The 576716-nt window shown below is 42.6% G+C and overlaps 12 protein-coding genes and 8 long non-coding RNA genes across 38 annotated transcripts in view; 11 read left to right on the forward strand and 9 right to left on the reverse strand.

Annotated features, from left to right (window-relative positions):
• The window catches only part of LOC116652906, a 5101-nt gene extending 2254 nt beyond the window's left edge, over positions 1 to 2847 (forward strand). The window contains exon 2 of the long non-coding RNA XR_004306110.1: positions 2477 to 2847. This is a non-coding gene — a long non-coding RNA (uncharacterized LOC116652906). The remainder of the gene's footprint in view (positions 1 to 2476) is intronic.
• LOC107309594 overlaps positions 1 to 52604 on the reverse strand; it is a 58571-nt gene extending 5967 nt beyond the window's left edge. Inside the window, exon 1 of the long non-coding RNA XR_001553244.2 lies at positions 52525 to 52604. This is a non-coding gene — a long non-coding RNA (uncharacterized LOC107309594). The remainder of the gene's footprint in view (positions 1 to 52524) is intronic.
• Positions 52605 to 118763: 66159 nt separating this feature from the next.
• Positions 118764 to 132791, reverse strand: TFAP2A (transcription factor AP-2 alpha). 3 transcript variants are annotated; one of them, XM_015854652.2, is made up of 7 exons: positions 131122 to 131550; positions 128611 to 129045; positions 125914 to 125965; positions 124982 to 125213; positions 123896 to 124014; positions 121657 to 121798; positions 118764 to 120093 (listed from the first exon to the last, which is right to left on the reverse strand). In XM_015854652.2, the coding sequence occupies exons 1-7, from the start codon at positions 131347 to 131349 to the stop codon at positions 119805 to 119807; spliced, it is 1497 nt and encodes a 498-aa protein (XP_015710138.1). In that variant the 5' UTR covers positions 131350 to 131550; the 3' UTR covers positions 118764 to 119804. The 3 variants fall into 3 exon arrangements, with proteins under 3 accessions (XP_015710138.1, XP_015710137.1, XP_032298386.1); XM_015854651.2 differs by lacking the exon at positions 131122 to 131550 and adding an exon at positions 130113 to 130454; XM_032442495.1 differs by lacking the exon at positions 131122 to 131550 and adding an exon at positions 132634 to 132791 and having other exon boundaries at positions 119390 to 120093.
• Positions 132792 to 147766: 14975 nt separating this feature from the next.
• On the forward strand, positions 147767 to 155958 carry GCNT2 (glucosaminyl (N-acetyl) transferase 2 (I blood group); the record flags this gene model as incomplete). The annotated part of the gene is given in 5 exon segments (XM_032442499.1): positions 147767 to 148266; positions 148268 to 148401; positions 150872 to 151141; positions 154450 to 154542; positions 154938 to 155958. Coding segments are annotated over 5 exon segments (1188 nt in total), but the record flags the coding sequence as incomplete, so codon positions are not given.
• Positions 155959 to 156084: 126 nt separating this feature from the next.
• On the forward strand, positions 156085 to 159229 carry LOC107309649 (transmembrane protein 14C-like). The gene is made up of 4 exons (XM_015854613.2): positions 156085 to 156279; positions 156441 to 156542; positions 157821 to 157905; positions 158320 to 159229. Exons 1-4 carry the CDS (start codon positions 156204 to 156206, stop codon positions 158375 to 158377), a joined length of 321 nt encoding a protein of 106 aa, XP_015710099.1. The 5' UTR covers positions 156085 to 156203; the 3' UTR covers positions 158378 to 159229.
• A 1325-nt stretch (positions 159230 to 160554) lies between these two features.
• MAK (male germ cell associated kinase) lies at positions 160555 to 184340 on the reverse strand. Of its 8 annotated transcripts, XR_001553274.2 has the most exons (16): positions 184175 to 184340; positions 180778 to 181110; positions 179535 to 179589; positions 178419 to 178540; positions 177317 to 177396; positions 176679 to 176811; positions 176413 to 176584; positions 172200 to 172367; positions 170639 to 170959; positions 169006 to 169196; positions 168327 to 168457; positions 167445 to 167576; positions 165584 to 165658; positions 164502 to 164680; positions 164300 to 164405; positions 162684 to 164022 (listed from the first exon to the last, which is right to left on the reverse strand). XR_001553274.2 is itself a non-coding variant. In XM_015854608.2 (15 exons), the coding sequence occupies exons 2-15, from the start codon at positions 180876 to 180878 to the stop codon at positions 161939 to 161941; spliced, it is 1962 nt and encodes a 653-aa protein (XP_015710094.1). In that variant the 5' UTR covers positions 180879 to 180892; positions 184175 to 184340; the 3' UTR covers positions 160555 to 161938. The 8 variants fall into 8 exon arrangements, 7 of the variants coding, with proteins under 7 accessions (XP_015710094.1, XP_015710091.1, XP_015710093.1 ...); XM_015854608.2 differs by lacking the exons at positions 162684 to 164022; positions 164300 to 164405; positions 164502 to 164680 and adding exons at positions 160555 to 162090; positions 162501 to 162629 and having other exon boundaries at positions 180778 to 180892; XM_015854605.2 differs by lacking the exons at positions 162684 to 164022; positions 164300 to 164405; positions 164502 to 164680 and adding exons at positions 160555 to 162090; positions 162501 to 162629 and having other exon boundaries at positions 184175 to 184339.
• A 1120-nt stretch (positions 184341 to 185460) lies between these two features.
• GCM2 (glial cells missing transcription factor 2) lies at positions 185461 to 191888 on the reverse strand. 2 transcript variants are annotated; one of them, XM_015854611.2, is made up of 5 exons: positions 191792 to 191888; positions 190393 to 190645; positions 189965 to 190077; positions 188433 to 188558; positions 185461 to 188245 (listed from the first exon to the last, which is right to left on the reverse strand). In XM_015854611.2, the coding sequence occupies exons 1-5, from the start codon at positions 191831 to 191833 to the stop codon at positions 187364 to 187366; spliced, it is 1416 nt and encodes a 471-aa protein (XP_015710097.1). In that variant the 5' UTR covers positions 191834 to 191888; the 3' UTR covers positions 185461 to 187363. The 2 variants fall into 2 exon arrangements, with proteins under 2 accessions (XP_015710097.1, XP_015710096.1); XM_015854610.2 differs by lacking the exon at positions 191792 to 191888 and adding an exon at positions 191087 to 191254.
• SYCP2L (synaptonemal complex protein 2 like) lies at positions 191545 to 213962 on the forward strand. 6 transcript variants are annotated; one of them, XM_015854599.2, is made up of 35 exons: positions 191547 to 191822; positions 192714 to 192778; positions 193046 to 193183; positions 193286 to 193405; positions 194556 to 194660; positions 195632 to 195656; positions 196135 to 196220; positions 196337 to 196425; positions 196633 to 196667; positions 197429 to 197571; positions 197983 to 198035; positions 198378 to 198423; positions 199198 to 199290; positions 199378 to 199438; positions 200225 to 200373; positions 201321 to 201381; positions 202165 to 202283; positions 202703 to 202781; positions 202948 to 202993; positions 203535 to 203580; positions 203954 to 204018; positions 204947 to 204995; positions 205371 to 205426; positions 206162 to 206313; positions 206499 to 206548; positions 207205 to 207301; positions 207809 to 207897; positions 208058 to 208121; positions 209076 to 209207; positions 209729 to 209850; positions 210476 to 210570; positions 211079 to 211178; positions 211256 to 211314; positions 211789 to 211858; positions 212129 to 213962. In XM_015854599.2, exons 1-35 carry the CDS (start codon positions 191762 to 191764, stop codon positions 212186 to 212188), a joined length of 2880 nt encoding a protein of 959 aa, XP_015710085.1. In that variant the 5' UTR covers positions 191547 to 191761; the 3' UTR covers positions 212189 to 213962. The 6 variants fall into 6 exon arrangements, 5 of the variants coding, with proteins under 5 accessions (XP_015710085.1, XP_015710086.1, XP_015710088.1 ...); XM_015854600.2 differs by having other exon boundaries at positions 191548 to 191822; positions 202706 to 202781; XM_015854602.2 differs by lacking the exon at positions 191547 to 191822 and adding an exon at positions 191961 to 192071.
• Positions 213963 to 216988: 3026 nt separating this feature from the next.
• Positions 216989 to 250297, reverse strand: ELOVL2 (ELOVL fatty acid elongase 2). Its single transcript, XM_015854637.2, has 8 exons — positions 250114 to 250297; positions 232318 to 232381; positions 227884 to 228071; positions 221636 to 221713; positions 221197 to 221368; positions 220560 to 220684; positions 219679 to 219813; positions 216989 to 219256 (listed from the first exon to the last, which is right to left on the reverse strand). The coding sequence occupies exons 1-8, from the start codon at positions 250114 to 250116 to the stop codon at positions 219128 to 219130; spliced, it is 894 nt and encodes a 297-aa protein (XP_015710123.1). The 5' UTR covers positions 250117 to 250297; the 3' UTR covers positions 216989 to 219127.
• A 3331-nt stretch (positions 250298 to 253628) lies between these two features.
• On the forward strand, positions 253629 to 263499 carry SMIM13 (small integral membrane protein 13). Its single transcript, XM_015854572.2, has 2 exons — positions 253629 to 253950; positions 259954 to 263499. Exons 1-2 carry the CDS (start codon positions 253875 to 253877, stop codon positions 260145 to 260147), a joined length of 270 nt encoding a protein of 89 aa, XP_015710058.1. The 5' UTR covers positions 253629 to 253874; the 3' UTR covers positions 260148 to 263499.
• A 3553-nt stretch (positions 263500 to 267052) lies between these two features.
• Positions 267053 to 347641, reverse strand: NEDD9 (neural precursor cell expressed, developmentally down-regulated 9). Of its 2 annotated transcripts, XM_015854571.2 has the most exons (8): positions 347503 to 347641; positions 324456 to 324669; positions 288042 to 288482; positions 274219 to 274320; positions 273099 to 273200; positions 271438 to 272661; positions 271039 to 271128; positions 267053 to 269696 (listed from the first exon to the last, which is right to left on the reverse strand). In XM_015854571.2, exons 2-8 carry the CDS (start codon positions 324456 to 324458, stop codon positions 269187 to 269189), a joined length of 2472 nt encoding a protein of 823 aa, XP_015710057.1. In that variant the 5' UTR covers positions 324459 to 324669; positions 347503 to 347641; the 3' UTR covers positions 267053 to 269186. The 2 variants fall into 2 exon arrangements, with proteins under 2 accessions (XP_015710057.1, XP_015710056.1); XM_015854570.2 differs by lacking the exons at positions 324456 to 324669; positions 347503 to 347641 and adding an exon at positions 299102 to 299207.
• LOC107309625 lies at positions 330382 to 361100 on the forward strand. Its single transcript, XR_001553261.2, has 4 exons — positions 330382 to 331575; positions 333058 to 333151; positions 335956 to 336074; positions 353851 to 361100. It is a non-coding gene; the product is annotated as an uncharacterized LOC107309625 (long non-coding RNA).
• A 6854-nt stretch (positions 361101 to 367954) lies between these two features.
• LOC107309643 lies at positions 367955 to 381906 on the reverse strand. 2 transcript variants are annotated; one of them, XR_004306111.1, is made up of 5 exons: positions 381847 to 381906; positions 378526 to 378609; positions 377631 to 377679; positions 374059 to 374202; positions 367955 to 369330 (listed from the first exon to the last, which is right to left on the reverse strand). It is a non-coding gene; the product is annotated as an uncharacterized LOC107309643 (long non-coding RNA). The 2 variants fall into 2 exon arrangements; XR_001553270.2 differs by lacking the exon at positions 381847 to 381906 and adding an exon at positions 379669 to 379754.
• Positions 381907 to 382269: 363 nt separating this feature from the next.
• On the forward strand, positions 382270 to 396123 carry TMEM170B (transmembrane protein 170B). Its single transcript, XM_015854592.1, has 3 exons — positions 382270 to 382377; positions 389866 to 390036; positions 393638 to 396123. Exons 1-3 carry the CDS (start codon positions 382281 to 382283, stop codon positions 393766 to 393768), a joined length of 399 nt encoding a protein of 132 aa, XP_015710078.1. The 5' UTR covers positions 382270 to 382280; the 3' UTR covers positions 393769 to 396123.
• A 4074-nt stretch (positions 396124 to 400197) lies between these two features.
• LOC107309642 lies at positions 400198 to 423316 on the forward strand. The gene is made up of 5 exons (XR_004306112.1): positions 400198 to 400357; positions 403195 to 403296; positions 403400 to 403538; positions 421126 to 421296; positions 423203 to 423316. It is a non-coding gene; the product is annotated as an uncharacterized LOC107309642 (long non-coding RNA).
• On the reverse strand, positions 417990 to 419184 carry LOC116652907. The gene is made up of 2 exons (XR_004306113.1): positions 419046 to 419184; positions 417990 to 418055 (listed from the first exon to the last, which is right to left on the reverse strand). It is a non-coding gene; the product is annotated as an uncharacterized LOC116652907 (long non-coding RNA).
• Positions 423317 to 424739: 1423 nt separating the features above from the next.
• Positions 424740 to 453820, reverse strand: ADTRP (androgen dependent TFPI regulating protein). Its single transcript, XM_015854591.2, has 6 exons — positions 453161 to 453820; positions 446095 to 446229; positions 444625 to 444726; positions 434028 to 434143; positions 430510 to 430661; positions 424740 to 425644 (listed from the first exon to the last, which is right to left on the reverse strand). Exons 1-6 carry the CDS (start codon positions 453311 to 453313, stop codon positions 425601 to 425603), a joined length of 702 nt encoding a protein of 233 aa, XP_015710077.1. The 5' UTR covers positions 453314 to 453820; the 3' UTR covers positions 424740 to 425600.
• On the forward strand, positions 425639 to 446096 carry LOC107309641. Of its 2 annotated transcripts, none has more exons than XR_001553266.2 (3): positions 425639 to 427684; positions 428225 to 428347; positions 445008 to 446096. It is a non-coding gene; the product is annotated as an uncharacterized LOC107309641 (long non-coding RNA). The 2 variants fall into 2 exon arrangements; XR_001553265.2 differs by lacking the exon at positions 445008 to 446096 and adding an exon at positions 435692 to 441772.
• A 54553-nt stretch (positions 453821 to 508373) lies between the features above and the next one.
• On the forward strand, positions 508374 to 521638 carry LOC116652908. The gene is made up of 3 exons (XR_004306114.1): positions 508374 to 508515; positions 509883 to 510029; positions 511596 to 521638. It is a non-coding gene; the product is annotated as an uncharacterized LOC116652908 (long non-coding RNA).
• Positions 521639 to 535731: 14093 nt separating this feature from the next.
• HIVEP1 (HIVEP zinc finger 1) overlaps positions 535732 to 576716 on the forward strand; it is an 82650-nt gene continuing 41665 nt past the window's right edge. The window contains 4 exon segments of the mRNA XM_015854580.2: positions 535732 to 535772; positions 538502 to 538714; positions 538716 to 538870; positions 563569 to 563622. Coding sequence (XP_015710066.2) covers positions 535732 to 535772; positions 538502 to 538714; positions 538716 to 538870; positions 563569 to 563622 — 463 coding nt within the window.

The following is a 576716-nucleotide window of genomic DNA, read 5'->3' on the forward strand; positions in this document are numbered from 1 at the left end:
CAGGGCAAAGTCTCATGGTGCAATTTAGTGAGAACATCTTCTAGTTGAGACAGAAGTAAAGCCATGAATGCTCCCTGTTGCAAACATCTCTGCCGAATGGTTTGGTATTGCCTTATTCCCACTGACAATGGAGTCAAGGGAATGAAACATTGTTTTGAAACAGCAAAAAGCTGTCAGCAGTAACCACTGTTAATACTCTTGCTGGGCTAAGCTTGATACTTCTGCTTGTCATTTATTTACTTATAAAAAAAATGTGTTTGATAAAACACTTCTGTATGCAAGAAACAATGCCAAACTAATAAGCCAGTGGTTAATTTTTTTCTTGTCCTAGATTTGGTTTTCTTCTTAATAAGATGCATAAATGTATTAGAAAGCATTCCTTTGCCCAGACTTCATGTGGTATGAAACAAACCCAGAAGCATTTTGCCAAGGCAGCTAGTTGTGAAGAACTGGGTGAGTGAGTGGAAAGAGGAAAATATATTTACAGAGCTGCATGCAAGCCATAGGAAAGCACAACAGACATTACATTAAAAAAGGAGGTTGTGGATGCCCCATCCCTGGAGGCATTCAAGGCCAGGCTGGATGTGGCTCTGGGCAGCCTGGTCTTGTGGCTGGCAACTGACTCTCCAGGGGGATTGAAACTGGATGATCGTTGTGGTCCTTTTCAACCCAGGCCATTCCATGATTCTATAATTTTAAAGCCTCCACAAATCTGAGAAATGATCTGACAGACTTCAGTCAGTTACCACAGATGGACAGAAATAGCCGGATGGGGAAAGGTAAACAGAAAATCCAGTAATAATTTTGAAGACAGGAGTAAATGAAAAGATTGTCATGGAAATTTTCACTGGTCACTCAGTGTAGGCGCTAGTATTTAAGTTTTTAATGCACTGTTAACAGTCAGCAAAAGGCCTAACTCATACTGAGAAATCTGACACTCGTCACAGAGATTGTTTTTCTTTCTGTGTCTGGGCTGCAGCAGAACAGCACTGGTAGCAAATTTCCTCCGATTGTTTTTGGTGCCACCAACTGCCTCGTTCTGAAACTGAGGGAGAGCAGGCTGCTCCCCATAACCACCATGGAAGGCAATTCACACAGTAACAAGGGGAGCTTTCCCCATTAATGCCATCTGAGCAACATTGCTCTAGCTCTCAGGATGCTCCGCATCATTCTCATGATAACTATTTTTCAGACAGAGAGGAGAACTCACTTTAACAAAATAAACCCCCCCCTCATAAAAACCCTTCAAACAACATCCATCCTTCAGGAAATGCCACATTCCTCCTTTCTTTTGGTCAGCAGATACAGAGGACCCACTCCTGCTTTCTATGTATGTCCTCTGTAACTGTAGGATCCAGTGGCAACTTGCACATTCAGGGAATGCATAAATCAAAAGAGGAAATGGTCACAGCCCTCAGCAGCCTGGTCTAGTATTAGATATGGAGGTTGACGGCCCTGCATACGGTAGGGAGGCTGGAGCCTGAAGATCTCTGAGGTCCCTTCCAACCCAAGCCATTCTGTGATGCTATGTTCTCCATGCTGGATGGTGTAAGATAAACTGTCCCCTAGCAAAAGCTGGGAGAGACAGCACCTCTTGTGAGAGGTCAAACCTTAGTGCATTAGAATGTTAGAGTGTGGGGTTTTTCATTGTTTTATATATATATATATTTTAAAGCATGTAAAACATTCATATTCTATTCTATTTGTGTGTATTCCATTGTACAATAGAAAAAAAAATGTGTGTTTCACTTCTTGCCACATAGTATTGAAAAACTATTTAAAAAATGCTTTGAAGAACACTCCGAAATGTTGCTGGTATTGTTTTTGTAATTCCAACTTAGCAGGCTACAGAAAATAAAATGCTAATGAATAAATTAGAGAAACTTAAATGTCCTTTAGAGAAAATAAATGTCCTACAACTAATTTTTCTTAAAATGATATAAATAATGTCATCCCATCCACCCAGTTACTTATATGGCTTCACTACAGGAAAAAAAAAAATAACACACCCTACTGGTTACAAAAATAGATACATGCAATCAAACTATCTTAAATCTTTTTATCCTTTTTTACTCTGTTTTATGCTGTGCTTCTGCATTAGCATATGAGGTGCTGCCAAGAGAGCCAAATTCAAAGCCATGACCTTTGCAGTAGCACAGTGCTGTCCTGTCCTTTAATAAAGAAGGTTTAATAGCCCAGCACCATCTCCTGCCTTAGGATCCTCTTTACTGTTTCACAACTTCTGCTTCCAGTGAAGCGTACCCAGCACTGGTAGGAAGTCATTGCCAAGGTTATCTCTGGTTACTAAATCTAGCCTTTATGTGGTTTTAACAGAAATTTGGAGATGGAGACAGACGATTTCTTCAATAGAGCGCCAAATAGCTAACTTCCAGGGTGATGTAATCCTGGAGGGTCAGTGCAAAGTAAATGCATAACTAACATAGTGTTTACTTGTTACTTTTTTTTCTTTTCTCAGAACAAACACTGAAGAAGTTGAAGTCTTGAAGAATGTGGAGACAAAAGCAAAACCTGACTTCTCCAGGAATACTGAAAAACAACTTTACTTAATTCTAAGAACCTTCCAGCTCTCAGTCCTGATTCATAGTCTGAAGAGCATAATTTGGACAGAATTCCAAACATAGGAGAAAGGATCCATTTCTTCTTGGCTTTGGTCTATGAGTTTTACCAAGCCCTTAAAACAGCCCTCATGAAAGTGGATTGAGTTTGGGTGAATTTGTCCAATGCGGATTTAAAATGCAAACTACTGGGGTGAATACAGTATGTGCATATCCTCTGTGCATATCTTCATTAAATCAATTTAATGAAAACAAAATGAAATTAAATCAACATCTCTTAGCACCATACTCTAGAGACTGACCACAGTCATGGTAGAAAATTTCTCCCTTATACCCAATCTAAGACACACTATAGAATCACAGAATCATAGAATTGCCTGGGTTGAAAAGGACCACAAAGACCATCTAGTTTCAACCCCTTGCTATGTGCTGGGTTGCCAACCACCAGACCAGGCTGCCCAGAGCCACATCCAGCCTGGCCTTGAATGCCTCCAGGGATGGGGCATCCACAACTTCTCTGGGCAACCTGTTCCAGCGCATCACCAGCCTCTGTGTGAAAAACTTTCTCCTAATATCCAATGTAAACCTTCAAGAACCCTTTAAAAAGTTTAAATTTTTCCCGGTTCCACCTCCCCCCTCTGTTTTAATTTACGATCTTTATAGTCTGTACTAAATAATATTAGGTAAAATTTTCAATTCTCTCTAGAGGACAGTGCCCTCCAGGTTTTATAATAACCTATCATGATGTCCACCAGTCTTATATATCATATATATGGTAAAATAAACATCTGAGGGAAGCCATCATTGAATCTCAACTCCACAGTGTCAAATATTTTCTACTTCTTTTTAGAAAGCAGATCTTCATTGCTTCCTAAAGCTTATGCCTTGTGAATAACATTCATTTCACACATTTCCCTGGATTACACAGCATTCTTTGCTAGCCCTCCATGCTTCCTTATCTCAGTTTGCATGAAATGCAATCTTTCAAAATAGCAAACTTAACTTAATTGCCATAGACAAGTGTTAATAGATTTTAATAATGCTTTATTAGAATTTATGCAAATTGGACTGCACTGGAAATCTGAATAAAATCCTAGTATGAGCAGCCATTTTTCGCCCGTGTTGTCTCCAAACACAGAGCAGGAAGAGGAAGCTTTAATTAGTACTTTCTGATGGAATCTACTGATGAAAACGTTCTTCTTATGAATAGATATAAGTGTCAAAGATTATCTTTAAAACTGAGCTTCATAATTCATTAATTAGCAGTGAGGGTTTTTCTCGAGGGATGATTTAATAGTAATATCAACCCACAGATTTTATACATAAGGATTTTTATCTTGATAAAAGCGTGGATGATGTTGCAGAACAATATTATATTGATTCCACTTTACACAGTTCTCAGTTGACCCACATTTTAGTATGTAAACAGCTAAATTTACACAATTAGAGAGAAAAACAATAATGTATGAGTGGAGATTTGAATAACTAATACGGAAATCATCCAAAATAATCTGTTCTAGTAAGTAAATTAAAGTGTTGATGTTAGTGTAATTAAGGATCAGCTAATGTTTTATTCCTCATTTTCTTTTGTTGCTGCTTTTCCTCCAAATAAAACTATATACCATAGAAGGTTTCTGTCCACAAAACCACTTGTTGATATTAGTGGGACATGCACACAAACCAAAAACTGCAAATCACCCATACATATAGCTTTATATTTGCAGTCATATATGCGTAAACACTCAAAAGTGTATTTACTATAAACATGTAATAAAAAGAAGCACAATGAAGAAACTACTTCTAGATCTGCTGTTACTAAGGCCAATGAGCAAACATTTCAAAACAATTCTTTTGCATATCTTTCTTCACAGCTGCTGCATTTCACACAGCTGGGAGTGCAGAAGTACACCAGAGCTAAGGAATCCTCAGCAGGTAGAGTTCCCTCAGAAACACTGCTTCTTCACATCACCGGTAAAGCTTTCCTGTCCATTTCCTTCTAAATCTATAGGAAACACAAGAAATCTTTAATGCCCTAATGAGCCAAAGTGGTATTGTATTACTTCAGGTCTTAGAAACAGCCAACCAAAATATTTTCTGTTGACAAGCCCCAGTGAACATTGCGGGAGCCAAACATTACATCATTTACGCTAGAAAACACTTCCTCTTGTACCAAACAGGGTTAGGATGATCTGCTAGCAGAGAATTAATAGTTGTTCCGTTAAAAGATAAGGAGATTAAAATACCAAAACCTTGCAGTGATTTAGTCAAAAGGAGCTACAGCCTGGCTATAGTTAAATTGGTGGCAGAACTTCAACAGGAGCAGGACCCTACCCACATATTAAGTAAACCAGGACAAATGCTTCCAGTCCTTATTGCTTGCCATAAAGCAATTATCAGCTATAAAACCAACCTTTCCTTACTAATGCAATGCAAATCAATAAAACTCTAAAATTCACACACTGGATAAACAAAGATAATCTGTAGCAGATACACGCAGTGCTGTGGCATAAAGCTGCTGTAATTCAGAATGCAAAATAGAATCTAAGGTTAAAAAAACCCAGAAACACTTCCTAGCTCACAAAGGCGCATCAGTTTCTTAGTTCAAATGATGCAGATACCTAGCATTTCTGTCTGCTATTGAAAGTCTCCGCCCACATACCTCAACTAAGATTTACAGCCTCTTTCAGAGGCCACCTGAAGCGGTACTGCTGCTGCAGCCAGGTAGTCTGGAGGGCATAAAGCAAGGTGCTCAGCTGGGAAGGAGAGCTGGTCTCCTCCATCAGTACTAACTGAGCAGCTGCTACTCTACTCAATTCCCATTGAGACATGGAGGGCCTGGGACAAATGGAGGCTGCTGTCTCAGGGCCTGTAAAGTTCTGCCAGTGATATATGCAATTCGGTTGCTTTGAGGGTTCTTTAATTGCATGTAAGCTGACAACACATAAAGCTAAAAATAAAAAATATAAGTTTTTCAAATGGAAATGATGACTAACCCTTAATGATAATTAATACCAGACATTCTCAAAGACCTTTTTTCACCTACAAATGAAACTAATTACTAGGATTTCTTGCTCATAGTTTGCTGTGTTGCAGAACAGCAGCAGCTGGGCTGTCTTTTTTTATTTACTCTTGAAGGGCTTTCCATAAATCTGTTTCAAATTTTGTTAACCCTACTCAACCTCCACACCCTCCCCTTTCCACTCCCCCCTTCCCCATACTCATTCATGAGTTACAGCTGAGAAGAGTGATTTATAATAGTGCAATGAAGTGCAAAACATGCTCTGGCAAAGGAGCAAATTCCTCTGCCTTTCCTCAGATACGATCAGGTGTAACTGCAAATCCTGCCATCCCCTTAGCACTGAGTGAGGAGATAAGAAAGACAGTGACTTTTCCTCCACAAACTTGCCTGCTGGAATAGGACACAGTGGAATTACAGCCTCCTTCCCCCAGTACTAGCCCTGTCATGCCCAGCCCTAATGCATAAAGGGAGGAGGTCAGTTAATCCTTGGGATTCTTTGAAATCCTCTCAGACACGTGCAAAAGGATAGGGAGAAAGCCTCTTATCCTAAGTTTCATTTTGCAAGCAAGAAATGCTGAGTTGAAAATGGTCCATGGGGTCCCCCAGATCTAAGTGTGTATATGGAGCAGAAATGGAAAGTTGTTGCATCTGCCTTGCTTAGATATATCTGATTTCATGTCTAAAGATTTTTTTTTCTCCTTTCTAGAATTATCATGTGGCAATGGTTTGGACTGCAATAAAGTCATCACACGAGACTACAAACAGCTCTGCAGGGTGTGTGATTTTATTGCACAGCTGATATTTTATGTCTTGACTCGTGAAGCTGAGGCAAATTCTCAGCTTTCCACAAACAGAAGTAAGATTGGAATTCAGCTCATTTTGAATAACATTTACAAAATGCAAACCACAAACACAAAGAACCAGCAACTAGGTAATTGCTGTCAACCTCTGTCACAGCAATACTGAATGATACAGCTGTTCCTACAATGCATGGCACGGTTTGAATATTTTATCCTCACAGTCTTGTAGGAAACATTAAATTGTAAAGGAAATTGGTCAGCCTTTCTAGTTGGGAATAAATATGTCAGAAAAGGTTGGTATCGTTAGTGTTATGTTACACAAGAGTGGGGTGTGTTATGATGTATGGGTTTACTATTGGAAATAATTTATTGGGGGTTCTTGTTTGCCTTTATTTATAGGGCCACATGTCTTATTTCTGCTAAGTCTACATGGGGTGATGAGGGGCAGTTTTGAAGAGCAGTTTGAAGGTAAGTGTCAGCAGCAATTTGGAAATCCTCCTGGAGAAAGATCCACAGCTTTCAGAATGCTTCATGCCACATAGATGGGTTGCACCAGACCTAATGATGTCAACCTTAGCTTATATCAACATTAAAAAAAAAAAAAATAGTAAAAGCAGAGTTTGCCTATTGTTGGCAATAAGGGAGGATGCAGAAACTGCTTCCATCAGCAAATCTGAACACAAATTGTCATGTTCACTTGAAATGAAGCTGAACACATTTTTCTTTTAGCTGGATGGTCAGCCATTTGTGTATTTTATTTATCATTAACTTGTTAAACAAAAGAGAGTCAAAAAAAACCCTTGCCTTGGTTCTTGATAAAGCTCAGAGCTATAACTCAGAGCAAAATAAAGTTTTCCAGGAATGGTCAATAAAAACTCAGGGTACTCACAGAATGGCTCAGGTTGGAAGGGACCTGAAGGGTCATGAAGCTCCAACCCCACCACCACAGGCAGGGCCACCAGCCTCCACATTTAATACTAGACCAGGCTGCCCCGGGCCCCATCCAACCTGGCTTTGAACACCTACATGAATGGGGCATCCACATCCTCTATGGGCAGCCCATTCCAGCACCTCACCACTCCCTCTGTGAAGAACTTCCCCCTGACATCCTAAATCTTCCCTCCCTTAACTTAAAACCATTCCCCCTGTCCTGCTGTTATCTACCCTTTCAAAGAGTTCTAGTGAAGTAAGCAGAATACGGTAAAACTTACACACTAAAATAGAAGGGTATTGTCATCTCAAAGGTTTTAAAACCTTTCCGACCAGCTCTTCTAAAAGTATTTGTTGTTCAAAGTCACTTTTTAGTCACTGTCTGCTCTGTGGTATCAAGCAAAATCAAGAAGAATACATGATCAGGACACTTTGGCAGAGCAGATTGGACCATCTTCAGAAGTTTTCACTTCTATTGTCAGGGCACCTGCTGGTGCAACTTATTTGCCTTGTGAGGATTTAAATCCCAGCATTACTGCATGCACGCATTCTTCCCAACCAAACCTTAGGCCTTGCTTACTTAAGGTTATACTGTGCCTTGGTCAGCGCAGTAGAGCAGACAGCAGGAAAAAGTTATTGTAAAAGAGATTCTTTCTAAAGCGTTCCTGAGAAACTGCTTGTGTTTTCACAATTAGGATGGGATTCTTTACCACATTCTACTCAGCTGAGATGATGCTAAATCCTTTTATAACCTCAAGCCCTGACTTAAACTGCTCCAAAGAACTGTGACAATCTCTGTCTGGGAACAGAGACCCTTAGGGGCTCCATGTGTGCAAAAAAAAGCCTGCATCTACATGCAGGACTCTCATACAGTTGGAAACCTACACCAATTAACAGCATTACAAAGTGATATCTCAACAGTGCCCTAACACTCCAACAGTGAAGTTCAGCATCTTGGTAAAACCTAAGCAATGTGTTGGAATTGAGCTAAAACAAAGTGCTCCAAAAGCCTGCTTTGCTGTTCAGGTATTACAGCTTTTTGCTTCCTTAACCACTGTAGGGCCACCACAATGAAAAGGGGAGGAGCTGGAGTGCACCCCATCCATACACTGTCCAGATGAGCTTTCTTTGCTCCCAGTCCCTTACCCCCATGGCAATTAAGGATCATGTCACAGCAGCACTACTAGGAAAAAGCAGTGGGCTTATGAGAAACAAAGCAGTAAAAGATGGTATTAAACTTGCTTGGCAATTGGAAGTACAGCTCTGTTTCTATAGTAGGAAACAACGGCTTGGTTTCTCTGTCCACTTATTAGAGGTTCAAAAGAAGTAGTTTATTAATTTGATTAATTAAATAATTTCTGTTCCTTGCAGTTTTCACTAACTTAGATGAGAGAAACTCATATCCAAAGACTCTTCATTAAAAAACATAAGCACGCATGAGCACAAGCAGTAAATGAGCCACCTGTAGCAACCAGGAGTGTTTAACATTCCTACCTCAAGCCTTACAGAAATGCCTGGAAGACAGCAGTCACTCAGTTTTGAGTGGCTGGTCAGAAAGAAGAGTTGGGATTTTCTTCCTCCCTTTGCATGTAAGCCAAGTGCTGGTGTACTGACATGTGACCAGCACGTACACCCCTGTAAGACAAACTATAATATGCTCTGTGATCCGTAACGAGTACTGAGGCTCTTGCCCCTTTTCCCTATCTGCAAAGTATATCCACACCAACTGAAACAATAAGATCCCAAGAGATAAAGCAAAGCTTCTCTGCTGTGGAAAACAAGCCAGAAAAAAGTTTGCTGCCAGACTCAGAGCTTCTTGCAGCCACCAGCCTGAAACATTTTCCTGCTGTTTTATGGAGCAGTATTTTACTCATCTGAGATGTAGAACTCCTTACAACAAGTAATTCAAACATCACACTCTGATATGTAATTTGAGTATTTTATCCTATGCATGAGCAAAGTAGAAACTGCAAAACACTTATTTCCTTTCCAAGAAGCGTGTCTACTTTGTTGTCAAACAGCAGCCCCCAGCTGACAACCTCAGAACCAAATATGTTTCCTGTACTAGCACTTTGATCTCCAATTGCAACTAACCTAGAAGGGTAATAGTTACATTTGAGGTCACTAGGAGGTCCCGACCTCAGTTATATCACCCCTCTCCAAAGAAACTTCCACTTTAATCATCAACTTCCGGGTAATCTATTAGCAACGGGCATAAATCATGCATTAAAATGGGCTGAGGCATTGTCACAAGAGCTAGAAAATGATCCATTAAATTCTTCCGCCTCTCTCTAAACATACAAACACTGGTTTCTAGCTTCACAAATAAATTAAAATAATCAAAAGATATAATCAAGGATACATTTTTTACTTTCAAGGTAGGCATAATTACTGCTGCATATTTTTTCCTCATGAAAGTGGCTAGAGAGAGGAAGGAGGGAATAATAACCAAAGATGGTGCTATCCTGTGATGCTATGAATGCTGTTCATTGTAATAAGTCAACGTGTCAAAAAAGACATTTAGGCCCTCCTCCCCTCATACTTTCTCCCCGCCACTATCCCAAAGATGGGCAGAACTAAAGATTGAAATGGTTCAGAAAAACAATTTGTGAGACTTGGCACATGTAAATTTTGCTGCCTGACTTCACCATCACTGATTACAGCTGACGGAGAGTTAATAAAAGAGCAAAGCTGGCTGTCAGAGCAGATTAGTGTGTGCAAAGGACAAGACAAAAGAATAATGCCGTCATTATTATTTATGGTCATTAACTGGGCTGAGTTCACTCCTACAGTACCCTACCTGAGCAGTAAAAATGATCTAAACATGAAATACTACGTTTAGAGCTAAAACACTGTAATTTATTCTGCTTGTTGGCTTGATCGTTTTTATAAGAGGTACTTGATCCTGGAATTAGTCAGAGTGGGTAACAGATTTAGCTAAAGAAAGTGAGAAGACCATCATCAGAATTCAGACCTTACAAAGAACATTGCTTTTCTAAACAGGGGCAGATAAAAGCTCACTGCCTCCTTGTCGAGACCTTTTGAAAGAGCGGTACTGTAGGAGGGACAGAGGAAGCAGCAGCAGAGTGCGAAAGAGAGAGAAATATCAACACTTAATTGGGAAAAGCCAGTATGATTCTGGGTGGGAGTATGTAGCAGCAGGGACCTGGGAAATGATGACACAATGGAGTTAACACAAGCAACTGCTTTGAGCAACAGATGAAGCTCAATTGCAGAATCAAGATGATGGACATGAAGGTTTGGTTGGAGGGCAGAATGAGGGAGAGTGATGGTCAGGATGGACATTAGAGGAGCGGAAGAGTAAGGCCAGCAGGAAAAAAGAGAAGCACCTCCCATAAAAAGCACCATGGAGGGGCATAACAAGAAAACGTATATTTCTGGAAGAAACTGAGACAGTGCTGAATGTTCTTTGCTTAGCAGCTGTTCTGTGTGCATGCAGTCAGAGAAACTGTGGGAAGTCCTAATTGCGGGTCATGAGGCACTCCAGGAACACACACAATTGCTCAGAATGCCAAAATCCACACTAGCCTTTCCTCACTATCTGTCATGTTACCCCTCCTTATCAAATTTATTCCTTTTGCTTTCAAACAAGTTCCCAGGGCTTTTCCTCTATAACACCTGAGCTGAAAACTTCAACAAAAAAACTTTGTTTGTTGTTTTGGGTTTTTTTTTGTTTTGGTTTTTTGGTTTTGTACACTTTTCTGGTAGGGAGATTAAATTGTCCATGGCTTGCTGTCAGCAGAAGATCCATCAGATACGTTCAGAGAACAGGCCATGGGCTGGGACATCCTCTACAAGCACCCTGAAACCCTTCCTTATCTCAGGGGAGACTCACTGCAGACACTGTCACCTAACTTTAGTCATCTAGGACATAATTCATGGGAAAGGGACAGATCAGGGCACAGCTCATCCACTGGCAACCTGTAATTTTAGTCTGTTTAATTATAGTTATTAAATAACTGCCCAGAATAATGGTTTGGGGGGAGAAAGTTTCTTTAGAAGGTGCTGATTTGTATTCTACTCTTATTATACATATCACTACACCATAATTCAGCAAACGCCTACTTTCTGCTGATCCTTGAAGTCAAGAATACAATTTCTTTTTCTCTTTTTTCAAATAAAGTGTTTTGACACTCGTTGAATTGCTGCAATTTGTCATACCCAAAGTACATGTTTAAACACAGAAACTGAAGTTGCTGGTAAATGCAGTCTCATCTTGACAGGAGTTCTTTGTGCCAGAATTCCCTACTCGATTATTCATTTTCAAACAGAATGAAGTGCTGGTTTAAACCTATAAAGACTACGTAGCTCTGCCTGTGTGAATTTATCTTTAACCAGTTCAGCTGCTGTTGCTGTGAGAGGGCAGTCAGGTTCAAACGAGGATCTCCTAAGTGTCAGAGAGGGAGGTGCCATCTTATTGTCTTTAGCGATAGACTTAGAAGGATGCAATCTCAAAATCCAAAGCAGACTGTGAATAGAAGAATGAAGAAAGCTTCACTTTTTCACATAAGCAGACTTTGTTACCCCACTTTTCTTAAAATCTTGACATGTAGGATAAAAAAACCACAAAGAAACCAAGTTTGGTAGCTTTCAACTGTATGGCATTTCTGTGTTACAGTACAAGTAACAGTCATAATATATGGAGTCAATCACGTTCAAATCAACTATCATAATATATAAGGAATCAAGAACCTGGAGCCAGCACGTTTTATTTCCATATACTTCTAAACAAAGATAGTATGAACCAACATCCCTCCTGCTGCAGTATGAAACATGATAGAGTTACAGAAGCTTAGCTAGTGACTGGCAAAGCTTAATGGTGGCATTCTTCCCCTCACCAGGAGAAGAGGATACCAAGACACTCCAAAATGTCAATGCCTACAATATGCATTCCCAGAGACCATCTTCTGACTGAGTAGCTAAGTGGACAACATGGAGCTATAAAGTGCTATAAAGGATGGGACAATTTCATGTCTTGTGGGGAAAAACACCACAGAACACAGTCCAACTCTGAATAGTTCAGGTATTTGAAGGATATGCTTTAGTGGGCAGAGTGGTGATGGGTTAACAGTTGGCCTGTTAGATATCTTAGTGGTCTTTTCCAACTTTAATAATTCTACAGGTAGCTTAATGGATGAAGCTCAAACAGAAACCTGGGTTCTTGCATTTTTCCTACCTCTTTTCACAAGACTAGAATAGTTGTAAGCATTCTTGGCTACTTTAAAGTTCAGATTCACAATAATATCTAAAACATTAAAAGCAACATATTGTACCAAAAATTTAGCTTCTCAGGTTCAAGTACCAAATCTGTTTCCATCCTATATTTCCATAAAGCTTTGGCCATAATTTCTGCACTAAGCCCAAATGGTCACTGCTAGATTTCTTCAAGTCAGCCATGATTTAAGGATGCCAGTGGGGAAATTGTTCACATCTTTTCAGTTATATTGTTTAGTCAGGTTTCACAAACTGTTCCTGTCTCTGGAAACTGGGGGAAGGTACTAAAATAGCTTTACAAATCTGACAACAGATGATGCCGACACAAATCAGAGCAGGAATTTCACCTTTTCTTAATGTCTTGCAAGAATAATTTAGCAAGCCAAACAAAAGATTCAAGTTTTTCCATAGTGTTTCTGCAGATTCTGATGATTTTTTTCTGGAGAGATTTGCCAGTTTCCAATGCATGCTTGCTGCCATAGAAACAAACTCAAAGGGCCAAGACAAAATACTTTTTAAATATGAAAATATCCTGTCCTAGTAAAGTGTGACTACACCTTATATAAATAAAAAAGCTATGTAATGCATTATTCAAAGGCAGTTATGGCCATTGAACACAATTTAGGCAGACTGGTGATGGCATTCTAAGATCTTTCTGAAAGAAGTCATATGTCCAGGAGACTTAAACATGTGTACACCTAAGCACACATTATAAGACACCTCTGCAGAAACATTATGCTACAAAGTGTGAATGCAGTACTTGTATTATATAGATGCAGTTTAATACATACAGACACTAAACCTTCCTAGATCCTATAAGTAAGGGTAAATCCAGCATTCTTCCATCCTACAATCATAACACACTGCTGTCTTTTCAAAGGAAAACTCCCATAACTGAGCAGCTACCAGACTGAATGGACATCAGCTGAGTCACGGTGGCATTCCTTTCTTGGCCGCCTGCATTCTTGAGCCACATTTTGCAAAGTAGTTCACGTGGCAAATTCAAAACTGCGACAGAGAGAAATTTAATCACTTCCTAGTTTTAAACAGTTCTCAAGGCTTTTCAGTAAAATTTGGCTTCTGTGCAAGCTTGCAGAAGAATGACTAGATGGAGTTCTTCTTTTGAAGTTTTGTTTAAAAAAAAAAAAAAAAAAAAAACATTCTCCCAGGCGAAGACCCGGTGAGTTACAGTTTAGCCTGCAGCAAATTTTTACAACCAAGTTATAAACCCCTGAAATAGGAGTTCATAATGGAAACAGCTGCTCAACCCTAACTATAGTGGGTGCAAGTATAATAAAAGCTGCAGGAGCTCACATTAACAATGGCGTCCCCTTACACTCTTTCCTGTTACCCATCCATTAAATGTGCAACACTACTTAATAGAAGCAACGGCAACAGGCTTCTCTCTCTTCTGTACACCTCTGGTTTTTTCCCCTCAATAACAAGCTATGCAATTTATAGGTGATAAAGAGTACACTGCCCAAGACTGAGATCTTTCTCAGCAGTGTGCACTCATGACAGGCTTTCCAGCCCTAGTGTTATACATGAGCAAGATACCGCTGCAGCTCATTCCAGGCAACTACCTCATATTGTCTGATGTACACATGGTGTTCATCTGATGACATGGGCTAAAGAATTCCCACTGAATTTTACCACCAACACAGCTCTTCATTTTTTTCCCCTCTCTGGGTGAGGTTTGCAACATTTTTGTATACAGTTTTGCAAGTTAAATGTGCCAAATAACTCCAGTCTACTGGTACATAATGTGAGCTCCGTACTGTCATCAGCTTCCTTCCTTTCCCTAAAGCAACCTTTCCATATGCTGCTTTCTCTACCCCAGCAATCCCCTTGCCTCTGATTTTCAGCAAGTAATGAAAGAACTTATTTCATAGAATCACAGAATCATTTGAGTTGGAAGGATCCCTTAAAGCTCACCTAGTCCAACTCACTTGCAGTGAACAGGGACACTACAGCTACATCAGGGGTGCTCAGAGCCCCATCCATCCTGACCTTGAATGTCTCCAGGAGTTTCCCCAGAGCATTCTATCCTCTAGGCTGTACAGTCCCAGCTCTCTCAGGCTGTGCTTATAGGGTGTTCTATCCTTTGCATCATTTTTGTGGCCCCTGTCTGGATGCACTTCAACAGATCCACATCTCTCTTGTACTGAGGACTCCACATGTGGACACAGTACTTCAGTAACATCAGTGCAAAGTAGAGGGGCAGGATCACCTCCCTTCTTCTCAAATATCTGTACTCCTGGTGGACACAGGTTGCCCAAGCTGCAAGTTCTGGGCATGAAACTATGGCAATGATTAGGGGGCAGGCATTGTAGTATCTAATTCAAATGACATGATCTCCAAATTGGAGGGAGGTGGATTTGATGGGTGGACAACTAGATGGATAAGCAATTGGTTGAAAGGCCGGAGACAGAGGGTGGTGGTCAATGGCTCTATGTCCAGGTGGAGGCCGGTAACGAGCGGCATCCCTCAAGGGTCTGTCTTGGGACCGGTGCTCTTTAACATCTTTATTAATGACATCGATGAGGGAATGGAGTGCACCCTCAGCAAGTTTGCTGATGACACCAAGCTGAGTGGTGCAGTTGATACGGAGGAGGGAACAGATGCCATTCAGAGGGACCTTGACAGGCTGGAAAGCTGGGCTCGGGTGAACCTAATGAGGTTCAACACGGCAAAGTGCAAGGTTTTGCACTTGGGCCGGAAGAACCCCAGGCACCTGTACAGGCTGGGAGGAGTTGTCCTTGAGAGCAGCTCGGCTGAAAAAGACCTAGGGGTCCTGATAGATGAGAAACTTAACATGAGCCAGCAGTGCGCTCTGGCAGCCCAGAAAGCAAATGGGATCCTGGGCTCCATCAGGAGAGGGGTGGTCAGCAGGGATAGGGAGGTGATCGTCCCTCTCTACTCTGCTCTTGTGAGGCCCCATCTGGAGTACTGTGTCCAGGTGTGGAGCCCTCAGTACAAAAAAGATATGGAGATTTTGGAAAGGGTCCAGAGGAGGGCCACAAAGATGATCAGGGGGCTGGAGCACCTCCCCTATGAGGACAGGCTGAGGGAGTTGGGTTTGTTCAGCCTGGAGAAGAGAAGGTTGCGGGGTGACCTCATTGCAGCCTTTCAGTACCTGAAGGGAACTTACTCCCAGGAGGGGAGTAAACTCTTCGAAAGGGCTGACAATAGCAGGACTAGGGGAAATGGTTTTAAGTTGAAGGAGGGAAGATTTAGGTTGGATGTTAGGGGTAAGTTCTTTACTAGAAGGGTGGTTAGGTCCTGGAACAGGCTGCCCAGTGAGGTTGTGGATGCCCCGTCCTTGGAGGTGTTCAAGACCAGGTTGGACGGGGCCCTGGGCAACCTGATCTAGTAAATGCGTATGTTTGGTGGCCCTGCTAGGCAGGGGGGTTGGAACTACATGATCCTTGAGGTCCCTTCCAACCCGGGTAATTCTGTGATTCTGTGATTCTGTGACATGAGACTTAGGGCTACACAACCAATCATAACTAGTGCCAGGAATTCACAATGGCAACAGCATCCCTCTAGATACTTTTTTCCTTTCTATTTGCTGAGTTACAGGATGTTTTTGCATAATAGTTGCAAATAAGTAGTATATTGAACACAGACTTATGGGTCACTATGACACAGTGGGGATGTCCCTCACTCATTGAAGCAGCTCACACCAAGTTCAGAGTATCTGTGTGGCCAGGAATGAGAATCTTTGAAGGACACAAAAACAATTACTTCTGTAGAAGCTTACTCTTTAAGGTAGCTAGGCTCAGGAGTGAGTTAATAATATAGGTTGAATAAAGATTTGAAGCAGAAAAGTGAAGAAATAAAAGAAAGGATAGGGACTCTCTCCCCAAGAAAGTTAGAGATCAAAGCCTGAGATACTAGACATGACTCGGAAATCACATAACGTTTACTCTCCTGTATTTGTATGGCTTTACCTTGGGAATGCCACAGAAAAGAGCATAAATCTCATCTTAACCGTGCATCTGCAATTACGTTCTGCAGCCTAGTTATCAGCATGAACAAAGCAGTTTCAGATTCATTGAATTTTACTTTTTTCCCTGTTGCCCCCCAAAAAACCCTCACTTTGTGAGTCACAAGAAGTAGCCTTCCAGACACATTTGCTACTCACAAAAGGAGTTAAATGTGGGATCTGCTTGAATAACAGTTTTCTATGAAAAGTAAACAATCTTTTTCTATCTCAACATCAGCGAGGTTTCTTGTTTACATACGACGTGTTACCACAGCTAGAGGATTCTCCTCTCTACACATGCTCAAGAAAGAAAGACCATCTAGTTCTTAAAAATATTGGCTACTTAGTTAAGAAACAAGACCAGTTTAGGAGTCAGCTCAAAGTTGGAAAGTACTATTGTGGAAAGTGTGTTTCAGTAGCACATGTTTGACAAAAGGTTCTGCAACATCTCTTTAGACAATCAAGTGGAGTTCTCTGGGGAAGATACTTAGATTTATACAGCAAAATATTTCACCCTGCTAAATGGTAGAAACCCGTACTTATATGTGCATCTGAGTTACAGCAGAGCCAGAAGTCTTCTGGAAGGACAGAAAAGCTCTTTACCTGAAGGGTTAACAATCCCAGGCAGTGATGCACCTTTCCATTGCATAATACAACAATCTCATTTCATGTACTAGACGTTAGTACTCCCACCAACATAATATAAAACCTAACAGTGCATTAGATGCCAGAAGATAATACGGTTATTACATGCTGAGCATTAACACTGCTGGTTTTGGTAACTGTGACACAACTGCTTGTTTCCTCCTAATGAACCTGAGTACCCATATCTGGGTGTCATCTTCAAAATTAAGGTGAAACAAAAGCCATATTGACCATAGGGAATTGGGTCTGCCCTCTCCAGCAGAAGAATGGAGTCAGGCGTTCCTTCTCTCACTACAGAGCATATAAGATGGGGCTGAGGTCCTGGTGCCCTTCCGTCAGAGGACAATTCATGAGATCAGTGAGGACTTGTCCCATTATATGCCCACTGCAGGAGCACAACTGGTAGAAGTTTTGAAAACTGAGGTCACATATCCGATTTCTTCAGTTTGATTGGCCTGGCTTTCTTCTTGCCATTAACAACCTACCTGTGCTGTGGGTAGAAGCCATGCAGCACTCGCCCCTTTCCACCCAACACCCAGTAAACACTTCTTACAGCTCTCCTGTCAAATCCATCTCTCAACGAGGAAAACGCCTTTTCCAAGCCAGAATAGAAAATGCTGGATTTATGTAGATGGTTGATGACTCTCTGGCTAAATTACACTGAAACTACTAGAGCACATTATTGACTGTCATCATTAACAGTAAAGTGTTCATCAACAAGATTGTTTCACCTTGGATTTATGTTATGAGTCAGTATTTCTAAATGCAGTATATTTCATACATAGATGTGATCATTTTCCCTAGATAGATATCTATGATGGAGGTGCTTTGATCCTTCTACAGCTAAAAGGAGGCCCCGTTATTAAACCTGACATAAGTCCTATTTTTGAGTTTGCATCTACTTAGGAAGTCTCACAGGAACCTCATTTTGATAGAAATGATGGTTTCTAGGCAAGAGCCCATGGGGCCCAGAAAGACAGAATTCTCTCAAGCTGAGATTTTACAAGATGAACACGCAGGTTGGTCACATTAGCTCTCTGCAAATTTGCCACTAGATATTCCTGCCTTAGGGGAAAAAAAAAAAAAAAAAAGAGTAATTTTTTCCTACTAATTTCAGTAGCAATAAAAATAAAATTAAAAAGAAAACACACTTTTCTAATGTGAAACATCATTTCTAAGAAACAAAGGCTCTTGAATTTTCAACTGATAAAGGAAAAAAGAAAAAAAAAAAATCCAAGGAAGTAATCTATAATTTCTGAAGCTTAGTGGCAAATTAAGCTCCAAATACCCCCACATCCTGCCCAACAAGTAACATCTGCAACTACTCAGAAAGAGCATAAGACTCCTGTTAGTGTCCATCCCTCCTCACTGAGACCCTCCAAACCCTGACAGTGCCATTAGCCATCGCACTGGTTAGTAACAGTTGATTTCTGCCAGACAGGAGAAGTGCTGTGCAATTCATCTGATCGGTCCCCTTGCAGCCACACAATCTGACTGAATACTTCCACTAAGACACTGGTAATTAATTCAGAGTAATGAAAGAATTAAACCACTGTGAGTTCCAACGGTATAAATGCGGGAGAAAATCATAACTTTACCATGTATGTTCTATTAACCAGTGAAGACTCCACATTTGCCCAAGTGTGCTGTTCAGGGTACTGTTTTAAATAATAATGAGCTATTTTCTATTCTATTATAATAAATCTCAGAGAACTTGACATGGAGTGATGCTGAGGACTTGGTTCCGAAATACTCTCAGTGAAGGAAGAATAAACACAGTCTCACTGGATTTGGCCAATAACATGGGCCATCAGAAATATGCAATATTAAACAAGATGAGCAATTGATTAGTCTTCTAAAGCACATAAAATAAGGGGTGGGTGAGAAGAATGGAAAAGGAAGGATTTATTAATCTTATTTTTGATGATTTGACAGCTATTAGTGCTCTATTTGGGCTGATTCCTTAAATGATACCATTAGTGTTTTGGTGCACCATGCAGAATGTACAACAGTACTTCAAACCTTATGTTAACGTCTTATGTTAGGGTCTTCCATTTGTTTGGCAGTTTGGCAAACCCTAACCAAGCTTTATGCAAATTGTTTTGAAAACCTGAACTTGTAGCTTACCTATTACCAAATCTGGGTAATTTAAAACAACATCCAACAGTTTACAGTATTCCCCACAACACTTTACAAGATAATGACTGAATCAATATGATCTTCTGCTTGACTTCTGTTCTCAAATGGAAGATGCCCAACTGAACACTGGAAAGACAGAAACCTCCAGGAAGACTCTCTAAGACAGGATATCTATAGATAGCCTAGATCTATGAAATCATAGCACTTCCCTGTAGCTCAGAAATGGGAACATACACATTTCAAGAAATCTTTCTTCTAAAGTGTTATTTCAACAGCCTGCTGTTCACGAGCCATCATCAATGGTGTTTTAGTGGCTCACATCTCACTAAAACCACAGCATTTAAACTCTGTGCACAACTGAATGCATACTTAAAAACAAGGTACCTGAAATTTTCAGTTATCTGTAAATTCTTTGGCATTGCATTCCATGCTTTTTCCAGTCAGGCTCTGTTTCTTAGGCATTTTATTCTGCTAAAAAGTACAGTTTGTTGTCTGATATTATTGGGCTTCTGCCGTAGGTAAAGTAAGAACGTGGGACCCTTAGCACCAATTTTGTTGGTGTGTAAGAACTATAAGTATGTGCAAATTACATATTATGGGCACTCAGCTTAATGCATTAATTAGGAACACTCACAATGCTATTTCTTAAGAGCCTGTTCTTCGGGGCTAAACCCTCAGAATTTCTCCTTACCAACCACATCATTATCATAATGAGTTTGCGTTCTAAAGACATCACATTAAGGTAGAAGCTCTCGCTGAATTTCAGATTTCACACAATGCTAATCCACTCACAGGATTCAGCTTTTTGTTCAAAATATTTGTTTTAAATGAAGCCTTGGGGAGAGATGTTATCCCTGGGCTCAAACCACTTCTGCTCCCATTTCTTTCCTCTCCTTTGGAGATCCCCTGGGATATCATAGAATATACTGAGTTGGAAGGGACCCATAATGACCATCAAATCCAGCATTTGCACACCTAAATCTCTTCAATTACTAGCTATCCTTCATGGTCTAAAATCATTTCTGACATACACCTATGAAATGCCTGAAAGCAGGAGCACTTCAAAAAGCAGGGCACCATCCTTTCCCTCCAGCTGCCTGAATAACACCAGCATCACTCACTACCCAGGCACTCAAGTAGCAGTTAGCCACAGGGATTTACACTAGCTGAGTGGAAAGACTGCCCAAAACAACCTGCTCACTATGAGATTTATACACTAATGAACACAAAAATCCATAGGGAGAAATTCCAGACACTCTCCCCCTCACCCACCCGTGTGAGCTGATATGCTCTTTCAAATCTTTCACTGGGCAACTGCACATCCTTGTATTTTCCTACTGGGTTCACTTCCATCCACCTCTTTGATTCAACAGCTGCTGCAGGGTATCTCTGAAGCAGCAAGTGCTGCCATCAATGCACCAATGACACCCGGCACACTCCCTTCCTTCCTCCCTGACCCAGACTTGGCTGCTGCCAACCTCAAACAATGCCTGGCAGAAACTGGTTTCTGGAATAAGGCCAGCTGGCCGCTGCTCAACCTGGACAAGGCAGAAATGATGCTAATCAGCAGGGGAAAATGCTCTGAGGACCTGGTGAAATGTGTAGCTGTTCCATCTGCTGAGAGTACATTGCTGGCCATAGTAAGAGGTGATTGATGCAGACTCTGGTTTAGGATTCAGCCTTCTCCCAGACACAAGAATCAAGTTCTCCAAATAAAGTTCAGTCACTGTTTCTAGGTGCCTGTTTCCTTTGGAAAGTCCATATCACCTCTGAACGTGCTAAAAATGCACCAGAAGCCTAGATGACCAAAAGTGACACTTCTGTCCCACTTTAGGACAATCCTTTATCTACAGAGAATTGAAATGGCCTTCAGTTGCACTAGGAGAGGTTCAGGCTGGATATTAGGAAAAGTGTCTTCTCATAAGGGTGATGAAGCAGTGGCACAGGCTGCCCAGGGAGGTGAAGTCAGCATCCCTGGAGGTGTTCAGGAACCACGTGGATGTGACACTAAGGGACTTAGCTAGTAAGCACGGTGGGGATGGGTTGGTATTTGGACTACATGAGCTTAGTGGTCTTCTCCAACTTTAATTAAGACCAGAACTGGTACCACTATTTTCTCTCTTGGAACTGCACTTATGAATCAGGCTTTTGAGTCATCCTCCAGAGGAAGACCAGTGTCAATGAAATGATAAGAATGTATAAATATTTTGGTCAGTGCAATGGAATAGAACACAGTTTTATGAGCATCATTTGTTTTGCTTCTGTATGCGTCTTCTACAAGAAAACAGACTAATCAGTTTTGCTTGTTTATCACCATTTTCAAATATATATTTGACAGTGCAATAGCTAATGCGAAAGTAGGAATTTATATTTATGCTTGAATTTGTTAAAAAATATCTATTTAAAATGACATGCATTAGTTGTGGTTTCAGATTTATTTATTTAAAACCTAATTTAGTAGAAAACTCCTGGATTTCACAGGAACTTGGGGGCTGGTTTTTGGTCCAAATTTGATCTGACTGCATCCTTTAACACAAAGCAGAGGAGATACTGGTAAAGCCAGGCAGATTATGTAGGGCTGAGCAGATATCTTCAGCACAGTGTTTACAGGACAGCAGTTTTCCAGGGTAACACACAATAGATTCTTTTTGAAAATATACAAAGGAGAAAAGCTGTGGAAACAAATTAATTTGGAATACGTAAAGAGGGATTATAAAAAAAGCACAAAACTTTCCTCCTCTGCCAAAAGAAGCGATTTACTGTGTGTACATCTTTGCCTTGTTACAGTTTATTATGGAGCTGGGTGGTGAAGAGAGAAAGAATTGAAATAAGGATAGGCTAAAAAAAGGCTGGCTCATACTGTGAATGCAGGGGTGAGGAGAACATGGAATAATACATGAAAAAAAGCAGCTCATTTCAACAAAGTGACTTGTTAAGCCTTCAAAGTCTGTCACCAGTACTCCTCCAAGCAGTGTAATTGATTGTATATCACATAGTAGGGGTTCAACGGCACATATTTCTGACCTCCCTTTTCTAAAAAGAAACTCCATACAGCCAAAATACAATGACCTTCCACATCACCTACATGCTGTGAACACCAAAAAGCAAATCAAATTGCTGAGTGTGGTACATGGCAGTGTAACAAGAGGTCATGGGATGAAAGTGAGTAAGAACATTTTAGGCTGAACATCAGGAAAAAAAGACTTTTGTTCAACTGTGAAAACACTCCAGGCCCACGTTAAAAATTAGCTAGACAAAGCACTAGGAATTACTTTGCATACTACAGCTTTGCACTGGCAGAGAGATGGAGCAGAACTAATTGGCCTCTGCAAACCCTAACTTCTTATGATCCTTCATAAAATCAGTCTACGACAGTTCCTAGATTTAACAAAGGCTTTGGATTAGAAGAGAAAATGAAACTGGGAAAGCAGACTATCTCCTGCACACCCACTTCCACTCAGAGCAGCACAGCGTGGGAGGTGCAGTCGTTCAAGCGCATTAAAGTCTGACTTAAGTCAAGAGAATCATTTACAGTGAATGAGCAGGAGCGATAACTTTTAACCATTCTTATCATCATGACCTTCTTAGCACAGCATGGCTTTGAATGGGAAAAAAGCGAAATAACAATCAGCCTTCCTTAGAGAAAAATGGGGAATCTTTGCTGGTCTGCTAAATATTTTCTTATTCCCCAATCTATATTTTAATGTAGTTTCACCAAATCTCAAAGAGGAGCTGACATCTCAGGGATCATTGCATTCCTACACGCTTCATGTAATGTAACAACATGGCAGGAGGGAAAGGCTCAGATTAATGTTCCCATTGAGTCTAAATTTAGCCGTACTGCACTCTTTCCATCAAGCCACTAATCCAGCATGTCCTGGCCAGAAGGTCAGTTGTTGTATACATCTGGGCTAGCGACCACACCTCTCATACAGCAGGACTGGCTTGGAGGTACTGCTGGAACCACACAGGAAGGACTTTGGAAATACCTTCTTACATCCAGAACTCCCAGAACAGTGTGTTTCATAGAGCAAGGATATATGCTATCCATATTACCAGTATTTACACCACAGATGTTGCTGCTAACAATCAGAACAAATTCCTGAATTATATTGATTGCAGTTAGTCACAAATATGGTGGGTGTCATTGGTCTGATTGGAGACATATATTGCATTAGGAAAAAGGGTCTGAATGTCTGTAATAGAGGTCATAAATAAGAATTAGAACATGTGAGATGAAATACTATTCAGCGTTTTCTGTACACACATATGATTTGCATTAGGAAAAGGATCCTTGTAAAATTTACTGCGGAGAAGTTGATTTTCCCTTGGTAGCCTTCTTCCCTATCGATTTTTTAGCAGTTGTTTGCATTTTGTTTTATGGTCCGTCCCCCCCCCCCCCGACTATGGTTTGAGTGGCTTGTGAGGATCTCACTCTGTACAAGTTTTAGGCCATCGCTCCCCGTCCTATTGCTACACAACACCAAGAAGAGCTTGGCCCCATCCATTTGCATCCCACCTCCCTTTAGATATTATAAACATTAATCAGATCTCCCCTCAGTTTTCTTTTTCCCAGGCTGAAAAGACTTGGCTTCATCAGCCTTTCCTCACATAGGAGATGCTCCAGGCCCTTTATCAGCTTTGTCACCCTTTGCTGGACTCCTTTTAGGAAATCCCCATCTTTTTTAGCTGGGCAGCCCAGAACTGGACACAGTAGTCTAAACTTGGCCTCACCAGGGCAGAATGGAGGGGGAGGGTCTCCTCCCTCAACCTTCTAACCACTCTCTTTTTAATGCACCCCAGAAGACCACTGGCCTAGTTGGTCACAAGCCCACACTGCTGGCTCATGGCCAACCCACTGTCCACCAGGACCCCAAGGTCCTTATCCTCAAAGCTCCTCTGCAGGAGGTCATCCCCTAAGCTGTACTGACGCATGCAGTTATTCCTCCCCAGGTGCAAGACTCTACATTTGCTTGGAGGAAAAGCTGTTCTTCAGGTACCTCAGTGCTCACATTAAATTTAAGAATCAGTTTAAGTACGTGCCCTATACCAAGGCCTTGAGCAAGTGAAATATGATTTCCTATTTAAAATATTTAAATGATACAGGCAGCCCAAGTGTTTTACATTTCTTTTTCCTTCTTGGCTTCTAATTCATTTCTGACATACAGTTTCCTTTCAGTCTTTTCTCTGTATCATGAATCCATCTGTAATAATTTGGCCCAAGTTGCACAATTTGCATGTAAATGGATCTTCCACCTTCCTAATCAGACACTGTGGAGGACAACTTCCATAGTAAGGTATGTTCAAAGTACATTTTCAGTGACTCAAATCTCTCATTCAGGTTTGTGATTTTGCATCCTATGGCACATTCCTATGTATCACATAAGCAGCTGGCATCAATTCTGCTGCTATTTGTTCCGAAGTAAATCAGCAAGTTCTACAAAGTGTAAGCAGCCTAACATCAGGAGTAGATGAGATCAAAATCAGTCCATGATCTATGAACCTTGCCAAATAAAAACATGAGATGCAGGTATCATTATTAACATGGCTAGGACGCCTCAAATTGCAGCCTCACATGAGTATCATGCAAGAAAGCATTCTAATTTCAGTTTCAGGGGAAAATAATGATAATAATAATAACTTCCTGCTTTTCTTTAAAAGCTTGCGCAGAAACAGCTGGCCTCTTGAGTGAATAGGGTCAGTATGAGCTGGGGAAAATGGGAAGCTGCTAAATAGGCACTGGATCAGCCCTTCAGTTGACACAGTTTCAGAGCACTACCTGGTTCTGCCTGATTACACATCACATCTCTCACCAGGCACCCTGACAAGCAAGGGTAAACATCTTTATTAAATCATTCAATAGTCACATCTCCAGGAGATAGGACAGACATCATTCAAGACTCTTCAGGTGTGGAAAATATTTACTGAGTTACACCCAGGATGAAGCCAATCCCATATCTTCATTACAGAAGATAAGAAATGAAAACTGTAACAGTAGATTACTGTATCCATCCTCCAGTTGTTGGCCTTAAGACCCTTGGGGTATATATGGCCTGTTCACTATATGTGGCTGTACAGGGCCCTTCATATTTTGTCAAGTGCGATATCAGGCTCTGACAATTTAGAAAGCACTGATGAGAAGATATCTTAACCTGTCAAAAATCAGTTTCATGTATCTAAGATCACAATCCTTTCTTCACATCATTAGGAACTTCTGAGGAACACTGAAGGCCCGAATTTCTGACAACACCTTTTTCCTGACCCATTTATTATGTTTTCAATAATGCCTTTTTTTTTTTTCCTTCACTGTTTACTGCTTTGTTATTAAATCTGTACAAAGGTGAAATCTTAAATTAAACAAAGAAACAGAGAAGCAAATCCATATTGATAGCACAAGTATGTCTCACAGAAACATTCATCATACAGTGTTACTGCTGAAGTTACTGCGTTGGCCACAGACCCTGCCATGTTGTACCACTGACCTTAATAGCAGGCAGATGAAGAGCAAAGTCGACATGTCAAGCATAAAGCTAGAGTAATTTGCACTCTTCAGACCAGCTCCTGAGCTGGCACACAGTGACCACAGCTTCCCCAAGACCAACAGCACGAGGTTAATTTTTTCTAGCTCAACCAACAATTTTTAATGTGAGTGCCGCCAGGAAATCCAAGAGAGCATTCAGAGTTTGTTAAATCACTGAATTAAAACTCCCGAGTCGGTTTCTTTTATCCTGTGTTTAAATACACATTTCATATTACTAATACTGCAAGAATTCCCAAATATAAATTCAGGAAGACTTGAACATCTGAAACTTCCCTGCGGAGTTTGTGTGCAGGGTTCAAATAAGTCCATATGTTCAGAGTACTTTTTAGTGATAGTAGAATAATAAATCTGAGCAAAAAGGTGGTGTAAATCAATTCCCTTTCCTCCTGGACTTTTTGGAGGATGAACTAGGATGCATTGTACCTTCAGTCTTCACAGAAGAGACTGTGCTACAGAAAACAAGGTGAGGCCTAATTGGTTTAAAGCCAGCTGAATCAGTAGCAGCACATCAACAATATGTTTGCTCCATATAAAAAGCACACACTGCCTTGTCTTCACCTTGAGGCAGGTACTGTATTGACCAATGCTGAATTAACAGCACAGCAGATAAGAGTGCTTTTCCATTTATCTAAAAATCCCTTCTATCACTGAGTTATTTCATACTTTCCCAACATTTCTACGTCCATCCCAATCTGTCTGCCAGCACCTCTTTTTAGCTCATTGCCAGACCGCTGGATTTTGGGCCCTCAGCAGTTCTCCAGCACTCTGCTCTGCTCACCTCCTCACTCTGTACACAGTGCTATAGGTGATCTCATCCACTCAAAAGGATTCAGTTATCATCAGACAGCCAGTGACTCCCAAATTTGCCTCTTCAGTGGTAACCTGTCACTCATCTTCTATTTATCAGCACTTGTTAACTATTCTAGTGATGTTTATATGTAGTAGATGCAAGCAAAAAGTCAACAAAATAACATAAGCAGGATAAGAGAAACTTTTCATTTCTTTCTCAAAGAATCATTAAAAACCTAATTTCTTTGAATTAAATCTATGGAAAATAGGAAACCCAAGAGAATCAGAAGTCCAGTATCAAAAGACAGTTGATGTCTGGAGAAACAAAACCTATAGGCAGAAAAATTGCAGGATGAAATTCAACTCAGAAGAAACCATAGTTTACAACAAAACAAACACAGAAAGCAGCACTGGGCAGGAGACTGAGGGTCAGTAGCAGATAGTAAATTAGACAGAAGCCCACAATGCAGTCTGACAGCAAAAAAGGTCACTACAATTTTAGGCTGCATATGCAGAGACAGCGAATAACAGGGAAGTAATGCTTTTTATCTGTAATGATTGGGTGCATTATACTACAGAAATAAATAAACAGCTCAATTCTGTGCGTTGTGTAAACAAAAACTAGCAGCAATTGGGAGGGAGTTCATACAAAACAGCTACAGAACAACTGGGAGAGTTAGCAGATCTAACCAGAGAAGATGAAAAGCTGACAAAAGTTAAGAAACAGAAATTCTCTTGTAAAGCAGACAGAACAATTCAAGAAGGTGAGACAAAATAATTGATTACTGAAGGTAGACTAGGCAAACCTGCCTGCTTATGTACCAAAAACAACCTGGACCCTAAGCACCACAGAATCTGAGCTGGGGTTAATGCTGATGGGGCAGTTATTTCCAGAACTCTAAGGAAATGCATTGAAGTAGGAGAAAACTTACTTGGCATGGCAAAAAGGGGTAGAGCTTGTGGAATAAGAATTCATAGGTAGACTTGGGCTAAACTGTTGGAAAACATTTCCCAAGGCTGAGATCAATGAGTCAACAGGATGATCTCATAGAGTCCTACCAGAGAAACAACCTGACACAGTGGGGTTTAAAGGCTTGAAGCTATGTGAGAATTCTTATTAAGGAGTTAAATTGGACACCTAAGACAATTGTATTTTGGCTGGCATGAGTTCCTTCTCATGCTGTTCTCACAGGTGGAACAGGCCTAAGCTTAAAGCCCACAGACAAGAGAAGGCTTCTTACAGTATTAAGTATCAGCATTATATGCTTCCTTGCATTTTGAGGGTAGATTAATGCAATCCAGCTCCCAACAAAGTTGCAAGGAAATCACTGAGGGTCCATACCACAAAGTGTAAGAGTGAAGAAGGAAGGAATGACAGAAAGACAACACAGCAAGAAGGCACTGGCACCTCAACATGCCATTCACAAAGAAACCTATCCTGACCTAGTGAGAGACTGCTAATAGGAGAAAAGGATCACTCTTTCTCAATATCCTATACCATTCGTTTAGGTAGTCTCTGTATTTCTACACTCCTTTTAATTCTAAAGCTGGAAATGCTTAGTATTGAACTAACAAAAGATTTAAGAAAGAGCAAAAGGCATCACAATAGCAAAAAGAATTCCAAATCCTCTTTTCACTCAGTGCAAAATTAACAAAGCAAGGAGAATAAAAAACAGCTTTGGACAGCTGGTTAAAAGAAGTCATTAATTTAAAATAACCTGTTTGTTAATTGCTTTCAACCCTGGTCAGTTGGTTTCTGCACTCTGAACCCTAAAGGTAACTTGAAGTGGGTGCAACTAGGGAGCGAGGAGTAATTAATGCAAGCAGGCAGTCATGGCTGGAAGACAGAGGTTACAAAGAAGGTAGAAAAGGTCTGAAGCAGTGCATGTGCTCCTAGGAATTGGTTCTGCTGCTCCTTCCCCTTCTCCCCTCCTCCACTCTCTTGATGCAGAGCTGCAGCTACAGTTGGAGCTCTCTGCCGAAGCAGGGAATGGGAAGTGTTCCCCCTGCTCCCCAAAACACAGCTAGAACACAGGCAGAAGCCATTATTTTCTGCTTATTTTCTCAGCATTCCTACTTGCTACAGGAAGCCTGCCCTGTGAGCACCTCCAAGGAGAGCAGCAGCAGGAAGAGTGGGAAAAAAAAATGGGAAATTAGTCACATGCTTTACAAGCTGTCTCAGCATGGTTTGCTGCATGCTCAAAATAGAAGAGCAACTGACCTGTGAGTTATCTAAACATGAGTGTAACATTTAGAGACACAAGGCAGGGCACACAGCTTTCATCTGACTGAAGTCTCTCTGACCCTCACGAGTCCTCAGGTGACCCAGGCACTGGTAGTGCTGCTTTCTCCAGCAGTTCCCACCACTGGTTCCAGGTGGGGGTTTGATGCCACTTTGCTCTGAGACACCCAGGGAAAATCTCACCTAGAAAAGCATGCAGGGATAACAAGAGTCAAGCTTGTTTGTTTATAACAAGCATGGCATCAAACCCTCAATAAATTTTATGCTAGCAGCCTCCTGTTGGGTTCTCCTGCAATAGCAAAGCTCTTGCTCAGTGCTTTGCATTGTGGAAAGAGCCCTTCCAGCAAGCTGTGCACACTGGGATCTGTATTGCTTCCAGTTTGAAAGGGATAGGAAAGGAAGCTGTATTCAAGGAGGAGCTGGCAACACAAGCTTTCCCTTTCTCAGATTCATCCTTCTGGTTGTTACTGATTGATTCTATCTATTCCAACTTTAAACTCTCATGCTGTTGCATGGGTCTTGCTTTGGACCTGGGACCACCAAGATGGACACAATCCTGACCAAAGATTATATGAGGCTGCCTAATTAGCTCCTACTTGAACACTTCATTAAAATCAGCTTTGGTTTTAAAGCAAACAGACTTAGCCTAGAGTAACATGAAGGCTCAGAAGGCAAGCTTCCAAAGAGCAGCGAAGATCATGATTATTGGTCTACTGGGACCAAATTCTCTAAAAGATGACCACTTTGTGAAATTATCACTTGACAGTTGTAGCAATACAGCAAAACACCTATAGAAAGATGCTTGAATGTACATATACACATACATTTTCAGATTAAATCATACCCATTTCCTCAGCAGGAATATAAGCTTGTTGCCATTTTTTCCCCTTCTCTAAGCACAGCATAGCTCCAGGTTACCATTTCTCCAGGGAGAAGTACATTCCCTTTCTCTCTGCATAGCTAAATCCAGTAGTGCCTTAAGAGGCTTTGTCTGAATAATTTTTATTACCACTATTGATAGTTGTATTGATACAGGATTGCAATGACTCTTTGAACTCATTAGTTATGTATGAGCAGCTACTAATCTGCATCACGTGGATACTTCTGATTAGGCAACAGACATCACTGTGTAACCTTCACGTCATATAAATGGTAGCTTAAACTTTAGATGTCAAAACATCTTCACCCCAAGATCTAATAAAAGCCTTAACTCCCTTCCGAAATGGAGCTTACAACACATACATTACCTACAGTAAAATCCAAACCATACCACAACAGAGCACGATCACAAGCCAATGTTTCCTGTTTTCCCCTTCACTGCCAGCAGCCAGGAGCACCCTGTGTGAGGCTTTATCCAGGCACTTCTGGTCTCACTAGCACCATATGGAAGAAATGGGCAGGGAGTATATATTTTTAATACGAAGAATGTTTTCTGAGAGTAAATGTGTTTCTTTAAAACTTAAATGTAAGCCTGCAAGAGGCTTCCTGAGTCTTGATATCCATATTGTCAAAGAGCAGCTATCTCAACTACACCTTTTTGTTTGTTTCAAGGCAAAAGGTAGCAAATAAGGACTCCCATTTTAGAGGTATGAGGGAGCAAGCTCCAGTCACTGCCTCCAATGTCTATAGCAATTGCAAATGCCCAACACATCTTCACAATCGGTTGTTGGTGTTTCTTTCTCTTAAGCTAACACCAAGCAAACTCTAGCAGCAAAATCATCATGTAGAGGCATGTGTGACATTAAAAATACGAGTCACATAGAGCTGTAGGGTGATGTCACATCAGCTGCCCCTGATGATAACTACTGAAAGTTAGTACAAGCCTCCAAATCACAAACGCTTTGGCCCTGATCCCATTTTAATGAAGCAGCTTTTACGATTAAACCATCACTGTAATTGGCATTGGAAGAGCATTGGCAGTCTGCTGTGGTCGCCTTCCCTGCAAAGCATGTTTGCAATGCTCATCTCTCAGTGATGCACAGTGTCTGCCGCTGCCTGCTAAAAAAATGGTGTGAGCAGCGGCTGGCAGACCGGCTGGTCAGCAGTGATTCATTCCCTGGCAGCCACCATAAGCAGCACAGGCTAAATTCAGCCTGCACAAAGGTGGGTATTTCTCTGTTTCCTCTCCCAGCATTGCTGCCACATCAGGTATAAAGTTTGGCCTCGGATATTCAAATAAGTACCAGTAGCCACCTTTGACTCTCTGCCAGCTTTTTGCTAGCGTCACACTCTGGTCTGGGGAACAGCTTGCTAGGGCAGCTGGAACTGCATAGTGCTCTGTGGGAGGATGGCAGGGAGAAGGAAGGGAAGGGTGGAGAGGGAGCAATGCATCTCATGTGCTCAAACAGACAGGCTGTCAGAAAAAAAACATGCAATGGTAAAAGTGCACTAGTGGCGAGAAGCTGGGGGGGAACATACACTCTACATTTTCTAGTCTCCCTGTGGGTAAGAATCTAGACTTTTAGGCTGTGGGGTGAACACAGGTTTGCGAAGGCACTACAATGCATCTGTCTGTATGATAAAACCTGTCTTTTTCCTGTACATAAAAGGTAGATAATAGGAAAAAGAAAAAAAAATAGAAGAAGAAGAAAAAGAAAAAAAAAAAATCAAGTCAGGATTGAGTATTGCAGCAAACAGGGTGCGAAACATTTGGGAATTCAGTGAATTTCTCAAGAGAATCAGAAGTTATCACAAGGCAATGAAAGTAACATTTTCTCCCCCTATTAGACAAAGAGCAGAAGTGAGAGGAAGGGGAAGTTGAGTGGTTTCTCCTCCCTTTTTGTTGTCCCTCTTTCCCCTTCCCGATATTGATATTGCTCAGTTTTTTGATCTCTGCACTTCTTTGTTTTGGCTTCACAGGTACCAAGGGAAAATGGCTAGCAGAGAGTTCTGTAGCTTTTCCTGCTCTGCAGGCCCTCTGGCTTAGCCAGCTGGATCACACTGAATTAGTCAAGTACTTCATTATCTCCCTTCTCTGCACATTTTGCTCCAGGTAATAAAATGCCCAAACAAGAGAGCCAAAGCCTTCTGCTGCGCTGTCTGTGAAGTTTCGTTGTTTTGGCCAATTCTGCATTATCAGCCTTGTGCTATGGGAGGACATCACTTTTCATCCCTCGCCTGCAGTGCTTCCCAATCTCCATTTAGTCACAGCAGTTAGCTAACCATGTAGCTGTTGATAACATAGCACGGTTTCGGAGCCCCTCAGCCCTCGGGAGGTCTGGGATTTCTCTGCGCAGCATGGGCCTGCAGGAGGAATGGATCCCGGCTGGGAGAGCCAGACCAATTACATTGTTGGGATGGATGCAGTGCTACGTGAGAATTGCTCTTATTAGCAGACAGTGGGATAGAAGTTTTGCAGGAGGGCATTTTCTGCAGCGGTGAGCTGCTAGCCAGATATCTAGGTCAGGCACCAAAAGCCATAGACCGAAATCAAGGCAACTGCACTGCACAACTTTCCTTCGTGAGGTATCATGCTGTGGGAAGGGAAGGAGGGAGAGCATTTATTGTTATTGGTGGATTTCTTTCCCCTAAGTGATTCACTCGCATATAAAGTCAGCTTCACTTTTGCATTTGTATCATCAGAATGAATGATTAATAGTTTTTGCTTTTAATGTATGTATTTGAAAAATACATTTGTCCCCTCCCCCTACTCTATGGGATTCTGCCCCATCCCCCCCCATAAGATGACCTTTAGTTAAAGCCATAAACTACCTTGAGGCAATCTCTGGCAGCTCTGTCATGTGATGGCAAAATGGGCCATATTTAAATCACATGGAAGGGAATAGGAAGAAAATCCAGTTCACTTCTTCAATGCTTAACCTTATTCACGGCGGCCAGCACTGAAGATCTGTCAAATGTTATCTGCTAGAGAGTAGGAATGTGAAAAATACATGCTGGGGAAAATAAAAATAATAATAATAATAAAGCCTGCCTTACATTGAAACCTAGGTTGCAAGAAATCAGTTTCTCTTGTATAAATCAGAAACAAAAGTATCCAAACTATGAAAGCAGATTTTTTTTTTCTCTCATAAGACTCATTTCCCCATCCTTGCTCCCTTAAGTTCTCCAAATTTTGTGCCATGGATGCTCAACCTGCAGGCACGTGGGGAGGGAGGAAATGGGTGAACCAACTTCCATCCCACGGAACAACACTAAAGAAATTCAAAATCAAGAATCTACGTAAGCAGGAAGAAAAAGAAGCGCTGGATATGCATATTATAGATTTGATTCACAGCCTGATGAAGTCAGCAGCTGACTCCTATTGATTTCAATGATCTGTGGATCAGTCCTTAGTGACAAAAAGAAGGATCTCCTGATGACGAAGGTCCAGACTGCAGCATTTAGATAAAAATATTAACTGCAAAATACCGCTAAATTAATCCAACTTCTTTTGATTATTGATGTCCCACTGTTTTCTGCCTGAAACAACACACACGATGCATTAGTCATTTATAAATTATTCATTCACAGTTATTTTGGCACCAGCTTCCTTCCATTTATCAACTGATAAACATACAGGAGATAAGAAGGGTAATTTTATAGCCCCTTGACATTTACCTTTGACATGATCTCCATATTTAATAGGGTAAAAATACAAATGACATTTTGGAGATTCCAAAGTCCATAATATAAAGCTTCCCAGTGACCTCTACAGCCACAAGCTGCATACTTGGAGAACATACACACCTCGTGCACACACAAGTTCCCCTGAACTCTCTTCCAAAGCCTGGTTTCAGCAGTCTGAAACACTACTGTTGTGTCACCAAACTACAGATGCTTTTTGTGGCAACACTGGAAAAGATTACGGCTGACTTCAGAGACTTGGATGAAGTCCAGAGATCCACAGCTTTGGGGACTGCTGAAACCATGAGACAGAGCCAGGTCAAGAATTTACTGTTGCCTGGACTCATTTTGAAGGATCTCATCCATATTCCCATGTGCGCAGCTCTGAGTTTTGAGCTATTTGCCCAGTAAGACTGCAACAAGCATTTCACTGAGTTTATGGAACTACAGCATATGCACACTGGGGTTAAAGGTGGGGAAAAAAAATCAGGTGCCAGATAGTCAAATGCCTCATCTATGTTTCTGTACATATCTGTAGCTTCACTCACTGCAGCTCACTGGGCTATGGTACCATCGCAAGCGGCCTAAAATCAATACACAGCAAGAAGCATAAATCACTCCAATCAAACGAGAAGCAATTGAAAAGAATTCCATTCTATCAAAGAATAGTATAGCTTCCAAACAGCATCTGTACGATTTTTTTTCCTCTGAACTATGAGAAAACAAAAAAGATTTTGTTTCAAAAAATATAGGAAGAGAGAGGGAGAGAAGAACAACCCAGTTTAATAAATGACAGAACAAGAATAAATTATAACAATGTCATTACTTCCCAGAGTTACAGAGACTACCAAAATCCTCCACACCTGAAAAAGTACTAGGAGATCACTGTGAAGTGTGCGTGTCACTTTGACAAGTCCTGTAAGTATAGCACATCACGCATGTAGAAGTAATTACAGAACAGCCAATTAACTGTTGATTTGCTCCTGCCCTGTAATTCTAGACAATCTTGTGGGTTTGTATTTTCTGGAGTGATACTATACAAGAGATGCTAGCCACCATTACATACCCTCATATTCTTTAAATAGTCCCGCTACCATTCATTTTATGACATTAAGCACTGCATAACATCTACAAGAAGCACTCCATGCTGTGAACTCCACTGATACATTAACACAGCATTTTGCTGATTCTTTGCAATCCCTTCCTGGAGGGAAAACCTGATTTCTCCAGTTTTCCAAGACAAGGAAACAAACAGATTAACTAGGTCATATCTGAGGGGAATCAAAGGAAATGAATAAAATCTACATAGTGTGGCCACTCTGCCCATACTCTGCTCTGTGTCAAGGAGATGAAGCCAGGCTGATCAGCAGCAGCACCCAAGAACTGCACTGAGATGTGGTCATTAAGCAGTCGTGCATCCACAGCCTACTTCCACCCCACCAGGTGGCTTCCTCTATGCTTGCCCTTGAGAAGCCAAGCTAAACAGTCTCATATTACTTGATGGATGTCATAGTATGAAAGGTCAACTTTTTCCTTGAGTTATGTTATATTTTTTTTCTAATAAGTACCAACAGATTATGTATTCTGTGTTTAAGAAAACAGTTCAAAACGTGGGCTCTGCTGCCAAGTTCCAGAGACATGTTCAGCCCTCATACTCCCACCTAGTATGGAAGAAGGATAGGATAGGTGGTGAGCTATGTTTTGTCATCAAGCTGTTATACACATAACTAATTATGTTGTAATTACTATTATTTATTCTGAACAAAAACTAATTTGAAGTACAATGCTGAAGGTTTGGGGGTTAATTGTAAAAGTCTATCCAAATTCTTTCTCAAAGCTTTTCATTTGGGGAGCATTTCTCAGCACTATTTGTGCATCAGTAACATCTCTGGATGAACAACTCCATAGGCAAAGGTCTCCCTGTTCCCTGAGGGCAAGGGGAAGTACATAGAGGGGCAATAATCATTTCCTGCATTGCAATTGTGAGAAACTCAAGCATACACATACAAATTTCTTTGCACAACTGGAAGCATGACTGCATTTGCAAGATACCCTCCCCAGTTTGTTGGGCATGGAACTGCAGAGATCTGAAGGATACCCTCTAAGAACCACAACTGCCCATGCACATCATACACGATAGAACACCTGCTATGCCTCTCCCTCATCATCTGATAACAAGTTTTAGAGATCCACTGCAAAAGACCACATGCTCCAAACAAAGCTACATTTTTCCACAATTTCTTCTTTTCAAGATTCCAACTTCAGACAGGACATTGCCTGCAGAAAGGTGATTTTCAGTCTTCACACACAGTAGCTGCTCCTTTTGGATATGGTCGGTGCTTCCATATTTGTTGGTTTCTTAAGTAAGACTTAAGTTTTATTCCAATTATATGGCAAGCCCCAGGGCTCAATTCAGATAAGCATGCTTCTGTTCCAGTGCCAGAAAAAACATCCTTTTTTTTTTTTCTTGCAGCCATCATAAACCAGTCACCCTAGAAAAACCAGCTCTTTGTTCTTGGAGAAACAACTATTGTCAGAATATTTTACATGTAAATGAAACATGGGAGCTCATCTTCCTCTTTTATTCGTCACTGCAAGCTTTACCCATTTACCATCCCTCTCCGATTTTCCCATTTAGCAGTGCAAGGAAATCTGCAGTAGCGCATATTGTAATATGCAAATTGTATATAGCATTTTGGTGTCAGACACACTGAAATTAAATCAAATGAAAAAAAAAAAAAAAAAAAAAAAGGAAAGAGTGTAATAAAGGTACCTTTATGGCCTCAAGCTGTAGATAAATTGTGGTCTGTGGTAGTTAAACAACAGCTGTTCGGATTTAAAACAAAATTATGATAAGGATCCCCAGAAGATAACACCTCTTGAGATAACAGCATTTACCTAAATGCATCTGTTAGCGGCAAGCACCGTGACTTAAGACTGTTTATGTGATAGTTTATTCCTATTTGTTCCCTTCTTCCTCCCCCCATTCGTGCTTGCTGCTGACAATTCTCCTGCTGCAGTGTAAACCTGGGGGTCCCTCAGACCACCTCTGCCCAGGCAGGACAGCTACCCGCTCCCACCGCCTGTAAGTGAGGCCCGGCTGCTGCCCCCTGCGCTCATGAGGATTAACGAACAGCAAGAAAGCAAATTGCTACAGTTAAAGGAAGAAAACAGCAGGACTAACACGTTTCAGTTGGGGTACTACGCTGAGACTCAGCAATCTTTATACTCTTTGTGAGCAGCAGTTCTTTAAGAGCTTTACACCCAATAAAATTTAAACTTCTATATATATTTTTTTTTCTTCGTTTATTGCACCGGGGGGGTTTTATTGCAGACACATAGCAAGCCACCCATATGGAATTTCACAAAGTGGCAAGCACATTCCAACCTGCCCTTACAGAGCACCTGGTCAGGAGCTTCAGAGAAGGATATTTTGTTTTATTTTAAAATGGTTTGTTTTGTTTTGGTCCTTCTACTCCTTCCTGCTCTCACAGCAAGGCCTTCAGTCGTTGACAAAGCCAGGAATCCCTTTGGCGTGCCACTAGCAACTGCCTGGTGCCCAGGGAGCATCCTCCACCCTGCCCACCACCACATGCATGGGAACACCTGCCTGCCCCTCCGCCTCCTCCCACAGCATGAGTTTAGCAACACCAATTCATCACCGGGAGAAACATTAATATTTTACCTTAGTTACCAAGTGCACCCGTTCAAACTTTTATCTAAAACATTCTTTATCATCTTTTCATTAAGTTCTCAAGAGCTAATGGTTTCTGAGTTCCCGGGGTAAGGATGATGTTCTGAATAATGAAAGCTCATTATTTCTCCACAGAATGCTTGTTAATTCAAATGATGATATTAAAACTATAGTAGCCTTTAGCGCTGGGGTGATTTCTAGCATACTTTATCATGTATCAATATATACTCTGTTTGTCAAAACTGCCCAGGGCTGGGGCTGACATTCTCTCTGGAGGAGTCTAGTGCTTCAAGAGGCACTGAATACACCAAGGTGACAACTTGCAGAGTTTGCGCCTCTAGGAAATGGAAAGATGAAACTTGAAGTGCCATTGTCCCCCTTGATTTCCTTATTAGTATTCATAAAGAGACAGTATCCTCTTCTTTTCCTAGTCTTCACAGGCCTTTCTTTTGAATGAAATAAAAGGCATACGCATACCAAAAACGCATGCACAAGTTTTGCATGTAAAACATGCCCCTTTGTTGTAATTTCAGCAATTCAAAACATGTTTCTGTAGTTAAAGGTAGGTATGCCTATTGCTTTAGCACAATACTTTTTTTTTAAGGGTTGAAAACACATTCAAAGGTGAGGCAAAGACATCTTTGCACCCTATTGTTCCTTCGTACACCCCTACATCTCCTTCACTGTCCGTCATCTTTCTGCACGCAGCCAGGCTGCACTGCCCAGCAGCTTTGCTATGAGCCCCTGACAAAATTGCCTTCCCTTCAGCTTTGATCATCATGGTGCAGATAGGGTTGTGCCCTCTGCAACTCTCCCACCATTCTGCCCTCTCTGAGGGGGAAAAAGTAAAAATAAAAATAAATAAAAATGAATGAATAAAAGGGAGGAAAAAAATCTCCATCCACATGAAATCCAGAAATAGAGCTGCAATAAAAAAAGCCAGTTAGAGTGGGCAAGAAGCTTGTTTCTCCACAAAACAATGTTTCCTGCACAAGGCCTCCTTCCTCCCTCTCCTGCAACCTGCATAAATATGCATGTCCTTATCTGACTGCAAATTATATCATTTCCCATCAGGTGTTTTGCCAGAGCAGGCTTGGTGAGACAGGAGAGAATGTGCTCAGAGACTCAGACCAGTCACCCACTGCCCCAGACCTTCATCCGCATCCATTATTTCTCCAAAATGCTTAATGATGTAGAACTTGAGGGTCTGCAATTGGGCCTGCCCCTCCTACCTCCATCCCATTCCCCCATTTCTTCCTCCTCCAGCTTCCCAGAAGGAAACATGACTCTGAGCATTGCACCAGCCCCACCACCACTGCCGGGAGCTGCCAGGTCAGCATCCACATATGCTACCACATGCGTTTCTGCACCATTGTATCATAATTATCTCTCTCGTGAAAGATCTGCTGGACTCTTGCCCACAGGCAAAAAAAGTGTGTGGTTAACTTTTTCCATCCTCCCTTACCAGTCTATCCTTAGAGTGAAGATTAAATATTTATGCTTTAAAAAACAACACCTTGCTGGTTGATATTCCTTCAGTTTCACACAGACACAGAACTGAAACACAAGTTTATTTATGCTGTCTCATTTTCTTATTTTATACTTAAGAACGTATGACTTTCCTGTTACACAGGCTTACAAGAAAGGGAGAACAACTACACAATTTGCGCACCCTGATCAGCCAAGGGGTATGTGGGCATCTTACACATATCCCAGCAGCATCAGTCTCCTTTGGCAATCCCTGCAGCTGGCACAGCACACAGCATTCAGCCCTGGACTTATCACCACACTGATGTTCCAGAAGCCACCAAGAAGCATAGCCACAGCATTTTCAAACACAGCACGTGGATCATGGCATTATCCCACCCCGCAGGCTGCACACATACTTACAGCTAAAGCAAGTAGAGCAGCCTGGAGGCTTTGGGGATGGGTTCTAAACCGTTGTGAAATTTGTTTGTCTGGAAGAAACAAATTACGATAGGGAAAAACTGTTTAGGGCATGCTGATATTTTCAAACAACCCATCAGTACAGGGCAAGCTTTGTTCTGGACTTCTAGTACAGACACTGATGTCTCTTCAGTGCAGCACTTACATACCGAAAAAAAAAAAAAAAAAAGAAAAAAAAAACCCAAACACCTCATTTTTCATTGTTTTTACTTTTGTCTGCCATCCTTACCTTGAAAATTCCAGTTGATGGGTAGAAATACATCTGACAAGATTGAAGGTAGCAAGAGGGAATAGACATATATATGCTTCTCAAGCTGTTTCTGTTCTATTTTCCAGTTTCATATATGGAGCTGCATGAGAGCAGCAAGACAAGAAAGTTAAACTATCAGTTATTTCTGTGATAGAGGATGTAAAGCTGCAGACATGCATTTACATCATCATATCTGTATGAGCAGGGTGCACCACACTTTGCACACATACATAAGCATTCATAGAACTTTGGTGTCAGTCCATTCTTTAGCTAACATCAGTTAAAAAGTGATTTTCTCTGCAGGGCTGTGAAATAACTGGCTTAGTGTCTGAAACACAGATGCAATTCTTTTCACAAGAACTTAAGAATTAAGCATCTTAATGTGCTAAAGTTTTTGAGCCAAGAGAGGGCGAATTTAAAGTGGAATACAACATTCCAGCTTTTGGCCCAAAGCTGGGCTGCTTCCAATTGATCCAAACATACCCCCATTTATTTTCTTGACAAGTAAACACTGTCCAAAGTTTTTGCACACTTTTAATCATCCCCAAAATTTTGAGTAATTTCTCAGTAATAGAACACTGACAGAGCAGAGCACCAAAACCACAATACTTACGAATCAAATAGAAGGTGGTTCCCAACACCCCTTCTGTTTCAGGGTTGAGCCCATACCCATTAATTCCTCTTGGCAAGCCTGGTATGTTAGCAATACCAGAAGGGAAAGGAAAAGAGGATGTGGATCATAGCAGGATGAAGAAACTTCTTTTCCTTTTAGTTGTACAGCCTTGTTTTATCACAGCATGCCAGTGATGTAGACCAGCTTTACTTGACTACATTGCAGTTATGGGCTTTCAAATTTTTAAGGATCATTTGCAAGCAAAATTCTGGCAAGTCAAAAGCCCTTAGTATTTTAGTCCTCAACTGTAAAGGCAACTTCATGTTGAAACTTAATTTACAGGACTGCAAGAATCTTGCCAAATAGAAGATTCAGGTTTTTCTCTGTGCCCTCAAAGACATAGAACAATCACAAAGGAAATGCCTTCATAAGCAGAGCCCAGAGAAGCTGTCACTGCCCACACAGTGCCACAGTGAGAAGGGGATAGCCCAACTTGTCTAACTCTCAATCTAACCACTTAAGAGAGCTGTTTGCAGTGGCTACTGCAGCACTGCCAATGGCAAGGGTTTAAAATGATGAAGAGTCACTCTTCTGGGCAAAATATTTAGGAAACAAAAGGGTGGAAACAGATTTGTTTATAAGTTTGTTTTTCTCCAGCAAGTTTAATCTTTTTTTATCACTAGAATTAGAACCATATTTTGTGCAATCCAGAATTCTCGCATTCAGAAGATGCAAAGAGCTTGCAGTTTAAGGAAAAACACCAAATGCCATGGGACATGATAAAAATCAGGAAAGCCAGCATTACCACCCTGAGAAATATGCTAAAAAAGCAAAGGCATTAGAGGTCCCACTTATGACAATAACTGAGAAAAAAACAGCAATGAAACAAAAAACCTTCCTCCTGGAAGTCATAGTTGAGTAGCAGCTCCATAACAGTGCTTTAAACTATGCTCAGTTAGTAGCTGTCATCCCACAGTTCTGTATGGGGACGGCCCTTGGAGAAAAATAGGTGTCTCTGCAGATGGCTGAAACAGTACCTAAAGGCTCCGAGCTTGCAGTGCACACCCTTCCCGCAAATCAGGAGCACCACACACAGGTACGTCACAGCCCCTTTCATGACAGGCCTTGGCTCAGCAGCATGCTGGACCAGTGAAACTGGTTCCACACGCCCTGGGAAAAAATGACAGCTTCTCCTCACAAGCTGTTCCGATCATAAAAGGTGGAAGAGGTTTCCATGCAGGCCCCAACCTGCCTCTTTCAAAATGCCTGCACACCCAGCGCAGCAAGGAGCAGGCTGCAAAGGAGCGCTGCTGGTGGCTTCTTGGCTATGCTTGGCATCAGCTCATGCACAGAGGGACACTGCCACTCTGCTGCCAGCATTAATGGTTTCCTCACCCTGCAGATCCCTGTTTCCTCCTCCAGCCTTCTCTTCCCATAGCACCCATAGCTCTGCAGAGAGTAGCGAGGTGTCCAAAACAGGGCAACAGGCCAGCTTGGTTTTGCCTTGAGGGAGAAGGATCCAACTATTTTTCCTGGAACGCACTCCAAATTTCACACCCTTTTCTCCCCCCACAACGCAGTGAGCACATGTTCAAAATGGTGTTCACACACACATGCAGATGAGGCAAATGAATGCATACTTCACTGCTCAGCATGTCCTCCCCAAACCTGAATATTAATCTCCTTAAAGCTTAATTGTAAGAAATCCCAAACCTTGAATTGCTGAAAGCGCCACTCTAACACACCCTGTCCTACATAAAGGCTGCACAACCTCCCAAAACTCCACCTGAGCATCCGCAAGCTACAGTGGCCAGTTACACAAGCATCAGGCCCAGCACGCTGGTGGCAAGGGCACAGGATGCCTATAGGCCACCAGCTCTTCACCAGCATAGCCATGCACTGCATCACACAAGGACAGAAATATCTGAGCCCCATCCTCATCTGCACCAGCTGTCACACCTGACCTCCTTTCCTCTACAAGCACCACTAAAGTCTTCTGCAAGCATGTGAAACTAAAAGACTGGGCATCACAGGAAAAAAAAAAAAAAAAAAAAAGAAGAAAAAAAAATGCTCATGTACACAGTGAGGAGTGTTTGACTAGAAAGATACGTCACACAGCCAAAAAAAAAAAAAAAAGCAGGCTAGCAAGCTGCACTGATCTGAACAAACAAACCTTGTGGCTGAGTTAACCTTACCAGAAGTACTCGTCTCAAGTAGGAACTTTACTTGAAAGCCTTTCTTAAAAAGAAAACAAAGACAAACAAACAGTGTAAGACAGAATGAAGCAAACCTTGAAAGCCACAAGGTTTGGGGCCTTAGGCTATTCCTCAATATCCCTCAAAAGTTCCAGGCATTTTGCCAGCACAAGAATCTACCTTCTGGTGTATCTTAGTTTAACTTTGCTTACATTCAACCCTGCATTTTTACAGTCCTCTGAGTGCTGCAGTGATTCATTTAAACATCAGCTGAGCCTCCTCCCTAGCTTTCTCATAGCCACATTTACTGTGATATTCTATCTCCTATCATGATCAATATTAACATGGGGAGAAAAAAACTAACTTCTACACTTAGAAAATTTCTTATTTACATTAAGCTCTTAAACACAGAATAAGCAGGAATGAAGATAACTGCTCCTTACAGAGAGGATCACGGGTCTCTGAGATTTTTAAACAGAAGTGTTAAAACTATTACAAGAACAATAGGACACACAGACATGGATTCCCCCCTACCATGCGATACACATCACTTATCTGTACAACCCACTGCTGCAAAACATCAGCAAAGCAGACTGTTGAAAGATTCATATAGTTGTGCTTGAATGAATGAGAATACCTAGACCTGATAAATAGCAGAGGGATAAGGCAGCAAGGAGTGAAAGAATTTAGAGCAGTTCTCCTCTCAGCATGATCAACACAAAGAGAAGGGACAAACTGGCTATCTTTCAAGGTCTACATAAAAAGTGCAAGTACTACCCCTTATCAAGAAGAAAAGGAGAGAGCAAGCAAATTCAGCTCCTATCCAATCATGTCTGCAGCCACGTCACTGCCAGATGACACCTTCCCTTCTCCTGAGCCCAAAAGAGTAACACTGCGTGTTCCCTCCTAATGTCTGTGGAGGCACTGTGTAATATTTCCACAGAAATTCACAGCCACCATTTGATAGTCATCAACCCGATCTGCTCTTCCCCCTCTCACAATTGAGGTCTTAACTTTTGGCCATACCTTTTTCTCATTTTAAAAAACTACTGAAACAGTTCATCCCTATAATATACAGAAGCGATATCTTTGAAAGAAGAGCAAGCATGGCGTGAATTTTAAAGGAATATCATGTGGTTTAAACAAACATCAAAAAACCATCTTATTTCAGAAAAAATTATGTCAAAGACTCGCATGGGTTGAAATCAAGAGGACACCAAGCTAAACATGATCAAACAAATGGTTGAAGACAACTTGGCTAAGAAAATTCTTGAAATGGTAATAGAAGCAGAAGACCAAAAACAAACACGTGAAGCAAGAAGAGCGGGAAGAAGTTGGATCTCAATTTTGGTAAGAGCTCAGAAGCAAAAGCAGCTATTCCTGGCGCTGATGTTTGCATTCCACAATCTAAAATCAGATGGGACAAAGATGATTTCATTAATTTACAATAATGCATTTTCATCAGTTCATGGAAGAGATTGGAACTGCAGAAGGTATCTAGGAATCTGAAATGCATTTGTTGTGCTTACGGCTTACAATCAAGAGTGATAGCACAATCTTGAACATGAACATATGTATGTAACCATCACACGGAAAGTTACTGATTGTTTCACAGACTTGGAATATATACAGAACAATAAGACTTGCCAGACTGTGGAAACACTTGGAAGCTAAAAATTAGAAGAGGAAGATCAGGATTTTCAAAGCTGTTGAGACATTCAGAAATGTTAGATGTCCCTTTCAAAGCACCTAAGTAGGTATCTAAATATTCACCAGCGTCAACAAAGCAAGGTAACTGATTCCAAGTCAGATTTGCAAGTGTTCTCAAGCACTCATATAGACTGAAGGAAGCTCAGCCACTTGGCATATATGGCCTTGGGTACTGCCATCAGGAATCTGAAGGCACTCTTTCTCTTCCAGGCAAAAAAAACACAACCAACCAACAAAAACAAAACAAAACCAGACCTGGTAATAGGAGGCTATAAAGCAATACTTACTAGTTTGGTTTAAATGCAGGAAAAAAATAAAGTCCAGGAACCCCCCCTCCCAGGTGTGGCCTACTGTCTTCCTCCCTAGAGTTCTACCAGCCCCTTGCCACCATAGGCAGCTTCACGCCACAGAGGGAGCCATGCAGCAACCCTGGTGCAGGCACTGCCCTCACCCGCTGCCTCGCCTCACCACTGCTAATGCAAGCGCCCTGCAAGAGGTGCCAGCCTGCAGATAATAGCTCCCTTGAATTCAGGTGGCATACGTGCACTCCCACGAGCCAAGTTTCTCTGGAGCTGTCAGGGCCTGATTTTTTGGGAAGGTTACGCAAGTACACGCTCAAGGAGCACCTACGCAGCACATGAGCTGGCCAATCTCCCCATCCTCCCTTTGCCTGCTGCAAACGCATCAGGTTGCCTTTGGCCAGGAGAGCACATTGCCAGCCTTACGCAAAGCTTGGCTTGCTTTCCACAGTGCTTTAAGCCTCACACGAAATTGGGGGGGGGGGAAGAAAAAAGCAGAAAGTGCTTTTGGAAAAATGCTGTACAGAATGGCTCCGTCAGTTTTCCTCATGTGTAACGTTTAAAGCACATTAATTCACCTAAGACACTCTTAACATTAAAATATTTACAGTATACTAATATATTCCTTTATATTAATCCAGCATCACTCTTAAAGTTGATTTCTGTCTCCTCTACATTTGACTGAGTCCAATCTGCGCAAGTTAAAACATCTGACTAACAGCACAATCCATTTTTTTCCCCCAGTATTTATTGTATTTAGCATAGCTGTTTCTGTGCCACTCCAAATGCAGTAACTTAGAAGTCCCACTGCTGAAGTAGAATCAGGGTTCATTAGATAAGGTCTGAGAAAATTGCAGTATAACACATAACCAAACTAGACGAAGCACTCATATCCTCCATGTTTTTCATATGCTATGATGCAGCTTGGATCATGGCCTGATTCAAAGGCAGAGAGAAACAGATCCAATATGACTGGCTGGAAAGATGTCAAGCATATGGTGTATATCAAGATTAATTTTCAACATTAATTTTTAAACATTAATTTCAGCTACTTTGGAAGGAATAAGGAAGCATTTGCATCTGCCAAGTGTGGTTAATTTTTTGTTTTTAATGACTACAATTTTTTTTCTTAAATTATTTTTCCTGTAGTAAGTACACCACTTCAGAGTCTCAATTAAAAAAATAATAATAATGTATTCTCATCTAAAATTGTTAGAAACTACACGATTCAAAAAGCCCCCAAGTAAAGGACTTAGACTGAAGTGGAACCAATACCTAAACAATAAATGACAGCGCTACAGAAGTAGTGAAGAAAGTCGAAATTCTGAGTACGTATCTAATCAGTTGTAGTTCCTAAGCCCCAAACATAATTCCTCACAGCAAGAGGGAAAAAGGCAAGTTGAAAAATAGCAAAAAGCAGCTTGTCAAATGCAAAACAAATTTAAAAAAAAAAAAAAAGAAGAAGAAGAAGAAGTAAAAAACCCTTCCCTTAGCTGCTGTTCCTGTATGCTGGGAGCATAAAAATAATATATGAGCGGGGAATGCAACAACCAAGGATGGCCTTAACAACTGTTATAGCTAAGAAAACATTTACTTCTGTGTTTTGTTTTGAAGTGCTGCTGAGTTTACAGTGTGTGTTGGTGCAACCTTAGCCAAAGCATAACAGTGTTTTCTTAAAGAATCCAATTAATTTGCTGTGATTCTTTTTTTCAAGCCAGTCTATTCACATGAGGGCCAAATGCAATGGCACTTTTCTCACACTAGTTGTCTAAAGCACAAAAATTACATGAAAAACTTAATTTTTTTTAAAATACTCATTCAACATCAGTTTTGTTTTCTTTTTTTTTTATAAATCCACTTTAAGTCCAGAAGGACAGCTTTAGTTAGGCTCTACCTGTTACAAAATGGGGAAAAAGCAGACCTCTTAAATGGGATGGCAGATCTGCATACAATGTTTAGTGACACAAGGAAGTAATCTGCATATACAATTTTTCATTTAAAAAAAAAAGAAAACACAAAAACAAACATAGTATTTAGTTTTAGTAGTACTTCACTGTCCTTCCTTAGCCATCCTTTGTTACAGTACCTAATCCCCACTTCCAATGCACTTGGCTTCCCACCCAAATTTCATGCATCCTTCCTACACCTCTACTGTATATATTCCCTTTTAGTTATTATTCTTTTAATGTTGAAACAAATGTTCAGTTCAGCCTCAGACAACAGAAAATGCTCAAAGATCCAAACACCTCTGACTGGCCAATCAGCCTCATTCAACACATGTCCCTCTGATGCTTTCATCATCATACCTCAACTGAGATACACAACACCACAAGACAGGAGTCTGAAAACAACTACCAGCAGTTCATCGAACACCTCCCCATCACTGGCTCCCAACAACAAGGGAAAACCTACCATGAGGAACAAACTCTAAAGTGCCTCAGCTGAAGAACAGCAAATTACAAGTGATGAGAAACACCAAGGCAATTGGTTTCAAGAAAGACTTCTTCCAGGATCTCAAACAAGTTTTACTCGTTCCTCACTGGACAAGGATTGTCCAGAAGTTTCCTGTACTTTCTTACTATCCTTAACCAAGTCAGAAGTCTACACTAGTGCTGCATTCCAGCACCTTTTTAACCTCATGATTCCCTGCTCCAGCCTAGCACCTCATACTGGCAGTGGCCTGTTTAACCTAGATCACTTGTGTAAATCTAAGGGAAATTTACCCCTGAGGGTAAATGGACTAGCCAGCCACGGGTAACAAAACAGTACAGCATTAATTTTCATACACCTCAGGTTTCATATCTCTACACAGTAGCAAAGTTCAGTACTTACTTTGAAAGCCTTTTCATCTACTATCTTGTTTTTACTGTTTAGAGTTAATCAGGAGTGAAATTGGCCTTGATCTAATCAGGAAAACTTGAAGTCCTATAACTGGATCCACTCACACAATTGAAGTTGTGCAAGTTTAGAGTCAGTTTACTAGATTTGGATCAGAGTGCATCTTGAACTGACTAATTAATATAGGATGAAACCAACAACCTGCCAAGTGGTACTGATGTGGAAGTACATGAAGAGTTATGTAGAAAAAATAATTTATACAGATAAGAAATGCCATACAACAATACAGAACTTTTTCAAACTGGGCTGCCAACAACCTGGTGAAAACAGCAATATAGATTTTCCTCCCACGTAACCAATACTGACCCAGTGCTTCAAATGCATTCTCCGTACCCATTTATTTCCTCTTCAAGAGGAATTCTATTCACTGTCACTTCAAGAAAAGGTCCATTTTGACTATATTTCCACTAGAAATTAGTTTTCTGGCTTGGCTACAAATTACTTAATGCAATACAATCTCCCGTTGCTACCATTGGAATCCAGAATATGTGTGAGCAAGGAATTCACAACTGATTCAGCAGAAGTCATCCTTAAATATGTTAAAAAGGAATGTATCCTCATTTTTCCAACACAAAAAAAAGCAACAAGCTTATGGTATCACTTCCAGAAGTAGCTCATGGTATCACTTCCTGAAGCTGCCTTTTAATTGGAAACCATGAGATTCTTAAACATACCATCAATACATGAATTACCATGCACCTTATTCAGATTATATCATTCTTTACAGTTACGCATTTTCACCCCATGCTTGGGAGATGGAAGCAAGGGCAGACAGTGAGTGTCAGGGTCACCTTCTTCAGCCCAGGCAGCTCAAAGCTTACCTCTGTCCTGAGCCCATGCATACTGCAGAGGCCCAAGGAATCAGCTTTCTCCAGATCAGTTTAAAAGCTGATTCCGAGGTCTTGGTTTTTCAAGGTCAAAGGGGGACTCACAGACCAGACCCAATTCTTCTCTTCCAGTACCAGAACTACTCACATGCCTCTAGCAGTCAAACATGCATCTTGCTCTCAGGAGAAGAGAAACTCATAGCAGTTTGATTCACCAGTGAGGCCATACATGATCTCTGCTTTCAAGATACTATCAGAAATGACAAAAGGGCATCAGAATATCAAAACCTTGCCGGGAGGAGACAGGCAAGTGAGTGAAATTCCAGTGGCCGGCTATCTACTAGATCTCCAGCTCTCCGGCTGTAACAAATTACATTCACTGTCTTGTTTATCACTGCTCTGCTGTGGATGAACTATCATTTCAGTACTTTTAGCTGACCACCACTTAATTCATTAAATAATTACAGCTAATAGCCAATCACCATGGGACTACAAACAGTATCACATATCTCAGAGAATCTCAGTGTTCACGAAAGGACATAAGCACTGCGTCTCTAATCATTTAATGAAGAGCTGCAGCAGTTCAATGAGGTAAAGAGAGCCTTAATGAGTGGATATCATGAAATTACAGGTAAGATCTCACAGTTGGCACTACAAGGAAAGCCTGAGCAATATCAGTCCTGCTGATCAGGACTTCAGTTACACATCTCTGAAGAAATGAATCTCCTCCAATAAAATGGACTGCATTGCACATGAGAAATTTACTGCTTTTAAGCATGCTTTTCCAAACTATATATAATACAAAATGGTTTGGATTGGAAGAAACCTTTAAGATCATCTAGTTCCAACCCCCTGCTATAGGCATGAACACCTTTCACTAGACCAGGTTGCTCAAAGACCCATTCAGTCTCTCCTTGAACACCTCTATGGTGGGAGCATCCACAACTTCATCTGGGCAACCTCTACCAGTGTTTCATCACCCACATAGTAAATAATTTCTTCCTAATATCAAGTCTAAATGTACCCACTTCCAGTTTACAGCTGTTTCCCTTATCCTGTTCCTAGATGCTCTCATTAAAAGTCCCTCCCCAGCTTTCTTATAGGGCCCCTCCAGGTACTGGAAGGCCACTATAAGGTGCTATGGGGTCCCCATAGCCTTCTCTTCTCTAGGCTGAAGAGCCCCAGCTCTCTCAGCCTGTCCTTGTACAAGAGGCACTCCGGCCCTCTGACCATCTTTATGACCAGAGTGCCATGAATGACCTACTGATACACCTATTCAAGCTCTGCTGACATTCTTTATTCAAGCTATGGCTTTCTAAAGACTATGAAGTCAGTAGAATAATTTGGTACAGAATAATTTGATTGACTTGCTGCCTATTAATTCAGAAGAATGTGCATTATTTCAGAGCACTCAAATGCATGAATGCATTAATCTTATTCTCAGTTCACTCCCATCACACTGATAAGTTTCTTCTATGTATTATTTTATCTTGTGTTGCCAATAAGAGAGAGCCACACTATTTTGATTTCACAGGAAACTGAGGCCATAAGGCAGGGCTGGCGGGCTTACTCTTCCTCACCTTGAAGCTCAATAAATGCTGAACACACATTTAGTTCAGTCATTGTTGTATGTGTCCAAGTTCCTCCTTTGTGAATTTGCGTTTCTCCTACGCAAAGCAGTAAAAGTCTTTTAGAGAATCCCCCTGTTGAATGCTTTGTGACTGCTCTTCAAATGGAACTATAAAACAACTGTACCTTGGCATAGCCAAAAAAAATAAAAAATAAAAAATCCAAAATCTAAAGAAGTGTTGACACCTTTATATTATTCATGCTTTACTAAGACATAGAGTTTCAAGTTCTGGCAGGTAGCTGCCTGACAGGAAGCCTTATGGCTGGAGCACAGCTCCCGCTGCACAGCTGTCCCAGCCAAAGCACGAGCACACGCAAAGCACCTGAGCACAAGAAACACCTCATCACATTTAACAGAAAGGATTGGCTTTTTTCAGGGCAGGATTTTAAGACAGACTTGGGGGGTGGGAGGGAAGGAAGGAGGGTAAGCTGCTGTAAAAGGAAAAAGAAATAAAAAAGAAAAGGCAAGCACAAAAAACTCAGCATTCAGCCAAGTCCAGACCAGTACCCCTGGCACAATTACCTTGAGATCTGGAGGGTAATATTTTCAAAACTTCCAAGTTTCTCCCAAAACAATTCTCAGAAATGACACAGACACAGGGATAAGATCAATTTACACATTAAACACCCCAAAACGTTATTCAAATTATCTTAAGCCCTGCTGTGAGCAACTTGGGGCTGTTCATTGTTTGGAGAGCTCTGTTTTTTTCAGCCTTCTTCCAGATAGATTCAACCCCACGATCTGAATTGCTGCAGCATCCAGAGGGAATTTCAATCCAGAAGAGATATTTAACTGAAGTCTCTGTGCCCTGTGGTCAATAAGCTGCTCCAATGTACTATTATATTTGTTTCTCCGGGCCTGAGCATCAAAATCAGCTTCACCTAATCAACTCACTGATATCCAATCAAGTAGGTGATAACCACCAGCTCCTCTGCCCAGAGGAGCACACAATTAGTTTGCACACAAGAATAAACTGATTTAAAATAAATAAATAAGCTCTAACATGAGTGATCTTCCCCTCTTAATTTCTTGAAATCTCTAACATGTAAAGCTAGGGATAGGGGATAACCACAGAATGAGACATGCCATGGGACAGCAGGACCTGCAGCAAACGTGTCCAAAAAATGCACATGGTGTTTTGAACAGTTGCTGTAATAAACTGAATGTTGTTAGGTTTGAGTGGCTTGAGCTGGGCCTAAATAAAGCATTGTACATGCATGCTCCTTATCATGAATGACTTTACATAGGATAATATATGCAGCTTTCTAAAACTTGGGAAAGTTTGTATCCATTTTAATTAAACAGAAAGGGTTTTTTAAAAAATAAAATAAAAAACACAGTAAGCTGATATGAATTACTGAACAGTCGCCCCATGAAGAGTCAGGCAGTTCAGACTGAACAATCCCAGTTACCTCAGCTGCTCCCCATAAGACTTGTACTCCAGACCCCTCACATCTTTGTGGTCCTTCTCTAGACACACTCACACATTGAGGCCCTACTCAATGCCTTTCTTGTAGTGAGAGGCCCAGCACTGAACACAGTACTCAAGGTGTGGCCTCACCAGGGCTAACAGAGGTAATAAGGAAAACCATTTATAATGTAAAGCCAGAGATTAAGGAGATACTGAACACCAGGAACATAACTGCTTACTGCAGACCTGGATGAAGAACTACCCAGCATCAACATCTCAGAACTCAGTCACATGCTCAAGCTGCTCAGACCTGAAGGAGATAGCAGGACAGATGACAGCAGCCCAAACAGCAGCCTCTCAAAGCATCTTATACTCTGTGCTGAGTGCATGACTTGTGTTAGCTTAACTACAAAAACCCTATAAATAAACTTGCTCTCAAGTTATTACTTTTCATGACCTAAATCATATTACCTGCTAGGTTTATCTACCAGCTTTCGGGTAATATTATATTGAGAAGTAGGTTTAATTCCACTATCAAGATAACGCAGTTTGGATTGTGCTACTAGAAATGAAACTAGCGTGATTAGAAAAATGATGTTAAATAAATCTAAACATTTATTTCTGAAGTGTTTAAGAAGCAGTCACATGTGTTTGAGATGGCCGCTTTTAACTGGTATGCCTACATTTTCCTGTTTAAAGATACAGATTTATGTCTACAAAAGTGTGTCAAGAGTGTTGGATAGCACAGGAAAAGAAGTTATGGAGACCCAGGTGCCTCTTCCATCCCCTAAATCACTCCTTCCAAAATAATCCCCTCAACCCTTTTGGCATCTCTGCTGGGCAAGACAGAGCCTGTGGGGCAGCTTGCCTGGAGCATGGAACAAAAGCAGGCTGTGGGTGCTGGAGGAGCAGTCCTGACCCACTTCACCAGGGGAATGGGATAACTTCAGCATGCAAACATCCCTACAGCCTCCCATCCAGCAATGACTTCGTCACATCCTTGCACACACCTGTTAGCACTGAGTCCCTCTCACCACAATAATGGGAAAGGGACAGTAGAGAAATCGGAGGTCCCAGCCATCTGCATTTTTTCTGTCCCTGGTGTTACACTGGCTTTGCACAAGTACTGCTTCCAATTAGATTAGATTATTTCCCTTCCCCCATTCTTTCTTTGGTTTGGCCATGAGATTAAAAATCCATTATTAACACAGCTTTGCTCATTAATCAAGGTAACCTTTTTTTGCTTTCCAAAGTTTCTCATGTTCTTATCTTTGCATAATTGAGCATTTACACTTCAGAAGAACATCACCTGAGGGAGTGGGGGCAGGTTTGGAAAGGGTTCCCCCTCCCCCATGAAGTTTCAAGCTTAAAAAAAAAAAAGAAAAAACCTTTGAAAGGGGAAGAAGTTAAATTCCCAAAGCCTTGGGGCAGAGCAGCTCAGTGATAACTTGCAAGGGTTTCTTTCACCACGGAATCAAACGTTTCACATGACAGGAAATCAGCAAGAAATAGAATTCTAACATTTTTGTCCTTATACAGTAGCGTCATATCAAAAGATACTCAACAGTCTCCCAGAAACTTACTTTTTGTTGTTCTCTCTTTGAGGCAGAGACTACAGTGGAGCTTCCAAACATCTGCATCAGGAAGCCCCATCTCACCAAATGGGACTGTTTCTTTGTGATGTGACAGGCCTGGGTAAGCTTTGCCATGTCACAGATGTGGTTCTAGAACTGGGCAGGGTGCTCCATGGCCTGGGTGCTGCCAGAGACTCAGGCAACCTCATCAGGAAGGCTCTACTTCAAGGATGGCTTATTTTACAAACCCAAGGCAATAAAAGCCTAAAAATGAGGTGAGGAGCACCAGGAATTTTAACCACTCAGCTGTGGGATGCAGAGGACCCTGGAAATCCTGCTGCAAACGAATACCTGAGCATCTAGGCTGAAAGGTCCAAGCAAAATAACCAGGAAACCCAACCACAGAGCACGGCCCTTTGGGACTCCTAACTCTGCTGCGGAAACCAAGACAGCTGTTTGTTAATTCCTAGAGTTTAAGAGTGAAAGCCTACCGCCAACAGCGCAGAAGTGTGCAAACAAGGCACCTAAATGGTTTCTGGGCCCACACCACCTCCTTTGGCACTGCCCTTAGCCACAAGCTCACCACCTCACATCTCTATTTCCTCATCTTCGCAAGCAATCCATGGCACAGCACAAAGGGGAATTAGGGCAAGTCAGTTCTGAAAGCAGGGAAAAATAGCTGTAACAGTTGTCTTATGTCTGTTTTATCACAATCCTGGACACACACACACACAAGTAAAAAATAGAGCTTAGCAAATCTGTTAAGGGATACTCGTTGTTGTTTTAGGCTCTATTTTTATGGAAGAGCCATTGCTGTCAGGGGTGTGAACAAAATTCACCGTAAATATCAGGAGAATCTAGGAAACAGTTCACCTGTAAAAAAGCTGATGGCTGTGATCAAGAAAATATCTGAGACACTGAAGAAAAAAATCAAGAATTGTAAAACAAAAAGCCTTTTTTTTCCCCAATCAGTTATGAAATATTTGAACAGTGTAAAAGCTAAAATTTCATAGAAACCTTTGAATTGGAAGAGACCCCTAAACATCATTTAGTTCAGCTCCCCTACGATGAACAGACACACCTAAAGTACATTGGGTTGCTCAGAGCTCCATTCAGCCTGACCATGAATGCCTCCAGGGATGGGGCATCCACCATCTCTCTGGGTAACCTGTGCCTCACCACACTAAAAGCCTTCCTCCATGTACAAAAGGGGTTGTTCCCCACCCCCAAAATCAGAGAGCTGGGACATTGCTTCCAGGGACTGTGGATAACCCAATTCTGAATATCACTCCTGCTCTCAGGTAAATGCACCTAAATCCAAGTACAAATACTTATAAGCAAGCAAGAAGAAGATTGATAACACTGACTTGGTTATGTATTGGCTGTATCAAAAATATTTCTGACTTAAGCCTCCAAATTCCAGCGTTGCCCATGCTAGCAACTTCCTAAGAAAGAGACCACAGAGAGATTTATCTTTTGTGTCACACAAATGTATTCACTACTTTGCTGCATTTCACAGCTTTTAGAGGACTACTTGCTGGGATTTTGTTTCCTAGCACATTTTGCTTCAGAAAGTTTAGAAAACGGGAAAAATCAGAAGCTATAACACAAAGGCTGGACAGCTTTTCCTTTGTTTTGGGGTTTAAAAAATAAGTAAGGCTGAAGAGTCTCAGAATGCATAAAGCATTGCTACAGCCACTATTTCCCCTAATGCTGGAAAGCTGGCTAAATTTAGTTCTTGTTCTATGTCTTGCAACACTCAGGCTATGTTTTTATTCACAGATAAAATTTATTGAGCATTGGAAGATTAAAAAAAAAAAAAACAAGACTTGCTTAACACTCAATGCATTTTATTGAAAGTTTGGAACAAACAAAGCTTAACTTAGCTCTAAAGCTAATAAATACTTCAGTTGTTTTGTGTTATGGTTAGCGTTCAGTGGCTTGCATGACTAATTAAACAATCTTGAGTTTGCTTTGAAGGCTAAGCCATCCTAAATGGCTTTAAATTACGTTCTATCAAGCCAAGCTTAGAATTAAAATCCTAATTTGTAATAAGGAATTTTACTGTGTATAAACACCATTAGAGGGTCCACACTAGAAAGTTTAGTGAGCTGGATGGCTTCTAGCCCTAGCAGCAAACAGACGCACATCCTTGCTTTCTCAAAGCTGACGCCCACGGTAGAAGATGCAAAAAAACTCCATACTTCTAGGGGAGGTTTGCATAGGCCATGAAATCAAGGAGTAGAGGGGGGTTGACGCCATGCTGGGAAGAAGCAGGAATCAGTCGAGAAGGGGCACATATGGGGAGCTATCCTGATATTCTATCTGCTTCACATGGCCCTTAGCACTGGAAGACTCACATGTGATCTGCGTCTTCTAATACCACAGAAATAAGCTACGAGCAATCCTACATCTCCTACATGGATTTATAGGGCCATAGACGAATTATCTGAGACCACAAAGTGCAACAGTAGAGTCTCTGCAAGTGCTCTACAAGACATATTGTTAACTATTGCCCAAGACACAGAACTGGGCACATGCACAGTACTCAGAGCACAGACAACACTTTCCTGGGAAGGATTTACACCTCTCTCTTACCAATCATTCTCTTTGCGTCAGCAGAGCTATCTGCATGCAGTAAAATTGCCTCCCACAACTCTGGTCCACATTCATTGCAAGACCGACCATTTGTATCAGACTGCCTCCTATGCCTCCACTCCAAATTAAACAAGAAACTGACACCTGCTGCAATAAAGATGGTGAGGATCTTTTCTGAGCACAGCAGTTTGCATCCCAAACTTCCTGAAGGTGGTAGAGGCATTTAAAACAAACAAACAAAACAACAACAAGAAAAAACAACACCAAAACTTTTGGAGGTTGCTGCTCCCCCAAACATCAAATAATGATTTTCTCTTCATCCTGCAGGACCAAAGGCTGAAACCAGAGAAGCAAACCAGAGCACTCATCCTTCTAGCAGCATCACACGCTGTGTTCAGGCAGTTTCAGTATCTGCCCACTGAGCAGCAGTTTCTCTTTCTTTAGTTGAGACCACCCTCAAATTTTTTGCCTGGTCTCTCCGCTGTGAAGTGGATTTTTCTGTGCATAATGTGTGCGGATGCACGGAGGAGAAGAGGGGAACCTTTTCTACCATTAGTTTAAGCAGTGACCTGGAGTTTGAGAAATAACATGCACTGTCACTGTTTATCTTTGCTTCTAGCTCTCCCACAAACCAAAATGTGAAGTGATCCGTGCTCTCACTGTCACATCTCTGCCTTGTTTTCTTTCTCCCCTTAATGGACACATTCATGTGTAGGAGGCTTTTGATCCCAGGTTTAGGGATTCATCCCTACTTTACATAACTATGAGCAATGGCAGGTACTTATGTAAACTACAGTCTTGTGTCCCTGTACATTAAGCAGAAGCCTTTACAATTTGAAGTAGAAGCCATCAACTGCTTCCCTTTGATTCAAGCTGTCCATTTGCAAGATAAGGCACAAGGAACAGTGGCAGACCAAGAGAAACAAAGCATGGGTGAAACATAACAGCAAGTAAAGGCAGGACTCGGTGTCTGGGTTCTCCCATCCCTCCAGCTTGCTTTTTGTGTCCCTGAGGACACAAAGGACTGAAAGGCTCAGGCCAAACGTCACTATTCACATCACCACCACCACTGCCACCCACAAGTTATCCCATGAGGAGACAAGAACGGGCCTCAAGAGATGAGTCCTGTGAGGGATAGACTTGCTGGGTCACAGAAATACCTCTAAAGTAGCTCTAGAGTTTTCCTCTTCAGAAGGGAAAAGTTCAGTTAGGGGTGAATGGAGGCTATCACAAAAACAAGTGTTTGACAGTGAATATGCTAAGAAAGTGACTTATTTCAGTTACCTCCACCCACTGAACACACGTTTATTACTTGGCAAGTTCTCAGGAAAGTCTTCCCTTCCCCACCTCCCCTTAAGGGAAGGCAGGAGTTTCCCTGCACACATATTTTATATTTCCATCAGTTCATAGGATGGCTTGGGTTGGAGGGGACTCTAAAGCCCATCCAGTTCCAACCCCTACTATGGGCAGGAACACCACCCACCAACTCAGGCTGCCCAGGGCCCATCCAACCTGGCCTTGAACACCTCCAAGGATGGGGAACCGTTGCTTTTTTAGGCAGCCTGTACAAGCACCTCACCGCCCTCTGAGAGAAAAACCTCCCCCTAACATCTAACCTAAATCTCCTCTCTTTCAGTTTAAAGCCATTCCCCCTTGTCCTGTCACTATTAGACCATATAAAAAGTCATTCCCCTTCCTGCTTATAAGCTTCATTCAAATACTGGAAGGCTGCAAGGAAGTCTCCCCAGTGCCTGCCTTCTCCAAGATCAAAAAGCCCAAGTTCATTCCTAAAGAAGGAAACATGCAGCCTTCACACGTTAACCTCAGTGAAACATTCAAATGATTGAAGTACAAGAAATTGAAATTACTCACCATGCATCTTCAAAGCTCCAAGAAACCCAAGATTTAAGGACACCTGCTCCACCAAACAGTCCCTTGGAGGACAGCTGTGATCAGGAAGGAGTCCCTGAGACTTCAGGAGCTCTGAGCAGTTTGTGGGATCACTCCAATAGTTAAACTTCATCCAGGCTAATAAAACCATGGACTACATTTACTTCCATAAGTGGTACATTCAAGATGAGGACACACACTGAAGTCACCACAGTTGCATCTCGCAGAGATGCTACAAAGCAGGTAAAGGCAGCCAAGCATTTTACACTGGAGAGCACTGCACACAGTAAAACAAAACATGGCACAGGAAAACATCTTCACTGCATTATTCAGCGAAAGAAACCACCTCTCTGGTCTTGGTCTGCTGCAGGCCACCATAGGAAAGGATGCCCAGGCAAGCAAAGGCAACAGTGGAAGAAATGGTCCTGCACCAATCTGCAAACCACCCAACACACAGAGCTTGAGCACAGGTGAGAAAGGAGCTAAGGTTCTGCCTTAACTAGAGCAGCTGGTGCAGTGAGATGGAAGGCAGTTGTGCAGGAGAAGCATTGTCACCTGGGGAGCAGCCTCCACACACTCATCTGGGAAGGATTTGAGTTCAAAAGCCACTGACCCCCAACACATTCCATCTATTCTTTAATGGTAAATTCACAGTTCATCCCTTTAGCACCACAGCACAGAGCTAAAGCTTTTGTATTCCCTGAACAGCACTGCACCTTAGCCTCTTTTATTTTGTGGTGTATCACCTTTAATATCTGTTGATGACATCTCTGAGCACCTGTAAAGCCAATATGAGGTCTAAGAGAAAACAGTGCTTCACCTTTCACTAGAGAGCAAGAAACAGAAAATATAACCATTGTTATTAGATACAGATTTACTTAAGGAAAACATGTTTGGAATCTAAACAAGCCTTCACAGTTCTGTATGGTGGATGGTACAACAATGAAAAATATTATTGGATACAGTGGAAAGTTATGACATTGTAACATAACACCAGCAAGTGAAAAGACTTATCAGTCATTATCTGCAATACAGTGGACACCTGTGGTTTCATTTTCCATTAGTAATTTGATGTACTTACAACACTATGTGATAAAAAGTGAAAAAGAACAGTAAGAAGTGAGCATCACGAGAACAAAACAGGAGTGGGAGAATTCAGAGATTTAGATAAGTTAGTGAAAAAAGTCCGAGATCCCTTGTGAGCTTAATAACATACGTTAGCGTTCAATAAAAGATCTACTAACAAATGCATAAAAGTAACGTGAGAAGAAAATTTTAATAAACACAAATGATGGAGTATATTTCTTTATGTGTTGCTGTTTTGCTACAGACAGTGATTCCAGAGGCAGAGAAAAAGCAATGTTTTGCTCAGAAAGGATGTTTTGCAAGCATCTGCTCAAAAGTCATACTCCTGTGACTCAACATAAACAATTTATTGCACATTCACTCATGAACCCTTAGCCCTTAGTGTCTTGCAGTATGTTTTCTTGCAGTGCTGTAAATTACAAAACACCCATGCAAGTAAACAGGCTTATGCCATTGTAAACCTTGTTTGAGAGGATGATCATACTTTATATTGTTTGTTAGGAAAGTGCTTTACAAACTTGCTCTGCATGTCTTCTGAGACAGGTTCATAAGACAGCAAATACAATCCTGTGCCATCTCTATCTTGGTCCTGAGCTCAGATCAGACAGGTTTCCAAGACTAACCAGAATTAATTGGTTTAAGAGCCCATCCAGCCATAAGTCAGGTCCTGGCAGTACTTAAAAACAGTATCAGGAACAAATCAGAGCTTCTTGAGCAAGGCCAACTCTTGGTATTCCCTTTGTCTCAAGGGAGAGTCAGTGGGTCTCTGATTTTCAAGAAGTCAAAGTTATGATTTGTGAACTGTTTTGGTGAAAGTTTAGCCCTGTGTCCCATAGACCATATATGTGATGATTTACATGACCCCGTGGAGATTTCTCATGTGATAACTGGATTCCACTATGATCTTCAAAGCCTCAGCAGTAGACATCCACATTTGAACAGTGGCTCATGAATCTGAAAACACAAAAAGCCACAGCAAAAATGAATATGTCTAGGAGGAAATGCTGCACACTTGTACACACAGAAACTGGCTGAGATAAAACAGAAGCTGCTGTGTTAATGCAGATGAAAAAAAAACTCCATTTAGCCACAAAATTATCCTCACTAGTAGGACTTCCTTCAAAGCAGAAACTCTGCCACAGCTGTTTTGATCAGCTTTTGCTGCATTGCTGTGTATGTAAAATATAATTAAGGACTGCCTGTGTGGGGGAGATGAAGGATCTGATTAAAAGTTATAGAAAGAAATGGCGGGGGGGAAGAAGGACACTTTGAGGGGTGGGTCATTAGGAGGCTCATGATTCAGCAATACTGAAAATGATTAGTAAAACTATGATCTGAAGTGTAGTGTTCTGTAATGCAAGCAGCTTACCTTTGTACTCCTTGTAATCAGCAAATAGATTTATCTCAGAAAAGTAAGCCTTGTGGAGGTTAAGCACAAATTATATTCATGATCTCCAAAAATACACCCAAGATTTCCCAAATTACCTGCAGCAATGGCAAAAGCCATTTATTTCCTTGGGTGCTTTTGGACATATTTGCCACTAATTTCCAATGTTGCTTTTCACAGCATTTTGAGACACCTGAAGCTTGCAGTATTCATACGGGTAGATGCAAACCATCTGTCTCCTTTTCAAAGAGTCAAGCTTTCATTCACAAACTCTCCCCCTCCTCACTTTCTCACACACTAAGAATTTTAACCACCTGAATTTTGCTTTTTTTTTTTTTTTCTTGGTTTTATGAACTGTGTCATCTGCAAGTGAATGCCATCAAGTACCCCTTAAGTTTATTTCCACAGTAAGGAAATATTGGAAATAACAGCTCAAAAAGTACTCCCTGATCCCCTTAGCAATGCAGAGCTTGATTTACAGCAGTAGTGAACAAGCAAAAATCTAGCTGGAGTAAGCAACAAGTTATGTTAGCTTGGTGTCCTTTAAAAATCATACTTTGGGTATCTTGAATTGTAATCCAGAAGGGGAGGTACCAGCACGTGCTTTAGAAAACCTACCTCTATTTGTATTTGAGGCTAAGAATTTTCACACTGGTCCCTACCTAAAAGAAAAGTCTCTCCAGAGGGTTTCACAGTGTCCTGGTAGCCATTTGGTACTGAGGAAGTCTTTCATAAAAATCTACTGATTATAACAGAATACTGGATCTCTACATAAATAAATTTATTGTTTCTTGAGAAATAGTATGTATTTCTCTTGGAAAAGCACGTTGAAAGGATAAAATTAGATGAATCACACTGGGCAGTGCATGTGCTTGGTAAAGTCTATTTTAAAGATGGATTTAATTGACAAGTCTGTCGCTATTTGGAAAAGAATGAAAAACACATGAGGCCAAACATCTTTGTTAAACTATTAACTGTGAATTCATAGCTGGACACGGTGCCTGTGCATGCACAGTTCATTAACTGCACAGCTATTTGGTCCCAGGCATTTACAAGCTCTTCTGTAGAAACTTGGGAAAACGAACCTACAAAAAAGTGAACAGAGCCTTTAAATACAGCCAACTGCTCAGCTTTGAACTAAACTCCATAAACTATGTTTGTAAATCCACATCCCCACTAGGTATGGAGAGAAACGGCTGAGGTTCCCTGAAGAAGCGTATGGAGCTTTCCAACTTGCACATGCCTTCCAATACTGGGCCAAGGGCTCAGCAGCTAGCTGGCAGTGGGCAGTAAGCTGAGGATCCTCTTTGCCACCCTGAAAAGCATGAATACAAGTACAAAAATGACATCAGTGAAATTCAAATGCTACCAAAATACAAAAATCCCATGCTCTATTCCCAAAGCAAAATGCCATGCTTTGCTCACTGTTCAGAGGCCATTCCCCATAGGGCTGCGTGACGATGTTTACAGTATCTCAGAATCATAAAATCACAGAATTCCTAGAATCATAGAATATTCCAAGCTGGAAGGGACCCACAAAGATCATCGAGTCATTTCCTGGCTCCACACAAGACTAAAAATCAGACCCCAAGTATGAGAGCACTGTCCAAACACTCCTTGAACTCCAGCACTTTAGGCCATAACCACTGCCCTGGGCATCCTGTTTCATGGCCACCGCCCTCTGGTGCAGAACCTCTTCCTAACCCCCAGCTGCCCCTCCCCTGACACAGCCCCATGCCGTTCCCTCGGACCCTGCCACCTACCAAACACAGGCCCTGTCCAAGCATACCATCAGAAATCCCACTTGTGGTCCTCCTTAGGTAAAATATTTAGCATCCTTCTAACTCAGCCCTCAACAACATGTTTGCTTGTTTACTACATCCATTGTTTTACTTCACCAACAAATCACATTTGTTTATACTTTTTCAGAAACACTGCATTCATTTGGAGCTGAAACAGCTTTCACAAAGATTGCAACTATACCACACATTTACACACACAAACCAGATTTGTACTTGGTGTGTATTGTCTGCGTGTTTACTGCAGTGCTCATTTTTATCTTTGAATAAAAGTGCTTTTTTTTTTCCTCCATTATCTGCCAGCACTATTAGCTAGCCACATTCTTCCTGTTGGTTGTACAGTGTGTCCTTCTCTGATCCTTCCTAAAGCAAACATGATGGCTGTGCCCACACCACTGTACCCATATGGACTTGACTGTCATCCCAGGACAGCACTGAAAGAGTTCAAGACCAGCTTGGATGGGGCCCTGGGCAACCTGATCTAGTAAATGTGGAACTTTGGTGGCCCTACCTGGCAGGGGGGTTGGAACTTCATGATCCTTGAGGTCCCTTCCAACCTGCGTCATTCTGTGTGAGTTATGGCAGGTGATCCCATGATGGTCATTCCTTTTTTGGCAACCTGGGTAAAAGAAGGGGCTCTCCTCCCCTGCAAAAGGACCCCAGGGCTGGGGAAGGAGCTTGCTGGTGCTTGGAAAGGTGAAAAGCACCCAGTGGTACTGCCTTGGGGGTGCATGTCAGCCAAGCCAGCGTGCAGGCTTTGCAGGGGAAAGCACAAGCTGGTTTTAATGGACTTTGTGGAGCCTGAGAACTGGCTGGGCTGTGTAAACACAGCCAGTAATACCAGCAATGTAAAACTCCTGTTGTGAGACGTGAATCAATCTCTTTTTATTCCCCCTGCACCTTGTCCAAGGCTTTATCAGGCAGATGAATCAGATCTTGGTCTCCTAATATCACAAGCACAAGTTTTCCTTGAATCAGCTACTGTTCCCCAGTGTGAGCCGAGCAAGAAGGCAGCGTAACAAATCCTTGCCAACCCTCTTAATACTTTTATTATGGCTGGGGGACCTGCCCTAATACAATTGATTCCCCTGCAGCCCCTGTGTGAGTGGCTCAGGTTTGGAAAAGGAGATCCACCCAGGGGAAGACTATGCAGCATTTCAGAGCTGATTCGGGAAGTGCTGACTCTTTTCACTCTGCACCTGCATCACTGACCGGATATTGGAGTCATACTGATCAGGTGTGGAGTGACACCTTGCCACATTGGTAGTCCTCAGATTCCTGAAACCTGAGAAATTTGGGAATTCTTCAGGGGTTGAGTCTAGTACCAGAACCTCAAGGACACTTCCAGACATCCACCCACAAAAATAGGTCAGTGACAGAGCTGCTCACAAACAGTTGTGGGTCCAACCTGTAGGTCAGATGAACACAACACCTTTCCCAGCTGATTCCTGAGACTTCCAGGCAGATTGCTTTCTTCCTTTTAGCCTTTTGAAAATGGTACAATAGATGAACCTTCCCTTGTCCCAAAAATTGACAGCAACTCACCTCCCACCAGACGCATCTCCCACTGAAACTACATCCCAGGAGAGCTTGAACACCCCCACAAGGTCCACAAGGGCATATTTTTTGGAAGAAATATTTAGTTCTTAGTTATGAGGTATCAAGTACAACAGCAATGTTAACCTTTGACACAGCTTTTGTGAAGGTTTAAAGACATAGCGTGGTGTTAGTACTTCAGGTGAGGTATCCTAGTACCAAACCTTGTAGACATGCTGCCATGATCAGGGTTTATAGCTTATGGTTTAATTCATTGCAAGCTGATTACAATTATTTATGTTAAAAATATGTTGGTATGGGTGTTTTTTGAGTACAGGAATGAAAAATAAAATGAAATTAAATAGTGTAGTACAGGTGAGTCTTTAAATAAAAGGCATAATTTCCACTAATAAAATACTCCATTTCCACTGATATTCCATTTCCACTCTGAAGATTAATACTACAATTTAAGTAGCTTAAAACCACTTTTGCTTTTCTCACTCTTTAGACAGACAGATAAAATTCCAGTTCAGTTGAAGAGTTTCTATTTAAGTCCTGTAGGTATAATCAGTCTATTAAAATGGGAAATGTTAATTTTCCAGTAATCACTACACTTTCTTTCTCTTCCTATCTCCCAACTGAAAGGACAGCCTCATCCTACATGGTTAAAATGTAGTAATGCATTTAATGCCAGGCCGTGATTTTAGACCTCCAGCTGTTTTACTGGTTGTGTAAGTAAAAATAAGATAATGTTATGCTTGGTAACCATGGTTTTTGTAGGCATTCACATTTTACAAATCACTGCACAGTATGCAAACCATTATATATATTTAAAATGTTTAAAATCAAGCCTACCAGGAGTCTACCACTTCCATTATTTAAGGAGGAGGACTGCTAGACTGTGAAGAGTGATATATTCTATCAAGCTACTCAGTGGAGTTATATTATCAGTGCAAATCATGTGAAAATATGTGCTTCAGCAAGACAGGAAAGGAGTATTCTCTCCTATAAAAAGTGTGCTATGGGAAGCTAGACAGAGTCATTGGTTTGGTATAATATATGAGTAAAATCTTGTATGTTCAAATAATAAAAAGGGAGAAATAACAGCACAGAGAGAAGGCAACCATGAAGTACTTGTTTATTCTCTCCCTGTACAAAAGCCTGCTTCTACTTCAAACAAAGGCATCGATTCTCATCTCCTGCAATTTTAGTGAGGTGTAACTATGCTTGTGACTGGAGATCCTCCTGATTTATACAGGCAGGAGAAAGAGCAAAGCCAGGGTTACAAGGAAGAAGCTTATTGATTCATTCCATGCACAGGGGCAAAAAAATATTATACCTCACCAGTGTGATCACAAGCATTTAGTTAAATACAAGTAAACATTAACTGGATTATTTTTGTAAGAAAACACTGGTAATGGAGGTTCTGACAGCTTCATTTTCAAGAGCATCTGCTTTCAGAAACAGCAGCCATTCAGAACAAATGTTTTTGGAGGCAGACTGTGCTCCTCTGATTAGGAGTACAGCAAAGATAACAGACAGTATTCGGCTGAACCTGAAATTGCCTTATAAAGTTCAGTATGAAATTTGTAGCGGGATTAGAAAAACACATGGCCCCTGCTTGCACTGTAATTGTTCAGAGAGCAGACGTGTCACACTCTGGACAGTTAGAGCTCTCAGTTTTAATTAAAAAATGGTAAGTATTATGCGGTACAGTCAGACTTGATTAATTGGGGTGGAGTTGGTTTATGCGTATGTCTGGGAGTAACAAATGCTTCAGGTATTAATCAGTTTTACTGTATTTATTTACTTTATATATTTGTTTAGATTGACCCCTGTTTGACAACCTCCAGTATTCAAAAATTAATGAAAGCAAAATCACTTCACTGCCTATATATATATATATATATATATAAAAAAAAAAAAAAGAAAAATGAAAAGAAAAAAATAATGGAAAAAAAAAAGTTATTTTTTTCAAATTGTGGTCCTCTGTTCCCTTTATTCTTTCTATCATTAGGATGCATTCGGGTCAGCTTCAAAGCTCTTTCTTTACCACAGAAAACAAAACAAGGTGTCCCCCTCCTCCTTCCAGTTAAGGAATAGTAGTGTGAAGTTTAAGCCTATCATCTTCATGACTAGGAGTTGCAATTTAAACTTTAAGTACTATAAGAAAGTGTATGAGAATGGTGGCAACATGAAGCGTCTCAGGCATCTCCTGATCTATGCCCAGAAGGTCCCCCAAAGGTTGTTTTAACCCAAGAGCTCAAAGCATGTATTCTGCCAACCTTGCTCTGCATCACCTTTTTGAAGGTAGATTTCAGTAATGTAAAGAGCCCATTTGCTTAGCTTTAAGTTAGGAAAATCCCCAACTGCTGCTATTCATCAAGATAAGAATTTCTGCCCAACACTGAGTTCATCTTCCCGTCTCCTTGTGAATGAAAGATTGGAAAGCACTCCTGAACTGCTTCTGCTGCTGGTGTAGGCATAGACTGTCTCCTTCTCCCAGGCAAAAGTGTATGACATCAGAAAGAAGTGTTTCAGTAGCTTGAGACAAATGGGAGAAGGAATGTGTTTAGCCTGACACTGCAAAGAGGCAACAGCTCCCCAAGCACTGGGACATCGAACATTGGGAATGACCACATTAGTTCAGTTTCCTTGAGGTACTTTGGTTACATTCCCTGGATTAGTACATTCAACTACCACAGGAATCTGGAGATATTTTTTCTTCACAAAGGACAATTTGGATGTTTCATACTTCTTGCCTAGAAAGGAAAACTATATAAACAATATTCTGATTTTTGGTGATTTGGCCACAAAATCCTATACATCACTCATATTCTATGCATTCATTGGAGACATCTTGGAAATGTTTTATTAATAATTTTAATACGCTACATCTGTGAGAACCTGCTATACAAGTGTTATTTCCTTTTAACAGACATCTGACAGCTTTGCTCAACAAATGCATCCATACAATGTGAGATTTTTATCTACAAGTTTTGCATTCATTCATTCCCTATAATTCTAGGAAATAGCTTCTTACATAAACAGATTCCCAATGTCAGCCCACCACACATACGTTTTTGTGGGTATATCTGTCTGCTAAGTAAAAAACAATTTGTCTTGATAGAGTATTTTCAACAAGAAAACAATTTGCTGCTCGTAGTGCAGTAGCCGTGTCTTTCTGTTCATTCAGTGTCTTGCATATGTAAAAACATAAAAGTACTGTCATTACAGTAAGCTCAGCCTCCCTGAGAAATAACATCTGCTAACAAGATGTCCCTGTGCTACAGATGGGCACCCGCTTCTAAACTCAACTAGCATTGTAAAATATGTGTATATTCACAGACTAATGTGAATGTGGTCTTCTGTGTCTGTTCTAGCTTCAGCGTAGGCCACTTGAGATTACACAGGTTTCCAGCTGATGAAACAATGTGGTCTCACCATGTTGTATTTGCTGTTTTTCAGAGTGAAATGCTCTTATGCACTTGAAGAAAGTGGAAAATAAAAACGCACATGCTGTCTCTAAGACCAGAAAGCCTGAGCTATAAAAGACTCCGATCTGAATCCAATCTTTTATTGGCCCACAACTCATCACTGGTAATCAGAATAGCTTATGTCATCAACCTCTTTAATTAAAAAAATAAGATTAAAAGGCCAGCTTATCTTCCTGAGTTCTCATCCTGGGAAATCTAGGCAACCTTCAGAGCCCCCAGAGGATCTCCAAGGGCTCCTCCAGGGCTGCTGCAGATGAAGAACCTCTGTAGCTCGTTAGCCTACTGCATTGGGAGGAGTACCCTGCGGACAGCTCACAAAATGGATTTGTCCTCTGAAGTAGGCTTGCCCCTCCTATTGGCTTCAAGAAACAAGGAAAATCTACTTCTTTTTCCTCTGCTGAAGCGTGATGTGAATTTGCTACAGAAAGGTAGTCTGCACAGGGTCCTGCAGACAATAGAGCAGCCAGACTGAGCACTGCAAGTAATATCTACACCGTGACTCTTGGTCAAACCTTGGTGGGGGGAAATATTGCCTGACATCCCTGAAAAACTGAACTGTCTTCAGGTAATCCTCCTCACTGAGGGCCCATATAAACAACCCAGAAATGCTGGCTGCATGCATTCCCTCATCCTACAAAGACAGCTTTATTTTTCCTGTGGCAGTGAGGTGGGAGCACATTATTCCTCACCACAAGGCAGCATATCTCTGAGCTGACCACAGCACAGTGCAGGCCTGATAAGGGTGTCCCCTTGGCCCCACCAGCTGAACCACAGATCTGATTTCTTAGGGGACATGTGGAAGCACATTGTAGTTAGACCTCTCTGTGCCTACATCTCTCCCAGTCTTTGCCTGGCTTCAGCCAAGCATGACAGAGAGTTAGAATAAAAGTGCTCTTACAATCATTATGAAAATAATCAGACAGGAAGATCTAAGTTCTTAGCGGGTCAGGGGAGATGGGGAAAAGCTCATGAGATGTCTCTCAGACAGCAGAAGATCCATGCAGGAAGGAACCATTGGCTTCAGTATTCCTGGTGCCCATGGGACTATTTGTTTAATTGTGCTTCATATTCATAAACAATTCCTATGCTAAAGGCTAACACCAAGTGTTACGTTCAGTTTTGGGCTATAAGGAAGACACTGAGACACTAAAGCATGTCCAGCAAGGGGCAGTGAAGCTGATAACAGTGATAGGAATAGACGGAATGGCCTCAAGTTGCACCAGGGGAGATTCAGGCTGGATATTAGGAAAAATTTCTTTTCAGAAAGAGTAGTGAGACATTGGAACAGGCTGCCTAGGGAGGTGGTGAAGTCACTATCTCTAGGGGTGTTTAAGGAAAGGGTAGACGTGGCACTGAGGGACATGGTTAGTGGGCAGTATTGGTGGTAGGTGGATAGTTGGACTAAATGATCTTAGAGGTCTTTTCCAACCTTTATGATTCTACAATTCTATGATTCTACAGTAAGTGAGCATATCACAAAATCCTTAGACCCTTATAACCTATGGTCTTACAACCTTATAACCTAGAGTCCATTGTGCGTGCGGTACACCACTCCACAGGAACGAGAAACATAAGGAAAAAGACAGCAGAGTGTTCTTCCCCTCCTATGAGATTCTGGTGTCCCTTGTAGTTCTCCTGTTGTTCAAGAACCCAATGCTTGGAAGGATTTATCTGAGTAGGAGGAAGAAGCTGATACTGTTCTATATGAGAAGATTCCAAGGCAATCTGGGGATATCTTTACTCAAAGTACATAGTAAAATATGCATGGCCAGAACCAGATCTTTTATTTTTCACCCTACAGTAATTATGAGTTCTTTTTTAACAAAAGCTGGGAAAGAGGTAGAATTGTGTTCAGAACCTATTGTGGTATGGTTCTTGAAATATAAAATACAAGAAGCTCCAAGCTCTTCCCTGTTACACGCAGTTTCTTCCCACAGCTCCCCATCCACACACAAGCAGTCAGCCTCAGCCCTCTGGCAGTACCCACCCCATGTGCTCAGCAGAACGCTATGCGGGCCCTGGGGCACAGGGAGTCCCCTGGGGTAAGGTAATTTTTACCAGGAACTCTCAGCAAAAGCATTCAAATAGCACAAGCCTGCCCGGTGGAGCACTTCACTCCATGCCTGGAAGGCTCTTGGAAGACATGGTTAACTGGATGAGTGAGAGTTGCCTCATTCCTGATATGGGAAAGATTTGCTAATAAGTGGGAACCAATGCAAGGAATGCGGTGGCAGCAAGGAGATGTCTCTAGAGACGTGAGCATCTTTCAGGGGACCTTACTCTCATGTGCTGCAGTGCCTGGGCTGCCTGCCTGGGAGGTGCTTCTGTGGGTTTCTCACCCAATAAGTGGATTATTTTCCAGCAGGCAGCTGCTTCACAGAAATAGGTCAGTCTAGGGAACACACTTTGCTTTCCCCTATTTGACCTCAGAACCATTCAAGAGGAAAAGGGTCTGCTTGCAGGGTACTCATTCGGGGAACATTCATCTCCTGAGTGTGCCTGCTTCAGCCTTCTCCCTTTGCTCCTTCCCCATTGCTTATCAGAAGCCAGAACATGCCTTTAGTCTTGATTTCAAAATGGGGGTGCACACCAAATGGGGGGGGGGGGGGGCAACAGGGCAGCACCAGCAATGCAAATCCACAGCTCTTGAAAGCTACCCTCATTGTCAGGGGGGAAAATAACCTGTAGCACAGGCAAGAGTAACAGAACAAAGCACTGAAATAAAAGTAGGTAAGGTAGCTTTGCTATTAAGATTTCTCTGTCCCTCACACCCTTTCCATACTATTTTACCTCAGTGGATCATTTTGAAGCATAGAAAGCTTTTCAAGTGTTCATTATCGACTTTAGTTTTTCTCATTCCTCTATTTAACCTCTGCGTTGTGGTTAAAATCACTCAAAAATATGAAGATAAAGGCCTTTTCCTACTATATCTGATATGACTGGAGAAAGGCGTAGAGAAAGCTGTATGTGAAATGACTGAGAAATGAGGGTAATTTCCAAATCTTCTAGCATTTCTGCAAACGAACCCTGTTTGCACAGGTAGGCACCTCTGCAGTGAGGGGCTGATCCCCATCTGGTGCAAACTGACACAGCCCTGGAAGTTTTTAAGGAGCAAACACAGTTCTTCTGCCCCTCAGACCCTCACCCCACTAGAGCAGCACAGCAGATTTGGAGCCCTCATTTCCACGTTCCCAACACCACATGCTGTGGAGCCTGGGAGAGCTGCAGGTGCCTGACCCTGTAGCATAGAAATTCACCCCAAAAAGCCGGCTGCAAGTGGAGCCCAGCCCAGCTGCAGAGAGCCCCAGCTGAGGGAGGACATGCTGCCGCAGCCCCAGATCCACCCCCGAAAAAGCTGCTTCAGCACCGGATAGAAGTGGTGGAGGAATTAATTTGTTGCCATTTCCATGACATTCTGCTGTAGCCTTAAACACATTAATAACCGCTCATCCCCAAAACAGCTTTTTCCTCCCACATAAGGGGGAAAAATATCCATCTGAATTTTTTAGATTATGTGACAGGCTTGCAAACTGTTGTTAACTTTATCATTTGGGATATGGATTAGACTGCAGCACATTAATTTATCGGGAAATAAGAGCTGCCTGTTCATCTCCTCTCCGTTATGACATCTGCAGTGAACACGCGGTGGGGGCCAGACAGGCAGTGAGTAATAGACTGGAATATGAAGTTTGGTGGGGGGAAAATGGCAAGGTTTGCCATAGATATAATTGAACCCATTAAGCAAAAAATAAAAAAAGCAGTCAGTGGTCCTTCAGCAGATATTGTTCTTAATGAAATTGCAGATAATGAAACCTGCCAGTTAAAAGTGATACCAATTCACATCCATTATGGTCGGCACAGAAAAGACAAGGAACAGCTGATAGTGCAGTTGAAGGGTTTTGCTGGAGCTCTGCAGCTACCTCCTTCTTCTCGTCTCCTCTGGTTTCTGAGGGCTATGGCTGACAGGGCTGTGCTCTGTGCTAGAAATCTCCTGAGATGCCCCAGAGGGGCTGTGGAACAGACAGCACCTCATGGCCAGGCACTTGGGGCTGCAGAGCTTTGGTCTGTGGGCTTTCCTCCTGTTTCAGGGATCTGCCATGTGGACACAACAGTGGGAAGGGGGAAGAGCTGTGTATCAGAAATAGTGTAGTCAGCAGGACTAGGCGCTGTTGAGGCTGCACAAGTCTTGTGAGGGCTGACTTAGGGAACTGGGACTGTTTAGTCTGGGGAAGAGGAGGCTCAGGGGACACCTCTACAGCTCTCTGAAAGGAGGCTGTGGCAAGCTGGGGGTTGGCCTCTTCTCCCAGGTAACGGTGACAGGACAAGAGGGAATGGCCTCAAGGGATGTTCAGGTTGAATATTAGGGAAAATTTCTTCTCAGAAAGAGTGTTGAGGTATTTGAACAGGCTGTTCAGGGAAGGTGGTGGAGTCACTGTCCTTGGAGGTGCTCAAGAAACATGACACAGAGGGAACATGGTCAGTGGGCATGGTGGTGATGGGTGGATGGTTGGACTAGATGATCTTAGAGGTCTTTCCAACTTTACAGATTCCATGACTCTTCATATGAATTGAGAGAAATGACAACAGTGAAGCATTTGTGAACTTCAAGGCTGAGCTCGCCAAGTCACAACAACACAGTAGTGCTGCCACCTCACAGCAATTTACAAGCTCCCATTTTGACACTTGTTCAAATCAGCTACAGGGCACAGGGCCCTTTGAAGCTCTCACCCATACTTTCCAGCTCTCCAGCCTCCAAGCACACCATCCCAAATCCTTCGGGATTTCTCTCCTCAACGAGAAGGCATGGGGAAGTTCTGCACATGCTGCAAAAAAAAGCAGCTCCCAAACCTTTTTTCAAAGCAAACCCAGCTAACTCATGCTGAAGGTGTTCCCAGGCCCTTCTTAATTCATATTATGTGAACAATCCTACCAGCCACTTTTTTCCTTTTGTTCCTGTTAATTCACTGGGATGAGGGCATGTGCGTGCAAGGTAAAGATTTATGTCAGAAGCGTTCACACGGCTTCCTTGTCATCCCTTTGATTTCCCTCTTTTTATTTGTGGAAAATGTCCCTCGCAGAACAATACCATGTGGGAACAAAGGGATGTCGGTGCCGAATCAGGCCATTGTTCTGCCACGCTCCGCACCCGTCTCCATCAGCAGCCAAGCCCAGCTGCCGCAGAGGGAAGCGCACAAAACCCCATAATGAATTATTAGGGAATGATCTGCCCATAGGGGAAGGTATTTTCCTAATTTTTATCAGTGAGCTGCTTCCTAGTGCCATGGAGCATGAGAGTTTGTATCCCTTGTATTTTGTTAATCTAGTCTAATGTAGTTCTTGTTACCCATACAAATGCCTGGCCTGTTTTGAATCCTGCTAATCTCCTGGGCTCAGTGGTGCTTTATGGCAGTGAGTTCCCAGGGTTAATTAAGTGTTGTCTAAAAATATTTCCTTATCAGTTTCAAATCTTCCTTTGTTTTTCCCTTTGTGCTTCCTTATTGAGTAACTTGCTCATGAATTTGGAAAAGCAGTCAAATGAGGTCATCTTTCCTCATCTTTTTTGTATTTGTCATTGTCTTCCCAGTTTCCCTCTTTTCATTTATTTCATCCTGAAGTAGAAATAGTAGGTTTGTTTCAGCCTCTTCTCCTAAGGAACCCTTTCCTTTCCAGGTGTAGATCACATGCCTTTTTGATGTATAATGGCAATAAGCATCCATCCCATTTGTACAGCCTGACCCAGAGCACCTCAGAAGGCCCCAACCACCAGAACAGATAGATGAGACCATCTCCAAAAGCAAAGTTCCACAACACTCTGGACAGCATCTTCCAAGGACAGACCACTGTTCCCTTAGACATTCTGGGATCAACAAGTTTGCAGCAGGCTTGCAAACAATAACCAAATGAAATTCATCTATGGCTGTGGATGAATGGAACTGACCAGCCCAGCTTCCCCTTGGTTGTGCAGCCTCCCATAATTGCTGCCGTGCTACAGAGCCGCACGCCTGCCCGTCGAACAGATGCAAGTTTCCCGTGCTCCAGTTCAGCTGGGAGGCTGCTCAGCAGAGCAGAAATAAATCACAGGGAACTTGTTGTCACGCCGCTGCTTTCCCGCACACCCTTCGCTGCCGCCGCCTGGCTGACTGGCTGGAGCTGGCGTGGGTTGTGAATGAGATCTGGGAGACTGGCATTGGCAGGGCTGCCTTGCTTTGAGCTAATACCTCCGTGGGTTCTGTGCTCGCATCTGGCCGGTGCTACCATGCTGAGCTTGATGATGACGGGCTGCTGCTCCTTGTGCACGGGAGGCTGGGCCCAGCCGTGTTCCAAGCACAACAGCCAGCGAAGGGTCTGCGGCGTGGGACTTCTCCCAAGGCATAAAAAAAAAAAAGAGAGAGAGAGAGAGAAATGTGTTAACTGTGCTAACAGTGCCAAGTAATATGCTTCGTTAAAAATTTAATCACCTGCAAGTGCAAAACAAGTGCAAAGCAATCATGTTGTAATTAGCACAGCAATTAACACCTCCCTTTTCGATAGCACATGCATCCTAGGAAGTGCATGATTGCAAGTGTTTATGCTGCTGACAGACTAAGTTCCTATAGAGAAGAAAAAATTGCTTAAATAGATTTTTTTTTCCCCTTGTCTTTTTGGCATTCGGGCTGCTCTGTGTCCACAAAGCCCCAGCACCAGCTGCCGTGTTGGTCTTGTGTGCATGCTGCTCTGTTGCGTAGCACAACCAACAGCTAAAATAAACCTGGGTCTGTGGTACAGGTCTCTCCAATGTGTCCCACCATCCAACAGCCCCCTTTTCCCCAAGGGCTGTGCTGGAAGCAATGAGATTCAGTGTGTTAAATCAGACAACATGGACTGGAATGTGGAAAATGTCCTCACACCACGGCTGCTCCTTTCTCTGCCTCTTTGAGAATACCTGGGGTGCGACCATCCCGGCTCTGCTGCTGGCATTGTTGAGCACTGGAAAGCAAAAGACATCTTTGAAAACAGAGACCATGTGGCCAGTCCTGATGATCCTGCCTTCACTCACACTGTAAATGCTGGATGGTGTTTTCACCACAGGTTTCAGTACTAGCATCCCTACTTGCAATGTACTTTGCAGAGTCTAAAGCCACAGCAATGTTTTTATCAGGTCTGAACCAAAAGAGCAAAATAAGCCTGCAATAACTGCCACTCCTGCAGTTAATTCCTATGTAACTTTGCTGCTGATTCTCAGAAGTTCACATTTTCTGCACCATTAATTCCGTGAATGCAGATAAATCTGGAACACAAATTCAGCAGTAAGCACAGAGCCAAGTAGAAGGCAGGTAAAAAACGAGCTGAGAAAGAGCATTTGTACTCATGCAGTTGTCCCAGTATATTTTCTCATTTCCTGACCACTTCTAAGCTGGAGCAGAAGCCGCATCTGAAGTAATATCAGTTAGAGAATAATTTCAGTAGTTTCTGACAGCAGTGGGGCCCAGCATTCATTCCCATACCTCCAGCCAAGGGACTTGTGTTTAATTACAGACAGTTGGGCATCCCCATTGTATTTTAGGGGAGGTCTTCTTCCCGGCTCTCACTGGCACTATTTTCTTCCTCTAGTGAGCACAAAAGTGAAGCCAAAAATCTTTGAGGTGGTGTCACTCTGCTGTCTGGCAGGACATCAGCACACGCTCATGTTTCCTGGAATTGCCTCCTCATCACCTTCTTGTCATTCATGCTATATCTGAGCCACCCTGTCCTCAAAGCATCCACTGTTTGATACCATCAAACTGGCAGCAGCAGGCACTTACCTCTAGCCCTCAACATATTTTTTATTACTTTTGCAAGTCTCCAATATGATGCATGCTTTAGAGCACTGATATGCATCCGCTGGGGCTGTGCTACAGAGGGGCAAGAAGAGGCTCTTGTTGTCTGTATTAGAAAGTCCTCTGCTAGAGTTCACCTTCTCAAAGGCACACTGCTAAATCATCCCTGCCAGAGATGACTTACCCTCGAGGCTCATAAAAGTACTTCTGAAGAACAATCTTGTTTGTACTTGAAACACACTGAAATAAGTTGTGTGTGAGGGTTGGGGTGGTCCCAAGGAGAATACCCCTGAAATGCTGACCTGGATCCTCATCTTGGCTGATAGCAAGTTTCCACTGACTATAATACAACACTTTCCGGAGCTATACATGGCTTTTATTTTTTTTCTAATTATATTTTTTTTCATGAAGAATTTTTGCAACATCAAGCTAATAAAGCATGATTGGACTCCCGGTGCCAAGCCCTGCTCTGAACACTAACACTGTGTGCATCAAGTAAGGGAAAAACTTTGTGTGAGTTCCTTATTAAAATTTTTGCAGTACCACAGAAAGTTTAAATCACAGGAGCCCCTGTTCGCTTCCAACCTTGAAGAGCTGATAGCTATCACAAACACAAGGTCAGGAAAACCATTGTGGGTAATGGGAGCCTCGCATGCATGGAAAACCATGGCTTACCATACCAGTACAAAAGCTCATGGTTCAAAGTATATGCAAAATTCATCACAAACCTCTCATCCTGGGAAAAAGCAAAACATTTTGTGCCCATGGGAGGCAAGCACAAGGTGCAAGAACTTCTCGGGGTCAGGGACCACAGCAGAGAAAAATCTCAGAGGAAGGTTAGTTGATACTTGCTAGTAGCAGTCAGTAGGGACCCTTGTTACAGGGTCATATGGGAGCCACTTTTATGTGGCTCTGAAAGTGTGGTGGTGCACCTAGCAGCACAGATTAGGACCTGTGATCTGCTCAAGGACACAATCAGCAGGAGTTTGGTCCAGGAGTGGTTTCATGGAGCCATCACACAAGTCTCTCAGTGGTTTCAGCTGAGTCTAAAAACAAAAACCCAAAAGAGAAATGTAGTTTCATCATTGCGCAACACAACTTACAGTGTTGGACTAGCCTCCTATTACCCTCACAAGATGGGGTCTTTCTCAGACAACCTTGAGGAGTCCTTGAACAAATCCTCACAGACAGAACACCAGCACAACATAGCTTCAACAGCCAGGATTCCATGGCTTCCTATGCCCTTCTTCCCTAAACTGCCTGGTCAAGTCAAGAGCACCACTATGTCTCTTGAGAATTTTGGGTGTATTCAGCATTATAGATATTGAACTCTTGACATTCAAAAGGATAAAAGTGAGTGGTGAAAGATCATGGGGGGTTATATGGCTTTTTCAGTTAACAGGACATACATCTTAGAAGTGAGAGATGAGACTGGAAAGGAAGAGATGAAAGGAAACGGAAGACCCAAGAGTACCTGAACTATGGGTACACATGACTTGGGAGGTATTTAAGAAAGCTAATCTCACTCCAGTGACACATAGAGCAAACTTTACAGATTCTGTTAAATGCTAGGACAGTGAACAGATCTCAGCATCTGCAGCTTGGCTCCCTCTTAGTGGGAACCATAGAGTCTGGGATAGTGAGACCCCCACACCCTCACTAACAACTCACCTGAACTTGATAGGCACTGCTCTCCCACAGCTAGGGAAAATAACTCTTTTCAATGACATTTCTGAGGCTGGAAATAAATAAAATTTAAAAATAAAAAAAATAATAATTAAAAGAAAAAAGTTTAAAAAATTGAAAAACTCTGAATTCCCACTCATTTTGCATATCCAAGTTCCCAGGCACCCATCCCTTTTTATTCACGAAAGGGGGGGAAGAAATACATTTAATAAAGATCTGGCAGGAGTATGATGAAATAATGAGTAGGATGAGACCATGTTACATAAATTGGCAAGGCTCCAGCTTGTAAATGATTAAAACAAAAGAAAAAGGGAGTTTCCATGAAGACTAACGTAAAAAGCATTTTATAATCAAAAGGCCTGAAACTATGGGGGCTGATGGGAACGTCTAGCAAAACAAGCCTGTTCCGAAGGTTCCAGATGATACATGGAAACTTAATCAGCTCATCTCAGTCAACCTTATATCAAAGAAAAGACTGATTGGAGGTTCAAAGGGAAGAGTGGTTTTGTGGCTCAAGCACAAGAGCGGGATGCTTTCCCGATTCTGCCACAGATTTCCTTTGAGATCTTGGGCAAGTCACTTGTGCGATATTAATTTCACAGCTATTGAGCATGATACCTTGTCTTATACGCATATTACAAATGGTCCCTGGAAGTGGACTGTTACATTTATGCCTGGCTCTTTACACCCACACATACCATTCATATAGCACAGTTGCTAGCAAGCGGGCCTTCAAATTTCCTTCTATAGAAATTTTCCTTCCTAAAATGCAGAGAAGTCCCGTATACTTTTATAGCAGTTCTATCTTAGTGAATTAGTGCATAATATTCCTAAAGATCTTTGAGCAGATAACATTACAGGAGTGTGAGAAATCTCTGTAATTTACTGCTATGAGATTAAAAGAGAATGCTTTCCTCTCAGGTAGACACCAAAAAAGAAAACAACTTAAAAGGTTACGGTCTCTTTGCTGTTAGGAAAAACATCTCTTAGGAGTTCACCAGCAGCTTTTGCTGCTTCTTTACTCAAAGCCAAACTCCTGCGACATTAAAACTAAGAACTGCAACATCAAGAAAGACACAGATCCAATTTCAGTTGCAACAGAAAATTTGTTACTCAAAATCAAATGCTAATTGGCCCCGGCCTTTTCAACTGAGCAAGCTGAGAGGCCATGGAGAACGTACAGATCTTCAAGGGAAGTTTGCTAAACATGCGTACTTAGAGCCCAACCTTGATGTCTTTTTATCTTCCAGGTTTATAAATGTATGTGTGTGTGTGCACATTTCTGAAAGTCTATTCCACTGTACACTGGAAATTCAGATGAAAGTCGAGAAGAGGAAGGTTAGATCAGGGAATCAGGACTCCTTTATACTGCTTCCAAGCTCTGCCCTGATGCATTGTGTAACCTTGGGCAAGTCATTTAACTTGTCTTGCTCATCCATCAGATAGAAAGATGATGCTTATCTATTGCATGAAAATGAGTTAATTGCTGTTTGCCAACTGCTTTCATCTCTTTGGATGAATCAGATTGACTCCATATATGTGAGTGTATATAATTTTGCATGTATATTTTTATTTGGAGCCTGCTTATGTCTTGGAGCATAGATTCTTCAGGTCAACGCTGGTTATCTACTTGGCAGAGAGCCCCTATTGTACATTTCTGATGTAATGCAAATCAGAGCAATGAGAAACACATAAGTGAAAGGTATTGCTCTTATCACCTTCATTAGTCGTTGTTGTTGTTGTTATTATTATTATTATTATTAAAGTTTCATACTTGAATGCTGAGATAGGACCACTTTAAAAAAACATGGCCCCAAGAAAGAAGTCTGCTGTTCTTGGGTATAAATCTCTAAAAATAAAAGGAATGGGATAGGCATAGGCCTGGAAATATCGCTACACAGATGTGTTAATTTAAAGCTTCCCAGAGGCATCACCAGTTCTCTAAACAAATTTATTTATAGGCTTTACCACTCACTAACTGACCTATGCAAGTACTTGGCCAGTGGGTGGTTCTCACCAAAACAATAAATCTCCTCCCTCAGGGAGGAGTCACTGCATTCAGGACTTGTTTGAGACAGACAGATATTGGAATGAGAGACTCAGAGAGAAATATTAAGGAGAAAGTCTCTAAACCATGCACTGGTCTGGAAAAGATATATTGGGTCTGTAAAGCCCTTCAGTGCAAACCCTTTTCTCAACCATCAGTGGATGCAACACGGACAGTGCCTCATATATGTGCATGAAGCTGTTGAAGGATGTGGAGATGCCTGCAGAGGCCAAAGGGGTCACCACCACTTTGGGAAGCGGGAACATAGAGAGCAGCAGAAAACAGCAGTCTGGTGCATTGGAGAGGTATGATCTAATGATATATAAACATACATTCACGTTAACTATGAGCTCTCATTATTCTTTCATGCAAAATGTTCCACCATCTGTGAGCTTCTACAAAGAAGGCCTAGGTCTCCAATCCTATAGGACTTGTGTTCTTATTATAGATACTGCCAACAAACCAAGAGAGCCAATACCAACTCCTGGCTCTGCTTGCCTTTGCAGAGCAGCAAAACCACCACAAGCACTAGCTCTGCAGCTACATTTAAGCTCTAGAAGCAGCAGCATCCTAGCAATATCTCTCACTAAGAAGAGAGTTTTGTGTAAAAGAAGCAAAACTCCTATTTGCAGATGTCTCACTGTGTGTCCAAAGCAACAGGTTATCCTTTCACTTGGGTGAAATCTCCCAGTTTGTTTCTTGTGTTTGAAAACTCTTCAGAGATGTTTCCACACATAGGCAGATTGCAAAGCTTTGGAACAGCTGCTCTTCCAGTCTTGTGGACCACAAAAGAAACTCAGCACCCTCCATATCAAGGCGTTGACACACTGGGTCTGGACTCATTCCCAGGCCTCATGGCTCTGCCATCACCTTTTGCCTTGGAGAAACACACATTTTCTACCCAGTGGCTCTTCTCGTTTCACCTTCCATAGGACTGAAAGAATAGGGAAGATTTTATCCAGTCTTTCCATGAGTGGTTGAATCCTGCCCGTAAGGACTTGTTTTTACTCTTCCCACACTTTCGTCACACCAAGTATGAGGAACTTAATAGACCAGTGTGCGTTGCATATTTATTGGATGAAAAGGCAAGCACTGTGTGTTAACTTGTGATTTTTCATTATAGATTGCAATGCTTGTCGTTGTTTAAGTTAGATAAGTTAGTTCATTTTGTTTCACCCTACTTGCTCTACTTGCTATTTATTGGTTGACTTACATAATGAGTATGACTAAATTAATAGATTTTAGAAAGTAAATTAGTTTCTACTAGTGTTTATTAGATACATCTACAGATAGGGTTTAAATGAAAACAGAGCCAGAAATCAGAATTACAATGCATTCTAACCTTAATGAATGACAGACCCAACTTGCTCTTTGCAACAGTTGAATACCTGAACAACTCTCTTTATTCCACCTTGACTTCAAACCTCTAAAGGGCAGACATTGGCACTGAGTAATTATTTTTTTCTTTTTGTTGCAGGTAGCTGACTCTGCTCAGACAGACACACAGATCTCTGTGAAGCAATCATCTTTTGTGGGCTGATTAGGACTTACCCACTGATGTAAGGGCTCCACAGAAACCAGCTTCCAACAGGGGTAATAAAGCCCAAAGGACAGCAGCAGTAGAAGGTACTGGTTACAAAAACACAAATAATTGAAAAGGTGTCCTTTCCCACACATCCTATGCTTTCCAGTGCCTTTTATGCATCATGTACATTTTGCTCCTGCTCCTTTTTTAATTTTTTTTTAAAGAGATCACTATTAATTGATCCTTCCACACACCTAAATTTTACAAAAATTCAGCAATATTGGAAGGTGTGGCTGACACAGACAAAGGGCACCTGAACATGTCCATCTTGTTTATGTGCCTCCACATATGATAGGAAGCAGCAAGGTCTTCAACTCCACAAAGCTCTAGAGAGCCACCTGGCCTTTCACACTAGATACCATTGGTGCATCTTTGCAGCTACTCTCAATTACCTGCTTGATAATGGGTCTGTTGGGATGCCCAAGAGAGTCGCCCTGGCTTTCAAACCCTCTCGATCCCACCCTTCTGAGAATTATCTCCATGTTCGTTGTGTAACCACCAGCATAATACCTCAAGCCATGAAGTCTCCCTGTAGAGGTGACCATGCTTCTGGCTTCCCCTGCCCCTTTCCCTTGTTTTCCCCCCACAGCAGAAAACTCACTCCTTGAAAAATAATTACACAGGGAATGTTAGGGATGTAAACTTGTTTAAACCTGAGCACACAGTTAAGTCAACTTTATAATTAATTGCCTCATCATTTCAGTCATCCTTCAGGAATGCTGCACTGCTTGTTTGTCATAAAGTGAAAAAGGGCCAGATCCCCAGCAAAGATCCCCCAAAGCAGATGAAGACACACAGATCTGTAGCAAATCCAGTTCCAACCCTGAGTGAATACAAAGGAGGAAAAATATCATCAGACCCTGTTCCAGTCCCACCATATTCCACTGGCTGCATTCCAGGTAAAAGGACCCACATCCCCAAGGCATGGCCACGGCAAACAAAACCAGGGTGCTGCATTGTGGTGTGACCACTCTTCACCAGTGATGCAGAGCCCCCAAGGGCTCCCACTCCTCGCTGCCACAGGAAGGACACAGTAATAACAAACCCACTAGCAGTGCATGGGAGCTACTGGGAAGAGCGTGGGACTGAAAAACATGTTACAAGTGGCTTGTCTGGAGACAAGGAAGAAGAACAGGGAGGGACAATAGCAGTACCCAACAACACCTCTGCCTCACCTACCTGTGGTGAGAACTGATGAGGGTGAAGCCAGCTGAAGCTATAAAACTCCAATTATCATTATCTTCCTTCCACTCACATCTAAATGTACCACAGGTGTGTGTGTGCATTCAGAAGGTGGTTTTGCCCACATACTCTCTTATTGAAGCTAGTCTCACCTACACAGAAAAGGAGGAACCAGATGTTCTAAGAATTACAAAAAAAGCAAAGGGAGAAGAAGAAAAACAGTAAAGTAAGGGAGAAGAAGAAAAACAGTAAAGTGAAGTGAGAAAACTAAGAAGAGAGCAAGCTAAGCCTACAAGAAGGAGTGCAGACTGTGGTGAGAAGAGTACCAAAGCAAGAAGCACTTAGTGTCTGGATCTGTTCATGATCAGTTTGTCCTTTTTACCTCTTAGAAGACTGATAGCCATTATGAAAAAATGGGCTGAATGGGAGATGGTTATTTCAAAGAAGAGCTGCTGTTAATATTTATAGTTACTTTATAATTGCTATTTAGACCCCAATTAAATAACTAAGTAGAAGAAAACACCAGACTCTCAATGAAATATGATCTGAGCGATGTGGCCAGCGCAAACCTCAGCATACCTCCTAAAACAGCCTTCATCCCTATGTCTGTCAGTGACCAGTGTGGCCTCCAGGTTACAGGTCTGTGGCAAAGAGAAGATGCCTCTGGATGGGTTTTTGAATAAAATTTCCATCACTGGGGGAAACAAGTGTGTTCTGACCACCTCTCTTGCATAGCTTCTGGCCCATGAAGAGACATGTCCTTCCCAGTCCTGCTTCCATAGCAGCACAAAGCATTTCTGTGAGGATCTGGGGGAATTCTAGCACAAGGAGACAGGAAGGGCAATCAATGCTTATGATAAGATACACTCCAGCTAACTGCTGTAATTTTTCTCACTGGGTTGCAGATGACCTAATAGGCTCTTTTCCCATCTCTAATTTCTATGAATCTGCAATCCTATTATTTATATTATATCTTGAGGGTTTCTTCAAGAGTAAATGATGTAATTATACCCTGCACCATAGCACTTCAGGATTTAGTGTAATAGAACTAAATATGCAATTATGTGGTTAGTAAATGTAACAGTACAAAACTCAAAATCTATATCCACATACTGTAGCTTCATAAGAAGAATTAGTTTCCTGTTATGTACACAGCAGATGTAATGTAATTATTGCTAACTGCAAAGTATCACCAGACATTCATATGATACCAATGAAAAATGCCACTCTAGCCAATTCTTCAGTCAAACATATGAAAATGAGAGGATTCCCGCAATTCTATCTTATCAGTGAAGTGTAGGCACATACATTTGATCCTCTACGTATCAAATCAATCCTTCCCAGGCTTACATACACACAGAACTCACAAATAATATACACGCAAGCACAAAGCGATGGATTGGATTCACCTCTGGTGTTATTCCAGTGACTTCAGCTGAATTGCAGGATGGTGGAAGATAATCCGTTGTGCAACCTGTGCTGATTACAGCTGAGAGAAATAAAACCAGGCCCTGACATTTATAAAACACTATGAGACTAAAGGAAAACAACATGAAAGGAGCCACAACCCTGTGGTTAAGAAGCTGATCTTGGACTTGGGAAATACAGTTTCTACTCAGAGGTTCGCCACTAGTTTCACATATGAGAAAAAGAAGAAGAAAAAGGAAAGAACAAAGAGAGAAGAGGAGTAGACCTTAATCCTAGGCCTTGTTTGCAAGAGAACACTGAAAAGTATCAATTTGCACTGTTTGCATGCAACTAGTACAAATGCCTCTTAATTTCCACTTAAACCCCAACACAAAAGGGCCAAACTGTATCAGAGGAAAGTATGCTCACTAAATGGTTAATTATTCTAATAAAAAAAAAAGAGAGAGAGAGAGAGAGAGAGAGATTTAAAGGCCTGTGACAGCTCCAGCTTCAGAAATCACACCTGGCTTGGGATTCCCCTTCCCTTAAGGAAGACAGCTGCTGGTTGAGTGGGTACAGTGGGAGCCGCCTGTCTCAGGGCTTAGCTGCACAACTAGGCAGTGAGAAAGGGGGACACGTCCCCTTGTGCCAGCTTCACTGCTCTGCGGTGGAGGTGAGACTATCCACACCCCTGGAACAAGGTTTGTCAGGACCAATACACCAGAAACTAAAGAAATGTGAGTGTTGTTTCCATATAGAAACTGCACTTCAATTATCCATGTGTAAAAACAGAGACAGTGCTTCAAAGGAGTGTTTTATTGCTAAGCAAACACTAGTCAGGTTTTCAGCTGCTACTGACACCAGGCCAAACACATCCCTCAGCAAATATATGCTTACATCCCCACGTGTATGTTAGACCTATACTTAACAGGGAGGAAAAGCCTGATAGCCGTTCCCTGCAACACACTGCACACTGTCATGGCAGTCCACATTTAAAGAAACGTGATAACATTTAACCATAAGTGTGTGGGAAGACAGTCACAGCAGAAGCATCAGTCACACTGGATGCACCAGAGGACATACTGCCACGGACCCACAGTTCAGTGCCTGGATGCTTTAATGCAATGTAATGTTCCTTCTTGTCTTCCCTTCAGTCCTCCCTGGCTTCTACTTTGTATAGCTGGTCCACTAAGATAAAAGCTAACACACTGAGCTGTAACAATGTGTAGGTGCTCCTCTTTGAGCTGAAATAGTCATATTTCCCCCCAGCTCCGTATTGCTGTCATGTCATTGGCACTGGAAGCATTAGCTTTGTAGTCACAATTACATGAGAACTAAGTAAACTGCAGAAATTTGTAAACTGTTGCATTGCTAAATTAAATGCTGTTTTAACTAACAGTTAATAGTGTTTACTGCTGTGTAATAGTAATTTTCATTTTTTACTGTATCTAATGACTTTCTGATGATTCAAATTCTCTGTAGGGATACCAAATCATTACATTAAGGATGAGTGATTTTAGTACGCAATGACTGATCAGTACAATAATATGTAGACTCATGCTTCAGCTAGTAAATTAAATCATTTACACCAGAGCGTTTGTCAACAAGAAGAGTTCTATTACACTGCTGAATTATAATGTAGAGTCTGCTCAAAATAAAGCACATGCTGTATTAAATCTGTGCTACACTGCATGCAAAATCCTTAAGGAGCAAGGGTTTGTCATGTAGTAAGGCCACAGAGAAAGACTGTTCTTAATGAAGAGTGGATAAATCTAGATTTTTTTTTTATTATTAATTTGGAAAAGCATAATGGGCAATACACAGGCCCATGGGCCCACTAAATTATGCTAGGCATCCGGATGTCACTTGAACACTTCACCTGGTACTTAGACCTGTGTGAGTAAAACTGGTCACAGCCAGAATTTATGACCTGGCAAATGAAATCTAAGGATAAGCCAGTGTACAGTCTTTATGTAATCATCCCATCATCCCCAGCCACAAAGAATACAAGGGCAGTTTACTTCAGGATACAAACACCTGGCAAGTCTGGTGAAGCTGCGTGTTCAAATGCGTCCTTGGGGAATAGCTCATCATGATAATACTTTAAATGACCAGGTCAGTTCTTTACTTGAATTGGAGCTAAAATATAACTTTTACTTGTGTTTAACAGTTACCTGGAATAGTGTTTGCTTGGGCCCAAAAATTGAGATATCAAAACATTCAGAAGAACTGGAGAGATGTTTTAGCACTTTAGTGCTGTGAGGACTTGATGTTTTAGTGTTTGCATGACATACCAAAGGGCCTAACTTCCACCAACACAAAAGCATCAAGCCTCTCATTTAATGTAATTTGAACAGGGAGATCTTCTCCATTTGGGAAAAGAAAGACATCAGCATCTCAATGTTATCTCCCAAAATCAGGTGCTGTGCACCACTGTTAAACTACTGCTTGTTGACTTCTTCCCAGTTTTGATCATGTAAACGATAAGCAATGAATCAGAGTCCCAGTTTCCATAATACACATTCAGTAATGCTAGGAAGAAATTGCCAGTAAGGACATAAAGTTTGCTTGCATGAATGGTCCCTATTGTCTTGTGACACATCTTGTGACACACTCTGGAGAAATCCTTGGAGGACAGCAGGATGTGCTGCATCATGTTTGCTGAGTTCATGTCCCAGATGTGGCAGATCTACTGTCAGAGAAGGACTTTGAGCTTCTCATAATGTGAGTCGTGACAGAGAAAAGCTTGCTTTGTGAGCATGTTTAAATCCACATGAATATATTGCTTTTCAGGAACTTAATGAGTCATTTGGTTTCTACCCTTGGGATATCTAGAGTCACAAAAACAACAGTATATTGACTTCTAAAGCCTTTGCTGTTAAAATGTTTTCTGTGCTACTGACTACTATTTAGGTTTCTCCAGTAAGAGCAAAAAAGTCAAGTTATCACATCTAGTTAACCACATGGTGCTAAAGACACACCTAAGGGCACTCGATGGATGAGATTTGTGGCAAGTAAACAGTCCTCAGTGATGGCTAAACATCTAACCCAAACAGCATTTCCTGCTCAGAGTATGAATCTATATCCATAGCTCTATATGACATACCTAACATGCCCTTCCTTCTCAGCAGGATCTTCCCCATGAGCCAGATCCAGAAAGACTGGCCCCTTAGTTTGTTTGTTTGTTTGTTTTTTTACTGTTCTACAAAGCATCCTTTAATAAAAGACACAGCAAATGTTTTAAAGCCTTTTGTTTAAATTGTAAGAGTGTTAAAATAGCCTAATAATCTGGAGAATTGCCAGCTTATAGGCAGGCACTAAGTTGTAATTTTTGCATAGAAATCAAGTATTAGCAAGGGCAACAAGAACACATACAAAGAGACTGCTCATCTGGCCAACATCTGGTTTGATTGGGCCATTATTTCAACAAGTGCTTACAGGCACTTTTTTGTTGTTGTTTCTTCCTCCCAGAGCAGCAACAAACTGGTAGTAGAGATTAAAATTTCAGAATCATTCCCACACACACACCAAGCCATAGAATTTGCCCAGAACTCCTAATATTTCCCGTTCCCATTTCTTTTTGTTGCCACTGTTTAAAAAAAACACTACTGTATTTAATAGGTGGGATGGAAAAGTGAGAAAAGCATTTAAAATTGTTACTTTCCAGTACGTTCCTGTAGTACAAGTTACAACAGTGTTTATTACATGTGTTTAAGGAAAGAGCCAGAATGCAAACCTGAAAACACTTCCTCCAGGTGTAGGCTGATGTGAAATCAGCCATCTTAAGACACAGTGGAAATCAGTTTCACAAATGCACACATATTTGGAGGTTCAGGCCATCCCATTGCTTGTTCTGGACTTAGTGACCTTCATTTGTAAAGACTCATCCTTTTTTTCTCATACCCAGCAGAGTAATTCCTAGAATAATTTATTACGATGGGTTTGTGCTGTATGGGTAGCAATGCATACTTGTACAATGAACAAAGCACAGTTGGAAAAAAGTATTGTAGTGAGACAACAAAGAAACAAACAGAAAAGGAATACTCAATCCAAAAATTTAGGCTCACAAAAGCTCCACAAAGGAAGGATTCCCAGAAAAAGAACTTTCCCTGTTGTTAGTCAGCCCTTAAATGGTGTCTAAATGGGATGGAACCTGGTTCAGGTCACACAGGTGAATTGCCTTCACCTGCTCTCCCACAACTGACTCAGGTGATCAATCAGAGGTTCAGGCCGTGATTCAACAGTTCCCATAGAGTATGCTTGCTTACAGAACTTCTCTCTTTCAAGGCAATAGTGAATGTGCATCATCTTTTAAAGTAAAGTGGGAGTTATCGACCCTGTGACTAAACTCTGATGTCTACATGTGTCCTGCTGGAGGATCCGTAACTATCATTTTTTCCAGTGCTGCAAAACATTCAACAACTTTGAACAACAGCCATGTTTCCAAAACAAGGGAAGAAAAATCATGAAAACACATCAAAAGAACCCAAGCCAAGCCTTCTGTCAGAGTAGTGACAGAAAGAAGAGCACTACTGGAGCACATCCATATGCAAAAAAATGGAAATAGGAGATGCATCTCCACCAGTTCCCTCATTAATTTGTTTTTCCTGGTAATGCCATTTGTTCTGCTTGTAGCACCACCTGCCCTTATGCCGTGTTTTTCCTCTCTGGTGTTGCTGCAGTCATTTCTGGTGTTACCACAATGCAACCCATAGCACGAGAACCTTTCATCACTGAACAGGTCATAAGTCAGACTTAGGATTTGATTGCCTCAGAATCAACTTATGGACACAAACAGTGATGAAGACTGGTCTGTCTTGCCATGAAATCTTGGGAATCTTGTTTAGGTTTGAATTGAATTTTACCTCCTGTCTCAAACTTTCACCCAAAGCAAACCCATCAGCTCACCACTGAGTGATGCAGTAGGCTAGGCCTTGCAATCAGACTTCCGAGGCTGAGGATGTTTGCAGCCTCCAGGCTCTGCTCTGGCGATTACTTGCAGACAGCCTTCTGAGAAACTGGCAGGATTGTGGTTCCAGCACTTTTTTGGGTGGGAAGAAAGAAGACAGCATGCAACTTTGAAGAGATTTGTATTTGTTGGTTTGGTTCTGCTCAAAGCTTTCCTTCTGAAGGTGTAGCTACATCTCTAACCAGAAATATCCTCACATTCAGGGGAGAGTTGGGAAGAGTGCATCTATGTGGAGAGGTTTGCATGGGGCAGGACATGGCAAGAAAATGATATTCTGCCAGAAGACATGAGAAAACAGGCGCTGTGTTCTTCCCAAACCAACCAGAGCAGACATTGAGCCAATAAAAAGACTGGGAAATACCTTTGCTTTCAGTCAACCTGCAACTCTGTCCGCAGCAGTTTAGGCAGCTCCACCAGCAGTAGGCACTGCATTCTGTACTTTCCAGGTGACAATTAGTTATTTCTTATCCACGATTAACTTAGTTCTCACTCTTTCATCACTTTAAGATTTTCTCAATTAACAATTAGTGGGCAACATGACGCAAGGCAGGGTAAATCACAGGACCAGAAATATGATGGCAGGATGGAGTCCCTGCTCTATCTCTGCAGTTTGGCTCCTTAGATACCCTACTGAGATGAACCTCATCACATTTTAGACCAGAATTGCACGTGGAGAAAATGCGATGGAAGAGCATTCACTTCAATTGCTAGAGAGTGCTTATCCTACACAGCTGTATTTATTTTCTGCAAACAGTTAAAGAAAAGGTAGAAGTACATGCACCAAGGGAAACAAAGTTGGGGTTTCTATGGAAACTCAGAATTTTCTGACTTATAATTAAAAGAAATTGTGGTGGTGTTTTCTTTGTTTGTTTGTTTGTTTTTGCATTATCTGAATGCTTTAATTTATCTTTCTTTTCATATGTAATGCGTGCTAAATATATTTTCTAACTCGTGGTAAAACTAACAAGAGTTCCTGATGTAACTCCCGTTCATTTTTGAGACAATAAACTTCAAAGAGTGCAAAAGCACTGCATTCATTCTCCCCTATTCTTATTTTTCTCAAAACTGATGTGAACACAGGGTGCTAACATCCAGATGAAATGGCACACATAAACCCGTGGACCCACTACTGCTAGATATCATGCATCATGCACTTATCTTTCTGTCATATGCAACACTGAGGGAGAGTGTTTTTAAACAAATACATGTGTATTTCCCAGGGCAACATCTCCTGTGAGGGAGAGGGAAGTAGCACCGGTACTTAAAAGCTTTCCACACTAAAACACCCAGTGAGTGTCTGTAGCTTACAGCCTTTAGCTCTGATAGTGTTATATATCACACACTAAGTAGAAGTGGGACTGATCAGGGCTTGGATAGCGGACCTCTGAGGAAAGTCTGAATATAGCAGGACATGGCACTGGTGGCTCACTACACCATGCATATCCCTGAGATTTCATCTGTACTCCAGCTGTGATCCACTGGTGCTGAAGGAAGTGTTAGTTTATAAGAGAAATATAAAGTCAGTACTTCAAGCCTTTTTTGAGGAGAAATACATCGTAAATGACAAACAAGTAAAACATTAGAATTAAGAGTGTGGGGGTTTAGGTGCACTGAAGTTGGAAAGAAGAGAGGCCTTCCTGGTGAAGTTATGGATAAGATTGTATTATTATAATAAAGCAGGAGGATAGCCTTATTCCAGCCCCAAATGTTCTATTTCAGCAGTGGGCATAAAGCAGGCTCTCTAAGCCAGACCCCCATGGTACCATCTGCCAAGCACCTTGGGGATCCGACAGCATGGAAGGATCATTAAAAATGTACAGAGTTGCCGTTAACATTAATAAAAACACATATTCAAAAATGAGGTTGAAAAAAAGAACAACATTGTAAACATGTCTTTAAACCGAAAGCCATTTCCTCTTGCAGTGAAACGCGTGGTTTATTTTCATCTGTTAGGATGTGACTACACCAAATCCAGCTTCTGCTGCCTCACCGCGCTGCTCTCTAATGAAATTTGCACTCACCTAAATAAAGTGTGCATTGTGTATGAGACTGTCTCTGCTCTTTTACCTGGCCAGAATTAAAATAAAGCTCTCCCGTGGCTGTGTTTCAGCCCCCAGACCATTACTTCCAGCATTCTTATAATGAGGGTTCAGTAAAATCGAAGCATATAATAAGAGCATACTATTCCCTTTCTAAAGCCTGACCTGCAGTTCTGGTTTACAAACCAAATGACTGTAGTCAAGCATATTAGTGCTTTAACCTTTTTATTACATTACATACATGAAAACAATTAAGGCTGGGATTCTTTCCAGTGTATTATCATTTTCTGTTCCCTCTGGCCTTTTTCCATCCATTTCAAAGAATGTACATAGCATCAACCGAACACTCTCTCATGTTTTATTTTTTTGTTTCTTTTCTTCTTAACAACTGTCATGCTTTCAAGATCCGCCAACTATAGAGCATCGTGCAACAGCAGCAGTCGACAAGACAGGCAGCAAAACAACAACAACAACAAGTTTGGGATTTAAAACTCCTCATAAATTTAAATCTGAGATTTAAATTCTCCTCATATTTTATTGTCTTTTCTTTTCTTTTTCCTGTGGTAAATGGTAATTAGAGTCAATAATCTTTTGCTGAGAGAGCACCTTGTCCTCACAGTGTTTATATCATCATCATCAAAGATCTGCCTTAAGGCCCTGGCGTGTTAATAATTTAAGGTGTGCACAGCCTAGTTATAGCAGGAAGCCTAGTTATTGAGTTTGTAAACCAGCTGATGATTTATGGGAACACCTTGCATGAGTCATGCTCATTAAATAAAATAGTTGAGTTTAATAAGGAACATGGGGTAAACAGTTCTTCCCGTTACAGGGTGACTGTGCAATTGGAAATTGCTGACTTTTGTCACCAGCTTTGCCACTGCTGTTTTGTCTTAATTGTAACGTCAGGGTTAGCTTGCATGCCTGCCTGTGCGCGCGCGTGTGTTCATGTGTCCCCTTGAAGTACAGATAGAAGGTCTTTCAGTGATGCTCTTTTTCCCTCCTACCCTCTCTGCCTCCCCCCCCTCTCCCCATACAGCTGTTTCATAAGTTACTCTCTGATAATGAAAATGTTAAATCTCTCTTTAAAAGGCTACTAATTAAGAAAACAGAAATGTTCACGGAAATAAAATTACAAGGGGAAAAAATCAATATATGGTTGTTAAATGTAGCTTGCATTTGAGAGCCATAACCATATTTTACTTTTAAACACTGAAGTTAGCTCTGACTCATTAGAAATTCCTCGGGATATTGAGGCTGTAAAAGCCCTACACATTGGCCTCTTCTGTTCTACCAGGAGCAAGCACACATTGCCCACTTCTTTCAAAATCTACTATAGCTGAAAGAGATTTCAGTAGAATAAGGCACAGCATTAGCATCTACCCTCAGATGGTGAACGTCTAAACAACAACATCCTCTGCATCATCTGCTTCTTATTGTCCTCATTTTTTTGGCCTCCCAGGATCAGAAGCCTGATTCCTTAGGGTACCAGAATGGTCCTTTCCCACTGAAGCCAATAGCATTTGAGCACCAGGAGTGGGAGGAATTGGTGCGGTCATGGGCCGAAGGCTGCTCTGAAACAAAACCACCAGAATCAAGGGGGACATGGAACTCATGGAACTGCAATATTTCTGGAGAATAAGGGGAGCACGAAATGCAGTAAGAACAAAACAGCACTAGGTAGATTTCTCCTGAAGGCTTTCACTGCTGTCATCCAAAATGGAGTGGCTACTCGGTTTAGTTAAGCTGATAACAAAAATAATAAGAATTAAATTCAATAAAATAGCCAGCTTCTCCCAGCAACAGACTAATAACAAGCATCACCTTACTCCTACAATACTGATTTCTGTGTTCTTTATGGTTTCTTTCAGATGAACTCTTCTGTATTCTTTTCATAAGTGTGACAGAGCTTTGAGTTTATTTTATGATGAATAACTGAAGATCCTAAAATACAGGCAGCCTGTCAGACAGCATTAACAAATTAGTTAAAGAATACTGGGCCAGACCCACTTGTAGTGTAACTTCCATATTCAACAGTACTACACAGACACATAATCCAACAGCCAGATCGTAAACAGTGGCTCAAGTCCTCCATTTTTTTCCAGGGAAAACAGAGCATGACATAACAAAGCATACACGTTACTTGGGCAATCCCTTGAAGGTACTTAAACACTTTCCATAGCTCTCATATTTGCATTTTGCAATATTTTGTTTGTTTTCACAATGCTCATGCCAGCCCAGGGAAGTACCGGGAGCTCATTTTGCAGATAGCAAAGCATGGAGAACTGATGATGAGACCCACAGACAAGATCAAGTACCACAGCAGTGAGGAGTGTCAGGACTTTCCGCAGATACAAGATACGTTCAGAGCCCCTCAAGCCCAGCCTGGCCCTTCCAGCTCAACTGCATGTGCTGTAGTGTATCACACTATGGCATCAAAACTAGATGCAACCTTGAGCACTTTCAGGTTTCAGAAGTCTCCAAGTCAGGTGGCAGCTCAGTGAGGTGTTTTGAGAACGTAAATTTTGCAAGTAGTGAGAGTTAGGCATGTCCTCCTCGCCAAGAAAGTCAAAGGCGCTGACTCAGAGGCACACAAGGAGCCTGGGGCAGAGAAGAGAGAAAAATCAGCCTCTTCAAGGCCCAGAATAACTGCTCTAATTCATAAACTTGTCTTCTAAATGGGAGAAATCTTTACAATCTCTCAACCATGACACTCCTTACTCCTGGAGGCTATAGCAAAGGTGATGTGGGAAGACACTGAGCCGGAGGAGGAGCGTTTTATTTTTTTCAATTCAACGGTAGTATGATTGAGTTTTTTGGTTGGTTGTTTTTTTTTTTTCTCTTCAACAGAATGTTTAGTGCTTATTTCTCAAGAATATGGGAGATAGGAAAGAAAATATTGGTTTCCTTCTTACCTACACGCTCTTCTTTGCAGATAGAACAACTGCAGTGGATTCACCTTCAGTGGAGTAGCCATCTCCCTCCCCAGTGATATCCCAAAGGCTGTGTTCAAGCAAAAAACACACATTCCTGATTGAAAGTGCTGTAGAAACAACCACTAAGTTCAGAAAGGCAGTTTTCTAGTTATTTCTACTAGCGCACTGGTCTGAAAGGATGAGGCCGGGCAGCACTACAGCTTCCAGCATGCTGCTCCATACCTCACCTCACTTTCTCTTCCCTAATGCTGATGCTCAACACTACACCTTGACCATTAGTATTTTAAACACTGCTGGGTATAACTAAAGTACTGCTGTTCTCCATTGCAAATGTCTGAGTTCCACTTCTCTCTTTGGCTGGAGTCAATGGCAAGAAGTCTGAATGGAGTAATTACTAATGTTATCCAGGCAAAGAAGTAAAGAGCATCAGAGGAAATTGGCCAAGCTGCAGTAAAGAGTATTTCCACTACTGAATGCAAGCAAATAGTTTTAGCCAATCTAATTTGCTGTAGGAAAAACATTACATTGTTTCTTCCTTTCCCTTACTGGTAGATATGATACCTGGGCAAGAGACTTCCTGCAGAGATGGACAAACTTTTCATTATGATTTGTAATACCTGGAGACTCGATAACTTGACTTTTCTATCCTGTATAGCAAACATTCTATATAGGCAACACCAAGAATTCTCTATGATGTTTCAGGTCTTGGAGGTTTCAGATGAGCTGAAATTATTTTGTATAATCCTTTGACTCGAGGTCAGAAATAGTTAGTGTGTAGAAATGAGTATGGAAATCAAAATGTAAGAGGAGGAGAAACTAAATTAGGCCATAAATTTACAGAGCACACACTGAGTGGAAAAGGAATTTGGCAGCATATGAGTAAATCATAGATTATATAATTGAGATACCAAAACAAGAGTTTCCCATACATTCACAGGCAAGTTAGCATACCTAAGCAAATTCATCCTCTAATTGGCTTCAGTTAAGTGCTCTATTCAGAGCATCTTTTGGATAATTCAGGGTACCACTTGTAGGTCTGACAAGAGAAAAGCTCCTGGGAATTAAGCAAAAGAGTCACAGTAACTTCCCTAATGAAAGATCTTGAGAATAACAAAGAACCTGGTACAATCTCACCTGGCCTGAAGGCTGTTTTTCAGCAAGATGCAACCTGAAACACAATAGGACTGCACTCCAACTGAAAGTTGGGGGGGAAAAAAGAAAAATGAACATGGGAAGAAAAAAAAAGATGGTAAACATGAGTAAGTCCATAAAACACTGAAAATCACATTAAGGACACCATTTATCAAATTCTGCCCAAACTGCAAAAATCTGTCCAGAAAATTGCAAAATGATCTCATGCTCAGTTTAAAGGGAGCAAAGAATTTCAAAAGGCTAATGTGAAGCAAATGTTAGTCCTGTGCTTCCTCATGTCCTGTTTGAAACAAAATCAACTTTCTTCTGTGCTGGGGCAAAACCGGAACTTGACCCAACCTGACAGGAATTTGAAAGTATGGCTCTGGATGAGCAGCCAATAGACAAGGCTGAGGTGTCTTTAGATAAAAATCTTCCCTTGGCTAACAGAAGATGAAGGCACTGGGTATCCTGTCATTCTAAGCAGTCAGAAATCTTAGTCACAGCCTTCAGTGTTCAGCTGGAGATGCACCTTTGTAGATAACAGTGCACTAACCAGTGATAAGATAACAAACTGAATGATGCTGTAATAAATGGAGGAGGCGACATGCAGTAGAAACGGTGAAACAACGTGAAATTCCTGAAAATTCTCAGGTTATGACTGATGGGTGCCTCTTTGAGTTAAACCAGAAATATCACCAAGCAATCTGCCTCTTTTTTTGCCATCATCTCATTCAAAGTTGGGCGTTTTGATAAGGTGTTGCACAGCACAGCACATAGCAGTGGGTTAGCAAATTATAAAATCCTAGTTTGCGTCATACACATTTCCAGTTAAGTCAGAAACAGCTAGCATAGAATGAGAGCATTTTCTATGACCAATTCTCTTTAATACAATTGGTGAGGTCTACCCTGCCAAGTGCGTGCTGTGTGATGCCAAATAGCCTGGCAGATGGTGGATGATAAAGAACTTGATAACAAAAAGTCTTGGAAGATGAAAATTGTTGATATTTGTCATTGTTACAATATCATAACACACCTCACAACGCTTTATTAGGTTCTCCAGTTTGAGGCAAGTAGGTAGAAGACAAAACACAGGCCTGCCAACTTCTTGAGCAAATACAATTAATCCTGAGGTGTAGCTACAGAAGGTCATGTCAGGACAAGAGCAACATCCAAAGCTGCCAAATAGCTACTATCTAAACAGGAGATTTCAGTGTGTTTTTGGGAGTCTGACATACTTATGACAGTTGTGTCTGCACCAAACTCAAATATGAGATGCTTCAATGACAGGAAGGTCTGCTGGAGGACTGAGAGCTGATGGCTGCGCTTTGAGGACACGCAAGCATAGTTGGCACGGCTCCTGTGCTGGCAGAAGAGGCACATGCCCACCCTGCTACTAGCAACAAAAGTGAAGGCAACACAGTTGCCAGGGGCTGCTGAATGAAGCCTGGGAGGAGGAAGTCCGGGAGATGCTCAGGAAGTGGTCACTTACCCAAGCCCTGTGATGTCAAACAGCTTCTCAGCATTGATGAGTCCTGGCACCCCCCATGTGCACAATACATGCAAGTGTTTTGGGGGCAGTGAACAGACACTGACTCCTGCCTTGTAGCCAGGATATAATCCTGCTCTGCTTGGCCCAGAGCAGGAGCTCAGGGCACAAAACTAACAGAGCTCACCCCTAACAGAGCTCACCCCTAACAGAGCTCACCCCTGCAGAGTGGGGCATCCTCCAAGGCACACCATGTGCACTGTAAATCACTTTATAAATAAATTAACCTGCCTGGGTCTGACTCACTCAGGGGACTAAGAGCAGAGAGAGACACGGTTATGCCCATGTTCTGCAGAGCATCTCCAGGACCTGGGGGAAGGTTATGGGACATTCAGGCAGGGGTCTGCACCTCAAAGCTAACAAAATATGGAAGAGCAAACTGCATGGGGCACCCCATGCTGCAATCAGAACACAGTATGACAAGAGGAATAAAATGCCCCATGTGCTTCGCATGGGCCTTTGAAACCCATCGGGGATAAATAGCACATAGTGGTTGTGCTGAGGTCAGGCTCTTGGTTGCGGTGCAGATATACTCTGACTCGGACTGGGGAAATTATTGACACGGGAGCAATAATGAGAAAATCAATTGCTGAGTCAGATAGCATCGACTGCAATGAAAATTTTGTGCATGAAGGATTTGCAAGATAAAGACCCAGGTTTCATTTTAGGGTAGATGAGTTGATAGAGATGCAAGAAGAGATAATGCAGTTAATATTGCTGCCCTTGTTCTCCTGAATTTCCAGCTGGAGTTGGATGCAATATGGCCTAATGGCTTCGGCCCAAGTTCAGGCTGTGGTTCTGCACAGTTTTGAAGGTGTGCGTGACTGCGAAACGGGAATGTTGTACAAGCGGTCTGGACCACTACACAGTTTCATTAAATTTAACATTAGAGCTAATGTATCAGCAAAAAAATACAGTCCGCAAGTGTGACCCTGCCTATCTCTCTACTTAACGTGGGACACTTGACTGCAAATGCCTTCAGTTGCTGTGCCATTGTTTGCAGTAGTTTGCAGTCGTACTCAAAGCCTTTAATCAGTGCTCCATTCATCCAGGCAGGGGATGAAGTGTAAAAAACCCCACCCCTTCCCCAAAACGACCTGAGAACACTTAATGCCATCACGAGCCATTCACTCCGCTTTGTGAGATGTTATCTGCATCTTCTGTCAACAATACCTACTGGAAGATCATTAGTAGTCCCGAAGAAATGTTTATTATTGCCTTATCTCTCACACCTGCCCAATCATCTGTTTGCCCTTTGTCTCAAAGGCAGTAAAAGTGCAGCAAACTGCAGAAGAGATATGCCTTCATGTTACAGGGTTGTTGAAGAATTACAGCGGTAATTGAAGACCGCGTGTACACTATTTCTTGACTTGGAAGTCTTTCTGCTCTAAGACTCCTCATCATCCATTGGGACCCATATGTGCTTGTCAGAGGGGTACCTCAAAATGCCATACACTGTATTACCTTTGGATGCACTGCAAGTAGAAAATGCTGGGGTTAAGTTCTTCCCTGTTTTCACAGCGCCCAGTCCAACAGGGGGAACAAGAGGAAGGGGCAGAGTGCCCCCAAATCACACACATGGATTTCCAACACCTATTGCTGCTCACTCAGAACCAGGGGAGAACATGAGGAGTGATGGCAGTCTCACGGCCAAAATGTTTTTTTAATTAGATGGCAGCCAAATGAAGAGTGATGTAGAACATAGTGAGTGCAATTGGCCATTATGCATCTGAGAGAGCTGTGTAAGGATTTCTTGTTTTTCTTTTGGAAAGTAGGAGGAACCTGGGGAATTCAAACTATCCTCAGCTCCCTGTGCCAGAGCTGCTGACATGCGCAAAGGAGCAACAACAGCCATGTACCACTTGCAGCACCGCTGGACTCATTCATTCATTGTAACGTAATAATTTCCTATTGTTGCTGAAGAGAAACATATGTTCCAGGCAGGCATCAGATGAACAACCAGGCGTTTAGATAAAGACAACGAAAACTCGGTTTTAAAGTTCTAAATCTAATCCTGGGTAAAGAACGAACAAAGGGTCAGGAGAAATTACGTTATTTAAGCTGACACAACCTGAATCAGATCTCACACAAACACAGAGTGTTTGTCGTGGCGAGTCAGCTTCATGACTATTTATACCACTGCACTCTGGCTGCACACAGTCCATTCATAATTGTCTACTTTTTCTAATTAATCACCAAAGACTTTTGCTTTGCCTACAGCTAGCTCGGGGGGGACTCAGGACAGCTAGCCAAGGCCCACGCATCAGCTGAGGCTGGGGGAGGCTGCCCTGTTCCCCACTCACCGTGGGGCTTGGTGCTTTCATCCCAGCCTTGTTTTCCCAGCACAGAACCAGTGGGGAATTTGGGCAGGCTTTTGCAATTCAGAGGTTTTGATTTCCCTCTCTGCCATCCATGCGTGTGCTGGTTCCCCTCTCCTTGCTAAAGCAAGCAGTTTGGGATCTGTAAGGCTTCAAAGAGAGGCAGAGAGCTGGGTCAAATATTGCATGAACTTCTGCATTACCAATGTTTTCTTAATGAGCTCAGCATATTCAGCATATGCTAGCAGAAAGACCAAGTCAGCTACTAGGTCCCTCCAGCTCCAAGGGCATGTGCAGTAGGCCTGGTTGCTTACACCTCCTCTGCACACACCAAGAATAGCAGCTACACACGTGAGCAGGACATTTGGGCTGCAAATAAACTACTTTGTAAGTATGGGTTTGCCAGCCCAAGCTAGAGGACAGCAATTTGACCTCTGATTCCAAGGCTGACAGACACTTAGGCACGTAGAAGCTATTCCACAAACAAAGAAATGCGGCAGTTTGGCTGGTAATGGAACAAGAGCATGCTCATTCTCCACACATTAAAAGAAATCATAATTCTTCTATTAAAAAAACAAACAAAAAATAAAACAAAACACTTTTTCCTTTGTTAACATTGATGACATTGGTAATAATACCAAAAGTCATCCTAAGATCATATTTATCTACATCAAGATCAGAAAACAATAGAGCCGTACCATCTCTCAGGTACACTCCAACATAAGGCTACAAACTGTAACACTAAAGATGTGGATGAAGGCTTTCTGGTGAGATGCATCTATTGACATAATCTTGATTACACTGTCCCCACTGTTGGGTCTGCAGAGAGTTAGCACCATGGCAGGAGAGGAGCGCTCTGCACAGCACCCACAAGTCCTGAATAAGGTTTGTACTGATACAGATCAGAAAATGTCTCAAAGAGCAGAACAAAAGGATAGCTGGCATTAAATGTTCTGAGGACTTGAGCTAAACTGTTCTATCCATAGGGCCAGATGCTGCTTTTCCCCTGAGATGCTGGCTGCTTGGTGTGTACATGCACATATGCACACTGGAGCTAATGCCACCTTGTTGTACAGGCTGTGATTTCACTGGGACACACTGCCTATTACCCAGTTGCATGCTTAATAATGACTCTGGGCTTTGATTCCTCCTAAGGAAGAGAGGAGCTGAATTAAATATTATTAATGTCAACAGTATTGCATTAACACAGGAGAAATAGCGGTATTCATAATAACGTTATCTATATGGCGGTGTAAATGTAAGGTAAGCAGAGTACCTGGCTTCTGAGGAGTGTGAAGCCAAACGGTGATTTCCTCTCAGGGCAGCGATAAACAAGTCAGTCATACTGAGTTTACAGTTTTAGTAATAATTGGCTTGAAGGAAAAAAATACCAAGCGCCGTAGCAGATTAACTACATTATAATTATAGGGTGTAATTTCAGCCCCTGCTCCCAGAGTGGAAGGCACAGTTTTTATCTGATCAACCTCCATGCGTAATTCTCTATTAGGTTTTGGGCTGAGCATTGCTTTGCCGACTTTAAAGGTGCCTAAGAGGATATACAGAGAGACTGCAACACAGAAACCTGGGTCACAGCACAGGAACAGGACCTCTGGCCCCAGGCATGTGGTCACTGGAGTAAAAAGAAGTGACGGCAGTGACACAGCTGACAGCACACAGGGATTGCCACATAACCTAAGCATACTTTTGGAGCTTATCCTGGTGATTTTGGAAAAGATTCTTCACTGGAGGGTGGTCAGGCCCTGGAACAAGCTCCCCAAGGCACCAGGCATGGCCCTAAACTGCCAGAGTCTGAGGAACATACAGTGTTCTCAGATGTAGGGTGTGAATTTTGGGCGGTCCTTTGTGGAGCTGGGTGTTGAACTCAGTGGTCCTCATGAGTCTTTTCCAAATTGGGATGTTCTGTGATTATATTTTGTCTGGCAGCACCTGGGTTCTGGTCCTCTGTGGGTGCCATGACCAGCAGAATGGTGTGATTCACCTACTGGAGCTAGGAGAGAGTGCCTCCATACAGCTCAGGAAACCCTGAGGCTCGGTCACCTCCCCAGACTGCTCAGCTTGGCTTCTCCCATAACCAACCAATAACCGGACACACCACACCTTCAAAAAAGGGGCCCCCAGAAAGACCTTCTTCAAGAGCAGCTGCCACAGGTAACAGAGATCTAAGGCAGAATTAGGGACCAGTCCTGATGGGAGTAGTATCCTCCAGGGGGAAAAAAAAAAAGTATGAATTCACTTTCTGTTGTTGTTGTTCCTTGAATTTTGGCTCCCACACTTTTCTGTTTTCACTGGAAAGCTGATTGTGAAACAGAACTTCAGAAGGAGGAGGAGGGTTGGGTGCTGTTTGCATTTTCTGGCTCCCCAGCTTCTCCCCAGCAGAACTTCGTTCATCTTCTGGGTCTGCCTACAACAGCAGTGTGTGTGCTAGCTTTTCCCCATTTTATTTTGCCTGCCTCTGCTCATGTATTTACTTAGGACAGGTCAGCCCCTGTAGCACTGGGTGCTTTTTCCTACCACACTCTCTATGAAGCCTGGGTCTACTTACCCAGGCCCCATGCTCTGATGCATGCAACAATAGGCACTGAGCCCTGACAGTGGAAATATCAGATCATGCTCCCACTTCATTAGCTTGTCCTGCAAGAAATTGAGCAAGAAAGCTGAATGTTTTCTCATTACACAATTAAAGTTTCTGTTTGTTCTTGGGGAAAACAGAAAAGTTACGCAGAAAGGTGTAGGGTACCATTCCTCTCCCATCAAACACAGAACCTTCATGTCAAGCATGATCCCTCCACCCCTCAGTGCTGGTGCATCGTTTTGTAGGACTTCCAAGACTGACAAACAGTCTTGTTTTGAACAAGGATGAGAAAGTTCACTCAAAATATTGGTGTTTACTCCCAAAAGGCATTCAGTCATGGGTGAGACACACTGCCACAACCCTGCCAGAACAACGTATTTTCCTACTATTTCTGTGAAAAGCTCTCAGAGGAACTAGGTAGCACGAGCAGCAGGGGAGGTGGTGACCTTCTTCTGCCTACTGAATGTGATGGGAATTGCCCTGCACACGTGTTGGAAGGGAAAAATGCCATGCATAGAGCTGATTTCTGGCCTAGACAAACCCTATGGATAGCGGGGTACAGACCTAGCTGACCCTTTTACAGCTTGCAGCACGCAGGAGACTCCTGGCTATGCTCCGTGTCCTTCTCTACACTGTAATTTCTTTCTTTTTCTTTTTTTTTTTTTTTTTTTATCAGGCTAAAAAGGGTATATTTTATCATAATGGTTTCAAATCCAATGTGTACCGGCCAACACAAATACGGTATTACAAGTTGAAGAACTGTACCTCAGGCACCATTTTATTAGAACTAGTGTTTACATCAAACAATACATCCTAAGTACTTCATATTAAGCTTGGACAAATCATTTGCCTGAGGATTAGGGTGTTGTGCCATTGAAATGTAATCCTTCTGTTGATTTTTTTTTTAACTGCCAAACCAAACGTGGTAAAATCAGTAACTGTTAGAAACCAGGAGAGTGAAAACCTTAGCCTCAATTTGACAAGTTAAATAAAGCAAAAGAAAAATTACCAGGGTGAGTGTGCAGGCACAGCATTTGAGCAGCAGGCCAGATTTTCTCCTGTATAGATCAGAAAAACACAGCCAGGTTGGCCAGCATCCCAGGATGTTTCCCCATGCCACAGAGCAGCCCCAGCAGGATGCAATGCCACGGGAGAAAGGATAGGATGGCATTAGGGCAACCCTGCTAACCAGAGCCTTTGCAAAAGGAAAATGCACCCCATGCTCCTCTCTCAATGTCTGACATACCCGTGATATTGGCTTTTAAGTGCATGCACTGCTTGGGCCCCTTTTAACAAAAAATACACCCAAAGGATGAGTCTCTGGGCACACCTGGTGTCTCTGCTGAGGTTTGCCATTGTGTGTTAGAGGACAAATCTTGACATCAAGGTATGTAAAATTCTTGCCCTGTGATCATAGGACACCTTCCTTCTGCTCACAGTGTTTTAAAGGTCAAACGGGAGGCAATGACACTATTGTAGAGATGCCCTGAATGAAGAACCATAGCAATGCCATGGAAACTGCTCTTGGTAGAAGCCATATAGTGATGGGCAAGGAATATACATCTCCATCCCAGGTAGGAAAATCTGAAATACAGTTAAGAGTATTGCATGGTGATCAGACATAATGACATGGATTGAACAGAATATGCCCTAGGACATACTTGATATGGTGCTTGGTATCTAGGCATGCTTTGGTTCTTCAAGGCTTTTTGTTGCCAGGATTCCCCAGCAAATTACATCTGCACACTTTGGTTTTATATACATGCTTGTGTATTTATTCATTTATCTATTTGTGTATGATACTGCATCTTTGGGAATAATACACTGAATTGATCTAGATCCTGATCTAGATCCGTATCTACTAGATATCTGAACAATTGGAAGTTCTGTGGTTCAGGTGATGCCTAGAGGGCCTCCACCAATGCATCTGGTCTAAGGGGAAGTCTCAGACTTGGAGCATTTCCCTGTCAAGTTGGAGCTGATGCACACAGCTCAGTGCTTTGTTAAACCCAGCTAAGTATTGAGATGTGCCTTGATACTTCCTCCCCTTATGGGCCTGTTCTGGAAAGCTGTGGCTCCTGAAACAGCAGAGGAGAGTTGCTGACAACGGAGCTGGTACTAATTGCAGCTCCCAGTAGGTCCCATCCTGTCTGCAGCCTCAGTGTGGTGCCCGTGAACAAGGCACTACTTTACCAAGGCTGAAAAAATGTCACAGAGATCACAGGTGGGTGAGAAGGCTCAAAAGAAAACTAAATAATTTTAGGAAAAAAGGGGGACATAGGATGTGAAAAATTAGGAAATTATAAGCAAATAGGGAACACAGGCAGACGTATTTCGCACAAAGGGCAATAAACATATGGAATAAATTACCGGAGTAGGCAGTCAAAGCAAAGCATGTAAATGAGTTGCACAGACACCTCCATTTGTTGCAGGAGAATGGGGGAGGAGGATGAAAAAGCAGGAAGGTGGAATTAAAAGGGCCTTTTCCCATGGCCTTTTCTTGTGGTTCTTATGTTCTCTGTATGCTAAGGTATTTCTGGGATCCCAGGTCGAGAAGCACATGATATTTTGTAGGTACCATATGTGCAATCCTACCTAGACATGCTGCTGCTGCTGGCTTGCAGCAAACCACCAGACTGCTCTTGAGGAGCAGCATGAGGGTCTCTCTCACGAGCTAACATAGGGGCTCTTAAGGCCCTGAGTCCTTAAGTATTCGCTATTACTATTCTCCAAAGGCAGAGTGTTGAAACACCCGAAAAAAGAGAAAGCAGGAGAGAAAGATATTCACAGAGGCACGTTGTGACTTGAAAGAGCAAAATACAGTGTGCCTATTCATGGGAAGGGAGTAACAGATTTTATAATATTAAAAATAGCTCAGTCACAAGCTGGAGCTGCCAGAGGTAATCTTATAGCTCTGGTTTTACTGGCACTTTGATGTTTTACCAGAATTTAACACTACATTATTCACTAAGAGGCTTGTTCCCACTGTGGGATGGATGAGCGTAGCTGCTATTAGCACTAAGCGGTGAGCACATAAACGCAGCCTGGAGAACAGCCCCTTGTGCACCTATGCTTTTTATGATAATGCTGCAGAGTTAACTTGCAGCCCAGGTTGGGATTTTTTCTGTTCCCACTAGCGGTGACAGCGGCTGCAACAGACAGCCCCGAGGGGCTGCAGGAAGAGCAGAGCTATTGAGGAGATGCTCAATACAGAGGGTCCTTTTGCACAGCCTATACAGGCATTTTTATTCATCCAGGTGTATATACAGCATTTCTGATATCCCCAGCACCAGTGGGGAGGCAGGGTGGTTTGCACCAAGGATTGAAAGGTGAGAGGCTTGCATTTCTTCCCAGCTCTGTGTAGGGAATGATGTTTGGCCTTGAACTGCTTCCCTCCAGCAGAAGACAACAGCACTGCCCCGTGTGCTAGAGCAGGAGGTGCTGTGCTGCTGACATCACCCTGCTGCAGGGCAAACCAGCAAATGCTTGTGCTTCCTCTGCCCAGGGCTGCTCCTGGCCTTAAATCCCAGATGGCCTGATCCCAAGGCCTTTTCCTCGTAAAGAGAATTGCCCAAAATAAAGGCTAATTTAAGGATGAGCTGGCTGAGTGATGACTATGGGGCATTGTGGAAGTCACTTGCTTCTGTCTTTGCTCACTGCCCATGTCTAGTTTGTACAGCTGTAGCGAGAGGAGGAGGTGTGGTATGGTAGACCCATGACCAGCCTTAATCAAGTGGCCACTGACCACCTAAGAATGAGGTAGAGGATCCTTTGTTAAGGAGAGGATAGGATGAGCATGCTTTCTGTTACCTCAAAAGACAACCTCCTCCTTTTTCCCTTGCCCTCTGTTGCTACCATTTCCTGTCCTGTATCTTGTAGCAGATGAAATAAAGCTTGGATCTGAATAGGATTTCCCTTGGAAACTGAGTGGATTGACTAAAACATCAAGCAGCAGCGGCTATTTTGTAGCAATTAACAGAAAAGTCACTTATAGGTTTTGTCATTCTATTGCTAACACGTGGCTGTCTCTCCAGATACCTGTGCTGCTCCAGAAGGTATATCTAGATGTAATGACAGTTCTACCTGTATAGGCAAGGGACCAAAAATCCCTAAATTCAGAGCCCTTCAGTTTCTTAACCTCTAACATTAGTCTCTTAACCTCTAATATTCAAAGCCTAGGGTTGGGGACAAAAGAATACATACCCAGACCAATGCAAAGAGAGGCAGGTAGACCTGTTTACAAGAGGGTAGATATTTATGCCCCCTACTCTACCATGAGTTTTAGGCAAAGCCAAGAGGTGGCCAAGTCTTCTGGCAGTGATAGAGCATGGTGGCTTTGTGCCCTGGGTGTTGTGAGCAGGGTGCTGGCAGCAGATCCTCCTGAAGCCTAGTAGTGCTGCGGCTCCTTGAGCCATCTTCTCTCTGCAAACAGGGCTGTGAGGGATGTGCAGGCACCCACTGGACTCACAGAGCCTCTCCATGCTGAGCTGACATATCTGACTCATTCGCAACAAAATCTGGAGAAGAAGGAGGACCGATCATGCCCTCAATTGCCTGGGAGGCATTGCTGAACCATCATCACGAATGGCCTTATTGCTGTGAACAAGGGAAAGCACATTCAGAAGAGGCCTGGGCAGGGATGCCAAGACGTATCACGCTGCTCAGCTGTGCTCAGAGCCCTTCTGTGGGAGTTCATGGGAGGCACTCAGGGACAGGATGAAGGGCAATGGCTGAAGAGCTACAGGTCAGTCCATCGTTCAGGGGACCCCACAGAAAAGGCCACCAGAAAGGCTGCTACCAGCAAGATTCATCTCAGATCTCAGAGGCTGGATCTGATGGAGGCTACTGAGTTTAGGGACAAATAACCCACTTGATGAGTAGCCTGAGAAAAGCCACACTGACACTGAAAAAATGCAGCAGTAGATGTGTATGACCATTACCACCCTGGACACTGACTGTGCCACAGCGAGCAGGGATGTGAAGTGACAGTGCTGCTTCCTCACTCAGCAGAGTGAATCTGGGACGTGGGCCCAGCTCAAAATGCGAGCCCCCTGTCACTTTGGGTCTAAACCTCAGCGTTATTTATAAGCAAGGGTGCGAGCTTTGCTTTGTCTCCTTGAGAATTCTCCTTTTCATGCATTTTGTCAGCAAAACTGGAGCAGCAGGATCAGTGGCAGAGGTGCAAGGGACAGCACGGTGCAGGGACTGCCTCACCTCTGCATCCAGGTCTCTGCATGCTGAGGTGAGGGAGCAGCTTTCCCAGTGTGAGCAGACCCCCAGACCCCACAGGCACAGATGATCTCATGCATCGATATCTGCAGGGCCCAGCTCTCCATCTGGCATTATTTGATGCTCTGCTGGCACGTGTAGCATGGACTCACAGTGTCCTTTTTTTGTCAGTATCTTCTAAGTTGAGCTTAGAAACAGGCCAGTGAGTGTTTGTGGTAATACTTCGAACTGCTTCCAAGGCAGTCAGGCCTATTTTAAGACAAGGACACAGATACACAGGGATCAGATTTTTAAAGCACTGAAGCACCTGAAAGTGCAGAGAGACACCTAGCTGTTTCCCATTGCTCTCAGTGCAAAATTACCAGGCACAGCCTCATGAATTTAATCCCGGCACCTCTGCACTTGAAAAAATAGGAAGATCAAACTTGTCAGCTGCAGAAGGGAGACGGTGCCTTTCATTTCCCTGATGTGCTGACAGCTTGTAGTTGTGCTGTAGGCCTCAAACCAGCCATGAAAAGCATGGTGTGCACTGAGCTGCTATCTCACCCATCCCCTCTTACAGAAGGAAATGAAGAGGGTGCAAGAAGGTGGTCCCTTCCATTCCCATTCCAGCACAACCACACAGCTGGGAAAGAATGGGGCACGAGGAAACATGCCCATATAGAATATGTTCTATATTCACATATGCTGATGCATTCTGGCCCTAGATCCATCAGTGTTTATTTTTACGGCCTAACCAATCATTTTGTATAATTTTGGTTAAGAAAATTGGCACTTTCTGGTGAAGAATACATAAACCAAGACTTGCATGAAGGCAAATTTTTGCAGACAACCAGTAAAGTGCTTGAAAATTACACAGGCAATGGAACTGCAGCCGTTATGGCAATTAGATGCTATCAGATATGAGCAAGACAAACCAGCAGATCATTTTATTAGCCTGGGAGAAATGGTCAAGCTCCTCTGGCTTTCATTACCATTTCCTTTGGTGATTATAATGATAATTTTACTATTAGATTCAAATTCCTCCTGATGTTTTTATCTTGAGAGTCCAACTGGCTTTACAGTAACATAGCTTTGAAAGTCCTCTCTCCAGCAATGGGTTGTACACAAAGCTGTTGCTGCTTAGAATCATTTTTAAGTTCAAAACTGTCTGTCCATTGCTATTTGGATGTACTTGTCCCGATGGGGACTCCAGCCACATTGATACTCATTGATTCTCATACAAAGGGATCTAAGCTTCACCAGCAACAATATTCTGTGAGCCACAGGTAAGAGCCCACCCTTAAGAGATGAGTAAAGTGCTGTGGACATCCTCAGAGCATCCCACTCAGCTCACAGTTCTCTGGGAACCCTACTACAAAGAAAGCATGGAGTCAGAGTCACCATTCAGCACAAAGGATCAGTAAAGCTCTGTCCAAAGCAGAGTTGCTCCCCTTGCAGACCTGGCAGTGTTATCTTCAATAGCTTGGTACAGGAGGCCACTTGCCCAAGAAGGATGAAGAGTGGCATCCCTGAAGTGCCAGATATTGGGGTGCACAACCCTTGGGTTCCCTAGCCAAAGAAGACCACAGGATAAGGCAACATACCCCTACACGTGCTTTCTCATCCCTCTCTCCAGACCTGTGAGCATTCCTAAAAGTGAAGAAGGATTTCTCTGCAGCTGTTTGCTGAAAACAGCACATAGATATTCCAGATGCTGATGCATAGGTGTCACTCCAAAGCCATAAGCAAAGTGGAAGGCAGAGATCTCCAGCTCAAGCCTTCAGACACCAGATATTCCTCTCCCCCCTGTATGATTTTACAGGCTGAGGATCAATGCTGGCTGAAATCACCATCTGACAGCTTTAACTTGAACAGCTTGGGATGAAGTCAGTCTCAGAAGCGTTAGCGATGCTGTCTGGAGAAGACTTCTTGGATTTCCAGGCAGTAAGTAATACTTAACTTTCTGCTCCATCATGGCAGCTGTGCCATGGTGTCAGCAGGAGTCACCTTGTTGGTAAAAGATAATTGCACTGCACTCATAGCCCCAAGCCAAGCACCCTACAATAACGGGAAGATTCCTGACCTCCTGCAAAGGCCCTCATGTGAAGGAGGCCTTGCCTGGGAGGTGGAAGAGCCCTATCCCCACCACAGCACCAGGAGGAGATGAGGAGTGAGAAAGACATCCAGCCCGACATTATTGTACCTGCGGAGAGCAGTGGGGCTGGAGGCTTTCCCGCAGCAGCCCGGCCGAAATACAGCTGCCCTCCGCGGCTTAATCAAATGGTCAATCGCCTGCATGAGCCTTATCTCGCATTTGAATGCGTCTGGCTCCAGTTTTGGGGAAGGTCCCTTCTGTGCTGGGGTTTTCTCCCCGGGAAGGCATTGTCATGCGGGGCTCTTCTACCCACCCCGCGGGGCAGGAGCGGAGTCACCACCCGACACAGGTAAACACCCCGGCTCCATCTGAATGGCAGGGCTGTCAAAGTGGCCTCCGAAAACAAAACCAAAACAAAATGAAAAGAAGAAAACAAGGGGAGGCTGGAAGGCTCCGCCGGGTTAGTTTTAGTCTCTCTATCGCTGTCCTCCGTTACCCAGGACAGAAAGGGGACGACGTTCCCTGTCCCCAGCCCTGGCTCCAGCCAGAGCCCGCCTCCGGCCCCTAAGCTGATAATTGCTGCCCCTCCATTGGCACAGGGCGGCTCTCATGCCATTTTGACCCAAACTATGTCTTCTTTCTGTATATTTTTAATTAGCTTCAAGAATGCAGCAAAGCCAGCGTGAGATCCTTTCATTCCCCTTTGTTTAATATCTGTTATTATGACATTAAGTGTGGTTTTTTGTTGTGGTGGAGAGTTAAACATCCCCCTCGGTCCCGCCGCTGTAGCCACGGGTTTGCAACGGTTTTGTGTACATTAAAGTGGTCATTTTCGGATTAGCTCTTTCTTTCCCTTTGATGCATATGAAACGCTTCGCCAGTTACTCGGAGAATGCATTTTGCCTCTTTTGTTGCCCTCCTCGCAACCAATGGCAGCGAGAGGACGAAAGCCCCCTGGCTCTCTCTTTAAATCATAAAGGAATTTCCAAATGGTTTAAAGCTTTACTCGCCACTTCTGTCTGGAGTTTCCTGACCAAAAATAGACCGCGGTTGTTTTCAACGAGCGAGCGAAGCAGCACCGCGCTGTTACCGCCCGGGAGCGGGACTGGGGCAGCCGCACCGCTCGCCGCTTCTCCCTTTGCTGCTCCTACTGCGCCGGTGGGGGGGGGGGGGCTGGTTATTAATGTTCTTTTTTTGTTTTCCTTCTACTTCTTCCATCTATTTTTTCCCTTTTTCCTGTATTTTTTTTTTCTCCCCCCTCTTTTTTTCTTTTTTGGTCTTTTTTTCTCCCTTTTTTTGTTTTCTCGCCTCACGGGAAGCGGAACGAAGGTCTGACCATAGCCCTCACAGCACTCAGCACACGGTGATCCCTCTCTCATCCACTCACTGGTTCCGTGGGACGCCCCGCTGCTGCCCTCAGAGCTCCCCCAGCTTCCAGCCCACCCCATCGCTACCTTCCGTATCACTGCAACCAATCCTGGGGGCTCCCGATTAAAATAAATAGAGCCCATCGGAAAATAAATAAACCCACCCGCTCCGCTCCCTTCTCATCCTGGGGAGCATCCCAAATAGTGATGGGGGCCGGGGAGGGGGTTCTGGTGTCAGTACCGCCCCGTGATGGCACAGCGTGCCCAAACGGGGGGGGGGGTGGAGGTTTGAAGCCCCTCCAAGCGACAGCGCTGCGGATCCAGGGCACGGGCAGGGCTTGCCCGTATTTCTCACCCATAGGGATTGTTTCACCTGGGGAAACGGCTTCTTCTTTTCTCTCTCTCTTTTTTTTTTTTTTTTTCTCCCCTCTTTCCTTTTTTTCTTTCTTAATTATTCTTATTTCTAGGGCTCTAACACGTGCCTCGTCAACGAGAGACGCTCTAATTTAACAGCCAACAGCCTGCAGCCGAACGGCGGCACGGAAACCCGATGTGAGGATCATTCGGAGGTTCCGAAGCGCTGAGTCAGCGGCGGAGCCCCATCTCCGAGGCTCGGATGCGTTTGTAATTCCCGCTGCTGTGTTTCGCTTACTGTTACACCGATTGGATCGTGTAATTATTGTTTGTTTTCCAAAAATGTAATTACTTTCTTTTCTTTTCCTCTCTCTCTCTTTGTTTCCTTCGCAGCTTTCGGTCTGCCTGAATAAAGCAGCGTTTGGAGGGAGGGTGGAAGGGGAAAAGGGAGTTAAAAATAACACAAAACACCGAATGGAAGAGGAGGATGTCTCAGTCTTTGGCCAAAGATATTCCCTCTCGGGCACCTCTCGCACCGATGGTTTGATACCAGCACGTGTGAAACAAAGCCTTGAGAATAAGACCTAACTGGGGGCTCCTGGGCAGCCCCTGGTTTGGGGGATCCTTTTCCTCTCCCTGTAGACCCGAAAGCGAATTAATAATGATAATAATTCCAGGGGTTACGCTGCTGGCGGGTTAAGGGAAGGCTGCCCCGAAGACCCCCACGAAGCCGCACCGCCCGCGGCCCCCAGGCGCGACGCGGCGGAGACGGGCGGAGCCTCCCCCGACCCCCGGGGGCTGCGTCTCCGCACCCACCAAAGCTGCCAGGGAGCTGAGGGGGGAAGGGATGGTGCCTTCCTCCCCCGAGAGAGCCCCATTTACCTCTCGGCTAACGGAGGGTCCTGAAAAGGAGAAGCGCAGCTCCCCCCAACCCCCCTCGTAAATTACACCTGCTTGAAGCAGAGAGGATAAAGCACAGCTCACACCGGTCCGGCAGCAGCGGAAAGGCTTCGCTATGCAAAAGGGGGGATCCCACCCCCTGATGGGGGGGTCCCGGCCCAGTCTCAGCCCCGGTGCGTGGCAAACAATGCTCGGCAGCCAGCGCGTGTGCGAGAGGAGTAATTGTGCTCCGGCGCTTAAATAAATCATTGATGAGTGAAATTACACATGCTCACTTAAAACGTAATGTGATTAAGAGATTAGGGGATCGCGGTTAATGCGGTGCCTCGCAGCTTCTGGACCCGTCTTCCCCAAACCGGGAATCCTGTAGCCCCATCCGGCTCCGTGAATCGGGGCGGCCCCTGAGGGGGGAGGGGGCTCACGAAGAGGACCCCCACCCCCTCCGTGTCCACCGTCCAAGGGAGGATGCACCTTGAAATTAATAATATCTAGGTCGTTTTGTTTGAGGGAAATGGAAAAATAAAAAGTTAAATGGAGTCGGGGGGCAACGGGGATGCTGCACCCGCTGATTGCCCCCGCTCTGTTAGCGGCCCCGTTTGCTCGCACATGGGTAAGTCCTTTATCGAGAGGAGGCACGAGCGCTGCCGGGGGCGATGGGTAGCCCCGAGGAAGGAGTCGGGATGGCGAGCGGGACCCTATCGCCGGGCTGCATAATAACCCGAGGCGCGCACAGCTGCGCTGTGACCCTTTGTGATGGAGTCGATAGAGCTCCCGTGAAATAATGTCCTCCTTTTGGGTGTGAAATTACCATGTTTATTAATTGAGCCAGACAGGAGGTTTACCTTTTTCTTTCCGAGCCGTGGAAATCTGTGATTCAGGGCGAATGGTTCCCTCTCCCCCCATCTCCCCTCAAGCTGTGATGCCCGGGGCTGAGCGCAGGACCAGCTGCGGGTTCTGGAGGGGCGTGCGGTGAGTTCGGGGCAGTTCATATTCTCCTTTTCCCCCCCTACCATCACTTTTTTCTTTTCTTTTTTTTTTTTTTCTAATTTTTTTTTTCCTTTTTTTTTTTTTTTTTGCGTTGCAATTAGGCTTGTCACGAGCTCGGCGCAGCATGTGTTTCTGGGCCAATAATACTTGTATTTAACCTAATTAAAGCCGACCTTTTAGAAGATCTGAAATATAAACACGCCTCCCCCCCCCCACCCAACACCTCCCTTTTATACTCCGTTGTAGCAGTTTAACATCTGAATCTCTGGGCTAGAACACGCAACCTTTCACCGAAGCACGAAGGGAGGGAGGCGGAAGGGGGGTAAGAGGGGAAGTCGCAAAAACGTGCGGACGATGCTGAGGGACCGACTTTCCCGAGCGCCAGCGACAAGTGGCCAGGTAGGCAGCACCCGCACCCCCTTCCTCAACCTCCTCCTTCTTCCCCGGAGGTGGGCAGGCTCGGCTCTATTCCCGAGGGGCAGCGCTGCTCCGTGCGCGCTGTGTTGCGCCGCGATTTTCAGCGCGGCTCGGCCGGGCGCAGCCTCCCGGGGGCGGGTTTGGGACCGCCTCTGAACGCCGGGAGCAGCCGGACGGGCCCGGAGAGCGCTTCCTCCGCTTCCCAGCCCGAGGGGGGTGGGCCGGGGCCAAACCCCTCGAGTGAATCCTCAACGTGTGTACACGGTACAGCGTTTTACGCCCGTCACGTGCGAGCTGAGCAAGGCTATTTTCAGCGAAAACCCATCCTCGCAAAATTGTAGCTTTTTCCTTTCTTCCTTTTCTTTTTTTTTTTTTTTTTTTTTCCTACTACTGGGCAATTTATGCACTTTATTATTATTATTATTTTCCATAGCAAAACCGAATATATATTTTTTTACTTTTTTTTTTTTTTTTTAACTGGGTAATCAAAATTGTCCTGGGATTCTTTTTTTTCCCCCCGCTGAATGACATTACTAAGAATTTTGTTAAAGAAAGCCAGACTAATTGCTGCCAGAAGAGTCTTTTCATAGAAAAGTCTGGTTTTCATAAGGCAGTTTCTGTGGGTGTTGCGGTTAAATCTAAACCTAGCGGAGAGAGGAGGGTTTTGTTGGTTTTTTTTTCCCCTTTTTTTCTTTTTTTTTTTTTTTTTTAATTTATTCTCTTTAAAGCGATTTTTCTCAGCAGCGAGAAAGACTCCAAGCTGTAAGGAAACCACTCCGAGACGCACCGGGCAGCCCCAGCTGCCAGCACAGCGCGCATCTCCCCGCGGAAATCGCAGACCTCTTGGAAACAGCCGTGCTCACCTGCGCAGCTCCGCGGACGTGGTTGCTCGTTGGTGGGGCCGGGACGGCACCCCCGACCATCCAGCCCACACCGGCCCCGTAACACATCACAGGAAGCTGCGCGAAAACAAGAGGCGAAAAAGAGCTGGATGGTGCCACAAAGATTTAAAAATCGCGCCGATTTTTCTCTCGTTTTTGTCTTTCTATTAGATTTTTTTTCTTTTTTTTTTTTTCTTCTGCAGTTGTTTTGTTTTGTTTTTTCCTCCACTTTTTAATTTTCCTCTCTTTTTTAATTTTCTTTCTTTCTTTCACTCAAGGCTCCTAGGAGGAATTTTCAGTCCCCTTCAAAACACCCACGGCCCCTTCGCCTGAAGGCGAAGGCACGAAAATAAAGAAATAAACGATCTGGCTGGTGCCACCAAAGCCTGGGGGATGTTGCCGTTACCTCGGTCCCCTCCCTCCCCGAACCCTGAAGGGCAGAGCCGGCTGGGGCATCCCTTCCCTCCATCCAGTCTCGTATGGGCTCTCTCTGCCAGAGAAAAGGGGAAAGCCCAGGTGAGAGAAACACAACACGCCATGAAGGTGGCAGAAGGTACCCGCCAGCAGTATGGAGACCCGGGGGGGGGGGGTTCACACACAGCCCCCTGCTGCAGGGGAGCTTTCTGAACGGCACCAGGGGGACGAGATTAACCAGACTGTCCTTTTTTTGTTATGTTTTGGTTTTTAATTTATTTCTCTCTCTCTCTTTTTTTCTTCTCCTCTATTTTTGTTTCTTTCTTTTTTTTCCCTCGTTTTCTTTCTTTTCTTTTTTGTCTCCCTCTTCTCCCCCTTTTCTTTTTCTTTTTTTTTTCTTTCTTTCTTTTTGTTATTCCTTTTTCTTTTTTCTTCTTTCTTTTTTTATTTCTTCTTCATTTTTTCCCCTTCCACAACAACAACAACAAAACACCCCAAAGCCCGCTGCAGGCGGAAAACACTCAGTCCGATGATTCTCAGTGGCCCCTTTGTTCCCGGTGGGGGGACAAGCTAGGCGTGAACCCCCCAGCTCTCTGCCCACACGCCGTAGGACGGGCCCCTTCCCGGCGGGGCCGCTTGGCAGGGCCTGACCCTCCTCTCCTCTCGGCAGAGCGGGGATATGATAAAAGGAGACAGGGCTCTGAAAGGATTTGATTGAGATGGCGTGTGCCAAGCTGATGGGAGCCAGCGAGGGACAAAGCGCCGAGGAGCCATGGACACTCGAGCAATTATTCCTCCACGCTGAAGGTGGATTAGCGCAATGAATGGAAAGAAGCATATGTTCGGCCTGGGGCGACACTCCCCCTGGCTGGGTTTAGAGAATGAGAGCGGAGAAAGAGGCTGAACCTGGAATATCAACTATCCCGGAGACAGCCCACCCGCCCCCCCTGCTCCCAGCCTCTCCAAAAGTCCTGGGGATGGATGGCGAAATAAATATGCATGGTCCTGTAGATCAACGGGCACCCACATGTTTACCCTCAGAGAGCTGCACACACTTCTGTGCACAGCCATTGCATCCCTTGGCATGGGCACACAGAGAGACAGAAAGGTGGAAAAACCCCCTCAGGTGTGACAAAGAGAGCACAAACAGCCTGCCTTTCAGGGTCCTTACAGCACCCACTCTGCTAGAGGCTCAGCCCCTTCCCTGAAACTTTCTGAAGGTGGCTGTGGTGAGGGATGGAGTCATACACATTCCCTTGCACCAGGTCCAGCCTGGAAGATGCATGGCAGACCTCTCAAAACCCCCTTCCCTCCTGCAGGCACCCAACTGGGTGAGAAGGAGAGAGGAAGAAAGAAGAAGGCTTGTTCTCCCCATCCTCCTGGGAGCTCCAAAACTGTCTCCCAAATATTTCACTTCCACTTTTTTATCCTCAGGCAAACCTAACATAGGGGCTGGCAGCACAAGGGCAGAAAGCTCTGCAGAATGGACAAGCCAGTAGGAGCATAACCAAAACCACTGCATGGAAGAAATATACATCCCCAAGACTGCAGTGGCACAGAGTGCAACAGCTCCCGCCAGAAAAAAAAGCTCCGCTCACAGCCCCTGCATCTGCTTTCAATAGTTGGTTACAAAAGGAATTAACCACACCGCAGGCAACAACAGCAGTGGGGCTCAAGAGTATCACTGGATGGCAAAGATCTCCATGCTGTCCGTGTCCTATGGAAGCTGGGATTTCAGTGCACATACTTCACACACAGCTGTCCTTCACCTTCCTGCTCTGAAAACAAGGATGTGCTTTCTTGCTTTCTCTTCCTACATCTAGTCCAAAGGTGTATGTGCAAACGAGCTGTGTGGCTATGCACAGATCAAGGAGCTTGCTAGAACCTTGGAGCTCTGGTTCAGAGAGGGATCCCACATATTTGCCATATAGGGCAGCGATGGTTTTGGGTGCTGGTTCCTGCCCCATAGGAACTAGAGTAGGAAGGAAAGCCAGTCAGGACATCAGTGGGTCCTTACCACTCCATCAGAAAGCAATCTGTTGCCTCATCCTGATTCCTACTTTGGTTTGCTCAATGTATGTTCTTCAGCCACTCTACTGGAGAGATGAGGAATGTTAGCCCTTTAGTTTTTAGCCACCGAAGCTGACCTTTGCATCATGGAGTCACAACTACACAGATAGTAGCAGGGAATAAAAGCCACAGGTCTGGCACCTTCATACCTACAGTACCAGGCACCAAAACAAAGGGGTAACAGTGCAAGGACACAAATCTTGCTTTCCACTACAAACTATACTTTTGTTCACCAAAGCATCAACTCCTTCACCCACTCAAGAAAGTCCAGAAACTTCAATCAGAAAAAGACAAACAAGGCTGATTTGCTCATCTCTACTAGTAAACCATCACGAAAGACTTTCACATTTCCTCTTTTTCCTATTGCTTATTTTAAAATACCTATTTTGGGGAGTTTCAGGTTATTCAGCTAAATATTGCAAATGGGGAGGCTGCAGCCTATGGAGAATTAAATGACCTAAGAACTAGGCTTGTCTGTTTCCTTTTTAGCTCTATCCCAGAGATAAAAAGAAGGAACATATTTTAGTAATCCCCACTCATTTTCACGGCCATTCGTGCACCTGTAACTCAAATAATGAAGCCATTTGTTATTTATATTGCACTTTCCCCTCCATTCTAGATTTCTAACGATCTGACCCTGTTTTATGGCCCCAACAAAGCCTGAAACTGGTGTGGACTTCCAATAATTGAACGATATAGGGAAAAATCTTTAATTGGAACGAAGCAGATGTTAGCTTCATGCAGTCCTCTAACTTGATTATTCTTTGGACATGTTAGACAAGCATTAGTGATTGATAATGACGCTAATTAACCCCTTTCCTTTCCAAAACAGCTAACCAACACCAGCGGGATTCTGCAAACAACACACCCAATGTACTGCATATATCACTATCTGTTTAGAATGGATTAGAGTCACAACCACACTGCTCGAAATCTTCTCCTGCTGATACCAAGCAGGCTCCAAATACTCCCTGAGAGTTCCCGGCGCTTGCGGAGGAGCAGCACAGCCACTTAAGAAAGGCATGTGGGACAGAACCAGACACACAGTGCGTTTTGCAAACTCCTAACCTTTCATGTTCAGCTGTGGAGCTGTTTCCATCCCATCGCCTTTGCTGGCTGGGATGGGCTCAATGCTGCTCCCCGTCAGAGAGACGTTTGTTATTTCAGCCACACTCCTGGAACGTGAGGGCTGGTGCTCTGGGAACCCGGGCTGGGCTGAGACATGCACGTGGTGAGGAGGGAAAGGGAAGCACACATGCCGGGGATTTCAGTGCAAGGCAGGAGATGAGCAACAAAACAAGGAGCTGATCTGATTACGCAGTTGGATTTATCAAGGGCAATAAAGGAATCGCCTTCAAATGTAAGGGTTTGGAGAAATGAATACTCCTAGCAAGTGAATAAAATGTATTCAATTAACTAAAAACCTCGTGCACTTCTGAACTGAAGTGGAATCGACTGTAATTGATTTATTTGAAACCAGAGGTTAAGGACTGAATTAGCTAAGTACAACTGGGTATTTCAAGCCACTGACTTCTCAAATGTCAAATCCCTTCTATTTTAAATATTATTTCAGCTGCGGGGCATTGCTGTCCTGATGGCTGTTCCACCAGTTAAATCTCAAATTATATTAATATTCGATTTTTGGAGGGTGGGGTAAATTACGGTACAAAAGAGGAGGGCTGTCCTTATTCACGGCGAACAAGCGCCGAGCCGTCGTTAGGCTCACGTGCAGAAATCAGCCCCAGTCTAGCATTCAGCCACTCACCCTAATTCCAGCCAATCTGGAGGAGAAAACAACAGCAGATTTTTGTTGGTGTCTGAAAGCCTGGCCTAGAATTGGACTGCTGTGCGTTGAGCGCAACAGTACGAACGCATCCAAAGAACGGTGGAGTAATTAGCACGTTTTTATAACCTCGCCTCAGTCGCAGCAGAAGAGGCTGAGCTGAAGCCAGTCTGATTTCCATCCTCGCCTGCAAAGTCCTTCCTCAGAAATAACAGCCATAAAGATATCTACGCAAGGTCATTTAATTTCTGTTTTCCGGTGGCTTGCAAATGCAGCAGGAGGATGCTTGAAATGTGCTCTCCTAGCACAGAGCAGCTAATTATATCTTTAAAACATTATTTATTACAACCTTATAATGTTCTAGCATAAGACCGCTTTATACATCGCCCAGTATAAAACGATTATATTGGGTACAGGTTTCAAAAAGTAACAAGCATCTGTAAATCCAGATCCGAATGAATGGTATATAATAAGATTGTTTTCGTTTAAAAATGAGTATTTATGTGTTGCTGTGGAAAGAGCAGCAATGTATTGCTGTTTATGAATGCTATTGTGCCTGAGGTTAGGATCCCACACACAATCTGAGATGCAGCCAAGAAAAACAGCCCTGATAGACAATGCTTCACTTCACCTGCTACAATACTGTGCATTTCATTTATGTCAAGAATATGTACAGTTAGGGTTCATTCACCTCATTATTTTGTTACATCTACTTTACAGTTAACCAGTCTCACTCGGAAACAATAAATAACTGTTTTTTAAAACAATTGTGGCTTTGCATTCAAAAGATGCACTTTCAATTTATAAGAAAAAAAATATATATATATTCAGCGCTTTTATAAACTGGCTGGCTCTTGAAAATAGAATTTAGATGCCACCAACTCTCTTTCTGCTTGGCAAGATTGATTTTACACTGCCTCCCATAAGTAGATTACCAAAGCAAAATGAAACATCTTGGGCTTTATCTAATGCTTTGCTTCACTAGCCCTACCAAACGTCAGAATATATGAGCAAATGTTAATTCTCTTTGCAGCTTCGTTGTAAACACCTCCCTCTTAACCTCCACCGTTTCTGCCTGAGCAAAAAGGAAAAAGAAAGGGGAAAAAAAAAAAAAAAAAAAGGAAAAGAAAAAGAAAAAAAAGAGAGCAGGAGGGGGAGAGAGAGAGAGAGGCAGAGGCAGGAAAGGGAAAGAGAGAAAAATCAGCCACCAGCACCAAAATATCATCATCACTTCAAGGAGACCATCTCTTTAAAAAGCCTTTACAATCTTAACTGCGTTAGTCCCTTCTCCTGTGATATAACATAATCTAGCCCGATGCTGACTTCACCTGCCCCCCTGGGCCAAAGAAAATAGATTCAAAGTCAGAATTCTCACACGTTTTTACAACCCATCTACAAGACGCACGCTCCGTTTTTTTCATTATCATTTTTAAAGCAAACTTCCCTATCTTACAGCCACAAGAAGAAACTTCAGCCAAAAACCCTCAGCTCCTTGCAAACGGAGGCAGCCATCTCAAAATGCCAACCTGCGCCTCCCACCCAAACGCAAACCATCCATCAGAACCAATCTGTCTCCTGCAGGATCGCACTAAAGTTCACAGCCGTGAGGTGACATAGGCAAAAACTATGGAGCTTTTCGTTTCCAGCACCCAGTTCTGATCCACCAGTACGTTCCTTTTTCCTTCACAATGCCTAATTTTCAGTATTTGCTTAGCAGCAATTCCTTTTAATAACGTCTTTCCTGAGACAGATACTGTTTTCTTTTCTCTCTGCTCTCCTGCAGGACAACTACACGTACAAAATGGTATAGGCTTTATAATTCTGTATGCTGCGGATAAACATAAATAAAAACCTAGAGGTCAACATAAATAAAATAAAACTTTATTATTATTATTATTATTTTTCTTTAAATAAAATTATGTTTTGGTTAAAGAAAAGATAGCGTGTCATTTTGTTAGTAGTACAGACAATTTTTTATCCAAAAGAATACACATTGTGCTTTATTGTGTCGTTTGTCTGAATACAGACTCGGTGGAATATCTAAATGATACCCTGCTCTGAACTCCAAGTTGAAAGTAAGTTTTTATTATACTTGAGGGAAACAATGGGTTCAGCTGCTTATTGCAAGGAGCAATTGTCAAGGGAGAGTTAAACTCAATTACTGTAACCATACTGAATAAAAAATACTGCCAAGAACAAAAATACGCCTGGGTAAAGACAGCCACTGAATAAAAAAATCGACATAAAGCGTATCAAATATTTATTTATCTGGGCAACAAAGGACTATGATACATTGACAGGCATGGAAACTACTGCCGGCACAACTCAATACAATACAACTATAACTGCTTCCAATATGGCCAGTGGAAATACAGGATACCAGGTGGTCCCGGATGTGTGAAGTTCTTTGGAAAAAAAAAAAAANAAAAAAAAAAAAAAAAAAAAAAAAAAAAAGAAAGGAAGGAAGGAAGGAAGGAAGGAAGGAAAAAAAAAAAGAGAGAGTGAAAAAGGAAAATAAAGAAAGAAAAGCTAAATCTTGTTTTAAAAGACAGTATTAATTTATTGCTCTGATGGTGCTTTGGGGAGAGGGACAGCGGATGAAAATAACTTCTCCTTTCATTTTTCACAACATATAAGGGTTGTAAAACCACTAACGTGTTTATAAAATCTTGCCAGGGTCCAACATCACTTTATTTTTTCTTCAATGAGAAACTAAACGTCATACTAATTATATATAAAAATCCATGTTTTTTTCTCTTTTTATTTGTTCAGCTGCTTCATTGTCGCCTTTAACATGCTACAACAGGGCTAAAAATGATGAATCCCAGAGAAAAACCCCCAAAAAACCTCTGATATCTAAATAAGTACCATGAACCACATGATGAACTAAGAGGGGAAGATTTAAAACCCACTAAACAAGAGGTAAACGAGATCACCAGATAAATAAAAAAAGGCTTAAAACAGACTCACCATATTTACAATTCCCATTAAATTACACATAAATAAATATATACATACATGAACACTGATTCCCTTATATAATAACCGTGAATCATGTTGCAATAGAAAGTTCAAGTTGGTCGCTTTACCTTTGCCAGGAAAAAGTTCAACAACTGAAGATATGACATGGAACTGCTTGTGTTTTGTGTTCAAGTTTATTCACAATACTGATAAAACGTCATCAGTCTTTTTTGCCTTTCGTTTGCTTGCTGCTGCTGCTGCTGTCGCACTTCTCTTGCTTTTTTCTTTTTTAATATGGCTACAATCTTAACTGAAGTTTATGTAAGGGAAGGTGGTGATTCAGTCCAGTGAAGCTCATAGAATTTTTTTAAGTATTATTTCTTTTTTTTAGTTTTTTTTTTTAGTTTTTTTTAATATATTTTTAGAAAAAAAGGTCCTCTTTTTTGTTTTGTTTTTTTCCTCCTTTTGTTTTATTTAAAAAAAAAAAAAAGAAGTTCACAAACTCAAGACAGAACTTTTACTTTTTGCTGGCTCCATCCCCCTGTTTTCTGTTCTCTTAGGCTCCAAACTGGGGTAGAAAAACGATGGTGGCAGCGGGGAGAGGGGGAACGAGTTAAAAGGGAGCAAATGGAGATGTGGATGCCGGGAAGGGGCACGGGGAGAGGGCAGAGCAGTCCCGCAGAGTCAGAGAACAGGATTGGCAGAAGGATGCTCATTCTGTTGCCGTAGCCTGGGGTGCTGGGTGCAGGGCAGTGGGAGGAGGGAGATGAATGGACTGATGGGCTGCGAGAGGGGGAAGGGAGAAGAGTGGGGGGGAATCCTCACTTTCGGTGCTTCTCCTCTTTGTCGCTGCTTTTGGTGCTGTTGTCTGTGTGGCTGTTGGGGTTGTTGCTGAGGTACATTTTGTCCATGGCCTTGAGCGCCTCGGTGAGATAGTTCTGCAGGGCGGTGACGGCAGCGCATACCGCCGGGCTCCCAAAGCCGTGTGAGATGAGGTTGAAGTGGGTCAGGCAGCTCTGGATGCCCGGCTCCAAAATGGGGTTGGGCCGTGAGTTCCCCAGGGGAGATCGGTCCTGAGCCAGCAGGTCGGTGAACTCTTTACAGATCTGTCTATAGCACAAATGGAGCAGAGACACAGAGAGGGAGGGCAGGAGGGGAAGAGAGAGGGAGAGAAATGAACCATGGCCGTCAGCAGCAAAGCCAGTGCATGCTCCTTCCTAGGTTACACAAGCCCGCGGGTGGAGGCGGCTGCTGCCCCTAAGCGCACACACACACACACTCACTCCCCACTGCTTCCTCTCCTCTACGCAACATTCCCCCATTCTCACACCTGTGGGCAACGCACACACCTCTTCCCTTCACCTTGCACACGTGCGCAATTGCGTGCACGCATCGTGCCCCAGCCTGCACAGACAAAAAGCGAGCACGCACACCACAGCGGCTCCCGCCCACCCCACCGATCCCCATCTTGCACCCCTCACCTACTGCCTGCAAACATACATCCCTTCCTAGATGGATTCTGGAACTGAATCAACGCGCAGCTTAAAGCTTCCCAGCTATGTGGAATGGAGGAGATGGGCTGCAATATCCAGAGAGGATTTGGGGGATTTATTCACATTTTGGAAGACCCTTATTTGGAGAGAGCCTTGGGCCTCTTCCTTCACAAGGCTAAAACACGCCCATGTGTGTGGGGAGGAAAGGGTGAAAACAGAGAGGGGAATCGAGGCTTTAAATTAGGGTGTTCTAAAACACCTATACGTACATCTCCATCACCAAATCCTAAGGGACCCTTCCACAGAGGGGAAGGCTGATGCTAACTGGGCTCTGGAAATTTCCTTCCAGGGAGGTGAGAAGGGAGGATACAAGGGCAGGGTGCATAAGTTAGGTGACACCATCCGCCCACTGCACAAAGGGCTGGGGAAATAACACACCTTACAGCAAGGGCTTAGAGGCACGTTGAAACAGTTTGGATTCTGAAACCCGCCTTAATGTCTTCCAGCCATAAACTGGCTCCCATCTTCTGCCTGCGCCCTCTGGCACCGTGCCCTTTCGTGACACCTCCACTGGTAATTAAGGGCCACTAAACAACCCTTTTAATTTCCAGCAAACATATCAAAACAATCATTTTCCTTTCACGCGCCACCTGGAAGTCTAGCCAGCCCTACCAATGATAAACTCCGCTAGCATTTTAACTGTGTACAGGTTGGCATTTAAAATATATTTTTAATATCCCTACGTTCACTAAGTAGCTGAGATCCTTGGGAAGAAAGAACCACCGCAGATTTTAAGGATCTGAAATCAGTTTAATGTGCCAGTTTTATTCTGCCATCAATGGGAAGCCTTCCCCCTTCTACCTCGATTGATAAGCTAAGTGAAAGGAGACAGAATATTTTTTTTTTTGCTTTGAATAACTACTGCTTTTTTTCTTTAACCAGCCATCCATCTACAATTTCTACAGCTCACTCTCAAGCGAATCCATGCAGATGGACCGGATGGAAACCAAGCTGAGTTATGCAGAGCTCCCATAGCAGGAGGAGACATACAAACCCCCACCAAAAGCAACACCAGGAGCCATCGGCTATGTGGAAAACATTTGCAAATAAAAGCTCCAAACCCGGGTCTGTCACCCTCCCCTCATAACTGAACCACATGCTAGGAAGGTAAATGTCTTACTTTGTAGCTAGAAGCATGTTTTTTCTTGTGACTTGCTCGTTTGGATCGGAATGTTGTCGGTTGAGAAATTCAGCTACTGCTTTGGCAGGAAATTCTGTCTCACAAACGTACCCAAAATCTCTAGCTAGATGCACTGCTTCCCCTGCAAAGGGAGAGGCGGGAGGGGGTGGGGAGGGAAACACACATCTCATCAGTACACACAGCACAGAGGCAAAAATCCATCAGAGAAAACAACAACAACAACAACAAAAGCACGACTTTCCACCTGGGTTTTCCTTCTAAAAGACAGGGACTGGTATCTTTCTATCTCTACAAAAAGGTACAGTAAGAAATGCTAATCCCATTTTATCTTGTAGGAGCCGCCTTTTGCTTCAGTCTAGGGCAATGCAAATGTGTATTTTCATGACAATCGTTGCGAATGAAATCTCACATTCAGGTTTTTTTCCACGTTTCCATTGACTAACAGATCTTAGACACACAGGCTCCCAGCACCTCCAACGTGTGCTCACATTTACATAGCCACGTGTATACGCAGCCATTTATACGCAGTTCATTCAAAGCTATTTACTCCGGAAATATTTGTTTGCCTCAGCCACATCTCTATATTCTTTCGCAATGCATCGATGATTAATATTGATCATAATTACTCCTAGAGCTCTTCTAAATAAAAACGCATTAAACAGCTAAGTGTTTAAAATTTAACTTGATCGCATATAATTATATGTTTCCCCCCCCCAAAACGATTAACCATGAGAATTTTAGGGTCATTCCACCGAGTCTGTCTGTTTTGTTGATTTTCAAATCTTTGGTTTTAATTTCCTGAACCAGTTGGTTTTTACTGCAGGGCTTCCTGCCATTAGCTCTAGCTCCGGAAGAACGCATGCGCCAATTAGAGCTTCAAAGCCTCAGTCCAGTGAGCTTGTTTCCATAAAATGGAGCGGATCATAAACAATAACAGTACTCCAGAAAAATGCTACAGGACTCAAAGCCCGAGCAGTGTTTACACTATCATCCCCCCAAAACCAGACACTGCTCCTTAGCTAAATGAAGGGAGATCGGGCCTCTGTTCTGCTTTTTGTTTTCATAAAAATCACTCGTTGAAAGCAATTATATGCCAACGCCAAACAGAACAATCAATTACAATCAAACATTCTCCATATTCATTAACATCCCCCCAAATATTAGGCATCTACCAAAGCTAGACGTTTTAGAAGTTTTCCCCTTGCAATTCATTACTATGGTGTGCTGATGCAATGCCACAGCCTTTTCAAAAGCATGAAGATAACCATGCAGCATAAATACTGCACAGCTACCTAACCTGAATGTTTATAAAAACTTAAGTCTGGCATTGTGCAGCGCTTCTTTCTCCATCCCTTTCAACATGAAACATCTCCAGCAGAATGCAAAGTGACAACCAAACAAAGCTACCGATTCCCTCCTGCAACAACCAAACTTAAGGCAAACCTGTGCAGGTCGGGCTGAGGTTAAAAGCACTCTGCAGACCAAGCTGACCCAAAACGTTGTGAAACCCACGTGAGGAGAAAGGGGAAGGATTTATATTCTGGGTATGGGTTTACTTTGTGTCAGTCAATGTGACAAAGCAACTGATTCAAAACTAAACAACAGCAAAGACTCAGGCTTCCCATCCCCGAGTTCCGAAAGTTCAGGGCACCTGAAGGTGCTAAAAGTAAGTTGTGCATTCTCTGGACAGACCGAAGCAGAGTAGAATGATATAATGAAGGGAACACATGTCCTGAAAATGAGAACCAAAAGGGAGGGGGGTGCAACTCATAGGCTTTCAGGACACCATTAATTCATGGCTTAGGTCAAGGATTCCCAAATTAATTCAGGAAGTAATGGTCACGCATTTCTCCAATGCAGATGTCAGAAAACTTAAATGATTTACTGTTATGTGGCTGGGGGCAGGGGGAGATGAATCCCAAAGCAGCTGCAGTTTTTTGACATTTCAGTTGCCCACTGATGGAAGGGTGGCAGCAGCCCTGCTCCCTGCAACTTACAGCCCAGCGCTGATGGGACTGAGCCTAACGCTGAGCCTGCAGGATCTGTTTTAAGTTAGATCAAAAGACAGAGCCTGCACAACCAACCATCCTTTCCTGGCAGACCACAAGAACACCTTTCCTATTTCAAACAGGCAGCACCAACTTGGAAAATAAAACAGAGCCAAGACACCAAGCCTTGTCCCACTGTGCAACACCACAGGCAGGGCTAAGGCACTTACCCTCCACCAGCGAGGTGAGCAAGGTGACATTAGCAGCTTTGCGCCTCCCGGCCGGCAGGTTCAACCCTATCTTGTCCAGCTTCTCTCGGAGGGACCGCCCACCATTTTTGGACTTTGCCCTGTGCCACAACAGAAGGTGGTTAGAGGAAGGGCAGGAGGGACTGTGTAGCACCCCAAAACACCACACTGTCACCAGAGGGACACTGAAGGGAGGCTTCTGGGGGAAAAGCTGAGTCTACAGATGGAGCAATGCAGTGACTGAGGTGACGGCCTGCTATGAGCCAGCAGCCGCCACGGCCTAGAGGGGACATGTCTCAGAGCGGCTGCATTATTCCATTGATAAGACAAGAGAGGATGGTCTCAAGATGCACCAGGGGAGGTTCAGGTCAGATATTAGGAACTATTTCTTCACATAAAGAGCAGTGAGGCACTGGCACAGGCTGCCCAGGCAGGTGGTAGAGTCACCGAACCTGGAGGTGCTCAGGAACCATGTGGATGTGCCACATAGTTAGTGGGCATGGTGGACCAGATTATCTTAGTGCCTTTCCAAGCTTAATGCTTCTATTCTATAATCCTGTCATTATTGAGCGGGCTGATGTGAAAGTTTGGGAGCCCACACTGCCGTTATCACACGGGAGGCTGATTCCTGCATGGCAAACACCGCAGGCCTGCAGAGACAGCACGTTAGGATGCAAGTTTGGCTAATTAATTTTATTCCCTACCCGAGCTCTCTTATATTGCCTGGATTAGATCACAGCCCAACGGCACCCACATGGCACGGTGAAGCCAACCTCCACACCCGGGGCTGCCATAGCCACGACAGCAGAGAGGCCGGGGGTCCACCACGCCTCACACACCGGGTCTCATTGCTATGATTACAGCAGCCCACCCCTCGCTTTCCCCCCTCAACCCCCAGGCGCCCGCCGTCTCAGCGGCAGCTCGCCGCTCCCCCTAGCGGCCGGGCGGGCGCAGGGGCTCCGTCGGGGCGGCAGCGGTCGTCGGGCGGCCGGCCGTGCGCTGCGGTTCGATGCCCCCTCGGCCGCCGCCGTCCGCCCGCCCGCCTCCCTCCTTCCCCCCGCCCCTCACCTCCGCAGCACTCCGCCCAGCAGGGAGGCGTTGAGGCACTCGGGAGGCGAGAGGCGTCGCTGCACTTCCGCCACCGTGACCTTGTACTTGGAGGTGGAGCTGAGCAGCGAGAGGCGGCCCGGCACCGAGCAGAAGACCTCGTTGGGGTTCACCACCCCGCCGAAGAGAGCGTCCTTGTTGATGGGGATGGAGGAGACGGCGTTGTTGTTAGACTTGGACAGGGACACGGGGCCTGCAGGGAGGGAGGAGCGGGAGGTGAGGGGAGGGGGGGCAGAGCGGCCAGCCCCGGCCCGGAGCGAAAATAAACCAAAACGGAGGGGGAAAAAAATAAAAGAAAGCAAAAAAGAATAAAAAGACCCCGAAACACACCGGCCTGCCCCGGCACAGAAGTTGGGAGCGCAAGGCAGAGGGCCCGGGGTTGGGGATGGATGGCTTGTGACATTAATAGCTCGGGGAGGGCTAATGGATACACCGGGAGTTAAACGAACTCTGGAGATTACTAATAAAAGAGCCAATTATCATGTCGGCTCGGAAAGAGCATCTCTTCAGATTTATCCCTCGCGCGTCTAATTTGACGTGACAAAGGCTCGGCGGGCGGGGAGGGGGACGGGGCGCCGGGCCGCCCGCTGTCCGTGCCCGTCCGCCCGGCAGCGCTGCACAAAGCCGATGAGATCCCACCGAGCCGCCGGTCCCCAGCAGCCCGGCCGATCGCCGCCGCGATTTGAAGCACGGAACAGCGAGAGGAAGAGCTGTTTGCCGACAACGATTTCACACCGCCGCGCAGCCCCGAGCTTCGGGCAAAGAGCGAAACCGAACCGCATCCCAACGCGCCGCAACACCGGAGCGGATTTTGCAACCCCGCAAACTCCCGGGCAGCGATACGAGCGGTGCCCTCCCGACCCCGGCCCGCCGCGCCCGCGATCGCCGCTCACCTTTCTTAATGACGGTCTGATCCGGGATGTTGATGCCGGGGTCTTCTACGTGCTGCAACACAACGAGAGGCGGCGGTCAGCGAGCACGGCGGGCACCGAGAGCCGTCCCACAGCCCCGGGCCCCGCATCCATCCATCCATCCATCCGTCCGTCCCTCCCTCCCTTCCTCCTCTCCCCGCCGCGGGCGAGGCACAAAGGAGCGGCCGCAGCCGGGCGCACGGGGGCCGCTCCGACGGGGCGAGCTGTGCACCCCCGGGCGGGCTTCCCCCCCATTGTGTGCCCGCAGATGGGGTTCGCTCGCAACGTGCCGAGGAAACCAAACGGAACAGCGTTGTTAGTATTTTTTTCCTTTTCTTTTTTTAAATCCGAAAGAAGTGACAGGCGATATAATGCCTGGCTGTGTTTACAAATTAACACCAGCGCTGCTGAGATAGAAGGTTTCGCAATGGTTACAAAACGCAGGCATTACCATTTAAAAAACTATTACTTCCTCCTCTAGTCTTTGTCCAACAATAATACTGATCCTAACATTTTCCATTCTGCCTTGGATTTATGCTCCCGTTAATTGTGCCTGATCTCAATGATTCCGGGTGGATGGTACTAAGTTGCTTTATTACAGGTTTTATTATACTCCGTGCTCTCATTTGTAACTTGCCTAAAGTGCTTCTGGATTTAAGTATAATTAAATTGAGAAATGTTCAGAAATGACTACTGCCGCAGTTCTCGTGTTTTAACTATATGGGGAAATATGATCCCTTTATGCATGCACCCTAAACCCATAAAGTCAATGTAGTGTGGCATAATACTTTTATTTGTGTTATTTCTGCGCCTATTCCGTACGGGGAGGACTGTTAAGTTTAAAATCCCACCGAGATATTTATGATTAAATAATTTGCACCGTCTCCTCGATTTACTTAAATCTTCCACCGGTCCCTTTTTTGTTAAAGCCCAACCGTGGCAGCAACGGAATAATCCACAACCGACCCCAAAGCTCCGTGTTATTTTCCCCCCTCTCACAACGAGATGGAGACTCTCAGCAGATACGTTCCCATATTTCTGTGCCTGCCCATTCGGTTTCACAGAGAGGGGGAAAAAAAAAGCCCCAACAACAACAACAACAACAACGCACCAAACAAAACAAAACCAAGAAACCAAGGGCCGGGCTGGGTAAGGATTTAAAACAGATGGCACTCAGCTCTCACAAACTACGGCAGCGCCGTTAATTCGTGGCTCTTTCTGAGGCAAACGGAGCGATTTGTACTGTAGTCTCTGCAGGGCACAGAGAGACAGAGAGAGCGGTCGGGAGCGGAGGGGGAATGGAGGAGTACGATTTGGTCACGTTCCTGCAGCAGTCAGGGGTTCAACGGCAACAAATTGGTTTGTTCCTGCTGTTGCCTCCGCGTTCTTTTGCATCGGGTTAAAAGAACAGACTCGTTCCTAACGGATCCCAATGGTTCACTAAAGCCTCCGCTCTGGAAAGCGTTCGTATTTATTGCAAAAGTGCGGAACACGAGCGGCAATTTTCTGCGGCTCAATTCAAACGGGGGGGGAGGGGGGAAAGGGGGGAAGCTGCCATAAATTCACCATTTTCCACGGGTGTAATTTGCAGAAGGTTTCCAAACGCCCCCCAAAAAGAGAGCTACGTTCGTCTGAGCATCATCCTCGCAACGCGAAACTGTACTCATTAAGCTGTCAGCGAATATATTGTTGGAAGATTTGATCCCGTAATTTGGGATGGCATTCGGGCAGAAATCACATCCAGACACCACACAGCTCCCTCCTCTCCCTCGCAGCCTCAGCCCATCCGCACGGGCTCTATGAGCTTTTATACATCTATTGCCATGTTATCGTTCTGTTTGCAGGGAGAACCCCGGCAGAGGAACTTTGCTCACGTTCCCATTGCGTTGCATAAGGCACTTTCCTGCGGAACAATGGCCCGGCTGCTCCATCACAGCCGTGTGTAATGCCATGCTTCATTAGAAACCATTTTAGTTTGAAATCCGGGCTTACTGATAACAGAATTGGATTCCCCGAATATAACATGCTGCCCAATGGGCTCCACACATTTAATTTAATAGAAGTGAGGCAGGTCTGGTTGGGATTTGATAACCCATAGGTACAGCCAATGGTCTGTGGGGTCATCCATCCCTCTGTACTGCTGCTGGAAGAACATGGCACCAGCTCCACACAAACCTCCTCCGATACTTGTCCATTAATTCCTTTGGAGAAGGGATCTCGCTGTGTCCCCTCACAACTTGAGATGCCACCATCCCGTAATATTGAGGAACCATCGGCCACTTTCCCCGACTTTTTTTTAACCCCTTTCCCTTTGCATTTCCCATGCAGAACGCTCACCGAGACCCCACACCAACGAGAGCTCCCCAGACGCACGGCCCTGTGGCTACAGTAAACATTCTCCCAATCGCAACATCTCATTGTCACCGAGAAGGAAAGATATTGTTAACGCTGACACTCATTTGATTTATCCCCATTTCAGCGAGCGCACCACACGAGCCCATTGTTCTGGGCAGGGGGGCTCGGCCTTCCTCTCTTCCTCCCTCCCCTTCTATTACATTTCGGGGGCCCCTCCCTCGCCAAGTGTCCCCCCTCCTCCGACGAGCGAGAGGGGGGCACCAAGGGGACAGCCCCTCCGCCGCCGCCCGCCCCCAGCCGGGGCCGCGGCCCGGCGTTGCTTACCGGCACGTCCTCGATGGCGTGAGGGATGGAGTGCAGCGGCAGGTCGGCCAGCCCCGCTCCCAGCCCGTGAGGGCCGTGCAGCAGGTCGTCGTGCCGCCGGTAGTCGCGGCGGGGGTCCAACCCCCCCAGCTGGTGGGGCAGCCCCCGGTGCGCGTGCAGCAAGCCCGGCTCCTGGCTCTGCCTTTGGCCCGGCCACGCCGGGTGCTGGGGCTGCGGTTGGGTGTGCAGGGAGTTGAGGCTGTAGGGGTCGTTGACGTGGGAGTAGGGGTCCTGAGACTGGGGGTAGATGGGCTGGTACGGAGGGGGGAAGTAGGGCGGCTGGAAGTCGGCGTTGGGGGTGTGCGAGAGCGGCGGGGCGCTGCTATACGGGGACTGCCCCACGGCCCCCAGCTGGGGCAGCCGCGCCGTCCCGTTGCTGGCACTGTCGTGGCGCTCCTGGGGGGGGGAAGGGGGGGCACGGGGAGGGGGTACGGGGGAGGAGGGGAGGGGAGAGAGGGGGAGAAAAGAAAAACAAAAGATGAAATCAAAACCGGTGCTCCTCAAAATCGCCCTCCAGTCATTTCACCCGCCGAGCAGCTCCTCGAGCAGAGGGAGAGAAGGGGGTCCGTCTGCCGCCCTCGGCAGCATTAACGGGGCTCGGACCATCGCCCCAACGGTGCCGGTGTAATAGCAGCGATAACCACAATAACGGGACCGTTCCGAACAATTCACAAATCGCTACGGCGGCGATCCGTGCGCTCCCGGCCGGCCGTGCCCCGGCAGCGGGCACTGAGACAACCCTTACACGGGGCCCTACGGAACCATAAGCCGAAACCGTAACCCAAAGCGCTGCACCGGCCCCGGCGCACCTCTACCGGGGGCCGCCGCCGTCACATCCCGGGGATAAAGCGGGAGAGCCGAGAGAACTGCCATCTTGCTGCGGGGGCACCGCTGCCCCTGCCAGCAACTTTGCACAACGATTCGGGGCGAAGGCGAGGGCCCAGAGTCTCCTCCGGGCCCCGTTCAAACGGGGGAGAGGAGGAGGAGGAAGGGATCGGAAGGAGAGAGACATAGCCCTCAGAAAGGCGGCGAGGGAAGGAGTAAAACCCCGCGGGCAGGTGCGGAGCGACGGGAACGGGGTGGCGGCTCCGGAGATCGGCAGAGCAAAAATAAAAGGAAAAATAAATTTAAAAAAAAAAAAAAAAAAAAAAAAAAAAGGAAAAAAAAAAAGGGGTGGTAATGGGGAAAAGAAAATAAAAGAGAAATGGAAAGGAAAATAAAAAGGAAAAAAAAAGAAAGGAAAAAAGAAACAAACCCCAACATAACCAAAGCAATCTCCCCCTCCCCCCCCCAACAAAAAAGCAAAGGAAAATAAAACCAAACGAGAGCGAAGAGGGCGAAGCCGAGGCGAAGCAGCAGAACGCAGGGCAGAGCCGCCTCGAGCCCGGCCGCCACCGCCGCCGCCAACAATAGCAGCGCCCCGCGCCCCGACCCCCGGCGGAGAGAAAGGCGAAGCCACTCACCATAGCCGAAAAACTGTGCACTAACATCTGCGAGGCGTCGGGGGATGCGCGGCGGGGAGAGAGGCGCGGGGCGGCCGCGGAGGGGCGCGGAGCTGCGCGGATGGACGCGGCCGGAGCCCGGCGCTACGCTCGGGGGGCAGCAGCGGGGAGCCGGGGCTGCTCCTGCTCCGCGCCCGCGCCGCCGGAATCCATCAGAACGCGCAGCGCCCGCCGCTGCCCTTCATCGGGTGCTGCAGAAGCTCTGCTTATCCTGGCGCGGGGCGAGAGGTAAAGTTGGTCGATTTTTTTTTGTTGTTTGTTTGCTTGTTTGTTTGCGGTTTTTTTTTCTCTTTTTTTTTCTTTTTTTTTCCCTTTTTTTTTTTTTTTTTTTTTTTTTTTTAGTATGTGGTGTTCGAGTTTCTCAATCCTTTTCTCGCTCTGTCTCTGTCTCGTTCTCCCTCTCCCCCGAGCTCCGGCCGCTCCGTTCGGGGCTCCTCACGCCCGCTCCTCCGCGCCTCCGGAGCCTCCTAAGCAGCGGATATTCATGACTATTAATATTACACGAATACTGTAAATAAGGGGAAGAATGCCGCAATCGAGCGGTGAAGCGCGAAGGCAACTCAAGGCAGAGCCCGTTCTAATGACGTCCATTGAATGAGGAATCGGTGTATCTAATCAGCGCCGGGAGAGAGGGAGGAGTGGGCGTAGAGAAGAGTGGAGAGAGAGACAAAAGGAAGGAGGGAGGGAGCGCGGCGCGCAGGTGGGGGACAATGCCGCCGCGTCTGGGAATCACAGGAAGGGGCCACATTTAAAAAAGGTTTGCGGGGGCATGCCAAAAGTGGAAAGAGAAAGAGAGCGGAGAGAGGCAGAGGGTGGAGCCGGAGGGTGGCGGCGGAGGTGGGAGAACCGTGCGGCGGGGGAGGGGGGGGGCGTAAAAAGGAGAAGGGGGGGGGGGGCGGGGATCCCCTTTCCTCTCTCCTTCCCTCCCTCCTCTTCCTCCCTCCCTCCTCGCCCCCAGCCCCGGGCGCACCTCGGGCTGCGGCTGCTGAGCGAAGCCGGGCTCGAAGGCGGCGGCGGAGGAGAAGAGCGGCCGCTCCCGGCTCCCGCCGCCCTCCGCCCCGCCGCCCTCGCGCGGGGGGGGCTCCGCCGCCGCCCCGTCCATGCCCCGCCGAGGGGTCCCCGCTCCGCTGTCGCCGCCGCGTCCTGGAAAGTTCTCCTCCTCCTCCTCTTCCTCCCGCACCTCGAGCCCCGCCAGCATCCGCCGCCCCCCAACTCGGAGGAGCCGGGAAAAGAGGAGGGAAGGAAGGGACGAAGGGAGGAAGGAGGGCGGGCGGGACGCGGGGGGAGAAGGAGAAAGCCGGGCACGGCGGGAGGGAGGCACGGCGAGCGCTCCTCCGTCCGGCCCAGACACGCCGGGCCCCGCGCAACCCGTCCGACTGGCTGCGCGACTTCGGCACCGCCCTCCGCGCCGCTCCTCTGCCCCTATCCCGGCCCCGGCTCCGCGCTGCGCCGGGCCTTGACGGCACGAAATCGGCGCCCGAGGGGGCCGGGGCCGAAGCCCCGACGGCAGCGACACGCGGGCGGCGCTGACCCACAACGGCGGCCTGGGGCGGAGAGGAGGTGAAGCTCTCGCCCTGCCTTGGGCCGAGGGATGGAATAATAATTATAATAGTCATAATAAAATAAAGAAATCTCCCCGACGCCCCGTTGCCGGACATCGCGTATCCGACAGCTCAGCCTCGCTCCGAGCAGCGGCTGCGTCCCAGCGCTCGGGGCAGGACTGAAGCACCGCATCCTTCGGTCCTCGCCGGTTCCTCGGCCCCTGCCCTACGCCGCGGCATCGCACGGCATCGACTCGGCCCCAAATTAGTACATTCGTTCGCACAGAGCGGTCCTTTTATTGATCCGTGTCGCAAGGAGAACTTTTGTGGAAGGTGTGAGCTTGGCTTTTGTTAGGGATTGGCATGGGATGCCCTCTTCGGTTTGTTCTTCTTCTCCTTTTCTTTTCTTTCTTTCTTTTTTAGTCACACCAAAAGACACTCGGAGCACGGACGCACACACACACGGTTCTGTCCTCAGACCCTAATTGTTGAGGTTGAATTTGCCGAGCGGTCCGTATACGACTGCTCAAAGGCCCTGAGAACGGGGAGGTCGCCCCCAGAGCCGCATTCGGGGCACGGCAGCACTGGGGTGGGGTGGGGGATTTCAGCGGCGGTCCTGAGCCTCTCTGCTCCCTTTGTCTCCTGGCCCTTCCATCCATCCATTTATCCGTCCGTCCATCCATCCATCCATCCATCCGTGCGGATGCGCTCAGCATCCCACAGAGCCGCACTCACAGCGCTCTCTCCCTACGGCTGGGACTGCTCCGGCTCTCGTTCCGCCGTCGTTCCCCGAGGGCTCCCATCTGCCCTGGCCCATTTCGGCCGAGCCGGTCGAGGGGGCACAACTCCTCCTCAACGAAATCCGCGGATCGGTGGATGCTGCGCGGCCCCACTCGCGGCTAAAGGCCCCGGGGCAGTGCCCGGCCCTGGCAGGCGCTTACCTCGCACTCCTCATACTTGATGTTATCCGTCAGCTTCCAGAGCATTTTCATGGGTCGGCGGGAGAGGGTCCGATCCCCCCGGCGCGGTGCTGCGGAGCGCGGCGGAGCTGTTGCAGAGCCGCTGTGCACTGAGCGCTCGGAGATCTCCCTCTAATGGCAGAAACTTTTCCCTTTTGCAGCGCTTTACCCGCAGCCGGAGCGTCTCATTAGCATAGCGACCGCGGCCCAATTGCTCGCCGGCTCCGACCCGCGCCCGTCGCAGGTACGGGGCCGTAGGGACGGCGCTGAGCCCGTGTGCGCCCACCGCACACGGTGGGGGGGGAAAGGGGCCGTACTCCCGTCCGCCCCCCGGGCTCGGGGCGTCCTCTGCTCTTTTTCCCCTTTTCCCCCCAAAATCAAGAGGAGGAGAAGCGAGGTGCGGCCGTTCGCCGCCTGCGGACGTGGCTCCTGCCCTCGGGGTTCGATGTCACCTTTTATTTTTTGATGGATTATTGAAAAGCCCCGTTCTTTCGCCAACTGTTCTCTTCCCCTCCGGTCCCGGTGGTTGTCGCTCTACAAAATCCAGCCCCAAACCCTCCACGCCACACCCGGCCAGAACGGCGAGGCAAAAGCACGGGCAGCCAAAAAACACTTCTGCGAGCTCTAACAGAGCACGGACGGAGCAGTGACACCACCGAACTTCGGCCGTTCACTGTGCGCTCCTTCGCACAGTTCTCCCTCCTCCGGGGTCCCTCTTCCCTCCTCCCCGATCCCATTCATTCCGCTCCCCGAGGCTCCATCCTCTCACACGCTGCGTTCTGCCTCGCGGAGCCCCGGGGTACCCCCAGCGCCCAACCCCGCACCCCGGGGCTCCCCCCGCTATGTGCCGCCCGGGGCAGCGCTCAGCGGGGTGCGGTGGGGACAAGTGTGGGGCAGAGAGCTCTTAAGTGGGGGTACGTACGAGCTGGGTTAGTACAAAAGTAATACAGATGTGTGCACACGCACGCGTATCTATGCTATTTAGATCGCTTCTACTCGCCGACCAGATAAAGGACGCCGATTTCAACTGTAAAAGTGATTAAAAATATATTTGTGCTCACTTTTTCTTTCTTTTTTTTTTTTTTCTTTTTTTTTGGTCTTTTCCTGCAGTAAAGAATAAAGCAGCGCGGGGAGAGATCGGAAAAGTCGGGAGCAGCGCAGACACCGAACCCACCCAACCCCCTTGTGCAGCCCTACGCGGGGTCGGATCACGCGTGGGAGCTCCGCGGTCCGTCCCGTCCCTCGACGCCCACTCCCGTCCCGCATAGCGACCCCCCAACAAAAGGGTGCAGCCCCCCCCGTTACCTGCCAGTCCCCCATCTTGGCGAGGACGGACATGGCGCTGCGGGCTGCGGCTCCCGCCGCTCACGGGCTGCGGGGAGCGGCGCCGCCGGGTGAGTCCTCCCTCCCCTCACCTGCACCGCGCTCACCTGGGCCAGGAGGGGCCGGCAGCTCCTGCCAGCGCCTGCGCGCTGCAGCCCGCTGCTCCAACCCCCCCTCCCACCCCTCCACCTCCCGGCTCCCACCCGTGGATATTTTTCCCCTTTCCCCGCGAGGATTCGGGTCTGATTTCACGCCCTGAGGGAGAGGGGGGAGATTTCCTCCTCCTTACACGTAGTTAAAACGTGGCTTTTTTTTCCCCTCTCTCTCTTTCGCGCACCGCCAAAGTGTGCCCGTGGGTGGGGACACCCGTCGGACCCATCCCTCCGCTTCTTTAGGCCCTGCGGTGCGGCGTCCACTTCGGCTGCCCCGCAGCAGCGCCGGTGAGCGGAGCTCCCCGGGACGGAACAGAAGCCGGGTGGGCAGAGGGGCCGCAGGGAGCGCACCGCCTCTTTCTAAAGACACGTGCGGCTCGTCCTTTTTTCTTTTCTTTTTCTTTCTTTTCTTTTTTCTTTTCCTCTCCCCTCCTCCCCTTTTTTTTCTTCTCTTTTTTGTTTTTGTTTTTGGTGCATCCCATGGGGATCCCGCTCACCACCCGCCCCTTATTTGCCTCCCTCACCCCATCCAGCCCCATCCCATTCCCAGCTCGGCTCCGGTCCGAAACTCCGTCTCTGGGGTCACATCCTTGCTCCGAAACGGGATGCGTGGTGCTGTGCTCTGGGGCTGTCCCGGCTCGGAGCGGGGCTGTAGGATGCGGTCAGCACAAACAGAGTGCGGAACAGAAGGAAGGAGGAAAAACTGGCTGGGTATTAAAAAACACTAACAAAGAAAAAAAGATAAAGAAGGATAATCAAGGGAAAGGGGATAAAAAAAACCAACACCAATAACAAAAAATCAACCAACCACCAAACCACAGAGCCTCTGTGTGCGAAGGAAAAGGCAGAAAGGATGCTGAGAAGAGCCCCGCCGCCTCCACCTGCGGCCGTTCCCAGCTGTCAGCTCAGCCGGAGCTTCTTCCCAAAGCGGCCGCTCCGCTGCGCTTAACGCCGGCTGTGAGGGACCCATGTGTGGGGGAGCAGAGGGAAGGGGAGAGAGGGGAGAGATGGAGAGGAGGAGGATAAAGATGTGCTGCCGGGGGTTGGCGGGTGGGAAATCTGCGTACGTTTCTTTGGTTTCAGTGTCAAACGAAGAGCTTTGAGGTGTGAGCGGAATGAAACTTGTTGGAAGTGAGATGAAAACTCTTTGGGAGAAAAGAACAATGTTTGTTTGTTTGTTTGTTCTGCACGTGGGTCTCGTCTTAGCCTTTAATATTTATTTGCCGAACCAACCAACCCAAAATAACCAAGCAAGTGAAATCGGGACTCAAAGCGGAGTGAAAATCGAGCGCAGGGTTAAAGCCGGGCGCATGCTGGGGACAGCCGCAGTCGCGCTGCTGAGGATGGCCGGGTATCCGCACCGCAGCGGGAACACCCCGGCCCCGCACCACCGTTCCAGCCCGGGCAACCCAGCGAGCGAACTCCTGATTAGAGCGTCCCGATGCGCGATAAATCCATCCTAAAGATCCACCCAGAAGAAATCCGGCTTTTATTTACTGGGACCTGTTCACTTTTTGAGGTTTTGCTGTCGTACGTTTAATTTGCTAAGCACGAGGAGACCCCACAGAGCTCTAAGAGAGGTGCTGCGCTTGCAGTTCTGGCATTCAAACTGTAGTTTGGGTCATTCTGACTCCTCACACGTCCCCCCAAAATGGCTTTTGCACTTGAACTGCATTAGGTCTCTATGCGGTGTTGTCCTTGGATTGAGATTTCAAAGCCTGCACTAAGATACGCCGTAAAACCTCAGACAGCCCTCCTCCCCCAGGGGTATTTATCTTACACATTTAATTGCTCAGTAAAGCAAATTCTGAATGCGTGTTCTTGTATGGAGAAGCTTTGGATCGGTTATTATCAGTACGTCCACTGTTCTGCAGCAGCTCAGTGGGACTCTGCACCAACATCCCTGGGACTTGGGGTTTTTGGTTGGTCCTATGAGGAGGCAGATTGAGTGATCCTTGTGGGTCGCTCCCAGTTTGGGATATTCTATGGTTCTGTGACTGTGGGGAAGCAGAGGCTGTGCCCGGCTGCGGGCTCCCATCCATCTCCTGAGCAGCAATACACGGGCAGGAGCAGCCCTCCTTGTAACGCTGTCTCCTGGCTACACATGAGCATTCAAGAAGAAAAACAACAGGAAGTTGTTTAAGGATAGGCCAAATCCCTGCTCTGTTTAAGCAAGCAACAGCATTCCACAAACCTGCATGGAGCAGAACAGGGCTCCTTCGTTTTACTCTGATATCACACTGACACAGTCATTCTTCCAACAACTTCCCACTCTATAACAATCTGCAACAAACCCTCATAAGACACAGTGCTATTAGTTTATCTGCCTTACAGAGAACTGAAGGGGAAGACAAGTAACTTCCCCCACGTCTGGCAGCTGGTTTGGTTCAGATCTAGTGAAGGAAACCATAGACTCATCCCGAACTGACCATTTTGCCCCCATTGCCAGAAAAGCAATACCCCATGAGGAGCAGCAGGCCATCAGCATCCCTGCAAGAGGTTCCTTCCATTCATTGCCTAACAGTGCTCCCCCATACCCAGCCCTGTGCTCCCTCATACCCAGCCCGGGGCACCCAAGCATGAAGCTTCCAGCTTCCCCCTCCAATGACACGCTGATGCAGCATCCACCCCAGTGTGGCACAGTACATTGGAAGTGGATTCATTCTTTAGCGCGTTGAGTAAATCACCCTAACAATTCCAAGACGTATTTATAAAACGAAGCCTGACATTCAGCATGGCAGATTTGAAATAAAATCTACTTTGATATATCTAAGCTAACATGAGAAGTGCTGTCTGCAAGGCATATATTTTAATGCGTCAAATAATTACAAAAGGGCCTATTACTGGAAAATGGCTGTTGGAGGCTCTGATGTCCATAACAATATTAATCTGCAGAAAATACTCTTGAGTGACTTTTTCAACAAGGAGCTTCCAAAGCTGGAGCCTTTAATCCAGCCCAGCTTGCGTGCAGCTGCAGAGTATTCAGCCTTTACCATTAGGTCTCGCCATTGTCCCAGCACATGCCTACACCCCACGATACTCCATGGCATTAAAGCACCGCTGCGTGGCTGGAGCGACTTGTCACTAAGATGTATCACTTGGCAGAGAGCAAAACAAAACAAACCAGACAACAGAGCGCAGTCTATACCATGGCTCGGGTTTGCTCGGCTCCGTTAAGCTTTGTGGTGTTTGACACCAGCTCACTGCCGAGCTCCCACGCCGAGTTCTCTTTTCCTGAGGCTCTGGCGCCCCGGTGTGTCTCGGTTTTAGGAGGATTCAGCAGCACAACTCAGCGTTGGGAGCGCAACACATGGGCATGAGGGATCTCTATGAAGACAGCCTGGATATGATGGGCAACAGTCTGACTGCACGCACTATCCACCCTCCTTCAAATCCAGTGTTGTCCTCTTGCACCTTCACCCAGAGCCTGGTGAAAAAGAGACTTGTGTTTTAAAGCAACACTTAGAATTATATCGTTTGAGTTGGAAGGGACCCCTAAAAGCCATCTAGTCCAACTCCCCTGCAATGAGCAGGGACACTACAGCTACATAAGGTTGCTCAGAGCCCCGTTCAGCTTGACCCTGAGGTCTGTAGGGTCTGTAGGGAAAGTGCATCCACCACCTCTCTGGGCAACCTGTGCCAGCGCTTCACCACCCTTATGGTAAAAATCTTTTCCTTATATCCAGCTTGAATCTCCCCTCTTTTAGTTTGAAACTAAATAAACTAAATCATAATCTTTTCTACATCCTCTCTTGTATCTCCCTGTATATATGAAGTACAGATTTAACCCTGAATAAAAGAAGTAAAAATAAAGCATTACAACTGTCTTACACTCTTGAGGGGTCAGATTCACACAGTGGATGGGCACTACTGTACTTGTGGGAGATGCCTATCTGTATCTCTCTATCAGTGACTGCACCATAAATCCCAGTTACTCTTCAAGGGTAAAGGCAGAGGTGGAGGAAAATCAACAAAAAATATAAGAAAATCCTAACTGTCAATATTTGCTGTCAATTCCCATGTAATTATTAGTGGTGAGGTGCTGGCACAGCTGCCCAGAGAAGCTGTAGGTTTCTAATCCCTGGCAGTGCTCAAGGCCTTATTGGGTGGGGCCCTGGGTAACCTGAGCTGGTGGGGGGCTGCCCTGCCCACAGCAGGGTGTTGGAACTGGGTGGGCTTTAATGTTCGTTCCAAGGCAAACCATTCTGTGATTATTTATCCCTTATCTTGAAGACAAGTTGGACACAAAGGAGTGAAAAGAGTGGCCTCAGGACACAGGTGGGCCAGCTGGACACAGAGCAAGGAGACCAAGACAGCCTGAGTTTTGCTGAGATTTACTCTACCAGAGGTCCACATATCAGTGGACTCTGCTGAATGGAGTCCACTAAGGTTTTGTTTTCCTGCCTTCCAGCTGCTGGCACTTACTTCAAAACATGCAGGGGATGTGCATGTCATAGGGGCACCGTGTTTGTTTGGGACTGTTCAGAAAACACATATGCTTTGCAAAGCATCACTGGAAAAACACAGCATGCAAACAGAGGCAGGTTATCACTTGCCCTACTGTCAGCATCGCATGCTTTGCACTTAACCTTGCTAACCTGGAACAGCCCTCCCTGACACCTGCCTTGCCCTTCCCAACCATTAGGCAGATGGCCCAGCTGCAGGACAAGTAGCCCTGCCCTGCCTTTATGTATGGGTGGGTGGTGGTGGTTCCTTTGTTTCCCACCTAGGGTGCTTAGTGCTCTTTTCACCAGCCCTTCTATGGCAGCTTCCCTTGTGACAGTGCATCTAGTCCCTAAAGCTGAGGGGGAACCATCCCAAAAGGTACTGCTCACCCACCCATGGCTTCTTCTGCTCTCATGGTTTGTATAATATCAAGTTGTCCCACTTTGCCTCCCTCTGTGAGGTGCCCTGATGAAGTCAACCAGATTACAAATAACCCTGGAGAAGTAAGGGTTGCCTAGCTCAGGGGCCTTGCCTAACACCATGCTCCCAGGCTAGGGACTTAATGCACTTGCCCCACTGCCTACTTCACCACTGGGTATGGATATGGGCAGGTCTTAACCTCTGCCTCTTGCAATGTGCTGTGAGATATGTTTCACAATAAGCTGATACTTGCTTAATCCTCCTCCGGACCTGTGGAGGAACCTGAGCTTGGCTAACAGTCCTATGCTCATGTGGAGCCTCCCCAGGAGGACAACGTTGCCCTATGAGCATGGGAGCCTTGCTCCCAGCTGGTCCTGGTGGTACAGCTGATGTGAGACTACCACCCATCTGAGCACATCAAAGCTGTTCTGCTTGCCTCCATTTGGTGTTCTTCCTTGGCAGTGGGAAGATAACTTTAGTACTACTATGATTTCATTTCAGAAGGAAAAAGTTGATTGCAAAAGCTGGTGGTTTATCCCGTGGGCGAGCGCTGGCCAAACTTGGTGCTGAGATTTTAAGCCCGAGCTTCCTACGGTAACAGACGATGTATTGGCTTGACCCAGTTTACAGGCAGTCAATTGGGCATAAAAACTTAGAACAGGAACAAAAATCATCCCATAAATAGCCTGTCTGCTTTTGAAACAGAATTAGCCCCACAGTGAATGGCCTCCTCAGCTGAATTACAGCATGACTGAGCCCACATCAGGGGCTGAAACCAAGTCCTGTGGCTGGATAAGAGCAGCATTATTAGGATTATTATCAGGGGCTGGATCAGGCCCCATACGCATGCAATTATTCAGTACCTTTAAGCTACAATTAGGTGTGACAGAAGCAGCTTAAGTGGCTGATGGCAGAGAGAGTTTAGCCTTTCTGGCCATGCAGCTCCCTACATGCTGGCAGGGCTCAGGACATGGACAGATGGTCAAGGTGCAGCTCGTTGTGCTGGTCGGAGGGATTTCTATCTCAAGCCACTCCAACGAGGAGATGGCAGAAGAGGTTTGGTTCCCAAGCTTCAGATGCTCTGGGATGAAGCTCAGCACCTCAGGCTGTGGTTTTGCACCAGAGAGTTCAACGGCAATAGCAGCCTTAGGGGATTCACACCTTATTCTCCATCCTCATGCCTTCTTTTTTTCTTCTTTTTGTGAAGACCTGCTGGATGGATTTGCTTTGGGGAGAAATAAAAGGTAAAAAGAATTCAGCCCTTTGCCTTAAGCAGATACATCTTTAAATGTGTTTCCAATCTGGCCCACCAACCACGCAACTGAAGGACATGGGGACAGCCAGTGCTGCTGAGAGCCAGTGGTTGGGAAACCTTGGCCTTACCTTAAACTGACAATGAGCTTTTTGTGCCTTCTTCCATTCCTGCACCTGAAAAGCACTGCTGATTCGCTGGGAGAGACTGTCCTGGCCTCCTGCAAATGAGGGGGGCTCTGCTGGATGCTGGGGCAGCATAGCCATGCATTAACACGTTGTAAAAGGCCGTTTGATCGCCATGAGATTGTAGATGAGCTCAGGACGGGAAACAAGCGGTGATTCACAAGTGACTCATTTCGGCTCTTCTTTCCGGTGCAGCAGTTGCAGCAGGCCCTGTCTGCACACATTGAAACGAGCAGTCTCTGAGCCCACCGCACGCTGCCCCAGCCCTACCAGCATCAACCCGCCGGGCTCACGTTTCGTCCTGCAGCAGTGAACCGATGCTCGAGCCAACATTGCCATCCAGTGGCATCGCGGATAAATGACATGGGAGAGGCTCGGCAGCGGCTGGCGGGTGTCCTGCGTTGGATCAGCAGCGATAACACAGGATGCCCCGCATCACCCCGATCAAACTAGTGCAGCTGCACCCAGTACGCTCCTTGCCAACAGCTCGCAGCTATACAATATATGTTGTATTGGAAATAGCGTAGCCAGCAAAAGCATGAGGGTGATTGTTCTCCTATATTCAACACTGATGAGGTTGTACCTCAGGTACTGTGTTCAGTTTGGGGCCCCTCGCTACAAGGAAGACACTGAGGCTCTGGAGTGTGTCTGGAGATGGGCAATGAAGATGTGAGGGGTCTGGAGCACAAGTCATATGAGGAATAGCTGAGGGAGCTGGGATTGTTCAGTCTGGAGAAGAGGAGGCTTAGGGGAGACCTCATTGCACCCTACAACTACCTGAAGGGAGATGGTGGTGACATGATGGATTGGTGTCTTCTCCCAGGTAACAGTGATAAAACAAGAGGGAACGGCCTCAAGTTGCACCAGGAGAGGTTCAGGTTGGATATTAGGAAAAATTTCTTACTGGAAAGAGTGGTGGAGCACTGGAAGAGCCTGATCAGGGAGGTGGTGCAGTCACCATCCCTGGAGGTGTTTAAGGAAAGAGTAGATGTGGCACTGAAGGACATGGTTAGTGGGTATGTTCAGGATGGATTGGCAATTGGACTGGATGGCTTTAGTGGTCTTCCCAAACTTAGTGATTTTATGATTCTATGAAAAAAAAAAAGAAAAAAAAGAAAAAAAAGAAAAAAAAGTAGGCTTTATTTTCTAGAAAACAATATATTTATTTGGTTTGGGCTCTGGGACATATCCATCATCTGCTAGATCTTTGTGCCTTGGCCATGCTGCCACTTGTCTGTTCCTCAAATTCAGCTGGGTTCCTCTTCCAGCCCAAAGGATCCAATGAAAGTCAGCCTGCATGGTTGTAACTTGGGGGAGAAATCTGCTCAGTTTTAGGTGGTTGCATAAGAAAACTCAGAAGGACTGATTTCTTCTTTTCAAAGCTGGGAGTACAGCATCAGGTTACTATGCTTCCTCTGAAAGGCACCTGTATGGCAACAGCAGGCCTGACTGGAGAAAGAGACCAAAAACCTACCCACCTTTGTGTAGGTAGGGGGACTTAACAGAGATGATGCACCTTTAGAACCAATGCAATGGCATGTAGAACACCACAGATTTAATGCTTACACACAACGGCATCACTAGAGCTCAGTCCCCAAGCAGGCTGGATATTAAATTGATCAAAGTGGTAATGAAAGTGGGAATTACTCCATCTCAGCTGACACAAGGCAGGTGACCTTATTAAAAAATATGCCAGTGTATTTAATGGGGTAGGGCAGTTTCTTGGGGAATTAATGATTAATGTGGCTATAACTTCGGAGATCTCACAGCTAATGCCACTGGAAAAAGTCTCTCTTCCACTATAAGAAATGGCTGAAATGCTTGGGTTGGGACAGTCTGAATGCAGGTACATAGATTCAGCTGAGAGGTGTCCCATGCAGGTATTGGAAGCTGAGGACTGTGGAAAAGCAAGGGAGCAGGGCAAGCAAACCCAGCACATTTCCTCGCACTCTTCCAACCTCCAATCACTTGCAGTCCAGGGTCTTTCTGTGATGGATGTGTTTGCTGTGTATTCAGGAACAGTCCTCTCTCTTACCAATACACCCAGCTACTCCTTCAGTGCACCTGTGAGTAGAGTGAGCTTCCTGAGATTTACTGAATCATTCAGGTTGATTGGAAAGACCACTGAGCTCATCTAGTCCCACCATCAACCCATCCCTGCCATGCTCACTAACCACATCCCTCAGTGCCACATCTACCCTTTTCTTAAACACCTCCAGGGATGGTGACTCCATCACCTCCCTGGGCAGCCTGTGCCACTGCCTCACGACTCTTTACAAGAAGAAATTTCTCCTAACATCCAATCTGAACCTTGTTATCCCAAATCCAGGAAGAAAATTCTTTAAATCCAATGCAGTATTAGAAAGCAGCATTCCTTTATTCCTCACAGTATGTGACAGGCAGCTTGATAAGTAAGCACACTCTCAGAGTTCAGGTTCTACATTTAAACAATTAAGACATACATATGCAGTACTTTGGCATTCATATTCGTTCTTTACCACTGATAGATGCTAATGTCCCTCTAGATGCTAATGTCCCTCTGGGCCTGGATGGTAGCAGAGTATAGCAAAACTTTCCCAAACATAAGCTAAGAGTTCAGGCCAATAAACATGGGCCATGGAAACCATGCTGGGGTTCCAGCTGCCATGTATGGATGGTAAATGGCAAACCCAACAAGAAAGTCCTGGTCTGGGAGAGGCAGTTTTGCTGGAAGGGACCAAACAAGAGAAGTCTGGCTGCAGACACTGAGAATCATATAATCATAGAATGGTTCGTATTGGAAGGGATCTTTAAGAAGCTAAGGAATGAGATGTTGGGCAAAACACGAGGTTTCCAGTAGTCTTCTAACCTCCTGATAACCTCCAGTAACTCAATACAGGGAGAGCAGATTGTCTCAACTTCTGTAATACCGTCAGGAGCTGCTTTGGACCTCATGGGGCTTGGCAATTGCAGTCACTGCCCTTCCCATAAGAGGGCCATAAAATGATTGTGTAAGCTGCAGAACAGGGGACAAAATGAGCACTAGCCTCCACCACCCAAAGCAAGGTCAAACAGAAAGGTGCTTGGGAATGTGAAGCATCTGGGAGCTGGTGGCTTTAGTTCGGTGCTGTTCTGGGTCTAAGACAGCAGATCTAGGAGAGAATTGGGAAAAAGGCATAGGAATGGATATGATAAAGAGCCTGGAGTGCACTGGTTCTAAAGAGGGTGATACTGGTCGAATGGTATGGATGGCAAAGACAGTGGGGGAAAAAAAAGCAGACTGTCTTCAGGTCAGAAGCAATACAAAGCAAAAGTCTGGGGCTTACAGTGTGAGATTACCAGCAGACCACTAGAACAGTTTGCTTTTCCCAGACTCCTGGTTATATGAAGAAGAGACCTTTGCATACAGTAAAGCCTCTGAAGGTAAAATGAGGCAAGGGAAGCTTATCAACCCAGGAGGAGGCTTAAGAAAGTGGTGCTTAGGTGCAACAAAAGGGGTAAAAAGACGGAACAGGCATCAAGCTGTTTTGTGTGAAAAGATATGAGAGGTGGAACACATGAACACAAAAGTAAACTGCCACAGATTTAGAATTTAAGTGATTTTCCTTTGTATTTAGGGTGAATGACAAAATTATTGTTCAAGCACTTTTTCCCTCCCTGAGTGCTCCTGGACTATTTTAAACTTACTAAAGTTGAAATGTAATGGTAACTAGAAGAGATGACAAGCATATTTCTAAATGATGACAGAGTTCTTTTGTTAGTGTGTTCATACATTTCCTGAGCATGATAGGATCTCCAGGTCAGCTACAGCCAAGCTAGGTAATACAGTAATAGAGACAATCAGAGGAAACGGAGAAGGAAAGGAGCTAGAAAATCACCAGGTCTGGACAAGTATGACCTGTAAAGCAGCTGAAAAAGTTATGCCTAACCTGCTCCCCAAATCCATCAAAAGAAAATTCCAGCCTCTTCAGACCATCTAATCTACATTCACCTGTTTAGCACTACAAAGCTTCCCTAATGTCTGATCTTCACCTCCACTGATGCTATCTATGCTGATTAGTTCTTCTATCCACAGAGATTGCCGAGAATCATAAAATGATTTGAGTTGGAAGGGACCCTTGAAGACCATCTAGTTCAGCTCCCCTGCAATGAACAGGGACACTACAGCTACATCAGGCTGCTCAGATCCCCATCCAGCTTGACCTTGAGTGCTTTCAGGGATAACCATCTATCATTTCAGTCATCCCTCACGGACATTTTCCAGGTCTTCACGGACTTTCTGCTCGTTTCGAACCTAGCAACAAGTTGCAGAGTCAGAACTATGAGCGAAGCAGGCGGCAGCAGGTTGCGGACAGCTGTGCTTTGCAGAGTAGCTTGCTCACAGCCTGCAGGTAGAGTTGTGTTTCTCCCATAACCGCTGAGACGGCTGAGGCTTGACACTGTGCATAGGGGAATTAATTTTGCCCCGGTAACACAGGCCTGTGACTGGCTTCAGATCACATCTGTTAAGTGGTAGTGCTCAGTAGAAAACAAAATCTGAAAGCCCCAGTGGCCAGGCTTGATGATCTGAGAGGTTCATGTTTGTAATGTTAACAAACAACCAAACATTTACAAAATCCACTGTGAGCCATCTTTGGGCACTCCTCTAGTGCAAATAATAGCTGCATGAGTACATCTGTCCTCTGCTGTACACTGTTATGTACATTAATCTGCATTAACCCTATGAGGAGAGGCTAAGGAAGCTGGGGCTGTTTAGTCTGGGGAAGAGGAGGCTGAGGGGAGACCTTATTGCTCTCTTCCAGTATCTGAAAGGTGCTTACAGTGAGAGTGGGGCAAGTCTCTTCTCACTGGTGACAAGTGACAGGACGAGGGGAAATGGCCTCAAGTTGCACCAGGGCAAGTTTAAGTTGGATATTAGGAAGCACTTCTTTACAGAAAGGGTAGTTAAGTACTGGAATAGGCTCCCCAGGGAGGTGGTTGAATCGCCATCCCTGGATGTGTTTAAGAGCCATTTGGATGTGGTGCTCAGGGATATGATTTAGTGTAGGATTGTTAGAGTTAGGGTACTATGGTTAGGCTGCTGTTGGACTTGATGATCTTCGAGGTCTTTTCCAACCTGGGTAATTCTATGATTCTATGATTGATTAAGAAACAGCCTTATCTCCATGCCCTTTCACTACCAGTATCATCTGTAAAATGCATTTGTATTTAACAAAAGAACACCAATTTCTCCATCACAGCTAGCCTGTCCTCTATTGGGATGTGTTTAATTATGACTTGCTTTTCCTGCACAAGAGGATAGATGAAGGAGGTGGAGGATGAGCTCTGCTGCTCCTGAGCAGCTGGTGAGGGGTGGTTTTTCACACAGGTAAGTACAGGTCCCCATTGGAAATTAATTGGAAAAGGAAGCAGAAAAGCACTCTGTGTTGGAGCAATTGTGTGTCTAAGTTGAGAATTGTGCTCTGCTGGAGACCAGAGAGCTTTACACACTTCTGCCTCCCTTATGTTGAAAAGCCTGCTGTAAATTCAGGCCAAAAATGAAGTTCCCGCAACGTCAGAGGCTCTGTGTTTGAAGCCTGGGAGCACTGCAAGATGATATCAGATGTGACGGTGTGCTGTCTGGCCTTTGCTGTTTGCAGACAGATGTGCTCATGTGCTGCGTGTGATTAGATTACTTGATAGTTTTAGTGAACCGTGTGAGCTGAGCTAGCATTTCCCTTGATGTGTCATTTCATCTCTCCTCCCACTCGCTGCAATCACTGCTGCAATGTGACTGCCCGGTGTCAGCCCTGCGCCTGCCTGGGAGCTCCTTTTCAGGTAGGTTTGTGTTTTCTTCTCTTTGGACAGCCACATTATTGCTGGCTGGCATGCACGGGAATGCCACGGACTGCTCTTAAACAGCAGAGAAGGGAGGGTAGAAGAGGACAGACAGAAACTCCATCTGCTCCTGTGCTGTACTCTGCTTTCTCCTCTCCTGTGTCATACTGTGGATACACATCCTCTAGCTCAGTCAGGGCATATAAGGCACAGGACAGAAAAAACAATGCCAGGCAGAGCTGTTCCAAGAGCTTTGTGAAGAGTGTGCACCTTGCATGGCTCTTAAGAGCAGCACAAGACTGAGGCAGTTTCATTCTGATGCAAGGAGCTAAGGATGGGGAGCACATTTACATGCAGAAGATGTGGTTACCTACAATTCTGAACCAAAAAAAACCCCAACACAGTGAGGATTGCTTGCTTGCAGTAGCCTCTCTTGATTTTTAACAGTGGTGCTGATTCAGTCTGCCAGCTTTGTGCATGAGGGATGTGAAGATGAATGTCATTATACAGACATTCCTGTCCTAACAACAGAATAGAAAACTCCAAGTAACCCCAAACAGATAAATAATATGTAATGTTTGTCACTATTAACCTGGGCCAAATAGGAATTTGCAACCATGATGTGCAAAGCCCGTGCAACTCGCTTTTTAATTCGCTAGCAAATTAGCTGAAACCAATTACCTATATTGATTAAGCCAGAAGCAGTTTACTAAGTGCTAACTATATTCCTAGGATAAAAACCCTTGCTGACTGGAAAGGTCTGTTCCCATTCATCCCCAGGGCAGTCATTTCAATAGCTAATCTTACTGTTGAGTGTGTTTCCACTGTGTGAACTGTACTAAAATGTTCTCTAATGCTGCAATGAGAATTGCGACAATGAAGGTCCAGGGGACAATAAAAAGAAGCTGCACTGCAGACAGATTTAGTTCTACCAGCACAGGCTCCTCCTACATAGCTTCTGTTGAAAAGCATAGTAAAGTTGATCTCTTCTGCCTACTACCTCTGTTCTTTTTGCATTCAAAATATGCCAAGGTCGAAAACAACCCACGCCAGACCTTTCACAATTCTTAAGCAGCAATGATTGATGAAACTTGGATAGGACAGAAAAAAAATGTTTTAATAAATGGAAAAGAAATCAGTTATAGAAGAGGTAAATATGAGGGTATTTTTTTCCTGTCGTCTTGCACACAGGTGTTTCATGGCTGTCTGATTCTTCAAGAGGGAGAAATTAAGAGCATAGCCACAAATTGTGTTCAGAGATAACAAAGTATGTGGTGGTGGATGTCCTTTGACAAGTCAGTAATTACATGATACATCTGTTTAATCTTTAGGGTGCTGTGGAGGAACTTCTGTCAACAACACGTTCTCCACTTATGGTGCTCCCACATCAACGATGACTACAGATCTGTATCAAAATCAAGACATTGTCTGGATACTATGCATTGACCTGATGCATGCATTCTCCAGCAAGAACCAAGAACAGACAGTGAAATGAGCTGTTTGGTGTGTCTGATCTGACCTCCTTGTAGGGTTTCACATGAGACATTTTTTCCCAAGCAGCCGTGAGTGTACTCAGATATTGCTTCTCTGCTGTCTTGATTCTCAGTGTTTCCCTTCTATTTGTTTTCTATGCCATTAATATACATGCACAAAAGTCTCTCAGGAGGCTCAGGTTCTCAGTGAGTTCAAGTTTAGTAGAAGACTGTAAAGCACTCATTGAAGATTAGTCCTTTCTGAAGGAAAATGCTTGGAAAACATCCTTGGGAAAACACAATTGCACTGAGTACATCACACAGAATCATTATATCACTGGGGTGCTGTCAGCAGAGGAGGCGTCCTACCCCCTGGCCTACATCATTACTCTGCACAAGGAGTTTGAGACCTTTGAGCGGCTCTTCAGGGCAGTCTACATGCCCCAAAATGTCTACTGCATCCACGTGGATGGCAAGGCGCTGGCTGCTTTGCAGAGAGCTGTGAGGCGCCTGGTGGGCTGCTTCCCCAATGCCTTCCTCACCTCCTGCACCGAGCGGGTGGTCTACGGCTGTGCCCTGGCACTACCTGCTCAAAACCTGCGGGCAAGACTTCCCCTTGAAGACCAACAGGGAGATCATCCAGCACCTGAAAGCCTACAGGGGGAAGAACATCACCTCCGGAGTCCTGCCATCAGAACACAAGAATTATCAGGGCTGATTGATAGAGCTTTAAACTAGATTTGAAGGGGGAAAGGGATAAAACCAGGCTTGCCAGTGATAAGCTATGGGATGGCATGCCAAAATTTGAGGGACTGCATGCTAGTGAGATCCTTCAGTCTGCTCTTCAAGTGCTGAGTACAAGGAAGAAAATTTGAGATGTTTCCACACCAATGTACACAGCATGAGGAACAAGGAAGAGGAGCCAAAGCCTTGTCTCAGTTCCAGAGCTATGATATCACTGGCATAAGCAAAACCTGGCGGGCAGAGCCCTGGAACTGGTGTGTTGTGATAGACAGCACTGAGCCCTTCATCAGGGACAGGCAGGGTAGGCGATGCTGGGAGTGGTTGTGTGTGAGGGAGGGGATGGGCTTTACTGAGCTCCTGGCTGGCAATTGCATGGTTGGGTGCCTCTGAGCAAATAAAGCGGATATCACTGTTCCCCTGCTACAGGCCACCAGCCTGGGATGATGACACTGATGATGTATTCTTTAAGGACCTGAGATATAGCTCTAGATCAACCACCCTTAACCTCGTGGGTGACTTCAGCTTCCCAGGTGCAAGTGGGAATTCCACACTGCTAATACATAGAGGTCCAAGAGATTCCAAAAACATCTAAATAATAGCATCTTAAGGTGCTGTTTCTTTATTAAGGGTAAGCTCTAAATGTTTATCGCCCCCAAAAGAGGAAATTTCCTCTCCTCTTTCACTTCTCTTCAGCTTTACACAAGAAGACATACACACAAAACATACGAACTGCTTAATGTGGTTGATTAATGTGTTAGCATTGTTACCCAGCATTTTCTGGTATTATTCTTGTCTCATCCTTACAACCAAAGGATGTGAACAAGATGTTCCTTGAGAGCCACCAGCTCTCACTTGGTTCTGGAATTACTGTTGCAGATAAATAGAAGTTTCAACAAACAGACCTACTATGCTGTTATGGTTTGTTTGTTGTTGTGCCCATCCCTCTCCCCATATATAATTTATCCCGCACTGAGCTTCTTACTACAGCAACTTAATCACCTCAAACTACTTTGTTACCTCTCAGTTCCTCCACTGTTTATAGAGAGATTCTCGCCATGACCTTCTTAGCAGAGCATGCATCATACTAACACGCCACTGCGGTTGAGTTTTGCCTCCCAGAATTGTTTCTTTTCTTTACATTAATGCCCACCTTTCAAAAGACAGATGTAGACAGAAAGGCAGAAGCTTTTTGTATGATTCCAGTCAGTGACGCTAGTTGAATAAGTGATATTCTCTAGAAGGAAATATTTTGTATCTATGCTTGCAGCATTACTCATATAGCTAACACTTGTTCTTTTGTTTGTATTTTCCACTCTTTTAATGAGGTTTCCCGTTTGAGCAAACACTTCTTGTAGAAATGAAGTATAAAAAAGGGGATTTTCCTGTAACTGATATTGAGTCTTATGCCCACAAAGCTGTTGCAATCTCATAATCAAAACCATTGTCTGTTGCAAGATCTACTTAAGGAAGATGTTGCAACGTAATGGCAGCAAATACACCTGCCTTATGGCAGAATTTCCAGAAAAAAATATTCTTGTCCTGTATCTTCCATTCAGGACTTGCAGTTTATCACAAAACATATGATTAAAACATGGTTAAGTCCAGATGCAGTCTTTAGCCACTGGAATTTAAGTGTTGCTTAACACTTGTGCAAATTTTCTCCTATTGAGGCCAAACTGCTTCACAGCCAATCTTTTGCTTTGCACTACTTAGTGATGACCGAGTAAGGAAGGCCATGACCAAGAAGGCTTTCTGAAAAGCCACAGCTAATAAATGGACCTGCACTTCTTTGCCTGACTCCCCAGTGTCCTTGCATCTATCACACACTGGTGTAACAGGGTTCAACAGTCTGCTCCTTGAAAAGCAGAAGCAGATTACAGCACTTCAAGGAAGTATTTCCATCTAAACACAAACTCATCTGACCACAATGAAAGTTGTGCTGCATGTGTTGAGAGACAAACCCTGCAGCCAGCTGCATGCCTGGGCAGCAGAACTGGAAGACACTAGAGCCATGCCCTCATGGGTGCTGGTAAAGAGGGCATGACCTGAGCAGCCCTTAGGCTGAGAGCTCAGCTTCTCTAAGGCAAGACCATGACCCTGACAAGTTGCCAAAACTATTTTATGAGTAAGTAAAAGCTCAGAAAAAAAACTGCATCAAAACATACTGTCAAATGAAGCTACAGTTACTGGAATGGAGAATGTTTCCTTATTATTCATCAGATGAATTTCAGCAAGAGGTGCAGCTTAACTGTTTTATGATAGCCAGCAGCCCAACTGCTTGAGCAGACAGCATGCAGCGCCTCAATTCAGTCCGCTGCCTTCAATGAAGCAGGTCTCAATATCCTTCTGTTCCCGAGTTTAATTTCCTTCTCAAAGAGCTCTGAGGTCTGCTTTTAAGCTCAACAATCTTGAGTTTATGTTACATCCCACCCTTGCCTACCTGGTTTACAGTTCTAGAACCTAGATTGGCACTACAAAGACAGATCCCCTCCAGCATCAGTGAGCTGGTCACCCCCCAGGTGCTCAAGGCTCCTCCACCTCATAACCTGACTCTCTACTTTGGTTCCGCGTACATTGCGATCACTCAGACCTTTGTAGAGTTTGTGCTGCAGGACCCGCATGCCATCGACTTGCTGGCGTGGTCTGAGGACACCTACAGCCCCGATGAGCACTTCTGGGTGATGCTCAACAGGATCCCAGGTAGGCTGTGGGGTCCTGTCTAGGCATCCAGAACCCTGGGGTGGTTTTGATATTAATCTCACTAAAACAGACCAATGGCATTAAATTTCCATTTGGAATGGCATCCATTTCCATATGCTGCAAAAGCCACTGTAGGGATTTGTGAATTTTCAGATCCAACTTACAGTACAGGTACTGCACACTTTTGCTTATGGAAGAAAGGGTGTGCATATCTTGCTTCAAGCCTAGAGTGTTTCCCAAACATAAATACCTGGCCTCAAAGTCCAGCAGAAATTACTATCATCCTCAAAATTTTACAGAATCACCCAAGGTGATTTGTACACTGTTTCACTGTTTTGAATGGATTTATGAAGTGTGTCTTAATCAGCCTGATATGCTGGGTGAGGGTACAGAAGGATTTTCTGTGCATCAGCCTATAAAGCACAAGAGAAAAGCTTGGATCAGTTGATGGTGCAGAAGTGTGTAAGCTCATCTCCTTCTGTAAAGAGAGCTGCAAATGAGGAAGCACAAATCGCTATTGAAGACTGACTACTAGCTTGACTTTGACACATTGGTTAGATCCTGGAACTACAGGTAGAGGACTTGGAATTTCAGGGTAAATCAGGCAGCCTTTCATCCTGTGGCATTTCCATCTGAATATGAGTTTATGTGTGCACTGCAGAAATGCAAAAGCAGTGGCTCAATTTGTGTAACATATGGATGTCTTTCTTGATTATACTTGGTAGTGGTGCAAGAAGGAAAGGAAGTGGACTCCTTCTTAGAGCCAGCGTGTACAAATCAACACGTATTGGGATTTGAATGGCACAAAGAAAAACAAACAAACAAAAAAGAGAGAGAGAAAAGGAGAATCTTAGCTGAGAAGCATATTTTGTTGTGTCCTGTGCTTGAGGTCAATGTTTGAAACCAGAGCATGTTTTCCCTGACTCCAGTCCTGTGTCTGTGAGAGAAGTGTGCTCAGCACAGTGCTTTGAGATGCTGCTTGGCAGGGAGGAGTGGGCTTTGCTTCCCAAGTGGTGTTTTGCAGCCATCAGAATGCACTGGTGGGTTGTGAATTCAGCCACAACTGACTGGAAAACCGGGTCAGCACCTCCAGCACCTTTACTTTCATTTCTTCCCTTGGTGCGTACTCCAAATTCACTTATTTTGCTGTAGGTGCTTTCAGATTCCTGTCACATATATGGGTGATCCAAGCCGCCTGAGGAGAGAGCTGAATAAAAGTAGAGTGAGGAGCTCACACCTGAGTTTATATTAATGATTATCGCCAGCATAACTCTTCAGACAAACTGTTCTATAAAAAAGATCCCGAAAACAACTTCTGAATATGAAATCAATTGGTAAAGATTTGACAAAGAACCAATTTTTAAGTGCTGAGCTACGTTATTCCTTACTCTTTAATTAACTTACAAAAATGCCTAGTTTACTTAATTTGAGAGCTGGCGAATAATGTGAAGTCAGTCATTTTGTATTCCTAGAAGGCAGTGCCTCCCGTTGTTTTTGTGGATGTCCCGAGGTTGTTCCTGTTTTGTCACTCATCTTTCTGCTTTCCCACAGCGTCAGCATTTTCCAAGCTTTATCATCACACCACGCTTACTGCCAGCTCTTGTGAACAGGTTTCTAATATGGAATGACAACGCGTGTCCCAGGCCGTTTGAAGAGCGTATCCCCTGCCATCGCTGCCTCTTGTTGTCTTTTATGAAGCGTTGTCTCTACGTGAATGCTTTCTGCAAAAGAATAACATGCTCTGAGATTTCCCCGGGACAAAAATCTCACTTTGGCATGCTATTCTGTTTTGTTTCATTTGATAATAGCCTGGTACGCAATGGAGGAGAAACGAGATGATTGTGATGCTCTGCTTACTGCTGGCAGGTATCTCTGTTTACTGCTGCATTATACAGTCAGTATAAATGATGGCTAATAATGCAAAAGTCATATAGATGATTCCATAGAAAGCTTCATGGTTCCCTCCATGCCATTCAGATAATTGCTTCCTTAAAAAGGAAAACAGGAGGACGTAAGAATAAAAGTCTTTGAATATCCCCATTAAAAAACCGAAAGGAAAGTACTCAAAACAGTCCATCTGTTAAAGCAGTTTAACTGTTGCTTTAGTTACTGTTAGATAAATTGCAGTTAATAGATAACCAGAGGTTATTAATCTGTGGGAATTATAATAATATTGCTGCTACCCAAAAGGCCCCCAGGGGAGGGAGCTGCAGGTTGCAACTGCCTCATGGTGCGTGGGGAGCAGCAAGGGTGATGTAAATCCTCTTCTCCCTGATCAGTGCTACTAGTCATTGCTGTTACTTCTACTGCACTTGTTAAAGCTCTTGAATTGCAAGTACTCCTCAATAGTAACACTAAACTCCTTGCACTTGAGCAAATTACTCTTTTCCTCTTGTAGCAGAAATGATAAGTCATGGCTTGAACCAGTGATTGAGCACCTGGTAGGAAAGCTGGGCCAACCCAGGGGAGCTCAAGTGCAAGCAACACAAGCAATGCACCTGAGTAATTGGAAGGGGTGGAGCCAGGATCCATCCCCTCCCAGACCTCATTTATGGGTTGGCAGTGGAAATAGGGGTGACTTGCTGAAGGTCTCTGCTTACCTGAGGCCTTTTGGAAGTAAGCTGTTTCTTTCCTTTATTTTTGTGGCTGCTGCATTTAAACAAGCTCTCCCTTACTGCAGGGATCTTGTTGTCATTGCTGTGCTTTCCATTGTGTTACATCTCTGTTTTCAGCTTCGTTGGGAGAATGCAAAAGCAACATCTGTGATTTTTGTACCTGCTGTTGTACTTTTGGCTCCCCAAATGTTGTCTCTTTTGCCATTTGATAACCCAGGTGTGATGCTATGGTGATTACTTGCTGGGCAGTGTAGACTAAAATATGTTCGTCTTTTTTTCCAACCAGGTCAGTAATTTATGGGCAAGAGTTCTTATTGCAGTGAGAAGCTGGTGCTTTTCTAGCTTTTCTTAGCAAAGTGGTTTGTGCATTGGGAATCTTCCATTACTGACCTGAATACAATATTGCAATGCAGATCAGGTGTAGAGGTTTTCTAGCTATAAGTATCCAACTACCTCTTGCATTCAAAAGCCAGTGCTTCATCTCATGGCAGTGATCTGTTTGTTACAACCTGGAGTTGATGGTAATGAATTTCCCTTGACTTATAACAAACTTAGAAGCCAGGTGTTGGCTGATGCATGCAGCTGTGCATTTTATCCCAGTTGCATGGAGAAAGGTCCTCGAGAGGAGACATAATATCATACATACAGATGTTCATAAGAGAGACAGTGTTATTTTCTGTTACCTAATTGCAGGTGTCCCTGGGTCCATGCCCAATGCGTCATGGGAAGGTGTCCTGAAAGCAGTGAAGTGGATTGACAAGGAAGACATTAATGGAGGTTGTCATGGTAATGTGTATATTCTTCCTCAGTTCTTCTTATTCATCTAGTGGAAAAACTTGACTTTTTCCAGTAGCCCTATGTAATGCAAGTCAGTCCTTAAGCAGCAGTTTATCAGAGATAAGACATTGCAAGGATCTTCCTTTGTCCTTAGGTAGTGGATAACAGTAGCCACATAAAACTCAGAAATTATGCTTATTATTTACTCATAAGTAACTTCCTTTATGTCTTTCTGTTGTTTGTACTTATTCACACTGTGTGCAGACACCTTTTAGGCTGTGGTGTAGATTTGTAGTGGTTTTGCAGATAAAACTTGTCCAAAGAAAGTTCTGGATCCTTAAGCATGCCTGTAGAAAGAAATCCAGGTTCTGACATTTCTTATCTGTCTCTTTTTAATTTGGCAGGCCATTATGTCAGAGGAATTTGTGTATATGGAACAGGTGACCTCAAGTGGCTTTTCAACTCCACCTGTATGTTTGCAAATAAGTTTGAGCTCAGAACATACCCGCTGATTGTGGAGTGCCTGGAGCTGAGACATCGAAAGAGGACCTTGGCACAGAGTGAAGTTGAAGTGGAACCAAACTGGTATTTCTAGCTAGTGAAAATCCAGGATGCATCAACAAAAGTGGTCAGAATTACAGCAAAAATCGAAGTTCTGCTTTGCTGGAAGCACACATTTATCCAGCAGGTTTCTTTAGGATGTGAGATAGGTGCAGCTCAGGTAAGTAGAAAGGTAACAAGTCACAGTGAGCCAGACATTAAAAACAGGAACACAATTGGTGGCCATACATGCAGCTGCTGCTTAGTCAAAGATAGAGGAATTAAGTGCACCAGGGAATTAATGGAAATAGAAGGAAGATGTTATGCTGCCTGGGTTTTAACTGTTCTTTAAACATCTGTTGGTTCCAGGTTTGTAGGAGAACACAGCACTTCTTTGCTATGTGAATAGTTGTGAATAGAACTGATAGGCTTTCAGGCACAGGAGCTTTTCATGAAAGATAAGGGCTTACTTATTTGTTTTACTTGGCCAACTAATAGAGCTGGAAACTGACTGCCACGCAGACTTTTGGCCTGCCAGTGTCATGTTTTGATACGGATTGGGCTTTTTTTCCAAGTTTACTTCTTTTTGAGTGGTTAACACAGACTTAACATTGAGGCCTGTATTTCTTTCCCGTTTACAGCCGCTAGAGGGAGGCTGTCAAATAGCTGATCTGATTCTCCTCCCTAAGTCTATTTAACCCTTCAGCATACTAGGAAAGTTGCAGAGGGGTCAGTCACTGAGCATCAAGTTAACTACCACCTTCATTAAACCACTGTTAACTTCAAGCGTCCTTTAACGGCGTTACTGTTGTTCAGCAAATAAACCCTTTAGTTCTCATTGTGCGACTGTTCTTTGGGGCATACCGCCTGCCTCAGCAGCTTCCTCACTTTAACAACAGGGAGGTGAGAGGGGGAAAAATAGAACTTGCGGGCAGCCAAGCCCATGAAATACACCCAGATCAGCGGCCCTAACAGACTCGGCCGGTAGCACCGCCCGAGGCCGGAACTCCGTGAGGCGCCGCTCCGCCCCGCAGCACGCCGGGAAGCGCGGCGACAAGGTCAGTGCGGGCCGGTGGCCAACGGCCCCTTTACCATTACAACTACCAGCCGCCGGCGGAGGGGCACCGCAGATGGAGTACGACTGGGTCGGCTTCGGGTATGCGGCGCTTTTGGCCTACGGGGGCATCATGGGCTACGTCAAGGCAGGTAGGACCGCTGTTTGTGCTGGGGAAGGGTCGGGTTTGGAGTGTGGGGTTCTGCCCTTTAAAGGGGCTGGCTGCCTGCTTGAGCGGAGGCAGGGCTGCGAAGTATCTTATTAGTTGAAAACTAAATACGAGCTGTGATGTTTCTTGCTTTCTTTCTTGAAGGCAGCGTCCCGTCCCTTTCTGCCGGCCTTTTCTTTGGTGGCCTGGCAGGACTGGGTGCGTACCAGCAGTCCAAAGACCCGAAAAACATATGGCTTTCCCTTGGTAAGTGCTTGGTGCCTTAAGTATTAAGCCTGACTGTAGGCAGTTCGAGCAGTGCCGGTTAGTGTAGCCTGTTCCAACTGACTTGTGTCCCTTTATGTATACAAGCACTGTATACGAGGGCTGCCTGCTCATAGTAGGGAAGTATTTGTGCCAGAACACCACCAGCTCCTTATTGTGTTGTCTCTTGTGGCTACGCTGGGTGACAGCTGTGTATCCCCACTGCCAGGTGAGGCACTGTGTTAAATTAATTCAGGCACAGGGGGCTCGTGTGGAAAACCAGCTGCAAAGGAGCGTTGTGAGCATAAGAAAATGTACACTGTGGAAGGGAGTGTGAAATCTACAAAATAAAGGAGGGAATGAGCTGTTCTCTATTGCTTGTCCCACTTCTGTTGCTTACAATAGATGGGACAAGAAGCTGTGGGCTTAGCTTGCAGCAGACCTTTTAAGGGAAGCAAAACAACATAAAACAGTAGTGGAAGGTGTTGGGAAATACTGGAAGAGATCAGGTGAACCTAAGAGAGCTTCTGTTGCTTCAGGGCTTCAGTAACTAGTCAGGCCAGTGCTGGTGAGGAGCTGGTCACACCTGTGTGCTCTAGGCTGACCTCTTACAGCTCTGCAACCACATCAAAGCATTATTAGCATTCTGGTGTTAGAGGGATTTAAGGCTGCTTACAAACAGCAGGTCATGCAGTGTGCTGAAGGGTTTTGTGCGATCCCTGGCAAACACTAAAGAGGACTGTGTGGTGAGTAGAAAATGAGGTGCAACACATGGCTCTACATGAAGCACAGCTTCTGTTTGTGGTGTGTAGTAGGAATGGCCATGCATCTCCTGCACCAGTTTTTAGTCAGTGTAGTGAGAGAGATAAGTTGCCTCTGTACTTCCTGATTTTTGGACACAGAGGGTGTGAGGGTGTGAGACACTGGAACAGGTTGCCCAGAGAGGTTGTGAATGCTTCTTTCCCTTGAAGCATTCAAGGCCAGGCTGGATGGGGCTTTGAACAACCTGGTCTGGTGGAAGGTGTCCCTGCCTATAGCAGGGGGCTGGAACTGGATGTTCTTAGAGGCCCCTTCCAACCCAAACCATTCTATGATCAGTCCATGATTTTATTTTCTGCATCCTCCTGTGATTTGCAGCTGAGGTAGAATAGTTGCTTTTGAAAGGAGGCGAGACATATAGACCTGTTGGGACTGGTAGGTGCATAGCAGCATTGTAGTGCTGTGCTGGCTCTTCAGACCTACTTCCCTGCAACCATTCTGACTGGGCTTCTCTTTTATCAGTGGCATCTGGAACCTTGTCTGCTATCATGGGGATGAGATATTACAACACCAGGAAACCAATGACTGGGATCGTTGCTGGTGCCAGGTACTCACATCTTGTGTTATTGTCTGTATTTTTTGAATAAGTGTTTTATTTAACTTACACACTGATTATATTGCATATAGTTCAAGAACATATATATCTCAAGAATATATTGCATATATTGTTCAAGAAACATTTAAATGTTGCACTGAGGGATGTGGTTTAGTGAGAAATATGGGTGGTAAGTAGACAGTTGGTCTGGATCATCTTGGAGGAGGTTTTTACCAACCTTGGTCATTCTGTGATCCAGTCTTTTAAATATTACATGGTAAGTTGTGTGGAAAAATGAAATCTTCTCCCTATCAAAATGAATTGGAATGTTTTCTTCTGTGGTGTTCTTTGAGAATTTCCCCCCATCCTTCCCTTTTGTTTCTTCTTTCCTTCTTCCTTTCTTCTAACAAATATTCTGTTTAACAGTTTACTGATGGTTGGACGACTTGGCTTGATGATGATGGAAAAGCCACTCGGGCCATAAGTGAACATCACACCACCTGAAGATACGTGACTAAGAAGCCTGCAACTGCCGCTGCCTGAACGCACTATATAAAAAACATAACAGACACTGCTGTCTATGCACTGTTTTTCATATTCTTATGCATATCTCTTTAAATGAGAGAAATTGAGAGCCCTTGTTATGTCTTCCAAAGTGGTATTTGTCTCAACAGCTGCACTATGAAGCAGGAAAATGAGTGTAGGATTAGTTCAGCTTCTGGTCCTGCTTTTTCCTGTATGTAAAAGCCTCTTGTCCCTTGCGGGCAGACAGTTGCAGGAATGAAGCTTACATATACATCTGGACTTGTCCTTCTAAAACTCATTAGACTGCTGAAACAATGGGACTCAGGTTGGACTAGATGATCTTGGAGGTCTTTTCCAACATAGATGATTCTAAATTGCCAACTTATCATTAGTATTTCCTATAACATATGAGCTTTTTGTCACCTTCCCCTCCCACTTCCCTGCTACCATATCTGGTCATCATGTTGTCAGTCAGGGACTTTGTTTTTCTAGCACTGTGTTAGAACCTTGGCCTAAAAACAATCATGGAGCAGGGGGTTGATTTTCTACTGTAATGCCACGAAAGTAAACCTGTTACTTGAGATTATTTATAACCAAAAGTGCCCAACTGAATGTAATCAATTTGACTTCTAGAGACTATTTTTTGTAAGAAAAATAAAAAATACGCTTCATTAGGTAAGGCTGAATTGCAGTCGTAGCACTTGCATTTAACGAGAATTAAAATGTTACTTTAAATAAACCAGCCAATGTATTATTATGACAAACTTGCCTTCTATACAACTAGTTTTATTAAATCATTCATCTGGACTGACCCACTTAGTGCCTTTTCTGTAGGGCAGCTGGATGTATCTGTGAGCATGAATTGACTAAGTTATCCCTGTTCCATTCCCTGGACACGACAGGGACTCATAAAGTGAACTGGGCAGGTGGGAGCCAGAAGAAGCAGCATGCAGTCTATATAAGAAAACTAGTATTACATTAAAATCTAATTTTGATTTTTGAGAGAAATCTTCTATTTCAGACTTGAAAGACACTCTGAAAGTTTATTTAAAGACTGAAGGGCTCAGATGTTTCTCTGAGAAGTGCTCTGTTGCCTGAACTCATTCTAAATATAAACTTAGGGTGCAGAAATAATCCTGGGAGCTACACATGGATGGTAACGTATCCCTTTTCTGGTCTGGTTACCTCATGCCTGTTTTTGCACAGGACCTGAGCTTCGATTTCTTCTGCCTTTGTTTTGATGGCTGATACTGTAAGAGACTGAAGCAGGTGGGTTGATCTGTTGGAGTAGTAAGGCTCAGGAGCCACATTTGCTCAGAGTTCTCTAAACATTTGGCCACTCAGCAGGAGTGTGACATCTTGTGGTTTGTTTCCTTTTTACTTTTTCTCCCTCTTTTTCTTCCCTTCTCGTTAGATAATTTTAGTTGTTGGACACAGATGGGGAAAATCACCTGTCAGGTAGCAGCTGGTTTCCTCACAGGAGAAAGTGATCCAGGAGCAAAACAGGCAGCACATTTACCTCACTGAGAACTGCGTGGTCTCACGCTACCTGAGGAAGTAATGCAGGTCAAGACAATAGCAGTAGCTGAGGGCTGCTGACACTGGTCTGTCGCAGTAATGAGGCAGTATCAGAGGTGAGCCACAACATCAGCAAGTTGGGTTCCAGGCAGCAGGGATGTGGCTGGCCACAAGCAGAGCTGCACCAAGGACCAAGAGCAGGGGTCCTGGCTGCACTGCAGCTATGGAACCAAGCTGCCAACAGGCAGCCTGGTCCCATGCCACACAACTTGGGTTAATGCTGGCCTCGAGCATATGTAGTGAGAGCTAAGGGGAAGCTGCATTCATGGTCCTGGCAGCATCTTTGTAAAGCTCTCAACCAGAACTATTTTAGAAAGCATGAGGGTGGTTTTCATTGCCATAGGCAGTTACAGATATGCTTAAGTGGCATATAAGTATCTCTTAGTACTAGTAGAGTGACAGGTACCTGAGACAAAACCAATAGTAATTGAACTCAATTTTTTAGTGTGTTACTAACCAGATCTCTATAAATCACCTCTAGTATTAAAGTAATGCTAGTGCTTCAGTTTAAACTGACTTCTAATAAGCAATATAGCCCAAGTATTGTGGCACATCAGGTCAACAACAGAAACTGAAAATTTTATATGCAGTTAAAACAATCATACAACTACTTCTCTTTTTACAGTGCCTAAAGTAATAACTACTAGCTTCACACCTTTAAAGAACGTACTCGTTTTGTATTTTAAAATGTCAGATTTAATACTACTAAGTCCAAAACATCTATTCTAAACCCAGCTGTGAACAGAAGTAGCCTAGATCAACATAAAAAAAATATATTTATTGTACATTGGGAAATCCTTTGCAAGATATTACTCTAAAACTTAGCATAGGTATCAAGGAAAAGTATGAAACAAGCATATAAACATTGAGGTATTGCATTATTAAAGCTTGTGTGTGTTGTTGGGTACTTAAGCTGGCCTTCAAGATCTAAAGCAGAATGTAACCTCTTTGAAAAGCAGCTTTATTTCCTCCCTCACATAATTCATGTGACCTCTTTAAGTTGCAGAGAAGCCTGTAGCTTAGTAGTGTCATCACCCAGTAAGATGCTTACCAACTGCTTATGCCTTTTTAGGCTAATTCACCATTAGAACAGCTGATGAGACTGCAGATATTTGGATTCCTTAAGACAGTGCTGTGATACACCTCTGGCAAGGGAAATGTGAATCCCTGCAGATCAACTGAAAATGGACATAAGATAATTCTAACAGTAGAGCCTCGGTTTAAGCTTCACTACAGTTTGGTGAGGTAACTGCAGCATTCAGTACTTGCTTAGCTGCTTTCCAGTGTTGCTACTGCCACACATTTTCAGATCTTCAATGTGCAGTTTGTTAGCATAGCGTTGATGTCCTGCTACAAAGGAGTTCTCATTGCATTTATACACTGCAGACCCTGAGCAACTCTTTAGGTACAGGTGAGTTCTGAAATCTTTGTAGGATGCTGGTGTTCTTCACAAAGCCCAGGCTGTGCTTTCACTGTCATGTTTCCAGGAAGGAACCAGAGTATCAGCTGGGAGCCTGGTGCTGCTCTGCTTTAGCCCCAGTTCAAGCTGTTTGCATACATGAAAGCAGCTTATGTCAATGGTGGACTTTGCATAGGGCAAAGTACTCTAGCAGTTGTTTTCTAAGATAGTTCTAAGTTGTTTTCTGTTGATAGGAAGTCCTCTATAGAGAAATGTCAGGTGAAATCTACTTCTCATTACTTTTAAATACATTTGGCAAGATGTGTTGTACAATACTTTATGAAATCCCACTTCATAGCCAGTATTTTAAACGTTATGTGACTTCATTTTTTGTGCATAGGTAGTAGAACACAAGGTTGGCTGGTTGTTCTTACCTTTACTATTGCAAAGTCTTAGGAATGAGTAGAGCAAAGAGGCATTTCAGGCTTCTTGTGCAGGAGAACTGAACAAAGCTCACACAATACCTACACAGGATGGCATTTTCTATCTGTGTCCTCCATATTTAGCCATCCAGTCTGTTCTTCCATGTACTGGCTGAACTGTTGGTGCGTGAGTTAAAATATTCATGTTTTTTGCTGAATTGTAAGTAGGACCTGCTAACTGAGCACGAGCAGCTTTGGTTTTCCAGGAATAATCTGAAAGGAACAAGAACTTAGAATTAATGGTAACTACAGTAGTTAAAATAATAATACCAAAGGTACAGAGCAACCCAATAGGGCTAGTAAAGAACAGAGCAATTCATTTTAATACAGTGCATGTGCTATATCTGTAACATCATTTGTGAATTTACTGAGTCACCTAAGGGGGAGGTATTTACCTTTTTTGAAGTTTCTTAGACCACTATAGGCATGGTTCAACATCATTCAATCACATTAAATAGCATTATAAAGACTCAGGACTGCCACATGCTACAAGGAAGTCTCTGTCAAGAAAATGCCTCTAAACCCATTTAACTCTGATGTTGATGTTGCTTAAACCTGAACATATCTACTTTCCATCCTAGTGTTGAGAAAAACTTACATGTGTATGCTAAGATGTATCTTACCAGATACAGATGGACCAATAGGAGCTAGTTGTATCCGTTGTCCAGCTGATCCAACTTCTTTCTTATGAAAGGAAGGGATGTATCCTCCTGATGGGTTGTAAGTAGCACCTCCCACAAAGTCAGAATTTCCTGTTGATATTAAAACCTCCTGTAATATTTTTAGTTGCATTCATAAAATCTGCATTTTTTTTGGTAGTCATTTCAAAACATAGTTGAATGATCACACGACTAATGAGTATTGTTCTGCCTCAGTGCTTGTCTGGGGGTAAGAAGTAGATATCCTTTCACTTGCATCTTAATTGGACCTTTTCAAAGGCCTAACAAACTCTACAAGTATGTATACTCCAGTACATCCACTCCTATAGTGCAGCAGGGATGAAGATAGAGTGGTATGACAGTTAATTAATATTTCCATTAAACTTAGATTACATAGCAAGAGTTTTACATATCCTTGAGTTTTAGAACAACACAGGGTCTTACCTTTTATTTACTGGAAGCAGGTTTAAGCACTTACATATTTGAAAGTCAACATGCTCTTGTGCTCAACATATTTGACTTAGATCTAAAATGGAACCAAAACTCCTCTTGTGTTAAGTGGTGGTACACTACTAGAAGCTGACTTAGCCAGTTCCCTGGTTAAAGGCCTGCTACAAAAGACCTGGTTCCCCTCTTTTGAAGCCTGATATTTTGTTTTGCTTGGCTTTTACCCCAACTTTCTTTAAGGCAGTGTTGCCTTGGGAATATTGACATAATCACCCTTTCCGTTCTGTCATTTGGAAGCTGAGAAATATTGTGTATTTACACACAGAACTGTTACTGAAATTACTGTACAGTGGTGTGGAAACAATTAAGATACTTAGACTGCTCCAAGAAGATTTCCTATTTATCTTCTCCATACTTGTCATTGCACAGACAGTCTTAAAAACCTGTGTGATGGCACAACATTTGAAGAGAAGGCCTTTATTTTGCTTCAATATCAAGTAACGTTAAATTTTTGTGAACTACAGCCATACCTGATAGTTTGACCTTTACCACTTATGAACACTTGAATCATCTTAACCTTCAGGATGGTTCCAACAGTAGTTAGTAAAATATACAGTGTGTGATTTGACAGAGTTTGTTCTTTTTCCAAATCACCAGCCCCATTGCAATCCCAAAGTATTCCTCACACTAACACCTTCAGTCGTCAGTGCTAATGTCAGAACTAGTGCAGTGGATTCATAAGATACAGAATTGGTTATCTACAAACCACAAATGTATGCTGAGCTTGTTACAAGCTGTGTTGGGTCATCACATACCTCCTCTTTGGGAACTAAGAGTAAGCATTCAGCTGAAGATTTACCCATATCCCCAAAGTCCTGTCAACAACTGAGACTCCAGGTGGCTTCCCTTTCTACAGCTGATGCCAGTCTCCAGTGGAGTAAAGGATGACACACAAGTCCTGATGAAAAATAAAGCTTTAATAAAGTACTCAAATAATAACATCCTTAGAGTCACAAGTTCTTCTTTTTCACAGATTTGCCTGAAAAACAAAAAGCAACAGTTTTAGCGTTACATTCCCTTGTCTGCATACAAATGCATGCATTTATTTGTCCCTACTTCCTAATCTTTTCACTAGGAACACTTCACAAGGTATAATTCTGATCTGTCAGAGGATATCTTAACATTCTGAGGCCTAGAAGTAAGAACATGGCAGGCCTAAATGTAACCTCAAAACGACTTATTCTGCCTGTTTCTTATCTACAGCTCTGCAAAAATACCTGTTAAAAATTTCTCAACCATTTTTCTCTTCCTCTTACCTCTTCATTTTTGATGTTCTTCATGAGCTTTTCAGCAGAAAATGGATAAGCACAGCCAGAGGAACAGTCTGGGTGAAACTGAGAGGTCTGAAGGAACTGTCTTTTCCTTGGATAGAAGAACAATAGGAAATTCAGTGCAAAATTATGACTGCTAACATTTAAAAAACACGCATTGAGAAGTACACAGTAGGTTGTTCCTTACCTCTGGCAACTGCTATGCAGAACAGAAGTTCTTGCTGTAGAAGTCCATCAGGCATCAAGAAGGTCCAGCAGCAGATGTGTACACAAACACAGTGCCAGCAAGCTTAAGCATGGCCTGGGCAGTATACCTCAGTGCATGCCTGACTCTTCTCAAGGGATGAAGCCATTGAAGCGTTCAAGCTGGGCAGTAAGTTGAGAACAAACTACAAGTAGTTGCAAAGGGATACAGTACACACCTCAGCTGCCAGAAATGGAGGAATAGGTGAAGCATTCCAGCTTTACAATGCTTGTAGTGAGGAGTGTGTTTATATCTAAACACAACTGCCTGGAAACCTGAGTTTTCACCTGTTTACACTGAGGTTAATGACCTAAATCTCTGCAATCACAGTACTGTAAACTCAGTGTAATTAGCAAAGAATGAGAATGCAGTCGGTGGTGCAAGTGGCAAACAATACTATGAGTGAGCAGTCCTTCAGAGATACACGTGTCTCTCCTTTAGGATCAGTTCTTCTCCAGAAGAAAAGTTATGAAGTCTCTTCATGGAACATTCAGATGTCATTTAAAAGGAACTTGAAAGCATACTTGTGATCACTTCATTCTCTCAGATTTCAAAGAGCGTACTGACACAATTCAGGTTAGCCTGAATGAGTTAATCTACATGTAATGGGAAATGACTTGCCCTCCTTCAGCATAACACCATTTAGATGCAGATTCAGAAGTGAAACAAATAGACCTTACTTATGTGGATAACTTTTACTTGAGTTCATCCAGGTGACTACTCCAAAGAATAAAATTCAAGGTGGAAGCTGTTTTTCACACTGTGTTACACTGTGGTAACTGAGATAGACCTCTGTTATTTCCCTGCTGCTGGAGGAGTTGCTACAGCTTAACTGATAGGTGAGTGGACCCTGCTTTGACTAAAAGCAGGCACAACAAAGAAAGCAAAGTTTGACAAAACACATTACAACTGAAAACAAAGAATATGATCTTTTTGGAATCCTCACCATAGGTGTATTTTTTTGGAAACAATGCAAAACAAATATGAAATGTGCAAAGAGCCAGGTTATAATGGCTATAAATTACCTTTTGGATCCTCTAATTTTTCATTCAATCTTTCTTTGCATGATAGTTTTTCAATGGGTGTAATTAAGTTCTCTTCTGTAGATAAGGAGAACAAAAGAGAGAAAAAGATGGAAAGACAGAATTTTATACAGAGAAAGTAGATGAATCTGGTTAGGTGATACCAAAGAAATGAGGAAATGCAGATCAAGAAAGAATAGCTGACACTGAAGTATTTATAATCTCATACTCCTTTGTTTTTACAAGCAGGAAGTGTTACTTAAACTACATTTTGGTTCATTAGAAAGTAGCTAAAAAAAGTAAGTAGTTCACCAACAACGCAGTCACATTAAGTCACAAAAGCCTAAATCACAAGTTTAAGCATTCAGGTGTACTTGCTAAGTCAATGGATCATAGCTTTACCGTTCCTTACAAATAAAGCATTTGTAACTATCTGTTCTTATTCCACCCCAGAGCAGCATTGTGGGTATGGAAAAAATAAAAGCACCTGAAGAAACTAAACATAGTTATTTAAACACCAAGCAGCACAGTGTCAGCTTTCAATCCTGTCAGTTTGAAAAAGGACTACACACATCATACATGCACTATATTTCTCTGATCTGTGGTCCAACTATCAGTCTGTCCTATTGCATCACTCCAGCAGATCCTGTTACCTTTCCATTTCTTAAATCCTCTCCATCATTTTGGATGAACAACTTACACTTCACCTGACTTCCAAAAGGATAATAATGTTTTGATAACACTACTGGATGGCTACTAAAGTTCTGTTAAAAAGGCATGCAGCAGCTGCAAGTAAACAAGCCTTCTAAAGATCTTGTACAAACATATTAGGTCAGGCAGTGTAACGTTATAATGTGATGGAAAGTACAGCAACAGTAGCAGGGTGGCACAGTCCTAATCTAAAGCAAAAAAAGGATAAGACCAGATACAGCAGCCATGAATACAGAAACAAAGGGGAAAAAAAAGCTGCTTACCCTTACAAAAACTCAGGTAGGCAGAGATCTCCAATGAGATACCCTCACCTCCGCTGCTAATCTTTAAATGAGGTTTGGGAAGGCGTGGATCCTGGCTCCACCCCTTCTGGTCAAGCTCATTGCTTGCACCTGAGCTCCCCTGGGTTGGCCCTGCCTTCCCACCAGGTGCTCAATCACTGCTTCAGGCCCTGACTTAGCATTTCTGTTACAGATGGTCATTAGCATCAATGTTGGGAGTGACTCATGCTGGCTTCAAAGCTGTTAGGGTGATCTCCTATCAGAGGGTGATGGGACCAGCAGTGGTCAGAAGGTAGATTTTAGTCTCAAGTCCTATGCTTTCCGTAGTGAAATCTTAGATAAGCCATTTAACTTGTTTAAGCTTTAGCCTTCACTCTATAGAATGCTGATAACAGCATTTTCCACAAAAGGTAGTATAAAAAGCACCTTACTTTCTGCAAGGGACTTGCAGTAAGGGGACTTCTCATCTGCTAAATACATTAGGTAGTATTTTGATCACATGGGCTTAGCACCCAACACCTTGTTTGTTTTCATATGTGAGACTGCTGTTTTACAGTGTTCCGCATCACACTGACCAGGCAGTAGTGAGATTAAGCTATTTGCTTAAATAATCATAGTAAGATAATAAGTTTAAGAGGATTGCAGACAAAATTTATCTTGACAGAACTTTATTCTAAGAGCTAAACTGTACTTTCTTTATGCTCTGAAGGCAAAATACATAGCTTATCTAAGAAAATGTTATTTTGAGTCTGTATTTAAATGAAGAAAAATAAAGTTTTCCTATAAGCTAAAGCTGACAATAAAAGTTAAACTTTATTGTCTTAATTAAAGTATGATGAAAAACAAGGTGACAGCTTTTATTAGGCTTCTACCTGTATTATTTCTGTTGAAAGGCAATCCTTCTCCAACGTGTGCCAATGGCTTGGAAAACAGCTGGTTGTTCCAGTTTCCATGAGATCCTTCTTTATTGACTGCTACTAAGGAGACGGTCTTAGGATTTACGCCTTAGAAAACAAATTATGGCAAATGTTATTAATTTCCAAAGAACGATATCCATTGATTAGGTTATATTTCTCAAATTAATGTATCTAACTTTCAGTTGAGAACTGTTGTTTTTATGCATTCAAGAGAACTTCTCAAGTAGTTTTACTGCATCTACTTGGTGTCTATAAAATCATAACCTGATATTTATCGCTCTCAGACAGTTAGCAGAAATGAAAGAAACTGATTGAAAATAAAGGTTCTCAAGGCTAAAAATAAACTATTTCTTCAGGAGGACAAAAGTTCTTGTTACTTCAGCATGTTATGAGCATTAGTGAGTTAATGGGATTACACAGCATGAAAGCAGCTTATATATCTAGTGGTTACTATTAATTAACTATATTAATACCGATAAATAAAAAATATGCTTCTTGGAACTATTATTCTCTTAAGTGCAAAATATTTTTTAAACTACTATGCCATTCTCATTGAAACTTAATAAAAACAGAAGTATTATGAGCATGCATAAAAATGTCAGGTATGTAGATTAACTTCCTATTTGTCATTTTTAAATAGGAAAGCTTTTGTCCCCTCTTTTGGGCAAACTGTTGAGTCTTAGGGCATCCTATTAAGCGCTGAAGAAGTGATTTCGTACTTAGAAATCATCACTGTGCTAAAGAGAATTATCCAGTGTGAGATCTGAAGTTTAAATGTACTGTATATAGATAGTCGGCTGTTTGCATTTTCCATGACATGTTGACTTTTCCCCTTACCTGGCAGATATCTTGATTGTTTTAGATAGTACTGTTTTGCTGATGTATTGGTTCTTCCAGAATCGTTTCTCATCAGAACTTTATTTTCCACTCCCGGCTGGATACAATGAGAAGCTTTTGGTTCTGGCACACTGAAAAAGAAATAAATCAAAATGTTCAGGCTGTGTAACCAACAAGTCCACCTTAGAATGCCATGAGCTGAGGCTGGCTTAAGGATGCAGCGCTCTTTTCTTATCCTGCTTTCATCAGTAGACTTTATTTCCACAGAAAGCAACAGCTAAATCTCATACATCATAAGAGTTTTACATGAGAATATGAAAGGGGGGGGGGGGGAAGAAAAAAAAGATGTGTATATGTTATGTTGAATTAAAGGCAACTAAGCAACTGTGGCAGAACTTTCCCTAGCCTCACTGACACAGGAAATCAAGTACTACTTCAGTAAATCACTGTTTCTTAAAAACAAGATAGACACCTATGTTATAGATAGAATGTACAGATGTTACTGGTGCTACATCAATACTGCACTCAAAGCCGACCTGTTCACAAAGCCCTTTGCACTATTGCAGAGTTTCAGTGAGTTAAATTTTAGTAGACCTGTTTTAACCAATCTATAAATCTACTGGCCACTGTGTATTCAAAAACCTTTGTTAACAAGTGATTTTAGAATTACAGGACTTACCTAAAATGACATTCCTTGTTTTTCTTTTCTTTTAACAGTGCAATGCTAGGCTTCTTTGAGCATGACATTCCAAATTCAGCATCATCCAATTCATCCCAGCTGTCCACAGCCTTTATCAAAGTCTGACCCCATCGTCTCCTGCAACTTTTAGGACCCACTGTGCCATTCTGGGGGCCACTAGCCGCTTGTTTCTAGTTCAAATATAAAAATAAATAATAATAATAAAAAAAAAAAGATAAAAAATACAACTTTAATTAAAAGTTTAAATTCTAAGAAAGATTAAATTCTAAAACTTGATATTTTACATATAGTTCACTACTACCACTTAAGAACATTGAAGGATATATATATATATATATATATATACACTTCAATATATATATAAGCCATTGCGTTGTGCCTTTTTTTGGTCATAACCTTAATGATTTTAAGTACAAAATATATAACAAAGTTGGTAGGTATTTTGAGCGCAGCCCTTTTGGACGGCCAGCTTCAGATGGCTCAAATCTAGCTGATGTATTCAGTTAACATTCTGCTTACAGGCCCAGTTCAGCACTCAGCCTCTGTTTCTGGTATCTTGCTGAATTTGCCAGTGGAACAGTAATTGTCAGAAGCTAAAAATCTTACTTTTAAGATTATTATGAGCTTAGAAATTGCAAGGTCCATGTGATTCAAAGTATTGCTCAGTTTGCATCTATTCACTGGTAGCCAGCAGGTGGTAATCAAGGAAACAAATGACTAAAGGTAGCTTGCTCAGGTATTTTCCTGCTCTAGGCATTGAAAGTTCTTACCTTTTTTTTTTTGTGTATACTAACCAATGTTTTTGCAAATTGTTTCTCAAAGCTTAGTGAATGATTGTTATTATAACCACATTACCGCAACAATGCATTAGTAAAAGTTATTATAAAAGAACACAGATTGTTGTTACAAGGAACCCAGGTATGTCCAACCCATGGCCCAGCACAGCTCACAGTGCATCTACGCCAACCCCATGCCATCATGGTGGCAGCTCTTCCCTGCTGAGCAGCCTGGCCAAGCCCCAAGCATTTGCCCATCATTCAGCAGCCACCACAGTGCGCTGCTAATGCTCTTACAGATGAAACCAGAGCAAGGAAAGGGCACAGTGCAGTGCTAACTCCAGTTAAGACAAATAATTCTTAAGTGTTTTGGTACATTGGCTAAATACAGTCCTGTGAACAGAGAAAAAATATCTAGTCTTGCTTTCCATTTTGATGAAGGAAATTGAGAATTGGTTTCAAAATTGCTTTAAAATCAGTAATATGTATTTGTGACTCCATGTTCAGTTATCATAAATACATTACCTGCAAATTTTCTAGGGGCATGTATTGAGTGGCAACCAGATATTCAACTCCAAAATGCAATAATGTCTATCTCCCCAGAGACAGACATTCCTAGTTTCACAATCATGCCGTATTCATGTCATTGCTTTTGGGTGGTATGCACATTCACGAACAATTATTGTCAAGGCCAAAGTACAGGAGGAGTAAGATTTCATCCAAAATCTCTGATGAACACCTTGAGACCTCTCTGAGAATCACAAGCACTGCCATTGAATCAGCCTGATATGTAAGTTTCACAAAACCAGGGTAAACTACCCCAACAGACAACTTACCATGGATGAGTCTTTACTGATAGCTGGAAAAAATGGCTGTGCCTGTGGCTGCTGTTGTTTTGGTATTTGCTGGTTAGCTGTATTCTGAGGCAACTGAATTTGCTGGAGAGGCTGGTGGTTGGCCTTTGACAGGGACTGTGGCTGTGTTTTGTCAGGTTCATCAGGTGAAGACAAAGGTTCTGGCTTGGATACAGCTTCCAGTTTGGGTAAAGTTGGCTTTGGTTCTGTTGGCTGCACTGGTTTAATAGGAGTCTGCTTCTCCAAATATTGTGGAGGAGGTCCTAAAACTTGGCCAACTTGAAAGTATGGGTACTTCAGTGCCTAGAGAAGAAATAACATACTAACTGTACTTCAAAAAGTTGACTTTGGCAACTTCTTTGAGGATATGAGCATGTTCCTGAAGCATTTGAGTAATCTCTATCATAGTAAAGAAAGACAGATGCAGAAGAAGTTTGCGTGTAAATGTATCTAGCCACCTCTCAGCTCTCTCCACCATATAATTTAGTAAGATAGATCCACCTGTGCATGTTATAGAAGCCTTTTTCTTCCCTTCTATGTTTGGTGAAGTCTGTGTTTTTACGTGCATTTTACATTTAACTCCATTCCATGTTCACACAGTAACAAACTACAACTTAAAAACAGGTTGTTTCAACTATAGTAAATAATTGTTGGTTCTCTATTGCATGCTTCCCTGCTAACTATCTTACATACATGACAAATACACCAGTTCTTCCTATTCCTGTGGAACAAGTTCTTGCTGCCACTCCTGGGTCAATGCCTACTCTTTGCTAGTTCTCAAAGAAAGTTTTTGCCTCAGCTGTTCTTGAAAAATCACTGCCTTTGTACCCTCTTCTATGAACATGCATTAAACTTTCCCTTTTGGTTAAGGATTGCACAACTGCTGCAGCTGCTTCCTTGCCAGCTCACTCAGGCAGAACCTGGTTACTTGTTGTCACACAGCATTCTGCATAGAGATGTATAGCACCACGCAACAGTTTGATCTCAGTGACTGTAACAATATATATGCTTTATAAAGTAGACAGACATGGTTGCTCTGCTTTGCACCACCTGCTTAACCACTTCTGAATCACTTTCGTTATGTCCACCAATGATAAACCCATTACCTTCCTTTTGTTTCCCAACTGCACTCTCCTCTCATACCTTCTAAGTAGAATTCTATTAGGTGTACATTCTCAAGAAAAAAGAAGCAGGATGTGTATATCTTTGAAATACCTGATTTTCTAAAATTAACCTAGAAAAAGAAACCATGACCTTAGTGACCTACTGATATGTTCTTATCAAAGTTCTTCCCTTATCACTCAGTACATTGTATGGCCCATTTCCTAGAGAAAAAAAAAAAGAATTATCCTGCACTCTCCCTACTGCATTCCATCTGCAGCTTTACAATAACAAAGCCTTGCTTTCAGTATCTCCCACTGAAGTGTTCAAAAGCCTACTCTGGCCTTCAGAATTATGACAATCAAGTTCTATTTCTGTCACTATCCATTTTTGCCAACACAAGATGATACAGTCTTATCCTTAATAATCCAGATGCTCAGACCTGACTTGCCGTAGGTCTCTTCTTTGGATTCCAGTTCAGCATATCACTCATAAGCTGTATGGCTTCACTGCTTGCATTAGGGATGAGAGTTTTTAAACTTATAGGGACACACTGTGGGAAACGGAAATTCATGGCTGAGGAGAGGTGGTATCCTTCTGGCCAGTCACTCTGTTTAAAAAAAAAAACAAGTTTAAGAAAAAACTCTGTGTGTTTGAGGTATTACATCAAGTTGTATGTTCTGTAGCTTGAGTCATGCTTGGTCTGTGTAGTCCCATCTCATACAGTGAAAAACAAGCATTTCATTGCAATCGCTATGGCACCAGTCAATTCAGCATCAGTCTCAAGTGGCCATCCTTCTTGAGCTCTCCTGTAGGTTAAGGGGAAGCTGTCTTTGTGCGTACAACCCCTGGATGTACTCCCTGAAGGAGAAGAGATTGCAGCAGGTATCAAGGGCACATCCCATATATTACAGAAATAAGCTTGAACGGTTCATTTCTGTGTACTTCCTATATGGGAATACCAGAGTTGAGGCCTTTCTACACAAATTAACACAAATGCCTCCCTACTAAACTGATGAGTATTAACTTGCACCTATGTACTTTCTTTGGGATCAATAAAACTTATGCAGAAGCACTGGCTCTTTTGCATTACACCACCCTACCATGTTTGTGCAACCATGATGTGAACAGATGTGTAACCACTTGATCTATCACTGATTCCACCATTAAGACACTTAGTGAGTTAATTATAACCAAACATTACTGGAATTGGAAAATTATAACCATAAGATGAAAAATTAGTGGGTTTTTGTGTGAGAGTGTTTAACTTTCACGAAGACCTGAAATCCTTAGTTGCTTGATAATTGCATTTTTTGAATACAGAATCCTAGGACTGGAAAAGATCTCAAGAGATCATTGATTGACTCAACCACCTCCCTGGGAAGCCCATTCCAGTGCTCAACAACCCTTTCTGTAAATAAGCTTTTCCTGATATCCAACCTGAACTTATCCTGGTGCAACTTGAGGCCATTTCCCCTTGTCCTGTCACCAGTGAGAAGAGACCAGCTCTGCTCTCACTGCAGTCACCTTTCAGATGTTGGACGAGAGCAATAAGGTCTCCCCCTCAGCCTCCTTTTCCACAGACTAAACAACCCCAGTTCCCTCAGTCTCTCCTCGTACGGCATATTCTCCAAGCCCTTCACAAGCCCTGTTGCCCTTCTTTGGACCTGCTCCAGCACCTCTATGTCCTTTCTGTACTGAAGTGCCCAAAACTGAACCCAGCACTCAAGATGAAGCCTCACCAATGCCGAGTATAGGGGCAGGATTGCTTCCCTAGTCCTGCTCAGCACACCATTCCTGATACAAGCCAAGATGCCATTGGCCAAATGGCATTTCATAAATCTCTCCTTTTCAGGTCATCACTGACCTTTTCATTAAACGGGCATATTCTCAAAGCACAGCCAATACTTGAATTGGATAACTGAATTGCATCTATAATAATTTTATAAAATGGTTATGAAAATAGAGCAAAGTAGTGGCCTGTCACTACTAAAATTTGTTAAACAAAAACCGAAAGCAATCGAATCAGTCAACAGGAGTCATTAGCATGGTATTACAGACTTAAACCACTAAAAAGAAAGTCAGTTTGGAACAAAGACAGCTTCTGGGCATAACTCTTGTCATTCCTTACGGCAAACTAATGGAATAAATAAGTCCACAGATGCACAAAGCAACTAATTACAGCTTTCTGATCTTAGAGGGTTGACTTTCAGTGTCTGTAACCCCTTGGGTCTTTACAAGAGGCTACAATGTTCTGAAATATTCAGGCAGTGTTGTTCCCTCCTTTCTCAAGCAACCAGCCATATGCTTCTTTTCAACTACTAATAAAGCTACAGAATCACACCAGTGAACTAAACAGAGCTCTGCTACACACTGTTAAATTCTCCCTCTGATCCGTTTGCATGACAAGGACTTGTGCTATGCACTGAAAATGTTCTAGAAACTTAAGTGTTGTTCTCATTCTTAGATAATAATTTAATGAGCCTCAAAACATTCTTATTATCCTCGACTTGCGAGCCGATCAAGAAAGAATTAACATCTGGGTTTGAAAACTCAGTTCTTAAAATACTGCTACATATTGCACAGTATTTCTGATGTGTGGTTATAGAAAGCACTGTTTTACACAGAACAGTTTTCACCTGCTCATCTAGACTCAGTTTTCACTGCCACCAGTTATGTGCATACATACATACATATATATATCATATATAGCTCCACCTTTGACCTTTCATACTCTGTCATGATCTTGCACCTGTTTCTCAGTATGTTCTCTTAGATGTTTTCCCACTTTAAGCTCCTAGCTAAACTTACTCTACTTTAGTTTTAAGTTTTCTGTTCCTCAATTCTCTATTGACCACAGCTCCTCTACTGTATGAGACTTACACTTTGTTTTATATTGGCACAACACCAATGGTTTTCCAAGTCTAGAGACTCAGCCCAGTCAGCAATTTCACAGGTATTTATTTATACCCGTGAACAAACTGCCCATACTGCATCTGTCATCTCTTACCTTAGTCACCTCAGTGTTCTTCCCCAAACATATTTTTATTATATTGCCTATTTTATTTTTCTCCAATTGATTCAATATTTGGAAGGTGAGTTTATTTCCTCTCTTTTATTCCAATTGATTCTAACATCTCACTGCTTCATTAGATACCTCAGTTTCAAGGCTTGGCATAAGTCTATCCCTGCTTACACGCTCCCTTTTTCCTCATCCTACTTTGCTTTCTGCCATTACATTCTTTGACTTTTGTCAAGCTACTGTGTTTATTTTCTCACATTCCTGGTTTGAATGTGTTTTAAGTACTTCTTAGGAATTCATTCTCTTTTGAACACTCTTTAACAACTTCTGCAAACTCAACAATTCATCTTTTCAGCTTTTTGATCTGTGTTTCTGTATGTCTCTGTGCATTTTAGCTGCTGCATTCTGATTAGTTCATGTCTTCATTCAGTACAACTCATAACACTTGTAATTCAAGCATTAAGCATATTTAGTTTGTATTAAAAAAAAACAAACACCACACCTTGCAGGAAGTATTTGTTACGCAAAACAAATTCTTATGTTCATACACCCCTTTTCCCAAGAACTTTAACAGAAGTAAACATAACTGCACACATTTTTACAGGCACTACACAAACTTCCCTTGTAGGTCTTAATTATTTTCTGAAAGGGCCAAATATCTTGGGAAACCATTTTCCTTCATTACTTTTTGTCCTTAAGGATACTATATGATGGATTTGTGTTTGAGATCAAGTATTTCTTCTACGCTTAAAAAGTAGAATCATAGAATCACAAGGTTGGAAAGGACCTACAAGATCATCTAGTCCAACCGTCCTCCCTTTACCATACCTACTAAAAACCACTAAACCATATCTCCTAGCTCCTTGTCCAGACACTTCTTGAACACTGCCAGGGATGGCGACTCCACTACCTCCCTGGGCAGCCATTCCAGCACCTGACCACTCTCTGAGAAAAAAAAATCCTTCTTATGTCCAGTCTAAACCTCATCTGATACAACTTGTCGCCACTTCTTCGGGTCCTGTTTGTTGCCTAGCAGAAGAGGCCAAGCCCCTCCTCATCACAACCTCCCTTCAGGAAGTTGTAAAGTGTAATGAGGTCTCCCCTGAGCCTCCTCTTCTCCAGGCTAAACAATCCCAGCTCCCTGAGCCACTCCTCATAAGAAAATATCACAATTCAACTTATTCAGAGTAACTTCCACAAGCTCCAAATTCTAGGCACCAGTCTAGAAAAACCGGAGTTTTGGGAAAGGAAAACTAATCAGGTGTGGCAACATGAAATCCTAAGATTAATTTTCTTCTTTTTCTCCAGTTCTTCTGATGTGTGTGCCTTTAGTTAACTGAACAACTTCATCTGGCTTTCATTATAGAGTAGCACAGGATTACATGTAATAGTAGGATATAAAACAGATGCTCATACGCTACAGAAGTCCAGTATTCTGTGCCTTAGCAGATGTCTACGAAGACAGCTGAGAAGACTTAACTTCCCAGTGAATTTACTAAAATAAATGTATATGTATGTTTCCCCTGCCAGGTAAGTATGATTCTATGTTCTGGAAATGCAATAACATTCAATATTCTATAATCATTTGATGTATTTATTTAAAGTACTATTGCATGAGTTTTAGAAGTCTTACCTTCTTTGGAGTCCCTAATACTTGGCAAATTTTGAAGATTTCATCTACTTCACTTGTGCCTGGGAAAAGGGGTCTTAGTGTGTATAATTCAGCCATTATGCTGCCAACTGCCCATATATCAATAGGCGAGCTGTAAACAGATGATCGCAGCAAAACTTCAGGAGCACGGTACCTATGAGGATGGGAAAAAGTAATAGATAAATTAAAACAATAACCAGAGAAAGGTATTTTGTTAAGATAATATGTTAACTTCATCATATACTTACCACCTGGTGGACACATAATCTGTATAAGGTGGTTGAGATCTCAGCTCTCTAGCCAAACCAAAATCAGCTATTTTTACAAGTTCTGGACCAATGCAAAGAAGGTTTTCAGGCTTCATGTCTCTATGAAAAAATCCTACAAGAAATTAAAGAGAAATTACGGTAAATTGTATAATCATTTCTTAAATAACAAGGTCCAACAGTCATCCAACATTTATACTGAATTGTTTTTTGGGTTGTTTTATTTTTGATTCACCAGAAATGAATGGCAGTCCCACTTCCAACACACACATTTAACCTTCAGTGATTATTACGTCACATATTCTTTAATTAAATTTAAAATGTCTATACAGCCTTTGAGCTTCTTGAGTTTGTTTATTCATATAGCATCTAAGGTAAGGTGAAAGTAGTAAACATTTAACTAAGAATAATCAGTGTTTCTAAAAAAGAAAGCATATATGATTACAAAAGAGGTAACTTCAGATGTTGTTTAAGAACACACCATACTCAAAACAGCTTGGACATTTTATTACTAGAGATAATTAAGAGCCTTCAATAGATATTTTTATTAATTTTATTACTGTACAATTTCTCTTTCCTTATGAAAGTATTTTACAGGCAAACTCTAGCGTCAAACCTACCGTGTTTATGGATGAAAGCTAACCCTTGCAATATCTGATACATCATGTTTCTGATGACTGACTCAGGGAACAACTTGTTTCTGTGAAGAAAGATTAATAACTTCACAAAATTATAAGACAGTATTTTTCCTGTAAGACAGAACACACGTTTCCTCATTTTTCACAGTACTTTTCAAACAGATTAAAACAGACTTGTCAAGTCTTACATACTTAAACTCACATAGTATGTATCAAAAATATCCCTTGTTTCCAAGCCATAATTTTGCTCATTATCTTTACCACCGAGTGGCTTCTCAGCAGAGAGATGTTTACTTGCAGATTAATCTGGCTGCCCTGTAATATGCTTGACCAAATGCATGCACACACTGGTTTAGAGCAAGCATGAGACTGCCCTGCATAGCACCACTCTATGTGTGCTACCCAGTGGTACTCTCATGGAAGCCTGAGCAAGAGCAATGCTTCCCAGCTGTAAGTTAACATCACACTAATATTGTTAACAGCTATCTAAAGGCTTTGTATACAAGGAGATAAAGGTATATGACAGAACCTGAAGGAAGCACAGCAAAGGCAAAAAGAATTCAAAGGAAAATGTTATTAAAATAGCAAGTCCTGATCTAAAGTCCACCATGAAAGCATTGCTTTGTGCTGTTTCTCCAAGACTGCCACATCATACAGTACATATAATGATCTTCTTGTACTCTCATGCATGTTCATGAGAAGATGATCACCCCCACCTCAAGGCAAATCCATTAGCAAAAGCAGAATGAGTGGCATTGGTCCAATCCTTCACGTGTTAATGAAGGCTAATAAAGAAAAAAAGTATCTGGAATTTCTCTTATGGCTCAATAAATACTAAAGACATGCAAGTTATCACACCAACAACTTCATGAAGTCTTACTCCAGAAGTATTACAATGTTCAACGCTGTTACACTAAGCTATGCAGCATTTTACCCTCAGGTAAGCAGGTGCAGCAGATCCTGTTCACATCAGTGGGGCTGCAAGAAGAGCCTAAAACAGAAATTCCAGTATGTCCTTCAAGACAGTATAAGAAACATACATAAAGGATGATAGCACAATACTTGTTCTCTGAGAAAGATATACCTGTCCTTCATCAACTGATAGAGATTTTCCTTCATGTACTCAAACACAAAATAGAGATGATCATTTTCCCTGATGACTTCTTTCAGCTTTACTACGTTGGCATGGTTTAGCTTCTTCAGAGACTGTAACAGAGACAAAAACAGGGTTTCAGTCACTGTCAAGTTATCTATCTATCTCCTTATCTGAGCTGAATTTGTACTGCATAAAATTTACTAGTTAGGAATTAACAAATCATGCCTGTCAGGTAGCCTCTAATTATCTTGTAATTTTCCCATTACCTCTAAGAGCATCAAAATAGCATTTGAAATTAATTCCAATATAAAAACAGCAAATATTAACAGTGGCTCAAAATTCTATTTGTAGGGATTACATCGTAGCTGAGGTGAAGAATAACACAAGAACTTAACTGTCTAGAACAAAAGGCCATCCTGCACCTCCAACAGCTTTTGCTTACAGAACTGAGTAAGAATGCCTAGCAATTTTTGTTTTGTTTTGTTTGAATCATAGAATTACCAAGGTTAGAAAAGGCCTACAAGAGCCAGCATACCACCAACACTGCACACTAAACCACATCACTCAGTACAACATATAAACATTTCTTGAGGCACCCCCAGGGACTATGAGTCTCCCTGAGTCTACCACCTCCCTGGGAAGCCCATTCCAGTACTTGGCCACTCTTTCAGAGTAGTTTTTCCTAATGTCTAACCTAAATATCCCCTGGCACAAATTGAGGCTGCTCCCTCTGTTCCTATCACTAGTCACATGGCAGAAGAGGCCAATCCCTACCTTGCCACAACCTCCCTTCAGGTCATTGTAGAGAGTGACAAGATCTCCCCTAAGCCTTCTCTGAGCTGAACAATTCCAGCTCCCTCAGCTGCTCCCCATAAGACTTCTGCTCCAGACCCCTCACAGCTTTGTTGCCCTTCTCTGGGCAAGCTCCAGGGCCTCAGCATCTTGTCATGAGTGGCCCAAAACCAAACACAGTACTCAAGATACAGCCTCACCAGGGCTGAATAGAGAGAGATGCACTGGTGCCTGTGCACCGTAGATGCCCTTTTCCTTCAGGCAAACCCAACGAGGCACTTATTTTCAAGTGTAGTATGTTCACCATCTTACCTTGACTTCTCTCAAATTCATGCACTCATCCCATGAATAGAACTTCCTTTTCATTCTGAAATAGAAGTCAAAGAAAGTATTTTCAGTAACAGAGAATGCTTTTAGAACAAAACAAGATCCAGATGTGTTATTTTCTTAATACAGCACTAGCTCTTTCTTGAACCAAATCTAAAACGTTCCACAGTACCTTTCAGCAACATAATTCTTACATTTATTAGAAATTTAATTACTTTGTGACTGTTGCATACATTCTTAGTTGAGTAGTTAACAGGAGACAATTATACTATCAAGTATTTCTAAAGCATCAAGGACATACAATCCCGTTGCATCACTTGAATTGTGCCCTTAATAAGGAGGACAGCAACAGTGACACTGCAAATAAAACATGGATTTTGAAACAAGAAAAGCTGCTTCTTTTTGCCCACATCACAAATCCTAGGAGAACAAGAAAACTGTATTTGTGAAATCTGCAAAGCATCTTAACTGCCTAAAATTATAATTAAATATAGTGTCATTATTTCAAGCAATAACCGTACATAAAAGTGATTACACTGTTATATATAGACTGTTGTATTTACTTGGAAGCCTTCAGTAAAAATATAATTAGGTGTTACTCAGATTTTGGGACTGGGTTATGAATGTCACATTCCTTACTGCACTTCTCCACAGTTCTAGATGCTACAGAGCAGCTATTTAAAACTTATATTTCAATTAAGAAGCATTCATCTTCATTCAAAACTATCCCCCCCCCCCCCCCCTAAACTCCTAACTTGAAAACAACAGCAACAATAGCAAAAATCACACAGTTTTACATCCTGAGATACCAAGAATGGAAAACACTTCCCACAAAACTCTGCACCGTTTGCCTGCAAGTTACACAAATGAATGTGTCTCCTGATGTACTAGAAGGAAATATGACACAAGCTCAGTTAAGCAAGTAGATTAAATCTTTTGTTATCACAGAATCACAGAACTGTAGGGGTTGGAAGGGACCTCCAGAGATCATTGAGTCCAACCCCCCTGCCAAATCAGGTTCCCTACACCACATCACACAGGTAGGCGTCCAGGCGGGTCTTGAATATCTCCAGAGAAGGAGACTCCACCACCTCCCTGGGCAGTAATATCCTTTCAAAAAAGGGAAAAGGGAAACATTCTTTTCTCTTATACATAGACAGTATAGAGCAATAACATCAAAATCTTGCAGCTTTTCCAAGTATCTTTACTCTATGCAGACATTACATACCGTTTGATGGCCACAAGCTCTCCTGATTCATTGCTCTTTCCCATCAAGACACTGCCATAGGTGCCATCACCCAGCTGCTTCATGATTGTGTAACGGTTCATTTTGTCTTATTAAACTGCAATAGACAAAGGCTTATGAAATTCTGGGTCTCTTCTGTATTTTTAAAGGATATTTTGCCTTCTGATTTTTTTTAGGCTGTCAGGAAGCAGATTTCTCTAAGGTTGCTGGATGTTTCCCCATAACACAGCAGGATGGTCACCAGTCTCCTCTAGAATTGCATGTGTTTTGAGATCCACTGTGAGGTAGAAGAGCATGGTAATTCTCAGGTAGATCCTGAAAAAAACCCACAACATAAGTGAATAGGCAAATATGTAATTTTATGGGTTTTTTTTAGGCAAAAGGCACCCTACAATTTCTTTGTAACAGTAACCTGAGATCTATTTGTGTTCTTTAAAATAGAACACCTCAGTGTGACTAGTTCCTTTAAATCCTTCAGCCCACTAAAGGTGCCAAGTCTAGGATTAGGGTCAGAGTAAGCAAGGAACAGATAGTCAAGATCGCTGTTATAATTCCCTAGACCTACAAAATCCAGTAAGTTTCTGTTAGATTTTCCTGCCTCTACAACTACTGACTGCAGCATTTATTTACTGTAGCCTAAATGCTTAAATATCAACCATCTACTGTTATCCTACTCCCAGCATTATCTCTAACTTGTGTCTCTGCTGTTTCAAAATCCAGAATAACTCAAGTGAGTTGGCATGAACTTCAGCTAGAGATGCAAAATTCAGCACACAGCTTTATCCTCATGCCAGAATTAGCTACAAGTAAGGCTGTCCAAACAGATTAAGGCACTCCAATTCAGTAGGTAACAAACTTACGGGTCTGGCAAAGAGCAACAATAAAACTGGCCCCTTAAGAGTGTGAAACCCACATGCTGGAGCAGGCATCTGCTCAGTAAGAGAAACATCTGATTGGAAAAAGCACTGATGTTTCCTAGCTGTTATTACTTTGAAAAGCTGCATCCCTGGAGATATCATAAGGTACACCTTGTCTTTCACTGTTGCTTCTGTTATCATGTTACCATGGAGGAATCCTGCACCAACTGTCATGATACCAGCAATAATTGACCTAGTGGACAATCCCAGTCCATCATCTTTGCACCAGACAACCACCAGTATGGTAACAAGGAATATAAAGCAGTTTCTATCCATTCTCCCCAAAGCCCATTTCTACAGTAAAGTAAAATCACTGGTTAAGAGCCAGTAAAGTACTGCATGGTAAAGCATTTGGGCTACTGGTGATGTACTTTTTCTTAATAACTATAGTTAATCTTATGTAGTAGTGGTTAGGTGCATCACCCTTTCAGTTTTATTCCTGCTATATCATTTCATTTATTACCTAATTGCTTTAAAATTGAGGAGGTGCTCAATAACTGGTCCAAGCCACGACTTAGCATTTCCACTGCAGATACTGAAAGCTCACTATCAGGTCACTTCAGAGCCGTCTCATTCAGACTGAATAGCCTCAGCTTTCTCAGCCTGTGCTCATAGGGGAGGTGCTACATCCCTTGGATCATTTTTGTGTCCCCCCCATGGACACTCCAACAGGTCTATGTCTCTTCTGTCCTGAGGTCTCCACATCTGGATGCAGTGCTCCAGGTGAGGTTATTCAGGTGGTCATGAAACTGATCATCACTTATAGCAGGAGGGACTTACAGCTATGGGATCCATAGTCCTTACCTTCCGATCCATCTGCTGGGGTGTGTGAAGAGGAACCTAGATTAAAACCCTGCCAAAGACCCCTGATAGCTCTTCCCCAAAGTCCCTCCTTTCACTCTGAGAGAAACCAAACTGGCGCCTGCAAGCCCAGCGCCATACAGGACACATACAGGACACTCCATTGCCAAAACCCCCCAAACTTTTGGCAGTGGAACTAGCCACAAAGTCAGGTGCTTATAGACAGGACCCTTCAATTCTTTCAGTGTCCTTATCCAGTGCAGGGAGCATAGAAGATGACCCATGTCACAGACAATGAAAATCATCCATTCTATTTTTTATTGGACTTTCATATATACTTTTCCTGTCTACTGCCTTTCTCAGAATTCATATTTATAACTTACATCCTCAAGTTCCTCAATGCGCTCTCATCTTTAATACTTTGAGCATCATTTCTTCTACAAGACCATTTGTTGGCTGCAGCAATAAGCAGATAAGTGTTTGTGCCAAGCTAAGATATATACTAGCTAGTCATATGTTGGTCTTTATTGATCATTAAAGTTGTGTGTGTGAATATATATATACACAAACACACAGACATTTTATATTTACATACACAACTTGATGAAGATCTTCCAACGCGTATTTTTACAGTATCTAAAGCAATGACATACTGTGCTTGTATGTTACGCATAGGCGCACACAAACACAAAACACAAAGTGAAGTTAATTGTAGGAGGATTTGGATGCCGGCGCTTCTCTGCTTCAACAAACGTAACATATACATGATATCAATATTTATGAACCATAATACACACCACATACATTCATCGCAATATGGATGCATGCCAGGCTGTTCTACTGATGACTCTCATGAACAAGTTCACTTAGTCACGCTAATAGTCCGACAGTGATAGGACAAAGGAGAAAGGTTTTAAACTAAAAGAGAAAACTGAGGTGAGATATTAGGCAGAAATTCCTCATTCAAAGGGCAGTGAGGCAGTGGCACAGCTGCCCAGAGAAGCTGTGGGTGCCCCATCCATGGAGATGCTCGAGGCCAGGTTGGATGGGGCCTTGGACAGCCTTGAGCTGGTGGGGACAGCCCTGCCCACAGCAGGGGGGTGTGGTTGGGTGGGCTTTAAGGTCCCAAACATTCTAAGCTGTTCTATGATTCCATGTTTCCATGCTCTAGATTTTGCTACAATCAGCATCTGCACACTTTGTAGAGATGTCATAATAGTTGTCTACCAAGCAGATGGGAAATCCTATTGCAAACAACAGCTGGCTTTATACTCTTAACGACATGCTACCTATAATCTCCTCACGCAGGATTACAGAAGGATGAAAGCAGGGGACAAATAGAGGACAAAACGCAAACACATGAAACCATCCACTGATTTATATAAACTTACAAAACCTGAACTGCTACATATTTTCAAGTTCTACGCAACACTACTAGTGGTTTTAACTACCCGCATTACAGTTTAAAATGGAATTAATAACAGCAAACTACCCTCATTTCTGCTATACCCCGTTTCACCAACCTGTCAGTGTGAAGCTCAGCAGCCCGGCTCACAGAGGGGCAGGACACATCCCATATACACCTCAGTGTGAAACATCGTTCCTAACCCACACCACTGACCCCCACCTCCCCCTCCAAGCCCCGATCCCCCCCCACTCACCGCAGCGCTCCGGCCCCGCGCTACCAACCGCGAACCGCCGCCCCGCCGCTTCGGCTCGTTGCCGGGGCTACGCAGCGAGTGGGCCGGGCCTACGGAGGAATCCGTCCCCCCGTGGTCATGTGGTGGTGGCTAAAAACCCGAGAGTGGTTGTGGTTGTAGTATGTCTGCGTAGGGTTGGAAGGGAGCTTAGAATTCCAACCCTGTGCTGTGAGCAGGGCTGCCCCCACCAGTTCAGGTTGCTCAGAGCCCCATCCAACCTTGGACTTGAACACCACCCTCAGCTGTACCAGCACCTCACCACTCACTGAATAGAGATTTTTTTCCTAGTATCTAATAGCATTAACGACACAAGCTTTCTAAAATGTGTAGCTCATCTCCTCAGAAGGCCTCCTGTACCCCTGGACACACATAGTGTCCTGCTGTGTGGTCTAGCTTTGTGAATGGGAGTAGCTCAGTTGTGTTATATAGCTTCCCCCCAAAAAGACAGAGAGGAAAACCCTATAAATCCAGAAAGAAACCCCAGAACCCACACAGGAAAAAGCAAGAAGCAAACTCAGGAATTCTGCCCCACTGCACCATTAGTGTTTCCAGAGGAGCTCTGCTTCTTGTCTTCCCACTGTTACCTCTGCCTGTGGAGATGGTAAAGGCCTCAATGGGTGCCTCAGTAGAGAACATCCACTGAGATCAACAGAAGCACTCAAAATGTTGTTGAGCAGCCTCTTGTCTCTGGGAAGGGGTCCTTTATACACCCAGGCTTTCAAGCCTTGCCATTAAAAGGCTGCTTTTTTTGATGTAAAGGGCATCCTCAGCCTGGGGACAGCTGGTGCTTTCCTCAGCAGGGCCCTTGTTGTGGGTGTGAAGCTGGAGCCACAGGTGGCTGAGTTCAGAAAGCACATTCTTCCCCTCCACAGCTACACTGTGACAGCAGGAATTTGTTAGACCAGGACATCTGCAGACCAGGATGCGGGCAGCCCGGAAATCGTGCTTGAGGGGGCACTGTGAATGGAGAAGCTACTTGAGGACTGAAGGGAGCACATCTTTCTTCAAGGCTGCTGCTTCACTCAAGAAACAGGCTTTTAAAGTCAATTCCACAGCTATATAAACCAGCAAGGAGGCACTCAATTTCAGCTTTTTGTTATAGAAGCTAGCATCGCATTCAAATTGCTGTATTTTGGGCAGAAGACTATGTACAACACCAGATTGAATCCATCTGCTCTTTTATCTGGACAGGTACATTGTCCCAGACACTTGTAGATGAAAAGCAGCAGCACAAAGAGAGGCTGCAATAATCTTCAGAGAGTTTTTATTTGTTTGAGGGCCACAGGTGATACAGTGAGCTAATTGCTACCACATCTTTGTGCTGTGCTTTAACAGCTGTTGTGTTTATCAGACATAAGTCTACCCCCAAAAGTAGCATTTTGACAGTTTTCTACTTTTACTCAGCAAGTACAAAGTCCTGCTTAAAAGACTGCGTTTTGAGAGCATAGCATAACAATTTAAGCATACAGATACAGCAACAAGCTTTATACCAGTATATTAACAGCACAGAACCCCCACAGCTTGTCCTGGCATTTTTAGCATATCTGAAGGTAGAGTCACAGTCATCTGATTTGTCTAAAGCCAATGCAAAATGGGATATCTTATATCTTTAGAACTCTTTGACTTTGGGATCTTCTATGAACCGCTTTCCAGTCATTTTACTTGACCTTAACCCATCTTCCCATCTATACTTCCATTTTTTTTCCTAATGTTAGGAAGCTTTATCTTAAATTTAAACAAGAGCCTCATGAGGCAGACAGCAAATACGCTGGAGGTTCGTGTAAGCTTGATGTAGATGAATTCATTCACTCTTGATAATTCATTCAGTCTCTTGATAAATTCCAGCTTTGAGTGGCTTGAGCTTTTAAAATGCTGATCGGTGTTGCTGAATGTTGTTCATTAATTGGCTGTGCAACTCCATTTCAAGTATCAGATTGTGTGCATTGTTCTCATAAAAAAAATACAAAGTTAAAAAAGCAGTACACCAAATATAATGACATAAACCCAAGTGTTTGCACACCATATCATAGAAGTAAGGTTTCGTTATTAACCTGATGACAGCACTGCAAGATTCTGCACATTGAAGCCAACTAGTGAACCATTTGTGTTAGATTACATGTTGTTTTGTGTTTAAATGCATGTTTATTAGAAGCATACAGGAGCATGCTCTTACTCAAACAGCAAAAATATACAAAAACATGTTCAAAAATATTTGAGTGCCTAAAAAGTTAAAATAATTGGTAACTAGTAATTAATGCTGTCACCTCAACCAAATCCCTGCCTACATAGCTCTCTTGCTAGGCATACTGGTTTTGTTTCATTAAACAGTACTAGACTTCCAAACTATGTAAATTGAAACCAGCAGTGCTGTCTTCTTCTGGACCTACTGGAGAAGGGTTTCATTAACTGGAGAAGTGCAAGTTCCCAAGTTTCTTTGTTTATCTCAGGATCTCAGAAAATTTTGGCTTTGAACCTCTTGCTTGGTTGCTTTATTCCTAGGAGAACAACACTGTTGGGGGACGCTAGGAACTGATAGTAAATATCCCTTGCAGGAGAGAGAAAGACCTAACAATGAGGCAGGGAAAAGAGGAGTAGTAATCAACAAAGTTTGTTTGCACTGAGACCTGCTGCTTCTAAACAAAAATGTGGCTTCCATGCAGGTTTATCATTTCTCTAGCCCACTAGTTTTTGTATTCATTATATAGATCACGGCAGGTGGATGGATCATTCAGGTTAATTATCCTGCAGCTTGTCTCACTGTCATTTCTTTCCACTGGCTGTAATCTATAGCCACTTCTATTTCCTTTTTCAACTACCTGGGGTGTGTTTTCCTTTCCAAGTTGGAGCACACTCTCCAGCTACTGGCAGTAACAGTGGCTGTAAGCAGATCACAGTTTCCATTCCAAGAGGCCGCTTACTTCCCAAAGTGCTTTGTCTCCACATCACCATCTCTCAGTCATGTCTGGACCTTTCCTACTCTTTTAGAGGTACATATATTGATTTTTCTGGGGGGGGAAATATGCTTTATTCAGCTCCAGAAAGCAACTACACATTGCTTTCTCACTCTTCCTCAAATCTCAAACAACATACCATTAGTGCAACCATTAATTTCCCAGTTGACCATCCCAATAGAATGTAGGTAACATTTAGTCAATATTCAGCACTCTCAAACCTTAAGGCTTGTCCTTCATGATCAGCATAGCTGTTCCCCATTGGTAACCCAAACCGATAGGCTTCCATGCTCTCAACTGGTTCGGACTTTGTGGTGACTGGGTCATGCTGGTAGAGCAATGCTGACTTGATCATTCCAAAGTCTTCCTGAATCTTCATCCCTGAATAGATAGTGCCTGAGACATTTTCAGCCACATGTGTATAGCTCTGAAGGTTTTTCATGTCACAGAGGTTGTCGGTGTATTTCAGCATGGATGGCTTGTAGGCCTGGTAGGACACCTTTGTGGTGGTTGTGATGACAGTCTGTAGCGGTGGGGCCATGGGAGAAGGACTGGGGCCGTATTTGCCAGTGTACTCACCACCATAATAAGGGTGGTTAGTGCTTGTTTGCACCTGACCACAGTCGCTCCTGTCACCACTGCCAGCTTTTCCCCAGATTGGTTTCAGTCCATAATGCCTACCAGTATGGTCAAAGCTCTTGTCAATGCTAGTCAAGGAATTGTAGTGAGATCCATTCAAACTGATAGGGTCAGCATCGAGAGGAGGATTTGCTGGATCTTTAAAACATGTTGGGTAAGGGCTGGAGCTAATGAAGGGAGGAACTCCAAACTCGTAACTACATGGCCTGGGCATGTAGATCCTAGGATTAGGGTACTTCTGGTATGGCAACAGCTGGTCCTCTTGGAAGCTGGCCGAGTCATAAGACATCTTGTAGAGGTCAGTATTTTGCGGCAAAGGGTAAGACTGAGCTGGAATTGAAAAACTGGTGTCTGTGATGATGCTGACTCTTTCTGGCACATCTATGGAGGGCAGATTTTGCATGTTACTGACATAGCCACTGCTATCATGGTATCTTCCAGCCTGGAAAGGACAAGAGCTTTAAGATTCAAGAGCGGATATTGCCTACAACGCACATCCTGACACTTGCACTACTGATCATTCCAGTCCCAAATGAATGAATGTAGCGTGGTATAAAACCTCGTGTTGCCCTGGGCTTCAGAGTATGTACTTCTGGCAACTTTTTAACTGACTCAAAACCTTGACCTACCTCTGAGTTCAGAAGCCTCTTTTTCTGGGAATTCTGAGAAGACAACATTTGCTTCTTAATTGCACTTCGTCTTGCCTCTGCCTCCAATTTACTCTCTGGTCTAGGGTGGTCATGGACTCCTTTGGCCTAAATAAGGATAATCAAAGAATGATATGTGAACTTGGAGCAGGTCAGAGAATAAAATCCACTAATAAAATGAGAGGTATCCATGACATAACTGACAGCCTTGCACAAGAGAGCTCAGAAGAGAAACTAAAGAACAAGGAAGAATTAAATTTAAAAATAAATTAGTAGAACTCAGTTGTGACTTGCAGGTAGAGAAAAGGAAGAACTGAGGGAGGAGAAGCCAGTGGTTACTGTAAAGCTGTGAAACAGAATGATGAAGGAACAAAAGCTACCCATGTCTAGGGCATTCAGAAGTAGCTGATCAGAACCAAAGGGGTGGTGGTGGGAAAGTATTATAGATTGAGTTTAATTGGTTTTCTGTGCTCTGTTCTGCTTGATAACATCCACCACTAACATGAAAACAATAGGCGTTAAAGAGGTTTCTCTCTACTTTAAAACAATGACCACCTTCTTGAAGGAGACTGAGAATCACACCCACAAAAGCCATCGACAGATGGTTTGCTACTGAAACATCAGACCTATGTATCCAAAGCTACATTCACATATGATAAAATGGTGTGTGCCGTGTGCAGTTACCTATTGCACTGTTCTAAGTGGGCCTTCATGTAGTCCCCGGTAAAACTAGGAAACTTAAACTGCTTTTAAAATGCCATTTAGAAATTAACTTCTAACTGAGAAAGCGTCAGCAATTTTGATAAAGATCTTTTCAGTCTTTGCATTTGTACAACAGCATATCTCATTAACAGGAACGATAAATAACAGGTGAGAATTTGGAAATGTCATCAGTTTGCTTCCATTTACTGGCTGGAAGAACAGAGTTCACCAGAGTCTGGGTCAGAGCAAAAAAAACAACAACACATTCAGTAGAAGAATGTCATCCCAAAATAGAAGCTTTTTCTGAGGTTTCTGTCCTCGTGTGGCTTTAAAAACAAAAGCAAGACATCAATATGAAGTTTCAAAACAATTTTCTAAATATTGGTAGGTTTTTTCCAGCAAGTTTTAAAATATTTTAAAAAATTTTATTTTCCACATGAAGCAAAATATTTATATTTGATCTTGAGCAATTTCAGTGAGACTTTTGTCATTTTTTAATCTTAGTAGAAAATAAATCCCAAGTCCTTGGTGAGGTTGTCATCGGACGTGTGCCAAGGTGTAGAACAAATCCTTCATTCCCATTTGCGTAATGTAATCAAAAGAAATTTAGACATTTATAATGATGGGATAGCAAAGATGGAATATGTTAGCACTCAAATACAGCTTTTTAAAAATACAGCCAAGCATTTCTGTTTTATTTGTTGTGGCCACGTTTATAATACAGAAGAATCCAGGCACAGACCAGAACTCTACTATGCTCATCCTGTCCATGCACTTATATGTATATATAATATGAAATGTGTGCTTTTTACCTGGAAAAATATTGCTTTGCCATCAAGCCTCCAGAAGTTGGTGACAGGATAGCCACTGTGCCCGCGGCAAGGGATGAGCTGGAGGGCTGCATTGCAGTTTGGACAGGCTTTCTCTGCAAGTAAATATGGAGAAAACACTGGTTTGGAGGGAAGGCAGAGTGCAGAGTAACAAGCATAACTGAACGGTAAAGACTAGAGCTGTATACTTAATAAAAGCTAGTGACTGAGAGCATCGTAGGCCCATTTGTTCTCAGTTATTTACAGGCAAACACTGACAAAATTTGGAACTAAATACATCCCCCGCACTCTTCACAATGAATGCAAATATGTGCAATTCTTGCAAAGCAAACTTTCAAGAAGGCAAGGCTGATCTCTGTTCAAAAATCAGGCCTAGCTGAGGGAATTAGGTCCCCTCTGTCTCCCCTCACTTTGCTGCTTCTGCCGCGCCTTGTCGCAGATGGCGGGCCGCAGCTGCAGCCTGGCACCGCTGGGCAAGGCACAGCTCCCCGCGCACACCACCACGCCAAGGCAGGACTTCTTCAGGATCTGGCAGTTGTGGTTGTTGGTGTTGCGCATGGCCCAGCCGCTCAGGTGCCTTTGGGCATTCTTCTCCTCGCTGGAGTAGATGAGGCGCACATAGCCGTCTGGCCACTCTTGGAAGGCATCGAAATGCTCGGGTTCCTATGACAGGGGAGAGTAAAAGGGCATGAGCAGGAGGGGAGACTTAGTGGTGGCTGAGCTCTGCTCTCTGGTGATAGTGACAGGACCCAAGAAAAAAAGCACAGAGCTGCATCAAGAGAGGGCCAGGTTTAGGGTTAGGAAAAGGTTCTCCACCAGAGAGAGAACCAGGTGGAGTCACCATCCCTAGAGGTGCTCAAGAGCTGTGTGGATGTGGCAGTGAGGGACATGGGTTAGTGGGCATCATAAGGATGGGTTGGCAGTTAGACTAGATGAGCTTAGTGGGTTTTCCAACCTTAATGATTCTATGATGACCAGTAATAAGGTGGTCTCTTGTCACCAACACCCCTACAACAGTGAGGTTTGTCCAGCTGCTGCACACTGCCTCGTTACTAGCACTCCCTGGCTGCCCACCACAGGTGTGCTCATTGTGGGGCTGTGTACCTGAAGACTGAAAGCTTCAAGTTTGTAGTTGGGCAATAGCTGCTTGAAGTGCATCTGTAGCAAGCTGAACAAGGAAGGAAAAGAAGAAACAAAACCAAATCCCCATAAGAAAACCACAACCAATTACTGAAAACATATATGTTCCACTGTGTGAGTAGCGGCTCAGAGAAAGAACATTTTTATTTGGGATGTCACTGGCTTTCTGACATTCCTTATCAAAATGGAGTTGCCATAAAAATTAAGCAATACCTAATACTTTTAAACTGCAAATACAGCGTAATTAACAATTTCTTGCAACGTTCCTTTAATGCACATATACAGCACGTGTGATTGATCCCAGTGAATCCAGGTGTTTGCAGAATTACCCCTTCTGTAATCGTATGGTATGTGTAGAATTAAACACATGATGAAACATACATGGATTGAAAACATATTAGGAACTTACAGAGGGGGGAAAAAAAGGATCTGAATACTCATTTCCAAACACGCTCAGTCAGACATGGGCAAACAGGTACAATACCTAGATGGCTTGGATGATATCAGCAGAAAACAGTCAAGCTAAGATTCTTTGGACACGCTTTTAACAGGGGAAAGAGGGAAGGAAGGTCGTTTCAGGAGCTCACACACACAGCTGGAGAAGACTGTGCATCAAACCACTATATCCCACCCGCAGCCATGCCCCCAACCCTCCCCTCCTCCCAGTACCTGCGGCAGCTTGGGATCGTTGATATCCCAGGTGAGCTTCATGCTGGGGGCAGCGGCGGGCGGCTGCTCACGCTTTTATCGCTTCGGGGCGGCCCGCACCTCCTGCCCGGCCCCCGGGGGCGGCCCTGGGGGTGTTGGGGAGAGGGGGACTCCCTTCTGGGCATCGAGGGAGGTCCGCAGCACCCCGATTATCATCAGAGAGGCGCGGGGCTGCTTGGAGCAGCCTTGGGGGCTGGTTTTGCTGCGGGTTGGAAACTCTCCCTCCGAGAGAGCCATCGTGGTAATCAGAGGGTTGCAGTTTATTGGGAAGTTGCACACACTGGCTTTTTAGGGGTGAAAAACAGTCGATGAGCCTTTTGTTTAAATAAAAATATATAAGGGGGGTGGGGGGAAAATTGTTTTCAGTTCTCAGAAACGGAAAGGTAAAATAAAAACGCGTGTGATGCTCCGGAGACGTTGGGTGCTTCGTCCTCCCGTAACGCTTTAAATGATCCCACCTGGCCAGGGGCTTTTCTCGTTCTCTATTCTCCCCTGGGAAAGGCGTTCCATTTCCCTCCTTGTAGCGAAATAAAGCCGGCCTGACAGCCACGCAGAGACGGGATGTAGGTACGGTTTGAGTGAGCGGTGGCTGCGAGCGAGGAGGATTTTAGTTTCGAGGCTGGGGACGGGTCAGCCCTACAGGAGCGCCGGGATACGGAGCACTGCGGAGCGCCGACGGTCGTTCCCCTCGGGCGGTAGGTGGGGAGCACAGCCCGGACTGGGACTCCGTAGGTCTCTTCCCACCCCCCAAAGAAGCTGAAATTTAGTTTAGGAGTTAAAATGAGCCTTGGGGGAAGGAGAGGGGAGCTGAAAGTTTGTGGGGTTTTGACCAGAAAAGCTTTTTATTTTTCTTAATTGTTGGTGCTTCCTTTTATTTTTAAAGAAAGGAAGACAACGAAGAACGGAGTAGAGATAAGCAGTAACATGGCAGCCCACGCAGAGGACTATGTAAGGAGCTTTTAAATGCATCTTTAGGTTTATTTTACAAATACCTACCTGTGTATTCTTAAAGGTGTGTACTTGCATGAATGCAGCAGTGCTCAGAGCTGTCAGTAATTTAATGGAAGCGGAGACTTAAGTTAATATAGCAAAAGCCTTCAATTCTCCAACTTTATAAATGGCATTGTGAGTGTTTTCTCCTAATCAGTCCCGCAGTACTTCAAGTGCTTGCCTGTGTTAAATCTCTGCTCTGTTTTATTTCCCCTGTCTCTGCAGCTTGAATCTCTGCTAATTGATGCCTTTAAGGGAAAGGGGTACCAGAAGATAAGTGACCTGCTGCAAGAGACAGAAACAGACACGCTGCAGAAGTACAGCAACTCTCTCCTTAGCCAGCTCGACAAAGCGCTGAGAAGGGTGAGTATCACAGCCTGTTTACCAGAGCTGATCTTAACCACCCTATAATGCTGCCTCTGTTACCCATGGACTGGAATGATGTGGCTCCCTGTCTTTTCATAGGAGCTGGACAGGAATGATTTCCACAATGTGTCCCTGCTGCTGAAGTGTATGCAGCTCTACTTCAAGAGTGATCTCCAACAAGGGACCAGCTTGTTTGTTGAGCAAGGACTCATAGAAAAGATGAGTATAATCCCCTAAGCAAGTTACTAATGTGATATAGAGTTGCTTATATCAGGGGAAAGAATTTGTTGTGAGAGCTAGAATGTGGCTTATATGGTTCTGCCAAAAGTATATATATATAATATATATTTTTTCCAGGTATATTTCATGAGTTGAGTGAGGAAAATCTTTTACCTTCCTGATATTGTTTTCAGTGCATAAAACTAATATTATGGTTGTACCTATCACATAGTTTAACAGGACCGTGATTTCTTTTTTTAAGCGAACAGTGGAGGGAGGACAGGAGTTGATGAATTTCAATTGTGAAATAATAAAAATACAATAAATAGTAGAAATATAATACTTAATATCATATGCGTTATGTAATATAATAGAATAAATCTGTGAAATAATAGAAATATTCCAATTAAATTTCAAGTGCTGCTGCAAAATACTATGTTAGTAATAGAACTGATGAGCAACGTTGTGCTTTTATAACTTTAAAAGCTGGATGTGCTCCTTAAGCAGGTCTGCTTTTCCATTTAGTGCAGCAGCTGCATTTAATTTGTAACTGTGTTTTCTCTAATCAGCACAGTGCTGCTTTCAGCTGGCATCAGTTGTAGCAGAAGGCACCTGTGTCTGAGATGAATGATGCCAGGCTCTGATGGGCTGTGTCCATGAGTCTTCAGACCAACTCACTGCACCAGTGCTTTGTAATGATGCTTTTTAGGGACGTGGTTGCTCAAAATTACTTTCTAGAGAGAGTGTTAACCAATTCTTGCTAGTTTGACCTCTGTACCTCTAGTGTTGCATAGATTTGTTGCTACTCCTAGGTGTGTGATGCTGTTCAGTGTCTTGACTAGCATGTATTCATAACATACAAAAGCAAGAGCTTGGGAAATTTCCTATGTGTTGTTTTACTTCCAGAGCATCTGGAACAGGTAATTTTGTAGCAGCTGTGATGCTGTAGAGCAGCATGATGAGGGGGTCTCAGGCACCAAGGGCAGGTGCGTTGCAACGAGAAAGGAGGGAAATATGGTGAAGCGGTACACAGTACACGGCTGCAGGAGTTGAGAACAGTTCTGTGTACACAAGCATTTCTGCAGATACATGTAACCTAGGGTTTACTAGCTTGTTTCGTGAGGCTTTAACTGATTCTTTTAATTTTTACATGGTATCTTGGTTTGAAAGAGCGAGAACATTTGTGATCCTCATTGACCCAACTGAAAACAGTTTTTTGATGGTACTTCTGGAAGACTTCTTTGACTTTGCCCTGGTATGTACATGTAGTAAAGAGTGTAGGCTGTCTTTATTGTGTAAGACAGATCTTATTCACAAATAGTTTTCTATCAGGTGCAAATGCTTTTGCTGAGGTGGTTCTGGCTGTTTGTCCCTGTGCTGTTTGAAACAAATGATTTACTTTATAAAGTCTGATCTGTCATTTAGTTTTTATTTACAGTATTGATAACTTTAAGCTTACTGCAGTGCTCACATTCCAATAAGGAAAATGCTCTAGATCTCACTGTCTGCACACACACTCTCGGGTATGTGTGTGTAAACTACTTGTGTGCATGCAGGCATCAGCCTAGCTGGATGTCTTTACTTACTAGAGCCATGTTCCTGGATGCAGTTTGATTCATTTATTTACTTATTTTAGAAGATGGTAAAATATATTTAAGCAAAATCAGGCCTTCTTGTTCCTCCTTGAAACTATACAAAAGGCTCTGTAGATAAATTACTTCTCAGTTTGATGCCTTTGTCTTTCTGGCCCATTTCTTCTATATGTTTTCACTGTGGAGGATGAGGTGATGGTTATGAGTGTTTCTTTATGTTATTGGTTTCGTTTTATTCTTAGTGTTTTCGGTTTTGTTTTTTTTCTTTTTTCCAAGGGACTCCAACACTCTTCAGATACTGCCTGCAGCAATACTTGTATTTGAAGAGTGTAAACATAAATAGTGGTGTTATGGAAGGGTGCCTATATGTACACCAGGATGTGCTGGGATGTGGGTTTTGCAAGAATCAGGGTGCTGCTGAATTCCATGGGCAAGTGGATGCCCTGCTCCTTCATGCCCTGTATGATGCAGGGTGCCCATATGTGGCAGTGCTCTAATGGATGTGGGTGCAACAATATTTTAGGCTATTTCAGCCCCTGGGAGGTGTGATAAGCACAAGCACTGAGGTACTTTGACTACTGCAGTTTTTGAGTTGCTGTATCTTAATGTACACTTCCCTTACTTTTTCCATTAGGCGATTTGCAGATGCAGTAATGAAGGTCAGTATTTATTTCTCCATTCCTGTATTTTCTGAATCTCAGCCTCAGGAGCACATTTCTTAATGCTGTTAGAACCTTGTCCTCTATCTCTACTTTCTTCTTCCTCCTCTTCCCTGTAACATATACGTTGAAAAGCTCCTCCCAGTTTCCTTTCTGTTTGTGTTTGTTAACACATACACCAGAGCACAAAACATTAATTTTTTATTTTTTAATATACTAAACATACTAGCTGTGGTATCTTGTTTAATTGGCCATCATCAAGTATTTCACTCATCAAGTGGTTCTGATGAAAGTATGCCAACCTACATGCCATCCCTTTGTAAACCAGCATGGTAACTGCCCCTCTGTTTAAAGCTGAATCCATAACTGGGATAGTTTTGCTTCTTTGAAGAACACCACAAACTGATGTTGTCTCACTTACCTTTTATGCAGATGTTATGCTCATTGCTAACTGTAGCCTTGCAAACTCTTTTCATAGGGAAGAAGCAGCTGGTGGACTCGTTTCTGCCTGAGCTAGGGCGTCTGGTGACAGAAACAAGCATTTGCTGTGCTCTGCGGCAGGAGGTAAGGCCCATGTTTTGAGAAGAAAACATTAGGTGAGTGTGTGTGACAAAATAAGTGTGAGAAAGATCTAACTGGCTTCTTTCTGTCCCTTTTCCATCCTCTGTTGGGGGAGAAAGGCTTTGAGGACTCTCAACTGTATACTTGACAGCATCCCACGTGAGGGCAGAAAGAAACTCCCGCTGTCGGAGGAGGTGTGTTTCCTTACGTAAGTATTTCTCCAGCAATCCCTGTTGCAGGGAAGGAGGCATTCAGTTGGGCTGCAGCACTCTCTGGCTGCATGGGGTACAGAAGTTACTGGGCTTCCTATTGTGTTTCATGCATGATCTTTTTCATAAAGTTTACACTTCTATTTAGTCTATTATTCTCACTTTAGTGTTTTATTTCTTCAACTTGTTGTGTCCTGTTCTTTCAGGAAGGATCTTGCAAAAACAATGCTGGAGGCTGGTGGTAAGAAGTACTTAGAGGTTATTCCTATGAAGCAAGAGTCCTCTGCCTTCATTTGCTTATTTAATGCAGATGAATTATGATTTAAATTATTTCCTCATAGGAGTTAATTTTAGGGGAGAAAAATCAGGTAGTAATTTAAGGACGTCTTCGTAAAAAATGATGAGATATGACAATGAATTCTGTTTTTTCTAACTAGTATTAGTGGTTATTATTAACTAATAGGAAAAGCTAAAGTGATGTATGTAGAAATGTAATGATGAAAGTAATTGCGACGTGTGCTTGCAGTTATTTTTAAGCAAAACAAAAAAAGCCAACCCAACACACCCGAACTTTAAGCTCAGATCTTTGGTGTGAACAAACCATTGTTATAGGAGTTTTATTACCTCTCAGGTCAAATCGTTTTAGTTTTCTCCTAGTCACAACACTTGTGGGGCAATGACTGAGTCACACTACACATACCATGACTGGAGTGTGGTGGCAGTAACGGTTTGCTCTCATCCTTTCCCTGGTATGCAAGGACATCACCCAGTGTGGCTGTGTGCAGTAGCTACTGGCATCCTTTGCCACCTGAGCGGGGAGGGTGCCGACAACTCACAAGGGCTACTGTCCTTGGCTACTTGACATTGTTATTTGCCCTGGGTAAACCCAAACAGAGGAATCAATTTATAGAGTGTTAGTGTAGTAGCAGTAGTAGCAGTACTGTTCCTCTTGTGTTTCTGGAGGGGGAATATATTTATCCTGTGCTTATGTTTGCCATGTAGATTATGACCTTCAGGTTGCCCTTTCAGAAGCACTCTGTAGGCTAACAATAAAAAAATGGAGAGATGACCTTGTTAACCACTGGTTTGAAGATAAATATCTTGCTGAAGCTTTCAAAGAGATCAAGGATAAAGAATTTGAGACGGTGAGGGTTCTTATTTTGAAAACAACATATTTGACAAGACTGTATGGGGGCTGGTTTTGTTTGACTTCATGTCCTTGGAAGAAGTTCCCAGAGAACCGATTTTATAAATATGAAGTTACTTAGCTATTTGTGAAACGTGTTTCTTCTTAGCCTGACGAATACAAAAGAGAAGATCTCTTCTTTATGAAGTACTTACTTGTATGGCTTATGTTCAGATGCTGACTGGTTATGTGTTGGGTTGAACCCTCTGTAGCAACCTGAGTTTGTTGCTAGTGGCCTTTGGTGCCACACCAAAGAGTATAAAGCTTTTAACTGAAGTAGAGGCTATAGATCTACAATAACGTATCACCTTTCCCAAAGAAAACATAACCTGATTTATTATTTTCTTTTTTAATGTTATTTGTCTTGAAGGACTGCAGAAAATTTCTTAACCAGCTAAATGAAAGGCTTGGGGATAAAAGAAGGTAAGCTGTGAATCAGGAGAATAAACCTCAATCCATTTGAAAACTGTTGGGGAAAAGTTGTTAACTCGTGTTATGTTCCACAAAAGTGTTTTAGATCACAGGCATGAATTAAGTTGTTCTTAAGAAAAGGATTTTATTCATTCTAATAGTGGTTCTTTTGAAAGTCAAAATTAACGAGGTAACACTTTCTTTTTCCTCTAAGCTTCTCTGAACTTCTTGAAAGTTATCAATTTTCTGGTTTTAACAGTAGAATTTAGTAGCTGATCCTAATGACTTCAGGTTTCAGCTAGCTAGGTTTTGACTGATGTTGAATGTATTATATGATGTCTGCTGTTCTTCCAGAGTCTATTCACTTCCTTGCCTGTCTGCTTTTGCTGACGTGAACCAGGTAAGATATAGTAACACCGGGCTGCATTATCTACAGTGCTACTGCAGCTCAAATAGTTACTTTGTGCAGAGTATTCTTTAATGAAAAAATTAGATGAAGAAGCACTTAATTTTATGGAGTACAGCATGTAACTTTCCATTCTAGTTCAAGAGTTTTCTTGTTTGTCAACCAAGTCCTAGCTTACTGCTGCTGACTTTGCTTTTGCGTCAGCCAAATGACAGAGGCAATGCTTCTCTTCATGGTAATGACTGAAGAGAGATCTAAAATGCATCAGAAGAACTCTGATTCCTCTGGCAGGGCTCCTTCCAGACTGTGAAAAAACAATATCAGCTTGATGCCCATGTAGGAGAGGTCATAGTTGTGGTTATAAATTTTACAGATTGCTTTTTAAGCCTTCAAGTAATTTACATATTTGTGGCACTGTTCCTGACCAAAAACAAAACAAAGTCACTTTGTTGAATGCTGGTACTGTTGCTTTGGCTTATCTCGTGCTCAGAAATCCAGAAGGCTTCAGAGTCTTTACTTCATGCCAACACATGGGCATTTGCATGAGGTATTTCCTTTCACTTGGCTGATGTACAGCCCTGTTCTGACTTGTTGGGTATGACTAGATGAATTCTAGGCCTGCAACTTGCAGATTGACTCCAAGTTAACTTTCTGGGACGTATACACATGCAAATATATAGGGCAACTTTTTTCAAATTTCATTTTGTTGAAGAAAATTGAGAACGATATACCAGAGGAAATGGCAGTACTACTGCCGTGTTTTCCCAGGTGAAGAAGCCATCAGATGAGAAGCTGGACAAGTTCTGGATTGACTTCAACACTGGTAGTCACAGTGTGACTTTCTACATAGATAGTACCGAGGTAACCGTAAAGCCCTGGCAACTCTGATCTTGCCTAATACAACAGGTGGGTGTTCTATTGCTGATGTGTTGGTTTTGGTTCTCCAAGGGTGTTCTCTGGGACTCTGTAAGGCTGCAGAAAGAAGCAGTCAGCTGTTACAGTCTAAAGGGTAAGACTTGGCTGCTCACCATACCTTCTGTTTGTCCACAAGTCTGCAAGGCAAAGGGAGCCAACATAAAACGTCAGAACTATTTGGTGATGGTGATGTCTTTGCTTCTCTATGCTGAGTAATTTGATCACTTTGCACCAGCATTCCCTATACTGATTTGTGGCTTGTGCTTCTGTTGAAGACTGGGTTTTCAGTGTCCTTTCACACTGTTTAATTGACTGGTGTGAGTGAACACCTTCACTAGTCAATCAGGCTCTATAGAAATGCATTTCCTGAATGATGCCTGGGGAACAACTACACTGCTGTTAAAAGCAGAATCAAAACAGTGATCAAATGTGTGCCAGACAGGTGGAACTACCAGTGCTTCTCTGAGCCTCACCAGTCTACTGTGTGTAGGTGGCTCCTCCATGTTGTGTCCTGCAGTGGCAGTAGAGCCATGAGGAAGAAGGGTTTGCCCGTGTTGTGGATGTACTATACTTTCCACTTGGCATGAACTGCAAGACCATATTTGCAGTAAGGTTCTGCAGGTTGCTGAGGTGACTCAGGGAGCAGGTTGTTCCCTGCACCCAATCGGGGTGTATTGAGAAGGCTCATCTGTAGATATGAGGGTAGGGGATGCATAATCACCTGGAACCAGTGAGAAAGAAATGGATCGGCAATGTAACTGGAAATGCCATGGGCAAGGTGTGAAAGAAACTGCCTAAAAATAATAATAATAAAAAGTTCTTGGGACAATAGACTGAATGTCTTGGTCTAAAAGAGGTATGACTTTTCTTTTCCCTACAGAGGATGGTGGAGAAAAGATAGTCAGAATTTACATGAAGATACCTGTTACTCTTAACAAAACAGAAGCAACAAAAATCAAGTTACATTTCAGTGCTGAGTATGAAATCTTAAGTATACTTAAAAAAGTCCTTGGAGATGAAAAAATGATGGTAAGCTCTTGGTATTAGGTTTCTTTTTTTTTTTCTTTACTAAACTGTGTTTTCATAGTTTCATAGTTTCATAGTTTCGTGCGGGTTGGAAGGGACCTTAGAGATCATCGAGTCCAGCCCCCGGAATTCAAGCCTCTGTGTAGCAGAGCGGCACTTCTACCACTTGCGCCACAGGGGGGATTCGAACTCCGGGCCCAGTTTTATTGATATGCGCTTGGTGAAAACATCAAGTGGCTTTTTTCCTACCTGCTTGTTATGTATTATTCTTCCCCTTGAGATTTGTTTGGTTCTGAATATGGCTGTTCTTCTCTTTGGCCTGAAAGAGATAGTAGGTACTTCATAGGAAAAAAGTCTCTAGGGACTTTAATTTATGCTTTAGAAGCTGGAAGGGTTAAACTGTATTATTTATAAGTTGATTGATATGATCACTTCTGCTGAGTTTCTGAAGGAGGTAATAAAACCTGATGCACTTAATTACTTGAACTGAACTGTGAACAAGTTCTTACACTCAAAGTACTGCACAAGTTGAACTAACAGTGATGTGAGAAGCTGGTGAAAAGAGGCATGGCAAGACACAGACTGACTTTGCAGATACTACTTTTAATCTAAACAGTAGAAGCATTTTTATAAAAAATGCTCACTTTTATTATGAGATAATGGAAGAACACAGGAGGGTGTTTTTGTTATTTATCAGTTTGATAATTTTTAATATGTTTAATCTGCAGACTGTGGGATCTATGGAAAATATTATGTCAGAATAAATAGTCACAGTGAAGTGGCAGGGGATGAGATGTTTCCAAATGGTCGGCTTGACTGGCATCCAATGATTTGTTGCTGGTGATTAACAGATGTTACTTATGCTAACTGTATGCTAACAGTAGCTAACTGAATTTGATACAGGATTCTACTTTAAGGTCATTTCACGTAAGATTCCTTCATTCTAACAGACAAATGTGGGTGAAGAGGAGTCCATCCACACTGGGAAGCAAACCAGGCAGAATGAAGAAGGTGATCTCTTTTTTGTTGTTATTTTATTTTCTGGGAATCAAGTCATTAGATTTCAAGATGAGTATCTTTACTCACAGTCCACTACTTGCAGTTAGTCACATTTAAAACAAAACACAGAAGACAGGGAAACAACTCACTGGATATGTGCACTGGCAGCTACAGCGTGTTTCAGGTTTCTTCAGACAAATATCCAAAAGAGCTACTTCTAGCTGTAGGTATGGGACAGCAATTCTTTCACTAGTCCTTCCCTTTTCTCTCCATTTACAACCCAAAGTAAGCTGTAATGGAAGTCTTCCAGATGCTGAAGGGCACAGGTGAGGAAGCTCTTCTGTCAGTGTTAAACCTTGAAGCATGTACACAGGTAAAAGGTGGGCACTACTACTCAAAGCATTCAAGCAGTGCAAGGGGTAGAATGTAGTTTGTCTCTAGATAAACACCCTTTGTAGTGCCTTTTGGAGAATCGAACAATGAAACAGATGGTGGAAGATCTAGTCTGGTGCTTCAGTTGGATACAAGACGTTTGTGCATGTGTTGCAGAGCTAGGGGTTAAGGCACTAAACGTACATCTTCATACGTGATGAAAGGTGGGCTTAAGATGCTGATATGCTGAGCATTTCAATTCTTCTTTTGGTAATTTGGAGTTTTTTAATGTTTTACCAAGCATGATCTTGATGTTTGTCTAATAGTTGGTACTGTTACACTTTTACACATGTGCTTAAGAACAGGGAGGTGTATGTGTTTGAATATCATGAAGATATTCTCATCCAGACTGTTGTTTTGCAGTAACACCTCAGTCCAGTGATCTACAGAAGAGGAAAGATCCTGAAAACTCTGAAAATGTGGAACCCATACCAGGAAACTTGATTTCACAACACAAAGAGCAGTTAGTGGGCACTGTGGCAGTGAGTCTTGTGTCTCCTTTTTCTTTTCCTCCAGTTTTAACTACACCTGTGAAAAACTTTCTTTCCAAGAAACCTGGTTTGTTCTCAGACCTGACCTATTTTTAAACTTCACCTTTCTCATATTAATGGGAAGTCAGCCTAAATACTTGTCCCCAGATTTGAAATACTGTCAAAATGCTTAAAAAACAAAACAACAACAAAAAAACCCACAACTTCCTGCCTTACAGGGTGATGATGGAACAATCTGTGGTGCTCAATAGTATCATTCAAATATAACTCAAAGACTATCACTAGATGTGAATAGCAATGATGTTTTAGCTATTGCTGACACTGAAATTCTGGTCTTGTAAAACAAATAAGAAACCTCAGAAAACCCCACTTCTTTATTAAATGTCTGTTGATGGTTTCATGTCTCCAAGCAGAAAACACCTAACTCTGATGTCACCGTGATTGCAGTGAATCAGCAGTCTGGCCTGGATGAAGCTGACCAAGGCTCAGGTCAGGCATGGCTCCCTTCGGTTCCTTAAGCGTGACCCAGTTAAGAGTCACCTGGGTGACATGGTGAAGGTTCTGCTTTTGAGGACTTTCCAGTGAAAGCAGGCAGACAAAAACTTTTACTAAGTAGCTCCAGAGGGTGAAGCTGTAGTTTCCTTATCTTCTTCAGCAAACAAGCCCAGAACTCTATCTCCAAGGATGGATGTGAAGTCTAGGTAAGTGTCTTTCAAGTGAGAAGCTGAAAGGTATTGGCTTTTTTTTTTTAATTCCCTTGGGCTAAAGTGCATGTGATTATGAGGTTTGTTTCATCAGCTATGAAAAGGAAAAAATAAACCACTTTGCCATCCTGATTAGCAAGGTGATGCTACCTCTCATGCCTAGTTCAATTAAAATGCAGTGTAAGTGTACACCTGTATTACAGGTAGCTCAATTTCTGTTGCATGCTCAGCTCATCAAAGGCATAGCTTTTTGTAATAAGGGCTGTGATTTTTGTGTAAGGTCATGTGAAATTGCGTCCACCTTGGTGTTACTGATACCATTTTTCAGAGCTGTGAAGGACAGTGTTATAGTTCATGAGTTACTCTTCTATAGAAGAGCTTTTCTCCCTGTGCACGTGCTAACCCACTGCTTTAAGGCTTATTGGTACAAGTTCCTCTCCTCTCAATACTTCTTAAATGGAAATACTTCAGGAATGGAATATCTGGACTTTAAAACACTATCCCCCCAGCACTGTGTTCACTTGTGTATCCTCCACAGTGAGAAGCCCCAGGAAGAGAAACTCATGGAGGCATCAGTGCCCAAGGTATGTTTTTACTCACCTGAGTTAAGATACATGAGGCAAGAGATGAGATGTTCTGGTGGTCTTTCTACCAGGTTTATGAAGTATATATATTTAACCTGAAAGTTCAGGTGTTTTTGTAACACTTGACCCTGCACAATGAGTTAAAAGCTTCTAAACTATTTCTCTTATACCCTTGATATCCTGTCCCCTTGGCTTCAGCATCAGAAGTCCAATGCTTCCTGGTAGGAATTAACTATGCAGCTACAGCTAGGCTGTTGTTGTGACAGGGAGACTTGCTTCCTGATACTCCTTACCTTTGCTTTTATCAGACTTTAGAATGAATACATGACTTTGCATATGACAGTTTTTAATCCCATAACGTATTTCTTTCTAGAAGGTTGGTACCTTTGAAAGGAGAACCAGATCAAAAGGTTTGGTCAAGCAGAAGACTGGAGGCAGGTATGGTGCAAGCACACAGATCTGGTTCTGATCTGGTGGTTTTTATTTCATAGCTGCAAAAATGGAACATGGCTGTCATAACAGGGCCCTAGGTCCTAGTTGTTTGTTATTTCCTGTCCTGGAGCTCTGAGATGACTTTTTCTTCCTGCTGTGGTTTTGGTTGACCAGGTGTTTGACTTCATGTGTCCTGGTCTAATCTAGTGATTCTGAGCTTATAAAATATGGTTGGATTCATTTTTCTTGATTGATTGTAGACAGGAATGGAAAACTATAGTGCAGAATGTCAGCATCACTGCATAGTCTGTGTTTTAAGCTTAAGTACCTTGGTGCTCCTCTTTAGAAAACAGGAGTAATGGAGCTGGAATGGAGAAGTGGCTTAAGTGCAGTCGTTCTGCTCCCTCTAGTGCTTCAGCTGAAAATGAGCATTTCTTCTTTCTAGTTAGAAGTCTCACTGGGAAGCGTGTAATTCTTTCTTCTTTTTGTCCTTTTGCTTGTGAGAAAAGGAGAATTTGCTGCATGTTAAGAACTAATCGTATGGCTTTTCGAAGTAGCTGTTATTTGGTGAAAGAAAAATACCCTTCAAGTAATTAAAGGCACAAAAACTAAACGAGAAAAGTGATTAGAGAACAAATATTTAAATTCAAGCTCCCAAAAGGGAATTAAATGTTAGTTTGTTTTTTCTTGAATGCTTCTGAACTTCTTTCATTCATGACTTTCTCCTACTATGTGCTAAGGAAGAAGCAAATGTTATAGATACATAGATATAGATGTAGTGGAGGCTGTGAGAACACTGTATTTAAGCATATGGTACTTATTTATTAACTTTGTCAAATAGTAAACACTCGCAGTTTATTCCCCCTCCCTCAGTAGTTCTCAGTGCCTTTGGGTAACTGCTCATGACATCCTGCCACACTGTGCTGTCTTGCAGGAAGGACTCCTACGACTTTGAGGTTTCAGACTCTGCAAGTCATGAGACGGTAAAGCTGAGGCATCTTTTAGGGGCTGTTCTGAGCTCATGGTTCAGCCAGAGAGCAGAGATTTATAGTGGGGGAATACCATATGTGCTGCAAGGGTGGGTGTGCTCACATAGCGAAACAGCTTGTATTTCTTTTTAGTGTTATACTTAAGGAATGGTTTTCAGGACTGGGGAGATTTTTTGCTATAAACTGGACACTATCCAGTCCCTTCTGCTACCACTGGGTGTCAGCATGGACTCTTGTTATGTGGTGTGCTGCCTGATGTCCTGATAGCTCTATCGAAAGTCTCTCTGGGTAGAAGTGCTCTAATTTTGGAGAATATTTTACAGAATAAATAAACTTCAAGTCAAACAAGTGTGTGTTCTTTTTTATTAGGTTGCTGAAGCCAAAGGGAAGGTTTTGGGGATGAAAAGTTATTCACAAAATCAGAGGTACAGGAGCACCATCTGTAAAATGCTTGTTTGTGGTAAGAACAGTTCATTGCCTTAGTTAAACTGCTGCAAGTTAAGAAGGCTGTGGTATGTATCCAAAATAGCAGTTCCTTACTAAGCTGTCATAGCATCTGCAAATGTTGGATGTATCCAGTAGCAACATTCAAAGAGAATCTGAAAGTGTGTAAGTTACAGAAGAGAAAAATTACTCTTGTCTACAATTAGGCTCCATCTCTTAAGCTGATTTGCCTTTAGGAAATACTGAAGCCCTCCATCTTTCATTTAGGTGCTAAATTTTGGATATTACTGAATTGTTATTTTCAGAAACCAGACAAAGAAGGAAAAGCTGGCAATAGAAATGCTGAGTTCTAATTATGAATTCAGCCTTGCTATTAATCTAAATGTTTTTGTAATTGATGAAGTACAGTTTATTTAATTTGTTAATAGTGCAATTGATAAATGAACTAATAGTGGCTATGCATGAATAGCTTGCTGGTGTCTTAGCATGCCCTGCTGCTGCTGTTTGGCTGTGAGAGGAAGCAGTAGGATGCTCTAAGCCCTGTACTGGCAAACGGCAAGTGTCTGCTCCTAGTATTTTTATGCAGCTTGAAATGCTTCATGTATTGCATGGTGGGGAGGAAGTAATGGGGTAATTTCCTTTAGAGGAAAGGAATGGCTGGTTTGCTTTTTGGAGAGCTGGCTGAACAGGACTCCTAATGGTGCCTTTCATCTTAGTTATAGAATGCATCTCTTCTCTGAAAGCAACAATGAAAAAACAAGCAACAGTGAGAGTGAGAAAAGCTGGATTCTCAACTCCCAGAAAGCGTCAGTGCCAAAATCTCTCAACTACACCCGAAAAAGGCACAGGATGAGAAGGAAATTAAAAGGTAGGCTTGGGTCATATCATGCATGGTGAGCAGGTAATGCTACAGGTGAGGAAGTGGCTGGTGGTTACTTGTGGAGGAGGATTCCTTTTCTTTCTCCTGCAGCTGGCATTTTTAGCCATGTTGCAGACCAATGGAGATAGTTCCCAGTTACGTTGCTGGTAACCAGGTAAACTTTTCTTCCACAGTACTTCCAGTTTCATCTCCAAGCAGCAGCAATGAAAACCAGGTGGAAGAGGTGAGGAGTTGTCGTGTAGATTTAGAAACGGTATCAACGCAAAATGTGAGTGAGTGGGAGTCAGTATGTTGGAATCCTCTTTTTCAAGCATTCTAATGAACAAATGCCAATTAGATATTACTGATGCTGGTGGCCTGCTAGAGACCGAGGATACAAGTCCTCTGCTTCCAGCTATAGCTTCTGGAAAGCTAGCCATGAGTTATACTGACAAGGCAGCAAGTGGATCAGATGTACATAAAGCACAATAAAACACGGTTAAGTAATGCCAGGTTATTCCAGTGCCCAGCTGTTAGGTGCTGTGTCTCAAACATTCTGAAAACGTTCCTACCTGAATACAGCAAGTATGGGAAAAGTATCTAGAACTTAAAGCCACACTGTAAGTTTTAATCTTACCCTGAAAGCCTTTTCTATTTTCTCTTGACTGAAAATTCTTTGATTCTGCTGCTGGAAAAACTTAATCCATTATATAACTCTACTGGCCAAATGCAGAACTTTAGTGTGCAGGTAAATTCAGGGCACAGCAATGAAGAGAGCTTTAAGTTTGTGTTAGGCACATTTTGAGGCCTCTGCTGTTATACATCTTCAAAAATCCACTAAAGAAAACAAACAACCCTAATTGTATTGAAAATACATATTGAGACTTGATTTTGTTTTAGCGGGGAGCAGCAAGACAAAAGGATGAAAAGAAAACGTCAAGGAAAAAAAGTACATCCACCTCCAAGAGAGATGATTTACCTACAGTGGATCTTGCTGGTATTTCTTTTTATATTGTTCAGTGTATTAGAAAAGTATTTTGGCCTTTTTTTTTTTTCATGTTTTCCTCATAAAGTGTGGATTTAACATAAGGGTTGCCTATGAATTGGCATTTTCTTCTGTGTTGTAAAGCAAGTACCAAACATGGGCAAACTGTGACTTGTATTTCAGGTTTGTGTAAAGCTGGCTGAGCTTTCTTCTGTTTTCTGCAGTGCTGATTAACTTTTAGCATTCTTATATTAATGGTAGTTCATGTATGTGTAGGTGGTGTAGGGAACCTGCTTTAGCAGGGAGGTTGGACTCGATGATCTCTAGAGGTCCCTTCCAACCCCTACAATTCTGTGATGTGGTAAAACAACGGATGTTCATGGTAAGGATGTGCACAGCTTTTATGCTGGCATGCCTGGAGCTTCACCCATGAATAGTATAGGTGATATTGCCCATACATCATGGTGAGTCTGGTCACAGGCAGGGAAGGCTGAATCCTTTGGCTACCCTCTCACACAGGTGAGGTCCCATCAGAGGAGCCTGAAGGCACATGGCAGCCGCCGGATGTATCAATGGAGGAGCACTCTGTGGAGGAGGCAGCGACACAGGTTCTGTATGCAGTGCTTGAGTTGTTCCCAACCTGCCCTGAGCCTGCTTCTGATCTGCAAGCCATCCACGCATTGTGTTATTTTGCTTTGTCTGCAGCACCTGGCAACTTGCCTGCCCCCTGGGTGTGCTGCCTTATTTTCTTTTCCATCTCTCCTTTAGAAGTTTCACAATGTGTCTGGTGAAAAAACAAGAGAAGAAGAAAGATTTAAGCGGAAGGATTCAGGTGTGTTGGTCTCAATAATGTGGGAGAGCTGGTTAAAAGGCAGAAAGGGATGTTGAAAGAATTGTTGATTTCTTTATATATAAATTCCTAAACTCATTACTATATGGAAACTGTTGAGTCATGGCCTGAAACACTGATTGATCACCTGGGGAAAGGACAGAGTCAGCCCTGGGAGAATAGGTGAAGGCAATTAAGAAGGGATGGAGCCTGGCTGTACCTCTCTTAGACCCCATTTAAGGGCCAACTGCTGCTGGGGGGGTATTTATGGTTCGAGATCCCTCCTTTATGGAGTTTTTCCCCTTGACCCTAGATCTTAGGAGACAGGTGAGCATTCCTGTCCTGTTTGACCTTTTGCTATTCAACTCCTGTATTGCTATTCCACCACGCTAATCTTTCCAACTGTAACAATCACTAACTCTTGAAAGTCTTTTCCAACTTGAATGACTCTATAACTCTTAAATCCTTACTGTGATTATGGGGGAGCTACTAGTGTAGCTGGTCAGAGCTTGGAGGCTTACAAACTAGTAACCTGGGAGTAAATATATGAAATAAGCAAAAGAATAAACCCTAAATATAATGATTTGGAGGTGCAATGCAACTCTAAAAACAAATGACACACTTCAGAAAGCTTCTTTTCACATAATATAGACATAGGTAGAATGGCTAGAATACTGGGACAAGAAATGAATCTCTGAGATGGAAATACAGTAGTTTTCTAGTTAGCTACATAGTATAGTCAGGTTCTCCCCTTTTGTAAGGGGAGAAGATTTGCTGGTCAAGTTTTGTCTTGTGTTCTGTCCTGTGAAAGTGTGATGCCATGCACTAAATTGAAGTTGCCTGCTTTTCTGCTGTATTGGTAATTCCAGCGGTGTTTTTTGCTTGTGTATCCGGTAGGCACAGCTATGTGCCTCCTGGTAAAGAACAGGGGAACTGAAACCTCTCCCCTTCTCCTAGATGCATTAAGTGGCACCGTTGTGAAGAAACCCAGGATTTTCAGTTGGGAAACAAACCACTTGTCCTCCGAGTCACCCTTGAATCCAAAAAAACCTCTGTATTCAGTTGAGGAGGAAGAAGAGATCAAAAGAGGTAAAGTCAAATTGGCACTGAAGGTGAAGCATTGAAATGTTATCCAGTTTTTTTAATTGGTGGACATCAGATTCATGTGAAAGCTTGAGGGATGTGGGAGAGAGAGAGAGAGAGAGATCTGGAGGGAGGATATCCACTTCAAAAGTCAGTGTAGCAGAAGGCCTGTCTTATGGGTTTGCTTGTTGGATGCCATATGTTTGGAAGTGTGAATGAGGAAATCTGGGGTTCCTGACCACCATCTGCTCAGGTAGCAGTGCCTTCTAGTCTTTCTGAATAGTGATTGTCAAGAGTAATTAGAAATAACTTGTTTTATAGAAAGCATACAGATAATGGACAAACAAACTGCAGTTATTGGGCAATGGACCTCTGTCATCTTGCGTTGCTATCTGGGAATACACTTCTCCATGATAATGAACATTGTTGTTTAAATCTCCCTGCAGTATCACATGGGTTTGTTTCGCACTAAGGCCTCCCCCCCTCCACCCCAGCATAGAATTAACCAGGCTCATGCTTTCTTGTAGGTCAGGAAACCATTGATGTGAATACTGCGTTTCTTCCCAAGATGCAGCATAAAGATATTGGTGATTCAGGAGTGATTGCTGTATTTGAAAGCTTTACCAACCAGCTAAAGCAACTGTTCTGGGTAACTTGCACTTTCTTAACATCTATGCCTTGGGTGGTGTTTTGGTTACAGTGTCTGTTAGCCTGAAGTTCTTAGAACACTTATGGTAGCCCCTGTAATCTCAGAAGTCCTACAGGAAGCTCAGCATAAAAACTCCATAGGTTTCCCATAATGAAAAATAGAAAGCAATGCAGACTGCATCTAATCACTGAAACACATGTAGGTCCACAAGGGTGTGCTGGTATCTCCCAGATCAGTGGTTTGCAGAGGTGGTGGTTTCTCAGTGAGTAGTATGTGTGCTGTGTATTGATGGTTTGCTCGCAGTATGGACATACTTGAGATTCAGAGTGGGGGACCAACTGTTACTGTCAGTTTAGCTTTAATGAGTTATGATGGCATAAAACCAAGACTAGTATGAGAGAACATTATCAGAATATCATGTTATGAAGCTTTTGAAACAAACCAGACTATAAGATTTATACTGGATTTACATTTTGTACCATGAAGCAATTATGTTTGTTTTTTTTTTGTTTTTTTTTTGTATTTTAATTATGTCAGTGTGTGTTCATGGAAATTTCTGCAAACTGGGTTTTTAGGTTTGGGGTTATACCACATGCCTGCTCTTAATGGTGTGTCCTGTGGTCAGTCCAGGTACAAAGAGATGGAGATGTCTGCACAGAACACGCTGAAGACTTCTGAGAAGAATGTTTCTGCTCTGCTGAAAGAGATTCACAAGTGCAGGTGAAGTGTCTGCTGAATGAAGTGTCATTAGCTCCATATGAACTCTGATTTCTTACAATGAAATGCTTCTTTCTAAGAGGCCCTGTCCTCTATAGTTTTTAAGGCAAAATGGGTTGTGTGTCTCTTCTTTTCTGTAAAGAGAGTTTCAGAAGAATGGCTTTGTTCCTCCTCTCTTGAGGAGGTACAGGGGATGGTTGATTTCAGCGCAAAGAATGCTTGTGTTAGGAGTGGCTGATAAAGCTATCCACTTCTTGTTGTCATTGCTGCTCATAGATCTGCTAAAAATTCTTGTTATGCTTAGTAGCTTCTCTTGTGGTGTTTCAAGGGAGTGAACAAAGGAGACTGGCTGATTTACTTAAAGAAGTGGGGGAGAAGTACTAAAAGGGGCTTATTTATTCAAGCTTTGTTATACAGCCATTTCTATGGACTGTCTCCATGTGCTTGAAAAAAATGGCAGCTAAAGGACTTTACAGGCAATCACCCAATGGGTTTTGTTTTCCATTGCTAGACTGAACAAGCTGGAAGACTTCAAGCAGATTGTTGTGGAGGAGCTTGCCAGCCTCGAGAAAGATACTCAGATCTTGAGGAGCATGGAGAAGGATGCGGTGGTGTGTAGTACTTCTCTTGTGCCAGCTCATAGAGTGCCCCTTCCAAATTAATGGGGTTTTCTTTGGGCTGTTTTTAGGATTTCTGGAATGCACAGTTGTACAAACTGAATTCTTTCTGCAACCAGCAGAAGCAAAGGTATGCATTTACCAGCTGTCCAACCTGCTCACAGGTCCTCTTGTAGTTGAAGTTAGCCTGAAGGTGCTGTGGCACCTTCACTTGGTGTGTTCATTAACAGAATCTTTGCAGCCCACAAGGACCTTAAACTGGTGCTAGGACTCAGTGAAGGACTCTGCATGGGAAGCTGTGCATGGCGGGCATGTACTTAGGTAAAGAGGTAGAGGGCTGGGATGGGATGCACATCATAGAATTGCAGATTTATCAAGGTTGGAAAAGACCTAGAAGATCATCCAGTCCAAACATATCATCTCTATCCAGGGATCAAAGGAGATGATACTCTTCTGTGTAAAAATGCTAATGGTACCAGTGCTGGGCATAAAGCTGCAGAAAGGATAGTCCTAAGTTTTGTTTTTATTGGTGAATATCACTGTTTTTATCTGTAAGCAATAGATGCCTCACAAACCAGCTCATCTCAGCTTACTTTCCCCACAGAATTCAGTCTGTTGACTCAGCCCTGGGTGAGACAGCTGAGAATTTTTCTAGTACAACTGTCAACACCACAGTAAGTGCTGTTTTTGTTTAAGACTCTTAAATTGTGCTGAGAAAGTTCTTAGTTTTGTTATGATTGCTTTAACTGGGGAAATGGGAGGGAAAGCAAAGTGGCTGAAAATCACTTGCCTAAGGGAGAAGATAAGGACAAGGCCATTATGTGGTAATACTTCTCCTCAGTATGTACGCTCCTTAGCTGTCTGCAACCTTCTTACCTTGCACAACATAAAAATTTGTATAATTTGGAATGTTTTTTCTTACCTTATTTTTCCCTCCCCTACAGCACAATGACTCAATGAAGAGTGTAGTAGAGAACGGTGTGTTTGTTGTTCCCTCTGACTAGCAGCCCTCTGATTCACTGGAGATTCCAGTGTTTAAAAATCCAGAGAAGATGGTCCTGTGAAGGAGATGTTAGTCTATTCTAAATGGAAAGAAAGATGAAGACAGTGATAATAACATTGATAATGAGTTTTTTGTTGTCGTTTTGTTTAAAAACAACGTATGCTTGTTGAATTGTTTAGTTTTGACCTGTGTCCAAAACACTGTTCCTGCAAAACTGTAAGATAGGCTCATTAAATACCAAAGAAACAGCAAATGGACTGAGTATAATGACTTAACCAACAAACTGATGCACGTTGGCTGCTCAGCTCTGGATTGTAGAGAAGAAAACATGAAGGGATCTACTGGATGTTGGCTATGTGCCTGGTGGCATTCTGCAGACTAAAGGGCAAGAAACTTGGAGCACCACAGACATACAGGCAAGTGAAACTAGAGAAATTACTTCTAGAACCAGTAATTATTGCTTGCTGTACTTTGTACTTTCCTGGAAGCTAATGTTTAGGATTAGATAAGTAACACCAAAGGTCTCTTGAAAGCAGTAGGTAAACTGTGCAATTTAACATCATCCTCTCTCTCAACAAGTTGGTTTCCTAAATTGCAGTTGCTCTTCACAGCATTAAATGCAGCCTGTGACAAACTTCACTCGTGCTGCTGCATCTTAATCAATGTGTGGGAATGTGGCATGGTCCCAAGCTTTGTTTCTACCTACTTGCCTTGTGAAACAGACATTGGATTGCTGTGTGATTTGGAGTGAAGGGTATCTCCCCTGCACGTATTGTGCCCTCATGGCTGCTAGGGTTGTTTCATCACTAAAAGCCTTCAGGTAGATGAGCCCGTTCCCTCTTAATAAGACTGCAGTGTCATGCCTGAATTGAGAACAGTGAAAATCCACAGCTGCCTTCGCCGAAACTGGAACACTTCCTGGAAGTAATGCTTGTTCCTTTTGCTGAAGTATTCCTGGCTGCGTGTGAGACAAGGCTGCGCTTCCATCTGTGTCAAGGGGTGGCTGGTTCTTTCTTTCCAAGTTGATTTAAAAGCAAAGACTTGTTCACTCCTGCTCTTCCCACAAATCCAGAACTGGCCTGCCTTCTGCTATTTGTAATGTGTAAAAAAACTAGAGCTGCTATTTTGTGACTGCTGGCTTGCCTTTATTTCCCTGGGGGCTGTCCTTGGTTACCTGACTATGCTGCATCCTTCTGCTGCTCTGCAGGATCTTAATGGACTTTCAGTGACTGCTGCATTTGTAACCTTGGACACACTACCTCCTTTGGGACAGATGTTGCCTTGGCTGGCTTAAGCTTGTTCATCTCCTGCTACAGCATGCTCATTACTTGAAGGGAAGGTCTGACACAGGAATCACAGTGAGACATGAAGGCTCTTCCTGACTTAAGGATCCTTTTCTCTTTTCCCCCTCAAATTATAGTAACAGTGAATGGCCATTCATTTCTGTGATGATTTGTGGTGGTTTTACTGCTCTCCAAGTTAAAGCAGCCAAGCATTTAAGTTTGGTGAGCACAACGGAGTAGATGTCCCAGGTTCTCTTTTGCCACATGTCCCCACTGTTGGTGGATGGTGATAGAACACCATTTTCACATCACTTATGACTGTAAGAATAGTCACGTTTCTCATGTAATTATCTGTAGTAGGGGATTTAGAGGAATAAATTCATAGTATATTTCTTGTTGAATACCCATGTAATCCATCAGTAAAAAGTTTGGAAGGTGTGTTGAGCAGTTCAGGTGGCTCGAATAAAGGAGAAATCAGCCTCTTTCACTGAAGTGTGTATGCAATAATTGTAACTTTTATTGCTTTTAATTGTTTTACTGGAAAAGTCTGAACCCCAAAGGGCTGCTTTCCCTGATAGGGTAGGATGGGAGAGGATAAAGAGCTGCCATATGACTTAGGTGTCCTTTTGCCCTGCACTTTATCTATCTTCCCCTATAAAAAGTGTTACCTACAAAGCACCATAGCAAGTTAAGCCTGGCACGCTGTGAACTGCCTGAGCTGGGAGGATGTGCTGGAGGCTTTGGTCTTTCCCAGTGGTTTTCATGTTTTTGCCAGCAAGCAGATATAGGTGTGTTTGGACAGCCCATCTCATGCCATTTCCCATGCTGTTGAATCAGTTTGGTAGGTGAAGTCCCCTGAAGGTCTGAAGTCCACTTGGCTTTTGTAGATGATGTGTTGCAAAATGGCCTTGTGCAAGTTAGCCTAAAGTTTCCCACAAAAGAGCTGTTTGCTGACCCTTCTGAGCTGGTCTTATCACTTACTGATGCTTTTCATTCTACCTGCATGCCTTACACTAGTGAAATGGGCCAGCCAAGGTCTGGAGAGCTCATGCAGCCCGTTGGCAAGGTTGCAGGAAGCTGTGTGGCACTGTGACAGGGTGTCTTCAGTGACTGGAATACACAGGCAGAGTGACCATGTGCTGTGTACCCATGCTTGCCCTGCCTGTGGTCAGCCTGCCCTGCCCCTTGGCTCTTTCCATAAAAGTGGTTCATGTGTTTGTGTAGTGAAAGCAAACACAGCAATAGAACCATTCCTTGTCACGTAGGCTGACTTTTGCGTATTGTGAGCAAGAATCAAGAAAATATTCCCAATAGCCATTTGGTTAAGGGAAGCCCTACAAAAAAGCTGAGGCTGGGTGCACAGCAGCAGCCTAATTTCTTTCCTCTTCTTCTGAGGTTCATGGAAGGACCTTCCTAAAGCTCATTTTCTACTTCTTTGTTTCCTAGGGGGCCACTAACATTCAAAAACAGCAAACCAAACTCTGTAGCTTTCTCTCTTCCATTTTGCTCTTCATTCCTTTTGCACATACAAGTGCCCTGTGGAGAGTCTGAAAACTGCATGGCCTGGGTTTGTGCATCACCCTCTGTACTTCCAATGTGAAAGGGATTATATTTTTGAGATTTTTGAGCTGTTTCCAGTTGAGACCTGGTAGTAGTTTTCTGCAGAGAGGCAAAGTTGGAATCAATCTGAGAATCAGATGACCTGGCTAAGAAGTATGAGCCTTGAACAAGCAAGTTATCACATGCTGGCTTTGTTTGAAAGATAAGCTTCTGCAGGTAGTGGGGCTGGGTGTGGAGATTTAAGAGGTTTAATTTACAGTACTTTGCAATATAAAATTTGTGCTAATTGTTTTGATAGTTGAATATGATGTTAGGTCAGGATAGATGCATTGTGTGTGGCGTTTCTGTGCTACATTTGAGTTTGTGAGTTGGCTTGAAGACTGAGAGATGGATAAGAGTAACTCCCCCAAACCCCAGTGTCATTCTGAGAACAGCCCTCCTTTCTTAGCAACCATGATTCCTTGTTGTGTGTTACAGCTGTGGAGAAGCTGTGTATGTACCTTGTGTTGGTATTTGGGGATTCTGATGTAATTATGGGAAGGATGGGTCACCTGGCTTTATTAATAGGCTTGTTTTGGACTAGAAGATACTTCAAAACTTGTTGCCAATGGAGTTTTTGGTAAGTAGCCATTCAGGAAAACAACTGTAGCAAACTGTAATGGTGATGATGAGTGACTGGAGGAAAAATCGCTGCAGGACACTTTGGTACGATGTTTGATCTTTCACAGATCCTGTGTAGTTGACGCTGGTACCTAACCAAGGGAATCATATCTGTGAGTCTTTAGGCCTGCTTGTGTGTACAAACATCTTCTCTGGGTTCGAGTACTTTATGGGAGGAGGCTGCTGTTGGCAGAAAAAGGCCCCTGTTGCACCCATCCAGTAGAATAGCAACTCGATAGAAGCGTGTTAACAAGGTGACCGGTGTTTTGGGTGTTGCTAGGAGTTAAGCTTTGTCAAACACTTTTTTTATCCATAAAAGAACTTTTTGTTAGAGAATGCAAGAAAACGTGTGGTTCTGGCTTTGCCTGTTTGGCTGAGCAAGGTGCTGCCTCCTCTGCTGTTCCTATGGAGTGGACCAAGCATGCTGCTGGATGATGGTATGCCTGACAGGCTCCATCTCCAGTCAACAGCATGTGGGAATCGCATCTGAACGTAACATAAGAGAACTTGTGTAGAAGAGGAGAAAAATACCTACTGAAGGACTGCAAAGATGTCAAGTGCACAGAGACTGTCATTTTCCATGAACGCAGCTTGAAGCCCCCCACGAACATGTCATTGCCTGAAGCCCAGGTAAGCTTGTGTATGGGTAGGAACAGCTTTCAGACTAGTTCTTTGCCACCATCAGCTCTTTCAGCTCCTTGCTGTTTCTGAGTCTGACATCAGCTTTTTACATCTTTTGTACAGAACACCTTCTAGCCCTGCACCCAAAGTCATGCATCTGAACCAAAAACCAGAGGAACGAAGGTGGGAGCCTGCATTGCATTTTGAGCCACTACTAAGAAGTAGGGGCTGCTGTATGGGGCAAGGATATTTGGTCTGCCAATATAAAATATAAATATATATATATAGTATATATATGTATGTGTACATATGTGTGTGTGTGTATAGGATATATATCTGATATACATGTATAAATCCTATATACATATATGTATATAATAGGAAGCACAAAAATCCCTTGTTTGCATGCTGTAGGAAACATGCAACCTATCAGCCTAAATTGTGTGTATGCATGTAATATGCAGAAATACCACCTGTCCCATCAATGAGGGCAGAGCACAGCCGTCAGCTGTACAAAAACCACAGGGGAGCTTTACAGCAGTGCCAGTGGAGCCTGGCGTGTGGTTACACAGGATGTCTCTCACTCTGAAATGAATGTCCTCCAAGCTTCTGAAAAAGAATAGTCTCAAATAAACACCTCATAGCAATTTGATGCCTGAAATGGAAGAGAGACACTCTGATATTAAAACTTGTTTATTTACAGTGTTATGTTTTACAGGAAAACCGGTTTAAAAAGTCACTGCTTCTTTTTCTTCGCAGTTGCAGCATTCTGAAGATGTTAAGACAGATCTGAAGGATTTAAAACATACCTGATTCCAGCCTTCCTGGCTGGCCTGGATCTGCAAGGTGAGACAGTTTTGGTCGTGGTTGGTTGTTTTGTTTTTCCTTAGCCCTTCGAGCTTCAAGTAAGGCATTTATTTTATTATTATTATTTTTTAAATGAGGTTTAAGCAAAACATGATCAGTTACTGTGAGGTTTGTTTCAATAATGTACTTTAACTCTCAGAATGCTTATGTTGTCCATATTGGTAGATAAATACTTTGCCTTCAAAAGGTAGAGGGACTCCATTTGGTCTAATATCCATGCTTGGACATACAATCATTTGTTGCCTTTCATAGACAAATGGTTCAGCTACTTGCCTGGTGTTCTACCTTCCTGGTTCTTGCGATACTCTTTGTCTTTATGCCTTCTAGTGGTGCTTCTTGCATCAAACTGACAACTTGCAGAGGTTGGAAGCTTCTGCTGGTCAAACGCCTGTTCTTCCCCCAGCCTCTATGACTTCCTCATGCCCTTTCCTTGCTCTCTACAAGCTCTTATTGTTGCTGCAGCCATGCATGCTATTCCCAGGTAGGCTGGATGGTCAGCCTCTTGTCCTGAGATAAGACTTCATCCCTTTGTGCCTACTGTCTCCAAGACCCCACACTATAATATCAGTGCAAGGGGGAAACTGGACTGGGACATGGAGAAAGATCAGAGGAGCAGGACTTGGTAGAATGCTTCCTCTCTGCGTGGGTCCGTGCTGCTGTTTGGTTCCCTGTGCTGGCTCTCAGAGGCATGGTCTGATTTTTGGGTGGCTCTTTATAGAGTCAGGAGTTAAACTCAATGATACTCAAAGAATCATTAAGGTTGGAAAGGAACTCTAAGATCGTCTAGTGCAACTGCCAGCCCCTCCCTACCTTGCCCCTTAGCCATGTCTCTGAGTAACATTCAGATTGCTTAGGGTCCTTTCTTACTCAACATATCCTATATTCTGTTATTCTATGGCTTTGCACTTGTGGTTTCTTTCCTTCCTTGCTGGGACCCTGCAGGGTGATGGGAGGGCTGTTGTGACCACAAAGGGGTTTTTGTGGTGAGAATTTAAATACGCTATTAGGTTGGAGGAGCCCACAGCTATTTCACTGTGGAAAAGGGGAAGGTCAAGAGGTTGTGACTACTTTGTTAGAGACTCTGAGAGGGGCCAGGTTAGAAAAGGGTACAGTGAAGCTTCCCAAAGCTAACGTAAGCTGTTTTTAATTTGTAACCATTTAAGTGGGAACTCTGTGCACATTTACACTCACAGTACTTGTCTTCTCTAAGTTGCAGACCTCCAATTTACTCCAAAATACATTTATCGTAGAATGGCTTAAGTTGGATGAGACCTTACACATCGTCTAGTTCCATCCCTCTGCCATGGGCAGAACTGCCACTCACCAGCTCAGGCTGCCCAGGGCCCCATCCAACCTGGCCTTGAGCACCTCCAGTGACAGGGCATCCACAACCTCTCTGGATAGCTGTGTCAGTGCTTTACCTCTCTTTTAGTGAAGAGTTCCTTCCTAATAATGAACTTATATCTCTCCTTTTATAGTTTAGAACCATTTGCCCTTGTCCTATCAGTATCAGACTGTGTAAGAAGTCAGCTCCCTTCAAGTACTAGAAGGCCCCAATAAGGTCTCCTTGGCACCTCCTCTTCTCTGAGCTAAACAAGTCCCACTTCCTCAGCCTGTCTTCATAGGAGAAAGTGCTCAAGGTGCCAGCCTAGCAGAGCCCTAACCTTTTGAAGACTTGGAATGTTTCCATTCAGTGGTATATAAGGCATTCTTGTGCCAGCAGTATAAATCAGAAATATTTTCTTTTTCATGTGAGAAAAATGTTGGCCTTATTGTTCTGATGGTGTTCTTTGACAGGACAAATAAAACTCATTTTGTTAAAACTTAAATAGCAGTAAATTAATGAGTGTCTGGTAGAAATAACCAATAGGTGTAATCAAATAGGTTTTAAGCTAAAGCCTGTAATTCAGTCTTTTGTTTCGGTTTTGTTTCCCAGGAAAGTGCCATACTTATTGTGCTTTCTTATTGTCCAGGAATCCATTTGAAGCAGCAAAGTAGTTCTTATGGAATCCATTCTTGACTTCCGCTGTGACAGGGGTTTCCTTTGCAGCTGTTCTTGAAGGTGCTTTCTGGTATGTCTACAAAAGCAAAATTTAAAGTATCTAGTTGCATTTGTTTTAAAGCCCCCGAATAATATTTCTGGTTAACTGTACAATAGAAATACCCTGTTTGTTGATGCAGATATACCTTTGTTTTACACTTTAAGCAAACAGCATTATGTGCAGCAGCAAAGTTGATATAACCTGACTAGTATTACCTGTAATACTTGGTGTCAAGAAGGATTTTAAGCTTTTCTCGCTGGGTGCTGCATGTATGCAGGCAGGCTGGAGCAGTCCTTGCTAAAAATATATATATATTCACATATAGATGTGAATACAAACTTATTTTAGGTACTGACGCTCGTTCTACCTGTTTGGCATATGGTTTGCAACAAGAGCAACGTGCAAAAACTTTTTCTCTTCTCCTTGTCAAAAGGAAGAGAGAGAGAGAGATTGCTTACCTTAATGTAGAAGTTAACAAAGAGGACGACCAGTGTGGCCATGTAGGAAGACTGGAACATGAGGCAGCCAAAGGGAAACCCACACGGCTTTACAGCTGCGCTGAGCGTGTGCGCAATGGTGAGCAGAAACTGGATCTGGAGTAAAAAGATCATGCCTGAATATTTCCTAAGGAAGGACTGGCACCAGCTAAATCATATATAGCAACCTTACCTAGTTCTGCGCTTTGAAATCTGAAATGGTTCCTTTCTGAACACATGAATGTATTGTGAGGGTTAGGTTAAAATGATGCTCTTATGACTTTAAAATAAATAAGTAATAATGTAAAAGGAGCTGGATGTTTCCAGGAGTTTTTAGGTCAAATGGTTGGCAAAATGAAAGGTGTTTTAGTAGGGATTGTTACATCTTCCAGGCTGTGTCACACAAGTACGGTGTTGTCCCTGGGCAGAAACCTGAGAAAACACTGGAGACTTGAGACAATAGCTTTACAAGCCTGAACAGAAAAAAGGAAATGTGAGGTGCAAGGAGAGGGTTAGACAGACCAGTGTTAGTTGGGGATGGGGCAAAAACAAAGCAAAAATGAGGGAGAAGGAGGGCTGTCAGTGTTTAGGACTGTGAACCACAACTTCTGTCGTGTTGTCCAAGAGCTGTTTGTGTCATCTTCCATTTTATAGCTGTACTGTAGTTATATTTCTTGTTAGAAGGAATTTAGTTTTCTCATTTGAACGACACATTGAGAATTTAAAAACCCCAAACCACAATTTTCAACCTTTTTATGATTTAATGCTGCAAGTGTCAGTATTTGCCTGCCATTCGTTTTGTCTCCTCTGGCATTTCTGGACAATTTCTGTCAATTAAAAGTGAAAGGAACATGGACACATACCAGCTGTGCCTGAGTGAGGTATTTCTTCCACCAAAGATACTTCCGCATAGAAGGGATGACCGACAGCCCGTAATAGGAGTACATGAGCACATGGATAAAGCTATTCAGAGTGGGTCCAAAGAAACCTATAACAATGCAATACAGAAAGCATTTTATATAATACACTGCTAAAATGTGACAACATGTCATTACTGTACACAGGAGGCACTGCTGAGTAATCTTCACTTTGCGCTGTGCTTGCATCTCAGTTTGCCATTCTAATGCACCAGCCTTTCAGTGTGAAGTATAAGACAGTGCCCACTAGATAGAGCTGCCCTGTTCAGAATTCAAGTGGTAGTTATGAACGTTTGTATATCATTCAATACCATTACCCTATTTAGAAGTTGTTTGAAGATATGTAAACACAAGCAGTTATGGCAACTAAGTGGAGAATCTGGGGTGTAACATTCAACTTTTTTTTTCTCTGAACTTTTAAACTTACTTTTAATTTCACTGAGATCTGCACACGTTCAGCAATTCTGAATGATAAGCTGCGAATCCTAACCATGCTGTATTGTAACACAGGGAAGCACTGACTTTGCACAGTGATGCAATTCCCCTCCATTTGCTGGTGGTGATGGACTGAACAGAGACTTACTTTGCCCACAAGGTATCCAGTTCAGAACGCACCACCAAATGTTAAACATGGTGGCATGGTGATACACGTGGAGGAAGGTGATCTGGCTGTTTTTTTTCCTCAGTACAAAGAAGATAGTGTCTGCAAATTCAATTACTTTGGAGAAATAATACCACCATAGCACCTTGGCTACCTGTAAAAGCAAGAACAAAGCAAAAGGAGATCAATATCTGCCCAAAAATGGGCTTAAGTATTGCTGTACTTTATCATTAGGTGCACAGCTCCCCCAAAGTCACTGAAGTCCTGTTGAAGGATGAGCACAACCTCTGGTTTCAGTTTTATTTCTCTTTGAAGATGAGGCAGTTTATAGAGAAGTGATCATTCTTAAATGTGATTATCTAAATTATTATTATCTAAATTATTGCTGCAGGTGCTGGGGCTGAGCAGTGGCTGTCCTCACCCGGATGTCAGCTTCCCCAGCGCTGTGGAGGTTCTGGCACTGCAAGTTGTAGCCTCCTTCCCAGGTGGCAAGGATGAGCTGGAACAGAAAACACAGCAGTGATGTTTGGAAACAGACAAGGCAGTCCTCCCCTACTCCCGCAATGTTCTGAAGCAAAACAACATCATGACAGCATTGTAGGTTCCCATTCATTCTGTAAACTGATGCTTGTAGACCAGACAACTGGCTAGTATCTTCTGTTTTACAATTGCAAAGGTTTCAAATTCTTTTAGAAATATGCACTGGAATAGAACACCTTTTACATTTCTCTGGCTTTACAGCCTTCAAGGCATCCATGAATATCTCTTGTTACTTAGTGCAGTGATCCTTACTCTAAAGCTCATGCCTGAATATTTTACCTATGTCAGTATGAATAGAGCCTGGCAGACCTACTAGTGAGAGACCCTTCCTGTCCTTGGAGGAAAAAAAAAATCCATGCTTCCAACCAAGCAAACAAAAGGTAAATCCAAAGCAGTGCAAAAGAAAAAATATTTCCTTATGCTATAAGTACATCTCCCTGTTGTATGTTGTTAAATGCAGGAAGGAGAGAGTACGCGTGGTGCTGAGTGGAGAAATGGACAGATATGAGCAATTTGAAGTTGGCTAACTACTATGTGGAAGAAAAGCAGCTCACCTAATAGAAAGGTACCAAATGAACTAGGTATGTATCTGGAAGAGAAGCTGGGAACCTGACAGAGGACATCCAGTTACTAGGTCCCTGTTTCTCTGATATTAAACACATTACTGGCTCAGCTGTGTTCCTTTTTACATGGTGAGTGCTCTTGCAACTCTTCCAACCTGATTGTATTGTTTATCATGTGGAGACAGCTAATGCTGGGTGTGCTAAAGTGATGCGAAAACTCTCTCCTTTAGAAATGCAGTTTATCTCTCTATAAAACATTCCTGTGTGTATATTTTACATTCTTACGTTAACTATGTAAGCCTATCCTGAAAACAATAACACATGCATTGTTTCTGATGTTATATAGAAAAGATGATCAAGTAAAGATGAAAATAGTTGTTCTTTGAAAAAATTCTGTTGATTAGTAACATCATGTTCAGCAGCAGAGGTTTCATATTTTTCTGTTGCTCTAATTTTCTTTTAGTAGCTACAGAAATCAATGCCCTTTACTCTCCTACTCAAATATAAAGAGAATAAGGATTCACAGTGTCAAATCTGATTTGTTTTCCCATCCCCAAGTGGTGGTGGCGAAGGTATTTCACACAATAAGCCGATAGTGGAGCATAACATTAATCATGCTGAATTTATCATTAACTCATCTCAATACCTAAAACCTTTCAGAAAGGTTCTCTTGCTAAGATACTCAGTTGTAAAGTCATCTGTAAATAGTATTTGTTGAAGTACATTAATAGAGGTTGCCTGTTTTTAGACAGGCCTCTTAGGAACTGTGGTAGAACAGATAGCTGCTGTTGTGCCTTGAAGATCTCAAGCAAGCTGTAGTTTCAACCCCCTGCTATGTGCAGGGTGGCCAACAACCAGACCAGGCTGCCCAGAGCCACATCCAGCCTGGCCTTGAATGCCTGCAGGGATGGGGCATCCACAACCTGCTTGGGCAACCTGTTCCAGTGCGTCACCACCCTCTGTGTGATTTAGAGATCTTAAAGTTCATATCAGTCACAGAAATGAAATCCTGTTCCTAACAGAAGTTTTTATAAGATCAGTAAATGTTTGATTTCTCTTTTTTTTGTGAGGAAAACTCTTTCAAGTGTAAAGCCACGTTGTTGAGACATTCTCAGCCAGTTCCACANAGACCATTGGAAGGATTAACGGAAAAATGACTTGCACTTAGTTATGAATACTAATTCATTTGTCTGAGATCTATAACAGGTTAAAAGAAATCCCTTCTGGGCTTGTTTTCTGTCAGCTTTTGATTATATCTCCTATCCTGAATAGCTTTTGTATGCTACCTTGTATGATGTTAGAAGCTTTTCACACGTGATAAACCTCATCATATGAAATTTTGCTCTTGATTTCCAGCTATGTTCTTTGATAAAGTAGGTGAGGTTGAGAGCTGCTTAGTTAGCAAACTGGCTAAAAGTTGCACCTAAGTGCAGAGCTCAGGAAGGTCATTAGGAAAGACATAGAGAATGAAACCCGAGCTATGAGGATGACATTTCCAGCCAGAACTGCAGATGAGAGTAGCGAAGTCAGCTCCTCAGTTCTTTCAACAAACACTCTGATTAGGGTAGAAGAATGCCTGGGACTGTAATTCTACCCAAACTGCATTCTACCTTGCTCAAAAAGCACGTTACTTTTGTCCTTACGCTTCACTGCTTTGCATGGCCTTCCCAGTGACCTTTATGCCATCCACTTTTTTTGCACTTCCTTCTTTTTTATTCCTCTATGTGATGGAAAAGTGCACTTAATTTCTCCTGATTTCTCTTGTTATTCTTTTCTTCTCGCTCCCCTAAGCTTTCAATGGTCTTTTTGTCCTAACAAACACATTACTTCAAAGGAGGCCTTCAACCTAAGTACCAGTGGTTGTTTCCCTACTATATTGCTAACTTCTAGACAACTCTGGAAGGACTAAGTGATTATTTATTAAAATCTTTAAGTCACTGTGTTAATCTGTGGGCTTCTGTAGCAAAACTCCAGGACAGCTGAGAACAACTAGGATCTAAAATGATTTTATTGCATTTAAACTTTCCTCAGAGCTTCCACTATTCAAGCTCTATCATCTGCTCTGCCATTTTAACATTTGCACAGCTAGGAAGCACATCTTTCTCTTTTTAGCCATCATAATGATGAAATAAATAGCATTTTATTTCAGTTTGCCCTCTGTTATCCTGGCATCATACTGAGCTTTTCAGTCATTTGTGAGATGTCATCCCAGTTGCAATGCGTAAGGCTGAAAATGGTGGCCCTGATTATGCTAGCGTTATGCTTTTGACCTTTTTTTGCACTCAGAGAATACAGAGAATGCAATTCTTCAACTCCTGGAAATCCTCCCATCATCTTGGTACCTATGGATCTGCTTTCAGGTCATAAATCTAACTCAGAAACTACAGGCTTACTGTGCATTGAACTTTCAGTACCTAGAAAAATGAAAAATAGAGGTAATCGTGATGCTTCTTTTTTCATCTTGCGAGGTGTAAGGATTTTCTTCTAGTTTCTCTGAAAAGCTTAGTGCAACACTTATGCAATTCTGCTTTAATCCTTTGGCACCCAGCAGGCAGCTCTGGCTTTTGATCTGCATTGACAGGTCTCACATGCAAGACCTGCTTACCTGCATAGAGAGGTTACTTACTTACAATCCTCACCTCCTATGGATCTGTAATAAGTCTGTGGAGCTACTTGAGGATAAAGGCACTTGAAATATCACGCCACTCATATGCTAATAACACATCTCTAGGTCTTTTTTAATCTGACCTAGATGGTGCCACAGCCCTGGTTTTCTTAGTGCCCAGTCGACAAAGGACTTGGGTGGGAGCATGACAACTAGCTGAGATTTAATATAAATATGGCAGTAGCAACAGTGCTGGGGAAAGCAAGCTAAGATGCTGATAGAAATTATGTCTCTTCCTGTTATTGATAAAGAGTAGCATCACGTGAATAATTCCTCAATTCAGACATCAGCATTTGTCTGCCTTGTTTCCAGGTATGATTCAGTAACTGTGAGGATTTCAACCTGTAGGTCCATGGAGCATTTTCTGAGAGCTGATTTGTTCATGAATTAGATTTAAAATACGTAAAGATTTGACTCCTTTTCACATTAAGATGGTTTCCTCTTCATATTTGGCACCTCTGCAGTATGAAGCATAGATTTGAGTAGAGGAAAGCATATTTTGATTCACTGAAACTGTGAAAGTTTAAAGCTCCATGAAAAAACTGTTTGCATAGTTCAGTGTCTAGGCTATGGCCTAGTAAACTGTCCTTTTATGAGGCCTTCAAAGGCCTCTAACTCATGGCACACAAGTATTGAGACCCTGCCCTTTGAGGATAGTAAGGGTATTTGACTTTATGTTAATGGTACATCTTGAGCACTTGAGGGACTGTTTGGACTCACAGTTAATGGAGCTAAAATTGGCCCTGAGATACCTCATGCCCATGTTGTGATGCAGAAAGTTGCTGGCTCAGAAGTGGAAATTTGCCTTTGAAGATTTAAAAACACTTTGTTAAGAGTTCTTGCTACAACCTTTGTCTTCCTGCCTTGAGAGTGCGTGACTTCACTGTAGTCAAGGGACTGTTAAACTAGGTTAGGCACAGTGAAGAGCTGAATAATTGCAGCACAGCTGTCCCCATCAGTTGGTTTATCATGTTTCTTATTAAAGCCAGCATATTGAATGGTCTGCATTTGGAGATGTATTCCTAACATAGACAAGGTCTTTTTCTTTTGAACACCTAAGAAGTACCCACTCTGTTCTGGAGCTATCACAAGAAAAGATGTGTGTCATCTTGTAAACAAAACCAAGAAGAGACAAGTAGAACAGTTTGTTATTCATCTTTATAACAGCTCGTTACTTTCTGGTTTATCTCCGTTACAGAGATCAGAGATTTGAAGGTGCAGTAGGAGGATGGAGGAATAAGGCCATTGTTATAGATCTCTCTAATTAAGAATTAATCCTGAATCATTACTCACTGGAGAGATCAGCTGTGTTTACATAAACCACTGTGGAGAAGGCTCTAAATATAGGCAGCTCCTGTCTTAACAAGCTTACCTTCCTCTTAAGACAGAGGGAGTAGGATCCAGAGAGAGGCTTTGGAAATGAGGTGTTTTGAAATGTTGAGTCACTGTACCCTTATTCCCTACTGAAGATTTCTGCCCTCCTGTTTAGTGAAGTGCTGGAACAGGTTGCTCTTAGAGGTGGTGGATGCCCCATCCCTAGAGTAATTCAAAGTCAGGCTGGATGAAGCTCTGAACAGTCTGATGTAGCTGTAGATATCCCTGTTCACTGCAGGGGATGCAGATGGTCTTTACAGGTCTCATCCAGCTCAAACAATTCTATGATTTGCCTGTTTCCCTTCAGCAGGGATGTTCAAGCTCCTCAGGCAGGTCTGCAAGTCTTAAAAACATCCATTATGCTCCATCACAGGAAAAGCTGTGAATAGGCACTGGGCAAACAGGCTATGAAAAAGGATACAGAGACTCTGTATAATGAAAGAATGGCTTCTGCAATGTACAGCCAGCCTTGCCGATAGTCCAGAGCTGTGAAATCTGCAGTAAAGCAGCCACGTTGTTATAATACCAAAGTAGGGATTAGGATTATTCCATGCACAGCTTCCCTATGACTGAACCATCAACTGAATTCAGTCAGTGTGAAGAATTGGAAGGTGCTGAAATGTAACAATAAATGCATCCTCTTACAGGAGAGGAGAGAGAACAGTGCTTATGTTCCCTGCTTCAGCCTGCCAGGTCTGTGCCTTATTACCAGTCAAGGTCTGTTGTGTTGAATGAGTCCACCTTCCCTGGATTTGAAATGATTTTCATGCTGGCTCTGTCCCTACTAGATGCTGAAAGCGCTTATGTCTTTGCAGAGGAGCACTGCTTGAGACCTCTGCTATTATAGAAATTACCGGATGCATTCATGCCTCCCTTCTGGTTCTGAAGGGTTCCTGATTTCTGTGAGCATGTTCCTTCCTGATAAACTCTCAGAAAATAATCTGTGAGACCACATTCAGCCTCCAAGTCCCCAACAGCACTTGCTCTTGGCTGATGTGGCAGGTTTTGATCATCTGTCCAATGTTTAATGTTTCTGCTATCTGGCCATGTGATGGAAGCTTTCTAGTCAGGACAGCGGAAAAATACCACTGAATTGCCAAAATTATAAAACTCCTGTGTAAATAGGTTTACATTTAAATATGGGCTTTTGTACAGAACAACAATTCCATCAACAGTCATGCAAATGAAAAACAATCCTTGAGCGTATTTGTGTGCTGAACAATGAGGTGTGGGCATGTCTTAGCTAAGCAGCTGTTCAGATTCCAATCCAAGCTTGTAAACGCTGCCCTGTCAGTGGTCAGCTGTCTCCAGGGATGGACTGGAGCTCAAAAAGGACAGCTGAAACTGGCCAAGAGCTAAGCTGAGGAGATACTCTGAAAGTCACTGCCCAATTTCTAAGTGCTTGATGTTAAATTTACTTTGCTGTTGATGTCAAATTTCCCAGTAAAACTACGCTTCTAAGTATTTTATGCTAAAAAATGTGCATTTTTTGCCTTTGTCAGCTGTGCTGCATTGAAGAACACTTACCTCTATGAGCATATACAAGGAGAGCAGCGTAATCCCAAGGTTATATACAATGAGGTGAGCCCTAAGAGAGAAAGGCTGCCTATTCTTCATGAACTTGGTGCCCAGCCATATGCAGAGCAGGTACGCAACAGTGAGGAAAAAGGTGGGAAGGTAAGAGTCCAAAAGGAGCCATCCTCTAACTCTGGGATCTGAAAAGAAATGCATGCAGCAAGCAATTAATGTTGTAGTAAAATACTGCTAGAATATGGCTGCTTGTATTGTGAAAAACCTGAGAGTGGATCTCTCAGAGCCGTGCTCTGCTCATGTTGAGAGCCATCCACTACTTTTCACTCCCCTAAGTGGCATGCTAGTTTAGAGAATGTGGTGAAAGCCATGAAAATAATTCCCTAATAACCTAAAGTTGCTTCTACCTCCTCATTTTAACAAGAATCGAAGATATTTACTAATGTAAAAGCTTGCTTTCTCATGGTTTCTGTTCCATTTGCCTGATTCTGAAATGCAATATTAAGGTCAAATCCTGCTCGCCTTATTCACACAAGTAATCTCATTGAGAGTAATCAGACAGTTCAGTGTATATGAGCAAAGCCTAATCTTGCATGCCAATCTGCAGGAACTGTTCTGTTGCCCTGTGAGCAACTGGATGTCTCCCTCCGCTTTCTGCCTTACTTCCATTGCAGTGGCTGTCACTGTCAGCTGTTGGATTTGAGCTCCACATGGGTTGTAAGCTCTTTTGCAGAACAGCCCTTCAGTCAGACATAAGTTACCATGGAAGTCCAGTGCTCTTCTGGTTTTGCTTCTCCCTTATGGATTCCCACAACACAGCTCCTCTCCCCAGCAGAGGAGGTATATGGTTAAACCAGACATAAAAGCACAACCATGTACTGTCAAGCACCATCCTTCCTTCAAATTAGCCTTGCTTTGCTGCTTTACTGATGTAGATAGACTGTTTTCTATCTGCAGGTCTCAATGCCAATTTAAGATCATCTTACTGTGAGACTAAAATGCTTCCAACAACCCTCTCAGAAGTGACAAGAGGTTTGGGAAGCTCTGGAATGGATATTTTTGAGGTAATTCTGCTCCCGTGTGGCTTCTAAACAGGACACAGAAGTCAGAGGATAGGTAAAAGTTGTATGTGTAATTGTTGATCGAGTGTATATTTTAAGAACAAAAGGCTTTAACTTATTTAATTCATATCCTAAATGATGATGAAGAAGGCAGTCAAAATCAGCAAGAGTGCTCTCTAGAAAGTATCTCCCCATTGGAAGATGTAATGTTTGTTTTATAAAGGTTGTTTGCCTGAAGGCCAACTGGTATCAGATAACTAAGCAGTATGTTTGCTCAAAAAGGAAAAGCAATTAGAAGAGACAAGAATACAAATTAAACAGTGCCAGATCTGTCCTAATATGCCCTCAGAAAGCTAGTTTTTCCTCTGCAGTGAGTGGCCACAACTGTGTGGCCTGATCCATACAAACCCAGAACTGCTCATGTTTGTTCAGGTCAGCATAACAAGTTTGTTTATGATCTGTTCTGTTTCATTTTCAGGTGTCCAGAGAAACTGTTAAGTAAGTTTCCTTACTGATTGTTTCCAACTTGACCTTGGTCCCTTGGAGGGTAAGATGGTTAATAGCAAAAAAGCAGCCAGAGAATCCTGATTGTTTTGTTTCCATGTCCTTGAATCACAAAAGAAAGGGAGGTTTTTAAGTGGTGGGAAGGCAAAGGAAGCTAGAGTATTTATATAGACTGACAGGAGGTTACTCTGTGTTCAAGCAGTACAGTGTCAATGAGAGGAAGTATTATTCTTACACTGTTGAACCCATACAGCATCTGAATTTGAGACTGTGGCAGTAAATAAAACCACAGTGTGAAAGTGCTGGACCACAACACAAATGGGAGCAGGCGCACCCAAGCTGATAGTTCTGTGAATAAGCTCATTCACAGTCACTGGCCACTATGTGCCAAACCTTTGGGGCGAAATCTTGGCTCCTTTAAAATGAGTGGCAAGCCTCCCAGGCTCTTCAGTCTTTTATCAGTGAGGCTTAGAAACATTTTGATTCGGGTCATTACATAGCTTTGGCCAGCTGTTGTATGAGTAGATTCAGATCTTTTCAGACACTGAGGATAGACGGTTCTGTAACAATGCTTTACTACCGTTTATATTCAGTTGAGTAGAGAAAGAGTGCTTATTACCACCTTTGTTAAAATGTCTATTTTTATGCTTCTTTGACAGATTATAAAAGCAACCCATTAACTAGATTTGGGTCCTATGATTCAGTGCTGCTTTGCATAACGTTAAATAATATCAGTAGAGCACAAAGGCCCTGAAAGAAGGTTGTGCAGTTTGTTTTTTTTTTCAGAGCAATATATCTATTTTACTGTTAATCTTTTTGTCTTCTTTTATAGATAATCTATCTAGAATAACATAAATAACACTCAATTTGTAAGAACACTTCTTATCAAGAGATGCAACTGATAAGTATGTATGTGTCTTCCATTCCATGATCCAAGGGACTTGGTCCGTAAGGTCAAATGTAAATTTGATCTAAATCTGTGTACAAAGTCCAGCTGGCAGTGAAGAGCACAAGCACAAAAGAGACCTTTATTTCAATCAAATTTGAGTTTTTAAGAGCACAGCCCTCGTTCTACTTGTGCAGTACTGCAGTTTGTGTTGACCTGGTAACTGCTGCTGTGAGCAGAGACTGCCTCCAGGAACGCATGCCCGGTTCTGTCCCTGGTTTGGCACTGAGTAATGATAACTATAGCCAGCGTGGTGATAGTTCTATTTCAAGAGTTACTACCTAAAATATAGACTGCATACATAGGATTGATTTGAAAAGACTAGAGCGCTGATGTTTCTTTTTAAGCTGTCTTGTTGCTGAATGAAGGGTGCATGGTATATGAAAACTTGTATGGAGAAAGAAGGGGAATGACTTGTTGGTTTTGGACAACTGTGAAAACTTTCACAAGAATTCATTAGATTTTTTGTTTGTGGGGCCATTCTATCCAATTTAAAACAGTTGGTGGCTGACTGTGAATTATTGACGGGTATAAATGTATTAGAGGAATATTTCATCAGTAAGATGATGAAATATATGATGCCACATAATGGTGAAGAGGCATGGAGAAACAAACGCTATCTTCAGCATTTGTGTCTGGAGAGGAATGGTGATGTGCTTGGCAAGTATTATGGATAATGCATAACTGAAGTACTTTAATTACTTCTGCTGCAGTTCCCAAGCTGTAGTTTCTTCACTAGAAAGCTTTCTTTCAAGCTTCACATCTACGGCAGAAGGGATGGAAAACATTTTGTACTCAGCCAGACAGAAAAGAAAAGAAAAAGAATTTATTGGTTTTAAGAATGTCACAGTTTTCTTTCCCTTGTCCTAAATAAGCAAGAACTGTTTCTGCAGCCTAGAGACTACTACTGCAACTAAACGCAAGTATATAATCACTCATCCCCCCCAGCAGCAATTTTGGCTTTAAACACTATTCCTGAAATTGGACACCCTGAAAACCAGGCCTACCAGCAGCAAGATGGCCTCACAAGACCCTTCCCTGAAGGCTGGTTCTGCTGTCTAAACCCTTGTCTTGCTTTTTACTTTATTTGCTTGGCCCCTTTCTAATCTTAATCCTGATTTTTTGGCACTTCCACCCTCACTTTGTAGCAGCCCTTCTCTTTCTTTCTGCAGTCCTACTTCAGTATTTCTGTCCCTGGCTCCTAACTATTGTTACAGCTATTACCTGTTTCAGTCCTAACACAGAGTGCCAGGTACCTCCAAGTTCTGCTAAACCAGCACTACAATTATTAGGGTTATTCTCAGCCTAGCTCTTTCAGAAAGAAGAACAGGAACTAGGAAGATGTATCTGTTCTTTCACACCATCTATCAGGTCATTGAAATCGCAGATGTGATTCTGCAAAGTGCTAAGAGTGATTTATTGCTGCTGTGCTGAGCATCCTTCTGAACCATGCTGTTTGTTTGGTAGATGGACCAAGCGGAACTTCTACTTTCAGAAAAATAATATTAAAAAAAAAAAAATCAGTTTTTTAATCTATATTGAGATGTAAAGCTGAAATCTTATGTTCTTTTCAGAAACAAAGGATTCTTAAAAATTAGTGACATTTGTAAGCTTGAAAAAAAAATAAGTTTCATTTCTTCTTTCATCTGCAGTATGACATGTGACTGGTTTTAGTTTGTGTTACAGATAATGAGTCAGTCAAAACAAGAAATGAACTGGCTTTATATAAGTGCAGTGCTCTGACAGATTTCCTACAACAGCGTTGCATTCCTGCAAATTTCTGCTTAGATTGTAACTGAAAAAATATGAACTATTCAGAGAGAAAATGTTGGCTGTTGACAGTTTCCATCTATCAGAATATTTGAGTAGTTATTTGGATGGTCAAGGTTTCCCAAAAGGACTGTAGGTAGAACAGCTTACCTCGAGGTCCAAACATATAGTCCACAAATGCATTTACTTCCTGGTCAAAAGCTTTCAGGTGCTCCTAAAAATAAACAAAAACATAAAAAATAAGGATATAGGATAAAAACATTATCTCATGGCTCACGTGGACAATACAATTAAACAGTAAGCTGGCAAAGAGCATGTCATGCTCAAGTATTTCTGGGCTATGATATATCACGCCTCCTGAAAAAAAAGCACCTCTTTAAGGATGAAATTAGGGTAGATTGTTGTGTAGATGACGATAGAGGCCTCGCTACTGGAAACCATATTGGAAATGAGGTTTGACAAATGAACATCACCCATCACCGCATACCCATCTGTGATGGATGTTGTCTTCTCTCTAGTAAAAATTCTTCTTTTGCTTCATTTTTATTTTGCTTTCTCAAATGAAATCACTGGCAACTCCCTCGGTAAACTTCACAGTGCTGCTTAGTTGTTCCCACGCTAGTAACAGTGCATGACCTGAATACACTGATGCTTTACTCATAGAGAAGGAAAGCTTTGCGTTGAGCTGACTGAGATTCCTCTGAACGAGGCACTGGGTTCAATGCAGACAAACTGAGGAGAAAGACACATATTGTTTTTCTCTCTTCTCCCATTATTATTTAAATAAAGAAAACTAATTATTATTAATATATTTTTATATCAAATCTACTTTAGGCTACTTCTAAATGGAAATTAGAGGCTATCCTCTTCAGCCAGTTCAATGGAGGAATGAGAATTGTGGAGCTACCATTAATAAGGAAGAGCACAACAAAGACTTACAAGACCAGTAACACCAAGAGTTCTTTTTGCGTAGGTTACTGATTTCACTGTTCTAACTTCTGATATTTCTCCTCTTACGCTGGGCTAGGATGAAGACAGCATGTGGAAGAGCTGAAGCAGTTGAAAACTAAACCCACCTCCTTATGTGTGCACTGAAATGACCCAGTGGGGACTCGTACCAGTTCTCAGCTTTGCTTCAGTCTACCCTAATTAGGACTGGATCAATTCACCACCAGGCTGGCTTTTCACAGGTAATCTGAAATGTTCCTGGAGGTCCATAAGAATAAATAAGCATACTTCTTAAAAGTCTCCCAGCATTTGCTTCCCCTTTAATTACAGCTTGCTTGAGCTTTCAGGAAGGAAATTGAAAAATGCATTTGTTTGGCTGTCTCATGGATTTAAAAGTTGTTAAAGACAATATTTTTGTTTATATAGCACTACTGACTTGGGGAAAAAAACATAGATGGAAAACGTAGATGGTTTTGTGTGAGAGGTCTGTCACTTTCTGTTAGCACCTCTACAAAAGACTGGACTGTATTTCAGGCCTTTAGAACATGTCCTTAGCAGTGCCTCTGGACAGGTTCCTCAACATAATCTACTGCATTTTTAAAGATAAGCAAGTAAAATCAACCTGCACAAAAATACGCGCTCAGAGAACATACTTCTCTCTGGCAAATCACTATAATGGCCTTTATCAATGAAGGAATTTGAGCTGCAAGGTTAAAGATTAATATGTGTTTCGTGATTTCCCTTCTGTTGTACGGTGTATGGCTCTGGACATTGGCAGTGCTGGCAGTTTGGCAGGATTTAGGATTGATTAGTGGTAGACCTGTTTACCTACACCTAAAAACAGGCATTAGGTTATTCAAGCAAATCAAAGCCCCCAGATGGAAAGACAGAGAGGGAAAATAAAGCTAGAGATGATCATGCAACATAGACATTCCTTATGAGCTTCAATATTTTTGCAACATAAGAGGGAATAAGGGACTATAGCTCTTTTGATCCTTTGGGAGAGACTGAAGTGCAAGAACAGGAATGGGCAACAGGCTGGGGAATATACCACAGGTCCTGGGTCCTCACAGCTGCAACTGCAAAGCCTTTGGAAGGACAATTTGACCCCAGGCTGTTTGTGAGGCTCTTTTATTAGTTGGATTCTAAATAGCTTTATGAAATAAATTTCCTACAGATGAGTAAGCTGCATTGGACTACCTGGAAACCTTCTGTATTAGTGGTTTCTTTTTCAAGCAGTAGCCTGGAATGGCATTTAGTATCTCAAGAAGTCCAGGATTATTTGTTATTTGTTCTCACTCAGCTGTGCAGAACTTAAAACATGCTTTATACAAAAAACAAAGATCTAATTTCAGGCTTCAAACAAAAAACAGGTTTTTGTAGGTAGGTTCCAGCTTCTGGAAGCGAATGTGATATTAGATACAACCACGATAGAAAAGAATATATTAAGGGCACGGTGATTTCCTTTCTCTTATTGAAGCAGCATCTTTTCCTTAACTCCCTGGAGATTTCTACTCCACAAATAGTCAGCTACTGAGCAGTACTGGAATTAATCTGATTTTATCAGCATGTTAAAGAAACTTATTTTAGGCACCTGCACGTATTTGAATGCACGGATATTAAAGAAGTAGTGGCTGCAATAGGGGCTGAAATGAAGAAAAACAAAGACTTAAGTTAAATCTTAGGACTGTGGTGTAACTGCTTGTAAAACGAGCTGCTTATCTTTTTATTGACCGGTGAATTTAAAATTAATCTGGAACAAAGGTGTGCAATGGGAGACAGTTTTATCAAAAGATGGTTTCAGACCACCTTATGGGTTTTTGTCATCTTTATCTCTTGTGATTTCTATGTTTTATCTATAGAGGAAAAAGAAAAGTGAACCAGGGTCTGCAGTAGGTTGCGTCATGGGGATGTTAGGTGAAGCTGGGAGGCAGGACATCCAGAAGCTGATAGCAAAGTGTTGCTTTATGCAATTTACAGTCAGTGAATGGAGCTCACTGCTGGGTAAAATCACAGGAAGAAAGAATGAGCTGGAATGAACTCAGGAATGAAGTGGCCAGCCAGCTAACTGAGGACTGCTGCTTCTCCTGATGAATAGGCAGGAAGGGAGGAAGGAAGAATTTAGCTGGAAGGGAACTTATCTTAGACCTTCTTTTTTAGCATTTCGGGTTAATTGTTTCAAGAATCAGAAACTGGACTCTGTACTTGATGTGGAAATTTTTGTGTTCCACATTCCTGGATATTCATTCAACTCTGATGACTGATTAAGATTAAGGGATAGCCTACATCACAAAGACTTAGCCTAGAGACTGCCACAGCTACTAGAAGAAACACAGCCCTCTCTAATAAAGGGTGCTATCCAAAGGACTTTTTTTTGCCTATGTGGGATGACGTGGTAGCATAGCAATTTTTCTGTTTGATTCCTTTCTAACAAGTGACTTTGAGAAACCAGTAGAGTTTTGTAACTGGACTTGTCCTGAGAAAGAATGTAACTTAGTGTGACAGCAGTGACTCACGCCATGCAGTACTTCAGGAACGATAGTCCTGCTAGTGATCTGGGTCCATCCAGACAAGTGCCCATGTAATACGTGAACGATGTTTGGTTGTGCTCTTGTTTAGAGGAAGATAACAAGAAACACCTAATAGAGTCAGCAGTAGTTCTTTCTATCTAAAGATACAATTACTTTTTTAAAACTACAGGAAAAGAGAAATCTGTGTCTTTGTTTTGGAAATGCAAGTGTTATTTTTGAAAGGTATCAGCAAGGGCCATGTTTTGTTTGAAAACAATTTATCTGAATTTCAGTATTTTCCAACCAGATTATGTTTTATTCCTGTTGTTTTCTCACACTTTGCAATATAGGCTCCATTCTGCTGCTAAAATTTGCATGAGTGTGTGCAATCATCTGGACATTTTCCTGTTGCTCTTTCCAAATTCAGCACTTTGTGTGGCTAAGAGGATGGCATCCTTGCAGCCAAGGGTTATTTTTGCAAATATATGGAATACGGTTGAATACAGGTTGGCATCCTATGTGACATTGATAGCTTGCAGGCCTGCTGGTTATCTGGCTGAATAAGTTGGTGGCATAGCTGAGCCATCACATAGGCTGCTTTCTACATTTTCTCCTGAGGATGTAGAGAACAGCTGCATGAAGAGCGATTACAGCCAAAAGCGCTGAGCACTTTCTCTTGGTGCTGATTTCTCACTATAGAGAAAGTTGAGTTGCTGGTGGTATTATTGAGGGTGAAAAGATAAGAGAGAGGAAGCTGCAAAGGAAGACTTAAGTAATACTGCCTTGGCAGCTGCTTGGTTTATGCTACCTAATGGGAACACTGTGTATTAAGTGTCTTCCTCAATAAGCAGAAGAGCTAATGATTCATTGTATGAAAAATGGGTGGAAGACTTCAAGGTTTATTAACCAGTTACAGCTAAATGTAGCCTCAAGTTTATCTTCAGCAGGCTGCCAGTAGAACCTGTACCAAGCAGAGCACTGGGTCTGCCTGAGTTTTTAGGAGCTTGCTAAAAGTTGCTGCTCATACATCAAACTGCAGTTTTTCCTTGCTTCCTTGTCTTTTAGTTCTGCATCTTCTCTACATCTCGTGAAGGAGAGTGAAATCTTAAGAGAGTTCAGTGGTGCAGTGAGTTCACTGATCTCCTTTACTGCAAGCTGTCTTTACTACACCCGAGCTTGTAGGAAAAAAAACTTAAAATGAACAGGAATCTCACTGTGAGACCCCTAAGAAGGACTCACCAAATGTAGTCCTCACTGTATGGGTTGAAGACTGCAGGATTTTTGTCTGCTGGTGCTTGGAAATAAGGATGGGGATGTGGTCTTGTACTGCAAATTCTAGCACAGCATGCCTGTGCTCTGCAGCCAATTGCAAGGACTGAGGCAGGAGATCTGCTGTGCAGGGAACCCTTCTTGTTCCTTCTTTTGTCCTGCTGTTTATGGGGGGGGATTCTTGCTGGTTCCGAAGCAATTGGATGGTGCCTTCAGTGACACCATGTCAGCGGGCAACTTTGTGGCCTGAAGGTGGAAAAACTGTGTTGTCCCTCTGTGAAGCACAAGTTTGGGTGGCCTACATACAGTGGAGGACACAGCTCTCCTGACAAGCCCCTGCTTAGACATCTCACAGCTCTCAGGGAATTACTCCCAGAGAGCATTAACAGAAAGAGCAGCCTACAAACAACAGGGCTCTGCCACACACAAGGCCCAAGGGGGAGGCAGAGCCCTTCAGCGAGCTTGCTTGTTGTCCCCCAAAAACATGTGCTGGGTGAGGGGCTCTCAGTGGATGCTGAGGGTTAATCCCTGAGACAAGCACTGCCATCCAGACTGTATTTCTCACTCCTTCTTCCTGTGGGTGGAAATCAGAGCCTGATGTGGTTTGCAGTTGTCAGTGATGTATTGTCATCACTGTGCTTGGGACAGATGGCATTGTCTACCAGGAATGGATGACTCTCACCCAGGTACCCCACGGTAAAGCACTCCCTCTGACTAGAGAGTTGGAAAGTAGGAACTTAGCTTTTCCTGCAGGCAGCAGGTTGTCCTGGAGCAGAAAAGGGTAAACATCTGCTTCAGGATGTGTCTGTGCTTCAGATAGTACTTCACCTGGTCAGCTCAGGCTGGGAGGCTACTCATGAAGGCAAGTTATGCTGATCTTTCACGTGACATGCCTGGCTTAAGAGTATGAGCTGCTCCCAGGTGAGGAGCCAACACACTCCAGGCTCTTCTGGAGAAATAGCACTGATGCTTAGGCCCCTTCTGCTCTGGGATTTTTGTTTTTGTCTAACAAGATGCTTCTTTTCAGCAAGCGTTTTGCAGTCTGGCTCAGTGCTATGCCCTCTCAACCCATATCTGGGAATGAGGACCCAGGTGGAGAAATACCAGTCTTACAGCCTCTGTTGGGATTCATATCAGGTCTAAACACCATCAGTGTCAAAGGTGAGTATGTCCTACGAGGCCAAACAGTTTCTCATGAAGGCTCATTACTTGCTTACAATGTTCTTTCAGACATAAGTGGTTTTAGACTATCCAACTTGCTACAAGTCATAAAAAGACGGTGTTAATTTGTCATATAGAATAAAGTAGGTCTGGCTATTGACTGTATTAGCCATGCTACTGTGAGATGGCAATATCATCATGAGACAAATCGTTCTTACAAAATTAGTTGGCTGTTTCATTATTTTAAGGACAAGGAAAAGGAATCTGGAAGGTTTTTCTGGTGTTCTTCTTAGTTTTTTTCCCCCCACTACAATTTCTTGGGTTAGCATGGAAGTGTTTTAAAAAACAATTAATAATCATTTGCTTTCCCAACATCTATTTATAATTCAAGCACTTATAAGCATGCAACCCATTATGTGGTTTTCACTGTTTCGCTTTGTAAAATGCCAAGTTGTCATTCTCTCCAAGATGGAAAACATCCTATCTATAATTGCCCTTTGCAGGATTTCCCTTCTACAGCTTCCAAACTGTTTGGTTTTTTTCCCCTCTGTTCATTATGATTGTATTAAGTAACCACTAAAACAAAACACAGTAATCACAGTGCTCAAAGTAGAACTCATCTGGAGGTCTAGGAGGACAAGAAAGACAGAGTGACTGTTGTGGTCCTCTTTGCATTGTCACTCACGTGCAATCCTGAAAACCATATATTTATATTTCACCCACTTGCTTCTTACCAGAGTTTCAAAATGAAACTGTCACCAAAGCAGATCAGTACAATCCTTTTAAAAGTAATCTGCTTGATTCTACCTACTACACAGGGGAACATCAGCTTAACTTGTAATTAAAGAAGATTTCTCTAGGGAGACCTTAGACGTGGCCTGTTAGTTCCCAAGAAAACAGCAGCAACTACTGACCTCGTTTTTCCTGTGCTCTAACCACCAGATTTAAAATGATGGTATGACCTGAAGTGGGATGTGATTCCTGACAGTGCCAGGCCTGTGTGACTGTGAGAGAGCAAACAGAAAGGAAAGGAGTCAAAAATAAAAGGGGAGAACAAGTTCTACTTCCACCTACTAGTTTGAGCGAGTAAGTTGCTTTCTTAGGCAAAGCACCAACCTCCTGGATCAGTCCTGGCTTGAACAAGAGAAAATTTTCCTGGGAGGAGAATCAGGTTTGTGCAGAGGGCATAATTTTGTTACAGTTCCTTCCTTTTTGCTCACTTCAGCTCTTGCTGGCCTTTCAAAAGGCTGAGAAAATGGATCAGTATCAGAACTGACTTTACATCAGCCATAGGGAAGCCTGCATGGTTTACTGTATCTGCTTCTGAACAACTAGACTTGATGAATGATACCTATCCAAACTACTTAATGAAGGAGCACTGTGTCACCTCATGTTGCATAAGAGTGAGACAGACAGCTGCACTTGTGAGAAGCACAGGAAAATCACTCCACCAGCACAAGGGAGGGCAATTGCCATTGTAAGGCTTTGGATTTGCTAAGCTCTTTGCTTTTTAGAACAGCATATTCCTCAAAGCTTTGCCTGTGTATGCAGCTTCTGCTCTATATCTGCCACATACGCGGCTCAAACATTAATGCCAAGTTTTTTTTGTAGAAAGAATCCAGCATCCCAGATTTCAACCCATATGCCGAATGAACAAGATGGAGGCAGGGAGCAAGTGGAATGGTAGGGAGATTTATAGTAAGAAGTTTACAAGGCGGCTGACTTTGCCAAGGATGCTGCATCATGATAGTTCAGTTTTCCTTGCTGTTGTCAGAGTTTGTCAGTGCACAGAAGCTGATTTTGTGAGTTAGAATGATGAGTGAAGGGCTCTACTTATACTTGGCATACGTGTTTGGATATTTTTATGGGGAAAGCAGGAATTACAGACAACGTGTCCTTGCTTAGTACTGCATCTTTTCTCAATTTTCCATTGTGACAGGCTTTAAAATGAAAGATGAATAGGTCTTAAACCTGTGTGCAGGATCTCACAGCTAGACTTTCAGAAATAAAGCAAACCACAGCAACAACAACAGAAACACCCAGTGTTTTTTCCCACAATCCTGGCAGTGCAGTGAGACAAAGGGTACTCTATGCCTGAGAAGTAGGTTTCTTGGTTGCCGTCCCAGACGTCTGCAATGTTACGCTGTGTCCCCACCACAGGGATTACTGTGCAAAGGACTGCCTGCACCTACTGTTACAGGCAGGGGGGATCAAAAGGGATTTTCTAAAACGTGTTCCCTGAGCCTGGCTCTCCAGTACTGAGCAGTTTTGCCCATCTCCCCTCAGCAGCTCATTCTGGTGCTGCAGCAAAGGGATAGAAGCAGTAATCTCATGTACTGGAACGTGATCAGACAGATGTTCGCATGCTTGGTTGGCTTTGGTAGTTACTTCTCTTGATGCCATCAATCCTCCAAACTGTAGTCATTCAGAGATAAGTTCTTGTTTTCCTAAGTTAATGTGTTCTGGAGGGTAAAGTTAAGCTTTCATTCATATACAAAGTGGGATTTCTTTTCCTCCACCCTTTAAGAGATCATAGAATCATAGAATTACCCAGGTTGGAAAAGACCTTGAAGATCATCAAGTCCAACTGCAGCCAAACCATAGTACCCTAACTCTAACAACCCTCTGTTAAATCATAGATGCTTTGTTTAACTCTTGTGACAAAGCTACTGAGATTAATTCTACCCAGCTGTATTTCCTTTCTGGATAATAGAACATGTAAACAAATTCAAACTGGGTGAACTAATTTAACAAAGGCACAATGCATGAGAATGCTCCATCCATTGAATTATACAAGATATAAACCACAACATCTCCTATTTTCTTGCCATATGGGAATGGACCTGGAAGAAGCAGGGGATCTAAGAGGGACAGTGCTGATTGCATAATTGTATCCCAGCACTTTCTGAGTAAATGCTGACTGCCACTGGGACCAGCAGAGCTGTGCATTGGCACAATGTCCCATTCGTCCAGACTCACTGGACATACTGCCAGGAGTGCGGCATTTGTACTTCAGTTTCTCTTCAGACCTTGTAATGAAAGACTCTGGCAGAGCAGCCAAGTGCTGCAAGGTAATTGTGGCAGTATCTTTAGCTACAGGTGCTTTAATTGCTGGTCTTGGAGAAAGGGCAGAGCTGAGCCAGCTGTAAGGAATCAACCAGTGTTAGTGTTTTGCAGTCATGTGCTATGCTCTTTCTTGCCTACTCGCTGCCCCAAAGCAAAGATATTTGCCAAATGATTTATAGGGATGGAAGAGGAAAAGAATGGAAGAGGAGGAGGTGTTTGCTGTGTGCTGCTGTGGATAAGAGCTCAGTTCCAAGCTTCCAAGATTTCAGCCTTAATCTTGCAACACAAGCAAAGCCTTTCAATTTCACTTCGAGGTCATCACCCATATTTGAAACCATTGAAATGCTGCATGGGGAATGTAGGTACACAGCTCAATACTGGGAACTTTGTAAATGCAACTCATCTTGGGAAAGAAATGCAAAGTTTTAGGATAAAGTGTTTGCTTATGAAACTAAAATCCGCGCATTAAACTCATAAGCTTCAAATCTGTTTTAATTAATATATTTTAATTTAATAATGTATTGGATTGATACTAGTTTTCATTTACCATTAACTGCTGATTGAAAGAAGAAAAGCAAAAGTGGGAAAAAAAATTAAAGGTTGAGCACGTCATAATAGCTAACACTGAAAGAGTGCGTGCCTAGAAGACATACATTGCTTCAGCAGATATGTTAGTCTTCTGGGTATGGCTTTTGCTTTCTTCATTATAACAGTATTGAAAGATTGGCCTTCCTGGCAGAGGCTTCTCACACGGCTTTCTTCATCATGCTCAGAGACCACCGGCTAGGCCCAACATAAGCTGACCTGAGGGCTGTCCAATGATAGAACAGGCTTCCTAGCAAGGCAGTAGATGTCCCATGCCTGTCAGTGCTCAAGAGGTATTGGGACAACACCATCAGAAGCATGCTTGAACTACTAACCCTGAAGTGGTTGGGTGTTGGATTTGATGGTCTTTTGTAGGTCTATTCCAGCTGAACTGTTCTACTCTATCCTGAAGTTGGGGATTTCCACGTGACTTCTCACCTACATGAAAAAACCCAAAACCTGCACTACAGTAACTGTCACATCCCTCTGAATTGATTGAATGACCTCTGAAAGCATCGTAGCAGTTCTTGAAGCCATTGCAAAGTTAGAGGTCATGTGGAAAAATACCGGTTATCTCAGCTGTTAGGTATAGATGAGGTTCAGCACTGCCTGGAGTAGACAGATAGCTGTTAGAAGGAAAACAGGGTTGCTGGCAAGGTCAGCCCAAATTGAGACCTGATATACATCACAGGCACCGATCAAGTCTCTAGTGCATGTTTCCAGAAAACGAGCTCCTTGTGAGCTCAAGTTTCCAACCAGTGAAGCAGATGTTCCAGGGCTCTTTAGTTTTGCTGTTTCTTCAAAGCATCATCATCGTCATTTCTTATTTTGCATTTAAGCTGCACTGCTGAGAATTACATTTTGAAGAAATGGCAATTTCTTATAAGTTAATGTAATAAATGCATTCATTTTAAGTGACATGTTAGAAGTAGGGTTGATAGAGCTGCTGCAGATTATATAAGTATTGCTACATATATCCTTAGAGGCATAAAATGGGAAGCTGCCTATCCTAGAGAGCAAATAAAGTCAGAATAAAAAGTAACTAGCAGGCACAGAAAAATCCACTTGATGGAGAAAGCCTTTGTAACAGAAGTGGAAAAGGAAATGATGGAAAATCTAACTATTAAATATTATGAAGTACAGAAGAGTTAAGGAAAAAAAAGCAGCAGCAAAACACAGTTCCCCTAGAAAACAAACTATAGCAAGAAATGTGCACCTCTTTTGAAGTCTGTGGGATTTGTAAACGCAGTGGGGTGGCAAATGTACAATAGCAGCGAGAGTTATTTAAGCAAGTGAAGTAAAATAAATGCAAATATCCGTAGTCTTCAGAACAAACCATTTACTTGAAATGATTTATTTCAGCAGGATACTAATACAGAAAGCAGTAGGTGATGTCTGAAGATGTTCTTTTTCCAGCTAGGTCTGAGCACTGTGCCGTCTGAGGGTTCTAATTGCATTGAATGCTTCCTTCATCCTAACTATACCAGTTTCTTCTTTAAAATTTAGATACAGTTTTTTTGCTGTGTTAACTTGAAGAGCTGAACAATGGAATGTTGGTCATAATATATCCCAAAATGGCTTATCGAGTCAAGCACAAGATAATTTCAGGTAATACATATTCAAACTTCACCTAATTCTGGATTGCGGAATGAGTTCATCATGGGAGTTTAATGATCTCGTTTTGCTTTTAGGGTCACAGAGGGTCATGTTGCAGTGAATACCTTGTTATGTAGCTCAGTATTAATTTGCATGACAGCATTACTTCCACAGTAGCGTGTCCTCCTTCATGTAAATAACCACCTTTCTGCAACCAGTGAGGACTGCCAAGAATCATGTTTGCATTGGTGTCTATCAATGCAGTCGTAATTAGTGGAGAACTTATGAAGGGTGGGGACAGCTTAAAAAACAAGGAAGGCACGTGAGCCCCCCAAAAAGACTAAGAGACTGATGTGGGTTTCTTTAGTTTTAGCTTATCAGGATATTCCTTATCTACAGAGTGCTTAGGACTTGAGTATTTCTGAATGCATGTATAGTAAGTGGAGCCATGAGCTCTGAGCCAAAATCTTGAAATGCAAACCCTCTTTTACACTCATGAAAACACATCTGGAGGGAAAATGATATAGCTCTGTGTTGCTTCTCCCTTTTACACCCATTCCCATGAATCTGTCCACTGGGTTGGGCTTCAACTTTGCAATTTTCAACCTAAGCATTCTCTGATCTAAATTCTGCTATCCCTCAGAGGTGTCACAGGAGGAGATAACTTCCTTTTGCACACACTAAGTGAGAGAGATAGTGTTTTAAACATTGATCTTAGAAAAGATACAGTCAAGGTATTATTTGTTTTGAGCACGTATATGTTCTAGTCTTACCATAGGCTACAGCATATACTTGATTAAAAATAAATTAGTTCATAAAAAGTTGTATTAAATGTAGTCCTGAGGATAAGGCTCCAGCACTAAGGAAGGAATAACTGCACTAAAAACAACAGGTTCTCAATATTGCCTTTCACTGAAATGGAAAGCTACTGGTATCTCTCAGAGCAATAAAACTAAATGATACTGCTTCCATTTCTCTACACAGATTGCCTAATTTTGAGCCAATATTCATGTGTTTCTGATCTCAGAAATCACAAGCTGTGTCTCAGCTTTCCAGGGATGTGTGAGCATCCTGTGATGCTTTTGACACATAACAGAAAAATGATGTCTTCTGCTAGAAAAGAGAAGTTCTGTGATTAGATGAAATACCATAAAACCAGAAAAGTCACATACTTCTGATTTCTGTGGTTTTTGGCATGGACAGATTCCTGATTCTTCATCTTTAAGCTCCCAGTTAAAGCTGTTTGCTCCAATATTTGGAGAGGAAAAAAATCCAAGGGTGCTTTTAAGGCAGATCCAGAGTGCTTAAATACCTTTTCCAAAGGAAGGTACTGATTTCTAGGGGGAAGTTTGCATTTCTGAAGCAATTCACGTGAAACACACTTTGGAAGGTGAAGACAACTGCTGTTTACAAGCACACCTGTGCACTGGCAGGCTTAGAAGGCATCTGTCATCTCTGCTTTCTAAAAGAGCAGAAGGTGAGGAAAAGAAAGGAATTTATAAATGCTTTGCTAATCTGAACTGGTTCTTTTATACGCTTTTTTTTCTTGATGTCTTTTTCATCCACAAGCCTGGAAATTATGAGGTTTCTGTGTTGCTTCTTACATAGCTTTCTGTTGATATTAAAAGACACATCTCAGAAAGCACCAAGGCCAAGACCTAGTTTTGTTCCAGTGGGACCCAGTGTAGTCAAGACTCCTTTTACCATCTCCTGTGTAACAGCAAAATGACACTGGGATTTTACCCCAGGAAGAGGAGTAAGGAAACATCATCTCTGCTGAGAGAAGAGATGCAGATGTTTCTACAAACGTTGCACAAGGATGTTTTCTTCAAACTAGAAAAGCTTCTGGATTTGTAAAGAAAAGCAGCTTTGAGCAGCCAGTCCATATTGCAAACTGATTATTTCATCCATGAGGAGATGTGAGTAACAGATCAACAATCCTGTAGATACAGAACTAGACTTTGTGTCATTCTCTTTGGAATTGCGAGGACGATTGACAAACACTGAAAAAAAAACCAAAAAACCCTATCCATAATAAAACACTGTTCTGCCACAAATACCAAGTTTTAGCAGATGCAGAGCTCACACGACCTCACATCTGACCTTCTGAACTGCCATAGAAGTAACTTGGCTTCCTGCAGCTAGTGACAGGAGAGCAAGTGGGTGTGGATGGTGCTATTCAGAGCTGCCTTACTGAAAGATGTGCCAGTTCCTTGGCATGGAAATCACCCTGGATGACTTTGCCAGCCATTTATTCCCTGCCAGTTTGAGAGCACATTCCTTTTGAGAGCAGTTTTACCCAGCCGGAGTGAAATGCAAGAAACGAAGGTATTTTTTACTTTATGCTGGCTGTGAAAATGCATATGTAATATAGGGAAACAAAGAAACAGTATCTGATGCATGTTTTCCTAAGTGTTACTTGAGAACACATCACAACACTTCAAGAGGAAAATATCTTCTCCTCCTGTTAAGTGGTCATTACTTTTTCCTCTCTTTTTTCCCCTTAGATCCTTGAGAGCCAAAATCTGGATTTCAAATGTTATTTCATGGTGTTTTTTTTTTTTTACTTCAGTTGTGATGAAAGAAGACTAAGCAAAGAGAGGAAAGGAAGTGATGGCTGCTTTTCCAGTTTGAAAAGGAAACCAGAAAGAGCATGGGAGTCTTTCCTTCCCCACCTCCCCTCTGAACTCTACATTTACCAATTTTCAAACCTTAAATAAGAGCAACGAACTCCAAAATCACCTCTTTAAAGGGTATGGAACCCCAGTAAAAGAAAACAGTCTGCTGGCATGGGAAAACTAATGAGCTCCCTTCCTGCCTTAATGACAACAGTAGGTATCCCAGACTCTAATCCACATATAACCAGAATGTTCAAGTCCAGAACTCCTAAAGCACTTACACCATGGAAGCATCCAGACAGCTGCTTCTCTGCAAGCAAAACAGAAATGCTAATGACTGTGCTGCTTGGTGAGGTCCCAACATCATGTGTCCATAACAGCATGAGCTACTGTCACATGGAAGAGATAAAAGCAACTGTAGACTTCTCTATAGGGTACTCCTCCAGTTAGACTGCCATAGTACGTTCCCTTTGTGAGCATAGTTGGATGATAACTAGGGACTAGCTTACTTTAGGAGGTCTCTAAGAACTGAGAAAAGAATGGTTTGTTGAGATTCTGCATGCTCCTTTTTAGGACAGTTATTTGAAACTCATCCACTCAACTTCCAGCTTCCATTCCTTGCTGTGTTTGGCCTTCAAATAATGACACAGAATATGAAGAACTTATTGTTTCATTTCCATATCTGTCCCCTCCTAGGGAAACAAAGCAAAATGTTCCCCAGCAGTGATGAAAACAATCTCATATTTTTTTGTCTTATAATTATATATCTTCATGTAGCCATTTCTAAGACACAGGGCTTTATTTCCTTCAGTTTGTGACATCTGACCTTGATGACTGTGTATTGCTGTCAGTTTTGACTGAGGAAGAGTAAATGCAATGCAGTATAAAAGTCATTAGCTGGAGGAATTTAAGTTTAAAAGAAAAGGGAGAAAGCAACCAAGATGTAGCCAAGGTGGTTCAAGTATTTAGCACGTGGTAATGCAAGGCATGCAGGCTGCATGCAAATAATGGATTTATAAGCTCAGCTGTTGCCAGGCTCTTACAAGCAGGCTAATAAATTTGAAATGCCTGAATTCTTAAGTGTGTCATTTATAGGGTGGCAGTGCTGCAGGCCTCAGTCTCACCAAGTGGTGCTTCTCTGCTGTAGCAGGGGAATGCTACTTCTGCCTTTCAATGGCTCCATTGCAAGGCAGACTCATCCTAGCAGCTCTCTGGCTCCGTGGTACACTTAGTTTTATCCTCCTAATTTATCCCCATCCTTTCTTCAGTGACAAGTCAAGCTGCACTTGTAGCATACTACTTTATCACTAAATATGGAATTGAGTCTCAAATTATACTTGTTTGGATCTGATTAACTATTTTCTTTAGTAGAAATCAAGAAATGCTGTTAAACTAAAGTAACATTAAATGAAGTGCCTGCTGAACAATGGATACTTGTTTCTTTTACAGGTCAGAGTGACTGTAATGAAGATGCAATGACCAGCCTTAAAGAATGGGGGAGAATATTCCTAAAGAAGAAAGGAGTCAACACCAAGGCCAGGATGCAAGTTTATATAACAGGTATTTATAAGTAGCTATGCAAATAAGAACTTGCTTATTGAGCATCATACCCTGATGGCCATGGTTCTTGGAAGAGTTGGGTGTCCTTCATCAATCTCAATTTACACTGGTTGCCTAAGTTTCTTAGAAAACTTAAAAAAAAATAATTCTGCCTTCTGTCTAAATAACCTGCCTGCACCTGGACTACTCTAGAGCTACTTGAACCTGTTAAATACAGTGTCATGCCATCCCCATGTTTATGCTTACCTTAGTGCTATCTAGCCTCTTTGTAAGCATTAGTTGCCGTGCACTGTGCAAGGTTATGCACTCCCTCACTCTGTAAATGTGGGATTTGACCCCACGAAAAATATACTGACAAATCAAATTTTATAATCGGTTTAAAGTTCAAGGGTGCAGCCAAATCCTTAGCCAGTGTAATTTGACCTAGATCCACTGAAGTAAGCACAGCCGTATTGAACTACATAAGCAGAACTGTTCCACTGTGGTTGCCTTCATAATGTGGGGATGACAAGGAAACACTTAAAGCCTCATGAAGACTGTTTTGCAGCTTCAACAAAGTGTTTAAAGTGTTGTTATTTTATGTTCTATTAATAATAATGATGTAAGTTCTATTAATAATAATAATGTAATGCCTATGGTGTTGGTAAAACTCTTTCCTTAGATTAGAGGGGACATTAGAAACACATACCTGCCTATGCCACTTTAGAAGGGGATGATAAACTACTGCTCATACTTCTTGGTGTAAAATCTAAGGTTATTATTTGTTTGCTCCCGGTCCTGTCAGTAGCATCCTCCTCTCTTCCCTCAATCACCAAACCAACCCAACCTAGACACTCATGGGCTACAACTTTTAACCCCACATTAGTTTCATTGCAGCAGTTTTCATTAAAAGCTTGGGTTTCATCTTCAGGCGCTAATGCTCCCACAACACTCTTTCAAACTCTTTGAACCAAAGCAATCTTTGGCTGTGGTTCCACTTATGGGAATTTTACCAAATTGGCCATTTTCTTCTCAGAATATGTGCATTTATGAATAATGATTGCAAAATATAAGCCAGTTCTCATCACTAACAGATTATTGGAGATAAGGGAAAGCAAAAACTTGCTAATAGAACTCATGCTAGTAGAGTTTGTGTGGTATCCATATTGGTACCCATATGACTGATGTCATCTCAGTCCAAATGAGATGAGACCAAATGAAATACTTTAACTGTTTCCGACTATTCTAACTTTCTTCCCAGCTGTCTCAACCTGGATGTTACTTGTACCAGTCACTGATAAATAACACACATTGCCTTCTGGAACACCAGGCTTATTTCTAATTGTAATCACTATATCACAAGAGAGACAGCGTCAATGGCTGGTATTATTTCAGGCTTTGTGCAGTTGTAGTATCTTGGAATTATACAACGGCTTGGGTTGGAAGGGATCTCAAAGATCATCGAGTTCCAACCCCTCTGCTGCAAGCAAGCTTGCCAACTGCAAGATCAGGTACTAGGTCAGTACCTTAGTCATGTTTTGTTTGGAAAGGACCTCAGAGATCATTGAGTTTCAACCCCCCTGCAATGTGCAGGGTCACCAGCCACCAGACCAGGCTGCCCAGAGCCACATCCAGCCTGGCCCTGAATGCCTCCAGGGATGGGGCATCTACAACCTCCCTGGGCAACCTGTTCCAGTGCGTCACCACCCTTGGTGTGAAAAACTTCCTTGTAATATCTAACCTAACTATCATGTACCTCTGAGTGAACTACAAACACACTGAATAGGAGAAACAAATCCAGAATTAAAGAAGGTGACTGTTAGGAAGAGGACTCAATTCATGAAAATGCTATTTGATTATCATTCATATCTCAGCTGATCGCTGCAAAGGGGTTTCCAAACTGATTTGCATGCATGAAAGGCAAAACTTACAGTATATATTGCAAAATAATTTGGAAAAAAAATCAATGCTGTTAAGTGATATGAAAGAAGAATCCGTTTCTGTTCGAAATCATGTTACCACTTCTGATACGACAAACTTGGGCAGGGTTCTCAGCCCCGTTATGCCTCAGAGTGCAGAATACCCACACGGTGCTCTTCTACTGCGTAAGATCAGGGCTACACTTCATGCCTCGCAGTTTGCAAATGGGATGAGGACCTCTGGGGAAGTTACCACGCCAGGCAGGACACGATGTGCTCTGCAGAGAGGCTCCTATTTGCTGAACAGATGGCTGCACTGTTCCATTTCAACTCTCCTAAATGCCAGACTGGAACCTAAAACTCTATTGTCCATTCACTATGTGGGAAAAAAAAAAGTGTGCCACAGCAGATTGTATGGCTAGCACGGGCGCTTTGATTATCATACCAGCAGTAATCCCTTTATGTAAGCTGCTCAAACGCGACTCGAAATAGACAAAAAACACACCTGCTTGCAGGCAGGGAGATAACGGGGTACACCTTGGCAGCCCCACACACTGCCAAGGGAATGCACAGCTCCCACCCCCATCTCCCACCACCCCTCTCCTCCAGCTGCCTTCCCCACTCCCCGCCTTACAGCCCTCGCTGCCCTCTCCCACCCCTCGGCCAGGGCTCATCCTGCGCTCCGGACTCCCCTCGTGTCCCGACGCCGCCATTTCGCGGCCTCCCCTCACTCACCATGGCGCCGTGGATGTGAGGCGCTGTCCAGGGTAGCGGCCCGGCTCTGCCTCCTCTCCCTCCGTGCCCGCCCTATAAGGCGCCGCCTCCGGCCCGCCGCACCGCCTCCCGGCCGGCAGCCCGAGGGATGGAGCCCGGCCGCCGCCCCGCTGCCGGCGGGGAGGATGGCGGAGAAACCGCCGGAAGGGTTCAGCTCCGGTGGTGACGGTTTGGAAGCATGCAGTCGGTGCCCCCGGTACTCGTATTTGCCCTGACCTGAAGCCTCGGTTCTTCCACGTGCTGTGCCAAGTTGAGATCGATGTCTCCTCTCTACTCAACTGGGGCAATGAGTATCCACGTGTTTGTTAGGGTTGGCCGGAGGTGAGGTGAAAGAGCGAGAGCTAATGGCCCCCACCATGACTGCTCAGATACTAAACAGGAGAAAGGGAAGTGGAGAAGCTTTCAGTAAAGAGACAGCAATTTACACCTTCTTGAGTGATTTTTGATCTGGATGCAAGCAAGGCTTTATACCTCATATAAAGCATCTATTTAAGCTATTTAAGCCACATCTGGAGTACTACATCCAGGCCTGGGGTCCCCAGCTCAGGAAAGAAGTGGAGCTATTGGAGCTATCACGGAATCACAGAATGACCCGGGTTGGAAGGGACCTCAAGGATCATGTAGTTCCAACCCCCCTGCCTGGCAGGGCCACCAAACACACACATTTACTAGATCAGGTTGCCCAGGGCCCCGTCCAACCTGGTCTTGAACACCTCCAAGGACGGGGCATCCACAACCTCCCTGGGCAGCCTGTTTGGAGCTGGTCCAAAGGAAGCCACAGAGATGGTCAGAGAGCTGGAGCACATCTTCTGTGATGACAGGCTGAGCGAACTGGGCTTGTTCATCCTGGAAAAGAGAAGGCTGTAGAGAGGCCTCATTGTAGCCTTCCAGTATGTAAAGGTAGATTATCAGCAGCAGGGAAGCCAACTTTTTACATGGTTAGATACTGATAGGGCTAGGGGAAATGCATAGCACAGGCTACGGAAGCAAGCCAAGGGACCACGTGCAGTGTGCAACAGGTAGCACCTCCAAAAATAAATGGAAATCTAAAGCTGTGTGCTCAATGTATTAAGGCTGTATTGATCCAAAATGTAGCACCGATGTTCTAAACCTCAAATCATTCCTGAAGAGCTTTGTTCATGCGCTACTCTACTCCCTGCTTTTTCTTGGCTCTAGATTCAGATACAGCAAATGTGGTGAGAATGGCTAGCATCCCAGTGCTGTTTGACTGCCCAGAAAAGATGTGCCAGCAGCCTCACGTGTAAGCATGTCCTCATGTAACATCTAGCCCACTTTTATAGACTTGAGCTTGTTTGCTTGCTCTTCCAAATTCCAGTGTGTTAGTCTGGACCAAAGTACCATAGTTCCTGGTGTTGACCCACACAACTTCCCTCCCATTCATCTTTTTGCTACAGTTTCAAAAACTAAAAGGATTGTAAAGATAACATTATAAAAAGAAATTACAAAGTATGTTAGCTTTTGCTAACTGATTCCACGCAGTCTTGTTACCAGCAGTTCTTAAGCACTCACTGAGAGTTAACACAAAAGCCTATGACGTTAACCTGGTAACTCCCCATAACGTCACACTTAAGGTGCCTAAGCAATGTCCTGTGTCAGTAGAAATAGAATTGATGAGACAAGAATGATCACCTCTTCCATTTGAGATCTTCAAAAAGTTCCTTCCCACCTCAGCCTTCATAGCTGGCTTCTGATAAGGTCCAACCTGCAGCAATCCCTACATCAGCAGAACTCAGGTTAACGCCCTGTGCTATTTCATCATGAACAGTAGTTGTGTAAAAGCATCGTCCCTGAATAAAGAGCTGTTTCAATTGCCTCCATTTACTCTCTCTGTTTCTGAGGAATTTCAGCTGGAAATAATTATGTTTTAGCACCCTCTTTCGGAGCAAAGGAGTATTTGCAGGTATTTACTTTGCTAAAGCTAGAACGTGATTGACACATGCCCAGGAAAAGTCACTGATTGTGCTCACAGTTATAGTTTAGTTCTGCAGTCTGGTATTCTATAAATTGCCACAAATAGAATCGTCCCATCCCTCCTACATCTTCATATAAATAGTCTGTGTTGCTCATTGAAATCAGCCAAGAACTAGGAAAAGATTAATGGATCCAAACCACAAACAGAAGGTAAACACAGAAGACTGTGCTTAGATACCCTTTTGTTCATTGTCCAAATATCTCTGGTGAGGAGTCTGATGGTGGTAGCTTGCTGTGAGTTGTGATTGGAACTGAATGGTTTCTCTCATACATTTAGGATTGTGGTATTGTACAGAAGTCCCAGCTGGGGATCATTGCCTAGATGTGTTGAGGCCTACATCAGAAGGTACGTCTTCCTCAAGGAGCTCTCACAGAATGAGGTATGCAGAGGGAAAGTGGTGGACCCAAACTCTCCTCTGTGCTCCTTCCCTGGGGAATAGTACTGTACTAAAGTCAAAAGGGGTAGAGGGGGAAGACCATAGAGTATTCTTGGTAGAAGAAAGGGTCGCTTTCTGTATGACCTATCACTACTCAGCCAACTCCTCTGGTAGTTGGGTCAAATTCACTGTTCTGGCTAAAGCAAGTGGTGTGGTTGTCAGTTACCTTTAAAGATATTTTATTCACCAAGACAAGGATTTAAAAACTAGAACACGGTAGAACAAAAACTACTTGGATTACTTTAGCTCATCTTGTGCATATTCATTTCAATAAGCCTTATTTACATTAGTAGCCTTTGGCAAGACTCCCGCTTCATCAGTGCACAAAGTGTATGATAAATGAAAAGCAGGCCGGGAATGATGCAAGGGTGTTAAAAAGGAGAAGAGATAATCTCATTAAGTGTCTGAAATTCTTTAGGAGGACTAGAATACACTGCTTATATAACATAATTTTCGTGTGATTATGGGTAGATCATACCTGAAGGGAACTTACTCCCAGGGGGAGAGTAAACTCTTCGAAAGGGCTGACAATAGCAGGACACGGGGAAATGGTTTTAAGTTGAAAGAGGGAAGATTAGGTTGGATGTTAGGGGGAAGTTCTTCACTAGAGAGTGGTGAGGCCCTGGAACAGGCTTGCCCAGGGAGGTTGTGGATGCCCCGTCCTTGGAGGTGTTCAAGGCCAGGTTGGACGGGGCCCTGGGCAACCTGATGTAGTGCAGAGGGCTGTTGTGTTTGGTGGCCCTGCCAGGCAGGGGGGTTGGAACTACATGATCCTTGAGGTCCCTTCCAACCCGGGGCATTCTGTGATTCTGTGATCTGAATATTGTTATTTTTTAGAGCTGGTTAATGATTTTATTCTTCCTTCTGCTGTAGCCTTGGGGTAACTCAGTGTATAGTTGATTTTTTCCCTCAGCTTTCTCTGAGAGAGATCAGCTGCGGCCTGGGCCTGTAACACCGCGGAGCACGCTGGGAATTGTAGTCTGCTCTACCAGCTCCGCCCATTCTCTCCCAGAGAGCGGAACTACGCTTCCCAGCATGCTCAGCGCTCCGCGGGCGTCACCACGTCAAGCCCGCCCCGCCGCCGGCTCGGCTGGCGCTGGGGTCTGCCGGTTCTTCCTCCAGGATAGTGGGCAGCTATGGGAGGTGCTGCCCGTGCCCTATAACCTTTGGGATTTGGTCCGTGTAAAGCTGCATCTCCGGGCTGGGTCGGGCCCTACGTGAGGGGCGAGCGGGCTGTGGAGCCGCCGTCAGGAATTGGGCCCCGCTTGTGGCGGTGGGGAAGGGCCCGGCAGCATGTGGCAGAGCATTGGGCTGACACTGCTGGTCATCGTGGCCACCTTGGCCTGCGTGCTGCTCTTCATGCTGTGCGGTGAGTGTCCAAGCTGGGGTCGGCTTCGGTGTGGTTGGAGGTGTTCGAGTAAACATGTTGTACCGAGGGACTGTGATTAAATACGTGTGGTAGGTGGGTGGTTGGGCTGGGTGATCTTGAGGGAGTTTTGCAACCTCCCTGTTGTTTCTGTGGCCTATCTGCTGTGTTCTCATGCTCTGATGGCTCCTTTCTGTACGGTTGGCTTGAAGAAAGGAAAGGGCCCCATGCTCAGGGGGTGGGAGTGGGCTGGGACACCCTTCCTCCTTGTTTCCAGATCATCTGGAAGCACTTCAGGTGTGGAACACCATTGAACAGAGGTCACCCCCCTGCTGGTATCCCTCAGCCTGTAATGTGTGTCCAGAAAGTGGCAATGAAGCTATGAGGGGTTTGGAGCTCAAGTCTGATGGGGAGCAGCTGAAGGAATTGGGATTGTTCAGTGTGGAGAAGAGCAGATATAGGGGAAACTTCATTGCTCTCTACAAGTGAAAGGGTGTTCTGGCAAGGTGCTGGTTGCCCTCTTTACCCAGATAACTGGTGGTGAGACCAGAGGTGATGGCCTCGAGTTGCACCAGGAAAGAGAGGTTCAGATTAGATATTATGAAAAACTTGTTCTCAGGAAGAGCAATGAGGTTCTGGCACAGGCAACCCAGGGAGGTGGTGGTGTCACCATCCTTGGAGGTGTGTAAGAAACATGTGGGATGAAGGTTGTGGTTGGTGGGGGTGGGTTGGACTTGATATCAGTGGCCTTTTCCAACCTTAATGCTTCTGCGATTCTCTGTTCACTGGAATAGGTTGAGGGCAATGCTTGGTTCCTCTGAACTCAATTATACTTCAGTATGAAGCATTCCTGAGATTAAAAAAGTGACTGCTGGGGGATTTGTAAGTGTTTTTTGTAAACATAGTGAGTCAAATGAAGGCTCTGTTGACACCTGATGCTTAAAGAAGTTGGTTGTACTCAAAGCTGTAAAGCATTGCGGAAAGACTTTGCAATATGTGCTTGTGTCTCCAACAGTCTATTTCACTATTTAAAGGGAAAAACCCAAGAGTTACTTAGGGAGTAGTGAGAGCTGTGTAATGATTTCTGCATGAAGAGATTCTAAGTAGGTTAGAGCTGTCTAGCCTGCAGAATACATAGCTGGGGGAGGACGGTGGTTATAAAACCAAGTAGTGAGTAAAAGGTGGTCGGGCAGCAGTTTTTCAATTGCCTTATTATGGGTTATATTAATGATCAGCCAACAGGCATAATTAAGGAAAAGGTGTTCTTTTACACAAGGGGAAAATGGCAAGCTTGTTAACAGAGTGTTTTGGAGGCCAAAGCTTTTACCATTTCAAGTTAATAGAAGAAAGGCTCGTCAGCTTACTAAGCCATACTCTCAGTGTTAACAATATCAGAGCTTATTGCAAAGGTTGCCAGCATGTATCTAGGTGTTAAAGGTACTAAGCACAGAAAGCTGCCATTTCAATGGTTTGGGGGTGGTGCTTTTTGACTGTTGCCCTGTTAAGAGTTGATTAGATAAGGTTAGATAGCAATTCATGCTGTGCTTCACTAATTAGTAGTAGGATGCTTCTAGTTTTTGTGCCAAGGCCATTAGTGGATAATACTTGAGCAGAAGTGGTGTCAAGGCTGCTATTAGAATAACTTGATTATAAGTCACCTTCAATCTATTTGTGCCTGTGATAGGTGGTTCCTTATTGCCTTCTTAGCTACAGATCTCTGTTCTTTACAGCCTGTTGGTCTCCGGAGGAGGTGAGCGCTCTGTGTGACAGGATATGAGTAAATGCCAGCCGGTGAGGCGTAAAATTAGTGAACAAACCTGACACCAGAGCGGTTGGATATAAGCTTGAGTAAACTTCAACTGATAAGGATGTTTTATAGCCATCTGATGAGTGGTATTTAACAGCCTCAGGAAAGGGCTTACAGGGTCAAGAAACTGAAGGGCTGTCACTTGGGTTTTGAGTGGCTTCTATAGGAGGAGTTGTGGTGTGAATGCTAACAGAAAGCAATGGAATGAAGCATGCAGGATGGTGTGACTGTTACATATCACATGCACGGAATCCTTCCCACTATTTAATTTTCACAGCACGCATCCCATCGAGTTCCAAATTCTTCTGAAGATAAAAATTCAGAGCACAAAAGATCGGAAGTTATTAGGACCAGTTCATCAGCCGTGTGAAAAGCAAATGATTATTCCTGAATTAGGCATTTGTCTATAGAAATACTTTGAATAAGTGACCTGATTTCTTCTATTTAACACTTCTGGATGCTTGCATTTGCAGTTTCCCATGTGGAGCTCAATTTGTTAAGGAAGCACCCAGGGCTTGCAGTGAGTGGAGTTTGTAAACTGAGCACATCTGACACAGAAACCATTCAGACTATAACCAGAGCTGTTGTTCAGTTGCTCTTCTAAAAGTGGGCCAAAAGTAAATTGCTTCTACTTGATTGCAAGCCTGTCAGACTACTTTGCTCTGGTTTCTCTCATGGTCTTATTGGTTTAGTGCTTTCCTTGCTCCTCTACACCTGTTAGGAGTTCACATAGAATGAAGGAGATGGGGTGAAACAGAAGACCAGCTGAGTTGAATTCCAGTACTGCCTTCCTCTGTGTTACCCAATGGATCAACACGTGGAGTCAGGTGAAACCACACAGATGCCTTCAGTGCCAGGAACAGACAGGTGTGCTCATCTCATCTGGGGAGCGAGGCCAGCCAGGTGTTGTTGGAGAGACCTGGGTGACCTTAAAACAAAGTCTGTGTGACTCAAATTGCTGATACAGTTGTGCAACTTGGTTGCAAGTGGAAAAACACCAGAGCTTTAAATTCTGCCCCAGTAACTTCAGTGCTTTGTTAGGACAGTTTTGTGACAGTGTTAAATAAATCAGTCTCCAAATACAAGCCATGCCTGATTAGGCTTGCAACAGAGAGAAGATCTCCTCCATATCTTATGCCAGCATCTAGAACTATGTACTTTCTCTTCATAGAAGTTAAGTTTTTCTGTTGTGGATGTGTGTTTGAATGCAGGGCTCACTCAGCCTGATAATTCCATAGTCTTAAATTAGTGTTTGCTGCTGGAATAGCAGGATCCTATTTATAAATCAGTGGGGACAGAAGTAAAACTATTTTGCAAGACTGCTCAGGAAGCTGATAGTAGAGGCAGAAATAGAAGCCTGACCTCCAAACTCTCTTGCGCTGTTACCACATCACCTTTCTTCCCTTCTCAGTGAGTTGTATTTTGTCTGAGAAAACAGATGACTTCTCAGCAGTACTCCATATTACTTGCTAGAATCATAGAACCCTAGAAACATTTGAGTTGGAAGAGACCTTTGAAGGTTACCTGTTCAACATGGTGATACTGTATAGATGCATATGTGGGAGTTGGGGACTGAGGCTTTGACTTGCAGTCCCATCTTTGCAAATACATTGCATCACGATTTATAGGAGGGGTTGATGTGCTGAGGGAGTAGTGCCAAACGTGGCTTAAATGTCTTTAGGCAGCATCTGGCTGTGGCATTTGGAGTGAGACAGCCGCTTCCCTGCTTAAAACTTGGCAGTGACTGGGAGCTGCTGTTTTGCCTGGATGCAAACAAAGTATTGGCTGTTGGCAAGGTTTCCAGACTCTCTGGATTCAGGTATGGGCTGTACCAAGAGTTGGAGCCCTGGCTTTGCATTGCGGTGATGTGCAGTTGTCCTGGAGGACTGATTGCAATCAGGTATTTTGTGACACTGTTACTGGAGTCTCACTGACCCAGAGTAACTTTCTTCAGTTCTTTGTGAGTCTGTTCATTTCTAAGAAGCTTCTGATCTACTCTGTTCAGTACCCTGCCAGGCAGCAGGGCATCTCAGCTGAATGGGCAGCTTTAACTGTGGATTTATTTTGGATGTGTTTTTTAAACTTTCCTTGCAAGCCGGCACTGCAATGAGAACAAGCGAAAGAAAGGGTTCTTTCTGCTTTGATTAACTTGTACCTCCTTGTCTGGGAGATTCCGTGAGTCTTTGATGTGGAAGCAGCAGGGTGTGTGTGGAGGGCTGTGTAACAGTGATCAGGGATGTAGAATCATAGAATGGCCTGGGTTGCAAAGGACCACAATGATCATCTAGTTTCAACCCCCCGCTATGTGCAGGGTCACCAACCACCAGACCAGGCTGCCCAGAGCCACATCCAGCCTGGCCTTGAATGCCTCCAGGGATGGGGCATCCACAACCTCCTTGGGCAACATTTTCCAGTGCGTCACCTCCTTCTGAGTGGAAGACATCCTCCTAACATGGTGGAGATGGTAAACTGAACTTATTTAGCAATCTGGTCTAGTGGGAGGTGTCTCTGCCTGTAGTGGGGAGGTTGGAGCCAGGTGATCTTAAAGGTCCTTTCCAATCCCAACCATTCTTTTCCAAGCCCAGCTGTCCTTCCTGCAGTCAGTGGAGAACCCCTAGATATGAAAGGAAAAAGGCACCCAAACAGTCATTTGCTTCTTCTAGATGTAGGGGTTTTTAATGCATTTGTCAGACATCAGGTTCGGCTGAGTCAGGAATAACTTAAAGGATTAGATTTCAGTAGAAAAGGATGTACTTGGTGTAGTTAGAAGTTAGTTTGTAAGAAGAGAAGTTAGGGAAATGGAGTCTGCAGGATGTGAGTATTCTGGGGCAGAGGCAAAGGGTGGGATCTTGCTTTGTCCTAAGTAATGGCTGTTTATGTTGTCATGACTCCCGTAAGAGGAGGAAGAATCAGGGTGCTGTAGTTGCACAAGTGCTACCTATTAGTGCATCCCCTTGCTTTGTATGTTGCTGTTTGTCCACACTCAATTTTTTCTGCTCACAGTTGAGTAGCTGGAGAGGACAGGTTTTCCAGGTTCTACCAAACAGGGCTCTTTGTATTTGTGTAGGTCAACGGTATCAGCTTGAATGGACAAACCTTCTGATAGGAAAATGAGGAATTAATTTACAGCTCTAAGACCAGTGGTTTCTGGTACTGCACTTCTTGGATCACAGTGTGAATCTTATCCTACTTGTCTGTGAAATACCGTTAAGTGACTTTTCTGTTCTTTAGATTATGAAACTTGACTGGCTGACTAAAGGGGAAGGGATCAGCGTTAGTTCTCAGTGCGGTGGCACTTGAGAATCTCCATCAAATAACTTAGTTAAATGAGACTTTAAAAGGAAGGTTCTGGGTTAGATTAAGACATAAATACAGCTGCTTTTTTTTTCTTTGAATCCTGGTTATCTGTTCCAGAAGAGTCAATTTAAGATCAAGGGGGTGGTGGTGGATCATAAATGTTTGTAAAGATACTGTAGAAATGTGATTATGTCAGCTGTAAAATTCACTTGAATAGTTTTGGGACCAAGAGTGTTTTAGCAACAAAGCAGAATGTTACACAAGTTCACCAGAGAATGTTAATATTTCTTTAATGGGACTTTGACATGGTGGGGTAATACTTCTTAATTTAGGGGATTTGGTCTCCAAGTCATAATTTTGGAGTAGGGTTTGTTGTAAAGCGTGCTATTAATTTCAAGATCTCTGCAAGTGTTCTTAATGAGTATGAAATATGACTTCTAAAATATGATGGCCTTTATTGTGATTAGGTGGTTGTCCCTCTCTACTCTGCCCTTGTGAGGCCCCATCTGGTGTACTGCATCCAGGTCTGGTGCCCACAGTATGAGAAGGACAGGGAGCTGTTGAAGTGGGTCCAGAGGAGGGCCACAAAGATGATCAGAGGGCTGGAGCACCTCCCCTACAAAGACAGGCTGAGGGAGCTGGGCTTCTTTGGCCTGGAGAAGAGAAGGCTGTGGGATGACCTCATTGCAGCCTTCCAGTACCTAAAGGGAGTCTACAAACAGGGGGGCCTCTGTGGAGGAAGAGGAAATGAGGGGTGTTGGGAATGAGAGTAATTAAGATGGCAGCCAATCTTTCTCTGTATATTGTTTTTTTCCTTCTTGTTTTTTGATATACTCTGCCTGAGGGCTGACATGGTGTGTATGAAGTAACAAAGTGGTACCTTCTTTCTTTGTTTCCTGCAGGCTGGTACGTGGTCTGGCAATTGTTTTTGTCTAAATTCAAGTTCCTGAGAGAATTGATAGGTGATACGGGTTCCCAGCAAGGGGACAACGAGCATTCGGAGACAGAGGCTGACCAGGAGACTCCACCTTCACCACAGAGAGGTAGACAGAAATCTGCTCGGCAGCGAAGGGCACCTGCAGAAGAAACAACTTAAAATACTGTTTTGAGCTTCTGGCTAACTGTGAATGGTTAAGCACCTCTGCACTGTGTTGTTCAGTGGTTTGCTCTTACTGAAAAACTGACTTAAGAGGTAATATTAATACCCATGGACCTTTATTTTGAACTGTCAATCTATACTGCTTTGGGTTCAGGGAGGGCTTCAGCAGCAAGTCAAAGAATACTGGAAGAAATTAGGTGGAGAGAAATCTCCTTCAGAAAAATGCTCAGCTGCTGTAGCTCTTGTCCCTGCACGCAGGTAAAAAACAGGTCCTGGACCATAGGCTTAGCCTCTGTCTGAACGTAATAGACATTTCAGACTTGAAATAGTTTCTAAATTATTTTTCTTTACAGCACTGCGACTACATATAGTGAAGTTGAACTTTATTTCTTTAGGTATGTATGAATATATATATTTTTTCCAACCGTGAGAATGCATGTGAACTTAAAAAGTGGCTGAAAGAATATCCTGCTTTAGAAATTATTCTAAAGTGAAATTTTGTTATTTTCTTATATCTGTATAAATGAAATATGAGAAAACAATATTAGGTGAACACAGTTGGGAGGTTTTGGTTATCTCCTTTAAAAAAAGGAATTGGGTCATAAGACCTATTTTCTTGGTTTTAGCACAAGAAGGGTTACAGGCAGAACAGTCTGATAGATTTCTTTGTTCTTCCTGAACCTTTAATTCAAAGTCCAGCTTGTGTTGGAGGGAAGAAGGTGCCTAGATTATGTACTTATTAGTGATCTGTAGGGTCATCTTTGGCTTTCGGATACTACGTGTTTCTCTTTTGAACACTCTTACATCAGGTGTTTGGTACCAGATGTAAGTCTTGGCCTGGAACCAATTAAGGCATTCTGACCAATTTAGTAGACATCACTCTAATGCTTTGGTAGCGTTACAGCAATGAATTTGGTACCTTGTGTTTGGTGGGGGACTTGCTGATGTTTATCAGTAACAAGCAGTTGGTCCTTAATGAGAGGGAGTTAAACAGTGGTTCTGACTCTGCGCTTCAGAATTAGGTGATTCACTTCTCTTCATGAAGACTGCGTGAGATCTTTGGGAAGAGGAGAACCATAGAAGTCCCACCTCTCTGCGTGTGTGTAGGGGAAAGACTACCAAAATGTCTGCTTCGTTAACAGCTTCAATTATCTCTCAAAGATACATGATATTGCTTAGATCACTGTTTGCTGTATAAAAACTATTGCTTAACAGGACAACAGAATGGTACTTCAAGCTGTTAAGGAGTTTAAACCATGTAACTTCCAAAGTTTGGTTTGCTTGCATAGCTAAAAGCAGCTTTTAATCTTTTTCATTAAGTAGGCCTACATCTGGCAAAAGACTACTTCTCTGGTGCCTTTGTTTTAATTTGTCATCTGTGAATGAAAATTAATGAGAGCATTCACTTTACAAATGATTTGGGTTTTTCAGCATTAAAGCACATTAAATTAGTCTGGACCCTCCTTTGAAGTCTGAAAGTTGTTTTAGTTGCTGGCATGTATGTATAAGCATGCTTTTTATTACAGGATTACGCTTTCAAGCATGATGAGACAGTGCTACACTCACATCCTTGAGACACATGTAGAAATGCAATAGTCTTCTTCCTCTGTCCTCATGACTGACAAGGGAATTCCTAATAATGTTTCTTCATGAGTAAAATTGCCATCTACTCAAACTGAACAAAAGCAATCTGGTTCTTTGCCCCATGCAATTTAATGTCTCTATATTCTTGTACCTGTATCTCTTCACACCATGAGGCTTTCAGCTCAGCAGTGCTAACCCAGTACTGGAGCACTTTTCTGAAGAAAAGTGTTTACCATTTGTCTTTGAGCTTTACTTATGTGGGCATGCAAGTGAGATTGCTCTATTTTCAGTCCTGGTGTGGAATATTAACACTCCACTCCACTTCTGCCTAGATTTAAGACTACTGAAGATGGCAAAAGGCTCATGCTTTGAATATCTTCAGCTGGGATAAGTAACAGTTGGTTCAGTCTCTGCTTCTCATAGCTGTGAAGAAATGTGAAATTACAGCAATAAAATATAGCTAGCCAGAGCAGCTCTAAGGGTGAAGAGACTCTGGAACAAGTTAATGAAGGAAAATCCACGTGGGTTTGAATGCTGACGATGATTAAATACGTAATTGGATAGTAGTTTAAAACAAATGGATGTGGAATCTTTGGATGGTTCATCTGTTCTAGCCAGACAAATCCCTTTGTGGTTTTTAAGTGTACATTTCACTCCCAAAAGCTACTTCCAGTCTTTTTTTTAAACATCTGATGCTATTTTTTAAAGCTGCTGTGACATAGCTACCAATAATGGTACCTGCTCAGTGTATAACATTCACAGTCTTACTAGTAGCAGCCCAAAGGCTTATATTATGAGGTTTGGAAGATTTTGTAATACTGGTATTTTCTGTCAGTACACTTTTTGTTTCCTCATAGAGTCTGTAGTAATATCTTTGTGCGGGGCACTTCATGTAAACCTGTAAGAGTGAAGCTATGTGAGTGAAAGCACACTTGTGATAAGACCTGGGTTGTGATTGCTGGCAGTCCAATATACTCATGTCTTTCAGTATTTTTACTGGTGTACTTCCAAAACGTTACTAGTGAATAAGCACTTAACTTTGAGTTGACCCATTCAAGTCTGAAACCTTATGAAGGCAACAGATTATGTATTTGGTCGTTTTTCTTTAGTAAAATCTATTTTTAAAACTGTTCATTGCCTTATTGTTGCAGCTGTTCTATTGAATGTACTTCGGGTTGATTACTTTAAATAAATTCATATCACTTTTGTTGCAGGGGCTGTGCAACTTTTGAATAAGCAGTGATTACTTATATGTGGCAGTTAATTAAAAACAGTTAATAGCAGGAAGGCTGGAACAAATGCAGCTTGGACTGGTGGAACAAAGTAGGAAAACTATTAAAATGTAAGAATGTAGACAATTGTTTCTTGCTGAATTGCATAATTCAAACCTGTTAGCGAGCCACTAAGGCTGTTATCACGGTGATCTAATGTTTGTCCATAAGGTTAATTCTATGCAGTTCATTCACTTAGCTCTGCTGCTGTAGCTATTTGCAGTAAACACCACACACTGTCCTGCAACTTGTGGCCAACTTGCTGCTTAATATCAAGTTTTACACTGAACTAGACCTCTGTATGTATTCCTGTCTTGTTTGGATATGACCAGCATAAAAAAAGGGTTCTATGTGGTGGTCGTTTGCTTCTTCAGTGTTAAGATACTGTACCTAAAGCTTCTGTGATTGTCTGTTTTCATCATGTTAACTGTTTTAACTGACTGTGCAGATAAAAAAGAAAAAATAAAGTAACCAGACTTGATACGAGTAATTAATTGGAGTGACTTTCTGCCTTTTTTTTTTTTTTTTAAAGCAGTTTTTGTTTAGTGTGTACAACACTACAAAAGAAGACTAGTCAAAAGTTGGATTCTAACTGGTGAGGCTCCTACAGTGACTTCATGGTGAAAACCAGGTTAGTTTGTATCTTTTAGAGTGCGTGTTTGGAGGATGGTTACATGTAAGTGGGATTGATTACTGCTATCAGAAGCTTGTAGAAAAGCAAGCAGGTGATTTAGTTATTGGGTGCTGATTGCAAGGAAGCATGGTGTGGTCTCTTCCACAAGGATGGATCCAGCTGCTGCTGTGCAACTCTGCTCTGCCCTGCATTTCACAGCAGGCTGCCCCAGCTGGTTGTCCTCCTTCCCCACAGGTACCAGTGTGCTGTCTTTGAGATTTTCGTGTGGCTCTTATCTGATGAATATACGTAGTCACTGTAAAACAGGTGTGCTTTATCTTGCTTGGGTTACGTATGAACGTTTTGACCTAGGATTAGACTAGAAAAGGGTTGCGTAAATAGGCTGTGTTTTATATTCAACCTTAGAGATGTGTATTTTAGCACATCCCTCGTGAATCAGAAGCTCTTACGTTATAATTGTAGAATCCTTAGAATTTGAAAGGAGCTCTTAAGATCATTTAGTCCAACTCCCCTGCAATGAACTGGGACATCCACAGCTAGATTAGGTTGCCCAGGGCCTGATCCAGCCTAGCTTTGAAAGTCTCCGTGTTGCGAGTGTTTTATCACTGGTCTTTTTAAACACAAAATGAGATTTGTTCATAGATTTCCTTTTATGATTAAAAATTGAGTGCAGTGGTGTAAGGGAAACTGTTGATCACAGCCTGAACCTCTGATTAACTGAGGCAAGCGACGAGTCAGCTGTGGGAGCACAGGTGAAGGTAATTCAGCTGTGCTTCCAGAAGGGGTGGAGCTTGACTCCACCTCTCCTAGATCCCATTGAAAGGCTGACCACCACTAAGATAGCTTCTCTTTTTGAAGATTGCTCCTTTGTAGAGTTCTTGTGGTGAGCCTCAACATTGGTGAGCACCCTTCTTGACTGAAGACCTCAGAGTTGATGAGTCATTTTCCTTAGATACCCTCTGGCTGTTTATTTCTAACTGTATTTGTATTATTTCAACTGTACAAATGGACAGACTGTATTTAGACTGTGAAAAGGAAGAGAAAGGCTTAGATCTAGTCTAGGTCTTACACTGATGCTGCTTGAGACATTCCTCTCTTCTAGCATGGCTTGTAAGTATTGCCGCCAGGGCTCTGGTGCTGTCCTTGAACAGAAGGGGGAGAGGACATGTGTCCTGTATCAGGGAGCTGTGGCTCGATAGCTATCAGGTTTATTTAACAATTGCAGCATTTAATTACTAGCGATGACGTTCATTGCAACATTAGTTCTTACAGTTCCCGAAGGATTCAGATACTGAGAGCAGACTTTGATTTTGCTGTTTCTTGTCTCTGGTTCCAAGGTGTCCTTGTATTTCCCCTAAATGCTGCAGTAACACTGTGGATATCAGAGCTCATCCCTGGGCAGGCTTCTCAGACAGTCAAATTGGTTGCAGGACAGATTCTTGTCCAAAAGTCTGGCAGATTTTGTTATTAAAGTTGGATGAAAGGGAGCTCTGGGCCCAACTTTTCACCACTAGATGGCATGGGCCTTCAAGCTTAGCTGTAGTGGTGATATTGCAGAACTGTTGCCATGTGCCCATTGGGGCCAATGCAGTTGAGCTCTTTTTCATTTTCTGTCTCCGTTTTTAGCAATCCTCTTTTCTCTTGGCTGGGAAGGATGAGGGAGTGGCTGCTCTGATTTGGTTGTGTTCTTTGTGCCAAAAAAGCCTTGAGCTGCATACAGAGTCCCAAGCCTTGGGAGGATCGTGCTTTGTTTGTGGCAGTGGAGGAATGCTGAGTTTTGTTATGTCAAGGAAGGTGACCTTAAAAATGGTCATCTGCCTAAGAGGGGGATATCAAAGTACCCTGAAGTACCTGCTTTTCTTACCATTCATCATAAATAGAAGCAGTACTTCTTTACCTCTCAAGGTTATGAGCAATCTGTCGTGTTGTAAAGACCAGCTTGATGGAATGAGCTAGTGCTGGTTTTATTATTATTTTCTGGCCTAATTGTAGGGCCAAACTGTCTACTGTCTAGATCCACAACTGCATCTCTTCCACTGCTCACAGTTTCACTGCAGAGCTGTGAGGTGAAATGCTGGCCCACCAGGGCTGCTCTAAATCCTGGTTACCGAGCAGCTGCTCTCCAGCTGTAAAACAAAAGCTCATGATTAGCTCACTTAAAGCTAACCTTGCAGGGAGGATTTTAATATTAGGCCTGGGGGAGAGAGCCTTGTCACGTTCTGTTTGTGTTGAATACAGGAGTCCTTGAGAGGAGCGGTGAGATAAAGATGTGGTGGGAGCTGTGCTGACTGGTGAGTCATCCTGTTGATTCAGGGCAAGGGGAGAAGCAGGGAATGTTTTCTTGCAAAGAGTTTGGAGAAACCTGCATTCCCTTTGTGCCCTTCATTTGTTAGACAACAGTAATAGCAAATCCCCTCTACCAAAACACAAAGCATTTGGAAACAGCCTGAAGCAGGTTATTCTAATTGTGCCCAGGTTTTGGGGATGGGATCTGATTCTTGGCTTGGTTACCCACACCTGGGGGAGAGGTGGGGTTGCTCATCTCATTCATGGGTTGCAGCAGGGCTGTGCTCACAGCTCTGGGTCTCATCACAGCAGTTCCTACACAAGTGATGCAAGCTGCCATTGGGGCTGTGCTCATCCCTTAGTAGATCTGTGTGTTGTGAGCAGTGACAATAGCTGCAAGTGAAGCACTGCAGTGCACATGTGCTTGTTCCTCATCAAAAATTAACTGTGAAGTGCAGCATGATAAAAGCCAAGTGGGTTCTCCCTTTCTGGAATGCAAGTTAGTTATACAGGTACTCATTTGATGCAGCCAAAGACTTTGCCACCCCACTATTACCGCTGTGCTTTCCATCACGTGTTATAGTGTTACAGGCACAGAGCAAATGCAGAGGCTTGGCTGTAGGCAGAAGGATGGTGCTACTGGTGCAGAAATGCTCTGATGTGTGCTGGTAGGAGATGTAGGAGGGCTGAACATACCCCAGATGAACAGATCAGAGAATGCTCTTGGGTGTTGTGGGGGATGTGAGGATGCTGGGGTGTGATCTGGTGATGGGGTGAGAGCTTGACTCATATCTCCCGTGTTGCCTTTGCTGGAATGGCAGGCAGTGGATTTGCTTAAGTTGCAGCCATACAGCGCAGGCACAAATGTAGCAGCTGTGGAGTGAGAAATCCCAGAGGCAGCAGCAGGGGGTTGTGCAGGGTGGGGTGCGGTGAAGTAGTTCCTCTGGGCTCTAACAAAATATGGATATTGTTATGATGGACTGGACAATTTCCTTAAAATCTGCTGGTTTTGAGAGTGACTTTTCTCCCTCAGATAGCTCTTTCACATGGGCCATCACTTGGCTGTCAAGCAGCAGCAGTTTGTTAGCAATGGCTAACACATTAGGAGAAGTAAAAGCAAGGAGAACTAAGACCAAACGTTGTCTTTTTTTATTAAAAAACAACAACAACCTTAGACATGTAATGATTTTGAAGTGACTGTACAAAATAACCAACTGTACTACTGGCTTATGATTAATGTTCTCCTTTTGAAAGCACAAACTACCAACCTAACAGGTAAGCTTCAAAATGCCTTTTCGCTTCCTAAGAATATACAATGAAAAAATGAACAAGGAAAACCCAAACAATCCCAAACAGCAAGAGTACAAAGCGGGTTCAGGCAGACAGTTTTTGGCAACTGGCTGTTGGTTACAGTAAGATAAGCCAGCGCATGGCACTGGGGCTGACTTTGCTGCTGCTGTGGTTGTACTGCCTTCTATCTCTAGGCCTTCCTGGGGACCTTCTGGAGACTTAAGAAGCAATGGGATGGCAGTTAAGAGCAGTCTTCTTTCTGAGGCAACATCTTAAGGCTGTAAAATATCACACACTGCTGGAATGGTTTTGTTTCAAGGCAACAAATGCCACTGCAGTAAGGCATGCATTTAGGTGTGAACAAGGAAGCATGCAAAGTTGGGCAGAAGTGCCTGTTCTCTTGGTGCTACTGATCTCACAGTGGTGTATTTATGCTCTTGTGCAGCCAAAATGCATCGGTGCTACCCTGAACAATCAGAAGACAGTAGTGTTTCTCCTTCTGAAGTGCCAGAATCACCTGGCACTGGCAGGTGACTGGTCTATGCATTGGTCTAAGCTAGTCTGTTCCAATTACCTGCTTGGAAGAGTGGCTTCTTCCAGTCTTAGGGCCAAGGACAGCTGGTGTTCCAGGCCTTAACTTTAGGAGATTCAAAAAGGAAAGCAAAAGAAAACCAAACAGGCTGATGTGTGTTTTGGAGCAGCCAGCATATATGGAATTTCTAAAGAAGCCTGCAATTTGGAATAGTTTTCTTTAAGTTTAATAGTTTTCTTTTCCAAGTTAAAAATTACAGGTTGGGATTGTGTATCCTACTGATAGAGTGATCTCGTTAAGGCACAAGGCAATTTCTGGCAACAGTGTAGTGCAGAAGGATTAGTAGCTCTGGAACAAACTTTTTTGGGGAAAAAAAGCCCGGTACTTGAATAGAAGACAAAATCACAGTGGATGCAATTAATTTCCAAGAATGTCTTAGAAACATCACTATTTTTCTTCCATTAAACTGCATTTGCTCTATACAGAGGGGTGATTAATTATCTAGTGTTTCAAATTCAGTTGTTTTCTACCCATGTGGATGACGATCCTTACCCTAATGCTTTTAGAAGGATTGCTGTTTTGAGACATTGCTCAGCTGCCACCTCAAAGATGAGCCCAATGAATTTTCTCAGGATAACCAAGTCCACAGAGAGCATGACGTTACATTTAATTGCCAATGCAAGGAAATACAAGGTAAACATGTAAATTCATGTTGATAAGACTCTGAGTTTTGAAAACTTATCTTGTATGATTATTAGAAACAACAAAGTTTAAATGCCATGTGATAACAAAAATATACAATTCCTTCCTTCTTCGAAGGTTCTGCTTTTTACACGGCCATGTATGGCCTTAAAATGCTTTTCTCCCAAATACCATATGCTTTGACTGTTGCTTGTTGCAACTGTACATGTATACTACTCACAATGATTGCATCTTCTCTATATAACAAAATAACAGCAAGAAGAGTTAATGAAATTAACCTAGTAATTTCTAACAAGGGAAAGGGGTTCTATGAGAACCATTATGACTCATGGATTGCTACAAGCAGGTCTCACAACCAAGTCCATGTGCCAAAATTAAGATGGAATGAATCAAGGCGAGTGCGGCATCCAGTTAAATATACTGAAGAAATAGCAGTATATACAAAAGATAGGCACTGCTTACCTGACACGTACTTTTTAAGGTGCTTAATGATGTTTTAAAGAGTGTAGCAACATATACATATATGGAGGGTATACATAACTAACTGTATAATAGGAACATAATACAGAGCCAGATATTTTCCCAGATCCCTGATTTCATTAGATTCTCTAACTCATAAGAATGTGTTTAAAGCATTTCATGTAAAATATCTACACAACGTAAATGGTAACGTTTACATAAAAACACTCCAGTTTCTTTGATTATTTTGCTGTTCACGGGTTGAGTTCAGCTTTGTTTCATAAGGACGCCATCTGGACGAGAGAGAGTTTGAACAGCTGCGCGTGGTACGACAGCTCTGTCACTCGGTTCACCATCTCTTGCAGCGCTGCTGTGTGCGGGTAATGCAAGGCTGCCATCTTGGTAGCCATCACGATGCTCTTTAGCAGTTCGCACAGCTGGTCGCTGGAGTTGCGCACTTTGTTGCGTATGTCCTGAGATGTCAGCTGCCTTGTGAGCGTGTCCCCAATGAACACCAGTTTGTGGGCACTCAAAATGACAAGTTTGCTGTGAGCGACGAAGATCCGAGGGGGCTGTGAAGCACTGACACAACTGAAAAAGGCATCGATGGTGTTCAGGAGGGAATTGAAATGGGTCTCGTATTGGTCGGAATAGAACAAAAGCGGTTGTCTGTCATGGGAGGCAATGGTGCTGTTGGCAGTCTGGAGGGCCTGTGGTGGCTTCCATTTTGAAATGTCATTCTCCACAGGCTTTGTGATCTCCTGTTCCAGCCGCTGGAACTGATTGATCTGAAAGGCAAATAAAAAGTCTCTTCAAAGCCCATTCCTATAAGATGTGATGTATTACAGTTGCATCTGCCTCAGAACAGCAGTGGGTACTCTAGGTTAGTCTTATGCTGAAAGAAAGCTAGCATATGTCTTTTAAAATATCTTCTATTGGAGAGCCAGGGGTGCTTTCATTAACAAAAGTCCAGACAGAGGTCAGAAGACAAAAACATCTACATCACTTCATCTGCACTCAGAAGCCTACTGAATTTACAGGCTGCTGCTCATTTAAGAGTATGCTGAAATCAAAAGTGAGAGCTGGATCTGAGTGGCACTGGCACCTACGCAGCCTTTAAAAGGCTGCCATCTCCGTGGGCTTTTGAGATGACAAACCTTCAACTCTCAGCTCCTAATTACTTCTAAAGGAAACACAAACAAATGGGAAATTAAAGATGGAACACTTAAAAGTGATGACGAAACTGAAGTTTAATATGCTCAGAAGGCAGGAAAAGCAGAACACGTGGTCACTGTCTTCTCCATCGAAAGTGGGGCCACGGTCTCAGCTCTTTTGTTTCTTCCATGTAGAATCAGTGGCACAGTAACAACCCTCAATCTTACACCTCCTGCTTTTTGAGCATTTGGAGCGTATCTGGAAAACTGAATTCTCAAGCTGGCTTTGTAACTGACCTGCTCACTGAGTGATGTTACAGAGGTCTGCTTATAGAGACATACACTGCTTTATATCGTACTTATGCCACAAGCACCACAGTGCTGCACTGTAATAAAAAATAACTCCTCTCTTAAACTGAGAGGGTTGGAAATTGTTTTCAAGGGAAAGGCTTATCTATGCTACAAGACATGTCATTCCAAACACTGAGAGCTGTGGCTCTGCTTCCACTCAGTAACTGAGTGGAGCAAGGAAATGAGGAGAACAGAGATGCTGATTTTCAGATGTGCAGTAACACCTTGAGCTTTGTTTGTCAGCAATGGCTGATGCATGTGCCCAGGGTCAGGAAGGTGCTGCTATCCCGATGCTCACCATTTCCTATCTGAAGCATGGCAGTGCACATTTTTGTCCTTTGCGTTTCTAAATCCCTTAATTTTGGAGACTGATGGCGCAAATCCTGCTTGGAAAGAAACTAGCCCAGGGCTACTTGTTAGCCAAGACCCAATACCTTCCATCTTTACCATATGGCACCTGGGACTTCCCAACTGTTTGTTCTGGCACTCGCACACACCTCACAGCCATGCTGCTAACAGTCACATACTGCTAAGGAAAGGGCCCCTCCTGCTTTATTTGACCAGCACTCCTTATGTGCAAGGAACATTACATTTCCATGTGATTATTGCACCTGAGCAAACATACCTGATGGTGTTCTAGCTCCATTTTGCTCTGCTTGATGATATTTTCTTTTTCTAGTAGTTCCTTCTGTTGTCTTTCAAACTCTTCTTTCCCCTGTTTTGCATAATGTAAAAAGACACTGTGTTAAATAAAAACCTTTCCTGAGTTAAATGACTACTTGTAGGCCAAACAGCAGGCTTGTTTGTGAGGGCTTTTTCACTGGCAGCACACCCCTTAGAGCTCAGAGAAAACAAAAGGATAGCGTGGCAAGGTTATTGTCTATGCAACAGTACTATTTTAGAGGAAGCAAACACCCAAGTTAACTCACTCTCAAATGTGTCTTAATGTGACAATCTGATTGCAGCTTTCCTGCAAACAGCTCTTACTGGGCCTTGCACAGAAGAAGATGCTGGTTTAACCTACCTGCAGGTGAACGTAATCGTAGTCATCCATCCAGCTCTTTTCTGAGCTCTCGCTAGCGGTATTGAGAGGCTGCTGACCTTTACTCAGGAGAGGAGGAAGAGAACTAAAGTGATTCTGTGGTTTTTCTCCATGACGCTGCATGTGAGGACTGTTATATGCATAGTCAGGAGTGTTCATATTCTCTGGGACACTCCTGAAACGTGAGCTGCCCGACACCTGTTTGAACAGGAGCTCTGCATTGACGCTGATAGTGGTGGTCAGTTGCTTGGCATCGTCTGGGACTGTCTTTGCCACCATAACAAACCGATCCAGGTCATCACATTTGTTCTGCACTCTGTTGACAGCAAGAACATTCAAAGACCAGTTGTAGCTGTTTAGGTCATGGCTGGTTTGGGTAAGGATCTGATGAGAGTCCTCCAGCCTTTGCACCTCCCTCCTCATTTTGTTATGGAGGCTGACCTCAGAGAGAAAGGAAGCGTTGGCTGCTGATCCTTTTGCAAACTGAAGGTACTCCAGCAGTGACTGCTCTACCTTATCCACGGCAGTGTGAATTTCATTGATGTGTTTCTCCATATAGCTATAAGAACGCCAGTCTGCTGTAGTGAAGGCCATGAGGTTACTGACTGCTGTCTCCACCATCTGCTGAAGACGATAAAGCCTCTCTATAGCAGTGTCTGGATCAAGGATTAGTCTTTTGTCCTGTGCAGTTGGTGCTGATAAAGAAGAGTCTTTTGATGTTGTTGAAGATGTGGACATGTTACTCCTTGTGCTTCCCGTGCTAGAGAAAGACAACCTATTCATTCCATCAGTCACATCCTGTAAGCCTTTAGTGTCTTGGAGCATTGGTGGTGGCACATCATATACACCTTCTCTTCTCTCTGATGCTAGACTTTCATTGAGTCCCGTCTGTTGTCCTGGGAAAGCAATTCCCCTCGGGGTATCATAAACATCTTTCTGAGGTGCAATCTGCTGTCCAAGAAAATGGTTTTGATGGTTTACAGGGATGTCATAAACACTCTGTTTGTGTGGCGCTCCATCAGTCAATACAAGGCCCTCAGGAGAGTATTTCTTAATCAGTTCTTTCCCAGTGGCTTTGGTGATAGGAGGAGGAATATCATACACTCCTTCTTGTCTTGCATTGTGCCCCACTGGAGATGAAAAATCTTGCTCATTATCCCTCAGCCCTACATCATCTCGGCATGTAGACGGGGGCATAGCATACATCTGAAACACAGAAAGCAAACTGTGAAAACTCTGGCTAGAATAGCAAAACAGTATTACGTTTTCCATATGGCAAATAAAATGTTTGGATGGAAGACCTGCCATTGAATTCCATGGAGTCAGACGCTTATCTCAAGTATTTAATAGTTCACTTTTAAATTTCCATCTTGATGCACATTCTCACAAGCAGCAAAATCCAAGAAGGCAGGATGCTGCCACAGAGATAATCTAGGTCTAGTGACCAAATCACATTATTTAACATTAGAAGCTATGATACAATGCTTCACACTATCAGTTTCAACAAACACCATAAAAGCTTAAGGAAACCTTTAAAGTTCTGAATCTCATTTTCCTTCAGGATCATACACAAACTCTTGTTTAAATACGTCTTTGGTCATGCATGAAAATACAGGATCTAGTGGAAATTGTATAACACTTACTCCTTTGGCAGGTGGTACGTCGTAGACTCCTAAAGCTTTTGGATCTCCAGTGGGAACTGGATGTGCAGTCCCCTTCACTGATGTGGGGGGGATGTCATATATCTAAAGCAAAAATAAATCGGATGGTTAGGAAGTACATTCTGCAACTGAGTGAATGGCAGGTTGGAGAGATGAAGTCATGGCTGACTTCCATCCCAAAGGTTAAATCAAGGTCAGCTCATTACAGATGTCTGTTGGAGTAAAAAGGGGAGCAGTATGTTCATGTGACTAGAACTGATGAGACTGATAGAGATCAGAAGGATGGAGGAATAAGCTTGTACTAATACATACTATTAAACTTTGAGATTAGGGCTGCCCATGTTAGGACCACATATCTGCTTCATCGGGTGTGGGTGGTCTTAATAGCAGGGAGTGCAGCTGCTAGCTGTTTCAAGTATTCCACTTGCGTTGCATGTCCTGCATTACAGTGGGTTCTACATGTGATCTAAAGCTAACTAACACCTGAATATCTCTTACTCCACATTTCTCATCAGTTCCGGCCACTCAGTGTCTGTTATGTAGCACTGGGCATCAGTGATGTTCCCTAGAGGAGCTTCACTGTCAAAAGAGCCACAGAGAGATGCGGTGCTGTTGAGTTACATACTCTGTGCATTTACTCTGGGTGTCCACGGTCTTGGGGACCATGCACCAAAGGTGTTCCCCAGAACAAAGATGTATTTCAAGTTCAGTGCCGTGGTGCAGCCGACATATGATGAGAACAATTCCCCGCATGGTAGCTGTTCATCTGGGAGATAATTTTACCCTCACTGAGTGAATTACTGTCAACTACGCAACAACAAAGGAAGGGGAAAAAAATGTTCCCAGGCATTAAGTTTGTTCTGTTTAGATACTCTGTTTGATCAGAACACAGAACAAAATGGGACTTCTGTGTTTGGTGCGCTGCCAGACCTTACTCAACATCAAATACAACTCTGAAACACTTTCTGTGCTCTGTGAAAAAGCCGTTGAATCTAATTGAAACTTGTTTGCTCTCAGAGAGAACTCTGCTCATAAACTTCGGGTAGAAAATAATGATCTTTTGTGCCCTTTTAATGCTGCCGACAGTTTTATTGGTACTTACCCCTTGGAGAGGGCGAACAGGAGGGATATCATAGGTATCCTTCTGGTATTTGGAAGGGAATTCATAAACATAACCTTGTCCTGACCTGACTGGAGTTACTACCTGCGAGATAAAAGAAGAAAAGGAAACATAAGCCTTTGAAGATCTTGGCGTGTTCTCTCTGTAACTGCAAAGGGTTCTCAGTGTAAACATTCTAATACTATTAACGTTCACGTTTTAGGTGGCAGTGTTAGTAACACCGGTCTATGTGTATGTCTGACAGTTGAACACTGCAAAAAGCTACAACTATACTGGTTTTTAACTTTCGGGCCATTTCTGGTACAGCTCTTTGTTTATTTGACTCCATCAGATCTAAGGGAACTTCGTCCCTTCATCTCAGTGACTGCCCTTTAGTACAGACCACGTAATATGATGGTCACAGCTTGGTGCACCTTGCTAATCCTACTGAGGTGCCCTTCCATACTGACAGAGGCTCAAAGTAACACAATCAGGCTCTGGAAGCAAACCCCCATTGCTCATGGAAGTGCTTCCCACCAACTCCAGCAGAACGTCTTGCATTACTATGCCCCATAGGACAACATCCCAAATGACCAAGTGTGAGCAATGGCTTTGAAAACTCTTTGCATAGAAAGGCTATGCTTTAAATTACCAAAGTGAGACATTCATTTATGCTGTCTCCATTTGGTTTGTCTGTATTTAGTGGCTGAGAGGAAATGTTAAGCTATTCTTGAAGCATACAATGCAAGAACAGTCCTTGAAAAAAAGCTTAGAACGTACATTTTTGTCATTCTATAAACCATTAGCTACCATAGTGACTTCAAATAAAATTTGGTCCAAAATAAATGCCTTATGTTTTAGACAGCATCTGCATAGTAGAATTTCAGTATAATGTGGTATATGAAAAAAAGATGTTACCTAACCTCCAGAAAGAGCTGGTTTTATAGTGGAAATGCTGACATCGTAACCTCTGCCAGCGCTATTTAGCTCCAACAAGAAACAATCTATAAATACCATAACCTGGAGGCATGAAATGACAAATTACACAGGGCCATACAAGATATGGTTTTGTGCTCAGCTGGGGAGAATTCTTTACCAGAGCTACTTAACTATCTTTAGAAACAAATGCAAGATGTGAAACTGAGTTTCTGACCACATGCTCGGTAAGAATCTTGCAGCAGTTTTTGCTATAAGAAATCTTAGTATCCTGGCAAAATTTCAATGCGAGTATCTCTGCTACCTTAACAACGCAGGCTTTACTTCTTTTCACTTGCTCTGCAAATATTGCCGTGTAGTTTTTGGCACTGTACCATGAAACAAACACTTTTTTTTTCCACCTAGGGTGACTCATTACCAGTTTGGAATACAGGTCCCATTCAATTGCAAGTAGCCTAAGGAAACTGCCCTGTAGTTCCAGCACTGACTGAGTTCATGTTAAGTGAGGGGGGAAGGACAGTTCTGGCAGGTGAGGAAACACAGCACTTTACCAGAGCTGCTATTCCTTGAATTAGCTTCAGAGGACGGGGAAGACAGAACTGGAAGCAATACAATGTCCTCAGTGCTGAGTGGGAGAGCCCATGACAGCGGTCCCGCTAAGTGTGGGATCACTGGAGCTTACAAAGAATCTAGAAATGTACTGAATTTACTGAGTTTGTTTCTTCCTCCCAGACTCACCTACTGCCTTGTAAGAGAGATCTACAAGACTTCAAAGCAAGTTCTCCCTTGTGGTACTGGAATTGTACCAAAATGGATCACTGCAGTCATTGTCCCTCCCCGGCCATTCTCATGTAATCCTGGGATTATGTTGTTTGCCTGAGAAACTTTTAGCTTATGTCAACACCTCTTCCTCATGCTATTTCTGCCTGTGAGGGCCAGAGATCAGACCAGCACAGCTTGTGTCCCTTTTTCCTTCAGTCGTGTGCTGCCAGTCAAACACTTTCCACCCAAGTTAGGAACAGAAGGACTTGGCTTTAAGCAAAGTATATCCCAAAGATCATTCCAAGGGTTTCAAAGTTACAGCCGTGGCCTTACTTCAGTTATAAGCCACTGGACTTTTAAAGATCATCCTCCAGGTAGCAAAGCACAGCATCTCTGCAGAAGCTTTATGGCACCTCAAGTTGTTTGACATTTGCACAGCAGTAGTACTACGCAGCTGCTGTTATTCTTGTTGATAGTCCTTGAAGATGATCCCATTTCTCAGAGAAAGCTGATGTACCAGATGCTGTGTGAAAAGCTTCAACAGCCACAAAGCTGCTGTTTTCATTTACTATACTAAAATAGCCTGAGAGTAGCCTTTCAGTATCTAAAAAGGGGCTGTAAGGAAGAAGGGGACAGACTCTTTAGCAGGATCCGTGATGACAGGACAAGGAGAAATGGTTTCAGACTACTACAAGGAGGATTTAGTTTGAATTTAAGGACATTTAAGGGTGATGAGGCACTGGAACAGGTTGCCCAGAGAGGTGGTGGAAAGCCCATCCCTGGAAGCACTCAAAGTCAGGCTGGACAGGGCTCTGAGCAACCTGATGTAGCTGTAGATGTCCCTGTTCATTGCATGGGAGTTGGACTAGGTGGCCTTTAAGGGTCCCTTCCAGCTCAAATGATTTGATGATTTTGTGCTAATGGAAGCCTAAATAACTACCCTAACACTAAAGTGCTAAGATTAAGCATGCCAATTTCACTCAGATTTTTGACATTTTCACATTTGCTCTGACTTGGCTAAGCTGAAGCAGTAGTGAAACGGGGTCACCCCCTTTATTTGGATGAAACAAGCCCCTGCTCTGGGTGTTTCTGGCTGTCATCAAAGGCAGCAAGAGCTTTAAACATGACATACCTTATTCGGTGTATTCACCAGCACAGCCTGCCTACATGGATGACTGTGAACACAAGATCTGAGCTGTCTGTATGTCTGCACTTAGCAGTGCGCTGTATTTAAGGTGGCATTAGTTTTCCAAATAAAACTGCCTGAGGCTTTTATGTCTGCTCATTTTTAGGCTTCTGAAATAGCAAAGACACAAAATACAGTTGTAAAAAAAAACAGCAACACCCAGCAACAGCCAAGGTTTGTTTATAATATGAAAGACAACTTTGTTCTCCTAGTGACTCAGGTGTATTTTCCTGTGTGAGGATTATGATCCAGTAACAACATGTTCTGAGTGATTTCATCATAAAATTCCCCACAAATGCTGATATGTTCTGCACCGAGTACATGAACATTTCCTGTTGTACCTCCACTCCTCTTCCCTCCCAACACTTTTCACTAGGTTAAACTTGCCTTCTGTCGAGCTGCTTATTCCCAGTCAGATCAGAACAGAAGCTGCTCATCACCAAAATATACCTTGAGCTGTTTTGTTACGCTAATTAAAAGAATCACAGAATCATAGAATTGCTCAGGTTGGAAAAGACCTTAAAGATCATTAAGTCCAACCACAGCCTAACCATAGTACCCTAACAACGCTCTGCTAAATCATGTCCCTAAGCAGCACATCCAAATGGTTTTTAAACACATTGAGGGATGGTGACTCAACCACCTCCCTGGGGAGCCTATTCCAGAGCTTAAAAGAATGCCCATGCTGCTTGATGAAGTGAAAACATGGAACATTCCCTCTGACTCTCATGTTACCCCAAACACTGTTATCTCATATAGGAAGCCAGGACATAGGGCTGTACTGCTTCTTCTGAAGGAGGAAGAGGGAGGTAGCAGGGCACATGAACTGAGAAAGCCATCAAACCCAATATCTGCAGAAGCAACTTTTCATTTGGGGTGTTCACCCATAAATATATTAAATGAACTTGCTGCTTCTGAACAGGATGCTCTGCCCTTTCAAGGCACTGCTGAACTAGTCTGTATGGTTTTGCATGTTTGATGGCACTTTAGTTTTAAAGACAGACTTCAGAAAGAAGGATGTGGCTGCAAAAGAAAAGATCCCCTTTCTCTTATTTGTGAAAAAGGGATAGCAACCCTGCCTGGTATTTAGGGATTTCTTTCCCAACAAATGTCACCGAACTTCAGACCACAAGACAATTCTTTTTTGTCTTACCTCCTCTCTTTTACGAATGCCTGTGGTTATCTGAGTTTAAATAATCCTGCATTTCAAACCAGCAATTTTCCTTGTTTACGCGTTAAAGGAAACAGATGGTGTTCCCACAAACTATCTAGCCCAACATTCTCAAAACATCGTTAACCACTTAATCCATGCAGAGCAACTAACAGGGACCAGGTTTGGCTCTGGTGAAACACGTAATGGGCCTACTTTAAACTTTCAGTACTGGAAAACAAAAACAATTGAACAGAAAGTTTGTTCTGTTCTTGCCGTAGACCACACTCTTCCAAAAGGAATTACTTGAGCCCTTTCCATGCCAATTGCATGCTTCATACCAAGAAAAAGAGCTGAATGTGCATGTACTTTGCAAAATATTGAGCCCTGCGGTTCATTAAAACCCTCTTCCTTAAACATTAGGAAAAAACAACATTCTATTTCTTCTGGGATTAAAATGGAAGTTAGGTTATAACAGAGAATGTTCCTAACCAAAGCAGTAACAAAACAGTTCTTGTGTTTCCTGCAGACACACAGAATCGTAGTTTACATTGTTTAAAGATTACATAGGGTGAATAAGCCTACAGAAGCCAAGTGAATTCCTCTGGATTTGCAGGATTGTGGAGGGCAGAAAACAGGCTCTTCTCCAGAAGCACAGCACTCGATGTACAGAACAATGGGAAATGAGCTTTGCTGAATTTCACAGGAAAGAAAAGGGGAGGTTTAGGTTAGATATTAGGAGGAAGTTTTTCACTCAGAGGGTGGTGATGCACTGGAACAGGTTGCCCAAGGAGGCTGTGGATGCCCTATCCCTGGAGGCATTGAAGGCCAGGCTGGATGTGCCTCTGGGCAGCCTGGTCTGGTGGTTGGTGAACCTGCACATAGCAGGGGGTTGAAACTGCATGATCATTGTGGTCCTTTGCAACCCAGGACATTCTATGATCCTCCCCTGGCTTTTACAAGCTGTATCAAGATTTTCAGTGACTGATAATGCACTTCCTGCAAACAGCACCTATCATATCACTCAGTATTGTCTGTTATTTTTATTAAGCAGTAGCTTTAGCTTACTTGTATGCTACACATGATGATACCCAAATGTTTCCAGCTGTTTATGAATAAAGGTTGCAGCTTCACTCTCACATGTGCTAAGTATGCTTGCACTTAATAATGTTTGTTTCTGCGAGTTGCTATAGGTCTTAGGATCAGCAAACAATAACACTTAATTTTAACCCAAACAGTGAACAGCCACCAGGTCACTGTAAAATGTTGTGGTGAGGTATTTTCTGTCATCGCTAAGCCGCTGGAAAGCTTTTGATCAAGGCTCACAAGCCTTGAGAGGAGAGGATGCCTATAGAGGCCCTTCTAATGCATTAGGTTTGTATATGCAGCTGTGAGCTGTTTTCTAGTGCTCTGAGCCCTAACTATTTCTGCAAGGAAACCAGTAGCACTGACTGCGTTCTCCTTCCTGGGCTCTGCTCTGGTAATGTGGTATCAACATGCACGGTGACACTGCAGCTTTTGTGCAGGCTGCCTGTAAGTGGGTGCTCCTCAGTGAGTTTTCTAAGAAGTGAGATTGAGATGTGTGAAGATAAGGACATGTGACAAATACAGCTTTGATAGAGAACTAATTTGTTTCTTGGTGTTGCATGCGCTTCTACACCGACTGCTTTTTTGTGTCTGTTGTCTGAGATGATGATCTTATGATGATCTCCTATGGAGTCTAACCCTTGCTTTACAATGATCTCCTCTTCTGCTCTAACCCTATGGACTAAGGGCTAAAGCATGTCCAGATGTCACTGACTCACAGTGTGTGAAAATGCCTAACTTTGCAGACTCAGGGCTTTAAATGGAAACTTTATGATGTGGCTTGGAGTGCCTCACCAGGAGATATCCAGTCTTTAAACAGTAAAAAATATAAATACCCCATGGTCCCATAATGCAAATAACAACAAGTAACAAAAATAGATGTTACTTTTTTTTTTTCTTCTCCTTTTGAGGTCACAGCGCTGCAACCAGGTTTGAGCAAGTTTTGGGTTGTAATGCTTGACAATGTGAAACTGTAGTTGCGAAACCAATTAGAAAATAAATAAATAAAGTGAAATCAGAAGCTGGCCTTGATTCCAACCACCAACTACTGGTGATACGGGTAGAGGAAGTAGTTTTGTTGCTAGCCTGGTTGTGACTTTAACTCCTGGTCTAAGCCCTTCCATAAACCTGCACACATTACACTATTCTTCAGCTTCGTATTTTTTCCTGTATCTGAAATACAGGCTCGTTTAGTTTCCAAGTGACTTTGTTTTGGTTTTTGTTTGTTTGCTCCGTTTGTTTCTTAAGTTATGGAGTTACACAAATGACCTAAGTTTCCACTAGCATAAAATCACAGGGCGGCTGTAAGTGCAGTGGAATGGTGCTGATTTGCATCAGCTGTAGTTTTGGATTACAGCGCTGAACGTTTTGCTTGCTGCTGGTGTTCGTGATCACAAACTAAATGCAGTTGCAAAGCTCCATCCTTCTACAGACCTTACTGAACTGATGATGATACAGCATGTACCAGTGAGTAATAAGCTATCAGCATATTCAAGTGTACTGTGAAATAGGATACTTTTCCAATACATTCATCAAGAGTTTTGCCAGTGCCATCCCCATGACATCTACTCACTTTAGATGGAGTGATGTTGTAATTTCTACATGTGATGGCCAACAAGGCTGAAGAGCTAATGTGTTACACTGCTGGTGACAGAACAATCATGTGTTCTGGAGTGCTGAAATACGTGTTTGTGGAGGAAAAAAAACCTGCCAACATTACTGTGTGATAAGCTCTTCTGGTGGATACATACATGTATTTACTAAGGTGGTCTCTGGAAGCCTGTGATCAAATTTCAGCATGATTTCTCATTAATGAAAAGCTTGTGGTGAAACTTGGCATCTCAGTGCTTTGATAGATTGCTCCTGCTAAATACCCAAAGCAGCTTCTTGCTTTGTACATCTCAGTCTGTCTGGTCTTTTCATTTTATAAAGGTTCCAACATGAAGAACACTTTAGCAAACACACGCTTGTTTCCTACGTTGGTAATATCTTCTTATCTCAAAGACACAAGCCTAAAAGGGCAGGTTTGGAGGACAACAAGGAACAAAGATGAAGTGCTGGGCACTTTGGTGGAACAGAGAACAGTCTTGCTGTTGTGGATGACATGAAATCCTTGAACAGCCAATAAATCAGTTTGGTTCAGTCCAAACTATCTGTTTTAATTCTTTTGAGGACTCCCATCTTACAGGAAGGAGGAAATAAAAGAAATACTAAATTTCTAGGTAGAAAGTAGGAGAAGGGGGTAGAAAAACAGTCTTCATTTGGAATATGTTCAAATCAGATGTTTTAATGCCCTTTTGCTTCTCTTCAAATATTTCATTTCTTCATTTGAGCTGTTTCTCAGAAAAGACTCGACCCTGTCGACAGTTTCAGTTTTGGCAAAGTGGCATTTCCCAGTGGGAGGAAAAACTGGTTGTGATGAAGCGCTGCTGGTTTCAATTCCACAAGAGCATTCTCAGGGGCACACATAAGAGGAATACTGAAGTATCCCTCTATAATTTGAGAATCATGCTTTTCTGAGAGAAGCAAGCAAATAAAAGCTCCCATTAGGAAGTTCAACGTAATTTGGTTTGTAGTTGTTCCCTGGCTCGTAATCTATGTTCTGCCTCTATTTTCGTATTGGATTTCGCAGGGCAATTGTTCAGACAAGCTCTCCTACTGACTGGTTTTTACATTCACATAGCTTGTTTTGGCAAGTTAATGGGAGGTGCAGACTCTTTGTAAACATATATTATCACAACGGGCAATTAAAGATGTAGGTAATACAGTGATTAGACTAGATATCAGACAGGTCTGACTGCAAGTGAATAAAAAAGCTGTTATAAGACCCAACAGGAATATATTAGTGTTCTTTAAGAATTGAGGATGGACAGTCTTAAGGAAGGTTTTTGTCTCCTAGGACTAACTTCATTAACGTCACTTTAATTCTATTCTGAGGGTGTTTTGGTAGAAAGCTTCATTTACATTTAAGAGGTTTTTGAAGGAAAAAAACATAACAGAAGCAAAAATTAACTCTGCTATTTAAAAAATAACAAGTGGTAACATCTCATGCCAGATATGGAATCGTGATGTTTGGATGATAATTAATCTTCTGCCAAAATGAATACCTACAATATCATCCAGCAGCTGCAAAGCCTCCAGCTATCCATAGAACTAGATTTCCTGGCAAAGATGAGGCTTCATCCATCCATTTCCCAGCTCAGAAATAGTGATTCCTCCTCATGATGACAATCACTTTTGGCTAATCTGTTTTCAGATGTAACCAAAGATCCAGTTAGTTCTAACTATCAAGAGAGAGCCCCTAAGCCTACGTTATTTACTTATTTAATTTAGGCTAAGGTTTGATCCCGTACTTGTGCCCGTGCAGGCAGATTTGTGTCCCCGGGGAGCTCATCTGTTGGTTGAGGTTGGTAGGACTGGCCTTTTTTCTGATGATGCCCTCTGGACTACAAACAGAACTGATTAAAAAGAGCCCTGCACTTAGGGAAGAAGCAGGGAGTAACGTTGAGCTCATATGTTTACTCAGCCTAATAAAATGCAGCTTTTTCTTAAAATAGTTCTTAACAAATCACATTGGCGACTAACTACTGCTTACTCAGATGTGTGGACAGGGATTTTTTTTCCCTTGCTGGTTTGCATGGAGACCCCTGCGGATAGATTACTGATAGAGGGCTTGTGCAGTTAAAATGGCACTTCTATTAACTCCGCGTGGAAAGTTACAAGAGAAATTCACAAGTCTAAGGATAGAGTTGTGTGATGCCTCTGCAATTAGTTTGAGAGAATTTCATCCTTTAGAACACACTTCGTGAAAGAGAGCCCTGAGTGCTGAGGTATGCATTACAATTCCTGCAGCACTCAGCAATTCTGCTGTGTGTTCAGCACTTTAACACTGAAACAATATTTTGTTACGAAGGTTAAAAATCCCCAAAGTGGAATTTACAACGTGAAAGTAACAGGAAAAGAGAGATGGTAAGACGACTGCTCGGGCCCTTTGAGCGAACCGGATCACAGGGCTTTTAGATTCAAGGGTAAATGGGGACATTATTCCATCCCGGAATGCAAAAACATTATTTTTATGTGAGGAAAAAAGAAAGCTTGTTGGCAAAATGTGTCTGCCACGCTTAAAGGTAGCTCTTTGCTTTGCTAAACATATGCATTTTCATACTCTGAATGTGAAGCTAGGCAATTAAAAGATGGTCAATGAAAGGCAGGCTTATTTCTGGAGCACACATTACATGCAGCTGTTTGTACCCTCCCAGCTAAGCCAGTATTTCTTTAACTGGAAGGAAAAACGTCATAACACAGCTAACTGACACTGCTACTGAAGTCTGTGCCAAAGCAGTCAGGGTGGTGCTACTTGTGGGGCTGCGTTTCCACTTTCTCATGGATTCATTCAGAGTGACTCTGATTTAAATATAGACCATTGGGAAAGAAGGCCTATTCTCTCAGCCCGTGCTTTACACAAACCTCCTGCTGAAGGCACTGAACTCTTGAAAAAGGTGGAGATCACAGGACGGTGGGATGTGAAAGGGTCTGCCAAGGGCACATTTACACTTGGAAATAGGCCAGGGATGTTCATGTGTGATTATGAGCTCCTTCTCTTGTTTGCTTTGTCCACCTTTAAAAGGCGGATAAATCCAAGTGTTTCCTGAACTGTAGAGCTCTAGTTTAAAACAAACGAAGAAGTTGAAGAGTTCCAAGTTGGCATTTGTCTCCATTTAGCTGAGTTACTCAGGTCCTTGTGGGAGCTGCACATCAGGGCTGGTATCTGCTGCAGAGCTGTCTCTTCCCCACTTGAGCAGCTGTGGTGCATCAGCCTCGTATTCTGTTTTATGCTGATTCCTGAAAGCTATTGGTTCCTATAGAAAACTCTCAGAATTTGTTGTAATGGCTTTGCAACACGCAAAAAATTTCCCTTAAGCTTTTGGCTTAAACTGTTTTCAGGACAGCTGGGACAGCAGAAGAGATCACTTAGGGAAACACTGAGCTATGAAAAGGCCTGATTTATGCTGGTGATGTCCCTTAATCATTAGTTCTCACAAGGGCTTAAAACTAGGGAAAACTATGTGTAATTGCAGATGCTAAAGTCACTTGGTGCTTTGATAGCACCTTTTCTCAAAGGATTTTCTGTACAGAATGAGTTCCCTTATAATTATAGCCACATGTTTTATAGATGAGATCACTGAGGTGCAGAGACTCCACTCCAGACTATGTAGATCTCTGTGGGAAGGATAAAACGCAGGTTTCCTGAATACCAGGTGTGTCTGAAGGCTCCTTCTCTTTGCTCGCTGCAGTGAGAAGCGAGTAAGGCTGAAGGCTGAGCAGGGATGGGAGAAATAAACTGCAAGATGCAGCTTTTGTATCTTTAAGCTCCCCAAATGCTCTTCACACTTAAGGGTGTAACTGTTTTGTGACCAAACTTGCAGCAGAGCAACAGAAGCTTGCGGCTGAACAAAGTGAATTTTAAGTCACCCTTCCTTATCTCTATCATTTGTAGAGTAAGTTTTTGGAGAAGCTGTTAAGAGCTCTGTTGTCATCAACTTGCCTGGCCAGAATCGATTCATCATCATAATCACCTGCCTCAGGACTCTTTTTTGGTTTGCTTTGCCTTTCTGGCTAACTAGATGCGTTACCTCAGCGTGGCTTTAGAACACGCTTGCTGTTGATTTACTGTTACCTGAGGCTACACAATTACTGCCTGACAGCAGTTCCTGCGCTTTGCCTGTAAAACCCGTATGGCAGCCAAACCGCACATCTGCACACACACACAAAAACCAACAACAGGCAAATGTGCACAGAAATGGATAGGATAGAAACAGCTGCCGGTCCTGCTTAGGGTGGTGTTTAGGACACGGTCTTCTTGAGCTACTGTTGTGAGAAAGGAGAAGGCTTACATATGCAGCGTGTGTGAAGTAAAAGCCTTTTGACTCCTATAGCCCTGCCAAGATGCACAGCTTGCTGACCAGCTGTTTCTGCTAATGGAAGAAAGCAGAGTGGCTCAATTACGCCCATTTGGGCATGTGTCACAAGTCTGAGGAAAACCTATTAATACCTTTGGAAGTCCAAGCAAAGTTTCCTTGAATCAAATGTTCAAGATTTCCCCCTTTCCTCAATACTAAGGACTGTTTTCACAGATCCCTACATTAGGAGGATCAGGAGATCAGGCTGTTACCTTGGACATAAGAGGCAAGTGCTGAAGTGCTTCCCCTCGGTTAGATTTGCTTTCACAAAGGCATTAGTAGGGAGTTACAGCAGCTGCTTTTGGTGAGCATAGCTGTAAACACAGCTTTGCAAGGTTGGGATGGTAAAGAATGGAGTATGTTCTTTTTGCCTCACTCTTCTGTTACTAATAAACTTACAGTTCTTTCTTGTTAATCATCATTTCAGTTCCAATGGGCTCTTTTTAGTCTAAACCAGAGAATTCCAAGGGACTAGACAGATGTCTGCCTCTAATCAAAGCAGGACGCTGGAATGAGGTTTGCCATGCAGCAAGCCTACCACTACATACTGAACACTGAGACTTGGGGCTCATACACAAAATTAATTGACTCAGGATCAAAGCAATCACATTCTAAGTAACAAATGGTAGCCTGCACTAAGCATGTTGGGAACTTAACCATCTGAGGCAAGCAACGAGTCAGCTGTGGGAGCACAGGTGAAGGTAACTCAGCTGTGCTCTCAGATAGGGTGGAGCTTGACTCCACCTCTCCCAGATCCCATTTAAGGGCTGACCACCACTAAGGTAGCATCTCTTCCTGGAGATTGATCCTTTGTGGAGTTCTTGTGATGAGCCTTGACATTGGTGAGTGCTTTTCCTTAGTTACCCTTCAGCTATTCATTTCCATCTATATTTGTACTATTCCAACCATACAATACCATACTTGTATTATTTCCGCTATACAAATACCATACTTGTATTATTTCTGCCATACAAGAGTGCACACAAATATATCCATTACACTATGCAAACTATGCAAGTGGTCATTTTTATAGCACAAGTTCTAGAAGGAAAGTAGCTGGTCAGTACGTAGCACTGCATCTGAGCTAGCATCCTGGGCTTCCCATCATATTCTGCACAGCTCTGCACTATGGTGTACCTTGCATGGTCAGATAACTAGCTGAGGTATCTCTGCACAGGACTGTGCTACTATATGCACACCAATACTAAAATGTGAACTCTCCTTTGAGTCAGCTGACTCCTTGCTGGGTGTTTGGTTACCTCTTTGGTGGGCATCTAAACACTAATGTGGATAGATAAACTATGCTGTTCTGAGAAAGGTTTAACTGTATGCAGCCTACAGGGAACGGAGAGAGATGTGGGTTTTCTTGGGTCACCTCACATACTTGCTCTAACAAAGACCCTCCTTGCAGATAGTGCTGTTTGCTCATCTTATTCTCCTGCATGTCCTACACCGCCTAACTGTAGAAAAGCTGAGCAATCAAAACTCTCTTCTAACTTGATTTGGAATGATCTCACAGATCTTTTTCTCTTGCACAGGAGGCAGAAAAAAGTCCATCTATTTTTATCAATGAAAATGAAATCATATCAAGGAAATAAAAGCATTAGAAGAACTCTCCCAAGTGCCTGATGGCTGAGTTTAGGGGCTAAAAACAAACAAACAGAACAATCTGAAATAGACTGTCTTGCCAATATAAATCAGGAGTTGAAAATTTGAACTAGTCAACAACTTGCTGACAGAGACATCCTCAGCTCATCTAACTTTAAACTCTGTAGGTAAAGAAGATGCTAATAGCCAGAGCTGCTGAGGCGGGAATGGAGGAACAGTAGAGCAACTTCTTTTTGGCTGGAAGGAGCCAGGAAACTCTGCTTCCTCATAGACACATCTTCTCTAACTCTTTCAGCCTCCAAGGCCCTGCTGCCATCTATGTGGGTGGCACTGTGTACCAATTTACCTTCAATGTAAAAGGAGCTAAATACAGGAGATGAAGAGAGAGTGAGATGGACAACAAGCACAAGGAAGGGGCTTAAGTACTAGAAGGTCTTTCCTATGCTCACTGAAGCCTTTGGACCTTTCTGCTGTTCCAATAATAGCTGTACTGCATAGGTGCTGCAGCTCCTGCTTTTAGTCAAGAAATCAGCATTTCAGCTATAGATAAGCATCACATTCATTTCTATAAACTTCAGGTTCATTATAAAACATCTCTTGTTAACATCCTCATGCTCCTTCACTGTTCCAACTATCTCATCTCAGCAATCATTGCTCTATCTTTGAAGTTTAGGTCCACTGGGACTTCATCATATACATCATAATTTAATTAAATTAATAATAATACATCATATTTAATTAAATAAAAATTACTTGGGCAGATGATGTTACTGTTTATTAACTTGTGGGAGAGTTAATCTCACTGCAGCAGCTCTTCTTTGAGTACATAATGCAAGAGTACCATGTGCCAGATGTGCTTCAGGCTCCTCAGAGAGCCTGTGAGGACATAGGACAACACACTTTCCAAACCTTCAGCAACTGCATGCTCTACTGAGTTATGAAATAAGCAAGACATAAAGAGCTGGGCCCTTCTTTTCTTCCCATAGCACTAAAGTTACAAGCAGGAAGTGGGTAAGTAGTTCATTTATCCTTCCTATGTGTTAAGTTCATAGTCTAATCACTATATATTAACTACATCACTAGCAATCAGCACAAGCAGTGCTCTTTGGAACTATGCCATGAAAGTAAATGCACTCACCTTGTTAGTCAGAGGTGGAACGTCAAGGCATCTCTGTGTGGAAGGTGGCACCTGGTAGATATCTGGCCCTGCTACACCATGACCAGTAGGTATTTGGTAAATTCCCTGATTCATATGGGAAGGAGGCACTTGGTAGACAGGGTCGCGTGCTGAGGCATGTGAGCTTGGCACTTGATAGATCTTTTGCTGGTTGAAGGATTGATGTGTCAGTCCTGAATTGGACATATCCTGGCTGGAAGGACTGTCCTGTACCACTGGGCCTATCAAAAGCTTCACACGGTTGCCTGGAACAATGCCTTGCCGGCCATGTAGGGAGCACAGCCACCATCCTTCAAGGCCTTCTGTGTTCTGTTCTATCACGGTCAGAATGTCTCCCTTACGGAAGGCCAACTCTTCTGCACATTCAGGGACATTATCATAGAGAGCTCTTGCCATAAGATTCTGTGGAAAAAGAGAGAAGAGAAACAAATGAACAAACATACACGGCCTGTATGGTGTGTTTCAGTTCCAAATTATTAGCCAAGCTTAAGTATTCAGTGGAAAGTAGGCAGGCAGTACACGCTGACATTCTTGGATTCCTCACAAAGGCTGCGAACATCTCATTTCTTGGCTCCGGTGATGTTTCCAAATGTTTTGGCAGGAACTGTTCTATGCCTGCCTGCTTTTTGGTGAAGGCAGTCAGCAGAGACAGTTATAAACTAATTGTAAGCACCTGAAAAAACACAGGGAGACCCATATCTGGAGTGTTCCAGCTGAAGTATTTGGATGCAGGGCACAAACTGAAATGGTGCTAATCCACTGGAAGATAGGATATGCAGCTGTCTTGAAAGTTTATCTGTCACAGAGACAGTGGCAAGTACAGGTCAGTGTTTTATCTATCATATTTATCCTCCCTCTTGGACATACTAACACTTCTATTTTCTTTTCTACTTATAATATCTTTTCCTATTGTTAAACACTAGTTTAATGATTCCCTGTCATTTCTGTGCTTCATCCATTTGCCCTTACTCAGTTCAGTGTTTCTTAAGTGTAGCATACAACCAGGAGGTAGCACGATGGGGTGATGGGTGGGTAGAGCTTGCGTATCACATAAAAGATAGATGAGTATGTTTTTCTCAAGACATGGTATTGAAACGGGGTGTATGAGATCAGATTTTTTCTCTTCTGACTGGGAGATCAGCTTTCAAACATATGAGAAACATTGGCTTTGCCTTTCATCAGCATCATTAGGGAGGTCAGCATAAATTAAGCTCTGGCTTAGACTCCGGCAGGACTGCTGTTCTGAGCTCAGTGCTAGGAGCCACAATTCTCTCTGAGTGAAGTCTGCACCATTCATCAATCAACAACACCGAGAAATATGAGTAAAGCACAAAGCAATTTTGCCCATGCCTTGGCAGAACTGTAAAACTCTTCCTTAGCATGCTTAAAAACAGTCATCTCTTGCTCTCTTGCTGGGCTGAATTTGCTGCTCAGCTGAGCTTTTCAATAAGGAAAAGCTCCTGTCTAGTCTGGATGCTCAAGTTAATCTCTTCTCTTTCTACATTTCTTTTGAATGTGTCTTTCACATGAGAAATCTACTAACATGACTGGCTGTGCAAACCACCACTTAAAGAGGGCTTTTGCAGAGAATAGTGTTTAAAGGAGGATGCAAAATACAGGGGGTCCACAAAATGAGCAGGCTAAACTTATGATAAATATTTATTCTCCTATACTTTGTTGGTTTAGGGTATTTAAAAAGCCCAATTAGCTTCTACATCACAGCAGTTCTCTGAACAAAGAATGGAGCGGTGCTACAATTAGAGCAGATGAAAGTTCCCATGTGAATTTTTTTCCCGGTTGCTCATTATCTCTGTCCCAGTGACCTTCTGACCACCTGGCGTCCAGCATGTTAATACTTTCTGGATGTGTTTCAAGAACTTTGCTGCACATAGCTTCAGATTCTTGTCGTTAGTGTGAACCTGGGCACCAGCATGTGAGTTATATTAATTGGTTGCTGCTTGTTTCACAGCAATTTTCCCAAAGTCTTTTGAATGGCTCATGGTCATGCCACCAGCATCAGTCACTGATGGAGCAGTAAAATAGGCTAAATATTTCTCCACGTAAGCATTGGGACCAAAAACAACACTGCCGCTTGCTTGCCAATTACACAGTGCTCATGCTAAGCAAACCTCCTGTGCTGAGTACTGCCATGACTCTATTCTTCCTTCACACAATTTCTCAATACGAGCTGCAGAAACAGTGTCACAAATGTGCTCATTAGTCAGCATAACTGGCCTTCAGGAAATAAAAACACAACACAAAACAGTCACCACAGAAGGTCATCAGGAAAGCTTCTGAAAACCACAAAGCCAACGTTCCCCTGCTCTGGCAATCGAGCTGGTGGTCTCTGCTTCTCCACAGATGCTTCTCTCATGCTCTGATCCTAGAGGATAACCTAGGCTGTGCCACAGAAATCAGCTGTGCTTCATTAAATGAAGAACTGTTACAGCCACCTTCTAGGAAGATTAAGGATGGTCCATGCCTTGGTCCATCTAACCAAATGCTACGTGCAGTTGCGCTCTCTTTGAAAACTCAAAGCACCTGTGGTCTAAACACAGCTCCATTACCCCAGGCCTTGTATCAGCCATGCTTCAGATAATGGCAGCTTTAACTTTCTTTGACTGGAAAGATTTGGTTTGACTTTTGAATCCTCACATCTCGTTAGTAAGACTGCAATGTTTGAAAGCCTAAGCCAAGGTCAGGCCCACTCTGTGTTAACAATCTGTACAGACAAAACAGACACACAAAAATTCAACCTCATTTTTTAAAATTCTATCTCTAGGTCCATTAGTTGGACCTAAAACCAATATGAGCCCATAGACCTGGTAGATGAGCCTTGGAAAGGATCCTCTCTCCCAGATTTACAGATATCAATGGCTAACATGCCTGCAGCTGAATAAAAACACATGGAAACACTCCGAAGAATACAATCTGCTTTGGCCGGCCTTCCCTGCAGCCACGGGGACTGACAGAACTCTGTTCTTTGCGGTCTGAAGGATGAAAAAGCTGCCTGTTAATGAGGCTGAGCGGCAGAAGAGGGAACAGCTAAAGAGAGTGGCGGAAACATCTACACATTCTGTTAGAGTAAACACAGCCAGTGACGTGGATAACATGAACGTGTGAGGTGCACGCAGCCGTGGAAGTAAACACGGGAATAATAAATGACAGGCCGCGAGATTAAATACAATGGCCTCCTTAAGCCTGGGGGCTGTGGTGCCAAGCTCCTCACGCAGGGCTGCCTCAGTGAGCCAGCACTGCCATCAATGAGCGCTCATTCATGGGAAAGGTTCAGTCAGCCGTGAGCTCACAGAAGTTGAGTCTCTTCCCTCAGAGGTGCAATCTGAGGACGTTCCACACAAGCTTGTGTGCTCTCACTTCTACTCCGGTGGGGTTTTTCCTTTGCTTTTCAAGTATTGCTTCTTACGCGTAGAGTTTATGTGAAAATAGAAAAGATGATTTCCCTGGTTCTCTTATCTGAAAAGAGGTGGGACCCCTTCTTTCTATTTCTGGACGGACAGTTTCTTAAAATTCCAAATGGCATCTCTTCTACGTTAAGATAGCTTAGGAAAAGGAAGGAAGAGAGCAACAAAAGAAGGAAAGCTGGGAGAGACGCCCTGAAGGAGCGGCTGTGCACAAACCAGTATCTTTATCTTGTTGAACCACTCTGAATACACCATAGCAGAGTATTTTTGTACAGATTCTTGTCTCCTTTTGGTTTTGTTATCCCTTGTTTCTGCTTTAAAATGAATCACTGCTGTTTAAGCATTTACATACCCTTCTATGATTGTTGCAGGCCTAATGGTAACGATTTCACAGTGGCTATTTAATGCAAGTTGAGGTAGATCAGAATAAGCCGCTCTGCCTTGGAAAATGTCTGTTGCTGGTCTCCTCAAATATGGAAAAAGGCAGCAAGAACAGCATTTACATGGGAAATGGACTGCAAAATGGTCCCTTGCTGCTTGCCAGTAACAGCCCACAGGCTGGTAACAGCTGATTGCCAGCAGCAAGCTGGCTGTAGGTACTCAGGTTTTATCTTAAGTCAATAGCTACACCACCTAGGAAGCAGGAAATGCTACCACAACTTGTATGAAATGGCTTGCTACAGCACCAGGGTGTTGCTGTTACCGCAGTTACAGGGAGGCAAGCAGAAGGGCTTGAGAAGCCCTTAGCATCCAGTTCAGACTATGGTTCTGAACTTCAAGGACTTGGCTCACAGTTAATGACCAAAGAGGGAGCCATGCTGCAGATGCTCAGCATCATAACATTTCACAGTTGCACATTTTAGGCTCTCTCTTGCTTTTCTCCACTAAAGAAAACAAGCTTGCTTTTAGGGCAGACACTTTTCTGGTGAAGTGTTACTAGTACAAAAAATAATTACAAGTCCTGTTGGCTGGAAATTAAGGCAGTTTTCCATGTACAGATTTGGAAGACTGACTTTACAGCTAATGAGAGAGCAAGCTAGGAGGCAACAGCTTGAGCAGAGCCCTAATAAGGACTGTTCTTCCACCCTGAATATGCTCTCGGTCTGGTCCTGTGCATTTCTGGAACAGAGGCTGCCAGTCATGCTAGAGTATGCCAAGCTGTCTGGAAGTTGTGATGTGGAAAATCTTGGGTCTGCAAAGGGGAAAGGCAAGTGTCTTATTTCAGAGCTCCACTGAGCTGTCCCAGCTCATCTGTCTGGCCTGAGAGGCCTGAATTGCAGAGTTTGCTCCAGGCTGCTTTTTGTAGTGCCATCAGTTATGCAGTAATGCTGAAAAGCGGGAATGTCCCCTGCTTAATGGTTCACAGTGGGGTAAACCAGTATGATGCCTGTCATACTCTGGCTATACACAGTCTGTTTGTGCAGGCACAATATTCCAGCCAGGAAGGGCGGCAGGTAATTATAACCTGGGCACTTCATGCTCCTGCTCAAGATGCTGAGGCTGTCCACCAGTTCTTCCAAGACAGGGATTCAAATGTTAAGTAAACACATGAGAAACCAAGAGCTCTCAGTTCCAAGAACATTTTTGTTTCACCACTGCTATTCCATCTTAAGCAATTAGGAGACGTTGGTGTATGCAGGTTTTTACAGGCAGTCAGCAATGTGCTCTGCAAAACTCTGCTTCTCTGGGCAACCCGCTCTAGTGCCTCACCACCTTCTGAATGAAGAGTTTATTCCTAACATCTAACCTAAATCTCCACTCTTTCAGTTTAAAACTATTCCTCCTCTTGTCCTATCACAATCGGACCACATGAAAATCCTGCCTCCCTCCTGATTATAAGTTCTTCTCAAGCTTTGGAAGGCCACAATGAGTTCTTCCCAGAGCCTTCTCTTCTCCGAGCTGAACAAGCCCAGTTCTCTCAACCTTTTTTTCACAGGAGAGGTGCTCCAGCCTTCTGATCATCTTAGTGGCTCTCTGGCTGTACCACAAATGCCATTTGTGTCATGTAAGACCTCTGCAGTGCACAGTGAGAATCCAGGGGGAGCTCAGCAGAGGCAGAGACTCCTCCTCGCCTTCTGCTTGCATCCTTTACACTGGGACTGAACAGGCTATAGCTAGGCTAGAAAACAGCCTGCCCGAGGCACTGCACTTTGCTCAGCATTGGGGAACACCCATGAGATTCACACACTGCCTCTGTGTTGTCAGACCACCCACTCTGTTTTGGAGCTATCATATAAGGCAGATCTGGTTAGTGACAGCAGAATTTACAGTGAGGCGGAGCAGCGATCCACTGATCACATATCCCAATGTTATTCCCCTGCCCTCTTGAATGCTGAAATCCCATTTTCTTTGCTCTTTCTGGGAATGCAAACCACATCCCCTGACTTCTTACCTTTAAGACCTACTGATATTTTGGGAAATTCCACCACACCTAACTCACAGTTTTCTGTATGGTATAACCAGTTTCCTTTCCCCCCACCCAAGGAAGGGTGTGATCTAGCTCCATGACTTTAAAAAAAGCCTTTTCAAATCTGTTTGAGGGCCGTGTGCCTCCTGTGACATCAACAGGAAAAAAAGAAAGAAGGGAAAAAATAATGCATGCAAACAATAGCCTCAGTGTAAATATGATCTCACTGTGATTAAACCACAGTACATCAAAATCAAAGACCATGTGGAAAACCGAACCTCTTTCCCTCAGGCAAGCAATTAAAAACTTAATGAAAGGAGATTGGATGATGAACGTGTAAGGATTGAAGAAGCAAAGCAGAAGGGAAAAAAAAAAAAAAAAGGATAGAAAGAAAGAATGCAAAAACGTGTGTTTTGAGTTCTCAGTTTTACATTTTCTGGCATTGGTGAGCAGCCTTTTCCCAGACAAGTTTTCCTTGAAAGAACCCCTTGCTCCCAAGTTTAACCCTTCCATAGACAGTGCACTCCATAGGGAGTGTGTTTTAGCTAGTAATAGTTACCGTGCTTATTCTCTAATTGAAATAAAACTTCATCTGTGTTTTCGACTGCATGAGAGAATGCTTCACGTGCTTTAAGGGCTGTAAATGAGAGGAAGAAGGATAAGAGAGAGGGAAAAAATGAGGCTATATCAGTTTGTAAACAAGGCCTCTCTATAATAATAAAATGCTCAGGGTAATAAATCAACTTTTATCTGAATGTAAAGTCCTTAGGACAAGGGCATTCATGAAGTTACTACTGCAAACTGCATGCTAAGCGGGCAATGTACACTTCTAGAAGCTTTGCACTTAACTCTTTGGATTAAGAAAATAATCCTTGAGGAGAACCACAGAATCTCCATGATCTGTGCTTTCAAGCAAGACAGGCTGAAGGAACCGAGATACAGTTCTAAGATGGCTCAGCATATTTTAAGATTAGTTGTGATCAAATGATTCCCATTATTTCATCCGCTGAATTCTTCAGCCCTGGGGTCAGCAAGTCCTGTTTAAGGAAGGGCTTCTGATGTGTTGACTGCATTTCTGTAGAGTTAAACCCATTCTTAATACTTTTCCAGGCAACACAATCCACTCTGACAGCAAATGTAGCACCTTTAGGACAAACATAAACATAAAAACACAGGAATAGACTTCATCCCTACAGAGGAAACAAAAATGTGCAGCTTTTGTCATGCTGTGTGCTTGAGTTGCTAGGACTGCAAACTATAGCTTTAGCAGTTCTGTTTCTTGTCAAACGCAAACTGCGTCCAAATCTGCTGTGGAAAAATGAACTCCTTAAAAATTAAGACAGTTTCCACTACTGTAATGTCTAGACCAACAGGCAAAAGAAAAAGGCCACTTGCCAAGAGTAGCCTGTGATAGGCAGCAAAATGCAAGGGCTGTACTCTTTACTGCTTGTAAAGAGACCCAGCTTCTCCGATACTGAGAGCTGCAGCCATTTACAGGCAGCAAGGGGTACCTTTAAACGCAGCTTTACTTAGCAGTAGTCTGACTTCCAAATATTTATGGCGTGTATTCAGCAATATTTGTTTGGCAGTAGGGTCCCAGAGGACTGTCTGATTAATCCTGCTGCAGACCTACTCGAAAAGCACGCTTTGGCAGTCAGAGTCTTGTTTTAACAGATGAATATTCACTGCTTTCATGGGTATTCAGAGAGCTTGCATTACATCAAGAAGCATGCTATAAATGGCTTTCAAATTCATGATTCCAAGTATAACTGAATGCGAGCCCCTAGAAAGATAGATCATCCCTCCAGAAGTTCACCTAACATCTTTAGCAATGGCAATGAGACACAAAAGAAGCCCCATGCCCCAATCATGTGTTTCTACTCTACACAGGCAGGTAGGTCACAAATAGGATTCTTGTTTCTCAGCTTTCCTGGAGATGGCCAAAGAAGCCAAACACGTACACCCATTCCAGTAGTGTTGTATGCAAGTCAGAATTTCCTCATTTCAACTTTTACTCAGGTCACTTGTCACACCTGACCCTAATGCAATGACTCTGTTATTTGTAATGTTGAACTGCCTGTTGCCTTACAACCAAATAAACTTTTCCTGAAACACCACACGTAGGAGGTTCAATGTTCAGTGATAAGGTATCAGTACAAGTACAATCTTTTCTAACCCTGACTGTTGCCGTACATAAGATTATGAGATTCCAAAGGTGATGCTTTAGACAGGGCTAGGAACTGTGGTCCAGCTGTTAACACTGAGGTCACAGTAACACTTCCTGACTTCTCCAAATGCAATCCTGTGTAGTGCAGAGTGGTGGCTGTTGGCTTTGAAGGGCTGCACTGTAATGTCTCTAAGGCTTGGTATCTCCACCTATAAAATAGATTTAACAGCATCTTGCTATCCTATGAAGCCTTTGTGACCGCAAACAAAGTCTGTCACTAGTTTTTCAAATACCCTGAGGTATCAGGTCAAACACCTCTCTTATGTATGCAAATACATACCTGACCCCAAACTGGAGACATATAAAGCAGCCTGTAAGTCAACTAGGGAGGGAAGAGCAGTAATCTGGAAATGACGGTGGTTCTCCTACTGTCAGGAAGGAGCCAGTCCTACTGCTACTTCTCACCGGTGCTGCTGATGCTAAATGCCACCAGGCCTGATCCTGCCTGACTTTGAACACCACCCTCCATGCACACACAGAGGAGAGAAAACTCATGAAACTTCTATGTAAATTCATGACTGCTACAAATGAAGTTTTCAGTTTGTGGCTTGTTTCTCTAATATGATTTCCCCCCCCGCCCCCCTCCCAAAGGTTTTACAGCTCCTATTTACTTCTAGGTTTGATTGTCACACTGTGATTGCTGAGATACCAAGGAAAGGGGGAAAAAAAAAAAAACCACAAAAAAAAGGAAAACAAAGAGGACTGGTTAGCAAAGTACAGGCAGTTCTTTTCCCTTTACATGGCCCAATGCTTAAAGTCTTTCATTGCCAGGGTTACAAGCAGCTTTTCACAGGCATTTCTGGTTGGGAATATAGTATTTCTTCCCAGTGACACTATTTTGTTTGTCTTGGCATGCAAGCATTGTAATCAAGTCTATATATTACAGCACTGTGCCTAAGCACAAATGGCAAGCATTTCAAGCCCTATTTACTTAGGTTTCCTCCTGGCCCAACAAATTATCTAAAAATAGATAATCAAGACCTCATACTTTACATCTACGTCATTCCTTTTGGCTTAAGTGAGGTAAGGAATGTAGTTGTTCTTTTTCTCTCCTCATTCACCAACTGTTTAGAAACTCCAGTAAACAGATAAATCTCCCTTCCTCCTTTCCCCCTCCCCCTTTTTTGTCTCATTTGTGACAGCCAGCAGGCCACAAAAGCCTTGTTATGATAATGCCCCCATCCTTTCGCTTGTGTCACATTTGAGATAGGACACTGGAATTACCAGGCAGAGAGAGAACCTCTCTCATCCATGAACTTTGTTGATCACAGTTACCCTGAGATATTTCGGTTCCTACATGTTGCGTTTCAGCCATAACTGCTTCATCCTTGGAATCACAGTCAGGGTTTGGTTCCAAAAGGGGTGGATTCCACCTTCCAAATTCAAGAACGATGGAATGGCATCCTGTGAGAACTTGATAGGATGCAATTTTGTGGTACATGGAGGCTGTCATCAAATGAGGAAGAACTCGGGTACTGCCATAGTACAGCTGCACCCCACAGATATTAGTTTCCGAAAGCAGCTTTCAGTCAAGTAGGACTAAGAAATGCCAACAACCAACATGTATGTATTCATTACGCTCAACAGTTCCTATCTATCTTCCCATGGCTCAGTTAGAATCTCTCTTGCATTCTCTGGTATTTAACTTGAACAGCCAAACAGGCCCCAAGCTGTTTGGGGTCAAACCTGTCCTTGGTTTACATTCACATCTTCACTGAATTTCACACAGTGCACAGAAGACAGAAGAGTACAGACATCTAAGGTTAAACTCTGAACTTGCTGAATGTCTCACTGGCTTTCAGGGAACTTGGGACTTGAGTATCATCTTAGAAGGAAGTTTAAAGAGTGGAACGAAGAATAAAAGAACTTTGGGTGAAAGAACAAAAAGAGGGAACAAGTTTTCAAATCATTTCTGTGCGAAAAAGGTGAGAAGATACAAACTTAGCAGCAGAAAAGAACCGTAGACCAGAAATGACCCCAGGTTAGTCACATTGAAAGTGAAGAAGTAGTGCTGCAGAGTTGCTCTCAGGGTCTCCCACACAAGCCAGTTTCTGTTCTGCCCAACTCTTATAGTAAGTATCTCAATCACTTCAGTAAATATGGCCTTATCTCATAGATTATCACAGTGAAAGTAAAGAATGACAGCTCCCAAAGAAACGCCACTTGGAGAACACTCAACCTACACCTGGATGCTGTGTCACCTCTGAAGTGCTGGCATGATCCCAGGCAGGACATGAGTATGTTCTGTTCCTTTATTTTCTGTATAGAATAAAAAGCTCAAGACTGCTGTTTTCCCATGGAAAAAAAAAGAAAACAGAGAAAGAAAATAAGAGAGGCTGAATGAGCAGGTATTTTCTTGATGTTACTCCAGGGGTAAAGTAGATCTGAGGATGTTTGTCCTAACTAAGTAGTGTAAGGAAAGTAAACACCCCTGTCTGACAAGGTTTTTGAGGCTCAAACTCTCCTTGTATTTAAGGCTCGCTCTGTCTTGAATTACGTAATCACTTCCTCAACCCAAAAATGTTCATTCCAACCAGACGGGGTAAGAGAAGCATTACATAGCAGGGAGGACTTGCATACTTTTAACCGCTACCTTATTTATTCCTTTTCCAGCAGCATCACTGGGCTGCATAAGTATGGTGCTATAACATAGGAAGAACGGATGGTGACAAGACAAGTCAGGAAGTTGTTATAACTAAGCAGGACCGTTATTTTGCCACTGGGCTCTGCCCAAGTCCAGCCAGAAGACGGGCTTTGCTTCCAACTTTATGAAACAAGGAGTTGTATTATTTTCCATGCCGCCCAGCTCGCAGGGAGGGATGCAGCACTACCTGCTCCACACACCACACACCACACACACACACACACACAGCGCTATTCCCAACACCAGCAGGCACTACTGAAAGCAAAACCCCTTCTCCCCCCCACAACACCCCCTCTCCCCATGCCCACCGCCGCCTCTCACCTTGTACTTCATGGCTGCGATCGGATAAACCCCAAACTCCTCCACTCAGCGCCGCATCGCCAGCGCTTCTACCCGCTGCACCGCCCGCCCCTCAGCCAGGCTACCCCGCTCGTTTACATAGCGCCTTCCCCATTGGATGCTCTGAGAGAGACAACCCCTTCCTCCGCCTCTCCCCCGCTCTGCCCCTTGTCTTTATTGCAATTGGATATACCTTGAAAGAGAGATTTGTGAATATGATCCCCTAACCTTGGCGTGTTGATTGTGGAAAGTACTTGTCTGTGGTTAGTGCGAGTACTTTGCTTTCTGCGATGACTTTGTTGATGGTTGATGCTTTTACTATGTAACGCTGTATTTCAGACAGAGCCTTGGAAAGTTTAAAACTGATTGCTTTGGATAATCAGCTCAATTATACAATGGGACATGCTGGTGTGGAAGCCAGGACCTGGCTCTGCTGATGTCTGTGTTGCAGAGGCAACTTGAGTGATGCTGCCAGGATTTATAACGACGGGGCCCTATTGAAGTTCTCAGGAGGGCAATTCATGTAATGTGTCTTTTTGCTTCACAGCCCAGCAATGAATTGAATCGCTGCCTCATATTTTATGCTGCTGCAATTTCGGTGGAGTAGTAAAAGGGTTCTGTGACTTTGCCTTGTGCCTGCATCAATGGCCTTTGTTTCTTTGCTTTTGCCGAGGGCAAATTAATATAACTCGCTGCTCATTTGGGCAACCCAGTGAGACAAGTCTCCTCACACACCACCCCGGTGAGCTTATTGTTTGCTTTATTGCTCACTGTGCCACTGTTTGGAGTCCTCTCTGTGCCCTCCAAACTGCCAGATGAGTATATTTGAGGTATCTGGGGGTCGTCAGCAGGTGAGATGGCCCTGCAGCCAAAGGGGTGCTTGGCCAAGATCGGTGCTTACCCCACAGCCCTCAGTGCACAACATGAAACAGAGCTGTGGGCCGGGCTGGGAGGGGAACAGCCATTGAAACAAATCAGCCAGCTATTGCCCTGTGACAACTGATAGGAGATGAACACAAGACAGATATCCTGCTCTGAAAGGTTACTGAAACAAGACTCCCTTGTTCCGCTTTCCCCATGACACAACCTAGGAAAAGAGAGGCACAGCAGAGTGTCTCCCTCACAGTTGAGAGAGTCTTTTCAGGAAGGGTCTGTGAGCCTGGTGTTTTGGAAGCACTGAGTGATCTTTTTCTTCCTACACAAAGCCCCAGCTATCCTTTGGTTAATACTGTGCAGCATCAGCATCACTTCTTGCTGTGATACTTGGCCAGGGGATTAGGATTGAAATTAATTTAGTTATAGTATCACTGCACTTCATGAACCAAGGAGAGCCCTGATAATCAACCGTGATCCTATCACCTAGATAGACAGTGATCTCCGCCATAATCAGATTTAAATGCAAGGGTCAGACTGGGGAAGGAAAAATGTTAGTGAAACATGTTAATTAGAAAATGTTAACTGTCTTTTTAAATGCAACTATACCATTCTGCTTAAGTTGCCTTTAAACTGCAGCATGAGTTCACTTGCTTTGGTCTATAATTCTACATTTCCCTTAGCATCTATGAACTAATCTTACAGGCGTCCCACATCCCTTTTTACGATAAAGCACAAAAGCTGTTAACATTCTGAAGAAGGGCATTTTATGTGGTGTTTCTTCAGGAATCGCTGGTTTAACTCTGTAAGTCAACCATCAAGGCCCTGCTTACTGAACCTCCTTTGGATAAAGAGAATAAATGCGGCCCCCTCTGTCCCCTCTGCTTTGCTTCAAATGCCAGCTAGAAAGAAACACACTGGTGTCCTCCCACCCAAAAGCTTTAAAACTGAATCCAGCCTTTGTTAGCTTGAGAAATCATGGAAGGCAACTGTGGTTTAGATACTGGGCTATGACTAAGCTACCAGCCTGATCCTCTGACCAAAAAAAATGCAAAATCTATTCCAATTTAACATAAAGGATGAAAATAAATACTGCTACAATTTCTACTTGTTATTTGAACTGGACAATCGAGTTCTCTGGAGGAAATGAACATGGGAAAGGGTGGAATCGCTATTAAAACAGTATGAGGGACCCATCTCACTCTGGGGGAAGGAAAGGAGAGAATGTAAAATCAAAACAAAGGACGTTTATTACTTCTCTAATTCCCAGAACTGACTGTATACGAGGATGGAGGAAAGAGGTCCATCCAGGCCTGGGTAACACGGCTGACCCAGCAGAGCACGTGGGTCAGCCAAAGGGATTCTCATCCTGAGCAGAATGGGCAGGAATTTCTGGAAGATGGCAGGAATTGGAGCTGAGCTGCCACCTGTACTGTGAGAAGCCAAAACAAGTAGGAGCCTTGGGAACCTCAGTACCATTGGGTGTGAGAGATGGCAGAAGCTGGTGCTGGTGTAAGCAGTTTTTGCCCTTCACAAAAGCTGCAGCACTGCGGCAAAGCAGGGTGGTAGCACCGTACGACCTGATGGTGTTGAGGAGGCAAGAAGAATGTAAGGTATTTCGGGAGGGCTGGAGACAGAAAAGAATGTCAGGATGCAGCATGCATTGGCCTATTCCTTCCAGAGATACTGTAAAAGACTTATTCATTTTCCAAACAAACAAAACAGTCTTAACAGTTGTGCTGGTAGAATACACTCCTTTATTTTCCCTTCTGGCACTGAATGTTTTTAATACATGAGTTAAAATATACAGGCTTGCTTCCAGACGTGTGGCATGCATGCCATTCAACCTACTGATGCCAAAAGAGGGATTTTTTTGTTTCTGTTTTTCTTAGAAAAGATGAGAAATAGCACAACTATGGAGGCCGCGAAAGACTCCTGTTCTCTCTAGTTCACAGTTATGTCCGTGATATATGATAGATATCACACAGGGAGATTGCTCAAGAGGAAGATATGCTTAGGCATCATAGCTGGTTTAAGATGAAAAGGATGGAGAACTGGAACCGGAATTGCCTCAGACAAGAAATTTCCCCATAACTTAGGCGTATTAAGCTCTTCATGCATTTACTTGGAAGTCATGGTGTTAACATCTAAAAGCTCAGATCTTTGCCTGGACTTCCAATCTGAATTGTACCCAGTTTGGGCAAAACTCTAGAGCTGAGTATTAAATGTGGAAGGTTTTTCTTTTCTCTTTGTTTTTCTCTTTTTTGCACTTTGTTTTTGTGGGAGTTCTTGGTGAAGGCTGAGCAGCCCACCACAATGCTATTATCCCATGGGATCTTTTGACTGTATGTGCTAGATGTGTAAGAATGAAGGCCTGACTCAAAAAGCATATACCCCAGCCAAGGGAGAGGATCTCTTTGGTAGGCTATCAGGTCTCACCTACTAAGGAGCCCTTTGTGATGAAAGGTGTATGAGCATGGATAATTCAATGGGAAACAGTGGTCTGGAGTAAAAAGATTCACTTGCCTGTGTGAAAAGTACCACAACTAATATCCAGTATCTAGGAAGGTAAGATTTGAAGCATGCGTAAGTGTTTTCTCAGCAGATGCCTCCCCACACACACACAGTGTGTAGCAATTACCACCTCAAGAAGCCTTGTCTTGAAGGTATTTTTCTCTTGAATATGTGCAGAGGGAGGTTGTAAGAGCCATTTGGATGTGGTGCTCAGAGACCTGATTTAGCAGAGGGTTGTTAGAGTTAGGGTACTATGGTTAGGTTGTGGTTGGACTTGATGATCTTCGAGGTCTTTTCCAACCTGGGTAATTCTATGATTCTATGACATATGAAGTGGAATCTATTACATGGATTTAAAACCACATTAAATTCCTTTAAGTCACATGAATACCCTTCAGAACTGCCCCTCCAGATGTAGTTCCTTCTGATTATAAATTACCCATCAATTTTACACATGATCCGAATAATTGTCCATAGACTGAATGATGCAATTGTGTCCATTTTGATTTCAAAGCCTGTAAGATTTTTTTTGTCTCTGCTTTTAAGAACTTACTTTTGAACACCTCCCATGCTTATTTTAGCATAGGTGATCTGCTCTTGTTGTATTTTATATTCTCACTTTCTCCATCTCTCATCAACCAGCCTTCCATAGCAACAAAAGCATTTTCTCCAGTAGTGCCCCTTACCAGTAACCAGTTCGTTGCCGTGGGAGGAAGGGAATCAAAAGTGAAAATGAAATCAAATACAAATTGGGGATTTAAAAAACAAAACAGTCCAAAGGGGAAAGTCCTGTTTTGTCTTTATCACTAAGCTTCCCGTGAAAGTCCCGGCCCGGAGGTGATTTGAGGGTTGAGGAATTTTAGGGAAATTTGCTTCTTTTGGATGTGTTTGGAGGGGGAATGTGCAATAGGCAAGTGAAAATCTTTCCTTTCTTTTGCTTCAGCCAGATTTGTGGAGACTCGTTGATACCCGTAACAGAGAAAAGCACGTGAAGTATCTCAGGCTGACTTGTATTTTTCTCTTCTTTGGGCGCTGGTGTTTAAACACTCATCTCATCCTCAGTGCAAATTTTAATCTCCACAAAACTGCCAAAAATGGTTATCTTTGCTGCCATCTGTTTATGGTCTGTTCTCCCAAAATCATTCCTTAAAGGAAAATGACTGATTTCCAAACCCCTCCTCCTCTTCTGTTATTTTTAACAAGCAGTTCAGTCCAATGTCATTTAAAGAAAAGATCATTGCCTTTGTGTTGCAGGACTCTCAGGAAACAATACTAGAAGAGGAGGAACGTGGGAACTCTGTTCCTTCTCTTTTCCATTGCTGTCGTTCATGAACTCTGAATGCTTCTAGCAGTAGGGTAGCCAAAGATGGGGTGAAAAGGACAGAGTGTGTTCCCATTGGCAAAACTTCCTTTGACTTCATTGGGACCAGGATTTGGCTCACACCACACGTCACCCCAAGCTTTGGCTTTGACTTAATTGGCTCCTCTTAGCAGATTGTCTCTGCCGAGAGAAGCAGCGCTGCAGATAACTCAGCTGTTATCCACCACTGTTATTCTTTCACTGACTTCAGGCTGGATGCTGACGCTGGCTGAGCTGATAGAAGCACCTGTCTCCAGGCTATGCAAAGAGAAGGCTGCACATATCAATTTCCTGATCTCTCCTTCAGCACCTACGTTCTCTTTTCTGTCTTTACCCTCTGGGTCTGTTTTTTCCCACACATCCTGATTGACTCATGTTTGCTCCTGAAGTCTAATGTGGGTTTGAGTCATGGGGCTGACATGAAGACTTGACTCCCCACCTCCTCACAGTTCAGCCTTTTCTGGGAGCTGTATGGCTTTTATGAAACTACTTTCCAAGAAGAGACATAGCTCATTTTTTTGTGTGTCATAAAGCCCCTCAGTACGTTTGTCTGGAAGCCATTGCTATAAAACTCTTGGATATGTCAGGGTGTTAGTGAGGCTGTCCTTTTGCATCACAGTTTTGAGACGGTGTATTGACTCTGCTTCTCTGGTCAGTAAATAGGCACTGTAAAAGGACCTCTCTTTCCATGAAAAGCAGGGCTTTTGAAAGGGCTCCCAGCTACCGTGGAATGGTTCCACAACAGTGTTCCAGAAGCTTTTGTTCCAAAAAAGATCACGGTATGGATGAGTCTTCATGGAAAAAGAAAATTGAGAGGGCTGTGCATACACAATCCCAGAGCATAAGGAATGGCCAAACATGGCTATCTATCGGTGGTGTTGCATGTGGGCTCAGAAACATGAGAGTCAAAGATATTCTGGGAGAGCAGTTTTCAGGTGACTACATGCAGACAGGGTTGAAATGTTTTGACTAAAGCTGTTGGACTTATCATTTCATTTTCCTCTTTTCTCAGAGATAGGTCTTCTGGTACAGACAGATCAAAAGTCAGAAAGCAGGAGGGAATGCAAAGATCTCATATGCTGAGTCCTCTTCTGAGCAAACGAGTGAAAGAAAAGTCTGTTGGACCAATCTATTTGAAGGAACAAGAACCACTGCTTAGAGAAACGGAGGGAAACATTTACTTGAATTTGTAGGAAAGGGGAAATAAAGCAAGAAAAGGAAGATGGGTAGAGAAACAGACTGTTATTAATCAACTTAATGAGAGAGAAATAGTTCTTATTAGGATAGGAACACTAGGAATCCAAAGTACCTCACACCTTGTGAGGATCAGTACAGATTATACCCCCTTCTTTGGAAAAATCTGTTACCCTCCTTACTTTGTTATTTGAAACATTTTGCACTTGGTAAATAGAAAAAAAAAAGTGGTTCTTAAAGATCAAATTGCATTCTGGTAGCAGCCAGGATAACTTTATGAAGACAGACAAACTTTTGTTACATCAAATAAATATATATATCACACCAGAAAGTTATGTAAGATTCTATTTTAAAATCATCTGGTCCTAATTTACTAAATTTACTGCCTCAGAGCTAATGCCAAGCTGCTACGTTTGATTTATAGAAATACTTTAGCGCATTTTTTCCACCAGGCTATTGTAGAATGTATTTACTGCTTTCTTACTATTGTGAAAAAAAATGCAGACTTTTTGAAGAGCTTACTGATAGTTTCTCACAAGATGCCAGGAGATATGCAGATAGTAAACAATGCTGTGTACTTAGGAACATTCCATTCGCTTTTCAACTCTTTTTCCATCTTTCTTTTTTGTAATTGAACAAAGTGATCCATCTGGTAAATGGATGTTTGAAAATGTCCAGTTTGTGCCAAACCACTTTTCTTAAGCACAGACTCCTATTTTTTTTTTTCTTTGCAACAGAAAAACATTTAAACAGCAGCCATACTATGATGCATTACTAACCATTAAAAAAGCACACACAAAACCCAGACAGCGGGTTGGCGGGGGGGGAGAGGGCTGGGGTGGAAGAAAGCTTAACAAATATTCCATTAAAAATCTATCTAAAAATATCGTGCCAAACAACCCTCTTTTTTTTTTTTTTTTTTTTTTTTTATTTTCGTTTTTTAAAATCCCTTTTCTCTCCCTGAAAAGTCTGTCCAAATGGGAAATGGCTGCTAGGGATTAAAACCTAAGTCCTGTATTCAGCAATTCCATTGGACGTGTGCTTAACTTTACGCATGTGCTTTGATTTGTATGCGTGCTTCACTGAACTGGATCCTTGGTGAGTGTTCATCTACTTCCACAAGAAAAATGTGGTCAGGACAGTTGGCTTTTTTTGAAGGTTTTGAGAAGGAGTTGTTGGCTTATTTATTTATTTATTTATTTATTTTTTTGTCATCCTGCATCCATCTCCCATGGAAATCACCCCAGAGATGCAATGTGTTCTCAAGGGTTTTGAATGGAGCTCTGGTTCAAGCCTTTCCGTAATGTTTTTTCATCTCTGTATACTGAACCCAGAAGTGCCAAAATACCACAAGCAAAGGGAATTTTTCTGGTATTTCCAGCTTGAGCAGAAGTAGGTAGTATTAGACATCTCTTCTATAGTAACTCAGACTAATTCAGATCTAGTCTAGTATCTAACCATACCAATACTAGGTACTAGTCATACCCGTACCTCTTCTCTAGAAGTCCCCATATATCTAAGCTACCTGGAGTTTTTATTGCCTGCTTTCATTTTCATACCTTTCTTTCCTCATCTGTCTCTACAACTACACTCTGTTGAGTCTCAGCTTCAGACGCTGAAGTCTGCAAACCAAATCCTTAGACCTTACCTTTTGCCCATTTTTGAGTCATTAAAATCCAATTCTGAAGATCAAGGTACTGGTATTTTTTTGTGTGTGTGATGATGCAGCAAAGCATTGAGATGTGAAAATCAACTTCAGAAATGCATCAATGCTTTTGAATTCTCTGATCTCAATGGCAGGACATCTTGAGGAGCTGAGTTTGCGTAACAGAAAACTTCAGTAAAAGTATGAGGGCATTTGATTAATCCTGACCCTAGTAAAGCTGACTCAAGTTTAGCTATGGCTCTGAGACTTCATCTGTTTAGTCTCAGGACAGAGAAGACTTTGACAGCTCTTCCAGTCATAGAGTGCCAAAGCAAAACTGATGTCTAGTTGATATCCATGACTGTGTTGCACATTTGTTTGCTTCTGACATCCCAAGAATTGAGGGCATTTCAGTTTGTTTTTTGGGAAATGGGTTACCAGGCTGTTATAGATATTGTAGTTGTTACAGTTGCTGAAGAAGGACTGTCAGAAAATGAGAACTGTGTTTTGCCCACCATGAAAGGCTCCCACTGTTCACCAAGTACAAATACCAAGTACAAATCTACCGAATCTTCTCAAATGCCTCTACGGTGTAGATGCTTGAGATCCACTCATAAAGAAACAAACTGACATGAAATGGAGGTAGAAAGGTCACAGATGGGAAAAGAAATGATTCAGTGCTCGTTTTTGTAGGCTGGCATTTGTGTTTGCAGGCCAAAGTCATTGTAGAGTTGTAAATGTTCTGTGTTCTGCTCTAGAAAGGAGGTAAACGGCACATGACAAGCAAAGTGCTAAAGGCTAAATCTAATCTGACACCCCATGAAAATGAGACAATTGTGTGCTAGCTGGTCGAAGTCCAGAGATGTCACCTCCCATTACTATCATTTGATGAGTGGTTGCCAACATTTGTCCATTTTCACAGCCCCATCAGTGCTATAGGAAAGTCTTTCTGGGAGTTCTGGGCAGCCTGAGGAAGAGTGGAGCTTTGTTTTTTCTGGAGCTAATCCCCTTAAACCACTTCCTCTTCCTATTGGAGTGAGGTTTTCTTAATGCCTTTTTGTATGTTTTGTTTTGTTTTAATGACCACTGCTCTTGGGGCTGTTTCCAGGTCTCCCTGAAAGGTCAAATCTGCTTTTCTCTTTGCTTGCCATTCATATGATGAGTGGCAATTGGTCCTCCCATCCCTGCTCCCATCCCTGAGGCTTTTAGGCTGCTCTGTTTGCTGGCCTCAGTCCTATTCTTTGAGGTTGACAGTGGTTATTTCACTGTTTTACTCTTTAAAGGAAAAAACAACCAAACAAACAAACAGAGTTGTGTTCTATAAAAACTTGTGAATTTACATCTGTTCCTGCTTTTATCTCCACTTCATCCAAATACCTGAGTAAATAAAAAGTGTGTCTACATCTTTTCCTGTGCAGTGATACAGTGAAAGTCACTTGATGCAGACAGGCGTTTTTGCAGACACTCATTTTTCCACCTGCAGCCCTGGACAGCTTTCAGCCAGCCCTTAATGTTTGTTGTTGGTACAAAAACAAACATGTGTGTGACATGTTTATCCAGTTGTGGTTCTAGAGTTAAAATGTATTATTAGTAATTACATGTCCCCAGATAATCTACATTATGTCAGGCATGTCGTTTTTATAGATACATGTGCTGTAACCACTGATTAAACAAGCCATGCGTGCTGAAGACCACATCTGTCTTTAATTTGTGCAAGACCTTGGTGGTGTTGAGAACCCACAAGCTGCATTGAAGCTGCTCAGTTTTATGAGTGATTACTGCCACTGGGACCAGTCCAAATGATAAAGCATATGTTGGAGCAGGTGACAGTTGCATTCATATGTGTATGGTAATAAGTCTAAGTTCTTATGTGTAGATAAATTCAAATAGATGAACTCTACGTGCTCACCGCAAATAATGTAGATATGGAAGAATCTGTTGGGGCATGAGAAGACTTAATTTAAAAGGGAGCCTAGCCTTTAAGCAGTAATTACTTCCTCTCTAATCAAGGATCTGTCTTTTTATGACACTGTCAAGTTTCAGAATTCAGAGCTCAATGGAGTGATGAGTTTTGCTTCCTTCTCTCTTCATCACGTGCAAACAATTTGTGATTTTTCTTAGGTTGGCTGACTTCTGTTCAGTTAATTTGAAGGGTTTTTTTGCTCACATAATGCTTTCACCTGTTAGAGAATTTCTTTTGAAATCCTTTCCTGCTAGTCATAACTCTAATCATTCCCCTTCAAAGTGCCATAAATGAATTAATTGCAGAGCGTGCCACTTTTGTACCATGTGAGGTTAGAAATCCATTGTTGAGATGTTGATATGAACTCGCTTCCAGATTGTGACTGACGTGAGTAAAGAAGTACATGAGAAAAAGCTGGTTTATTTAGGTGTGCTTTTTAGCAGAGGAAAATAAAGGAAAGCTTACAGCTTTTTCTCTGGTGCACGTTGTAGGATGGCAATCTCTGTATTGCTGGCTGTTATTTGAGTTAGAGTGGTAGAATCATTATTGGTATTTTGCAGGCAGGAGACCGAGGCACATAGTGACTTACTGATGATGACATTGTAAGTTCATGAGCTGAATGGCAAGGATAGTTGGAAACCCAGCTGTTACAGCATGGCTCAACAGGGAGCTTGAAGTAGTGCTATGTCTTTTCTGGATCTCTCCCAGTATATCCTTAACTGTATTGTAATGCTACAGATAGCAACTAGTGGAATTTTCCCTGCTCTTGGCTCTCTGTCCTCCTCCTTTTCAAAAATCAAAGTGGTTTGGAAGTTCAGTTCGCTTAAGCATGTGAATATTTGAGGGGTGGATTTTCAAAAGTAAATATGAGTCCAGCAGGAATGGGACTAGGTTGCCTAAGTAAAGAATCTATGGACAAGTATCTTAGGCTATTTCAGGTGACATTTAGCTGCTACTCTGGTAGATCCTGCCTTATTACGCCCACCCTCACACAGCTTGCTGAGAGCTGGGTACCTGAATCCAGAGCCTTCTGAATCCAAACTCTGAATATCTGTTAGGATTACAGCCAAGACATCTAAACAGCCTGGCTCATTGACCTAGAGTTTGAGACCTGCATCTCCCTGTCCACAGCTGCATGTCTTCTGGCAGAAATGAGATACACAGAGGAGAAAACACATAAAATAACAATCATCATGTCTTCAAAATAGGTTTGAACTCTTTCCAGCTAATATTTTGACTCAGAAATTCTGGGAGCAGGAGAGATTTGGTAGTTGGAGTAATAGCAGTAGAAAAATCCAGGCCAGTTTCTGATTCCTAGGATTCAGCCAAGTGAAAATTCATCCACTGTAAAATTGTCAAGGCCTACTTGATTACACTGCCATGACCTCTGTCATTTCTATCCCGTAAACAGAAAATGGCCTCTTCCACGGTCCAGCAAGGAGCAAAAAATGATTCACTGCAGACAAGCGTCTCAGTGCTCAAAGTAGCCAGTATGATTTCGCCTAGAACTTCTGAAAAGCCTGTTAATTACATGCAAGACATGAAGAATGCAACAATATGGAAGAGGGAGATCTCTCCTTTCAGCTGTTATTTGTTTGTACTAATTTGTACCATGCTTAAAAGCAAAGACCCCTAAATACATTGCTGATTCAGTAACCTCTGCATCAATATCCTCCTCTCTGCACTAGCACTTTAACTATTTTGCTATCTACAGCTTCAAATTGTCTTCCTGGCTTTTTTGTTGTTATTTTTTTGGTGTTTTTTTTTTTTTTTGAGAGTGAAATCACACCTCACTCTGAGAGTTACTAGGTCATACACTCACATTCAGAAAGGATGTGGTTTTCCTGCTCTGTAGATTGTGAAGCAGAGCTGCATCAAAGCGGACTCTGACAGTACCAGTGCCAGTGGTGACAAGCGCTGACATTTTGTGGGCGCTCAAGGGCATGGTGCTATTGAGAGCACCAAAGCCTGCCTTACTTTCTATACCTTATGCACTCCGTGTTTTAACCACATGGCCAAAAGACAACAGCTAGAAGGCCGAAGGGATACGTGCAGTGCAATGGTTCTCAATGCAATTGTTATTACAGCTAGCCGTTACTTTTCGCTTTTGCTTCTACTCATATTGAATGTGTGTAGTGGAAATGCTAAGTCATGGCCTGTACTAATAATTGAACACCTGGTGGAAAGGCAGGGCCAACCCAAAGGAGCTCAGGTGAAAGCAATGCACCTGAGTGACTGTTAAGTGTTGGAGCCAAGATCCACCCCTTCCCAGACCTCATTTAAGGGTTGGCAGTGGAGATGAGATTGTTTTGCTGGAGATTCCTTTATACACGTGGCCTTCTGAAGGTGAGTGGGTTTTTTCCTTTGATACTATGGTTGCTGTGTTTGGGCTTGTCTTCGCTTGATGCAGCTCAAGACTCTGCTACCCTTTTGTTACTGTTGTGTTTTCCATCATGTTATTGCATTGCAACATACCACCTTGATAAATCTCTTTTTTTCTTCTGTGGTGAGTACATAGATAGGCTTTGCTTTCTAATTTGACTCCATATCCACAAAGCTGTGCTGTGCAGGGAATCCTTGTATGGCACCTTTATACTCTCCAAACGTGTACTAACTCTATACCAGTGTTTAGGAGGTCTAGTCTGTACCCTGCAGCTTTGGAGTGTGCAAAGGGCTGCAGTGTCCTCACAGATACTGGTTTCGGTAACTAGTTCTCACTGAGTTATAAGACTCACACACAGAGATGTTACTGTGAAGTTGATAAAAAGGCTGGATCAGAAGCAGACATAATAGTTTGGGACTGTAAATTTAGATGGTAAGCTCAGGGAGTGTTTGTAGTAACCCACGAAAATAAACATGATGCTTTCTCCAGCTCTTTCTTTATTCGATCATTGTCACAGGTCTGCATTATTTAAATTTTCACGCTGTGTCTTCCAAAAGTACCCATGACAAACCACAGTACTTGTATTTAAAGTATCTGTAGCCCTTTTGTGCGGCCTTTAGAGCTTTTTCCTGGAACATTAAAGAACTTCAAGAGGGCTCCTAGTAGTAGGTGGGTCTTGTGGTTAATATGCAAGCCACTCAGTGTAACAGCAAGGTGGTTTGGTGTGCTATTATGTAAGCATCAATTTCCTCTACATTATAACTTAAGCTCAGAGAATCCCAAAACCCTATGAAAGCTTCCCCTACCTTTCCACCAAGCTGGCATTAGTTCTGTTGCTCTGTTTTTGCAGTCTTCTGTGCAGTTTTAACAGTTTGAAACCCACCTAAGTGCATTTAGCTGGACTTTGTTACACTAATGGTGAAACTTCATGTGGAATGATGTTATCAATCCAGTTTCAAGCCCCCTGCTATGTGCAGGATTGCCAACCACCAGACCAGGGTACCCAGAGCCACATCCAGCCTGGCCTTGAATGCCTCCAGGGATGAGACATCCACAACCTCCTTGGGGAACCTGTTCCAGTGTGTCACCACCCTCTGAGTGAAAAACATTCTGATTGAGAGAGGGTGATCAAGTCTGAATCAAGTACCTGGATTGATCAATACAGTATGCAGTACTCCTGTGAGACTTCAAAGGAAAAGGAATGTGAAATGTGTGCTTGATGTTTGTTCCCTATTTTATGCCACATTTCACTGATGATTGAAAATCTGAGTTAGACATTCCAGTTTATAAGGGATTGTCTTGAGTGAGGGAAAGAAATGGCTAAAAAATTCATATTGTTTTTCACCAATGACCCCTAAAACTTAATTTATATGGATATAAATAAAGCTCCATTTGATGTCAATTGCAGTATGACGGGTGCCCCATTTAAAACAAACAAACAAATAAAAACCACAACAGACTTGTCCTGAAAGATAAGAGTTAAGAACTAAAAATCTATTTAATTTAGAAGTAGCAAACTTTCATTTCCCCTTTCATTTCCTTTGGGATACGAACCACTCATATCTAAGTAATGTGTAGTATGGGGAACATATCTATGTTGTTTCCTCTGGGGGATTTGCAAGTAGCTGCTGTTTTAGGGCACAGAACTGTTCAATCTTGAATATCTCAAGTTATTTTTATCTAAGCCAAGCTAACAGAATCGGTTATTTCCCATTCCACTGTTGAAGGGAACCTTTAAGACAATGAAGAAAAATACTTTTCCTTTCTGTTTGTGTTTTATCTGTGCATATAGGTTTAGGTTGGATGTTAGGGGGAAGTTCTTCACTAGGAGAGTGGTTAGGCCCTGGAACAGGCTGCCCAGGGAGGTTGTGGATGCCCCGTCCTTGGAGGTGTTCAAGGCCAGGTTGGACGGGGCCCTGGGCAACCTGATCTAGTAAATGTGTGTGTTTGGTGGCCCTGCCAGGCAGGGGGGTTGGAACTACATGATCCTTGAGGTCCCTTCCAACCTGGGCCATTCTGTGATATTGTCTGCTTGTTGTTCCCAGATAGTTTGGGAAACAGCATTCATGCATCTCCTTAGGATTGCCTAGCTAGTGGGGGTATGTGGAATCAAATGAATACAGTATCTTGAAGGCAGTGGTACAACAGTAACCAAGCTCTGTGTGTTCAGAACCATCTGTTGACTCAGTGTCATTACCTGCAGACAGGCTAAAAAATAAAAACATCTGCTTTTAAGTTTTGCTGGCAGAGAGTTAAAAAGTTATGCCAGATAACCTTTATTTCTATGTAATTGATTTATTTCTGGAAGAAGAAACAACATGCTTGTATTTTGGAGGAGGGATTTCCACCCAATTTCACTAATTTTTCTCTTATGCATAAAAAGAGGAGGCAGCAATGGGGATTCTAATATTTGGATGTACCTCATTCCCAGCTCTGAAAAGAATATAGATAGTGTTTTACTGTCTCTTCATTCTGAGCATCTAAAAGTATTTTCCCTTATTTTTTAATGAGGGAATAAAAGCTCAATAATAACAAGGGGGTCCTTCCTTTCTTTTTTTCCATGTTCTACACTCCTTTAGAAGTGCAAGCTTTCAATATACTTCTCCCTCTTTTGGGAGTGCTTGGGCTGTTAGCACCATCCATTCCTTTAGTCTGATCCAATGATCTCCACTCATCTCTAATGAGCGTCTGTCACCACAGACACTATCCACTAGAAGACTGAAGCTTTATGCTTATTACTTGCCATATATTTGATTAAAGATGAAGCAGTTTATTAATGCAGATTAGCAAAACAAGATTAAGGCTCATTCCCAATGTCTAGAAAAACAGTTACTGAGCTCCCTCAGATAGGGCTCTAAAGGACCTAACCTTGATACTGCGAATAAGACCTCATCTAAAATTCTGGCTGCTAGAAAGGGGGTAAATTGAAGCATTAACAGGATGCTGTAGGATCTGGAACTCATCCACAGAAATAAGGTGTGTTTAAATACACAAGAATCTTCCAAATATTTGGAAATCTGAGCAGGTAGCTTTGAGTGTGTGGTAAGTTAAATTCCTCCCAGACCTGCCCGTCATATCTGTTGCCAAAGTTTAATCACACATGAAAAATCTCTTCCTGTATATTGAATTCTGATCATTGAAATTGCAATCTAGCAGATAGGATAATATTTTAGGTACTTTATAGCTGATAGTTCACATGTATTCACATTATAGTTTGTATCAGTGTTTTGAAACTCAGCTTGATTAATTTTATATGATTCCTTCTGTGTAGAGAAGTGCAGGCTAGACTTCTCCATCAATTTCTCATGAGTAAACCTGTTCTTTTGCTGCCGGAGTGCTTGAGTTATTTATACAGTGCTAAAGTAGGACCAAGTTAGAGGGTTTGGCTAATGTGTAGTTCATTGGATTCTTGCAGCAAGTGAGATGTGTAATTCATTGCAATCCATCAACTATTCAGTAGGATGATGTTATGGAGTAATGCTGTTTTCGTTTTTTACCAGCCAGCAGATGAATGACAGCTTTCCCTGTGCCTGGAATGTTATTGTGGTGGACTCTTCAAAACGTTTTGTCAGCTTAAGTATAACAAATTCGCTACCCATTTGCCTTTGGTTACAGAATAACAATTGGGCACTTACCGTTGTTATAGCAAACCGTAATTATAATCAATTACTAAGTATGCAAACATATTTTGTATACCCAACGGATTTAGACCTATTTTCATTCCAGACTAATTAGAAAGCTACGTGGTAATCTCCAGCCCCAGGCTTTTCCTACACACCCTTGAGTGACTGCTTAACCTCTCCCTTGAAAATAAACAAAATGCTGCCACATCCTCAGCTCCAGATTGGGGACTGGGCAATGACAGCTGATGTGTTTTTTTAGTGATTCCTATTTCTTTTACTCTGCAGCGTTGTCTGCTAACTACTGGCTTCAGTGGGAACTTTTACCTTTGACTTTACAGTTTGCTGTTTCTAGATGAAGTTAATGTTTTTCACAAGTGCTAGGGGAGGAAGAAAACAACTATATTTGAAGCAAATACTTATTAGCTAGTTTTAAGACCAAAATATAAGTTGAAGTCTAGACGTTTAAAGTACTGAAGCAAGTATCTGAATGTAGATAGAGACTACTTCCTTGTTTGTCTTCATGCTCTGGAGAGCATACAACTACTGGAGTTAGTCTAGGGATATCTGCCCTGCCTCTGAGCAACAAATTGTATTAGGTGATTTCATGAGGTCATTTTAAGCCCTAATTTTCTAAGATTAAACTCAAATTAGCTCGAAGGCTGAACTGTCTGTGCCTAACTTAATCCACTGCTGCTACTAATTAGTGTGCCCACCTTGCTCTTCCTGTGTCTGAGAAACAAGCTTTGTGCCTTTTGATAGAAGAGAGGCTGAGTAATCATAGCCTCCTCTTGGGTGTGGGTTTTGGGTGGATTTCATGATGAGGCTTGCTGTAGGATCTGTGTTCAGTGTGTAGTAGGCACCAAGCAGCTTTGAGTGGATTGAGAGAAGTATGTTGAGTATCTATGACAGAGGACAGTCACATCACCTGATGTGCACCCTCAGCCACCTGATGTGTTTGGATACCACAGCAGTAATGCTTCCATGAAATTGCAGGCAGTTTAGAATTGTTCTTTGGCAAGTTTAAGCAAAGGGCAGGTGGATGCTTACAACCTCCCTGGCATGTGTAACAACACACATAGGATGGATATGCTTTTGGGCTACAGGAGAGACCAGAACTGCTTGTATCCTTTTACAAGGTTAGGCAACTTGCCCCAGCCAAATCATGCTGCTGTATTTCTCTATATTATGTTCATTCTTTTTTTTCTGTTCTAGAATACAGAGCAATGTTATGACCTTAGTAAGAGCTGTTTGTGTAAATTACCAGGGAGATCAATGGTGTTCCAAGGATTCATAACTCAGGCAGAAAAAAATACATCATCAAATTGCTCAAAGGAACTTGTTTAGGGTGGCAATTTCCTCACCATATTTCAGCTCTGCGTCTCCAGCTATTCAGGCTGTCTAAAATAAATCATTACTACTTTTTTACTTGTATTTTCCTAACAATGGGGGAAGTTAGAGCAGTTTGTGTGAACTCTTCTTTTGAATTCTCTATTTCATTAAAACTAAATAAATTCTATCTGCTTTTGCTGACAACTCTACCCTAATTCCTGAGCATGCAAAATGTTTCAATGGGGTTAAAGAAGTGTTTTAACTGTGAGAAGCTAAATAGCTGAACTGTCTTACCTGCCACTGGAGTGCAAAGTGAGCTATATACGCAAACCAGGCCTTGCACATTAAGAAACCTGAATAAGAGGTGAGATCTGTTCCCTCCTCTGTAAGCTTTCATCCTTCATTGGAGGAGTGCTCAGTCCTGAGTCCTGCTATGCGACCTCATCCCAGGCAAACATATTTGCCTTTGGTGAGGAACATGTTTTAGTATGCATGCTATTAAGACTGCTTTAAAATTCAATCTCCATTTTTGTACTAAAATAAGAAGTCATGTCCAGGAGAGGTTGAGACTGGCTTTTTAATTACAAGCTGCAGTTGTTGTTTTTCTTCATGAGGATTCTCAAATGAAATAGAGGCACTGCTTTGGAGTGGGAGATCCAAAGGATGTTTCTGAGCTAAAAGGCAGGCAGAATAGGCTTAGCTTGTCACCAACTTGCACTGAATTTGACAAATGAAATTTTGTTAGAAGTACAGGGGTGGTTGTGAAACTGTCAGTAAATAACTCTTTCCCCAGAGTCTCACACTTTTTCCAGAGTATATTTATTCTTTGGACTCTATTGTGCCAGCAACAGTATTTTAAAAGCAAGAAATAGAGTAAAAGGTTAGAGGTAGAAGTTAGTAGATAATAAAGGTCAAGTGCATTTTTTTTCCCCAGGAGCTACTAGAATTTAAGCAATTATTTCATCTTCTCTTTCTCTCTTTCACTTTCTTTTGTAGTTGTTACCATAGATAGGCCCAAGCCAAGGCCATGAACCTAGACAAATTCAAGGATGGTTCTAGAACTTAGTTTTATAGCTGACTGCTTTCTATGCAATGAGCCAAAGCAAAACCTGATTCCCATCCTTGTGACCCCCTTCTCTGAACAGATTTGGAACTATGTCAGACCTGAACTTCATGGCTGATGACCCTCTCTTGTTATATTGAATTGCTGAAGGATGGTAATATAAACCTACATCATAATGCCAAGATGGGAGGTCCAGTGATGGATGCAAAGTTAGGGGACGTAGCTCCCCTGCAGTCTGTATCACTTGTGTCTGAAGTGCGTAGCAGCATTTCCAAAGGGAGAGTTGTACTAAAGGAGATGGGGGTACTCATTCTCTAGTTTCCTTTTAAAAAATGCAAGAACGTGTGTGTGTGTTTTTAGCTAAACGCATGGCTTCCCCTGTTAGAAGGGCAGAGCTGGAATCTCAGCTCTGTAATTTAGTACAATAAATTAATTTACTGGGAAACAAGTCCAGCATATCACATGCTTCTGCTGGTAATATCAGCAGTGCTTTGCTGCCTTCTCTTATCAGTCTGTATTCCATCCATTGCTTGTTGTAAACATTGTTGTAAACAGAAGTCACTGCACTTGTATTATGCAGGAGCTTGATTTACATTATAGAGAGAATAGAGCTACGCGCACTCTTTGCTCTTCCAAGTTTCCTAAAGCCACAAGTGCTTGTAAAACCAACACAGAGTGTCTTTCTAGTGCTGATGAAATTGGAGGACTTGGTTTCTTGGTATAATTTCTGTTTTCTGGAATCTTAATTAGAACTTTCAGAAAACACTGATAACCCAGCTGTCTTGCCTCTGCCCTCACTGTAAGGTAATCGTGATGACCTTCTGCAAATCCCTTTTAATTAGCCTTTTTCCCAGGCTGTGCCATGCCAGCAGATGATTAGTACATTAATCTTACTGTATTTGCAGCTGCTTCTTTAAAGATGGAATTTAATTTTGAGGCCCAATGAAGTTTTAGGTCACAGTCATCTGCTATAAAATCTTACCCTTAGGGAAGTCTAGCCTCGCTTTTTTGGGGGAAAGAGAATCTAAAATAAAAGTTTGCAGATGTATGAGTGTTGTTTTGTGCAACAATGTGCTGTCAGCAGTCCTTCTGCTTAAGGATAAATTGCCATCTCTCCTTCTGCAATCTGAATCTACAAGCTGATAGTAATGCTATTGAACAAGATAACAAATACCAATGTGCTGCTCATGTTGTAGGCACTGCTAATTTATGTATACTAAGCAAAGTCTTTTGCAACTGGTATCAAAATATTTTCCCTAAATCTTCTGTTTGAAAGGGGGAAAAAAGAAACAGGAAGATGTGCTTTTGACATCATCAACATTCTGAATGACCCGAGGGCTGATGGTGAGAAGGAGGACAGCAAGGTTCAGGGTGAGCAACAGTTCACAGAGCCCCTAGGGATCCTAAACAGAGGAGCTATCAATGGGTTTATCTGTCCTTGTAGCAATACATGCACCAGCAGCTAGCTGAGCGTTTATAGCAGGTTTATAGCTATCCATAGATGGAGGTTAGAGACAAACTTCCCGTTTGGAGAAAACTGATGGGTTATTTGTGACTTAGCTTGGTCTCATTTTTAATAGGCACCAGATGAGAAATTTGTGTGGAATCTTGTACGCATCTCAGTATGAAGGCAGAAAGATGGGCCTGACAGTCTGAGCTTGCATCTCTGGGCCTGCCCTGTTAGTACAGGGAGGGTGGCATTACCCAACTAAATTTGTTGGTTTGGTTTGAACAGCGTTTTGTGTTTTGCTTGGGAGACTTGAGATGTAAAATGTCCCTTTAGATACCTTACTGTCAGTCTCTGTTCAGCATTGCTGAAGTCTTCTTTTGAAAGCATTTGAGAATAATCAAATAACCATTGCCGGTAGCGGATAGCTTTTCTACTAAGTGATAGTTAAAGCGTGTCAGCAATCCTTGATTGATAGCAGACAAACCAGGCTGCTCTCATATTCTCCCCACAAGACTTTTAAGTCTTGCTGACATGCCTGGGATTTGAAAAAGCCCACGATGAGAAGTGATAACAGCTTGTAAACACCGAGTGTGGCCACACCTTGCAGCGCCAACAGCTTGAGGGAGCAGATCCACATCTGCCCTTAAATTCCAGGAAGCAAGTCATTGGTAATACAACACAATGACTGTTCTCCATCTGCAACCAATTGCTGTTTAACTAATGATTTTTAAGTAGGAAACAGCCACACTCATCTCTTATTAGGTCCTTGAATAAACAATGGCTGCTCCTTGAATGCTTCATTACCACAGACAGGTAATGTAGTCAGTACTATTTTTCCCCTAGGTGTTTGCAACTGTTAAGAATGGGGTAGCTCTGGGCAGGCAGGCAGATGGCTTGTGGTGTTGCAGCCTCATTGAACAACCCAGCTGCACATAGTCAAGATGTTTCTAAGGTTTTGAAGCAGAGATAGCTTCAAGATGCAATGTGGGGGTTAAGGTCCAGCGCAAAAGTTGTGAAGAGGCAATGATATACTTTTGATTTGGTTCACTAAAAGGGGGATATGTAAGTACCCCCCTCTTAACATTTCTAAGCTGATGGTTATTCACCCTGAGTTAGTGTGCTACCTACAAACTACAAAGCCCTGCTCTACTCAAGTGGAAAGTCTCTGCCCTGCATGCAAACAGGGCTCAGCTGGTCTCTTAAAGCAGAATGTCATGCCAAAGAAGTAATAATGAGCCTAAGGAAATCTCATGAATGAGAGGGGAAGAATAAAATTACATAAGATTCCTTATAAAAGTATTTTGGAAAATGAGCAGGGAAACAAAGCCATTATTATTTCTAGACAGGTTGTGCTCTTTAATGGCATTCTAGTGCTGCTGCTAAGAAATGGGTTTATCTGTGGGACTTCAGTAGCTGATACATACCTTGTTTTTGGATGAAAGTAAATAAATCTTAAAGCTATTTTCAAAGAGCTACTTCACTTCTAGCATGCTTTTTGTTAGTTTAAAGAACAAAACAAAAAGAATTCCTAGAAGAAAATATTTATGCTCATTTATGGAAGCACAAAGCCTTACATTTGTTTTTGTTTTGAAAGGTAAGTATTTAAGTGGAGGCTGAGCCTGACCTGCAGGTGTTGTGGCTGGCTCTGCTCACCTGAATAGGCGTGCTCCTGCATGCATAAGGGTTGCAGGTGGCTTACCTTACTGCATTTATCTTAGCTTCGTTCTTTTTTGGAGGCTTTACAGGTTGGTCTTTCTTGTGAAAATGTGTTTCTGGCTTGAATTAATCTAGAGGAACTGTGAAAGAAAGGGGGGCTGTTTTGTTCTGTTCTTCCCTTTCATCCTACTCCCTGTTAATTGCTTCAGGCAGGCCCTTTGTATTTACCTGTATTTAGCTTGCTATTCTGGATTCCCCCTCCTCCAACAGAATATTAGCACTGATTTTGCATTTCAAGAGTGGTTTATATAAAATGGCTCCTTACTACTATGAAGTTTTACTTTGGCTGTGACAAATGTGTTGTAGCTGCTGCTTTTGTGAGTTCTAGTGAGCCACATAGGCACTGTGGTAACCCTACACAGCAGTAAAGCATACTGAGTAGAGTCTGTCTTTAGTTGTGTAAGGCACTATTAATTACTGCATGAGCAGTCAATGCAGCTGGAGCAGCCTAATCCTTAACACCCTGGTTACTCCATGGCTGGTGATCACAGCAGTTGTGTCCCTGGTTTTTCCTTCTGTCCTTGGCTTTGTTAGTTGTTGATACTTTCTCTGTTTGATCAGGGGTCACAATGCTAACTTTTCCTTCAGCTATATCTCCTGTTCTCAAGAGTAGAGCTTGATCACAGAATCACCGAGGCTGGAAAAGACCTACAAGATCATCCAGTCCAACCATCCACCTACCATCAATAATTCTTGCTAGACCATGTCCCTCAACACAACATCCAAGCGTTCCTTGAACACCTCCAGGGTTGGTGACCCCACCACCTCCCTGGGCAGCCAATTCCACTGCCTGACCACTCTTTCAGAGAAGTAGTATTCCCTAACGTCCAGCCTGAACCTCCCCTGGTGCAGCTGGAAGCCATTCCCTCTAGTCCTATTGTCAGTTACATGAGAGAAGAGGCTGACCCCCAGCTCGCTACAACCTCCCTTCAGGAAGTTATAGAGAGCAATAAGGTCTCCTTTTCTCCACAATGAACAGTCACCTTCTTATAAAGCCTGTGCTGCAGACCTCTCACCAGCTTTGTTGCCTTATTTTGAACATATTGTAATAATTGATGCACCCAACACCTACAGTGCTGTACTGGGAAAGAGAGAGGCCTGAGCCTCTTGGGATCTGGGAGCTGCTTGCTTGAGCACAGGCACAAAGTAGAGCAGGTCAGGGCTTTTTCCTCACTCTCATCTGTCAGCACCTTCTGAGGATGAATCTGACACGACTTCTGCTCAGAAGAACAGCACATGCAGGAGCTGCTCCCAGAGCCAAGCTTTCTTAAAGCATTCCTTTAGACAGACCACTGGTGCCCAATGTGTGCTGCTGAGCTGCTTTGTTCAAACTACTCAGGAGTTTGTATTTTATAAGAAAATCAAAGCACTTGGTATTTTTCCTTAAGATCTGTTACGAGGTGCTCTGTTTTCCATGCTGCTTCACTGGACCCAAATCCCAGTTTTTTCCATGGTAATTTTAATCACCTGAAATTCTGCACGCAATGTTCCTGTCACGAGGTGTGTTTCAGGCAGTTGCTAATTCAGACCTTTATCTTGCTGAATTTCAGAGGATGGGAACATAAATGATCCATGTTAACTGGCAATAGAGGCTAGAGAGGGAAAACTTTGGCCCCCATGAATGAAAGTATTATTTGTGGGGTGAGGTGTAATCCCCCAGATCCAGGCTGGAAGAGCTGCTGCTCAGCTGAGGCCACTTTTCAAGCCTGTGAGGCAACTGCTTTCCTTGTAAACTGAGGAATTGGGTATAAATACATTTTACTGCACCTTTTAAAGTACAAAACAAAACAGATGGCTGAAAGTACTGTGCTCTCTTGTCAGCTCTCGCCCTCTTTATGTGGACTTGTTCCAGCCCTCCCAGTCTTTGTAGGTTTTAAGACAGTTATTAATCTTTATTTCCCTCCCCCTCTTTCTCAAGGGGCCTTTGCTTATCCCTGTCCAGACAATGCTACTGCAACCCGACTCAAAACCTGATGATGATGCTGACCTGAGATTAGCTATTGTTTGGAAACCCTCATAATTAGTCAGGGTGTACCTATTCAGCTGGAAGCCAGAGATCTCGTGCAGGAGCTGAGGGGCTGACACAGTTCACTGGGCAGGCAATGCAGAGCAGCTCAGGCGGCTGTAGGATAAAGCATCAGGAGATGCACATCAAAAACCTGATGCTTATGGGAGGATGTCTTCAGGAAAGGCCTGTTGTCATGCCCTGGCAGCTGTTTGCATGGACCAGGGTGCTTAGCTGTGTTGTCTTGAGCTGCAGAAGCAGATAAAGCAGTGGGGGCCGAGTTAAAAATCAAAACCTTTAAATAGAAGTGTGCTGGTTGGTTTGGTTCTTTACAGAATGTGGGAGCTGGCAGGGTGCTGTAGAAGCCAGCACATGTTCTGAGTCTTGTGCTTCAGAAAATGCATTGTGCTGGCAGAACCGGACAGCAGAAGGAAGGCTTAGAAAGGTGAAATAATAACACTGTGTGCTTCGACTTGTGGAAGTAGAGGAGGAGGTGTTTGATTTGAATATAGCTTGTTTGCGGGATGTCTGAGCCTGCAGATCATTTCCAGCTAGGGGAGAGGGGAAAGTTCTGCTAAATAGAAGGAATAAAGTGAGTCCAGCTGAAACTTAGGGAAACTCACTAAACTTAGGGAGTTACTCGCTACCTTCCAGCTCCTGCTTACCCTGTGATTTGGCAATACTCCATTCTGCCTGCAGTTTCTTCAGTGTCACTGGGCTCTGTAAAAGCCTCCTTAATCCAACACAGGAATATTTTATGCAACTGCACCCAGTGCAGTTCTGTTTTGCTTGATTTAAATGAGAAAGTTAAATCTCAGTCTAGACGGAGTGCTCTCTAGCTCTAGTTGATCTTGCACCCAATGAGAAGCATCATTTATGGGTATGTTTCTCATTTTCCAGATGAGCCCAGGGGATCTGCGCCCCCAGTAAAATTCCTATCTGCCTGGCATTGCCTTCCACTTCTGATTTATACCTCAATAAAACACATAACGAGAAGGAGAAAATGTTTAATTGTATAACTGCTGTGACTTTTGTGAGGTATGCTTCTGGTGGTTATTTATGCATTTGTCTTCTTTTAAGGAAGTATAAAGGCCCGTTACTTTCATTTACAGAGGGAAGAGTGAAAGAAGAAGGAAAATAATACTGGTGAAGGTTAAGAAGTAAGCCTGAGCTAGCATGGTTTCTGAAGAAGGTCTCTGATTAAAAGATCAACTAAAATCACAAAGAATTTCAGGCTGGATTTCAGATCTTAAGGGCTCCCCTGAAAAAGATCTGTTCTGTCCCCTAACAAACCAAGCTAGAAAACAACCTCCAGTTGGGGATGTTTGATTTTTTGAATGTTGGAAAGCACTTATTTTTTTCAAAGCAGTAGCAAATGAAATATTCCTTTATGTTGCCTGTGAAATCTCTGAGCCTGACATCTTGTTTAAATTATTTCACCTTCTCAAACTCACACTGTGGTTTTCCTTTAAGATAGCTTGAAGGCTTAACATCCTGCTAGATCCAAGAGGCAGGCATGCAGGCCTGCCTTCAGGTTTCTGCTGTAAGGTTTCTACCTGTAACGTTATTCTAGTGGTGACAGGCATTCTGGCAGCATCTTAAACGTTCAAGTGGCTCATGCAAGATAAGAAGACTCCAGGATAATTAGAAGTGAGTGGGCTATTGGGAGGTTGGCATTATTTACTTAATTACATCATAAGCGTGCTTCCTTATCTTTTCTATTGCCTGTGTAATGATGTAGCTGCAAAGCTTGTTCTTTAGGGGGTGAAAACTGAGGAGCAAAGCTTGTTGTTGAGCTCCAATTTAGTCTCATTACTGATAAAGTGTTTATTACAGAATGGGAGTCAATGCTGACATGTGCTTTGTTCTGCACAGGGCTCTTGCCTCAGGGGCTATCCAGGCTTCAAAAGAGCGGGTGTGTGGTAATGCAAAGACGTGCCTATATATCTACAAATTAGGTTGATAGAAGAGCAACGTGCTCAGTAGAGCTGTACTTAGTACCAAGGCTTACAGCACCTCTGTCTGCCAGCTCTGCAAGCTACTGCATTTGGTTGCAACCAAACCTAATGATGAAAGCCTGGCCTGACTTCTAAACAATGTGGGTGTTCAGTCAGTCTCAAGAAAGAAAGCTTTTTCTTTTTTTGCTGAACTCCCTGTAAAGAAAAGCAGTTACACTTCTATTAAAATGGCTTTTGACTTTGTAGAAAGTGAAACTTACCATTATCCAACGTTTCTGGCCTCCACCTATGGTATGTTAATCAAAGCAACATAGGAGCTTTGTGCATAGTTGATGGCTATCTCTATAGGAAATCCAGTGTTGTAGTAAACCATCTGGTTCTTGCCTTTCTCAATTGTTCAATTTCTCTTTCAATTCCAGGATTTCCTTGTTCCAAGTACTTCTTCCCAGACCAATGTGCCTTTTTTCTTTCTCCCTGTGAAAGAAAATGTCAACGAAACAGAAATGAACCAAGGAGGGGAATGTCTTTCAGTTTAATTTTTGTGGGTCTTATTGGCTTTTTAATATTTCAGTTGTGTGGGGTTTGTTGTTGTTGTTTTTAATATTGAGCCAGTCCACCATTTGGATGATGCAAACATAAAGCAAAGGCTGATCTCTATGCTGCAGATCATTAATCTAAATTTAACTGACCAGTCATGCTTTCAGAGGTCATTTTGGTTTGTTTTTCAAGCCTGCTTGTTGTCTCAAGTAACCCAAATGTCACGTTGTTGGGGCCCTGTGCTTATTCTGATGGGAAACACACAAGCTGCTATCCTGCTTTCAGGTGCTGAGGTGATTGCCTGCTGATAACAAGTTCCTCAATGAGAATATTATGAGACGTGTACTTCTTCAAAGAGAGACCCTGGCTGCATGAGAAGGAAGCATAGTGGTTGTCGGCAAGTAGCTTTGAGAAAATACTGAGCTAAGAGAGCTTCTGCCCAGTGCGGAGGGAGTGAAGTTTTAGATGGGCTTATGGTATGGCTGCAGTAACGTAATCCTTCTAGCATGCAACACAAAGGGCAAGCAAGGAGCCGAGCAGAACTATTCAGCTTTGGGATGTTCTCCTTTTGCCAGGAGAGTCAGTCTGAAGGAAACTTTGGAAACAGAGTACATTTACTTTTTTGCGCATTTATTTTTGAAGCTCTTAGTAACATTCACTACTTATACTTCCAAATGCAGGAAAATGATTGTCAAAAACAACCCTTTCTTGTAAATTGTTGAAGTTTCTCAGGTGTGATAGTGGCTCCCAACCTTCCGCTCTCCTCTGTAGCGTAGAGAACCCAAGAGGCGCGACTTCCCCATCAGCGTTTTTCTAGAGAATGCAAATGCTTCCTCCAAAACCTATGGAGGATGGAAGTGCTCAGAATGAGGTAGAAATGATCACCTTTTTAAAACAGTGGTGCTGACACTTCCCCCTCCCATACAAAGCAGACAAATAACTGAGTAAGCTGACTGTGAGACTGCCAGTAAAGGTTGCACAGCAGTCGCCTTTCTCTGCTCCCAACAAATGAGGAAAACGAATGTCTTGGCAAGGATTTTTCCCATCTGTCTGGGTCTAAAGCACAGAAGCAGCACTTCACAAGGAAGAAAAAGATACCATATTTTTGTGAGTGCATAGCAGCTGGCTACAGGGTGGCTGGTTTGGTTGTTTGTTCCCTCTGTCCCCTGACTTCTGAAATGTGTTTAGCATGTTGAACTCGGTTTCTCACCCCTCATCCAACATGGAGTGGAGTTATAGGGAGAAGATTTTGATTTTGTTCTTTATCAAACACAGCAAGCTTCTGGTGGGATGAATGGGCCAGAGGCAACTGGTTGCATCTAGCGCACGGTATTAACTCAATAATCATTCAGAACCATGATCAGGTGTTGTGCCAAAGTGGAAGACTCCTCGTGAAAGCAGTATGTGTTCCCTTGCTGTGGGAATGCTGATATGTTGCTTTTCTTTTTTCTTTGCGCTGCTTGCTTTCATGTTAGGCAGCAGTAAACCTGTACTACATCCCATGACCCAAAGGCTGCAGAATGCTCTTTGTTAATGCTCAACTCCATATCTTAGGCAACCAAATAGTGCTCCAGAAGTAAACGAGGGCTTCTCAAATTAAGGTGTTGGGATTATTGCCGTACGTTTCAATTAATAAGTTCATTCCTTTAGTCCACTCTGAAGCATACAGCTTGGCTAAATGTTTGTTTTGCCAAATGATACCAGGAGCAAAATGATCCTTCTGTGATGCGTGTGGCTTACCAGGGTAAATTGTGGTAATAAAAATGATGGAAAGAGAAATCCAATTAAAATCCTTTTTAACACAGAAATGCTAAAGAGATCCTTGTTAGCTGTGTTTAAGAAAGAAAGGCAAACATGAAGTCTTAATCCTCTCTCCTCTGAAGGACAACGTTGTATTGAAAGGGCTGGCTGCTATTCTACATACTGCATGTTTTTACTTTGTGCTGCTTCATAACATTGAGGAAAGAAAATAAGGTGCAACCCACATGCTGTCCAGATCTGCTGTAAAGCATTTTTCCCTTTTTGCTGTGTAATGAACAGGCACTCTGTGCCTTTGTTATACAAACAGATTATTTATTACTTGATGTTGAATTTCCCTTTTATTTGTTGAAGGACGCAATCCTTGCAATGTGAACAGGCAACAATGAGAACAAACAATGCTATGGGGATGTGAAATGACTTGTACTAGGCCTGGCAATGCACTCAAATTGACAGGGCAGCTGTAGAGCAGCAAGCAGTGAGAGTTGCCTGGTTCTTTGGGCTGGAAGATGTTCATACCAGACTTTGAGCAGGTAGGTGGATGTTCTTGGGGTCAAACTGCAGACACAGATCCTGTAATTGGTCCCTGCTCATCAGCTGAGGGCCACTCCTATTGTCACATGGAACAAACTATACCTGATAGTTGCTTCTGAACTGCAGGTAGGGAAAGGGGCACTTTAACCACCCCACTTAAACCATAAATGCCTCTCAGTCTGCTTAGCAGGCTGGAAGATGATTGGCTGAGCATTACTTCACATGTCATTCCCCTTCAGGGCCCAGAGCAGCAGCCTGGGCCAAGTATTCTTCATAAGCTGCTTCACCTTCTGTAGGAGTGCAAAGGGCCTTGCTTTGTTGAGGGCTCTTTAATTGGCTCAGGTAGAGTGGTGTAAGCATTCCTTACAGAAGTCCATTTCACAAATGGAAATCTGTTATTCCAGTGTATTCTAGAATATTTGGAAAGCAATGTTAGAGGCATCCGATTAGGACTTAATTGGAAATATTGACGATATTGATAGTGCTTGTGAAGAAACAATTTGAGCCTCTTTTTATTGCTGTTGTTCATGCTTACTATGTCAGCAAAGCAGGCAAAAAAATAATATTCAGTGTAATTCATTCGAACTGGAAGAATATGACATGATCGGTTTGTAAAGCTTAGGGTTAAATAAGGTGATAAGCATTTCTGTGGAATCTGCAGTGCTTTCAGGTGCATTCTGAAGTTATGGAAACTTTCTGAATATTATTTTTAACAGAAGGCTGTGATTTCTCTTTCCACTAGCTGCATTCACTATGTCAGCAGCATGTTATGACTTATGCAACAAATAAAGCAGGGCCATTCTAGACGTATTAGTGGAAAGCCACTGACTAATTACTTAATTTACTGGCAGTGGATTTGTGTGGAGAAAAGTGGTAATAAACGTATGTCCGTACACTCAAAATGTATACATTATTCTTAACCCCATGTGTAGTGGTTCTTCCTCTTCATTCACGTTGTGTCCATGGTTAGAGATCTGAGGTGGAAAGGACCTGGGCTACCTTTGTGTTCCCAAGATCTGCAAGCAAGCAGACTGATGCTTCTTGATACTATTTGTTATCTGCTCCAAGCAGTATGTGTGATAGCTGACAATATAACTGGGTCAACAAAACTTTCATGTCACTGAAACATCACTTCTTCAAGGCAGAAAAGCAGTTTTGGTGGCTGCTTGTGTTATTTAATCTCATGCATTCACAAAAAAATCAGTGGGCAGCATGTAAACTGCTGATGTATAGTGCTTGGTTCTGGTGGTGACTACTTTGCCCATGGTGAGGATAGGAAACTGAAGATTCATTTTCTGAGTCTTCTGCTCAGAAGGATGAAGTTTGTGTTTCCAAGTCAGATATGGATGCTGCGGCCTTGTCCCACATGCCTTGCAGTGTAGTAAGTATTGCTGATGCTCTGTGAGTAACGTGCAGATCCCAGGCAGTGCTGTCAGCTCCCAAAGCAAGCTCTGCTAAGTGCTGCTAGTTTGGTGCTCAGCAGAAAACCTGGGTTACATATTGTCAGCATTTGGCAGCATCTTTCCTGTCTGTTACAGAGCAGCCCACATTATAACACAAGCAATTAGAACAAACTGATGCAAGCTCTGAAATAAGCTTTTGTACCATGACACTGCTTGAAACTTTCTGATGTAAGCTGTTGCTTTGGGCCTCTCTCAACATATTTGCAAACAGTGAGCAACTTTAGATGGACTGATTGGGATTGAATACTGTACCAATCAGATCTCAGTGTGTACCAGGCCATGACCACACTCGAACTGCCTTGGGTGGCAGTGCAGAAGCTGGAGGCATGTCTCATCACTTGGGTTCTGACTATATTCTGCTGAATGAACTGCCTAGGGATAATTACCACACAAGTCTTGTAGAAAAATTTACAGCCTTGTGTTATGTACAGCACTGTGGATGGGACATTTGCCACCCACCAAGCCTTTAGCAGTGCCATGGGTTAGGAGGAGGTAAGTTGTGAGCTGCAAGAGGTCATAAAGAACCTAAGGAACAGCAGACATGAGTTAATGTTAAAGTAAAATAAGCAGGAAAGTTAAAAGCTGGAGGGAAATAAAGCTTTGGCTCTGTGTTGGATTTGCACGCACTAGCAGGAGCCCTCATGTTCTGATGTAAGTGAAGGTTTAGTCATGGGTGGCAAAGCAGAGCCTGAGGGAGGTAACATAGCTCCTGGAGCCACTCACCCCACGTGTGCCAGGAACCCCCTGGGGTCTGCCAATGGGCAGACAGACATCAGCCCACTCCTATATCAGCACATGAGCTCAACCGAGCAGGGCCAGCTTGGTCCTGCAATAAATATTTCCACATTTGGCAATAAATGAGTTATAGAAGTTGGCATGTAACCAGGGAGCAGCTTCAGGCACCCACAGGGTTCTACTTAGTCTATAGGAGAATGGTGCTCCAGCTAGTGTGAATGCTGTACTTGTACATAGGATGGAATCACTTGATGATGACAGTAACGATCAGGAAATCATCATCAGAAGCTTCTGCTGCCTATGTAAACATAGCCCACAGCTGTGGCTGTGTCTTCTGCCTCATCATACACTAGTTTACACTTGCTCTATCCAACACCAAAAGCGGAAGAAAAGATTACAAGTTGTGGAGCTTTCTTCCTTGCACCAGCTTTGAAGCCATAGATGTGACATCTCCTCCTTGAGATAAGCATTATGAGCAGACTCTTTGGAGATAAGGCACAACAGGCTTCAATCGTTTAAATTTATTCCACTTAGAGTGTGAGGAAAGGCTTGCAATTCCTCTCAGGAATTTGAAATGATGATTAGATGATGGTGGTGTGGCATTATTTCTGCAATTGTCATTGAAAGCTCGCTGCAACTTGTATCTTGTTTTTGGCAATGATGCAACAGCTCTTTGAATTAGAAGTTGTAAATGTCACTTGGATTTGAGGGAGGAAGACAAATAATCTTGTTAAATAGTTTGGTTGTAAGATGCTTGGGTGTAGTTGTCTGGATATGAAATTCTTAGGAGAAGGAGCATGAACTTAGAAATATAGAGGGGTATAGAAACTGCCAGAGTCAGCATGACCATGATTGATTTCATCACTTGCCCTCCTGACTGTTGGTGCCTGTGTTCCCTCTGCTTTGAGAGGTGAGCTGGGAAGCTTGAATGATTCTCCTGTTTCATGGTGTAAGCAGTGATTTACACTGATCTGAGCATTAGGTCACATATGTATCAAGAAGAAAAAGGTCATTCTAGAGGATGAAAACCACAAGCTCCTTCAGTTTTGCCTCATGCAAACCTGTAACAGCTCAAGCTCTTTACCAAACTGGACTTCTTGGACCAAGTAGGTAACTGGAGGACTTGTCTCTAAATCTCAAATTGAGTAAGCTGGTTTGGACTTCAGTGGCCAGTATGTTTGCCACACCCTGCTCTGTGCAAAAAACATATGCCATGTTGGCAGGGTTCCATGTCTGACAAGGTAGGTAAGGGCCTTAGCCAGCAAACTCCATCTTTCAAAGACTGCGTGTGGCAGTGGAATAAATAGCTGCCTTCAACCACCCATTCCTGGTTCTGTTTCTCCCAGCTGTCACAAATGATTTTCCAGATGAGATTAAGAGGCTGAAATGCTTAAACATTAGTGGAGGGGACTTCTGTCCAAGGTGATGGTAGATTTTTAGTGCCCAGACTCATGAGATGAATGACCACTGATGAAGTAAATCATGGTTTCAGCTGTCAGGGCTGTAATTGTAGACAAAAGGACCAGTTCAGACTTGTGTTCAAAAAGAAAAAACAAAATCCCAAGTATAAGCTTTTATTGAAACCAAATGTGCTTGTAAAAGGCAGGAGTTATTTAAGAAGATGTGTACTTAAGTGTGCATAGTTAAGTGCCAGTTGTCAGCTCTTCATTAGAAGCCCTATAAATAACTCCTCATCCATTTCTGTGTTATGAGAGGTGCATGTGATAGTAAGAGATTATCTCGGACATGCTTTGCTCTCAGCACCCATCCAATTCTGCTTCGGGAGGATCAATTCATTCCCTTTCAAGCTTGTTTTCCCCTGGCTTACTGCAGTGCTATCAAATAGTCAGAATTCTTCCTCCTGAAGATTTGCCAAGGGATAATTGCTTTCAGTGCTGGGATAAACATGAAAACACTACTCGTAATGTCCTAAGCCATTCATTGGTGTGTGGGTTTTTGTTTTTGTTGTTTTTGCTTTCAGTCCACCAATCCCAGTGAGTTACATCCCTCGATAAACATCTCACCAGCAAACCAATTACAGTCATCCAAGTAGAAACATATACGTGCTGTTTGCTAACAAAAAGAAGAACACACCATTAGGCAGCAAAAGCTTTCGAAGTTCAACAAGCCTCTGACATATGTTTGTATATATGTATATGATTTAAAAAAAGTTCTGTAAACTAATTTTTTTTTTAAGCTTGACCAATAACAAAAACCACTTGTTTACAGAAACTCCTATGCTGCAGCATGAGAAGCTCGCCTGGAATGCTGTGGCTTGGGTAGAAGATGAGTTCATGGCACAGATGGGGAGGTGAGTGCCAGGTGGCACACAGCAGCCAAGCAGTGCAAGCAGGTAATGGTGGTATTTGGTTTTCTCACATACATAAACAGCTTTTGAGAGCTTCATGCTCCGGCAGCTCTACTACAGAGTGTGCCACCCATGGGAGATGGTATGAGGAACTGACACCTGGCCTTGACATGGACCAGTTCCAGGGGAATTCAGGTGTGAGAGCACTGTGGTTGCTTCACTGACTGCTTCACTGACTGGGCCCAGGGCTTGTGCCCATTCAGCTTAGGGTCTGGCAATCAAAACAGTATTTCCCTTTCTGGCTCATTGAATGCTTGTCATGTTTGTGTTGGTACAAGGCAGGATGTGGAGTGAGGGGCTCTCTCCAGTAATGTGCCCTGTGTAGTGCCTGGTTGTCCTCTGCTCCTCCATCTTCCCTCAGGTACGCAGGGCAGTGCATGGCCATCTGATTTCAAGAATGGGAACAGAACCTGTTATGTATATTGCTCTGAGCCATTTGGTTTTGATTAGAACAGCAGTTAATATGAAATTGATTTGCTATAGTTCATGGGTCCAAATAAACCTGCTTCACTGCAGTACGGTTGCAGAAAACTAATCTGGGCAGACCTTGAACAGAAGGTCATGTCTCCATTGCAAATATGACAATGTCATTTATTGGAGCATTGTGGATTGCTGTGGCTCCCATTTGCTGGAGATCTGTCACTGGAGACAGTGTGTACAGTTGCATCTGAGATGAATTTTAAAGGAGAAATGTTAGCAGCAGATAAAAGAGGTGACAGTGTGTTGCCTTATCAGTCACCCTGGCCGCACGTGTATAAACATGTGATTGCCCTTACATGGAACAAATGGGAATGAATCTGAAACACTGCTTTCCAGTCTTTCCCTGGATCAGTCCCCTACTTCTGCAGGGACCACCTGCCTTAGAAGGAGTGAATCCACTGCATGTGCCAGCTCTTCTTTTGTATGTACAGACAGACAGCCTGATGGGAGAAGCATGAGGAAGGCAGTGGAGTTGGTAGCTTGTGCATCTCAAAGCACACTTATGCCACAAACACTAGACTTAGCAAAAGAGCTGCTGGCAGGCACAGTAATCTCAGCCTCTTCCTTCAGTGTCCTCACAAGGTGAGCCAGCGCACATGGTGGGTGATACAGCCTGCAGATTGGCTTCCTGGTTACTGACACGCCTGACAAGTGGGACCCCACCTTTTCCTTCCTGTCCTGCAGCCATCTGTCTGCAGAACTGGCCAGGGCTTGAAGGAAAGAAGCTGGGAGAAGGCTGCCAACAGACCTGGCAGCAGGTGTAAACGATGGGAGTGAGGATGAGAAGTTGCCTTTCACCACACAGTGCATTTTTCGAATGTGCTAAGTGATTTACACTGGACAAGATTGGGATTTGTGACCCAGTGGCCTTGGCAGTGCTCTGACATGTGTGCGTGGGCAAAGAAAGCAGTCTCAGTACTTCTGCTTTAGTTTGCCAATGGTCGTAAACTCATAGTTGTATATAAACATGCTTTTTTTGTTGGACAGATGACAGAGGAAAAGATTCTGCGACAAAAGGGACAGTACAAGTCATTTGTTGGTGACAATGGAACATGCTTTTCGGAGTGTGGAAACTGTGGAGGTCAGAGGAGTGTCTTCCTGCTTTTGCAATACTAAGAGGCTTCAGTTTACAGAAGTTTCCCTGGGAGACAACACAAGGTTTTTGACAGTCTTGTTAGGGAAGTTGCTTAAAGGCAACTTTCTCCAAATCATTTTTGTAATTATCAAAAAATCCTACTTTGTCTCAAATTAATCCCTTTGACAAGAATTGAGACGTTTCAGGTGCTTACTAGCTGTTATTAGTGTTTGTTTTTTTTTTTTTCTTAATTTGAAAGGGCACATTTTGATATCTTTGGGTGGGAAAAACTCTGGGTCACAATTCTGTTTTGATGCTTGAGCTTACTATAAAGAACCCTGAAGCAATTAAAAAGAATTTTTTTTATATGCTCAAAACTTAAATAATACAGTATGGGGGGAAAGGTTACGGTTTTTCTCAGATTTCTTTAATTTTGTTTTTTTTTTTTTTCTTTACCTTCAGACTAATTCTTTTGGAACCTCAAACATTTCCCCTATATAGAGGGCTGTATCTAGCTCAATTTATAATGGGCTCGGTAGAAAAACTTTCTTCAACAACAGATAATCCTAAAAATGTTTTCCAAAGAGGGAAGGAAATCTGACCCAGTCAGCCCTTTTCTTTGTGATGATATGAATTTCTGCCTTCTCAGTGATCCTTTCTGGAAAGCATTCTTTAGAGAAATGGATGGTTCTCTGAACAGAGGGATCTGGATAAGTGAAGGCTATGGGATGGTAGATGTGAAGGATAGAATGCATATGTTAGCAAGTCAGTGCATCTCTGAGATCTTATGGTGGACACAGGACATTTCAAGCAGACTGTAGTGCCAGCATTTTAGGGCTTTCCACTGGTCTAAAAGTGTGGTCTATTTTTGTTTTATTTCTAATTATTATTTGTCTGTTCAGCACTGAAGCTCTTAAATTTCCAGCTTAAACTTTTGGAGATGTATCGGAGGTACGCGCATGATGGTAGGACTGCTGAGAGCATCTCAAATGATTTGCTCTGGGAACACAGCACAGGCTGGGCTGAAAGAGGCTTTCCATAGCAGTGCTCTTAAAAATCATGAAATTATACAACCAGCTGACCAGAGAGGTGCCTTGCGTCAGATCTGCATGCCTAGCGCTATTTGAGCGATATGCTTTGCCTGACTATTTAGCCCTGTACAAGTTTTCCCTGCCCTGTGTTTGCCCTTCCTGCAGGGAGGGAGCGAGTTCATCCAAGAGAAAGCACCAGGGCAGGCTGTGGGAGGGGAAGCGTGTTCCTGACAAGGAGGAAGAAGGTGGGGTAGAGACCAAGGCTTTGTGCAAAGACCTCTCTTGGAAGTCCCTTGGTCATCCCGTTTCACAATTCCTAGTGCCTCCTGCATAATTCCAGGAAGTCCTTAACTCTTACCTAGTTTCTTAAGTATTGCTGTCAGTAAGAAAATAGCACTTAAACCAAGAGCTAGCAGGTCTACAGAAACACTGAGTCTTTGCTGGCTTAACTCCAGCAGCCAAGGACCACCTTTTGAAGGCTGACCATCCCCAGAGTAGCCTTGTAAGCTAAGCCCAGTGAGCAAATCTGTGTGGAATGGCTCCAGCGCTGCAAAGGCTGCTTCACGTTTCTTTAAACTCAAAAGCTGGAAAATTCAGAGCCAGCGCTAAATGTTTGTTCCACTTTCAAAGCTGAGCATCAGGGAGCCATTCCTTAAATAGTGAATGTCTATTCTCTGAGCACAGATGTGCTTATAGCATAGCTCTTGCCAGCATTTTCCCTTTCCTCATGCTTCCCACACAAACGTGCATATAGCTTTTTAGACATCCTTTTTTACCCTTTAAAGATGGTGTTGAGGGGGAGTGGTTGTTCCTTCACTGGTACAGGTGGCAGTAACATTGTACGATCAATTTTTGGCCTTAATTGGTAATGCTTGCCACACTGGCTATCTTATTTCTTGTCAGAAGTGATAAATTGGACACAGTTTTGGAGCAGATGAAAAGTTAGACAAAATACATTAGTCAAAGAAACTTCAACGTATCGGTTACTCTCCTGTGGTATGTGAGTAATAATTCAGTTCTTAAAATCTTCCATCTGGGTTTGCGAGGTCACCTGAGTTCCCGTCGCAGGAATTTAGCACTGAGTCAATGTGAGGTAGCGGTACTAACCTGCACGTGAATTGATAGATTGCTTTGCATTGCTGTCTGCGTAACTAGAAACAGCAGCTGGCTCCAGCCTGGAATTTGGGATCCTGGTCTCCACTAATCCATCTTCCTGGAACATTCACATCATGCACTATCACTTCACACAGGCAGTCATTCCCAACTTAGCTCTATTGCTTCTTTAAATAGCGTGAGCTGGGCAAACCCAAGGTATTACCTTGGGACAGCTCTCAGAGGTGCAACAAATGCAAGCTGACATGTCCCAAAGGTCTGTTATCCATTCCTTTCACCTTTGGTGATTGTGTCTTCCCAGTTTATGCAGTGGAGAGGTTGTCCTGGAGCTGCATCACTTCAAGGAAATGCAGTAAGATCTTGATGTAAGAGTCAAATCTTCCTACACCTCCTGCATCAGCTTCCTTCCCCAGCCAAAAGAAAGGCAAGGGTGAAAGTTTTCAGAGGTTTGACCAGATTTTCTGCGAACAGGTTTTTTGTTTGTTTGCTTCCAGCAAATGTGCTTTTGCTTCTGAGTAGAAACTTTATTTCTAACCCCACCAGAGGGGGCAACATGTAGAGGAAGTCTGAATGGCCAAGACAAAATTGCAGAAATTTCTACTGCTGAAGATCTCTTCTGAGAAAAACGTGCCCATTTACCAAAGCCTTATATCCATCATATTTCAGACAGCATCGAGGACTGGAAAATAATAAAGTCAGGTGTCAAGATGTTGAAGGCAAAAGCAGCCAGCTGAGTCAAAGGAAGAAGGACGGAAGGAGTGACTCAAATAGTCAAAGAGCATGAGGTAAGATGATAAATTCTGTGGTAAAAAGCAGGATGGGTGTTATATAGGAGTTAAAAGAAGATAATAAAATTAATGGTAATCAATATAGTTTTTGAAAGCTGTATTGTGTCAAAAATCAGTGTGCTTTGGTAAGGGTAATGGCCTTGATATTTACTTAAATATACATTTCTGTATGAATTTCTATAAAGCAAGTGATTTTGCTCCAGATGATATTTGGAGTCACAGTAAGGCAAGAAATATATAAGATGAATTCAAGAAATTAATTGAATTGCAATCTGACAGATAGTCATACTTGCTAAAGCAATTGCAATGGGGGGATCATTCAGAAAGGACACTTTTTTTTACAGTCTCAGTCCTTGGCTCAGAGCTACTCAGTCCCTTGGTTTTTGGCTTGAGAACAAATACTGTATTTCATTAGGCAAAGGTCATGAGGATACAACCAGTGATGAAGTAATTTTAGGATAGCATCAAGGACAAAACTGTTTTGTCTGGCATAGAAACAATGTGAGTTTAAATTGCCGGTCAAATTCAAGGTGTTTGCAGACTAAAAGTGTGCTTTTAGTCATGCTATATAGACAGTGTTTTGCAAACTAGTGATATAGCCAGGCCGGTTGTTATGATGGGTAATCAGCTAAGCACGCGTTGCCTTTGTGATACAGTACACCTGAAAGTAAATGCTACTGTCTTGCTGAGTAAAGGTCAAGGAGGTGATATTTCCATGTGTACCGCGTTAATGAGACCATTATTGAAATACCAAGTCCGCTTTTGGTGTTTACACATTTTAAAGGGATACTGACAGATGGGCAGAGAACAGAGTGGCTTAGCAGCATAAACATAGGTTGAAACACACTGTCTAAAGAGAGGAGGAAAAAGCTAAGTCTGGTTTGTGAAATATGAAGTTTGATATTCTTCTACCAGTACTGAAAAGCAAAGGGGTATCTAATAATTAATAAATGATTAGATGCTAAGGGCAGACAGATTGAGGTTAGAAAACAGGCAACTAAAAACATCTTTTGTTTTTAGTGTCAGCAGCCAACCACCTACTTTGGGATGTTGGGTTTGTCTGTCAAGCAAAGTCTATTAGCAGCAAGAACTGAGTCTTTTAGAAAGAGATAGGATACTGGTAAGCAGATCTGTGTGAGGCACATGAGTGAAATACCACGGTTTAACAATTTTGAGTAAATACAGTGAGTGTCTGGAAATCAACAATCCAAGTGTTACAGGCAGCAGCGCAGTGAAACTTGGTTTGATCTGAGCACAGCAGGTAGAGATGGCAGAGCAGACAGCAAGAGTCATCTTACAGGTTGCAAACCAAGGGTGAAGCTCCTTGGAGATGCTGCTGCTAACTAGAGCAAGCTGCCTGGTATACCAAGTTTAGCTTAGTCCTCTTGTTAACTTGGAGACTTTCAGGATCTAACAAGCCCTGAAGCTCTTTCACTGTGGCTGAAGTCAGTCTTTGAAGATGGCGGTGGAAGAATGAAATTCTTAATACAAAGGGAATTAACAGTGTGTCTCTTGCATGGGTTTATGACACATTAAATATTGATGTCAATTTGCAATTGATTTTCAAATCTGGCATGTCATCAGAATATAGATCTAGTATAATGTAATAGCTGCCAAATTAAAAAAAGTAAATCAGAACAAAGCACAAGATGAAAATTCTGTCAAGGTAGACATTTTATGGGTGATATTATAGCAATAAGTATAATGTAGTCATTGAAGAAAGGTAGAAGGGGAAACTCTTGGTTCCCTTTCTGCTACTCTGTGAGAAAGAGAAGTTCTGATAAAGACTGAGAAGTAACCAAGATGCTGTACATGTATATGTAGGAAGGTCTGGACTTCTTGGCCTACACTGGGTTGTGAATCCTAGTTTTGGGCCAGTGGCAGTTGGTCAGTGACTGAGAGTACTGGCTAATATGCATGCAAAGCAGAAACCATCTCCAGTCTGTAGCATTCTTCCTACTTGAATGTGTTAGCAACTCAATCATTAGATGTCTGCCTGCATTGGGATGCAAGAGGTGGCATCTATATGTTAGGCAGCATTTACAGCCTGAAAATCTATTCTTTGCTGGCTTAGTGAAATATCCTGTGGGCTGGAAGAAGGTTGGCATATTCACTGAGAGGGTACAGGCAGGAGTTGGGTGTGCAGCATTTCTTCAGACCCATGTACTCAAAAAAACTGACTGTTATTTCACTTTGCCTCATGAAAAGGTAATGTTTCTTTCAGAGACCTGCTTGTCACTTAAATCTCTATACTACTGCACCTCTATCACCAAGGCAATGAAGGAGAGGTCATTTTGTCAGGAAACACAGAGAGCAGATTGACACCAATTGTTTTATTTGTGGAGGCTGAAGACTAAAGGAAAGAAGTGAAAGAAGAGAAATTGAAAGCATATTCTAATTTCCAGCCTCAGTGTATTACAGCTCATGCTACACCCATTTTCAGGTTATGGGAACAATGCTGTCTGTCATCCAAAACCCATTGCTCTTTTCTGTATGGTTTCCCCAATGAGGGTGTGTTTGGGGGTCTCCCAGACCCTCCCTGGCACAGGCTCAGCTCAAGGACTGCACTGCAGCAGGATCTTGGCCATTGTGAGCTTGTAGCTGCTGAGAAGAGTGGTCCCACCCTTCCCTCTGCTTTGTCGGCATCGCCTGCTGGGAGCAGCCGGCTGCTGCACTGCTCTCTGTCCAGCCTCCCACATGGCTATTTTTAACATGGATCAGCATCTCGATTCCCTTCATGTGGCCTCATGCTCTTGCCAGCAGAAACGGGCTGTGAAGCTACACAGTTAACCCCAGCATCTTTGGTGAGAGCAGGCTCCCTGCCTGCCGCCCATCTCAGTCTGCTCTGTGCAGGAGCATCCCCTGTATGGACAGTGTCCCAAGGTCAGTGCCTGGCACCTGTGCTGGAAGCTACAGTACATGCATTATTTGTAAGGTCTGCTAGTAGAGTCAGGTATTTTCCTGTTCATGAGAAAATCATGCTTTCCATCATGAAATTTTACTCACTTTCTTCCTTATAGCCCCATAGCCCATAGTACCCAAGTCAAGAAAGAATTTCTGCTGGTGAATAATTAAGATTACAGAACTGTGGGAATAGAACTGTAAATGGGAAACTGTACCAGAAGTGCATTTCTGTGTGGAGTTTGAATACTTTATTACTGAGTCTGACTGTGCTGACCACAACAGGCTCCAAGCATTAATCCATCCCCCAGCTGAAGTCAGTAGGGGTAGGATCCATCTCATCTCACTTGAAAGGTCAGCACTATACATGGCTGTATCCAGAGCAGTCAGACTCCCTTTGTAGTCAGGAGAGTAAATTGTGTTTTGGCACTCAGTCAGAACTATTTTAGATTTCTGACTAAAGTTGTGGACAAACTTCTCTTGGTGGGCGGTCAATCAAGTTGCCAATAATGAGTTCAGGTTTGGATATCTACATCCCAAGTCAGCTGATACGTACCCTCATACTTTCCACTTACTTCACCTGGCTCCTGACCAGATCTTAGTAGATCAGCATTTAATTCTAACTACTCACACAACTGTGACAATAACATTTGTGTTCTTGCTTCATAAGATCTTGAACTAAGTGAATATGATGTTAGTGGAGATGCATAATTTACCAGCTCACTGTGTTCTTTCCAAGTGTTCAGTGATGTCTGCTAACGTTTGTGACTTTCATGACAAATGATAGGTTATAGTAAAAGATTCACAGAATAATTCAGGTAGGAAGGGACCTCTTGAGCTCACCCAGCTGCTCCTAGCCAAACTCCTGGTCAAAGCAGGTCACACAGTGCTTTGTCCAATTGATCTTTAAAGTCTTCAGGGGTGAAGACTGCATGACTTCTTGGTGCTACTTGCTTAACTCTGCTTGGCTGTCCATATGGGGAAAATGACTTCTCATATCATGTCAGAACATCTACTGCCTTTGTGTCTCATCCTTCCATTACGCATGTCTGCAGAAAGCCTGGCTCTGTCTTTTTAATCACATCCTTGCAGGTTCCAGTGGGCTGCTGATAGGCCCCCTGGAAGCCATCTCTTCTCTAGACTGGATGAGGCTTGGTTCCTTAGCCTCTCTTCCCAGGCTAAATGCTCCACCACAGCAGTGGCCCTCTGATGAACTCATCCCATGAAGTTGGTGTCTTTCCTGCACTAGGGGGCTCAAAACTGGGTACACTGTCTGCTTATGCTCTGACAAGCCCAGAACAGATGAGAATAACCACTTCTCCATATCTGCTGGCCACACTCCTGTTGGTGCAGCACAGTCCTCTGTTGGCTTTCACTGTGGCCAGCAGGCACTGCTGGCTCTTCCAGGGCTCCCAGGTCCCTTGATGCAGTCAGTTGGTTCCCTACCTGTACTGTTTGATCGGTGTGATTTTGGCAAAAAGTATCGTAGGGACTGGGAGTTGTGGTGGTTATTATTAGCTATTACTAAGGCACATGTTTAGAGTAACTTCAGAGATCCAAAAGTTCATTGGTATTTATTGGGAATATTTTCCTAAAACATAACCCTCACTGGGATTTATTATTTAGTTGAATCCTGGAAAAAAATAATAAGGAATCTGATGTGGAAACTTTAACAGCTCAAATAAGAAGAACAGTTAATTATATTTTGGGAGATGCTGATCTTCTCTTTTTGGCATGAAAGCTGTGAAGTGCTGAGGTGCTCAGGCTTGTTATATGCAGGCTTTTCTTCTCTTTTTGGCAGTCAGCAGTGCAGCATATGAACAACCTGCTGCTGCTGTTGTATTCAGCCTTGTGACTCCCTTGCAAAGCAGAAATGAATTGTACTCGCTGTTTGAAAGGGAGAAGCTCTGGTGCAGAAACTCAGACACCTCTTGCTTAATTTTAGCTGCCGGAAATTCAGGCCTCCAGACCCAGGTTGCCAATCCACAATCCCTCCAGAAAGGGAGATACAAGTGTCTCAAGAGATTCCTTCACTTTATCTCTTTCCTACCTATTTCAGATAATAGTTAGTCTTAATTACTAGTCTTTAATCAAGGCTTAAGGCTAAAATGTCAGCTCAGGTTAAGTTTGGATATTACCAGGTAAGTGCTTCTTTTTCCAACTAGCCATGGGAATCATAGAGTCCTTCTAGGATTTTCTCCAAATTAAACAATCCTTCAGACCGTCCCTTTATGTTTCCTGATAAATGCCCTGGAGACACTGGGGGCTGAAGGAGGCAGTGAGCAGACAGTTGTCTCTCTTTTCCATCAGTCTTGCTGTTGGCAGGGCATTTGCTCTCTGATAATATGGATTCATGGTTGCTGGGGAGTGGGGCTTGATATTTCCATTCCCACCATCTTGCATCTGTGAGTGATCTTGGCAGTGGGACAAAAAACACTCCCATTGAAAAGGAGACTGACCTATGTCAATGGAGAAAATGTTGCTCTTTAGCTGCTAGAGTGCTTGGAATTTCTTTCAGTAGAAAACGGTACTAAAATGCTCCTTATTTCCTTCACCACTTCTTTGCTACTGATATTGACTACTAATTTCAGTGATACACCTCTGCAGGCTTCTAGATGAAACCCAGCTGCGGGTGCCTTTTGCTGGAGGTAAGGGCTTTGGGTTTGTGTTTTGTGTGGTTCTCAAGAGACGAGCTGAATTCTCACACTGGGAGTAAAAAATTACCAGTGTGTGTGCAGTACAAAGCAAACTGACGGCATCCTGGGACACGAGCTATCAGTTTTATATCTAGCCTGTGGGGGTCCTGGCTGGGTTGCGCTATTCGCAGGTTTGACTAAGAGAGCACTTCAAACAAAGAAACTTCAATACAGAACAGAATCTTTGATCACGTTTTCCTGCATATTGAAAAGCTCTCTTGCACAATCAGCTCATAGCAGCATAAAGTGCTACAGGCTCCCATTCCAAGAGCGTGCCCCTGTCCCGGCTCTTCCTCAAAGGCGCCTCAGTGTTTTGGGTAGATTTGTGCGGTAACCTAAATGACAGCAAGTCTCAATTAAGATTTAGTTTGGAGGTTAAAACTATTCAATGATTTAGTCTCAGGGATTAAGGAAAACAAAACCTTACCGACGGCTGGATAAAATTCACATTCCTTTCAATTGTGATCATCCTACATCAAGGAAATGTTTGAAATGTTGGCAGTCTCCTACGATATGCCTGTGAAAGTTATTATATTGCTTTAAGTGATTTCAGAAAAAGGAACCAAAAGCTATAGCACAAATGTGTTATATAAATCTTCATTGGGATCACCGCTGTTTTTATAAAAACAGTTTGATCAATGTTGGGTCCCAGTGGGTGACCTCTAAAGAGACCACATCAAATGGAGGGGCAGAGCTGTGGATCTCCACCCCCATGCTGGCTCTTCACAAGAGCGCCTCTAGACAGCTATGTCATCTCTAGCCATAAAATAAATTGAAGAATGTCTGTGTTGCTAAAGAGTAAAAAAGAAAAAAGGAGCCCTTTCCTCCTCTCTTCTGGAGCAACCACATCCCTAGGCTGCAAGGTGAGCTGCTCACCTGCATGGGGGAAACCTTCTTTCTCACCTTTTGTGAAGGGGTCCTAGGACAGGAATCATAGCTACACGGCACCTTTAGTTAGCTGCTTAATTAGCATGAGAAGAGCATTACTTGCTAGTTAGACCTATCAACAGCAAACTCTTAATCCTGTAGGAAGGGGAATGATTTTCAGAGGGGTCTTCTGAAGCATAGAAACTCCTAGGATAAGTATATGGGATAGTGCATCCCCAGAGATGTTTCTTGCTCTGAGTATTTATGCTCAAAGGAGTAGTTCAGTACAACATCAATGGTGTGGTTTGTTTTGCGAGACTGACCATCCAATACTTGAACTAGGTAAATTATGCACCAGTTATCATGGTGGAAAATCTGCTTAGGCATTTTCTTTCCTTTTTCTTCAGCGTTTATTGTTGTTGTTGTTGCAGCTTAGAAACTCTTGTTCCTGTTGCTTTTAATCAGAAAGCTGAACAGAAATAATCAGCACTGTAGTAACACAGTGGTGACATTTTTAGAGATATATGCCAGAGGAATATGAGACAGAACAAAGTTCTGATGGGGGGTGTCCTGCGTTGAATCACTCAGACATCTGCTTTGGCAAATAGGAGTTCATCTGCTCAAATGGCACTTGTGGAACAAGCCATTGCTTGGAGGAAGATGAAGTGTTAATGGAAGTGGATTTGTTTTCTTTTTGCTGTGTTTTGGATTCATGTCTAGGACAAAGAGCAGCCAAGGCTCTTTGTGTACTTGTCAATCCTATGCTGCTATGTGGTGGCCGGTTACTCAAATCAGATTGCTCAGAATGGTTTCATTGAAGTTGTTTGCTATCAAAAAATGTACATTTCCAATCAAGAGCTTTTCCCACCATTTTTCTCTGGGACTTTTATTCTAAGGCCATTAAAATGGCTGTGTGAATACAGGAAAGCTCCATAATGAAGAAGTTACAGTGGCTGAGGGGCAAAGGGAGCTACAGAGATGAGGATGCTTTGTGGCCATGTCCTTCCCTATGAGCAAATTATTGCATCTTCACAGTATGTCTCAAGACATGATGTGAAACTGGTGAAGAAATGACGTGCTGATGCATCACAAGCAGTCAGGCCAGGCAAGGCAACCTCTCTCAATTTAAGAACCAGAGTAACTGAGGTCATTTTTTGCTGTTTTGTTGACTTTGTAAAATAAGATCCCTTTTCTCTAATTCTCTTCATTATCACATGACAAAATATCCTCTCTTCTGCTGTTTTAGTCCTTAATACTGCTTGGCATTTTCTAGAAGAACCCTTCTTTTTTTTCCTAGTAGCAAATGATAAGAGGAAGAAAGCTGCTGTGAAGAGGGGGGAAAAGAGCACAGGCCAGCTCTGGTTTGAGCATCCATAAAACCCACAAAATCCTCTGGAGTTTTCACTGTCCTAGCTGAGCACGTAGATATTGCAGTCATTTCCATTCAAGAAGTAAGGTCTAGAAAGCCATGTTGGGCTTTCTATGAGAGATAAGTAAAAGATACAGCAGCAAGCACTTGGAATGCCCAGTTGGGTAGTGCCCCTCCACCCCCCATACAGCTCAGGCACTGGACAGAGGATCTCGATCCTCTGTGGTTAGAGGGAATAAGACAGATATTCATCTGTTTTTTCCCCGGCAAAACTTATTAGCATCTGGGTTTCATCTAAGCATCTGCTGAGGTGTTGAAGGAGATGGTGTTGCAGGTGAGATGTGATGAGTGTGTCACTTGTGTCTTCCTTGATATCCCAAGGTCTGTGCTCTATCTTAAGAATCTTTCCAACAGGAATACTGGATGGATCGATTACAGAGCCCGCTGTGCTTACAGCTTTATTTCTGCACCATGTAGATGCAATCACTATGTTTTAATCAAAGGGATTGTGAAGATAAATTGAAGATCTTTTTTTTCTTCTATTTTGTTTTCTCTTTCCCTGTTGTACAGTGGTCTGTCTATATATCCTGGGAATCTACTTATTGAGACTCCTTTTTTACTGCTGAGAGGGAAGAATTGCTGGCCTGGCCTTAGGTGGGTTGTCAGAGGTGGGTCTGAGAACAGCTCACCACATGCTTCAAACCAAATAATGGCAGACAAAGTCCAATTATGCCATTCACAAACACAGACTAGTCTCTGCTTTTCAGTTTGTTCCCCAGATGCTGTTGGGAATGTTTTAAGTATTTGGTATTCGTGATATACTCTTTGGTTAGCATTTGATTCATTCAAATAGTTTTCCTCTGAGTAGCAAGAACAATAGTTTCCAGTTTCAATTCTTTAAAGTACAAATTTAAGATTTCTTTGAAATGCTTCTATTTGCTTAAAAGATCCTGCTTCTGGTAAACTGCCTGCTTCCAAGCTTGTGTGGTAAAGAGCTCAGAAAGTAGTTTGTTCTAAAATAGCAAATATGGGTGTAAGAAAGCTAGCAAAAATAATTTTGTTAAAAACAACACCTAAATGCGCACACACAAAACAACAACAAAACACTGTAACCTACAACCAAAGATATTTTGAGTAGATATGGAATATTAACTGTTGTTATCAATTAGTCCTCCTTGATTACTTGGGACAAGCTCTACCCAAGTGCAGATAAAAATCCCATAGGTTTGGATTTAGCAGAAGGTATACTAGACATTTTAGTGTTTTGGCTGGTGTTAGGGAAGCCATCAGATGCATTTTCAGCAATAGGCCCTTCAGGTTTGCACTTCTCTGTGAGATATCACACAGACTGGACTGCATGGAGTTGTGGTAGGAAGAAAACTTGCTTTGGGGTTGATTAGAATGACTGGCAGAAGGAGCTGATGGGGACTGTTAGGAGGGTGAAGCACCTTCCCTAAATTACTTCACTCTTCCTCATCCCCCTTCCCTCTTGAAAAAACAGATTCCCCCTTCTGTGTTTATAGTTCTCGCCCCTCCTGTTGCAGGCTTGAATTTTGAATGATCCTGCTGCAAGCGACTCTGTTTCACCAACCTTCTAAGCTCGATCCCAGCCCATTCATTCATCTCCAATATCAGAAGCAGACAAACCCTCTAAGACACAACAGCACCTGGCTCAGAGGGAGGGACAAAGCTGTTTTTCACAGGCAGAGTGGCTTGTCTGATGAAGCATAAGCTGTTATTATCTGCCTTGCTTTGTTTTCCTAAGAAGCAGACAAAAAAAAAAATCCATGTTCCAGACATTTAGCCTCAGCACAACACCCCCTTGACCATCCTTGGTCAAGCTTGGGCTTCTGTTTATACGATGCTCTTAACAGCACAGGTACCTTTAACTGACCCTGTGAAGTGATGTTCATAGAATTATAGAATGGCCAGGGTTCAAAAGGACAATAATGATTGTCTAGTTTCAACCTCCCTGCTATGACCAGGCTGCCCAGAGCCACATCCAGCCTGGCCTTGAATGCCTCCAGGGATGGGGCATCCACAACCTCCTTGGGCAGCCTGTTCCAGTGTGTCACCACCCTCTGAGTGAAAAAGTGTTGCTTCAGAGGAAGCTTTGTCAGCATAAGCTGAATTTTCTATCTTTCTGTTATTTCCTAGCTTAGAATGGAGTGGTTGATACAGATTTCAGCAACCTACAGTGATGTTGCTGAGGGTTGCTTTTTCTGAAGCTTGACCACTCTGCAGGTGTTTCCATCCTTGTCTTTTCCTTCTGACTGTACAGGGACAGGTTGCAAAAAGAGAAGTACAAAGGAACCCCACAGGACAGTAAAAGAAATGGGCCTTCTTTAGCAATTCATGGGGTGTTGCTTAGCTGAATATACTCTGTGAGCATTTTATCTAAGTATAGCTTTTTTTACTGAGGAAACGATTACTTGAAATAAGGTGAAAGCAGACAGAATGATTCGTTTTCTGCTTACAACACACAGTGTTAGCCAAGGTGTATCCTATTGTTCTATCCCATTGCCCCCACTGGTGTTTCTCAGAGGCTGGGTGGCTGAGTGGTGCAGGTGGCCATGTCATATTTCCTGAGTGTTTGTGTGCAATCACAGATTAGCAGTGAACATCTGCAGAAAGTGAAAGAAAGAGCTGTGCACCGCTGACACAGCTTTGCAGTCATTATTCAAATAATGCTAAAAAAGCATCTGCGAGCCCATTTTTTTTCTGCTTCTTAAATCCCAGCAGCATTAGAATATGCCTTGCCCAACACCACAGACTAGCTAAGCAGTGATCATGTTATGTCCCTCTGTCATTATGAATCATGTAAATTAGGCATACACTTACATAAAATCATGATTAAAATTCAACCACATGAAAATCTCTAGGCTAGAACACCTAGGGTTGAACAGGAATGCTGAAACAGGCCTATGTCCAAACCTTGCAAACAATCTCTTCTGTCTTTAAGACTCCATTTTAAAATTAGCTTTGAGCTTTCTCACAAGCTAAAGCTCCGTTTAGAGAACTGCCACTGTGTCTTGATGTATCCACAACCGCCTGAACCAGACTTCACTGTATATTCAACAGTAAAAAGGAAATGAGAAACTTCCTGTCTGATAAATACAATAGGTGAGATAATTAAATGCTGATGATCTGTTTGGTAACGTATAGCTTCCTTGGAGTAAGCGTGGCCTTCTCCAGAACAGTTTAAAGTGTTTCCTCTCAGTACACGGCAGGTGGATGGGCTTTGGCTGCTCAAACAACTCTGCAAATAAACCCGTTGCTGCCAGCCAGCTTCCTGGTTCACCTTTGGAAATGACTTCAAGCGAAACAAGTCTTTGTGTAGAACTTAACAGTAGCAGAAGAGTGGGAAGAGGTAAATCGCAACAGTTAGTTGTCAGTCAGGAGATACTCCTCCAGTGAAACAACCTGTGGCAGTAAAATGGCGAATACTGCAGCCTTCACAGAGTTTGCGTGAGTTGACGGGGTTGCTCAAAACACACTGTGCTGGTGCTCAGCTAAGCCCAGAGGGACCCAGCTGAGCTCAGGCCAGGTGGTGTTGCTTCTCAAAGCAAGGGGAGCAGCTGCGATCACTTACCTGGCTGGGATGCTCCGGAATCCCTCTGTAGACCCTTCCCACCTCCTTCCTTGAGTCCGTAGCCAGACAAGGCTGTGTCTTCCCAGTGGTTTGTTGGGCAAGAGTTGGTTGTAAGAGTATGCTCGTACTCGGTCTCCCCACTTTCTTGTAAAAGAGAAACCGCAAATGTTTTTCTTCCGGTTTTAGTCATTTCCTTTCAGCTTGGCAAACCTTGTTTTTTGACAGGATCTCACAGATATTCAGGCTGAGCGCGCCTTGAATAAGGCAGCTTATGTGCAGAGTTCTGCGGTCTCCTTCAGATACCACGTTCAGGTAGCTACCCCATAAAATAATTTCCATATGATTCTTTATTTGGCGGGCCTAATTCCTGAGAACATTGCTTCAGTGCTACAAATTTTGAACCATATACTTCTGCAAAGTCACAATGTGGGCTTTAGCAGAGGGATGGCTACAGGCTGCCTTGCTCTGCACAGCCCAGCACCAATTTGGGTGATATTCACAGGCAACAAGATGTACTTTGGTGCTTCAGGACGCTCCTTTCCATTATTGTAAATGAGGAAGAAGTCAAGAACCTGAGTTACTTTAGAAAAGTGAAAGTAAGGGATATAGGGATTACTGAGGACCAAGGTTTCTTTCCAATGCAGGGAGGGATGGAGGCTTCCTATGCACCGCATCATAAGCATGGAGATGGGACATGACACTGTCTAAATCAACAAAGTGAGAAAGTGGGACTAGATGTCTTCAACAACAAAATTCCTATTAGTCACAAAGCAAAGAATATTCAGTGGAGAAGAGAGCAAGAGATTATGAGAGTGGGTTCACACCTCCTCTTACCTCTTGTGAAGACCTTTCTTCAGTTTCCAGCCCAACAAAGGTAATGCTGAAATCAGGCTCTTCGGGGGCTGTTTGCAGGGAACAAGATGTCAAGAAGAGGTCATACAGCCATGCTGCCCTTCTTCAGGCAGGGGAAAAGTTAACTAACGCAGGAGAATGATTCTGATATCCATCACAGGAACAATACAGAAAGATATTAGACTGGATATAAGGAAGAAGTTTTTTACAGCAAGAGTAGTGGGGCATTACAGCAAGTTACTCAGAGAGGTGGCAGATGCCCTATCCCTGGAGACATTCAAGGTTGGGCTGGATGGGGCTCTGAGCAACCTGATGTTGCTGTAGGTGTCCCTAATTCCATGAATCCTGTGATTCTATGATTCATGACTCTATGAATATTGAGTAATGGAGTGCTCTGTGTTGAAATTTTAATCTGTACCAAGATGTCTCTAAGTTTCCTGTGCTGTGTGATAGATGAAGGGGGAAGAAGGTGGAAAGAGGGAGAGTGGTGGTATAAGACATAATGTAATCCGAGACATTTCTGGTCAAGGCAAGATCCAAAGAGCTCTTCCCACTGAGTGAAAAAATTGAGCCAGAGCTCTGAGGTCAAAAGAAGTGGGCAGAGGGGAGTGGAAAGCAGCAGGTCTGATGGGCCATCAACAGGAAGCTGGAGACAGCAAGGAGAGGAGTGGGAGAGAGAGAGATTCATATATTGCACTTCAGTTTTTGAGTCTCAGTGCAAATGGCTTCAGAGCGGGGTAATCACTAGAGAGCTTCCCGATGGAAGTGTTCATTTATTAATTTCAGAGATCCCTCTCAGTCTGTCCTCAGCTTTGCTCTCCTCTGAAAGGGATAAGCAGCCACAGCTGATTTATCACCTTACAAAGCAAATGCTGTTTATGTTTTTACCTTTATTTAAACTGCCTGTTTGCCAGCGCTAGCCATTTCCATCCATGACATGTTTTTAACGTCGTCAAATATTCCTAATCTCCAGACTAATCAGCTGCTCACTTAGGTAAACATGATTGTTAAGTTGCTTATGGAACATTTTGCTAAAGACTGGTGTTTGCATCAGAGATAGCAGGAACCAGACCTGCAGCTGGTCATGCCAATATCTTTTTTGAAGTTACATATACTTTGTGTTTCACAGGCCCTTTGCAGTAATTTCAAATAGGAAGTAGTGTCTGGGCTGTGATAATTGCTCCTAGGGAAGACAGGTACTAAATAGTACAGTAAATCCAAGGAAGTGTATCTAAAGATCCTTCTCTGTGTGGAAATGAAAGGTTATCATTAGTAAGAGCAAAGAACCGTATGTCTTTGCCACCATGTTTTGAGCACATCAAAATAGTTTCTTGTGCTCTCCCATCACTTTCAAGTCAATGTCTCCACTCCCAGCTTCCCATTTTCCTCAGCTGGACAGACTGATGTGTGTCCAGATTGGCACTTCTCCTCTGCTTGTATGACATCTGTGTATCTTGCTATTTGGACTGAATGTAAATCAACTTCTCCTTCCATATGTGAAATTCATTGTTCTCAAAGATATTTGGTTGAGCAATTATCCCAAGCTCGCTTGTCCCTGAAACAAAACTAGCAGGCTTTCCTGACAGTCTTTGGGTTGGTGAAAAACGACAACAAATTGTTGCTCAAGCAACAGAGGAAAACAGATGGCACCTTTCAGACTGCAGAAATACTGTAGCTATCAGCAGTGCTTATTGCATCTCCCTAATATTAGTATCGGTGGCTACACTATTGAGAAATTTGTTATCTGCTCTTTGTTCTGTTTTCTGGCTTGCCTTGCCTTTACACAAAAGTTGTTTCCAGAAGTTATTAAAAGAAATCATTTTCCTATTCAACACTGGTTCAATAGGTCATTCTTCCAATGTGTGGTTTGCACCCCTGTTATGGTTGTCTGTAATCATTTCCCCCAACTCTAGTAGCTCTATTTTTCTGAAGATATTTATTCCCCCAAATCCTCTTCCAACAGCCCCATGAAGCTGTGTATTTATGATTCCCCTTGAGGCAACCAGTGCTTCATAATGCATAGACTCATCAAGGTTTTGTCAAAGCTGAGCATGTAAATACCTAGGAAGTGCCTGGGGGTGGCAAGAGGAGCCTGGCTCCAGCAAACTCTCCCAAAAGCCCTGTTAGATTCAAGAGAACAAAACACTATATTGAAAGATTTCCAACTGCAGAGATACTGAAAGCAGCCACAAGCTGTCTGCCTTGGGTCTCGCTTTCCTTTCTCCGTCTCTCACACTAAGTTCATCTCTTTGCTGAGAAAGAAGCTATCCTGCAGGCATCAGAACATTTCATCCAGTTTCAGCTGAGCTCATGTTGAAATTAGGTGAAATGCTGTTCTTACTGGGCTGTTGGGTGAAGCTACAAAAGCTGCTCATTGCTGCACTCCCAGCATAGAATCATAGAATCACAGAATGGTTTGAGTTGGAAGGGACCCTCAAAGATCATCTAGTCCAACTCCCCTGCAATGAACAGGGACACCTGCAGCTCAATCAGGTTGCTCTGAGCCCCATCCATCCTGACCTTGAATGTCTCCAGGTGTGGAGCATCCACCACCTCTCTGTGCAACCTGTGCCTCACCATCCTCACTGTAAAAAAACCTTGTTCCTTACATACAATCTAAGCCTCTCCCCTTTTAGTTTGAAACCATTTCCCCTTTTCATATAACAAAAGACCCCACTCAAGAGTCTGTCCCCCTCTTTCTTCCAGCCCCCCTTTAGATACTGGAAGGCTGCTCTCCAGTCTCACCGTAGCCTTCTCTTCTCCAGGCTGAACAACCCCAGCATCAGGGGTTTGCTGGAAGAGCTGTGGACTAGAAGGAGCCTATTACAGTAAATCCGGTCCCACGCCTGGTTTAACATCCCAGTCTGCAAATGGGTACATTTTAAGGAGTTTTGTGTTCTGCCAGGAAGGCTGCAGTACAAAGCGCTCGGTATGTTTTTCTGGCAGTGGGACAAAACAGCCCAGACAGCCTCTGGTTTGGATGAGGACTAAAGTGAGAGAAAAGACAACAGTGGCTTCTGGGTTGTTGTTTTTTCTTTACTAAATTGAAAATACGTGTCCAAGGGACACGCTGCATGCATGGCCATGGAGAATGACACACTGCCTGGTTACAGCAGTGTACAGAGTCCTCCTTGCCATACCCCAGTTTGCTAAGCTGTGTTGGGCAGGGAGAGGGGCCAGGACCAGGAAAGGGGAGGAACCAGCCTGTAGCTGGCCTGATGGAGTCATTTCAGAATCCTGGTTCATCTCCTGGCTTTGGGATGCCAAGCGTCAAAAGAAATAATAGGAAGAAGTCACTGTGAAATGGGAAAAACGTGGTCTGATCTACGATTTGTATCAGCTGCACTTTAAATCCCCTTTTGTCTGCTTTGTAACTGAGAGCTTTGGAGGCAGCCTTTCTCTCGGGGCAGATAGATTACTGCATTAAAATGCTCTTCGGATATTTTGTTTATCTGTGCTAAGGTTGAATTGCTCAACACGCACTTTAGTCAATAACAAGAAAACCAGAGGTCTATCTTTAACTACTCCAAATTGTTTTCCCTTAAAATAGTGGAATGCATAATTGCAATGGCTTGAGCAGTAGCGTACACAAGTTTGTTTGGGTATTTTTGGTGTAGGGGAAAGAAGGCAGAATGGCGGAGGGGGGAAGTGGGAGCAAGGCACTTGTCCTGTCCCAAGGGACCTGGAAAGTGGGGGCTGCCCTGAGGCCATGGAGTGGCATTGTTCTGAGGGGAAAGGGCTGAGTGGGACTAGGGACCTGCAAGTGTCAGATGCTGGTGTACAGGCCCCTGCTTCCTAGGAAAATACATTTAAACTGAGACAGTGGGAGAACAGGAAGGGAGGAAAGCAATGGAGATGGTGAAGGGACAAGAAAACAAGAGTTATGTGGAGTGATGGAAGAACTGGGGCTGCTCAGTCTGCAGAAGAGGAAACTGAAGGGAGACCTCATCACTCTCTACAGCTACCTGAAAGGAGATGGCACAGTGAACAGTACAGTGATGCTGTTTTGACTTTGCTTTGCTTTGAGTTTATTTAGAACAGGGTAAAATTCTGCAACAGGACTGAGGAGGGTTGCTGTGAAGAAACAGAACTTTTGTGAAGGGCTGGAGCATGAGTGAGGGCACTTCCAAGCTGTGCTGTGCATTGCGTGCCTTGCTTGTCCTCGCTGTTTATTACCCTGTTGTTTAAAATTAATGGGGGTTCTATGTGTCTTGTAAATGAACATATAGGATCATTTCCAAAGTTTCCATCCATTTATTTCTCTCCTAAGAAGAAACTAATGAGATCTGCAGAAACTGTTCATCGTAAATAAACCCCCTTGACAAATATTTGAATGTCTTTGTTTAATAAGTCAGTTGTAAATATTTTTACCATAGCTCAATTGTTACCAGAAATAAGTCAGTCCTGGAATTTACTCCCTAATATGTCAGATCTTCCTGGAATAACTGCATTCCAGAGGTCACATTCTGTGAATTTCTTTCCTCACTTAAATCACTCGCCAGTCTGAAGGGTCCTATATGCCTGCTGTTGTGAAACCCGGTAGCCATCTGCATTTAATCACTTCCAGGGAAAATAGCTACATGTAGAGCTTCTGGATCTATGTTCTCCCTTTGAGAGCAAGCATCATCATTATTCACATTTTATGTGCGCGTGAAGGATGGCCTTACCTTCCGTTCCCAAAAAGCACAGTGGGGTACTGCTGTGATCACAGTGATCATTCTTCAGTGTGAAGTAGTAATGTTGCGCTTTAGCAACAGCTTTAATATTATTGCTGTGGTACTATTTTGATAGGAAGAAAGGAGAAATGTGCACATGGGCTTCAGTGAGAACTGAATGCTGTGGTTTCGTGCATCGTATTGTTTTCTGTAATTTAAGAACTTCCAGTCTGGGTAAAAGTTAGAAATTGACCAACAGCCTGGAAAAGGCACAGAGATGAAAAAGAGGAGTAATTCCTTAAGCCAAACACATCCAACCCACAGCCTGCACGTGGCCTGGCCCAGCTGGCAACATGGCCGCTCCTGGCCCTGTGATGTAGAGGCAGCAGAGTGGCCCCAGAGAATCACAGAATCACAGAATTGTAGGGGTTGGAAGGGACCTCTAGAGATCATCGAGTCCAACCCCCTGCCAAAGCAGGCTCCCTACACCACATCACACAGGTAGGCGTCCAGTCGGGTCTTGAATATCTCCAGAGAAGGAGACTCCACCACCTCCCTGGGCAACCTGTTAAGAAGAGAAGCACCTATCACTCACAGCAACCCAACCACTAAACCAGCCTCATGCGTTAGTTTCACAAAAACAAGGTCGAATATCCCACTCGTATGGTTTTGTTTCTTTCTTTTTTCAATATTTTACGAAAAATATTGAAACACCAAACCAATCCCACAATCATGTATCTCCCTTCTTCTTCAAAGTGTGATTTATCGTGAATGTGCAAGCAGAAAAAAATACTCATTCTGAACTGCCTACATAACTGTTATTTTTACTTTTTTTTTCCAGGCTAACAGTGAAACAGTGATCCTGGTCGTTTGATGAGAAAATAGGAAAGTGGAGGGACCCTCTAGAACAGACCCCACTTCTTCTCTTTTTAGTATTTTACATGGAAAGACGCCGAGTTTGGCAACCTTTCAAAGCTTGCAGTCTTTTGGCTGAACTATTTTGAGTCTGGGAGCATTTGGTTATTCTTTGCCCAAATGTCAGCACTCTGCTCTCTATTAGATGTGTGCAACGAGTGATTTCACTTAACCAAAGCCCTGGTTTTCCACAGGAAACTGTTTGCAGTGGAAGAAGGCTTGGCTTTACCTCAAACAGCATCCTTGCAGGGCCAGGTGCCCGCAGCAGCCTCAGAGCTGCTCAGCAATGCTTCTGACAGCAAGCAGAGCAGCCACCAGGACCCACAGGGAGGGCAGGGAGAACTTTTAATTAAGGAACCAGAAAATGCTGCCTGTGATGTTATTTTGTTGTTCAACAACTTACCTTGTGAGGAGGGAGTACAATGTTCTCCAGATGAGAGAAGTGGATTTTCTGTGTTTTGGACTGATTCAGAGAGGCCCCTCAGAAAATACTTCAGAACAACCTTAAAATAGCCTGCTCCACTAATACCAAGGAAACACTTCTTCTTGCCAAGAAACTGCAATCCTATTTTTCATGCCCACTGATTTTGGAAAGCAGACTTATAAGTCTCCGTTTGTGTTGGGCCCCTTTCTGAGTAAAGAGCATTAGGAAGATCAAGGTTGCTTTGTGCTTTGTTTGAAGAGCTATCAAACAGCAGCAGTATCAGATAATGAGGATTATAATGCTACAGCTCTCTACAATTTTATGCATTTTAATTACTGGTACAAAATGTATCCCGCGAGACATCTGAGGCTCAGAAACAGGCACTAACTAAACAAAGTGTGCTGATATCTCTGTTTTCCTGAACTGCATCAACAACAAAATTCTCTGACAGGTCAACACAACCTCCTCCTCCCCCTCTCCTCTGAGCTGCTGGTGCTGAGCAGCATTTTGATAATCGTCTGATTTATGTAATGGCAGATAAACTCAAAAAGCAGGAATAAATTGGGCCAGGAAATCCAGCGGCCTTTCCAGCAGCTTTTCACAACCTCTAACTCTCCTTACCTCAAATACCCAGCTGAAGTTTTACACAAAGGAAGCCCATTTTCCTCTTCGTGGGACCAACGATTCTACAAAGACGCACTGATATATGGAAAGTAGATACACAATTGGCATCCCCTACTCATGGAAGACCTCACCCCAGTCACCAGTTTGCAGAGCTTAACAGTGAGATAACTCAGTATCAGAAACCTGCCTTGCTATCCTCTCATTGCCTTTTTGAGAGCCGAACTATGAAGGAGCACTCTGATTCTCTAGCTTGAGCAAACATGAGTAGGTCTGATCACTGAAAACAAATACATCTGTTGGGGTGGAAGATCCACAGGATGCGTCAGGACATGTGGCTGCCCAGCAATGTTAGACAAGAGCTGGGTGCCCTTCTACCCATCTACAATCTTCAGCCCAATTTGAAACTGAATAGGATTTCAAGCCACTCATGAAGATTTAAAATTAGTGGCTGCTTCACACAACTCAGCACGGACATAAGAAACCAAAGGGAAAATCTTCAGAGTGGGATACACCTTGTAGAGCAGACAGAATCAAATGAAGTCCCACGCAGACTCCACTTGTCACCTTCCTTCCTTCCATCTTCCTTCTTTCCATGCTCCTTTGGGACCTGAAGATCATGGACTATGTACTGAGGTCAATGGGAGATGACAAGTTGACCCTGGAGGAGTGGAAAAGGGACACAGCATTGTGATAAAGAATATGCAGAGGTTAGGGGAACATAGGCTACAGGTTAGCAAGTTATTCCAACAGCCTTACTCTGCTGTCAAAATGATGGTATTTTAGCTCCTGTCCAGACTGCTGGCTCTGGGCTGGTGAACAGGATTGTGTTCATTGACTACTGTTCATTCACTATCTATGTACCATGTGGAGACCCCAGTGCTATATAGATTTGCTGAACCCAAAGCATCTCTCATCTAATTCATTCCCTTCCTATGTGGAGTCATGCCCATGGGTAAGAGGCACACCACTGTGATCCATATTTATGGGACACCGTGATGTTTCTAGGAGGAGAGTGCTCAGAGGCTGTCAGTTCCCAGTGTGCGTGTATGTGCCTGTACTGGTGTGCATGCTGACTGTGCTGTTCTGCAGAGCAGGAGATAAGGATGGGATTATCCTGTGTCTGGCAGCCACAGGCTCCTCAGAACTTTCTCTGAAGCATCTGGTGCTGGCTAGTGTCAGAGCTGGGATACTGACCCCTGTGTCTAGGCAAGTCTGGCAGTTCAGCTGTTTCTAGGCACTAGACAGGAGCAGACTGTTTTCTAGCATTGGGTGGCTCGTATTTCTCACCAACACTGACAGCCAAATGTCACTTTCACATTCCCTCTTGCTCTTAGCGCACAACCTTGGGCTGAGGGTCAGGGGGTAGATCCTGGATGTTCCCATGCAAGGAAAATCAATTTTGGTTCACAAAAGACAGAGAGGTCGGTGCAGGAGGTCACAGCATGGTTTCGGTTGCTCTTTGGGTTTAGAAGTTTCAGTGAGGAGGAGGAAGGGGGATGAACAAGGAGCTATTGATGGAACAGGGCTGTTTCCAGGCTGGTAGAATGAGAGCATGAGGAGAGGTGAAGGCAGAGGGACCGTCTGCACTGGAGAGGGACCTATCCCCTTGTGCCAGAACCCCAGCTATCCCTAAATCTCATCACTTGCTCTACTTTGGCCTCACTTCATCTCACTGTGTAAAGGGATGCCTACCAAGTTGGGATATCAGATATGACCAGAGGCTTTTGACTTTGTGGAGCATTTTGATACCTGTTTGCCTTTCTCCTTGCAGGAGCTGTGCAGGGCTTCAGCTGTGGCACCAAACCCCTGCAAACATGGATGGTGTTGCAGCTGTAATGTACACTGCAAAACACAGCAGTTCCCAAGGCCTGGAGCAGTGCTGTTGTCTTCATCTGGTGACAGATTCATGGTGTCCAGTGCTTCACTGAATTTAGTGAGTTACATCAGGAGCAGAAAATGAATCGGGATCTTAGCTTGCATTGCCAAGATCTTGGCATTTAGTACATATTTGGTGCTGCTATAAATACATTATTTGGCTGTGATTCTTATTTATAGATTTTTTTAAGTTCAGCCTCACTTTTTCTTTGCACCAAGAGAACGAGATGAGTCCCAAAGTGCCCACCAGCACTTGGGAAGGCAGAATAGTTCCAGCGGGGCTCTTTCTGTCCCCACGCTGCCTGCTGCCTTCTCACCATGGTTGGAAAAAGCCCAAATGCTCCATTCAACCCAGGGTTGTTTGGAGTTCCCAGGAATTTCACCCCATGACTTTGACCTTTGACAAGAACACTTAATTATTTCCAGCTCTCAAGCCAGGTCATAAAACAGCCCTTTGAAGAAGTTTCCTGCTATACATAAAGGAGATGTCCGGGCTCTGCTCATTGTGGAGTTTACATTCCTTGAATTGAGGGGCTTCTTGAACTGATGGGGCCCTGGGTCAAAGAGTTCAATGTTTGGGTTTGTTTTTAGAAGAGATGGATCCCTGTTACAGAATTTGTTCCTCTGTCCAGTCTTTATACCTCACAAAATTTTCCTTTTTTATTTCAGCTTCCCACCTCTTCCTGCCCTCAATTCTGGAATTTGAAATTGCTTCATTATAAAGGCAGAATTTGTCTGCATAATTGTAAATCTACTGGCGGAATAAAAACTATTCCACCCTTTTCTTGTCGGCAGGGTCGCGTTTGGAGACTAACCAGTATTTTATTCATCCACATACTCTGCAGCAGCTGCTTTGTGCTCCTGAGCCTTGGATTTTTTGGCAGCAGCTTTTGGACGTCTCTCTTCTCCTGGATGATGTGCGGCACACATTCTCTGTACAGCAAGATAAACTTTCCTTTTTTCCTTTTCTGATAAGGCTCTTTTTGCGCTCCGGTTGGTCAGGGCAATATTTCCCCTCCAGCCAAAAAATGACCTCTCCAAAGCATGAGCTGTGCTGGGCTGTGCAATGAACTGAAGGCAAGGCACCGGCGTGGGACGGGACTAGCTGGAGCATCGGGCCAAGCTCTGCTGGCACTGAGGTCTGGCGGGGAACACAGCTCTGCCTTCCCCTGGTCACAACATTACCAGTAATTGCTTCTTTTTCCTTACATGGGGATGTGGGTGGTGGGGACATTCTTTGGAAATGAAAAGGCAGCTCTTGCTACCAAACAACGCTTGCCCACATTTTTAGCATGATGCACCGTAACGCAGCAAAACAGAGCTGAAAAAAAAAAACCCAACAAAAACAAGTTTTTACTGAAATCCCTATTTTTAGAGCAGCTTCCCAGCTTTTGCAGCTGCGGGCAGAGACACGGTACCTGGAGCTGGGGTGGGAGCAGGGCAGGGACTGAAGGTTCAATTTCAGCATGCGAGATTGTAGAATCATAGAATGATTTAGGTTGGAAGGGACCTGTAAGATCCTCTATTTCCAACCCCCTGCTATAGGCAGAGATACCTCCCACATGACCAGGTTGCTCAAAGCCTCATCCAGCCTGGCCTTGGATGCTTCCAGGGAAGGAGCATTCACAACCTCATGGTTGTTTTACGGCATAAATGTTTCACTGTGAGGTTAGGAAACCAATGTCGCAGACACTATATTTTCTACAGTTGTGGTGTATTAAGTCATGGTGCTTTGTGGTTAGGTATAACATCAGGCCGCTACAGAGCTGCATTTGGAGAATCATGGCTTTCATCCTCTAATTGGGAGGATGAAAAGCATTTCATTATCAACAACAAGAATATTATCCTTTTTAACTTGCTTTACTGTGCTCAGGGAATATATATATATATATAGATAGGTAGGTAGGTAGATGTACATATATATGTATGTATTACTTTTTTGTTGTGTTGGCATTTTGTGGACTTCTGTGATTTGGTTTTAAAGTTGCATGTTACTCCGTACTCTGCTGTTCTGCTTAATGAAGGAACACAGGCAAATATGTGTTGGAGGAGGTGTGAGGCTCAAAAAAACAGGGATGTCATTTTCTTCTCCAAATGACGGAGATGTACACAAGGCTGAACTCCCAGGTACACCACTGGATAATGCACCAAACTGGCCTCCAGTGGCTTAATCCCAGGTAGTAGGGAGTAGGGCTTAGGAGGAGGCCTACAAAACACGATTATTGATGGTTTACAGACATGTATGAGAGAGTAAACAAGGAACTTCTTGACTTTTCAGGGAAACATGTAGCGTGCCTTTCCTAAACCACCAAGTAATTATCATGCTCGTGGTTTTACAAAGAAAACCCTCAGCTAAGTGGTGAAGGGAGAGGCGTGGTTTATGAGAGCCACAGCACGGCTCCTCTTAAAACTGCAGGGGATTAGCCAGGATGCTGCTGGAAGGGAGGCTCCTTTGTGTGTTATCTGCGGATACCATTGAGAATAGTACTGCCCTGGGATAGCCTAAAGGAAGAATTTGTCCCAGTTGCAGCAGAAGCTTTGGAAATTAGTGGAGTGATATAGCTTGTTGTTTATCTAGCAGCAAAATCCTCTCCCTCATGAGCTCTGTGACAAAGAAATATTCTGTGTTGGAAGCTCTACAGTTGGAGCCCTTAGAGGTTTTGCAGTCCTTGATTTCAGGCCCATAGCAAGGAATTGCTTCAAGCTTAAAAAAAAAAAGAAGAAAAGAATGGAGTCTGAACTCTCCTTAGTTAACCTTTTTTCTCCATCCATGGTTTTCTGATGCCCTGAGCTGCCATTTTCATGTACTTCCTCAATGGAAACGGGACTGGTGGAGTTTAGAAAGCAAGGCTGTGTACAGCACAGACACTCAATCTTACAGTTTGGAAAGCAGAGAGAATGTGTCAGAGAGGCAGCAGTGGTTACTTGGGCTATTTCATCCTTCTGGTATGTTTTTACCCCCATGGTTGATGATTGCTAGCATAAGCAAGGTATTTGTCATTGTCATATTACATCCTTATCTCTAAATTAGAGAGACGTGGGTGTGATGGATGGACCACTCGGTGGATAAGTAATTGGCTGGATTGTCACATTCAAAGAGCTGTTATCAGCAAATTATGTCTGAGTGGAGAGCTGTGACAAGGGGTGTTCCTCAGGGCTTGTTATTGAGACTTGCACTGTTTAGTACCTTTGTTGGCAATATGGACAGTGAGAATGAATGCACCCTCAGCAAATTTGCCAATGACACTAAGCCATGTGGTGCAGTTAATATACTGGAGAGACAGGATGCCATCCAGAAGGACCTGGAGAGGCTTGAGAGGTGGACCCATGCAGATCTCATGAAGTTCAACAAGAACAAGTGCAAGTTCAATTGGGTTGGAGTAATTCTGAGCACAAATAGAGGCTGGGTAGAGAATGGACTGAAATCAGCTCCAAGGAGAAGGACTTGTGGGTGTTGGTAGATGAGAAGATCAATATTACCCAGCAACATACCCTTGCAGCCCAGAAAGCCAAACGTATCCTATACTGCATCAAAAAAAGCATGACCAGCAGATCGAGGAAGGTGATTGTCCCCCTCTTCTCCACTCTCCTGAGGCCTCACCTGCAGAACTGTGTTCAGCTGGGGCACCCTGCATAAGGACACAGAACTGTTGGAGTGAGACCAGAGGAAGCCATGAGAATGATCAGAGGGTTGGACCACCTCTTCTCTGAAGACAAGGTGATGCAGTTGGGGTTGTTCAACCTGGAGGGAGCTCCAGGAAGACCTTATTATAGCCTTCCAGTACCATACAGGAGCCATCCAGTACTTTCAGGAGCCATCCAGGAAAATTGGGGAGGGGCTCTTTCTCAGAGAATATAGTGGTAGGAAAAGGGGTAGCAATTTTAAGCTAAAAAAGGGCAGATTTCTATTAGATAGAAGGAAGAAATTATTCATGATGATGGTGGCAAGGTGCTGGCAGAGGCTTCCTGGAGGAGATGTGAATTCCTCATCCATGGAGACATTCAAGGCCAGGTTGGAAGGGGCTTGATCTAGTGGGATGTGTCCTAACTTATGGAAGTGGAGTTGGAACTGGATGGTCTTCAATGTTCTTTCCAATCTATTTTAATTTGACTTGGCTGGAGACTGAGCACCACAGTCATTTGTTTGCTCTCTCCTGTCCCAGTGGAATGGGACAGAGAACCAGAAAAAGAAAAAGGAAAGTTTGTGGGTCAAGATAAAAACTATTTAATAAGAAAGAAAATAATAATAATACACTTATAATAAATATAATAGTTATAATAATAGTATGTGTATATATATATATATATATATATATATATATATATAAAACAAGTGATGCACAAAGCAATTGCTTACCACCCACTGACCAATGCCCAGCTGGTCCCAAGGCAGAGGTAGCCTGCTCCACCAACTCCCCCCAACATGATGCCATATGGTATGGAACATCCCTTTGCCAGCTTGGGTCAGCTATCCTGGTTCTGTCCCCTCCCAACTCCTTGTGCATCCCCAGCCCCTTGCTGGCAGGGCAGTATGAGAGCCTGACATGTCCTTGGCTCTGTGCAGCAATAACTGAAGCATTGGTGTGTTATCAACATTGTTTTTCTCCTAAAGCCAAAACATGGTATCATACCAGACGCTATGAAGGAAAAATCAGCTCAGTCCCAGCTGAAACCAGGGCACAGCCCATGATTCTATGATAAGGGTTCCTAAGCTGGAAAGTTCCTACTTTCTTATCGGGAAGTCTCTGCTTCTGATGAGTGTAGTTAATCATAACTATCAATATAAGCAAGTGTCAAAGGTGGAGCCCTTGAACTCTGTGTTGGCTAAGACTCAAGTATTACATCTCCTTGTTTCGGTGTGCTACAACATCTCATAAACCTCTTATCACAGACAGAGGCTAGACAAATGCTTCTGTGACAACTGAGTCATGTGATAGTGGCCATGGGGAAGAAAAGCAGTGTTTTGTTGCTAGGATAGTGTTTGTCTTCTGGAGGAGGAAGTGTTGTCTTTTTTTCTGGCAGAACAACTGGCCCTCCTAAAAGGAGAAATGTTACTCTTACTCTAAAAACCAGTGTAGCCCCTATTTTCTATATCAAGCTATACAACAAAGACCACTCGTTCGTATATCAGACTAACATGCCTAATCCTTTCAAGCTTAGTTATGCACAAGAAGGATTTTTTGGGGGTGAATTTTCAGACAGTGCTTGGTTGGTTCTTGGGGGCACTAAACGTTCTCCTAAGATCCATATAAGTCCTTAAGATCTTTCCTTTCCTCCCTTGCTTGTGAGGAGAATGTGCTCAGTGTTGTAAAAAACAACTGTTCATTCTGTAAGGACTCTGGTGCTATTGACACCAGCAAGATTTAGAAAAGCAAGTACCATTCACTACTTGATGGTATTTAACTGTGAGGGGTGGGGGCACGTGAACATGGGTTTTCTGTTCCAAGAAAACCTGCTTCTCTTCTTATAATGAAAGGGACTGAGTAATGCACCCAGTACTGGACTAGAGATTGTAGTGTCTGCTGCTTTTCAGGACATTCAGAGTAAAACCATTGATAAGACTAGTGACCAAGCCAGAACTTTCCACTAAAGACAGTATACTGGGCTTTTTCCACCTGCATAACCAGTGCTTGTCAGGCAACTTGTTTAATGTACTACAAATCTGAAATGGAAGAAACGGAAAAAGTAAACTAAAATAGGCAACTCTTGGGATGATGTAGTGACAGTAATTCACCTAAAATAGCACCTATTGCAGTTACATTCACAAAATCATGGAATGTCTTGGGTTGGAAGGGACCTTAAAGATCATCATCAAGCTCCTGAATTGTCATCCACCAGATCAGGCTTGATCAGATCAGATCAGATCAGGCCACCGTGGCCTCTTCCAGTCTAACCTTCAATGCCTCCAGGGATGAGGCATCCACAACTTCTCTAAACATCCTGTTCCAGTGCCTCACCACCTTCTGAATAACATTTTCTCCTAATATCCTATCTAAATATCCCATCTTCTAGTTTAAAACCATTCTCTCTTGTCCAGTCACTACCTACATAGGCAATCTCTCTTATAAACTTTACCATCAGACATGATGGGGTCTCTTCAGCTGAGGATGTGATAACTTGCCTTATCCCCCACAGCTCTGTTGCATGTTATTGCGCTCCCATCACCCCATGGGATCACTGCACAGCCTTTTGCTGGGGAATGGCACTGAATATACACTCCTATTGTCTTCTTTGACCTCTGTGAGGTCTTCTTGTCTTGTGCCAAGTCTGTTGTGGGGCTTAGCCATAGTATCATAAAAACTTGTGTTTGGAATTATGTCGTCATAACTCTGGTAAGAGGGAAGATGGAACCATTTGAGCATTAACTGTGATGTGATGGACCTTAGAGGTAATTAAAGAGAATCACAGAATTGCATGGGTTGGAAGGGGCCTCTAGAAATCGTTGTGTCCAACCCCCTGCTAAAGCAGATTCCCTACAATATATTGCACAGGAAAGCAACCAGATGGGTCTTTAATACCTCCAAAAAATGAGACTCTGCAGCCTCTCTGGGCAACCTGTTTCCAGTGCTCTGTCACCCTCGCTGTTAAGAACTTCTGCATATTTATGTGGAACTTCCTATGTTCCTGTTTGCGATCACTGCTCCTTGTCCCATCACTATATACCACTGAAAAAAAAGTCTGGCTTCATCTAATTGCCTCCTTTACTGTAGATATTTTTAAACATTGATCCGATCCACTCTCAGTCTTCTCTAGCCTCTGGACGATGACTGGGGACAAAGAAACCCTTGTTCTTTCTTGGCAGCATCTCTGGCTGGTGGGCTGTCTTTCTGTATGCCAGCATCTCTTTCACCTTTTTTAAAAGGGTGTAGTATGATACCAACCTATTTGGCGAGTGCTTTGAGATCTATTTGTAACAAAGTGCTGGAGGTTGAGGGGTGAGATGCCTTCACAAACTTTGCATGTTTCAGGCTCTTACATCTTGGAAAATGGGCAGGTTTAGATGTTTGTGAGTCATTCAGAGGGAATTCTTGTCTTCTTTAAATTCTTCCCTTATTTGTAGGTATTTGCTGTCTGGCTCACTAAGTGGGCTGTTCTCAGACTGTTTGCCACACTCCGGTTGCTCACTTTTCATGGGATGTGTCACTCTGCCAACTCTCACACTCCCAAGGCAGATAAAGCAGACGGAAGCACAGCCCTAGGTTGGAGCAGAGTCCATGGCTCAGAGAGAGGGGTGTGGTAGATGGCAGTTCTCCTTTCCATGTGGGATGATGCCTGGCTATGACTAAGGTCAGATAACAGGGCAAAGAGGAGCTGTCGTCTGGGGTAAACATTCCAGCACTCCCAGTGCAGACGCGGTGTCTGGCACGCAAATCTTGAGCTAAGCACTACACGTGGAAGGAAGGTAACTGCAATGGGAGCATATGGAGATCATTTTATCCGTAGTTACTTCCTTGATAAAATAATCAGCAAGCTGTGACAACACTTCCCCTTTTTTCCCACAGGTCTCCTGTACGAACATTCCTATTCAGTGTCCTGTAAAACGTTGTGCTACTTTGAAACCTCCCGCAGGGAACAAAACCACAACCATGTCCTCCTCGTGCTTTCTAATGAATTGGTTTAGAACATCACATGTGGGCACATCGACCTCAGTTTGGTGCTCAGATTGATATCTTCCATGAAATCATGCAGCTGTCACTTGAAGGGAGATTAGAGATTCAGTGAGATGTCACCTTATTGTTGTTGTTTTTATCTTACAATGAAACATGAGAAAGTTACTAAAGAAGCATGAGAGAAATTACCTCTTCTTTCTTCTCTTCCTTCCCACATTGTAAGTTTGGTTCCCTAAATGCATGAACCAGACTTAGTAACAATTTTATTCCCAACAGTCTTTGATATCCGACGTGAACTCAAAACCCACGCGTATCCCTTATAGCCCACAGCTTTTACTGGAGCTGAGGAAAAACAGAGCTTTTGTCATGGGGTACTTTTACACAGGATGATAGCGATGGAACAAGGGGAAGCATTTTAAACTAAAAGGGGGGTGATTTACATTGGATGCTAAGAAGAAATTCTTCACTCAGTGTCTCTAATTTTTGTTGCTGTTGTTTGTTTTTGTTACTTCAAGTTCTTAAGCCTCACTTCCAGCTTTGCTCTCATCCCCCAGGTCTCATCCAACAGAAAACACTGAGGCAATTCCTGCCTGGGATGGAGGACAGCAGTCTTTGGTCTCAGTGTAGGAGCAGGTGAATGATTACAACACCTTCATCCATAACCCTGGGGGCAGATACCACCGTCATGCCGTGGTAAACCACTGAGACCTGCTACAGGTGCTCTTCACCTCTGCTTTCTAAAAGGCAAACCAAAGAAATTAAAATGTTTCAGGTTTTATTCAGGTGCTAATTTAGGAAGCGCCTGCTGCCCTGGGGTGTGAATAAGGTGATGGACTTCCAAAAGGATTCAGGCAGCCGATGCCCATTTTAGGTGCTCTTGTCTATATGCAGACCCCCAGAGCCTTTCTTCTGTCTCATGGAACCTGATAGCCCAACTCTCAGCCTCAGAAATGAGCTGTTCTTAGGAGTCCCAAATTTCTCTGCCCCTTTTTGATTTCTCACCTGTGGGATATGATGCGAGCATCTGTATCATGTCAGAGCTCAGCAATTAAATGATGGCAGCTGCTTCTTATCCCCTTGTTTCCCTAAGGGAAGATAAAAATATTAACATCTTCCCTGTCCAGGGGCATTTATTTGAATTGGTCCCTCTTCCTTCTCTAGAGAGTGCCCTGAATAGAGAACTGTGGGCTGCCCTGACACAGTGCGTTCTATTACAACTCTTTTGGTCTAAAGTAATTAAATGGTTAACGATGAAGGTACACACACTCGTGCACCAGAAAGCCTGACTCTGTGTGGTAGCTAAACACTCATTCTAGGCCTCAGCTCTTACTCCAGGATGTTAGGATTTATTTATACATTAATTTATGTAAGACCAGCGTGCAGTGAATTGTTCAATTCAGAAGAGAACAAAGACAGCTTATTGAGCCTTCACAAAAGATTGCATTAATTCAGCTCCAATGTTTGGGGCTGTTCTATGTACACAAACACAGGCCCTAAAGGCCAGGCTTCAGATATTTTTAACTGAAGAAAACATGTTGCAGGCAGCCCTGTCCCGCTGCAAAGCAAGCTGGCAATGGCAGCAGCATGTGTAGTGGAAAGGAAATGCTCCTCTTGGCTGTTCATAGCAGGTGTGATATCAGATGGGTGCTTTCATGAACGTGGTGTTGTGCTGCTGCGTTACATCTGTGCCATTTAAAGAAAGACAGAAAGATAATCCAATTGCTATCTCCTTTGCTTCCAGCTTTCTGAGATACTTTTGCTGATCTGAAAGCAGGACTTTCTGATCTTGTACATGTAGCCCAGATTGGAATAGGTTTAGCAACTACTCTTTACAGAGCCAGCCTTTCCTTTTCCTCCCTCCAGCCCCCTGCCCTGGAGCCACGTCCTCTCTCAGGCCTGTGCCACCTTCCTCAGAGCACGCCCTCCCCAGGAAACAATTACAGGCAATATATCTCATGCATTTTTAAGAACACACAACCTCTTGCTCATCTGTTTTTCACTAAAGCAGCAGGTGAGCTTGTTCACTCCATCTGCTGCTCTTTGCACAGCGCGTATGTTTTTTAAACAAACCTTAACATCCCCTTCTAAATTAAAGAAGGGATGTTTTCAGCAGGAATACCCTCAGTGTGATCATGATATACGTAGGTGCCCATTTAAAAATAAAAGCAGTAATGAACATCTGTCACTTTCTGAGTAAACACTGGGATATTATGTCACGAACTCAATTACGCTGATCACTGGGGCATGGACACCCGTTGTTGCTTTTTTTAAGATACGTGTGTTGAAATAAAGCTCTGCTTCAGGTGCTGCAAACCCATTACTGGCTGTTCGTCAAAGAGAAAGGGCTCATTTCAGCTGGCTCCTTTACGTCAGTGGGACATTGCCTGGGCACAGCAGCTCACTTCTTATTGACTCGTGTATTAATAGGCTGGGTCAATAAGCAGCACCAGTTACTGCAGAGTCTAACACCAGACTCTTTTCCTCAGTAAGCACTTGCATCCCAATGTCTGTGTTTTAAGTGGACCCTTTTGGATATAAACAATCTGAAGCAGTTCTTAATTGCATACTAGATGTGGTAATACAGCAAGTAGCACCTGCTAATTGAATGAGAAAAGCATCACTCAGAAAGGGAAACAAATTTCAAGTCTAAAGGCAATCTGTATTGCAAATCTAAGAGCAGGATCATGGTTATAACTGCAAATCTAGAGCAGGCAACGTTCAGCCTGGCACTTCAAGGATCTTTAAACGTATGTGTAATTAGCTTATTCTACATGCACAGAACATGCGAGGCATGCTCCTCTCATTCTGCTTCAGCACTGGTAAATTAATGTCGGGATGATATACCTGAAATGACAGCAGCTGATGTGGGAGAAAGGGCACCCATCTGCATTAGCTGGGCACAGCAAAACTTCTGATGATCAGGGTGGCATTAGTGGAAGAAGGATCAGTCCACAGCCTTTCTCTCACAGGTTGTTTGTTGTTGGTGGTGGTGGGTTTTGTTTTGAGTTATTTTTTTGGCAAAAACGCAATAGCACATGAATCTTTTGCATTCAGTAAGGCACAGCCAGAGATCTTTTAGAGGTTCCCATGGTCTGTTTACTATTCAGGAGGTGCCTGTGTTTGATGTGGGGGGCACATTGTGTCTGATTTGTTACACCTGTTTGGTTCTCAGCTGAAACCCACTGATGCAAAACTGCAGCCCATTGTACTTGGCAGACCCTCTTGGCAGGTTCATTGTGAGAAATGATACGTATCCCTGTGGCTGAGCGAGACCTTGATGAACTTGTATCAAAGGACTTTGTGAACTCGGTTTGGGAGCGTGATGTGAATAATATGGGGCAGGTGTGAGTGCCAGAGGAAGGCGGAGGCTGGTGTCACACTTCACAGCTGAAAGCCACCCACCATCAAGGCCGCTTTTCATGTGCTTGGCTAAAACAGAAAGCTCTCTGAGGCTCTGGCAAGCCTGAAAGGACAGAGCAGGGTTTTGAGGGAGGAAATCAAAAAACATTGGAAAAACTCCTGCTTTGAGTCAAGGTAATTTTTAATGACTTGTAAGTCAGAACTAGACTGAAGAAAAAACATTACGCTTTAGAGAAATCCTCTCCCTGCCTTCAAAGTAAGTATAAGATTTTCTGATCAAATCAGCTGCACAGCTCCATTGCGATTGAACAGAAGAAGACTTTGTAGAGTGAGCAGGTTACAATCCTAGCATTGTTGTGCTGCCTTCTTTTAAGACTGAGTATGTGGCCTTATATCAGATTGTGTCACGTTATGTGTGGAGACAGAGTCCTTTGGGAAAGCAACCCATTGCCCAGACTATAAAACAGTAATGTGCTGCATGCCCTTGCTATTTTTACCCAAGGAAATGGCAACTTGTATCCTTTTGTGCTATCTGTATTGGTTTAGAGCCACCCAGCGCTCGGACTCTCTTTCCTCTTGGTGATGCAGCACTGATGATGTCCTAAGGGTGTGCAGAATGCCTTTGGCCTGCAGTTTTGGTTCCAGCAAAGGTCACTGGCTGCTACAGCTGACAGGGTTTTGTTCAATATGTGTTTCTGATTATTTAAAAACAATGGAGAAGGTGGATGGATTACAGTGTTACCCCATATCAGCATATCTTATATATTTCTAAGGCAATAAATTTACACAACTATAGGCTGTTTAAATGTATGTTTCATAGAAGATCTCGAATACCAGTGTGTAATAATAGCCATTACTTCCAAAGGAGAGGAACACTTTCTGCCAGCTCTTAAGGGTTATGTTTGCAGATGAGACCTTGGTTAGTGATTTGCATTTCAAGCCATAATATTCTGAAGTCACGTTCTTAGTAGAGTTATGTTCTATTGGTGTGAATTGTGATATCTATGCACAACTTCATATGCAACAGGTAATGTTTGAACAAGGGCTTCTTGCTAGGTTGGAACCTCTTGTAATTAGATTGTTACGTAAAATAGATTTTTTTCCTATTTCTCAAAGCCAGTGTAATACAGCATTCCCACAACCTTATTGCTTAAATGGTACAAGAGAAGATGTATGTCAGGTGAGGCATTAACTAACTTGAGTTAATTAGTTGTCACAATGTGCTTTAGAGAAATAAGCTTCTTTACCCATTTGTTATCCACAGTCCCACTGACCACGTCTGCTACCAGAATGAACGGGGATGGCACGTGATCAAGTAGTGCACAGGTAGCAGAGTAGTACAAGAAGCAGAGTTGGGTTATCCTACCAGTTTTCCTTCTCTGTAGTCTTCATTTGGCATCTTGCCTGTTGACTAGAGCCCACTCTGCCAAACGTCATCTTCTTACTAGTTCTTTTCAGTCTCGGAATAATGAAGTATACTTTGAGTCCTCTGATTAAAATCCTCCCAGCAGACCTAATTTGAAAGAACACAATGTCACGATTGCGCTCCAGGCAACAAACAAACAAAACAGAATAGCTGAGTTACAGCCATGAACTGTGTGTTACTTTTCACTACTAACAGCCTTGGGGTGGTAAGAGTGATGACTAATTCTCCTGGCATAAGGGAGTCTGAGGACAGGTGAGAAGAATGGACTTCGGACTGCACTACGAAAGGTGAAAGCTAATGTTTTCCCTGACTGGCATTTGTCATCCTGTTAGTCTACACAGGACTTGTAAGACTGTAGGTGACTGCAAAAGATGCTTCTAAGGTAAACATTTGCAGAAGAATTAGATGTATAAAAGTAAAGAAAACAGATTCTCTTTCATTTTCCCTTGTTTTGAGAAGTGTGTGTATGATGTGTCAGCTCATGCATCTAATAGGTTTTGTATTTGCTAGCTTTATTTCCTATTAGCCCCATCTCTTCCATCAGTATCTTCTGTGAAAGCTTTTGGCTAAGCTTGTTCAGCCTGGAGAATAGAAGGCTCCAGCCCTCATTGCAGCCTTCCAAGGGAGCTCATACACAGACCAGCATGATCTGGTCTGTTAGTGACAGAACAAGGAGGGTTTAAACTAAAATAGGGGGATTTAGATCAGATATTAGGAAGAAATTTTGTACTCAGAGGATGCCGAAGCTCTGGAACAGGTTATCCAGACAGGCTGTGGATGTCCTATCCCATTCCTGAAAGCGATCAAGGCTAGGTTGGATGGGGCCCTAGTGAGCCTGAACTGGTGGGAGATGGCCTTCCCCATGACAGTGGGACTGAAATTGGAAAGTCTTTAAGATTCCTTCCAATCCATGATTCAATGATAACTCATGTTAATGGTTTTACTTTCTTAGCTGGAAGGTTCTGTTTCTGATGGTGTAGTTCAATGTCATTACCAATGCAAAAGGTTTTTGTTGTGGCTCTGGGTAGCCTGATCTGTTGGGAGGCGGCCCTGCCCACAGCAGGGGAGTTGGAACTGGGTGGTCTTCAAGGGACCTTCCAATCCAAGTCATTCCATGATGCAAAGAGCAAGAGCAGGTACTGAAGACTGTGGCAAAAGAACTTTTTCTGAACCAGTCTGTTGCACTCTGATGTTCTTTCCATTTCATGGTGGTCTTGTTACCTCCTTGCTTTCTTTTCCCTTTAAATGTTGAGTGATGTAGTCCATGATGGAAATTGCAGATGTAGGTTGGTTTAATACCTCCTCCCTCCTGCCTCCACCCATGGTTTATGGTTACTTCAGGCTGTTTTGCCTCTTTTAATGTAACAGGTGGCAGGTGCTGATGGCCTACACTAAGGAAGTGTGATGTAACGTTAAACATAACTTAGTTCTTCTAGCTATTTCTTCGATTAGAAAAGTGTATTCCCTCCTGTTCCCTCCCTTTGAATTCAGTTGGATTAAAGCAGGGAACAAATACTGTACAATGTGTTACCAGAATTATGGCAACCTGTGACAATTGTAGTATAGAAGAAATGTGTGCTGGAATGCTCAGTAGCTTCTGCAGTATTTGGAATCCTGGTGCAGCATAATAAAGCTGCTAATGAAGTAATCCTACAATCCTTACTTTTCTAGTGGTCAGTATGAGGGGGTCCCTATAAAATGCAAGTGTAGAAAATGACACTTGGTGTTAGCTCCCTCTTTCTTTTCATCAGTTTCTTTTAGCACACACAATTAACAAAGGTTAATTCCCCTCTTTATGTCTGCCTTGTTTCGATTTTTCCTGTTTAACTCTTCTCTCAATTAAGCAAGCCTGGGGAATTCTGCTCCCATCTAATGCTAGCAAAATGTGGAGAGTGTGGAGAATTTGTGCTATGTAAACCCTAAGTACAGCCCTGATAGCAAAACGTATCTGTGCTTCTGACCTTTCTGGATAACATCATGAAGAACTGGCAGGTGATAATGCAGTGATATTCCATTCAAAAAAGAATTGTTTAGAAGTATATGCCTTTGGGGGAGGGGGAAAATTGCAGATCATACCTGAAGAACTGTCATGGGATACGTGGAGTCTGATGGCCTCCGGAATAATGAGAGAGTTGAATTTTAGTTAGAGTAACAGTCTGCTCCTGAGTAAAAGAGAAAGCAGTTTGCCCTCAGGAAAGGTACATGGTAGAAGCCTGTGTTCTTAGAAAGCTACAGTAAGCAATGCAATATTCAGTAGAAATAAGATCTAATGTAACTTGTCTGTGAAATCAAATTGAACCACTGGCTCCTAAGGGACTTATAACATTAGAAATGTTCCTAGCTGAGGTACGGCTTTATACACCAAGCACAAACACTAAATGCTTGTTACAAACTCTTTCACTACTATTCCTAGGCATCTTAGTAGGCAATTGTTAATTAGAGTTGCATTTGTTAGAAGGCTTTTAGGCAACGAAGCATTAATTCTACAGAATCACTTGCTCTACCAGACACAAAACAAATGCCAAACTAGTCTCATTTCTAAGTTTGGTTACTCCACCCAAAGAGATTCTCTTGAACTCAATGTTGTCTTTACTAGCTTAAATTCAAAAACAATATAGGATGGATAAGGATACATAGGATGGATAAGGCAGAGCATACACGTTTCTGAACCTTCTGTATACCTCCAGCTCAAGATATATATAGCATGCCTTGAAATTTGACCTTTATTTCCAAGTCATTTGTGGCATGTGGTTGAGTCAGCAGAGAAATCAAAATGAGTTGCAGCTGGATGAGAAGGAGGCTGGAATAAAGAGAACGAATGGTCGTGCCCAGTGCTGTAGAAAGGAGCTCTGTAAGTTCCAAGGGCTGGCATTAAAATGTCAGAAGTTACAGATTATAGGAACTGACTGGAAAACAGATTTTTGCTAGGCCTGTAGAGTTATTGTGTTAATAATAATAGGAAGATGTGTTTTGAACTACTGATACTTTATTAGTGATGCGATGTTAATTCTGCAAAGAGCTCATTCTTCACTGTTGATGTACATTTGGCAGCCTTTCAAAGGTAGTGTTTTAATTCTCCACAGAGAAGGACATGATCTTGAGCTTGTTGAGACAAAGGCTGCAATAGAAGGACATGGAATTGATGAGATAAAAGGAGCGATTTCAGAAATGTGCTTTTCCTTTGTTGCTGATTTCATGTAGGATGATATTTCAGCCCTCCATGAAGAACCTGACTGTAGCCTAGGCAATACCTATCTGGTTACGTTCAAAGATTATGATGCTTTTACATAGAATTTATTAGTACCATATCTGAAGGGAAGACCAGATCTACTTAATTCTGTAGGAAACAAACACAGCTGCCGAACTCATCTGCCCAGGTGCAGCACATACTATGTTATTCTTGTTGAGCTTCTTTAATTTATCTTTTTAGGCAGAGAAAAAGAAAGGTTTATATGGAAATGCATGTTTAAGCACTGAGGGTCTTACTTTCCTATTGGATACCATCACTGGAGAACCTCCATTTGGTGTTCTTATTTCAAATACAGTGTGACTGTTAATACTAGAACCCGTAACCAGAGTGAAGTAATTGAAGTGTCAGAAGCTGGCTTTCCACCACAAAGATTTTATATTTCTTTTGGCTTCTTACTGTATTTTGGTTCAGTCTGTTAAGATTGGAGTGAGTAGAAATAATAGTGACACTGCAAACCGTCGGATCAAACATCAGACTAATATTCTGCTTAGCAAAAAGAGGGTAAGGATTCACCCCTGTGGAGTGCAGAACTGAGAGCATTAGCTGCTCTGTTAAATCCCATCCCTTGCAATCAACTGCCCAAACCAAGCTGCTCTTGCACATCAGGTTCTACAAAACATCTCTCGTAACTGTTTGTCAGGTGCAAAGTCTGTAATTAAAGATGAAACAATGTAAACCAGTCAAGAATCTGTTCAATTCCCTCTGCTTTATTTTCATATTTGGCTCTTTAAGATGTATCTTGTTTTGTCACTGTTTTTTCTTACTGTGTCTACTTATGAATATCTTTTGATGAAGCACCAGTGTCTAAAATGGCAAGAGTCAATGCTGCGTATTGAAAGGGACTAAGCTTAAGTGCTTATAAATAAAACTGTAATGCAAAATACAACACTGAATGTAAACAGGGCAATATTGGCCTTGGTCAAGAAGTCATAATGTGTTTAATTACGCCGCTTAATGTTTCTGTTGAATTTTCCACATCAGACATTTGTATGGCAGTGTGAGGCCAATCAAGCTGAGACTGTTATTCTAAGTACAGGGTGAAATAACCAACTACAACCTGGATTATAAAATGTTGACATTAAAGGTCTGCTGCTCCTTGTAAAGAGTGTGTTTTTATAATTTAAAGAAATCTGATCTCCTGAAAGTACCCTGCTGGGCTTGCAGCTGACATCATATTAGTCTGAGTTTTAACAGATTCAGCAGGACTAGTATGATTAAAGCAACTTTCAGCTCCCTGTGTATTTGGAAAGGAGCTGTGGAAAAGACACTCGGAGTTAAAGATGACAGCTCCCAAGAGATCTTGACTTCATCAGCCTTATTAGAAGTTAACAAAACTCCAAGCTACAGCTGTAAAGGATCCAGGGTTTATTTGTGATTCCTTGGTTAGCTATGAAAAATTATTTCTTAGCTGTGTTAATTTAGGGCTAATGTGAAGGGTACGTGCCCAGGAGTAAGTTACCACAAAGTAAACTGAAATTAGAGGTTGCATTTGCAGCCTCTAATTAAACATGCGGTAGCTGGCGGTGCGCGTGTTCTTACCCAGCTGTAAATGTGTGGTAGCTTACCCCTCCGTAACAAGCTCATGGTGAGGCAGTACAAGAAGGCATTCTCCTTGCTTTGTAGTGATTAAATAAAGAGCAGACCTTCAACTCTGTAATTGCACTGTTGGCATTTTATCGCCACACTCACTTAGAAGAGTAATGGAAGGCCTAGAAGGAAACAAGTGCATGTAATTACCACGTATGCAAACAGAACAATTGTATGCATCAGTGAGATAATTCTTATCTACAAAGGACAGCAGGTAACTATACCTGTTGTGCTCCATTTGTACAGAGAATGGCAACTATGATGTAGCAAGGTGTATTTCTGCACGTAGACCTCAAGTTTTAATTTAAATCACGGGAATCCAAACCACTGACTTGCCTGGGCAGCACTGAGTGAAGAGGAATTGTCTTGGACTAAATATAAATATATATGATGTCATTAGTGTTTATAAGTAACTAGACTTTTTCTATTTTTTCAAGTATTTTTAATTTGAGCAGGAAAAAAAAAAAATAGGGCAACAAAACCATCAAGTTGGACAGGTATGCTTTAAAGCAATTCTGGTTGTTGCGGCTGTTTAACTATATAACGTTTAAATTTTGTTAGGTGATTTCTGTATTTCTACTCCTACTTGAGCTGCTTATGTCCTCTTGATCATCACAGCTGCCATTACTATTACTTTTTTGTCAGGAAGACCTTCTGGAAAAGACCTTCTTGCCTCATGAGGGAACACTGGATGTTTATCACCACTGTGAGGTATCTGATCTTGCCTACTTTATTCATGAATGAGTTCTTCCATGCAGTTTGGAAATGTGAGTAACATTCTAACTTTCTACATAGGCTGCTCTGAAGGTAGTGCCTCCTATTTATTTCCACGGATGCAACAACAGATAAAAAGAACACAATACAACCAAAGAGACACTGTGGCCAAAGCATATCCACTATAAATCCTTAGGAATAGATTAGATTTTCAACTAAAAAATAGTATAACTTTGTTTTAATTAAAGTCCAATAATAGTTAGTCTACACGTCAGGTTTTTAGATGAAGTTGGAGGGAACATGTTGCTTCTAAACATTCAAAAGAGAAAGACTTGAAGGTGAGTGGTCCAAAAAGTTCTTGGTTATGGAGAACTGCAGGGAGGAATGTGTCCAAAAGCAAGGTAAGTGGTAGTGTTGAGATGCACCTTCAGTGCACAGCTTATCTTGGGCAAGCCTTGCAGTTATTAAGTCTCCATCACTGTATTGTAAAGACTGGAAAGGAGGACAGTGAAGGTGGTGCAGCTCTAAGTCTTGGGTCACCTCCCCAGAAGGGCTGTGGCAGGGGTGGCTGCTGGTAGATTGATGTGAGTCTCTGCTCACTGGTGGCACAGTTCTCTTCAGCTAACATCATCTGGTTTCGAAGTAGTGCTGGTTTCCTCTGGTAGCTATGGCTGTGGGAAGGTTGGAGCTGCTTACTCCCACTTCCTCCCCAGACAGACGGTCTGTCTGAGGGCTCTGTGCCAGAGTTTGTGCTGGCACACGGGCTCTGTCCCTTGTCTGTAGGGTTTTGTTACTAATGCGTTTATAAGACTGATGCTATTAGTGCTTACGTTACTGTCATTTGTGCTACAGAAGCTGTATTTATCTGCTTCTGCACTAAAAAGCAAAAAGAGAAAGGGAATATTTTTTTTTTTCATGTCATGTAATGAGAAGTGGAAACCAACACTTAAAAACTTTTTCCCTGACATTCTGTCCCACTGTGCTGTGTTGCTTTGCCCATAGAGGCTGACGCAAAAAGAGAACTTGGAGCAACCTGTGTTTCTCCTTGTCTCACAAACTGACCAAATTCCCCTTTCAGATGTGAGGTAGTACATGTATACATGCTTCAAAACCAAGTTGTTAGCTAATCCTCAGCCCTGGAATCCATCTGACAAAGGGGTAGAGCAGTGAGACATGTTCCTTTTGTAATCTGTTTAAGTAAACGAAATTTAATCTCTTCTTGGCTGGTTTTAAAGATCGAGTCATGAAAGCCTGGAATAGTCCAGTTGTATACATTTCCCTTGGAAAGTATCTACTTCAGCTTTTCTCATTGTTAAGTAGCTCTGAGACTTCCATTAGAGCATAATTTATTCCCAGCTTTAGTTCATATTTTTCAAGTGTGCTCTGTTTGTATACATAAAGTCTTGCTATCTCAGCCCTCGAAGATTATCTGAGGACAGGACAGCAAATGCCTACTTGAAACCAGGCAGATTGTTTTCCTGATGTCAGTGTAGGGGCAGGAAAGTCATCTGTGGAAAACAGCTTATTAAATTAGTTGTGGCCCTTTTCTTTTTGTAAGTTTATTCATGATTTTCTTTATTTACTTATTTTCCTTGGTAGTTGATTGTTTAAAAGCAGCTTCATTATTCAACACACATTACAGGTAAATGTGTTTTGTTTTAGGGAAGCTATCATTCAGTCTACCATTTCTATGATGATCACTACCTGCATGCACTAATTTTACTGTACAGTTTATTTGCCTGAACGTGAACCAGCAGTGTGCCCAGGTGACCAAGAAGGCTAATAGCTCCTTTACTTGTATCAAAAATATTACTGTCAGCCAGAATAGGGAAATGATTGTCCGCCTGTATAGAAACACTGGACATCATGCCTTGAATAGTGTGTTCAGTTTGATGCCCCACTGCAAGAAGGACTGTTATCAAGTTGCTTGAGTATGTCCAGAGATGAGCAAGAAAGCTGGTGTAGGACTGGAAAAAGAGAGTTATGAGGAGCAGCTGATAGAACTGGGGCCACATAGTCTGCAGAAGCAAAGTGTGAGAGGAAACCTCGTTGCTCTCTACAACAGAGGTGATTGTCTCCTTCTGTTCTTCTGTCATGAGGCTCCAGATGGACTACTGTGTCCAAAGTCTAAGGCCCTCAACATAGGAAAGATGTGGAGCTTTAGGAGAGGAGCTTTTGGAGAGCCATGAAGATGATCCAAGGGCTGGAGCACTTCTCCTGTGAAGACAGCGTTAGGATGCAAGGAAATGACCTCAAGTTGTTCCAGATGAGCTTAATTTGTGATATAAGGAATCACTTATTCATGGAAGAGGCTATTAGGCTTTGGAATGGGCTGCCCAGGGAAGCAGTGAAGTTACCATCTCTGGAGGTGTTTAAGAAAGATGTAGACTTGGTGGTAAGGAGCATAGTTTAACAGTAGACTTGTGGAGTAAGGTTGGTGATCAGATTTGATGATCTTGAAGGTCTTTTCCAATTGAAATAATTATATGATTCTATAATCTTACAAAGCAAGTAAAAAGTGAGAAGAATGTTTGTGAGATGGTCTTTATTACCTCATCAGGACTTGGATTATTTTTAGGGAAGGGCGATAGCAACTGGTGCAGTCAGAAGTTAATGTTGTATATACTGGGAGTATTGCCATTGCATTCTTTGCCACTGTGGGTGAGATCTTACTTCTCCAAGTAGTGATAAGTTTTGTATTTTCTTCTCTATTGCCATACAAAGCAAGAATTTAAGACATACTTGTGTACTGATCCAACTACAAATATCTTAAAAGAATTTTAACTGTTTCCTCCCAGTCATGCAGGCAAAGCAGTTTTCATACAGCTCAGCTTACCAATCTGGTCTCATTGTGCAGTTTCTCCATCGTTGGCTCAGTGGAGGACCTGAGAGAAGAGTGCGAGACTCATTTCCACCGTCAATGCCACCTTAAATGATTGAATTGTCTGTGAAGCTGCACTTTTATTTAACAAGGGCTTCGGACAGGGAGCCGGGCAGTTAAAATCATTATATTTGTTTGCAGAATGTTTCTGACTGTAGGCATTTCCATGCAAGCAGGTGCAGACTACTTTCATGCAGTTCTGTAGTATTCTCTGTTACCCTCCACTGTAGGTGCTCTACACCAAAAACTCTTTTTTTTCCCACATCAAAGAAGGAAGGAGTTTTTCAGAGCTGCTTACAGAGGGAGGCCATGCCCAGACATAGCTACTGAATCCGCCTTTTGAGAGGAATAGTATGCTTTCTGTTCTCACCTTTTCCCCTGTTCTTAAGACTACTGAGTATCATGATAACCGACTTGGAAAGGGCTGGAACAAGTGCTTGTGAGGGTGATAAATAGCAGCTCAAACTTCACTTTTTATTCTCTGTATGGTTTTTAAACAGATAGAGCTTACAGATCTAGCAAATCAAACATTTCTACCACCGGTGGTACTAAATTGCACGCAAAGCACTGTGGGCTGGTAGCCAGAACAATAACAAAGCTGCCCTGAAAGTATTTATCTTAAGCAATACTTTTTACTTCTCATTGCTGTCTATCTGAAAATTTCAGTGTGAATTAAACCTCGCAGGTAAGGTTATCTCTCTTTTCCAACCGCAGAAATAGAAAACCAAAAAAGGCTACAAATAGAACTTTTGTGTTCCGAGTACCATCCAGGCCCTGGGACCTGCAGAAGACAAGAGGGCTATTCACAAAGCATGGCACTGCGTAAAGTGAATCTGGCCATGTGACTTACCTGTCGACATGGGGTTGGTCTGGAAAGAGATGTCATGTCTCTTAATTCATGGTTGTGTACTTCAGTTACACTGCTGTTTTTTTCCTGTTAGAAGAAATATCATTGAAGTCAGGCAGCGCTAGTATTGAAGAGCTTGGCAGTACAAACAAGCACTTAGAAGAAATACTTTAGAGTGTGGCTTGATCACACAAAGTATTTTCAGTACCATCAAGTCATGGTCCAAAATAAATGCAAGATGTAGTTACTGTTTTAACAATTGCAACTACCTGCAGTTTCATGTACATTTGATCTTCTTTTCCTAAGAAGGGTTTAAAAAAGAATTGTTGAGGTGCCCTGTATTGTAAAATGACCATAATTATTTACATAGCTCAATGGGAGGTCTGTAAAATGTATTGTACCATTTAAAATTAACTTAGTGAATACCTGTTAAAGAAGGTTGCATTAGAAAAAGAGCATGAATTTTAAGTCCATTCATAGATTAATGGAGGCAAAGTACTGCATGGATATTCTGATTTCAGTTCTGATTCCAGGTCTTCTTAGACTGAGTCAAACAGTAGTCAACTTAACTAATGTAAATGTAAAATGTCACATTTTCATCAAGAGTTTTATTTCCATAGTCTTCCACAGAGACTGTATTGTGCTGATATATGTAATAATTCATGCTTTCCCCTTTATGTATGTAAGTCCATGTTAAAATAACATGCGATCTGTTGCATAGAAACTCCACCATCACATAGAAAGGGCAAAAAAACATTGGGATAGAATTTCTGCGGAAGACTGTAAAACATCCAACATAGAAAGACTTGAAGGGCAAGTTAGTTAAACTCTACAAGACCATGTTTGAAAAGCCAAGGCCTTTTGACATTTGGCTTAAGAATTCTGGATCTGCTGCCATTGAGAGAGATAGTCCACCATGTTACTAGTGAGATCAGAAGACAAATTCCTATCCTCATAGCTTCAAATTCCCTTCAAGTCTTTACCTATATCAACCCCAAGCAAAAGCTGGACTTTAGATTTTCCTCTCCTAGTTCATAGTTCAAACCAATCTTTGCCACATAACTATACTTTCTGAAATTATCCAACTTTCTACTGTTGAGCAAAATGCCATAAAGTAGGAAAAGAAAGAAATAAATCAGCTCATACCTACAGCAAGAGAGGAAATAGGAGGTATGGCAGGAATTCAAAGACTTGTTATAACGGCATCAAAATGTCTGGAATTCAGATTGGACCTTCAGAATGGTCCTAAGTCAGATACGCTTGTGGTGGGCAAAAAAAGTGAAATTAACCATTTAATCAAGACATATGAGTCAGATTTTCAGTTTCATCAGATTGTGGCAGAACTGGAGGAACTGGGGATAGAGAAATGGTGGCAATACAGCTGTCTGTTTATAAAAAGGAAGAGGAAATATCCTCCAAAATGTCACCTGGATTTGCCTGGATTGGTAAAATGGATAACTAGGTTATATAAATCGGCACAGTAAATACCTTGGCTTAATCAAGAACTTTGTAAAACAATACAAAACTAACACACTATAAAGGAACAAAAATACATAATAGTGGCTTTTATTGACAGAAAATAACCCTTTCTTATCCACTCCAGCTAAATAGATAGTCTTATTAAAAATAATTATAGTTGATAGTTAAGGGGAAGATATTCTGCCATTCAAAGTTCATTCCATTTACCTCAGTGGACGTTGAATGAACTGAGGAAGAACCTATGTAAGAACTTTGGTACTGCAAAACACAGAATTCATTTGTGCATAGCACAACTGCCCTGGGGAGAAAACTAGGAGTTCTGAGGAAATGTCCTTTTTTATCATGCTGATGTGTCATCTCCTGTCTGCTTATGAGTGCACTGAGTAAGGAGCAAACAAAGTGAGGAGAGGTGGAGCTTGATGTAAGGGTGGGGGCTACAGATCATAAATGTTACAGATACTTGTGTGTGTGTATATATATATATATATATGGTTGGAGCTTTAACTGTGGAGGTTTCAGCTACAGGCATTTCAACAAAATTTACATTATTTGAAGCTGGGTTTCCCTGAATCAGAAAAGAAATGCAAATATATTTTGCAAGTTAGATGTGATAGTAATTAGGATTATATGAACAAGCCATGCATAACATTCTGTACTCTGGGGAGTGACGTGCTTACGTGAGGGTTAAATAAGTCGTTTAATGGAGGAACAAATTTCTCTACCAAACCACCAGGGGCAACTTAGTTTTCAGTATGAAACCTGGTAATATTCTTGATCTAACAAAAGAGTTCTTTGAAAGTGTGAGCACGAAGTAAACGAGACCTTTAACATAAAGTGGCACGGTTGATTCAATAGGCGGGCCTGACTTAGAACGGCGATGCCGAGATCTTTGGTAACGCCGAGCTCCATCTACTGGCGTGCGGGAGAAAACAGACTTGCGTGTACCACCTCCTCCCCTTTGACAAAAATACCTTCTTCGGCCTTGGAAACTAGCGCTGAACGAGTTTTGGCTTCGATCTACTTGTGGGGCTGTTCTCATGCTGGGGAGAGCTGCAATATTTAGCCTATGATATCACCTTAGTTCCTCTCCTGCTCTGCTGTAAAGGCATCTCCATCTATCATCGAGACCAGAGGCTGAGATCGCCTTTCAGCCTTTTAAGAGCTGAGATTACCAGGCCGAGTATCTCCAAATGACCCAGTTCTGAAACCACAGCTAACTGCAGCTGCCAGCTCTTCTGAATGAGCAGTAACTGTTGTGCAGAAAGTGGTGGTCTTGGGGAGGTGGGGGCAGGGAAAGGGGGTGGAGTATGTAAAAATCTTTCCAAAATCAGATTAATATCTGAGGTATTAATTTGCTATCTGCACTTTGTTTCAAAATGTGACAGTACAGGATGCCCGGTGTTGTTCATTCCCTTAAAGAGATGTGTTTGGACAGTGCTCTCAGACATAGAGTTTGGTTTTTATGTTGTTCTCTGTGGAGGCAGGAGTTGGACTCGATGATCCTGAAGGGAACTTATTCCCAGGAGGGGAGTAAACTCTTCGAAAGGGCTGACAAAGCAGGACACGGGGAAATGGTTTTAAGTTAAAAGAGGGAAGATTTAGGTTGGATGTTAGGGGGAAGTTCTTCACTAGCAGAGTGGTTAGGCCCTGGAACAGGCTGCCCAGAGAGTTGTGGATGCCCCGCCTGGAGGTTCAAGACCAGGTTGGACGGGGCCCTGGGCAACCCTGATCTAGTAAATGTGTATTTTGGTGGCCCTGCCAGGCAGGGGGTTGGACTACATGATCCTTGAGGTCCCTTCCAACCCGCAGCGCTGTGAGGAGCGGGCAGGTGAGCGGGCACCTCACCTCAGCGTAACGCCGCGTGTAGGGGCGGGGGCGAGCGCGGCCAATCAGGGGCGGCGGGCGGCTCGCGCGCGACCTAACGTCACTGGACGCCTGCCCCTTCCCGCGCTCGCTCCCCGCGCCTGCACTGCGCCTGCGCCGCCGGCGCCCATCCCCTCCCCTCCCCATCCCCTCCCGTCCGCAGGTGATGCTGCCGCCCGCGGGCACGGCGCCGTTATCGGAGGAGACGGCTGCGATGGGGCGGTCCGCTCCCGCCCGCCCCTGAGCCGAGGGGAAGCGGCATCGTGGCCGGTCCCACCGCCCGGCTCCCTCCGGCCGCCATCTCTCCCCGTGGCCCCGTTCTCGATGTCTCCCCGGAGCGCGCGAGCCCCTTCACCGCCTCCCCTCCGCCCGGCTCTCCGGCTCCCGCGCCCCCCGGCTGAGGGGCCTTGAGCACCATGAAGGTGGAAGCGGGGGATAACTCCATGATCAACCTGTCGGTGCAGCAAGTGCTCAGCCTCTGGGCTCACGGCACCGTCCTGAGGAACCTCACCGGTGAGCTCAGTGGGGGAGGATGCTTCCTTGCCTGCCTTGTCTTCCCGGTCTTTCGTGTGTGGGTGGGGCTGGAGCTGATGAGAAGCTGAAGGTGTGTTTGATCCTTGAGGTCCATTCCTTGAATGGTCCTTGAGGTCCATTCCAAGCCATTCTATGGTTCCATGGGCTCCAGAGTGTTGAGTGAAGGGCTGTATAAAGTGTGTGAATGCATAAATATGCTTGAGGAGGTGGTTTTTCTCTTGCTGCGGGTGTGTGCTTATCGGCATTTGAAGGAGAGTCGTAAAAAAGCAGAGACGAGTGTGAGAAATAGATGCTTTTTATGGTGGTTTTTTTCCTACTCTGAGTATGCCCCTGTACAATAAGAGAGGTGTGAGCAAATGGAGTAGCAGATGTTTCCTGGCAAGTAAGCACGGTTTTAAGCATCAAGGATTCTTAAAGACAAAGCCATTGTGTTGCCCTAAAGCTCTGAGAGAGACGAGCAAGGCAGATCCCTGCTCCTGCTACAAGGGAACCTGGCTAGCTTGGCAACAACTGGTTTATTTCCTTTCTGCCTCACGCTGAGAAAAGGATTCTGACCTAAGGGCTGCTATGAGACAACCCCATAGGCATGCAGTGGTGAGGTGCGTCTCTTGGCTCCCTGTTCTATCCAGCTTCAGGTAAATCACAGACTTCCAGCTCTGGGCTAGAAGGGGTTTTGTATCGGTAGCAAAGGTGTCACTGAGTGTGTTCTTCTCCTGTTATAGGGGTAGAATAGTTGGTGACAGATTAACAGTAAGCTTTGAGTTAAGGGCATTCTTGGTGCTTTTGCAGTGTAACAAGGCATTGCACAGGTATTTTGATGTGGAATGGTTGTTCTTTATTGAATTTAAAGAATATGAAGAATAATTATTTTATCCACGGTAACACGATGGGGAATGGGTTAGTGCTGGTTGTTCCTACAGCTGTAAGCTGTTGTGTGGCACGACAGCAATGAAAAAAAAAAATTGGTTTTTAGTGTTTGATGTAAGGCATTGTTCCTCATTGTAACCTAAGAGAGGTTTTAAAAGTAGTAACCAATAATACTGTAAAATACTGTAAAAGGTAGAAGTAGTCTATGTTAGCTTACCCTGTGTTGTTGAATGTAGAGGCTTGTGTTGTGCTGTATGGCTTCTAAAGTCAGTGTCTTCCTCTCTCTACCCTTAGGTTGTAGTGTCCTATAGTGGTGATCTTGAGACTCCACAGCTGTTTTAATATGTTTTAAAATAAACCAATAAAACAAACAAAAACTACCTTGAAAGTGAACATTTATAAGAGATCAGATGGGAGTCACATAGAAGATGCTCAAGGTCTACCTCGTGTATTCATGCATTTTTCCCTATACTCCATCCTACGGTTATTTGTCTAGATTGTCGTTGTACCTTATCTTGTAACTTCAATGGACTAGTCTCTCATTTATGATTTAAATGCTCTTCAGCAAGTTCTTCTCTTCCAGTTTACACAGCAAGAATCACAGAATCACAGAATTGTAGGGGTTGGAAGGGACCTCTAGAGATCATCAAGTTCAACCCCCCTGCCAAAGCAGGCTCAAAGAGCGTAACATCTCAAACAGTGATTCGACTGAGTGCTCCTGATAGCATCCAGGGCACCCGATTACAACCATGCAGTTCTGTAATTCAAACCTCAGAAGCACGTGTTACTTTGTTGACTGAAATTTGTATCTTTGTATTCAGAGCACAGATACTTGCTAGATTTAATTTTGTAGCTAATGGTGATAGACTGGATCATAGATGAAAATAACAAGACCTAGAATTTGGACATAGAAAATTTGGCTCATGGTTTGGTGCTGTTGCCAAGGCTTTTTTTTTGTTTGTTTTTTGACGATGAAGTGCCTACATGGCACGAAGCTTACAGGCAGAGGATGGGATTTATCTTTCTTAAAGGGGTAAGAGTCATTTTGGAAAAGCTGTCAGGGCTTTCAACAAGGTTTGAAGGAGAGAGGAAGGTGGAAAATGAGTCTGTCCATGAGTAGGTGTGTGACAGGGACAGGGTGTTAGTGGGCACCAGATGTGTTGGCAACGCTGTAATACACTTGAAGTCTTGTGATGATGAGCCAAGGACCACAGAGGCAATAGGAGAAGGCAGTGGGGAAACTCAGGGAAAATAATTCTAAGGAATGATAGAGTTCTTCTCTAAGAAAGCTAAAAGGCTGGCTGCCCAGCTGAAGCACCTCTACACCAATATGTGCAGTTTGGGAAACAAACAGAAAGAACTGGAAGCCACCGTGCTAGAAAACCACGGTGTAGTCGCTGTCACTGAAACCCATTAGGATGATTCCTATGACTGCAGTGTGGCTATCAGTGGCTACAAGCTGTTCAGAGTGGATGAGTGTGGATGGAGGGGAGGAGGAGTTGCCTTCTACAGGTGCTGTACCCATTTCTAAGGAAGATCTAGTGTGAAAAGCTGTCCCAGAAGAACAGCCATGAGCAAGTCAAAAGCCTGAGAATGAGAGTTAGAGACTGAGACAATGAAGGGAGATGTGGTTAGTAACAACTACAGGCTGTTGGATGAATTAGAGCCTGTTGATGAAGTAGCTACAGAAGGCATCGTGATCACTGGCTCTTGTCCTGCAAGGGTTCTTCTGACACCTACTGGAAAAGTGCTGCAGTGAGCTGTGGGCAATACAGGAGGCTCAATAAATGCATAACTTTAGGATAACTTCTTGAGTCAAGTAACAGACAGCCCTACCAGAGGGATGCAATACTGAGCCTGTTGCTCACCAACGAAGTGAACAGATTGGTAACATCAGGACTGGAGGCTTCTTGGGCTGTAGTGACCATGCAGTGGTGGAGTTCACACTCCTGAGGGATATCAGACAGATGAAAGTAAAATCAGGATGCTAAATTTTAGGAAAGCCAGATTCCAGTTCTTCAGGAAGTTAGTCAACAGAACCCCCTGGGAATTTGTCCTCAAGGGCAATGGAGCAGAGCAGTGTTGGCAGATCTTTAAGGAATCTCGTACCTTCCTTAAGGTACGAGAGCATCTCCAGGTATAGGAAGACAAGGAAAAGAAGGAAAGAGATTGGCATGGCTGAACCAGCACCTACTGGTCAAACTGGAGAGCAAGAGGAAAATGCACAGACAGGTTGGGCTATAAGGAAAAAGGTATATTATAAGGGTAGTGAAACACTGGAACATGTTTCCTTGTTAGATGCTCAGTCACTGGAGACATTCAAGGTCGGGCTGGATGGGACTCTGAGAACCTGATATTGTTGTATATGTCCCGTTTCCTTGCAATGAACAGGCAGTAAGTGACCTTTAACAGTCCCTTCCAACTCAGATGATTCTATGAATTACAAGTCATTCAAGCCCTGCTGCTTTTCCTGGTAAAAATAATAAGAATAATCCCACCCAGTGCAATCTGTACAACGAATCAGCTATCATTGCTTGTAAGGATCTGGAGCTTGCTGCTAAGTAAAGCTAAATCTTTGTTGCTACACCAGCAAAATACCCCACAGGTATATTTTTTTGACAGTAAGTTTTGTTTTCGAGGCAGCAGCAATTGATCATGTCAGTTAGTTTATACCTCTTAAAGTACGAATCTTGTATATAGCACATATGTATCTGTTGTGTCAGCGTGTTCTTAAAACACTACAGTTTAATTTTCTTCTCATGTTTAGGCATCAACTACAGGGTTCTTTTTTGATCAAGCAAGATCTTGACCTTTTGTGCTCAGAAGTGTGCACTGTTTATTACTTCATGGAATCCCTCGGTGTTACTCAGAACCCATTCTTTGCTGTCTTCAGTGCATCTTTAGCACACTGTTTATCTGATGGCTGTATCATCATGCTTCTGGAACTGGATGATACTCCTCTTTTCCCTGTTCATTCATGTTAAACAGTTTATAGAATCAGAGAATCACAAAATGGTTTGAGTTGAAAGGCACCTTTCAGATTGTCTAATTCCAACCCCCTGCTATAGGCAGGGACACCTCCCACTAGACCAGGCTGCTCAAAGCCCCATCTGGTTTGACCTTGAATGTATCTAGGGAGAGGGCATCCACGGCCTCTGTGGGCAACCATACAGCCATGTTCACTGCTTGTCTAATTCACGAGCAAAAGTGTGTGTTGAACTACTAAGCATAAAGATGAAGAAGAAAAGAGAATAAGCAAGTACAGCTTTTTCTGTCTTTTCTTTGGAAACTGCTCAAAAGATACTTGTCCTATTTCAGGTTTGAGGACTGAGATGATATTCATAGACTCATTGCAGTCACTGAATGGCTTGGCTTGAAAGGAACCTTAAAAGATTGTGTAGGTCCAGTTCCCTTCCATGGGCACAATTACTACCCACTAGATCAGGTTACCCAGGGACCCATCCAGCATGGCCGGGAATACCTTCAGGAATGGGGCATCCACATCTTCCCTGTTTCAGCACCTCACTACTCTCTGAGTAAAGAAATAACCCCCAGCATCTAATTGAAATCTTTTCGTAGAATCATAGAATTACCCAGGTTGGAAAAGACCTTGAAGATCATCAAGTCCAACTGCAGCCTAACCATAGTACCCTAACTCTAAAAGCCCTACACTAAATCATGTCCCTAAGTACCACATCTGAATGGCTCTTAAACACAACCAGGGATGGCAATTCAACCACCTCCCTGGGGAGCCTATTCCAGTTTTAGTTTAAAACTATTCCCCTTGTCCCATCACTTTCAGATCATATAAAAAGTCAATCTCCCTCCTGTTTATAAGCTCCCTTCAAATACTGTAAGGCTATAATGAGGTCTCTCTGGAACCTTCTCTTCTCTAGGCCAAACAAGTCCAGCTCCTTCACCCTTCTGTCTAGGAGAGGTGCCTCAGCCCTTGTGTTGCAAGTTCATACTGCTGATTTATGTCCAGCTTTTCATCTACTTGGACTTCCAAGTCCTTGGCAGGGCTGATCTCAAGGAGTTCTTCTCCCAGTCTGTGCTCATATTTGGGATTGCCTGACCCAATTGCAACACCTTGCACTTGGCCTTGCTGAACCTCATTAGGTTCACATGGGCCCTCTTTTCAAGCTTGAGCAGGTCATTTTTTCATACCTGTTACTTCCACCTTCTGTGTCTTCTCCTTTTTATGTTTTTCGTCATATGCAAATGAAGATATTTAGGCTTCTGACCTTTATCTGCTTCCCATCCAGCTGCTGTGAGTGAATGCCTACATGTTTTAGCATCTGTAGTAAGTCTAGCAGAAATAGATGTTAAGAATGATATATAATAAGACTGTATTGGAAGAGTGCTGATGTATGTAACGCTACCTGCACTTCTTGCTTTGCTGACTTTCCAACACTATCTAATTGAAAGCCTAAGCCTCTGTGAAGTTATAGTCTGTAACTGGATTCTTTAAACACTACAGCTGCATTTGTGGGAATCAGGAAATACTGCTGGATGTTCTATAATTTCCTTTTGAATGCATTTTATATATATGTTGCTTTAAGGAATAGGAGAAAAAAGTGGGTGCCAAAGAACTCTATTTTATGTTCCTTTACCCAATAAGACATTTGGGGCAGTTCTGTTCTGTCGTCTCCTGCACTAAATATAAAATGCATCACAGTACTAATTTTCCTAAAGGTTTATTTGGAGTTTAGGATCAAAGTAGTTGACCACTATGCAGTTATTTTGTTGTGTAAGGAGTTTCTAAATATTATTGGATTCTTAGTTATGGGTGAGTAGTTAACCCTTTAATAATCTTTTATTTCCTTCTAACACTACAGTTACTGTAAGTCTTCCTACGACTGGGAAATCAATTCCATTTTCTACCTGGTGGAAGGTTTAGCAATGACCACAAACACTGATTTCCTATGGGGCACTGCAGTGCCTAGTAAACTCTGTTGAAATTCAAGGATGATGATCACAGAATCACAGAATTGTAGGGGTTGGAAGGGACCTCTAGAGATCATCGAGTCCAACCCCCCTGCCAAAGCAGGTTCCCTACACCACGTCGCACAGGTAGGCATCCAGGCGGTTCTTGAATATCTCCAGAGAAGGAGACTCCACCACCTCCCTGGGCAGCCTGTTCCAGCGCTCTGCCACCCTCAGTAGGCATGTTTTATGTATCAGGATAATGTGATTTAAAATTTCTGATACAAAAAATTGGGTAGCTGACTTAATTGCAGGGAAGAGTGCTGCATCCAGAAAACAAGTAGCATTTCTGCTACACTATTTACTGGCAAACAAGGCAAAGCCTCCTCTTATGTGTAAGAACAAGTTAATTTTGAAACAGCGTATTCAACATTGCATTGAGCTTCCAGCATATTAGTTTTGTTTTCTTTAAGTCACCTGATAGATGGCTCAACCACATTGTCATGGAGGACAAGGTATAAGGTCTAAGATATTCAAGTAATAACAGATAATAACTAAAAACAGATGAGGCCTGCTAGGACTGCAAAAGTGGTTCTTCTCCTAAGCTATCTGTGCCCATGGCAGATTAGATCAGCAATTACTGTCTTCCTTAAACCTAATGTAGTGGAAATGCTAAGTCGTGACTGGAACCAGTGGTTGAGCAGCTGGTGGAAAGGCAGGGCCAACCAAGGGGAGCTCAGGTGCAAGCAATGCACCTGAGTGATTGGAAGGGGTGGAGCCAGGATCCATCCCTTTGCAGATCTCATTTAAGGGCTGGCATTGGTGGTAAGAGTATCTCATCTGGAGATCCCTGCGTAGCTGGGGACTTTACAGGCCTTCTGAAGGTAAGTAGTTTCTTTCTTATATTTCTGCACCAAGAGTACTTTAGTTCTGATCCTCCTGCAAAGATATTTATGACCTAATTCAGGGCTGAGGGTAAAGGGGTGGAGAGCTTTGATAGTGCTGCTTAGAACCAACCTTAGTGTGTGTGTGTGTGTGTGTGTGTGTATGTGTGTGTATGTGTATGTGTATGTGTGTGTCCAGTCACTTGGAATGATAAGTTGAACCTTGAGCTGTGGCTGTTGGTATTAACTATGTGTACTCTTACTAGCAATTTTCCTTGCTCTTCTCTTGAAAGGGTCTTTTGGTTATCCTTAATGGACTGTGGTTGCTGTATAGTGACTGTTCTTTCTCCGCAGCCTTTCACAGTACTCTTTGCTTAATGTGATGTATTGATGTATTTTTGAATTAGCTAATTGGGTTATATTTCTGCTCAAATGACTGACGTGTGTCAAGCTGCAATAATACAGGCTCACCTGATAAATAGTATCCTGCTGTTGTAAGGACGCTTACTTTTTTGGGGGGCAAACTGCAGCAGAAACTCTTAACTAAATTTTTTCATCTTTTTGTTGTTGTTGTTTTGTTTTCCTTTTAAAGCATAGTAGCACTATTCATTTAAGTTAGACTGCTGAAAGAGGATGGCGTCTTGATCATATGCTGGTGTTTTCATGTTAATTCCTTTCAAGACCAAAATCACTGTTGCACTTCTTCTACTATTGATTGTATGCATTGTTTCTAAATCTTTTATGATGCTATTGTCTGAGAAATATTAATCTTTTCACTGCTTTCTTTCAGAAATGTGGTACTGGGTTTTCCTCTGGGCTCTCTTCTCCTCTCTCTTTGTCCATGGTGCTGTGGGAGTATTAATGTTTGTGATGCTGCAGAGGCATAGGCAGGGGAGGCTGATCTCTGTCATTGTGGTCAGCATTGGATTTCTGGGTTCTGTAACTGGAGCAATGATAACCAGTAAGTCTATCTTTTGCGTTTTTACTTATTTACATCTAAAAATAAAAATACGTTAATTGCTTATTAAGGATTTTGTGTTAATTGCATAGTAATTCTAATGACTATGATGGCTAAGTTGTTCTTCCTATTATGTAAAGGTAAAATGACTCCAGAATTGTTAGCAGATGGTTATCTTACTCTTTCATTTTCTCTGCTTTGTGTACCAAGATATTCAAGTATCAATGGTCAAGAAGTAATATCATTTGAGGATCAGAATTTACAGTCCAGTCCTATTGTAATTGTTGCCAATTTTGGCCACAGGTAGTTTTTTCTTTTCTTTTTTTTTTTTTTTTTTTTTTTTTTTTTAAAATCATGTTAATCTATCAGTACACTTAAAGCCATTAGTTTCTTTTAGAAATGAGGTCCATATTCCATTGACATCAGGACTGGCTTCCTTACTTTCTTCCTTGGGCCTGCCGGAGGCTTTCATATTGCATCTTGAAAGGATATTCCTCTTTTAAAGGATGTAGAGGTGCTACGTACCTCTACAACAAAGGATACCTGTGGCTTTTATTCTGTTTTTAATGAGCATATAACAGTCTGAACTATGCACGTCACTCAGAACAAACCAAATAATTGTGTTTGACTCAAGGATTTGAAAGACCTTTCCAGTTTTCCGTTGTCTTCAAATTGATATTTTTCTAATTTATTTGGGTAATGGTTATTAATAAGGAGTAATGACAGTAGTTGTCATTCCTGCTCTGTTCTTCCTCTCAGGGAAAAAAAAACAAGTGAGCTATGTGTGCTATTAACTTACATATGGTGCTCTTCAACAAGAGCATCGTTACAGCATTTCTAATGGTGTTATTCCAAACTCAGCCACCTGAGAAATATTTTACGGTTTTTATTTCTTTGTATTGGGATGTTAGTGTCTTATCTGTGGATATATTTTTTTCTGTTAAAGCAGTGTGCTAAAAGATGAGTAAATACAAGGTTCATAGTTAGAAGTACTACTTCAATCTAGCTTATAAACGGTCTGTAGTATCTTTCCCAAATAGGCAAGAGAACGGAGTTTTCAGTTTGGGGTGAGCAGTGGGAAATAGTATTATTTCCATAGGAAATAAGCTCGTACTTACTGTCTGAAACAGTGCTGGTAGTATGGAGTTCTCAACACTGCAATCAATGGATTGAATGTTGTCTGTAGTAACTTGAATGGTAGTTTCTGTCCAAACACCTTCAGTGTTGTTAACAAGGTGGTCTAACTTGAAAGGTAGTAGAACCTTTGAAGGTAAGGAACTGTAAATCTAGAGACTACCATAGGACTTTAAGCTCTTGCCTTTGTCTTTGTGCTGTATAGGTTATCAGAGTAGGGGTAACGCTTCAGCATTAGACACTCATGGTTGTTTTGCAGCAGATTTTCTCATGCTTTCTTAGACTGAAAGTTCTTATTGCCTATTAAATTTAAAATTTGATTAAAAATATGAACTTTAAGAAAGGCTTCCTTGGGGGCTTTCTTCAGAATTATGTTTTAATGATGTTTTAATTGCTGCATATTCCCCACCCTGACATTTTATTGTTTAACAACATTTGGTGTTTTCTTTTTCCTTCTAAGGTGAGGCATATGGAACCAATTAATGCCTTATATTGCTTGTTATGCTGATATTGAATTGTCCTGTGTTTAAAATGGCAGTGGCGCTGTTATTAGGTCAGCAAAATGACCACTTCTGAAGAACAAAAGCTAGGAAATGTAATGTTGAATATCCAAGCAGAAGTGGGGAAATCTGTTTCTGACATGAATTTACTTCGCCTCTTTTATTTATGTATGGAAAGAGGAGAGGTGCAGTTGTTTTTTGATATCTGAATTTACATGTCAAAATGTTTGTGGAAGCAGTACTGTTTGTGTGTAAATAATGTATTTCACTAGGGAATTTCTCTGAGCTGGCACTGTAGACTTATGTTATTCTCACTGGTTTTGCACAGAGAGATGAAACTGGATGACCCGTCCTTGAGATGTTCAAGGCCAGGTTGGATGGGGCCCTGGGCAACCTGATCTAGTAATTGTGGAAGTTTGGTGGACCTGCTAGGCAGGGGGGTTGGAACTGCATGATCCTTGAGGTCCCTTCCAACCCGGGTCATTCTGTGATTAGCCAAAAATGCCAAGGTGTCTTTATTTCTGGACAGTACTCATGTGGGTTATTTCATGCTGAAAGAAATTCTTTGGGGAAGCTTCTGAAGACAAGTAAAATATTAAAAAAACTGGCAGCTTTTCAGGTTTCCTCGAGTTGGAAAGGGCCATCATGTACTCTGGAAGCATTTAACTGGACTGCATTTGAGATATCGCATACAAAAGGTCTGTAGTTGAAAACCCCAGTATTTTCTCTAGGCAGGGGAATTAAGTACTCTACAGCAAATACTAGTAGAGAAAATACCAAAAACAAAAGCTGTTCCAGATAAATTTGAAGAGTGGATTGAATTATTTTTATACCTACTGACACAGCTGTATACAAGCTTCTTTTTTCTATTTTGCATAAGCATTTGTGTATCCTTACACTGAGAAGAAATTCGAGAAGAAAATGTTATTTATTAGCATGACAATTTTTTGAAAGGCGGATGCAAAGATTTTCTTTCTTAGGCTCTTATTTCAAGTCAACACAACCATTAATTTGCTCTGTTGCTTTTGTACATTAAATTGTGTGCCCTGGTGGCGCAGTGGTAGGAATGCCGCGTTGCAACACCTGAGGCCCGGGTTCGAATCCCCCCTGTGGCGCAAGTGGTAGAAGTGCCGCTCTGCTACACAGAGGCTTGAATCCCGGGGGTTGGACTCGATGATCTCTAAGGTCCCTTCCAACCTGCATGAGACTATTACTATTACTAAATGTGCTTGAAGAATTCACTGTATGAAAGACAGTAGGAGGGAGTTGAGAACAAATGACTTGTTTTTGGTGCAATGTATTGTATATGGGTAAAGTCTTGTCATTTGGTGTTATATTTCAAAGGAGAATTTGCATGCAACTGCACAGGAGAAATGGTTTCTTAATTTTATATAACTGAAAAGCTAATGATGTTGGTTAAAGTCTTTTCCCCATACGCACTCATGAATTACAGTCTAAGACTTCTTGATCTTTTTCATGTTTTGCTTGATTTGCCAGACAACTGTTAACTGTTTAGTAGTTTAAATCAAAGCTAATTAGCACAGTATGACATGATTGTTTAACAGAAATATGAAATGAAACAGATAGACATATAGTTTTTTTAAGGCATTTTGTAGGTGTTCACAGTCTTAATGTTATTGTCTTCTCCCTGTCTGTATGAAGACAGTTAAACCACAATTTGGGCTTGGTAAATTCTAGATGCATGTTTTAGAGGGTTTGGCTTTTTTGCTAATTGCTTGTGTTGGAACAGTTAATCTGGTTCATTTGGCAAAATTATCCCCGAAGGCCTTTTGATGAAACTAGGAAAAGTCAAGCAAGGCTAAATAATTGCATAATGCCGTGAAGTAATTCAGTGTTTGGTAATATTCTAGCAATAGCTAATGCATAAGTACAGTAAATCATTTGTCATATATTTCAACCTTAGTTTTACTTGTATAATTTGACCGTTGTTTTTTTCTTGTGATTCTTAGGTGCTGCAGTAGCTGGAATTTACAGAGTAGCAGGAAAGAATATGGCTCCCTTAGAAGCTCTTGTCTTTGGTGTTGGACAGACAGTACTGACATTAATTATATCATTTTCAAGGATTCTTGCAACACTTTGAGACTTATGTAAAAAATAATGTCAACTAGCCTAAGAAAAATTCTCTAATCTGAAGAGAAGCTTCCTGCAAGTGGATTCATCAGTTATGAACGTGAATTCTAGTGCAAGAGAAAGGAAGTGATGAGGAACAAGCACTACAGATTTAGAGGTTCAGTCAAATGAACAGACTGTCCTCTAGTGTCTGAACTGTTGTACTTCTGCACTGCGCCTTATGTGCCTCAGTCAAAGGCAAGGTGTGATCTTTGTGCACAACGTTGAGATGAAGCACCTTGAGTAGCTGCCAGTCAGGTTATGCTTGGTAACGGGATCATTGTTCTTATCAGTGTTTTAATAAAATAAAGGGATGCTCCTGAGAATTGCTGCATGTGCCAAACTTGGACTTTAGTTCTTAGTAATTGACTGGATGAGCTTTTTGACACTGTAGTTATAGAAGAATGCTGTGGGTGTACACTGATCTCAAGTGGAATAGTAAGGTAACTAATTTTTGTACTAACAGTTTATTTCTTTGAGTGTTCTTATTCAGCACTAAACACAGCACTTAGGTTTGATTCAAGCAGCTGATAAATATTGATGGGGTTTACAAAGTACAATTGGAGCAACCCTGTTGCAATTACCACAATCTTAGGATGACTTGTGGCAATTTTTTGAAGGTGAGCACGTTGTTTCTTCCTGGTCTTGGCTCTTTAGACGTCAGTAGTTTAAAGAGACACTGTGAGAGAGGTACAGTTTATGTGTATACGCATCATAAAATGATGCTTTTCCTAAAATTATTTTGTCATAAAATTACAGATGGTTACCAGCACTTCTGAAAACCCTAGAAAGGTACCTGCTGCAAGTAAGCTCCCTTTATTTGCTTAAGTGCTGGTAGGACTCTCAAGCCTACACGTTTTTTTTAAAGAACAGGCAAATATAACACAGACTCTAAGAAAGTTCACATATGACACAAATGGAAAGGGATGAAGAAAAGGGATACCAGTTTTCTACAGAACAAAGATGTTTGTTTAATAAAGTAGTTATCTTACTCCAAAAGTCTGGAAGCAGGGCAGCACTGATGTATTTACTACCTTGTTTCTGAACACTTTGTATTCTTGGAAAGGTTAAGATACCTGGAAGTTTCTATTTCTTTCAGTAGATTTTGTGCTTTTCTAGTTTAAAAGGATCAGTAGTGTTGTGCATGTGAGATGTCTTAAATGTGAATGCTTGGAGTGAATAGAAATTTTAATGCTATTTATGATGTGCAAAATTTAAAGGGCACGATGTTCTGTATGAGGAATATGACGTCTTTTACATCTTTATTCAACTGGATATTTTTCAGGAGTTGGTTATTAATGCTGACAGGAAGAGTAAATTGCCCAAAGGTTTTGCTGTTAAGATATCAAAGAGACTTTTGAAACTGCTGAAATCATTGGTATCTGCTGTACAGCTAAAATAATATGGTCCAAAAGCAATTTACAATCAAAATACATTGCTCAGTGCTTCAAAATATTACAGTGAATTTACTTGCCATTATTTTTCTCCACATAAACTGCTGGGCTTTTTCACATGCTAAAGATGCTGATAATTCTTCTGTTTAAAAGTATTGTCAGGTTTTGGTGGCTTTTTTTGGGGAAAAAAAAAAATGTACAAAGTTACAGTCTATGAAGGGAACAAGATAAAATAGAGCTTTATAAATGTTTTTAATATTATACTTTGGTTTTGAATTGCTTTAATATGTGGCTGAATGCATATATTCTCATTACTTGGAATGTTCTCAAAGCTTATTTTTCATGGTTTAATTTTTGTTTTTTGTTTTTGTTTTTTTACTTTCTGCTGATAGTTTTTGAGATAACAATCACTGCACTTTAGAAAATTTTTGCATCTGTAAAAAGGCAACTTAAACTTCTCCCCATTGTTTTATGATATGGGAAAAATGGTTTTGGGTATCTAAATCTAATGGAATAATAAAAAAAAAAAAAAATTGAAGATATTTTTCCTAATGTGCCTTGTTATACGTATTTTCTAGGGGAGAAGATTAAAAAGGTTCTCTTTGTTCTTGTTCTATTTTTGGTATTAATGATTTAGTTATTTGATATAATGTTTTATTCAGCAGACGTTAAAACATTTGTTTGACAACTTGGAAATATTTGTCTAGATCAAAACCAACCTTCTCACAAAGCATTGTATTCAGTAGCTTAAATTGTCTGATGACATTACCTCACCCTTCTTTCACAGTTTCATTGAGCATCTCAATTCTTATTTATTATATAGTATCACTGTTCAAGGACTTGTTGTCTTTCACCACTTTAAACTGTCAGACTACCGCAAACTTAAGCGATGTATGTAACTAATAAAATTTTATTGATTAACTTCATTTTAATTGTAGTGCCTATGAAATGTCTTCCATTGTAACTTCTTGGACAAGGGGGCATCCTTGCAGGTGTTAAATAACCTTCCTCCAAGTAACTTTTATTTTATGGATCCTATTAATGGCTTCAAATCAAGTAGGTGCTTAACTGTGTTCTGCTTTATATGGCATTATCGCCTACCAACAATCAGTAGGCAGATACAGTGCCTACTTAGTGTAACAGAAAGAGTTGCGTGTTTGGATGGGAAATTGGTCTTAGCTATTTATTGTTAAGGGTAAATGAGGCCAATTTAAGTTTTCCTTGTTTGTGGTGTAATAATTCCAGAAGAGAAAGTAAGTGCGAGTGGTTTATGCGTCTGAAACTTTCAGGTTTCACTACAATTCTATAGGAACAACATTGTTAAATAAAAGGTGCACTAATCAAAGCAAGGTGTGTGTGTGTGTGTATATATGAATGATGGTTGTTTTGGACATGTATTCTATACCTTACACAAATAAAAAACACAAAATTTAAAAACTTACACAAGAAAATTATTTGGGATAACCTTTTGTCTTTCCTTGTTAGCATAGCTTGTATGTGAAGGGCACTGATGGTACTGATTCGCTTTGAACAATAAAGCATTGTGTGAATGAGTACAGAGGATCTTTTTGAGCTACCTTTAAACAGCTCTGCATTATATCACTAGGCACATTCTATGCATTGGTTATTTATTCTTGTGAGGAACAAGTAACGCCATCTTTAGAGGAGGTTAGAATACTTGAATTTGTTATTTGCTGCAAAGACAATTCTGCTGCTTTGTTAGAAACTGCTGTTGACAAAGATACAAACGTTCCTCATGCTTTTAATCTACCTCTGTGATCAAAAACTTTGAGAAAATCCTTCAAGTAGCTCTTTAAGTTTGTGAGTAATTCTGGGTTTATAGAACTAATCTGTGTATTAACACTAGCAGTGTGATATTAAGTTTATGCTCAGCTTCTTAAGGAAACAACCAGTTCTAAACGTTCAACAGAGCCTTAAGAGAGTAGCCCTGATTTTTATGTTGTGCATCTTTCTTATTTTTAAGGTACAGTGCTTTTACTATTATAGTATTTCTTCTACAACGCTGGACATTGGGATTTATTTTTGTTACTGTTTATATCTATTTGAATTGTGCTAGGGTTGGGGAATGAGTTGTATATTGCCATTTGAGAGGAAGCTGAAAGAGAATCAAAGCTCTGATAACCAATAAAATGGATTTTATTGGTGCTTTGTTTTTTATTTACTGAACAGGTTATAATAATGCATTTCCTTCAGTAAGCTGCATCTTTTTCTACAAGGCCGCTTAAAGTCACTCGTATAATTCCACAGAATAAATTAATTTTCATCTTTAGTCAAAGTTGCGTTCCTAGGTTCAGATGAATCAGATCAGATTTGGCTTAAATAAGGTTCAAGGAACGTAGTTGGAAATATGGTGAGATCTTTTTTTTCAGTTACTGTTTTGTTTCCAGAAATATGTGTTCATCACTTGTGTCTTTCAGTTATGGGGAAAGTAAGGGTACAGCATAGTAGGATTAATAGCAAGTAATTTGAGATATTCATAGCATTGACATGAGACGCACTTGAACTTATTTCTAGTGATGCTTTTGATAGCTGGCAAGTCTTTGGGGATGACTTGCAAACATACTTGTTCTTCAGCATGCTAATGAAATCCAATTTTTTGCAATTCAAGGCATATCAGACTTTGATTTTAAGCTGTTTTGAATTCAACTTCCAAATAATATTTCACTAGTTAAATTTTCATAAGGAAAAATAGTCGTTCTTAACTTCTTTGTAGCAGTGAGAATTTCTATATTAGGTGGTGTTAAATAGAGAAAGTATACAGAAGACTCTTTCTCTACATTCTTTCCCATAGTATATGAGCAGTTGAAATAGTGTTTCATGAGCTGTCATAAAGTGTTGGAGTCTGATATATCTGAACAGAGCTGCTAATGTGTAACATGTTCTCCACTCTGCTGTCATAAGGTTTTTCACATCAGCTTGCCAGCTACTACTATGAGCAGTGTCTTATTTGTGCATCTTGCAGTCCTGGAAAGTAAAATTAATGATGAGGCACTTAAGGAGAAGTAATTCTTGGCTCATTCTCTTAAATCTTTTCTCATAACTGATTATATTACCTAGAAATAGCTGTTTTAAAGTATAATTGGATTATCAAGATGTTCTTCATTTCAAGTGAAGTAAATGATCTAGACAATACAGATACAGTAAAAACAATCTATTTTCTTATGATTGTGGCTTAGCTGTATGCTTTAAAGCTGATGTATCAAATGCACAAAAAGGTGGGGGATAACTTGCTTTGAATTCTATACAGAATTCAACGTGTAAGTGGCTTAGAATCATAGGATGCATTATTATATCAACAGTATCTTTTGAATGGCTTGTTAAAAATAAAACCAACACAGCTCTAACCTGTGAGCCCAAGATTAAATTAAGTAATGAGCAATGGCTGCTTGAATCCTTGCTTGTTGCTTCAAAATGGACTAAGTATTCTTTGTGCAAGTTTTTGGGTAAGTTTAACACAACTGAAAAAATTTATAGGATTAAAAGTCAATTTTTGTGGCCTTTAAATTCAGTGGGAAAAGTGTTCTGTACTCTGTTACAGTGATGAAATCTTCAACTAGGTGACATTTGTTTCTGGACCTAACTGTGCCTCACATTTTCAGTGAAAATGAAGTTGCTATAGAAGACAGACTTTAGCCTTAGTGTATACCATTGGATATCATGTAAGACAGAAAAATGGTGTCCTGATGGTACCTGTTTTGACCCTCTTGTGCCAAAAGTTGCATGTAAAATACATTTAAATTCAGTGCACATATTTAATAACAAAGATGTCTCAAGTCTGCGTCAATATGGTTCTACTTAAGGCATTCCACCAGGCATGACAGGTGTAGAAACAATTTAACTCTGAAGTATTGATCTAGAGAAACTTTTTTCCTTCAGAAACATTTCCTTACCAATACTGCTGGTAGTTACCAAATGCGTTAAGAAGGTACAGTTTGAACGCTGGTAAGATTGTTAGTGATTAAAGGAAAATGGATAGTATGTCCTTTAGTGCTTCTTTTGTGAACCGGGGAAAAAGAAAAGGTAAAGTAAATTCCAGAGAGATTTTTGAAGAAGTAATGGTTGATTTAAATGATGTTCTATTTGAGATTTAACTTTTACATTTAATTTGGGTATTTAATACAACATTGTATAATCTGATTCCAGATTATCCATCAGTATAATATATATTTATGAGGCCATCAGAGCTAAATATCGAAAACCTTTTGATATTGTGCCTGAGGGTTTTACTCATTTGAAATGTGCTTAACTTTTATAATAGCTTGAAAGATAACACATATAGCTCATCATATAGCTATGCATCAACCCTTTCTTTGTGGAATAATCTGTATTGCAGGTGAGCTTTAAGCGGGTTAAAGAGTCACTATCAAAGTAAGTAGTAAAAATGGTTTATTGAAGTAAAATTTTGAACCTTGAAGCCACTTCTACAGCTTATTAATACACAGAGGATACAACAATTCAGAATTTCCAATAGTAGATCTCACTGCCCGGTGGTATGAGTTACTGAAGAGCTATGGTTCATAAGGGGTCTTTCAGCCTTGAGAGATGGCCCAGCTCATGGGAAGATCACTGCCTTGCAGCCAGGAGCCTAGCAGGGAGAGCTTAAAGCTCAATTGGGCCATCATGTTTATGGAATAAACTGCTTGGCCTGTAGTCAGGTTACAAAAGATGGGAAAAGTAAGTATAAGACTCCTTGAACTCTCAACTACTTATGTTCCTTGTTAGATTAGTCTTGGAAGAGCCTCCTTATATTCATGTGTTAATTACAGAATCCATTTTCTGGTTTCAAAACTTGGGAACATCAAAGCATGTCATGTTACCTGCTTTTGTGTGAGTCTTTCAAACAAGATGTTGGAATTAAGACAGTTCATAACCTTATTACAGTACAGTGCTTTGTTTTTAAAGAAGCTTAATTCAATATGAATGTATTATTATGTCTTAGAGATGCCATTTTTACTAACTCTAATGAAAGCTTTGTGATACTCATATTAAGTGGAAGTATGATTTTATTTGCTTTCTATTTTATTAAATCATTCTCCTTCTTTCTTCATGCAGACTGAGATCGCTGCTTTTATAGACCGCTTCAGCTAATTTCTCATGAGCATCTTAGTGGACTCAGAGTATAAAAACAGATTGCTGTAACTTAAGGTAGTGTTGCTTTATTGCTTGACTTTTTGTTGTGCTTTTATTATTTGCAAGTAAATGTTTCTGAGACAAGCTTTGAATGCAGGTGGTAGAGGCACAAGAATGGAAGTTGGTCACAACGCTCAAGTCTTCCAATTATAAACAAGGGATGTGCATGATACTGTGTTGTACCTTACATAAAAATATACTTTCATATTAACTGCATTTTGGCAGAGATTTTTGCACTGTGTGAAGGGGAAGAAGCAAGGACTGAGGGGGAGAAAAATTGTGATAACAAGAGAAGAGGGTGGATTGCATGAGCTTAATCTAAAAGTGTAACTTTAAAATAGTTTTCCTTTTCTGCAAGGAGAAATGTGTATATATATATATATTTAATATACATAAAAATATAAATATCAGCATCAAATATATCCATTAATGTTACTATTTTGAGTTATGACAATGTCGTCCATGATGGTGGCAGGGAGAAAGTACTAGGACAACAAAAGAAAAGAATTTGTTGGGAGAATTAAAGGCAGATTCAATGGAATCTCCTTAATTGCTCATTTGCAAAAGCTCTTTTAAGAAGGAAAGAACCTTTCTCTTTCATATATACCTTATCTTGAATTTTTCATGTATCTCACTGCAGCAAAACATAAGCTCTGAATCTTTTCCTTCATACTCCTGAATGAAGATACAGTCTTTGTATTAGAAGATTATAAATGTAAAAGGATTGGATAGTTTTTTTTATCCTAGTCAATGCTTGTAATCAAGTACATTTTTTGCAAGGCAAAAGTTCTGTCGCTAGGTGGTGATCTAGGCCTTTGTGTGCTTTCTGCTCTTCCCTTCTCTCCCACATTATTCCCATACTGCACTTCCAGACGGTGATCAAAACAATAATCCTTACCTCCAGCTCAGTTTTAAAAGCTGTTTCAGATTATCATGTTTACACATGTAAAAAGACTTAAGGCTTGAAGTCTAGGTGCAAACAGAAATAATTTATCTACATCGTTCTCCTCCCAGTTGTCTTTTTTGTTTATGATGTCCTGTACTCAAGACATGATTATTTATGACCAGCATTGTTCTTGTGAGTATTGTGCTGTATAACATGAATGCTTTTAACACTTGAAAGCTACAGAAACAGGTAAGAAAACAGAGCTGAAACACTTAAGAGAACACTGGATTGCACTTTATATGGCTTGCAGGTGACATAGCTGATTCTTTTTTTTAATAGAGTAGAACAGTGGTGTCTTGATTTTTGTAGTCCAGGATACAGAACTTCTGACTGGTGTAAATATGAAAGGAGTTGTCAAACTGGTACAGAACCTCCTTGCATTCTTTCAGTCCATGTGGTGCAGATCTAATTCCGCCTAGTGACAAGGTGGGAATTTTTTAGTTCACTAAACATTTTCTAAGCTGTCCTCACTTTGCTAGTACAAGTCAGAACTGAGTCTTGCATAGCCCTGCTTTAGGCTCACTTATGTCAGCATATTGCCATTTCATTACAGCTGTTATTCCATCATGTGTTTTGGAAAGAGAGCTATAGCTCTAACCCTTTTGCCCTTATATTGGACATCTATCTAAATGTTCTTTGAATACTTTTCTTTGGTAAACTCTATTGCTGGGTCTTACATATCAAATGTGACCATGCTGGTATCTTTGACTGAATGTGTCTCCCAGAGTAACTGATGTACCAAAAAGCTTCTTACTAATAGTGTACGTCTCCCAAGCTCTTGCATGTGGAGATAAACTAGTCATCTGCCAATTCATTATTGCATTATCTAATAGTGAAGAAACTCTTCTTCAGTGTTCTTCTGTTTCTATCACTTTATATATAGCAATAGTGATTATTTTGTTCTATGCTAAGTAAATTAGTTGGTGGCCAAAAGGAAGAAAAAAGATCTAGAAATAGTCTTGGTGAGTTTTTTGGGTATTTTCTTCTATAGTTCATTTTTTCTTTCCAATTCTAGAAGTTCGAGAGTTCTGTTTTATATACTAGATACTTGAGAATGAGACACTTCAGTATCAAGACAGGGCCTTGCATTCGTCTTTACAAAGGACAGTCCATCTGAGTAATTTCTTTGTTGAGAGGGTCCAGGTCAACTGATGTCCTGACTGGCCTTCTTCATGAAGGTCAGACCTGTGAACAGTGAGATCAGTCAAAACTGGTTTTGATTAGACTGAGAGTGAAACCTGTCGATTCCCATCAGCAGCAGAGCTGCTATACAGGACCTCATCTCCTTAACTATCCTTTAGTGAACTTCAACTCCATCAGTAATTATGATGCAAAAAGAAAGTGCCTGAAATTCCTGTGATAACATAAAAATAAATAAATAAAAAATCCACAGCCATACTTTATCTTATCTGTTTAAACAGTCGCATAATCACAGTGATTTTATGTCCAGAATTGAGATACTCATTTTCATATTTAACTTCAAGCCTGACTTTACTTCCCAGGAGATTGGCATTTTGAACAATTCTATCCATATCGTGCTTTGAATTTGATAAATGTTATTTTCCAGATTGAGTGATTGCTTTGGAAAATATATTTCAGACAAATATGCTTATTTGAGCTTGCAATGTTGCAGAATATTGGGGAAATTCAATACTATTTTGGAATAGATTTATGAATGCTAGGTGACCTAATGTGGAAGGAGTTTTTTTTATCTTGTGTTCTTTTATTATGTTTTAAATAATGGAATCTGTCTTTTTTGATGTTTTCTGGCACTATTATCATAAAAATAGCAGCACTTGCATTGCTTTCCATGTTTGACATTTCTCATCTTGATTAAGAAGCGCTCTATGATATAACACAAACTTGTCTGCTGTGTTTGTTAATACTGCTTTTTATTTATTTTTAGTGAAAATGTATTGTTTTGTAATGGAATGGAGGAAAAAAAGGACTTCAGTCTTTGGAGAACACTGGCAGTTTAATGTGAACTCCCTTTTTTTGCAGCAGAAAGGTAATTTTATTTTATCAGCACACGAGTGTGGATTTTAAGAAGCTTAATACCAATATCAAAATTTGGAGATGTTTTTTGAAGGGTTTTGCTTTTTTTTCCTAAGCAGGCTAAATGCATCTTTTCAGTTTTTGGAACTCATATGCTTACTAAGTCATCCAACTAATTACTTGAGGTGGGAAAAGTCTGTAGCAACTTTAAACGTCAAGATATTCTGTGGAAAATTCCATCTGAAAAACAAAATGGTGAGTCCCTGTTACAGACTTTCTATGCTAATAACAGTAATGTTCTGACCTTTACCATAGGTCTGAGGGGTGGTGAGTTTTCTGCTAAGCTTGCAGTGCAGTAGTTAAGCGTCTGCCTTTGCTGAGTGGCCTCTAAGCATGTACCGCTTAGTGTGTGGGTCATATGTCTGAAAGATACAAAGTTTATTTAAAGTATGAGATTTATTACTCCAGTAATTGAATGAAAAGGGTAAGGCAAACATTTATTAAATGCCAGAAATTGCCTGATGGGCTATTGTTCCTGCTGTCAAAACACTAACTTAGAAGTGCTGTAAGATTCATTGCATACATTCAAACACTTCTAGTTTTGAACTTGAACATGTAGAGCTTGAAGAAATAATGCCGTTATTCAAAAATAAAACTAAAAGGTCAATCTGAATTCTGAAAGTATAAGAGGAACTAATGCTGGTAGCAGTCTTCCTTCTGTGACCAAGAAGTGCAGTGTAACCCCACCAAAAACCCTGTGCTGATCAGCACTGTGATCTGGGTGAGGACGTGTGGTTACAGTTGACTGGGAAATTGTTGCCTCTAACTCTGGATGTCAGTGTGAGAGACCTGATCTAGTAAATGTGTATGTTTGGTGGCCCTGCCAGGCAGGGGGGTTGGAACTACATGATCCTTGAGGTCCCTTCCAACCCGGGTCATTCTGTGATTCTGTGATGGAGGTGATCTCTGTTGAAGTTTCAGTTATCTGGACTATGAGCCTTATCAGATGGCTGATGTGCGTGGACAAGGCTTGAACGTGCCTTTGCTGTTTGGTGAAGTGGCTATTAAATTTTTTTAATGTATATGTTTGCAAGGTGCAGTGTAGTGCAAAGCTTCTTCAGACTTCACTTCTGCTGATCTTCCTCAGAGAGTTTGACATCATTCTCTCTTGGCTCAAAACGGTTCATCCCAGTGATTTTACCCTGTACTTGAATCAGTGATTCAAGTCTGCATGTCCAGTAGCCCCATGCCCACGAGAGCAGTTTATAACACAGCATCTGTGTAGAACTGCTAGTGACCGTAGCACAATCAGCCCAAATACTACTTCAGAATAATCAGGTTATGTCAATTGATTTCTTCTGCTTCTCTTCTAGAATTGTCAGGAAGTTTTTTCTTTCCAAGCTCAGTTTCACAAACATGCAATTTAATATTTGTATAATTGAATTGCTTGGCTTGGGCTTTTACATGGAAATAAAGACTGAGTGCTCCTGTGTCTCATGATGTAAGAGCATGCAGTGTTTAGGGGGATGAGGTTGAGGGGTCATAGCATTTGCAGCTGGACCTTAGTAAAAAAAGAGCTGTGCAGAAAGTGAACTTGGTGTTAGTTTTTTCTTCTGCCTACAGCAATGAACAGTCTGTGAGATCTCCCAACAGCTTACAGAGTAAGCTTTTGTATAAATAGCATGTGGAGTTGTAGTGTGTTCCAAGGCTGACCTAGGTGTGAACAGCTTTAGGAGCAGTTTGCTGTGTTGTTTTTTTTTTTTTTTTCCTTCCATATCACTAATAGGTGCTATTTTACTACCTTGTCATTTAGAGGTTGTTGATGTGGTTATTGCAGCAGCACTCTGCTGAAAGGCTGTAATTTACATACACTTATCTCTGCTCTTTTCTGCTTCCCCTGGCCTCCTGTAATTTGCTTGTTACAATGAGTATGATATTAAGTAAAAACATGGAATGTATTTCTTTCATTATTGTAGTCAGCTGAGGTATTTTGATACAAAATAAGTCCTCTAGGCATGCATTGCCTCATATGCACACTTACCAAGGCAACGCAAGCTGAAGTGAAAGCATAATTCCTACTGTGTGCTGGCCTTGCAATTCAGAACTTTATTGGTTTGCTATTAATATGTTTTTAAGAGTTTCTAAATCTCAGCTGTCAGCTAGATCATATTCATGCTGTATGTTTGTATCTATGTTAAAGCCATGTCACCTTTTCAGCAGTGATTACTTTCTTCCAAATAACTCTTAATTTTTGCTAAGGGTTTCTGTCTGATCTCCCATTTTTTAATTAAGAGGGTTTTAATGGTTTGATTTATATTCTGTTGTTAAACGACAGCTGCTTTTGCATGTCTTGGCACCACTCCCCCATTGGAACTCACCTCAAAATATCCATAATGATTTGCCTTTAATCACCTGGGACGGTTGGTGTTAAAATTATGGTGCTATGAATGGACAGCGTCATATTCCGTTTCTCTGGGAGTTGCTTTTGTCTGCATCTTGTTGGCCGTATTCTTTATGTGGCCTATGGAATAGTAAACTTTTCTTTTATGCAATTTGTGATAGATATTAAGCAGGCTGAATATCTATTTTTAAATCTACGGGACATACAAACTAAAAGAAAAAAATCCTATCATAGTAGGGCCAGGCAAAATTGTTATCTATGGCACTGAGCACTTTCTGTCTAGTACCCTAACCCCTACTGTCCTGACCAGCTATGGCATGTCTGATTGCTTTCAGCTGTCCAAAAGAAATATAGTGGGTGATTTATGTCAGGCAAGATGATGTCAGCATGTAGAATGTAGTTCTTGGTTTTAAGGAGACTGGAGAATCATACAGGTGAACAACATGAGAAACATTCTCTTTGCCTTTCCCCAAGTAGCAGGGAACTATCTCCAAGGAGCTGCAGGGATGTGTGAGATTTTTCATGTGTGCCTACAGTATTTTGCTGCTCTTTTTTATTTGTGATGAGGAAATTGTGTTGCATAAAGTGGATAAAGGAGAAAAAATATATTAATATAGTAACATCCTTTAGGTTGAGACTGTGGTTGCTTTAGCAAGCCAAGGAGAACAGCTTAGGGTAACAATATTCCCTAGCTAGAAGAGGACTATCTCAGCTTTAGTTAGAGAACATGGAATGTTTTAAATTTGCTGTTGGTAAGCTGCATATTCTAAGATCTCTGATATGTTTTTCTAAGCCAAAAGACATTAAAAACAAACAACCGAACAAAACAGATGATACATTGATGTTTCATCCTTTGCAAATGACTGTGTTGCAAATAATACATTGTTAAGGTAGCACTATGTTGTAAAAGATGACTTGGATTGAATGGACTTAGGGTAGAGCAGTTTTCTTCCTCTTAAGTTTTCAACATTTCCCTGGGGTAGCAGTGTCATGAGGGGAGGGCTGAAGGAGTAGGGAAGGAGAATATGAAGTTCTGTTGATGTTATGTGACATGTGTGAATTAGGAGTAGAGTGAATATTCCCTATTCCAGTACTGAATGAATAGTGATGTTAGCCCTTCAGTAGAATTGCAGTTACTTTTAAGCACGCTATGATTTATTTTCCTAGAAATATTTTTGGGTAGCTGTTCCACGCCACTTATTTTTGTAAGTAAGCACTCCATGCTTTGCTGAAGCAGCTATAAAAGGAAGGCATAAATTAGTAAACACTTCTCACTCATGATTCTTTGTTGCTGTACATTTCATGGGTGCATTGATCCAGTGTCAAAAGAAAGGTCCCGTTTACTTTTAAATTATTCCTCTGGTGATAGCATGCTCAATCCACATAAAGGCAGAACAAATGTCAAATATTTGAAGAAAGAGGCTGACAAAATAAGATGTGTAGGGCTTGGTTTCCTTGGATATTTTATAATATGAAATAAAAGCAAAATTCTGCAGTAAGAGGGCCCATGTACACATCTAGGTAGAAATAGCTTACCGAGACTGTGTTGAAGAATTATGTTACAATAAGCCTCTAAGACTGGGGTGTTAAACATCATCACGTGGAAGATACAACTCTTGGGTACCATGATGCTGACACAAAAGACTAAAGATTCCAACTACTTCCATAAAATGTTTCCTTACTTTCATAACTGGACAAACACTGACGACAAAGTCCTAAAACTCTTCACTCATTCTTTTCACCACAATCATGGTATGTCTAAAAAGCCCAGTAAAAAAGGAGAAGCAGTCGTTCAACATGTTACCCTACTTACTTCCTTATGTTTGTGCCTGCAGTACGGTGGCACATTGTGCACACTCATGTGCATTAGCGGTAGTGTGCTATGCTGCTATCTGGAGTGCAGTCTTCAGTGCGTTCATTAGAGTATGGTTTTTTTCCTGGGTAAATGGGTGTCTACTGAGAGGAAGTTTCAGTGGAAAAAGTTGCTGAGTGATGTGGGAGTGTGGAAAGAAGTAAATGAATGGCTGGTGATTTAGGGGGAGAGAAAGAGATGTACAGGTTGGTTCTGAGAGTGAGAAACAAGGCATTTCAAGCCAAATGCCTGGCAGGCGAGGAGGTGGCAAACAATTAGAATGAATACAAATGTCTTCTGCTTTCTTTGGAAAACATTTTAAAACATGTATTAGGAAAAGAATTAAGGATCTGTAATAACAGAAACGGCAAGTCTGATAATTAGCCAATTTAGCCCAAACAATAGATCCAACACTCATAAATAAGATCACTGTCTTGTCTCTGAGCTGTCACTGAGTAAATCAAGTCTTCTGTAAAACATGTTTTGAATGAAGACTAGTTTGCTCCTGTATAGTGGCTTCTTATTTTCTTATAAAAGATACAACACTAAAACCAAGCAGCAAGATGTTCATCTTGTCTGAATTTCACAGTTTTCGTTTCAGCTTACACTGAAACTTTTTGCAGAGATGATGATTCTGGGGAGAGGGTGAAGTCTCCAGTTGGTACAAATGATCAGGGACCTGTTACTCAGCTTTATTTTGCAGGTGGTTTTGCAAAAGCAGTAGGTAATCCCTGGGCAATTTAGATACCTAGTCAAATTGTATAAATAGAGAAAATCCTGAGCTGTGTGTTGGGATTCTGTGGGAGGAAAGTGCTGCATCTGCTGGTGGTTGAAAACTTACTTCCCTTTTAGTTCTCAAGCTTCGTAGCATGCCTATGGCAACATCCTCAGTCCACCTTCCTGGAGGTTAATCACAGGTCAGAGGGTGCATCTTCATTTTCCTTAAATTAGCTTTCTCTTTCTCTAGGGTTTCCAGCTCCCTCAGTGCAAATGATGAGGAATGAAGGGTGATGCACAAGGCTTTTCGTGCTGTACCAGCCCTGCTTGGCCATTTCACTTCTCTTAAACTTAGTGTTTTACATCAAGCTTTTCCAGAGTCAGTTCCTGGGATAGATTCTGCATTTCACATTTGAACAACAACCTAACTGGCATGCAGCCAGGAATGGTAGTGCCTGGGGAGGGTAGGAAGAAAAGAATCTTAAAGGAAATAATTGTATAGGAGGTTTCTGAGGGTGATGAAATTGAAAATAAGAATCAAGTCTGTAATAAAACTGTGATGAATACGTACGTTCAACTACAAGTGGTGCCTGAATAGAATATTATTATTTTTGTTGTTTTATTTTTCAAATGTGCTGTTCTTGTTTTGTTGTTCTTGTTTTTTTAAACCAAATATATTAACCTCTGCTAGCTGATCTGAATTGGAAAATTAAATCTGAGCAGCTCTGAACACTTGCGGAAATTCAAACCATAAATCCAAACCCAGAATCCTTCTCCAATGAGTGTGAAAGAGTTCATAGAATCATAGAATCCTTAGAGTTGGAAGGAACCTCTGAAGGCCATCTTGTCCAACTGCCCTGCAATGATCAGGGACAAGCACAGCTAGATCAAGTTGCTCAGGGTCTGACCCAGCCTAATCTTGAAGCACTCCAGGAATGGGACATCAATCACAACACTAGGTGAGCTGTTCCAGTCCCTCAGCACCGTCATTGCAGGAGATATTCTGCACATATCTAACCTAAATTCTTTGATTCTGAACCCATTTCCCCTTGTTCCATCACCACAGACCCTGCTGCTCTATATTTCTTTAAACTCACAGGTGGGTTGCAGGTGTAATGGAGAAAGTTTTGTGTGTGGATTACTGGTGAAACAGTGGGCTGATCATTTTATACTTTTGAAAGCAAGGTAAAATTAGTCTCAATTTCTTTGTGCTTCTTTGGGAAATAGATATGCTGACAAATTACCCTGCCAGGCAGGGGGGTTGGAGCTACATGATCCTTGGGGTCCCTTCCAACCCGGGTAATTCTGTGATTCTGTGAAAGGCTCAAGGCAAGGCTGGATCCAAGCCCTGGGCAACCTGATTGAGCTGTGTGTGTCTCTGTTCATTGCAGGGTAGTTGGACTAGGTGGCCTTTAAAGGTCCCTTCCAACTCTAAGGATTCGATGATTCTGTGATTCTAAATAGCTTTTCAGCACTTTCTTTTATCAGGTTGACATTTGAGGTATTCTTAATTAGAACCTGCTGGAGTGCTTGTGGATCTTGTTCAGTCCTTGCCAATTTATGGTGACTGTTAACACATAAATCTTTTATTTAGTTTTTAAAGTACGGTGATCTAAACAGTGCCCTATGAGGTCTGTGAGAGATCTGTCATACAGATGGAGCTGGAAATAAAGCCTGACCTAAGCATCAGTACAAAATACCTACAAATGACACAGCCACAGAAATACAATAAGCAACGGTGCCAGAAGTGAAAACTCACATAGGACACCCACCTGTGCTTGCTCTTTGATAGTTCTGTGGTCCTGTGGTCTTGAACCCTTGCACAGTAGATGGGTATTTTGTATTTTGGAGGGGTTTTTTTTGTTTGTTTGTTTGTTTTGCTGTGGATATGTTTTGTATGCATGGTGACTAACTTGCTGCAATTCAGCTCATTGGCAGGAAGGCCTTCATATCACTGTCAAAATGGTGCTCTCATACTCTGCTATGGAGAAGTGTTCTTTGATGACACTGAAGAATTTTTAACAAAGCAACACCATAGAGATCTGCATTATTTGTACTGTTGCTGGCAGGAATATCTGAGTGCTTCACATCTAAAATAAACCTGAGATTTGCTGCTTCCAGCACCAACTGAAAGCAAGGTGAGGTAGTATGCTTGCTCTAATTTGCTAAAGTGCAATGTAATTTCTTTATGAGTGCTGGTATGCTCTTGATCATCCTTTTCACAGGTCCTGGAAGGACACCGTGAGCTGTACTACTGTTAAGTCTCCTACTGCAGCTCTTATTTAATATACATATACTAGAATTGTCTGTTACCCTAACATGGGAGTTCTGTTTGGTCTCCTATTCCATTCACCTCTTTTTCCCTCAGCCTATGGTACTTGGTTTGTAAGCTAGCATCAATGACCAACAATGAATAACAAATGCTTGCTGAAGTCATTTCATGATGTTTATTAGCACAGATGGGTCCCTGAACAGTGGCAAAGAATAAAAGAATGAGTACCTTGAAGTGTACCCAATTTACAAGCAGCAGAGAAGGGACTACTTAACTACAAAGGTTAAATGAAAAGGGTGAGAAGTCTAACTTGGAGAGATGGGTTTAATCTTCCTAGCTGGTGGCTAGTGCTACATCTAGACAAGTATATATTTCTAATGTAAGATGGAACTGTTTGTTTACCAACTCAATTGTGGCATTTCCTTTATTTTCAGTCTGTCTCAGATGTGTATGGGTGCTTTCTGTGTACTTTTAAAAGAAACCAAACAAACTGCTTAACAAGTCTTACAGCCACTTTCTGCTGTTACTTTAAGGTTAGTCCCTCTCAAAACCCCCTGTCTGTTTGGCTTTATTTTCAGAAAAAAAGTCCAGAAGTGAGTGAACTAAATCTCTCCTTTTCCTTGAAAGCACAGATGTCTAAGGGAGCCCTACTTTGCAAGGACTTCTGCAACCTTTGTTTTTTGACTCCTCAGGAATGTGACACATTGTTATCACAGTTGCCTAAGAGGCTTTAGCTGCGGGTTTATCATATACTGCAGGCTCATGAACTATTTCCCCAGGGACCGCGCTGCATTCTTGATTTACATGGTGTCTCCTCGCTAGCCAGCACCATTCAATTCCTGTCCTCTTGGCATCCTGTCTTAGAAACTGACCTTCTATTCTATGTTGTCTGCCCTGAGCTGCTATTGAAAGAATGCCTGCTGTTCAGGAAGGCGCACAGTGGTGTCTGGCAAGGGAAAACAGTGCTGGAGATTCAGTGATGCAAACACATACATACTAAAAGCCATCTCAGGAAAAACAACCATGTTTATGTTCCTGTCTTTGAATTGATAAACTGTACATATTTGGAATTTTTCTATATTAATACAGGTGCAGAAGAATGCAGAGGCACGTTAAAAAAGAAAAACCCAATGCATAAAGCCCCAGCTTCCAAAACACTTACTTATTTCCAACATGCATTTAGGGAAATGCTAGCGTGGAGTTATGGTCTCTTGGTTATTTTTGTGTGTGTTGTGTCTTTTCACTTTAGTTTTTTAAGGAATTCAGTTTTGAGATGAAGAAAATAAATATTCCCTTTTTGGGAATACACCACCAAATTGTCAAAGTTTCTTGTAGTTCTTGAATAGTAATAACTGCAGATCTTGATGAAGACATCTGTGGGCTTTGCAGGATCCTTGCAGAATGTTTTTAATTTGACACTATCTTAACTGAGGACACAGGTAAAAGCTATGTTATATATTTGGGAACATGCTTGCCATCTCCTCTACATGGGGGAGTGACCCTCTGAAGGATATTCTCATGATAGGAAAAGCAATCATATTCTTAAGCATCTCAGAAATAAGTGTACCAATTATAACTTTGCACCCACAAGACCTTTTAGACTGGACACAAAGAAAATGTTTTTCTCTTATGTTCATTAAGATGTCATTCCAAACTGCCCACACACTCCTGCTTTAGAAAATGGAACAGTAAGCAAAATTACATTTCCTGATTTATTTTGTACCAGTTTCTTGCAAATCTCACAGTTCCCAATTTATCAAGGTAGTGAGGTGTATATTCAGCTGTACGTGTGCAGTTTTCAGTGAGCTTATGGTGAAGTTCATGCTTAGTCACACTGGCAAGGAATTTATCTTGTGCAGTCTAATCAGTTTGCTATATTTAAGAAACACAATCTAGCTGAGTCTAAGGGCATTGCATATATGGAAACCCTATTTGTAGGGAGCATGTGTATATGTATAGTGTCTTTTGGAATATCTGTCTATGAGCTTATGCACATGGAGTCTCTTATAGCATATAGACCTGTGATCACTTGAAACATGTCTAAATATGTATTTAATGAGCATAAGTTAGGCGATGTGTTAGAGAATAAAGCAAAGGAACAGTTTGTTCCATCTATTGCTCTCTTACATGTAAATCCACTCCCCAGGCTGTATATCTGGAAACAGAGGTGCTCCTGAGTAGGTTAGCTACACTAAAACAGTGTAGAGTTTGGCAGATCCCTGACCTTATTGAGAGGAACCACAGTGAGGTGTTCGTTCCTTTATTTATTTCAAGTATATGTTCATTTTTTCCAACATGTTTAAAGGCCTTGCCAAAGAGCAGTGTCCTAGTAAACTCTGGCTTGCTACCGAAGTGTTCTTTGCTCATTTCAGTTTCAGATATGGCACTCATCATTAAGATTAATCTCAAAACAATAGAAGAGTAATAATAATAAATAATAATAAATAATGGGGGTTGGAACTACATGATCCTTGAGGTCCCTTCCAACCCGGGTAATTCTGTGATTCTGTGATTCTGTGAATAATAACAAATTCCTATCTTCCTGAGAGATTAGGTAGATGTTCATGCCCTGATCCTTTCTTTCAAATATAACCTTTTCCAATCATAGTTTTTAATGCAATTTGAATGTTAGCGGAGACCAAACAAATGGTTATACTACATAGAGCACTGAGCAGGAAGGTTTTCCCTCATCATTTTAATGCTTGAAAGATTCATAATTGCATATTCTCTTCTCTTCAGATATTTGTCTTCGGTGCTGACAAAGCTGATACCAAGAGTCAGAAGCTAACGTCCTCAAGCATGTACTTTTCCAGTTTTCTGTCAGTGAGTTTTAGGGCTGAGTGACATTTTGATGGAGATGGTGCTGAAGAGCCTGGTATAATGGTTGGCAGCCCTGCCCGTGGCAAGGGGTTGAAACTAGGTGATCTTTGAGACCCTTTTCAACCCAAGCCTGATTCTATGATTTTAGGGGTAGGGAAGACCTAGGGAAGAAAGCTATGAAAGCTTTCCCAAGCTTCAGTGTTAGAGAGTGTTCTGCTGTTGCTCTGTGCCAAGCTGGAGCTGGGAGCGTTCTCAACCTACAACTTTCTTCTTCATAACATCCCCTGATTTTTATGTTGGACACTAAAAAGGGGTGATGTATGTGCATGATCACATAGATTTGGTGAAGAGAATACCCGAAACATATTGCTATCTTTCCTAAATGAACTCCTGCTTATGTAGTAATGATGCAATTAAAAATAGATACATTAAATAGCATGGTCGTAATTGCAGTGTATCTGAAACTTGTGAGGTTAATCAGTAATGGGGATAAAAATGCTAGCTGACATCCATCACCTGAATGACACAGGGAGACAGCTGAAGGTAATGAAAAGCAATAAATAAACACACATAAAAGAAAAACCAAGAAATTCCTCAACTGGACCGCTAGTGTTTCTTTGCAGTGTCTTTACATTCCTGACTAGTTAGATGATGTTTCTTTGCAGCAATTACGTATTCATCCACCCCCCACAGGGGCCCGTGTCCTCTTGTAAGTGTTAACGTGCATTCTTCTCTGACAGTTTTTGGGTCATGATAATTAGAGATAGTAAAGACCCTTTGGATCACCATGTCTTTCCCTCAGCCAGTACACTTCTGTGATTTGTTTTTGGTTTTTAATAGGAGATTAAAATTTTCGAAACTTTGATAGATCAATTTTAAAGTGACTCAAGATGATGGAGCTATTCATTTCTAGGGAGACTGTTTTGCACCATACAGACCTGAAGGAATAGTCTTTTTAATGGTGTTTTCTTATTTTTCCTTCCTGCAGTTACTTTTTTCATCTGATAGGCACTAAGAATTTCCTATAACTATTGAATTTTGTGCTTGTTCTGTCATGGGCAACTGCCTACTTAATCATGTCATGCATTACCTCTATCCCACCTGGACCTGCAGGTGGACCTGCACTCCACCTCCTCTTCCTTGCCTTCAGTTCCATCCCCCATTCTCATCCCACAGCTGGAGTCCTCTCAGATGGTTGGTGCAACAGTCTACAGTCTTTGTTTTCTGCCCATATAAAATCAAACTCAGTTCCCTTTACGACGAGTTTACCAATCGAGTTGACTGAGGGAATCCAGTATATGTAATGTTCTACAATTTTAGCAAAAGTTTAATACTGTTCTCGTATTATCCTTAAAATCCTTCTAGACAAAATGTCCAGCGTACAGTCAGAAAAATGTGCGGTACAGTGTGTGAATAATGTGGATCCCTTCCAAGTCAGGAGATTCTATGTTTCTTCAGCTGATCTGCTGCTATGCTTTGTGCGCTGCCATGGAAGGTCTGACTTCATTTTCCATTGTGCTTTGGGTGTGCCTCTTGTCCTCAAACTGAGATGAATCCTTCTCTTCCATTCCCATGTCATCTTTCTCCCTGCTGCATAGCCTTGTATTTATTGAATGCCTTGTGTGAGGGCGGACACAATCAGAGTCCAGATTCATTAAGTAAGCGTTACTTGTGCAATAATGTGCTACTGTTAATATTCACAGAGAAGCAAAATAAGTCTGAACGTCCGATGTTCTGTTCTTCCTCCGGAGCTCTGTATTGTACTAGCCTAATGCTAAACTATTTTTTGTGCATGTCATACTCAATTATGAGCATTGTCTGAGTAGAGCAATGAAATAGCTAACGACAAGTCTCCAGCACAAAACTAATCTATGCCACTCATTTTTCATTCTGATGTGAATTTGATACAGTGGCAGACCAATTGTATTAGAAATTATGCTTCATGAGTAGCGCTCATTTCTTTCATTAATTACGCTATTTATAACAATATGCAAACTGTTCTGTGCTCTAAAGAAACAAAAAGGTTTCTTAGGACATGCGGAATAGGCAATGTCTCAGTCACAGTGAGTTAAACAAAATATAGGTGCTACTTACAACTGTGAATCAATTCTAAATGGACCTTTTGTCTCTGTTAGCTGCCTAGTTTAGATAACTACTTCACTAGTTCAAAAGTTAGAGAATTAGAAAGGTAATAATGAAGATTTTATTACTATCATAAAGAATAAATAATTTTTTTCATTTCTGAAATGTCAAATTTCAGGTGAAAATCACAATACTGCTTGGGAGGATATTGCTTCTTGTCCCGCCTAAGGAGTAAAAATCTTCACACTGATTGAATATTCACTAACAAATGTGGATAAAATGAAAGCTAACTAGTACCATGCTTAAAAACAAATAAATCATTACTGAAGAAAACAAAAAGGAGAGGAATATCAATTACCATTCTGTTTCTTAGTTATAGTGGTTTCTGTTTTGAGAAATCCCGAGCAGATTGTTCCCTTCTATTTTGAGAAGGATCAAAATTGCTGGTCTGCTGTATCACACCTGACCTATGCTCTCTTATCGGGGAATTGCTCATGTCTTTTTTTTCCTTCATGGTCTGGGGGATTCCAAGATTAGTTATATCTAAGGACTTGGCTTCATCTGTTGTGAGATGCTGACTGATCTGTAGAAATCTGGTTCTGTTGCCACATTTGGAACAACTCAAATCCGACAAAAGGGTAAGTATTTTTGTTTAATTAAACTGAATGTGGTACTCTGTGGTGAAAACTTCCTGGTTTCATTCAAAGATGATAACTATGATCCAGCTATGAAATACTTTGCTAACAAGGAGCTTGTTATCTGTGCCTGGTCCATGAATAAACTTTGAGTTAAACAGACTGAGAAAGGGAACCCTACTGGATTTGGGAGTAGTTACCATTCTTTCATCTTAAGCTAAAGAACGCAAGAGGTACTAAATGTCTTCTCTATATGGAGAAGCTGAGAGCATCAAAAAAAGACCGGATACAAATATATGTTACATTTCATATATGGAAATGTACATTTCTTACATTTCATATATGGAGTGAAGTGTCAGGTAATAATTGCTTTGTGTAGATTACCAGACAACCCTTTTTCCAAACAGAAAAGAAAAGCTTTATAAAAGGACAGGGGTCTAAATTTTTACGTAGGTTAAACACTACATTTGTCAGTACAGCTAGGAACAGAATTTGATCCATCTTTTCACTTTCCCGTGTGCATTTGTATTTCAAAATGCCTGATTGTGTGGGAATGCAATGATGTTCATTTGCTTGGAACTGAGATGAGAGTTAAAGAAGAGGAAAATCCAGCCCCTTTTTTTTCTCTCATCGTTTTTGTGCAGGAATTCTCAATCTTATTTTGGTATTTGAATCCACCAGCTATAAGCAGCCTGGCTTGAGGTTGAACTCAGTGCTGCACAGCTGCAAATAATGTGTTTTGTCAAATCAAGTGGTGCCTCTTTACTGTAAGTTCATTTACTGACATGTTGTTGCCAAAGCATGTCCCTGTCAAAGGATCAGTTTAGACTGGTACAAAGATAAGGCTTTTTTCAACTGTCTGCATGATACAGAGTTACCGATCACAGCAAAGTAAGGATAAGGTGCTCTGAGCTGTTCTGTTGGCAGTAGGAAGAGTAGACAGGGGAAGGTGATTGTGTGTGAATAAAACAAATACAGAGCCATAATTGTGACAGAAGAACTTTGCGTGATTGCAAAGCTTTGATAGCTTTGCGACTTCATGGCCAAAACATTACTGAAACAATGGATATGTTTTGTAATGTTTGCTAATTAAAACCATAATAATAGCATGTGATTATATGCAAATACATGGTTGAGTGGATAGCCAAAGTTAAAGCCTGATGGAGAAGAAACAATTTTGCCAGCACTGATCCAAAGACCAGTATAAGCAAAGGGAATAAAATAGTGATGTTGTGCTGGGAGCCAAAAGGCTTCTTCTGTTAAGCCTGCAGTGCTCTGGAGAGACCTAGCTGCAAGTGGCGTGCAAGGAGCTTTTGGTTATGTGCTTTTCTAATTCAGGGTAATACAGGCAGTGCAAGATCTCTATGGCATGGTCATCAACAGCAACCAATTCTCCTTCCATTTGTTGTGTGGATATTCTGTCTAGACATGTTTTCATGTGCTTCCATCCAGAAGCAGTGGATGTCATCAAGTTCCTAGGTCTTGTATTCTCAAGACCATTTCTCTGCTTGCAAACGTGTTGCATGATATAAAGCCTCCATCTCATTTTCAGATTTAGTTATTATTTTGAGGGTATTTTGATAATTTTAAGTGGAAGAAGCACTATGCTAAGTCAGTGACTCTAAATGTGGATAGATTTGCTGCCACTAACTTCAAATAGAGCTGTGCTGATACCCGACTTAAGATCTTACCCAAAGTACCTGCACATCTATTCAAACAAGGCATTGTTTAATACGCTCTTAGGAGGAAGGTCAGTCTGCTGAAAGAGAATTTATGATCATTATCCTCTGACATTCAATCACGCTTAAAGCAGCAAGGAAGCCATTGCTCTGGGATATCAAAAACTCTATTAATACTCAGCAAACTATAAAACTTAACCTGAAAAATCTCTTCATTAGCTTAGGGTTAAGAATATTCTGTCATATTACCTTGTTTGCCTCGGAGCAGAAGTTTAGAACCAGAGAGTAAGGAGATTCAGTGCTTCAGTGAGGTCCTGAGGGGAAGGAAGAGGGAATTGTTGAGAAGGAAAGATATTCATTGTAGTGAGTGTGATTGGCATCTGTCAGGGAGTCAAGTTTGGGATGGAGGAGGAGGAAAGGAGAGATAAAAAGAAGGCGGCTTTCTGTTAACTCAGAATCATCGGTTTAAGGCAGACATGGAAAGTTTGAATGACAGAAGAGAAGAGAGGTGGTCCTAATGTTTCCAGCTCCTTCAGGGAACAAGGGAATGCCCTGAAGGAGAAATAGAGAAGAGCTACAAAGGCAAAGCTTGCATTCAAATTTAAAAGCATTCTTCAATATTTAGCTTTTAGAAATGCTTTCAAGAATCAGCTGAGGGACAGATTGTATAATAGAGGTTGAAGTGGCGACAATTACTTTTTTGGATAAGAGCAGCCTTGTCAAGGAAGAAGCTGTGAAGTTTCTCTTGTAGGAAAGCTGGGAGAACAGAATGGGGAGCAACTAAATGGGGCAGCTGGAAGCAGGTTGTCATGTTAATTGGTGGCTTTTCTGGGTTATATGTAGTGTTGTCATGTTTTGAGGCCCAGTTAAAAGTACAGCAAAGGAAATTATAGTTGGGTGTATTCTGGAACAAATATAAAGGGGAACAGAAAGGGAGATGTTTGGGAATAGGACAGAGCTGTTTCTAAGGCTCAGGAAAAGATTTTCCTGCAGTCACTGCTGCAGATACACACCCTGGCTGCTGCACAGATCCGTGTTGCTGGGTGAGCTGTTGTTCCTCAGAAAGCAATGCACCGAACCAGGAGACCAGTGCATAACAGTGCGCTCGTGTCACTTTGGCACAAGCAGAGCAAGCTGCTCTCCTCCCAGCTCCCCCCCTCCCCTCACACAGGAATACCCTAATCAGGGAAATATGTGCTGGCTGCTTAGCAGAGGGGTCAGATCCATTTGGATGAAATTCCAGGGCTGCTGTGATAACAATGGCAGGAAGTGAGGACCTTGAGCCGGCTGTTGTGGCTGCCTACCTTCAGCAATAGGGTGCTGGAAGCTCTGCCCACCATCTGCTGCTCCGCACTGCCCGAAAAGCCCTGGTTGTTCCCCGCACCGTGGAGAACTGAAAGCTGGCTGAATGCCATCAGAGCTAAAAGGCAGGAACCCCCCAGTAACCAGTGAGCATTATTCTGTGACTGAACCTGAATCACCTCTTTAACTCTTTGGGGGGTGGGAATCTGTATGCGCTTCATGTGGTCATATGTGTTTGCAGGCAGTGAATTCCCCTCTGCCCAGTGGGAATTCCTCCTGCATGAATATTGCTATAGAAATGCGTTATTAAGCCTGATTCTCAGATATTTTTCAGTTCATCCTAGTAAATCAAGCCTGTATGAGGGAAATTGTGCACTGTTTTTTGCTCTTCAAGGTATATATTTTCTAATACAATAATTAACTTTCATTCTCTCAGCTACTTTTTTGGGTTTTTTTTTGTTGTTGTTTTCTGCTTGACTGAACCTTCCCATCAGTTAAGATAGGTGTGCAAAAGGATCTGACCCAGGGCAAGGGAGCACGTCTGGCATTTCCTGGAGCAGTGCAACAGTGCAAGTGCTGCTCTCTGGGAGGTGTTTGCCTATCTCACTCTGACCCTGAGATGACAAGGAGGAGGAACCTGAAGGCAAGTGCAAGCTGAAAGGAGCATGAGCACATTTTTCATTTCTAACATGCCATGGAGTGCTCTGATTGCCCGATAGCAACTGGATGGGAAAATTCTGCCTTATCACTTAGTTTCAGATTTCTTTCTCCTCTGGGGGCAGGAGACAGCACTTACATGCACAGGCAAAAAATAAATGTGGGAGTGCTCTGTGAATGCTCTGATGACTAGAAAACTTCAGGCTCCAATATCTAAATAAAACAAACCCGGGACTCTTAAACAGCACCACCTCAACCACTGAAAAGAGCTGCATTTTTTTTTCTGTCAGTGTATTCACCATTTCAGTCTCATTCTTGTTGTGACTGTTTTTCTTCCCCCCCACTCCCTCCCCAGCTGCTGACAACAGTGCACTTGTGCAACTATTTCCTGCACTTTCCTTCAGGTCATTTCCTTCCCTTCAGTTCTGAAAGGAGGTTGAACTGTGTCACCTCAGCTGACCAGACTTGCACCCACATCCTTGTTTCCTACGTGCATGGATGCTGGGATCAAAGCGTGGATGTTGCTGCTCCCACATGTGGAACATACTTTTGTGATGAACATACACATGTTCCCCTAGGGCAGGCATGTCCAACCAATGGCCCACGTGTGGCCTGGCTCAGTTCTTCCTGCAGCTGCCCTGTGCCATCATGGCAATGGCTCTGCCCCACCAAGCGGCCCAGCCTGGCCCCAGGCTCACACCCATTGTACATCAGTGTGTGATCAGCACCGTATATGCTGAAAGCTGGACATAGAGAAGGTGTAGTGCAGCGCTGACTCAAGTGATAGCAAATAATTGTGTGCGTTGTGGTGCACTGGCTAAATGCAGTCCTGTGAGCAGCTATCTTGCTACACTTATGTGTTTCTCCCTTATAAGGTATGTTTGCATTTAAAGAGAGCATAACTCAGCCTCCCTCGCGGTCTGGTCTTGTTGGCCACTTGGGGCCTGACATTTTTCCTCCTTTTTTTTTATTATTTGTTCTTCAGCGTTTCTCTGCTATTCTTCTGTGACCTTGTAACACCACAGATCATTCATCAAATACCCAGCAATGGCCAAACGGAGGCCTGTTATAACAAGCATACGCAGCATTTTGCCAGCAACAATATGCTGTGGTTAGTAAATATCATGTAATTGGATAGCATCGCATGGAAATCAGCTTTGGTGCTCGCCAGATATTTAAGCTGTACTTTAAAAGTAAAAATTAGAGAATAGCTGCCATCTGAGATAACTGAAGTGATATTTTTGGCCCATTGTGGTTTTCCTATGCTTATGATTCAGATCTTAGGTTAAAGTTCAGGGCTCTATTTGATCAGAGTCCAAGACTCAGACTTTGGATGTCTGAGAGGTACGATGGCAAGATGTGAATGAAAACTTGAAACTAGTGTTTTCACACCATGAGCTTCCATGGGCTTTTCCTTTCTTTCAGGCTGTTCTTCATCAGTGAGATAAATGTAAAACTACAGAGAGTGAATGACCGATAGCACAGAGACTGTCACCTTTACTTTATATCCAGAAATATGCAGAAAGCAACAATACGAAGTTCTCCTGGATGACCAAGATGCCATAGCCATGACTTGAGCTGTCAGCAACAGAAAAGGTAAGCTGCTCCTTTGCTTTTTGGGCTTTGGGTAGGAAATAAGTTCAGTTGCGGTGGGTAGCGGATGAGGAAGCCGAGCACAGCCTCACCATGAGCGGCGCTGCTCCGCGGCTGACCGCCAGGTGGCGCTGTGGTGCCTCACAGCCACGGGTCGGGCCGCCCCGGCCTCTGGAAATTGGGAGATCGCCCCCAAAAATCACAGCATCACTTTGTACTGTGAAGCCAAGGGGCTCAACTCGAGTTGTGGCAAGTCAAGAGCTGTCATGTATGCTCTTGTTGCAGTTTTATGCTTCAGTCTTCACTGGCAAGTAATCCTCTCACATCCCTCTAGTAGAAGGTGGAGACTGGTGGAGCAATGTACCTCCCTTTGCAAGTCAAGGTCAAGTTCACAACCACCTGAGAAACCTGAGCATCCTATGGGTCCCAAGAGATGCATCCTAGAGTCCAGAGGGAACTGGCTGATGTAGTGACTAGGCCATTCTCAATGATATTTGTGACATATTGGCAGTTAGGTGGTCTTTGGTGAATGAGGAAAAGGCAAAGCTGTACTTTAAGAGTAATGGAAAGAATGATGCAGGGAACTGCTTACTTATCAGCCTCATCTCTATCATAATACAAAACCATGGAACAGGTCCTCCCAGAAGCTGTGCTAAGGTACATGGGTAAGATAGAGATGATATGGGTGAACCAGACTGGCTTTACCAAAGGCAACTCCTGCCCAACCAGCCTTCTTGGTTTTTGTGATGATGTAGCTGTGTCAGTGAATGGCGGAACAGACACTGATGTCATCTATCTGGACTTCAGTAAGGCTTTTTAGATGTGGTCCCCCATAACATTCCTCTCTCCAAATTGGTAATGTATAGTTTTGACAGGTGGACTGTTCAATGGATGAAGAACTGGTTACAGGATCATACCTAGAGAGAGATGGTCAATTGTTCAATGAATGGAAATCAGTGATGAGTGGTATCCCTCAGGGGTCTGTACTGGGACTGATGCTCTTTAACACCTTCATCAGTGACACTGACAGTGGGATCAAGTACACCCTCAGTAAGTTTGCGGATGACACCAAGCTGTGTGATGTGGTCAACATGCCTGAGGGATGGGATGCCAACCAGAGTGACCTACACAGGCTTGAGTAGTGGGCCTAGGTTCACTTCATGAGGTTCCATGAAGTCAAGTGCAAGGTTTTGCACCTGGGTCATCACAGACCCCAAAGTGGGAGATGAAAGTCAGGGGAAGTGATCCTGCCCATCTGCTGTGTGCTGGTGAGACTTGACATGAAGTACTGTGTCCAGGTGTCATGTCCTCAGTACAGGATCTGTTGGATCTGTGTCCAGAGGGATACATAAAAGACATAAGTGATGGAATACCTTCTCTATGAGGACAGGCTGAGAGAGCTGGAGCTGCTCCATCTGGAGAAGAGAAGGCTCTGTGGAGATCCGAGAGCCACCTTTCGGTATCTAAAGGGAGTCTGTAGGAAAGAAGGAGACGGGCCCTTAAGCAGGGTCTGTTGTGATAGGACAAGGGGAAATGGTTTTAAACTAAAAGAGGGAAGGTTTAGATTGGTTATAAACAGAATGTTTTTTTCACAATAACAGTGGTGAGGCAGTGGCACAGGCTGCCCAGAGAGGTGGTGGAAGCCCCATACCTGGAGGCATTCAAGGCCAGGCAGGATGGGGCTCTGAGCTCCCTGATGTAGTGGTCTCTTTTCACTGCAAAGGAGCTGGAGCATAGATGACCTTCAGGTGTCCCTTCCAACACAAACAATTCTATGGTTGTATGAACAGCACTCAGTTATGTTGTTGAGGTTGAATTTTGACCTTAAAACCCTGGCAGGGACCCAGACCATGAAATCCACGTGGGAAATTGGAGGGGGAATAAATTAGCATGTCTGTGCTTTTTGCAGAAGTGAACTGTGACAAAGGTGTGAGCTGGGATGGAAGCTCCTCAACATGGTGGAGACTGTCTCCCAGCTGCTGCTGCTGCTGCTGCTGCTGCTGAAAATAGCTTGAGGTGAGCATATGGGGTAGGTCCATCCGTTGCTGCTCTGCCATGAACAGCAATCCCTTTTATGTTTACCAGTGCTCTCAAAAGAAAACAGAAAACAAAAACAGTCTTGTAAAAAGCAAGTCCAGCGATAGGTTACGGTGGTAGGTTGGTTTCTTTTTTTATGTACTTTTCCTCTGGTGAATTTAAACCTTCATTTTCTTTCTGCCAAACAAAAGTGGCAGGTCTTAGGGGTATTAGGTAATTGTGGTTGTCAGATTGCACATAGTGCTGGGGAAATATTAATTGCTGTGTTTTTGCCCGAGGCTTTATGCAGCAGCCCCTTCATTTACCTGGGAGCAGGTCATTTCCCTCCCGTTCCAGACTGTGTACTGTTGAGCAGCATGAAAGGATTCCTGTATGGCTGCACTGTGCGTGTAGGCGGGCATCTCATTCAGTAATAATTTCTAATTTATACAGTCATGAAAATCTGCTGCTATAAATAAACAGTTCTGACTGACTTTGTGTGCCTACTCAAAACAAAACGTGTGAGAGAGGGAGAGACTGGAAGAAAAATCTACGGTAAATGTCATAAAGACCAGTGTTCCTTGGTGAAGCCCACTATAGAATCATAGAATGGCCTGGGTTGAAAAGGACCACAGTGATCATGTAATTTCAACCTTCCTGCTGTGTGCAGGGTCATCAACCACTAGACCAGGCTGCCCAGAGTCCTTCATAAGGAAAATGTTTATGATCAACAATGTACAGTTTGGTGGACCACTCTGGCTGGTGGGTGTAGGAAGAACAGTCCCATTGTCAGGGCCCAGGCTTTGTACTGAGCTTCCAACATTTACAATGCTTGCATTAGGTTATCAGCACAAGAGAAACACAATAAACCAAATAACCATATAAGGAGTATCCTGAACTCTCTTCTCTTCCCTAACTCGCTGCATGGCTTTCTTCTGTCTGCCTCTCAGCAATATTTCCTCCGACCGGCATCTTTCAGCTGAACCCTTTCCACACTCTCCTTCAACAGAAAAGCTGTGTGTGATTTCCTATATTCCCCCAGTGAAGTTAGCTGGAGTGCGTTATCTAGATGGACTGTGAGCTGTTGAATGTGCACGTGTTATCTTATTGCATTGAGCCAGTTTGCAGGCTAATTCTAGGGTGTAAACTGTGCAGTCTAGAACTTAATCAGGTGCTTAACACCTGAGAAAAACAATTGTACAAACACAGTTTTTTATTGCTCACAACATCTTTCAATTTTCCTAAGCTACAGCAGCACTAAAAAGATGAGAATAACACCCTGGTGATATGTGTGCATGGTCAATCTGAGCTATGGGCTTGGGCAATGAAGGCAGAAGTATTGCAGCTGGTTTCAAATCCTCATTGAAACGCAATGCTAATAACAGAGATCTCTCCCATTCACATTGACCATGAAGGAGTGCTTACACCACTGCCAGTTTTGTCTGTTTATTGGAGTTTACAAAGCACATCTCCAGTGTTTCAGATGTTAACAAGATGTTGGGGCTAATAACAGAAATCAACTATATTGAGCGAGTTTAGTAAACATGTGAATGGAGTGTAATTATATGGCAGGCGGCTTTATGTTAAACAGTGCTTTAAATTAACGTGCTTTCTGTCAAAGCAATCATACAGTCAGTATAATTAGGTTACTTTTGCTACAAGATTAACTGAAACCAAGAAAAAGGGGAAAAAAAAGTTGTGTTCAGATTTCGTATTAATGTGTGTGTGTGTGTGTGTGTGGAGGGGGGGATATTTTGTGCATTAATATTCCAGAATGTTTCTCATTAGAAGAATTTGGCTTCGTGGTGAACTTTCTGAGCAAACATTCCTAATTGCAGTCCTTGTTAGCCCAATTTGTTATCTATCTAGCTTGGAAGTCACAGCAGTGTTAAAATTATCCCTCGTCTTAATTTCTTCCAGACTTGATGAAAGGCAATCCAAACAAGAGCTGGCTTGCGTGTGCGGGTCCTTCACGGTGTGGTGCCAACTTGTGAGGGAGTTCATTTACCAGTGACAAGTTTTAACCGTGGACGCATCCCGACGTACGCTGTGCAAGAGACGAGAAATCTGTGTAAACAGATGAAGATGATTTTCTGATTCATAGCAGTTGCGGAGTTATCATGTAAGAGGCAAACGTTTCACATTTTCCACCAGTTTTCCATATGTCTGATGACATAATGGCTTCACCAGAAGCTGCAACGCATTGGAGAAAGGATTCATCACAGCTGCATTTATTTTCCTCTACTTCATGGCTTCAGCATTCATGGGGTGATTGGCTTGAAGAGGAGCATTCACTTGCCTTTCCGTTTGTAGTCCAGTATTACTATTGAATCTCCTGTTCCAAGGCAGAGGAAAAAAGAATGTTTAAAAAAATATATATAAATAAAAAGGCAGAATATCTGAGGACTTCTCTAGCTAAATCAGGCATGCTGCTGGGAGGTGGATGTGAACCTGTCCCCAGCCTGCCAGCAGGAGCCGAGCTCAGTGGGGATTAGGAGCAAAATGCCTTGGACCAGCTGCCTGCAGGAGTCAAAGGAGCCTGGGATGTCACTGGCAAGTAAGAGATTATTCAGTTTCTTCAGGAGAGACTTCTGATCCGCAATGGACCACATCCTTGGTTGAGAATAGTGGTGCTTCACTAGTGGAAAAGCCTCCGCCACCGAGCAGCCTGGTTCGCTGGCACCTTTATCATTTGAAGCATTGTCTCAGCCCCCGATGATCACTTACTCACAGAGAGCCCTGAAACAGTGTAATTGCTGTGTTGTACTTACCTCCAGCCTGCACAGCATGTGGCAATTGACCTGATAAGTAACAAAGCCCTGGCATTTCTTCCTTCCTAAACCATCCTGTGAGCATTTAGTGCTGACCAGTACAAAGACATCGGGGAATAACAGACTAGCCTATGGGGCCAGAGACAGCATATTAACAAACACCTGTTTGTATCTGCCCTCCAGTGATGAAATCGTAAGCCTGGGGTTGCCAGAGCTTCCGCCTGTGTGTCCCTCTTTCCCCAGTGGATCATCAGATAAACCTGTCAGCACCACCACGGCATGTGACAGATGGTGTGGGTTCCCTTTAAACAGCTGAACTCCTGTATCAAGGGGTAATCTACAGCTTGGGGGAGCGGCAAGTATGATGGATATAAATATGCCATCACGAGTTTGTGGCTTAACTGCAATGAATGAATGAGGCAAAAGTGAGCGTTCATACGTGGCCTGCAAACTCTGGCCTGTTAAACCCTCTTAAACCCAAGTCCCTTTCATCACTGGCAATATTGTGAGACTGTAGACTGAAATAAATGGATATACATTGGGCTGTTACTGGCCAGTCTTAAGAGGCTCGATAGAACAAATGCTCTTGATAGAACAAATTAAGATATATTCTGGAAAAATTAATTTTTCTGTTTAAAAATCCCTGCTGGACCCTACAGAAACAAGAGGACTGTCATAATGAAGGGTGAGTTCTGTCTCTATGCTGACAATTAACCTGCAGAGCATTAGCGTTTTAGGGTTCATACAAAAGCTGCTGTTTGTGAACCTGTGCCAGCACAACTGTAGGATGACTTCTCATCCCGCACAGCTTTGCTTTGTGCCCCTCCATTTGCCACTTGGGTTTCTGCAATTGCAACTCAGTAGCTGCTCAGGAAAACGTGAGCGTCAAGACTTCAATTGTATGGGGGTATTACTTTGCATTGTGCAGGTTCCTCTGCCATCACGCGGGCTGGGTATCCCAATAGCTGAGCACCCAGTATTAAGGGAGCTTGGCTTCACAAGCACATAGGAACAAAAATAAAAACCAGGGAAAACAACCCAGCTCCTAAAACGAGTTATATGGTTCTGTAAAATACATCTTTCAGAAAGGTACTTCAGAAAGAAGAGGGAAAATATGTTAACGAGAAGATTACCCTCTATTTTTAGCTTAGCCTTGGGTGAATGTATTTCAGTTAAGACTTTCCAAAGCACTCAGGAGCTCCTATGCGTTCTGTAAGAGCACATCCACCTATGCCTGAGGCTGTTGCTCGTTGCTCACCTATTGCTCCTATTCACCTGCGCTTCACAACATGAAAATGAAAACAGCTGCTGAAGGTTTTATCAGACCTGCTAGACAAAAGGCAAATGAATCCTTCGCATCTTCAAACGCTGGTGCCAGAGACCTCACCTGAAACGTTGCTTTGTCTGAATTGGAGAACTTTGATCCTGAGGATCTGTTTGTCTCAGCTGGAGCAAAACCTGAGGGAAGGTTGCTTGGCCTTGCTGTTCAGGGTTTTGCAGGTCAAAGTTGCCTGCATGATGTTTCCTACCCATCAGGAACGAGAGAAGCTATCACACAGTTCATCTTTGGCACCAAGACCCCTCAACCAAATTCTTGGGCTGAGGTAAATATATGGCAGTGAAAGAATCAGCCCATTGTTTCCAATTATCCTCTTTGGAGTTTCTGTATTACTCAACATCGTCTAGTACTCTAGAAACTCTGGGATTTAAAACAACAAAAAAAAAGTCATTACTTGGTACTATTTTCTGTGCCTCTCGGCCTGTGCAGCTGGGTTGCCTTAGTTACCATGAATCCAACTGTGAGACTGGAGGGAAAGGCAAGTGAGAAATGATACATTTTTAAAGCCTCTAATACTATATGAGGCAGTTTGTCTATAAATAATAAAACAAATTTAGGATCTGGCATCTTTGGGCTGTTCTGAAAAGGCAAAAAAACAAGGTTATATTATTAAACAGCCTGCGTTTTTAGCTCGCAGAAATGATGCTGCATCTTTCTGGTGGAGCACAGGACATAGCTTTGAAATGACATGCCCTAAGCTGAAAGTCGCTATCCTTGGACTTTGGAATAATTTGGAGCTAAACATACGTTTATGGGTGGAAAAAACAGTAGCTGTTTATGTAGCTGATGCTCTTTGTTTTGGCAGAAGTGGTGGTGGCCTTTAGCTACAGAGGATCATGGTGGAGTCCTTATGGAGCACAGTGCTGCGGGACAAGCTTCATTTGCTGTCTACAGTTCTCCACAGGATGCGAGTCCTCCAGGAGACCAGGTGTGATGCTCTAGCTGAGCTATTTGTTAATCACTTCTTACCTCTTTGAATAAGCACAGCTTATCTCCATTGCTCTAGGCACAGTCTCAGCCAGCAGCAGCCCAGGCAGGTTTTGTCCATTCCCACTGCAAATTGCTTTGCTTTGTTGGTTTGGGTTTTGCTTTGTTTTTGTTTCATGTGTGTGTGTGTTTTTTTTCCATGGCTTATTTTAACTGTATCATCTCTTACTGTGATGAGAAGGTGAGATGGGAAAGGGTAGGATGGAAAAAAAATAGGTGGAGGTATTTTTTTGCTGCAAGAAGGAAGGTACGTTGGAATTGCATCTTCATTCTATTTGCAGCTGTTTTTACTCTGGCAGCACTTAGCAGAAGATTTGTTTCAGTCAGGAATACATTATGACTCTGGCACACTGTAATTTGGAATACCTTCCCTCTGGCTGTGTTTCAACACTATTGGGATCTTGTTATCAATACTAGCTTAAGAAAGTCATGCCTTTCTCTTGGGTGGACACAGTCAGGAAATGGATCGGCAAAATGATCTGAGTTAAAAACAACCCCTGCTCACAAGAAGCACGCGTGGTGAAGTAGGAAAGAATTGGAGGTGGTGGGCAGGAGCTCATTGAGATGTTATCACTCCCAAAGCCCCCATCTAATCATACTGCAGGCTCAGATGCCACTGAGGGACCATCTATTAGGGTGTAGCTTGCAGCTTTTTGTATCAGTGTGCTGTAAATCTAGGGAATGCCATCAGTCCTGGAGGTAAACAGCTGAGGATGCATTTAAACAAAGAGGGAGAAAGTGAGAAACATAGATGGAGAGACAGAACCAGCACCTGGAGAGGGCCTCCGTGGACTGTGAGAGCATGTTAGATATCAGCAGAGAATATCATGCATGCTGCACTCATATATATCCTCTGCAGTTCTCTAGACCTGAAATTGCTACTACTTAGTCACTGATGAAAAAAATCTGATTCCTGACTAATATGAGACCTGATGTCTAACACAAGACCTAAGCTGTCTTGTGGTGGTTGTGTTGTGGTCTTGGATTAAACAGAGAGGTCAGAAATTACTCATAGTAATGGTTGCCATTTATGCAATGCCTCTTTAACCAGAACTAGTGCTGAGTGCCTGCAGATCTGTTTTCAGTTACTCAGAATCCTCATCGTGCATCATATTTATTCAAGCCTAGGATTCAGCCAAAATTTCCAGACTTGATATGTAGAGCAAGTGCCTTGTTTGCAAAGGTATGAACCACTGAACTTGGTTATTCAGCACATTTGAAATTCAATCTGCTGCTCTGAGGTAGCTGGGTACGGCTGGTGAGAGACGAGCTACAGACACTCCACTTTGGCTTGACAGGCATGTGAGACTTCACAAAATGGATCAGGCATCAAATGCTCCCTGAGAACAGAGGGAGGTTGTCTTATTTACTTTCAGAGGTGTTTCTGCAGGGCTTTTTCTTTCATCAGAGATCTAGTTTAAGAAATTGCAAATGTTCACACATTTGTCCCAAATAAAATACACACGTTTTCTTGACAGAAACGCTTTCATCCTCAAAAACTTAATCTTGAATGAAAAAGGAATGAGGCAACCAGAAGGGAAAACAATTAATAATAATAAAGTCCCATACCAGACTCTCAAGCTTCATTGGTACTCTTTCCTCCTCCAGCTGTTGTCCTTCTAAGAGACATCATTTTTCCTAACTGCTCGTTTATTCAAGTAAGGTTGACTTTCATTTTCTTTAAAGCTTTACTGGTCATGCCACTACTGAAGCCAAAGGGAGATGTTTCAACAGCCCATTAAAACTCCCCAGTTGCTACACTCACAGAGCTCTCGCTTGGATAGACTAACGCCTTCCTATAGATCGGTAGTAAACCGTTCCTGAGTCTGATAAACACCATGTGACATAGGTAATAGCTTTAGGCAGAGCTATTTTGCTTCTCTGAACCACCGTTTGAGAAGGAATTCAAAATACAGTGATTATGCTGGTGAGAGGCTCTTCTCAAGCCACATTGGAGAAAACTGCCCCAGACCTTTGTTTTTGCTTGGTAGAGTTGGCAACCTTCTGGTTTGTTCTGTTTTCAGAACATAGGGATTCAATTAATATTTTTTTCTCATATGGGTAGAAATAAAAGTAATAATAATAAATAAAAATTGGACTGACCCCATATCATACGGTTTAGGAACTCTCCAAAATTGTAGAAACAGATGATGATGGCAAGGCTACTGATGAAAAAGGCTCCGAGCCCAGCTGGACTGAATGAAGCAAAGAGAGGGTATACCCACTCTCCTGTTACAAAATAAATCCACAGGACCCTGGGTGAGAGGAGAAACGACATTTGGTTAGAGGACTATTCAGTTAGAAGAATCCCTTGTTGATTTCTAGCTTCTTAAGTGCCATGTTATCAAAACAGTATTGACACAGAGAAAATTAGCTCAGCAGTTGATGCATCTCCTCAACATTTGGGCTCTTTGCTGTGAAGCACGCTTGAAGCACTGCTAAATTAGATGGATTTTGGTGCAGGTTAAAGTATACGTGATGTTCCGTTGTCACCTTAGTGGCACTGGTTATTAAAACAGTAAAACAACAGTAAAATAGCAAAATGCTCAGAAATACAGGTGTGCACTTCAATATAAAAGTGAGGCTTATTCAAATAAGCTCCTACATAGGCGTTTCCTCTTTAGTTACTGTGACTTTTCAGTCCCCATCCAGAATCTGAGGGTCTGTGGTGACAGAGGTCCTGTTTGTCATTCTCTCTATCCTGCTGATGTTGAATGCTGCTTTTGAAAGCAAGAAGAGAGGTTTCAGGAGATGACAGGGCATGGGCTATTCTCTTGCACTTTTTCTTTTAGTCCAAAATTATTAAAGGAGGAACAAGTGGGTAGGGAAGAGACGTAACCACTTTGCTCTTTTGCTCCAGAACCAATTGCAAGGTGCTGGTTTGGAAGAGGGAACAAATGTAAAAGAGGTTAACTATGTCTGATGTAAGCCCTCACTTTCTGCCTTTTTCTTCTCTCAAGAGGAGACCTGTGCCTGTGGCCAGTTCACTGATACTATTTATTCCATTGCTTACAGCTCCTAAGAGTGGATGGCAGCAAGTGGGCTGCTGTTTTCTTAATACATCTCAAATAGTAAAACAGAGTGAAAAATACCTTTATATAATGAGGAACGAGATTGTCTTGATCTAATTTAGCTGGCTGGAGTGCCTGATGGGAAATCTTGAACATTAAAAAATTACTTGACCGTTCCAGAAGGACTAAAGCACTTTCAGTTTACTGACCTGATGGAAGCTGTGCGTAGCTGGGTTTTCATCTTGGGACCTACCTTCAGGTTCATGAGTTTATTCATTTTAACCACAGAATGGCTGATGTATTTATTTATTTATTGTTAGGGATTTCATAATACACAACCCAACAACCTGCTGTTAAACATATGTGCAGTGTTCAGGGATTAGTTATTCTGTACATTTAGTTTCACCAAATTTCAATGTTTAGTAAGCTTTTACAGTGATAATTTAAAACCATACAATGCCCAGAGTTATGGAGGAGATAGACTGAGAAAACAACCTGTGTATAACCAAAGCCACCAAACTGCTGTGAGACTGAGAACAGTGTACAGATACTGGAGGAAAGTGATGTGCAGCAGCCTGATAAGGCAGCTTGATGCAAGGAAGAGGTTTACCCTGTCCTCTTGTCATCCATCCATTAAAGTTAATGGAAGCTCTGAATTCACCGGAGGAAAAATAAAGATGTTTCCCTAGGAAATTATTGAATGGGAAGAATGGAAGGAGAACATATTGGCCACATACGAGTTTTCTGAGGTAGTGGTTAATGCAAAATTAAAAGGTTATGAACTGAAAATGAGTATGCAGTAAAAGAAAAATGTTTTGATTCCTAACAGAGATGAAATATGGGCATATTTTAAGAAAGCCATCAATGTCTAGATTGTGTGTGTGTGTATTTTAGGTCTTTATAGATGGTGTGCAATCTGTAATGATTTATATTCCCTTACATTGGTAGTTTGATCTTTTCTCCAAAAACGCATGCACCGTTGTGAAGAGTAAGATTTATTTTGTCCTGATCTTTATTGCTAAATTGATATTGCCACTGAAATGGGAAAGAGCTCGCTGTTGTTACCTCCTTTCTGAGATTTAAATTGACAGTTCTGAAATTTATATATTCCTCACCGCTTTCAATGTGATGGCTCCAGGAATAAGGTAGGAGATGCAAGATCCATCCATGCAAGAATTAACATGTCGAGCAGTTCTCTTGGCCCTGATGTCCTTTAGCTGGAAGCTGCCCTTTCTTTTTAATCCTATGGGTATTCAAAGCTATCAGAGGCATGTATCTGGTGCAAGAAGTCACCAACTGCTTGATTTCTCACTGCCTTGGAAGGACCTGGCAGCTCTCAGCCCATCGATACAAGAGGACGGACAGTGTGATTACAACAAATAATTTTGAGTTGAGTGACAACTCAAAATGAGGCTTTTAGGGAACACTCTGTGTTGACTGTGAAACATAAGGCACCCAAGAGGGTCTATTTAATCATCAGGTAACAGTAAAACATGTGTACATGTTAAGATTTCAGTACACAGACTGAAAATCTTTTCTGTTAGTTGGGGAGCCAGGGGGGGTGGTAGTCCTGTGTGCTTCAGGCTTCCTCATGGGCATGAGGCAGAACTGACTGGAAAGGACTTGGCAGGGAAACACGTCTCTCACAGCTGTAATAGTATTAGGCTGTGGGCTGGATTAGGATAAATGGCTCCAAACTGAGTTGCATAACACGGAGCTAAAGTCTGCTGCTTCCAAAGCCGCTCCTATGGGTCTCGCATCATGGGAGTGTTTCATTTGTGAGGCTTATTTTCTGTTCCTCTGTTTCATTCAGTGGGCTGAGGTTACTCTCACCTAATGGGTGGGTGGAAGTGGGAAGGCTGGATCCCTGTGTGGTTCCAACTGCTTCTCAGAAAGCGCTGGGTGAGTGTACTCTGAAACTATGCAGATCCACTGCAGAGCTGAGTCTCAGAGTGATCTGAAATGCAGGCAGCTGCCCATAACCTGGATGCTATGAGCAGGAATGGATGTAAACCCAGCTCCAGGGGTATATATGCACATAGAGGAGGTGGGTGGAGGGCTATGGACAGGGTGAGGCCCTGTTAGATGGCCTTTATTCTCTCAGGATCCCTCTTGGACAAGGTAGTGATAAAATTGGGCATATAGCTGGCAATGTAGGTGGTGTCTACTAGTGGAGATGGATGTGGTAATGGGACAGATGCCTCCTCAGTACCCATCATTTTGCACCTGCCTCTGAATATCACTTTCTAACTCAAGTTTCTAAATCCAGCCTTGTGCTTCTGCGAAATATCAAACTGAGTTCTGCTCCTTTCCTGCTCCCCTGGCTCCTAGACTTTGAGAGCTGATGTTTCTGATAATGTAGGGTCTTCTTTAAATAGGCTGTGAAAGAGCAGGGGATACCAGGTGCAGCCTCAGGAGCTGTACTTAGTTGGAGGAAACCAGCTCTGTCTGCATCTGGAAATGAACTTCGTGAGCACCACCTGATGTTTAAATGTCTTATCCACAGGCAAGATTGTTGTCTGAGGGGGAACTTAGCATAAGTGTAGAGCGTGGCCTTGGTTTACAAAGCAGATCACTTGAAGTATGTGTTTTAAAGTACATGGTTCTTACCAACTGACATAAAGAAAAGAGACACATCCTAACAGGAACAGTCCCTTCTTCTTCGCTGGGTAGCGATGCGGTGTCGCAAGGATTTCCAGGAGAGCAAGTGGCAATACAGCTGTGTGCTGTGGAGAAAACAGAGAGTGTCACAGAGCAGTTGCAGTGCTGCTCACAAAGCTCGAGAGCTGGCATGTGGGCAAAGGGTACAGTACAATGGGAGAAAACTATTGCAAAGATTTTCACCAACTAGTCAGTTAAAATCCTAGTAACTAAACAAATGGTTTCATTGGTAGTTGATGGGAGAAGGTGAGCAGGACAGCAGAGAAAGATGCACAGATTTAAAAAACAGAGAAAAGAGGGGAAAAAAGCACTGAACTTAGTAATGTTTTGTTTCCCCTGTGAAGTCTAAACCTGCTGGATGCATAGCATGCCATTTCCTCTTGCCCAGAGGAGGAGGTTCTATTACCTTCAATATATATGTTTGTCAGAAACTGTGCTGTGTATAAGATATGGTAGTATGGTATCAAAGATTTATTGCTGTATGTAGTATGAGATACCACAAGTACACATGAAATTCTTTAGACGCACATTGATCTCTAAATGCACATGTGTACAGCATGGATGAAAACGTTCTTTATCTATTTCTTTAAGAGGCAGACATCCATTTTTGTCTGTCGCAGCCAAGTAACAGCTGACTGTACATACTCCCTAAAGACCTTCAGTGCGCTCCCGGGAGTTGCTATTCATACCTGGCTGTCGCACTACCAAAACAACCCATCTGTCTCAGTTATCATTTCTCAGAGAAAACAGAGAGAAAAGATTTACTTGATGTTCCGGTTTCTCTCACTGATTGGCACCAATATTTTCTTCTGTTCTGCTTCACAAATACATTCTTCAGCTCTCTGACCCTGACAGTTGATGGGAGAGGTCTAGTTGTATCAGTACAAATGATTTTCTACTAATTTAACCAGAAAAATGCCTCCAGTGCATACACTTTCTTTTCAAAAATAATCCCTTTAACTGTCTTTCACTTCAAAATCTATGCATTAGGCTGCATACTGCCGCATTAATGGTAGTTATTTTTGTTTTGTTTTGTTTTTTCCATGAGTGAGCAGCTGTTAGTCTTCAAATGAAAATGAGATGCCCATGGAAGACAGCAATGATAGAAAACTTCTTCATCCTCACAATCAGGCTTTAGCCATTCACCATGGATTTGCCCATTTTGCAAAGAGGATATAAGTTCTGGTTTTCATTTGACGTACAACAGCCTACAGAATTCCTTAGGGTAGCAAGAGATGTCCTTTCTAGTCCTTTAATTAACTTAAACACTTTTAACAACTATTAGCTGGTTGCTTCTGCTTGTATTTTTGCTGTACTGAGAAGAATTTAGTACTAGTGACCTGATGAAATAATGCTTTGTTAAAGCAGTTTTCAGGTAAGGGTTATTTTATATACTTCCTCAGTTTGGGGCTTTTTGTTCTCAGAATGAACAGTTAAAAAGCGCAATTCACCAGTATGATGCTGCTCTAATAGAAAAAGTATATGATGCTCTGGGAGCATATTAACAGGAAAGTTGTGTGTAAGAGTTGGGAAGTTACTGTTCTACTCTATTTGACACGGATGAGATTTTGGCTTGCATTCTACCTCTCATCAAGCACACTCCATTTTGACAGGGGCAAATTATTTGGAACATACCCAGAGAAAGAATGGCACAAATGACAAGAGACCAAATGAATGGGAAAGCAGTCCAAATGCTGGTAGTAATTCATTATTGAATCTTGAGAGAAAAGGAAAATGGGAGAGACTTTTAAAGACTGAAGATGCTGGCACAGCCATGACTGTGATGATTTCGTTCTCCATATCCATCACAGGGAGGACCAAGAATGATTGGCTCAGTTTTCCTCTAACTTAACAAACTGAACTGGCTTACCAAGGGTTATCATGCAGACTCCAAAGATGATGCAAAAGAATGAAGAAGCAGAGGGTGAAAGCATGGAGAAACAGGGGGTCTCCTTTTCTGGTAAGAATGCAGTCACAGCTAAGACCACCGTGGCTCTGGGTAGCCTGGTCTAGTGGTTGGTGACCCTGCCCATGGCAGGAGGGTTGCAATCAGATGATCATTATGGTCCTTTTCAACTCAGGCCATTCTATGATTCTGTGGTGATGACCACCAGCATTTCTACTTGTTTAACAATCCTTTATCTAAATTCATGCATCTATGTGTTGTCTTACAGTATGGCAATTCCACAGGAAAAGAAAAAGAGGAGAGAAAGGCACCTCATTTGCAATCTCTCAGTTTCTCTCATCTGCTTCCATCAGATGATTATAGAATCATAGAATTACCCAGGTTGGAAAAGATCTTGAAGATCATCAAGTCCAACCGCAGTCTAATGATGGCTCAAGACATCCCACCGCAGCACTTTGACCTCATCAGACTGCAATGCTCTCTGTTACACTCACAGAGAGCAGCAAGCTGGTGGTAGCAAAGGCAAGCCCACTACGCTAACATGTGTTGGCAATGGGGAAGTTTAGGAAACCTGCCGTGGTTGTGAGAGACAGTTGGGAGTTCTCCTTTTTATTATCTGTTGATTTAGAAAATGTTGATTTGCTGAACTATTCATTTTTTGGTGGATCCTCCTCTATTGGAAGAGATAGAGAAAATACTCAGGGGCCTGTAGATCAAAAAAAGTTTGAAAGTCACTAGTGAAGCTGAAAATATGGGTACTTTTGGAAATAAACAAGAGTTTAGAGGTAGGAACAAGTTCAGATTTCTTCTATGCCTGATCTGTAAGGGTGTGAAGATGAATTTCCCTCTTGCTGGAAGAGTACTGCCACCACCAAGAGCAGGAAAGCTGTTCAGGAGTAGGGCCGCCTGCCTCTTGTTTTGTGAACAGTTTCTCTCAGCTCATGGATCTATCCTGATTTGGAAGAGGAAAAAGGAGAAAGATAAAAAAAAAATAGGAATAAAGATAAAATGAAAAGAAAGCAATCTGTTGTAGTGTAGGAAGGCTTTTTTTCCCTCCCTAGTCTAATAATGACATTGGTATAGAATTTATTAATGTGCGTGTTGTGTTTTCTATACAAATCATTGTAGATTTCTAAACATATTTTGCCATACATTAACCCAATTTTACATAGCCGTGTATTGTCAGCTTTTCCTAGCTAGAAGGTCACTGTGTATGTTAACTAGATGCGCTGTCAAGGGCCATTTATATTTGCCATGCAGATAACTTCTCAAGACAGATACTTCTCAGTTAGTTCGTGCACATTCAGAATGATAATGTTTAACCTTTTGGTTTTGGGTATGAAGTTTCTCTTTTCTTTACACATTCAACCTAGATACCAATTGCTGGCCTGGAGAATGTGTCTCTGCTATCCCAGAGTCTGCTGGTGACTTCATATGTTTCTGCCAAGGCCAGTTTGTCCATGAGTGGTAAAATCACGGTGGAATTTCTACTGAATAACAGCATGTTTACAAGAGCAGATCAGTTCCTCACGATGCATATTTATACAGCGGATACCAGAGGAAAGCATAGCTTGCCACAGAATGCAGAGCCTGCCCTTTGCCTATGACACTCCGTTAGCTTTCCAGATGATTTCCCTCTCATAGCTGATAGACGCTGACTTTGGCAGCATCATTAGCGATAGGCTGTGTATCATAGCTAATCATATCTGCTGAAAGGCTTTAAAGTCTTTTCACATCCTCCTCAAAAATGATGTAGTTTTTTTTTTCTCCCTCTCATTATTTTTACCACTGGTCTCTAGTCCACAGTTCATTAAGCAAACTTTCAACCCTGTTTAGTTATGCTTTGTCTAAAGAGCACAGCATCGGTATGGGGCCAAATTCAAACACGAAGTTTTGCTTCTTTCTTTAAAGAAAACATAATTATTAAGCTCAGATTGACACAGATCAAAACATTGGCAAAAACTGCTGGAAACAGTGACTCAGGTTTTTGTTTTTTTTTATTTCAATTAACAGTTTCTCAGTTTCACGTATAAACAGCAAAACTGTCAAAAATAATTATCTTGGAGAATAAACTATTTTACTGCAAGGTATGGAAAACTGGGTATAACAATAGTGGTGTGTACTGGTCTGGCTGTTAGTGAACTGAACTGAATCACAGAGACATTTTTTGTCTTGGTAGGAAACCTGCTAGTACTTATTTTTCTGCTCTTTTAAGTATTAATTTACTTGTCTAACCACCTCTGTTTGACGAGGAAAGCTCTTAGCTTACAAGTTTAGTAAGGATAGAAGCATTCTGAGTGGCAATTATTTTATTTGTAGAGTGGGAAGGAGAAGGTTATGGGACTTTAAAAATCATTATTTTATTTACAAAAAGCATCTATTTTTTTGAATTCTCTTTCCAGTCATTTGACTGAAAAGTCTTCCGTGGCTCTTTTTGTCACTTAGGGTATTCAGCTTGGACTTGATTTCCTTGCTCTTATTCTTACAAACTCAGGTGAATCTGACCTAATTATAAAGTTGTAGATTCTTTTTGCTCGTGAACTTTGGCATTTGACTGCAGGGGAAAGGGTTTCTTAAATGTATGTTGCTTGTTGGCTGAAATATTGGCGTGCTATCTTGTCTCCTACAGAGAACGATGAAATTAAAACATTTTCCTGTTTCTCTCTTCTTTTGTTTCCTGCCCCTATGTTGTCAGTTGTTTCCTAGGATACATTTCAGGTTCATGAGTTTAAACTGAGATAAACAGCCCTCACTGGATGTTATTTCCACTGTTGGGCAAGACCACATGGAATTTTCACTTCCAGTACATGTTATTTGAGTAATTTGTGTTTGTTTATTCAACATTATATACTTGCTGTGCCGTTGAGAGTATAAGTAAAAGCAAGTTTCCTAGGGCTAAGAAGACGGGGTTGGTCTGAGCTGTTGTTCTGCTGCAGGTTCCAGCTTTGCTGAGCTTTAAGTCCATGAATATTCTCCCCAGAGCTGCTGAGATCACTCACACGCCTAACGCGTGCATTTCAGTTTGACTCAGCTTGACCCTGTTTGACTCCAGAGTCAAGGAAATGATGCCACGGCTGACCATAGCTGTTTGTTTCTCATTTGTCTGCATTTACATACCCTCTGTGTCTGCTTTTCATTAACATGTGAGACTTTAGCAGGGATTTTCACAAACATTTAGCACGGGCCAAACTAAATTTAATTGGGCTCAGTTGGACACCATTAAGTGCTTTTGAAAAATTGCCCGTCTTTTTTTTTTTCTTTTTTTTTTTCCAGACAAATTCCCAAGGGTGCTTGTGAGCTGAAAACCATTCATGGTAGATACCCATGTTTGTGTCTTCTCATAATAAAACTAAATGGCTTCCTGTCACCATAGACACTGTTTAGTTTTATACTCCTCATAACTTTCTGGATCCTGGCACATCCATGGCTTCATCTTGAGATAAATTCCCTCTTTGAATTGATCTTGCAGAAATACTCTCTTCATTCAAATGCCTCTGTTAAAATCTTGTTTTATAGTTTGCACGCATCCATGTTTAATTCTTCTTTCTTTTTTTAGAGTGGGAAAAGGTCTAAGCAGCGCTGTTCATTAAGATACTCATTAAGATATTTAACAACATAACTAATTTTCTCTTGGAGTTCTCAGCTGTCTCTCACAATCTTAGCCATGCTCAAGAACTCATAAACTATTCAAACTTGTATAGATAGGGTAGGAAATACAAGGAGCCCTTTTATGAGCAGATGAGGTACCAAGTGAATTGGAAGCTACTTCTCTATTTAAGTCCAGCAGCACTCTGCACTGAACTTCAGCTGCTCTCCGTGTTTGCCTTTCCTGAGCCTATTCATGCTCATCTTAAAGGCATTATTTTTTGCATGTTTTCAAAAACATGTAGGTAGTTTGGGAGCGCGTTTGGGAAAATGGATGAAACATCAGACCTACTGTAAGATCAAAGATAAAGAAGTATCCGAGGTGACATTTCCTGTAGGCATTTTTTGCAAACAAGGTCTTGGCTGAATATCTGGATGCTTACTAGCAAATGTTTTGTATCCGTGTCAAGGACAGAATTTTAATTGCATTTCTGCCTGGCATTAGATGCATAGTCTAGGAGCTGATGTTGCACTGCAGATGGAAGCTGACATGGGACTGAGATGACATCCTTCACTGCAGAATACTTTTATCCAGATGTTCCTTCTCAGGGTGGGATATGAGGAGTGCACCTGTGCGCACCAGAGTAGCAGCAGCCAGGGAGGATACCCTGCCATAACATGTGTCTGTGAAACACATACTTTCTCACTGAGGAAATGAGCTTATTTCAACAAAAATGGGAACTTCAAAAAGATATATATGTAGTGCTGGGGAAAACGAAGCATCTTTGCACTTAAACTGTGTAGGGTGATTAATTTAATGTGCCATATCCCTCATGCACACATTCTTCTTCTTTGCCAAAAGCTGAATGTAATTGGAAGCCTATGAACGTCCATAGGTGCCAGACAGCTTAAAATTGAGATCCTATGAAATACAAACAAATTGAAATATTTGTCTCTTGTGTAAGTGAGAAAAGTTACTAAGCATTAAATACCAATTGCAAGAAGAATTATTTGAGATGGCCAAAAATGAAACTGTTCTTGTGTGGAGCAGGAGTCTAACTGGAGTGACTTGGACAAGCAGGTTCTGCTTTACACAGTGGTTTGGCGTCCCCCAGGCTGGTCAGTGTCACAGCAGCTTCCTCAAGTATTAAAAGATATAATAGTCTACATAGGTACCCTCATACACGTGAATTGCATTCAGACACCTCATTTTCTTTTCCAGATGGAGGTAAGCCATACTGTTACAACAACATTTCTGTTGGTGTGGCTGTGTCCACATAGGAAAGGCAATGGTTTAGCTAGATACAAGCAGCTTGTAGACGCTGACAAGCTCCAAGATTAGAAGAATATCAAGTCTTGATACTATTTTTATTGTCAGGGCACTCAAGTTGTTCTTTGACTCCCCTGTATTTCCTTTTTACTTTCAGTTTCTCCTTGACATTTTAGCTTCACCAGAGCAGAGTTCAAGGGTATTTGGAAGGCTCAGATGATGTGGCTTCTATTGTCAACTTTGCTGAGAGTCTGCCAGGTGTTTTTTTCTTTGCCTCCATTTATCATTGCTCCTTTTTAATTCCTAGCTGTTATGCTTACAAGATCTTCAGTACAGTAACTATTCATAACTACGTGTCATTAAAATGCCTAGGACACTAAAATGCTGTTGTTTTTTTTTGTTTTTTTCAAGGAGATGGGGTAGTATGGCTACGTAATAGCATAGGAAAATGATAGCTAAAATTAGCCAAGTCCTAAAAATAAAGGAAAATGTATTTTTTTAAAAAGAAAATTTGCGTTTTATAGGAACTGTGACTTGTGAAAAGAAAAGAAAAGAAAAGAAAAGAAAAGAAAAGAAAAGAAAAGAAAAGAAAAGAAAAGAAAAGAAAAGAAAAGAAAAGAAAAGAAAAGAAAAACTCCTCCTTTATGGAAACACAACTATAGTATTTCCATTTTTGGAAATGCATCTGCTCAACATTGACGTATTTTTGAGTGATCTCTTCTGACCCTACATTGCCCTTTTTTGTTTAGCATCCAATTCCATCAGCCCCTTCAAAATGTGGTATTCCCCTAAACTACCATTAGGTTGAATAATACATGCATATGATTTAATCCAAGCTGTCTCCAGCAGTTAGTGGTCTTCTGGAGAGTATCCAGATACTGCTTGAAAAGAGATAACTGGGAAAGAAATAAACAATTTTGCTTGACGAATGGACCAGTGTATCTTTTGTCCCAACCATCTTAGTCTAGTAAAAAAATCTTGTTCAAATGCAATTATTTTCTTAGAGATGTAAGTAGTAGTTTTTTCTTCTTCTGTGATTCTCAAAGCTCGGTACAAAAGCAGCATTGTTATCCCAGTTAAATGGAAGATGCAACTGAGGCAGAGCCTGTGGGGTAAACTCAGTAGAAAGCTATAAGAGAACCCCAGGTAGCTTGAAGTATTGGGCTGCCCTCAGTTATTAGTAAGATTCTTTTCTGCATTAGCCATCTTTTCTGTAGAATAAGAAATGTTTCAGCTGAGATGGTTAAATCTTGCCTAAAATGGAAGTACTGGATGATTCTGGCTACCTGGTGGGAAGGCGCTGACAACCTCCCACTCTGAGAGCAGGGAATGTGAGAAAAATAAGTGGCTAGTTCATTTTTTGCAGGCAAAGCACTGAAGCATCACTGTGGACTCGAGAAGATTCATATTCCTGAAGTGATTTTGTACGCTTGTTTTTTAGGCTCACTGTTTAGTTACATAACAACATATGCTTTCCCTATTTACCATGTTAAAATAGGCTGAGATAAACTCCCACTGCAAATGATACAACGCTGACGTATATTGCTGATACACTGATGTCTTTTTCCACCAAAGTCACATAGCTGCTGCCTCAATCTGCTGTGAAATGTCTGTAATCCCAGAGCCATAAAGCATAGCAATGTGCAAGAAATTGAACCGAAGAAAAAGCATCTGCTTGACAATCAGTACCTGGGAGACTGCCCCTTAAAATGTTGGTAGCTCCCCCATCTTCCCAGTGAGTATTTTGGGTTGGAAGAAATGCCTCAGCTAAGACTGAAGACCTGAATGCTGTTGGGCTGGAAATAAAGCTTTTTGTAATGCTAAAAGAGAGGGGTTTTTTTGTTTTGTTTTGTTTTGTTTTTTTCCTGAAGGGCACTGAAGATTTATTTCCAAATCTTTTCCGTGGCATTATTAGAATCTTTGCCTTTGGCAATAAGAACTTTGCTACACACCTCACCTGCTTCCACAGCGAGGAAGAAAAGGTAGTTCTATCAGTTTCTTTTGGAGGGCTTATCTGACTTCTTCCAAGCTGGACAGTGCAGTGCATGTTACTGCTGTGTGGTGTGCAGATGATTTCTAAGAGGCCCCAGGATGAAGAAGTGTCCCAAAACACACGGATTGTCAATAGCAGGGATCAGTCTGCACTCATGGCAGATGTCTTACACTCAATAGCTGAGGGAAGGAAAATGTACCACCCAGAACCTGTCAAGCATAAGATTGTCTGCGGTGTATTAAGAGCTTTAGAAATAAAATACCAGGTTGTGATAGAGGTTTGCTTTATGTGAAGTTTCTCTCGTCAAAATAATTTTGAGGAAGAATTGTTTTCCTTTTTTAACACTCGTTTTTGACATTTCCGAAATGGAAAAGCTTTTTGTTGTTGTCAAAATGACTCTGTTATGAAATGTAGATGTAGGTAGAGTAAGGAAGGTGTTATAATGAATACATGTTAAGAGTTCCTGCAAATACTTCTACCTTATGAAATAAAACTGCAAGTTCTTGCAGATCTCAACCTTCCATGTCATAAACAAATGTGGAAATGGAAAGGGCAAATTCTCAGCTGTGCACCAGGATTAAAACAAGAAGCAGAGCCCGTCTCCCCTCACCACCATCCTGTATCCTCCCTTTCCGCAGTACATCTTCTACTGGGAAGATTTTAAAATTCAGCCAGCCACCAATGCTCAATTCTGGACCTGAAGCCAGTATGATATTGAGGACAAAAGGAATCTTTTCTCTATTTAAGAAGGAACGGTGCCCTTTTCCATCTATTCAGAGGTTTGCACTGCTGCTTAAGAGCCCCAGTGGAGATAGATTGGTGGGCAGAGAGCAGGTGATAAGGTTAAAAGTGCACAACGACTGCTGTTTATCAGTCGGATATCAGCAGTGCGGACGTGCCTATGTGTATTTGGATTCCAGACACGTACATTCAAAAACACGTATCTCAACCAAAGGGCTACTCAGAACTCTCAGCAAATTTACCTTAAAAGCACAGTAGAGCTGCTGCATTGGGTTGAAAAGGGGTGCACTGAAGAAATGAAGTCCGGAGAGAAGTGAAGCTGAGACTTCTGTGCGCTTATTTCATACTTTCTGGCTCCTCTGATTTAGCCTAGTTCTGAACCTCTCCCTTCTCTCCTCCTTCCCATGAGCCCCATGAGGCCTCCCTGACCTTACAATCCACCCACGGTTTCCATGTTACTGTCATCCTCCTTACACTTGACTGATGAGAAATATGTGATTATTTAACACATCAGAAAAACAGCCAGAGCAAATGAAGGAGAAATCTGGAAAGTATTTTTAGAAATCTGTAAACAATCATTTCAATTCAGCTATTCAAAGCTGTGCACACGTTAGCTTATTAGCTGTTGAGCTGTCAGATGTTCTTTGGTTCTTTCACCTTTTTTAAAACAAAATTAAGAAACGCTTTGTTATACTCCCAGCCATTTTGTATGTCATAGACTTCTGTTTGCAGAAACAATTTCTTTTTTCGAGCTAGAATAAACAGAGAAGGTTTTTCTTCCCTGTGACTGCACATCATTTCATTGGCTTCAGAGGTTTGACAAGCAATGATTCACTGACATTCCTGGTGTGCTAAAAGGCTTCTCGAGGCAACTTGGAGCACATGCATCTGTTTGTTGTGTACAGCTCAACATCAACGTCAGATAAGCAGGAAGGAGGAGGTGAGAAAGAAGAAGCTGTAAAACTTTTCTGGAAAGATGCCCGATGCAATGGTGGGGCGCACATTGCCAAGGCTCTCTGCTGTGCAAGAGGCAGGGGTGTTTGTTACTCACCATGGTGTGATTTAACCAGGATGGAATGACTCCATCAAGGCTTTTGGGATAAACCAGCTCTCGGTTGTAGGTATACAGGATCCAAAAGGATATAGAAACAAACTGGAAACAAAACACAAAAGGGAAGACTTTTCAAAAGGAGAGAAGTGGAACTGATGGGATTTGGATAGAGCTTTCTTTTTTGAGAAGGTAAAATATCTCCCATATGAAAAATGGTGGTATTGCCGCATAATCTTATGTATCTCGCATGTTACAACATAAAGAATTTACACTGAGGTGCAGTGTTCTGTGCTGATAATGTGAGAAAACTCCTTTTATAAACTGACAGCACTGACATTTCTGTGGAATGTGTGATTAACTTTAAATGTTTCTTCCCTTTGCAGATGGGATTTTTTGATGGTCCAGAAGTTATCTTTGAGAGATGTGCTGTCAAGCCACACTCCTCGGTACTGAAGTAAAAACAGACCTTGCTAAGGCAGCTCACCTGAAACTTACTCTACCTTCACACTTCATAAGCTTAATTTCTAATTTTCAGGTGTAAGCAATGTGGTGGGTACCCATCTTTTCCAATAAAGGAGAACTGAAAAGGAGGAAACAAACTCTGGTGTCAGCTACCAAGAGCTGGAAGCTGATTTGCTGTTTCTTGTCCTGGCTCTGTATTTGAGCATACATCGTGTCACCTGGAAATATGCTGGAAGAATGTGGCTATGTTGTGCCTCCGTGCTGGTGAAGATGCATGGGGGATAGGACAGCACATGGTGAATATCGCTGTGCAGAGAAGATAAATTAGCCCATCCCACAGTCCCACAGTCTCCATCCCTGGCAGAATTTCTTTAGTGAGCCAGCTGGCTGAGCTGCTTGGGGACAAGATTTAAGCAACATTTCTCAGCCCTGTGAGATTGAGAGGTGATTGCAGGCTTCACTCACACACAGTGGTACCCACATGTTTAAGTATCCCATGGGTTCTAAAACTCAGCATCAGACTCCTTCACCAGTCTGTGAGGGAGTAGGTGGTCCATGGTGAATCTGATGTAGGCTATGACAATAATGTCTTGTGAAGCTGTATCTCTCTGGTGCTTATTGTAAGTCATGCTGGAGTCAGGGAAGGAGGTTTGAGGTGCTGTTGTCTCCCAAGAACCCTCTCGTTCTCCTGGCCCATGCTGCCCTTTTGAGAAATGCCCTAAGTGGATCATTCCAAAGCTATTTGGGACATAAGATTAACAGAGGGGTTAGACTTCACCCTTTGGGGTCAATCTCTGTTCATTCAGGGACAGCAAGCCTAAAGTTTTCACAAGAAGCTTTGTATTCAATCATGGACACTAAAGGCTTATACTGTCTGCTCTGCTAGGTGGTCTAAATCTGTTTTCAAATGGTAAAAGAAGGTCTAAAATCCTTATTTGTTTGACATACATGCTTGTTTTTCTATTCACATCTATGTAAATGTTATTTTTATGTACAGAGTTTACTTACTGTGGACACTGGAAAAGCCAGGACGCTGAAAAGAAGGTCTCTGCTGGAAATTACGCACTTAGCACATCGCAGTTCCTTAATTAGCCTCAAGACATCAGCCAGGAAGGACACCCCATAGAAGACAGCCTGCAAAAACTAAAGTAATTACATCTAATGAGGGAAACTCATCCAGCTTTAATTAGCATGTTCCTTACTGAACTCCATTCTTGCTCTTCAGGGAGCTGTGTTGTTCGCGAGCTGCAAGCCCGCGTGAGGGAGATAGCTTTGGGCTAAATCTTTTTTACTAACTGAAAGTGATTAAATAAAGTAGTTTGGGAGATAACTTCAACGGTATCTCGTTTAACAGACTAAACAGAGATGTGTCATGTGATTCGGATCGAGGAATGGGAGGACATGTTGAAAGCAGCTCCATCGCGCCTTATATGTTAATGTTGTTATGTTCAGTGTATCAGAGGAGGAACAGAAGTAAACAAAATTCGGGATATGCCAGGAGATGTTTCCTGTAAGGGAACTCCTTGATAGCTTCTCCCATGGTTTAGTCAATGCGGGGTCTTCTCTCTGGGTACTCACAGTGCAGCTGACCCCAGGGCTGTAGGAGCCAAGGAGTTCAGAATGCTCTAGTATGAAAATCAGCTGCCGAAGTCACCAAACCAGAACCTCTGTTGCTTAACTCAGGGAGATTCAGGGAAGTATTTCAAGTGCTTGAAAGCAGAGATCCAGACTTTACTAACTAACACCGAGTGCATTAAAACATTTATGACTAATGAATTTTGGAGTGCGTGTGGGATGATTTTCCTTATAAATCATATGCAAGTTATGAGTGTAGGGCTGCTTAGGAAAGATGGTAGGAGGATTTTGTAAACGATCAGGTAAGTGCAATGTGACAAAACAGAATTCTGCAAATTGCGTGTGAAATTGTGTGTGAAATTGTGTATGAAATTGTCGGAATATTGTGGTTTAAGCCAATACCGCTTTTTCTGATTACTTTGTTTTCTTTCACAGTGCTATGCAGCAACTCATGCTGAACCAGATGTGTCAGACACACAAAGCCTAGCAGAAAAAATCTTCTCCTGCTATCTCGCATTCAGACAGCTGAGTCTAGTTTGGTTCTGTTAATTCATGGGGTAGCCTCTTCTTTAAGGCTAGAGTGAACTAAAGTGATGCAACGTGGGGAAATCAGCCTACAGCAAATTCTGGACTAGCCAATGATGCTCAAATGCTGTGTTACAGCTTTCAGGATGAGATCTCTTTTGCCATGATCTTATTCTGAATCAATGTTTATTTCGAGAAAAGTATCTGAAGTTGTTGCTGATTACTTCATTCGTTTGTGAAGGAGCTGAGAAGGGTGGTGCTTGGGAGGGGACAGAATTAGTGCAACACTTCTCCTTCCAAAATCCCTGTTATGAAAAGGATTGAGGGAAGGAAGGGCTGATTTCACCATGCCCATCTTCACACTAGGACTTCTGCAAGCTTTGATAGAGCATTTTAGAGACTAAGGTGCCTTGCATGAGGCCACTCAGCATGAGGTGATGCATCACCTAGTTCAGCTGCAAAACCTTATGTTTCCTCTGTAGAGCATAAAGTGAACAGCTGCATTTTTAATATAAAAATACACACATGGTTTTGTTTAACACCAAGGTGTCTAATCCAGCTCTTTAAATGTGGTTCCCAGCACAGCTTCATGGAATTGTAGAATGGCTTGGGTAGGAAGAGACCTCAGAGATCATCCAGTTCCAATCCCCTGTCACAGAGAGGATTGCCACTCAGTGCCAGCCAGGGCCCCATGAGACCTGGCCTTAAATGCCTCCAGGGAAGGAGCATCCACAGCTTCTCTGGGCATGAATTTGAATCCACTTGGGGATTCAGCCCTCCAAGTCATGGTTCTGGTTCATAGAAGTATATGCCAGGGTGTAGTTTGTTTAAAGCTACACACATGCACAACCCAAACACATGTCCATGTGCTTGGCTTCACCAGGACACCAAAACCAAATCCTCGAGGAGCTAAGAAAAGCCTGGTAATAAACAGAAGCTCTTGTTACACCCTGTAGAGCCAGCAGTAACTTTCTGTAAAAAGCCTGAAAAATGAGTATGAGGGTGGTGACAATCTGGTGACACATAGTGACTAACGACCAATAAAGCTGTTAGGGAAAGGCATGGTTCCCAGAGGATAGGGCTATTATTATCTTGTTCATGTTCAGCCTTATATTAGTCATGGGACAGAGAGAGGCTTCACCCTCCCCATGAACCTTCAAAATTAATTAAAATAAACATATCTGAAAAGAAACAGAGAGTTCCAAAACAGCCATGTCAGTCTGTTAAATATTCTCTCTTATTTAGGGGAGAAGAATGTTATCTTCTGAATGGAAAGTACTCATCCAAATGTGTAACCCGATCCATTTCTCTAGCTGAGCACTAAGAGCATCTCCTGGAGAAGTCTAAATTCTGTCTCAGCAGCTCATTTTATGTACTGCTTATACCTCGACCCACGTCCATCAGGGTGAATTCAAAGAGTTTTCAGTCACTTTGTGATCACCCTGTATTTTCAGAAGCAATGGAAAGACATACAAATAATTTCCAGAGCAGAAAACTGAACCTAGCAAAAACCATCCCTCTGATAGGATGGGCCAACAGTGACTTAAATCAGAGCTCCCAGCTTGCAGTGTCTTATTAAAGTGGACTTATTACTGAAAGAAAAATGTGTATCCAGATCTAGTAGCCCTTCACTAATGGACTAGATGACCTTTAAAGGTCCCTGCCAGCTCAAACAGTTCCATGAGTGTTGAGAAACATTGGGAAAATGTTGAGATTTAAAAAATAAAAATAATTTTAAAAAAGACATGAAGACATGAAATTATTCCAGATGTCCTGTGAATTTCCCAAAGATCAGAAGCATTCAGCTAACTTAACGATATATATAAGTTGTTATAACGATAACAACTAACCCAAGGGGAAGAATATGGATATGACAATCCCTTTTGGAGAGATGTTGCTTCCTTTTGCAGACCCTATGCAACTCCATGGTGTTAGGTGCTGTGGAAACCCTTCATTTGCCAGATCCATTTTCCATTTTTCTATCCACTTCACTGATCAAAGGAGTGTTTCTGTTTAACCCATTAGATGTTACAGTCAACATTTAGTGCAGACACATGTGCCTTCATATATCTGAAAAATAGGTGCACTAAATGCAAGGTCTATTTGGAAATATGTAAAAAAAGCTTCTAGAAGAAGTGAAAATGTTTCAGTGATAAGAGGCAAAAATGTAAGGACTAAAATGGAGCAGGAATGCAATTAATGGTTTTTCAAGGTGCAGTGTGCTCATTGTTCAGTGATTTATGAATAGATTTATGGCAGAGAGCAGACTTTCATGAGCTCATCTATTTCAGGCAGTGAATGATTCTGTTTGTGTTCTTTTGTATCACAGACAAATAAATACAGAACTGCTTTTATCTAATATTTCTGCTTGTTCACTAGTCAGCCAATTAACTCCTTTAGTGCAAAACCCACTTTCCTTTTTATTTTATTTCTACAAAAAAAAAAAAAATATATTGTTCCCTTTCTCAGTTTTCATTGCTATGATCACTAGATGGATAAGTGAAAGCAAAGGAACGTGAGAGCTGCAGCTCTCCTGGGAGCACCACGTGTCTGCATTGTACACAGTGCTCGAAGAGGACCGTATCTAGAAGAAATTCCTCCAGCATCCCTCCAGCAGAGCTGGGAGTCAAACTGCATTCCCATCTCCTGGAAATCATCATGTTTCCACATATTTCCATAGCAGATCAGAGCAAGCTGGCCACAGCAGCTTTCTGCTGGATTGAATTTAGTGCCTTTTTAAAGTGCAATTCCAAACTGGTAGGAGGGATTGTTTGGGAAAGTTTCCGAATGATGCCAGAATCCAGGCAATCATGGCCTGGCAGGAAAGAGGTAGAAGAGCTGAACCAGAGCTCTGCATGGCTCTGGGGAAAGCTTCAAGGGCACAGCTTAACATGGCAGCTCCTCTGCATCAACACAGTGTGCTGGGAGCCTCTCAACTCTTCCATGGCACTGTGCTTCCTGGCACCCTGAGGCACTCCTGGGCCTATTCCCAGCTGTGCAGGAGCACAGCACAGTGGCTGTTTGTGGGCATTGGCATAGGGAAGGAGTCATCTGGGTAACCACTGATTTTTTACAAGGAAATGCGATGCTGGGGACGTGTACCTTAGAGGTGGGCTCTATCCCATGTAGCAGAGTTGGGGTGTCAGGCAGCTTCTCTGAGGCAGAAGGGCTGCCTACCACAGAAGAGGAATTTTGCTGCCCATCACCACCTCCCTGCTGGCTGACAGCTCCCTCGTAGAGTTGGTACCAGATCAATCCGTGGTTAAAGACTGGAGATGAAAGACTGAAGAAGTGGAGCAAGGGTCCCCACTCACAGAGATTTAATGGGACCGGAGCCGCTCAGCAGATTCATAAATGAGCTGGGGAAGGGAGTGAATATGGAGGTGGTAAAGCTTCATAAGTCTTTTTCTAGTATTATTATTTTTTTCCTGTCAAAGCTAAGCCTGACTGTGAAATTGCCAAAGAATCTCAGGACACTGCTAGATCAAATAGAAAGGCAGAAATCAGTGTGTGGGTAAATGCAGTGCAGAGCATTTCAGGATAAAAAGCATCTTTAGTTATATGTCTTGAAATGGTGGGCTCTAAATTAGCTATGGCCCTTCAGGGAAGAAATCTGGGGCTCAATGCAGACAGCTGCCTCACACTGCTGGCTCCTTGCTCAATGGTCATCAGAAAAAAGAAACAGAAAGTTTAAGAAACAGACTGGGAAACACCTTTACACCGTACGTATACGTGTGATGTTCTCAGAGCTCAACCACTGTTCTACTTACCCCTTCCTGAACTAGAAAGCATAAGGAGAAAGGCAACAAGGAAGTTTTAATGAAAGAAGTGGCCCTTTATGAAGACAGATGAAAGAAGCCGAGACTTTCAGCTTGAAGAAAAGAATAACCAGGGGAGGAAATCTCGTAGAGGTCTGTAATGGGTAGCAAAGAGAAAGTGAACAAGGACAGACAATCAAATTGTAACATAGCAGTAAACGGGCGCCCAATTCATGGTGAAAATGAAAAGCTCTGTCAAAATGAATCGCTCTTTCACACAAGGCATCGTATTGTGGAACTCATTGTCACGGGACATGGAAGGAACGAGAGGTATAAACAGGTATGATTTTTGTTTATAGAGATGAGAAGTAGGCTTTGAATAAGTACTGGCTATCTCAGCTTAGGTTTACCTTCTTGGCTGGGTAAGTCTGGATGCCACTGGAAGCTGGAAGCTGAGAGGGCAGAACTGCGGAAAGATCATTTTGTACCTACACACAGTCTTGTCTTTGTGCATGTAGCCTTTCCCTGATCAGCCACTGGATACTAAGTTCAAGGGAACCCAAATACCCATTCCAATGGATATTTCTGCTTCCCAAAATGCTGCAAGGGGGGCGCTTGTTTTCTCTTCTAAATTTAATGCTTTAGGGGTTTGTGGCATACAGGGTGGTAGATCTCAATATAACTGTGCCTGGGGGTGCAGGATGGAGGTGCTGCTTTGACTGAAGGCATGGCTGGTGCTTTAATGGGAACAGCTTTAATCCAAAAAAACACAAAGGAGAGGAGCTGGGCACACAGGGAGACGCTTGTCCACAACTCAACTATAGATGTTTTAGGCTACTGACAGATGTCCCAGCATGAAATATTGAATATCCATAAGGTAGTTGAATCCTGGCCATTTGATTGATGGCATTTTAGAATAAAATAAAATAAAATAAAATAAAATAAAATAAAATAAAATAAAATAAAATAAAATACACTGAAAATTTCACCAAAAGTCTAAGTGTACTGATATGAAGATAGGAGCAAACCACTCATGTGTCATCCTGACCGAAGCAATACACACACCCCCATCCTTCCATTTGGAGCTTGCAACTGACTGCTCCTTGATGCCCAGGCTGGTATCAGCCACTCTGTGTGCCATTAACTTGGTTGCAAATATTTCCTTGAATAACAGAAAGAGTGAGGCTGGAAGGGACCTGTATTTCCCAAATCCCTGAGGGTGATCAAAAGCCCTGCTTGAAGCTGGGGACGCCTTAGGCTTCCAATGAACACTGCAGCGAGGTGTCTCCTTCTGAAGAGTAAAATTAAAGACAAATACATCCAGTGCCAGGCTTCCAACTGATACTTAACTCTGACTGTCACATAGAGCAAACAAAAGACCAAAGGGACCTCCATCCCCTCGGTCACCTTCAGGTTAGCTGAAATCTGTCACCTGCAGGAACTCTCTCCCTCTGCTCAGCTTTTCCACCCCGCTGCTGCCATCACCACGAGTCATTGATGAACCTCTTGGACTGTGAACAAGTGCTCAACCTCAGAATATCTCATGCGCTCTCATTTATGTCTGCTTCATATAATGTCAGCATAATAGCAGAACCAGAACGTATTATGGTCTACATTTTTCAGCGTAATTTTAGGAAATGCAGCAAACAGTTGACAGCACTATTAAAACACATGTAATAATGTCACAAGCATCTCTCCGTAGGCTGGAATTTCTTCCCCTTATGTTCTGAACTGATTTTCAAAGTCTGAACGCTTAAATTAACAATATGCCATGCTTTGTTTCACCCTTGCTCGAATTTAAAGGAGATGCAACATATTAAAGAGTGGAAGTCAAATTGCAAGCAGCGTGATAACGTGCATTGCTGTTGCTTAACTAGTAGTTAAGGGTTAGATTGCATGCATCAGTTCTGCTGGACACACTCTACCTTATGCCCTGCTTCTCTCTGGTAGCTCATCTTTCACAAAGAGGCAGCTTGCTGTGGAGTGCTCACTTTTCGGAAGCCAAGCAGCTTGCCAACCAATGCTCTTTCTGCATAAAACCTGTGACTACATTTCACTGCACAAGCACAGGCACCCACTGAGCTCCCTTTGGGCTATAAACCGTTAAAGGAAGCAGTTTAACAGCAGCAAATCCACCAGCTGCATATGTCTTGAGGCACAGACGGCAGACAAACAAATAGACATATTGGTATCACTGTACAACACAATTTGCTTACCAGATTGAGGACTGTCAAATATTTCCACTGCCCACCGTAAAGGAACACTTCAGATGGCCGTTCTTCTGTTCTTAGATGTGCGAGCGAATAGAGGACAAAAAAATACCAGGCAAGAACAAGGCAATGGTACGCTGCGAGAGTAGAGATTTCCATGCTTTAGCAAAAAGCAAGTGGTAATCGGTCTGAAAGCAGCTTTTCTTTTAAGGCCCTCAGTGGCTGTGCATGGGAGGCAGCAGGAAGGGAGGGATTGTTGCCTCTGAGCAGACTCAGGCCTCTGTGTGCCACTTTATCACGTTGGTAGGAATATTCACGATGCTGTGAACCTTGCTTCTGTTTTTCCCCTTTTTCCTGCAAAGAGAGGCTGGAGGGGGACGGGGCGAGAGGAAGAATAGGCTTACTCCCTGGATTTAAATGCCTTGCACAAGATTAGCATAGATTAGTTGCAGAGTTACATAAGTTTTTTGGTGGTTGGTTTGTTGTTTGTTTTTTTTTAAATGAAGAAGTCTGGAGGGGAGCTTTGATACCGATTTTGTGTAGCTGACTGTGGTGCAAAGGAGTGAGTGAAAACAGGCACCGTTCTGCTCGCTTGTAGCTCCAGGTATAGGCACAGCTCTGATTCATTTTGAGCAGGTTTTGGGACTGCCTTCCCTTGTGCCGAAGGGAAACACAGTGCTCAGTGAAAGAGAAACTGAGTTGTTAATAGGCTGGGGAGGTGGGAGGGAAGTTGAGAGGATTAGTAGGCAAAGGTTCTCTGGGTTGAAAAACACTGTGTTGACATTTTTTATGGGAAAAGGCTCAGCCTCTTCCACGCTGCTGTGTGCAGCTGGAGTCCTTCATGAACAAAACCCCGGTGGGGATGGAGACACGAGGCATGAGTGTGGGTGACAACACCAGAGCACTGTGCAGAGCTCCTCACACAGCTGCTCCCCCAGACAACCTCTCCCACAGTGTGACCAGCTGGGGTAAAGGGGAGCAGAACTGACACTCACACCATGGACACGGGGTGAAGATCTCATGGAAATGCTCATTTTACCCTCCCCTCCTGCCTGCCTTGCCCTAATACCCTGATTAGCACTGGACATTACACCCAACACTTCCTATCTGGGCCCCTATAATCGCAGTGCTGCCAAGAGTAATTGCCACCTGGGTATTTTACCATGCTTGAACCCTGCAGGATGTGGCAATGGGGTGCTCCTCTTGACACTGCAAAGGCTTTCCTTAGTCAGGGCTTGGCTTTGGCCAAGCACATTACATAAAATGATGTCTTTTTGCACTTCCACTTGTCCTAGATGGAGCATTGAGCAATCTGCTGTGTTTTGAGTTGATCTGTTTTTTCTCTTGGATTTATTTTTCCCCTCTGATACTGGACTTAAGGCTCTGTGTGGGTTGATTTGCTATGAACTCAAGCAGCAATTTGCATGTATGTTGGGAAACAGCCCTTTCAGTAAGACTAAATTGACCTCTCCCCTAGTTTGGAATACCCACATCCTAATACCCTAAACATTCCAACCCAAATGAGATATTTCTGACTCATTTAGAAAGACGGAGATGTAGATGTTTTTGTGGTTGTTTGATGCTGAAGGAGAGAAAAAAATATATACAAGGAATATGTTTTTGGACACTGAGAGGCCAAGTGGCCTTTTCCAAGGAAATCCAGCAGAAAACAGTGTCCAGTTGCCTTCACAGACAGTCTGATGAGGGGCAGTGCGGGATGAGATGTAAAGGCCTCGATCTGCATCCCTCAGGCTGGATACTAGGAAATAAATTACTCTCAGAAGAGTGGTGATGCAGTGGCACAGGCTGCCCAGGGAGGTGGTGGAGTCACTGTCCATGGAGATGTCCAAGAAATGTGTGGGTATGGCATTGAAGGATAAGGTTAGCAAGCATGGTGGGGGTGGGTTAATGATAATTTCAATAGTCTTTTCCAACCTGAATGATTTTATGATTCATGAGCTTCTTCCTCTGCAGCTCATTAAGACATATTAAGACTAGTCCCTGCAACAAAAGGCAGGAGTAGAATAGGAGTATGGCATGGAAGGGCCCTTTTTATTATTGATTTGCATATCAAAGGCACGTGGCATTCAGCACTTAACAAGTTATCTTCACACCAGTCTTTCTGATGGATTTGCTACAGTGCAACTTTAAAAACAGGAAGGTGTCTGCTTTTGCTCAGCAGGTTCCTGAATTCATGCAAATAAATGTAAATGTATGCAAAATGGCAAGGTATGTTTTTCTTTTCTGGAAGATGGTGGCCGGGAGGGCTGAGAAGGTGTCAAGTATGGTGACAGTTATTTGATGTGGGCACCTGTCCCACAGACTGAGACCATCTGCTTTGTTTTCCCATCTACAAGAAGCAGGATACGTACCCTTCAGCCTAGATAAGGAACGTAGTTTGGATGCAGAAAAATCACAAAGAAAGGATGAGTGCCAGGTATGTCTGAAGTCTCACACACCGTGATTCACAGTCTTCTTGTGCTGCCAGTGCAACGCAGGGAGGAAATACACTGGAAAAGCAGTACATTATGCCTTCTCTCCATTGGGATAAACATCTATTCAACGTTCAGTGGAACAGAAAATTCAACCCAAAACTTATTTTTTTTTTTCTTTTTTCTTTTTTTGCAAGGATTGAAGAGGAAGAAGAAAGAAGGAGCACATCAGGATGTGGGCATATCTAGCACTGCTGCAGAGCAAACAGGATCTGCTTGGTACCACACCTGAGCTCACGTGTGCAGCTGAACTACATGAATGTATTAGTGCTCCCAGCCTGTCTGTGGTGAGAGTGAAAAAGGGAGTGATGAGCCCTCACCTCCATGATGTGTATGTTATGATGCTCTCAAATGGGCTGCAAGGGGTAATACACAGAAAAAGCTGCATCCAGGGATTTGGAGGCTGCTTCTGCTGATAGAAATAAATATTCCTGCTTTCTCCTGGGCTAGAAATTGATGAGGTGCCTTTCCTATTACACTTTACACTGGCAAGTTTCGCTTTCTGCTAATGTTGCCTCCAGTGATGTCAAAATGGGGCTAAGCAGGAAATTACCCTCAGGTGGATGCCTCTAAGGGCAGGTGGGAGGGAAAGACTTAAAGCCAAGGAAGCCACACAGAAAAGGTTTTGGGGTGTGTGAAAGCCAAGCTGGGTCTTTGCACCTATCTTCTTTCCTAGGTGCGCTCTAGGAGTTTCTGAGTGATGTGCAAATGGAACTTGCTTCTATCAGAGGGATTTCGTTGGGTGAAAAAGGCATAAAGAGTGAGGTAAGTACAGTTTTTCTTCTAGTTTTCTGATGCTTGCTTTAATTCTCAATGCAGTTCTGTTGCCCTAAGGTTGAGTGTCATAAATTGTTCACTGCTAATTTGTTGCTGTTATCAGCTGGCTTGTGTTGAGCATGGCATCCCCTAAAGCAGAACCCATGGCTGCCCTTCTGTGGTATCTTCTGTATTTTATGTGAGCTTTTCCAGAGCTAATAGAGCATATCTCAGCTGTGTTCTGGTAGCTGTTGGTGATGTAGGGCTTTGTGTAGGGATACACCGTCTGATGAACGTTAGCCAAGAAAGCTTTTTAGCATGTAGAAGTAGTCTGCCTGAGCTTTATATCCTTGGGGACGTTTTGTAATAATGGTTACAGAAACAATTCTGTGACTGTTCTGACAGCATAATTGACAAAATTGCAAGCCTGGTGAAGTTTGCTCCAAGCATCCTCAAATCCTGAGGCAAGCTCCTGGAAATCACGTGGTTAGTGTAATTCATGAGACTTAATTCTTTCTGATTTTATTTGTCTCGGGCTTTAGTAGCTTCTAGGGGTCTGAGTTTTCCAGCTCTTCCTCACAGCTGTGTGAGTGACAAATGTAAAGATGCTCTAACTGCTTATCAGGGCTGAGGGCTTTGCCTTATTGCATGGTGGTGATAGCTGCAACCAATAAAAAGCAAATACCCTGAGAGTCTGTTCATTCTCCAGATTTCAGAGCTACAACTGCTACTTGCTGCTTGTGGGAAGCAGAAAAGCTCAACTGTTGAAAGATGTCACGCATCCTTCTGCATGGGCCTCTCGTTCTTATCTTCTGTGAGATTTTATTTATGTGGATGTTTAAGGCCAAGATGGGAAGTGATTTATCTCATCTTGACAGGCTTCTTCTGAATGGATTTAAAAGACTTGTTCTATGTTGACTCTATGTTGTCGAAGTCCAGGGGGGTTATTTGGTCCTGTGGTGACAGCTGGTGTGCTGGTGGAAGCTGGATGCAGTAAGTGGCCCTGTTTGTGTCTGTGCCCCGATTTCATTCTGTGCAACACAGTGAGTTGCATCGGTGTTTAAACTGTGCATTTATTCACGCTGCTGAACAAAATGTCACTGTGATACAGAAACAACTCTTCCTGTGTAACAATAACTAGCTTGACACTTGTGACAACGTAAAATGGATGAAAATTATGACATTACAGTGAAATATTTCCAGCAAAGATAAGAATAGAGAACTGGCTTCAACAGACATGGAGAAGGCTGAGGTACTCAGTGAGTTCTTTGCCTTGGTCTTCACTGGCAGCCAGGCTTCACACAGCTCTTGTGTTCTGGAACTATTAGGTAGGAGTTAAGGGATTAAAATCTCTTCTGCCTTAAGGCCAAGTGTTGCATTTGAGTTGGGGCAATTCCAGATATGAATACAGTCTGGGAGAATGACTTGAGGGTCCCAGTGGATGAAAAGCTAGAAATAAGCCAACAGTGTGCACTTGCAACCCTGGAGACCATCAGTATCCTGGGCTGCACCAAAAGATGGGTGGCCAGCAGGGAGAGGTAGGTGACTGTTCCCCTCTACTCTGCCCTTGTGAGGTCCTGTGTGGAGAACTTCACCCAGAGCTGGTTCCCCAGCACAAGAAAGATGTGGAGCCCTTGCAGAAGGTCCAGAGGATGATCAGAGGCTGGAGCACCTCCCCTCTGGAGACAGGCTGAGGGAGCTGGGCCTATTAGCCCAGAGAGGAGAAGGCTCCAGGGAGACTTCATTATGGCCTTCCAGTACTGAGGGGAGTGGAGTGTATAAGCAGGAGGAGGAGATGTTGATTTTTACTCAGAAGATGATGGGGCACTGACACAGGCTGCCAAGAGAGGTTGTGGATGACCAGTCCTTGAAGGAGTTCAGGGCCAGCTTGGATGGATTCTTGGGCAGTCTGATCACTGGTCTTTTAGGTTGTTCGTTGGGTTTGTTTTCTTTTGACTACTACACACGTTTTAGTGATGACAACCACTAGATCAAGTTGATGATCTTGAAGGTCCTCCCCAACCTAGAAGCTTCTATGATTCTTCTTGTCCTGTTCTCTAGCACTGACCCCAAATAATGACACTGGGGCTGAGCCACTTTCCTGAACTTTCTCTCTCATACATACAGCTGCTCTCTAGTTCTAAATTTGCATATATCTTCCTTTTCCTACCTTACTGACAAAATCCACCTTAACATTTTCGTTGTTGCTGCTGGCTTTGTTAGATGAAGCACATTGTCATGCTTCTTTTCCTTATGGCTATTTTCAGGGCTGAGTAAAAGCGCCTCCAGCTTTTGCAATGCTTCGCTAGGCTACTGGTAGATAATCAGATGTACCTGTGAGGACTCTGAGATTGGGATTTTGCCATTTGCAACAAAACACTTGTACTGTTCTGATCCTTCTTGCAGTTCTCTGACAGCATGTTTCATGAATGTTGCACCTGAGGTTTCTTGCTCCATGTGCTTTAGGTTCCTGATGGAAACTGAGATTGTTTGTAGATCTTAGTCTCCTGGACCAGCTGCTGGGGGCAGTGGTGTTTGCTGTTGGCTTCCTGCTTTGTATACTTGAAATTTTCTTGCATTCTTCCTTCCTGAAAGTGGGGGTGGAGAAGAAATCTAGGAACTTGACCCTGCCAAATTCAAGATGCGGGTTATCAGCTCTTTCTGCTGTTTACCATTCATGCAGCTGAAAGCTTCCTGTATTTGGCAGTGAGTTTGAGTTCATCTGCAGCCTGCTAGACAGAGCTTTCTCCTTGTTTTCATCAGTTCTTCTGTTGCTTGATTTTAGACTTGGGAGTGATCTGTAGCAGTGCTTTCTGCTTGCATGTTGTGAAGCCCTTTAAAAAGGGAAAGCATTGTGATTCCTGCTTTGAAGGAAACCTGAGCTCCTGGACAAATTGTTCAGGGGTTCTGATTCCAAAGTAATATGTGGAAATTGGTGAAAAGACAATGGTTTTGAGTTGTCTTTTCTTGCCAAACCATGCCCCACTGTAGTGGCGTTGCCTGTATTCACATGAATGAGTGCTGCAGGTGGTTGTGAGTGAGTGTCTTACTGGTGATGGCCATGGCTGGGAAACAGGCAATTAATTGAAGAGCACCCAGACCTGGAGGAGTCTGTTGCCGGGTACCATTAGCACCAGCCTTGTGTGGGCCCAGCTGGGATTTGGCTGAGGCTGCAGCTGGGCAGTGCCAGCTCCCACAGAGAGGAGTGCTGGTGCCACCTAATGAGGCACCAGTGCCACTTCTCTCTATGCCCTGGGCTGCCAAGAGGAAATATCGGCTTCTGCGTCATTAGTGACAGCCTCATGGTGCTGAATGAGCCTTTGATCCCTTCCTCCCTTGCAAAACTGCGTAGTGGGTGGTAAATTAATCCCTGGAGTTCAGCCCAGCATGTGTATAGAAAGCACAGTGGAAAACGTAGGTGGTGTGCACTGATACTCAAAGCCAGAAGCTTGACTGTGTTCCTGGGCTCCGTTTGGCATGATTCCACTGGCTTTGGTGGCAGAAGCTTTCGTTTGTGCAGGTGTTCATAAGCACGTCTCTGCTTCTTTCCTCCTCTCTGTGGAAGGGGGTCGTACAATAGATGTGAATGGAGATGCTGTTGATTTCTGTTAAATGTGCAGTCACTGCGGAGAGAAGCAGTGTTTGATTTCATAATGCAGAGCCTGCTCAGCTGACAATGTTGCCTTTTCTTGAAGCCACAGTAGACTGAACCAGGACGCTTCTCTCTGAGAAGAGGAGAATCCAGGCATCTGTAGGAATGTGTGAAAGCCAACTGCATGCACTATTTTATGCATCGCTTGCTGTGATGCTGGACTTGCAGAAGCCATTCCAGCAGCACTTCCAACTTTGCAGAGCTACTGTAAATAGTCCTCATCAGCAAGCCTAGTGTAATGGGAAGCAGCAGGCGAGCTCTGAGAATGGAAGCCCTTCTTTAGGGCTGCAGCAGGAGACTTGTGTGCTTTAGTGTATGGCTACTCTGAATGCATACGACCCACAGACAGTGGGATACTCTGATTACTTATTTGTTTTTTGTTCCAGATATATGGTGGGGAAAATCTGGCTTGCCGCCCCGGTCTGTGACACATGCAGACTTTCAAAAACATGTTTGAAATGTATTTCTGAAGTAGAGGCAAAAAAAAGCCCTCCATTCTAATTGGTCTCACTGAATTCACCTTTACTTCATGAGCTTCAGTGGTTAGCTTTGCATTTAGGCCACGGAGAGAAATTTAGCAGGTAAAAAAGATGAAGGTGAGGAATGAAAAATATCCTACAATCTACAGGAAAAAGGTATGCAGATGAAAAGAGACAGTAAGAAATGGAAAGGAGAGAGAGAGCACACAGCTTTCAGGAAGCTGAAGCATGATTCTTCCATTCTTCTAGCTGTCCTGCTTTTCAAATGTAGCAGCTGATCTGTGCAAGTAGGTAGCTGTCAGCAGCAGCAGTCGTGACTGCCTTGTTGCCTTTGGGTGCTCTCTTCCTAAAGGAGGATATGTTGTGAGTGCTGCTGGTTTAGAAGCTAAGGCTGGCTTGGTGATGTAGGGAGATGAATTCTGTCTCCTGGAATCCCTGTATTTAAATACAAGTATGTATATATATGTGTATTGTCCACCCACTGATGAACCGTACCTAGGTTGCTTCATTCACAACAGAGCAGCTCTACGGTGGAGGAAGGAGATTTCTGAGTACTTCGGCATGACACTCTGGTATTGGACTCTTCTGGCTCAGAAGTTGCATTTAACTTGCAGTTTGCTTATTTTTTGATTATGACACTGACTAAAGCAGGATGAATGGGAATGCTGAGTAAGTCCAGCATATCCCTATGCTGCTTAGTACTTGTGTTATGTAACTGTAGGTCTTCAGTGAAAATCACAAAGCATCAGCAGTGCAGACTTTGTGGAAAAAGTTGTGGGAAATCATTAGCAGGCCTCTTTTCTTCTTGCCTTGTTCATTTTCCAGCCAGTTATGTTTTTAAGGGTAGAAGAAGTAGTTTCCAGTGGTGATTGCTATGAACAAGCAGAGAGGCACAGTGCAGCATCTTGACATTTGAGTGAAGCACTGGGGGAAGAGATGTGGTTTTCTTGGGAATGCAAAATGCTATAAAGAACTGCTGTGCTTATCGCTATTGTTGTCCTATTACCTCCTGTCCCTTCCCCAAATCAGGCTGTCCTACCAGCTGCCATGAGGACCCTTGCTCTGCATTAATGCATCCTCCTTCCTCAGTCACTGCAGTTTTGTCACAGCCTTCAAAGGCAAACTCATGACTCTCCTCCATGCTCAACTGTCGAGGTGAAATAGTGGTTAATGGTAATCAAGTTCTTCTTCTCTCTTCATACAAATCACTCTGTTACCCCTAATGAATGAGGCTTTGTTCCCTTAAGGTAATCCTATCTCTCCTTGCTTCTGGTGGAATCTTTCACTGAGGACAAACCCATTTTCTTTTTTTTTTTTCCCCTGCTGTGGGGAAGTAGGAAAAAGCAGAAGATAGACATGCTTTTTCGCACTGGTTTTATTTAAGTTTTGGTAAGCCTTGCTTTGAAGCTGCTCGTAGCTTATTGGCCTGACATGTTTGTTTTGGAGAGAATGTTCCTCATTAAGTTAGTGGCAGTTATATGCAATATATGTTTTTTTAACTGTGGCAGCTACCCAGAGGTCTCAGAGGATGATATGTTTTTACAGAGAAGATGTTGGAGTGGGTGAAGAATTGTTATGAGGGGGTAAACAACACAGAAATCTTTGCTCCAGAGAAACTGACAACCATCTGACCTCTCTGCTTTAGCTTTCAGCCCTCCTCAAGCACCTGCTGGGCTTCCCTTCCAGAGCTGAGGGCATCTGTAGCCTAGTGCTGGTCACTCACTTCCTTCCCTATCTCTCGGGACTTTTGGGTTGGGAATGCTTGTATGATGGTGACAGGCCACAAAACATATGGAGAGGAGCTATATCTGGAGGTGCTGTGACACTGGGGTTGATCCTCACAGAAAGGGGAAGAGCATGGAGTTCCCCAGTGAGAATGAGTAAATGCGTTGCTTTATGCCAACATCAGAAATACAGGCCATATACTGCTTTTTTTTCCCCTTTCACTTCTCTATTTTTTCTTTAGAGCAAAGGAGAATCCTCAGACCCAATTAAAAAAAGTCTGCATTTGTTTCATTTTCACGCATATGTCATGATTTGGGTATTCCTGTGGTTCTGCAAGGGCCGTTCTCAAGCGTGCACAAGTGAGGGAAGCCAGGGACAACTGGGGCTGCTCAGCATGAGGGTTTGGTTTCACAGAGCAAGGCCCTGCTCAGGGCTTTGTCTTCCACTCCCCTGGGTACTCAGAAGGGGCTGCTGCCTGCAGAGGTTGCTGCTCTTGTGCAACAGCTGCAAATCATCTCCTAAACCAGCCAACACTGAGCATAGCTTTGTTTTGCTACCCTGAGTATTGTGAGGTGCTCAGTCCCAGGGGTTGTGGTGCTCCAGGGCTGCCCTATAGGTGAGCCCATTCAGGGCTGGGGATGTTCACAGCCATCCAGGGCAAGGCAATTTGCTTTTAGAGACCAGGCGTCTTTGGGAATACAGCAGAAAAACAAACTGCTCTCCTTTCATTTTTTCCCCCTCCTGCTTAGCAGTCCCCTGGTGCTTTGCCCTCCCTCGCGAAGCTCCCACAGCTCCTCCGCCAGCATCTCCCTCCCAGCCGCAGCCCGCGATTACCACCGCTGCTCCCCAGGGATGCCTGTGTTTAGCAATGTGCCACCAGAGACACCCCACGTGGCACAAAGCAGCCCAGCCTGCATCAGCCTGCAGATGCAAGGCACTTTACTGTGCTTATATATACATACACCTATAGGAAAGAGATGATTTAGCTGCATAAATTCTCATTAACGGCAATGAGATTGCATGGCTGACAGCTCCAGGAAGCTGTTTGATAGCTTGCTCCTGACGTGCAGATTTTGAAGCCCGTGGCCGTACCTGGTGATTAGCTTTTCAGCAATAATCTGCTGCCATGAAAACAGAGCCTCTCAGTGGCTTGCGTGAAAAGGCTCCTGAGTGAGCGCTGTGATTCATAGCCAAAAATAATACATCTCCCTTAAACAATGCCAGCTCTGTGGTCCAGGCTGACAAAAGCCAGTTAAATTTAAAGGGACCCTGTTAGAACAAGGCCTAAAAATAACTCCGGCCAGCTGTGTTTTGGTGAGTGGGTGCGCGCTCACATGGTGCTGTCCTTCTGCTCTGCCAATTTTGTTTTTGTTGTTGTTGTTCTTTTCCTTGCCTGACTTTGTTTCGCTCTTTTCATGAAGCAAACACAGGCTTTGTGTGTCTGTAAGTATGTTCCTCTTCCCCTGTCCTCCTCCTGGACAAGTGAAATAAAATATATACAGAGTGTGCATGTATGGAGCACATCTGCTTGGAGAGCAGAAGAGCTTTGGTTGGTTTCCTTATCTGAAGCAGAAATCAGAGTAGATCTGTGTTTCCCAGCATCATTTGCCAACTAATTTTCCCGAGTCCCCTTTCCACTATTTGGAGTGGAACAACAGCTGCTGGAGAATCCCTCGCAGAGGCCATGATAGGAGACACCACCCCTCTTCCCAGAGGTAGCTGCCCTGTTTGCTCATCCCTCCCACATACCCGCCAACATTCCTGGTGATGTCACTCTGAATGGTTCCTGCTAACTGGGAATAACATACCCAAATTGCGCAATTACTGACCGAGATAATAACAAAAATGGCCCAAGCATTTCCATCCCACTCTTTTTCTTGTGGACGTAGATAGGGATTGCAACACTGAAAAGTGAGGCAGAGGTTGTTTTGAAGAGAGAACACCAGTGCTGTTCAAGCACAAGGAAACCATAAAATACAATCAGGTGTCTTCTTGGAATTGACAATGTTCACTGCCTGATGTTATTTCCAAAAGAAATCATGAGTGAATGCTGGCATCTTGGTATGACTTTGGTATCATATGCTTTGATTTTGCTGGAATGCCATTTTGCAGGGGATCTCATGTTCTCCCCAGTGTGGTTTACCTACTGTGGATGCTTTCAGCATCAGCAAGGTCTGATGTGTATTTTGCTGTAACAATATATATGGTGTGGTTGGCTACAAATTTGGATAGTGATAGGAAATTTAAACTTCTGCTTGCAATTTAGCGGGTTTATTTTCTAGAGTATTCTTCCTTGGCTTTGGGTTTACAAATACTGCAGAGGAGAGCAGTGTCCAAGGGTGAAGAGGGTATCTGCCACCAGGGAAAACAAAGAGAATGGAGACTATCAGATAGTCTCAGATATTCCCGCAGGCTTACACTGGTTGGAGGTATAACAAGCAAGAGACCCTTCATTTTGATCTCATTACTGTTACCGAAATGACAGTGGATTTCAAAAGGCTTTTCATCATAAGAAACAGAAAGGGCATCTTCAAGATATTCTTCTGAAAATAGTTAAATGGAAGACCCAAGTGTGTAGCTTTTTTGCACCCGTCGATCTGATCTTAGGCAAGACAAGGACCAAAACAGTTCACTTCAGAGCACTTTAGCTTTCCATGTTAGCAAATTGTCCACAGCTCATCGGCATGGATTCATTTCTTGTCCGGAGAACCAGAGGTCAGAGCAAGTGTTGCAGAAAACTTTTGTGAGAAATAAGTTTCCATTTCTGCAAGAAGCTACTGGACTACATCCACATCTTCTGTTTACTTTCTGCAAATTGACTTACTGGGGAGAGTGCTGTGGAGTTATTTTAAATACAGAAAAGGCAAATGTTACACAGTAACGCCCAAAAGCAAATTCTGAATTAATAATAGACATTAGCTTTTGTTTTTTTCCCCCAAAAAACTGGAAATAATCATTCAAATACAGCAGGAGTGCTTGATTTGTGTTCAGTCAGGACTAATCAGCACAGTCTGAGTTTTGAATGTTAAATCATTATGGAGTCTGTTCACAAGTGATCTACATGACAAATTATACAGGTAGTTACATGATTAATTATTTCAACACATATATATATGTGTGTGTGTGTGTTGAAATTATATTATTTCAACACTATATATATATCAGGTTGGTATCTGCTGGCAGACAGTATGCAAGTGAAGGCAGATGTGAAGGAATACAGACAATAATTTCCTATGGACAGTTTACTTATTTCTGAGCTTGATTTTGAGGTTTGCAGTTCTTAGCTTTTCTGCAGTACCTGCTTTACATTCATAAGGGAGCCTTCTCTCATTGACAAGTTCTGGGTGTGCCTTGGAGGGAAGTACCTCAGTGCTATGAAGGTGTGACTGGTGCAGGTCATATGCAGTGCTCCCTCTGGAAGAAGATGCCTCTTGAACATGTTGTGCTCCCATCTGGGTGTTGATGCCATTCCCTTCTTGTTTATGGGTTTGTTAGCTTGTTGGTTTATTAGCCTGTGCCTCCCTGTGGGGTGGCATCATGCAGAAAGGAAAATCTTGTGTTTGGTGTGGGTGTATCACAGCCCAAACTCCATGGAAGCGTGGTCTGACTTGAAACATGCAAATTCAGACTTTCTAATGAATTTTATAGGGTTAAAGGAGAGAGTAATATCATGTTTTGGGCTTGGATTGCTTACGCAATAGGCTGCGCAGCTAATTAGGACTTATTTAGGCACAATTTGTACCTGCAGAAAGAGCCTCAGAATGGTCTGATATAGCGATCAAATGTATGTGGTAAGAATTATAACATATACAGTGTTTTTGCCAAAATGTTAATTTGAAGTAGTTTTTATCAAACTGAATTTCACCCAAGGTTTTTGTTAAGGACAAATCCTAAAAGTAGAATAAATAAATAAATCCCAACAAACTATAAATCTCTTTGTAAAAGGACCCTGGGCTCTCCCGTTGCTATCATTATCATCTTCCTGTGACCTCCAGAACAATGAGAATTTTCTGACACTGTCATCTTCATCCGTTGGAATGCGTCTCTGATTTGCCACAAATTAGGCAATGATTGAAAAAGAGTTGCAGAAAATGCCTCCTGTTTGTTTTTTTTTTTTTAAGAAGTTCCATTGTCAGCAACTGTTTTTTATCCATGGCTCTGTCCCCTCCCTGTTTCTGCCTTTGCAACTAAATCCCACCAGTGAAACTGAACCATAAGATGAAATTAGCTTGGTTATCCAATTTGAGAAAGGTGCAAGAAATGAAAAGTATTGTCGTAAGTCAAAGGGATTGTGCTTGCTATTTTTTCTCTATTAATAGGGTTTTCAGTCATCAGATTGAGCAAGTACATTTTTGGGGGGGCTGTTTTATTTGTACTGTATTTTCAGTGAAGAATTAAATACAGAGCAAACAAAGGTGTAATGCAAGACGAGATCACCTAGGAAGTTGACACGTGGCTTTGCTTCCCTCAGTGATAGGCCTCTCTGCTGGAGGTGAGAACAGAAAGCTTCTGGTCTGCAAGAGGAACATTCCATTTCACTTCCTCCAGTCAAAACTCACGCATACGACAGGACAGCTCACTGTGATGCGCTTGTTCAAAAAGTCTCATCCAGGAAATTAGATGTTTCATTCTCTGTCTGTTGAAGCCTGTAGAGATCTCTCCTCATTATTTCAGCTAGTGCTGGAACAGGGACGTAACTGATCCTGGCAGGAAAATGAAAACGTTCTGGGGAATCCACAATAGCTTTCAAAAAGTACATTGCTGTGTATATGGTTAAGATGCCTTGCTAGATAAAAGAATATTGTATGGAAGTTACTATGCTTTAATTTTAAAAAAGAAAACCAACAAAACACAACCAGTGAAGTTGGCTAGTTGACTAGATAACAAGAATATCCCAAACTCCACAAGTGTATGATAGCAAATATGCATCAACAGCTTGGAAGAATCTCTAAATACTGGAGATTAGAGAGAGGTCTATTCAGGCAACCCTGTATTCTAACTCCTTCTTAACTTAATTCACTGTGATGAATTGTATTTTCCCCAAGGGAAGAGTAGAAAGGTAGATAAGGTGAAACTGGCTTAGTTATTTCTCTGTCCCAAAAAACATTGATAAGACCCATGCAAAATTTTCAGTTCACCACCCCTGTTGCCCTTTGTGATGGGCATTTGAGTAAGTGTTGAACCTTAAGATGTCTCTTCCAATCTCAGCTGTTTCCAGTGGGTACTCTACGTGGTGGTGTGTGGCAGTAGGACAAGGAGTAATAGCCTAAATCTTGAGCACAGAAAGCTGTGTACTACCATACAGAAGAACTTCTTTATGCTAAGGGTGATGGAGCACTGGAAGAGGTTGCCCAGGGAGTCTGTGAAGTCTCCTATGGAGATAATTAATTAAGACCCATCTGGACACCTACCTTGTGCAATCTACTGTAGGGAACCTGCTTTAGCAGGCAGTTGGACTTGATGATCTCTTGAGGTCCTTTCCAATCCCCATGATTCTGTGATTTAAGGTGATACAAGGCCAAGAAAAAAACACACACAAAAAACCCCCATTCTTGTACTGTCACTGCCATCCAGGCTGATTCAGCTTGGTATCTCAGAGTATGCCAGGGAGCCTGTCTGAAGATGTTTGTTCAAGCTGCTTAACAGCTAGCTCTGTTTTGGACATCTGCTGGCACTGTCTAAGATGCTCCTGTTGGAGTTATGCATAAAGCAGTACCTGCATCAGGGCTAGGGTTCAATCCTGATCCCTCTTTGTACTGTTGGCATAGCTGGTTTCCAGTCTTGGTAAGCGAGAATAATAATGAGGTGAAGAATGGCAGTGCCTTTCAACACTTCAGGGCAATGAAAAGTGAACTCTTTAGACCACACTGCAGTAATTGTGTGTGCTTCCCCTATTGATATATGTCTCCATAGTTCTGGCTACAGCTTCTCATAACAGCAAATATCAGGGGAAAAAGATAAAATATGTCTAGCAGAACAACGAGACTAACAATAATGCCCCCCAGACATGCTTTTTCCAACCCAATCCTTGGAACACAAAATAGAAAACCAAGCCAGAATCATGGCTTTTTTCTTTCTTTCTTTTTCTTTTTTTCCTGGAGAAGTATGAGATGTGGCAACAAGGAACAATGCAGTACAATGACTTAGCGGAAAGGGAGATACTGTAATTTGGCGCCTTGCGTGGCACACAAGCAGTAGTTTCAGATATGCTTTTCCACATGGATGAACGTCAGCATTACCAGCAGCTCTTTCATCTCCAGTTCTAATCAGAGACACAAAACTGTATTCGTAAGTGCCTATATGTGTAAGGGTAGCAAACAGTGGAACTGAAAGCTTGAAAATGGAATTCAAAGGACCAATCATCCTTGTGATTGTTCTTGTTATGGAACAATCTTATGATGATGCCTATATTTTACGGAAGGGGTGATGTGTTTCTTCCCAAGCCGCCAGAGGAAGCTGCTCTGTCTCTATTTCATTTCCCCTGGAAATGAAATGTAGAGTTTTTCACCTGGCAGATCAATAGCCTTTCAACATCTCCCTTCCTTCCCCCACGCTTTCCAAATGAATGTCTGTTATTTGGAAGCACAACAGAAGACAGAAAATGACTAGAGAAAAAATTGAAGCAGAATCTTTCATTTAAGCAACTGTAATGCAAGAAAAAGGGATGAAATATGATTGTTGGGTTTTTTTTCTTTTGTGTGGTGAATGAGGCTGTTACTGCATAATGCTTCTGATTTGAGGATTTTGGGTCCTTTTTTGATGACAGAGAAGCAACCAGAATCAGCGTCTTCACTAGCATGCTCTGCACCTGGCATTTCAAAAACCTTCAGTGTAGATATCCCCAACTTTTGCTGGGTGCCTGGCAGTGACTGCTTTGAGTAGGCTGGATTGGTCTTACTCTTGTTTCCAGCTAGGCAATTGGATGTACTCAAAGTTGTCCCAATAAAGCTTAAGTATTGCCAAGACAACAGGATTTGCCTGTCTGCAAAGGAAAGATGCTTAAAAGTGTTCCTACGTTGCTGCTTTGGAGATTCTCAGGAAATCGAAGTTTTGCCTTTATAAAAGGTAGGAAGAGAATCTGTGGGCAGATCATCCAGCAGTGCACCTATCCCCAGCTCGCTGCCAGTGTCTGATAGCGTACATTCGGTATTTGTTTGTAGTCCTCTCTACTTTTTTTTTTTTTTCCCATTGCTTCTGAGGAGTCAGGACAGCAGCAGATCTTGCTTGTCTCTGGTAGGAGCCGAAGCAATGAAGGAAGAAGAGTAGGCTGAAGAAAAGTAGCAGGTACGGGCTTCTCAAACATCTGATGGCTTAGAGAACCCAAAACGGAGGCAATGTAAGGAGCAGTGGTTTTCAGAAGGCTCTAGGCCACTAGGGGTATTTAGGACTCGCAGACAAGATTTTGGCACTCTACTGAAGTTTTATTTGCAATCTCTGCTACATTTTACACTGGCCTTTGTCCCGGATGAATGTTGCCTTTTCTTCAGGACACGTTGTCTTTTCAGCAATGTTTAACTGTATTTTTAATGTGAATTATCATGTTGTATGGTGCAGCTTCTGAAACAGAAAGAGAGGCTTTGAGAAAGCTTTTTGCTGGCAGTAAATTAGATTCAAGTTTCTGTGATAAGCTGTAATAGCTCTTCAGAGCAGATGTGTTTTATCAATTTAAGAACACAGACTCAGAAAACATGTACTGCGTTTAGACTTTCAAAAATGTATTTTCATGTTAGTGTGTACATAGTCAGCAATAAATCTGTAGAAGCCATTACTTTCTTTCAGTTAAACATGATGCAGCTTGCACTGCACCTATTACTTACATGTGGGGGGTTGGAGGAGCTTTTTGAGTTGTATGTTGCTTCTTACAGCACTGGCTGAAATTATGGGCTATCCAGCCTAGGTTTGGCCAAGGGAAAATGCACCCTACAAGGCAGATAATCCAGATGCTGTTGTATAGACCCATAGCGTACAGGAGAAGCCTCACACAGTTATATCTGTGATCCAGTTCCCTGACACAGGGGCCACTGTGGCTACTGCTACACAAGGCGAGAGATACATCACTGAGATGTCCTCCTCCTCTCAAACGCTGTTGCTTTCAGCCCTGGAGGAGGATGCTGGTGAAAGCTGCCAGCTGGAGCTGTGCTAGACTCCCAGCAATACCCCCTCATTGCTGCACTGCCCCTGCATCTCGCTCTGCTCAGGGGATGGCCCTGTATAGTGTGACAGATGTCAGATAGATTGTACAGTCCTGTGACTGTGATCCACAAGAGAATCAACCCAGTCCCCACCTCGTAGATGCTTCTGTGACAAATCACTGTTGGATTTTTATGGTCGGAATGGAATAAAATCCTTTCCATTGCCTGGCCATCTACCTCTGTTTTGCAAGAGCACCAGTCTGTAAACGAGGTGCTTGTACTCACCCCAGCTGTAAGAATTGATGAATACTGCCAACCAAACACTTTTAAAATCTTTTTTTTTTTTCCTGGGAAGAGCATATCTCAGAGCAGGCTGCTCATTTCTGCACAAATGTCTGTTTTTCAACCAGGCTGTGAAAATAGTCAACAGAATTTTCATGACATTTTTCACCAAAAAAAGCAGTCAAATGAGGGAAGGTTTTGCTAAGCAGCAGGTTGATCTCTTCACTGCTGTAGTATGTTGGGTGCCCATACATTGAGAGAAAGACCTTGAATAGAACCTTTCCAATACAGCCCATGTTACTTCTGTGCATGGAACATTTTCCATGCCTGCTGGTATAATGACTTGCTAGGATGAGAGAATTAAGAGGCTACTTGAGATTTCTTTCTTTCTAGTAATGCTTTCCTAAGGAAGCAAGTATTATGCAACAGCATTAACTGTCTGGACTGGACCTCACAGTGGCTGAATCCTTTGGTTATTTTAAAGAGTCTTGCAAAGGAGGAGAATGGCCTGAGTCACTAGTAAATTCTGTCTGTCGTGAATATTAGAGACCCAAAAAGTAAAAGACAAAATGTTTGCCCCAGATTCAGGCAAAGTCTGCAACATCATTATGTTTGTTGCTAACTGCTCAAATACTCACATTAGAGAGGAAGTTTACGAATGTCCCAGCCAAAAAGCTTCCCTGAGAGCTTGAAATCAACCACAAGAGACAGATCTGCAAGAAACTCGCTTTCATTTGGTTCGAGTGTGTGAGGGACTGGCTCTCAAACCTCTGATTCCCTTCACCATTTCTATATGGCTTGATTCCTTTCTGCAGCTTTCTTTGCAGCCTTGAAAAAAAAATGCTCAGATCTCAAATATCTAAGACAGCTTTCCCCCAAGTAAGGCAATGGCTGCTGGTAGACACGCACACTCAGGACATACAAGGAATCTTCCAGAAACCCCTGCAGAACTGAGGTCAAGCAGAGAGAGTTAGATGTTTTGTCTTCATTGCATCTTTCAGTTGCCTTCAGTCCTCAGAAAAGCCTCTAGGGTTTCCAGGCTGGCTCTACTGATGTGACACAATGCTGGCTGTGTTGTTTCCTGTGATAGTTAGATGTTTTTCTGTTTCATTCTGTGGTTAGGTTGAAAGGGGTTGCCCATGGTTTGGGATTTCCACTTCAGTTCCTTCTTTCAGCATGGAGGAAATTCACAACTTCTCCTCTCAGTGCAACGTGATGCGGATCATGACTGTTCTTGTGAAAACCCTTTTCTAGTGTCATTCTGCCTGGAGTTTCATGACAGCAACCAAAACAGATCTGTTCACTTTCAGTTATTTGCAGAGTGGAACAGCTCCAACTGTAAATACTGAATCTGGTGGCAGAGGAGCCAGCAGCCCTGTGGTACAAGTCCATACAGACATCCCCAGCCTGTGTGATATGGGAACCTGAAGTGGTTCTGTCTGCTGGAGTGCCCTTACATCAGACATTGCCTTTGTCCTTAGAGTAATAAGCTTTGGACAGGATTGGGTCAAGAGCAGAGAAGCTGGTAAATGCCAGTGTGGTGTGTAGGAGGAAGTGGCTGTGCCAAAGAAAGCCACAGAAAATACAGCTTCACATTACCTCATCTCTACTTCATGTTCTTCAGCTGCTGGGCTGAATTGTCCTGGAACAGGTTTTCTCACCAAACTGTGCTCCTTGATTCCTCTATTTTAGGATCTGGTGTTCAGTAGGATGACTGCTACTTCTTATTGCAAGATTCTTTAAGGTCTGCCACCGTGGGCATTGTGATGGGCTAATTGTGAGGTCTCTTAGCTTTATCCTGAAGTGAAGAATAACACCTGAAGTGAAGAATAACAGCCCTTGTAAGCATGTTGGCCACCTGTAATGTTCAGGTGGGTGGCTAAAAAGGCGTGGAAGGAGATACTGTAGGAAAAAAGTGCTTGCTTATACCTGGATTGAATGGTCTTCTGGTGGCTGAAAGCAGTGCTGGCAGAGAAATGTTGTATTTACCTATTGCTTTTCACTTGTTTGGCCCCAGGAGATGAGAAGTGGAGGTTGTGGTTTCTGCAGTTTCTGCAGCTGGTGATTCAGTTTCACAGATTGCTGTCCCTGGTTGGCTGGTGGATCTGCTGACTGACTTTGGAACATGGCAACAAGGCTTTGGCCCACAGAGGTGCTCTCAAGGAGTAAAGATCAGCACAACTTCACTTTTTGTTTGCTGCAAAAGCAGGGGTTTAATTTTCCCTTAGATGTAATTCTTCTTTAAAACAAAACCTCCATGTACCAAACAAAGTTGTGACTTTGGATGGCAGCAGGGGAAAAGAATGAGTCACATGGTTATAGTCATGCAACCACCATAACTTTACTTTCTGCAACAGCCACATAAAGCTTTTTCTTAAGCACTGGATATCTCCTAGACAGGTTAGAATGAAAGAGTGTGGAGGTATGGTTGTGTGATTTAAGAGGAAGGGTGCTAGAAGACTTTCTTAGAAAGGCTGTATTGGTGCGTTTTTATGCACTGAAAGCCATTTGCTTGACAAATTCCATGAGCATCTATGGTGTTACTGCAGTGACTGGAAGGCTGAGTCTCATGTCAGTGTGCCTACAAACTCTCTGACAAGAGCAGGTGACGTGGTAAATTTAAACCAGCCGAACAAAAATATTGGCAAAGCCGCAGGTTATTATTTTGTTTGGGAAAACTTAAGAACAAGTGACTGTGACCTCAACTGGGAGGGCAGTGAACGCTCCTCTTATTTGAAAAACAAAAAACCAAGAAAGAGCAAATTTCTACAAGCTGTCATCACAAGTATGGACAGAAGGGTGACTGCGCACCAAGCAGAGCAGAAAGCTTTCTGGATGTGTTTCGCAAGCTCTCCCACAACCAACCTTTTATGGAAACCCCCTGAACAATCTGGGCTATTTCATAGTGCTTAAACTAAAGCTACCCCACCAGCTTGCAGATGAAGCATTTGGATTTGTGAATGCACTGCTTAACACACATGTATGCGGCGTTCCTCTTGCAGGAGCACTCTGCAGGCAAGGGAGGCAGTGGGGCTCCCACTGGGTGCAGCTGAGTTACCATGGCAGAAACAGGTCCTCTGTTCTGGCAGGTGGGGAAATGCTCCTCTCAGAGCTGTCTGGGCTTCCTGTATCTCCAAGGACACTGTCAGTGTTATAAATAGCAGTGCTGGGGCTAGGAAGGAATGCAGGGCTGTGACTAATGCTCTGTTTGAATAAAGCGCCTTCTGCTGTGGATTTATGTTTTTATTTGCAGTTTACATCCAACATTTACAATCTCCCCTTCCTGGAGTGTGTGACAAATTCGGTAGGGCGAAACTTCTATTTACTTTCTATTGGTAAACTCCAGTGGCCCCCAGTGTTGGGCCTTTTGCAGGTCTCTGCCTAAATGTAGGAGGTATCACTTCCTATAAGAAGGACTCTAAGGCTATACCTGTGGGCTAACATATTGTGTGGAACATTACTGGGGTGTGCAGATGTTAAAGCATCTTTCAGGAGCAAATCATTTTCTTTTTGTATGTAAGTGGAGTTGAGAATTCTACTGGCACAGACTTCATTGTGTGTGAAACAATCTGAGCTTTCCTCAAGATTTAATGGCTATTTAATGAAGAATTAAAAATTCAGTAGTATAAACAGAAATATCAGTCTGAAAGCATATTCCTCATCCTCTCAGTCTCCTATAGGAAGCCTTGCTGCTTAGTGGAATCAAAGCTGGCCTTGAAGGAGCAATGGGAAGCAAATTGGACTATTACAAACTCTTTGGAAAAACACAAACTAAAACCCAACAGCTACATTTGTCTCATCTTTTCCCAGATGTTTCAGTCACTGCTTTATTAATGCATATGAGTGCTACTAATAGCACCCTAGGAAGGCATGTCCAGTCACACTTTGCATTTTACCTCTCTGCGATCTTTTTGCTCTCTATTAAACGGCTGGTTGGATTACTAATTATAAGTCAAAAATGGCTTTCCACAATGATTTCAGAGTCTTTAATTTCCTTCAGGGTCCAACAATGTGTGTTGTTGACACAGCTCAAACATTCTCATCTCTATTAGCCTGAAAAGGCATGGAAGATAATGATAACCAACTTGGCACGTTGCTCAGTGTGAGAAGTTGAAGGGGCCAGCTGCAGCATATGCTGGCAGCATATGATGAAGAAACATGCCTGATGCAGGAATATCTGAGCAAATAAATGCTACTGTGGCTATTGGGAAATCCTGTCCTGCTTTAGCATGGTCATCTGCTTCAAGAGGGTATATAACTGATGGCACAGCTGTGCCACTGCCTCACCACCTGCCTGCCCTTCAAATCCCAACTCTCTCCAATTTAGAGGACCATATCAAAGGCCTTGCAGAATTCTTGGTAGCCAGTATCAATCCTTTGTCAACTGATGTTGTCACTCCACTGAAGAAGGCTACCAGATCATGGATGTGATGTGCCCTTGGTGAAGCCATGTTGACTGTCTTGGATCACTTCCCTGCCTTATCCATGTGTTAGCATAGCTTCCAGAAGGATCTGTTCTATGGCCTTTCCAGGCATGAGGATGAGGCTCACTGTAGTTCTCTGGATCTTTCTTTCTGTCCTTCTTAAAATGGTAAAAACTCAGCATCCTTAATTGTGTCCTTATTGTGTAGATCAGTATGGGGCTCCTCTGCCAGTATGTAGAACAGGGTATGCTCAACCCAGCTGCTTCTGACCAGTGGGAAATCCCACTGGGGGAATCTCAGCAGTGAAATAAATCCATTGCTTCAAGAACTCTGCTTTTCTGCCATGTTGTGAGTTCAAACTGTGAGGAAGTGAGATAGTGGCTGTTTATTCTGGGGACTTTTGACAGGCACCCATTGCATCCATTGATGTTGTGAAGGGTCCTGGAGGGGATGAGGAGCCTCTGCCAGTGATTGATCACAGACCTTCAGCCTCTTCAGCGTAATATGTGCATCTGACCCTGAGGCTGAAGAGAATAAATGCTTGCTCTCATGACACACAGCAGGTGAGATCATTGCTTGAGGAGTGCCAGACAGTGTCGTAATCGTCTCACATGCTCATCTTCTGGATGGACTAATTTTGCTCAAGCTTTAGAAGACAATTTTTTGTTACTTCTGAAGTGGATCCTTTCCTGATAAGATGTGGTAAATGGCAATAAAATCTGCTTCATGTTCTCAGCTTTCCAGAGAAAAAGCAACTCTCAGGTCAGGGCAGCACATTGCAGATGGCCAAGCACTGCAGTTGGATTGATGACTTCTAACTTGAGGGCTGTCTGCCATGTGTACTGAGTCCGCCCGAGGAGGGTTACATCTCATTTAAATAACTGCGCCGTATCCAGAGAACCACCCAAATCCAAGATCCTCTCCTGCCATTCACTTTCCATCTTGTTAAGAGAAATGGGGGTGGGACTATAGGCAGAAAGGGTCTGTAATCTACAACTACCTCATCACTCTCTACAACTCTCTGAAAGGCAGTTATAGTGAGGTGAAGGATGACCTCTTTTCTGGTATAACAATGATAGGACAGGAGGGAATGGACTCAAGTTGTTCCAGAGGAGGTTCAAGTTGGCTATTTAGAAAAATGTATTCTCAGAAAGAGTGGTGAGGCACTGGAATTGGCTGCCCAGGGAGGTGGTGGAGTCACTGTCCTTGGAGGTGTTCAAGAGCTGTGTGGATATGGCACTGAGGGACATAGTCAGTGGGCATTGAGAGGATGGGTTGGTGGTTGGACTAGATGATCCTGGAGGTCATTTCCAACCTTAATGATTTTATGATTTTGTATTTTGTTTACCAAGCTGGTGGAGTAGAGATCACAGGGCAGGGAGTATTATCCAACATTGCACTTGTTGGCTTAAAGCAACCTGTACAAGTGTGTTCAGTTCTCCTGGAGAAAAATGGACTTGTAGTCTGTATCTCAGCTAATATCTCAGTATCCAGGTGTTGGGGAAAGACTGCAAGATGCCACAGCTCACACAACTATATCTCTGCCAGTGTCTGGCAATTGTCAATGAATGTCAATGGGCACCATTTTTTTCCACACGGAAGAATTCAGCAGCACACTTCATTCGCACTTCCAAGTTAGATGCCATTTTGTCAGACTTCCCCTCTGCTACCATCTGTCACATGGCAACAAAATGTAATGGGATACTGGTATGAAGGTTCATTCGCTACTGCTGTCCTACCAACATCTGCCCCTGACATTGTTGGTGAACATAATAAAATAGGAAGCATTACTTTTGGAGAAGCCCTGTAAGATACATGAGAGTCAGCAGTGGCCTGAACCCTGTTCTGTTTTCAGCCCATGCAGTGCCAATTGCATACCTGTATGTGGTTGTTGTGAGCATTGGGTGCAGGCCCCAGGGCCAGGTTGGCTGCAGAACAGGTTGGGCTGGGCCACAGGTGGCCCATGGGTTGGTCAGGTCAGACTTTGAGGGACAGGAAGGAGCAGGAGAGAAGGTGCATCTGCTGGTGGAGAAATGGCCATGAGGGACCACAGCATCTGTGCAGCCTTGCAGCTGGATCACAGAAGTGATGAAAATGCACCCGTGAGCTTGGCCGCCATGGTTTATGCTCTTGTGGCTCTTGTGACCTCTGCTCCCAGGCCATAGGGTTGCTTCATACTACACTTCTGAGAAGTGGAAATGTCCTAATTGCACTAAGTTAACCTCACACTGCTTTAGTTCTGTCTATTATACTGAACTCTTTTCTTTTTCTAGATCACTTCTGCTTCCCCTCCAGTAAAGAGTGATGACCAGATTATATATTATTCAGAAAATACACTGATTCTTGTTACATAATTTAGCATTTTTTCCCTCTGTTCAAGCATCTCCAAAACTTCCATCAAGGAAATTAATTTGAAGAGCTTTTCTTTCCTTAAAACCTTTCAGTTATCAAATACCAGTACTGAAAGTAACTACACATTTCTGTTTCATAAAAACAGATAAAAGGTAACAGGAAACGCAGCCTTCTTTGTACCCCACTAAAAGTTAATGGGATCTCATTGTTTCACTCTCCTACAGTTATGAGTGCTGCCTTATATTGCAGTCTGTAGAAATATAAATAAACCTGTGCATTTATGCACGTAGATGGTGACTCAACTGCTGAAGATAAAAGGGTCTTCCAAAATCGTCATCCGATATGGGAGAGGAAAGAAATTTAGCAAGTAATGCTCAGTGTGATGCAAAATTAGAGAAGCAGCAAAATAGCAATTCTAACTACCCTCCTCTAAAGTATCAGATGTGTGTAGTGACGCAAACAAGAAAACAGGGCTTAATCAGTATTCACTCCAGTTATCTTGCAGTGCATAATGCTGGAATATCTCAAAATATAATGGCTTTTGTCCTGATTGGGATAGGTTTTATCTTGGCATAAGCAGGAGTAGATACTGCAGTATGGGTGGTACTGTTCATGTCTGGTAACCAGCTTCAGCAGCCACCTGAATGTGTGATTTTTGCTGGTCCCTGGTCAAGCAGAGGGTAAGCAGTGGAGTAATGCTGCGGTTTCCCTGCCTGAGCTGATTTACTGTGCTGGTAAGTCTGTCACTAATAATAGAGCAACCGAAGCCAAGGGGAACTCTAAGGCAAAGCAGGGATTTACAGTAACCAGAAAGCAAGGGTTTAAAAGCAGCCAGGAAGAGAGATAATTGCAAGTTGCAGTGTTCTTAAATTGTAATATCAGGTGCAAAGCATTAAGGGGCCAGCCTAACAGCGTGCGTCCATGCAGATCTGCACAAAACACTTGCCTGTTCCTTGAGAGTTTTGTTGGCATCACCTCAACAATCCCCAAACGCAGGCTGAGCATAGATCTAATCCAGCAAGGAAATGCTTGGAGGTGAGATCTCTCAGCATCTTGCACTGAATTTAGAACTGATCTGAGTACCGAAACTTCCGTTCCAAATGCTTTGCTAAGAATCCCATTTGGACAGGTGAGAGCTTTATTTACCAGGCAGACGCTCCTCCTGTGCTATGCACAGTCTGAGTTTGTGTATGTGTTGAGACAGCGCAAGATGTATTGCTGCTGGGGAACACCATGGTTAGAGGAGGGATTTGAAATAGAAGAGGTATCAGTAACTTAGAGGGGAGGAAAAAAAAGAAATAGCAAAGCAAGGTTTTTACCATCAGGAAGGAGGTCCCCTTGTAGCTTTTATTCTGTGTTTTATGGAGCTGGGTGCTGGTTTCTGGCACCCTGGCAGTGTGCTGTTTGGGGATGCTGCTTTTTATCAGTTTTGTGTGATCCACGATCCAATCAGCTGCTGGGCTTTTATAGAGCTTTAATATGTGTCCCTTTCTCCCCACTGTCATCTGTGATTTGCATTTATTAACTGTATGTACAACTGCAGTGTTCTTCAGCTTGGTTTTCATCTAAGAAACAAAAAGAAGTCACTGCATTGCTGTTGCTGCATAGGGGCAATCTCTACTTTTAGAACTAAAAAGACTGTCAAAATAAGGAATTTTTTCTTATGCTGATGCGCTGCATCACATGCTGGGCTGGGGGATGGTATGGGAGGCCAGTGTTGTGCAGGAGAACGGGGCACAGGACCTCCATCCCCACTGAGCTGGAGCAGCCAGGTGAATGGATGTGTCCTGCACCACATCTTGGCTCTTGTGGGAGCTTGCTTTGTTCAAGCATAAGGCAACCAGGCTGTGCTTACAGATCTATTTTTGCCGCTGCTAAGTTTGAATTCCCTATAAGCTACTGAGTAGAGCAGGAAGAAATAATTCCTCTGGGAAAAATGACTCTGTTGCCCTTTTGGATGCAGTGCTGAGACCTGACTTATGGCCCGGTGTAAGCCTATTTTTCCAACACCAGTTCTGGGCTCAGAAGCTGCTGAAGTGACACTTTCTCACTTGGATGTATTAGGCCACACACCAGCTGATGATGTCTCCTACCCAAAGCACGTCTGAAGGACTTTTTTTTGCCTCTGAAAAGATAAAGTCTGTTAAACTAACCCTTCCGGTAGTATGCCATTTCAGTGTTCCTGGTCAGACAGCACTTATCTAAGTACATTAGCAAACTGGTATTTAGATCAGTGTTTCTCTGTTACAACTTCACCTGACTGATCTTATCTATTTTAAAGCTATGCTATTTTACAGGAGCCAAAATAATGGCTCTTCCTTTCCAGCAAGCGTTCCTGAAAGCTTCGTTACGCTGAGCTTACCTGGGACGTTATACCCCAGACGATTCTGACAAATCAATCATGCTGTCTTAATTCAGAAACAATGATGAGCTTTACTGTTCCTGTGTGAAGATCTTTTGTTGTTATCTTCTCGGTGTGATTATCACTCTTCATTATCATAGAAGGATTTCATCCAGCTTTGAGTTTCGGTGTGCTTGAATTCATTATACTGCCTAATTTATATTTGATAAAAAATGACAATAGCTAGGAATTGTATTGACAGAACTTTATTGAAGATAATTACTCAATAGGAATCATTCTGGATGCGTTAATCAGATTGAAAATTTGCTTCAATTTTACAGCACTCCAGCGATAAGAAGTGTAGCTATACACATTTTCCTTGCTAAATTGTAGCTATAATTTTGTTTAAAACTCTTTGAGTTCTATCAGGTAAATTTGAGCTCCCCAGAGAAGCCTGTAACACCTAAGCTCAACTTCTGAGATTTGATTAATTCGCAATTGAAGATGATATTGCTGCAGGCAGACATCTCGCTCGCTTCCCTGCGATGGCAGGTTGTCACTTGCTTCGGGAAGATGGCTTGGTGGGAAGGCTGGGAGAAGCTGCTGCCTCCCTCAGTGTAATCAAGGCAAGGGAAGAGCTAAAGGCCGAGGTTCCCCCTCAGCCCCTTTTCTCTCCAAGTTTCAGCCACTGACTGCTATGGGACTAGACACAGTCTCTCATTTAACCATGCACATAACTCGCTTTGGGATTTCAGAGGCCTTACGCTCAGCGCTTTGCAGAATCAATATACCAACATAAGAAATATTGATTGTAGCTTTCAGTGTGGTTATGCACATTTTCCCTCAATAGGTTGTAATAATTTGCTCACTTGGTAATGATCTATGTCCACTTGAAAGAGTTGTCACAATTGAAAACCTAAAACTACACCTTTGTGTCAATCTGTTAAAATCCACTCGGAAGCACAGGCCTTCTCTGTAATACAGAGGCTGTTTCCCATCTTTAGCTAGAAACTGGTATGCATAGGACTGGTTTTCCTGTAACTGCCTTCTGATGAAATACTCCAGAAATGATTTTCAGCCGAAAGAAAAAGAAAACAGTAAACAATGGAGTGAAGGGAAAAAAAAGAGATGAACAATTGGCCGTGCACTGAGGTACATCTACGGTGTGTTCACACAGAGGAGGCATTCAGTGGCCACAATAGCTTATATAGGCTTGACCTAGTAAGTGGTGTAATTGTCACTCAGACATATTCAACTGGTATTTATTTCATGTCATATCTAAAAATGAATCGAGTCATAAAAGTGAGAAATAAAGAATACCGAAGATAGGAATAATAGATGTAGAAGGCAGACGAAGACAGAATGATCATGCTGAGAAGTCATATTGAGAGTGTGCATTATGGATCAGTTAATTCTTTTGTAGGCTATTAATTCAGGGTTTATTTCCTAGTGCTGAAGCCTTGTTGCCCTGATGCATTTAGACAGAGGAATGAAATGAAAAGATGGGGTGGGCATGATTCACCAGCCAGAGGAGAGAGTTCCCGCACATGGCCCACCCTTCCGCATGTTCCATCCTTCCCACTAAAACACTTTCAGATTCTCTTCTAAATCTTGGAAATCACTTATGTTATTGTGTTTCAGCTGGTTTATTTGTATTCATTTTCCTCTTAGCCAAATAGGATTGTTTATTGGGAAGCATTACAAAACACTGCTGTGCATTCCAGTCACTTTAGTTTGTCTGTTTGCTTTCTTCAAGTCTCAGAGGCTGCTAGCTGCTTGTTCTGAGGGTCTGGGCCAGCCAATTATTAGTGTTCATCTTAATGAATCAAGCTCTGGGGCAAGGGCATAAGAAAGGTGGTGTTTGATTTCAGTGTTGTGCTTTCTTTGCTTGGCTGGGATGCAGATGGCCATAGCAAGTAATCCTAATGTACTCTTGACATGAACGAGACAATTTCTTTGCTTTTCTGCTGATTTAAACAAAAAAAGAATCAATCTTATTACTTCAGAAGATGCTAACAGACCTGCATCGCCTTACATGAGATTCATTTTCTTGTCCCTGTTATAATGTTCCTTCCCCTGCACTTTTGTTCAAGAAGAATTTAATTTGGTTAAGCAGGACCTCTAACAGGCTGTGACAAACCAACTTTAGTTGGTTTACATGATTATATTATGTGAATTTGCTCAGTCTTTCTAGGAAAAGAGATAAAAATACTGTGTAAGATTATGCAGAGCAATCTTCCGTATGCTTAGGCTAAGCCCAGGTGTAAAAAAATGGTGATGTGGGAAACTGGCCCCTTACTTTTGCTCATTTTCACAGCCATAATTACAGACCTGTGAATTAGATGCTGGGAAAGCAAAGCTTCACAGTTGTATTAATGAACTCAGCCTTGTTTCCTGCTGCTAGCCAAGTACTTTCATGCATGAGATACTGCATAAACCCCCTAAACTATCTAAAGGATAGGTTTGAAATGAAAATGGAATTGAAGTGATGGACTGTTTGCAGAAAAGTTGCAGAAAATTAGAGTTATGGTGTCATTCATAGACAGCAAAAGCATGTTGGTGGTTTTCCTTGGGCTTGGCATTGGGTGACAAAAAGCTCAAGAAGACTTCAAAGGACGGATGGGAGTAGCTTTTTGTTCTTTTGATTGTTAGTTTTATTAAATCCATACTTAGAGAAACTACAGGTTTTCTCCATCTTGGATGTTTGTAATATGGTGCTGTAGTGAGAGAAAAATCTTGAAATTGAAAGTAATTTTAGAATAATGTGATTGACAGATATGCCTTCATCAGTGTTGCAACATAGAATTTCAGCCACCTCTTGTCTAAAAATATATAGCACGTATATTTCAGGGAGAGCAGAAGAAAATAACAAAGTTTTGACAAGAAAGTAGATTTTCCTTCTTTTGTGAGGGGAGCATCTGGCTGCCAAAGCATTAGAAAGAAATTTCTGTAACAGGAAGCCATCCCTTAATTGTCCTCCATAGAACTTGTCTCTGGTGGACGCCACTTGGTTCCATGATGATCCAACTTCCTTCATTTCATTTTGATGGAAGTTTTTCACACCTCTTGTTCCCACTGGAGTCCAGTTTATGCTGCAGTGAAAATGGTGTGACAAAAAGTAGAGGTACAGATTGCTCTCTTTTCTTGTTCAGCCTATTCTGCAACTCTGCCCATGGTAAATTTGCAAGATTAAACTCCAAGTTACTCACACTTTATGACAAATCTGAGGTGAGGGCTGAAGTTTGGGGCTTTCATCTGTTTGCTAACATTCATATCTTTCAAGGTCTCCAGTAATAAGTTAGACTTACCCAAGGTCCCCTGCATTGCTATCTCTGTTTAATGCAAGTCATTCTTGGGAGTACAGATATAACTATATGTGATTTCAGTATGAGTGAGCCCCGTGTTTTTCTTGAAAAGGGCACTGGAATCAGATTATGTTCTTGCAGCATTTTATCTTCTGGCTGAAAACTGGATCCTTTTGGATTGTAGTTTTGCTTAAGCTCACATCACACTGTACTTGGGCTTCTGAACAGTTTTTGTGCAGATTCTGTAATTTACCGTTTAAAACAGCTAACAAGTTAAGTCTGTGGAGATCCAAAATTACTTCAAATGTTGAGCTGCAGATGAGGAAGCTTACACTGATGAAAAAATTAAAGGCAATTTGTGTGTTTTAATTCTATAAAATCATAGCTGGTGACTAAGTCACTGATGTTACAGAGTGCTGGGAATGCAGTATTTCTCCGGGCGGCTGTGGATGTACTTCTTGTCTTGACTCGTACAGAGATATTCCAGGCACTGGAGGGAGAAAGGCCAGGTGCTGTGATCAGACTGTACAAAGGGATATGTAATTACTGCACAACACATTGCTTTCATATAATAAATACAAAGGTCATCTGAGAGAGTGAAGAACATCTGTGCAGGAAATGTCCTCTCATCTGATCTTGTCTTACTTGCAGAGTTTTCCAGTGCAATTATGCCAAGTTCTCAAACAAGTATATGGTTTAGTAGTAGTGTTAAGGCAAGGCATTGAAGGTGTATCAGTGCTGAAGTCTTTGTCATTGCAAAAAAAAAAAGATAAAAGTCTTCGTGATTCTTGAAGAAGTAAAATTCTGAATTTGCTGGAAGAGGATTAAGGGAAAACTGCCCATGTAAGAAATATGGGGCTGGGTTATGTACATGTTACCGAGCTACCCTCACCTGAAGTGATGAAGTACCTCAGCTTAGCTTGTCTGGTAGCAGAAACTTATGAGTCACTTTTGCAATGCTTGACCCTGACACCAGCAAATAAATCCTCTGAACTGGGAGGGATGGTCAGAAGGAGAAAATAAGATAATACATAGCCAGACTTAGAGATGTGCCTGATTTGTTAGCTGAAGAAATACGCCTTCACATTTTCCCTCTTGCTCTGAGGATGCAACACTTTATCTTCCTACTGCCAAGGAAAAGCTTGGTCACCCCTCTCAGATTAAGCGATCTACTTATCTCATCAGTTCCCGCTGACCCATTATTTATTTCACAAGTTAGAAAGTTGTCAGCATTGCGTAAGAACCATCAGCATGAATATTTGATGACCACAGCTCCCATAAGCAAAACAAATCCGATATACTGCTAGCAGCCATTAAATATTCTGTTTACTCCATAAATGTACGTTTTTAGAAATCTATTGAGAGATGCTGTCCAAGGAGACTTGATGCTTGGTATTTATTATGAAGCTTAGTTTTGAATATAAATGATGCAGTTCCCCGAGTGTCTAGTCAACATTTACATCCTCAGTACATATTCCGACGTTTAATGAACGCCTAGAACGCAGCATCGCTTTTGCTTCTGACTATTGTGCAATGAAATGCAATGACTTTTCAGTTTACACTCTACTGGGATGCATCTGAAAGCTACAAGAGCAAGTTGATATTTTAATACGCACCAGTATTTTTAAAAAGTGGAATCATTTTAAACTATGTTTTATGCAATACTTGGTTGTAAATGCATATTCTTGCAATTTTCAATCCTGTTAAAACTTTAACAGCTTTGCAAGAAAATCTCCCTGGATTTGCAAGTAGACTTCTTTGTGTTTTGCTATCTCTGTTCGGTGCTGCAGAGATTTGATTTATCTGTGCTGAAATGTACAGCTCCAGTGATTTATACTGTGAATAATGCCAACTCTTTCTCCAAACTTTGGAGTTCTAGATAAAATAAATAGATTTACAACAAGATTTGGGTTATAGTTGTTTTTATTACTAACCTCAAAAATGCGTTACAAAGACAGATAGTTAGGAGTGTTCATCAGGGACTGGTACCCTGCCTGTAGGGATATTTAAGTGAAGATGTCAAAATATAGGGTATCAGGAGGAAGAAGAGAGTCTTTTGCTCTGCAGTTCAGCCATAGAGAAGATGTTGAGCTTTTTCCTTAAATGCAGACATTTATTTTAGGAGAGATGTTTGGTACTAAATCTTCCTGAAAACCTGCCCCCGAAATGGAAATTGTTTGCACAGAAGTGTGGGGAAGCAGGGAAGACAAATTGGCATCACATATTCATGTGGCCAGAGCATGGTGGGCTGGTTCTCCATGGATAACCAAAGAGAGTACTACGCAAATCTTATTTAAAGGGGTCTAGTTGTGTGTCAGGATTGTGAATCTGTGTGGAAAGAGCACTTGTATTCTATGATGTAGATACATATTTTTCTCCAATGGTACAAAACTGGCAAAATCATCTAGCGATACGTAATATGCAAGTTTCACCATAGTAGATGAACAAAGCCTACATTCATTGTTTCTGTATTCACAAGCACCACAGATTGCCAGATTTTCCAGAAGCTTCTATGAACTTTTTAACCATCCTCCATGGTTCACATACTTTCACAGACTTTTGTGTCAGTATTTGTGGTAGACGTTCTGCAGGTAGCATCAGAATACCTACAACTTTTCCACAAAGCCTAGTTTGGCTAACATGCAATTAGATGTCTATATTTTAGAAGCCCTGAACAATGAGCAGAACTACCTGCACCTCATTCTTAGCAGTCACTGAAAGAAACAGACAATTCTGTGTTTCAAATACGCGAGGCAAAAAGCGGTGCAGTGGTGGTAATCTGAACCCATCGTGCCACACAATGCAAAGCCTTTACTTCTTGGCTAGCAAAAGACTATGGATCTGGTTGAGCTGAACATCTTAAATCTGTATCTTTAAAAAAAAAAAAAATAAGAAAATTGTTTACACCATATTAGCAGACAGGAAAAACCATGCAAACCACAGTCAAAAAAGAAGATTAAGTATCAGATGTACCTTTTACACAATGTTTTTTCTTCTCTTTGCCAATGAGTATAACATCGCTGTAGGAGTCTGAAATTAAACCATTTCCCTGTTGATTTGGTTTGGCTTTTTTCAGTTGGAAAGAAAGAAAAGAATATGCTTTTCTCTTCTCTTCTTTTTCTAGCATTGCAAAAGCCCCGCAAGGATTCCCTTCAAAGAAATCCGATCGGTGGTTTAACACAATATAAAACATTATGTAAAAGCACTAAGAAATATTCTCATAGAAGCCATTTGGGAAGGAAAAAGAGACAAAAACAAATGTTTCAGACAACATTTCCGAAGAAAGATCTATCATTTTCATTATTTTTAGACTCAATTTTTTTCTCACTCAAGCACATGTAGTATTGGCTTTTCATATGTGTTTTGTGCCAGAGCCCAAGCTGGGAGCAAGGTGTCTTTCTGCTCTTCAGTATTTGTGATGGGGGAGTTCAGGATCCTGAGGGAAGGAAACATGGCTAGAAACAGGATTACAGCCTGGGACTTCAGGAGAGCAGGATTTGGCCTCTTTAGGCTCTGCTTGGAACAGTCCCATGGGAAAATGCCCTGGAAACAAGAAGGGTCCAGGAGACCTGGTTGACTTTCAAGGATCACCTCCTCCTGTCTCAAGAATGGTCCATCCCAATGAGCAGGAAAGTAAGAAAAGGTGTCAGATGGCCTGCATGGATGAACAAGGAAAATAAGGTGTACAAGAGGTGTAGGGTGGGCACCACAAGGGCAGGTGACTCAGAAGGAATATATGGGCACTGTTGGAGTGTGTAGGGAGTAGTTAAGAAAAGCCAAAAGCCATCTGGAATCTCATGCGGGACATGAAGGGTGACAGGAGGGCTTTTTCCAGGTACACCATCATGACCTAATGTGATTGGTGACATGATTTGGTATGATCAATCTGCTCCAGAGGCTGATACATAGGCCAGTGCTGTTCAAGCTCTTTGCTGATGATCTGGAAGATGGTATATGGCGCAGGCTCTACAGTGATCCAGATAAACCAGAGCTGGAAGGAGTGGTTGACAGGATAAGAGGGCTGTGTTGTCATGTAGAGGGACGTCAGCAGGCTGGAGAAACAGCTGACAAGAACCTCACCACCAATGGCAGGGATGCTTCTGCTATGCTCCTGGGGCTATTGCTGCTCCACAAGAGCTGTGGGCTGCAATAGTGTCGGAACCCTGATGCAAGTGGCTTCCCCGCTTTACGGAAAGCAGAAGCGGATGCAGCTCCTTGTTAGGGTCATCCCACTCTAGCACAGAGTAACTATTACTTCATCTAGTGGAATTCCTCTGGATAGCTTTGTGCTGTTGTGAGAGGAGGGGGGAAAAAAAGGGCTGCTAATTTTGGATAGTCGTTGCTGTGAGAGTTAAAACTACGAAGAATTTTATTGGCCTGCTGTGCTAGAAGGTAAATATAGGGGCATCAGGAATTTCCCTCCAGGCCAGATAAGTCCCACATGAAATATTTGAACTTTGCAGGCATGCACACCCCATAAGGCAATGCTGAGCATTTAGTCTGAGTGGTAACATAAAGAGAGCTCACTCCCCAGAAGCTCTATGCAAGAAGGCAGCTTATTCCTTTTTCTATGTTTAATTCTTATGCTGTTATGCATGAGGTCTGCTCACCATCTTCCTTACTTCTTCCTGTGCAGTCCTTTTCTCCGATCCTTCTTCCCAACAACACAGAACTGAATTTACACTAACTCCATCATGTGGATTTACTTCATGAGCGTTACTTCAGCAAACCTGAGAAAGTTATTTACAAGTTCTGTAGTTTGTTCTTTCATTCCTTAGTTTTTTTCTGTTTCACTTCTTAGAAGTCTATGGGAGGTGTTTGTCAATGTAAAGATAAAAAGTATAGCTAAAAATAAAGGTTAAAAAAAAAAAAAAAAAGAAAGATATTGGGAAAAAATAGAGGGAATGAGAGAGAGAGAGAAGAAAATCTACCAGTTTCCAGCAAATCGATCTGTTCTGGAACCAGTCCTCTTTGGACGTATCCCAAACATCCACTCTGTGCAGACACCCAGAAATCCCAGGATAAATAACTGATATTGTTCCAGTGTAAACTCCTACTCACATGTAAGCACTCACGGACAGCTCGTTGCCTGGAGAGGGAGGGGACACAAGATGTCTGGTATGAAAGAGCAGGTCAATGGAATTATTCCTAGAAACTTTTGAGATGTTTTTGGAATGAGCTCACTGTGTTAATGACTGCTGCTTTCCTATGACTGAGCGTGCTGGTGGGGTAGAGGAAAAGCGTGCTATGGCCATGAACTTGAGTTTTGCATGCTTTACAGAGAAAGTGCTCTGGCTGGGAGTGGACTGGGGGTCTTTGGTCCCCCCATGGGGCTAGGGGAGTGAATGAATAATATAGACAAATAAGGAAAATCATAGCCAGCAAGCAACACCCACACCAAAAAGGATAGCATAAGCATGTAGCTTGGCTTAAGATTTCTTCCAGAAGTGAATATAAGAAAAAAAGACATATAAGTCTATTTCCTTGTTATATAAGTTGTATTTTCTGAAACAGACCATTTAAAGTTTATGCTTATTCTCTTTAATCTTCTCCCAGTAAAACAACAAGTAAAAATATATCTCTTCAGCCTTTCCTTATGCCTCCAGCCTTTGATAGTTAATGGAAAGGGAGTTTACAGTAATCATTTTGTACAACAAGGGAGAAGTTGTATTGTCTCAATCACGTCCTAGAGCTTTTCTGTTTTAGATATGTTACTTTGCAGCATTCTCCTGTGCCTGTAGATATTAACAAGACTGTGCCATTCAGATTAGAGCACCAGATGAATTCACAAAACTAACTGAAAAGTAGAATTAATGGAACCTGTCTCACAGCCAAGTGTCCTGTCATCTGTACACAGCAGGTAAGCTGGGTAACTGCTGTAAAAACTAGAGCCATGCACAGGTGTTAAAAGGTACAAAGAGAAGTCACTGTTGTGCAAAAAACTTATGCAGTCTTCCTTCAGGTACTTCATGCTCAGTTTGTGTTTCCTCTCCGTTTTAAATTGGATATTCTTACTGGGGAAAATAGGGTGATCAAAATGAGCAAGCAAACTAGAAACAAACATGCCAGCATCTTCCCAGCCTTCTGGCTGATAGCACAAGGCAGCATGTTGCAAACTTCCCATAAAGAAAGTGCAAAGCAGTCAACTGCTCTGAACTCAGCTGTAGCATATGCAAACTGAAATAATTGCAGTATTGCCAGCTGCAGCATGAGAACTTCAGGGCTGAGAGAAGCAGCTCCCAATGCTTGTGTCAAGGGAGGGTGTGACACAGGCTTTCACAGTAGTTCCATCAGACAAGGCACAACAAAAGGAGAAGTGCAGTGTGCCCTTTTGCTGATGCTATGTCTGATTTGTTTGGTTCTCTGTGCATTTCTGCAAAACTGTGAGCATTGGTTTTTGCAGCTAATTGTGCTCTTGAAAGTGACAGACCAGGAAATTATAATTGCAACACTCATTTAGGAGGCTGCTTTTGGTAGGATGCACTCTGCATCAATCTGTAAAGCTGTGCCGTGAAAAGTCATTTGATTTTGTGGAGGATTTCAATCTTGCAAAATCTGGTTGCTTTCCAGATTGGAAGGAAACCTAAATTTCAACATTTTCCATGAAAAGAAAAACCCTTGGGGTCATTGTGCTTCTGGCAGGCTGCTGGAGAAGGGAGGATGCTGGAAACTCAGGACTTTACACGTGATTATAGCAGGACCAGGCGCAGTGGTCCTTAAAACCACAGTGTTTCCCACTTTCCTGCAGAGCTGGGACGTTGTGGGCTGGTGATTCAGTTCCTCACCCCAGCAGTTTGCATAGTGAGTCCTGGAGAGCTCAGTGCTGTATGCCTAGTTCTGCCTTCCCTCCTCCATGCATGAGCTGGTCCAGTCTGTAGAGTCTTTGCTTCATGGCTTTGGGTTTCCAGGCACGTTACTGAAGTGAGTAACCCCTTCTGAGAACTGAGCACTTGGCACCCAGCTCTGTAGGAGCCTTGGCATCCAGTGCCAAATTCATGTAGCTGACTTGTCTTTGGTGCCAGCTCAAATCTTTGTCAGTGCTGAACTTGACCTCCATGTAGTGATTTGCTGTCACTGATGCAGGCCCTGAGAGTGGTGTCAGGTCTCAGAGACTCCCTGACAGCTTAATCAAACCCTTTCCCAGAGCACAGCTCTGTGGGTATTCTGGCAGACTGCCTCTGTAGGGACACATGATAGCTGCAACATATAGAGCAGCCTTTGCAAAAGGTTTCCAACCACATCCCCACACTCCCTTCCTGCCCCCTCGACACTATTTATTTTAGGCAGCATGAGAGCAGCACAGATCTAGACAAAACAATAAAATGTCTGTGTGCCATAGAGGGCCTCAGTTTTCTCACCATGTCAGGACATTCTTGAGTACTTTCCTGGGCTGTGCTGTTGGGAACGCAGAACGTCTTCTCTCTGGACCTGACCCTACACCATGGACCACAGCAGCTTTCCTTTCCTTCAGTGAGCCCTACCTATGCCTTCCTCCTTCTTCCAGAATCAACATCAACCAGAATGACAGAACTTGACACTGTTTTCCTTAACACACCTTTCTCACTGTCAAAATCTACTGGAAATGTCAGCAACCCATCTAGTCCATTACCTCAGACAGACCTGTACTTTCACATATATACATCCATGCTTCATCCATCCACTTCCCAAGCACTAGCCCCAGGAAAGGTCTCCAAATGTGAGAGGTCATGTAGCAGTCAACAACTGGACATTCTCTAATCACAGTATCTTCAGAGCATGTGATGTAGATGAGTCAGCATCTTCAGACAGCTTTTGGCCAATGAGGACCATTAAGTGTTGTACTTGTGATTCACTTTGAGACTGAACATAAGTTAAGTGACTGGAAGAGGGAAAATTGTTTCTAAGGATGTGAAATATTGCCACCATTCCCCATTTTAAATATGCCAAAGGAAATAAGGTGTCATGTTAGAATACCGGACAAATGTTGACACACTACTTCTACTTCAAGAGCCAAATTAGACTTCTAAGGGCTTAGTCTGGGCATCTTCAGCTTCACCTGAATACAAAGAGGGTTGCTGGTGCTTAACATTTCTGGGAAATAGGCCTAGCGTGCACTGGGTTGTGTTGGTGCTCAGCCAAGAGCTTAGGAAGCACAGTCTTTTCTCTCCTTCTGCAGCTTTGGGGCAATCTGTTTTCTTGCAACAATACAGAACAGTACTAAGAATTTATGGTTATTTTGAATGGTGGCAGACACTCGGTGGAAATCTCCATATGTAGGTCTGGATAGAGATCTGAGTTTGTTTTCTTTTTTCCTTTTTTTGTTTGACCATCTAGAAACTTTGTACAGGAGGAGGCCAGAAGAGCTTAGCTTGTTCAACACATCAAAACCCGAGTTGCAAGAGTGGTGTATAAATACCTGGTAAACAGTGGAAAGATGAGTGGTGCTAATGGATAACGTTAGCTAAGACGAGATCTAGCTGGAAGCACGGCACTTATAAATGGAAAGTATACTTTTAAGGGGAATGATAGAATTGCCCGCCCCCTTCCTTTTAAAGATAGAGCTTTATCACTTATGAGTGGTTCAGATGTACCATGTCTGCCAGCCACAGCAGGGAGCAAAAATCAGACACCCAGAAAATCTTTCCAGCTCTAAGGTCCTATAAGAAGCTTGTGCTATTGAACTGATAGAAAGCTGCCAGAAAAGGAATGCTATTTGAGCCTAAGCCTGCTCATGGTGAATTCATTTGAAAATTCAAGCAGATGATTTCAGGGTAATTATTATTATGTTGCTTGCTTAGCTGCAGCTGTGATTTTCTTTCTGCATAGTGTAGACAGAGCTTTACAAAATGTTTCCCAGCACCTTCTGTGATAATTAACAGCTATATGTAAACCCTGCCTATTGTTGCAGATAGCACAACATGTTCTAAATTGCATGTTTCAGATTAGAAATGGATCAAAATATGAAAAGACAAAACAATAAAATCTTTAGAATTGGTTTCACTCTTCGAATTTTTTTCAGCATCTATAATTGCTCTTGGTTATATTCTCCTCTTATTGCATATGTGTGGACCCAAAGCTTTCATGGAAGCTTTGTGAAAAAGATTGGAAATAACCACTCGTCTCCAGAATTCAAGAGGTGCTTTGGTATCTGGTTGTACAAGAATATATGAGAGATTTTTTCTCTTCAAAAGAATATTCTCTCTTGTTTCCTTTGCTCTTGTATATCTGATCATTGATTATGTTTGCTAAGACCATGGTACCAAAAAGTGCAAGGCCAGATTGTGCTGCAGAATTTTGTCTATGAATCGAATGGCTGTTTTTCTCAAGAAAAGGTCCCGTGAGCTCACACCTTGCCCCCAGATGATCACTGGTTGGATGAAGGCTGAAGATGCCTAGGCCCGTTACAGATAGTCTGCTGTAGGAATGAGACAGGCAGATGGTTATTTAAGATATGAAGTTGTAGGGCATAGGTATCCAGCCCTTTGGTGTGCCTAGGCCACATATAGTGAATAAAAATTGTCTTGGGCTGCATATATGTAGGTCACTCAAAAAGTAATCCTACTTATTTCCATGAGAACTACGACAGATAAAAAGAGCACAATAACACTGATAAAGCAAATCTGAGCTACAAAACACTATTTTTAACACAATAACCACCATAAGCTCTGCATTTTCACCAACAATGAACAAGAGCCTGAATGCCGTGCTCATAACAGTCTGCACCAGCAGAGGTGACCCACTGTCACCACTGCTAGAACACACCACTCACCATTTCACTGTGCTCACATCCACTGTTTGGTCTCCATAAACGTTCAGCAAGCATTGGTGAATGTTGATGGGTGCAATCTTATTTTGCATATGGAGGAATTCAGTTCCACATCTTTGCTTCGTACACCTGTGTCAGATGCCATTTTATCTGACTGCCCCTCTGCTGCCATCTGCCACACGACAACATGTAGCAGAATATTGGTGGGAAGGTTCAACCTCTACTGCCATACCATCAGCATCCGCCTCTGATGTTATGGGCTGACATAATAAAATAGGAGGTATTACTTTAAGAACAGCCCTTGCATAATATATATCATTAACATGTAAGTAATAAAGCACTTTAATTTAAAATATTTTTCTTAAAATCTTAAAAATAAAAGAGAGAACAAAAAGGTAAAACTAGTGGGATATTTGACCTTGTTTTTGTGTGGTGGAAGCCCCATACCTGGAGATGTTCAAAGTCAGGCTGGATGGGGCACTGAGCAACCCAAATGAGCTGTAGATGTTCCTGTTCATTGCAGGGAAGTTGGACTAGATGACCTTTAAAGGTCTCTCCCAACTATAACGGTTCTATGATACTATGGTTTTATTTTCAAATCCCTTTATCAAAATGCAAAGCACACTGTGTATTCTTCACTGTTCAGAGCCACGCATTTAGCCAGTGTGTCAAAACGAATACAATATCATCTGCCATCACTTGTGCCAGCACTGCCCTCCCTAAACCCTCCTTTCAGCAGGCACAGCACTAATAGTGTACTGACTTTTTGGCTGTTGCTGAGCAATGGACACGTGCCCAGAGAGCCACGGCTTTTAAACTGTGTGGAGAAAGTGGGCTGCATTGTGAGCTGTGCTGGGCCTCATTGCAAGCCATGTTGGGCCACTCATGGCCCATGGGCTGGGTATGCCTGCTGTAGGGAATAATGAAATCATGGCCTCTAGCGCAAGAGAGATAGATCTACCGGACATAACATCTGTGCTTGAGCTGAACTGTGTGATCAGCAGCTGCACATGCTCACCTTATGACTCATCAACAGCATAGTTAGACACAGTGGAGGATCTGCTATAAAGCAAGCCTTGGGAGAACTGTATAAGTACATGAAAGGAGGTGGAGACATGAGGAAAAGATGGAGATGATAGAAAGAAAAGTTTGGATGCTGTGTCCCTCCTCTACTAGGAGAGTTATTGTGAAACAGATTTGAATGGAAGATGGAATTACTTCTAATTTTAAATTGGAAAGGAAAATAAATATTGAAATATCATCACTAACCCAGTGGACTGGCAATGATCAGAAAGCCAGAGAATATTCTATGGCACTGGGAGGGATTTTATGCAGATGATATCATTCTTTCTTTCAATGACTGTTATTAATCTGCATCTGAAGCATAAAACCATGAGGTAATGGAATACATTAATTGCTACAAGCTGCCAATGTCTCTAGGCCAGTGGTTGCCAGCAGTTTTGGAGCAAGCTTTTGCACTGGCACCTTGACTTATTTTTTCCTCCCCACCCTTGTACCCAGTAGGTAACTTTCATGTTTGCCACAGGTTCCTATTTCAGCCTCCCATCACCCAGAGATTTTGCTGCTGATTACTGTCCCATGTCCCAGCTCCCCGTGTTCCTGCTGCTTTTTCCTGCTGCCAGCTCTGGGAACAAGAGCGCAGAGCCCAGCAGAGTTTATTTGCATGGACTCCTGCACTCTGCTGAGCCTCACCTGCACTGCGGGCACACCTCACTGCTTGGGAAACCCTGCATTACCTGAACCATTCCCCTAGCTCGTCTGCAGTGGTGAAAGGGAAGATGAATGCAGGGAATATGACTGGTGTTTTTCCATCACTAATTAAGCGCCTTTAAGAACCTTTGGCTCAGGTGGGACCTCATTACTATTTTCTCCCAGCTACGCAGCTTCTGCTCACAAGGGAACCTCCGAGGGTTTTCAGAGCACTGTGTAAATGACCTTGCAGAGCAAGCTATTAGCATTCACTGAGTATGTCCAAGAGCAGAAACTTATGTTAAAGCAATAGTCTGAGATGTAGCACTTCCATTAATGGTTTAACATCTAATTAGATTGTACATCCTTCAGGCCAGATTCTTCTATGTCTAATATAATAAGAGTAGGTAGCTGATATACAATAGATGTTTTATAGTAGTGCATGAGGGTTAGAAAGACAAAGATTGATCTGGCTGTTTTTAATTGCCAGGTTTCTAATCCCAAAGCCTGGCCAGCCATTCCCAGAGGAATTTCCCAGGTTCAAACCCTGTTGTATCTAAGTTGTATGTAAGGCTATATACTTTTTATTTGTGCAGCTGACAAGCTGAGCTACTCGTGATGTCTGATAGAAGTTCAAGATATCTGCATGGACACAATCCCACTCTGTGCATGGACTCAGCCCTGGGTGAAAGAGACAAAAGCAGTCTATGTCTGTAGTTCCCGCTGCAATTTTTTGGACAGAGCAAATTACTTTCATCTCTCCATCACTGATAATCCATCCACATGCCAGTAGACCAGCAGTTTGGAGAGAAGAGAAGTTGAGGTAGAGGAAATTGGGAGACAGGTTTTAAGAGAAGACATAAAGCTAAGAGGAAGTAAGATAGCAGGCTTGTCAAGGAGATTAAGCCCAAAGAAAGAAGGGTTAGAATGGGGCCTGGAGAGAGGAGTCAGCCTTGGTCCAATAATGTGGTTGGAAAATCAGTCTGGCAGTGGGACAGGGGAAGGAATTAGGATGAGAGAAGACAGAAGGCTGAGGTTGGGTGAAGTGTGTGTTGGGGAATCCCAGTGGGCTCAGAATGTTTTGAGGAGGAGAATTTTGGGGTAGAGTAGGACTGCCTGGGCAAGGAGAGTGAAGACAGAGAATCCATCTGGAGCTGGGAGACTACACAGTAAGGGGAGGCTGGCAAAGAAGAAGGACTGAAGGGAGGAAGAGACTCAGTGAGAGGAAAGTGGTTGGGCAAGGTGATATGCAGCCTGCAGGAGGGAGGAAGGAAGAGAGGAAGGAAGGGGTGCATCCATGGAGAATAATCAAAACAGGAATGGCGTAGTGGGGTGGGGCAGAGTTAATCAAGATTGGGAAGGAAAAGCAGAAGAGTATGTGCCTCTTGTACCACATATTTCTTTGGTACGTGCTTACTAGCACTGAGACCCACTGGGAAAGTCTCTCTCTGTCTCTCTGTCACACATGCAGACATCCTGGCTAATAGACAGGTCAAACACAGGTGGAAGATTTCCTTTAGTTTGAGTGGTAGACATCTTCCAACCCATCGTGCAGGTTCCTGTGTGCTAAGGACTGAAGTGTTCAGAAACAAGAGCAGCACACTTGGCTTTCGGTGTGCTTTTATAAAGCAAGGAAACAACAATTACATCATTTTCTGTTTTCTTTTTATTAACATTTAGAAATCAAGTACTTAGTCTATGGGCAATATGAGAATTAAGGATGTCCATGGAGCAAAATACTCTCACACGTGTGATTTTCACCTTTAATTTGATGACCGTGCACTATTTTTTCCTGGAGTATGTGGCTGAAGGTGCAAGATGGATCTCCTGTGGGATGAATTCAGGCTTTTTTTCCTCTGTTTTTCTTTGTTGCTGTTGGTTTTTTAACATAGAAATCAGCAGACATATGTTACATTAAATGAAGTATTATGGAAGGAGACTAGAGCTTGACAGTGCTGTGTCTTGCCCTGGAAAATAAAAATCTCTCCATGGTTCTGCTCTAATTCCTGTACAATACTAGTAAGATCTTGACAGCTTATTTTAAAAGGTATATTTCTTATATTCCGTGTTCCAAACTTCAGATGCTGATGCTTATGCTTGTAGCAAAAGTCAACATCTGTTGTTCTGCGATCAATTAAAGTGCTGGATAATGCTGAAGCTTTTACAAATAATAATTTTGAAAAAGAGAATGAAATTGGGCATTTAAAATTAATGAACAAATGGGTATTTGTGATACTACAGTGGTGGGTGTTGCAGATAGTAGTAATTCTGTCTTCACCACAGGGTTTGACAGATACCATTACTTCAGCTTCATTACCATGCTTTGAGCAATATGGTGAAAGAGAAATATTGAACAGGAGCTCATTAATGGTGCAATCAGACACAATGTTCTCGCTGCAGCAGATCCTGGCTCATAGGCTGCTGACCCCTCAGATCTGCTAGTAGAACAGCACTTCTGGCTACTGCTCAGTTCTGTGAAAATGGTCTGGCTAGGTAGGGAGCACTGTTTTGCCTGCCCTTTAAAAATACATACACTCCCCACAAAAGAAACAACAAACCACAGATCATTTGACAGAATTTGTGCTAGGAAATGACTACAGATGGATCTGTGCTGGCAGATCAGGAAGTGTGATTGCATGCCTGGCAGAGAAGGGGTGATGAGCAGCTGGCGGGAGGGCCAGGCCAGTAGGACACTAACTTGGGATGAGCTGTGATCAAAACACATCTGACCCTGCTCCTCTGGATGGCCATCCACAGCCACACTGTGCATGGTAGGGCTCCCACCCAGAGATGAGTGTGACAAAGTTGGTCTCTAATGCCCACTGCTGAGGACTGCGCTTTTGCTGCGTGGGCAGCCTTCCTTGCTGGGCTTCTTATCTACTGAGTGCTGAACTTTATAGTCTGAATAATGTTTTCTGAGCAGGTTTTTGTGCTTACATACACATGTTACTTAAAGTATACGTTATTATGCATATATTTGACTTTCCATAACAAGCTGTATCTTTCTGCCATTTATTCTTTGCCATCTACCTGGAAATACTCAAGGCACAAATGAATCAGTCTTCTACCACATTGCACAATAAGTCCATCAAATGGACCTCACAGGGAACATTCAAATCCCTCAGGTATTTGAGAGACACTTAGTAACTTCTGGTGCTCCTTAAATATTAACAGCTGCTCTGGACTGTTGGGTGAATGATAGTTTGGAAAGCGTTCTGTGCAGATCCATGACATAACCGTGTCTCAGCTGAATAGGAATGCTTCCTTTAATCGAATCATTGTGTAACATGTCTGATTCACTGTGGAGTTGCTAAGAGTTGTGTCCCAAGTCTCACTGCAGCAGATGAGCACGTGGCATAACTTGAGGGTGGAAGTGGAAAAGAGAAAATGTTTAAGCCGTGCCTGCACTCTGAATCTTTGTCTGCAGGCTGGCTGGATGCAAAACTGTCTTCCCAACCTAAACTGGAGTCAGAAGGCTTATTTGATTTGTGACCCAACAACAGTTTGAAAAGAGAATGTCCTAGTTGTACTCCATATGTCATCCTCAGCAAAGATATGGAGATCTAGAAATGGTTCTGTTAGCTTTATGGTACCAAATACACAAGCTGAATCGGCAAACCTGCTCCTCTGCTGTGATGTTCTTTGAGTGATTTTCATGTGCAAAGCTTTTGCTTTGAGTAAGAGGACTTTGCCAGTGCAAAGGAGATTGAAAGGTAGTTACAACTTGAGATCCATTTTGTCTAAGTTTAAAAGACAGCAAAATGTGCAGCACTATGGTGACATGGGTTTACAAGACCAAGAGGATCTGGGACACACTGCCAGCACCTAAACCTTCCTTGAGGGAACTAATCTTATCTGTTGGAAGAAAAATAATCAGTTGTCCTTTGAAAAAGAAAACTGAGTTTAAATATGTAAGTGGTCTCCTGCTGAATAGCGCCATAAATCTGGAGAGAGTTCAGTGAGACGTTCTGGATGTGATAACCTGGAGTAAGTGTCAGTCAGCTGAAGAGGCTACCTGCACAGTAACCATTTATGATATGTACAAGTATGCGATTGATTTCCGTAATCCCAGACTGAAGTAGACACTTCTGAAGCATTATCAGCCTGAGAAAAGCTTCCCAAGACCAAAACTACTGCTGAAAAACCAATGGGGTGGCTAGCTTCCAGCTTGGCATCTGCCCTGAATGTTCCATCTACCTAAAATTGCCATTATAACATAGTCAGAAAAGGCATTTTTCATTTCCTGCTCCACCTTGATGTGCAGAGTTAATCTGCACTATTAGCAAATAAACAGCAGTTTTTAAACAGTTCAGAAACAAATGCCTTTTATGAGGGCTGGATCCTGGCAGCTTCTCCATAACAGTGGAGAGGGAAGAGAGTGCAAGAAGCTGCCTGGATGCAAATGTACCAGAACAGTGCACGTTCCATCAAGTTAGGTTTTGTTTTTCCACTCTTCACAGCTTTAGTTTCTTATACACAAAAACTCTCACCTGATGCAGCCACGCTCGTGTAATGTGAAGAAGAGTTCTTGCTGTTACTCTCCAGTAGGCCACTCTGTAGTTTCTTAAGCATTTCAGACTTCTGATTAAATATGCCATGCAACTTCTATTCTGCAGTTCAGAATACAGTGGCTTTACTGGTGGCTGGAGTTCAGTGTGAGTCTGGTTTATTTTCTCTGAAGTTGCTTCAGAAAGTGAAACTGCCCTTCTCCTCTCCCTGGATAATCCCCTTCTGCCAATGGTCATAAATCACCCTGGGTGAATTCTTCCATGGAGATGGTTCCGAAGTTCTGTTGAGTCATCTGTGCAATCTTGGAGGGTTTGCTGTGCACTGTCTCCAAAACAACCGAGAGGGAATTGCCCTGTTTAATCACTTACGTGTTCTGTAATGCTCATATGCAATATCCTGTGCAGTTCTTCTTTGCCACCCCCAACACTCTTTCCAAAGCTTAACCCCACTTCTATGGCATTCCTGCTTTCCTGGTTTTAATTGAGTTAGGTCATGAATGTGTCTTTACTTTGCAGTTATCTCTTCTGGTTGAAGATATTGCCAGTCCAGGTATTCATTACTGTTCCTGTGCCAGAGGTCACCATTCCCAGTGATACGCCTGCAGCTGGAAGTATGCCTACACATCCCATTCGCTGCTTTACAAAATTAACTCATTTAACTTGAACCACTAAAGAAGGCAGTCAGAACCACCCCACAAGTACTGAGGCAGCTTAGGGAAGAGTCCACACAACCCCTTCTGCTGCATAAATCATAGAATCATAGAATCACAGAATCATAGAATCATAGAATGGCCTGGGTTGAAAAGGGCCACAATGATCATGTATTTTCAACCCCCCTTTGTGCCACTAGACCAGGCTGCCCAGAGCCACATCCATCCTGGCCTTGAATGCCTCCAGAGATGGGGCATCCACAACTTCCTTGGGCAACCTGTTCCAGTGTGTCATCACCCTCTGTGTGAAATACAAGTTGTAGTCTTCATGATGGACAATAATGCACTAAACTGCATCTGAAAAGGAAGAGTGAGTAGTAGACATTTATACACAGCCTTGACAACCATTTGACTTCTACCTGCACCACTGGTAAAGGTGATGTTAGAGCATAGATGAGATCCTAAATATTAGCAAATTCCATCACAAACTAAATTAAAATCTAATTACACAAATCTGCAGCGAAGAGGGAAGAATAAATGCAATATTTGAACTCTGTTAAAGGATTTCCATTTGTATGGAGGCATTTGAAAAATTAATTGTTTTTTAAAAAATGATTTGTCCAGGAATAATTATGGCTTTAAACAGACTGTAAATGCAAAGAAAACCAAATTAAGCTGGGACATGAGGCAGAGGAAGTTAGTCATAAGAACAATTGCTTTATATTTAATATACTTTTCCAGCAGCCCTGGAAGGTCTTGCTGCAGGATCATTAGGATCTAATCCTTGTCCCAGGAAACACAGCTGTTGCAAGCCTGATGCTGTGTGTGTGCATGCACATCTCTGTGTACACCACTTGTAACAACCTAGACAACAGCTCTGAAGATCATAAGTATATAGAACAGCTTGGAAAGGTTACCCATGTGGAATGGGAAGATCAAATGGAGAATCAGCTTGGGGAAAACAGTTGAAAAGTTAACGTAAAATGCAGTAGCAGGAGTAGAAAGCAATAATGCAAATAAAAATACAGGCAGAATGCAGGAAGTGCAGAAGGAGTCTCTGTGGAATTATAATAGTTTGTAGCAAGGCAAGATGAAAAGTCCTTTAAGAGATTTTAATGTAGCCTTGATATAAGTCCAAGTGCAGGCCAAGATTATTTGTAGCTTGGAATTTAAAGTTAAACTTGCAATCTTTTTATTGCAGCTGTGTCTTTCTTTAACTTTTCAGTCTTTTCGTTCACTGTGGTATTAGATACATTTTTAGAAATTGAGACTGCTCCAAGCCATAGAGAATCTAAAATTGTAAGCCAGATGTTTGGAAATGAAGAGAAGGTGTTTAAGAAACACAGCTTCAACATGATGACATTATATGTTTTACATACATATATATATGTACAGACAGATATACCAGTACATATACAAGTACAGTTTGCCAATTCTTTTGCTCATTTCCTGAGTCACGCCCTGAGGGGCACTAATAGGTCGTAATATCATGACCTGACTCACTTGAAGCCTCTACCAGCCTTAAAAGCTCTCAGAAAACATTTAAATCTCAACATGAGCAATTTGGAGGAGTGCTGGTCTCCATCTCAGCTCTGCCTAACTATGGACTCCTTTTTCTTTTGAGCTTATGATGTGGTTTGGCCTCATAGCTTGAACCTGTCTTTGCCTCATCACCACTTTCCCTCCTGGAGTTCACTGGGCACCACCAGTGAATTGGCTTGACCTCAGCCCTGTTCAGTCACTGTGCTTTGGGCTTGTTGGACCTGGCCATCATCTTTGGGTCTGCACCACTTGGTGCTGTGAGCAGGCCATAGGATCACCTCATCTTCTGGCCTCCTCTTAAGGAGAAAAACTACTCTTGGTGCTCTCTGACACTCTCTTGAAGTACATATGTGAGTGTGTAGGGATGAGCTAGTGTAGACACTGGTACCGAGATAATAGCAGGTGGTAACTCTTGTCCCTTTTTCAGAAGCTTTCTAACTGAAGTCACCTTCGCATCTAATGAAGGAGTAGTCTCTAACTGACCTCTTTTTCTCTACAAGAGGCAAAGGACTGAATGATGGCACAGGTAAGGAACTGAAATGTTCAGTAACTGCCACAACACTTCCAACAAATAGAAAATCTAGACAATTCTTTTATTTTCAGATATGAAGATCTATGGCTCAGTTTTGGCTAGAGGACTTTGACCACAGCTGAAGATAATCCTATATTCCGTGTCCTACCTCACTGACTTGAGCCTGCAAATCATTGCTTGTCTAGATAAGGAGCGTTTACCAATGTAGTTCATGTGAGCGTTTCAAGAGCTTAACATTTAAATTGTGCTCCTGTAGGGAGCTGCTTAAGAGGCATGCACCAGATGGTCAGCCAACAGGGCAGGAAGATAGAAAAGTGGGTGAAGGAAGCTTCCTTCTTCCTTCTAACCTACAGCTTCTCAAAAGATGCATCCAGACAGGGAGGAAATAAAGTGTAACATACAACATCTCCTCATTAGACCTGGGTAAGGACAAGGTGTCTGGGAGAAAAGTAGTATGTTGAGGAATGGATAAAGAGATAAAACAGTACCAAGATGAGCCCTGGGGATGGGAGTGGGGAATGAAGAAGTAATTAAAATGCGTGAGAAAAGGATGCTTATAATAACAAACTCTCATAGGCAGATTGTGGGAAGAAAGAAGAAATGAAAAGGTAGGTACCACGACTTTGGCCTCCATAAACCTAACTGAAACTGTCTCATTTACTTCATTCTACGGTCCATGGCAATGCAGGGAAGCGATTCTGCATCTCTTGACTTGTGTGATTAAAATGTTCTTGGCATCAGCTTTGGTTTTAATGCGATTGGTTTGTAACATAATTAGAAGGGATTTTACAGCTTTGTGTATTTTTATTTAAGAGACAACAAAAGTAGTGCACAGTTGTGTTTTTTACCAGGGAAGGATTGCTAAAGCATTATAGCAGAATGACAGTACGGTCTTGATAATAAGATCATGCATAGCGAGCATTGCAGAACAAGCTCTTAATTTTTTTCACACAATGCTTCTGTCTCAAAAAAAAGAAGAAGAAGGAGAAAAAAAAGACACAACCTCTGGTTTGTTAGCCCGGATCTCAGTGTCACATTGTACAAGCTGTTGGCAGGATTGGATCACAGAATAGACCCTGAAATGGTGGTGGGAGTGTCAGTTATGTTTCAGTTCTCTGAGCTTTTCTGGATTTGGTAATATTCCCAATGTTGGTTTTTTGGGTTTGGTTTTGTTTCCATTTGAAGTTTACTGCTGAGGCCACAGTAAGACGGTCAGGGATGTTATGCATGAGTGCTCCCACTAAGCCAATGGGATAACTCGTGTGTTCAAATAATGCCTGTAAAATTTGATACAAGGAGCACTTAAACATATGCTCTCTCTCCCTCGGAGCACACTTGCTGGCTTTAGTGGGACTTAACAGGCACACAAACTCCTTCCTGATGATACACACAGAATTACTCCAAAAGGCACATATCTCTCCAGGAAGGGTTCACAGCTGTACTACCCTCCCAAACTCTCATACCGCTGTGCCCAGAGCCTCATGGAAGTGAGTTTGTTCTTTGCAAGCTCCTCTCTTATCTGTGCCCAGCATCTGCCTCATGCGGCTGTGTCTTCTTATCTCTGTAGGCCTGACCTCCATGCTGAACTTCTACTGGAGAAGTACTGACCTGGTAGTTTGGCACCCCTGCCGATCTCTGTGCTGTGACAGGGTGCCTGTGGGCCACGTTTGGGGATTCACAGACTAGCCAGGTGCTCTCCCAACTCCAATGGGATCTTGATAGCACATATCTCAGTGGAGCTGTGCCAGTTAAAACCCCTGGAGGATCTGATGTCTTAACTTCTCCTCAATTGGCTGTGAGCGTATCTACAAGGCTAATTGTGCTCTAATGCCAGGTTCTCCCCTCCACAAACACGGTATGGTTATTCCACTCTTTGGTCAAAATACAATACATGCTATATTTTTGTGACATAGGAGAACACTGGCTGTGAAAAGGGACCTGGGGAACAATTCACCTCCGAAGGAAACAAAGTGTTGCCTTTTCTGTTGTACCACTTAAGCCAACAGATGAGCAATTTTGAGGCCTCCTATTGTGCCCTAGAGTATGTTTTGATATTGCATTTTAAGACATTGCACTGCTTAAACAGAAGATATAGTCAGTTCTGAAATGTTTTGTACCTTCACAGAGCAAAGGAGCTTTGCCATCAGGATGCAACAAGCCCATGGCACAGCCTCCTAGAAGTGGTGTAAGCAGACTTGAAGAAACCCAGACAAAAGTGGCCTAGTCAGCCAGGCTGTTCTGTGCCAGTCATACAACGAAGTATGTCTATTAGTGCTACTTAGCGTAGTGACAAGCCAGCCTTGAGCCAGGTATCCTATTTGTATCACTCTTGCTCTCTCTGCCTAATTTCCCCCTGTATTTTATGCTACATAGGTAATTGTTCGTCCACGTGTGAAATTTGGTATGTGATGCAGTCATGCTGCTCTGATAGGATTTTGGAGAATGAGACCCATGGCTCTTACTGCCTTGGCCTTGTGAAATTTTGGGACAGCTGCAAGACTACAAGGGCCACGTTTTCAACTTGGATTTGTTTGCTGAAGCATGTTTTGAAACCGTGCTCCTCAGCACTGGAGCCTGACACTTGTTAGCCTTGCTTTAAAAATGTGTATATATAAAGACTTAACAAATTCACTGAACACAGCTGGAGGAACTGATTTCTCAGGAGACCCCATAAAGAGAAACATAACACAGCAAGGTTATTAGCAGAAAGGCATCAAGGTCATTTAGTTATTGCTGTAGTCCTTTGGATTTAAAAGAGACTGCAAAACTTGAAATGATTGGAAATATCATAGCTTATAAAACAAGCTGCATGGCCAGATTGTGATGCACCGCTGCAAATACTTTGTGTATTACTTGAATGCCATTTCAGTGTATAAATGTAAAGAAAAAATATACTACTGTAAACACCTTGGCAAGGTGAGTATGTGTTTTAAGTGCATATATGCCTTCTGTTTCTTTAATAGATAAAATGCTTTGGAAAAAGAATGAAAGAAAGAAAGGAAAAAAAAAAAAAAGGCTGGCAAACCGTGCTGTGTTTAAATGAACTGTTCAGAACTTAGAGCTGCTGAAAAAGAAAGATCAGAGCAAACCTCCGAGCTGAGGCTGAGGCAGATGCTGCAGTGGAAAATATGAGCAACTTTACAGAAAAGTTCAGAAGTAGCAAGAAACCTGTCTAGCCCAGCTGAAAGTAAAACTATGTAGCTGCAAGGAAGTAAAATGGTGCAAAAATACAGAAGCTACCAAGCTACAGATATATAATTCTTTCTGAAAAGACAAAGGCAGTACTCAGTGGAAAGCCTAAAGCTCTGGGACTCGCTCTTTTTGGATGCATCTGTGCTAGCTTCAGAGCACAAACCCAAGCTCAAACTTGCCTCGTGTTTGGACACAAGACTGTGCTCAAGGCCTTGGGTAAGCTCCATCTTGGGGAGGAGGAAGGGAGTCAGAGCTGGCTCAGCCCTTTAATATAACCCCAACAGTATCATACCCTGCATGGCACACGAGCCTTTGCCTTCTCCCAAATCTTCCTCTGTTCTCCTCATAATTCTGCTTGAAAACAGCTCCCTCCCAGACAGGTTTAACATCACATCTCACAAAAGCCTGCTGCTAGATGTGTGGTGTGCTGAGTCTGAGGTGGTCCAGCCTGCTCAGCAGCAGCATGGGTGCAGCCTACTCCAGGCACTGAGGCTGCCTTTAGGATAAAAGGGTGCTACTGGTTTCACTAGGCTCCTGTAAGTGGGAGCAGATGCTGCCCTAACCCTCTGGCTAACTGCAAGTGCAATGAGCCCTAGAAGCGCTTTGAGCAGCAGCCGGCACCAGGTAAGCCAAGATCCTTCCAGCTGAATGACACTGAATGAGGAGCCTCAGAGCACAAGCTATTAGATAGCAATTTCCTTGACAAAAGCCTCTATGTTAATTCAGTGCAGACTACTTACAGAATTTCCCTTCTCTGAGAAAATTTCAACTTTTACAGAGAAACGGTGCTTGGTGGGTTTTTTTCCCCCTCCTTCCTTTTCAGAACTTCAAAAGTTACCTCAAAAAGAAATTCCCCGAAGCCTTAATAATAAAGATTCTCTGTTGTGTGCCAGGATGTAATGTACAATATAACATTCTTACATTTGATGCTCAGCGCAGTTAAATTTACCACAGTGCTTCACATTCAATATATATACCGAGAATTCCAGCGAAATCGCATGCTGTTCAATGAGAGATTTATCATGGGGTGCTTAACAATGAATTATTTAAGAGTACCTAATGTATCATGGTTTCCTGAGAGCCTAATGTGTGCGTGTGTATATACTTATACATAAAATACCTGCGAGCCATTATAGAATACCGCTTTCTGAGCGTAGGGGTTTCGAGTGTAAATCTAGAGGATGTTTAAAAATAGGTGTCCTCCTGAAAGTGCAGCGGAGTTTTAGGAGGAATAAAAAGCTTTAATCTCACCCATTCGGATACGCATGGAATCATTTAAAAGGAATCCGTATCAGGCTCTTGGCTTTGCATTGTGTTCTTTGACCCAAAGTGCCTTGCAGATGGCTGTTTGCATGTTGAAGTGTGTATGAGCTGGCACCATCTGATACGGAATCACAGAACAGCCCAAGTTGGAAGGGACTCATAAGGATTGTGAACTTCAACTCCTGGCCCCACAGAGGACTATCATCCCATTATCCTCTTTGTCTCCCCTATCAAGGACCTGTCTCCTCTTTGCCACCTCACTGAGTTGTTCTTGTAAGACAGTAGTGCTTGTTTGCAGAGGAAACACTCTCCTGGACGCAATGGTGAGCTGAGAGGACTGGGTTTTCACATTGCTGGGTGATTTCTATTGTCCACCACTCCATCTTGCAGATGGGAGCCCTGCTTTGAACTTGCTCAGGACCTCACAGAGAGAACGTGGCTGGGGACTTCCTTCACCAGCAGCAGCAGCTGCACTATGTCCCTGTTCTCATGCGTTGTATGAGGAAGGGCAGCATTTGGTGCTTCCTCCCTTATTAAGGCAAGGTGACGGCAATCTGAAGCTTTCAGGGAGTGGGTAGAAAGGGAAGACTGCAGCGTTCTGCAAAGGCCAGTGGGACAGATTCAATAGGACAGCTGAAGAGGACAAGTCCAAGTCCGGAGATAATTTCAGAGGTCACTTGATCTCAGGTTAGCAACCGGTCAGATCTGGAGGACTAGTTTAAGCTAACAGCACCTGCTGGATCACATTCACGTTCATATGATCAGCCCGGTGGCAACTCCGTTCTTTAGCAGCAGCCCTGAAATCTGAAAGCCAGAGGGAGACGAACAAAGCCCCTACCGGGGAGTTCACCTCGTCTGACAAGAAGCAGCGGAATGTTCCTCCTAGGGGTGCTCCCTGAGGGTCCGATCCTCCCATAAATCTCTCATTAGCAATGGTGATACACACCGCCTCCGGGTGGTTTGAAGGCGGGCTGTCCCCCTGGGCTTTTGTCTCCTGCGGAAGAGGAGACAAGAGGATCCTGCCGCTCCCGGGCAGGATGCAGGGAGCCCACCGAGGCGCCTCCGCGTTTTCAAGGTATGGATTAAGCCAGCTCAAGAGGGAAGATGGCCGAGGCTGCGGCCAGTCTCACGCCTGCACGCACCTTCCCACCTCGCTTGTCTCACCAACACCTCGTGCGATTAAATGCCGTTAGATAAAGGGACCTCTGCAAAACTCAACACCTCTGCAAACGCCGATCCCCGCTCCCAACCCATGCACGACACTAATCCCAGGGCAGACCCCGAGGAGCCCCTCCCAGGCACGTCCCGCCCGTCCCGCACAGCTGATGGGCGCAGCGCATCCCCCGGCCCCCTCCCACCATCCCCACGGCTCGGGCCAAAAAAGGGGCGCCTCGGCGGCGAGAGCGACGCGCCTCCTCCTCGTATTTCCTCCCCCGCCCACTTCCAGCGGCGGAGGGGCTCGCTGCCGCCGCCGGCTGCCGCCCGGCATGAAAAGTTCCCGGCCGCAGGATGCTCGGAGCGGCGGTGAGTTCCCCCGGCGGGGCCGCGGGGAAACCCGGGCGGGGAGGAGACGGACAGAGACAGGGAGGGAGGGGAAGGAGAGAGGGAGGAACCTCCGGGATCTCCGCGTCAAGCCGCGGCGCTGCGTGTGCGTGGCCGTGCCGGTGCCCCGGGGGCCGGGTGGCGGCAGGGGGGAGCGCGACTCGCACAGCGACTCGCACAGCGCCCGACGGCGGCGGAGCGGGGCTCCGGGATGGGGAAGGCGGGTAGTGCCCGCTGGGGGGCACGGAAACCCCCTCGGTGACCCCTCCCCAACCCCCTCCCGCTCGGGCCGGCTGCGGGGCGTGGGGGCGTGGCCGGGAGACCCGGTGACGTCAGTGCTCCGGCCCGGCTTCCTGCAATAGAAAGTGAGGGACGGTAAAACACCCCCCCGCCCCCTTCCCCCCCCCTCCACCCCCGGCCGGCTCCTCCCCCCCGCCCTGCCCCGGTCACGGCGCGGCTCTCCCCGAGGGGAGCCCGGCGGGGGCCTCCCGCCCCGCCCCCGGACACGGCCCGCCCCTCGGCGCTGGGGGGGGTGGAGCCTGGGCCGGCCCGGGAGCGGCGGGGGGGGGGGCACGGCGCGGGGAGGAGAGGAGGAGAGGAGGAGAGGAGGGCCGGGGCCGAGCGAGGCGGCGGTGGTGCTGGGTCATGTTTGTGTTGGAGGCTGTCAGGGGAAGGAGGCTGCCGCCCGCCCCCCCACGCGCCGCCATCGCCCGCCGCCGCCACGGCCCCTCCGCCAGGTTTGTAGTGGGATCGGGATATAGGGGGGGGCCGGGGTTGGAGCCGGGAGGTGGGCGCTTCTCTTCTGTACCTGCGGGGACCGAGTGCTTTCCCAAACCTGCTTTTAATTTTTTTTTTAAATTAATTTGTATTTTCTTTTAATATAATTTTTCTTGCTTTTCTTTTCCCTTACGCTGCCCCCTCTCCCCCTCCCCCTCTCCCGGCGCGTCGCCGTGCAGCGCTTTGTTCGGTGTTCGGCGCGGCGTTGCGGAGGGGTTTTCCCAGGCTCCGCCCTCCGCATTCATTCATGCTTTCCCCCCCTATTCCCCCCCCTTCCCTTCCCTCTCTCCTCTCCCCGTGTTGCGTTGCCCCCCCTCTCCACCCGCCCCCCTCCCCTCCACCACCTCCGTCCTTGGCACAAAGGAGCCCCCCGCTCCCATCTCCGATCCCGCAGATCCCGCTTGTTGCTCCCTTTGTGTCCGTGCCTGCCCCTCGTCGGGTCCGTGCGGCGGCCGCAGACAAAAGCAGCCTTAAACGTTAATGTTTCTCTAAGCTGGAGTGTTTGTAGGGGTTCTCAATTCGGTTTTTAAGGAAGCATCGTTGTCCGGCTTGAAAATGCTGAAAATCCTACGTGCTCTCTCCTATCAGCATTGTGCCTATATTAAGAGCTGTTCTGAAGTTTATATAAATCCAAATAAATTCATCCTGCTGTTAACTACAAAAATGTCTCGACTCGAGGTAGCACGACTATAAAAATAAGCGGCGTTTCGTTTTCTTGAGCTGGAACGGTGCAACGGCTCCACTTCTTCTCTCTATAAGTTCTATAAGCACTTTGCCATAGGTCTATAAGGGATTCCAGATAACGAAGGGTGCTGGAAGTATACCAGCAGATCACTGGGAAAGGGAGAAAGTGATGTGAGCATATGCTGCATGCATAGTGCTTCCCCAAGGCTTCCTTCAAACCTGCATTCTGCAACTGTGGCTTTCCTCTGTGTGTGCCAGTGGGGTGTACTGCCCTCCGTTCTGCTTCCCCCCCTGCAGATGAGCATCCTTTATCTTGAAGCCTGATGTCAAGTTTAGTTTAGCTTTCTCATTTTTATTTGCATGGGACGCAAGTTGTTGGAAGTCGTTTTCGGGTTAGGAAACAGCTGATGAATGTGGGAAATGCAAAAGGATCTTGGTTTTCTCATGACTCCTGAGAGATCCCAAAAGGAGCATCACCCTTATTTAATTTACTTATGGTATTTGGACACGCTGCTCCATAAAAGGATAGGTACAGGAATATGTTGTGCTCTTCGTTCATTTCCATAGTTGATGAAGGCAGGTAGATACCCTTTATTTTTCCTTATTAATTCACACATATATATATATATATTTTTCCTGTTAGCATATGGATTAACTGACCCCTCCGACAAGTTTATGGAGCTGCCACATCTCCGCCTGCTGTACGTTTCATTTCTGGGAGGAGAAAGCAGTGTACGAGATTAGAGGAAAATGCCTCGGACGAAGCAGATACATCCCAGAAATCTCAGAGGTATGTTGCTGTCGGCTGAGAAAAAAGGCGTTTTGGGGACTTGAGGTGCACTTCCAGCTATGGGAGGTTAAAGTAATCTATGCTTAAGGAGGTTGTTTTGATCCAGATGCTGTTTGCCAGCATTCCGAGGAGTAACCCAGGAGGGCTCTCTAATTTGGAGAGAAATATGCAGTATCTGTTCTTATTCTTGCAGTATGTTTGTGCCTGGCAGCACTCTCGTTATGCTCAGAGCAATAGCCAGCTTGAGCTTGGAAAATGCAAAGGAAAGGCATTGTTTTCTTACTGAAGAATTTACAGCTGAAATATACCAGGAGGTAGGAAGTGAGTGTGTAATGTAGGGGCAGTGTGAGAGCTGTCAGCCAGGGGCTGTTTTTCTTAATAGCAATCAGTGTGTCTTGCTGCTGGGGTGTGGGGGGATCAGGCTCTTCTCCCAGCCATGCCCCCGCACTATTTATCACCTCTGTCACTGTGCTGCCTCGGGATTCTCTGAGTTTGACCTTGGTCTCCTTGCTGCCCTCCCTCACACACAGCTGAGCTCAGAGAGGAGCAGGCGTGTGAGTGACCTCCCTATAAACTGGGCATCTCCTTGAATAGTATCCCAGCACGCTGAGTAGAGCCAGGGGTGGCCGGTGAACACCAGCCATCTGATCCTGTGATTGTTTGTTGCTGTCGTGGTCAAAGTGGCCATGGAGGAATTAAATAAGGGGAAAAATACAGATTAGTTGAAGAGTAGATGCGTGTGCAGAAGGAAAGTGCTCTTTCACTGCTGCTCTGATCGGTAGCAGTCAGTAGATCATGCTTCCACCTGCACCCTCACGTGTGGCTGCGATCAGCCCTTTTAAGGTGAGTTTCACAGCTGCGGTAGGGAAACATCCCTTTAGAAAATAAAAGCAACGACAAACCACAGATATCAATGTGAAGTTTTAGGAGGGGGAGGAAGAGCGTTTGTTTTTGCGCTGTATTTTGTTTTGAGGGGTGGTGGTTTCTTTTGTTTTTTAAACAGCAGCACCTAACATATGTAAGCGGATGTTTCACTTAGCGTACAGTTGAGAGGCTTTTAAGCACTGGTGTGTGCAGCTGTACCAAAGGCATTCCGTTTGTGACCTGTATCACTGTTATCACGTGGCAGCTCTGCTGTAGAAGACATTTTAGCAGTGTCTTCATTCAGGAAGCGCTGAGTAGTGTTGTTCAGCATGATGGATCAACTTCCATCACGGATGCTGTGAGGGGAGAAGCCGGAGTGGGCACTCAGCAGTGCCTGATGTTTGGTGGTGCTGCTTTCCCCTTCTTAGCAATAAATTAGACTCCAGTTTTTAATATTGCTCCTTACCAGCTTGCTGATACAGCTGATGTTATGTTTCCTGATCAAATGTAAAGGTGATCTGATTTCAGTGCTCTGTTATCCACTCGTATTACACTCTCCAGCTGAAAAGGAATTGGATCTGATGTGTAGTTCTTTCTAGCTTTGTGTTTGCTTCAGTAAATGCTTAAAATAAATAATCTAATTAAACTCCTAATTGCGTAAGAAAATAATTACTTTCTTTTTTCCTTGTGTAATTTCCCCAGTCGCTCAGCTTTTACTGCCTCTATTATAGAAGTTTTCATCCATTTATCTCTCTCCACAACAAACAGAGGTTTCGAATACATCAAGATGGGTTAAATGTTGAGAAGAGAAACAAGGGTGTAGAACGAGCCCATTCTACACAACGACACCTTTTATTAACAGTTAGAAACCTGTGTTGAGACTACCCGGTTTCTGCAAACTTCAACATGTTGTCAGCATACATTGCTACTAAATGGGTTATTAGAGGTGAAGTGATTTGAAAAATCAGTTTACTTCTCATTAGTTATGCCCTATTTCCATTTTTAGTCCAGATAATGAGGAAAAGCTGGATTTCAGTTTCTTTAGTCTTTTTACTTGTTTCTGAGAATATAGCAGAAGATGTTTGCTGAACACATGAGGTATTGGTGGAATTGGTATTGATGGAATTAGGAGAGACTGAAGGTTTTGTATTTCTCTTCTCTTTTTTTGTGTATGGAAAGTTGGACCAGCTTCAAATTGAGAGTTTTAACTATTAAAAAAGAAAACCCAAACAAATGTGTTCTGTGTCTGTGGTGTTGAATTCGTGGCTATTGGTACAGATAATAACTAGATATGTAAAAAGAATGCGTGGCTGTGATCTAAGATGAAATAAAGATGTATTATTAAGTGGCTTTTGTTCTGAGGATAAAAGGTATGTTTACATTATCTAAACTTAATGATTACCACCTGTACTATGTGCTAAGAATGCCCCATGCCCCCACCTGGCTTCTTTCTTCCTTGTCTCAACCCCTCCGGTTGCCCCATAGCCATTGAATGGCCAGCGGCTTAACTGGCCTGGGGTCCATCAATGTTTAACTTTAGAGAGAGCACTGTCTAACAACCCTTGGCTGCTCTGTTGTGCATTGGATGAGTTGCTGCAATTGCACTTGCTTTCCAAGTCAGCCTGAAGAATAAACAACCAAGTCCAAGAACCTAAAATATGTATACAAATTCTGAAGCAAAAGAAAACCAAAGCAACCAAACCCATAACTTCACTTCTCCCCCCTTCCTCCCCCCCCCAAAAAAAAGTTAATTTGTGGCTTTCTGCAGCATAGAAATAAGTTCTGAAGGTTTTCATGTTGCCTTTGTTTACTGTAAGTAATGTTATTGTCTGGGGAAAATGAAATAGCATTGTTTAATAGATAGAGCTAAATTTAAGGTTTTGGCAAGAAATGTGAAGGCTCTTCTTTTTTTTTTTTTGACATGGCTTTATTTTACTTCTTTTGTATGCTTTTGGTAGGCTCTGTAAAGATCAAATTTGTTTGCTTATTTGAGTGTGTTTGGTTTTTGTTTAGGAGTGTGATGAGGTCCTGTACCCTCTTCCTCTGTCTTGGTTTCCACCTTTTGTTTATAGAGGAATCACTATATAGTACCATACTAACCTGATTTTTACAGCAGGAAAGAACCTGTGTCAAAAGGGCAGGATATGGGAAGCATTGTTTTGCAAATAAAATGTATTTATCCATATATATGTGTATATATATATAAAACCAATTTTATATATCCCTATATGTATAAAACCAATAGAATAAGTCAGCCGTTTGTTTTCATGATTATGTGCTAGTGACATGGTTTTAATGCTCGGCTGCAGCTGAATGAGCATGTTATATCTGATGCCTTATGTCAGTAAGGCATCAGCTATGCTATGCTTGTTTCGTTATTCTGTTTTGTCGCATCAGTCTTCCCTTTGCTTCTCAGTGCAAATAGGTCCTTAGGTTTGAAAGCATCAGCATTAGCAGGGGACTGCTTTGGTGAGGAATCACGCGTAGTATCAGACTTAAGGTGAAAAAATAAAAGCAAAAGTCAAAATAAAACAACCAAACACTAACTAGATATGAGTTACCGGTCAGCTACACAGCCAGAATGGATTTCATAAGCAGGCATTCCTGATGTTGTCTTAGCCCCTTGGACGTCTTGGCCATTTATCGTGTTGCTAACGAAAGTGTTGTCATCCTCCAGAAAATGAGTGTGCTGTCAAAGAGGAAAACGTCTGTCTTGCTCAGGAGGTGGGCTGGGAACAGTGGGATTATTGCAGTCTTTACTGCTTACAAGACATCCAGAGCATTGTCTGTCTTAGAATTAACCTTGTGTGTCGTGTTTTAGGCAGGTGGTAGAAGACTGCTTTGCGTGCAGTCACACTATATATTTACATGACCAATTGATACATGGATGGAGCAAACATTTCACAGAAGCAGAAATGTATTCCCGGAGGTACATCTACATTAGAGAATCATGCTTTTAGCAGTACAGAGTGAGCTTGGTTTGTTGTCAGACGGTTGTGAGGATATAGGAGGAAAAACAGCTCATGTTTTTGTTCACTTTGGTGTACCCAATTGCAGAGATTAGACTGAGAAGTTATTTATTCTTTGTACACTGTTTAGCAGAGCTGTAATGCTCAGATATGAAACTGTTGCAAATATTTTGAACTCCTTCTTTTTCTTAGATAAGCTTTTTATTTTTCAAATACAAATTCTTGCTGTTTCTGGTTTTCCTTCTCAGTCAAATATTTCCATTTGAAACAAATGGTGGATGGGCTCATAAACTTCAAGGACTGTGTCTAAATATTTTTAACGCTTTGTGTTTGTTAAGGAAGTGCAGGTATAATACAAATATTTCTGTTCAATAGCCTGATAGCTAAAGTTGCTGGGAAGCCAGTTATGTTCTGTGTCTGATTTCTAGGAGAGTGAGGTGTCTGCTATGTCTTAAGTGTAATTTAGTGAAGGCTCTTAAAGTTGGTTCAAAATTATAATGTGTTTCAATATTGAAATAAGCCTGTTGACATTGGAAGCTGACCTGTTAATATTTCGTATTAGTCCTTAGTCTTGTAGTCTGTAAGACTTGAGAACAGACTGTTGTGCTGTGCTGTAACTCATGATTTGCATTAAAAAAAGAAAAAAAGAACAGGTTTTATAGTAGTTGCATCTTTAACTTGCGCCTGGTCTACGTAAAAGGAATCTGCAGGCATAACACTTGACTTTCAGGTCATAGTACTGTTTCTGATATAAAAATAATGCACAGTGTTATGGAAGCAATGAGGTGCTGTTGAGGCAGTGCTGGTACATCAGAGGTGATAGTAGTCTGCACTTTGTGGTGTGCCTGTGGGCATTTGCTGTAGGAAAAGCTCAAACATGCATCTTGCTAAAATTTCTGGATCATATGTGACACAGGTGGAACAAGAAGTCAGAGCCTTGCCTTGGTGATTCCGTTATAAAAATATGCATTGATTTGGTAGCAAGTGTTGTTTCTGTGTACTGGATTGTTTCTATTAATAGTACTTCAAACTAAAATCTCCCTCATAAAGATAGGAGGATCACCTGGTTCTGTAGGTATCAGCCGGCTGGCCAGGCCTGCCTGCCATGCAGTGTGTAGTCTGTATTTCCTGTAGACGATGGCAGTATTCTCCCTGTGCCTCGTGTTCTTCACCCTGGATGTGGAGTGATAGAATTTCTCTCGCTCTTGTTTTTGGTTTTGTTTTATATATTTAAGGTGATTCTTGTCTGCAGCCATTATTGTTGTTATTTATTGTAATGTGAATAATACGTATGTTTTTACATTTGAAAAACTAAGATACTATGCAATGTAAGAAAGGATAAATTTAAAGCTCTTGTTTGTCATTCTTTACCTGGTATTCATCCCCAAACTTCATTGTGTAAGCATTTTTTGACAGGGTCTGATCCAGTTCATTGCTCAGGATGGCTGGGCCCCCCTTCTGTCAGTGGCCACAGGTGATGGTCAAATGTCTGCTGAGAGCTGATTGCAACAGAGGAAAGGCTGGGAGGATGGATAAGATTGCACTGCCTCGAGAGCTGCATTTTGTTCTTGCCTCTGCCTCCAAGCTTCAAGTGTGAGGTTGAGTGATTCTGTTAAAAACCAAGCTTCCGCAGCCAACTGCTAATTGTGTTCCATGTTTTGCCAAAGCTGAGATGCCACGGCACAGATTCTCAGTTCTTGTAACTGCAGTTTGTGTTTTACGTTCAAATTGTCGCCGTGAACACCCTAAAAAATGAATTAATTCAGTTGGGGCCTAGGCAACTCAAGTTGAAGACTCAAGATTAGCCAACACTTCTGGTACATCTCTTAATCTCTGTTTCCTACCTTCAAATTGGAGATGCATCAGTTTCTAAGGGCCTAGAGGATAAGGTTGTTATTATTGTGCCTAAACAGTGGAAAAGATGGAGAAACTGCTAGTCTTGTGTTAGGGGTGTGCTGCAAGCAAGGCCTGGAGCCAAGCTGGCTTCCGTTGGGTAAGCAAATTTACTTTTGTTACTCTCTGACTTCAGTGCTCTTTTTCACCATCTTAACGTTTCAGATATATTCTTAAATGTTACTTCCTAGCTGTCAAAATAGCAAACTTGAAAAAGGAAAAAAAAAACAACCCAAGATATTCTGTTGTATTGAATCCCATCTGAGTCAGTGCCATGCTGGGACCCTGTGAGGTTGGTCAGGCCTTCAGCATGTAGGCTTTGCCCTCATGGAACATGGTTATGAGGATGGAGGAGGAAGCCTCCCACCTGAGTGAGCTTTTTGGCAGTTGGTGCTGGTGTTGAGAGCTGCTAGGGCCTTTGGAGAGAATAAAGCTTATGGGTTTTAAATGTTTGTACCATTTTCTGCAATAGCCCATTTCAAGTGCTTGGCATAATGTCCCTGAGAAAGCCCCTGGGTGCAGGGAGAGCGTTTAGAGAGGAACAACTTTAAGGTCATAGCTTCCCAAGTGGTTCTGAGGTTGCTTTAGCTGTTCTAACACTGAAGGCAGGGAGTGATTTTTAGGCTGAATCAGTCTCCCTCCAGTCCCACACACCCCACTGCTGCAGGAGTGTGTCCAGGGAGAGACAGCGCAGAGGCAGCCATAGCTAAAACCCTCCTGGCTCCACTTTGCTTGGGTTTACAAGCATTTGTGCTGGTCTAAGAGTGGGGAATGGGAAAAAAGAAGGTGCCTGATGCAGGTAGAGTTACTGAATTGTCTTTTTTCTAAGCCTTTTTTCTAAGCTGGAGCACAAGCTCTGGCGTGTTCAGAGGGTTTTGGGAAAAAAACATGTAATGCAGCTGTGAAAAGAGTAAGATTTCCATAGCTGTTCTTTCACATGTTTCTATTAGAGCAGGCATTTTGCTTTGGGATGAAACTGTGTTTTTTCGGTTCTCTGAAACAATGACATTTTGTGAGAGACGAGTTTTCTTGTGAGCATTTAGAACAATAGAACTTCTAAACAGAAATCCTTGCCAACCTATATAATCCTCACAACTTAGACTAGATGTTGGTTTGCTGTGCATGTGTATGTAGCGTAAATGTTTTAACGTCCTGTGTAGGCAGTGAACTTGCCCACACAAACAACAATGTAATAGCTGCTTTCAGGATGTCACCTTTAGAAAATAGCAGGTAGATAACAAGATCCTGGATAGGCTGGAAGAGTTCAGTTATCAGAGACTCCTCATGGTTTTATGGTTGCTGACGCCCTGAATTATCTGTTACAAAAGAGGACAGACAGGCTTATGGTCTCATATTTTCTCAAATTAACTTTTTCTTGCTCTAAAAATGTGCAGGTTTTCACTTGCATCTGTATTTTCAAAGTCTGTATACATCAGTGTCCCAGACTGTGTAGTTGTGTGCTGCTTTATTGCGGATCTCCCCGTAGTCTGACTTGTAAAGAATAGTCCTCTGGTTTTGGGCTTCCATTCTGTTTGTGTTTGAATAGTGAAACTGTTCCCTTTTGGTGCAGAAGGCACATTGCTTGAATTTCTTGTGATCAGACAATTTGATTTCAAGTTGCAAACTGCTCTAAATATTTATGCCAGGAAACATAAATGAGACTTTCCAGAGCTGCACGTTTTTGAGGAGCTAGTTATACAAGTATGTGCTTCCTAGGCTTGTTCATTCTTTGGTATGTCAGCCTTCTGTAGCAAGAATTATAGCTCAGTGATGGCTTTGGAGATTCTGAAGAGGGAAACTAAGGTTTATTGCTCAGTTGGAAGAGTAAGACTTTCCTTTCTGTATTAAAGGAGATGAATCAGCTGGACTTTACATTTCCAAGTTGTGCAAGGTGCAGTGTTCCCCTCCACTTGTTAAGCGTACCATAACTCAGGATATTTACATTAAGAAGGTGGAGAGGGGGGAGAAAAAGGTGCAGCAGATGTTTGGAGCCTTCTGTGACGCATTCATGGAGGGAGTGGGGAAGCTCTCGTATAGTAAGGCTGGGCAGGACTGTTTGTTACTGTATAATAACTTTTAAAATGTCTGTAAAGTTTGTCTCAGAATGAGACAGCTCAGGGAATGTGCTGACATAGAATTTCCCTTATGACCTCTGGTGACTGAAAAAGAAATGGCTTTGTAATGACCCACAGGTGTGAACAGCGGAAGACTGGAGCTGAGAAAGTCCGTGTGTGTGTGTAGCTTCAGTCTTTGACTTCAGATTTTGTCTGTACTTGTAATCACATCTGGTTTGTATAATAAACCATACTTAACATCTTTGGTTGACAGCTGAAGCCATGAGTAGAGAATGTGGACCGTGAACTCGTACATTAAAACATCCCGTGAACTGTTTCTCCCCAGATTCCTGTGTGTTTAGAAGATAAGTTTTGCTGAGTCCCCTTTGCAAATCCTTCTCTTGGGCTAAAACTACAAAAAGTTTGGAAAGAGGTGCGGAGAGGAAAAAGTGGTAGTTGAGCAGGATCCTGTGGTCTAACGTAGCTACAAAACAACTGTGTATGTGTTCCTAGTTACCTATGAAATATGTGGCTCGAGCTCTGCCAAGCAGTGATAGTCATGGAATATCCAGAGCATGCCACATGATTTCCTCTGATATTTTTTTTTTGACCTAATTTTGGGGGTTAGGAAGTAGAAGTGAGCGTTGAACTATATTGTTTTTAACTACTTAGTGCTGTTAAATCAGATGGAAGATCGAACACTTGCTCTTACCCTAAAGATTGTAACGCAGTTGTGATACCGAGCCAGGAAAAAGAAAAACGTGTAGAAATGGCACATAAAGTATAGTTTCTCTGGTGGTTTTGCTATTCCATTACCTCTGTGGAATCTCTAGCATTTGTGTCTTTTGAAGAGGAGCACGAATCTCAGAAAGTAGACGTACAGTTCTTACTCCCTCCATCAGGATTTCATACAGCAAGAAGTGTTTGTATTTCTGTCCCAGTGCTATCAAGGAAACGCAGTGGTGTGTATGTAGCGATTGTGTTTAAAATATTTTACTCTATAATTTTTATTAGTAAAATACATCCTATGTCAAAATGTTCCTATAATTCTCAGTTGTCAAGAGGCAGAGCTAAGTATGCATGTTGTGATAGTTTAATGCATTGAATCTTCAGAGAGAATTGCCTCCTTCGGTATAAGGACAATGCTTTTGTGAGGCAGATTAGGAACTGTGAAAATACAGAACTTTATTACAGGGATGATTTAATAATTTTCCAGTAAATCTTTGTGCAGCGTACACAGTGAATTTGTCTTGCACGCATTTGTTGGTGTATTCTTCTTCACGGTGCTGATTTATGGAACGTTTCAGTAAGCTTTCTTATGGTGTTTTTCCTTAAACAAAACCCAAAAAATAGAGAAAACAGAAAGTATTTCTAGTCAGGCTGGCTCTGAAGCTCTCACATCTAGAGGCTTCTCCTTTTCTGAAGCTTTCAGTTTCCTCAGTGCGCTATTAACATATGCAGGAAGGCTCCCCAGGCAAACTCTGAAGTTGTGGGCTGGAGGAGGAATCTCCCTCTGGGGGCCTTTGCCTGAGGGATGCTGTCTGCCCAAGTGGGTGGGAGGGCACCTCAGGCAGAGCCGGGCATGTCCCAGTGCTCCTGGGAGACTTTCACAGGCAGGATATGGCCAGGGCACAAACCAGATTTTAACTTTTAATGTTCTTCCAGTATCTTATGGCTGCCTTCTACTCTGATTTTTTTCAAAAATAAGTGAATAGTATATTCTTTTTTAAGGCTATCAGTTCAGCTTCTTAATTTTTTTACTTGGCAACTTATGAGTTTCTTTATATCCTTCTTTGTGCTTTTGTTTTTCCTTCTCATACTCTGTTCTCCATAACAAATTCAGTGTCTACAGATAATGCTTTGTTGCTGTTAGGCTTCCTCGCAATCATGTGAAAGCTTTAAAAACAGGAAAACCAAACCGTCTTTTTATTCCTCCTTTACTTTTCTTCCTATTCTTAAATTTCACAGGCCTTTTGATATTGCTGGCGTCTTACGCGTTCTGGTTTTCTTGCTGATCATAGTTGTAGATAGAAAGATGCTTGAGAGGAAGTGACCCTGAGTTTACGTGATGAGGCTTTAAGACTTCAGTTAACCAGGTGTGTTCCTCAGGAACAACATCACACAGCGCAGCGAGAAAGCAGAACAATGAGTTCACTTAATACATGGTGTATTAAGACAGTGATGCTGGGCTTCTGTAGCTGGATATGGTAATTTTAAAAAAAAAAAAAAGCTATTTAAAAATTCTTAGGAGCAGGGAGGAGTCTGAAAGTTAATGTTCTTTTGGCAGAAGAAAATGGCTCGACAATCATGTAGTGGTCAGTGTTTTCCTGAGCTTGAAGGTTTCTGGTTAACCACTTAATTCTGTGAGGGCATGCAGGACTTTAAAATGCTTTAAAGTTCACCAATGCATGAAAGAAGGGCAGAGAAGTCTGCTTCGGAGCTAGTAGAAGGGGTTAATGTTTGTGCACAGTTATGTACTTGTTACCTGCAAGTTAATTTAAACACTGCTTTTCAAGAAAATGCTGACACAAAACTGGTCTCTTGAGCCAACAGGATAACTGATCAGCTTTTCCTCCATGAAGCTCTGAAGATATACTTTCAGTGGCAGTAGCTATGATGATGTCTTCCAGAAGAAACCTCAGTAAATGGAAGGAAAGCTAGCAATCAGTGCTGATTAACAGATCTGCATTCAGTGACTTAAATGTCTCCGATTAGCCTGTTTGCTGCATTTAAATGTGCAATTCTGTATAAACAGAATGTGGTGCTTGGGGAGCGGAGGGAGCCTCTTGAATGCTGAAGACTGAAAATGTGAGGTAGAAAGGTGCAGGAGATGCACCTGCCCCCCATAACAGTCATTAGTACCTGTGGGACTGACAGTTTCAATTAGCTGTGGGGGTGATGGGTGTTTCCTAATCAGATAAGGCATAAGATAGTGCGTGTGTGGAGGTAGGATGTTGTTATTAGTGTTCGGTTTCTCTTTACTGCCAAAGAAAGTCAAGCATGTACAAAACATGGAGATTTTCTGGATTATTTAAATCTGCGTTTTCATAGTTATATTTGCTTTATATGTGTATATATATATATATTCTTTCTTGTGAAGGCACAGTTCTTTGGTACCAAAATATTGTAGCTTGCTTTGCTGACTTGCTCGTGTTGCTACTTTGGCCAAAAGCCTCAACTTTGCACGTACATCTTTCTGGGTTACAGATCCTGGCTTCAGGGAAGACAGACTGATTGTGCGGAGGGTTGGCCTGCCACGTAAGCAGGCAGTAAGAAATGAGCTTTGGGCGGCTCTGTGGCTTTAAGTAGTGGATCTGACAAAAGCATATGGAAAATTCATGCAACAGGGATACTGTATCAAAACAAATCCTGTGGAGAAGGAAACCCAGGGCTTTTTCCCTCACTTGTTCCCTTCTTGTTTTCTGTGTTGTTTGCTTCTCATCTTCTGTATCTTAAATGATCTATTTTTTTTAAGGATCAACATAATTTGCAAATACTCAACAGTTCCTCAAAGAGTTTGAGGCAAAATGGTTGAGCTTGGAAGGGAAATGTTCATGTGGAGATAGCATCAGGGAGGTGAGGCATGCTGGGAAATAAACATGGTTTCCTTTCTGCTGACTAACTACCCAATAAGAGAGAGCACAATGTACTAACACATCAGAAAGAGAAGTCCTGTGTGGAATAATCCTTTTATTATTTTTATTTTGCGAATGTTCTTTACTAGCAGAGTGGTTAGACCCTGGAACAGGCTGCCCAGGGAGGTTGTGGATGCCCCGTCCTTGGAGGTGTTCAAGGCCAGGTTGGACGGGGCCCTGGGCAACCTGATCTAGTAAAGGTGTATGTTTGGTGGCCCTGCCAGGCAGGGGGGTTGGAACTACATGATCCTTGAGGTCCCTTCCAACCCGGGTCATTCTGTGATTCTGTGAAATGTCATAGTTTATATGTATGGTCTCCAAAAGGATGCTTCTGTGCCTTCTGAGTACTCAGTCTCCCACCTGTCCCCAGGTATGATTTTGTTGTGTTACTTTTGAAGTTCTATGGAAGGTCTGGAATCCTGGGCTTAGGGAGCAGAGGCTTCCTCTGTTTGTATAGAAGGGCTTCTGTTGTTTGTGGTAAACTGGCAGAGGTTTTGAGAACTGAGAAGGAGTGGAAAGAAAACACATGCAAGCAACAAACAAAACAATCGCCTTTCATAGCAAGCAAGTCTATAACTGATCTTGCCAACTTTTGTTTTTTTGGTAGGCATTTTCTTTTTCCCTCCCTTTCTGCCTCAAATGTTTTAAAAACTGTTAGACATAAGCAGTACCAAAAATAAGTAATTTGCAATTGTCAATCTTTCTGCATATGCAATATCCAAACTTCTCAGTGCTCTGTGTTTGACTGTTACACTGTTGTTGGTACTGAACCATTCATACAGCCTGCTCTCTTCTGTCTCTGCCAGAGAGCAATGAAAAAAGCCACCAGAACTGACTTCTGCATTTATCCTGTCGTTTTTCTCCTTATTTTCCTCCAAGTGGTCCAAAATCAGCAACAATTGAACATAACATTTTTCACCATCTGTCATTTGGGCTCCGCTGTTCTTCTGTTGTGCTTCTTTTAGCTGGCCCTGCAAAATAAGGTGATGCTGCTGCATCCACTGCAGGGCAAGAAGATGAGATGCGGAAGAGTTGAGCAGGATCCTGACCAAGATGTGTGGATGCCTCCTGGCCACTAAAGCCTGAGGAGCTGCTGTGGTCAAGGGCTTTGCTGGATCAGTTCCTGCAGTGATCATTTAAAGTCATGCTGGAGATTGTAGCTGGGTCTTTCCTGACTATCCTAGGCAGAAGCATTTCCACTTGACCAGTTGTTGTCCACAGAGCCCTTTCCTAAAGTCTTTGAGCAACATGGCTCTCTCTCTTTTACTAATTGACTTGTTTCTTTATTTGCTTTGTAATCGTGGGGTATGACCAGGCAGAAAGCACTGTGCACTCTGAGACCTATTTGACATGCTCTTCTTTCTGACCGTGGCCGGGTTATATTGCCTTTCGTTTGAGGGAGGCTCTTGATGGTGAATGAATTATTGAAATGAAGTGCCTGAAGGTACAGTTAGGCTTCAGCTCATGCTGAAAAGTAATTAACAGCTGGATGTCTTCCTGTTGAGAATTAATACCTTTCAGTAGTGCCCAGGTTCTCCTCTGTGTCCCTCTGCTGCATTAGTGTTTCTTCAGCTGAGCTGGTCTATGGCAAGGAGCATGGCAAGTATCTCTCTAAATGTACTGGACCTTGCATACAGCAGACTCATGCTCTTCATTCAATTTCTGAAGCAAGTGCTGGGAGTGTGGGCTGTGGGTTTCCCATCTGGCTGCAGCCTCCCCTTCGTGCCTGGGGACCTGTGTTCGCCTAGCCTAGGAACCACAGAACATGAATCATGGGGATTAGATCCTCAGAAGAAGATAAAGGGAACAGGGCTTCTGGCTGCTTGAAGGTGGGAAAGGCTTTTCTTCGTTGCTGTTGCTGTCTTTGTGCTCAGGTATGTGAAGGAACTCAGCATGGCTATGTGGTGAAGGTGGTTGTGAGTTGGTTGTTTTTTAATGTGCCTGTGTGAGAGAAGGGTGCTTTGGTAAATGAATTTAAAATATTCTCCTGTTTCATATGTAAATCCAAATGTGGGAGCTGCATATCAGCTAGTTTTGCACTTGGAAGCTGCACAGGGCTAATGGTGATGGTGTATGAGTTGAGTGAAACCATGCTCTGGCTTTTTGTGTCCTTGTGCTGCACAGCTGTTAGCAAACCATTCAGGAGTCCTCTAGTGGGGAGGATATGGGGGCTGAACCTCTCCTGGTGCGTTATTCCTTTGCTCCCCTGGTAGATCTCTGATAGATAACACCTGGCTTTGCTTTTTTTGGAGCTGTTGTAAATCATACGAAACAATCACTGTAACAACAATGTAGACTTTTATATGAAAAGCCCATTGGAAAAAAAGCTGAGTGTTTTTCCAGAGATTTATCCAATCTTTCCACCTCTTTTCTTTCTGTTCAGAAATCACATCGTAGAGATCATTAATACAGTAGTACCTTTCCAAGTTAGCGTTCGTTTCACCCCCTCCATGCTAACACTGATGCTGTGCTGCTTAGGAAGTGAAGAAATGCTCTGGAACTCACCCCATCACCCTTGATACAGTGACAAAACAAGTATTAGTTTGAGGTTAGGTAGATAAACATACTCCGGAAGCACAGTTCTGTCCATACCTGTCTGTAGCAGCTGATGTTGGAGCATGTTGCTAAGGGGAAGAGGTAAGTATTCCAGCTGAGTTGTCCTTGCTTCTTCTAGTTATCCCTTCCCATGGAAATGCTATGTATTTCCTTAGACGCTGTTTTATTTGCTTTATTGAGGGGAGGAGTTTGGCATAAATCATGGAAAACTTATGCACCTTGAAAGCTGGCTTAAAAGAACCACTGGAAATCAGGGAAGTAGATATGTGGCTTTTTATTTGATGTTGATTTGTTTTAGGTTCTGCTGTCCTGTATTGAGCTGAGGGTTTTTTCCCTTTTACTTTCTGAGGGGGGAAAAAAAGAAGTGTGTACTCATGTCAAGAGCATAATAATTCCTGCTTGTTTTCAGCAGGTGCTTAAACACATTTATAAGTTCCAGCTTATCACAGAACAATTCACCTTCTATTCCCTGTATGTAAATTCATAGCGGAGGACACGAGGACTGGTTTGAGTGTATAAATTATGCCTTTCATAAGTGTGGAATTCCCATTGAGAGACTAGGCCTAAAAATACCGAATGTTTCCACAAACAATTCCTGTGCACAGCATGCTGAGTAATACGGTTACAATAAGGAGAGAGCTTCTACTGACAATTTCCCAAATGAATGCAGGAGTCCAAGCTGAGCTTGTTTATATATAGTTTTTATTATTGGTTATATGATTTTTACCAGAAATCCGGATGCATTTGAATCACACAGCTTAGAGACGCTGGAGTTAAAAAGAAAACTCAGAAGATAGAGCTAAGGCACGGGTGACCAGTCTTTGGCTTACCTGGGTCACACTGAGTAAAGAGGAGTTGTCTAGGGCTCCAAATGTAACTCTTCCTGTTTATTTCCATGGGAACTACAACAGGTACATAGAACAAAATAACACTGTTTGGTAAAACAAATTCTCAGCTACAGGACTATATTTTTTTCAATGTAATCCACCACCATTAGCCTCGCATTTGCACCTGAGTCTGCATGCTATGCTTATAAAAATCTGCCTCTACTGAAATGCACCATCTCCTGCCTTGCTGTGCTTGCATCCCCTGTCTGGTCTTCATAAACATTCAGCAGGTGTCGATGAATGTCATTGAGTGCTATTTTTTCCACATGGAGGAATTTGATTCTACACCTTTGCTTCATCTGCATTTCTACGTCAGGCGCCATTTTGTCAGGCTGCCCCTCTGCTGCTGTCTGTCACATGGCAACAAAATGTAACAGAATATTGGTGGGAAGGTTCAACCTGTACTTCTGTACCACCAGCATTTGCCTCTGGTGTTGCGGGACAACATGTGTACAATTATTTGCCATCACTTCACACATTGACAGTTGGCTTGTTGTAGACGATGTGTGTGTGCCTGGGGCCTCTTTGCAGTAAGAGCTGTATTTGTTTTGCCCTACTGTGCCTTCTTTGGAAACATCCTAGTCAAGTGACCGTAGCTGAAAGTGATGTAAAGAAGCTGTTTATTGTGATATAAGTGATGGTATAGATGCTTCTACCACCTATAAGTTTTCTCCTTGCTTGTTGGGAAAGACAGCTTTTTTCCTCTCTAGGTCTGTTAGTTGATCTAATTTGTATTTCTGATTGTAATAGTCTTCATGAAATGACAGGCTGCCATTTGTGAGAGACACTTTTGAGGGGTGTCATGTCAGTGTCACGTCTAGGCTGGGGCAGTGCGGCTATTGGGTTGAAGGCACTGATAGCTACTCTGGAGATGGTCAGGTGCCTTCCAGCCTTTGATCATTGTGATGGCTAATGCTATTCTGTTTAGTCCTGGTAAAACTCATGGAAAATAGTCAGAGGTTTGTGAATATTAACATCATCTTCTTTCCAAATATGATAATGATGTTGGTAGGAACACAAATTCCGAAGGCAAACGCAGTATTGACACAAATGTTTTCTCACGGACATCAGCACTGAGTTGGTTCTGAGTTATTCCTTATACATACCTATACTTCTAGGCTTGTAGTGTTCTCTGAAAAGCAGCTTTATTAGATGGGTGCTTTCTGAACTCTCCAATTAGGTTATCTTTGATATTGTAGTCATAATTGAAGTCATATCTAGAAGCAAGATAGCCCAGGTCATATATATGTGTAGGAATGACAGAGGGGGGCAGGAACATGGCAGGGGTCTGTGGAGGAATCAGCACTGTGCAGTTTACTTTCCAGTACAGGGAATGTTCACATCTATGTATAAATAAAACTTCCAAAGGCCTTTTTGCAAACCCAAATATTGTATTTGCTTGAAATAAAGGTAGCGGAGAGAGATATGATTTTACCAGAGATTACGGAATACATTCTTATAGGAGTGCAGACTGTCATGTTCTGAAGAAGAAAAAATAAATATTTAAGTTATTGGTGTGACTGAACAGCAGATCTGGAAATAAGTACTAATAGAAAAGCTTAGAACCAGGGACAGACAGTTGATGATAAATAAATAAATAGAAGCCAGCAAATCTCCCACAAAACAAAATTAAATAACAAAATACAAACAAAGCGCAACTGGATCCAGATGGAGGAAGTGGGATCTATATTGTATAGCTGCAGAGAGACCGTCCAACGTTTATCCCTGTTTCCCATTATGTGCAGCACAATGTGAGGAATTCTCCTATGTTCATATACTGGAACCGAGAGTAAGAAAGTAGTAATGAGTCTGTTGTCAGTGTGTTGTGCTTTCTTTAATTTATAGGATCGTTGCTGTGTTGTGCTGCCTTGAAGGACAGAATATATCCTTTGTCCTTATTCAATATTAGCAGAACTAACAATGATGCATGCAGTTGGCAAAGACCTGAATAACAAAGTCCCCATTCATTGTTGCGGAGTAGTTTGTTTTAGCTTTGTGCATGGTGCCTCTGTTGCATAAGCCATTTGTGGTATAATTTGGGACATCACACAGCATAATATTGGGCATGAATATCTAGTTGTTGTGCTGTTGAGATGGAAAAAAAAACACCTTGATGTACTCTGGGATAGGTCTTCAAACATTTGCTGCACTGAAATTCTTTGACCCATTCCCTTGGCGGCATTATATGGCAAATGCTAACAACAATAATGTGTGAGTGCAATCGGTGTCCAACTTGTAGAAATATATACAGTTTTACCCTTCATGAACCTACTGCCAGCATAGGTGGTTTGTCAGGTGGAATAGACAGAATGGACAGGTAGGAGAAAGTTAATCCTGGAAATACGTAACTGTGAGTTACCAGTCTCATGGAGTAACAGCAGCGTCTTAGTGGAGCTGTAGGAACTACAAAGCAAATAAGAGTTTTTGTCATTGAGCTCTGTAAGGTTGCTGCCATTTAGACACTGTTTGTCCTGAAGGTAAATCCACCTGCCTTTTGCAATTAGCATTCTGAGCATGCAAAACAGTATGAAGCAGAATGTTTTTGACTGCGAGGGAAGGCAATGCTAAGAAGTTAAAAAGAGCCCTTAAAATACATCAGATGATGATGATACTGGAAAAACTGCTTTGCTATCCTGAATGCTGTTTGACAGAGAAGTCAAATGCTGCATAGGACTCTTCGGTTAAAGTGAGGAGTGTCTGCATTGTGTTTTGAAGGGAAATAAAGAAATAAAAGCAGGTATTTCCCAGACCCAAAGATTGCCTTTGTTTTGTCTGAACTTTGCTGGGAAGGCACTGGATGTGTTCTGTTGGGCAAAAAAAAGTTTATTTTTCTTGGCATTTGTTACCACATATTCTCAATGTGTTCTTACAAAGTGGAGATGCTGGAGATACTTCAAGTAAAAGCAGATTTTTATCAGCCAAGTGATGGGTTAATTTGTTCGTTGCTGAACATTGTTGTGTAAGCACAAACAAAAAATGATCAGCATTAACAACCAAGCGTAGACTGGGAGATTATATACTGTGTTCCAGTATATATATATGTGTGTGTGTGTTCAGTTATAGAAACCTGAGGGTTCATCTCTGTGTTGGTGTTTTTTATAGCACTCACTTTCAAAGGTGGAATTAAAGGAAGAAAGTTTTGGATCATGTTTCTGGTGATCTATTTGAGCTCTTCTTTTTCCCCTTGTATTCTTGTCTTTAGTTACGTGGCAACCAGGATAGCAGCGGTTTGTTACTCTTTAAGCTTATCTGGGAACAAGACTTCACAATGAGTAGGAGGATGCTTACAATTCCTATGTTTTACCTCTTAGGAACTAGCTTCATGTACCGCTGTGTTTTTTAGAGCTATCATACTTCATAGTGATTATATATGACATTAACATGCACTGTTAGTTTTACTTCAAGACCAAACTTGACGTGTTCAGTCAGTGACAAGACTTGGCCTTAGAGGGTCATATCTGTACACTGTCTTCAACTGCAGCCTCTTCTATGTTTCCCCACTTTTGGGGGCTGGCCATCGCAATGGTGAATTATAAATACTATTAGAGAGCCTAGTCTCATTGTCACTACAGTTTTTTGCATTCATATTCAAAATAGAGGTGGATAGGAATGCTGAGAACAAAGTTCAGGTCATCTTGATGTTTTTGGAGGCTTCTTCATTTGATTGTAACATTGAAAAGGCTGAATCAAGTCTTCCATACTTAGGCAATGTGTAAGCAAATTAATGAGAAGTTCTTGTGTTAGGGAACTAATTTGAATGTAAAGGAGACATGACTGTAAAATGCAGTGCTCCACCTTCATGACAGTGTTTATACTGGGACAAAATAGTCCTCTGTGTTTGTTCAGCATTACTCATTTTCTTAAAAGTATTTAATGAAGAGTAGCTTCTAGCTGTGAGTAGCTGGGCTTTGTGTATGGAATTTGTGTGTCTTGCTTGGCTTCCTAAAGAGGCAATACTCAAATATTATTTAACTTATCAGATTTCAGGCTGAATATTTTGAGTTGGCTTGTTTTGCAAGCCCCTGAAATTGCTGTAACTGAGAGCAAAGAAGCAAAAAGTGTAGTTTATGCTTCTGATAGCAGAATGTATGTAATCAGCACCTCCTGCTTAATGAATTAGTTGACTGTTTCTTTCATACATCAATAAGAGGGAAGACTGCTGGGATAATCAGCAAGTGTTGGCAGAGGGATTCAGCAATGTAGATCAGCTAATATTTCCTTTAAATAGGTTTTGTGTAGACTAGATCAGAATTCTGATTGTGTCCCTCTGTGTGTCTAATTATTTTCCAGAGACTGAGTCAAGTTAAATATTGTGATCTGTACGGTACTTATGTTCTTAAACCTGAAGGAGGCACGTGGAGTGATTTTTGTTTCCCTTTTCCAATGCAATCACAGTCTACAGAATAAACTCTTAATTCTGATTCAATGCTTTTAATGTATCTGAAGGCTTTTCTTTCCAAAGATTTTTTTTTTCTATAATGTCAGTATCTATGCCTTTTCTTAAATGGTAATAAGGATGTTCTTTCTACAGACACCAGTTGTGCTTGTAACATAGTAAGTACTTGGGTTCACCAACACAGAAGCAACAGTGCACACAAACTACTTGAAATTGTTGAGCCTGAATGTGTGTGTACTCATCCCATTTCTGAAGGCTGCCAAATTCTAGATGCCATCTTTCCTGGGAACTAACCAATGCTCCCTGGCATGATTTTAACTTCCCCTTATGTCTGTATTTGAAAAAAAAAAAAACCATATGTGTAGTCCCTAAATGAATATAGTGGTTAACAAGCTATGGATTACAACCCACAAAACATATTTTCTTAAGTAAGTTTCATAATGCCTAATGGAAAACAAATATCAGAGCTGCTAAAACAAGAATATTGCTGTACATGCATATACTTCATGCATAAGAAAAGCTGAAGGAGAAATCCCCTTCTGAGTTTTTCTTGACTCCGCTTCTTCCTCTTGGCTTTACTTTGCTAAAAATCTGGGGAAATAACCTGCTTGTTGCTGTACATACATTTCCCTGATAGGGCAGGATACCTGTATGGTGGGAACTGCAAGCTGCTATCGTTACATCCCCTGTTCTTCCCATACCACCTGCAGGATGCTCTTGGGAAAGGTGAGGAGCAGACCCAGGCTGGGAAGGAGCATGCTGGATAGAGCAAGTTCTCCTTCCATCAGCAAATTGCCGAGCTTGCTTGCAGTTCTTTGCTGCCCATCCTGGGTAGCGCTGAGTTAGGGAGCTAATTCTGCTAGCAACTGCTAGCTTGAACACAGCACAAAATGAGGGGTTTGATTACGAAGGGCTTGTGTTTAGTAGTGCTCTTAACCTCAGGGGCTCAGTCTTAAGCCAGGGCTTTCTGAACTTGGCTTCAACTATGCGATTTTTGACATTTCAGAAGGAAGGAACCTGAGATGTGTTTATTTGCCTTCTTTCATCTGTTGCTTGCACATTTGCTTCTTCCGTATGATCGTAGTGTTGTGAAAGTCAAGAACTTAAGAAGAAAATGTGAGATTTCTGTAACCTTTTGATTCCTCTGTCAAACCTCTTGAGAAATTATCAAACACTGCCAAGGTTTATGACATAACTAGAGAACTTAATACATTTTATAATTGCCTATTGCTCCAAGTAGAAGGGGAAAAAAAAAATCAGTTGTAGAATAATGTGTAATCATGCATACATATTAACTTTTAGATGCTTATGTAAGCACTCTTAGTTCTGGTAAGTGGAAATTATAAGATGAGATGGTCAGCACTTCTGATCTGAACCGCACCTTCCTGTTCCCCCCCCCCCCCCCCCCTTGCTATTAGTTTCTCAATAGTTTGTTGATATTAGTGCACTTTCCATTTAGGAAATAGAAGGTAACTTCTGTATTAGCTGCCTCTTTTGATGACAGTGGCTATTGTGGAACATCTACCCATCTTTCAGAGTTCAGTTTTGTTTTTTCATTTTGTACCTAATTAAACAGCTTTGTATATGCATGCATAACCTAATATATATTTTATTCAGTTCAGAAAATTGAAGTTACTGATGTGGGAAGTTACTGTGGTTTTCTGATATATAACCTTATATACACCAGAAAGAGCTCGCCTTTCTTGTTTCAAAATGAGTTGAAGCGTGGCTCCTAGGTACTTTCCGAATGAGTACATCATGATATCTCATTTAGCTAGCCAACACAAATCTCACTCAGTACCAGCTGTTGTTACCCTGTCAAGTACATCTTATGAAGCCAAAGGCCGTATCTGCCATGCACTTGTATAAGGTTTTGGATATTTCAAGAGAAAGGAGGATTGATGTGACACTTACAAATAAAAGTATGACCACAGCTTAACATTGTTTATTTTTCTTGGGCTTTGGAGCATATGTGCGTGTGTGGGATATAGGAACTTTCCATCAAGCAAAGCCCAGTATTACAACAATCCTAATCTGTTTCCATGGAAAAACAAAGGGGAATAACCCTTTCAGTTAAGGCTGTCTGTACTACAAAACAGAAAGTGATTCTAATAAATTGGCAGAAGCTCTTGTATCTAAACTCAGCAGTTGCTTTGCATGAGATGAGAGTCCAGAATGATAGTGATGCATTTGCTGTGGACAGGGCTTTGGTAAATGAAAAGTAGGGTAATGCTGAGGTGTTCTGTGCTGAGTTACTTCCTTGGGAGGCTACAGTTCTAAACCCTTCTACTCACTGTGTTACCTTTAAGAGCCAAAAGAATGTGTCAGTGCTATGGCTGAGATCTCCACAAAGACTGTAGCCCTACAGATTTCTCATAAAGCTTTAGTAGTTTTAACTGGGTCTTTGTAATCTCCAAGCCAGGGTGAACATTTCATCTCTGGACTCATGTTGCAAGCTGCACTGTGAAAGACAGCACATGTGTTAGAGTACTGCTGCCTTTTAGACATGATGGTTCGTGAAGAAAATTCTCCATAAAATGGAGCTCCAGGCATCCAGGTGATGGCAGGGCTCCTCCAAGTCCTAGAGCAGTCCAGAGACAGGAGGACACAGGATGGTTTCTGAAGCCACCTGCGTTGTTCTGTGATCTGTGGTTTGCACCTTAGAGGCACAATAGTTTGTATCCCCGTTTTTTAAGCCATTAGGCATAGTATAAAGAAGCAAACTAGTTTTTAGCCCCAACTGCTAGTAGTTTGTGTAGACAAAATACACATGTGAGAGGGGAAAAGCAGTATTGTTAACTTAGCAGCAGGGTGCAGAGAAGCTAATTTCAGCAAACAATATGCATTCTCAGCTGGTACAGTGTAGAGAAGTCAGAGGTGATGTTCCAGCAGATTTTTGCAGTTAGACCTTGTGGTATCTAACTGTGAACTACTCCGTTCTGTTTTCTCTCTACTGCGTTACATGGACTTTGGTTTTTTCCTTGGTTCAGGTGACTCGTGGGACTCGCATTGCTACGTCACTGTTTACTGTTCAGCTGTAGGCTTACTGCTGGGCCAGGGTGTACCTGACCTTCGCCCAGGATTACCGGGGACATCAAGACCAAAGCCTCTCCTCTTTGTGTATTTTGAAATTAAAGGGACTACTCCTCTCTTGGTCTGCACTTGGTGCTGGGGAAAGAGTGAAGAGGTCTGTGTAAATGCTGAGTCACGGGGGCTGAACTAGAACCCCTAGAAGTGATCTAAATAGCTTGCCCTGAAACAAAGCTGGCTAGGGCTTGATCACTTCTGACAGTATCTAGCATCTTCCTACATAAATGTATATTCTTCATCACATATATATGTATACACAATGAAGATAACTTATGAAATGAGCAGCATGGATGCTCTATCTCTCCCTCTACCCCATACTGTTAATTACACACACATTCTGTTCAAGTGCCTTTCTTTGTCAGGAATATTTTTCCTTGGTTTTGGTACAGTCTTTGGTATTGTAATTTGCTGTTCTGCTGGCCGTGGATGAGGAAAAGTTTCTTTCCTCTTGGCATTATCCTTCTGCACAGTTGAAGACTCATTACCTTGGCTCCCTTTGGTTTTCTTTTGTTTAGATTAGATAAGTAGCTTTTCTCTCCCCTTCTCAATGTATCTTGTGATCTGTCCATGCCTTTCTGACTGCAGCAACAAAAGCTGACCAAAATGCTTCTGCTTACACCCAGTTTTAGAATCATAGAATACCCAGGTTGGAAAAGACCTTGAAGATCATCAAGTCCAACCGCAGACTAACCATAGTACCCCTAACTCTAACAACCCTCTGCTAAATCATATCTCTCAGCACCACATTCATAGAATCATCAAGGTCGGAAAAGCCCTCTAAGATCATTCAGTCCAACTGTTTGCCTATCACCAATATTTCCCACTGAACTATGTCCATCAGTACAACAGTTATGTTGGGTAGAGCAGAAGGCTTTCCTCACAGACCCCTGTTGCTATTTCAATGAATTCATTTAAGAAAAAGAAAGAAGACAAAGCTTGGAAGGCTTCGCTCATATGTTTTCCATGGTCACTAAATTTGATGCCAAAAGAATTTCAGCAATAAATGTGCTGCAATTTAGCTTGGGTGTAAATGATATGACCTGACTGAGACTAGGAGATAGCCAACAGAATCTGTTTTTGTTGTACGTACAAGACAGTACTATTATTGGTATTAGCGTTACAAGTATGGATGTTAACGTTTCCTTGGTTGTGTGCCTGACTGCTGTCACTTTATAGCCCAAGTAGTTTGACCTTTTCATACCCTATGTTCAAAGAAATTTCTGCTGAAGCAATTTTTATATAAAGTGCTAGAGAAACTCACTTTATCTGTGTGTATCTGCTTTTGAATGGTAGCACTAATTTTGTACGTATGAAGAAATGGTACTTGACTATTTTCCCTAATTTTTTTTGTCTCACATTTGGAATGCCAAAGTGCTACTGCTGCGTTACGGTCTGGGGTGCAGAATGGAATCTTCTTGGCTGTTTAGGCTACACATACGTGGTGAGTTTCTGCTTTCTGAAGAGAGGGGAAATCCTCACTCTCCTCACTCGTTGAAACAATTTGTCTTTCAGATTAGGCAGAAAACTGTGGGTCTTTGTAGTGGGCTAAAAGCCTGCAAAATCTCACCACTGTATTTTTTCCAGTAATCCGAAGATTGTTTGCTCAGCTGCTTCTATTCAGAATAGCACTTAATATGAGTACTTAAAAAAAAAAGAGAGGTGGCTAAAGAAAGGAAATATATATATATATATATATATATATATATATATATATTTGAAGTTCTTCTATACTGCTTGTTTCAAACCTCCTTCCCTGTTTATATTATTTGTGTGTGCATGTGTGTGCGAGGAGTTTGCTTGGTGCACGAGGGGAGGGATGTCAGCAATTTTAGCAACTGAATCAGCAGAAGTTGTTGGAAAATGGACAGAAGTGGAGCAACTGCTGCGGTTGAGCGCTGCGGTTCAAGTCGTAGTGTCTGATCCCGATTATGGGCCTTAAGCTCATACTGACAGGCGCAATCCCATTGTTTATGAATCTGCCTCTAAATGCTTTTGGAGATGCACGCAGCCATAAGCACGCTGTAGATCGTTTTGATATTTCCTCATTAGCCTTGAGGGAGCTCTCCTGAAACCTGCTGCCTGCATGTTGTCTTCCATCACAGTGAAGGTTCCCAGCTGAGTAGTGCTGGGTTGGGGACTGGTGGTGGTCTGGGGTCAGGGAGCTGCAGGAAGAACAGAAGGGAAAGCTCCCTGTCAGACCCACCTCCGCAGAGGAAGGTTTGGGTTGAGACTTGCTGTCTCATTGACTTCTGCCTTTCAGATGGGGAGAAAACCCAACTGGTAATGTGGGAATCCAGGAGCTTTAATGTCTCTATTGATATTTTGCTTTGGGTCCTTTTGAGCCACAATTTCTGCTCTTCTCTTTGAATGAGTGTACTGCTCTGAAGGCTTGCACAAGGTGTCTTTGGCTCTAGGTAAAGGGGTGTTAGTTGTAGCATTGACCTGTTACTATGCCTTGCAATGCCAGCACATTAAATACATTATTTGTTCTTTAGCATGTTCTGTGATCAGTGCTGAACTTGAAGAGTTACATGTTTCTCGGAGATGCTGAGTAACTACTGATTCTTTTTTATTTTGTTGTAAATAATTCAAAAAGATGCTTCCACAAAGCTGTGGGTGCCCTACTGCATAATTAATGCTACAACAAAACCACAGCAGCATTAAAATAAATTAGTTGAAGAGGAGCTCTGCCTGCCTGCTAACTGCAGAGAAAACTGCCCTACCTTTTTAATGTGCCGGATATATATCTCTAGGTCTCTAAAGGAGCAGTTTAGAATGGATAGCATGGCTGGAGTCCTTGTGTTGATGTTTAAGAAGGGATAGAAGGAGTTGGAACAATAGAGAGTTCAGAGGCCATTTGGAAAGGACCAGTGGATGTGAGGCGAGATCAAGGCTTTGATCTAAAGTACTTCTCGAAGTAAAGAACCCTGTATCTAGAAGGAAACATGACACAGAAGGCAGCGTGCTGGTTTTAAGCTTGTATTTTGTATACAGATGTCATTTGAGTCTTTTTAGTGCAATATAAGCTAATGTGAATATTCAAGCATTTTCTTGTACTAGCAGCCTACTGGCCTATCTTCCAGCTGAGCTTCAAGGCTTATTCTTCCAGAGTTCAAGGGATACGTGCCCACTTTAGCTGTGTGCTGATGCTGTTGGTAAGACAGTGTTGCTTTCTGGTGAATCTGTTTCCTTTACCTTCATGCTCATGGGCAGTTCAAACACAGCTCTTCCTTTCCTCATCTTCATGGAAGAGGAAGGCACCTCATGGTAGTTAGTTGTGCAGCAGGGAACTGTTGTATAAAAGAACCTTTTGTACACCTTCATACAATACCATGAAAGATTTTTGGCCACCTTAGGGATGAGCACCACAGAAGTCCTCGGAGAACCAGCATCAGCATGGTGAGCGGCCATTCTGTTGTCATCTCCCATGACGTTACTGAAAAGACGTGTAATAAATACACGTGACTTTGATTGGCTCTGCAGAATGCCTCCTGACAGACAGCCTTGCTTGGGGGGCTGTATCTTTGGGATTCTGTTGAGTCATCCTGCTGGTTATTTAAATGTAAGTAATAATTGACACGCTTGAAAATCTGAATTTCATTAGGTGAGGGTATTAGATGTAGACACGTGAATTCTTTTTTACATAGCACACTGTAACATGCATACTAGTTTTGACAAAGCTTTCCAACCCCCCCCTCTACCCTGACAGAGATGGCAGATAATAATAAGCAACCAGACAGGGTTATACAACAGGGGAATATTTTAATCATCTTTGTCTGGGAGGAGACAGGCCAATGTGAGTTAGCTCTTAGACAGTCTACTTTACTGATACTTTGCTTCAACAGATTGACAGCATCTCAGAAAAGAAAATAAGTGTTTGCTATTCCTGTCATAGACTTCTTTCAATCACTGCGACAGATGTTCCAAGCATGTTGTTCCTCTGTTAGGTTTCTCTAGTAGTAAAAAAAATACTGCAGTTTTAAATATAGTTTAAACTTGTTGAGATACTTAGTTTGAGCATGGCTCAGAATTGCATGGTACCCAGTTTAAATCATAGTGTAATGGGACAAAACCACTGGATAGACTATGCAAGATTTATTTTTTCAAAGCCAGGTAAAACATTTTAGTCATATTTACAGCAGTTTTTCTACTATGTCTTGCTATCTGACTTAGGATGAAGGCTACGTATCATACTGAGTTTTTATTTCTGGAATTTATTATTTGGAAATGGGAACAAAAATAGTTAGTTAATGAGTTCTCTTCCTGTATCTGCAGCGTTGTCACTCGTGACAGCTGTGTGTTACACACCAGAAATGCACTAATTTTGTTTCAGTTTTTAATGAAAACAGAATTTAGAATTCGGCAGTAGATGAAGTAACTGAGATGAAACTAACAACCAAATGTATATGCAAGATACCTGTGTTTAATATGAGGAAAATCAGAAAGCAAAAGGACTGTGGCCCTTTCCATCTCTGTTCTCCCTGTCAGTGAGTTCAGAGCCTCCTCTCTGTCACCTCTCCTGCTCGTGTACCACTGGAAACCACTGGCACAGCTAACTAGATGGTGCAGGCAGAATTAAGATAGAGAAGTAGGTGGTAAACAGCTCCTCCTATTCACTACTCCCCTCACTTGCAATCTGGATGACTGCTTGATATTCATGAGACCCACTCTGGGAGACTACCAACTCTGTGTAGCTGCTGCTTCTGGCTCTGCCTGGAATTGCATTACAGGGCTCTTCCAGTAAGCTTCGGCTTCCCCTGTGATTTCAACAGCAATTCTAGTCAGTGACATTGATCAGGGAAACTCTTGTTTGGCTGCGTGCTCTCTGCAGGCTTTCTGCTCTCTCTTCATGACATCTGTCATCAGGACACGTGTACAGATTAAATTGCTTAAATTGCAGCGTCTGGGATGAGGCACTCATTTGTTTTGAAAAGCAATGAGTAGATCAGCAGCGGGACACAGTTCAAGGTTTATTTCATCACTTGGACTTTCACTCTGGTGGAATAGGTTGGATGTTCAACTTTTGAAAATGGAGACTGTTACTTTTACAGTCTGTTTCATTATTGGTTAATTTTGTAATACGTCCTGACATTACTCCGAGAAGGATGTAGATAAACAGCAGTGCTGTGGTCCCTGGTGCCTAATGACTGGAAACAGTTGGTATCCTTGGTGCTGTGCCCCTTCTTGGGGGAGGGAAGAGAAGCTTGCAGGTTGGAAAAGCCCTTAAAGATTATCAAGTCCAACTGAAATATAACCATACTACCCTAACAACCCTCTGCTAAATCATGTCCCTGAGCACCATTACTAAATGACAGCAAGGAGAGCCACAGGCATGGATTTAAAGTCTCTTCTTCCAACAGTGGATACCATTTCTTTGTAGAAAATCAGCAGCTGAGAGCGCTGGTGGTGTGTTGTGAAAGAGGAACTGACACAGCTGTAGCCGTTTTACCTCACTGCCAAACATTAATGAGCTGTAATGTTTGTATGTAAGGTATGGAACTTGTTCCCTATGCTATTTGTCAGGAGTTCTGGGGGCATCAAGGGCAGGTGGGTGTCACTTGTGCAACAGACAAAGACCTCAGCCTGTGCCTGTAACCTCATGTGAACTGAGAAGCAGCCGTCTTATCTGTGGCCGTTAGTGGCAGAAACACGTTCCTAGCAGCGTTTTAAAGTTGGCTTTGGAAGGGATCATCAGTAGATAAAGAACATGCATGGATTGTTCTGTGTGATCCCTCCTGGCTTGCAGCTGTGGGGCTTGTTGTGGGCAGTGGTGGTTCAGGTACTCATTGGTAGGGATGTGGGGCAGCGTGCAGCCTGTTGGTCCTACAGAGAAGAAAGTAAGAAAAAACAAGGACAAAATATGAAGTTGGGTTTGTCCTCTTAACGGAAAGTGAAACTTATTTTCTGTTTTCATTCTCTGAAGGCAGAGTGTGCTAAAATTATATGGGGGCAGCTCATTTGGTTGGTTCACAGCGACTTGGATGGAGTTAGGAGAAAAAACTGTGCCCTTAGTTAACACAGTGCTGACGAACTGCTGTTTGAGAACGCTGTGCTTAACCTCCAGCACACTCTTATGGGCTGCCCTGAGTAGCGGGGGCTTAAGAACATGCTGTAGTGTTTTCATGAAGGAAGACCCTGTCGGTGGCGGCGCTTCCTGCGCCCTCCTCTTGCGTAAGAGGCGGGCCCGGCCGCGCCGCACCGCGGTTGCCATGGCGCAGTGGCGGGGGAGGGCCCGGGGATCGCGGCCGGCCCGCGGCCTCCCTGCCGCCTCCGTGGCCGCCGAGCCCGGAGCAGGCGGCGGCCCCGCGGCTTCGGCGGCGTTGGGGACCGCCCTCGGGTCGGGGCCGGGCGGACGCGTTGAGGAGCGTGCCCGGTTCTGGGAGCCTTGTGCTGAGTGTGTAGGTGCCGCACGCCGGCATCGTGTGCCCAGGTCCCGCGTGGGACGGCTCCACCATGCATGGAGGGCATGACGGAGGGGAACGGCAGCGCCTGCTCCGGTGAGTCCGCTCGATGCCGCTGGGTGCCTGTCATCCCGCAGCTGGGGACGGGACAGCTCCCGGCTCGCCCCGAGGTGGGATGTAACTTGGGAACAGGGGATGTCTGGTATGGGAGTGAATAGAAGTGCTGAGCTGCGGATCCTCCTGCTGTTAAAAACATGTGTAAGGAGCGCAGACCCTGCCCTGCTTAACAGCGTTGTTTTCTGGCAGCGCAGCTCGACACAAACGCGTGTAGGGGGGAGAACCGAAGTGGATTGAACTTGGTGGAGCTGTTTTCCAGCAGTGGGGTGAGAAAGGCGTTAGGATGTGAGAGCATGCTACTGGGAAATCCTCTTGCATTACACCCACGGAGCATTTACTGTACATTAGTTCTAACCCTGTTGTTTTTGTTGTCTGCAATTAATTGAGTAATTTCTTCCATGACTGAAACTGCGGGTTGAGCGTGTTTTGCTCTGAGACAACCCTCCAGAGCGGGCGGCTTTGGGCTTATGGCATTAACGAGCTCTTGTGCGCTGCTCTGTGAGCTCTGGGGATGGATTCCTGAAAGGTGTCGGTGGGGGTTAATTCCCTGTTACATAAACAGCCAATAACAGCGTCTGGCTGCGCTGGAGCAGCTCAAAAATAGTTATTAGCTCCTGAGCTATTACTGAGGGGAAAAGGCTCCGTTGGTGTGCATGAGCAAAGGCACTTTGCTTGTCACAAACGGTATTTGTAAGAAAAAAGACAAAAATGGATTAAGAGAGGTTTGTAAGAATTAAAGTGAGAAGGCAGCTATATATGTAGAAAAAAACCTGACCTTGGGCTGTAAGGCAGCTTTAGCAGTCGATTTTACAGCTGGGATAGTATCTATTTCCCTGCTTGAAGTGGGAGGGGGAAGCAAAGTCCCCACAAAACCGATTTTCAGGAAGTTGAGTGTTGTACAAAAGCCATTTCAAAACAGCATTGTTGTTTCCATTAGCAGAGCGTTGCCTGTGTGTGCTACAGGTGTGTGCATGGGCATCTGGCAGTGAAGTCAGAGCTTGCAGTGCATCCAGCCGAGTAACGTCGCTCCAAGATAGAAGCACAAGAGCAGCAGGGTGAAGCCCAGCCTCACATTTATTGCTGCAGTATTATGCAAGAGTTCAGCAGGCTCTGGGCCGAGCAAGGAGAGAAATACACTGGAAGCTGAAGTGCTGTGGTAGGGAAGCTGGGTGTTTCAGCCCCGGGGATGTGCAGGGTTGAGTGTGTGTTACTCCTGGTCAGTGCTGTTTGCAGTTTCAAAGCAGGAAGGAGCCATCTGATGTGGACTGGTAGGTGAAACAGGCCCAGTACCTGTTGAAGCAGCCTGTAGAACCGATGCTGATGTTTACATGCTTTTGGTTGACTGTCGAATAGCGTACAGCTGTTCTTTATGGGTAGCAAAGATACTCTCCTTAGGATGCTTGTCTGTGAGGAAGCAGCTTTGTGTTTAGTTTAGCTTTTTCATTTCTCTGATGCTCATTAGTATTGGCAACTACTTTTCAAGAAATGAAGTAACATTTTGGTTGTTTGAGCTCTAGGGATTTAACACATTTGTTTTAAAAGACAGCATTGCTTCACATCACAGCAGCGATTTATTTAGGTTTGTAAGACAAACATGCGTTTGCATTAACCTTTCTTTCCCTCGCCTCCCCTGACCCCAAAGCAGTTCAGACTGAAACCGAGTAAGTTAATCGCAGTTACCTTGGCAAAACTAAAAACAAATGAAGACGGATGAAGCTTGAATATTCTTTAGGATAGGCTGGGCACACACACAGCTGAAGGAATGAATTGCTGCTGTTTTGGCAGCTACCTTTGACAGTGGTAGTGTTTCACCAAGTACTTCCTCCATGGAGGAAGTGACACATGCCCTGTCATCTGCTTTCCTCCTGGAGCTCCTCTGAAGCTGCCGGGATTGGCAGAGTCTTCAGCACAGTTGTGTAGATGTGCAAATGTCTGAACTGCCTGGCTGTGACATGTAGCTAGTGTCAGGGATCTTCGTCTTGGTATAGGTATGCTTGTCACAGGGAATTAAGTGTCTGTGCATTGCTTACAAACGGCAGATGTTTAGTACAGTCAATATAATTATACGGGAGTTCATGACGTTCTAAATTAGGAAGAGTTTTTTCTCCTTTGTCTGTTATGTATTATGATTTGATTATTAATCCCAGCCGTGCTGATGGTGCTGGAGATGACAGATGACAGGACACAGTATGATGTAGAGAGTCAGCTATTAATATCAGCTCATCCGTTCCTGGCTCAGATTGTGAAAAGACATTGAGAAGGCGCCTTGCAGTACAACAGTGGGATTTATTTTGAGGGAGAAGCCACAAGAAAGCCCAAGCTCAGATCTTCCATTAATATATTTGGAGATCTTTTAGTAATATCAAATCTGATGGGTAAGTTCATGAGGCATATTTTACCAAATATGAACTACAAGCTTGCTTTCATCTAGGAAGTGGGTTACTACAGGGAGGCTGAGGAGCAGACTTTCTCTTTGCCAGCATCATTCTGCTAACTGGGCTGGTGGAGGTTGGGCTTTAAAGCAATGCTCCCGCTTTTAGTGCAGTCTAGGTGTCCAATTGAGACTCTTTATGGACGTACCGCACTGTTTAGCTCCTGACTCTCCGGGTCTTGTGGGTGAATGGTCACAAATCAGCTCATGTGGAGCACGGCAGGATTTGATTCCAGTTGAACATGCCTTTATGTATGAGGTCTTTATTGCCACTGTGAGTTAAAATGGCACTTTTTTATTACTTCGTAATTAAGTTTTATCTTGAAAGATCACTCTCAAAGAGATTGAAGTAGGCCATAACCACGCCTGGAAGTTATGAGTGTAATCATCAGGAGCTCCTTGAAGTTGAGATGGATGATCGCTGTTTTAATTGCTGTGAGTTTTTCTGATGTAAAAAAACTTGGGAAAATTAGTTAAAGCCCATCACTGGGATTTTGCAGATCCTCCACGATGTTAAGATTTTTGATCATAGAAGTAATTGCTGCAGGTCAGAAGAAGAGAATGTTTTCTAACTATGCTAATTTTTGTGCTGTGCATGCAGTAATTAGCTTACACTGTATTTAGGAGACACACACAGAAGTCAAATGTTTTTGTAAAAGAGGTTTTGGCAGCTTACTTTGCACGAGTCTGACTGAAAACAATTTAATAGGGTCTGATTTTTAGAATGCCCCTTGTTGAAAATCAAGCTGTTTTAGGAGAACTGTGGTTGCTCACCTTCACTCACCACCAGCTGCTTTGGAAGCCATTGGCCCAACTATTTAGCAAGCTCTGCCAGAGTTTTTAAGGGTAGGAGGAGTTCATGCCCCCACTTTAGATATGACTGCCATATGTGATGGAATAGTAACTACTCAGGCTTCCTTTGAATCGTTGTGCGCTAAATGAGATGATGCTAAGGAGGGCATACAATGGGTTAACTTGAGGGGATGTTTTATGTGAGCTCTTGGCAATAAGCTGTCTAAATATCTCTATGAGACTTCGTCTCTGCAGCAAATGTGTTCCTTAGAAACATCCAATAACTCATCATTACAATAAATCACGGCAGCATGGAAATGCTGTTGCGAACCGAGACACACGGGAAGGCTGGGGTTGGCGCCAGCACCGAACCCGCCTGATCCAAGGCAAGTTCCTTAACTCTGAGACCAGGACTTTTTCTCCATAAATATTCTCTGTGCACTTCCCCAGCCTCATCCTGCATGTTCTCTTCGTTTCTCTCACTGAGCTGTACGAAAGCAAGCGTCCTCTTCCTTGTTCTCCGTCTGACAGGGAACACTGTGCTGCTGGTAGGCATATTGCTACCTGTTTTCATTGCTCCATTCCTGGATGCTTTCCAACGCAGCCAAGTCCTTGCTTTCATCTACGCCCTGGGATTCCAGTGGAGCTGTGAAGAAGCAAACCTTTGTGTGAGATTTGGCTGCTTTACAGAGTCGCTTGCCACAGGGGAGTGGAAGTAATAACAAGGGAGTTCCCACAGATGGATGGATATTGTGGGACTGTGCCAGGAAGTTTGGTTTCCTAATAAACCTGTGAGATGAAGTCTTCATTCTATTAAAATCGTTCATAGCCCTTGCAGCTGGCCTGAGCACGGTCTGAATTTCAGCAAAGGAGCACAGTTAACAATTTTCTGATGCTTAGGATTCCCTCTGCTCTGGAGATGCTCCAGTTCTATGCATGGGATCACTGTTCATGTTCCTCTGGTAACATCTTGGTGGAAGAGCAGTGTCTAGAAGTGAGTTAGGGGTGGGATATGAGCTTCACCTCATTTATTCCTTTCAGCATAGATTTACCTGCATACAAGCGTATGGAATGTGTATATATAACAAAGAAAAAGCTCGTAATTTCAGCATCTTTCATCGAGTTTGTAGGTTTGCAATGCATACAGTGCTGTTTGTGCAAAAAGCAAAGTGTAGCCCTACTAAACCACTTAAAACCTGAGCAGAATGAATCCTCAGAATGTGGGTATATATGTTAATTGAAGTGAATGAACAATAGATGTTAAATCCACTCATGTTAAGTGTGTGCCAAACTCTTCCTTGTGCGCTAATGTATGTCTTCCTTGTACGTCAGATGACTGAAGTAATAGGTGTGGAGTCTATTTCTGATCTGCACTTAAAATACACCAAGATCATGTTCACAGACCTTTAGAAACGTGTTTTTGTTATTCTTTACAACTTTGGAGATTTTAATTTTCACATTAAAAAGAAAACAACTTGCCACGCTTCTGCAATTTGTGGTGGAAGTAAGTATTAATGCAGAGTACTTAATTGTTATAAACTTCAAACACTTGGACTCGAGTTTCACTTCTGGAAGTCCACGTGGCTGTTCTTCACGTAAGTTAATCAATCAAACTAAACAAACGTTTGGATGACTTTTTTTTTTCCTTCTTCAGTTGGGAAATGATGAAACCATTCTGGATGAAGTGCTTCACAATGCAGAACTTGCAGAAGCCCATAGAATCCACAAGCAGTTTAGATTTCGGTAACATGTTTTCTGACAGAAAGTGCTTCTACGTAGGTTTAGATTTAGGTTTCTAGGCATCTTCCTATCAGCATAACAGCCTACAGTGTTCCTGGGGAAGCAGGACATCAGCCTAGCCTATGCCATTTCCTAAGCTATAGAAAATTGGCCGGCTCTGCAGTGCTAACTGTGCCCTCTGGTAATATTAGTATAGGAGAAATAGCCAGTAGATCACTAAGTAGAATTTAAATTCATTTAGGGTTTTGAAACACCATAATCCTGTAATGAGTATTGACTCCTGTGTTCATAATGCTCAGTTACAGGATGTGCATGTACCTTAACAGTGCGCTTACCAACCATGACAGGTTTCAATTTATTTTGCCATCATTTTATGGATATGCGTTACTTGATTTGGGGGATAATGTGCCATATAATGCATTTTACTCTCCAGTACTAAGATATCAATCTGATCTTTTTGAAAACGAGTTCTTACAAAGGAATCTTAGAGGGCAGCGTATGGTTTGATGTGCCTCATCTATTTCTTGTTACACGGGATTTGTGGTACAATACTTAAAGCTCCTTTGATAATACAGCGCAGAAATTCTTATTGGCATCTACGGGGTATTCCCAAAATGTGTTTATTAGTGCATTTTACTGCAGCCTTCTGGGTTTTTCTGGCATTAAGCTTTACCGTTAGACCGTTTGGTTTCAAGTTTTACTTTTACAAAGTAAATCAGACATGATATATTTATAAAGCAACGTTTTCTAAATGTAATGTGGCCAGCCATCTCAAATCTGAACAGGAAATAATATACTGCCAATAAATTTTCTGTTTGCTTTGCCTGAGTCTTGTTAAATGGTGCAATAAAGAGTTATAGTTTCCCATTGTGTGTCTTCAGCCATCAGTAGTATAACAAGAATCTAATGAGTTACTTAAATTTTATTTATTTATTTTACTTTTTTGCTGTAGATCTTGAGCTCAACAGCATTGAAGAGAAACGCAGCATGTTCATTTTTAGTGTATATCTCTTGGTCACGTAGATCAAACCATGAACAGCTTTTGGAAGGCCGCGTCTTTAAATCCTGATGACTTCATATTTACTCTCCTTCCTGCAAAACTGTCTGATTTCCCTCAGACAACTGAATGTTTTTCTTCTACTTGAAGTGATGCCAAAGACAAAATAGATATTTGTCAGTGTCTCTTCAACCTGCTGGTCCCATTGGTGTCTTGGAGGCCAAGAGGAGCCCTGCAGCAGCCCTGGCTGCAGTTGGTGATGGACGGCACGTCAAAGGGCTAGGAAGGAGGTAGACATAATTAAAATATCAGGATGTGCTTTGCTGCTAATCCCTGAGCAGTCACTTATGCTTGCTTTTAGCCTGTGTGGAAACCTCCTAGTTTCATTTTCTCCTCTACCAGTCTGTAAGCTCTTGTACAGTCTGGTGGCTGCTCTTGAGTCATTGTGGAAATGAAGTTGTTCTTATAGAATTCCTTCTGCTGCAGAATGTGGAATAGGCGAGGAGTGCTACAAGAGACAGGGATGTACTGTGTCTTGCTTTCTCCCAGTGCAGTGCTGTATTGTGTCAGACCTGTTGGCTGTGACAGCTTAGAGATGAAGTCAGGAAACCTTACAGTACTTTCAAATATAGGATGTTTATAAGATTTGCCTTTGCGTAAGATGACTAAAAATAGTGTTCTGGATGAAAGAATGAATAGCACTTCAGCCACGATGATTTTGTCATGGTATCTAAGACCTTAAGTATGGATTTCAGGATTCGTATGTTTGGTGGCCCTGCCAGGCAGGGGGGTTGGAACTACATGATCCTTGAGGTCCGATCCTTGAGGTCCCTTCCAACCCGGGTGATTCTGTGATTCTGGAATGCTTATGAGATACAGTTATTATTTTTAAGGCTATATTTCTTTTCTTGAACATCTACCCAAATTGAAGATTTCCATAGTTTTTGCATGGCCTTCGGCTGAAAACCTGTTCAGGAGGGAAAATGTACTTTAAGGAAGCCCTGGGGAGCTACAGTACATCCTTGTAGGAAGACTCTTGTGGCCTGTGTATAGGTGCCTCACTGGTTTGGCTTCATTGATGACTGTTTAAATGCAGGGTGCAATTTTCTATGTCTTACTACTGTTGAATGTTTTGCGTTGTCTTGGCTGCTGCTGCCTCCCCAACACAGTGTCCCATTGGCTTTTCATGGTGAAATACTCCTGTAATTGTTGGTATCCTGCCCTTTGCCACTTTCTTTCTCTTGTAAAGGCTTAAAGGCTTTCATTTAAAATGGGATAGGTCAGAAAGCTGGTGCGGTTTTCTTCTGTTTGAAATGGCAGACAGGGCATTTGTTTTGGGTGGTGAGGCTTGCTAGCATAGCTCACTGTCTTTTATGGCTTACAGATGAATGTTCCATCGAAACTCGATGACTTGCTGTAGGAGGAAGAAGGTGCAGGGGTGAAAATGGAGGAGGTTGCTGTGAATGTCAAGGTCTCTTGCAAGCCTGGAGCTTGGCCTGCATTCCTATACACACAGAGAGGAGCACTGACAATAAGCTAATTTACACATTTGTGGGGGTACTGAGGGTCTTGGTTACAGCACATTCAGAACCCTCTTGTAACATTGCTTACAGACCTATGTTTGAAAAGAAGTTCCAACTGGAAGCAAACCATATATATATATATATATATATGTATGTATGTATGTATGTCACAGAATCACAGAATGACCCGGGTTGGAAGGGACCTCAAGGATCATGTAGTTCCAACCCCCCTGCCTGGCAGGGCCACCAAACATACACATTTACTAGATCAGGTTGCCCAGGGCCCCGTCCAACCTGGTCTTGAACACCTCCAAGGACAGGGCATCCACAACCTCCCTGGGCAGCCTGTTCCAGGACCTAACCACTCTCCTAGTAAAGAATATATATATTTAATTTAAAACATTTTAAAAAAAAAGTGCCTTGGAGTGCTTTGGGTGTTGGGTAATTGTGTACTCAAGAAATGAAGTTACATAAGTGAAGACACTCCTGTAACCCTAGCCTGGCAGGAAGATGCAGCAGAAAACGCACTCGTTGCCAGAGAACTCTGGTAGGTTGGAAAATGGGGAAGTTCCAGCGCTTGTGTTGCGTTTCGTCAGAGAGAGCTGTTGTCTTTGGCATCTCTGCTTGGTTTTGGAGGAGTCCCGGTTTTTAGCCTGGGGAGCTGCTCCTTCTTGCTGGAGTTGCGAGTCTCTCTCCTTCCCCATTACAGAAGGGGAGAGGCAGACGTTTTCCACAGCTCAGCACCAGTCTCCTGCTGCCAGGACCTAGGTAAGGTCTTTCTGGAGGCAGGGTGGTAATTGGAAATGGAATTCTGGGCAGCAGCTCTGGCTGCCTTCCCAGTGATGCCTGCGGAGGAGAAGGGAAAGATGAGGATGGGTTTAGGGGCAGTGCCTGGGACAGAACGGTGTGTCAGTTCCCAGGGCAGAAAGGAAGACCCACACGAATTCTAAGTAGAGGACAAACAGCTCTACACTCTTACCTGTGCAGTTTAGAGAAGTTTTAAATGAAGAAAGAGTTTGGGGCAAAAAAGATACATATATATGTATGTTTTCCAGGCTATGCTACATTAACAAGTATGAATATTTTCAGTTATCATGGTTTGTGAAGCATATGAACAGAGCCTAACTGTTTGCTTATGTTGCTCGTGGTACATATGGCAGATTTAAATGAATATGGAACTGTTTCATGTGTTTCTTATATTTATTTCAGATGTAATTTGCTTTGACTGTGGAAACACTTCATGAGTTAAGTTTGGGATGTGGAGCGGAACAGCGAAGATATTTAATACTTTGCTTAATTTAGAAAAATGACCTTTCAGAGAAAAACACTGTGCTTGTCAGAGATACACTGATGAATTATTTTCTTATGATGCCAGTGGGTTATAGCTGACTTTTGAGAACAACCTTGTAGATAATGAGTCTTATTTTTATCTTAGATCTGTCTGATTGTAGTGCCTCTCACAGATCAAGTCACTTCATGGCTATAAATACAGAGCAAGATTTGGAAGTGAAAAAAACCCAACCAACCCAAAGAAAACCCAACAACAGACCATCTAGAACCCACTGGTCAGCATGGATGGAGGGAATTTGAAACAATAAGGCCAATTCCCCATTGCACTCATCCATTCCAATTCCTCCAGCTCACCCTTGCAATGCTATTTGGAAATACATACTCTTCCTCTGCTTTTAAATGGCCTCAGTAAAAACTATGTTATATCTGCTAGTTGGTCTTAGTAAGAAGTCAGCAACTTTAAACTGTCTTTATTTGTGCTAACAAAGCGAGAGATTCAGCTTTTTGATTAAAACAAACAAACTTGCAGCTTTCTGGTCCACGAGAACTATTTTCTTACCATTAATTCAGTGTCATGACAAATGTGTGCATTCCTACACGTATACAGGGGGAGAGATGGCAGTTTCATTTGCAAGCTGTTGAGCTTTGTTTTGCTTTTAGTTTTAGTTTGAGTCAGGACTGTCTCCAGAATGTTCACATAACTGAGTCTCCTAAGTCAGGGGATGAGCTAACATATGTTGTATCATTTACTGTTGTTCTGCCTGGTGTGGTCCCTTGAGCTCTGCTTACATGAGCAAGGCTGGGTGGCAGAATATGGGTTTGCTTTCCCTCTAAAGCCATTCACTGCCCACAGGGCTCCCAGCAGAATGCAGGAGCTGGCTCAGCACGGACAGCCTCGTGAATGGGTTTATGCAGACTAAAATATTGCAGATCTCTGATAAGCCCACCACTTGGGACAGAAAAGTTGCTGCTGAAAATAGGAAAGCCTGCATTGCTATTTTGATCGGTGTTTTGCTTCAGTTTTTTGTTTGAATCAGTGACCTGTGGGTTATATTTTGTTGGTTACAGTCAGGTCCGCTCCAGTGCAGATACAGCTGAGCATTTTTGGTAATACTGAGAGAGCATACTCCTAACTTTGCTACAGCAAACTTACTGTAAATCTGCAGTGACCTCTTTTTGGGTGGTAGTTTCTCAGAATAGCTTTAGTTGTTGTTGGAATGGTGGCAAGTCTAAACTGTATTGCACGCATGTAATGTTATTTCATCTGAAGCAAAACAAAGGATTTCAGTGTCTAAGGCAGCCAGAATCTTTTTTTAACTCTTTCCTTGTTTCTTCAAAGCCAAACCGGACTGATTTATCCCTATCCTAACAATGACTTAAGCCAAGTGTTTCTGCAGGGGAATGGCAAGTGTTTCAGTGGGCAGCTTTACAAGAAACAGCTGTAGACCCACGAGTGTTTTGTTTTCTGTTTTGCTGTGGCTGTTTTTTAGCTTCCCATGCCATGCAATTAGTAGCTGGTTGGTGTTCTGAAAATCACATTTGATCTCTGTCAAGAGCACTGTCTGTTTTGCCTTTAACAATGTCTGTTTTTATTAATAGGATCATCAAGATTCTCCTGCACATACCTTCAGTATTGTGTGACAAAAGCCCAGGAGCCTATACCTTGTTGTGTTTAAAAGGATTGCTTTTCAATGTCAGCAGACAGAATCGATCAATGAATTCATTTGTGGTGGGAAAGCTACATCTAAAACGCATATATTATAAATATCTGCCTGATAGCAGGGAGGAAATGAGAGTTGAGATAAATTGGTTAAACAAAGCCTGTGGGAAGTTCAGCTGCTAAGGCTTACATCTTGATATTACAAATAAGATTTATGAGTTTTCGATTTGGTCTTTTTTTTTCCAGTAGTGCTCAGCTTGACCTTCCCTAAGACATTTATTATTTTAGATACTTGTATTAAGTCAAATATTTTCCACCTCTCTGTAAATTGAACTGCTGTGATCTTTTGGACTTTTCTCATACAGACTCTTCAGCAGCCTCCTCAGTAATTTTATTGCCCTTTGAACTTTTCCCGTTTCTGGTACTTTCCTTTCTAGATGAGGCAGTCAGCATAGAACAAGGTCCTTGCTCACAGCACTGCAGTAGTTGGATTGTTGTTATTATTGCCTCTATTTTTTCCTAATATACCCCCCAAAAGTAATAAAAACAAGCAAAAACAACAACAACAAAACAAGTGAACCTATTGCATTAAATGACTGTTTTCAGAGAGTTGGCAAGAACTGCGGGTCAGTTTTTCAGTACCATACACCAACAGGTTATAAATTAATTATGTGAGTAGTTGAAACAGATAAGGGATTTGATATCTTCATTTCCTTCTCTATTTCAGTGCTTTCATCTTTATTTCTTTAAATCCCTTAGCATAATTTTAAGACAGCCTTCTGGATAAAAGCATTTTTCTGTAATTCACAATTTAGGTTTCTAACGTGCTGGTTGGTTTGCATTGCTCATGCTGTCTTATAAGGAGGTGACTCCTGTGGTGTCATGTAATAGACTGTATTTAAATGGTGGATTAAGTTAGATACTTAAACTGTTTGCATACTGAGAACTATATTCTGTTAATAATTTGAAAATTGTATCTATTTTTCCATATTCCGGTCTTGCTTTTTGGAGGTTTTCTAATGAGTGTAGCTGGATTTACCTCTGCTTTTGTGCTACGTTTGGAGTAACAGTATCAAATCATTTACCATAACATATAAGCTAATGAAATTGCAGTCGCCAAAGTCTTCAAAATTATCTGCTTAGGAGTGTGAAGGTGTAAATTTTATCCAGCTGGTAATTAGTAATTAAGGTCAGATTCTGTTACCTTGAGTTGATAATGAATACCTGCTAAGTATTTAATTTAAATAAAACTTAATTTCGGGAAGTTCTTAAGAAGAAAAGTTTAAACAGTCAGAGTTCAGCGTAGCTGGAAGTGATTACTAAATGGGATAACCCTAATGAGAACTAAAATATTTGAACAGTTGAACCATAAGCTGATCTGAGGTGGAGGCACTGTTATTTTTTGGTTTGGTTGTTTTTGGAGGAAAGGTATTAGATAATTAAAATTAATTTTGTAGTATGAGGCCAGAAGCAAAATACCTGCCTACCTATGAAACTGGTTATCTCGAGTCATATAACAAGCAATTAAGTTTGGCTTGTGATTATGTATGTATGTAACTACAGAAAATGAGAAGCTGGACAGATAAAGTGCGAAAGGTGTGAAACCATCAGGGCATCCATTGTGAGAGTGTCTGTCCAGGTTAACTTCTGCTTACCAGTAAAATAGTGTCTAATGGTTATTTCCATGGGAAATCACGTGGTTATTTTCTGTATCTTTTCCTAAGCGGAGACCCAAAAGTATAAGCTAATCTGTGATTTTCTTAGGAGGAGGCAAGAATTGTAATTTCTGCTGTGTACACTACACTTATCAGCTCTGTACTTCAATCTCTTTTCCTGCTTTTGTTCTTTCTCCTTTTCCCTCACCCATTCCAATTCAGAGCAGAATGTTTGCCCTGCTGTTATAAGAAAACATAAAAAGGAAACAAGGTCCTCCTCCATGTAATACGTTAGAAACAGCAGAAGGCTCTGGCCTACTGCAGTGTGTGGTGGACTTATAGGAACAGATTTGGAGAAGGTACAAGTGTTAGTGAGAAGATTATTTGGAGACAACTAATTACTAGGGAAGCAGGACTTGGTCCTTGGCAGGTGATTATTAATGATGAGTTCAGAAAATCCAAGGGAATAACATCCATACTGTAGGGTATGGCATCTACTGTGAAATCTGCCATCAGGCCAGCTGTGTGTGTCAGTGGAAAGTGATGCGTCTCTGTCTTTCATCACCACGTGTCATTAGGAGAAATGGCAAACTGACAACTAGGGACTGTTTTTTTCCCTCTCACCTGACACCTTTTCACTTTCTCCAGTTCTTTACTAGGAGAGTGGTTAGGCCCTGGAACAGGCTGCCCAGGGAGGTTGTGGATGCCCCATCCTTGGAGGTGTTCAAGACCAGGTTGGATGGGGCCCTGGGCAACCTGATCTAATAAATGTGTATGTTTGGTGGCCCTGCCGGGCAGGGGGGTTGGAACTACATGATCCTTGAGGTCCCTTCCAACCCGGGACATTCTGTGATTTTCCTTGGAGAAATTAAAAAGCACAGTGTTGTCTGGTTGGCTTCCCTCTCTCACCCTTCTTTTCCTCATGTATGTGAAGTTTCCGATGTTACTTTTCTTCCTATTTACAAAGCAGAACTTTTGTCTCCACTGCCCTTCCTCTGGCTGGAAATGTGAAATGTTTGAGCAGGCATTCATTTTATCCAAGCAGTTTAAAAGAAGTTTTGAAAAAAAAAAAAAAAAAAAAAAAAAAGAGAAATGTAGTGCTGTAAATAGGTAATAAGTCTTGTATTTAAGCCTGAAATTAATACATTAGGATATATATGGGAAGAAGGCCGTTTAAAAGCCCAATAGTATTTTGCATTTAAGGCTGTTTCTTAAGTGATTAATTTTAGTGCTACCAAGGAAATGGCTGAACGGGCATATTAAAAACAAACCCATAAAGTAGTTCCATGCCATTATACTAGCTTTGTATTTTCATTGTTTTAGTCAAGTAGTGTGTTCTAATTCCTTTTCCCACTCACCATGTTTTTTTTAGAAGTCATCGTTCCAAAACCAAAAATACTAATTCTTACCATAAATGAGTTAATAAAGTCGGGTGCGAGTCTTCCTACATCGTTATGGCGCAGGGTTTATGTGGGTAAAATCTTCTTGCTGGAGGACAGAGCTCTCGAGGACATGCATCCCTGGCCACACACTTTGGCACGGGGCTCATGGAACGAGCTCCCTGCAGGCTTTGTTGTTCGCTTCCCGATGCGACTTGGAGTTGGGTGTGTGGCAGCTTGCTATGGCTTCCTGCCACGCGTTCCTCACCGCCCCCTCATCCTCAACCAGACAACGCAAAACGGAGCGTGAATTCTAAATAAGAAAGGGGGAAAAAAAACACATGGGGTGGTGTTCAGATTGCAGAGTGCCATCAGTCTGTGGGCGTCTGAGAAGCAGCTAAGTTAATTACCTTTCCAATCTTAGAAGTAGATAAAGAAAATTCCAGCAGAGTACCTGGGAAAGGATTAAGCTTTTGTTTCCGTTCACGTTTTTCTTGTTTTGTAAGGAAATTATAGTAGTTTGTTGTTCCATGCGAGCAGGAAGTGTACTTTGCAAGGGATGATGTATAGAATGGTGAAGGAGGTAAATGATGCAAGTAGTTCTGTAGAATTTTAGCTGTATTTTTCAAGAGATCTCTGTTTGAAATAGCACATTAATAATGTACTCAAATAACTATCATGTATATGGCTACATTTTCCCTTCCTTTACTAAGTAAAACCAAGTTTCTTGTAATAAGTAGTTTTTTGTATTAAAAAAAACAAATAGATGAATGAACTAAATTTGCAGTGTCAGTGTTCCAGAATGGTTTTTTCCCTGAGTGCTTGTTTGTTGTTCAGGGATATCTTTGAGATCATCAATGAAGGAATGCTGAGAAGATTCCTCAGCCTACTTCCTTTTTCTCCTTGGGGAGGGAAGGAGGGCAAGCAGTTTTTGGTTTTATTTTTCTTCAGATTTAGTGCTGATTAGAAACGAGGCTACAGAGGATTTTCATATATATATATATAATACATATATATATATATGTATTACCAACAATGCCTTCTAAAGCCCCACAAAGGCACCTCCAGGTTGTGGTGAAGGACCTGTTGCCGTCTGGTGCGGGCACTCTGCAAGACCAGCTTACAGCTTTCATTGGTGACTGATGGTTTGTAACTTTAGAACTCATTCTAAAAAGCTCTTTTGAAGGCAGTGAAGCAAAAAGCTTCAGCATTGCTTGTAATTTCAAATCATCCTAGTTTGCTGGGTGCATGTTGGTGAATGTACAGTCTAATCCTTTCTTAATACCTTTCTGCTTTGAATCAGGCCGCGCCAAACTCCTCCCTGATACATCTGATTTCCTCTGTGCCTGTCTGCTAAATTGCCCCTTTCTTCTCAGAGTAGCAGCTTGGGAAGTATCTGGTAGAGTTGCACAATTTAAGCCAATCTGCCCACGACTTTCCTGCTGATTTTAATTTTCTCCGATTAATTCCCTCATCTTTCTCCTACCTGTGTTGTACTTTTCCCCTGGGAGACGTTTTGCCCCTAGAAATGCATTGCCAGACAGCACTGGAGGATGCCGTAGGCTGTTCTGCTGCTCCTCATATCCTCCATGCAGGTCTGAAGGAATTCTCATGCCCAGACTTCCATATTGCCCCTGGCTCTTTGTTGTCTGTGTTCCTAAACCCAGGCTGCTCACACAGTGTTCCTGAAGAACCTATCACTTTTTCATGGGCTCAGAATCCCCATCTGCAATGTAACTGTTTACCTGGAGAAGCAAACGTGTACTCCTTATGTCAGGGTTGTTTGCAAGACCCCCTTCAAATGGCTGATCCCACTTTCATGGCTGGAGCACCCAGCTGACATGAACATCACATCATGCTGTGAAGACATTGATTGTGAGTTTTTGGTGGTTTGGGTTGTTTTTTTTAGTGGTAAGACCCACTGATGCCATTCTGAGTGTCATAGGATAAGAGTTTATTCGCACACTCCAGCAGGCAACCTGTTAAATCCTTGGAAAAAGAAGCAATCAAAAAATGAGATGCATTAGTTTGAATAATGGGAAGCTTTAAATTTGCATTTGGTATTTAGTTTACTAAAGAGGGATTGAATTTGAAGATTAATGTGACAAAAGTGATTCTGTAGCAGTGTTCAAAGTGGATTTACTGAACAGCATAGGATTTAAAAATGAGCTACTTTTTGGAGAAGCAAGTATTGACATGTTGAGCTCCAATCAATGTAGAGGTCAGGGAAAAAGAAAGGTGGAGCAGAAACAACTGAACGTTCAAAAAGACCCTAGACTGTGTTAGGGTTGGCCCAGTTATAAGGCCAATTAATGCAGATGCTGTGGTTCTAGTAAGAGCTGATGAGAGTGTTCTGCGTGTGGCTGGGGATGAGGGGACAAGGGACAATGGAAATAGTCACAGAGTCTTTGGAGTTGAAGGGGACCCATATAAAGGTCATCTAGTCCAACTCCCCTGCAGTGGTTTTAAGTCCCCTGTAAATGGTTTTAAGTTAAAAGAGGGAAGATTTAGGTTGGATGTTAGGGGGAAGTTCTTCACTAGGAGAGTGGTTAGGTCCTGGAACAGGCTGCCCAGGGAGGTTGTGGATGCCCCGTCCTGGCCAGGTTGGATGGGGCCCTGGGCAACCTGATCTAGTAAAGGTGTATGTTTGGTGGCCCTGCCAGGCAGGGGGGTTGGAACTACATGATCCTTGAGGTCCCTTCCAACCCGGGTCATTCTGTGATTCTGTGTGAGTGTACGGGGACGTTCACAGCACACCAGTGCAGAGTGAAGGGGGGCACGGTCACCTCCTTCCACCTACAGGCTACACTTCTCTTTGACACAGCACGATTTTCAAAGAAGGAGTACTGACCGAGCTCTCCCTAAGCTCACACCCCCAAAAACAAGACTTATCACACGGCTGATATTTACACATTTTGCAGTTAATACCTGTTCCTTAGCAGGCAAACACTGCCTGTCACTTTGCAGTTAATAAAAATGTGCATCTGTCAATTCCTGTTCTTCCGAGTGATTCGGGGCAGAGCACCAGTAGCGAGGTGACAGTGTTGCTGGTTGGATGGACTCGGCCATGGTAGTAAAGATGAAGATGCAAAATGAAATGCAAAGGATTTCAAAATGCAATTAGGTTGCTGTGCAACCGTGTTATAAAATGACAAATGAAATTCAGTGCAGATAAATGCAAAGCGATGTCCACATGGAAAAAAAAAAAATTCCAACTTTTCATTTAGATTGAGTTGCTAGTTAACAATCTCCAGGTCATATATTTGTGTGGAGATGTCAGCTGTATACTCAGTAGCTGTCAAAAAGCAAATAAAACATTAGCAATGTTTATGGCAACTGTAGAGGAAAAATAGAGGAAAAACGTATCTGTCACATTACGCATCTGTGATGTGCCTTCATCTTGAATAGTGGGATTGATTCTGACATCTTTCTCCTAATTCTCTTTTCCTTCCTCACTTCCACCTACAAAGAGCATAAAATAGTACTGCAAAAGCTGTCGGTCACGCAAAAGGCTATTGAACAGCCTTTGTGTGAGGGATGAAGAAGTAAATGCAGCTCTGCAGTCTGGATGGTTGGACTAAATGATCTTGGGGGTCTTTTCCAGCCCTAGTGATTCTATGACTTATCACTTGCTCAGCTCTGTTTTTCCCTTGACTCCAGCTCTTGGTGGCTACTGGAAGCAAGATACTGGGTTGGACTTTGGGCTTTAATTGTAGGGGACTTTTTTGTACTTACTATTTATTTTTTGAGTCTCATCAAAACTGTGCTTTGGTTATTTTCATATTTACTTAATATCTAATCACTATAACAACTTCTGTATCTAACATCCTAATGAAGATTTAATCATTTCAACGGTTATATCAGTCAAGATTTTAGGATCTCGGTGAAGAGATCACTGTTTTAAGTATTCTAATCTTAAGGAAATTAAGATGTTTTCAACAGTATTGCTGGTGCTTTAGGTTCCTGAATGCTGAGTTTATCTGCCTGCATGGTTTCTGCCTTGTAAACTCTTTGCGCTTGAGGAACTCCAGAAATAGAAGGAGAAATTAAAGAGCAGTTTGACTCATCAGAGAACTTGAAGAAAGTCTCCAACCTGTTGTCTCAGGTGATGAAACACAGACTCTCGATGTTGCTCTGCTTGCAGAACCAGTTCTGGTACTTGCTGGGTTTGGTGAGCCTTCCTTCAGCAGCCTTAAAGTCAAGTACGAGTGCTTTTGGGGGTACCAGAAAGATTAATGGAAGTTGTTCCATGTTTGGCTGGGGAGTGGCTGCTTTGGCTCTTTGGCACAGACCAGTGTCAAGGAAGGTGGGGAACCCTGGGGCAGCGCTGAAGGTGTGCAGGTGCTTGTGGCAGCAGCCTAGAGAAAGCAGTGAGCTCAAGGCAACTTCAATGCTTTAACTTTTAACTCGATACTGGGGTAAGTATAGAAAAAACATAATGCCAGAATTAAGCCTGCAGTAGTGAATGTTTTAAGTGGCTCTTAAATAATTATTAAACGAAATGCAGTGATAGCGATCACCCTGTCCTTGGATCGGTAGAACCTGGCTGACAATGCTCTAAACATCAGCATAGCAGTGTTGTAATTACTTTACTAGATGGCTGATTAGAAGCTAGGCAAATGTAAATGCAATCAGTACCTGTGTTCCTGCTTTGTTTGAAACAATGTGTAAATGAATTATCTCTTGTGTCAGGCTTATGTCTCTCTAGGGAGTAAACACAGGAGCAGGGACTGGCCTTCAGAAGCATAGGGATGAAGATATGGCTGTGGAACGATGCCAAGCAGGAGCTCAATCTGAGGAAGAGCCTCAGCTGCATGTCAGTTCTTGTACTAGATGGTTTCTAAGCCCACAGGTGCTTCACTGTGCACTGTATTCTGCCCCTGGCCCTGGAGGGAGTCATCCAAAAACCCTTCCCTGCAACCCTCATGTGCTCAGCTTCTCATAAGTCTAAATGCTACATGATAAAAAAACAAAACCAAACAGCAGTCATATCCAAAACAGCTGATGGTTCCACAGTCATAAGTCGATGATAGATAGTGAGCTTGGGTTCGTATGCAAAGTGTATTTGTAATTTATGCACATACACCATGTCAGTCTCATCAGGAGTCATTGCTGTGCTTAAGTAATATGCGTGTGATGGCAAGGATAGAGCTGGTATATACATAATTTATGTACAAACCTCTGCATTGACTGTTTTATTGTATATGCAGTATAACCATACATTGCTGATACTAATCTAATCTCTAGAGTACAGATTGCGTTTTCAAATATGCAAGCAAGCTTTTTTTTTCGTTGTTGTTACCATGAAAAATAATAAGGGGGATTTTTATATTCTATTTTTAAGGGAGTTACGTAAAGTATCTGTCATCGGTTTTTCATTTTTAGACACAAATAATTATATATGGCAGGGAGCATGATGAGCATTCAGAGTTGACATTAGAATGGAAATGCATAAAGCGTTCCTGAAAAGCTGATCAGATAGGTCATTAGTCAAGGTTACGAACACGTTTTAAATCTCATTTAACATGTGTTTTAAAAGAAAGAGAAAGATAATTCCTCCTGCATCTTCATGAGTGTTAAATTCACATTTCCTAATTTTTAGGGAGAATTTTTGATTTCCCCTCTCTTACAGCAGCATGAGGAACCTTCAAACCTATTGCCGTCCGACAAAGTGGGATTTAATCTGTTTCACGTTGCATTTATGGTGGGCTGGGATCAGCCTTGCTAGCAGCTGTCAGGCTCATACCAGTGTCTGGTAACCTACTGAGCCCTGGGCTTTCACTCTCCAAGCCCCCAAGGTAGAAAGGAGAAACCAAAGCAAGTGCCAGAAAATGTCAGGTTCCCACACTGTAAAATTAAAGAGAAGACTTAGGGACTGCTTTTGCTTCATCTGATCTTTTCCTTTTTCATCTCGAACATTCCTCATTAAATGAGGAAAGCGAAACATTTGGGGACAGAAGAATGGTTTTTAATTAGGAGCAGATTTAAATTTGAATGTCATATAGGTTTTGCAAAATGTCTTTTTGCTGCTGTTCGCCAACTTTGCAGGATTTAATTTTGCAGCAGAAAGGCGACGGTGGGAATTTAGGGCCATCAAAGAAGTCTTTGGCACAACTGGTATAGGGTTCTGCCAGGTCTCCCACCTTTGCTTGCTCAGGGATGAGCTCATCCTGCACCAGTGCTGCTGCTGCCACCTCTCCTCACCCTTCGTGAAGGGCAAGCTTCTTTGGTGTTGGCAGGCACCTCTGAGTTGAAGGAAGACCAGAGGGCTTCTATTTTCTCCATCCTTTTTCTCCATCCTTCATCCTACCACCGTATCTCAGTTAGGATTCATCTACTTAACGTTTGAACTGAATGATGCCTGCAGTGCTGAGGGAACAGCTCATAGGTATCCCCTGCATTGTGCTGTGGCCTGCTGGAACGGAGTGAAACCACCACCCAGGGCAGCAATCCAAGCTCAGTCCAGCCATCGACTCCTGCTTTCCTGGGTGAGCACTGGCCCCCAGACTCCTGAAGCATAAGGTTTTTCTTTAAGAGAGGTGGAGAGTTGCTCCCCATGAGTGTGGAGATGGGTTGTGGTCACTCCATGGAATGTCTAAGCTGTTCTCAGTGCCACTGTGCAAGATTCATGCAGAGCCGGGTGTTTTATTTTATTGTAATTATTATTTTTTTTTTCTAACCTGGTAGTATTCTTAATGCTTACACAAGCAATTCTCATATAGTCAAATACAGAGCACTGACACAGTGGTTTTAGCCTGATGGGTTTCGGTAATCAGAAGATGGAGATTGCTGCACAGCATCTCAACCTCATGTCACTTACTGTTTGAGTTCTCAAGCTGTGTCTGCCCCTGCTAAAAACCACAAAAATCCCACTTAACGTTCTGATTTCAGCCATACTTCCCAATGCACATAGCGTGATTACATTAATGCACTTTAACTGAGGAATATTTGGCCTGAGCAGTTCTCTCTCAGTAATCCAACAGAGAAAAACTGATTTATATCTTCCATTGTGTCCACTGAAAACACGCAAAGCATCTTTTAGAATTATGTTTCAAATGTCATCTGATGAAGAAAGGTAAGAGAGTGGGTTTTCTTTAGACAGCCGCACGAAACACTTGTCATCTGAAGTTGTTTTGCTGGAGGTATTTTTAGGATGACTCAGGCGTAAGGTCTGAGAGTTCTTCTTGCCTTTAACTGAAGGGAAAAGAAATGCTGACAATTTTCCTCCCAGCTGTTTCGGTTAAATATTTGAATGTAAAAACCCAACAGTTGAGGCAAATAAATATATATATTAATTTCTTATTTTAAAGTTCTGGTACAGATTTGCCCCATATTATTTTTCATCCATCACAGCCCTACCATCTCAAACTCAATCTATTGGTATCCTCTTAAGGATCTTCCATAGAAGGGGACATAGAAAACAGCAACCATCTTTTCTTGTGTGTAAATCTCCTTTCGGACGTTCCTAGAAAGCACGTTTACATTATATATTTAAAACCCCAAGGAATTCACTGTTCTTTCTGTGCAGCAAACATTTGCTGCTTGAGCTGTGTTGGACAGTAGCATGAAAACCTTTAAAACCAGAGAAAGAAAAGCTAGTCCTTAGCTGCAAATGCTGTCATAGAAGTGCATGTCTTGTTTGGATGGAGTGTGATATCAGTGGCGCTGTGATGGTTCTGAGCAAGTTGCATTCGTAGCATAGGCAATTAGACTGAAATATAGCACTGTTGCTGTAGAGTACTTGAACTGTCTTGCTGCAGGAGGATGGGCTGAATGCAGCCAGGACAGACAGACAGCTGGAGTAGGTGGGAGGTGTTGGTGCAGTGCTGCAGCTCGTGGGTGTCTGCAGCTACAGCCAGGCTTAATAGGGAATTGCTACATCTCACAGGCACTCACTGGCTTTTCTTTTTCTTCTCTTCCTCTTTGTACCCATGTTGTGCCACTGTATTTTATATATATTGCTATTACACTGGATTACCTACACTTTACTGTTTTGTGGTATGCACCTGCCTCTGATAATCACGAGCTCACTCCATGATTGTTACGTGATGTGGCATCTTTGATCTCTTCACATCCTGAATGCACAATGATTTCATTATCGTTCCTGTCTAGTGAGCACTTGATGACAAGTGTCCTCTCCCTTAAATAAGAGTCTGTGTGTCACATGCTCATCGTTTGCTCTAGATGTGTGCCACTCCAGCAGAACATCTACTGGCAGTGTTAGAATGTGTCTTACAAGACTCCACAGTCTACCAAGGCACTGTTATAGGATCACAGAATGGTTTGGATTGGAAGGCACATTAGAGATCACCCAGTTCCAGCCCACTACTGTGGGCAGGTCTACTACCCACCAGGTGATGCTGTCCAGGGTTATTAACGATTAGGTAAATCATGGTCATCCTGCCTTGCCTCAAATGCCTCCAGGGACATTCTGTCATTGTACAGGCAATAAAGAGGGAGCTGCAACTGCAGCATACCAGGAATTTCTGTTAGTTATATTATTTTCAGTTGTCCTAGCAAAAAGCAAATGAAGTACATTTGACTTCATTGAGTGGCTCATACTCTTGCATGCTCCAGTTCAGTGGCATTTCAATGTAAGTTGGTTCTTCTTCCAGCTTAAATCTTCAGACATGGAGGAGACAGCCACCTGTATGGTATCTGGAGCTGGGTTGTGAAACATGCCCCAGTGCCTTGGTAAGAAGGGGCAGCCATCTGATAAAGGTCATGACAAGGTTGTAGTGCTTTTTGCAGGTAATATTCATGCCTCACAAAAACGCTTCTACAGGTAGGAAAACACCTACACAGTAGATGTCACTCATTGAGGAAAACGTTTGAGGAAATGCATGAAGTATAAGAGACTATTTGGCTATATACCAAGCGTGTGGTTACCTGGTTATTGTTTCGGTTATCTGTGGTTTTTGGTTTGGAATTAATCTGGCAGAGGAGCAGTCAGCAGTTTCTGATACAAACTCTTTCTCTTTTTTTCATCATTTTTTGAAATAAGAGGGAATTCGATTTGGGAGATCAAAGTACTTCTATCTTTCTGGCAATCTAATGTAGCACTCTTCCAAAATATGTAAATAATTTTGTCTGTATAAAATAGAACGATTATGAATTTAAACACATGGATTTATGGTGCCATTTACATGAGGTATGCTGATAATACTTTTAATAATGAAATTGCGTTTGTCTTCGTAGCTGCGTATAAATTTTTGTGACAAATCTTTTGCATCTTCTCAAGAGCCAGGCGCTCCCTGATGCATTAGATATATTTCTAAACAGAGGGGAAAAGAGTTTGATAACCAGTCTGCATGTTTGTTTATTAGTTTGTTGGTAAAGCATTAGTGACATACGTATATACAAGATGCTTTGTTTGTTTCTTCTTGTTTTTGTTAGAAATTGTCCGAGCTCTTTCTCCGTTAAAAAACAAAACAAAAAAAACAAGGGCTGCTCCAGAAGTAATGCCTCTTGTGTTACTATGTTGTACCACAACGTCAGAGGCGGATATTGGTATGGCAGTAGAGGTTGAACCTTCCCACTATTATCCCATTACATTTTGTTGCTGTGTGTTTATGTTCAGTGGCCAGTATATGGGTTTAGAAAGCTACATATAGGAGAAGCTTTGCTTTCATTATGCGTATACGTTTTGCTAGCACTGGAAGGAAGGAGTTTGACTTCTAAAATCGTGGTGGTATTCTTTCTTATCAGCAGCTCAGCTGTGGGACTCTGCCCTGTAGCCATTTGTGTGGGTCAGTTTGTTTCATTCTCTGTGTGCAGGAGAGGAGTTACCGAGCTTCAGTGAGAACCTGGAGCTAGATTTAAAAGACAGAAACATAGAACTGGAGTGTGCTGAACTCAGTCTTAAAACCTATGAGAAGGGTTTGGTTTAGTTGCATTTTTTTTTAGTTCTGCTTTAATATAATGGGAAAACAATTTGGGGCTTTAACTGAAAACGAGTGGTTCCAACTTCCTTTAGTGGTTCAGCTCATAAACATTGGAGATGTCATTTAAAACCACTTATTTCAAGTATTTCAAAGAAAGGACTGTAATCTTGCATTACATAAGAATGGTGAGTAAATGGACAGATCAAGTAACAGCCTTCCCACTGGTGAAGAGAGGTGAGGCCTGTGTGGAGCCATCCTGATCCTCCTCATTGTGGCAGCTGGGAAGCCCAGTGTTTCCTGAGCTGGAGCAGTACTGTCAGAGATGTTGAGAGTGATTGCAGTTCTCTTCTGTTCTTTCCATTTAATTTCATAAAAACTGCAACCCAATAAAAGAAATACTTCACAGGCGTTTTGGGAGATATCAGTGATGTGTGTGAAAGCTGCGTTCCAAGCTCAGGGCCTGGTCTGTCACACCACAGTGCTGCTGCTCCTCGTCCTTGTCAACGTGACCTCTTTTTCCTTATGCCTCTCAGAGGACCGTGTGCTACCAGAAAGAAACAGTTCTTAAATTTTAGCTCAATTCCAGCTGCTCCTTTCATTGCTTCTTCCTTTGCACACATAAGCACAGGCGCACACACAGGATGAAGCTGCTCCTCCCGGCAAGATCTGCTGTGTGACAACAGCAGGAACACAATTCCTTCTCCTACGCTGATGAGTTTGGGGGCAGCAGGCGTTTTGCTAAGAACAGTGAGCGTAAAGGCTGGAGGCTGCTTTTTGCTCCTGCTGTGTGTGCATGAACTATGTATGGGTGGTTTCGCAGAGGAACGAGAACTGGGCTGCTGCTCATCCCCCCCCACCACTCCCATGTGGCCACTTCGTGTATCAAATCCCATTTGCTGTTTATATCACCATGCTTAATGCTGCATTGTCTTGTTCTAACAGCATTTTTCAAAATCGTATTAAAATACTCCGTGCACATATTAAAATACTCTGTAATGCATGGTAATACCTATTCCGAAGAGTCCCCTGACTGCATAAATTCTTACAGATGGTATGAAGCTACAGAGGGATTAGCTGTTGACTGCAGATCTGATGCCATTGCTTTTCTCACTGCTGTTCCGTGTAATTTAACATGTCAATAGCCTTCCTGGTAAAACATGATGAAATTTTATATGGCGGTATTACTCATAATGTACTGCATATTTACGTGTGAATGGTGTTATTCCTAAATATAAACAGCTAGTTCGAGACAGGCTTCGATAAATGACTTTCTCAAAACTTGCTTCTTTTCTAATATGTTTTAATAATTACTTCTCTTTCTTGCAGATAAAATTGAAGAAGCACAAAAACAACTTAATGGAAAAGAAGACCAACAAAGAGGTAATAAGCAAAATCAAAACAAAATAGAAAAAGCACATTGTGATTCTACAGGCTGATGCAAAAGCTTTTGTGCATCAGTGAAAAGACTCCCATTGGGCTGTGGGCGTTGGATGGAGCCCAGGGTGTGTGTACTGCAGATCAGGTGCTGTGATCTGTAACACCCCAATTTTGCTGAGGCACAAAAGCTTTGTTTTAACCACTTGAGTAGCTGTATTGACCTTGATAAGGCTGCTGAAGCTATAGCACTGGAAGCTGCAGAGTTTATTGACTGAAGCCCTATACTAACAGTTTACTTCATAATATGATTTACCTAATCGTTAATAACCATATTTGGTTTATGACAAGCAATATATGATGATCTCTAACAGATGCTGAAGGGAGATTGATCCTCACAGGCTATTTTAAGAAACAGTTGACCTGTGACAGATTAAATCTGTGTGTTAGGGCTTAGAAAGCTGGTGAAAAGTCATTGTATTTCAAGGCTGGCTGACTGCAGGAGTACCTGTTAGGTTTTATGTGATAAAGCTCATCTGTGCACCCACAAAGGAGTGAAGAGAAGCAGCATGGGAAGACCAAATAATCCCTGGCCAGGTTCCCCTGGGCAAAGTCATGGAAGACTCATCTCCACAAGCCCAGAGGAGCACAGGTGCATGAGGGAAGGTGAGAATTCCAGTGAAGGACTTGAGGAAAGTAGACTCTCTTCAGTACCCTCCCAGGGCCGTCATAGCAGAGCCACAGCCCCTGTGTCCAGATGTGAAACCCATCATCATGAGCCATAGAGAGTAGCTGTATGGGTCACCTTTTGGACTAAAGGTGTGGTACTTGAAAGGGGTCACATGGGAGGATGCAGGGAAACAACTCGGTGTCAAATCTGTGTGTCCAGTCAGGTTTGTGTATGAATGTGGTGCATATGTGTGCTCTCAGTGTTTGTGCCTACTGGGAATACATTTTCAGCTTCACAGGTGATTGGACCTGGTGTCATTGAGCAACAGCCTCGCTTTTCTGAGTCTGGTGGGTCCAGCATGCTGTACTTGCCTCTATCAGTACCACATTTCACTGGTTTATCTTGTTCTATGTAGATATTCATTGTGCTCGTGTTAGTGACCTGTCCTTCTGACCTCTGACACATCTGTGAACAGTGTTGTTAAATTGTTGATACTGGACTCAAAGCATTTTACCTTTTCAAACAGTGAATTTAAAAACTTGCTGAATGCTACAGAACAAAAGAAATACCCTGCTGGATCCCAGCAGGGTCCGTTTTGACACATCATTCTGCCTCCAGCATAGGCAATAAGGCATACAGATTGAGGACAGCACCTCAGCTTGGCCACTCTCTGCAGTCTGTTCCCCTTAGGCCGTCCTTGGGATGTCCTGCCTCATCCCTTTTAGGACGTGTTACTGTGAATCTTTTTCTTTCAGTGCTGTTTGCCTTCAGCATTCTCTGGCAATGAATTGCAGGAGTTCACTACCAATAACATTAAGAAAGTACGTTATTTTATCTTTTTCTCTCCCAGTTTTCTACTAGTTATAACAAGTGTCCTTTGGTTCAAACATTGTCTGATTTGTTAAATAAGAGTTCAGCATTCACCTTTCCAGCTGCTTTTGTGTTTTCATAAAACTTGTCCATATCCCACTCAGCTTTCTTCTCTCCAGACTCACGTTTGAGTTAATTTTTCAAAAGAAGATTTGATACAGACTGTCTTGAATGGGTACGAAGACTATGATGTTGCTTTATTCCTCTGTAAAATGTGAAGGAGAAAAAAGTATGTGGCTAGGGGATAAAAGAAGCCTTCTAAATATTTACAGAGACTTTCCAAGAAGCAAGGCTTTAAACTGAATAGGCTTGTGATGTATTTTGTTTAGTGTATCATAGGTAAGCAGCGTTGTCAACCAAACATAAAGGCTCAGTGTGTGAAGTATTACTGTCTGCTCTTGTTGATGTTGGTCCTAAAGAAGTAATATTTCTCTGGATTTATTTATTTTGTGATAGACTTGTTCAAGCTGAAGATTAACTAACCTCTATTTTCAGGATTTTCTTCTCAGCTGTGCACGAGTACAATCTTTGTGATCCCACACAAAGGAAGAAACCTTCTCCACCGTGCTCTGAAAGGGACTGGGTTGCAAAGATTTGCATGATGATAGCACACACCTTCCAGGGGCTCAGGAGGCAGAAAGATTATGGCTTAGTTTTTGCCTCCTAATCTAAATTTGTATGACTAGTTGTTGAAAATATATTTTATACATATATAAAATTGGTACAGAAATGTCTGGAATGATACAGCTACTTTGTACCTTTTCTTTTCCACTGAGAAATATCCTTTGTCATTTTTATCACTTTCTTAAGTGTCTAAATTGATTTTTATTTTTTGTTATGTGAAGTAAATTAAATTATATGTTTGAAAGCCACTGAAAAGAAGGAAGGTATGTTTTGAGCTAAACAGTAAACTAAACTGTGAAGATGCTCACGTAAGGTATTTTAATCACAATCCAATGTATACAGGTTCACCTTAAGTGTGGTTGTTTATTTTTATCGCAAATTAAATACTGTGCTGTCAGTACTGGAGCTGTTAAACGTGTAGCGTGTTTGTGGGGAGGAATTCTTTGTAAGTTCAGCCATACTGGGTTTTCTGCTGACTGGTATTGTACATTGATCAGTCATAACTTTATACATGTGTGGGATTTAAGATGAATTTAATTGACTCCAAAAAGATATGTATTTAATGCATCGCATTTTGTCATTAGCTGTAATAATCCAATTAAGTGAAAATTGAAATAGATCTCTATTAAACACAAAGACAGTAAAGAAACAGACGGTGTTGAAGTTAGCAGAATTCAGTTACTTAGTATGAATTTGCAACTGAAAGATATATATAAATACATATATGTGTGTATATATATAGAGAGAGAGTGATAGTCCGTAAATATGTTCAGGTTGTAGATAAGTGGCCTGCAAGTTGAGACCAAGAATGTGTTCTATAGGGACCAGCTCCACCCTCTTTTCCTGCTCATCAAGTGTGTAAGGTGGATAAGTCTTTCATCATTTCATCTTCTTGTAATTGCCCAGTTGCCAGTATGAATTTTTAGTAGGAGAACATCAGCATCTCTTCAACTGTGATTGTTGTTGACATGACAGAGAAAGTCTTGTTTCTTGTGAGTGCTCTGTGTGTTGTCCTTTAAAACCTGGAAGGGATGGTTATCTTGAACAACCAGCATTTTCTCCTTGTGAAGGCAATGAAAGCTTTCTCTGATGTGGGACCCATCTGCGTATCATGGTCTGGAAAGCAGTTAACTGAATCTGCTTTGGCTTTGATCTACTGCTGGCCGCCTCCTAACAAATCCATCCCAAGAAAGTCTCTCTGTCTTCTCCCTTCCAGACTATCTGATAAAGTCAAGTCTTCTCAGATCCTTGTGGTTACCACAGAGGCTTCTGTTATGGTCATCCTCTGAACCAGTTCAGCCACTGAAGGTCATTATGAAGCACTGTAAGCATTTGTTTTCTTCTTTATGCATTGCAGCAATTCTCTGCTTATCACAACAGGCTGCATCCTAGGGACATCAGTTCCTCAAGCACTGTCATAGGATTTTAATTTAGGGCTAGTAGCACTAACCTAGTTATCTTAATACTTGGCACCAGCAATGCTAGGACTGCTAAATCTCTCTCTGCTTCTGAATTTTTTAAGGGAACTAAAGTTGGTGACAAACTCCAGCAACACCAGGATGTGCCATGAAGAGGGGTTGCAGATCCCATACAGACACTCGGTACAGTGGAACTCAATGGAGTTGATGTGACCTTGCATATACTCCACAATATCCACCTATCCCACAAGCTCTCTGCCTCTTAGGAGTACAATTTCAGATTAAGCTGTGTTATTTTGATGGCTACTTCTTGCTGTGTTGCTGAAAAAAAAAACCTATCATTGATAAATTACCTGATATATCACAGGGAACATAGGTGTACTTATTCTGCTTCTCCATTGTGGTGATGGCTGATGGGATGATCTGGGGATGTGTGTGTGTTCTTCGGCTTTGTTGCAGTTTAGACTTGCAGGCTGTCATGGTTGTTTGTCAGGTATCAATTCATCCCTTTAAATAAGCTATTGCTCTTGTTTGAATCTCTACTCATGTTTTTTACTTTCTTCTGAGATGGGTAGACTTCAAGTACCGGTTTCTTCAACAGATAAAGTTGTAAACAGTTTGCTAACCCTCAATGCAAGCTGTGTGCAGTGTAACAAATTCATCCTGGACACAGACTTCCAGTCCCTCTAATGGTACGCAGACATCTGCTGAACTCCTCTCCTGATCTCTTCCCAGGACTGGTAGGTATGTCTCTGTCTAGCTTCAAGGAAAAAGCAATTTTCAGTCTTTTTTATCAGCAGTCAGCCACATTTCTATTCTTTCACACTTGAACGCTTTCAAGTTTTTCAGGGAGTTCCAGTTATTTTTAATTCTGCTGGACATGCTCCATAGTGTAATTTGAACACGATGCTGTATATTCTCATGAATCCTCCCTTTTAGATACTTAGAATTGCTACTCACTGCTTGGTCTGTGAAGGTGGGTTTCCAATTTGCCCTCGCCACATTCAGAAGTCCAAACTGTTGTGGCACATCTGTCTTGATGATAGTGTTCTCTTCCAGAGTCACCACAACTTTCTCCCTAAGACTGTATTGGAGTTTCACCCAAATAGTTCTCCTTCTGGAGCCTCATGCTTCAATGTTAGTAGTACTCTCTGCACTTGCAGCCTTAGACATAGTAACATTCTTGACTGGTCAAGAGTTTTGTCTTATTTTGATCTGTGCTGGTATAAATGGCAGCAGGGTCTTACCTACATTTGCTGAGAAACTAGAGATATAACCATCCAAAGCCAGGGTTTGGACTCCAGCAAAGTCCAAACAGTTCACTGGTGGCATTGGAAAAAAAAAACAGAAAACCCTATATTTCCAGCTTTTGTCTAAAAGGTACCTGAAGCCACTGTCCACTCTTTTGATAGGTGCTAGTCAGTCTTAAGCCTTAACAGACAGGCTTGGCATTTGGCGTAGTGGTTCTTTAGTCAGTAATAGCTTACAGAGCTATGAAGTTCACCATTCACTGGCTTATGATGGCACTTAGCAGTGTGAAACCATTCATGGTGCAAAGGTATATTTGAACTACCACGGAAAGAAATGATAAAGAAAGATTACTTACCAGCAGCAAGCATTCTCAGAGATGCACAATCTACTTGCACATATGTTCCCCTCCCACACTTACAGCCCCTTCAAAGAAGCATATTGGCATGGAGGAGAGGCAACAGAAATCAAATGCCCTTTACATTGTTTGCCCATCTGCTATTTTTTTTTTTTTAACTAGAGTGGTTTTTTTGCTAGTAAATTGCACTGCACTGAGATTTAGGGGAGGAAGTTTGGCTTTGTAAATGGAAGCAGGAGACATTAGTTCAGAAATGTAGGTTCTGCTGCAGATGGACTGTAGTCATATTTTTGTATGTTCTGAGTCCTTCAAAACCTCCTTACCATCCCTCTTGTTAAATGCACAAGTTACTGACAAAATTACGAGGGGAGTTTCAAATACAGGATTAAAAAACACGCCAGCCTTCACTCTAGTTAATCAAAATGCTGCATACATCATAAGATTGAGTACCCTTTTTATGTAGCCACGTCCCAGCTTACAGCTGACTCTTATTGGCCTACCATCTGGCCTCAAAGGAGCAGCCAGGTCCCTTCCCTCCTCTCCCATCCCTGCAGGCGCTCCTTATCCTTCTTCCTGCCACTGCCGTACTCCCTGCCAAAAAGCAGGTGGGAACACTGCATGCTAGTGATGTACCCTGCCTCACAGTTTCTCAGCTGTGATCAGGGTTGTGTTCTTTCATCCCAGTATTCAGGGGAGATGGGAAATCATACAATCATAGAATGGCTTGGGTTGGAAGGGACCTCAAGGATCATCAAGCTCCAACCCCCCCAGCTACGTGCAGGGCCACCAACCTCCATATCTAATACTAGGCCAGGCATGGAATAAAAAAGGGATAGGTTAAAAATTATAACAATAATAATAGTAAAAGGAAATGGGGCAGTAAACAAGCGTTTTGATTTACCATCTTAGAGTGGTCTCATCTTCCACAAATGTTTCCCAGGGTTTTTCATGTGGATTTGCATGTGAGACCTGTTTGTTTGTTTGTTATGTGTACTATTGTTAGTCCCAGACTCTTTCTTTCCATTTTGTATTTGTATGAAACTTACATTTTGGACTAGAAATATAACTGAGAGCCAAAGTCGTATTTGATTCTTTTCATCTTTCTGTCCTTATCGTCAACAACCACATTGGCTAGAAATGTAGTTCCTCTAAATGGAAGTATATAATCTTCAGAAGTTGCAGGTTACAGCACAGTCCTGTTTGCTACTTAATGCTGGTGAGGGGATTAGCCAGCCTTTTTATTTTTGTGTTGCTGTACACCAGAGCTACCTACCTACATTTTACTTCCAAATGTTCAAAATGACAGCTAACAGTGCTATTTCATGCAATTCAGTTGTGCATTTACACTGTGTCTGATTTCATAGTGTTTATATCTCCATTAAAACATGTCAATACGTGTGTCTGAGAGGTAATTTGTTTAAATTGTTCTGTGTACGTTGAACTGTAAAGTTTTAAATCAAGACTGAATTATCTTCCTCAAATATTTACAGCAGCTCAGGCAGTGATTGGCTTAATGGGGGAACTCTTGATATCTGGAACTCAAGTCATACAAGATCTCACATTTTCATGAAGTCCAACCTGTTCCTAAAATCTCTGATGGTTGCACATTAAGGGAATATTGTATTCTGCTTATAATAGCAAGGCTTCAAAGGTTCTTTCAGGCACATTCAGTGCATGGTTTTGTGCCTAGGAAGGACAGTGAGAAAACTGCTGATTTTCTCTGGGAGCAGAAATAGTCTCTGATATCATTTATTCCCATTTCTCTCTGTGTTCAATAGTTAAATACGTTTTGATGTCCTCATAGTGTCTGTGTAGGATAACTGATAAAAACTGAGAGGTCTACGTGTTCTTTACACTAAGAAACATTATGAGAATATGAGCTTAACCTAGTGAATTTGCTGGTTCCTGTAATCCTCCTGGGTTGTGGGGCAATGTCTATCTGTTATTTCTCTTCCTTTGTTTTGTTATTACTTTTAGTTTAGAGAATCTTCCTGATAGTAAATGGGAAGAGGCTGTTCCAAAGTAGATACAGTATGTTGTTAAATTGATAGCTGTGTACACAGACACTGTTACCATCTTCATATTGGCCCAGCTATAGTGAATGGAAGGATCTCTTGCAACATGAGGTCAGAACAAGCTCATTTTTGTGGTGGGAGGATGCTGAGCTAACAAACTAGCTAATTCAAGTGGCATACCTACGTGTGTGTTGTAAATGCACTAGGATTGCTAATTTTAGCTGATGTGAACGGAGAGCAAGCCAGCTGTGGAAATGCAAAATTTTTTGCTTGTTAGCTTCTTTGTAGTCTTTCTAGTGTATGAGTAATGACTGTGGTTTTGGTACTTTCCAGATAATCCTTCAGTTCACGGAGTTGATAATTTCCTTCAGTCTTCTTCTAAAGGAAAAAATAGAATGTATAAATGAACAGCGAATTAGATACAGTATATCTTTTTGGTAGCTGTATGTTCTAGGCTGACCTGATGGAGTCTTTTGTAGGTATCTCCAAGAAGTGTGTGTACACATGTGTATTCTTTTTTTACCCTCTCACATCTGTGGAAAAGGGCAAGCAAGGATGGGGAAAGAGCTTTGAGCCATTCAGTGAGCTTGACCATTGCAGACCTCCAAAGCAAACACTCTGGAGGAGATCAACCTTCCCACCTCTGGCACAGAAGAATGAGCTTCCGTGGTTGGGACATTCCTGGTTTCCACATTTCCAGCAAATCAACTTTTCCTGTTTTTGTCAAGTGAACAACACCATTTAGCTCTAAAAGAAGGGTCTGTTGTGTAAGGCTTTTTCTACTCCCTTTGCCAGAGCTCTTATTCTTTTCTGTGTTTTTAGATAGTACTGTTGTCAGATTTGAGCTCTTCACTGCTCTTTATTTGCTATAGGCAGTATGGAAATTTCTTCATTTGATCCCTATTTTTCAAATGGAAGATGATGTTAAAGAAATGCATAGAATATAACTAAGAAGATTTTTCTGTTTGAACATCGTTGTGTGCGAAGTCAGTGTAGTTAACATCTTGTTCCTTTCATTTCTGTTTTTTTTCCCTTCTGACTCATGTTTGGGGAGTTTATATTCAGTATCTCATCTGACCAGCTAACAGTGGCTGCTTGCTGATAACCCATACGTTAGTTGTTGTTTCATGAGCTGCTCTGTAATTCTGTTTTAATGGCCTTAATGTGCTAGGGTAGGAGTTGCTCTAATGATTTATTAGCCAAACCGACCTTATCAGTAATAACTGATAATCCTTAAATTGCTAACGTAAATTATTTGTAAAGCTGTTTGTAACACTGAATAACATTCTGGAAAGATTTTTGTGTGTCCCTCAGGAAATTCCATATTCCCCCACCATATACCTATCCCCCAGGCATTTCTAACAACACACTTTCTCTGACTAATTACATTTAAATGTCTTTATTATTCTGTGGATAACTGGGTGAAACTGACTTCTGCTTAGACTTTGAGAGCCCACTCACTTGCCTATGGGGGCAGGTCTTTTTTCATGTCTTTGGATTGTCCAGCAAAGTACTTTTCAGACTGGGATTGCAGGTAGAATTAGCTATTCACAGCACTGCCTCTCCACCTACTAGTTGATCTGTTTTACCTTAACAGCATTTGAGTGGTGATTAGTTTTCAGGCTGCCCATGGAGGCTGTGGAGTCTCCTTCTCTGGAGATATTCAGGACCCTACTGGACACCTACCTGTGAGACCTGGTGTAGGGAACCTGTTTTGGCGGTTAGACTCAATTATCTCTGGAGGTCCGTTCTAATCCCTACGATTCTGTGATTCTGTAAAATCTATGTTTAATGTGTTTTGTGCTGGGCAGGAAATTAACTTTTTTGGGAAAATAAGCAATGTGCTTTCATTTTGGTTATTGGTCAGAGTCGGGTCAGCACAGATGCATCGATACGTTACATTTCATTTCTGTTCCCTTATGGGTGTTGGCCTTTCTCAGCTGAAGCTCTTGCGTTTACTAAGTGAGATGTTTATTGCTATTTGCTCTTGGTGGTTTTTCTCATAGGGGAGGTGCTCCAGTCCCTTCATCACCTGGTTGGCCCTCTACTGGGCACTGTCCAGTGCTGTAGAATCATTAGGTTGAAAAGGACCACTAAGATCATCTAGTCCAACTGCCAACCCATCACCACCATGCCCACTGAGCTATACCCTTCAGAGCCACATCTGCATGTTTCTTGTCAGCTCCCAGATATGGTGACTCTACCACCTCCCTGGGCAGCCTATTCAAATGCATTAATGTTCTTTCTGAGAAGAATTCTTTCCTAATATCCAGCATATATGCTGGCTGTTAAATTTCCTCACCTAAGCCAAGAAGTTAATTGCACAATAGTTTTGAAGATGACCTTGGTTAGTTTAGAGCCCTTACACCCCTGAGATCTACCTCTATCAAGACTAACTTGATGTGAGTAGCCACAGGACTTGAAAAGATGCTGTCATACAGGCAACCCTGGATTGCAGCATGTTATTTACTTTCTACCTATCCCAAGGGGGAAAAAGAAAAAAAAAGTTGGCAGGCTGTCAGGTCTGGATGAAACTATATCTCAGCAGAGCTTCCTGATAAGTCCAAGTTGTGTGCCTGAGGCAAAGGTGTCTTGCTTTCTTTATGCTGAGGTATTATTGCTCAATGTCTAAAACCTAATCCACTCTGCACTTGCTAATGGTTGCACAGTGTTTCATTTAGTGTGTGCAGAGCAGCCCACAGTACACCTTCCTCTGTGGCTGCACATTTAAACCCGTCGTTCACTTTACTTTGCATGGTTGGTGTGTGTTCTTCATTTTCATGGAAAAAATGCTCATGTTTTCAGTTACCTACTGGAATATTTGTGTCTGTGTAGCTTAGGTTTGGTCAGTTTTTTCAGCACTCCCACACCAGCTCTTCTCTCCATCATGCAATTTTAACGTACTGCAGGGCTTGTATTTCAGGAAGATGTTACTCCAAGGTGAGAAAAGTGTCTCCTTTTCTCTGATCTTACCTCCAAAGTTACAATTTGCTTATTGTATTATATTAATATAATTAATTCTATATTAACATTATCGATTCTGTATTAATATCAAATATTAATATAATTAGTGTCCTGTATTAATGTTGTATATTAATATAGATTTACAGGGAACAGTAGATTGGATAGCTGAAATAGTGCAATTTATGCTAAACATTGTTAAACAAGATTTTCCCATTCTTAGCTATTCCTTACTTTTGGTAGCCAACACTGTGAGTATTTCATGGAGTATAACTGACTTTTTCCCCCAAGCAATTGAAGGTTACTGTCAGATGTTGTGCTAGTTCTGTCCTTGCAGATTTCCAAGGCCCAATTGGACAAAGCCCTGAGCAACCTGACTGGCTCCTAGAGCTGGCCTTGCTGTTAGCAAGAAGTTGAATAAGAGACCTGTTGAGGTCCCTTCCCACCTGAATTATAGTCTGAAATACTAGTTCTTATATTTGAGGAAATTTTTGTGGTAGAAGCACTAGGTTTCTTGAGTGTAATTTGAGATACACTGATATTACAGGTTTATCAGTCTGTGATGGAAAGGAGCACTAAAATTTCATTTGACTTTGCAGAAATTAATACTGTCACTGTGCTTAAGGGAACTATTCAAATGAGTGCTGATGCTGTATTAGCATAGCTGCACCCTCCTTGAATCTTGTGTTGGCAGGATGTTCACTGTTTGAGTTAACAAAGGAAAAATGTGATAATGAGAGACTTATTTCTGCATGAAAGCTTGGATTGAAATGACTTTTAAAAGAAGACTGGGAAACCTTTTCCTTGCTGAGAGTGGGTGTGATACCTTTGGTGGGTCACAATTCAACCCAGAGCTTAGTGTTGTCTCTTAAAAACACCAAGAAAAAAAACAACACATATGTTTACAAACATCACAAAACCATAAATTCAGTTTTACCTATTTACTTTGTATGGAATGATCCAGTGTTTGCTGATGTGATCAAAAGGACAGCCATAAGCATAGACGAACCTTTGATCCAGTCCCTATGGGACTGCTTTAGTGTTTGAATGTCAGCTCTTCTCCCCCATTTTTAAAATGAATTAATGACAAGTTGTGATTTACATACAGAATAAATGGATTTTGAGATTCTGCTCTATATGTGCTTGAACTATTGTCCCCAGCTGTAAAAGCACTTAAGTATAGGTTAAGCCTGCTGGCAGATTCACAGATGTCACTGCCGACTTGGAGTGCCCCAAGTTCATTGACTTGAACCCTGACCTCAAAAATGGTGAGTAACTGCCCTGTGACTGTCCCAGAAAGTATGAAGTACAGCACCTGAAATACAACTGTAATTGACTTTAAAATTAACTCTTAAGATCCTCTGTGTTTGTGCTTAAAAATGAAACATTGCGCTAGGCTTAATTTTGTTCACGTTTTACTGTTGACTGAGAATGTTTTTATAGTTATATGGGCAGTACATGTAATCACATTGTGTTTTGTTATTGTTGTTTTTTTTTTAATACACTTTGGACAAACTGTAATTTTAGGAAAAATACTTGTGGCAGTACTTAGCTTGTATGAAGCTAAAGAGAGGTCATTTAATAACAAAATAATAATAATAATAATGAAAGCTTAGTTATGCCCTGCTGTGTTTAATGTAAGTTCTGGTGGCCTTAAATTTGCTGGCTAGACTTATTTCTTTATCTCATAATCGTGTTCTTTTACTTATTCATGGAAGCAGGCCCAGTGGGGTGATTTATGACTGCTTTGCAGTAGTTTCACTGAAATCAAAATTAAATAAGCATCAGATGTCAAATACAAGAATACTTTGAATATTTTAAAGCACCAGGAAGCTTAGCTTTAATCAGAATAAGATCCTTGGTTACGGTCTCTCTCTTTTGAAGAACCTTCCATCTTTGAATGTCTGATGCTGTTAATTGTCAGTAACCTTTTGGCCACGTGTTTAAGATATAATATGAATTCATTAATATTTAAACGCATTCAGAAGAGGTTGATTTTGCTTGCGGTTCCCTGGGAGCTGAAGTTCAGGTTTAGGCTCTGAAGTTTAGGTACGTTGAAAATCTGGTCTTCGTATGCAGTGATCTGAAAAATTCTGCAATATTACGTAAACACAAAAGGGGGTGGAAATTATGCCATTCATTGGACTGCAGGGATATGTAGTGGTTGCTGACTAGATGCTTCACAGGGTTCTACTGGGAAAACAGGGAGTTTGGTGGTTTGCTTCAGTTCTTTAAGTACAAGCACATAACTCTACTGGAAGGGAGAGAAAGAGAGTGGGTGTTATAATAACTTACAGGCTTTAAGACAGGCAGTTCTGAAAGTTATTTAAACAAAGCCACTGAGATTGTTTTGTCAAGACAATGCCTAGTTTGCCAGCGAATTCTAGAGAAGAAACTCTCAGATCTTTATTATGCCTCTCCTTTGTTTGCTGCTTGAGTTACTTCTCTAAATTGCTATCGATACCATCACACTTGTGTTCTTTTGCTCTATTTCCTGTGCACAGAGCAAAGTTCAGTGAAGAAATTACAGATGAACAAAGTCGTGTTTAGAAATACACAATGTTTTGAGAGCAGAATTGATATTGAAGCAAAATAATTAGAAGAGAGTCCTGAGAGCAAAGCAGAACAAAGCAAAACCAGGTAGTGTGAGGGAGAGATGCTCTGGTATCTGAAAATTGATATGTTATGCACAGTGGCATTATTACCTCTCCTCTTAGATTGGGTGACCTGATCCTGTTTGATGACCTGAATAAGATGCATTTTAGACATCTGATTGAAGTGACTGCACTTGGCAACAAAACTACTTCACCACCTAAAAGGAAGAATTGCTATAGTAGCTTCGCCAGGTGAAGTGAAGGGCTTTGTGAATGCAAGGGAAGGAGAGCAGAGCGTGGAGTAGGAAGGAGTAAGAAAAGGAAATCAGCTTTCCTCCCCCC

This window comes from Coturnix japonica, chromosome 2 (genome assembly GCF_001577835.2).
Source record: "Coturnix japonica isolate 7356 chromosome 2, Coturnix japonica 2.1, whole genome shotgun sequence".
Classification (NCBI taxonomy): Eukaryota; Metazoa; Chordata; class Aves; order Galliformes; family Phasianidae; genus Coturnix; species Coturnix japonica.

Excerpts from the sequence above, each read along its gene's own strand:
- TMEM170B (XM_015854592.1), top strand. The coding sequence starts at position 382,281 with ATGAAGGTGGAAGCGGGGGATAACTCCATGATCAACCTGTCGGTGCAG. Across the intron at positions 382,378-389,865 it reads CGTCCTGAGGAACCTCACCG|AAATGTGGTACTGGGTTTTC; the intron begins GTGAGCTCAGTG and ends GCTTTCTTTCAG. Across the intron at positions 390,037-393,637 it reads AACTGGAGCAATGATAACCA|GTGCTGCAGTAGCTGGAATT; the intron begins GTAAGTCTATCT and ends TGTGATTCTTAG.
- SYCP2L (XM_015854599.2), top strand. The coding sequence starts at position 191,762 with ATGCCCCCAACCCTCCCCTCCTCCCAGTACCTGCGGCAGCTTGGGATC. Across the intron at positions 205,427-206,161 it reads AGTTATTCACAAAATCAGAG|TTATAGAATGCATCTCTTCT; the intron begins GTACAGGAGCAC and ends CTTTCATCTTAG. Across the intron at positions 209,208-209,728 it reads GGAAGAAGAGATCAAAAGAG|GTCAGGAAACCATTGATGTG; the intron begins GTAAAGTCAAAT and ends GCTTTCTTGTAG.
- MAK (XM_015854608.2), bottom strand. The coding sequence starts at position 180,878 with ATGAACCGTTACACAATCATGAAGCAGCTGGGTGATGGCACCTATGGC. Across the intron at positions 177,397-178,418 it reads TATCAGTTGATGAAGGACAG|AAACAAGTTGTTCCCTGAGT; the intron begins GTATATCTTTCT and ends CTTTCTTCACAG. Across the intron at positions 176,812-177,316 it reads AGCTTTCATCCATAAACACG|GATTTTTTCATAGAGACATG; the intron begins GTAGGTTTGACG and ends AATTTCTTGTAG.
- TFAP2A (XM_015854652.2), bottom strand. The coding sequence starts at position 131,349 with ATGCTGGCGGGGCTCGAGGTGCGGGAGGAAGAGGAGGAGGAGGAGAAC. Across the intron at positions 124,015-124,981 it reads CTGGGCGGAGTGCTGCGGAG|GGCAAAGTCCAAAAATGGTG; the intron begins GTGAGGGGCGGG and ends GTTGTGGCACAG. Across the intron at positions 121,799-123,895 it reads GCTCACCTCGCTGGTGGAGG|GGGAAGCAGTGCATCTAGCT; the intron begins GTAAGTGCCTTA and ends CTCCCTTTGCAG.
- ADTRP (XM_015854591.2), bottom strand. The coding sequence starts at position 453,313 with ATGGAAATCTCTACTCTCGCAGCGTACCATTGCCTTGTTCTTGCCTGG. Across the intron at positions 434,144-444,624 it reads CCTGGTTAAATCACACCATG|CACACAGCTGTATTGCCACT; the intron begins GTGAGTAACAAA and ends TTTTCTCCACAG. Across the intron at positions 425,645-430,509 it reads CCTAAACCGTATGATATGGG|GAGATTCAATAGTAATACTG; the intron begins GTCAGTCCAATT and ends GCCTTGGAACAG.
- SMIM13 (XM_015854572.2), top strand. The coding sequence starts at position 253,875 with ATGTGGCAGAGCATTGGGCTGACACTGCTGGTCATCGTGGCCACCTTG. Across the intron at positions 253,951-259,953 it reads GCTGCTCTTCATGCTGTGCG|GCTGGTACGTGGTCTGGCAA; the intron begins GTGAGTGTCCAA and ends TGTTTCCTGCAG.
- ELOVL2 (XM_015854637.2), bottom strand. Across the intron at positions 228,072-232,317 it reads CTATATGTTTGGACCTCGAG|ATCCCAGAGTTAGAGGATGG; the intron begins GTAAGCTGTTCT and ends ATTTCTTTTCAG. Across the intron at positions 221,369-221,635 it reads CTGGGGAAGCTGACATCCGG|GTAGCCAAGGTGCTATGGTG; the intron begins GTGAGGACAGCC and ends TTGCTTTTACAG.
- LOC107309649 (XM_015854613.2), top strand. The coding sequence starts at position 156,204 with ATGGAGTACGACTGGGTCGGCTTCGGGTATGCGGCGCTTTTGGCCTAC. Across the intron at positions 156,543-157,820 it reads AAACATATGGCTTTCCCTTG|TGGCATCTGGAACCTTGTCT; the intron begins GTAAGTGCTTGG and ends CTCTTTTATCAG. Across the intron at positions 157,906-158,319 it reads GGGATCGTTGCTGGTGCCAG|TTTACTGATGGTTGGACGAC; the intron begins GTACTCACATCT and ends TCTGTTTAACAG.
- NEDD9 (XM_015854570.2), bottom strand. Across the intron at positions 274,321-288,041 it reads TTCCACCTCTGACTAACAAG|GTAGTAACTCCAGTCAGGTC; the intron begins GTGAGTGCATTT and ends TTTATCTCGCAG. Across the intron at positions 271,129-271,437 it reads ACGATTACGTTCACCTGCAG|GGGAAAGAAGAGTTTGAAAG; the intron begins GTAGGTTAAACC and ends TATGCAAAACAG.
- GCM2 (XM_015854610.2), bottom strand. The coding sequence starts at position 191,140 with ATGCACTTCAAGCAGCTATTGCCCAACTACAAACTTGAAGCTTTCAGT. Across the intron at positions 190,078-190,392 it reads GGCGCGGCAGAAGCAGCAAA|AGAAAGCCTGTCCAAACTGC; the intron begins GTGAGGGGAGAC and ends ATTTACTTGCAG. Across the intron at positions 188,246-188,432 it reads AGAGGCTTCTGAACTCAGAG|GCTGGAAGATACCATGATAG; the intron begins GTAGGTCAAGGT and ends TGTCCTTTCCAG.